General features: G+C 40.2%; 5 protein-coding genes across 14 annotated transcripts; 2 read left to right on the top strand and 3 right to left on the bottom strand.

Moving 5' to 3' along the window:
- Positions 1–31,553: 31,553 nt before the first annotated feature.
- Positions 31,554–32,513, top strand: MC2R (melanocortin 2 receptor; the record flags this gene model as incomplete). The annotated part of the gene is made up of 1 exon (XM_082295100.1): positions 31,554–32,513. The coding sequence occupies one exon, from the start codon at positions 31,554–31,556 to the stop codon at positions 32,511–32,513; it is 960 nt and encodes a 319-aa protein (XP_082151226.1).
- A 32,369-nt stretch (positions 32,514–64,882) lies between these two features.
- Positions 64,883–65,860, bottom strand: MC5R (melanocortin 5 receptor; the record flags this gene model as incomplete). The annotated part of the gene is made up of 1 exon (XM_082297672.1): positions 64,883–65,860. One exon carries the CDS (start codon positions 65,858–65,860, stop codon positions 64,883–64,885), a length of 978 nt encoding a protein of 325 aa, XP_082153798.1.
- Positions 65,861–94,080: 28,220 nt separating this feature from the next.
- Positions 94,081–110,809, bottom strand: RNMT (RNA guanine-7 methyltransferase). The gene is made up of 11 exons (XM_082278255.1): positions 110,776–110,809; positions 109,152–109,415; positions 106,809–106,941; positions 105,252–105,374; positions 104,094–104,209; positions 102,326–102,507; positions 101,555–101,719; positions 100,305–100,422; positions 98,537–98,638; positions 97,080–97,113; positions 94,081–95,869 (listed from the first exon to the last, which is right to left on the bottom strand). The coding sequence occupies exons 2-11, from the start codon at positions 109,383–109,385 to the stop codon at positions 95,832–95,834; spliced, it is 1,245 nt and encodes a 414-aa protein (XP_082134381.1). The 5' UTR covers positions 109,386–109,415; positions 110,776–110,809; the 3' UTR covers positions 94,081–95,831.
- A 592-nt stretch (positions 110,810–111,401) lies between these two features.
- Positions 111,402–130,927, top strand: FAM210A (family with sequence similarity 210 member A). 5 transcript variants are annotated; one of them, XM_082288031.1, is made up of 5 exons: positions 111,402–111,419; positions 123,921–124,028; positions 125,244–125,716; positions 127,835–127,946; positions 128,997–130,927. In XM_082288031.1, the coding sequence occupies exons 3-5, from the start codon at positions 125,268–125,270 to the stop codon at positions 129,294–129,296; spliced, it is 861 nt and encodes a 286-aa protein (XP_082144157.1). In that variant the 5' UTR covers positions 111,402–111,419; positions 123,921–124,028; positions 125,244–125,267; the 3' UTR covers positions 129,297–130,927. The 5 variants fall into 5 exon arrangements, with proteins under 5 accessions (XP_082144157.1, XP_082144155.1, XP_082144156.1 ...); XM_082288029.1 differs by lacking the exon at positions 111,402–111,419 and adding an exon at positions 111,428–111,563; XM_082288030.1 differs by lacking the exon at positions 111,402–111,419 and adding an exon at positions 111,480–111,563 and having other exon boundaries at positions 123,924–124,028.
- Positions 130,928–141,667: 10,740 nt separating this feature from the next.
- LDLRAD4 (low density lipoprotein receptor class A domain containing 4) lies at positions 141,668–381,070 on the bottom strand. Of its 6 annotated transcripts, XM_082286792.1 has the most exons (6): positions 380,942–381,070; positions 322,812–323,269; positions 289,752–289,892; positions 163,552–163,706; positions 153,513–153,566; positions 141,668–152,239 (listed from the first exon to the last, which is right to left on the bottom strand). In XM_082286792.1, exons 2-6 carry the CDS (start codon positions 322,849–322,851, stop codon positions 151,697–151,699), a joined length of 933 nt encoding a protein of 310 aa, XP_082142918.1. In that variant the 5' UTR covers positions 322,852–323,269; positions 380,942–381,070; the 3' UTR covers positions 141,668–151,696. The 6 variants fall into 6 exon arrangements, with proteins under 6 accessions (XP_082142918.1, XP_082142919.1, XP_082142923.1 ...); XM_082286793.1 differs by lacking the exon at positions 153,513–153,566; XM_082286797.1 differs by lacking the exons at positions 322,812–323,269; positions 380,942–381,070 and adding an exon at positions 307,213–307,259.
- Positions 381,071–448,389: the final 67,319 nt, after the last annotated feature.

Raw genomic sequence — 448,389 nt, forward strand, 5'->3', positions numbered from 1 at the left:
ACTAATTATGTTCCACGTATCACTGAGCTACTGTCATGCAACACTTGCTTTGCTTATTTATGCACTGGGTGCAGCAAATAGGTATGAAAACTTACACTTCTCACAAGCAGAGAGAAGGCATTGGCATGGGGATCCTTGAGCAAATGAAGGGCAAAATAATAATTAGGTTTGGAGCTAAACAGACAGCTGGAATGGTGAATTCATTGGAGAAAGGCTAAGCTTGATTATCCCAAGTAGATTCATTCAATGTTGGCAATCAGCATCCAAAGCTCTGGGAAAGAAGTGGGCCAAGGCAATGAAAAAATTAATAGACATCCAAAAAGAAACTGTATCTCTCCAATTTAGTCTTTGGCATAAGAGTAAAAAATAGCTTACTTTCCACATTTTTTCTGTTCTATCATTTAGATGTGTTGGCTACAACAATATTCCAATAGATAATATTTTTTAAAATGAAATATGATTTTCTCGGAAACTTCAGGTTCCCTATTGCATCTGTTCATGAAATCAAAACATGCATCAAGTAAAACACAGGAAATAATAAAATTGGCTATATACTTCTATGAAATGTGCCATGTAATTAAAAAAGGAAGAAGCTGTTTGGAAAAGATTGCTGAGGTAAATTCCTCGGAGGAAGGAAATAGTTGGCTTTGCTGATTCTCCAAACATACTTACAATGCTTCTGAAAACAAACATTGGCATATGAACTGTCTCACTACATGTCAGATAGATCACAGGATCTTTCTTTGAATAGAGAAACTTTTAAAATTTATTCTGTAGTTAATCACAGTAAAAGTGGGAAGCATCATTTAGAACTGATGAAATAATATCATAGAGAAATTGTCTTTCCTGAAGCAAAGTCCTGTGAGATTCAACCATTTTGTTTCACAGAAAAAGGTGCCTCATCATATTTCTAGGAGCTTTTGTTTAATTCTGTGAACAGCCTCCAGACCAAATGTTGTGAAGTAGTAGCATAGATAATTTCAGTAGCAACTTTAGATAAATTTGATTTACATGAAGTGACAAAAACTCATCACGGCTGACTACTTCAGTGCTGCACTGTTATGGGGATATGTTTGGGGAAAACAAACAAAGAAATAAGCAAAAATGCACCAATAAATAAATAAATAAATAACCTCCATAAATGTTTCCATTTACTTTCGATGCAGGAGACTTGACTAGATCCAGGTGAAAATGGGATTTGACACTATCGGTAGGATCATATTTCACAGAATATGGTGGTTGTTAAAGACTTGCTGAACCACTCTTGCCCAGAACAGAAGTGCCAAACACCTTCACCAGCACTCTAAGAACAAGCTGGGGATACCAGAATGGGCACCACATCCTCACAGTGGTAACATCAGACAGTCCTGCTGCTGGCATAGACGCAGCTTGGTCAGTCTGTAAAGTTTTGTTCTACCATATTCTGACATGCATTTGTATGTTTCTATTCCACTGTATCAAGTAACTGATTAAAAGTCCTTTATATTAATTAGAAGAAAAGAAATTTTAAAAAAAGAAAATCACACACACACACCCCCAGTAAAAAGCCCCACCAGATTCTTAAGCTTTTTCTTTATCTCCATTGCTGTTCATCATGCTTGCACTTCGTTTTTTTCAGCAATGCTTCTTCTGCAATTGCTATTGATGGCAATGCTGGACACTTGCAACACACATGAGAAGGAAAGCAGCTTCCCAGAAAATCTAAGACATCTTTGTAAACTACTGCTTCACTACACTTAACGCTTGTTTCATTTAAAGTTGCTAGTAGGGTAAAAAGCCCAGAGACATACTCTGGTTTAATGACCCACATATATATCCCCTACAATATTTCTGGCTGTCTCTGAATAACACTCACAGAGAAGATAAACAGATTTTTCTGCTAGTTCTAGCTTAAGAGAATATACTCAAAAATGAATCCCATGGAGGATGCTGATTTATATTTCTGTCACAGCTGAAGCACAGGATAGAGCTCTCTAGCGGATTTTTTTCTTTTGGGTTGGTTTAGGGGTTTTTTAAAATAATAGATATAGATTTCATTTTCTATGTGTGAAATCAGCTCCAATGCAATTTTCACAGAAATTGTGCAGAAAGTGTTAATGTGATGTAAATTGCTCTGTTTAAATCACAGAATCTTTGTATGGAATGGATGTGTTAATTTTGTGTTGATGAGGAGAAAACAAGCGTTTGATGAACGTTTGATTCAATATTAATAAGAGCAGTCTGTAACTATGCCTCTTAAAAAGAGAGAAACTGCTTTCATTGTGAAAAATTATACTGATACTCCATTCCACAAGATGTCTGACTGTTCATTTGAATAACAAAAAAACTACAAAGTTTTGCTGTTTAAGCTATGTGAATATAAATCAGTGGGGAGTGTCCTTTGTAGACACAATCTGTACCTGACAATTTAAGTCAGTCTAATAGGTAATTTAAATATCCTGCAGTAAGAACTGTTTGAATGGGTACCGGCTTCTCCTCTATTAGATGTAAAATAAGTTCAGTCTAACTATAAAATCAGATACTTTATGATATAGATAAGCTTTGAACTGGGTTCTTAAAAGGTAATATTTAAAATAAAAACCAGAAAACAAAGAGGAGACAGACAGACTAATGGAAAAGTCCTATGATTTTTGTCCACAAATAAATAATTTAATTATATTTTCCCTTACATAGAAATAAAATAGATGAGTGCAAAAAAACCTAAAAGGAAAATTACTTTACTGTGTTCTTAGAGCCAGCAGTGAAAGCAGAAATAAGATGCGTGCAAGCCTATCCAAGAGGTGAGGAACAAGCAACCCGGCCAAAAAGGTTGCAACTGCCAGGGAGACACTCTGTATATATACAGAAATATACATTGTATATATATAAATATACACTCAGTGTAGGGGGGCTTTAGCTCCTAAAGGCTCTAGATTCAGCTGTTTCCAGGTAGCCTTTTGGAAGACTGTTATCTACGTACAGGCAATGTGTCTGCACTTGCACTGCAGTCAGTGGCTGGTCTAGTGTATCCTAGAGTGATGCTCAGCTGACAGAAGCTGGGTATGCTTGTTGGGAGGGCTCAAACAGCTCATTAGATTCATTGGGTGGACTTTAGCATCCTAGTGCATGGATCAGCTGTCTAAACATGGGTGCTCATTGTCATCTGAGACCCCAACACCTATACACGACATCTGATGGGTGGGCTGGGGAATATGACAGGTATGACACAAGACCTGCTTCCTTTTGGGGCTGCAACCAGGGACCTGAAGGGATATCTTACACAATTACCTAGGATAATATTATACATCTCTGTTTGGGCAATTGGTTCACCTTTTCCCCTTCCCCAGCTTGAGACTGAGAATGACTCTTGACAAACTTGAGAAATCTGATGTATTAAGGACTATTTTCAAAAGAGATGCCAGAGAAGCTAGTAGTTTATAAGTTAGAATACATGCTACTTGTTCATGTCTAATGATTACTCTTCAGGAACTTCTTCAAAAAATTAAGGCACAACAGCCAGTCTCTAACAAGCATGTTTTTTTCCCTCTCTTACATCTACCTCTGCCTGGTGGGAGAATATTGGACATTTCAGACTTGAAGCAGAGTAGAGAGTCTCAAAGAAAAATTCTTCCAAGGCAATTGACAGTTTCTGACTCCTCAAGCTGGGAACAGCTGGAAAATGACAACCAGCTAGACCTTGCAATAAAAGTCATGGTATTAAAGCTCAGGTTTATTCCTAAGGGAAGGAAAACAGTATCTAGAAAGTTGGGCTATCATATTAACCAAGTGTCTGTTCCTTTTTATTGTGCACAACAGGATGAGTGGATAAGGTTGTCATTTGAAACAATAAGCAAAAAAGTTAGATTTTAAATCATATCAAAAGATCTTGTCTAGTTTGTCATTTTTGGCCAGGCAGTTGACATCACTGCATTTGTTCCCAGCAGCACTTAATCAGCAATTTGTGGAATTAAAAATTTAGAAATGATTCTAAGGTTTTCAGGGACACTATCTAATACAATTAGATTAGCATGGTGTGCAGTTCTGGGCCCCACAATTTAAGAAAGATATTCAGGTACTTGAATCCATCCAGAGGAGGCCAACAAGGCTGGTGAAAGGGCTGGAAAGTAGGACCTGTGAGGAGTGGCTAGGGACTTTTGGCTTGTCTAGTTTGGAGAAAAGGAGGCTCAGAGGAGACCTCACTGCTCTCTGCAGTTTCCTGAGGAGAAGTGGAGAGGGAGGTACTGAGTTCTTCTCCTGGGTATTCAGTGATAGGACACATGGGAATGGTTCAAAGCTGCACCAGGGAAGCCTTAGACTGGAGGTTAGGAAGCATTTCTTTATGAGAGGGTGGTCAAATACTGAAGCCTGGTCAAAAACACTACAGAGGTGGTTGATGCTCTGAGCCTGTCAGTGTTTAAGAGACATTTGGGAATGCCTTTAAAAATATGCTTTAACGTCCCGTCAGCCCTGAAGTGGTCAAATGAGATGATTGTTGTAGGCCCCTTCCAGCTGAAATGTTCTGTTCTGTTCTGTTCAGCTGCCTCACCCAGCCTTCAGTGCAGTGACAACTGCTTACAGCAGGGATCTCCAGCAACCTGGGGAGCAGTTGTTGGCAGTTCACCTGACCAGCAGCAAAGTTCAGCGTTCAACTGAGGCAACAAAGCCAAGCATTTTTTAGATGGGACATAGGAGACCGTCTGCCACATACAAACAATGATTTGGCAACCGGTTAGATTTTTTTATACTCTGTGTTGGATTTTGTCTAAGCCTCTCCTGTCAGCATCTTCATTCTACCTTGTGCAAGTAAATCCCACTCACCCAGAGAAAGCCACATAGCCAAGTAGACGACCACCCATCTGTGAGCACGAGGTATCTCAGTCCCTGTTTGCACGCTGCTGTATCCCACTGGCAGCTCAGCATCACTCAGTGGCAGTGGCTGCTATCAAATCACTTGCTGCATCTCATTGATGAGCTAAAGGTTTATGGCTTCCCTAGAAAAGCATTGCAATCTGTGCTTTAATGCCTTATTTGAAACCACCTTTAAGTTAGATGTATGATTAAAAGTAATAAAGAAGCTTGTCATATTTTTCTTTCCTCAATTTATTATTTTTTAAATGTTAGCATTTAAGTGGAAGTAACTTCAAAGCTAATACATTACTGAGTAAATACAATTTGTAATTTCTGAACTCTGCTATTGTTTCTGCTTGTAGGGAACTAGTTTTCTGCAGGGTTATATATATATAAAAATACTCATTTCAATTGCTTTTCTGTGACATTAAAAATTAATTTTAATTGGAAATCTCAGAATGTTTCACAGTAAGGATTATATCTCATTCTAAAGGAATAAGCTTGTGTACGTGCCTAAACATTCTTCTTTACCCCCTAACAATGAAGTATTGACCCTAAAAATGTCAGCATCTATTTAAATGGGGAAATAATGAAGGAAGTTCATGTCTCTATATTCTTTACTATGATTTAGTGGTAATAATCATATTGGCTAAAACCAAAATCTATACAACTAGCTGTCAAGTGCCTGAACATTGGTTATTAACATTCAGTAGTTAATCAAGCTAACAAAAAAAGAGTTTTTAAAGAAGATTAGAAAAACATTTATTTTAATTTTTTCTGGTGCTTTCTTCTGCTTCATATACTTGGTCTCAGTTCACAGTCATAAAACAATAAACTCAAAAAAAATGTATCACTTTACCACTAGAACACAATTATTTACTTACCACACTGTATTTCATCACCTCATGGACAGGACTGAAACACTGTCTGGGACTAGTTCTCAAGACCGTTAAGCACTACTGTATCCCTTGCATTAACTTTTGATCCCATACGTTATAAATATGTCTAAACTGGAGCAGCCAAACACTGCTGCAGGTCAGCCAGAGAAGCTGTAAAGTTTCCACACTCAGGTCTATTCAAAACTCTGCTGGACACAGCCTTGGGCACTGCAGGTTGCAATATGGAACCAGGTTTACATTGACCCTGCTTTGATGACCTCCACTGCCGCCTGCCAGACAAAGCCATTATATTTCTAGAAAAAAAAGATAGCATTGTTGGCCTCTCTTCTATTTTTCCTCAGCCTAATCATTTTTTTCTTTCTGTTTGGTTTTATTCTTTTTTGGTTTTAATTTCTTTTCTAGACATACATTTGCTCTTTCGAACAAAGATCAGGCCTCTGTTCCTCTGCTTCAGCATTCAGGTTCCTGTTCAAGGAATAGTACTGTGTCAAATCTCATAGAAACTCATAATCGTGCTCCAAGCAGTTGCTATTCTTACTATTTCCGACTTTGAATTATGGATATGACCTAGTGATCAAGTCATAGTTGCTTTGATTTGTATAACCTGCAGGAAACAGTTCTGGAACCTTCCTGAAGTAAAACTTAAAAAAAAAAAGAAAGAAAAAGGGGCAGAACCTCACAGAAACAGAGGCAGACAGAAGTGTCACCATTTTTTCTTTATCCCTAATTCTGATATTAGTATAAATTGCCCCAATAGATCACTGCATTGTTCAGGACTCCATAAACCCTGATTCTAATGTTTAACCCAGTTTTTACCCATTGCAGTTTAACATTAAAACCTCTCTTCTTCTGCTTACTTGAGTCATAATCAGAGATAGTTCATTGTGGTGTTACTGAGAAGACTGTGGGCAAGTATCTCATCTCTATGATTATGTTGTTAGTTAAAACACCATCTTATTTTTTAACCTTATTACGTAAATTATGATTTCCAAGTACTTCATGGGGTTTGATGCTCTCCTGTGATCTTTGAGCCATTAATTAGTTTGCCTTCAAACATAGTCTTAAAATAGATAATGGATATTTTCTGGGGCCAAAGCCACATGAACCTTTGTAAATAAGGAAATCATGATTTTGCACTGTATAATAACGTTTTCCAGGGGATAATAGAAAGAAAAAAAGACAACAAAAAAAAAACTTAAGTGCAGGATAGGATGTAATTTACTCTGACACATTTAGTAATTGTTGTCATTTGAACAAATATTTTATCATCATACTGCTTAATAGGCAGAGGATGAAACAACCTTTATTTTCTCTTTACCCTCCTATAAACTCACAACAGATACAAATCCAAAATGAAATTAATAGTCTCAATTTAATCTTTTGCAACATCAAGGGACAGATAAATTATACACCATCTGTTGCTCCTTCAGAGTTCCTTTATGCAGTGTCATGGTTCAGGCAGCAGCAATATTCTCAGAATCAGTGATCATGTATTGCTTAATCCTGGAATCTTCAGAGCTCCCACAAGGTGATTTCAGCAACTTGAATCAACACCACTTCACAAGGGAAAAAATCTGTTTCTCTCACTTTTTTTTCACTACTCTCTCTCACAGCTGCTTCACAGCATTCTTTGCCCTTTCTTAAATATGTTTTTACAGCAATGTCACCAGTGTTACTGATGGGCTCAACCTTGGCCAGCCCTGGATCTGTTTCAGAGCTATCTGCAACTGGCTCTGTCCAACCTGGGGACAGGCAACTCCTGATGTATTCTGAGACTAAAACTTTGCTACTTAAACCCAATACAGCACACATAAGAGACAACTATACAGTGCAACATCAGTATCAGCCCCTTGATTTGGAAATCTCAACATGCTTATATTATGCTTGCTCCCTTTTCTCATCCTCATGTTCTAATGCCCAAATCCCACATACATACATGCTGCCAATGCACAAAATTGTGGTGCTTCTCAATGCAGAACATAGTGAGGAACCATGACAGGTTTTCTGACAACCCAAGGTACCATCCCACACACAAACTGGAAAATTGTCCATAGAGGGGTGACCTGTGAGACTTCCCAGAGCAGAGTCCTATGAGTTCATAGCCCTTTTCATTAAGGAATCCTGTTGCTCCTAGTCTTGCCATGAAAAGAGGCAAACCCTAGCACCGACATATATCAAGTACCCCAGGTGCAATCCTTCTTCCCTCAAGATGTTTGACACGTCAGCTGCATGTTTCACCTCTTTAACTTTTTTCCAGTCATGCCAAGTCACAGGTCATCCTTGCCACATTTATTTACAGCTCTTCATGCATGGTGTGTCTCCAGACAGAGCATCACCAAGCACCATCCACCAGCTCCTTGTAATTCCTAAGGAATACTCTCTTTCCCTATAGTTTCAAACTATCCTTTAAGGCTTAATTCCTTCCTTTTCTTATTCTTTGCTCTGTGTCATAAGCTATTTTGCTTCCTAAACATGGATGAAAATCATTCTTACAGGCCCTTCTTACTTACCACATGGATCAAACATACATAGGAAAATCAAAATCAATTTCGGATGATATACACAGAGATCCAAGACATAAAAAGAAACAAAAGACCCTCTTGTTGAGTAACAAGGTTCAGAGGTGACCCCCTGCTTTCTGAACTCCTCAGGGATATTAGGTGTGGCTCGGTCCAATCTTAGTCTCAGAGCTGGGCAATGGTTCATATCTAAAGGTATTGACTACATGGGTTTCATTAGTATTAATTTAGCAAGGTATCAGCAATTTACTGAGGATCTGTTGTGAATAAGGGGTCTCTTTGCTTTGGGTGAAGACGAATCTGTCTCAAGTAAGGAATTTCAGACCATGAGAGGTGTCCCAGCTCAAAGGGAGAGTCACTGGGAAGCAGTCCAGTTGCAATTTACAAAGAACTCAAAGTGGATTCATCCAAAGATCTGCTCTTAGTAGAAAGCTCTCCCTGCTTCAAGGAGCAACCTTGAGAGGTTTCACAGCCAAAGGGGAGATCATGGCCATGCAGCCATGCTGCGTAGCAGGGGGAGCTCAGAGAAGGCTCACTCGGGCTGTCACATTCATGGGATATTATTTTGCTCATAGTCAAATTGCATACCCAGGAAAGGGTGTGCATGATACTCCTCATGTCCACAGGTTCCTTTGTTCCTTCATAAATGAGTCTTGGTAAAACCATCCACATGTTAATCACACAGTTGACATTCCAAGCTCATATGTATCAATGCTCATTGAGCCACTCTGCCCCTTTGTGGACTTGCTTAGGGAATTCTTGGCCTATCTGCGTCCCAGGCCTTTACCTCCTTTGGAGCCTCTACCAAATTATTGCTAGTTTGGTTAAGCAGGTAAAGTGCATCCATCACCCCAGCTTGCCCACGCACACAAAGAGGTAACATCAAATGTCAGATTACATATCTGACTTCTCCAGGATAGATGGAGGATGTCTGCTGGGTTGGATGGTTTGTTTTACCACCTGTTTTTTGGCAGCCCTGAGCATAATCTGCTTTCTGAGACTGTTATTTTTCTGACTGTGTGCCAGTGCAAACACACTGACCATCCCTTGAGCTCTCTGCTCACTTCTGTGGTAGATGTTTCAGTGGTCAAATCCCTTCAGTCAGAGAAATGTCAAATGTTTTATGATCTGAGACAAAAAAAATCATTGATATTTTGTTCTTCCTTCCTGACGTACTCTCCTTCTTGATTTCCTTCTGCTGCAGGGGAGTGAACTTGATATATGTTTATGTTGTAGTCTTTTTTGGTCCTGTGTTTCTAGACTGCTTCTAATATCCCTGGATAATTAAATGAATGGGTTTTCAGAGTCAAAATGGCTAGCAAGAGTGTGTGGTGTTCAATTAGTTACCCACAGTTACAAGAATATCACATGTCAGAAGGCCCTGTCCCATACAAGAAACAAGATCAAGAAAAGGCTGACCTAAAACTCTCACAGGATGCTGTGAGTCTCTCCAAAGCAAAATAATTCACAATTCATTGTTTGCCTTTACTTTCTTTCCCATTTTTCTTTTATGAAAGCTAAAAGTAGGCAGTTAGTATGAAAAAGTAATTGTTCTGTTAGAACAAGTCTGTCAAAACACAATTTCCATTTTCAAATCATGCTGTTTCTATATCACTCTGAGTTTGATTGCAACAAAGGAAAGTTAAGTCACATATGAGGAAACACTTAAGGAGGTTGTGACATACCCAGAAATAAAGGGGTCTGATAAGAGGTTGCAAAAGTAACCTGTGTAAGTCAGAACAGGTGTAGGTCTTTCTGCCTTGGGACCAGGGGATAGATGAGTCAGCCCCATTTTCTGAGTATTTTTTGTAATTTTAGTGGAGCTCACCAAACCAACTGTTAGTGCAATTCAGTAGTAATTATGTTATTAATACAGCAAAGTCCACAAAAGATGTCTGTGAAAGGTTTAAGGCTATAACTGTTTAATAACAGATTTATAATCTGTCACCCTCTTATAATAGCATATAGAATTGATGCAGTGTTAGAGCAAATGATAGAGGACTTACACAAATTAATATCTAATGATATTAATTTGCTATAGAGGTTTATTCTTTCTCATACTTCACTATTGCGACTCTACCTCAAAGAGGTTTTTTATTCTTTTTGGAACTATTTATAGGTATTTACAATGGCACTTACGAAATATCACACCTTGATTAATAGATTCGAGTGAAGTTAGGAAAAGGGTGTTTTCTCATTACACTCCTTGTGCATCTCAGCTATTCTGAACTGACTTGCCATAATTATACTTCTAAAAAAAATGTTCTATATATTAAGAAATAGCCTATGATGTTGATTAAAAGCAATTCATTTACCAGAAGGTAATGAGGGGATAGAGGTTTCAGCAAGAATAAGAAACACAGACAGAGGAAGCAAGTTTTCTGTTTGCACATTCTACTTGGATTTTATTCGTGCTCCACAGTTGCATCCTTTGAATCCAGCAGGATCCTGCTCTTTGTATCATTGCATATATAAAAAATATAAACCTAGAAAACAATTATTTTTTGCAATTCCCCACTACTTAGAGATTTGAGTTGATGTGGGTGGGTTGTTGAGGGGTTTTTTTAATCAAGACTGGGCATCCTACAACATAGGCCTATTTAGGAGGTGAGAATCTTGATGCAAGAATAATGGTGAATACGTGTGTGCAGCCTCTTACAGAGAGACACGGGCCAGTTCTGACTGTTCTGCAATTCAATCAGCTGCAAATCAACTCCAAACTGAAGCTATTAGCTTAGATTCTGCATCCAGCTAAATCTATCCCTTTTCCTTCTAATCAAAAAGTAGACATGAATGCAGAGAGGGTGAGCCTGTTTCTGCCTGCAATCATATCTCATGTACCAGCTACAGCCTGATACAGGAGGCCACATAATTATATTTTTTGTATGTGTCTCCCTGCAACAGAAAGTAGTCAAAGGGGTTGTCTCTTAAATGAGCACATAAATCCATTTAAACACAAGGGTTTGATTAAACAAATACAGAAATTCAAAGACAAATCTAGCAGAGAAATTCTGACATCTGTAATAAAAATCTGGTTGGCAAAGAAGCAAGAGTTAATGGAAGGGGAAGAAAACTGGTATCATCAGCAATCACTCCCCACACGGTAATTTAGTTGTTCTCATTTACTGCAGCACAGAAAAATTCCCCAGCTCTCCATATCTGCATAAAAACTAATATGTGAAGTGAAATCCTCTTTTCCTCCTGAATCTTCCAGATTTAATCTGCACAGTTTCCCATTAATAATACTGTGACTTTATCCCATAAAGTAATTAATAATCAATCCCAGCAAGCGATGGAGGTAGTTTACTTCCTGTAGAAATGTTTAACTACCAGAAAGCTTGAAAAATGCCTGTCACACATCAAATGCTCCATGCAGGCATCTCAGCTCATGACAGAATGAAGTCATTGCACTCCACTATCAGTTTCAACGCAGCCTCATCTCTGTTCACAAATTGCTCAAGAGACAGTTTAGAGACTGCAAAGTCAAAATAAGGCATTCAGTGCAAAATTGATGTACAAGTGTTCATCAAAGACACAATATCAAAAGTCTAAAATGGTTACATGTTTCAAATTAGTATATTATGGAACTGTACTTTTTGTAAAAGGAGACTTTAGACGTTAACATGAAAAAAAAACCCTCAGAAACCTACATTTAAAGATGTGTAAAGAGCTATTTAAATTCCACTGGATAGAATATTTTTAAGTGACTATTAATATCATTTGGCAGTCTTTACCTAAGGCAGAGTTCTAGGGAATAAGCAGAGAAATAGTCTTAATAATTAAAGTGAAATATGTAAAAGTACGTGGCTCCTACTCCTGACATTACCACTGAAGAGGAAGACCTTGCTCATGCTCTCACATAAGGATTTGCTGCTGGAGAAATGCCCATGGAGAAATGCCCAGAGAGCACTCTATGTCAAGGGGGATGCACTCAGGCTCTCATTTCCATTATAATCAGTGACTAAATACCTCTGAGAATATGATGTTTATGGTTAATATCACTGATTAGAACAAGAGCTAGTAACTAAGCCGTGTTGCAAGGGCCATGCATTCTGGCACCCTGCACAACGCAAGCCATAGATTTAAATTATCACCACTTTACCCTTCACACATCGTACCTCATGTTAACTATAAAAAAGAAAATGAGAATCTGAATGCATTCATCTTCAACTTTGGGCCTCTGTCCTTTGGTCAGATGTTTAAAATCTTTTACTTTGAAACTGCTACTTGTGTGCCTGTAAGATGTATCAGATCCCGGATCTCTCTCCTATAGCCTGAATAAATAAGCTAGAATCCAGTGTTTCATTCTGCTATTTGATCAACTCTTTGTAACTAGTCTAAAGTTAAAGAATATTTTGTACATATCTCTCGAAATTGCATATTTTGGCAAATACTTGACAAGTAGAGCAGTTTGGAAAGCGATGCCTGTTTGTAGCACTGTGTGCCAAATTGTGAACAGACATATTTACCATCTATGGGTTTCCAGATTTCTTGAGCAATCTTTGCACCACTGCTCGTGTTCTGAACACTATTTTATGCAACAACCTAATGGTTCCTAGTGGATGGTCTACATTTATGACAATATTTATCTCCCTGTTTTTCAGTTTAGTAGCAGTGATGCCTTGGAGTTTACATGCAACAGTTTTTATTATAAAATCCATAAAGCATAGACGGCTTATGAAAACTTTTGCACTTATTTATGTTTTGCATGCCCAGTCGTGCCCTTTGCAATATTGATTTTACAAAGTGGACAGGTTTATAAATAGAAAAGGAAATGGCCATAATCTACAGGAATCTTTTTTTTAAGGCACTCTTCATTTTCTTAGCATAATGACCACCTATTTTCCTTCTTTTTTCAAATTCTTTCTTGCTGAACATCTTGTATTTCCTCAGCTGGTGCAGCCTCCTTTTAGTGGAAAAATAAAGTAACTCCTTCAGCTCCAGTTTTTAGCAAGACTCCAGTACCAAAATAACCCTCAGATGTATTTATAGCTTTGCAGAAGCATTTGCAGGAACATGAATCTCTCATGGATGGCAAAATGCACAAGCTCTTTTAGGATAATGATATAATGCGTATCATTATCCTAAAAGGTGATAATTAAAATTATTTCAAAGTTCAGATTTAAATAACATTTTGATTAATTATGCACTGTTCCTTATTGTCATATTTTGACATTTGTCTCTTTAGCCTTGTATTCCATAAGCAAATTAGTATGGAAGAATTATCACTAATAGCTCTAAATAGAAATAATTTTCATAATCAGCACACTGGATGTGTCAAACTGTACACATTTTTGTTGTTGTTCTTGTTGTTCATTATTTCAATTTTGGACTATTCCATTGTTCAGGCTTAATATGCACCTTTTTTTCTGATAAAAGAACAAGCTATTTTGAGCTCTGCTGAGAGCCAATACAGCTCTTTAGCATCCCTGGGTTAAGATGAAAAGTTAAAGCACACATAATTTCCTGAAGAAAAGCATTTTCTGAATAAAATGTTGAAGGTGATAGCTCTCTTCATTACAAAACTTCAAAGATCAAACATGAATATCAAAGTACAGGAATTCTGTGTTAATTCAATGTGATTGTTACAGATGTTTTCACTCTTCTGCTTCTTGAATATGTTTAGAATTGTTTCAATTTTAGCTATTTCACATAATAAGCTTGATGGGAAAAATCCTTTTTCAACTGAATTTTTTAAGTTTAACTGAACAACTTTAAAATCACAGTTGATCCTGTGCCAGTATTTCCCCGGCCATGGCAAACCCATTTCACAAAGAACATTCTGTGTTCACCTTGCATACAAGCTGTAACATGATGAATGACCTGTGGAGAAAATCCCAACTGCTTGTGCTTCTTTAGGGTGATGCAGTTGCACTGCCCATTGGTGGAAAAGAGAAGGATGCTGAGAGCAGCCTGGCCTCTCTTGTAGACCATTTACTCAACTTGGTGGCTGAAAACACGGAAAGAAACTTAATCTTCTCTTCTTCTATTACATATCAGTGGTAAGACCATTAAAATGTAGCAGAAATTAAAAAGTCAAATTCTTTATGATCAGGAACTGTCTCAGCTGTGGGTGCAGGAAGTCTTTAGGTCTTGTCTCTTGGAGAATGGGTATGAGAGATTGTTCTGTGAAACAAGGTGTCTTCAGAATTTGGCTTCCTGATTCACAGAAGGTCCAGGAAGATTAGGGGGATAGAAAGAAATTCCAACTTGAGAGTAATCATTTTTGGAAACACTGTGAGGATTCAGCATATATGGAGTTTGATTGCAGCACATTTCAGGGAAGGTCTGTAAGAGCCGTTTTCTTTCTGGCTCTTCTTGCGGGCTGCCTTGGACCCCAACAGGCAACTTAGCAGGAATTGTGCACGCTGCCATGATTTTGTTCAAAAAGCATTCCTTGAGACCTTTTCATCAATTGCAGCAATCTTTTGTTTTACAGGATCTTCACTTCACTTCGCTGTAGTTTGTATCTAGTTAAACACATGTAATGATCCAGGAAATTGTCCCATTTGCCACCTCTAGGTGGCTTAATATTGAAAACTCATTCCATCTAACAACCAGATTAAAATTCAAGAATCCCCACATTTCTAATGTTCACCGCTTTCTTTGTGTTTTTTTAATTACATTTAGAATGCAGTTCCGAGGGCTGACGAGAGACCATAAACAACAATATTCATTCAACCTTGACAATCTTGTATTTAAATGGAAGCAAGCCCATGGGCAACAAAATACACCAATACCACCAAGGTGCATCACATCAGAGTGCCTGCTAGTTATGGGATTGCAAAATAGGAAGATGAATCCCTTGACAAAATATGGAAGATTTTTGAAATGGAGGAAGAAGACAGTCTCTCCCATTTCTTTCTTTTTTTTTTTCCTACTGAGCCTAAATGCCACTTGTGAAGATAAATACAAGAACAAAAAATTCAATTTACCGCAAACACATTCAATTTTTTGCTCCAAGTCTCAGTACCCATGCATGGCTGAGAATGACAAATTAACAATAAAAGAGACTTTTCAATTATACATAACAGATAACCAAACACTGTTTGGGGAAAACACGTTTAGTGGGAATAATAGGCAGGTAGATACAAACTAGATTGAGAACAAAATCCAAGCCTTGTTGATTTTCTGTCACACTAAATAAATGAAGTATTCAATAAAAGCATGCTATAGACTAATTAATAGTCAGAGGAAAAAAGCTACAAATGCCTGAAGAAATAGGTTTTTTTCTTCAATTTCCACTAAAAAACTGAAACAAAAGCTGAATATCAACGTTTTAGAAGAGAAAAAGCAGTAGACAAAGCTGTTATATTGATTATCTCTGTTCTTTACATGCCAAAAATTGTAAGTATTTATTTCAGACAATAATCACTTCACACTAAACCGAATATGAAAGTACACAAACAGCATTTTACAGAATTACATGATTCATAAACCTAGAAATTAAATATAAGAAAAATAAAATGTCAAAAAAGTCCTAACTAAAAAAAAGAGACCCAGCAGTTGCCAATGCATTTAGAGACTAGCCAGATAAATTGTTTTTAAAAATCCATTTGGACAATGTCTTTATCAAGTAGTGATATGTAATGGTCATCAGCAAAAGTAAATGAACACATTTCAGCACTTTCACCTGTCTGCCTTTTGGGGTTTAAGTGATATAAAAATCGTATGAGCTGTCTTTGACATTCCAGTTAACTCTCCTCCACCAACCCATTCACTACACTAGGAGGTCATATTTTAAATTGCATTATTCCATTCTCCAAAGTTGCTCCTCCCATTCAAGCTTAACTCCACTATCAGTTTAACTCCAGTATCAAAGCTTCAAATATAAAGATAAATCAGAATTTTTTTAGAACAAAATGTTGTAGAGGTGGTGTCGCGGGTTCAGTGCTAACCTATGACAGGTGGTCAGGTTAACTGTACCTACAACCCCAGGATTGTAAGGGTGCTGTCTCAGCCTGACACAAAGCCCTCTGCACAAAGGGAAACAGGGAAAATAAAAGAAGTTCTTCAACCAGCTTTATCAAAGGATTGCACTTTTCCCCCCTCCTGCTTATAACCAATGACACAGAAACTGCTGCTCTTGCCCTCAGACAGTCCCACTGAGGGCCCCAGGGCTCAAGATTTTTCTGAGAGTAAAGTAAGAAAGAGGAGTTAAAACAACTGAAGTAGTTCCTCAATCTCTGAATCTTCTGCTAGAGATTTCAATAAATGGACAAGTTATTTTACTGGTCTGAAATTGTAGAGTATTTTTAGTAATATTTATCCCTGTCATTACACTTATTCCTTTCCATATTTTTATCTGTTAATTTTAATTAGTGCAAAATGCATTATTGCTTCTTCTCCTACCTAGAGAAAAAGCGTAAATGTGCACAACTTTATTTAGAAATTCAGATTTTTTCAGAGATTTTTTTAATGAGAAATAAGAAGTTAAATATAATATTAAATTTCAAATCAAGAAACTTCTCATATTGCATTTTATTTATTTCACTATGCAAATTATTTTGAAGTTTATGAGGTTTTTTAAAAATTAGCTGCACTAGCTAAACATTGAATTTCTGTTTGTTAATAGTTAATCAGAAATCTCTGTCAACAGATTATCACTTTACATGAAACTTCATTTTGCTGTCCTTAAGGTGACACGTGTTTTGCAATTAAGCAATAAAACATCTTCCCCATCAGACAGTGAATGGTAAGAGAAGCAAGTCATCCCAAGTGACCTAAACTAAGGTATTGGCTCCTCCTGAATGTTGAAAGACTAGACCTTTCCAAAAAAAGTGACTTTTTATCTGTCTTGAAGGCTTTATTGGTTTTGAGTTCATATAAAACTGAATATCTTTTTTACCATATTTACAGATAGTTTTTAACAACTATCATGACCCCAATCTACATGCAAATGTCATCTATCTAAGTGTAATGAAAAATTAAGGATTTGCTCTTTTTTTTGAAGGCAATTGTATTAATTAAAACAGCATTCATTGAAATCTACATCAAGAGAAATTATTTTGTTGCTAGTACTGCAAAAGCCAAATAAGTGAGAAAAAACAAAAAAAAAAAGCTCAGGAGCTTAAATAGATGGGAGATAATAATGGAAATAAAGTTCTTCATAGAAATAAATTTATAAATTGAGAAGCATCACAGTATTTGCTTTTTGAAAGTGAAAATAATTAAATATTAATTTTCATAGTGGATAATCAAATTTAAAATGTGCCCTCTAGGTTTTCTTTGGTTAAAATGTCCTCCAAAAGCTTCATAAAAGGGAAACACGGCAAAAACAAACAGTAATTGGGAAAGAAAAAAAGGACAATGATACCAGAAAGCCAATCACTCTTAAAAAAAACATGTATTCCTTTTAGCTGTTCTCATTCTCACTTTTGAAGAAATTAATGTAGTTTTCATAAGATTAGTAAATTCTCCTGACATACTATTGACTGAATGGAAAATGTTTTCCATCCATGAAAAATGTTTTGGTCACCTTGAATACCAGTATTTGAGCACTACCCTATCTGCCTGAAAACCATCTCTCAGGACAAAAGCAATGCCAGACTTTCCTTTTAAAATCTTCCTAATCTTTCATGTTGAATAGCAACATTATACCTAAAACACTTGCAACAGCACAATACAAAAATAGCAAATCCAAGTACTTATAAATAAGTAAATGTTAACATTTAAGTAGACCACAAAACCCTCACATGTACTGAGTTTAATACACTCCCTGATTATGTTGTAGGATTTAACAAAATTTCATAGACAATTCCTTTTAGAAAACTTGATCCAAAAAAGCCCAGATTCATCCAAAAAAAAGTCTTTTCTGGCATTCTAATCCCATCTTTTATCATTTGCTATATTTCAGTGTGCAAGGTAAAACATGCTACCATCTGAAAAAGTTGGCTGAATCCTCTCTTCTTGGAGCTTTGTTTGACCATATGGCACTGCCTCAGGGATGAATTCATTACCAGTGTACCTCCAGAAATTCCCTAAAACTTACTTTTCTTTCATACTGCAAGTCACTGAAAAAATAACTGGCAGCATCTTTGTGCAAGTATTGGATTACTAGTAATAAAATTGCAAATACTTACATATTTTTGATTTACCAGACAACCACAATTAGACTGTCTTCTGCTTAAGAAAAACCTCTTCTCCTGCTAATGTTTTCTTTAGCCATCTGTCCCCAAAAGATTATTGTTTGCTTTCTGGTGACAGAGTAGCCTAATAGCTGCCTTTTCTGCAGAGTTCCAGCATGTTGAGAATGGCATGGAATAAAAATCTGGCCTAACAGATCTACTGTTAAGCAAGAATCAAATGGCAGGCTAAATCCATGCTTACTTGCTTTGTTAAAGGTTGTGGCTACAGAATCTGAGACTTTGCTAACTATTTAATATAACTAATAAACTACAGTTAATGTATTCCCTGCATACTAAATGGAAAAAATGGTATACTGTGGAAATAGTATTTGTGATTTTCTTGACCCTTCTGAGGTCACAGTTTTCCCTCACTCATCTTCTAACCAGCACTACTGATGCTGTCTCCTCCTTGAAAGCCTGGACTATTTATAGAGCTCTTTACTGTGACAATTTCTAGATCTCTTACTCTCTTCACATGTCATGAAAATACTGTTTATTTCCAGGTGTGCTCTTTGGAATTGAAACACAGTGGGATGAAAACACATGCAATATGAGTGTTAAATTTGCTATAGTTTTTTAAGCACAGAACTGGAAAAATCATTGTAACAAGTTTTTTGGGTGATAAGGTCATTCTCTAATTATTTTGCATTTTTCAACCTTCAAACACAAATAATCTACCGATTTAATGGCTTAATAAATAGAAATAATAAATTTTATGCAGTGTGATAATGGGGATTCAGTTTTTTATTTATGACATGCAATTCTGGCTGCTTTTTCATTGTAATTCATCGTAGTTCATCTGTTTTGAATATTACATAGCAATATTCAAAAAAAAAGATTGAATAACTCTTGGAGTCTCTCTGACACATCCTTTCCTATTTACATACCTTCCCTACACAAAAAAAAAACATAAAATTCAAGAATTAACATCAGAAAAACTGATCTGCATAGAACTGTAGTGATTTATGCTAGATTGCTAGACTATTGTCTTTATTTTACATAGAATCACAGAATAGTTTGGATTGGAAGGGACCTTTAAGACCATCTAGTTCTGACCCTGCTGCCACGGGCACTAGACAAGGTTACTCAGAGCCCCATCCAGCCTGGCCTTGAACACTTCAAGTGATGGGGCATCCACAACTTCGCTGACTAAACATTGTTATTGTGAGTTCTGACTCTTTACTTCATTCTCAATTCAGACTTGATCCAAACTTACTTGTTGCCTAAGGCTGAATGAAGAGCCATCTGTGCCTCCAGTGTGTTTATTTCCTCTGTAACCAAAATAAAATGCAAGCACGAATCTCTGGACTTTTCCTTATTAACTATTTATAACAGCTTATGGTACAGAATTTTTTGTGCATACAAGATATTGTTAGGCTGCGTAGTGCAATCTTAGCGTAGAACAGAAATTCACAGCACAAGGAGTGAAGGCCTTCACAACTTTCGAGGCTCCTAATGAGTGTCTTCATGTGCAAAGCAGTGCAAAGAGCGTGAATTCATAGGGAGATGAGTTCTGCCTGACAACATAAAGAATGAGTACCCACGAAGCTTGCTCCTGCAAGGACCATAACCAGGTATATTTGAAGGATATTATTCAAATGCTGCACAACGCAGGTAAAAAAACAGTAAACAAATGTTCTACACTCCTGTGACACCAGTTGTCTTGACTTTACTCTGTTTAGTTATCTCTGTGTATCATACTGGCACTCAGCAGGTGCAATTGGTCTAAAGAAAAGGAAGTTAAAAGCAAACCCGTGTACAACTGAGGATGAAGAGTGAGAGTGAGACACTTTTTTCCTCCTTGAAACTCTGAAGGACACTCAGTGATGATGAATACACCTTCCACTTTATGAAGGCTTTTTCTTTTTTCAGGTCCCCTCCCTTCAAATGTGTTGCTAAGCTTTTTCTTCTCCAGTCGTCATGTTCCAAGGATCCAAATGAGTCTCACTGAAGCTCTCAAATTGCTAATTGTTTTTACCAGTCCTGCTGTGCTACAGCAGGGATTACTGTAACATGCATATATCAAACCAGGAGTCCCGTGGAAAGGAAACATCTATGGACAGATTCTTGGTTGATGTTTCAGAGATGTTTATTTCTCCAGCCGCACGGCCGGGGCTCTGCTGAGGAACTGAGGCAATCACGGGACCCGAGGGTCCTTCTGCCCGCGCAGGGAACACAAACCAACCCATGGGAACGAGGCTGAGCAGGGGCAGGGAAACCCCATGTCTGTGCCCAGGGCTCTCCCAGGGCTCCATGGCAGGGGAAGGAGACCCCAACACTGGTGCACACAGATGAATTAAATCCTCATTTCTTGAGCCTGAATTCAGCCTTTCTGAAGTAGACTTAAGCTTTTCTTTGGTACCCTGGAAGCAAACAAATTTTCTCGGTTTATACTGGTAAGAATATAATTCTGCTTTTGGTCATTGCAATTTAATTGCTATTTAATAGATCCAAATGTGAAGTCTTTCCCTAGGGTAACTCACTTACGCTATTCCTTCCCATTTGTTTCATTAATAGGGCCGACCACATCTTCAAGGAATATTGTTAAAGCCCAGTACATTTTTTTACCTTCATGACCTGAATTACGTATCTTCATAATGATCACTTATATTTATTCAGACAAGTAGAGTTGGACTTTGGTGCTGCTGAGTTCTCTCTACTTTTCTGCTGAGTTCTCTGTTAACTTTTCAGTTCAGCCGCCCGTTGTGTCTTTAGTAGAGATGTTAGAATGAAAACAAAGACAGTGACAATCATCTTGCTGGGCAATAAACATCTTATAACATCTCAACCATCTACCTAACTGTTTAAATACTATTTATAATACAGGCCATGGTCTTCTTCTGATTTACACACTCCTCCTGCCAAATATCAGGAGGGGAAGTTATAAAGAGGAGTAGCTGAAAACATAATCCATCTGAAACAGAATATTTTCCCTTTGATTGGGCAATTTTTTTCTTTTTTTTTTCTTCCTTATAAATGTTTCAAGAGACAGTGAATTATTTATTTTAAAGAGACCCTAATTCAAGGTTATGCCAATGAAACAACTGTCATCCTCTTTGATTTAGATGTTCCAATCTTTCCCTTACGCAAAGACTGTGTTGGCTTCATTTCCTTTATAAATAATCTTGCTCCCAGAGCTACCAGCAAACTGACTCACAATTTGAGTGGTTTCACTAGCAGGTAAGTGGAGGTTTACTAAATATATCTAATGTCAGAAAGCCTCCTTGGAGAAATTAGTGAAATATGCAATGTTATTGTGGAAGGAAGTGCCATATTTCTAGTGTTCCCTAAAATCTTTCATCTCACAGTCATTCTTCTTTAAAGGAAAATTTTGGCAGGGATTTTATGTCTCTTATATGAAGACTGAGTAAGATTTTCCTCTTTGCCAATGGAAGAAGTTAACTTATACAGTAGGAAAACTTCTACTGAAATGTTTCTTATCTTTTGTATACTGTTTTTCCTGCTTCATCTGGTTTTTTTTCTGCATCAGACAGAGGCCACACAACCCTCAGAGACTTTCTAGCTCGTCATCAATGAGTCTTCTTCTGGATCTGGACTGGGAATTATCTAAGGAGGGCTACTCCTGCCAGGTACGGTTTTGTTGTGTTCACTCTGCTCAGGGAAATCAAATTCTGTTCTCACTTGCTCAAGTGCAAATATTGAATAATTCCATTGATCTACCTGACAGTTACAGATTTCTCAGATGGCTGTGTGGTTTGGTGCACTCTATTGCCAATATTTTTAGATAGTTAATCCTGTGTCAGTCTACAGCACGCAGCAGAGGAAGGCAGAGGACAGCAGCAATCTCTGCCTTGAAGCAGATAACCACAAATTAGGGCAGAATAAATGCCTCTATTTAACACATGTTGTAGATACCCGAACTGATTATTTATCCTTTGAATTTCCCTGTTAATTATTTCAGACGAGAAGCAGAAGCCAAATTTCACCACATGCACACACACATACCCCGATATATACATGTAATTCCGTGATACCTGAGCAGAAGTGGAAATACCTGTTCTGTCACAGCATCATTGCCATAGGGGTTTCACATGCTAGTGCATGGAAAAGACAAGCTAAAATGACCTAATCTGAGTATCTTCATAAATCTCCCACACCTCTCCAGAGGTGGCTTTGGATGACAGCACACCTTTTGCAATGAGATTGTGTCTACTTCTACCTGTAGAAGAAGCCATGGTAGCTCTGAATACCAACATGTAACCAGACTAAAGCTTTGTGTTGCCACTACTCCAAATGCTAGCAGATTTTTACAGGCTTGGAGAATTTAGATTTAAGTCCTTCCACACTTGTTTTTTTATTCATTCTCCCTCCCAGGCATATGGAATGAAGATGGCTATGAAAAAAACAAATCTAAAAGAGGTATTTTCTTCACTTTGCCCCCATTCTACAGGCTTCCCAGAGAAAATAATCATCTATTGAATTCACCTTTTAATCATTGTCTTTTCACTATTTTTACTTTTTAGCATAAATAGATGTAAATATATTTGTTCAGTGGCAAAACAAAAAGCACAGTGGCACTTTTAAGTAGCTCTCAGGAAAGAAGATGCTGTATCTTTGATGCATGGGTTTTTTTCAATAAGACACACCTAATATGTACCATAAGATAATGCACTTAAACAGCAGGTGACATGCTATAAATCCACACCCTTGTTTTCTGTAATTTAAAAATATTAAATATTATTCTAATGATACCATCTACTTTGACTATTATTTTGTTTGCAACTACTGGAGCAGACACAGCCAGAGAAAAAGATGAATGGCTCCTTACAGAACACCTAGGAGTGCTTCCTTCTTTAGAGCAGAAACACAGGACTTCTTTTTCAAGAAATGGTTAATGCTTTTCTGTAAACGAGATTTTCTTAATGCTTGTTGATAGCATTTTTGTGATGGTATTATTAATGGCAAACAATGATTTACTGGAAAGTATAAGAACAGAGCAATGGCCTCCAGAAATGTCACTTGAAGGCCTCTTGATTGATTTTACAATGATCCCGAAGAACTGTTTGCCCTGTGTTCAAATCCAATGTCATTTTTCATACCTTGTAGAAAGTTACAGCTATGTATAGGCTAAAAATTAATTTATTCTGGAAACAAATAGGAAATAATAGTGTAATAAAAACCAACTACAAAGTCTGGGGCACAATAATTAGTGTTTCAAAGAAACATGAATCTTTCCACTACAATCTTAATAGAGAAACATGTATTCAGTAGGCACTGATCACTGTAGCTTGTCACCAAGTCATTCCAATGGCTTGAGACTGATTTGAGGGTGAAGGATGTGACCAAAGGTTATAAGTACATTACTTCCAAAGCAGTTACCTGCATCAGGCACAGCAAGCTTGGTTTAGTTTTGGTTTGTTTTTCTTTTCCTTAGGTAGATTATGTTGTTAAAAACTGCAATTGACTAATAATTATATTTCTTAGTGTATCACAACAGCTATATTTCTTAATGTACCTCAACTTTACAAAGCAACAGAAGCTTTGCAGAGAGTGAGGTTCCACGTTTCAGAAAAAACCAACTCTCATGATCACACATACTGTGCAGCAGAGACGGGGAAACCTTCACTGCATTTCGCTTCCTTCCCTGACAGCTCTGCATTAAACGACTTGCAGAAGTTCCCCTTCCCCAGGGCACAGTGTGCTGTCTGCACTGGTGGGAAGGCTGCTCTGAAGTGCAACTACTAAAAAAGGAAGCAAATTGCATTAATGAATTTACAGCCCTCGATTTTGTACAGGTCCTAGTTTAATCTCTAGAGGTTACTCGTTTTCAATAAATTGTCCACACACTTGATAAGAAGATTATTTCACTAATGACTTTGTGAAATAAAGTCCACTAATGACTTTGTGGACATTCTGTGTTTATGTCTTGTGACAAAACAAGAGTCTTTATATAACCACCAACAATTTATGCAGCTTTTTTTGGTTCCAGGTACTTCAGATAACAGCATAGGTTACAGTCTCAGAAATTGTATGTGAAAAGTGATACTGCCACAAGGACTTAATCAATTAGAAAATGCTTCCTGGATTTTCAGCTTTAATTTCTTTTTCTCTCTGCCTTTTTAATGGTTCTTGCCATTTCATTCACAAACATCTTAAATAATTCCTTTTCCTCTCTGCTGCTGCAAGGATTTATTTTATTAAGGACATTAAGAACTCAGTCCATCTTTCTTTAATCCTTTTTACTTTTCCTGCTTCCAGTATCTTTCCTGAAACACCCAGAGCTATGCATGTTTTGAATGAAGCTACACTCACATCATAGAGACAGAAGGAGTCCTGGCCAGTTAGTTTCTGCATAGCTTAGATGCTTTATTGCAATTTTTTTTTTTTGGCAACAAAATTATGTCATAGTGAATACACCTAACCTTAAATACAAATAAGAAAATCTTTCCTGGTTTTTCCTTATTCATAAAACAAACACATAATTGTGTTACCTTGGTGCTAATCTTATGGGAAAAAGAAAGAGAAGTACCCATAAGAAGTAAACCAAACTTCCAAATTTTTTTCAGCTGTAATCTTTGCAAGACCTCCAGTCTGTTCAGCTTATGATTTGGTCAGAAAATGCTTTTACGCAGTTTTCAAAGTCAGGAAAAAAAATTCTCTTCAACATATACAGATATATCTTACATTTAAAATTTCAGCAAGTATGACTTGCACCTTAATTTCACTCTAGAAATTCTTTTTATGAGAAAGTCACAATTGTAATCATGTGAGTGAAATTTTCTTAGTAGTTAGCCCAATTGGTATATGTTCAGCTTTAGATACAACTTTTTTTTTCTGCATTTAGCTAGTATACATATACACTTCCCTTTTTTGGTTTTTTTTTTTTGCTCTTTTCTTCAAAATGTGCCATCTCTATCAGTGCAAAGTTATTTCTAAGAAAGTTGTGATGTTGAAATCATATGGGACATATACTCATTATTCTGGTGCAGTAAATCACCAAGATCCATGGCAGTGAACACCCTTATACAAAAGACATTTATCTAGGTCTGAGGACGGGTCCTGAACTCAAGATTAGGAAACACAATGTTATATAATGTCCACTCATGTGAAGAATCAGAATAGCAGTAATCAGTCATTAATACCGGGCTAACACTATTTTCTTGAACACTAGAGGGAGATCAAAGTAAAAGAATAAATTGCCTAATACAGCATGGATACTAATTTCAGTTGTTAAAAAAATTTCAAAAGATTATGTGATAAAGATCCAGGTATCACAGTATCTTAATTTTTCCTCACTGTTCTCACATACCCGTGGTTTTTCATACAAAATGTGTTTACTTAGATGAGAAGATTCAGGTTCTAGCAACTGAACAATGAAACGTGACCACACAGTACTTTTTTCTAGCTGTCCCTACAGCAGTAAGCAGGGAAAACTCATGTTTCTGAAAGACCTTCCCTGGAAAGAGATCTTTCTGTTCCATCTCAATGCCAGCAACTGAGACCGTTCACATTAAGAGGAGGATGGAAATTAATGCTGTCACTCTTTTGCTCTCCCAGCCACTGTTTTGTTCAGTGTCTACTGAACAAAGTTGTTAACATAAAATGCCTATTTTAAAATATAGACTTTCTTGGTTTTTTATGAAAGAAAGCTATCTAATGCGCACCCTTTAGCCATCTCAGTTACTGATGGGAGGTAACAATGCTTTCAGGAGGATTCCCAAATAAAGGAACAATACTTAGACAATATTGAAGAACTGTGCTGCCACTAAATTTTAGCAACTTTCTTGAATGCTTCCTATACCATTTGGGTCTGCTTAATAAGTGGTGAGAGATTTAAAATCGAGGTCACCTGAGGAAACTATTTCCTTCAATAGTTTAACAAATATAGCTGAGGATGTTTCACTTATGATCTGCTACTGTTCCTCAAGCAGGCAGGTTTCTGTTTGGGGTTTTTTTGTACGGGCCATGCTGAGGTACCTTAAGCATGGCCAACCTAGCAGTGAGTGAGATATTTTTAGTACTTGGAGAGACAGAAAGCTGCAGGAAGTAGAGACGCTGACCCTTAGGAGTATGTATATTTTAGAGTAATTCCTCTGACAGTTACTTCTAATGACTCTAAAGAACCATACAATGGGCAGGGCAAGGCAGAATCAGGCTTGATGTGTTTTTTCACTTACTTGCTTGTTCCGGGTTAAGCCAGGCTGGCAGACAAAAAGAAATGCTAATTAGCACGTGTAAGGATCATGCTGTCCTCCTAATTCACCTGCCTGTAACAGGTCCAGTCCTTCTTGTCCCCATGAAAGCCATTGCCTACCTACTAAATACAAAAAAAAAAAAAAAAAAAAAAAAAAAAAAAAAGGTTGCCATTTTTCTTGTTCCTTAGCTTTAAAAATTAAGCCTCCACATCCATGTTTTTGACTGGCTTGTTTCCTTCCTAAATGTCTGGTACACCCAGAAAAGCTAGAAACAAGGGAAAAGGTATTTGTCCATAGTTTTTTGTCAAATGTATTTTGATACAAAACTGTAACAGCTTGAACATGAGTGACTGAAAAAATACATCGCTCCCATCCGTGGGACTTTGGCTGCTGGCATTTTCAGACAAAGAACGTCATTCTAAGCAGCACCAGACCACATAACCGGTCACACACGGCTTCTCCAACCACCTCACAAGGGATTCATGTTCCACTAGGGCAAGGTTTTAAAAGGGGAACCAAACTGAACAGATTACCAGGTGTGCCAATGATAAAGCTTTGGACTTAGCTAGAGATAATGACAATAGAAGCAACTGCTAATACATTGGAGACTTTTGGGGATTGAGGAAAGGTTATGGCATTTCTAGTGACAAATAAGCACCTCTGTATATACTGAGTGGGTTATGAAATATACTGTATATACTGTGTCTGATACACAAACCACTTATTCTGTTCCATTTCTTCTAAATTACATTTTTCAGAAAATTTAGATACATTCACATATTCCATGGTTCTGGAAAGAAATCATTGCAAATACATAATTGGCTCATTATCATAGCTGTTTTATGCAGCCCTAAAGCTAAAGAGACTACTCAGTACCCTTTCAGGTTTTATTTACTGACAGCTATTTAGGGAGTAAATATATATTGGGGTCTCTACAATAAAGGGAAGCTATTTGCTTTGCTATTAAAACAATAACAGATGCAAATAAAGTTCTGGGAAATTATACAGCATTTAAGGTTCAAAATTTTTAACTATTTCTTATCATTACAGTTCACAGCTGAAATTACTTTCATTGCTATTGCAGCTGACCTAGCCAGTTTATTTAATATTTTGGGATTGAGGGAAATGTGTTGTTTATTTATTCAGTGAATTTTTTCATCCAATTAAAAAAAAATAAAGCAAGAGCAGACCTATTATTCCCAGACCTTTCAGATGCTAAGTTGTTGTATTTCTACTGTAGAGAAATTTGTATTTTAGTTATCAGTAGGCACAGGGCACACAGGAGAAAGTTATGGTTTGTGCCCCAGGCTAATGGTCTGGAGTACTGGGAGTTCCCAGCATCCACAAGGGTATTCTCAGCCTTACCACAGCTGAAGCACTGGGGCTGGCTTTTAGCTGTGTAATATAAACCAGCACAAACACACTTTCAAAGTGACAAGAGTGTTGTAAGGAGCCACGCCATAATCATGGTGATTACAATTGTCAGATAATCTGGTTTTGATTTGTTTCCTAAGTTTGTACAATATTGTCAGTACAGTTTCTGGTCCTGGCTTCCATTCTCTCAGTTTGCTGCTTCATCTTCCTTTAGATAGCTACCAATCGAAAAGAAATTGATGATAGTACTACAAATATATGCCTTTTTAGTACTGCCATCAGCTCATTGCCCATTATACCAGCTTGGGAGACTGCCTCCTGCTAGATAAATAATGTTTCTGAATATCCAGTGTTAGTGAGCTGTTGATTTCTCCATCCAGGACCTAACTTAAACAAGAATGGGTTGAATTTTTTGCAGTATGTTATACAGTTACATTTGCAGATGTGTTTCAGATTTTAAGTCTTTCATTGTCATTCATTGTTTTTTGACTGTTTTACATTTCTTGCTACAGTCAGGCAGACTTATTCTTAGACCATGAATAACCTCAAAAAAGGTAAAATCCAAATAATTCAGCTATTGACAGGAAAACCAGAATTGTCCTATATGTCAATTTCTTTTTTAATTGTTATATTTTATTTTTAATAATTCTGAAATCTACACACTAGCTGGGAAAGGTTGGCGTTGCAGGTACCTGCAAAAGATAAATCTGAGAAATTTCAGAGGGTGAGGGGCATGGACCCTTTATCTGCACAGTACAATGACAAAGAAAACCATCAAGGTACTGACAGTGGAGAGGAAATCAGTTGCATCCAAACTGTCTCTGTTATTAACACAGGAGTGTAAACATTTTTTTGCCTTTTATACTTGTGTGAAATGACCTTGGCTCTAATTTCTGTAGACAGTAGAAATATACACCCAAGCTTCAAGGTGTCTTCTTTTCACATTAGCTTTTAGGACACTGTTAAGATGCAGTTATTGAAAGATGCCTCTGCCCGAGTGAAGGTGAAGACAAGACCATGTGCCAAAGCCAATGTTGCAGATTTTATTTAACAGTATATATGAGGCAGAGAAATAGAAAGAAATAGAAAAGGGGGAGGAGGGAAGAGAGAGGGAGATCAAGCAAAAGGCCAGCACCACCCATGGATCCACTGTTGTCATGTTGGTCCTTCTTTACCCTGGGCTTCTTGGTGCTGGAGGTCCCAGGGTTGTTCTCCTGAGGGTACCACTGATGTTACTCACCATGTTCACAACAGCTTTACCTCCCACACGTAGTCTGTCTGTTCCTACACTGCTTAGAACTGCTAAACTACATCATGCATGCTACCTGGTAAACGTGTAGCAGTGAAAAGAATCTGTAACTGTAGAACTTACATACAACATACATTATGTATGACATAATGTCTATTGTGCAGATGAAGCACTGGATTTATGACCCATGCAAAACACTGTCTACATAGATATTTCCGTCTGGGATGTCTGAGATTGAAATAAGACCGTGCACCACACTGAAACATCAGAAATGAGATAATTGCCAAGATCTTTGATGGAACCCTAGTAGTATAGCATGCAATAGTCATGTGCACATACTGAAATGAGAATCTCTGAAACAAGGTGGTCTTTTTCTGGCTTTCTATTAATTGATGGAAAACAACATTAAGTGATGTAATTATTCAGTTTACTGTAAATACACCAAAGCCGCTATAAGTTCTTACCAAACTTAATACAAAGTTACTGTAAAATTATAAGTAGCAGATGTAATATACCATGCCATTCACAATATCATATATTTTCAGTGAAGGAAACTATGTTTTTCAGGTAGATTATTTCAGCAATACAACTATATCAGCAAAGATGCATTCTTGAAGAACAGTTTTGAGAAAACAGCAACTTAATAAACGTTTGCCAGCTGATTCTCCTGTTTAAATCCTATCTAAATGAAGTTTTGTATGAAGTGCCTGTGCTGACTAAAGAGTGAAACTTTTTAACAGAGTGCTAGATTAGATATCATAAAACTTAACTGTGACAGTAGCTCCAGGTGAGAATAGGAAAAACATACCATTACAAAGACATTGTCAAGTTTCTTATTCTCAGTAACTCCTTCCTTCACACACTGACGGATGTTGACCTAATTATCTTTGGGAATGTTCATGTATGCTGCAGTGCAATACAATTTGTTTTGTCCACTACACAGCCTGTGTTTTCAGATATGTATGGGTACTCTCTTTCGTTGAATTCATGAGAGCTGGTGTTCCAAGTCTTGTTTGTATACAAAATAATTAGAACTTTTGACTTCTCCCTTTGAAACAGTAACAGTGTGTTATAGTATTCAGCAACCCCGATTATGAACAAACGGCCAAAGGAATTTCAAGACTTACTGATATGAAAGTGTAAAAGAAAGCTGGTTTAAACTTAAAAACAGAGGGATAATCATGAAATTATAGACTCATTTAGGCTGGAAAGGACCTTTAAGATCATTGAGTTCAACCATTAACCCAGCACTGCCAAGTCCACCACTAAACCATGTTCCTAAGTGTCACATCCAAACCACTTAAATACCTCATGGGATGGTGACTCACCCACTTCTCTGGACAGCCTGATCCAGTGCTTGACAACCCTTTCAGTGAAAATACAGTTTTTTAAAGGGGATTTTCTAAGTACCAGAACTGCATCTGTATTTCCCAAGATTGGCTATAAAGATGACAAGAAAAAGTCTTTCTTATCGTTTATGGGTTGTATTCAGGCTAAATTAATATCATATCAATTTATACATTACTGAAAAGAGTAAAAATCTATTCCATTGGAAAGATTCCTATGTGCTTGGATATAGTTTAGATCAGGATTATTATGGGGAAAAGAAAACACCATCTTGGTGCTGTAATCAACATTTGGGGTTTTAGATAGTTTTAAAATACAGACAAGAAATTTTGTACTTTGGATCTTAGAAATATATTCATTAAATCAAAAGACAGTTTCAATTTAAATGAAAAGGAAGCCTCTCACCAGTATCTAACATGCCTCTAAATACATCAATATTTACAAACGTTCACATCTAAATTGAGGGCATTTCATTACACCATCAACAGTGTGGAGGTAAACATGTTACTGCTCTGGACATGAGTTTGTCTTGGCTTTAGTCTTATTTGTGTCTAATAATACTGAACATGTCATGAGAAATGCCAGGCTTTCTCGAAGCAAACAGCTGGGCCAGTAAAGATTCCCAGACTATTGAAGTCTGTCAGATAATTCCAGTAAATGTGGGACACCCACTGGTAAAGAAAACTACACATATTTTTAAAACTACTTTGAAGCTAAAAGAGAATCTACACTTCAATTTTTTCTAAGGCTCTGTGAAGCCTTGAACAGTTCTTATTTCATCCAACACAATTGTGTCTCTGTATGGTGATTATTCATGTGCTTTAAACTGCAATAGATGATACTTTAAATGTCTGTTTTTACCTCATCTGTGTGGTCAATTTCTTCTTGATATTTATGTTTCTCCGTGTTTTATTGTAGGAGACATTCCAAACATTTCAGTTAAATCTTAAAATTGCTCCAGATAAAGGAGAAAGCCTTGATCAAAAGAAGGTCAGCTTCAGAATAAAGCCAAACCTGAAAAAGAAGCAACCCAGGCTCTTTCCATGACCAGAAGAATGAGCACTGAGAGACCTTCCAACTTAATCAAACACCCAGGGCAGACCAGCATTCCATTCCTCGAAAACATAAGTGATTTTTCATTAAATATCACTGACTGCACCCAGGTTGTCGTGCCAGAGGAAGTTTTTTTCACTGTTGCTGCTGCTGGGATACTGGAAAATCTACTTATCCTTATTGCTGTTGTTAGAAATAAGAATTTACACTTGCCCATGTACTTCTTCATTTGCAGTTTAGCCATTTCAGACATGTTAGGTAGCTTGTACAAAACCCTGGAGAACATCTTTATCATCTTGTGTAAAATGGGATACCTGACACGTCATGGAGACTTTGAGAAAAAACTGGATGATGCCATGGATTCCATGTTCATTCTGTCTTTGCTGGGGTCTATTTTCAGCTTGCTAGCTATCGCAGCAGATAGATACATCACTATCTTCTACGCTTTGCGGTACCACAATATCATGACATTGAGGAGGGCCTTGGTTATCCTGGCAATCATTTGGACGTTCTGTGCCGGCAGCAGCATTGCCATTGCCCTCTTCTCCTATGAAGCAGCAACAGTCATTCCTTTCACCATCCTGTTCCCTCTGATGATGTTTTTCATACTGTGCCTCTATGTCCACATGTTCCTGCTGGCTCGATCTCATGCCAAAAAGATCGCCTCACTGCCCACCAGCACAGTCCATCACAGAACTAACATGAAAGGAGCAATTACACTGACTGTTTTTCTTGGAGTTTTCCTTTGCTGTTGGGCTCCCTTTGTTCTCCACATCCTCTTAGCAAGGTTTTGCCCACATAACCCTTACTGTGCCTGCTACATGTCCATTTTCCACGTGAATGGAACACTCATAATGTGCAATGCCATCATCAACCCTATGATTTTTGCATTCCGGAGCCCAGAATTGCGAAGTACATTTAAGAAGATGTTCTACTGTTCCAGGTCAAACTGGAACTGGTAAACAGTTCATCAAAAATGAAGATTATAGAAGCACTTATGGAGCGCTGTGCATGATCAGTGTGCAGAGTTAAAAATACCACCAATTAGGCCCAAAGTAATACTATGCTTGCAGTATACTGCCAATGATTTTTCAGAGGGCTACCAAATAATGGATAAAAACTAAGTAAGCACACAAATCTTTGTCAATGAGACCTCAAAACTACGCTAATTCTGCTGATAATTTTCATGCAAGGAAAAAAAAAAGAAAAGTGTCTTAATTATCTTCTGCTATTTCACAAAAATTCAAACTAAATCTGCATCATGTTGCATTACCCCAGAAATGAGCCAACTCATTTTGTACCAATAATTTCAATTCAATGCATATACCACTTTAAAATGCTGTTGTTTAAATTGCAATGAAGTTATCATTTGTTTCTAAACTGCACATTTGTATAAATGTCTACAGTTAAGTAGAAAACATGGGCATGTAATTTTGCTGAAAAAGTGAACTCATGACTCTTCTTTAACATCTATCTCCTCAAAATCATGCAATTAGTGATCTCTAAGTTTCAAAAACCATTTTTGGAGTGCAAACCCAAAAGAATAGAATATTTTGATTTAAAAGCTAGTTTTAGCCACTAAAGAGTTATTTCAAATATAAAGTTGTCATGCCAGCAAAGACAGGTTTTAAATTTTAAAACCTCTAAGCCAAGTCTGGACTAGCAAAGGGAATTGCTGAGCTTGTCAGTGCCAGTTCTCTTCAATAAAATAATAAGCTCCACAGATACTAAAAGCACTTTGATTCACCATGACATGCTACAAAACAGAATTCAAAAAACATGATACCAGAGACAAAATTCAAACATTTCCAAGGAAGTCAACCACCTGGGTAAGGAAGCAGCTAGCCAGTCTGGAAGGATGCTACAATGCAGGTTGTAATTTATAAACCCTTGCGAGAAAACTTTGAATTGTTTCTGCCAAAATAATACAGAACTCACAAAACTTTAAGGCAGAATAGTTTTCAGCATCAAAACATCCTGAAGCAGTCCAGAGCATATGGTGAGGAACTAACCTCACAATAATTCAGGGAAGTCATTCAGCTGTGCCAGAGAGTAGTAAGAGAATTTCAAGACTATGGAATATGGACAAAACATATGAATTCAGGTAGACTTGGGCTTACAGATGAAGTTATAAGGGGCAATAAACCTGAAAGTCTCTACAGAACTAAGTAAAGAAAATAAAGTAGAAAAGAGATACTGAAGTGAAAATTATTCAAACCTGTGCATTTATTGCAAAAAACAGTTTCATCTATAAAATGCAAGCTCAGAAGGGAGTTCAGGTATAATCACACATTTTATTTTAATAAGAATTTTTTCATTTCCTTTGAAAAGCAGAATAAATGTGAAACTGCACAGCAAGAAATTACTGTTAGACTTGGGGAAAAAAAAGAAAAAAATATACAGTATTAAAGAAAAGCCAAAACAAAACATCTACAGTACTGCAATGCCCTGTGCACACAAATTATGAACTTTAAAATGATTAAAAATATTGGACAGAAAATTGTGATTTAGGCAGCCCTTACATTAACTCCACAGTGCATAAATTATCAACCAATCTACCTTCTCTCAAAACATTATTTTCTACCTGCTTCCCTAAAACAGACATAGTTAAGAGAGATAAGTAGCCTCCACCAAGTTGGAAGTGACTGCATCTTGTAAGGAAGCCTACTCTAACTCTACACATGCAAATTTTCCATGTTCACACTGAGCTGTCCAAATGTAAACGATTTGTATCATAAAATATTAACCTCATAACATCTAAGCATGGAGAAATAATCATTAAAGAAAACACTATACATTTAGCCCCACAATGAGGAACATGCAAGAGAGACTCATGTCAAAATCAAAAATTCAGCAGTAAAACATATCACTGAAATTCTGTATAAAGTCCTTTGATAAGGACTCCTCTCATGGAGACGCTGGCAGTTAGGGCTTGGAAAGGTAGCCCTGTGAAAGCTGGGGGTGAACAAGGTCATGGCTACAGCAGACCTCAGGTGGTGCCACCAGCTACTGCTTTCTTCTAGCACACCAGCAAGTGGCAGCTCAGGCTGGTTCTGAGGCAGGTTGGTTAGGCCTGGCTGCCTTCGGCCCTCATCTGACTGCCCTCACCTACAGAAAAGTCTCAAGAAATGGCTGGTGCCAAATTCTCTTTGCAGCATCCCCAGGAACAAGGGAAAGAGGCAGTGGTTGCTCACAGGCCCCAGGAGACAGAGCCCAGCTCCCACCCCCACACTGACATCACTTGCTTTGCAACAAGGACCTGGGCTTCTACCTTGCCAAAAAAATCCATCCCACAGCCACGTTTTTGACTGTGCTCCTCTGAGTGAGCCCTCCTTCAAGGACAGAGCAAACTGTTCTCCAGTAACCCAACATCTGCCCACTCTTTCCCAAACTATCCCACTGCCTTTCCCAGCACCATCCCCAAGCCTCCAGTCACCACTTATCTGCAAAACCCAGAGCAGCTGTGGTTATCCAGGGTATGGACCAGTGAATTTTTTTTTCCATCTAGCTTGTTAAAACAAGTAGTCAACACCTAAGCAGAAAGATTTTGGTAGGTTTTATCCCACATTTCTTCCTTAGACTTAAAAGCATTTCTGCAGTTACTGACATTGAATCTCAGATTGCCATGAGATCCAAGCACTGTCTGGAACTGGTTCCCACCTCCTGTTACCAGAAATTAAGTGCCTGTTCTCTGTAGCCTACATGGACTCATCTGTGGATACACTCAAATCAACATCCCAAAGTGTCTGTTGCTGTCATAATGCCTGAGCAACACCCAAACTTACAGTTCAGGATTATGTCTTTAAATCAGTGTAGCACTCGATGGCTCTTGCTGTTATATTCTGTGTCTAATACACAGACAACTAGATTGGGAAAAGGCTGCAGGGCAAAGAGTTGCAAATTATGAGAACTGCTTATTTTTCTCAATTTTTCTTTTAGAGACAACAGGATTTGCCATGCTCACTGTGTAAATTTGTAAGAAATGAAGACCCTGTGCATTTGCAATACAGCTGAAATCTGTGTCTACAATACTAGATCTCAAGCTGAGCCTGGGGGTTATGTAAGGAGTCGATATGAAATTCAAAAGACACATATAAAACTTTTCTTTCAGTTTGCACTAGTTGTGATTGAATGGAGCACTCTTTTGAAGATACTTCTTTTCTGGGAAGAAAGAGTCAGGAAGAACACAAAATATAATTGAATAAAAAATCTTCTAGAATGATTTTAATTTTTCAGTCTACCTGCATCTCTTGCATGCTAGCAGATGGGCAAATCTCTACACATTATCTCCTAACTGGCTGTAAATTTGACTTGCATTTTAATTGTTGTGCAGTGTCCAAGCAAGTTTCTCTCTCAAATACCAATGTCTCCATATATTTCCCTATAGTGCTTTTTGAACAGATTCTTTAAGCCATAATTTTTTGAAGTTTTCATTGTATTGTGATGAAGTTACTATTAAAATTCTCCCCTGATATATTAATGTATAAAAGTGAAGGCTTTTCTCAGATTTTGGAACTTTCCTTCATCTGCCCGGAAATGTTTAGAAAGCAGAATTGTACCTTAGCTTTGGGAGAAAAAAAGTTCATTTTGGATACTACCAGAAGCTAACAAGCCTGAAAGGAACATCTAATTCCTTTCAAGCAACACTACAATCAATGTTTCATTTGGAAGCATCCACAGAACTTCACATGCCTGTGGCAACAAAACATTTCCCAGTCACTTACTGCAAAACCAAAGAAGAAAAGCTCCTCTTCTATTTTTGCTGTTTTGAACTGAACTTCATGTTCAGGAATAAAGTGAACAAATCTGATAAAGGCACCCGGGGGAATTAATTCCGCTGAAAGAGTCGGTATGCCAGTGAGAGACAAACTTGCGGTTTGATTTTGTTCACAAATTAGCAAGACAAACACCATTTATTCATGAGAAAATATATATTAGAGTTTATTTATGTGAGAAAAATCTTGTTTCAATGAATTATGGTTTGGGACAAGACTTTCAGAAAAACAGGTGTCTTTAATCTCCTATTAGCTGAACAAAATTTCAGTTTTTCAAACAAAACTAAACTCTTCAAATGATAAATTTATTCAAACAGAATTATAGCCAAGTAGGGCATGTTTTTTAATTCTCTAAAGGTAATTTCAGCAGAGAGATACCCATTGTGTCCTTATCATCCAACAGCACTTTAAGACAGCTTCATTTGAAGTGTCATTTCTCAGAAGACACAATGCTGTTGTAAGCTTCCAATTCAAAGGGATGACTTAAAGTACAATTCTGGAAAACTGAGTGCGACCACTAAAGAAAAACTTTTCATGTCCACTTGAAAGAAGTCTTCTGATGTCCTCAAGTCCCCTCACATCTTAGACAAAATCGGACTACTGAGCTGTCACACATAATCTAATGAGTGACCATTAACTGTCAAATAATTCTGGATAACCCATCTGGAGTACAAATGCCTAGTGAGTAACTAAAATTATTTATTGCTGTCAAGAATTTTGTTGGGTTTTTACATTGAGACTATAAGATAGGTTTGTTACTCCACATTCCTTTGCTTCCTCAGCACCTTTACTCTACCATTTATTACAGTTTCAGTACCTGAACAGCTACCCCTAAACTTTGCATGAACTATCTGGATAAAGGCAGAGTCAGTCAAAAACCATTTGTGAATGAGAGGAGTTAATCCATTGGCAACTTTTCACCCTCTGACAACCTAACCAAGGATAGAGGAGATGGAGCACATGGCCCGGGTGGACACTTGTATTGACATTTCAGCTGTATTCAGCTGTACAGAAGGGTGTCCAGTACAAACAGACAGATTGCTATGATGGACCCCAAAAGAGTCCCATGGCCCCTGCGGTGCCCTGACTCTGACCTGGTGGCTACAAGGTCAGGCAATTAAAAACCACTTCAAAAGAGTCAGAAGTCTCTCCAGTGCCTCTGTGTCATCACACCATGAGAGCATTCAGCCCTGCAGGGAGTCTTGGTGTCAGCATAACACCATGAGGTATAATGCAGCCTCTAAAACCAGAGAGAAATGTCTTCAGCCCCTTTAAAATCCCATCATGTACGTTTTTCTGGCTAATTGTCTCTGACAATTTAAATTTGGTCTCAGGGTTTGGTGGCATTGAAAGTCTTGGGGAGATGTCTTCCAACTCAGAACTAGCTTTCCGGTCCAGGGGCTTCTGCAGCTATTCACTTTCAAAATTAATTAGTATTATCCATCATTCTAAATATACATTTGAGCATTCATCTGAATTTTAAAGAGTGATCTACAGCGTTGCTTGATGCAACCATTTCAATCTCACAGTCCACACTCTTACATTTTCATTTACTTGAGAAATGAAACCACTGCCAAGTAATTTGGGTAATCATATCATCTTGTGTGACAGCCAAACCTGTCTTAACCGCCAGTCAGTGCAATGAGGAAAAAAGGGAGAGGGGAAAAAATGCTTCAGCCCAGGTCGGAGGGCAAGCCGAGAGGAACTGATGGAGGCCTCAGGGCACTCATCTGACCTTTGCCTCCTCTCAGATCACAGCAGAGCCTTTGAAAGAGAGGGGATTTGGATAAAAGGCAGCTGCTCGCTCCTGGATGAGCAAGCGGCGGAAAGAAGCACAGGTTGCAAGTAAGAGCTGGCTGGTTAATAAGGGGCTGAGACTGGCAGCGTTTCCCATTAGAGGAGCTGGCATTAGGGGCACTTAAAAGCCTGGGAAAAGGCCCAGAGAAAAGAGTCAATGAAGAATAGTAATTTTTTTAAATAACAGTGTCAAATGAGCAAAATCAATTGTTCAGCCTTTTTCTGTACATAGGGATCTTTTCTGAAGGCTTTGTCTGGGTGGCTCAGGAATATCAGGGGTACAAGAAAGCTCATCACACGGAGGCATTCCTGGGTTCCCAAGCTGGAAACATTGCCAGAAAAGTCAAGGTCAGGTTAGGAGAGACAAGGGCAGGGAAGAAAACAATTTCTAAGACTGGGTAGCACAGCATGGAACAGAGAAAGAAAACAGGTGGAGACGACATACTCATCTTGCATTGCTGGAAAGAACTGTGTAGAGCTAAGAGAGAACTAGAAATGAAAGAAGTAACATTCAGGGTCAGACAAACAACAGAAACGTTGAGATGAGTGAAAAGAGCAGTGATGTCCAGAACACAGCTTTTCCTCCTGATTTGCAGTAACAACCAATAATTGGTGCATCCATTTGATTTAGAGACCAAAGATGACTTGAAGTCTTTCTTTGGATATGTGTAAATAAAATGATACCATAACTCATGGAAGGAATCCAAAACAGGTCCAGAAGAATCTATCATGTAAACAGGAGTGATGTTTGTGCTCTACAGCTTAATTATTAATTTATTTTTAATTTCCTTTCAAAAATGTTCTGTTTCTTCCTTAAATCATCATCATAAAATTCTCTGTCATGATCCTGGTCCCTGTTAATGTATCATGTCTGGAGGTCAGTCGCAATATAATCAGATTAGCATGGTGCTTCTGGTATTTCAAAAAATAACCTGGTCATTTAAAATTTAAAACATATTGCACAGTCATTTGAAATTCAGATGTTGAGGTTTCAAAAATATCTCATGCATTATACGCTTTACATCCACTCTGTAACAAAGCACCTTACAGTGCACTTTCCTCAGCTGATTTTCCTTCCAGCAACTGAGGCATGATCGCAAAATTTTGCTTTCACATGATTAAAGTTACCTAATTTAATATCTGTACTAACATTCAGTAGTCTATTCAAATGTTTGTCTTCTTATGTTTGAAACAGAAAGTTTGAATAAAAGGCAGTACTGTGAAAAAGGAGGGCTAAGTAAACTGAAAGATTTTGGTGGAATTTGGTGCCTAAGACAGAAAGACCTACAGCTCTATCTGGTTTTCTTGCAAGCAAATGCACATGACCTCAGATGACTCTCTATATTACACTAAGCCTGTAATGGGGAAATTTTACCCTAAAGAAGATAGATAAGTTTACTAAATCATCTCATATTCCCTGCAGCTAGCTTTGGAGTAGCCCAATCTTTCAGTTTAAGGGTTTAGAAAATGTTCTCCTGAGACAACATGATAGGAAATGAGGGGGAAGAAAAATGTCTTCTGAATTAAGTCTGCTCCTCCAGCCCTTCTAGCTGTATTAATGAGAAAGCCTTCCCCCTAAGGAATATGTCATACCAACTGGCAATGTTTTGAAACAAATACCTAATATAAGAGCCAGAAATAGCATTTGGCAGTTCAAAAATGCATCTGTTCTCTTAATAACACTTTCATATCAGTATTTTTGGGTCACAGATGAAGCAATATGAAAATGAAAGTGGTTTTACTTCAGACTAGTTTTACTTGCACTGATTTCAAACTGAGGCACACTTTTTTGTCCACTGGTGAATCTCTTCCAAAAAATATATTTGCTCAGGTCGGCTAAGTAAGTCCTTGGCCTGGTTTGTGCACTTGACCAGTTACCAACTTCTCCACAACAGACTGAAATGCAGACTGCCTTGTCTGTGAGTTTGTGTGCCCAGGACACAGCTTCATTAATTAAGACAGCAGTGGGGAGAAGAGACTTTTTCCATAAGAGAGAAATCTGATGCACCTGCAGCACACTGGGTGATAGTCCCTCCAGGGTCTGAGAGAGGATATTGGTAGGAGAAGCCACGCTCTCAAAGTGCACAGACCTCTGCAGCAAAGCGTGGCAGCCAGAGCTACACTGTGGGAGACACAGAGCAAAGGAGCTGTCAGCAAATGTAGCCTTAAGAGAAAGAAAGGCAAAGAAACCAACTGCTTCATTTTAGTACAGCTTTCTAACAGGAGAAATAGTGTCAGTTATCAAGAGAAAAATATCAACCACCACAGCACCCAGGATACTGTGGGTTGCAAGAAGTTTGCAAAATAGCTAAGAAATGAGAAACAACTAAAGACAGAATATTATGAACTAAGTTTAAAACTTAAACTTTTAAGTTTAAACTTTTACGAAGTATATGATTGATAAAAAAGGAATTTAATTCTAACCTTCAAGCCTAGCAATCTGTGAATAACCTGAAGTGCACTGTGATTTTTGAAATGTTTGGCTTTTGAAGGATATTCTAATATCTGTTGTTGCCTGCATTTACTAGAATCCCTTTTATCCATCAACAATAGAGACACTTTGCTGCATTTTAAAAATCATTTTTTCAAAAATCATAGTGTGCACTTTCAAGACCTATTCTTTGCTGCTAAATCTTCTACACTTTTTGTCATGGCTCACTCACCTAGGCTAGTTATCTCAGGGCATTTGCTTCAAGGACAATACTTAAATTTATTACAATAATATTAGCCGGAGTGAAGGTCCTCTGATAAAGTAATAAACACATTGAAAAGTGGGAAGGACATGTGGTGACCATGTGGAGGAAATATTCTTGTAACGGGGATAGAAGGTCCCTCATGCTTTCCTCCATAAAAGCCAAGGTGGGTCAGGCTAATAGTGTCTGAGCTGCATTACAGGAAAAGCTGCAGAACATTTCATCCCACCCTCACCACTGTAGCTGAGGGATCCCAAGAACTAAGACCTCTTTGCTGTCAGCAAACACACATACCCACATGCACACCAGAAGGTCTCCATAGCTGAAAAAATTGTTCTTTAAAGGAATTAGTACATTAAATTAAAGGATAAAATCATTATTAGCTGGTCAAAAGAAGACTGTATCTGGAAGTAGGGGCCAAAATGCAGCCAGCTTCTGAGGAGAAGGTTAAGGAAAGAGAAGGTAAGTAACAGGCTGATGATATCCCAGGGAGGGAAGAAAACAACTGTGTCGAAACCCAGACATGGTTTATCCTGCAAGAAAGAAGTTAAAGGTAGAAAAATAACCCCTACAATAAACAGAGGAATGAATTAATTAATTTTAGTACTTAATGCTGTAGACTGATCTCTGCATGCGTTTTTATGGATTTTTTGCCCCTGTTTATATCACAAGGGCTTTCTAAAAAATTGTTCTAACTCTTGGGTTTTGACTCTTCTTTTTACCAAAGATACACAACAAGAGCAGTGGATTTACTGTGTGGAATTTAACAGCCCATACACTAGCTTCCTTAAGGAATAGTAGCATCTCTTCAGGAGACAACTGCTGTAGCAAAGCATAAAGGTGAGAGTAAATAGCAGATATTTGAAATACACTTTCAAATATATCCTTCCAAGGGAGAAAATTAGCCATAATATATGGCTAATATAATATAATATAATATAATAATAAAGTAATATATACTAATATAATAATATAATATAATATGATATAATATAATAATAATATGGAAGGCAGTACCCACACTTCAGTTATCATTGCTTCCTCTCCATTCCCTGGTCACCTCTTGCTGTCTACATTTCAAATGTATGTGCACATGCTCAAAATTTAGATCAAGATTCAGTGTGTCCTCAGCTGTATAAAAATAAATTTGAGTGTTATTTTTGGCATCTTTTATAGACAATTTGACAAGTTACCAAAACCACAATTACGTACACATGAAACACAACAGTACCCACCCCCAGGGCTGAGCAGGCGGCAGCAGCAGACAAGAAGTAGAAGAAATGCAAGTAGATCCTTTTTTAAGACATGAGGAAATGATAAATTGACAACCCATGAGGACAAGAGAATTAACTGACAAGGGACTGCATGTCTCATGCTGATGCACAATTTGCTTAAATCTATCCCTAGTTTTGCTTAAATCTATCCTTAGTTTTGCAGTCCATGACCTTTGGATCTGTATACAGATGCCTGTTGTTCAGTACCCTTTTGTTCTAGGAAAAATGTCTTTCCCAACTATGGTTCTCAGCTAGTTGCACAAGTTTCCTAATAAAGAAATGAGCTATTACACCAGTATGGCTTTAGGTCCCTTAGAATGGTCACAAGTGTCTATGCTGCTGTAGGGGAAATTAGAAGAGCCAGAGGAACACATGCCCACGCAGAATCTGATCAAAACAAAGGCTCTCAAAGGAGAGTGTTACAGAGACCAGTCCTCTTGCCTTCATTTACAGGGGGTGAGCCCCACCTACCCTGAAAACAACTGAAAAGAGACAGTAGGCAACCCTTTGACATTTAACTAATCACCTCACAATTTTGTCTTCACTAGACCGACTGAGTTCTTGAACCACATACTCTTGGCTGTCAGCACTCTGTGTTTATCTCTGACATGGGATGAAGTTCCAAAGAGCTGTTTGTACATGTGGACAAAACAGGAAGATTAACAACAGCCACCTAAAAAATTTTATCAGGAGGTTCAGATGCGTTTGATGGGCTGTTAGCACTTAGATCACCCACATGTACCACTTGTCAGATGAATAAAGATAGATGATAGATAGATAGATAGATAGATAATGTTCCATCATCATTAAGCTATTTTGCCCCTTCAGAAGCAAAGTTAGCCACTCAATAAAGCAGTACAAAAGCCTCAGAGACAGAAGCTGAGAGGTAAGAAAAAATACATTTTTGGGAAAGACAAACAGAAGCAGCCCAAATAACGATGCCAATATGATCAAAGCACAAAGGACAGTGACTATTTCCCAGTAATAAATGGACATGAAGGGATAATGGCTGTAGGGGAATTAAAAACTTCACATACTTGCAAAAACAAAAAAATAGAAACAGTGTTGCTATCTACAGCACTGATGATATTCAAAACCTTAACGATGAAGGAAACATCTAAAGAATTAATGATTCAAATACTGGAGGGGCAAGGGGGAGGGGGGTGGAATTCAAGAATCAGAATCTCCCTACAACTCTAGCCACAGTTCTTATTTACAAGGACTTTGTGAATCAAATTATTATACTAATGAAGACAGCTTTCACGTTAGTGCCAGAGACAGAATTGCAGGCCAAGGAAAGGTTCAAAATTTCTCAAAATGAAAGCATAAAGCTATGTCTTATATTTTATGCATCATTTTGGCACAGGATTTTATTTACCAGAATGCAAGGGGCTTGTTACTTCGGTTAATCTCTTTTATAGACAGGAGTTTCCCAATCTCTTGCTGCAGCCATTGGCTTTAAAAACATGAGTATTTTGCAGTTCAAGGTAAGCACAGTATAATTTTATGCACTTAGCCATGACAGCACTTGATTTAAAGCCAATGAAATGATTACTGAAAGAAATCCCGAGCATATTTTGCAGACAAGTCATTACTTTGCCTGGACTCTGAGAGCCCCACTGATCAAAAATTTGTATCTCTTACAGAGGAAAAATCAAACAATTACAGTAATTAACGAAGGAACAATAATGGTATCTCCATTAAAGAGAGTAATGTATTCCCTTCTAAAAGACATATCCCAATCTTATTTATTAACAGACGTGTCACACTGGCAGGAGATTAAATACTTTCCTTTATGATTCACTGAGAATCTTGTTACATCTACTTAAGTCAAAGGCTATCAGAAAACAGTAAGTTCTTCACTTCCTTTTTGCTACATTGATTAAAGTAAAAGGTATTTCTCTACCTTGTCATGTCAGATTGAATCTAAGTGCTTATAGCACTATTATCACCATGGCAGCTATATTCATAGTGTTCTTCATTGCCTTCCCAGCCGCCACTGTAACTGCTGTTTTGACAAACAGTTTAAAAAAAATTAAAATTGCTCAAAAAGCTCTTCATAGATGAATTTTCTTGTGTATAAATTTACCTTTTCCCCAGATAATTAAAAGAGTGCTCTCCAACAAAATTACTTTTCTTTCAAAAACCTTCTATTGATTTTATTTGTAAAAGCTGACAGCAAAACTAAAATAGTTCAAAATCAGTTGGTTTTGGTTTTTTTTTTTTCTACAAACTAGAAAGCTATAAATGTTACTTGAGATGATAAATGGAACAAGGACATTTTGATAATGTGAAGGCAGATATCTTGGGGACAAAGGTTGGTAACCACAGTCCTGACCATCTCTAGTAGTTGCATAACTAAATATTTTGAAAGAGAGTAGAAAAAACAAACCTAATAGTGCTGCCAAAAAAAAATGACTAAATTTGCAGAAAGCCAGAGTGAATGGTTACTAATTAGTCCCTTACCCAGCCAGAGATAAATGTCTGTGTTTCATGGAAACATGTTTTGGCTTCTTTTATTATTATTATAATTACAGTGAGTAACTGAGGATTCACAGAGTGTATTTGTAGGCAATGGAATAAATACATGCAGTGAGCTTCAGAGAGATGATGGCAAAGGAAAACCAGTAAGCAGGCAGCTGGGAATATAGTGTGTCTTACCCTGGAAGAATGTGTGGCATGGTGTGCTGCCACTGGCTTTCTCATTAGATTTGTTTTGTTCAGGCACAACAGCATTAAGATAGTATAGTGCTTTACTATACTCCAATTGAGAGCTAGTTTAAGGTAAACTAGCACATAAAACCAGAATTCCTTGCTTACAACACCTGGTCCATATGTGGACAAGGTTATAGCACTCTCCCACCCACAACAGTAAGGAAGAAAAGAGTATGCTGAGATAGAATCATGCTGCTGTCTAAGAAAGGCAGACTTTCTTCTGCAAGTTGCCATCTACAGTGCCTGACTAAATCATTCCAAGTGTCATATTATTGAGAGATCCATCATGTTTGCCTCCAGAACTTAACAGCTTTTAAGCCTCTAATAGATGTTCATCATTAATTCTGTGCTCTTTTAAATTGTTTTTGCACTATTTTAAAGCTGAGGTATCTGTCAAGGTGTAGAGCGGATTCAGGAAAAGAATCCTCATGCTGTCTCTCCTGAGACTGGTGGGAAGGGGAGCACAACCAACCTTCTTTCACCTGCAGCAACAGTCTCACTCCTCCACTCAAAATTTCACTTCCCCCAGTCAAATTAATAGATGTCAGTACTACCTGCTGCTGGATTCTGCCATACATGATGACCTCAGACATCTCTGGCCATGTAAGGTGAGCTTTCGGTGACTTTCCTTCACTGGTAGATTTAGGATCCCTGTTCCTTTCCCTGTCTAATCTGATGACAGAGGCCTGTGAAGGCAAGAAGGCAGGAAAATACTATCTTAGGAACATTGTTTTCATTTTCAAGAAAAGATCCAAAACTGTGGCATTCACAGGTGGAGAATAAACAGTGCTCTAAATTCAGACTGGCTAGAGAGTCAGGGCGGTGCTGCCAGCAGCCTGATAGCATCTGTGGATAAACTCATTCTACTTGGCTCAATGAGTCAAACAAGACCAAGAGAACCTAGGAAAAACTCAAATTTTCTCCATGTAGGAGAAACCGTGAACTACAAAAGAAACCTGAAGTTGACAAAGGAAGGTTGGTAGTAACAGCCATTGCCCTGCAGTCAGCAGTGGTACAAACAAGAATGATTCAGGGAGCTGCATAATACAGAAAAAATATAGGAAAAAAACCAACTAAAGAGCTAACATGCTATAGCAGTAAAGGAGCAGAAAGAGTAAAACTGTTTTTTACTGATGAGCTAATAATCTCTAAATTCCTCTAGTTCACTCAGTTGTCAATAGGTTTCACAAAAACGCTTCAGCAACTATAACCACTGTAAAGAGAATTGACAAAGAGCTTGGCGAGGACAGCACGCATTGCAAAAGAGAAGAAAATGGAAAAATAAGTCAATCTGTCTGCATGTGCTGGGATGTTACCAGCTCCTATGTAAGACAGATTTCTTAATAAAGAGATAGCTTTGTGTTGCTCTCCGTGCATGGCTTTGCAGTGCTGGAGCGCGATGCCATGACCTTCCAGAAGCGTCTCCAAGGCAGAGCCGCTCGGAAGGACCAGCACACGCTCGCACACGCTCACACACGCGTGCACACACACGGACAGTTCCAGTAATATGAGTCAATGGCAAAGAGGCAGGAAGGGTCTCCATGTAGAGTTCCATGGATGACGGTTTATTGCAGCCACACCATGAAGGAGTCCAGGGACAAAGACAAAAGACAATAGAGGGTCCAGGTTCAAGTAAGGGAACAGGGAGAGCATCAGGGACCAATGATCTGAGGGCATGAGGGCAGTACACAGGCAGGACTAGGGAATGGGAGCCAATGGGGAAGCCCTGGGGGAGTGGCGAGGGGCAAGGGCCAGTGGGGGAACCTGGAGTGCAGAACTTTCTAGGGCAGAGACATATATGGTAACAAAGGGGTAGGGTGGCCAACGGCCAACCAGGGACATAGAACTGGGGTACATTAACGTAGCAACACAAAGCAGCCTGGGGGAAGCTTCTTTTCTCACCCTAACCTGGAGAAATCTCTGGTTCTAGGGACTGTCTTATCAGAGGACTCTCTTTGTCTCTTGTACCACAGGCCAACTGGCCACCACAGGTTAGTCTTTAAAATATGAAGAGTTCTGAAGTTGTAAGTATATAATCTTCACTGATCTTGGCATAACAGGGCAATGAAAAAGAGAGAAACAGAAAAGGGGTCTAGTTCATGTATGATGGCCCCACTATCCTTCCATGACTGCTGTCATCTTGGCTAATTCATTACTTTCTCTACTTGTTCCTGAACTTCTTCAATCATCTTTGGCAAGTTCACCTTTTATCACAGAGCTTTCAGTCACTTGGACTGCTTGAGCAGATCAAAACTGCTTGAAGGAAATTTCCTCCTTTTCTTTCAGCTTTTGTACGAATGCAAAGTCAGAATAAACTCCAGTGTCATGCCCTCAAAATAGCATGGGTCACCTGCGAGCTGTGAGATGCCTCTGGTTTAGTCATGTTGCAGTGAAGTTGAATACAACTTTTTTATCTACTTATTTTTGCACCTGTATAATCCCTTCCCTCCTGCTGCACAACAAAAGCTTTGAGAAGAACAGAAACTCTTCTTTTGTCTCAGAAAGCCGCAAAGAGCTAGAGAATTTGGCAGAGTTTTGCAGGGATGTGCTCTCAGCAACCTGCGATATTTAGAGCTGCAGCAGCAAAATTTGCCTCAGGAAATTATTCTTCCACACAGTTTTGCTTGTAATGAGGTCTTCAGAGGACCATAGGGACATCTGCAGCTCCTGCACCACAGGTTTCTAAGAAGAGCAAGGCTTTTGCTTCTATGAAACACTTTCATTTCTGCTGGTTATATAGGAGTTCAGTCCTGTTCTGTTCTAAGTAGCCAGTTGTGGGTGAACCACAGGAGGCAGCTCAACCCCACACAACTCATTCACACCCCTGCAGTGGGATGGGGGAGAGAATGGAAGGGTAAAAGTATGACAACTTGTGGGTAGAGATACAGAGAGTTTAATAGATAAAGCAAATATTGGACACACAAACAAAGCAAAACAAGGAATTAAATCACCACTCTCCATGGGCAGGCAGGTGTTCATCCTTCCCATCCCCAGAAAAGCAGGGCCCCATCACATCAGTGGCTTTTGGAGACAAACAACATCTCTCTGAATGTTGCCCCTTTGTCCTTCTTTCCTTGAATATTTTTATCGCTGAGCATGATGCCATATGGTTTGGAATGTCCCTTTGGCCAGGTGGGGTCAGCTGTCCCAGCTGTGTTTCCTCCCAGCTTCCTTTGCACCCTCAGCCTCCTCACAGCATAAGGAGCTCAAAAGGCTTTGCTGCTGTGTAACCACTGATCAGCAGTAACTAAAACATCAGTTTGATATCAACACTGCTTTGGTCACCAGTCCAAAACCCAGCATCGTACAAGCTACTGTGAAGGAAACTGACCCAACCAATACCTGTACCTCAATGTAAAGAATTTCTATTTGCTTCTGCTATAGAAAGTATGATCAATTCAAACGAACGAACAAACAAACTTAGTAAAAACTATCCGGAAAGTTTAAAGGAGAAAGTAAGAGTAGCACCAGCAGGATCCTTAGTCTCACATTCCATTCGGATTTTGGCTTCCTCATTGCTTTTAAAGATGGAACTTCAAATTCTAAGTCATTTATGGATTTTTCACATATATTTTTAGTATATTCTGTACTACTATAGAATACAACTGTAATTGTTACCAAATACAGCAGTAAATTACATTAAAGCAGACCCAGAAAGCGGTAAAAGTAAGATTGGCTCACCCCTTTTTTGGAGAATGAGAGGTTGAAACTTTTGGAGGTTTATGTTTTGTGCTTACTCTTCCTTTATACAAAAATTAATTGTTACAAATGGATGCTTTCTCATGAATGCAATAGACAAGAGAGAACAAAAATGTTTTATTGTTTCTATGGAATATGCTTGTTCACTTCTGCTTTACAGAGACAACACTTGGCTGAAGTGAATTTGCACAAAACCTCACTAAGTGGAGGAGCAGGATGTATATTCCTGTTTTTACTCACAGTACTGTATCTTGCATGCAACTGGGACATTGGGAACAGTCAAGGACCTGTACTTCCTCACTTGTCAAATGGAAAAAGCTGTAATTTCTGGGGCAAGACAGCAAATGCTCATACAGAACAGGAATAAATGGTACAAGATTTTTTCCATGGCCATTATGAGAATTGACATTAATACAGGTCAGGCCATCTACAAGACCAACCTTGGAACAAAGTGGATTTTTGCAAATTCGGGTTAAGATACATTGGCACGAGTCCACAGCATGAATCTCACCTAGCAGATATTCCTACAGCTGTCTAAAGCCCTACCAAATTCCACTGCAGCCACATTCCTTTTCAAAGTTGCCATTTGTAGGAAATTATCCATATTGCATCCTCTTGAGAGTTATTTAGCAGGTATTAGCTGCTCACCAAAGAAGAATTATTCAAAAGAAACAGATAGGTTTCTTTTTATTTAAAGACTGTATCCAGTTTTTAAATATTTATCTTTACTGCATAATCCACCTCTCCAGAAAAGTCTCCTAGCTGCCTGCTTTGTAGCAACAAAGCAGTGAAATGTCAAGTGATGCCATATTTGAACTAAATTAAAAGGAGATAGCAAAATAATAAACCTGAATGAATGCAAATATTTTAAATCCAGTTCTTTAGAGCCAAAAAGCCTCAGAGTTTTTTGAAAATTAAATCTTAACTGGTTTGTCATTATTGATTTTTCTGAGAAAAAAGGTAACACAAGACTATACTCCTTCAGTGGTAACATCCTTTTAAACGCATTTGCAGAGAAACGGAACTTGCACCATTTGTGCTTCTGCAGAGGAGGTGTCTTACACACAAAGAACCTCCTGTATCTTCAGGAGGTTCATATATATAACTTCCAAGGTATAACATAGTCACTAGATGGAAATTATTTGTTCCTGATAATTGCAGAAGAAAATAACTGTTATAAAGTATTTGAACCTTGATAGTGTGCCCCAGCCAAACCATTTTTAGTTATTTTTACCAGAGCCCTCAGAGTGGGGCCAGGCTGGAATTACCCTCACTGGCTTCACCTGGCCTTTCCACCTTCAGCTGCAGCACATCAGCCCCAAGAGGGTTTTTAAGCTCCAGTCTGGAGGTTCCAGGGGGGCAGGTGGGATAGGTTTCTATCTGTTTGCTGGTTTTTGCTGTTTTGTTGTTCCTGGACTAACTTGGCTGCTGATCACTGGGTGGGTTTTGTTGTTGTTATCATCTTGATGCTGCTTGCCTGGATCAGGAGCCCCACCTGTTAGGGCCCTCAGGAATTCATCAAGGACTGAAAGGTAAACTGTGCTAAACTGGAAAAGAATTGAGGAAGAAGAAGCTGAAAAGCTAAATACCAAGACAGCAAGGAATAGATAAAAAGGACTGTGCTGCACTGGATTAAAACCAATCATATCGTCAGAAAAGTGTGTGTGGAGCTCATGGATAAAATAGAGAAACCAATCAAGCAATGTGAGATCTCATGCACAGCAGTTGCAAAATGTATATGTACTGTATTATGTAGAAGTTGTAAACTGTATAAGTAGAGTAATATGTAAAAATAGGTGAAATGTGTAAGTTGTGTATTAGGTATAAGTAAGCAAAGTGTATAAGTACTGTGTTGCGTAGAAGTTGTAAAAAGTGTAAGTAAGAAAATGCATAAGTAGAGTGATATGTATAAGTAGTATAAGATAAGTAAGTGAAATGTACAAGTAGGTAGAATGTGTAAGTAAGGTATTATGTCAAAGCTCTGAGACATGTGAACACAGGGGTATCTTAAACAATAAGACACTTCTGCATAATCATACTGATCCCTTGATCAGAAGGCATGAATTCCTGCAAATGACTCAACAGGGAAAATGTTGAGCCTCTGTCTCTGACATTTTTATTGTCAATTCAATTGGTTATTGAAAATCCAGTTGTTTATGGAAAATCCAGAATTCAAGTCGGTGAGAAGAAGAGATCCATAGTGTCTTTCTCTTTTGGCAGCTATGGTTCAGATGTTTCTGTGACTTTTATGAGATGAATAGACCTTTTAGGTATAAAAGTGTTTATTGAAAAATACGGAGAGGGACTTTTTACAAGGGCATAAAGTGACAGGACAAGGGGGAATGGTTTCAAACTGAAAGTGTGTGGGTTCAGATTAGCTATTAGGAAGAAATTCTTTACTGTGAGGGCAGGGAGGCACTGGAACAGGTTGCCCAGATAAGTTATGGATGTCCCATCCCTGGCAGTGTTCAAGGCCAGGTTATATAAGGCTTTTAGCAACCTAGTCTGGTGGAAGGTGTCCCTGCCCATGGCAAGTGAGTTGGAACTAAGTGTTCTTGAAGATCTCCTCAAATCTCTACCTTTCTGTAATTCTATGATCCTGCTCCAGTGAAGACCATGATCCAAGCTGCAGACAAAAGCTGTAATCTGGGAGGAAAACTCTTCAGAGTAAATCAGGATATAGCAGCAGCAGCTATTTGTTGGAAATTTTGCCCTTTTTATCAAATCTATTCTGCCTACACTGTTTTTGGAACAGTTGCAACTGACTCTAAGGGTTTCAAAACCAAACCTAGGTTACAAAAATAAGATCGTCTTAATTACCAGAGGTGAAAAAAAAAAAATCCTAATTTAGTGCCAGTCCAGTTTCCAGGTCAATTAGACACTTGGTACTGAATGGATAAAGAGGAGCAATGGCATAAAGTCTTTATCTCAGTGTTCTCAAGCTGTTTCTTGCTTCTAAGTGGGCAAAATTACTTCCCATGGTGAAAAAGAAAGAGGGGCAACACTTCCCATTTCCCTTCTCCCCTGCATGAGGGAAACACATGACTACAAGATGACTGGAACAATGAGTTAAAATTCACTCTTTTTCTTGCCTTTGTCTTCTTGCAGTTGTGCAGGTGCTTTTATTCCCCCTATTGCCCGCCTGCAACTTTTAGTCTAAGTCACAAAGAAGGAGAAAAATCCTGCCTCATATATGACTGGCCCACAAGTTGTTGAAGCTGAAATAAGCAGAATAATGTGCATCCCTCAGCATGATTCAAATAGTCTGTCTCTTCACTTCTCTATTCATTTAAAAAGCCCATTGTACTCCAGGAAATCTGTTGTTGGACTACGAATGGATATTTTGAGGTATTTTATGTCTAATGGCACTCTACTGCTGAGACTGTCTTTGGAAAAATCCTACCCCATGGTTGGTGCATTTTCACTCACTTTTAGTTTGAGAAAAAAAGGCTGAGGCATAAGGGATTTTTTCATTCATTCATTTTCTTTTAAATCCATTAAGATTAAAAACATTTAATCAGAATAATTCAAGACTATAGTAAGAATTTTAAAGAAACAATCATTCAAGGGAAGAATATCTCCAGAGTCCCAGTAATGATTCCCTTTTATTTTGTCACTTAATTATGGGTAATCCTAGATTATGTAATGCTGTATGAAAAATTAAGATCGGTGTAATACTATTCATATAACTGTCAATTAATCAGATCCTTTAAAGTCCTCCTTGTCTTTCATCTTGTGTAGAAAAAACAAAAATGTACCACCAGAGAACATCTGAAACATGTGTCTTCCAACTAAATACCCTGCCTGCTGTGTATGTATAAAGGATTCCTTTATACATTTTCCAATCAACTTCTCACCACCCCTCACTGCTCCTCCCTATGCCAAAGCCACAAAAGGTCTAGGAGTTGGTGACTCCTCATGGCCTGCAATGCCTGCTCTGCAGAGAGAGAATCTGGCAAAACAGTCTGCAGTGGGAGATCCCAAACACATTTTATATGGACCTCAAACAAATTTTAAGTGGATCCACTGAAAAAGAAGATCTAAATAAACAGAGACTTGCATTGTGCAAGTACTAGTAAATAAAGGCATCTGTTTGAGAATAATTCTTAAGCCACTAGATTATGGGGCTACTAAAATTATATCCAGATGTTACAGATGTTAGTATTAAACAGGAATTTCTGCTCAAACCAAGTTCAATGTTAAACATACACTTGCAAACTTCAGAACTGCTCTAGAACCCCTAGTCAAATGCTTATTTCTAAATTTATCCCAAGGAAATTCTTCCACCTCAATCAGGAATTATTCTTTCATTTATTTTTTACAATTTTATTTACACTGGTTTTCATCATGGTGGTTGAACAGTTGTTTTAAATGACAGCTTATCCCTTCACTTGTGAGAATTTAAACCTGAACATTGGCAGATATGAATTTAAGGTGACTTTTAATATTGCCTTGCATTTTACCTCCTCCAACTTTTGTAATTCCTTGCTACCTACATTAAATATTTTGGAAACAAAATGCACAAATAACCAAAGCTATGGATGATTAGAGATGCAGTAACCACAATCAATGCAACACTAAATAAGGTTAATCATGGTTGATTCAAATAAGGCTAAACAATACCAGGATTTTAAATGACTAATTAAAGGGTCATGTCATTGCTAGATCTGGATAAATTAATTTTAGCATATATTATTCCATGAACTTAATTGTTTCTGGTTTTGGGGGTTTTTTAATCAATTAATTTATTCCATCAGTGTTTCTTAGTTCAAGCAGAATTTTGTATAAAGCTGCTTCACAGTTCAGGCCGGTCATTTGTACTGTGATTTCTGACATAGTCTTTGTGTTAAATTTCACCCATTTCTTATGCTCTGGTCTTAACCTGAACTCATGAAAGCTTCTATCATGAACCTTCACACTTATAAATGTAGGAAGATATCCTTTGGACCATGTTTATTCACCCCGTAGGAGGAACAGAGTTATCACTGTTTACCTTCTGTCTTGGGAAAGAGACATGAATATCTGCTAACTTTTCATTAAATTATTTCAAAGTCTTAAGACCAGAATGGATTAAAACAATCCACCAGCCTGACTTTATAATAAAGACCATAAAAATCTCATCCTGTGATATCTGCACCAAGGTGCTTGGTGTAGTAATTCCTCCCTATTAACAGTTCTTCCCATTACTATTTTCACAGCCTCTCAATTTATTATTTTGATACAATAATGGCATCAGACATGAAAAGTCACATTTCCACATGTCTGTGGAAAAAAATTACTGTTGGTAGTGCATACACTGTCCTTTTACTTATGTTTTCTTGCTTTGTTCTAGCTCCAAAATGAAGTGTGCACACTGTATGGAGAAGTGGCAGAGATTAATGACACTTTGCAAGAACAAATTATGTGATGAGTCATCTCGTATCTTTAGACACTTGTATTTGTCAAGTACAGAACATGAAGACAATGATCCAGCTAAGCAATTTACTCAGGATTCATCTACCTCTAGCATTGGGCCACAATGCAGACGTCTTTAAAGAAGCTCTAGGCAAGCTGGTGCCAGGACTCTGGGAAGCATAACACTGCTGGCACTGTCAGCAGCCAGCTGTTACGCCCAAAGACAACACCAAATTTTACATGGCTAACTTACCTGGGACCCTCAAGTCAGTCCATGTGCCATATTTTCCTTTGTTCTGCTGGGATAATGGGTGTAGTAGCAGGATCCCTAGCATGGTTCCCCTGCCCCTGAGTCATCAAAGATGCAGTCCTGCAGATTTTGGAAAGACAGTCTGCAGTTGTGAAGAGCAGCCTGTTCTTATGAATTTGCTTGAATTGAAGACTAAATCAAGAATGCTGCCATAAAGCTAATGAACAGTGGGTGCAAGTCAACTACAGATGTTTTCAAGGAAAACCTGTAAACTGAAAAAGGTGCCCTCAAACCATCTGACTGCAGATAGACTAAGGGGATTTTAGATCAAGTGGCTATATATAAGGTGAGTCATCAAAGATAGCAGCCTTAGAAAAACAGGTATTTCAAAAAACTTTGCTTGTTTTGATTCACCACTGATTTTCTTTTACCCATAGATGAATCCATTTCAAAACTGATCTGTTTCTGCAGTGCAGAGGAATGTGTTGCTGCAGGAGGCACGAGCAGTGCTTATCCCAAGCTGCTATCCAAGTCCATGGTTACTTAAGGAAGAGGTTCTCAGTTAACTAGTTACTTATTACTAGTTTGGATCAGTAGATTGGTGAAAGAGTAAGACTGAAAAAAATATAAATTACCCTGAGATTAGTTGTTTAGAGCATGGTGCTAATAACACAAAGATTGTGGGTTCAATCCCCATTTACTTAAGAGTTGAACTCGATGGTCCTTGTGGTTCCCTTCCAACTCGGAAGATTTTCTGAATCTGTGAGTTGCAGCTGCTTCATCTGCAGCACAAGCAGAGGAGCACTGGCAGAGGGTCATGGAAAGTTAAACAGCAATAGCCCTAATGCTCAACAAATTGCGAGTCAAATACGCCTTAGTAAAGAAGTAGAAAAGAATGTTAGGTGAATCCTACCCTATACAAGAAAAATAATCTCTGTAGAATAAAAGTCACTTTCATTGATTTTGTAAATACCTCAAATTGTAGCAAAATACTAGCTTAAAACTCTAGATATCATTAATAAATCTGTCTTATTTCCATGTGTTTTTCCATTTCAAAGGTAAGAAACAGCATTTCATATTCTAACTCGTCTTTTTTACAGAGAATTTTCAAATTCTCCCAGGAAACAACAGGGAGAATTTGACACAAGTTTCTGTCTTTGCCTTATTTGTGGTTTTGCCAAGGCATTTGCACTACAAATAATGTTTCAAGACTACCATCATCCTTTTTAAGTCCTTGAAATACAGTCTGAGCATGCCTCCTTCTGGAACTATTCAGCCCCACAGTACCAGCCAAAACTGAAAGAAGGCAGATGTAAACATTCCAATTACAGTATGTGGCAGGAATTATTAAGTTTAAGAATCAGTAGTTTGTCAAGTTGAACTACATTGGTCACTTCATGCTAGAGGTACTTGGCTATCTGTGTACTATCCTGTGTCTGCCTTACAAAGTTCCCCCATCTGAAATGTATTTTAAATGAAAGTGGATACTAAGTCGAAGGTACAGTTAAATTAAAACCTCCATAGGAAAATGCAGAAACCCCACAAGTGCAACTTTCAGGGTGTGCTTCCCCTGTGGCCTGGCTTATTAGAACAGGAATGCCAGTCTACTAAAACCTGACTTTACCTAACAGCTGAGACAGTTGCTAACAGTAGCAATCAATAAGACACTCTTAAGCCTTGAAACCCTATCAACTGTGACTGTTTAAGATAATTAATAAAGATAATTAGTTGTTTGGTTTATTTTCAAAGGACAGTCCTACTCAGTACAAGCATTTCAGAGGACTAGGCATGCATTAGTAAGAGGGATTACTTGTGTGCAAAGTGCTCTCAGATAGTTCAAAAAAGCCTCCAGACACTTTCACCTCCTGAATGCCACAGTGTCCTACTCCCTATCCTTTACCTATGCTTTAGTAATGTGTTTATTTGTTTATTCAAACAGCAGTGATTATAACTGCTGCTTCAGAGTTTCTCACATTGCAAGGATATTTTGGGTCTGTTGCAAAGATATCATTCACAGGCAACCAGCCATAGCTGAGAAACTAGAAGAAGAAAAAAAGAGAAGTGTTACTTAACCACAAATGTATGAAATCAGTATTTTAGAGTGCTACTTTCAAAAATATCTCATCTTTACCTCCCTACCTGCGCCCTCAGGACAGCACTATGCTTCTGCAAGCAATCTTGCAGCCATTGTTTGAGATTTCATTCAGTAGTGTTTGCAAAATACTTCGAGACTCTCAGAAGGGAGATGCTGCAGTATTCTAAATATCTGCCTAATTAGCTCTGGTCAGAAGTTATTTTACCCAGTCAAGCGGAAAGATCAAAAGTACAATTGAAAAATAAACCGCAGAACAAAACACAACAAAAATCAATTTGAAGATGGTTAAATAACTTCCTATTTATTTATGGAGAAGGCTTAGTATATCTCTTCCAAAGTGCATGACTGCCAGGGCCCCATGAACATCCCCATCCAGGGCTGGAGTGTAGATGAGGGGCACCTGCTGCAGGCAGTGGTCTTAGGACAAGGTCTGGTAGCAGCCTCCACAGGGCCTCTTCTTTATCAGCTCTGTTAGTTCACCGCAGATTCCCTTCATTATTGTTAGCGCTAGTCATGTCATTTGATGCTTTTGTTTTTACCCAGCACCAAAAACATTGGCATTTCACTGGTCACTGTTAATTCAGCAAAGTTTTAAAGTATGTGTAATGCTGGGTGCCCAGCCTCCTTGCATCTTCTCTTTGGTTCTTCCCTGAGAATTAAACCTTTTATTATTCAGCTCAGTTATTTATTACCCTCTTTAAAAATTCAGTACAATCTTCTAACTGACATTTTCAACAAAAGGTCACCTGAAATGCACACAGTGTTCCTCATATTGCCTTCCTTCCCCTCTAAAAGTCCACCAGAGCTAATCTTGTGTTTGTCATCTGTTTACTCATTACATTGTGCAACAGGCCTTTGATCTCCTGCTTGTCTGTATGCCAGGGCTGTCTCCCATGAGGTAGCTTTAGGGTGGCTGTCCTCTTTTCCATTCCCGTCCAATTAAGCTGGACATATTTTCAATATACCCCACTCTAAATAAGAGTCCATGTAATGCTTAAAATGCCACGGCTAAATTCAGTTATTTATTGCACATGACTGGAACACCAGGCAAAACCGAGGAGCTGCATGAGAAGCTGGAAGTGTAAATTCACCTGTCACTTCTATCTAAAATCCTAACACCTTCCAGTTTTCTGGAAGCTGAGCACCTCTGCTTTGGACAGCAGGAAAACCAAGGACCCACAGACCACAGATACCATCTTAAAAATTACTTCAATCAAAATTACTAAAAAATGTTTCTCCTCTTTTTTCACCAATGGGACTGTTAGACTTTCCAGAGTGTAACTAAACCAGCAGGCTACACAAAAATACCATTTTTTTCTTTGCAAGGTTTTCCTTCAAAAATCTACCTCTAGATTCAGAGGTGGCCACACCAATGTCCCTTTTCAATGTGAAAAACTAAATATTTAGCAGTTTCACAGTGAGATGAAAACCTGGATTTCATTCAAGGATTTACTTCCTACCTCTTCATTTTTTATGTACTTTATGCAGGGGCATGAACTGTCGTTGGAACTGCACTTGAAATTCAGGTGATTCCTCTCTTTCCTCTGCCATTTGAAAGGAGGACTGTTAAAGCACCTGCTTTTCAAACTATGTGTACCAAGCAGATCGCTTTAGACCAAAGGAAGTCAAAGGTTTAACTTACCTTTTCCAAGTGACTTAAGCAGGTTCCATATGACGTGACTTTGCAGAGACCCCCAACCACAGCACTGCATCTCAGGGGCCCACCAAGATGGGTTCTTGGTCTGAGTAACACAAGAAATAAATTACTTTCTTGACACACTGATTTTCCACTAACACTTAAAATTTTGTTGTTTTCCTTTCCAAAGGAGAATGAGCTTGAGAGGTACCATATCCTGAATTCCCCCTACATGGCTTTGTGGGGAGAAGATGTCTTATATGACACTTCAGTGGAATGGGATTCAGTCACACTTGGTGAGGGTCTTGCACACAGAATTTCAGCCAAGTTTCCAGCAACTCACTGACTCTACTCCTCTAAAACTGAATTTGGCACAAGTGTGTGTACCAGGACACTTTTTAACGCAGCCTAGTCCTCACAGTAGGTGAGATTTATCTTCATCTTTTGTAAGGGTCAGGTGTGAACTTAACACAGACTCAAAATGCTTGCTTGCCCAAGCTCACCACTTACCTGCCACTCTGTGAGCAGAGAGCAGGAATCTCCTTTTTATAGCCAGGGCTCTTTATGTTCTCTGGGAAATACTTTTGGGAAAGACCTGCTTTTAGTTTCAGTGAAGTATCTCTGAGCTTAGTTCAATGTTGGCACTACTAATCATGATGTGTTGCTATATATTTAAAACAAGCTTAAATTATAGGAATCTTTCCTACTATTCTTTGAATGGAAGAATATCCTGGACAGATTCCCCTGACTTTAAAAAGCATAAGGAACCTCTGGAACGGTAATAATAGTAAGGTCTATGTAAGGCTATCCCAGCACTATGTACTGTGGGGATATAGAATTTCAGGGACTTGGATTCTGACTCAAAACCCATGCAAAGCTTTTCAGAAAGCAGCTCAGAGCAAAGAAAATGTGTAATACAAAGGTGATAGTTACTCCTAGGGTTATATTTTCTGGGTAGGTGAAGTAGGCACAAAATTTCTGTGAAAAATAACAGTGAAAAAGCTAATTCATGGGCAACTTTACTTATTGCCTGTCAAAAGCAATTGTGTCCTGTTAAAAACTGGCAAACTAGAGAGAAAAATTAATCTCATATTCTGTGTGGGTTTTTGTTTTGTTACTGTTAATTAAGGCATTTATGCAACAGAGCATCAAAATTTCATTTGATGCCTTTTTAATAAATCATCTGGAGCCAACCTACAAAGCTGATCATTCCATTTCTCATCATGCTTTAATCAGGTGTAAAACCAGCCTAATTGAAAGGAGGGGAGTGATGAATCACCATCTGGAGGTAGCTGTGCAAGTTACATTCTTACCACACTTATCAAGGAAATTATGAACTTCCAGGAGAAGTTTGTGTCTGAACTTGGGATCCCTGATCCTCAGCCACGCAGAGCATGGCTAGGACACAAGGCCCTTCCAGCCTCTGTGGCCAGGCTCCCATCCCATCAGAGGCAGGGAAATGAAAGCTGTGTCCAGCAGGTAAGTTCTGCTACAGAGATAGGACACAGCCAAGGCATATACTTGGTCCTGGAAAGACAGAAACACTCCTAAGCAATATATTTTTTAGCATAAGTTTTGCATGTCCTTACCATCAAAAATGAAAGCTTATTTAGAGAACAGGGAACATTTGTTCCTGTGAGCATTTTAGAGATATTGAAATTTTCCAAATTATGGAGCGTGTTATACTAAATGAAAGTATTTTGTTACTTACTGCATAGACAACAAAAGAGTCAGCAGCATCTGGCACTGTGGAAATGTAGTTTTCATCTAGATCTGGATTATTATTTGCTTATCTGTTCCCCTCTGAGCAAAAAACAATATAATAGGTTTAGGAAAACAACATGATGACAACAAGGTATGAATATACCAGTAGAGATTCAATTCAATTCAATAGAGGGTCAGGATTCTTAGCTGGAAAAAATAAGATTCATAGAAGAATATAAGGGAGTAGGATAATGAATGGCGCAGGGAAAATGAATGGGGACTAGTTATTTTTTTTCTTTATAACATGGGGACTAATTATTTCTTTTCTTTACAATGTAAGGACTATAGAGCATTGAAGAAAACTTAAAAGTAGATGTTTTATAACAGAAGAAAAATCATTTTTCCACTCAACACATCTAACTTGTGAAACAAGATGTTGCAGATTAAAATAAAGAGATCCAAAAGTGATTAGATAAATTTGTGTAAGCCACGTTCATTTAGAGCTATCAGTCACAAATCTGTAAATACAACCTCCTGCCCAAGAGGTGCCTAAACCAGAGCTTGCTGTAAGCTCTGCTGGTATTCCAGAGAATTACTAGACACAAGTCCAGATTTTACATAATGTCCCTAAAGAGCTGCCCTTTATTTTGATGAAAACCCTTCCGTCTCTGTGCTCAGCACAGCGTCATGCCTTCTAAGGACTTCTTTAGGCAAGCTGCTCAAGAAGAAAATGTTGTGGGAATAATGTTTAGGGACCGTAAGAATTTAACAGATTTACTAGATCTTTAGTTTAACAGGTGCTGGGGGAACTCTTTGTTCTGTCACACTGATCTGCTATAATTTTCAACACCTCAAGATGCAAAAAATACTTGAGGTTTTGTCCTTCTACTTCAGATTTTGACTGTTGCTAGTTTGTTCACAGGTAGACGAAACACATGAGAAACGCTGCAGATTGGAAAGCAGTGTAACAAATAACTGAATGACAAAGAGCAGGAAGGTTAGAGGAAAAGGAACTATACATCCTCACATACATTTCGTCTGTTGACATCATCTGTGATTGTACTCTATATTTGGGAGTAAGAGCTCATGTAGACCTGTATGTAAGTATAGACACACACACATACACCTCAGACTCTTCTGTTCTGTATGAAGAACGGGTGAATCCAAGATACACACAGCTCAGGTTGTAACACAGGATAAGATTAGAAAAGGAGGGAAAACATCTCACCTGGAGATAAACTAGCAGAGTCTTATGCAGGCAGCTCCACCACAGCCTGTATGACTTTCTGTTCCTCATGTGAGGATCCCCATTTCCCCATCCATGTTCCCATATCTTCTTCACCCACCCTGCCTAACAGGAAGGGCACAGTACATGAAACCAACCAACACAGCTGAAGACTAGGACCATCCTTTGCAATTCCTGAACGCAGCAGTGGTCACCATGAGTTGGTCTTCTGTGCGAGAAGCTGATGAGCAACAGAAGGATTTGCTGCAAGACAGGCAGGACAATCCCCAACAAGACTTTGGAGTAGAAAAGTCCTTGGAGTTTTCAGAGAGCAGGCTATGTGAGGGAATTGTTTTCCCAAAGATTTTAAACCTTTTCTGCCTTCTTAAAATTTGTGTGTGCAGGAAATTGCTGTGGTTTCTGCACTTACTTGCACAGGAGTCACAAAAAACACAAGTCTCCAGAGAGACATTCTGAGGGAAAAAGCCTAAGCAGTGGGAATGAATGTGCAACCCACTCTCAGAAGGGTTCCACACTACATAAGTAGACTGCTGGACACTGGTTGCACAGAGTGAAGACCAGTAGGTTGCAGATCTGAAAGCAATCATCCCTCCCAGCCCAGACTCAGAGGCATTGGTACGCAACAGTTAGAGTTTTCTGTGACAGATTTGTGCCCATTTGGGAAGCAGGATCATGAATCCCAGGATCATAAGCAACTTCTTTGCTCTATCCAGTTACAAATGTTTTGTGTTAGAGGAGATGCTACGGCTCTTGGGAAACTAGTACTTCCTAGAATCATATTGTGGCCTCGGCATGGAGAAAAGATTCAGATTTTTTCTTTTAATACTCTCCCTGATATTAATCTGCTTAAAATGCAGATGACTTTGTAGAAGTTGATCTCACCTGCAACAGGAGTGAGATCAGAATAATTGCTTTTTAAGAACTTTTAAATTGCAACACACGAGTTAGAAGCAGTGAAGTGTTCTGTCATCAAAGCAACAGCGGACAATAGAAATTAGATTTGGAGCTCTGGGGCAGAAATAGTGTGATTTGAGGTTTTTCTTCCAGTGACTAAAGCTAAACTGTAAATGACTGGCTGGATAAGCAAGAGTAGTGTCATTAACTGCAGGAACATGGTGCAACAACAGTCTAGCAACTCATTTTTTCATGACTGTCCTCTGACAGCAAATTACCTCCTTACGCAATGCTGGCTTGTCCCAGTCTATCACAACACTTTGTGTTTTCCAGGCTCTGTCAGAAGTGACAGTATGCTAAATATTCCTTTTATTCTGCAGCTAAACCAGAGAAAGAAACATATTAAAGCTTGTCATGGTCTCCCAGTGATATGTATTTTATATTCATTCCTAGAGTGTAAACAGCCTGTTTTGAAAATACTTTCATTTCACTTTCAGGTTGTTTCAGCTCCCCACCTGTAAAGCTTATCATGAATATGTGCTGCTGATACCCAGGGGAACATAGGTATGAATGTAAGTACACGGTATTAGTCTGTAACTCTCATTCAGAATTCTTAAGAAGGCATCTGTTTAAATGAGACATGAAAGTCTGTAATGCAATATTCCCTCTGTGAATAATCTATAACGTAGCAGAAATGTTACAATGAATAACCAGAAATGTAGGGGTTTCCAGCAATCCAGTTTAATAGTTTCTTCATATGTCTGTGTTTATACATCAAACAAACTTCAAACAAAGCAAAAAAAAAAAAAAAAAAAAAAAAAAAAGAATAATATACAATTCAAGAAAATACCAAAAGCTATTACAGTTTTGGTTTCCCCTTAGCCGATTTACAGCTATGTACAAAACTGTCTTATTTGCAATACCCAGTGAAGATTTAATGATTTATTTACATCAGCTGGTGCCTTTCACTGTGCAGTGGAACTGTCTCTTTTTGTCATTTCCATTCATAGTTGCAAGAGCCAACATTTAGGGGATATTTATGAATAGGATTAAGAGATGGACTGAAACAAGGCAAGATTCTCACTACTGACCACAAACATTCTCTGAAATCCCATTTTCAGATATAGCTGAAGGAAGACTCCAGCACCTAGTGCACTGATATAACCATCATATCAGTCAGCATAATAAGGTATCTCCACTGAGAATAACATTTCCATTCATGTCAGAGGGAGATATGTCTGAGCTGGAGGAATAATAAATTTTAAGCAGACAAAATTTATAACTCTGGTGCTAAAGGTGCACCTTATTTCTCCTGTCAGAAACCTCCTAAGCAAATGAAGACACAAAGTAGGCTCTAAGTGTGTGGAGGAGAATACGTTGCAATTTTTTTACACGAGAGCTAAAATTAGGAGGGGAAAAATAAAATTTTAGCATAATATGCAAACTGTGTCATAGAATTACTGAATAACTTGAGTTGGAAGTCATCTGTGGAGGTAGTTTACTCCTAGTGCTTCAAAATAGGGCCAGCTTCAAAGTTAGAGTCAGCTTTCAATTTAGCGCAGATTATTCAGGGCTGTGTCCAGTCAAGTTCTAAATATCTCTAAGGATGAGTTTGCACAACCACTGAGCACCCATACACATGTTTGACCACCCTTATGGCAAAAAAATTCCCTAAAACACATTCAGGGCTTTCACCTTGAAAGTATAACCTAACGCTCATGGAATAAATCATAAACCTTCTGTTGATAAACAAGACTTTTACAACACGTATAACCAAGTATAACAAGCATTATTCTTCCAGATTTCAGAAGGAAGAGTTCATTTTTTCAAGATATTTTCAGATATCTAGTCTGTAGTTTACCACCACTTGAAATCTTTTCATGACTTACATCACAGTGCAAGATAGGCATCATCCATGGTCATCAAGAAATACCACAGTTGCACTTCCTCCCTCTTTTGTGAGCCCAGTATTTTGCACTTTACACAGCTGTTGCAGAACCACAGCTTTATGAAAGCATGACTAGATGCAAGCTACTCCTACAAAAGGCATGAGGGTTTCAGCTTAGAATCCTCTCAACAAAGATGAAAACTGTTTGTTTGGGGAGCAAAAGTCAGGACTCTGTTATACAGAGACATGCAGCTGATGTTTTGAAATCCTTTCTTTGCCACTGACTGCCATGCCTTTTGATTATCAAACTTGTTTTGTCTCTCCCAGCTTGAAAGATGCAATCTACAGACACAAAAGTTCTTCACAGCCAAAACGCTTTTCTAATGTCTACACAAAGGCAGCCATTCACTCAGTCTTTCCATCTCCACAAAACATTTCATGAATATCCAGAGGCCATGTACCCTTTGCTTCCCTAGCCCTGGTAAATAAAGAACACAGACAAACTAGAATCAGCTCAGTCTTCATATTTAGCCTTAAAATCCACCTGTGGTACATCTTGCTTCACAGTGATTTGAACACATATAGTCATATATGACAAAGTTTTGTATCCAGCCTGGAAAATATCATGGTAACATTGGCCTCTTACATAATACATATTGTATGACAGTAACAGTTATGACTGGAATACAAAACTGCTGATATGTGCATGTATGTTGATCATAACTGCTGACCAAGGTATGTGAAGCTTGATAATTGGAGCTACTTCTCTGATTTTTTGTCTTCAGAAGGAAATAGCAAAAAAACCCCTTGTTAATTCTGGGCATCAAAATAAGCCATGCTTGTTTTTATCTAGAGACAGAAGTATATATATATATATTATCTAGAGAGATAAATAACATCAAAAGAAACACACGTTGAGAGGCTGATGTGTTCATTCACATGGTAGATCTCACTCATTGCATTTAGCAGAAGGAAAATTAAGGTTTTCCCTGTATAATCCTCCTATAAAATCCAATCTTCAGTAGGGTAAATGAGATTCAAAATATTCTTTATCCCCATAATACAGGTGCACTGAGCAGCTCCAACCACCAGCATGAGAGAGGTGTGTGGAGGGAAAGAAATGTAAAATCACATGTTAAAAACTTGTTTCTGGTTGCTGCAGGAATCATGGCAGTTGAATGGAGAAAATGTTCCATAGGCATTTCACCAGAATTACAGGATGCAGAAAGGTGTTGCCTTTCCATTCTCTTTCTTGGTTTGGTTTTGTTATCTTAATACTTGTTTGATAACCCACAGAGCATTCTCAGGCTATAGCAACAAATTATCTCTTTGAAGGTCTTCCTCATTTCCTGGCTACGAAAGGCGTAGATCAAGGGGTCAATCACCGAGTTGCACATAATGAGAATGAGGTACATGTTGAAGTGTGACATGAAGCAAACACAGTAGAGGTTTTGAGGGCAGGAGATCATCAGGATGAGGTGAAGAAAGAATGGAGCCCAGCAAACAATGAAGATGCCAAGAAGCATAGTCAGAGTGATGGCTCCTTTCATGCTGGTTCTTTGACGGACAGAGTTGTACCCAGGCAAAGCAGCGATTTTCTTCACGTGAGTACGAGCCAGGAGGAACATATGGATGTACAGTGAGACCATGAGGAACAACATGGTGAAAAACACAGTGATGAGGCAAATGACCACGTAAGTTGATTCATAGTAAAGAATGAAGATAATGCCACAGCCCGTGCAAAAGGTCCAGATGCATGCAATAATAAGCCCTGATCTTTTCACTGTCATGATGTTGTGATAACGCAGGGCATAGAAGATAGTGATATATCTGTCTACTGCTATAGCCAGCAAACTGCACATGGAAGCCACCACAGATATGCAGATCATGGAATCAAAGACATTGTCTATGTGACGGACAAAGGCATCTTCCATAACGATGTGTCTATTGTTTATTAAGTATATGGTTATGGTCTCCCAAGCATTAGACACACTAACCAGCATGTCAGCCACTGCTAAACTGCAAACAAAAAAATACATGGGTGAGTGCAAGTTCTTGTTCTTAACTATTGCAGATATAACTAAGATGTTTTCAAGGAGGCTTACAATGCCCAGAGTTAGGAACACCTCAGCTGCGATGACCACTTGCTCACATGGCAATGACTTGCTCTTTGCAGTAGGCACAGTGAAGTTGCTACTGAAGGCACTCAGGTTTAGTTCAGAAACATAGAATTGAGAGGACGTGTTCATCTCTGGGATCTAACACGTTCTGTTCCTTCTGAGTGGCTTGCCAAGGAGTGTGGTGAATGCATTTTCCAAAAGGCAGAAGATCCTGCCAAAAAAAAAATATAGCATGAAGATCACAGGCAGAAGTTGACAACATAAATACCACCCATTTCTATTTAATTTGGCTTGTACGTGTCCCACCTCTTCCATACCACATTCCTGTGCTGATTCTAAATTAAACTTTGGTTGGCTCAGAGATTTTCTACCCATCCTTACTGGGAAATTAAAATCACAAACTAATGATAAGATTCATGCACTCTTCATTCATAGTTCTGTTTATTCTATTTGGTACCCTGGAATGCTTCTCCAGAATGTTGTGGAAATTCTGCTGAAAAATGAACAAAATACAGTTTTCCCAGCCCCAGCTCTCAGACCCCAGAAGTGCAGGAGGATGTAGTGTTAAGTCCAGCAGAAACCGCTCACTCGAATACAAAATAAAGAAGTTTTGATTATTGACACAATAAAGAACTGAACATTTCCAGTAAGATTTAAATGCTTTCCTGAACTTTGTACATTTAAGCTGGCATGAACTACATTATAAACAGCTTATCTGTGCAATATTAACATGCTCATTTAAAAGTATGGTATTAAACACCTAACCAAGGAAAATCCATGCATTTCAGGATACACTAAGGTTACAGAATCAGTGTGGGTAGAATTCTATTATAAAAGAAGTTTTCTCTTCCAAATCAAGAATATTTTATTCAATGGTTTTCTGGTAATGACAATATTCAGGGAAAGTTGTAAGTCATTGCATTTTTTAGTAAAGGGAATACTTAGAGCTGATTGTCAGTGACTTGTTGCAAATAAAATTCAAAGTATACCATGCTAAATAATTTTCAGTTTTTAAAAGCAGCTTTTGATTTTCAATCAAGAATTAACCATACCTATTTACCAGAGCCGCTCCTTCAGCTGCTCTTCCTCTTCATTGTCTGCAACCTTTCCTCCAGAGAGCTGAAGTTTCAGCCCCCCTGACATCTGGGGCTGGGAACTCCTTGGTGGGGAAAGATGAAAAAAAATAGAGGGAAAGGAATTAGCAAATCCATAGAGTCAAAGCTGACCACGTATAAATTACTTACTGTGCAACTGCCTTTTTATAGACTCCAAGCAATAATGACTTCAATACTCAGACTGTGGCTCCTCCTCCCCTTCTTTGCCCCTCTGGACTCCTTTTTCCACAGATCTCGTAGCACAGGTTTGGGTTTTTACCACCATCTAGTGGCCTTCCCCTCTCTTTCTAACTGAACAGTGATTCTAATCTGAAGTTCATTATGAGCTTTCTATAATAACAAAGGAGAAAATGTACTAGACATGCTCCTTCCCTTTTTTTGTTTGTTTTCTTTGCTGTTTCTAGTACACTGACAATAAGTTCATGCTGCAACAGTACTCTAAAAGAGGAGAGAGGACTGTTGTTGAAGTGGGAGGCTTGTTACTGCTATAAGCATTTTTCTTATATTCAGCTCTGTTGGGATTTTTTTCAGAAATTAGAACCCCACTGTTACAAAACTTAGAGAATATACAGTCAAAGCCACCATGCCATTAATAGAAAATACAATGAAGTAATTTGTATTTTAAAAATTGGACAAATAAGCTGCTGTGTTCTGTACCCCTTGCTAGAATAGAGATTTCAGTGTAGAAATGGAAGGAGCAGACAGTGTATCATGCCAGGAGCCCGGGCTCCCCGAGATGGATGTGAATTCCCCTGGGGCCTAAGAGCTGTTAAACTCAGTGCTCTGTATTCCAGTGGCTGAAGTTCCTCTGTGGGTCTAGCAGTCAGGCAGCCAATGCTCTTCTGGGCCTTACCCAAAAGGTGGCAAAATCAGTTCAAGTCTTTAACAAATGGTCTCTGCTTCCAGGTGCAGGCTGGGCAATGCAAAGCACATACCTTCCTGACACTGCCAGATGCCCTTCGTCTTAGCTGCTAACCAGACAGTCAAATACCATGCAGGATTTGAAGTTAACTTGAAATAGGAAGTCTCTGCTTCTCCAAATCACCACTTTTCCAAAACTTAGTGGGTTGAGGTTTTTTCATGGTGTATAACTGCTTCAAATGCTTATTTTTAACCTACAGCATTTTTCTTAGAGAATCACCACCAACAAACACTTACTTTATTGTTATATCGTGTGCCACTTTTGTGTTTTCAGTGTTCAGCTAAGGTTTATCATTGCAAAGCAGATAAATCCCTATTTCTAATTTCTATATTCCACAGGAGGTTTCTCTATTGTTACCACTGGCTTCACTCTAATCCTTCACTTTAGGGATGCAGAAACACCTGGGCCATTGTATGAAATATTTTTAAGTACAAATAGTCCCTGCACCAAGGGTGACAGTGAAAAGCATTTTTTATTATTTTGAATAGAATGGCTCTTCTAGCATTATGCAGTTATAGTTAGGAGATTAAATTTGCCTATTCCTTCTCCCCAGTACTGGAAAGAGAATTTAGGTTATCACAGACTAGAGGTCACAAACTGTGCTCGACTGCAGCTGTTAAATCTGAGTGGATAATACCAGCTAGTGAACACACACACTCCCTGCTGTATCTCACCTGTCTATGTGCCAATTCTGAGCCCATAGTTCTTTGCTATGGCCAAAAGAAAAGAATAGAGAAAGATCTCTTTCTGTTCTTTAATGTAAAGCATGTTTTTAGTTAACTTACCTTAGTTAACTTTGGTTATCTTTTGCATAGTTTTTGATTTTCCCATTGCAGATCCTGGAAATCAGATACCTAGCAGAAAAATTTTACTTGTTCCGGTGCTCTTATATCTAGCAAGAACTGTGCAGACATTGTACTCTTTCCACTTCCAGTTACTTCTACTGCAGTATCCCAATTTGGGTTTTGTTTTATATCATTCTCTTGCTAAATTCTGTTCTTTCCATTTACAAATTCCTCTGTATGTTGTTTTAAAAAGTTATTTGCAGACCAGCTTAGCTGCCTTTACAAAAGTTTTCAGTGTACCTGGCAGGGCTCAGTAAACCAGCCAGTTGCAGGAATTAAATCACACATCAGACTGGATGGTTTGGCTATTATTCCTTAGAGCAATACCAAGTTTCTTACATAGATATTGTGAATCAGCATTTGGATTCTTGTTCCACAAGCCAGATGCTGCAAGTGTAAACCTTGGTACAAGTGTCTATGCTACACAAAAAAAACCTCCCTTATTTACAAAGCTTGCAGAACAATTACCTGTCTGGAAACTGGGTAGTGGTATAGATGCATTTTTTTATGTTAGAGGATGAAATGAAAAAAATACTTCCCCTCTCCCCACCCTCCAAAAAAGAGAGTTTTATCATTATATGCAGTAAACAACTGCAGTAAACAACTCTTTAGTGTTATAGCTTGACAAGCAAGTAACTGAAGGGACACCCAAACAGCAGTGAGTGGAGGCAGGCAAGTGAGATAAAAATTTGAAGTAAAGGTGTATGGGAGCAGATATTTGCATTCTCTTGGGAAGAATCCAAGAACATCTGGACTCCTGAGTGAACAGCAGGACTCCTGAGTGAATAGGCTTGTCTTTCAGATGTTCATGATCTCAATGTTCAGCTCCCTCGACCAAGAAATTTCTTTGGGTTCCAGGAAAAGAGATTGAAAGTGCTACAGAAAGGTGACAGTGAATAGAAGAAAGAAGGAAAACAGGATTCCAGCAGAAAAAGAGATGCCAGGGCCTGTCTCAGTCCCATGCCATTCTTTTTGAAGCGATGAGAGAGAGCAGAAGCCACTCCAGATACATATCTGCCTCTCAGGCTTCATCAGCAATCAGACTGGGAGCCATGACAATGTCACTGGCAGAAACAGCTGGGCCCTGCCTGCCATCAGCAGCACCAGCGATCCCTGCCAGAGCTTCCCTTTGCCCTGCACATCCACTGGAACTACACTGACACATAGGGAAAGTTACATCATATCAAAACCAGCAGGGAATTGCATGCCACCTTAATGACAGCAAGATACTGATTTTAGCAGTAAATGGATAAATGAGGCCTATGGAAGAACATGCCCCCAAAGAAGTGTCTGTAGAAGAGCCAGTTACATTGAGATGCATTCTAATATTAATCTGTGCTAATCTTAACAGGTTCAGAGAAGCGTGTTAGTGGTGTTAATAAAAATTTACCAAACTTGTCTAGTATTAGTACATTTAAGCAATTCAATTCCAGTGTCCTTCTGTAGCTCTTTTTATCTATTTGATCAAAATACCTTTGTTCCGCATAACATAACTGGGATTGGTGCTCTTGGCCTATTCACAAAATCCCTCTTCTGTCTAATTCTTGCCTATGCTGTCATTAGCATAATATTTCAAAGCCACAGAGGATCCTTCCAGACTGCTCTAAGAGATAACCTGTGGATGAACCAAAAGGGAAGACCATGGCCTTCTCTGCATTCAAATCACATAACAAATGTTCTCTAATTTCTCAGACTGAGAAAACTATTTATCTTGGCCCCTGTACTGAGTAGCCTTGTCCGAGCCCCATCAAGGTCCCCACTGTTAGCTCCTCTGCATTATCAACCAGTTAGCCTTTAGTAAGTGCAGTCAATTAATTGAGATTTCAAAAAAAAAGTGTCATTACTTCTTGTCCTTAAATAAAAAATCAGGATGAAGTGATGACAGACTGTCAGTATTTCAGTCCCCTTGCCTGTCCTGGGGATGTCTGAAAGCCTAGAAGGCATTGCAGTTAAGCAGTGGCATAGTGAATACTTTCTTTCACGTCATGGTCCTAATCTTCAAATCAACATCTGTTTGGGGTTTTTTTTATGGAAAGAAAAAAAAGACTGAAAAACTGCATCAAAATATCAAGCAATCTGTGCCCTGTTGAAGAGTAGGATCAGTCATGATCCTACTTAGGATGACTGCACTAGCACTTTTGACCATCAACCCTTTCATCTGAGTCCTTCAGAAGGGTTTGAGATAGTCTCTGGCCACTCTCAGTTACTACCTGTCAGTGGTGCTTCTTGCATTAGAGTGGAAAGATGCAGTACAGTACAAAAGGCATTTAAGAAAGATGTATCCCAATAGCCTAAAATGGATGATGTTGTACCTAGCCTCCAAAACTGTAAAAGAGTAATAAGAGGTTTAGTAACCATCATTTTTATCTGCCACTAATTGGAGCCAATTCCAGTAATGAATCACCCCTAGCAGTTTGTTAGAGGATGGGTCAGTGGTACAGACCTGGTGAATCATTCAGAAGTGCCAGCTGCAGTCTCCACAAGGCACAGATAACCAGGGCGAAGCTGTAGAAACTTTCTGACAGAAAACGGAGGTAATTCCATAATCTAGAAACAGACTGGGAGCCAGCAGGTGCTGATTTGATACTTCTTTCTGGGAGGACTGGTTGAGACCCCAGACTAATGTGAAACCCTTTAAAGAACCTCAACAGATTCTAGGGATGAGCAGACGAGAACAGTCTGAAATACAAGAGAGAAAAATGCAGGGTCCTACTAGCAAAGAACAAACCTTCCAAACACAGTGCACTGTGCTTAAATTATCCTTCCCCTCTTTATTTTAGTACAAAGTATATGCTCAAATCTACTTTATTTGGTTATAAAGAGGCATGCCTTCCTCAGAATGAGTGACAAAATTCTGATTTCTGATTTTTTCATAAACTACTGGTATAAAGAGATCCCTTGAAAAGGTGCTCACTTCTATCTTCCTTTCTGCCAGATAAGCACAGGAGCAGAGCATGAACCCTCCCCTGGGAGCTCTGCCCTCCCCATCCTGGCCTGGCTGCTTGGTTTGAGCAGAGAGCCTTGACAGCTCCGTGTCTCTTTGGCCTGTGCTCTCTCTCTAGTCAGGTGTTGGCATTTTAGCACAGCACGAATATGGAAAGGTAACAAAGCAGCTGAAGGAAAACCTCAAGGAGATGCACAGTGGGAATAATCCTTAATTCTCTATCTCACAAAGAGACATTTCCACACACAGAGAACTGCAGCTGCAGCAATGTGTGCAGGCTGCTCCTGTTGAGGCAAGTGCAAACGTCTCTGATTCGATGCCCATGATAGCTGAGCGTGGGTCCACATGCTACACAGGCGATTTTCTAGAACACCCTGGCAACAACATCAACATTTGTCTCTTTAGCAGTAGTGTTCAGTGCTCATCTAACATCTCTGTACTGATATATAGGTTCTTTCCTCACTCTCTGTTCATGTTGGCAAAAAATGCAGCTACTGCCTATTTAATGAGGTGTCTAAGTGCACCAAAAATGAGAATTAAATAATAGCCATTTAGCTCAGAACTCAATTTTTTTCTGTCAGTCCCTTACTACACTATGTTTTCCGATCTTTATGGCAATAAAGGCTTGCTAAAACAAACAGGATGTTGTTATGTCAGGATTTTTTTTAAAATCACTGTATCCTAACAGAAGAAAATAAGCAACATTATTTCAGAAGTTGGAATTCTTTTCCTTCTAGCATTCACCTGCTAAAGAGTGAAAGGGTGGAGTATTGCTATGGCTGAAAAGAAAGTTGTCAAAATTAAAAAGGTAAAGATAAATTATGTTAGCCAGAAGCAAAGAGACTTGCAGAAAGGAAAGTAGTTCAGTATCATTAATGTCACATACAGCTACAGAACATGGCTCTGACTCCTAAAACCAAGTATATTTTGTTAATACATCCTGGTCTGTCAATGATAAGCTCATATGAAAAATTCGGTGAAAGCCGGCAGGGAACAACTAAAGCCTGAAGACTTACAGATGCACAAATTTGTAGCAAAGAGTTAACCTTTACAGGGAAAAAACAAAAGTTCAGGCAAAGTAATAGCTGTGTAGTAAATTTATATATATGCAAATACTTTTATTCATGGAAAAGGGATAAATTAATCCAAAGATTTAGATTAATTAGAACAATCAGGACAAAGAGAACTTGTAAGTCTCCTGACTTTTCTCCAGAGAATAAATTTTCAGGAAGAGCAAGTTCACAGGGTCTTATTCAAAAGATGAAACAAAAGGAGCCTCATTTCCAGCAGTGAGAAAGAAACTTGCTCACTATACATCTCAGTGTTATGAACAGAATTAATATTGACCTGCAGGACCAACATTATCAAGTTCAATGATACCAGCACTTCTGAAAAACTGGAAACACAAAGTATATTTCCCCATACAACACAAATTCAGGCTTAGCAGTAGGACAGTTGGAGCTTTGTCTTAATACACAGTGAGAAAGAAACTAGAGAAAATCAGTTATCTCTTTGAGCGTGTTCAGTTAATTTGAGGTTTTCAATAAAGTGATGTTTTTGATGCTGAGTTAAAATTGTTACTAATGCAGTGATCGCAGCCATGAGAAACCAAAACAGTAACACATAGTCTTCTTTTTCAGATTTACAAAAGTCTATTTTCAGCAGACTGAGCAAGACTAGGAAAAAAATTGCAGTGCTTCTCAGTTATAAATAATACAAGTAATTAAAATACAAAGGCAAATGAAATTTTACTATTACAGAATTTATAAGAGAGATAATTTAATCAACTAATGAAATTTCCACCTCATCTTCATTAGTCCTTCTAAAAGGTAATAAATTTATCAGTAACTAGATGCAAGAAGAGTCTCTTTAAATTATTTTGAAATTATCACAGCAGGTTCATGAAGTGCCAGAGAATAACAAGAAGGCCATGGGAATTGCTTGAGAAGCAATATCCTCTACAAGTTAGAGGATGCAGTGAGAAGTTCAGGACTCCTGATTCTGTAGAAGAGATATATTTTTTTTTATCCTGATGGTTTGTGCTGGATTTAGCACAGAGTGTAGAGTTTATGCCCTACAATGGGATGATCAGTGCCTGCCCTGTCACAGAGTTAGAATGGGGTGGACAAGCAATAAGCACTGCCCTAAAGCATGACACTGTCAGTTAAGCTATCAAAATTGTATAGAGAAATTTGAACCAGCTGAATGAGCCTTATTGCATCAGAGCTTTGCATCACAGCCAGATTCCTAACAGAGGATCAGAACATTAACTTTACTGCCATTTCCAACTGCAGCTCCTACATCCTTTCCAGCTGAGATTCTTGCCAATTTTAATGTTGCAGGCTAATGTGCCAACTACTTATAATTGTGTTAATAAGGCTTTTTCCATGTGAATATGTGTTCACTACACACAGCCAATAAAACCAAAATACACTGGATCTTTATCTTTTAGCCCTGTCCCAAATTTTTTTTCTATTCTGCAAGCTCATTTTTTATTTTATTCTTAACTTTTGATTATTTGTGTTTCTTGAAGTGGACCTACAAAACCATTGATTTGTTTTTTTCCAAATGACGCTTCAGAACAGATTTTCTTTAACAGCAGAATGGTTATTACTTTTGAGATTTAGGACATATGTTTGGGTCATTAAGTATTGACTTAATGGCTAACTCCACCAAAGGAAATCTCTGCCAAACCACATCCTTAGACACCAAAACTACTCTGCTACCTTAAATGCTTCTCACAAACAAGTAAAATGAATACAATTGACCTTACTTGTTGATGTGTTTGCTAACAAAGTACATGTTTGCAGGAATAGAGATGCATGGCAAATGTTTTTTGTATCTACCAAAGCACAGCCCATTAATAAGGCGGAGAGCTCACTCAGATTAGCTGAGGGAGCCAATTAGCAGATGAGGGTAATGAGGTGACCACCCTCAACAGAAGGATGACAATGATACCTGCGTTCCTCCTCTCCTGACCCGGAACAAATCACAGCATTTAGCTGCCTGAAAGACCATATACTTATTTAAGAGGAAGAAGAGTTGAGTGGTCTAAGGTTTGTTGCTGTTTCTAATCCAGTGCTGATAAAACACATGGTCCAGGGAAGAAGGCCAATAATACCAGCTTCTCCCATCTCAGAGGAGGGTCCTAATGACTGGCTGCTATGAAGAGATCATGACTTACACTTGTTTGATCCTCTTCCCTATCCAGAGAGCTCACTTTGGTGTAGCCTCAACTAAATAGCATCTCCTACAGCAGTCTCTTGGATGAACAACTCCTATTCCTTAGAAAGTGGGAGGCTTGGAGTTGAAGCTCCTGACTCCAAGGGGGCCTGCAATGGAGGCCCTAAGCGAGAGCTTGGGCCCCAAGGCAGTTCAGTGAGTGGTAGGCTTCTCCTTCACTGCTCAAGGCCATGTTTACAGGGCTCAAATGCAGCCTGATGCTGCATTTATTCTACCTACAATCCCAAACTCAGTGTAACCATGATAGAAAGCTTGTCAGATGGAGCACAAAGGTTAAAAAGACCAGCTCTAGCTTCTCTCCCTGTCCCAGGACACTTGCCAAGTAAGCGATGCTGGCAGAGCAGGAGCGAGAGCTGGAACACCAAGCTGTAAATAATATTCCAAAGCCTTGAAGGCTGGGAATGCACACAGTCATGACAGGAAGATCAAATTCCATTTCAGCTTCCATCATCTATTTAGAACTGAAATATCAATTAGAGATGTGACATCTTTCCAGGACAGTTTCACCTGGCACACCTAGTTGTACTTGAGCTGGTAGAGATGTTTCTGTGTATAATATCTGTCTTTTTGCATCTGTAAATGGTCTGAGCAGTACAACTACACCTCCAGCAAGAATCTGTACCACTGTCATGTAACTGATGGCACAAACGCTAAACTTGTGTGTAAATGTAAGCCCAGGGTGAAACTGAGCACTTGGATCCTCACACACAACCTCGTAGAGGAGAAATGACAGCAGGCTTTTTTTATTTGCTGCCTCAAAAAAAAGCAGGGCAATTATGTCAGCAAGACATTCTCTGCCCTTGTTGGGGGCTACAGAAACCTTCTTTTAGGTCTGATGCTGAAGTATTTTTGCCTTTTTAGAAAAGGTGTACTCTGGTATTTCCCCCTGAAAACAGCAGTTACATCTAAATACCTTTTCGTGTGAACTTTTTTTCTTTTAGTACTAATGGCACTTGGCTTATTTGCCCAAAAAAACCCCAATATTGTTATTAATTAATGCTTCTTTGAAGTACCTCATGCTGGCAGCCAAAGGGTTTGCTTATTCACATGAGATTGGGTTGCTGTGTGAGACATGCAGGAGGTGAAGCTCAGTGAGGAGTGGATTTTCATGTCGGTGCCTGTCGAAAAACAGGACAGGGCAGAGGTGCAGCCAGGTTATATCACCCACTATACCATCCAGTGCTGTGGGTGAGAAAGTAAGCATCAGTCTGTGGTTCTAGAGCAGAGGGGAAGAGCTGTGGCGAAAAAGTTTCTGCTACAATACAGTCCAGGGTTGCATCTGGGGAAAAAAAATTCAAAAAACAGACAAACAAACATTACCACTGAATTTGAAAGTCAGAGTTCTGGAGTTAATGACAACAGCTTTTCACTGTTGTCTGACTGCTGCTACAGTAACTTTTTTCTATTTTTTTCAATTTATGCACCATATGTGAGGTGATACGAGGTAAAGTATCTATGCCAGGAGCAGACACATATGTTGAGGGCTGATTATTGCAGGGGGCTGGAGAAAATGCTCAGACAGTGGAACTGGCAGGAAACCCCAGGTAGTACACAGTAACTAAAATGTCACCTACCTTTCTCTGTCAGGGGTGAGAAGTTAAAGGAACCCATAGAAATACATTCCACTGCCCCCAGATTTCTTTTATTAGTCCAAGTTAAAATGTTACTTCATTAATTGTTTCTGTTTCAGTTAGCATTTGGGAAGGCAGTGCCCTCTGCTTGATCCACAAGATGTGTGGGTTTGTTTCTTAGTAACAGCATCAATAAACTAACAGTATTTTGGAAATTCCAGGTTTCCTATTAGATGAAATTCTACTATTTGCTTTCAGTCAGGAGAAAAGTTTAAGTATACAAGATTGAAGTAATTTGTTACCTTTTAAAATCACAGAAGTCACACTGGGATTTTACTACTAAAATCCAGTTAAAAATATTTAGAATATTTTTAGACAAAATTTTCTGAGCAATGGAAGATAGACATACCTTTTAATTACGTTTGCTTTAAATTGGGAATTATTAGCATGTCTAGTTCAACTGTTAGTGGCAGGGAAAGCACAGTGATCTATCCTCACACACAGAAATACTGACTGATTTCAGAGAAAGCAGTGGGCACTCTCAGAATATCAGCAAGGCACAGCTTTAATGAAAACTCCATCTTTCAGCTTTCACAGGAGCATTCTGCCCAATCTTTAAAGCAATAATAGTAAATTTGGCCATAAGTAGTTCAAACCAATTTGTTTTCTAATATGACTTTTTCTCTTCAAGGGCATTTTGACCACAGATTAGGAAACAGTAAGTTTCACGGAACAGATTCAAACGGATGGAAGCCAAATATTGCACTGAACAGGTTGCTGTGACTTTCAGGTCTGAGCAAAGCCTTGTCCAGAAATTCACCCCTTTGCCTCTCCCTCTTCACCATTATTAAAGGTCACCACAGCAGTATTTTACCCACAGAAGGTACTGGAAGTTGCCTTGGAAAAAGTCATGGAAAGTTACTCAAAACCACATTGAAGTTTTAGGTAAGGTTTGATATCCTTGAGTACATGTGGCTGCCATTATTACAGTGTAGAATTGTACAATCAGTTATTCTCTTCAATTGTTGTTTGTTTTACTGGTGTTGAAGAAGCAATACAGAACTTCTTCCTCATCTTCATTTTAGATTATACAATTTTTGGGGTTTGGCTCCAGTTGGCAACTAAGCATCACACAGCTGCCTGCTCCCAGCAGGACAGGGGAGAGAACCAAGAGAGTGAAAGTGAGAAAACTCATGGGTTGAGATAAAGACAGTTTAATAGGGAAAGCAAAATCCACACACACAAGCAAAGCAGAACAAGGAATTCATTCACCACTTCCCAAGGTTATTCACCACATCCCTTTGGTCAGCTGTGGTCAGCTTTCCCAGCTGTGTCCCCTTACAGGTCCTTTTCCCCCCCCATCCTTCTTGCTGGCAAGGTGGTAGGAGCAGCAGAAAAGGCCTTGACCCCATGCAAGTGCTGCTCAGCAACAGTGAAAATGTCCCTGAATTACCAGACTGTTTCAACATACATTCAAAACATGTCCCCATGCCTACTACTATGAAGAAAATTAACTCTATTCCAGACAAAACCAACACAGTGATTTTCTGCTCAGCAACTTCTGGTGAATATATAAATGTAAAAGAATACGTAATTGGCTACTTCTTTTTTCTCTTAGTTGTCTTTGTTTCTTTCTGAACATGTAATAAAAAGTGATCCCAGTCTGGTCAAAAAACTGCTTCTTACAAAGTCAGCAGTGAAAAAAAGTCTATTCCTGAAGTTGGAACAGCAATGAGTAAAGAGGTATCATGGACGAATTTGCTACAGAACTGCCTACATCACTGAAGTTAGCATTGAACCTACATTACCAAACTGCCGAAAACGCATCTAGGTTCTTCTCTAAACTTACCAAAGGCGAGAAACTAAGTGGTACGTTTCAAACAGCTACAGTAATTAGCACCTTTCCCATCCACTGTTAATTGCCTCCACAAAAACAAGAGTTATAATCATGCTGCACTCCAGCTTGTCACTTCATTACACTAATTGCACAGCCACCAAATTTTGAAACTTAAAGTAATGCACTTGTAAACAGAATCTTCACTATATGCCACAAGTGTTTAATTGGGTCTCCAGGAGGCAAAATCTTCTGCTGTGTAGCTGTGATGAAGTAGACCACTGTAATTATTACACATACTTGAGAGGAGACGCCTGCAGAAGCAGTGAAAAATCACATATTACTACTCGGTGAGTGGAGCACAAACACATAATATAAAGCTAGCCACCAGAAATCTCTTAGCTTTGTAACTTACAGACTTCCAAATTTGCTCAACTTGCTATCAGGTTACTCTTACTTCGTGGTAAACACTGCTGTTCAAATAACCATGTGCACAAATAAATTTAGCAGCTAATGGAAGTGGCTTTATATACTCATTATTTCTTGCAGGATTTTAAGAGGGTCCAATTTTCAAGGACTGCCAAACAGGTCATCTTTCAAAAATCAGACCTGTTAATATTCTTTTTAGTAAGGTGCCTTAAAACATAATTTCTAAACTCAGTAACTTCTTAAAATTCAGTTTTGTTGTACTGTCGTGGGTTGGGCCTGACTAGCAACGAAAAATCCAGCCTGACACTTGCACTACACCCCTGTGCTGTGGTACCTGGACAAAATATCAGGAAGGTTAAAAGATTGGTTGATCAAGATAATGACATTTTAATAAGAAAAGCGAGAGTGTTGCCCACAGGCAAAGCAAAAAGAAGAATTCATTCACCACTTCCCACTGGCAAACAGATGTTCAGCCCCTCACAGGAAAGGTGGGTACCAGCATCCATGATGATTATTTGGGAAGTTAAGTGTTGGAAAAGGTCCGTGGACTCTGGCGGAGGGAGGAATTGCAGTCCAGCCAATATGGTTGATAAAAGCAAGCTCCCTTTATTAGCAATCCAGAGGCACTTATATACTATACCAGCTTATTAACTCTTAAGTGGCTTAAAACTTATCAAAGCGCATTTCTGCTTCTACATAATTGGAGTACATTGGCAAGCTTCTACTAGTTATGTTATGATTAAAGAATTCAGCGTTCACCCTTCCTTCTTCAGGTCTTATCTGCACAGCTGCAAATCCTCAAACTCTCTTCTTGTTCCCAGGCCTGTTTCTCACACAGGGATTTTCTCATGGAGACAGTTTCTCACACTAACCTTTGCTTGCAGGCCTATTGCTTGTACAGTTCTTTTATTGATCCCATAATTCTATCAATGACCCATGCCCCTGATCCTCTAACCATTTTGCAACAGTTAAGCACCATAATGATCAGGACAACCACAAATGTCTTCCTTTCTTCCTCCTTTCCCCCAGCTTGTACTGTCGAGCATGATATCATATGGCATGGGACATCCCTTCGGTCAGCTGGGGTCAGCTCTCCCAGCTGTGTCCCCTCACACCCCTTGCCTACCCCCAGCCTACTGGCCTTTGCAGGAGCGGTTTGGAAAGAAAGCCCTCGTGCTGGGTTAGCACTGCTCAGCTGTGGCCAAAACAATGGTGTATTATCAACACTGGTTTTGTCACAAGTGCAAAGCACAGCCTCACTGATATGAGCTCCATCCCAGTGTGACAGCAATGAAAGACACTGAAGCTTTTTTTTTTGTCCTACACACACCCCCTTGCTGTCTCTGTCTCTGATGGGCAGTGTGATGCATCCTAAGAACATGAAGTGAGAAGGAACTGTCTGGATGGTTGCATAATGAAGGTATTCATTATGCATGGGGAGAGCATAATGAATGTGAGATGGGGGAGCTGTGAGGATGGTGATTGACTTTGGTACGCATCTGCCTGCAAATGTTATAAAGTGCTACTGGACACTGGGACAACTGGACAAACTGGTCTCCCAAGGTTGCAGGCAGCTTCTGGTGGATATTTCCCTTGACAGGGATGTCTGCAGGGTACATCCAGCCTGAAGGCGGGGAACACTCACTTTTAGATGAGTGAGTAAAAGTTCTGAGGTCTGATCACATACGGAAATAAAATCCTACAGTATCTCCATAGGTGCTTTGTTTGTGCATTCTGCAAGGCCAAAGACTGTAAAACTGTACATTTCCAGCCAAACCTGCTTGTATTATAATCCTCTAGACCTACTTGTATTAGATACTGCACTGACAATATTTAAATACTGTATTAGCTATAAACCTAATCATAATCATCCACATAATCAGTGTCATACTTCTCACACCTGACCAAGAGTCTTCTCTCTACCAGTCTGTCGAACCCAGCAAGACCCTGTACACGTACTTTCCATATTTGATTTCTTCAGAATTCCTGTAGAATTTGGCAGTACTGATGTGTCTAGGTACTCTTTGTGCTATTCCATCTATTATTTTGGCATGTATGCTGATTGCAAGCCCACTGGGCAATGCAACTAACTCTTTTATAATAAATAGTAAGATTATGCCCTCTGAGTTCAGCCTGTGTAGAAGGATTATAGTAAAATACTTTAGAATACTTAAAGCATTACAGCATTTACTTAGAAATACCCTCATCCAAACCTAGAATATGTATTATAATGCTTTAGTACCACAGCCTAATTGTACAGCCAGACACTGAATTTCTACCTTTAAGAAAAACCTGAACTATAAGGTTTTAGTACACTTTAATTAATCCTTTGTCCACCCTTCTCTATCATCTTTCAGGATAATAGCAACTCCATCCCAGCCAGACCCCATACCAGCACTTTCTCTTTCCTCTTTCTGGTAGCAAGGGACAGATATACTTTTAAAGCTGTTCCTCAGCATTATTCAGTTTTAAGAGTGAGACTGCAGATGTCTAAAACTCTGCATTTGATTATGTAGTCAGCATCATAAAACACAGACCTTCAATTTTTTAAAAAAGTCTAATAAAAATATCAATTTCTGTGAATAATAGAGTGCCTAAATTTTACTAGGATGGGCATTACCAGCTCACAAGGCTACACACAGGTCACAAAGGACTTTTTCTCCCTCACTTAATAACAACAATCTTGGAAAAGTATGCTCCACCTGTTAGTGCTCTGGATTGCTCAGCGGTTTTTGTCAGGGTGATCCTGGACACAAGAAAAGAATTACCCTGTCGTAGCAGAATGCAGCCTTGGATTCAAGCTGTGTGGAACTCTGATGCAAAGCTGCTATGATGAAACCTGGCCCTGGTCTTGGGCCGACAAAGAGGAGACTGAATGAAAAGAATACCTTATATCCTGGTGCCCCCATAACATCCTGATGCCCCCAGGTTAAGCATCACTGGTTTTATCTCCACACATCTATGGACATGTGATACCACTTGGCAAAGAGACAAAGGTAAGTGCCAAAAGAGGACAAATCGTGTGTTCAACATTCACATCTGCATAACCACCAGAATTAATATGACCATATGATGAGCCTGCATTCTGATTACATCCCATCTGTGCAAAATCAACACCAAGGAACAAGTTGAACTGTGAACTGGAATTGATGGAATAATTTTGCAGGCTGATGGAAAAATGTTGAACTGAGCTTGATGGAATAATTGTGCAGGTTGATGGAAAAAAACCCCACAGTTACAAACCACTTCCTTAGATTGTTAACCTCCCTCCTGAAAGAAGGTATAGTGACTCCACCAACAAGCCAAACATACTGAGAGTAACAAAAATAGGCCACCTCCAGCACAAGAAGTTGTGATTGCAGCAGTGTTTCACACGGGTTTCTTTGGTAGCATCAAAGACTGGAAAGGGCAATGATACCTCTAAACACAGCATACAATGAGTCCCAGTTGCCATCTACTCCTGCTTCCCAGAGGTCTGTAACAAAACTTTACTCTCTTCACAGTATTTTCCACCCTGGACCCTACTGAAAACAGTCAGAAGTCAAAATTTTAAAAGGAGCCTAGAAAGGCTAGAGACAAAAAAAATCATCATTTCTTTTGAACCAAAGGCTCTCTGTAGCATCCTTGGAAATTCCCAGCCCCTGCTATTTTGGGAGCTGAAGATTGGTGTTAAAAAAGATAAGTATTCTTGCCTTAAAGAGTCTTTACATTATTACATTTAAAACTACTCTACTCACAACACAACAGAGTAGACAAGCACAGCCTAAGTACACAATACTCACAGTGCTGCTGTTGCTATGAAAGGGAAAGGGAAAACTCCAAATGTGAGGCTCTGAAGCCTTTTGAGTTAAATATCCTCCTGAACAGAGGCTATATGATATACAGACCACCCTGATGATTTACACTTGAAAAATTATTAAAAGTTTTCAAGTAATGAGGGTCCACAAAAATAATTGTATCACCAGATGAGAATCGTTAATGCAAAAAGCAGAGTTTAAAGACATATTGTGCATGATTTTAAGGGCTGCAACAGCCTAACATGTCTTTTCCTAATAAAACCTTCTACCATGTTGTTATTGTGTCCTTCCAGTTGCATCAGCATTCTGATTTAAGGAAATATCTGTTATTTTATGCTTGACTCATTTTCCTCTGTCAGAGTGTAATTTGTCTGTGTCACTAATGGGTTTGTCTGTGAATAACAGCTCCTGGAAAATTCTGCTTCTGAATTTGCCTGAAATTCCCATGTGATTTATGGAAACTGTTTCCAAGTGTTGAGGTATCATCTGTTTCTAGCAATGCCAAGGAAAGTTAGTGTTGAAATCAGCAAGGCAAGGGACCAACTGACTTCTGAAAGAGGACAGCTAACAGTATAAAATGAACTTTCCAAAGTGTATGTTTTTAGTTTGGAATCAGGCACAGTGCACCCAATTGGACATATCCAGGTTCTCCTGCATAGCAAAATAGGGGCAAGTTATAGAACATCATTGAAAAACTCCCTCTGACTGCAGTGGAGGTCACACTGAAGCTTGGTCTTCGTTTCATGTGGCTTTTCATCCCAACAGCATGTGCTAGACAAAGGTCATCAGCAAGTGTGAGGGGGCTCAAGCTTAAACAGGCTCACAAAGTTAGGGAAAAGTGAGTTGTGGACAGATGTCACACTTTCAGAACTAAAAATAAATTGACTTCTATTTTGGCATAGATCTACTGCAAAAATACCTACAGGCTTACACTCCTTCCCTCAATAAAACTGTAGCTTGACCACAATTTTCCATGGTGCTGAGTACTAGGCACAACAGTGACACTGAACACGATGCCTTGAGGTGGAAACCTAAAACACAGAGACTAGACAAGAATAAGAGAATAAAGGTAGGTATTTATTTGAAAGGCCTTCAGAGGTACACCCTGGGCAGGCCAAAGGCTACACCCAAGATGGAGCCTGGGTCATGGGTTCTTCACACTTTTATAAGTTTGATTCATTTGTGTATCAGGGTTGATTCTCCAATTATTACCTCAGTTTATGATGTAATTACCCCAAGTTTACCCCTCCTTCAGAGTTTTTAGTTTACACATTTTGGGGCCTGGTGTCCTTGGAGAGCAAACCTAGAGAGGTTTGTTATGTCTAACCAGCATGAGAAAACAGCAGCAAAGAGGCCACACGAAACTTCAGTTACATACTAGGCAGTACAGGATTTGAAAAATATAAAATTTAAAACCTAAGGCATCAAGGACATTTATTTCAGCTCCACACAACTCTCATGATTGTCACTACGTGGCATGGGAAATGCTGCCTTCGAGCCTGAGACTACAGAAAAAGTCACATACCAAATCCTGTTGCCTTCACTTCTGCCATGTGAGGATGTCTTGCCTAAATAAGGGATTGTCTTTCTGAGTACCAGCAAGCCTGCAGCCAGAGAAGATTGCCCTGTTGCAGTTACTCCACTTTTCAGTACCAAGCTGGAGATCTGTGTATAAGCTTCAGCTGCAGGCAAAGTAACTGGTGCTCCCTGAAGCATCTCTCCTGGATTTATTTTTTCCCAAGTAAAGTAAAAATTATAAATACCTTATGTCCTTCATTTAATAAAATGTTCATCAACTAAATAATGATTCATAATTCATAACAAAATGTAATTTAAAATTACTGATCATTTCCTCTTTGCTTTTCTGGCCTCTGGAAACAAATGAAAGGACTTAAGAAAAGGATTGAAAATAAAATTTTGTGAAAGTATGAAATAAATTTTTGGTGGCTTCATTTCTCCCTTTCCCACCCTGCTCCTTTTTCTGACTATCAACAGAGAATATGGTTTGCCAGCACTTTTTAATGCAAGGAAGGCTCTGGTCAAAGGCTACAATATTTGGGCTGAAGAACAGCTCTCTTGGCCTGGCTCTCTGTACAGACATTGTCCAAAGAACTAAGTCAGAAACCTATGGCCTTGGGAAAATGACAACAATGGCATGCTGCAACTATATTCCATGGAGAACTGGATCTGAGAGAAACTCATAGCAAAGAAGTAAGAGGAAATTTTAGAGATGCTATCAGATCAGTACTGTATATGAATGCAATTGATGCATAGGAATAGGACAGAAAGACAAGAAGCAACCTGGACTTACCAATGAGACAAACACCTACAGGCAGGAAAAAAATGTTATGTTATAAAAAAATGTTTCCTGCTTTATGGTACAGGCAGAAAAAAGTGTTTTGTTATATGCATAAAAACCAACAACCAGCAGTTAAAGCTGAATCAAATGGCTTTTGAGTGATTCTCTGACAGTGCTGAAACACTGCAGAGTAGCCCTGTTGCATTCTACAAACTCGTTTCTGGCTTAATCAGTAATCTTGGCAGGAACGCAGAAATATTTTTGTGTGCAGCAGTCACACAGAGCCTTTGCTGAGTCACTTTTTTCTGTCTCTATCAGCATATCAATAGATACCAGTATTCAATTACTTATTCATGTAGTTGTATTAGCTCAGGATTTCCCAGACTCCTGAGCTCTTGCTGGTGGTCTGTATGTCTACCCTGCATTCATTCTGCTGCCTGCCATACGTCATTTTACAAATTGGTATAATTGCCCAGCAAAGCATTGCCTGGCATGTCTCATTAGTATTCTTCAATTACAGCAGGACTGAATGGCATGTCATTTACTTGTAAAAACTATTCACTGTATAATACAAAAGTGATTATAAGCTGATCTCTAAGCTCTGGCTTCCACTTGGACCTGACATTTTTATAGACATCTATACCTCATTCTGGTAGTTCATTACAACATATCCCCTTGACAAAGCTGTTGCCTGTTAATAAGCAATTTGTTCTAATTCTCTATCTCACACTTTATTAAGCATAGGTAAACAAGGAGCTGGGAAATTCTTTTATTGCTTATTTGACTAGTAAGTAAATGCTCATGCTAATTTGAGCTACTCTCTTAGTTCCTACTTTCTGATTCCAATGACTAAAAGGAAGTTTGTATTTCGGCTGGAGTTATGTAAGTTTTGTAGTACAAATACAAACTAACATGTTCTGCCTCAGTGTTGGCCCCTTTACCCAAGCTCTCTTGCTGTCCCTTCTCCTTGCAGAAAGTGATGGCAATGAAGTAACCCTGAAAAAAAAAAAAAAAAAGACCCTTTTAGACTATACTTACTCTGCTCAACATAGTCTGAGTAAACCCATGGGATCAGACTTCTCAAGGAGTCAGCCACGGAAGGGGTGAAATTTGGGGAAAGCAAGAAAAATGGGAGAATTAAAAAAGAGGAAGGGATTTCTATGATAATTTGGAGTCTGCTGAGGAGGCATGTGGGAATCAGAGCTTCAAATCCAAACACTTAAAACTCCTCCTCTGTCCAGGTTTAGGTTTCTAAAACTTCTGTATTACCTGCCATTTGTATAATCCTGTGCCAAGCCAGCCGGATAACAGAACAAAGTTTTGCCTCACAGCACAAGGCTAAGTTGCAGAAACTCTTATTGGTCTCAGTGATTGATCTACAAGCAACCCTGTCACTGCTGTCTACATAAATGTCACCACCTCACTTGATCAAAGCAAATTATGTTTTTAGATCTAACATGCTTAAGTCTAAAAAGAGTTTCAAGGTGACAGAAGTAAAACAAATATTTTACTGTGTAAGTGCAAAGTCGAGATTAGCCAGGTTGGTTTGTTACTGAAAGAAAGAAAAATGGCTACGTCCTCCTGGGAATAAATGGCATTTTCCATTTAGGCTGAGGAGAAATGTGGTTAGCCTCACTAGCTGAATACAGAAATCCAGACTAGGAATTAGTTTTTCTCCACCACAGTGAGTACAGCCATCTTTATACTGGACAAAGTGGGCAACATTAACACCCTCAATCAGGATTTGGCTTCATGCCCACATAGGAAGTTCAGCACACCAAATGGTTGAAAGGTGGCCTTGTGAAAGATTCTTTTTTTTCTTTTTTCTTTTTCTTTTTTTTTTTGTAAGCCATACTTTAGTGTATAACTGGTAGATTGCATCTGGAAAGGGCAGCTGTTAGAAGAAAAAAGATGATAAGCAAAATCACAGATACTGTCTGGAGAGAAATGCATCTTCAAGAAGGGAGGAAAGATAATATTCACCTGATTTAAGATGTTAATCTAAAGGGAAAATTACTACTCAAAGCACAATGAGGTAATGTTGTCTGTGCCATTAACTGCCTCTGGCCTTGTGTCTGCAAGCAGAATGTCATATTTTTCCCACTGTAGGCAATTTATGGAAAATTCCTTGCCTGCTAGACCAAGAAGGTTTACATTGCTTTGTAAAGCATGTTCCCATCAATATCTTATTTGTACTGGAGGATCCATGGTACTTTCCCACATGAAGTAGATGCATTTCATAAATAGTAATTGATTACTTAAGGCAGTGTCCAGAAAAGACTGAAACTCATTTCGAGTAAAACAGAGAAATGGGCACTGGGTTTTGTGCATTACAATTTGAAGGAACTCCTGCAAAGCTGGAAAATGCATTTTATTAATAAATGTTTTTCTCCCCAAAATATTCTCACTGTAGAAGTCTTAGTTACAATAATTGAGCTGATCAATTCACAAAGGAAACTTGAAAAACATTCCTTCAGCATAGCACTTGAAAGAAGAATAGGGAACAATGCAGAAAAAGGAAACACAAAAAATTTCGAAAGAAGAAATTCTTTTTTTCTGCTCTTCAGTTTATTGTAAGGTGTACTTCCCTACCCTGCACAAACCATTTTTAAGGCAAAACCTAATGAAAATAGTTGCTGAGACAAAAAAATTCTACAGCAGGCTCCAGCTGTGACTCATGCACAGGTGCACAGACACTGGGGATGTTCTTCATCAGTGCACCTAAGTCATCTTTGAAGTTAGCTAAAATTGACAACAGCAACAATGACTAAAATTAAAAGTTGTACTACAAAAGTAATGTTAGAATAGAAGAAAACTGTTTAAGACACTGACTTCTTCTGTCAGGCTGGTTGTAGATGAAAGTCAGCTAAGACACCAACATTTTAGACAGTCTTTTAAAAGTGGCATCGCTATCAAACTCCATTGTTTTTACTTGAGATTCCTAAATAATGCCACAAGAAGGACAAGTTACAGTGCTGCAGAATTAAAGGACTTCTACCAGCAGGACATTCTTCCCTCTCTTCTCTTCACTCCTTAGAAAAGAGGGGCACAAAAATGCTTGGCATATGAAAATACTGGAGGCAGTGGACAAATTGCACATTTCATTCCCATTTATCTCAGGAGCTGACAGAGACCTGTGAAAAGGAAAACACAAAACTTGCTCTTTTTGCTTTTTTTTTAATACATGTCTAGTGATCAGTAAAATAGCAACCCCATCTTCATCAGCAGAATAATTTCAAAAAGCAATGGTAATTTTATAATTTGTATTTCCATATATCCCTATTACCCTTCCCCCTGTACTGCTGGAGGGGAGGAGGTAGAGAATTCAGGAGTGAAGTTGAGCCCAGGAAGAAGGAAAGCATTGGGGGGAAGTTATTTAAAGATTCAGTTTTTCTCATTATCTGACACTGATTTCATTGATAATAAATTCAGTTAACTTCCTCAAGTCAAGTCTGGTTTGCCCATGAGTAACTGGTGGCTGATCTCTCCCTGCACTTATCTTGAACCATAAGCCTTTCACTGTATTTTCTCTCCCCTGCCCAGCTGAGGAGGGGAGTGATAGCAAGGCTTTGGTGGGCACCTGGCATCCAGTCAGGATCAACTCACCACAAACATACAATAAAATCTTGCTGCTTTGCTTGAAATCCTTTAGCCTGGAGAAGAGAATGCTCCAGGGAGACATTATGAGGTCTTTCAATACTTAAAGAGGGCTTACAAAATAGGTGGAATGAGTTTTTTATCGGGGCCTATAGTGAAAGGACAAGGTGTAACAGTTTTAAACTAAAAGAGGGTAGATTTGAATTAGGTGTAAGGAAGAAATTTTTTACTGTGGGGGTGGTAAGGCACTGGAAAAGGTTGTCCAGAGAAGTTGTGGATGTCACATATCTGGGAGTATTCAAGACCTGGCTGGATGGGGCTTTGAGCAACCTGGTCAAGTGGAAGGTGTCCCTGCCCACAGCAGGGAGGTTGGACTAGGTGATCTTTATTGGTCCCTTCTAACATGAACCAATCTATGTATCTATGAATTAGCCAAAAATTCTCAGAGAATTAAAATAAAACATCAATTCATCTTTATTGAGGCACAAAGTCATAGTACTAGTGAAGGCAATGTCCATTCTGATTTAAGGACTGGTCTTCAGAGGATAATCCATTCTTCCACCTGTCTGTAAAGCATCAAACATGCAAGTGTTATCACACCATAAGCTAGTGATACAACTCACAAGCAAAAACCCCATATTTAATTTAGTAATTGAGAGGCATTTAGGGCAGCTTAGGACTGTCTTCTCAATTTGTGCTACATTTTGTATAAACTTTACCTCAAACAGGCATTAGAGGTTCCGTGGTTTTGCCTGCAAGCCTCCTGCGGACTCAGACTCTCAGTAGCCAGTCCAGACCCCCCAGCTTCTACGAGATCCAACAGTACACCATTTTACTGAAGGTGCAGGGTACCCTACACATTCGTACAGCAGCCCATTTCTTCCTTGAGGCTGTTGTTAAGAGGATGCAGTGATTTGCTTCTAGCTGAAGAAATACTTAATTAAATCTTTTATAAATTATACAAGGAAGCGAACAATTTCCAACCCTGTAATTATTGTTATTTGTTCAGCTCACAGCTCTTTTATAAAGAAGCAGGCTTCAGTTCCAGCTGTCTGTTGCAGAGATGTACACTGCAGGTGTCAAAGTGAACTAAAGAAAGAAAAGGACTACTTGAACCAAAGAATTCAGAATGATTCTGCTGCCGGAAGATTACTGCTCCACAGAGAAGTTTCCTTGGACTATAAAAATTAGAGACTCAAAAGCTTTATTTTATAAACAAAGACTTTCTTTGTGCTTATTTTTTCATGTAGTTTTTTGTAGTTTAAAACCTGCAAAGACTAGCCATGTGTCTAAAGTCAGAACAATTCCATTGCTGTCCAGTTAGAAGTGACTGCAAACTGAGAAGGAAGTTGTTACTCGTTGGGAGCTAGTAAGTCACCAGCTGAGTAGTCTTATTCCAAGACTGTGAAAGAGCCATAAAAGTGAAGAGCAACGTGAGAAAGGACTCCAGTAATGTCAACCTTGTTACTCTAAATCCCATGGTGATGTTCATGCCACTGCTAAGAGCAGTAAGTTTCCAGTTTAATCACAGTTAGTGATTAAAGCAGACTGTCAGAAACACAGCTTCAGTGAATTCATACAGGAGAGACCAACCCTTATGAAGCTGCCCATGGAAACAATATGGCCTATGAACTAAAATAGTATCCTTTCCTCAGGCTTAAACTAATAACAGAACAGATCAGTCAGGCCTTAAATGTTCAAACACCTTATCCTGCAAATGGACCTCATTTGCTGACAGACACATTAACCCAAATAAAAAGACAGCAATGCTGAGAAGCAACTTCAATGAAACGAAGAAAGGATGACAGCTTCCATTAAAATGGCATTGGAAAACCTTCAACATAGCAAAACCTAATTGATCAAGCTAACTTTGTTCTGCCTTACATCTGTTCTCTAAGTAACAGAAACATTGAAGGCAGTACATAAATTTACAATGGGGTATGCTGTAAGGGAGGTTAGGGAAAGCCATTTCACCAGGACTAGGACATCCATGTAAAATGAAGCTGCAAAAAACTGAATTGTACTAACAGTTGTTAGTTCGGTACACGGCATTCATAATGTCATCAGCACAAGGATTTCAGACTCTTTTCTTTAAATCTCAAGTGAGGTTTCTTGTTTGAAAACCACTGAAACACTTGTCTTCATGTCTTTTGGCACCTAAACAAGCTGATTTTTGCACTTGAAACTCCTGAAAAATCAGGACACTTGTTTGCATTGACAAGTAACAATATAGATGTCCATTTCCTCACTTCCATACAGACAGAGGTTCTAATTTGTGGTGTACAAGGAACACTAGGGACTGAGATTACAAGATTACTATTAATCCTGCTTGATATTAGATCCTGCTGCCTCCAGAAGCATTATTACTTTGGCAATAAGTGGATTGCAAAAGTGGATTTATTATTAGCCCCTTGATTACCCTACAGATGTTTTAAACTTGTTGCTCACCAGCTTAATGTTCCCAAAATTAACAGTTTTCAAAGTCTTTAAAAACACAGTTTAGCAATTAGAACACAGCATATAATTACTCTTTTTCATAAAAATAGATATTATACAAGTGAGTGCTTTATTAAATAGACTGTGACTCAAAAGGAAAACACTCATAGTCAAAGGACTGAGATGTTCATTATGTAAATTAAACTATTCAAGTGTTGTAACAAGAGAACGTGTGAGATTTGCAGCACACATGAAGGATGGGATGCCATCCAGAGGAATCTGGACAAGCTTGAGAAGTGGGCCCATGAGAATCTCATGAAGTTCAAGACCCAGTGCAAGGTCCTGCATCTGGGTCAGAAGCCCCAGTATCAATACAGACTGGGAGATGAACAAATTGAGAGCAGCTCTGCCAAGAAGGACTTAGGGATTCTGCTGGATGAGGGGTTCGGCATGAGCCAGCAATGTGCACTTGGAGCCCAGAAAGCCAGTTGTGTCCTGGGATGCATCCAAACTGGTGTGGCCAGCAAGGCAAGGGAGGGGATTCTGTCCCTCTGCTCTGCTCTGGTGAGACTCCCCACCTAGAGTGCTGCATCCAGCTCTGGGGTCCCCAGCACAGAAAGGACATTGACCTGTTGGAGTGAGTCCAGAGGAGGGCCACCAAGTTGATCACAGGGATGGAGCACCTCTCTTATGAGGAAAGGCTGAGAGAACTGGGATTGTTCAGCCTGGAAAAGAGGCTTTGGTGTGACCTCAGAGCAGCCTTCCAGTACCCAAAAGAAGCCTACAAGAAGGATGGAGAGGGACATTTTACAAGGGCATGTAGTGACAGAACAAGGGGAAATGCCTTCAAACTGAGAGCAGATTTGAGTTAGGTATTAGGAAGATATTCTTTACTTTGAGGGTCATGAGACGCTGGAACAGGCTGCCCAAAGCATTTGTGGATGCCTCATCCCCGGAAGTGTTCAAGGCCGGGTTGGATGGAGGTCTGAACAACCTGTTCTGGTGAAAGGTGTCCCTGCTCAGAGCAGGGGGGTTAGAACTAGATGATTTTTAAGGTCCCTTCCAACCCAAACCATTCTCTAAGTCTCGCTTCTTAAGTCAATCAAATACCTTTCACCAGGCAACACACTTCCTTAGGCATTTGCTTGAAACTTAAGCATGAAACACAGCACATGCTTAAGTGTTTTGCAGCAATTTCTACCACTCTGGTGTGTAAGTCACAAAAGCAAACTTCTACAATATAGTACTGATATAACAGTAACATACAGAAACATGACACATTTCCTCCACAAATACAATATCTCATTTCATTGGTTTTGCTGTAAGGTTGCAGAACACCTAAACAAGGAACAATTACCTCTTCTTTAATACAGAATTTTCATACACGCACTTTCATGGCAAACTGAGGTGTTTCCTGCAGCAAGGAATCTACTCAACCTAAGCACAAAACAGTTTTCCAGCTCTGCTGGCCCCCCCCCAGCAACTACATGCTGAACCACTTGGTTCCACCACAGTTCTCAACTGTTTGCCATCATGGAAGAAACTAGAGGAAAAGGTTACATGTTTTCTAGCTCCTATTCCCAACTCATACATCTCACCACCTAACTGAGGGAGGACAAAATGACCTACTGTTGGGGTCCCTTCCCCCCTGCCATGGAGCCCTGGGAGATAGGCCCTGGGGGGGAGACATGGGGTTTCCCTGCCCCTGCTCAGCTTCATTCCCCATTGGTTGTTTTGGGTTCCCTGATAACGCCAAGGACCCTTGGGTCCCGTGACTGCGGAGTTCCTGAGCGGAGCCCTGGCCGTGCGGCTGGAGAAATAAAGACCTCTGAAACATCTACCACGAATCTGTCCATATATACTTCGTTTCCACGGGACTCCTGGTTTGAAATATGCTTGTTGCAGTAATCCCCACTGCGACAACCTACAAAATTCAGTTGCCATTTCTGATTTCCTTTATTGTGTAAAGTGAATTTGAAAATGGAACCATTTAATTGGTGCAGTGTTGCAGCGGGGATTACTGCAACAAGCATATTTCAAACCAGGAGTCCCGTGGAAACGAAGTATATATGGACAGATTCGTGGTAGATGTTTCAGAGATGTTTATTTCTCCAGCCGCATGGCCGGGGCTCTCCTCAGGAACTCCGCAGTCACGGGACCTGAGGGACCTTGGACACCCCGGGGAACCCAAACCAACCAATGGGGAACAAAGGTGACCAGGGACAGGGAAACCCTGTGCCTCCCCCCCAGGGCCCCTCTCCCAGGGCTCCACGGCAGGGGAGGAGACCCCAACCGTGCAGCACCAGGTATCACTCCTCCATCCTTTCTTAATTCAGGGGATTACCAAATCTCTTTCCATTGCAAAAAAATCATCCAGCTCAGCTGACCTTAGCACTCCCCCATCTTCAAATTCTCATCGGCAGTCCTGAGGACCTAAATGCTCTGTTCACCTTTAATTGCTTCTCTAAAGTCATTCAGTTCTACTGGGAAGACATGTATTTATCAGGAAATATTGCAGGGCTATGATCTGGGTGGGATCATGGAGAAATGGTGAGATGACCTGCATGACTGGAGCGCTGCAATGAAGAGATTGGATTCATCACAAGGAAGTTGTGCTTAACCAACAGTACAAACCTCTGTGAGAAAATAAATGTCTGGCTTGATAGATGATGGAAAAGCAGTAGATAGTCTATTTTGATGTCAGAAAGGGTTTTTAACACCATCTTGGATGCACAGGGAGGGGGCATTGCAAACTGGCTGAGTGGCCAATCCCAGAGTGGTGATCAGTGAAATGAAGTCTAGTTGGACGTCACCAACAGTGTATGCCACGAGTTGATACTGGGTCCAATTGCATTCAAAATCCTGGAAGATATCTCATACAAAGAAAGGCTGGGAGATCTGGAGCCTGGAGAAGGCTCAGGGCAGTAATCTTACCAATGTGTACAAATACCCAAAGGGAGCTTGTAAAGACGGGGCCAGGGTCTTTTCTGTGTGCCCAGTGACAGGGCAAGAGGCAATGGGCACACACTGAAACACAGGAAGCTCCCTCTGAACATAAGGAAGCATTTACTGTGAGAGTGACCAAGCACTGGCACAGGTTGCCCAATGAGGTTGTGGAATCCCCACTGTTGGAGCAGCTCAAAAGCTGCCTGAACAAGGTCCTGGGAACCAGCTCTGGGTGAACATGCTTGAGCAGGGGTGGGGGTTGGACCAAATGAGCTCCAGAGGTCCCTTCCAAACTCAACCATTATGTGATTATGTGACTGATATGTTAAGATCCACTTAAAAGAGGAAAGACACTCCACTGTATTCCCTCTTTTTATTATTATTTCTTCCAAAAATAGCATAACAATGTATTTTCAAATGAAATTTGATACAAGAAATCTAACAAAACTAGCCTTGACACACACAAATTTCAAAGAAACATTTCAGCACTTCTAAAGTGTCATCATTTTTAGCTAGTTCATGAGTACTAATTCTAGCAGACGAGAAGATCTTGTTTTAATTTCAGCAGCAGAACTGACAGATTCTACTGCTTCAGTGAAGTTTACAGGTGTTCTTCTAGTCAATAAAAAAAAAAAGGAGTCATGGAGAAAAGAGTATGACCTAATTATAGGGGGAAAGCAATACAACTACAAACTCATAAAATTTGAACATTTAAGTCTTAACAGAAATGTCCTCTTCTAGGTTTACTATACCTTTTCAAAATATTCATGTACCATCATCATTTCATCTCTATGTAAAATCAATTAGCCAACAGCAGCCATCAGCTATTGTTAGCCCAAGAATGGAGAGAAAAAACATGAAATATTTAGGCCTTCTCAGTAATGGGTGGCTACAAGCATGTGGAAAGTTGAGCAAACACCATCCCAGAAATCCCTAAGCCAGCTCTAAGAGACTAACCAGCAGTTATGATGGTAGTTAGGCACAGTTCTGCATACTGCTATCATTTGATTACATTCTCAAACAATATTTGACTCTAATTTGGGGATTGTTACCCATAGGTACCAGAGTGTGTATGCACATACACAGCCCTCTCTTCCAGAGGGAACTGCTGGTATCTTCAAATGTTACCCAGGCTCCCCTTTTGGTTTATGATCCATGACATGACCATGTTTTTAATGCCTTAAGACTGCAGTGAGGTCCCCATCACCACCAACAGCTCATCCTATTGCTGAGCCCATTTGGAATTTTATGAAACAAGAAAGAAAGGCATCCTCAGATCTGTCTAATAAGTTTCAAGAAACGCTAAAACTATTGAAAAGTCAGGAGAGTCTTTAATACAATAAAAAATATCAGTAATCTAAATTAAGCAGCTGCTAACAATTACTGCATAGCCATATTTGGAAAACAAAGTAGAGACTCAAAACATTAGAAATGGAGTACTTTCAGAGCAGTTTTGTACAGAACAAACTCATTTAATCTTGAAAGTACCATGAAGTGACACTACGTATCAGCAAGCAGGAAAAACAAGAACATTGTGGGATTTTACCATGTAAACTACACCATGAATACCACTAAGGTAGATTTACACTGCAGGCTTGAGCACAGCACAGAGGTTCTCAAACTGACTCAGGTATTCTTTGCTCTGCATGCAATGTAGACATACCCTCTATGTCTGAATAGATCTCGTTATGAATTAACTGAGCTCTGCAGAACAGTATTTAGGCCCTCATTCTGCATTAGCGAAGTCAACAGTCATTCTTCCATCAACTTCAGGAAGTGCAGGGTCAGGCTCATAATCACAAGCATACTTCTACTAACAAAACATTTGTTTCTAACAAAGTTGTGTCAGTTCAAACACAGGTTTTGAGAGCATGCAGATTGCTTACAAATGCTTAAAAAGACTGGTTCAGAATCTTTCTTATATATACACACACAAGTCCATCTGTCACAGACAGGCAATGTAATTCTGAATCATGAGCTTGCTCTAGTTTTTGGTAGTGTCCTGCACACGTCTGATAATTAAAAAATAAAAAATAAAAAAATAGTTGCCACAATGGATTTCTGATCATTCCAACTTGCACATGGATATGATCTCTTCTTGCTGCATCCAGTATGTGAAGTTTTACGGTTGCTTCTCAAATGCAAATACCAAGTAAATACCTAAAAAAGAAAATGGGAGTATTTAAAGTTTCAGCTTTCTTGGTGACTCAATTAAATTTTCAAAATGTAACCAGTTTGATATTATGCCCAAACAACCTGTTAGCAGATTATTGAAATTACAAAAGATCTTGTGATTTTCCAGTGAGAAACTCTAGCATTCTACTCCAGCATAGTTTTACATGTTTTCAGAAATGTGAATGAAATTCATAAATTACTGTGCCATTCTACACATAATGAACATTCACTAGTGCATAAAAAGCCACATGCAAGTTAAGTTTAAAGACTCCTTCACACATGCAGTAATGGACAATCAGGGTTGAAATTATTAACTTCATTTTTAATTGAAAAGTGAATGAACTCATGATACATATTACCAATTTTGCTCTTTTAAATTTTGATGGACAAAGAAGAAATTACAGCATTTCTTCAGTCCAGAACAGTTCTATTAATGGACACTCACACAGTCCACACAGCACCCTTGGAAAACTCTTAGCTGATACCATCAATACCAGATGTTCCTGTGCTCCATACCAGACAGATATGTTAAACCAGTTACTTGAAATCATGAGTCTAATTAAACATTTATGGATTTCCACTTGAATTCAATGTTTATTTTAATGAATGAGGTGCATAGCTACTTGCAAATTTTTCAAGACAAGCTTATCAGACATTCCTCAGCAACAATGCAAAGTTACCCGTAAGGAACAAGCTGTGATTAGCCTCTTATCAGAAGCTCAATTCTCCAAATGTTTCTGGAAAAATAGACTACTTTGGAAACACAGTAACCACTGAATTTTTAAAGGCATAAAGCTTTTTTTAGGTATAAAAAGGTATAAAATGGTATAAAAAGCCCCTCTCAGATAATTGAGATAGTACTTCTAGATTGCTGGAATTGATGTCTACATTATAATTCATACATTCAAAAATTAGATCATAATTTAAGAAAGCAGAGTGAAGATGTTTCTCACCTGTGAAGTAAACAGCATTTTTTGTTTTTAAACTACTAACACAACCAGGATAATGGCCTGCAAAAATGCAAATCCTGCTTGGCTGCACTTAGGCTAATTTACACACAGACATTTGAATTACACAAAAAAAACCAACATCTTATTATATTCAAAATTTGGATTTTCTTCCATGACTAACAGGCTATTTTATACACTTTCCAAAGCAGTCATTCAGGCAATGTGTTTTCAAAACCATTACTTACTTGTTGCTTCCCATTCAGATTTACTCAAGGTTCCCTAGAAGGGGACAAAAAAACCCACAGTTTCAACAAAAATAAGGAAACAGTAAAACACTGATTTAACTCCATCTTTCACTGACCAACATCTAACCCCCCACACCAACTGGCTATTTAGGGGCAAGAAAGCATTACTTTAAACCACAGATACTTATAACTTCACTATGATGGTAGGGAATTGGAAGACCCAGATGATGGAACACACCTAAATTAAACAGGTACAGAAGAATGGGCCAACAGTCTCTAGGTGTGGATGCCTCTGCAGTGCAGAGCATGCCTGGGTCCATCAGCACAGCTCAGTGTGACCTGACCTGGCTCCAGCCACTGCTCAGATCCAGATGCCCAACACTTGTGCAGAAGTCAAGAAAAGGCGCCATAGTAAAGAAAAGGCCCTACACCACTGTGCTGCCACGTTCCTCAGGAACACTGCCTGCCTCCACCCAGCAACACCCCACAGCCCACAGAAACTCTATTTGCAAGAGACTAATTCTCAGCCTCACTCACATATTCTGGAAAAACAGCCTGCTTTCCAGCCTAGGAAACTCCCAGCTCAGGTGATCAGATGAAAGCAGAGCAAGGAAAAAGCTGTTGCCATCTACCCCACCAATTAAGAAACATAAGGCAACAACAACAAGCTGATTTTCTGCTCTGCCCACTCCATCCCCTTCCAAGGAGTCCTCACTGGGGCCATGATTTAGTCCATATGCTACCCACTGACCAAACCTGACCAAATGGTTCACCTTTTAAAACAGCACTTGGCAACAGAGGTCTGACTTGGCCATTCTCATCTTCTTATGTCTATTTCTTAAAACAAGCATCTTTCTTTTAAAATTTTTAGATTTCAAATGTGGAGAGCAGGTTTCTTTTCCCTCTTGATTTATATATACAGTAAGATAACTACACCTTCAAGAATTCAGAATGTGAACAGTAGATGAATCAGTGATTAAAAGAAAAGCCCAAACAACAAAACCAAGTGGAAAAACTTCAAGCTGACCACCCTCATGCTGTACTGATGAAAATGAAAAGAATGATTTTGAATATATACAGTGTTATGAAGAAAGCTTTGAACTCTTCCATCAGAGGATTGGAAGTAACACTTTAAATCAGCAGTGTGAAGATTTGGAAACATAAAATTCCTCAAATTAAGAATAGGTAGAAAGAACAGCTGTCAAGTAAGATGGAAAAAATATCCTTTCCCTTCTGCATTATTACACATTTCTTAACAGCTACCAAATTAAGTGAATTCAGTTCTTTGAGTATGGGATATAGATTAGATGAACCCCTCAGCCCTGCAGCTCTACAATTTTTCACATGCAAAGAGAGACTCATACCAACTTCAGCTGAAATGAAGGCACAACAGTTCAAAATATCAGGACCCCAATTTTAAGACACCATTTGCTCTAGTGAAGTATGAAGGAACTTACCAGTGGTAACTTTGCCTTGCCATCTTTGATAAACTCTTTTGCGTGCTCATAATCATCGGGTTTATCAGAAACAAGCCTGGAATCACCAAGTGTAGAATATGGCTGGAGAACATAGAAAAAAAATCATTGAGTAGTGAGACACATGAATCACATCAAGTAAAGGGTTTGCCACAACACAGTCCAGCACAGAAGTCAGTAATTCTTAAGAGGATTTTAAATTTAGGTCTCTCCTTTACAGCACCCTCAGGAACAGGTTTGATGTTCCCTACATACCAGAAAATCTGACACCCCAGATTTATAAATTTTTATCCTTATGTCTCTAAAGCAGGGGAAACAGAATAACTATAAGCACTCTCCTTCATGTACAGCTCATTATGAGCATTACACAGATATACCTTCTTTTAGAACAGCAACCAAACAAACCAGTATCTCTTCAGCAGAAGTACTAAAAAATGGGCAACTACAGTTTCAAGACGAACAATTACAATGCTTCAATAGCATACGAGCTGTAACACAAGTATGCAGTAGATTCTTCAAAACTAAGATATACTAATTAACAATCCCAGTTACTAATGATCTGTATGTAACAATTCAGTCCTCAGTTGTTATGTGGCCACTACCTTAGGACAACCCTCACTTTCCTAAGAAGGAAGATGGTAAGTCAAAGGCTGTGTCTCCGTGCTACTGCCGGTGTGAGCCCATACACAGCACCATCACTTTTGGAGTCAACAAGGGCAGTCAAATTGTAGCCCACGTGACTCAGCTGAGTAAGTCACAGATACTTGACTTGGTTAAGTGCTGAAGAATTCTACTGTTTGAGGGAGGAGGGAGGCACAGAGAACTTCGAGTAAAACCAAAGCCTCAGAGGTGGCATGGAAAAGCTTCTCTGAAGCTGCTAAAGTTATCCAGGGTAAGAGCCTGAGGATAAAAAAAAAATGTAAAAACATTGGGCAAAACCATAAGCTCAGTTACAGTTAAGTGCCGTTTTCTTCTACAAACACAGCCTGTCCTTTTATTCCTACAAAGATTCCTTTATGTCTTTTCGCACAATATTCCTTGCGCAAAGATCCAGCTTTCAGTCTCTCTGCTGAGGAAGAAATAGATTACAGTCACCACTATCTGACACTTGGCATGATTCTTGGGCTCCTGTTTCCTACTTCACAAGAATGAAAACTTGCCTCAAAATTGAAATATTATCTTCAAAGCTTGAATCATCTATTGGGTGGCACCTGTGCTGAACGAAGGGAAGAGTGTGAGGAGGAAGGAGAGGCAAAGTGTTACAGACTGCCCACAATCCCCATTCCTCTGCAGAGGAAGGGAGAGGAGGTCAGGAGTGAACGAGCGAAGCTGAGCCTGGGAACAAGAAGTGGATGGGACAAAGATGTTTTTAGGTTTGCATGCATTTCTCATCTTTCTACTACTTTTTTTTCAATAAATTAAATTAACCTTCTCCAGGTTAGGTCTGTTTTGTCTGTGACAGTAATTGCTAAGCAATCTCCTTGAATTTATCTTGACCCACAAGTTTTTTTTCCTATTTTCTCCCCCCATCTTGTTGGGAAGAGGGAACAAGAGAGCAGGTCAGTGGGTGTCTGGCAGCCAGTCACAGTCAACAAACCAGAGTCACACTTTCAGCCCCAGGAACTAAATATTTTCTATTGGTAGCCCTTAATTAATTGCAAAATGTTCACAAAGGGAATTTCAATTATTGCACAAAAATTAACAAGATGTAAAATGCTATTAAACTTAAACAAGGCAACTCCAAATTTACCTCCAAGGCCTGCATTCTCCTTAACAGCATTTTATGCTCCTCGTTCTTGATTTTTTCTTCATAGAATTCCCGAAATGTCATTTTGTAGACTAATTTCATACCATGCTTCTTTGCCATTCTGTCAAAATAATAAGCTTAATTATGGAAACCGCAAAATTGTTGTAGCTTTATTTTCAAAGGAACAACTTTAAGCCACAGTGACATCTTATGGTGTTCACTAGGATTACACTTTTTTTTAATTTTTTTTCTTAGTAAAGATATTTAGATGAAAAAAGCTGCAGTACCACCACAAACTGCACTTTTTAAAAAAATTAAGACAACAAAAATCTACACAGAAGTCATTTACAAACATTTTAATAGAAAAAGTCTCTTCTCCCAAAACATAGAAGTTCCATGTGAACTTCCAGACAGACTACACTTTTCCCTGCAGTATCTGTCATGTCAGATATTACAAATATATTTAGAGAACTTCTTTCTATTGTATTTAGTGCCTTACATCTCAATTATATGTAGACACTGAGGACATGCAACACTGAAGTTACAGCTGTCAGTGACAGATGCTGTTATTTTTCACAGACAACTACAAATGAAGTTCTTGAACAGGCTCAACAAGAAATCTTAACACTGTTTAATCATACTGAGCTTGAATAGCAGGAAAATACCCAGTATGGAAACATTTGTCTGTACCTCAGGATACAGCTGGGAAAAGCAAATCTGAGGTCACACAGAGAGAACAGCAAAATGTATTCTTACAGGTGAAGACCATTCAGAGGAAAAAAAAAATTAGACATAGCAAAAATCCTATGAACATCTAAAGAAAGGTGGAGAAGACAAGAAAGAGGTACTATGATGAAGATGATATGCAACAAAGCTTGCTGAAAGACTAGAAAAGGGGTAGAAAGAAACCCCTCAAAAAGTTAAAATTAGAGAAGAAAAAGCTGACAGTTCTAAAGGTTTGCTGACAGATCCAACATATCAGATACAGATGTTCTCTTGTGAGACATAGTTTAAGTTCTCACAGCTTCTGATCAGAGCACCTTCAACAGAGTCCAATGGACAGATTATAGCTGTGGATGGAAATGCAAGAAACCTCTGTATTTGAAGCAACAACAAAAATTCAGAACTGAAAAATACAGTAAGAAAGACAAAACGTAATTTTCTGCAAGCATTATGCAATGACACATAAACCAAACAAACGTTTATTATATTCCACAGCTTTCATTGTATCGTGAATTTAGAAGTTAACTTACTCTTCCAGTAATGGAAAGTAAACCAAAAACTCAGGGACGTCAACCACTTCTTCCAAGTGGAAATCATACTTGCAGCCAAATAAGGGATAGTCTCCCTTCTTTTCAAATTTTACGTTGTACACATCATTCCCAAATGAATTTGTTTCTGAAGCTTCGAGTCTCTTTCTATAAAATGAGATATTAACAAACATTTATTGACCAGTATTTAACAGGCAGAGAAAACTACACATAAGAGACCTGAAAGTGTTTCTCCCAGTAATACTCAGTGATTTCTGTGGTTTCCCACTTCCCTTATCTAATATAGCAATGAAACAATGAAATGAAGCAGCATACTGGATTTTAACAGTTTATCACTCCTATACAACATACCAAGGACTAAATGGACCTAGAAGATGAACTTTTAGTCCAGACACATGGACAATCTAGGACAATCTACATTGACAAAACAGGCTTCTTGAAGAAACAGCCACAAAACCCTGACAGTTTTTCCCCAGGCTGTGGCCATTTTGCCACTATTTAAGTCACGACAGAGGGCTGAAGTGTAAGAAGATCTATATACCAGAAGAGCCATGAGGACAGGAGACAAGGGTTAGTATTGATTTACCTGTTTGAGTCAAGTTCATGAGTGAGATTTTTTTTGACTAGAATCCAAAACTGTTGCAAAAAATTTGCTTTTGTTTGCACAAACATATTGGAGCACTGCAAGAACATCTATCACTTAACAATGCTCCACAGACTTTTGGAAGACTAATAGGACATAAAAGTACTTACACAAGTTCAAAGCTATTTGGAGTTGTGCCAATAAAATAACCTCCAGGAGAGAGGTTCCCACAAGCATTTTTAAGCATCATGTCAGCCTGCTCATACGTCTCAAATGAATAGTGGTAAACAAATTGACAACTGCAAATGTCAAAGCGCATATCTGGATCGCTGTACTTGGAAGACAAGAGATCCTGCAACAGATAAAAAGAAACAAAAACTACAGAAACAAGCACGATTCACTTAAATCTTCTAACAAATGCACTACTTCCATAATTCTTTGAATTCTCTGAAGTTTCTCCTTTCAGCCCCCGCTCCTTTGCAAGTTCAACAAAGACAAGATGAAAAAGGTAAGAGTATGAAAAAACTGTCTCCTACACAGAAAACCATACACAACATTTAGAAACAACAAGAATACACACACATTTCAAAGTTCTAATGTCCTCAAATTCTTTTCAGTAACACTGCTACACCTGAAAGACCAAAACGCAAGGTTAGTTAACTTAATAGTTTCCAGAAGTAATTTATTGCTGAGGTTTTATAACTGGCCACAGTTTAGCCAGAAAAAAATACTGTAGAAAAATGAATTTCAGTTTACTAATTCTCTGTAATGAAAACTTACCCATTAAACATGCACTTGAGAGAAGGGGTTGCTTTAAATATGGTCGTTTTCCCTGCCCAACAAGTTTGTATTTGTCTGTATTCTCACCTGTGTTCATCACCAATGTACCCCTCCCCATCCCAGACCAACTAACTAAAATCTGAAGAACTTGGAGCCCTTGAAATTTGTCAGGTTAAAGCTTGCTTTGACCCTGTACTCAGCAGACATAGAGAAAGACATAGAAAAATGAGAAACAGAGGTGGGCAGAATTAGACAAGCTGTGAGAATCAGATTTTGCTGGATATACAACATTCATGATACAGATCCAAAGTCAGGGAAATTAACTTTTGTGTGCAAGGATAGACAGAACAAAGCATGCAACAGAAAATATGGATGCATCTAAGACTGAGCTGTAATAGCAACATAAAAATCATCCCTTTCTTTCCTGGCCAAGTCTCTCTTCTCTCTCTCCCCCGACTGTAAGCTTGAGTTGAGAGAGAGGCTGTGAACCTGCAACAGACTTTTCTCTGAAGAAGGAAAGGCAACCAAGAATTCAAGCAAACAACCTTTTATGCAAGGCTGAGAACAGGTTCAGCTTATCCACAGATATGAGGATATGAGGTTCTGTCTCTCAGCCTCCATCAGCAGGGCACTCTCAGCCTGCCCTTCTAGGAAGCAAAAGCAGTTCTGGTTACAAGACTGTCTCCTAAGCCTCAGCCATGCATTCACCACTGCCTCCAGAGAGTTTAAGAAACCGGCTCTACCACACAAGTTTTAAAGGTACAAATTACAGTAACCAAAATGCCACTAGAAAGAAAAAATTGTAAATAAAGTGTACAGGTCAAACCAGAAAACATTCCTTATTTATTCCAGCATTCACTGAGACAGTTTTCCACACCTCATGCTGTCTCACAGAACTCCAAAGTTAAACAATCATTCCGTTCCCCTTGTCAAGTAAAAGCCAGTGAAAGCACCAGATTTATTATCTGGAAAAGACATTCAGGCTTCAGGAATGCTACACTATACAACAGCAGCAAAATGCACCTTCTGCTAATCCCTATGGCTGATTCTCCTGGTAGTACAATAATCCAACCTTAAAAATACATATACCCCAAATGTTACAGCACTACCATAAAGGACGTTAAATCTCCAAAATATTGCAAAGCATAGCAACTGTACCTTGCTACTATCTGCTTGTATGAATTCTGCATCAAAAATACGTTCATTATACCGACATCGGGATTTCATTTCTTCATAGCGGTGCTTGCACTGCTGCACAGAAATGTCAGCAATGTCTAGATATGGAAACACAATAAAAATAATAAATAAAATTTTTAAAAGTGTGAAAACTGCTCCCCAGATAAGAAAACTGAAACGAATACTGGAGCACAGAAGGTACAATATAGCAGGATAAAAAACTGATCTTCCGTTCCATTAAAACAACGCAGCTCCCTGGGATTCTTCATATTCTTAAAAATATAAAAGATGTTGAAATGCAATTATTTCTGATATGTCACATCATGGGAATTTTTTTTAGATTCTAAGACTGTTTCTTTCTCAGTCATCAAGTTTCTGACAATATGAAATAAATTTACCTGAGAGCTTTGTAAGTAAATGAATTAAGTGTATTTGAATACCACCCACTGAATAATGCAAGGAAGAACTGTAAAATGTGAAGTACCCAAAATAATTCCCTCTGAAAGAATTTTAGTATTTAATTAAATTTAGAGTTAAGTAATACTTCTTCTGATTATCCTTGGGATACTTTTTGAGAAAAGGGAAGATGTATCTTCCTCCCAACATCTAAGCCAATTATTCAAATGAGATTTTTTTCACCAGACTTCAGCTCTTCCCCCTTTCTGAGTATAAAAATCTTTAGTTGATTGTAACACCCAAGACCATTTTTTGTCACAACATTGGGGTGTTTATTTGGTTTCTTAAATGCAACTCTTCTGTATGAGCTTCAGAACAATCAAAAATACTACAAGAGACTAGATGTGGGAGAAAAGACTTAAAATACAAAACGTCAGTCTTTTCCCCAGGGCCACATTTTGCCTAAGGCAACCTGTGGCAATGGTGGTTTTCTTTAGTGATATCAGTTTTTATTTAGGAGTTGAACTGAAAGCTAAATACACAGAAAACCAGTGATTCTTATATTTCTGCTGGCAATCAATTTGTATCTTCAGGTTAAAAGACAAAATACAATTTTTTGCACAAAAGGTGTTCATTACATTCTTTGACTTAGTGGAAAAAAAGAAATAATAAAATACTGGAGATGTGCTTGGTTTCCCATAAAAACTGATGTACTTTCCCTAGAAAGTTATCATGTCTTCTTACCAGTACAGACGAGTTTTTTAATTCTGCCTTTTTTCCATTTCAGTAAGTCTCCACCTTTTCCACATCCTAGATCCAAAACAGTTATATCACTCTTCTTCTGTCGTACCCGGTCTATAAATTCACCTAGAGAAATAAAAACAGGGAGCATACATACACATCTCTGCATTTCACTTGTATTGCATATAAAAGCCTAAAGAACCAAAAAGGTTTGGAATTTTAAAACACCTCAGACCTTACTTTGCCTATAAGTTTTCTTAATATTACAAACTTAAATCTCTTTTTTTTTCCCTAGAAGGATAAAAGGAACCACAAACTTTTAAAACTGCATGTAACTTGACTGAAGCTCTGAACTGTTTCCCTGGCTAAGGCAAAACTGTACATGGCTAAACAACCGCCCTGTACATGAGGAGGGAAACAGGGTTCCCTTTCATTAGCATGATAATGAAGGCAGAAGTTATTCGAAAGTATGAGAAAGCCTTTTCCAGAACGTAAAACCCAATTAAATGCATCAGCCACAACATCTCCTCCCCGTCACCTTACAAAAATGCATGTTTTCCACTCACTCTCCCAGGCCTTGCAATAACAGTAGCTACTCCTTTGCTGTCTTTCTACCCTACATACACCAAGTACATTTTTTCTTCTCTCTCCACCCTGTCTAGATTCTCTCTGCTCTGACTGACGTTGGCATATTATGTAAAACATATCAGCATGCTAGCAACTTTTCTTCACAGTAGGTGACATGAAATATGTTTTGATACAACTGCTATAAAGCCACACTGCTGAAATTCTTTATGACAGAAAGGCTTCAACACAGGCTTCAGGAACAGCTTTATAGAAATCTAAATATTGCTTTTAACTGCTCTGATACAACACAACAAAAAGCAGCATGCTAACACAAATGGTGCCAACATCTCCTGGCACAGATCCCTCTTCATGAACCTGTGGGGCTGTGCTGATGATTCTTTTCTTTGTTGGCAGATATCTGATGGTTTTGTTTCCTCAATTTGGAATTAATTTGTGGAACAGCAGACTTCGCCTTTTAATAAAAACCTGCTGATGCCTAAAGAACTACATCCTTTAGCTTTCCATCTTTTAAACTGCTGACTATGCGTAATATAGAAAAAATGTATGTGTTCAAGCTTCCTGCAGAATTGCTTAACCAGGATCTGAGCACAGACTGCTTTGGGAAAATGCCTAAGAAATTATTTGAGATAGACTGAGCTGTTCTTGTTTGAATCTAAGAACACTTAGATTCTTTATGATTTAAAGCTGTATTTTTCTCTTTAAAAATGTCATGGAGAACAGTTTCCAGTATGAACTTTTTAAGTCAGTTGATCTTTAAAACCTAAGCATATGCTTGGCACTCCAACAATACAAAACACTGGTGCAGAGATTTGAACTAAATATAAACATAAGACATTTTATTGCCGTTGAAAAACTTACTATGTATTATGAGACTAAGTGTCACATGCAACGTCAAAAAACAGAAAAGTACCTTTTGATACAAAAACTAGTTACATTTTAATCATGTCTGAGCAATCAGTTAAGGAAGCTTACCAATGAGGACACTCTTTGTCCAATTATTAAAGTTTCGGAGGTAGAATATGCGAGACTGGCTACGTTTGTCCAAGCCAACTTCTTGAAGTTCATTATAATGTGCAGCTACTGCTTGCCCATGGCCAATCACACGCTGCAGGAAGGAAATCACACCACAGAAGGAACAGACTCAAACAGGGAATTCTTTTTATTACTTGTTCATTTAATCAAAAGACACATGTGGTCACTTCAAGGATTTAAGAAAGCAAACAAGCAGTACTATGAAGAGCACCATCATTATAAAGAGATTTCCCGTATCTATCCTGATACTGATGTCAGTACTTCAATTATTAGATCAACACTCACAAATTTAATCCCCTTTGAAGTTGATTCAAGCAACTTTTGGATTACAGATATTGCCCAGCATCTTTCCTTCAGAGAAATACTTAACATTCAGTTCTTTAATACTCTCACCACTCTCAAAGAACACATTTCATTTCTCTTAAGCTTAGGACAGAAGAAGAGGATGTTCCTTCTCAAGGAACTTTCAGCCTCTTCAAGGAGCCTGTTTCAGAAATTCAGTGTTTTCATCTGACAGAAGTGTATAAACTGCCAATTTAACCAAAATGCCAACTGGCTGATGTCACATAAAGGCCCAAGTGGACAACCCCACTGCCAGAGCTTTAAACAGACCATGGTAAAGGAATGAGAGGAATCATTTGACAACATATTCCATCTAATGCTTAAGAGTTAGCTGTAGAAATGTCACTGATTTAGCCTTAACTCAAAATACTCCAAGAGATTTCTCTGCAGCCTTAGCTTTAAGTACTACAAGACATTTCTGTCCCCTGTTACACAGAGAAGCAGTCTAGATCCAGATATTATGCTCCCAACATTTCTTCACCTTGAAAATAATCTTCAACTATATACATGAAGTGAAAATAAATTGCAAATAAAATCCAGAGTAACAGAACACAGACAACCAACATGAATTCCGTGAGGTACAAAAGTACTTGAAATAACAGTACTAACCAGAATTAAGCCATTAAAAGCATTCCCAGCAGTTCACTACAGAAGTCAATATCCCTGCATCTCACTATTCAAATAGCAGTTCCTCAAGGGAAAAGAAGGTTTGGCTGATACATGTGAATATGTGAATTCTTCAGTGTTTCATATAATTTTGGTAACATTCAGAATGAACACAGACTTACTTGTCTGAAATCTCTATAACCTCATCATCTGTTTATCACCACCCTGGGCTGACTGATACTAACAAATATTTTGACCACTTCTATTCTTTTTCAGGGTAAGCACAGATGGCTCTCTGAATGGCCACTGAAGGTGACAAAAGCTAGAACAGCTGACTCAGGCAAGTGTGGGGGACATACTCATACAAACCATTAACACATCTCAGCTGCAAAAAGCCATCAGCAACAACATCTAGAGGCCTGCAGCTATGTTCCATCACCTCTCTACACCCTTAAGCTACACGAACCCAGTGTGGTTCTTGTTCATCTAAGCCTTACCCCACCTTATTAAAAAGTGGAAAGGGTTAATAGTATTTCTACCACAACAAAGGGAACCCTTTATTTTGCCAGACTGCTAAGCCATATATTAACATCCTGGGACAATTCTGGGCAGAGAAAGAAAACATTAGGTCAAAGATATTTTCAAATTATACTTAAACATCCGCAGAAGGATAAACTAGACTGGTATTAAAGCATTAGTTTCTACAAGCTCATACATAATAAAGGACAGCACCATGTAAAACATTACCCTTTTCACCCTCCCAGGTGGACATATAAGAGGACATATATTTTCTGCTACTACTGTAGTCTTAAAAAAAAAAAACCACCTGTAAGTCTTTCACTACTTCACTTTGCCAACAAATCATACTGAAATTCTATCACAGAGGATGCAGTCTGTAGAGTTTTGTAAACTATACAATACCTTACCAAGGAAATGAAAGGACAAAATTACCTTATGGAAGAACTTCCCAAGCACAGGTAACTACACTAACATACAGATAAACAACATACATGAGACCTGAGTTCAAGACATGGGATTTGGACTAATGCCAGTAAACCTTACACTACACTACCAGATTGCTACCACATGGATGATGGAACAACAGTCTTAGAATTGGACTAACTACGTGCTGAGATTATCATTTTAATTACCAGTCCTCTTTCTCCTCTGCGAAGCCCAATATCACTTGTGCACCTGTTATTTCCCTAGGAAATATTTTGATATTTGGTGTTTTGTGCTGGCTCACACATGTCTAGCATAAATATTTTCAATCTTTTCTTGAGCTGAGGCTTCGAAACAAGGATTTGAAAACAGCTCAAAATAAATGATACTCACTACTTTCTTAGAAGGTTCATCTTCAGAATCTAAATTCCTCCTCTGTGCTCTGCCATCCTGATCACCACTATCAACCTCTTTTTCATTTTCAGTGGACTGCTCTGTACCTGAAGCAGAACTATTGCCTTCACACCCAAGACCTGAAGCTGACTCTAAAGCATGAGGTGTTTTCTCCACTTCTTCATTCAAGCTCTTCTCTACTTCCTCTTCTTCTGTCTTGGTTACATCAGCCATTTTGACTGGTCCACTGATTAGAATGGAAATCTATAGAGGGAAAAGAAACAAACCACCAATGATTTTCAGCACTGAATTTCATTTACTCGTGGTTATGATCATGACTTTCAAACGTAACATTGGCATTTCACCCCAGGCAACATACAGACTTCAAATTTGGCCAGTTATTTAATAAAGACAGCACAATAAAATATGTGGAACTTAAAAGTAATCATTAAATAAGATCAAATTAAGACAAATTGTTACTTTTCATTTTAGTTTTTCCTATGTATCTTTATTGATTCAACTTCAACATGTTACTGCTTTTTAAACTGTAATCTCCCTCTTTCCCTCCCCAAAAAAGGTAACCTACAAATCACTCTATGTTTAGAAACACAGACAGGTTCTCTCAAATTAATAAAATTGTTATTTAAACTGATATGCTGTGAAATTGATGTCTTCAAATAAAATATCAAGATGGGTTTTTATGAGCAAATTTTCTTATCGGTTGTGGATTTTCCAGTTTGCCAAGAATATCCACTATACTTAGAGCTTAACTAATATGTGGAATATTCAGCTGCACCTGCATTTCCACATCTGCACTTCACAAATATCTACACAGGCTGCAGGACTGCAAACTACTGCCACAAAGCTCGTTTGGTCTCCAGCACAACCCAGCTTTCTTTACACCACCAGTGGGAAGCAGGGCATGTACGTTTTAATAAGGCACAGGAGAGGGCAATTTGGCAACTCCTTTTCTGAAACAGTGGCGTAAATCAGAAAAAAAAAAAACCATACTCAAAAATCATGTACAAGTCCACCGTGTGCAGGCTCACCTCCCAATGAGGGCCAGATCACATCCACAGAGTGGTCCACTACACACAGACACCAGAGCAGCTTTCCTCAAAACAAATGGCCTCAAAATACGATTTATAAAAATAATTCTTCCGCCACGACGCAGCACGTGACTTGGTTTGCGAAGCAGCAGCAGCAGCCTCTTCCTTACCCTCACCCAGCTATTCCAAGCAGATGTTTTGAACGCCTAAATTGTGAAACGGCACGACTTTCACAACTCGCGATGGCAACCAAGTGCCCAGAGGGAGCTGCAGCTCCTTCAGCCGGAGAGCTCAAAGCGCCTGGAGTGATGGGGGAATGAGCCCGCCGGCCTCGGGACGCGCCCGCCCCCTCCCTCCCTCCTTCCTTCCCTCCCTCCCGCCGTGACGCGGCTGGGAGGCCTCAGGGCCCGCTCTCCCGTTAAGCGGGCGGCGGCGCCCGTCGCTTCTTTGCGGCCCCCCGGCCCCGTAGCCCAGCGAGGCCGAGGGCCCCGGGCGCCCCCGCCGCCACCGGCCCGTCCGGGGGCAGGGAGGGAGGCAGGGAGGGCGGCCCAGCGCTGATCCGGCCCCGCACTCACCCGGCTCCGCGCTCCGCCATCCCTGTTTGCGGAAGTGACGGACCCCACAGCGGGCGTCACGTCCTGGGGATGGAGCGGAGGGAAAGAGGGCGGAGGGAAAACACGGCAGCGGGAGCGGGTGGTGTGTTGTGAGGAATACAGGTCTTGTGAGGAGTGGCTGAGGCACGTGGGGTTGTTTAGCCTGGAGAAGAAGAGGCTCGGGGGGACCTCATCGCTCTCTATTACTGCCTGACGGGAGGTTGCAGTGAGCTGGAACCAGTTTCTTCCACCGTGCCTGTAGTGAGAGGACCGGAGGAAATGGCCTTAACCTGAGGGGAGACTCAGATTAGATACTAGAGCAACTTTTTCACTGTTAGGATGGTCGGGCGTTGGAATAGGTTGCCCAGGGAGATGGTGGAGACTCCCTCACTAGAGTTGTTTAAGAGGTGTCTGCATCTGGCGCTGGGTGATTTGGTTTAGGGGTCACAGTGGTAGTGTCGGATTGACGATTGGACAGGGTGGTCATAAAGGTCACTTCCAACCTTGGTTCTATGAAAAGTGGCGGAGCCCGCGCCGGGGCAGAGAGACTACGAGTCCCAGGGGGCCGCGCGAGAAGGGGGCGGGGCTCGCGCCTGCGCAGGCGGTGGGCGCCGCCGGGCCTGAAGGTGATTGTGGGGACGGGCGCCGCCGCACGTTGCGCGGGGCGGGCGGGGAGGGGGCGGAAGGGGGAGCGGGAGCGGCCGCTGGTGACACCGGCGCGTGCCCGAGGCTCGCGGGGCCCCTGGGGAGCGGCGCGGGCCCTGCACGAGGTACCCGCGCGGCGGGGGCGGGAGCGGCGGGACCCGCGGGATCGGGACGGATCTCCCACCGCCCCGGCTTGTGGGGGAATTCGGCTGCCCGCGCCTTCCTCCCGGCTGCCTTCCGTGTGGCGAGTCCGCCTTGTTCGGCGTTGAGGGATGTCGGCCGCGACACAAGAGAGTGCGGTGGGAGATTCGTTTCTTGGTGGGAGGATGAAGCTAGGTGGGCCTGGGTGTTCCGTGGTGGATTGCTGCTGCAGCATCTGGGTGGAAAGGAAGAGATTTGGGGATGGGATCTCAGGCCGTGAGTTCCTCACGAAGGGCAGCGCCGATCCCGGCTCTCTGGTGCCCAGTGACTGACCCAAGGGAACGGCACGAAGCTGTGTCAGAGGAAGTTTAGGCTGGATAGTAGGAAAAGGTTCTTCACCCTGAGGGTGATTGGGCACTAGAATAGGCTCCCCAGGGAAGTGGCAAGCCTGACAGAGCTCAAGAAGCGTTTGGCAATACTCTCAGTCACAAGGTGTGATTCCTGGGGTGTCCTGTGCAGAGCCAGGAGTTCGACTCGGTGATCCTGATGGATCCCTTCCAAGTCAGGATATTCCATGGCTCTATGTTACCACTGAAGGACTACGGGTGGCTTATGTTCCTTAAGGGGGTTCTCTCCCAAGACCTGCCTGTGTCTTGTCTTTTTAGAATGCCTGAAGTGGCTGTCCAAGTGCTTTATTGTCTAATGTTATGTCATTAGTAATCTGCTCCTGTTAATTAAGTATATCCAGAGAGTCAGACAGAGAAGTCATCAGAATTTTTGTTAAGGCTGTTAAAGTGAAACATGGGTCTGTGTTGGGTATTACAAACTATAGTTCCACCCCACTAATGTCTATTTCTGAACCCCCCTCTACAAACTGTCCTGAAAGAGAAAACATTACTTTTGACAGTAGTACATAAAGTTTCCTAGAATTCTTTACCAAAGCCAGTTCTTAAACTGAAAGTGTTCCTCAGTTTACCTAATCCCAAGATGCCATTGCTGTTACAAGTATAAATGTAAAACCGCTTGCCAAAGTTTTGCTGCTTTGGGAGAAGATAGGGAGCAGGTTCCTCATTTGGAATGTGTTTTGCTGCCTGTGCTTATATGACTTGCAGCTGCTTCAGTGTGGGGATTGCATGCACAGAGGATAGTATGTCCCCACCATCCATCTCCCATGGGAGTGACAGCAGGTGTTTATCTCCTTTTCTGTTCAATGGCTGTTTGAGGTTAAGAGGGTATGACTGACCTCTATGGCAGCGTTATTGAATTGCACTCACTGCCTAAGAGGCACTTCCATGGGGGAATGAAAAAAAAAATCGTTTGATGGTTTGGGTAGGTGGATATCAGGTGGCTTGCACATGGCAAAAACTGAGTAGGTCAATTCAGACTGTTAAGGAGAAGGTAAGGCATGTAAGAAGTTAAAGATTTGTCTAGTGTGACTGTCTGCAGGTCTGCTTCACAGGCTGTAGCAGCTGTAAGAAAAGTTTTGATCTGGTTAGGTTTTTAAAAGATTCTGTGTAATTCTCCTGCTGTAGATGCTCTTTTCTCCAGATAAACTGGCCCAGCTCTGTGTGTATGCTCGTAGGTATCACTTAGAAACTGAAGTCTGTTTTTGCAAGACAGGGAGTTCTTGATGTCCCCTAATCTCTGATAAGAGACCTCACTTTGCATCTTGGCACATTTCTGGATCTGTAGGGCATCTTGTCTAGTCTTGAAGACAAGGGCATGAGAAATTCAACAACAAGAGCAAGAAGGACACTGATTTTTTTTTTAAAATGTAAAACTGCTAGTTGAATCCCAAAAAATTCCTTGTCATCAATTTAGTCCTGCAGATTTTAAAGACAATTTAACACAGTTCTTTTTGGTGTTGAATCCAGATAGTTGAAGATGTACTTACTTTGAAAATTAGATGCTGAAGCAAATTCATCACCATCATCAATATTTCAAAATTAGGAATGGAATAAAATCACTGAAAGGACTGAGACCTGGGCCCAAAACCTTATTGAAATCTTCCTGGACAACTGAGTATCATCAGAATAGATCATAAGGATTTTACCTTGATATTCTGATGGGTAACTACCTAGTTCCATCACTTTAGATCAAGGCTCAAACTCAAGAGTCAGAGATTCTTAATGACCATTATATACCCCCAGTAGATTTTTTGACTTGGGATGAATGGATTGTGCAGTATGACAATAACAACAACAAAAAAGAGCTGATTTTTAAGTCTTGAATCATGACACCTCTAAAAAACACAGATTATTCATGTCACTGTTGCTATAATTAAATTTCAGTAAGAGGAAAGTATTATTATTCAGTTAAGAAATCCTTATGATCTATTGTGAGTCTACTTTCCTAAATTTAGTTGAATCTTGGAGGTACCAGTACAGGTGTGCATACATACAGGTGTCCAACATATTTTGTCCATATTAAATTTTGTCCAGAGTATTATGATTTAAGCAGGTGCTGGCAGGCCGGAGTGGTGTGCCAACTTAGGACTTTTTGTCTGGTAAGGACAGAAGCCACATCTTGTTTTAGGCATTGGCATTATACAATCGGGTTTACTCTGGTTGGAATTTTGTGCTTTCTCTAAAAATCTCCAACCATTTGTAGCCCAGTGCCTCCCATCACTCAGTTTTCCTCTCATCCTCTTCAAACTAGCCACATATTTTGTTATGTTTCCAGACATGACACTGCCCCTTCTAAACAAATTCATCTGAATGGTAAAGCTCTGTTTGTGCACATCAGAAAATGAAAGTGACACTTAGCTGGGCTATGAATTTTAATTCCCTAGATCTACTATTTTACCTTGTCCTAAGAACTGAACTTGACCCTGTGTAACAGTTCTTGTGTAAACAAAACAAGAAGTTGTGTGGCTGTGATTGTGGCTTTGTAGAACGTTGCAGCAGATGATCCCCTGCAGCTCTTTAGGACTTGCCTAATTTGTCCTTGAGGAGTGGGATGGGGGAAGGGAATGGCAGTTAATACACTCAGGTGCTCATGAACAAATTATAAAACAAATCATTAGCTTTTTTTCCAGTGGATGAATTTTACTGGTTGTTAATAAAAATACACAAGTGGCTTCACAAGAGTTCAGTGAATCTCTTCCAAGAGTGGTTGGTAAAAGATTTTATTAAAACCTGACAGCACTTACCTTTAACTGCAGTGGTAGTGCTTAGCCCCAGCGTGTACTAGGCAGTTAACTATTCACTCTTTGTGGATTTAAAAACTGCCTTTGCTGATGTTAAAATTAGATGGCATCTTTTGCTTCCTGCTGTCTCAGGCCATAGGACTGTACTTTCTGATTAGGGATGTTTCTGTGCTGAACCACAAGCCTTGGGCCTTGTTGATGACATCTGGCAGAAAGCAGTGTGCTTCCAAGGGTTGCAGTGTTGCAGTCACAGGATTCCTTTCTCAATCTGAATACAGCAGTGTTGTAACACTGCTGCTTCAGACTGTGAATAGGAATGTTATTAGGGTTCTAATACTGAAGTCTCATCAGAGCTCCTTCTGGTGTAGGCACAGCTCTCTGAATCCAATGCACTTTCAGACACTTGTAGGTGGTGTCATTTTGTTGTTTGCATGTCCTCTGTGCAAAAGATGCTGTGTAAGGCAGTAAATTCAACAGTGGGCAAGAAGGTTTTGCCACTCAGGTATCGAGACCTTAATAAAAATAATACTTTTTTTGTAAGAACTGTTCACATTCATTTGTAGAGATGTTGGGAATAGCATTTGCTGAAAATTAGATGAAGACTGGTTTTGAGTGTGTGTGTGTTCTGTAAATGTTATGATCAGCTTCTTCACACATAATTTTTCAAGATATTCTGATTGATACTGCACATATTTCCCCATATGGAGAAATTTGAATTCACAACAGAGAATTCAGCACTTACTTTGAATATTTAGAAAAGATTTGTACTGGAAGTGAATGTCTGCCAACAGTAATTCTGCTGAAAGATGAACGTTCTGTATTTTTTGCTGGGAAAAATGACAGCTTTTCAGTGTTTGAAAATGTGAAATAACTGTGGTGAGAGAATAAAAGAAAAAAATCTTGAACCCAATGCTTCCACTGTGAATTCTGTTCTTATGGAAGCTGGGATGTTTTTTTTTCCAGTTTCATGTTGCTTTACTTTTATTCCTACTTTGTTTGTAATTGTAAGGCTTCAGACTTCTTCCTTGAGAATGTTTTTTTGGACATCTTAGAAGCATTTTGAGTAAAGTTGATGAGTAAAAGACTTGGTACTTCAGGGTTGTTGTTTAAAGTGTTTTATAAAATTATTACATCATATATTTTGCATTTAATACATTATTATAGATGGTATTGTTGATTGCTGTTGGGTTATGGAGAGAAGAAACACAACAATGAGACAAGACCTGTAAAGAAAAGGTGGCAAAAATGGCATTTTTCAAGGCTAGAAAGAAAACAGGTTTGGTAGTCACTGTGGAAGGTGAGGCAGAAGGCTGTATAAAGCTGATTCTAAGATCTAAGTTTAAGCGTATTCCTAATAAATGCCTTTTGTAATTAGTCACGATAAAGTATTTCAATACCTAGGCTCTAACTGTGGTTTGGTGTGGTGGTTTGACTCTGGCTGGATGTCAGGTGCCCACAAAAGCTGCAGTATCCCTCCCCTCCTCTGCTGGGCAGGGAAGAGAAAATACAATGAAAGGCTCTTGAGTTGAGGTGAGGGCAGGGAGGGATCAGTCACCAATTGCTGTCATGGGCAAAACAGACTCAGTGTGGGGAAATTAATTGAATTTATTAGCAATCAAATCAGAATACGGAAATGAGTGGTAAAAGAAATCTTAGAAATATCTTCCTGACACTCCTCCCTCCTTACCAGGCTTAACTGTACTCCCAATTCTGTCCCTGCTCTTCCTCTCAGTGGCACAGGAGTTACAGTCACACATCACACATTGTCTCTGCCACTGCTTCTTCCGCAGGGGGAGGACTCCTTCCCCTGCTGCAGCATGGGGTCCCTCCCATGGGAGGCAGTCTTCCACAAACTTCTCCAACATGAATCCTTCCCATGGGCTGCAGTTCTTCATGAACTGCTTCAGCATGGGTCCTTTTCCACTGGGTGCAGTCCTTCAGGAACAGCCTGCTCCAGCATGGATCCCCTATGGAATCACAAGTCCTCCCAGCAAACCTGCTGTAGCATGGACTCCTCTTGCCCCAAGTCCTTACCAGACCTTTTCCAGTGTGGGCTTCCTACAAGGTCACAGCCTCCTCCTGGCATCCACCTGCTCTGGCATGGGGTCCTCCACAGGCTGCAGGTGGACCTCCATGGGCTGCAGGGACACAGCTGCCTCACCATGGTCTACACCACGGGCTGCTGGGTTGTCTTAGTTCCTGTGCCTGGAGCAGCTCCTGCCCCTCCTTCAGTGACCTTGGTGTCTGCAGGGCCATTCCTCTCACATGTTTTCACTCTGATCTTCCCTGGCCTCAATTGCATCTGTGCAACAATTTTTTTTTCCTTCTTATCCCAGAGGCACTACCACCATCACTGATGGTCTTGGCCTTCGCCAATGGTGAGCCTCTCTTGGAGCTGGCTGGCACTGGCTCTGTTAAACGTGGGGGAAGCTTCCGGCAGCTTCAAAAAGAAACCACCCCTATAGCCCACCCTCCACCAGAACCTTGCTGCACAAACCCAGTGCATCTGGGCAAAAAGGCTGAACTTTATTTGAGTTAGCACCATCTGTTTAAGTAAAAGTCACTGTGTCTGCAGTGTGTCTCTAATTATTAGTTTCATTACATTTTTCATTAATAAATATTATCATTCCAGAAACTTTTAAAATTAATTATTATAATCCACATTGTATATATCAGTGAAGTGCTGAGTGACCAGAAAAATTATGAATTAAAAAATGAGCTTGGCTACTAGGCTGCAAGTTATGAGTAGTAGGAAGTCTTGAGCAAAAGTTCAGGTTTTGGCAGCAACCTTTTGACTTCCATGGATGGCTCTGCTAGTGAAAAGAGGTGTTCATTGCAGCTCTGAAGTTCATCATGAAAGAAATATCTGAACTCTGAACATAGAATTAGTAACCATATTTCTAATGTGTTTCAGAATGTGTTAAAGTGTAGAGTCAGAATGCTTGGGATGCTCAGTGAAAAGTTGAAAGAGGTGAGGAATTTGTCAAATAAAATACAGTGTACTATTGGGAGGGAAGATCCTAAGAGATTCTCAAACAATGTCTTGGTGAAGTGTAGAAAACTGATCTATGTATTTGTTTGTTCATGTTTTAGCATCTAACCCCTCATCAGTTCAGTTGTGGGTTGCTTTTTTTTCTGAGGGAGTTCAGAGTCATATGCAGGAAACTGCAGACCTGAAGCTTATGTGAAGTCTTTTTGCAGCCCCCTTTAGTTATTCAGTAGAAGCTTTCCACTGCTTTGTAATTGTAAAACTTGTAATTGTAATTGTAAAACACACCACTACACACCACTACACATGCCCCCACAGCCCCCACACCTGCATGTCAAGGGCCCTGTGGTTGAAAACCCTCTGACAGAAAAACAGAAGTGTTTTGGGAGGAATGAACTAATGATACCTTGGGAGATACAAGGACAAAAGAAGCTGTTAGGATTCAGAAAGTTATTACCTAAGTGGACTAGAAAGAGATATTATTTTGATCATTAGCCTAAAGTGGAAGGTAGTGTGAAGAAGCAGATCAATACAGTCCCTGCTTTGAATTAACTTAAGGCTTTTTTGACCTTTTTTTTAGCATAGATATATAATATGCCTATTTTTAAGCTTAGTTAAAGTCTGTAGGCATAACTTCTCTACCTTGCTTATTGAAGACATGTCTATAGAGTGACAAATGGACAAAAAAATCCACAGAGAGCACTTTAAAAGCCAAATTTTTCCTTGATGTGTGCCTATAATCTGAGAGGCTCTGGAACTAATACAGAAGATGATCCAGCAGCACTTGTTGGAAGGAATCCTAGAGAGCAGAAACCTTTTGCAGTACTAGTATGAGTTGTACTTACGTAAAAATTCAGTAGAGGGCAGAACGAAACTGGTGAAAGAAGGAACCAGTGCTAACAGATGGAATAGCACCAGTTATTAAAAACAGTTCTGAAGAGCAGAATGCACTACAACTGATTGTGATCCTTTCTTTTAGAAGCATTTGAGAGAGAACATTCACATTTCCATATAATGGTCAGCTACATGCAATCTTAAGATCCAGTACTTTCCATCACAGAGGAAAACAGAGTTACCATGGGCATATTGACTGTGCAGATCAGCTGTGAAGGCTCCTGTTTAGCATTCCAGATGTATAATTCAGTACACAGGCATTGCATTACATTCTCGTGCTTTATTTGTCTTCTGAATCCAGTGTGGAGACTTTTTACATGTCTACAAGATCTTTTATTCTTCCTAAAGCTACTTCTTGTTGTCCTTTTTAATATTTGAGTATCAGAAGATTGTAGTAGTGAAGATTGGTCCGTGTATAAGGACCCTGGGAGAGTTTGTTTTACTTTCTTGATTTTGCTCAGGGTGTTTTAGCAAGAACAAGTGTAGTTTAGATAAAATAAGGGTAACAAAGTTGTTGGCTTATCTCCACTTAGCAGTATTGAATTGTAGTAATATGATCAATTTTAAAAATTATAGCATAGCATTTACTAAGTGAAGATAGTGTAGAGGTTAGATGTGATGGAGGTAGGGTGGGGCTAATGCTGTAGGGTCGTTTGTCTGCGAGGATTTAGTCTTTTGTTTGTTTTAACAAGATTTTACCAAGTTTTAAATAAATTCCACTATGATCTATTTTGCATTACTCCCTTTAACCTAAATTGTAATGTTGTATTTTTAGACAGTTCTGAATGGTAGACAAAACTACAAAGCTAATGATGCCCAAACTTCAAATTCTAAGCAAGTTTCTTAGTTTAGAATGAATAACAGTTTGAGTGACGCTGCAAAAGTAGTAAAGGTCAAAATAGAAATTCTAAATGTTCATTCATGCACTCAAAAGTATTAATACAAAGCATAAAAATTCCCTATGCACTGTCACTTTCCCATCTGTGGTTAGTGACTCCATGCTGTGCCAACCCTTTGCAGTTACCAAGAGGTTTATAGTTTTATTTTACACTGAATTTAAGAAAAACAGTGCTTTGCATGTATTGTACCACTCTTAACAATGATTTTAAAATGTGTTCCCAGATTTTTAGGCAACCTATATATGTTTTCAGATCAGTTGTGTTTTTCTTATTTTCTTGTTTTGGTTTATAATCTTGGCAAAATCCTTTTTTTTTTTTTTTTTTTAATACTGTCAATTAGTTCTTTAAAAGAACAATTTAAATCCAAAAACAAGCTTTGGGGTTTTTTTATTATATTTAGTAAAAATGTAAGCAATATGATGGTATTATTTATTAAACTGAGCTGCTTGGATGAGATCTCGATATTTGCTTTTTATGCAATCTAAAAGATGAGTTGAAAAGGATTTCTGAAAACTTGGTTTCAGAAACCTTTCAAAATTTTTCTCTGTCTGCCACACACAACCTTCAAAGTTTTCTTGATTTTACACTAAATATGACAAGAATGTAAATGAATTCTCTTTTTTTCATAGAAAGGTGCCTTGGGAGTCGAAAAAGCTCATGGATTTTCATTGGGAACTCTCCTGTGGTATAATTAATGTTCTTTTTTTAAACAGTAACAGAACAAGTGAAAATGTTTTAAAGTCATCCATATTTACATATTATGTCCAGAGTATTTCTGCTATAACTGGGAAAATAAACCAGTGTTCTCTACATATACCATACCCTCAGTTCCCTCAGATGCTTTCTGACCTCTTTTACAAAAGAACTTAACACTAAAGTTTTTGCCATCTTATATCCACCCCCCTTCTCATATTTTAATTTCTCTGGTAACTCAAAAAACATTAATTGTAACAGGGTAACCATTTTTATACAGATTATCCTGGCAAAAGTTTCATGTGACAGCATCTCTGGCATGTTTTCTCTTTCCAACAGCAAATATCCACAGCAGCCTTTGCCATACCTATATTGGCCAGGCTTGTTACTTCTGTGTTTTCCAAAGATTCTCTGGGGTCTTTTGGCATAGAATGTTAGCACACGTCCAAAGCCAATGACTTTGTGGTAGTCACATAAAGCAGCTCTGTGACATTTAAAATTCCTGAACTTTTGCTGTCCTCAGGAACAAACAGCAAATCTAATATCTACTTCCTAATTATCACTGGAAAGTAGAGTGAATGCAAGAGCTAGGATGCTCCTGCAGTATATCAGATTTATGCCAAAGCTGATCTGAATTGTAACACAAGTACAGAAGTTTCCTAAACAAAAACTCCAGCACTGTAATGAGAAGTTGATCTATACTTTTCCTTGAGAGGCCCTTAGAGCACTCCCTTTATGTCAGAGGCCTTGTTAACAGCTCACCATGGGACCAGGGGTGCCTTCAGGAATTAAATGGATGTCCAAGAATCCCAACCAGGAGTTTGTCCTGAACAGCCAAGATCTCTACAGCTCAGTTTACAATCAGCTGGAGATACTACCAGTTAGCTGGGATGTGACAGTGCTGAAGAGACCTTATCACAAGTGTTTGTATAGCATTTCATGGTTCGTGTAGCTAGTATCTATTCAGTCACTGACCACATGGGATTCTTGGAGCAGAGAACTTGGAGCTGTATTTGTCCTTAGACATAATCTTTTTTGTTTTCTTTGTGGCATTTTTAAGAGAGAACTTATATAGAAATCTAAGATGCTTTAAAACACTTTTCCCCTTGCCCCCACCCCACAGACAAGCTTTCCCACCTTGGTATCTGGAGCTTGTACCTTCTTGTCCTTTTATGTATCTTTGCAGCACGATGCAACAGCAGGAAAAAAAATGAAACACATTAAAACGAAGAAGCAACTTTCCAAAAGTCACTAGGTGCAATTTTGGGTGACATTCAGGTTACTGTCCCGACTTCCTTAGAATCTGAGTGGTTTTAACAACCTTAAGTTACAGGGACAATTGTATAACTTGTATAGCTCCAGTAATTTCTTTGAGAAGTATTATGCTTAGAGAAGAAAATTGTGTCTCAAGTCCATAGGCTGACACACTTCCAGCTGCCTGTTGAGTGCATAGAGTACTAGGAACTTCCTTTCACTAATTGTGAATTAAAGGACAAGTTTCTCTGTATTCATCATCTGTTTTAGAGAGATGAAACAGCTAGTTTCATATTTATTTGGACCCCCAATTATAATTATTGTGCACTTTATCTGTCCTGTTAAAGATTTGTTTGCATTGTTGAGTCAAGTAACTAAAATATTACAACTGAGCAGCTGCGCCCATCATCACTTTAAAAATATGTTTATTTAAAATGAATTTACAAAGTATATGCTGTATTAATCTGTTACTTTATTCATGTGCCCTTCCTACATCATGCTGTAACTGCTATAATACTTCCCTCATCCCAGTGCTTCTGGATAGCAGTGTAATCCTCAATGTACCAACGCTTCAAAAGGTCTCTCTTTTGTTCATTTAGATAAGCAAAGCACGTGCCTGTGACAAACACTAAGGTCACTAGGAAAATTTGAAAACCTTGTTTCAGAAAACATGTTTTCTTTCATTCTCTCAAACATAAGCACTATCATATCTTAGTCTTTCCTTATATATCAAGCTATTGTGCTTCTCCACATTTTAAAGTGGAGAAAGAAAAAGTAAGCAGTTGTGCAGAATATTATCTAGAACCATACTGTCTGCTTACAAGGTGCAAAACCTTTTCAGGATCTACTGTAGATGTTATGGGAACATTCCTTTTGACCTGCCAGGTCATGCATCATGGAAAAAAAAGCCTTTAATTAATGACTTTCAAGTCCATCTGAGAATATAGGAACAAAGAGTAGCATGGCAAGTCTTATAATAGCCCCAGAAATTTCTCTGCTTTAAAGCTATTGGTGACATTCTATTTTTAAGTCTTACACAGTGCATGTAACTCAGTGAGCAAAGACCTTGAAACTCATTTACTGATCGCAGCAGTGTTACTGTGCTGCCGGATGACCATTGGACACAGTGGTGACCCACACTCAGGAGAATGGAGCCATTTCCTGCCTCATAGTTCTGCAGCCACTGCAATGGGTCAGAGGTGTTTGGACAGTGCTGGAATGCAAAACCTAGAAATGGTGCTCTGAGAAGTGCCACTGTGTATGCACTACAAGAAATGGAAAAATTCAGAAATGCTTGTTCAGCTTCTTAGTCCTGTACCGAAGAATGATCTCTCCAAGACTGCTGGAATGCAGTGTCCTGCTAATAACATTAATGACTCAAAATCAGAGTGCTCACCGTGGTTTCCCTCATGCTGTATGGTGGCAATTTGCAAAGCTTGTTTGGAACAAGTATTTTTCAATAGGCTACTGGTGAACAGTAGAAGTCTGACTCAAGAGCTCCCAGATTCCTATAGATGGATGCCTTTTACTGCATCTGCTGGCTGGATACTGAGAAAATCTACTTATGGCAGATGCTCAGTCTTGTGTACTATTAGTGAAAGGGGAAAACAGTTCTCTGTGGAGAGTGTTACCCCTCAGGAAAGAACTGTAATTGGCAATAGGCAAGGAATGCAGTTGTCGTGTTCCAAGTTTGTTGCTACAATTTCTATAAATCAGTTAAGTAGTTGGCATATGACAGAGTGCCATCTGAACACTTGAGTTTTTCTGAGTGTTTTCACTACTTCTTGTTTTGAGAAACAATTGCATTTGGATTTCAGAAAGCAGCAAGAATCTCTGCTTCTTGTAAAACTAGAGAAACCACAAGCAGTTGCTGCTTCCAGTGAAGTCTTACAGAAAACCGAGTTGTGGAGAGCCACTACCTGTAGCTGATTTACTGCTCCATGAGCAGCAGCAGCACTTCTTGACTCTGCCTGAGTTCATAACTCAATAGGATGGAGTAACTGCTTCCTTATATAGACACAAGTTCCTTTTTTCCCTGCTGATGCAGTACTTCCTGTTAGTAGGAGTTCAGCAAAAGTGTATGTCTGCGCTTCACAATGTAGAGATTCCCAGGGAGTTTGAAACCATTACTCTATTCCCCACATCAAACACTGTAATTCTAGTAATTGCCATTAATTCAAACACAACAGTAGCATAAAACTACCTAGAAAACATACAGGCAGGAATGTTCCAACAGATGCATTTGGATTATGAAACTTTCCTCTCTTGGAAGCAAACAGTAATTCACAGTTGAGGAACTTCAAAAATTACACAGGAAAAAATCTTCCATTAGCATATCAGTATTGGAAAGGGAATTTGCACCAATAACTTCTTCAGTAGCAAGGTTTCAGGCTGCCCAAAAATCTTCATAGGATTAGTTTGTTGTTGTTGCTATTTCTCTAAATGTGCCCTTTTTTCACTTCAGCAGAGTCATCAATGTGTTCAAGATATATATTTGAAAGGTGGGGAACTAGTGGAAGAGTTGCAACTTTTTGAAGATACAAACCTTACCATATCTAGAAAGAAATAAAGGGTATGTATGGTTTCACTTTTTTTTTAACTTCTGCATATGTTAGGAAGTATTGATCATTTTCTGCAGCCTAGATAAATTCACTACTAAAGCATCTGACTGAAATATATCTAAGCCTGCAGATGAAGGGAAAGCAGAAATGAAGCTCCAATTAAATTTGAATGATTTCTAGTTTGGATAAAGAATTATTATGACAATTAAAAATAGAAAAGCATTAGGAATATACAAAACTTGTAACTAGCTTAAGTGGCATTTGTTACATCAATGTGCATCACCTTTTTTTTCCTTTCTGGAGGTAAGGAATATTAGTTCTGTAACTTGCAGGCATTGAATAAAGGAAAGGAGAGAGTATTTCATTTGCAATTTCAAAGCATGCATTTTGGGGGGGGGAGAAATTATTTCTTGATGTCTATGAATGCAAAACGAAATTCCTTTCTTCTTTGTGGGGAAACTCTCAATACTTATTTCAAACTTTCAGGAGTAACTGGTAAGTATTCAAAATCATAAAGTTAACTGGGTTATTCCACTGTTTTAAAATATTCTTTGCATTGCAGTATTTGGAAAATTGCAGTTCAGTTTTGCTCATGTTAATACATGACATTAAACGGTACCTTCCCCCTTCCTGACAGATGTTACTGGCAGGCTGATACAGTTAGGTTTGTTACTATTTAGGCTATTGCTTGATTATTATTAATTATTTCTATTGGGTTTTTTCAACTGTATGAACTTTTACTGAAAATAGTATGGAACATTAAAAATTTTACCAAAACTAAGAATGCACTGACACCAAAAATACATTTTAATTGTATTTACTTCAGTGAATTTATAATGCATTTATGTAGGCTCAAAGTATCACTCAAGCTATCAGTTGCTACTATAAGTGAAGGGTAGCTTTTCAATGGCTGTGCCAGGTTGTGTAGATAAAAGCAGTAGATAGTACTAAACTCTTAAGGGTGCTTTTAGGGAGTGATCATTTAGCAGTGAGGAGCAGAGTATGTTAAATGAAGGGGCTATTTTAGTTCAGAATACTGAAGAAATTAGATGGAAAATCATTTCCTTAATTCTAGAAGGTAACAATTTCTGCAAAGAAAGGTAAGGAAAACCCTTTTAAAGTAGAATAGAAAGCTGTTTTAAATTTGAGAATTTCAAGTGGCATTGGAGCAAATAGAAATCACATCATTAAAATGCAGTTTGTTTACTCTTGTTTCTTCTCTACAGAAACTTCATCCACACTTCATCAAAATGCAGCGGAGTCTGTTACATTGTGCATCTCAGCTGGCGCACGGGACGTGTTGGTTCTTCCCTCGCACTGGTGTCTTTCAGTGCTTAAAAGGACAGTCTGTGTTGTCTAATGTGGGATGCAAAGTGATTCTGGCATTGGACCCTCCTAAACGATGTCTTCATGCAGGTGCAGCTCACTTTGCCTCAGAGAAAACTGCTTTTTCATCACAACCAGCAGACTCTTCTCACAAAGTACCAGAAGAGAGAAATCCTTTGCATTCAGCCACTGATGCGCCCAAGCAGAGCCCTGCAGAGTCAGATTCTTCAGAACCCGATCCATTACAAGACAAATCCATTAGTCTCGTTCAGAGGTTCAAGAAAACTTTTAAGCAGTATGGAAAAGTCATGATTCCAGTGCACCTTCTGACTTCCACTGTATGGTTTGGATCCTTTTACTATGCAGCCATGAAGTAAGTTGTTATTTTGTTGCAGTGCTCAAAACCGTAGTTGAATTGAGGCCTGCTTTCACTAGTGAAAGGACATATAAATTATTATTGCATGTTAAAAAGTGCCTTTATATGTAAAAGAGAAATGTGGCTACATTTTTGACTAAAGCATAAGATTAATATTGAAAGTATATAGGATTCATGAGACTGTCATGTACATACTATTATCATGCAGTTATTGCTGTGTACCAGGTATGTTGCTAAAATTTAAAGGAATGCTCATCTCCCCAAAAAGATGCATGGATGTAAGCAGCATTGAAATTATTAGTAACTTCTCAAAAGGTAAAGATAGGAATTTGAAATCCTGATTATGAATGGCCAGCTGAGATCTTTATAGAACTTTTCTTCTTTTTTTGCCCTTGGACTTAAAGGTATTTTACCACTTCCTTTCCGCTTCATCCCCACTCCTCCCCCGTAACTGGATTTTCATTTCATGGATTTACCTCACTTAGCTGTTCACAACCTATGTGTATCTCTTCCTTTTTTGTTTCTGTTTCCTGTCTTTCCTGCCATCCACTGAAAAAATTGCTTCTGTAGACCATACTTTTAATTGGAAATTAAATATTTGTGTGGTTAAAAAAAAGAGAGATAAACTAAGTATTCTAATTTTAGTTTATTTTACTTATAGCATGTGCTACATACCATTCTGGAAAATGGCACTTATTAGATAAAAACTACTACATCAATTATGAGCTGCTAGTTTGCTAGTTCAGATGAAAGAGGCTTTATTTATCTGGAAATAGTTTGCTAAATATGAGCAAATGTTTATCTCTGGACTGCTGGTGTTGTATATTTAATAATAGAAAGCATGAAACAACGATGGTTTGTGGTAGCAAGGATGGAACTCTGACATCAGAATGCCTTACTGCACAAGTGTTTGTTTTAGTTACTCTAACCAGCTGGCATAATTGCCCTTTCTGGGAGCTATAGATCTAAATGTCATTCTAAATTTAGCTCATGTCAGAGGAATAAAGGTCTTGAGCTATAAAAATATTTTGCTTTGGATGAATTCAGGTTGATGCTTACATCCAGACATTGCAGATTGAGTGAAGATTACTTTTCTTGAAACTCTAAAGCCTGCTGCTAAAGTAGGTATTTGGCAGAAAACAACTGAAATATTCAACCAGAAACTAATTATAACAAAGCTTCAGTTTGTTATGCCACAGGAGCAGCACCCTCCTGAAGTGGAAAAATAACTTTCAGAATGACTGTTCATACGAGACTAAACAGTGGTGGTTTATGAAACAGCACAGTTAGCGCTGTCTTTCAGCTCTTACTAGGTCTCCATTTCCTACTCTGGGAACCTCAGACTGTAGGTTCTAGTAACTGTTGGTAGATTACTGCCTCTTCCTGTTCCTGATGCTAAAGTGATTGCATGCTCAGAAGAATGCTTAAAATACTAGATAGAAATGGATAATGGTACTAATAATACAAAATGTCTAAATATTGGAAACTCAGGTCTTCTGTAACTGTGTGTAGCTTTCTCCTATAATATAAAGATGAGCTTTCTTTTCTCCTTTGGTGCTTCCCTGGATTTCAAGTAGAAAGAAATTGTGATTGGAGCTCCCTCCACCCATCTTGACACCTTATATCAACACAGTAGAGCAACTGAGCACAAAGCCCCTGAAGTCTTGTCCATTTAACATGTTGCTTCCTTTTCTTTTGCCACATTCCATTTGTTTGATATATTTAAAAGTGAATAAAGAACATTGTATGAAATTTTAAAAAGAAAAAATAGGTAATTTTGGGCAAAACAGAACATGAAATCAAATGTGCACAGCTGGAGCCTGAGTAGCTGTCTTACCACCATTACATCTACTTACCTTCAAACATAAACTGGGACACAGGTAAGTTAGAAGCTATTCCCACCCAACAGGGATAATATAAATGGGTCACCTTTTGAAATGCTGAAAAGAACATTAATTTTCCTGTGGTCAGAAACATAAATCCTGTAAGTACATTGCTTAGGTAAAAAACCATTTTGTTGTCAAATTACAAGGTTTGTGTAATAAAGAATAAAAATAATACTCTAAATTACTTTCAAATTCTAATTCAAGTTACCAATGTTTTTCTCTTTTATAGTGGAGTAAATGTTGTTCCATTCCTAGAGTTGATTGGCTTACCAGACAGCGTAGTAGATATCCTGAAAAATTCCCAGAGTGGAAATGCACTAACTGCATATGCATTATATAAAGTAAGTATAATTATAGTTTGTAAATAAGCTCTAAGTCTTGCCTGGTGAACTAAACAGGGTTTACTTGTTTACAGCAGAAAGAATTAATTAGCTTTCTTCGATAGTTACAAGTACTTGAGCATTCATTTTTGTGGTAAAAATAGTCCCATGCAAGTTGGTATGTGTTCTGTGTTCCTTCAAGGAGTCTATCTGTATTTCTAAAATAACTTCTTTGCTGCAGAACTATTGCAGCCCTCTGAGATTTAATGACAGTTAAGTTATTCTTCTGTATCCCTGACATAATTAGCAGGGACAAAGAGTCTAAAATCTAAACACCACACTGAATTCCAGCTAAAAGTACCATTATTTTTATCCTAGATGATTTTTTGTCTTCCCCTTAGCTGTCCATCACTCGCAAGCATTTTCATTGTCCATTTGAATCAATTACTAACATTCAGATTTGGGTTTCCTTTTATTGCTTTATATGGGCAAAGTCTGTGTTTGGGAAACTTGAAACATGTCTGACCATGCAAAAACAAGGTACCATACTTGCTGTACATGCCACTCATTTGTTTTGTTTCCAAATGTGATGTGCTTCCTGCCTGTTATTCAAAGGGGTTATTTTCCCAAACAAAATGTGAAAGTACCACTCTTCCAATTTTTCCTGTGCCTGAAAGAGACCAATAAATAAATGTGGTTAAACATAAAGATGTTGTTATAGCTGGGAGATCTGGCAGTGTTGGAAGGAACTCAGTTTTCACATGCAGTCTGTTCTGAATTGTATTGAGATGCCTAATGCTTGTCCTACAAGCTGCACAGGGAGAGTTTGTGTGATGATCATTTTTTTTTAAGGGAAATCTAAGGCCCTTGCTGGCTCTGACAAAATGATACTTTTAAGTTAAAGGTATGTATTTCTAGGGGACACACTGTAAACCGGCTTATTTCCTTTTAAATTGAAGATACCTTTAGAATCTGAAACTGGTCAAAATAAATTTTCAACATTAAAAATACCTTTTGCTGGATGTTATTGTCCTGTTTTATTTATGTGGTGTGTTCTCTGGTTTCTTTAAGATTGCAACTCCTGCCAGATACACTGTGACTTTGGGAGGAACATCCGTCACTGTTAAATATCTACGTAAGCATGGCTACATGTCCACACCACCACCAGTAAAGGAATACCTACAAGACAGGATGGAGGAAACAAAGGATAAAATTACAGAGAAGATGGAGGAAACAAAGGATAAAATTACAGAGAAGATGGAGGAAACAAAGGATAAAATAACAGAGAAGATGGAGGAAACAAAGGATAAAATTACAGGGAAGATACAAGAAACCAAAGATAAAGTTTCATTTAAAAAAATAAAGGAGTAGGAGGGATGCTTAATTTTTGGATATATCAAACTTAGCACTTTAACCCTTTCTGAGGCAGGATATGTAAAGTGCACTTCTGAGCTTCTTTTCTTTTTTTCTTTCTTTTCTTTTTCTTTGCCCCTTGTCTGGAGACTACAATTGCTGTGTGGATTTAAAGTTCCCTGGGGTAGAGGTTGTGACTATGTTTCAATATCCAGAAGGAAAAGTGAATCTCAGATTAGAAGTTAACATGTCCCTTGGTAATAATGTTAACAATTACTCTTCCCTCTTTTTTTTTTTCCACACCCTCCTCCTCAAAATGAAGGTGATTTCTGCAAAAAGCCACTACTCTGTTCTTCTTCCATCATAGTGCACAGCCATTGTTCCACTAAGCCAAGCCTTCCATTAAATGAGAATGACAGTTTCTCTGTTGGGAAGGGCAACGTGTAGGTTTTTAGAGTATGTGGACCCAAGCCTCTTCAATTGTGATCATCTCTCAACTTGGAGCAGACCATTGTCACTGATATTGCACATGAAGGAATTGATGGATCAGCTACTCAGCAGGAATTAATTACAATGGCTTCCTTGGCTTCAGCCAGGCTGCAGTGGTTTACAGGTTGAAACTATGAATCTTTCTTGAACACTGCATCTCTTCAGAAATCTCAACTGAAAGCTATAGGAAAATGAGTTAATCACAGTAGCCATATTGTCAACTATACTTTGTTTCCTGAAGTTCATTTACAGTAGAATGTCATTAAATGAAATTAATCAATAATTGTATATTAAACACTAGGATGTTTTATTGTGTTAAAGTTTACAAACCTGCTGTGTTTCATTTTTAAAACAAAAAAAAAATCTGAAAGAGAGGGGTTTTTTGAGAAATTGCTATACTAAGGGGCTTTTTAAACACATGGAAAGTTAGAGTTAAACCCCAAAGTTCCTCCTGCTATTCAGAAATCCCTCAGACTTCAGTAGAACAATTTGACTAAAATAAGCATGATTTCTGAGACAGTGATCACAGTCTACCAAACTTTTTTTCCCCTAGATTTTCTGAAGTCTTATTCATACCTGAAGGCTGAAATGCTGTCTCAGATGTCATAAAGGACTAAAGTTGAAACTGTTCTATTTGACTGGGCAGGCAAACTTCTCTCAGTTTTACTAAAATGTAGGCTAAATTGAAGTGTGTTTTTCCTATTTCTACTACAGATCTCACCTTGTAGCAACTCAGCATGTGTAAGTTGTTTAACAAAGGTGCTTTTTTGCAGGGGGATATGGGGAAAACAGAGTGAGACCCTGAGCAATTGACTGGAGTGAAAAAATACAGCTGATGAAGTATCAGCTCTGCCCCACTGTCCTGTTTACATTCAAGTCACTGGGGGCCTCTCAGTGTTTGAGTTGAACTTCATTAACCTAATTGTGCAGAATTGATTACATACTTCTCTGCCTCTGTCCACATGTAAAATAGTAACTGCAATCTAATGCCTACCTCACAGGGATGTTGTGAGGAATAATCATTGTATATTCAGTGACCTGAAGATGTAAAGTGCCATGTTTCTGATAAATATTATTAAAAAAAAAAAAATTCTGTGAACTCTTATACTGCTAAGTACTACTGTAGGACTGAAGTTAATAGATGCTATTTTGTTTTTCTATTTTAGTGTGCTTTTCCTTACTGTCCCCATGCACACATTCTTCTGATGTTGGCATTTGTTCTGGTTTTCCACTTTTGAGGGCAGTGTTACCCACATCCTGCATCACCTTGCAAAGCCCAAAGTGTGCCCCGGTAATACTGCATGTTCACTCTCAGTCTGGGGCCACATGTGGGACCCTTTCAGTGCAACTCACAGGATCCATCTCTTTACACATGGCAGGGATTGCACAGGGGCACCTTGGTGTCCTAGGATGAGTTCTTAGACACATTAGAACTTGTTCATTACACCACCTCTTCTTGCCCTTCCCCTTGTCCAGCTGGCCTGTGACCACTCCAGTGTTTATATGATCCATCTCTACTACTGCTAAGTACAAAAGCTGTTTGATATGTTGGCTGTCCTGTGTGATCCTTTCTGCAGCTGCAGGAACAGCTCATAGTAACTCTCGGCAAGTGCCTACTCTGTGCCGGTCAATTTTGCAGCATGGAGACACTTGAGTTTCTGGGGCAGCATTTCAATTAACGAAGCACAGTTACGTGGATCCATTTGCACAAAGTGACAGGGAATCTTCAAGACTCTGGAAGTGTGGCCTGGAGAGCTCTTGTGACAATCAGTTACATGCTTGGTTGTACCGGTGACTTTGTCTCAAACTGGCCTCATATGGAACCAGGGTGCAGAGACCTCATTAGTGCAGAGACCACCTGGGGAGTTTCCTGGGCCATCCAGGGAATGAATGTAAGTCCACTGGGTGCCCAGTGGGTACCCAGCTATGCTGCAACTTCAACTAAGCTGAAGTTGACTTTGATCCTGTATCTCACTTACATGAGGTGCAGTTCTTGTCACTGTAGTGACAGTCAGACTTTGCATGAGTCTGCATGGCTGGAAGCCAGGGGCCACCACCCTTTGGAGAGGCAGTGTGCCTGCACTGTGCTGGCAGGCTGGGGCAAGCAAGGGGCACCTGGGGACAGCACAGGGTCTCCTTTTGGTGCCCAAGCCAGCACAGTTGGCACACTCATGTGGCAGCAGTGTCCCTTAAGGTGGAGCAGCATCAGTGAGTGCCTTCAGCAGCAGAGAAGGAACAGGGGAGCAGGTGCTCTGGCCTGGGAAAGCAGACAGTTTGGCCACAGCACCAAGAGCTGGCCCTGAGGCAGCCCACAAGTGACCCAAGCAAGGGAGTACCCAGTGAGTGCCAGGAGTCCTTGGTGAGATGCAAAGCCCAGACAGAAGCTCAGCAGCACCTTCCACTGCCTGCAGGACTGTTCAGTCAGTGCTACCAGGGCTTGCCTTCTTACCCCTGGCAGCTCAGCATCCTCGTGGGAAAGGGCTGTCCCTTGAGGCCCTAGAAGGTGGCTGGGAGTGTGGGTCCCTTCACCTCAGCAGAGCTTCAGAAATCTCATGAGACCAGGACTCAGACATCTGTCACTACGTGTACGGCAGGGCAATTGCTGCTTCGGCAACTTCCCCCACTCCTGTCTGCTCCGCCTCACACGTAACACCGCTGCACAGCATCACCTTGGCTGCCTCTGCTCTAGGCACAGGCACAAAGGCCCTGAGTGTCTGCCAGAGCAGAAGCTGAAAACAAAGGCACAGTCCAAGTAGAAGCTGAAGTAGTGCCCAAGCAGGACCTGGAACCAAAGTTACAGCCTGAGAGTTGACCAAGTCACGACCTGCGATGGGGCTGGACCTGAAACTGGGACAGTGTTCAACTGTAAGTCTGAGCAGGCTGGGCCCACAATTAGACAGCCCAAGATGAGTCCAGAGTACAGGCTGTGATCAAAGCAGGGAATCAGTGTCAAAACTGGGGCCCCAGGATGGAACTGGAGTAGATGTCGAGGTCCAAACAGGGGGCAGACCTGAAATCACATCCCAAAATGGGACTGGAGCTGAAGTTGCAAACCAATGCAGAGCCAGAGCCAACATCACAACTTGCTACTTGACTGGAGCCTGAGTTGTGCCTCGGGATAGGGAAGAGACAAAATCAAAGCCCAAGCATTGTCCAGAGCCAAAATTGCAGCTGAAGGTAGGCCCAGAGTCAAGATAACATCCCTACAGGGACTGGAACAGAAATCATGGCCCAGTATAAGGCCAAAACAGCAGTCACCAGCTGAGGTAGTGCCAGAGCCAAAAAATTCATAACCCAAGATGGGCTGGAACCAAAGCCGTGGCCAGAGATAGGGGCCAGAGCCTACACTTCTGCCCAGACTGTTGTGGCACTCACTGCCTTAGCATGAACCAGAGCCAAATTTGAGTTGGAGGCAAGTAGTGGCCCAAGATAGGGCAGGAACTGAAGTCACAGACAAGTATTGGGCCAGAGCTGAAATCATGCCCAGAAATGCCACTGAGATGAAGCCACAGGCCAATGTGGGGCTACAGCCACAGCCACAACCTGCTATCCAGCCCTAGCCACAGTCTCAGACCAAACAGGCACTGAAGTTGAAGTAGCAATCTGCTATTAGGCCAGACCTGTCTCAAAGGCCCAAGATGTGTCTGGAGCTGAAATCATGACCTGAAATTGCAATGGAGCTAGAGTCACATCTACAGATGGGGCCAGAGCTGAAGCCATGGCCCAAGATTTCCCCTAGAGAGAAAGTAACAGCCCCAGGATATGACAAGGGACAAATTATCAACCCAAATAGGGGCCAGAGCCACAGACATGTTCTGCGATTGAGCAAGAGCCAAAGATGTAGCAAAAACAGCACTGCCACTGATGTGACAGCTCAGGATGGGGTTGGAGATGAAATCACAGCCTGATATGGGGCTGGAGCCAAACTTTGCCTTGAAATGGGGCCAGAGCCAAAGTCACAGCTCAATATTGGACTGGAGCTGACGTCATGACCCTTATAGGGGCTGGAGCAGGGACCACAGTTGAAGCCCTGATCCAAAAACTGAGCCAAAGTCATGGCCTCACATTGGACAGGAGCTGAAGGCGTGGCTCAAAAACAGCCACCACTCATTGAGCAGGGAACAGGTCTGAAATCACTGCCCGAGAAGCAAAAGTTGCAGCCTCAAAGGGGCTAAAGCAGAAGTCATGAACCAAGGAGGACCAAAGCCAAAGTTGCAACTGAAGTATCAAAGCAAAGACAAAGATGTGTATGGCAAGGTGGCCAAAGTCACAGCTTGACACAGGACTGAAGCTGAAGCAGCCCAAATAAGAGCTGTAATAGCCTCCCAGTCAGAGCCAGCGCCAAAGCTGTAATCTGCTATCACGCTGTTGGCAAAGCATCTGGCCAGTATCACACCAGAGATTATGTCACAGCTCAACACCAATCCAGAACCAAAACTGCAATCAGAGATCAGGATGGAGCCAAAGCAGGAGCCCAAGATGGAAATGAAGCCAAATTTGTGGCCTGAGCAGTAGCTAGAGCCAAAGCAGCAGATGAAGATGTGGCTGGAGACAAAGTCACAAGCCAAGATGGGGCCAGAGCCAAAGCCGTGGCCCAAACAGTGGCCAAGTCACAGCAACCTCCTGAAGAGGGGTCAGACCCAAAGCCTGAGCAGACCCAAAGAAGCCATGTGAACAGTGGCCAGAGCAAAAGTTATGGCCAAAGATGGGGCTGAAGCCAAGTTTCAGTCCAAGATGAGGCCAAGCAAAAATCTTGGCCCAGTACTGAGCCAGAGCTGCAGTAGCAGCCTGAGGTAAGCCAGAGCTCAAACTGCTGCTGTAGATAGGGCAGGAGATAAAGTCTCACTCCAATATCTCTACAAAGCTGAGGTTACCAGCTCAATTTGGCACCTTGCTGAAGTCACAGCCCAAGCAGGGACCAGAGCCAAAGTTGCTGCCCAGTATCAGGCAGGACCCAAAGTCACAGACTGAGAAAGGCAGAGCAAAGACCAAGCAGGGGCAGGGTAGACATGGGAGCCTGGGCCAGAGTTACAGCCCTGTATCAGGCTGGGGACAAGTTCATGACCCAAGATGGGGCCAGAATCAAAGCTGTGGCTCAGGATGGGTCCTGGAGATGCGATCATTGCCAAAGATGGGGCTGGAGACATGATAGAGGCCCAAGATGGCTCCTGATCTCTACTTACAGCCTGAACAGAGGTCAGACCTGCAGTCACAGCCTGAAATGGGACCAGAACCAAAATCACAGCCCAGCCAGAAGCCAGAGCTGAAGTGACAGCCTGATACCAAGTTGGAGCTGAAGAGACAGGGCCAAGGAGCAGGGGCTGGAGTCCAACTCAAAGAGTGATACACAGCCAGAGCCAAACCTGTGATCAACGCTGGGCTGGCACCCAAGTATCCACCCTGAAACAGGCAGGATCCAAAGTTGCAGACCAAGATGGAGCTGAATGGAAACAGCAGCTCAATACTGGGCCAAAGCTGACTTTACAACCTGAGGAATACCCAGAGTCAAAATCATGGCCCAGGATGGGCCCAGAACCAAAGTCAGAGGCTGCCAGGGGAATGGCTGAAGTCTCAGCCCAAAAGGAGCTGAGATCTTGGCCTGAGCAATGACTGGAGCTGAAGCAATAGTGAAAATGAGGCCAGTCAAAATAATGGCCTGAACAAGGACCAGAGCCAGTCACAGTTGAAATTAGTGCCCAAGCTGAAGGTGCAGCCAAGCCTTCTGAGCAGGGTTGGAACCAAAGCTGTGACCCGGTAACAGGACAGAGCAAAAGTAGTGACCCAAGATGGTGCTGGAGCCAAAGTTGAAACAAATTCCTCTGATTGTGTCCCCTTCAGGATGTCAGCTTAGGGCATTGTACCACATTCATCCTTGTTCACCACTTACCATCAGCAACAATAATAATTAGAGAATTGTATTTATCCCCTGGAAATTAGCTGCCTATTTTTATGATCTTCTTAAGTAGAAAGAATACATCTTGATTTCAAAAGCCCACAGGGTAACATGTAGTGTTAAGTTTGGGCTTGAGTTTGATGAATTGATTGGACAATCACAGGGGAGGGAACACAGGGGAGGATATTGAGGAATAAAAGGAAAATTCAGGAATAAAAAGAAAAAAAAAAAAAGAACCCAACCAACCCAGACTTAATACAACAGGGGCACAGTTTCATAAAGAGATGTCATAAAGAAAGATTTCTACCTGCTTCTGGGTCTGACCAAGTGGCCAGAGACTTAACTGCATGCAGAGGAGACCCTACCTCAATTCAATTCTCTCGCACTGTTTAAGAAAGTTCTTTAAAGTTTGTTTGGTTAGTGGGTTTTAAGGTACTGTTTAAAAAAAAAGTCTGAAAATCTGCTACTTTTTCTGTGCTGAATTGGTATAACTGAAACTTCTCTGTCTTGTTTGCTGCTGCCAGATAGAGGAGGGAGACATCCTCGTGACATGTCATGAGCTCCTCTGAGCTTTGTGATGCTCAGAGAGCGATTGCTCCTTACAGACACAGCAGCAAGTGCAGCTCTCACTGCCCAAGGACAGTGGCGGTTGTGACAATGGCCACCTCTGAAAGTGGAGCCCCACTCCTCTGAACCTTGTCCATTACCATTAAAGAAGAGTCCAATACAGGAAAATAAAGATTCAGGCCATCCTGTGTCCCAGTGCTCTGAGAAAAGGGTGCTGATGATATCAGGGAGATATGGGTGATGCTGGCAAGATCTCATTTGCAAATTCAGGGCTTAAGCATTCCCTAGGATGGATCAGGCTACACAGAGAAGTGGTGAAGTCACCATCTCTGGAGGTATTTAAATGATGTGTAGATGTGGCACTTAGGGACATGGTTTAGTGGTGGACCTGGCAGTGTTAGGTTAACAGTTGGACTTGATAACCCTAGAGGTCTTAACTAAAGGATTCCACAGTTCTGGGAGTAACTCAGAAATGTGCAGTGGTACTGCTGTGTTGGGTGGCTGGATGAGCTGAAGGGCTGGACTGCTGCCAAAAACTGTCTTGATAATGTTGTCCTTTCTCCAGTGGGTAAATACAGTTTTAGCACACTTAGTACCAGATTACTCGTGCCATGGCTTCCTAACGTGGACGATGCAATATGGCCTCACAATGCCCAAACATGCTACAGTTCCTGAGTCAACTCCATTGCCAGTCTGACTCATTACAGTATCAAATAGCCTGTGTCCTCCTCCCAAGCTCATGCTGAATCAAGAAGAATCTTACGTACATTTGCAATCAGAATAAAGTCATTAAAACTGATGTAATTTCCACTTGAGATGCTATGCTGAATCCATCAGAAATTTACTTGGGATTCTACATATAATATGAATCAAAACTATTCTGCTGGGGGGCTGGTACTGGAACAGATCCAGCACTGGTAATTTCAGTGGGCTGCCTTGGTGACCTAAAGCAGGCCTGGAGAGACAGCACAGGCTCCTTGTGAACACTGCCTTGACCTGGCCTTTGTGCTTACTGATGACCTCCCATCTGGGGTCACAAAGCAGGTGGAGACAAAATCCAGCTCCACCATTAGGTTCTGAATACATAAGATGCAAGTTTAGCACACATTTTTTTTTTTGTTATAATTTCATATTGATTTGTTCATAGATGCAAAAAGAATTGCCAGACCTTGTGAGGATGTGGATCTGAGAGAACATGAGAGAAGTCAGAGATGAGAAGTGGTGCTGTACTTGCCCTTCAGCTGAATAGGCTCTGCGGTAAGTGGTGCCAAGTACCTTCAGCTGGCACTGACAAGCACTTCCACCAGCGCATTTGCACCAACTCTTTATCCAGGCACTGCCTGAGAGCTGCCTTGGAGCACCTTTCCCCCAAAAACAGGTGCCTGCACACAGCTGTGGCCTCCAGCTACCACCCAGATGTGGCAGCTGTGTTTTAATGTGGAAGGTGACCTTTGGACAAATTTTAGTGGAGGAAGGGAAATTTCTCAGCCTTGGCTGACTGATGACTGATGATATGGTCAGCCAAATACTGAATTTAGTTTTTATCCTGGATTAGAAAAGCCATGAAAATAAAGATAACACAGTGTCATTTTATACAAGGAGTACTCAAAGTTCTGCCTAATGTACTAACAGCGTATTTTCTATTGCTGGATTGCTGTGCACTAGCCCTCTGTTTAAGCAGTTCACACACCTCTGCACAGCATGTACCCACATACAGCCAATCTCCTTCAAAAAAAAGAAGTCAAAGTGCCAGTGCCCAAGCAGCACTCAAGCTACAGCTGCATGGTTTACTCTCGAGTACAGTTTTACTGCAGACAGGCACTTTACTTCTGTGTCACTGTCAGATGGCGATTTCAGTGTACCTGATGCCATTTCCCTGACAGAGCACAATTTTATAGTAAAGTGCCTGTTTGCCCTAGCAATATTATCTTATCTATAGGTGTAATATACAGCATGACTGTAGAAGGTGAGAGGGCTTGCATGCTGAGTAGTTAATGCAGTTATCACTCTGCCACAGGCCTTTTCATGTTTGCCAATGCACCTCTCACTGAAAAGCTGTGACACCCAGTACTGCTCCAGTAACCTCCCAAAACAAATACAGTCAGTCACTATCAGCACCTCTGATCTGCAGAAGGAGGGGGGTCAAAGAAAGCAGACTGACTCTGCAGTCCCTCAGTCAAGCCCTACCTGTTAGGCTTTTCCTGACAATAGAGCAGTTGAAGTTACCAGCTCATCAGCTTTTTCCCCAAGAGCTACAAAGTTTGCAGCATAAGCAAATTTTACAGCACTTACAATCCTAACCCCATTGTAAGGAAAGGAGTAGCTCCTATTCCTTTTGCTGTTGCCATAAACCCTGCTGAATGGCTATGCAAGCACATTTGTGCTTTTATATTTGACTTACATGTCTTCTTCACCAAGTAAAGCTAACCAGGGCAAGCTTGGCTCAGCTCATGAAATATTCACAGCACTCTAACACAATTACATGTGTATGCATATACACAGGGACATGTAATAAGTGGGAATGTTCTCACTGCTTTGAGATGAAAACTACTTTTTTTCTTTTCTCCTAAGAGTTTCTTGCTGCCCAGGGTTAAATGTAGGTCAAGCTGTCTGAGCCCATGTCTGTGGCACACAGAGCAGGATTAAACTGGAATTTTCCACTCAACTCGACTGTCAATCACTGTAATGTCTGCAAATGTTAAATTAAGCTGGAATGATCTGGTGTTGGCATTGATGGGAGTTTCTGGGGCTCAAGGATGGCATTTTGGCCTCCATGAAAAAGATGCCCTCTTTCTCTGAACAAGGGGTGGCTATGTCCTGGCTGCTTGCTCAAAGCCCTGCCAAACACAGAAAATAGCTCTGTACAAGACAGTGGGATGTGCTGGAAGTGAGCAGAGGGGAACTATACCTCGCAAGTGGAGGGACTGGGAATGGTGGTGAGGGAAAGGTTATTCCCAGCATTGCCATAGGCTGCGCTGAGACCTAGCACATACTTCTTCATGTGTGTTTCCTCATCTTTAAAATACTTCTAGCACCTTTCTGCTGCTGTTCTACAACACACTTCATAGGGGAAACCATTAAAGGATACAAAATATTTTATCTGGTTTACAGATCAGCCCCCCTTTATTAAGGAGAGCCAGCCTTTAAATGTCCCCCTCTAGCCATAGCAGAGCATCCACTGGCTTAGCATGTGGCAGCTATCCCTGGGATGGATCATGCAGTCCTGCCAAAATAAATTATGTATTTAAGGCAACTTGGAAGACCTAAGGCAAGCAGAAATTTGCAGTTAAATAGTCGCAACTACAGCATACAGCTTCCCCCTTATGTCCCCATTCTGGAGACAAGTAGGGTCACTGACTACACAGGACACTGAGAAACTCAGCTCATCAATTTTACCACATGTAAAGAATTCAGTGTTTCAGCTCTAATCCCCATTCTCAGGCACCCAGGAGCAATCATTTGGCAGCCAGTCTGGAAGAAAATGTAGAAAACAGGCAAAAAAAAATCATGCCATTTTTTAGTTTTCTTAGTCAATGTTAGAGTTCTGCAAAAGCAGCACAATGCAAACTGCACAAAAAGCAGGGCATTGCTGCAGTAGAAGCAAGCTATTAGAAGAGGATTCAGCAGTAAGGGTTTTAAAATGTGCATTTTAATTAGAACTCATTTAAAGCACAACCGATCAAAACAGTGATAATGAGAGAAGCCTAATTAATTTTTGTCTAAGTAACGAAGTCTCATTACAGAGGGGTCTTTGGAAGAAAAGGGCTTGGGATGTTAAAAACAGGGTGTTTGTAATGAGACACAATACTGCTGGGAGCCTGGAAGCCAGACCTAGAGGTTTCACAGAACTGCTGCAGCCACTATATTAATCTTTCAGCAGAAAAAAAGTAACCCTACTGAGATGAGACATCCCATTTATAGCTGAGCTCTGAGTTGCAACCATTGGCAGTGATATTAAAACACAATCAAACAGAATGGCATATTATAAACCAAATATAAATACAATTAAAACCAGATTAAGTAAAAGATCAAAGCAGCCTCAAAAAATGCAGTTTCCAGGGAGTTCAGGGTTCAGACAGTAGAGGAGGAGCAGAAGCTTGGAGATTTAGAGCACTTCTAAAGACTAAGGAACTAGCAGTTTTCTGAAGAAAAATTAAAATGCTATAGATAGAGGAGAGCAAACTCAGGGTGGTTATAGGAAAAAAATATGGTTACTTTTGACCCAAAAATAAGTACTGTAACATTTAAAGAACTAAGGTATTTCAAAAGAACAGCAGCAAGCGGAAGCCACGCGGTTGCTCTCTGAGTGGAATATAAAGGCAGCTCCATAGCAGGGTGTTAGAAGTGGGCTGGACCATGGCTCCCACAGCAGACCTCTTTCTGGAAAAGACCTGCAAGAAAGCCCCAGGTTTGAAGTACTCCTACTCAGCATCACATTGCAGCAACACAGACATCAAACTCCAGCAAGCACAGGTATAAAAGACAAACCAAGATAACTATGTTATTATAATCATGCCAAATAAAGCATCACTTTATACACTTACGAACAGAAATTACCTGTTCTTTCCCAGTTTTGTTAAGCTTTATTATGGCAAAGTGGCAGGTACCAGCCAGGGATAATTAGATTTGCAAAGATCTGTATTACCAAAGACAAGTCTGAGTGTTTCACAGGACCCTTTCATCAGGTTTCTTACTAACAGTATCATTCCTCTCTTCACCCCATTACTGGACCACAACTGCTCTCATCTTAAGCACTGGCCAAAGCAAGTCCCAGCTTTCTTAAACCAGGCTGTGAATCCCCCTCCCACAAGCCATATTTTGCATCTTCATTTTTTAATGAATTTTTGCTACTCAACGCTTTGGGGTCACTGCTTATCCCCCAGCTGGTCAGTCAGCACTGCTGTGCCAGAGGCTGCCACCAACAGCCAGGGCTTTAAATGAGATTGAGGTGGGGTTGTTAACTTAAAAGAATTGGAATCACGAGCTGGCTTAGATTAAGTGCCTAGACTTAACTACAGCGGGTGACAGGCTGTCTCCTGCTACCGCCCATCCTATGGCAGAGGCAGGGCAGAATCGCCGAGACCATCCCAGCGTTAATCACCAGAGTGTGAGGATCAGAACACTGCTCTTAAACCCTCATCAGACATCCACTTCCCAGGGCCCTCACACGATCAAGGACTGAGTCCTCTCTGATTCCCTAATGATCTGCTACCTGGTTGCCAGCAGCTAACCAGCAAGGGAAAAAGACAAGTACTCATTTTACCAAGGCCACTCTAGTGTTTCAAGCTTTTTTGTTTTTTTCACTTCAAAGGGAAAATAAATCCAACAGGAGACAAATGCATTTAATAATTTTTAATAATTTTGTGCCATGGTTTAACCACAGCATATTAAGAACAAGCATAAAATCTGTGTTTAAAACTAACAACAGCACTTAGAGCAACATCTTCCTTTAAAAGTATTGCAATAAACAGACCTTAGGTCTAAAAACTAGGACATCACCATTTGCTCAATTAAAAGAGTCAGATACACAACAGTTGAAATCTTTTTCTGTATATAACTGGGAGTTACGGTGGAAAATAAGCAACAAATTAATTGTGTTAAACAGAAAATAAAATTAAAAAAAAAAAATAAAGCAAGCCAGGTTTGTCACAGCATCACATGAACAGCTATTGAGAAATTCCAATACAGTTGTAAAAAGACTTACTTGTTTTTAATAGCTTTGTTTTACAACAATAAATTTTAAAAGAAAGATTAAATATTGTTGATAGTGCTGTACATATTTCAGAATAGCTTGAAAGAAAATGGACAAAAATAAGAGATGTGTTGAAAACGTGATCTTGAAAGCCACAATGTTGGAAATACAAAAAAAATATTAAAAATCCATACAGCAATAAAGCATTTTACACTGTAAATTAACTAGCAAGAAACAACAAAGAAAGGGTAACACTCTAAAACCAGGCATTTGATGGTTAATTTTGAGTGTTAACAGCCTGACTGATGTACATACCATTGTGAAATGCTCTGAGCACAGCAGCATTGGGCAGTTGAGAGTTATACAAAGATAAAACCCTATCGACGCTTATGTAGTCTTTATACTATAAGTAGAAAAGCTTTGTTAAAGAATATTAAAGTCATTTTTTAAAAATTATTATTATTATTTTTGCTGTCCAGGTCTATGGTGCCTGAGGCTCTCGTAACTTCTGCTTATAGTCCTTTTAAAATCTTGGCTGCCTGCTGTGCTTTGTGGTAAATGGAAAAGCGTGAACACAGCTGTGAATACACTTAATAGATAGTCTGGTCTTTCCACTGCAGCTTCAAAGCAAATTAGTGCCTCTAAAAGGAGACATGCTCATGTTTGGTCCACTCAATATGCATGTTTTGTTACGATAAATCCTACTCTAGATTCCTCCAGCAGGAGGTTTACTCTGTACAGTCTTCCTAGTCAAGGCCTGGGGTTTTTTGTTTGCTTTTCTTCTTTCATGCACAGAAGTGGTACTGCAGTGCAAACAGAAACGTGAAGGTGGCCAGGCAAGGCACACTTCCAAAACAATTACTCCATGCCTTGACAAACAAGAAATGAATTAACAAGTGACAATCACGAAATACGCATATTTACCTATGGTACATGCTTACTGACAGAACAGCTCCACGTACTGAAGGATGTGATGACACAAGCTATCTGTAAGGGCTTGATGATGCAGAACTGGCCATAAAAAACTTAACACACTTCTTTAAAACAAAAAAAACTAAAACAACCATGATCAACATTCAGATAGATGACTCCTGTGAGGGCTTTTAAAAGATATTTACAGACAAAAGTGTAGATGATGCTTCAGGCTGACAGAGAAGCAGTGAAGGACCGTGCCCCAAGGCACCATCCTCCAGTGTGACGGACTGGGTTGAAAGCCCACTCAAACCAGAGGAAGCCCCACCACTAACTTCACTGGCCCTGGGTAAGGCCCCCTGAGTTTTAGCGCAGCGCTTTGCGAATCATCTGAGCAACCAAACCAAAACGCCATCCCAAACGTCTCCCAACGCCTTGCTACCTTACATCTGTGGTTAAAGCCTGGCAAGTATAAAAAAGCTACATACAGACATGAGTATCTATGAAAGATTAGTCAGTATCCATCTGTGAGAGGACGAGTCTGTCTCAGACCGATAAACTTTTATGTCACCTACTGTCCTCGGATAGTTAGAACAAACAGTTTAGAAAAATAAGTACAGCATCTGCAAGTCCCTACACTAGAACTTCATGTTGAGTTTTCCTGAGGTATTTGCTTTACTGAAGAGCGTGCGGGGGCACAGGGATGGAGAGCCAAATGCAGGGAGACGCCGGGGGAGAACCAAACTGCCAAGGGAGCCTGGCAGGAAGCTGAAGTGTCAAATTACTTCCCACACCACTTCCCAGGTTGGGTCTGAACAGGTCTAAGCATTTCTCTGTAATCTTAAATATGAACCTGGGTTAAGCCATTGCTGTCAGAGGCCAACACAGCAGCAGAGCTGCCAACTCAAAGCTCCCACTCAAACCCTGCATTCAGCTCGCTACCAGCTGCGGCTGTTCTTGTCCACCCTGCAAGAGCACAGGTCACCAGCGAGTTCATCCACACCCCAAGCCCAAGGACAGTCTGTAGTGGCAGCATGGCAAACCAGTTGTGGGCACAGAGCAAGGACTGGCTGCTGTCACAGAACTCTCATTGGCCTAGTTTTGACTTTGCAGGGATGGTTTGGGTCAGTTCCCACTTGTCTGAGCTTCACTTCACATCGAGGATGTGATTAAAAAGGTTCAAAAAGTTCTAGCCCATTTCTAATTTAAAAAAAAAAGGTAATCAAGGACAGTAATAAATAATGTATCTGCTGGAGAAGTAGTAACTAATACTGGTCCAACTCAGCAATAGCAAGGCAACAACCAATACAAGAAGCATCTAGTTGCAAGGTTAAAGCTGTGGAGGTTTTGTTTGTTTTGCTTTTTCCTTTCTTTTTAAAGTGACACATTAAAAAAAAAAAAAAGAAGGAATCTTCACAGCAAAGATGCATCAAACGACTAATTGCTATACACAGACAAGTCAAAAAGGATTTGTTTAACCTTTTTCCCTTATGATATTATATTGATATTTAATAGGAAAATAAAATACATAGACTTTTTGTCATTTGTATGCATTCATTTGCAAACTTTCTTACAAAAAAAGGACCAAGCACAGATTGGCATTCAAAGTCTATGCCATTTTTTTGTGTTAAAATTGGTATAATCTGTACATTATCTTACAGTATTAACAACATCTATTTGTTTTTGTATGTTTGTTTGTTCTACCCATTGGGTAGGATATGTGCATAATATATTCAAGTTATACACAGCACCATACAAAGAAAAAAATACAAACCAGAAAAAAAGACAAACAACTGAAAAAGCACCATTTTAAGTGAGGCACAACAAAGGTGGGAGTGTAAGGCCTGATGCAAAGCCCCCTGAAGTTGGCAAGAGTCTTCCTACCAACTTCAGCAGGCTTTGGATCAGGCCCTCTTGAGTGCAAGGGGATTCCTATCTGCTCAGACCTGGACATGAGGCACCTTAGTTGCTTACAAACTATGGACATGCAAACCTCCTCAAAATTATATCTAATAAGGATGTGTTTAATTTATTAACAAACCTACCACAGCAGACAGACAAGCACAAACCAAGGAGAGAAAGGAAGAAGAAAAGAGACAGCTTCATCACCCAGGAGATCCTACACACACCATGTTGTTTCAGAAAGCTCACACACCAAACCACTTAAAAACAGCAGCAGCAGCAGCAGCAACATAGCAAAGAAATGACAGTGTCATCTCTGGCAGTAAATCACACGGCTGTCAGAGGGAAGGGGAAGTATATCTAGGTTACGGTTTTGTTCTTTTATTGTTATCAACATAAAAAGGTAAGCTCTTTTATAGCAAGAAAGCAATGCTAGCAATACCCAGGTTGCTTGTGTTCAGTCTAAAAACAGAAGAGACACCAGCAAGGCAGAAGTAAGAGCCAGGAGAGTTTGTGACACTTCTCAATACCAAATTGTCCTTGGTCTTCCCTTTCAAAAGCAGGAGAACTGTACTGGGTGATTACAAAAACAGCATTAGCAGCCCTAAAATACATTTAATGCCAATGACAATTTCAAGGAAACATCAGTAGGCTCCTCCACTGCATGTCTGTGGGACTAAATAGTGTGGCAAAGCACTTCATTGAAACACCTACACTTCAGTTTGCTGGGAAGAGGCAGCACAGGTCTGATACTGGTTTTGGAGGATGAACTTAGTGGTGCAGCTTCTGTTAATTCCCCAGAGCTGTACCAAGAAAACTACTCTTTTTTTTTGCTGGTGCAAGTGTGCATTGTTAGGGCTGGCAAAAGCCCCACTGGGCAAACAGAGGTGGGTCGAAAGGTAATTTTCATCCCTGATTACTGAGGACAGGCTGGCAAACAACGTATTAACTATGAAAAAAATCTTACCAACATTTTCAGCCAGCACACTCTCAAAACGTTTAATTTTGTAACAAAACATACAGAACAGTTTTTGGACAGGAAACCTCTCTAAGTTCAACACATCCTCACAAGGGACTTCTCCATGTTCTAAAAGGCCTCAACAGGTCTGACAACTCAGTAAGACTGCCTCTTTCCAGGGACTGAAATGATTGACACATTTGGGGCTAGTGTAGGAGAAAAGCTGTAATTACACTGGTTGGCAAACAGGAAACACAGTGCAGGGAAAGACCAGATATGTGTAATTAAATTATGTGCAACAGCCTTTATCTAAAAAGCAAAGATGTAATCAAAAGCCAGCCCTCATCTGAACCCACTGCACAGAAGGATCACTTGGTTCTCATCATCAGCTAGGTCTGGAAAAACATGCTTATGAGACTGAGAGTACACTAAGTGTATTTCCTTCCTGTACATCAATACATGAGGTCTGCATTGCAGTCATCCCAAAGCGCAAAGACTTTTCAAAGCTCACTCAAAAGGAGAGAGAGCTGTTGGATGCAAGATGCACAAGCATACCACATGACAGGCAAGAACTGGGGCAGCAAGAAACCCCCCTACTGATAAAAACATAGGTCATGACATTTACAGGACTGAGAAGCAAATATTCCTCAAGCTTCCAAATGACCTGCCATTGTTCCTGAGAGCACAACATACAGCCATTTAGCACTTCTGGAAGGTGATCATGGAATAGCAACTAGCACAGAGATAATCAAGGGGACAAGTTTGCATGCAGGTCTGTATGTGCACGGACATGACTTAATGGCAATGACCAGAGAGAACCTGTGAATAATCCTAAATACTTTCAAATGTGCCAGCAAGCCTTTTCTTTATCCTTGGAAAAAAAAAAAAGGCAAAGAAAAATATTGACGTATATCTGTTTTTCACCAGCATACTATTTTTTCTTTGCCTACGAAATCAGGTTACCTTAGCTACCATGAGGGTTCAGGGAAAGAGTCAGAGAAAGGTTAGCAATCAATCTTCTCCAAAACATTCCTTACAGATCAGAGCACCAGTTTTAAGGTCCAATATCTCACTACCTGGCAGGGTTAGAAACAACCGCCTCTAACAGCACTGTTCCAGACACAGGGCTCCCCAGCAGGACAAGGATTTCTTCTCTATTGCAAAGAAATGCATTCTTTACTAAGCAATGTAATTTTGCTCCTTACCCTTCCGTGCACCCCATTCACAGAAGAAAAAAAAAAACTCTCAATGACACTTTTTAAAAAAATATACCTGCAACAAGAACATTCAGAGATTGGGAATAACAGAAGCAGCTTCCAGTTGGGACAAACTGGTGGAAGAAGTGGACAAGCAGTAATAAAAAGCCAAATGAAGCACAGCTTAACCCATGGTTCCTGCAGATTCCACGACTGCAGGAATGCAAACATCTTCCTCACTAGCTATCCAGAACTTGTACACGGGGCACGTGCTTGAGTTTTCATACTTACAAGGGAAAATCATGCTGTAATAAAGTCCCATCAGCCCAAGACTGGGCTAAGCGCACAGTTCATCAGTGACAAGACCAGGAGTAGCCTAATTAGATCCTCCCTGATGAAAACATCATACTATGCAAAGTCCTGTGAATTCTGCACGTGCCACACATGCCAGCAAAGGGATCTGAACACTGCACTGTTGGCTGGGTAGCCCTCTTCTCATCCCTCACTCACATCTCTTAAGCAGCATCACACTCAGCCTGCTTGTCCAGCACTGAGAGGAGCCCAACAACAACTGTGCTAGACGTAGGTACAGAATTAGAGCTAAGTGCCAAGTGCTCCATTGGTACACTGGGAGAGAAACCTTTTTTTTCTGTTGCTAAACCCACCACCTTCTCTAGCCCTGAAAGATCATATGAAAACACCACAGATGGGGCATATTTAGCATCAAGAAGGGAGCCATGCCAAGCCACATAAGGGAAAAATTAATCCTTGCAGTAGGACAGAGGTCACAAAGCTTTATTTCATAAAGGACTTTTAAAAGAAAGAATAATCTTTTAACCTGAAAATTTCTAAAGTAGGGACATCTCTACACTGAATTTTGGGAACACGGGTTACTGGGCAAAGTCAGAAGATGCAACGAGAATTCAGGCAAATATGATCCATCACATAGGAAACACCACACACATATGTGGGTTTTGTGCATGAGACACATAAACCAGAACACCAGTATGGAGGTAAAAGCTACACAATTAATGCTACAATGTTTGCAGAAATCTTTTATAATTTATACAAAGTTTCATGGAGTGGCTCTGGAATACAGTCTTATCAGGTCTGGATATTTTCAAAGCTCATCCTCCATAAATGCTTCATAGAATTACCTATCTTCAGAGCTCTCCAATTTCTAAGCCTGTAAAGACTGCTATGTAGGTATTTCTTTTACCACTCTGTTCTGTTATCAAGAGCAGATTCTCTACCACTTCACCAGAAGAAAAAACAGAAAAACAGTGTTTCAGTGTTACACTCTTGGCTGCCTTTCCATTGGAGAGCACTAGTATCTGCCTGAAAATAGCCTATTTACTGCTAAGAGACCCCAAAACAGAAGTAGCAGATTGCAAGCTCACCTGTAGCAAGTAAACTAGTCACTGCACTCCCAGAGCTGAGAGGTTCTGTCTGCACATTACATTTGGAAAAGCAGAGCATGACATTAAGCCATTGGAGAGTGTCCAAAGGAGGGCCATGACGATGATGAAGGGCCCCAAGAGGAAACTGTATGAGGAGTGGCTGAGGTTATTTTGTTTGTCCAGCCTGGAGAAGAGGAGGCTGAGGGGAGATCTCACTGCAGTTACAACTTCCTCATGGGGGAAGGACGAGGTGCAGCTACCGATCTCCTCACTCCGGTGAGCAGTGACAGGACCCAAGGAAATGGCTGGAAGCTGTGCCAGGGGAGGTTTAGGATGGGTATTAGAAAAACGATCTTTAACCCAGAGCGTGGTTGGGCTCTCCAGGGAAGTGGTCACAGCAGCGAGCCTGGGAGAGTTCAAGAAGTGCTTGGACAATGCTCTCAGGCACATGGTGTGACTCTTGGGGACGGTTCTGAGCAGGCCCATGAGTTGGACTCAAAGATCCTGATGGATCTCTTCCAACTCAGCACATTCTATGATTCTAGGATGAGAAGACGAAGATGCAAGAGGAGATGCAACTACCAGGTGAGCAAATACTACGTTATTTTTAAACAAATCTTTCCTAAAGAACTGGAAAATGCTACCTTTTCCATGCAGAAAACCTTTTCTCAGCCAAGGAAAATTAGGAGACAGCATAGTGGACAATGTTAATGGGAAGTGCATAAATCCACCAGCATGCAGGGTGGGCAAAAGATAGCAAAGGGCTGTTTTTAAAGTACGTTCCCAAGAGGTGACTTTGAAGGCAACTTCAAGGCTCACTTTGCTGAGATCTGCACATGGGGAAAGTTGGTCTTCAACCAGCCCAAGCCAAGGGCCCAATCCAGGTGTGCTCTGCCATGACAACTGAGTTCCAGCTCTTCTCACCTGAAGGCTTCTCAACTAACCAATCCTCATTTAGGCAACAGCACAATATCTCTGTAGGCACACACATTCTCTGGCTTAAAGGCTCACTCCTGAAGAGACAAAAGTCACTGAAGACCAAAACCAACATTTGCTGGCTTTGTCTTCTGGTTGCATTTTGGTTGTTTGTTGTTTTTAACTAAGAATTATGTTCATAGGTTGTTCGCAAAAATCTGATTTCACAGCTTTTATTCCCAGGAATCAGACAGTGATGAGAACCCCAGCTGACTGAAAGCCACCTAGTCATCTTCTAAAGACCTGTCCTGTGGGTCTGAGAGGAAAAAAACCCAAGTCAATCCCACCACACAATCTCTATCTCTCTCTTCAATTAATACATACGATAAAAGGCAGCTTTACTCTGCACTACCAGCATGACTCAGATCAAAGTAACAATTACAGAGACAAATGGGGCTGTGTATTCAGACTAACAGTTATACAAAAGTTTTCTAAACTAGAATAAAATCAAACTACCTTATGAAGAAAACAAATCTACACTGAGGCCCAAAAGACACACACACACACACGAAGACACACACACACAGTTTTGGCATTAAAACTCTGCATAGATCAAAGATGCACTTCAGTTATCAGAGCCCCCCGTGTACAGAAGTCCTGCAGAAATCCAGCCTCTAGCCATGGGACCAGGGCATCGGTGCCCTTGGGGCACTCAACGGCTGCTGCCCGCAACCAAGCACAAGGCTCAGGAAAATAGAAAAAAGTGAAAAGATCTTAAAGTAAAAGGGTCTATGACACACTCATACACCTATATATTAGAAACTATCCAAGCTAAGACTCTAAAGATTCTTACTTTTCAGTCCATTTCCAAAATGCATTTTAAGTGCAATTTGTGCTTTTTCATGTGCTTGTGATGCCACTATCACCTTTTGTCAACCGAGTTCCGGCGCTGCGTGTGCTTCCACACAGGAACAGCCAGTGAAGAAACACCCCACATGCCACGACACAGGCAGATCACTTTCCAGCTACTCTCCAGGCCAGTATAGCAAAAATCAGGGCTTACAGACACTTGGTTAATACACGAGCCACCTTTACCCATGAGCGCAGTCCCGCCGGCATAATGCAGATGTCACGCACCCACAAGGGTTTCCGCAACAGGGCCCAGAGCAAAAGGGTTTGTAGGGAGAATTCCCGGTGCTCCCATGTCCCTGCCAGGGATGCAGCAGGAGCCGGGCACCACTGCCACGAGAGCTCTCAGTACTGCTGCAGAAACACCACGGGGGGTTTAGCCACAAGGGCCCCCTTCACTTCACCAGGATGGACCTCCAGGACTGAACTTCAGCATCTGAAAGGATGAAATGGAGAGCGAAAACCACAACAGTCTCACGTATCTGAACAGCAGTGCAGGGGAAAAAAAATCCCACCCTGCATATCCAAACAATTTATTGCATAACGTCATGATATGTGACTAAATACATTTCAGGCTACAGCGAGGACAAAAATCTCTGGAACGGTGATACTGCATTATGAAAAGGAAAAGAATGGCAGCACTTAGAATCGATACAAATCAATACATCTGGGAATTTTTGTTTTGCCATTTATAAAAGAAATAGTCTACACTGCAAAACAGCTAAACCTTAAGTCATGGAAAATGCTGGGATTTCATATTTGCCTTCTTCCAGCCAAAAGTCTCCAAGACATTTCATTGATACACCGTTATCTGAATGCAAATTATTGCAAAGACAAGTGTCCCTGTATTTCTTGAATTGTAAAAGTCAAGAGATGTTAGGCTAAGTCCTGTCCCCATCTTCTAGCAAACCCGGGGGGAGGGGGCAAACTCCTCCAGATTACTTCTGGGGCTCTATCATTATTCCACAGGTGAAACGACAACATATAGAAGAACTTCACATAAAACAGTTCCCTCATATATATTTTTTTAAAACATTAAGATAGTGCAACTTTTTAAAACACATTTATCACAACACAAATTAATTCCTTGCATTCATCTAAGTTCTCAACTTTATACCTTGGCACACAGAACAGGAATTTTGTTTCATATTAAAAAAAATTCACACCCTGGGAGAAAAAAAAAAGCAAACTGGCCAATTCTTCCCCCATTTATGTAGCAAAACCACCTTCTTCCTTCTGCCATTCAGTGAGTATAAAACAGGCTGTACAAGCCTCATTTCTGTGCTAAGTTAACTTTTAGAATTAAATAATTGAAATAGTTTATTAAAAAAAAAATAACATATCCCCCCCCTCCCCTGAAACACTGCTTGTAGACAAACTGAATGGAAGTTTGTGTTTCTTTCAATTTGCTTTGCATGCAATTCCCCTGAAAGGAATCAGAAACAAAGAACTGGTTTGCACGTTTGGTTTTACTCAGTTGTACCACGTGAAACGTAACAACACTGTGCACCGGAGCACGGGGGTCTTCCTCCACCGCCCTGCTTGGATCTCCTGTCTTCAGTCCAAATGCACCTGGGCGGGTAACTTAGACCAGGTTTCCTGGTTTCCGGTCTTGGCCTTTGCTGGGGACTATTGTGCTCTCTGAATTGTTCTGCTGAAACTGAAGTCTGCTCCCCCTCTGCGAGGAAGGAGGCATGTTGCTGTGCTGGTGATGGAAAAAAGAGGAGCCTGGGTAATGCCCCATGACCTCGCTGTACGTGGGGGGTGGTCCTTCCATCCTTCCATTACTGCTATAGTTGGTTGCACTTATGCCCGAATTGCTGCTGGGTGGGCAGGGACCCCCATTGTACATCGAGATGTCTATCAAGTCGCTATCAAAAATGGTTCGGTTGGGCGGCGCCCTGACGGATTCCCGGTTGAGCTCCATTTGCTGCTCGGGGTCCCGGAGCTGCAGGGTGCACGGGCCCTGGTACGGCGGTGGCTCTTCCCCGTCGGAGAGGGAGATGGTGGGAGGAAGGTCAATCTCATGCTGCATGTAAGGGTAAGTGGGCTGGAAGCGACTGAAACGGTCCCGCTGCATAAAAGATGGGGTGGTAAACCTGTCCCTGGACCTTGGGGCGTACATGATCTGAAACGGGAAGAGAGACACGCGTGACTCCACATCTGCACAAAGCACTGTGCGTGCTCTGCATTTACAACAAACTCATAAAACACAGAATGCTGCTTTTTGCCACCTGTCTGAAGTGTAAACCCAGCAGATACCATGCACATGTGCTGCCACACACCTGCATGTGAAGAGGCAAAAGGTGCAGGAAGGATCCAGCACACCTGAGAACAGCTTCACAAAGGAAGACCAAGACCCCACACAGCTCCTTCTGACATTAAAACATTCTGAGCAAAAAGCAAATGATTCTGTTTCTGAAACCAGGAAACTAATTCTCTCTAGTCTCAGTAACTGACTAGTTCTACAACAGTGTCCCAATACTGAATTTCAGCTGCAGTCTGAGCTTCCCCCTCCTACTCAGAGCTAATGCATCGCCAAAGAATTCAGATGGTCATTTTAGTACATTTTGTAAAGGCTCGGCATATCTCACGCCTTCACTGTCAGAGTGTATCAGGTGTCCTCCCCCTCAGTTCTCAGCCAGAACTCAGCCTCTGGGGAGAACCTACAAAGCTTCTGCATTGTGATGGAAAATATGTCCCTGGTAAATTAAACCCTGGAGAAGGCCAGGCTTTAAAAAAGGAAGGGTTCAAGATATTCTGTGAGGTGCTATTGCTCCTCACTTGGTCTATCCCAGATCTGGATCCCAGACACAGCAGCTTCTCAGCCCTTGATTGATCGAACTGCTCTTCTCTTTTTTGGATCCCTGCAGGGTCTTCAAGCCCTGACATTCACAGATACAGGGCCAACCACCAGGAAGTTCTGCTGTTTGTCACAGGACAGCTGGATCACTCAGAGCAATACACCCACAAATTATTACACAGACAAGAGATGTGTGCTAGCTGGAAGATGGGAGACACTGGTGATAGGATACGTGTTGTAAATCCAAGAAAAATTCAGGGACAAGAGGAACTGGTCTCCCAGCTTCCAGTGAATACTCAAATTACTGAGCCACTGCATGAAAGAGACACACCTCCACCACTTACTTGTGAATGCCTACTATAACACAGGGAGTTGCTGATGGAGATGAGGTGTCAGGTAGGCAGAATTTTATTCTTGTAATGAAAAGGTCTCAGGCATTTATGAAATGCACATTAAGGCAGGCTTAGATGACCATGTGAATTACACTGAGAAAGCATTCTTTACGAAAAATAGATGCATGTTTTTGAAAGGAACCAAATATACATTACAGGAAGAAAAAGAAAGCACTTGGTGAAGATAGTCAGAAATCTGTCAGTACCTCTGAAGCACCCTGGCGCGAAACTGAGCTTTCTGAAGGCCACAAGCACCCCTCCTGAAATGTGGAAGAAACAACAAAATAGAAAAAATTAATAAATCACATCACCATTCTGCCTCGTTATCACAGCTCTTACCAGCAATCATCTTCTAAGGACTGGCTGTCTCCAGGAGCTAAACAAGCAACATCCCACCCCTTTCTTTCCAAAACACAAGCAAAGAGCAGCTCTGCTCCCAAGCAAGTCAAGCTTGGTCTGTTTTGCAAGTGCCAAAATGTCATCCACAGCACCCAGCCCCACAGGCCATAAGGATGCAGCAAGCTGGTGGTGGCTACAGGAGTGTGGCAACACGAGGAGATGACAGGAGACACCTGTGAGCTGAGCAGGTACCTGTCACCTCCCAAACCAGCAAGGGTGGAAGGTCTGACAAAGCTGCCAGCCAGGATCCCAATTACACACCATGGGCAAAACAGTTCACAACAAAACCTGGTGTCTGTAATCTCAGTAAAGTGACAGACGCTAAATCCAGGGATAATCTGGTCAAAACTGTCAGCTGCCCAATTCCCACCATAAACAGTAGTTAAAGCAGCTGAGGTTTCAGTCACTTCTCCAACCACTTCTCCAACCACCTTCTCAGGTTGAAATATTTCCCACGCCTTGAAATGCTATTCTGACATTGCACCAGCACTCAGGGCAGAATAAAAGGGTGAAGAACAGTATGTCAATAAGAGAAAATAGCTTAAGGTGTATCATCATTTTTCTCCTCAATTAATTGTTTAGAGTAGCAGTAACTCCCACAATGAATTTATTTCACTGGAAAATTGTGAAGCTGAAAAGGACATATCAGAGCAGATATAAAGCACAGAACTTCAATCTTGGTGCACAAAGAAAAAATCAAAATATTGTATGGTCATGACTATTTTCTTGATGCTAATTCAAGTTTTACAGACATAAGAAATTTCAGGAACTGGAAGGAAAATGCATACTGTCCCCAAAAGCATTACCATGTATAGACTGCTTCCAAATCTTACTGTACTGCTTCTTCTCACCATAGCATCTTTCAGCATATTTCAGATGTAAAAATAGACCCAACTAGATGTTCATCATGACACTCAGAGACCAAAAGCCGTCTGTGATCCTGTCAGGAGAGTCCACCGCAGAGGAAAGCTGCTCTAAGAGTACTCTCCCACAGGATTCAGCTGCTAAGGGAAATGCTTTGAATAGCAAAGCTGGTACACTTCTCTTCTGTAGCTTTAGAGAGCAAAGACAGAGAGGCTGACAATTGCAATTATTTACAACTACCCCAAGTATTCCCCTTTGCAAAGACATGAAAAACGATCTTATAAAGATTCATGTATTTCAGTGCCTAGATAAAGTTCTGTCAATTGAAGAAATTGTAACTGTGTAACCATACACATACATTTATATACATACTTGTACACATATTCCTTTCCATTCCTTCAGCACCCAGGTGCCCTCATTTTGAAATATCTGAGGGTATGTTTGCACAATTAAAGGCAACCAGGTTATCAGCAGTTCACCCAACAGGCTCCAAACACATTACAACTGTTTGTAAAACGTATTAGTCGAAGCTAAACTTCTCAATTAACTGCCCCTGAGTTACAGACTCAGAAGAGAAGAAAAAAGGCAAAACCAAGAACCCAACCCAGATAGAAATAAAATCTACCCCCACCACTCATATTATTTAAAACTCCCTTATGAAAGGGCGTTGATGACATGGAAGTGGAAACGACTCCCATCCTAGGGCCCATTTCCCCAAAAGCAAGAGAGTGAGATGAGCTGAGGGAGATGGCGCAGCATATGGAGAAAAATTTCTTGCATGGAGATGGAATGGGACCTGCTCACTAAGCCAAGACTCCCAGATCTGGTACCAGCCAGGCCTAACAGAAATAACATGTTAGAAGAGAGGAGTTGCCTGTTACTTCTACTGCTGATGCCTGAATCCCAGAAAAGTAAAAAGCCCTGCCTGGAGGTACCGCAGTTGCTACAGGGATCCCACCGAATGTAACCAGGGCACTGGGACAGCCACACCAAGATGAAGCCAAAGGAACCCAAGCCTCTCCCCACTCTGGGATAACTACTTGAGAAGGTAAACATCTTGGGATGCAGTTGAACTTCGAGGCTGTGAGATCCTTAGGATGCAAGGATACGTAACAATATCGTTCCTGTGACAGTATGTCCTACAGTCTACCTGTAGCTCCTCCCTTTCCTGAGATTTCCCCCAGAGAGAGCAGCAGACTGAATAAATGATTTGGCAGCAGCCAACCCCCAGCAAGACCTCTATCCCAGGAGCCAGAAGAACTCCCCAAGCAGATGGCTGGGTAACGTGCTCAGCATGCCCACACTTGGAAAATACCAGGCTCACACACGTGCATACCAGCCTCACCACGGCTGGTCCAGTGACACAGCACAGAATTCTCCCCTCACCAAGTCCAGACTAACTGACCCAACACAGGAGTTTCTGTCCTGAAATCACTGCATCTACCACAGGAGATTTATTGCCTACCTTTCTTGAATCTTTATTTAAGGGAAGTTCTCCCTTCCCTGCACTGGGTAGATACAACCTAACCCAAGGGTTGGTTCCCACCACCTCCACTGTTCTTGGGGTGACAGTGAGGGCTTTAAATGCAAAGAAAGTGTTGCAGAAGAAAAATATCCCCATGACTACACCCCTCCACCCCGAGAGATACAGATTTAGGAAATAATGTGCTGGGACCAATATGACCAATCCAGAGTGACTTACACTGAGGGAAAGTGTTATGTCTTGCTCTCTGCTTGTCCCTGTGCTTACAGACCTTCCTTTGAAAGCTCAAATGCTTCCCCTGTGCTCTTATCAGTGAAAATCAGATGAGAACTGACAGCATTTGTATTTATATTAGGGATTTGTACAAGTAGGTATCAGGTATGTGCAAACAAGGCAAAACCTGAGCAAATGCAATGTACCCATATTTTGATGAGGGCAGTATCTCATTTACCTGCTTCTTATAGATTGTCAATAGCTAGGCCACCTCAACTTGCTCCTTGTTCAAGAGACTTCAGACACAAGCTTCAATACTTAAAAGTAACAGGGAGAGAAAGCTTATGCATTCACTCCCTATAGTGTATTCATTTTTAACATTGTTAGGCTTTGGAATGAAAATCCTAGCATCTACCAATAACACCAAGCAAGAAAAATGTTAGGGATACACCTATGTCTTTTGCTGACCATTGCCAGTTTTGAGTTTCACCATAATTTACAGAAATTAATTCTGTGATTAGGTTTTGAAATAGCAGCATCATTTAATAAACCCAGCTCAGTGATTACTTAATTATCTCATGGTGATGATTATTTAACTCATTATTTAGAGCTTAGGAGACACCATAAGGCTAGAATAATTTGCTATTTCATACTTTACAAAGCTGTAGAGCCTCTAGAACTAAACAGTGTAAGAAGATGGCTTTTTGAGGGCATTTTTAAACACTGGAGCACACACTGTCATGCAACTGCCTCAGCTGAGCATCAGCCCATTGACAGCCAGCAGGAAAGACATGTACCAGAAGAACGATTTTTAACTCGGGAGAGATTATAGGCAAAATTTTACAGGCAGTAAAAAATTTTCCTCAAACTGTTATAAAGCAAAAGGACCCCTGTGCTGGGATAGCTGGGATATAGTTAATTTTCTTCATAGTAGCAAGTATGAGGCTATGTTTTGGATTTGTGAGGAAAACAGGATTGATGACCCAGGGATATTCTCATTATTGGTGAGTGGTGCTTACAGAGTCATGGCCTTTTCTGCTCCTCACCTCACCTCACCAGCGAGGAGGCTGGGGGTGCACAAGGAGCTGGGAGAGGACACAGCCAGGACAGCTGACCCCACTGACCAAAGGGACATTCCAGACCATATGGCATCACAGTCAGTATATAGAGCCAGGGAAAGAAGAAGGAAAGGGGGACTTTGGGAGCAAGAGCATTTGTCTTCGCAAGTCACTGTTACACACCATGGAGCAGCAATGTCCTGGAAATGGATGGAGCCTTGCCTGTTCCTGGGAAGTGGTGAATGAATTCCTTGTTTTGCTTTCCCTATTAAACTGTCTTGATCTCAGCCCATGAGTTCTCACTTTTACCCTCTTGATTCTCTCCCCCAGCCTGCTGGGAGCAAGTGGCTGCGGGATGCTAAGTTGCCAGGTGAGGTTAAACCATGACAATCCCATATAATCCAAACTTTTCTTTTTTTGCTGACTGTTAAGGAGATTTACAGGCTTTCTCCACTATTAAGTTTCTGTGAAATAGAACTCTGCCTGAAATGATGTTTTCTGAGAAACAAAAGCCAGTTTTTCACTTTCTAAAATGCATTACAATTATAAGAAGGTCCCTCTTTTCCCCTTAACATAGGTTTTTATTTTATTTTTATACAAAAATGTACACAAGCATACACAAATATATATACACACTTCTTTTGCAAGTGAAATGTTCCAGATAGCAGTGTAGTTTCTGATTTTGGCCCTAGGTGGTACATTACACCACATTAAAGTAGTGTCTTGCAGAAAACACTCCAGGAAGGCACAGGGGCTCATTCCTCCCGTCTCTTCCTGGGTGATACGGACCATCATAGCTTTGAAGACAGCAAAACAAGCAAAACAAACTATTGTGTTGTCCCCAACAGAATGATGAATATACCAGCAGGACTGCTCGTTCCTTTAAAAGCTATTCCTCAAGGGCAGGAAAGGTGACTCTGTCTAACAGAGCAGTGCATGATACCAAGGAGAAGTACTAGAGAATCATGGAGAGTGCCAAATCTCTCACATATAATCTGCCTCCCTACACTTACTGCAATTATTCCTGTTACTTAATGCTTTAAAACTTTTACTTCCCTAACTTCACAGCACTTCATCACTTTAAGTAATCTTCATTTCATTCGACTGAAGGGAGTTAAGTACTATTATCCTTTCTCCTTTGTTTGGAGATGAAGCAAGTTGCCCAAGGTGACACACTGAGTCAGATGCCACCCAAAGCCAGCGCTCCTTGCTTCTAGTCCTACCTGCAGATTTCCTGGACAATCCTGCCCTTATTAAAGATATAATGACTTTACTGTGGCAGACTTCAAAGAGCAGCAGCCATGCTTGCTGTCCCTCTTGGCAGCACTCCCTGAGGAGAGGCGAGCCCATGTCCCTCATGGAGACAGCAGGAGAATACAGTGCACATCCAGCCCCTGCCAAATGATGACTGGTACAAACAAAAAGATTTGGCAAAGCAGGGTGGTCTACAGCACTCACACTCTCTCCTGGCTGTAGACTGGGTTCTTGTTCCCAGTGGGATTTTCTTTCTTTTGCATATGTCAGTAAGAAAATGAGAATGAGTGGCCCAGGGACACCAGCAGGGAACAGACAGAATAATGCCAATGCCAGTAGGAAATAATTTAAAAGACCAGCAGGAAAGACTAACATTTGAAATTACTGACAAATCCCTGAGCTGTCAATATTATTGAGTATTTTCTGTCATCCTCCTGACATTCCCCTTTTATTCTGAAATAGCTGGTACAGAGCAGAGGGGAGTAATTTTTACAGCTGTGCTCCTGGAGCTTGGCATCCAAAACTGGCATTACCAACACAGCTTCTAATGCAAGCTGATGAGCCCAAGCAGCAATTCTGCCCTCGGTGGTGGGAGGCAGGGGCTAGTCAGTGTGAGCATCTTGTGTGATAGATGCTTGCTGCCAGGAGTAGGCCTAGGGCAGTCCAAGAGTTCAGCACGCCTTCAACATCTACTTTATACAAGACGACAATGTAAAGACATCAGGATGAGGAAAAGGAATGAAATTAGGAACATCAGAAGCTCATTAAGTACCTCCCTGTAAGTCACTTAGTTAATCTCTTTCCCCTCAATGTCCCCATGGAAATGACTCGTGATGACATTAGGAGTTAATCATCAGGAAGCAAGATTTATCTTTGTTTTTTCCCAGCAAACAGCAGAGTGCCCCAGCTGCAGCTACCTACATTGCAGCAGGATGCTTCTGGTTACCAGCCATAGTGCCCTCCCAATACAAGGTCAACACTTCAAAGGCACAGCCAGCAATGCTGCGACACCGATCTCCCCTTGGATATCAGACACACACATCCTGTGCACAGATGCACCTTTCCAAGGCTGCCACGTGCCTCTGCCCCAAAATCCCCCAGCACTGCCAGTAGCATCACTTGCTCCTATACAAGAGGTTCTGTTGTTTCAAAATGAAGCAGCCCTGGGCATGCTCCTGGTGTACTCTACACTCTATGGCTTTTGTGTCCCTCTCAGGTGTTCTGCAACCCTTGCCTTGCTCCCAGCTGTGAAGCCCAACACTGCTGATGGATAAGCCAGCAACAGGAAATGTTCAGTATTTTATCCATTGTGATACAGACACTGTTCAGTACCTTGCAAGCTCACTCCAGGCTGCTGCTCGTGCCAACATGATCAATCACTCCACCTCTCACAATTATGACCCCAAAACTCATTTCTGCTAATGTTAAAACATGGTTGTAATGTTTAATAGCCTCACTAGGAGAAAGCAGGACTTGCCTTGGGAGGGCAGGCAGCATCCTCAGCACTGCTGCAGAAGCACCCACTGCTCCTGAGCACTCAGTGTTTGTCCTGCCCATGGCTGTGATCTGCTTAAGGCCTTGGCCCAATAACCAAGGTAATAAAATCCCAAATACTGGGGAAAGACTGGAAGATGATACTCCAGAGGGAAGAAAAGAAGAAAAATAAAGAAAAAAGATAGAGATGAACTGGTGGTCACACAGAAAAGTGTATTTACAGAAGAGGAACATAACAACTTTTCAGTGTGCACTTGTTAGAGAGCAACCTTTTTTTCCCCCCTCTATGACTGGTCTCTTTTCTGCCCTTCAAACATTACTTCAAATGTTAACACTTGTGACTGCAGTGAGTACATCTTTTTAATATTCTAATTTCCAGCTTGGCCTGGAAGTTGAAATTCTCATTATCATCCTATTTTATTTTTGTTTGTTTTATTTGAGGGTGTTTGTTTGGGTTTTTTTTTTGTGGGTTGTTTGTTTGCCCAAACATGAAAAAGTTTAACCAGAAAAATAAATCCACTAGTATCTTTTATTTTCTTATTTCTGATGCCTGACCCATGAGTTTTACAGATGTGAGGCTGGTAATAAAGGCAGTAGATAATTTACCTGATCACTCCTATTACACTCTCTAGAAGAACCAGAGTAAGAGAGATCACTTGATCAGTAGTTGGTCTTTATGAGGCCAGAAACCTGTGCAGTTCAGCCACCACTTAGCTGGTGGAAGGCATGATTATCTAGAAATAGGATAGGCTTTAAGAAAAAGAAAACTGAAGGCAACAAAAGGACAAAAAAAAAAAAAAAAAAAAAAAAGCCCCATTTGAACAGGAAGGGCTGGATTCTACATCTTGATATACCTCAAAGGGTGTTCACTTCAGAGCTCACTACAGAACTAACCAATAGTCAAATAATTTGCTTTACCATTTTCTTTCAAGAAAGATGTCTGAATTTCCTCTATTTCCATTCACTATTTTTCTACCAAAAGAAGACTTGAGTCACAATAATGTTTTCTTCAGACATCAGCAGTTAATGAACATTAATATCCATTTTCAGAGTCTATGTACAATTAAAAAAATATTCCCTTGCAAGAAAATCTACTTGGATAGCAAGGACACAAAACAAGGCCTGCCTGGTACAAAAAATGAATTTTAGAAGTGTATAACCTGCATCTCACCACTCACTATCTATCTTCTCATGTAACTCACTCCACTGTGGACAGTGAAAACAGACTGGTCATTTGCAGCTTCTCACCATAGAGCACTTACTTTGGTTTTCTGACCCTCGTGCTCTGCACACTGCTTTTAAGGGTTGCACTGCACAGTCAGTTTCTATCAGAATTTCCTTCTAACACCTGAGGCAAAGGAAAATTCAAAGTTTTTGACATCTGAACTCAGAGACCTCTAAATCCCCACTCCCTGCAAGAAGTACGACCTTCTTATAAGAAGAGCTGCAGCTTATCAGAAATTCAGATGAGTAATAGTGATGACAAACCCATACCAAAGGCTTTCAGAAGAATTAGTAACTGGTTCCTGCCATCCCATCATCAATTCCCATGAAGTGCTCACTTGGCTGTGATTATCGTTACTTATAATGGTGACAATCAAACTGAAACTGAGTCTGTTTTAAAAATGATTTAAGATCAGTTCTGGGTACTAAAGTAGCTCCAAAGCACCTGCTGCCAAACTGCATGTTCTTCTTCATAAGAAGGTGAAGTTTTCTCCCTTGTGCCCAAGAGAAAAAAAAAAAATACCATTGCCTCTGATAACAGACAATAGTAATGAACCATACAAAGGAAATAAAGGGTTATTTCATGCATTTGACAGCTTACTACAATTTAAAAAGATTTGTGAAGATGAAAATACATTTCATTTATCTCAAACTATTTCATTTTAGGCATTTGTAGCAATTAAAGCTAACATTTTTCAGACAGAATTGTGGTTCTTGAATTACAGTGTCCACTTCAAAGCAACATTCAAATTAATCTAGTCAATTTTTCCAGTCCTCAAGTCCACAAGGTTAAGGTTTGACAAGCTCCAGTTTCATCTCTAAGCAAATTAGAGCTAAGCATTCCTACACTACTGAAGTGCCAGGCAATGAGGCAGCCTCTCCTTGAGGAGGCAGCTCCTTTCCTCCCCCTGCAGCCTCCAAGGGAAGAGCAACGCCCCCCAGCAAGAGGGCCCAGGTGATGTACTGGGAGAGAGCTTTGGGAGCCCTGCACAGTCACACTGTACAGCTGACGTCCAGGAAGGAGCTGCCAATTACCAGGATTGCCAGGGATGCAGCTCCACAGCACCCACAGTGGCATCTCTGCCTCCTTCCCTGTCAGTGCTGCCACCCCTGCTGAAATCTGACTGTAAAAAAACAAGCAAAAGCAAGAAGCAAGCACTTAGTGTTCAGCCAGAGCAGTCCCCTAAGGCCTCTCACCATGACCTTGGCAGCTCCCTAAGGAGCACAAAGAGGGAAGAAACGTAAGACTGGGATGGATAAAAAGGTGAGACTGTGGAGTTAGAACTGGTGTAAACCATTATGAGATCACATCTCTGAGTTACAATCAGACATTTTTTGACAGCAAAATGAAGCTGTGAACTCAGCACTGTTACCAGGAATTCACTGCATCAAAAGACAACCTCACAAATGGCCACTTGGCCATTGCTGTCAGCAAAGAGGCCAAGGGCACCACTCTGGGACACTGAAAAGCACATCAGAAGAAAGGACCTCCCTGCAACAACACAGGCCACTGCACGGCTTGTGGGGGATATCCCAAGGTCAGGGACACACTGTGGTTAACCCTCACAGGGGAGCAGAGCATCCCACCCAGCAAACTCCTGGCTCACAAGGCAAATTAAGTGCCCATTTACTGTTGGGTTGACTGAACACAGTCTTAACAAGTACTGACTAAGATCCCATCTTAAGCCTTTGAATCTGTAACAACACATCTTGAGCACTCCTCGGAGAGATCCTTTTTCTAGTCTCTTCTTGCTGTTTTAGTGAAACAAACATTACATCTTCCTAGGCCCTTACTGGGACAGTAGTTTTGATCCAGCAAACAGCCACGGCAGCTTCACAAAACAGTAACAGAGATAAAACTCCAGGCTATCAGACAATATATGGAAAGTCGTAACAACATGTATTTCAAATCTTTGTAACCCAGCGAGTCTCCATTCACTCCCCTTCCACTCCCCTCTCAAATTACAGCAGCAGCAAACAATGTCACATCTAAGCCTCCAAATGCAAAATGAATATAAGCTACATAAAACATAGCAGGATCTAAAAATAATCAAAGACCGTGTATCTGAAATTCATGTTCCAAATTTGTTTTCTACTGATAAATACAACTTCGGCAAAAGACCTAATTTTACGAGTATTAAAAGTGGTACCAGAAGTTTTTCCAGCAGTTGCCTGTACCAGATCTCTTTGGGAGGCTCTGCTGCAGACCTGTACAGCACAAGGAAAAGGAGTTTGGTGTCAGGGGATCACACTCACCGTCTGCAGAGTTTCTTCCTGTCTTCTGCTTTGGCTCTGTCGGTTGATAAAGGAGCGTGTCGAGAGTTTGTAATGGTTCAACAAGCAGATGATCACTACCACCATAACAGTTATAACCACGATTATAATGATGATTTGAACAAACTCCAGTTCAGCTAAAACAAAGAAAAAAAGAGGAAAATGTGTCATTAACACACAGAAGGTTAACCATCAAAGCAATAACTTGAAAAGGCCCTCAGTATTTCACTGAGATTGATCTAGCAAGAGATACTACTGCTGTCCATTCTGCAAAGTCTCATGAAGAAAACTGTTCTAAAAAGCATGAAAATAATTTTATTTTTGTCAGAGTAAATTGATCAGCGTGAGTGGCTGCAGGTCAAAACTAAGAAGCTTCTTGGTGATGCTTCTTTGCAGCCTTCACAGGTAATAAACTCTTCAACATAAACACCACAGATGAGCCTTTTGGACAATATAATTTTACCGTGGGGGTAGAAAAAATTGAACAAAAAGCTGAAGGAACCACATACACACAAACCCCACTCTATTTTAATAGCCACCTGCAATGCTAAGAGAGTCCAGAGGGCTCCATATGCTTCAAAGCCTGAGAGGAATCAGGACACTTTATCTAGTACACTACCCTTAATTTTTTATCAAGTAAATAGCATGAAAGCTATTTAACTAGAGTGAAAAACTTTTATCCTACTGAATCTATAGGCAGTGTCTTTTTCAATTACTACCTTCTCTCCAACTAGCGTACTAGTTAACTTCTCTAGGACTTTCCCAGTCAGGTAAAAATTTAAAAAGAGATCTGGTACTCTAAAACAAGATACGTTCCATCACGATTAAAAATGAAACCAGGGCCTTGGTTGTTGCAAGACATACAATTACAATGAACTCTGTCAGAGCCCATCATCTTATCTGAAGCCCTGCCTATACCACAAATATTAAGTATATTTAGAAATGAGTCACTCTTGCACCCTTTTGGCTATACTGGAGCGGCAAGGATGAGCAATATAAGGGGAAAAATTGCCCTTTGGAGTTACCAAGTTGATGATATTTCTATGGAAACTGCATTGCTCACAGGGGATGCTCTCATCTTGAAAGACAACTCCAGTTAATGGGAGGAGGTCTTTGGTTGCTAAGCTGGTAGAAAAAGCAAAGAAGCAGCTCAAGTTGCTCAGTTTCAGTACTCTCCAAAAAGGACACTACTTTTTGGATGGAAAAACATAAACTTTGTGGAACTGATAGTAAATTTCTGTTTTAAAAAGCTAATGAGGAAAGACAGATGACATAGGAAAATGAAAGGACATAATAAATATTAGAAAATAAGCCCCCTTTGCCCCCACCTCTAATTTGTAGCCACCCTCAGCCTTCTGCGTGACAGCAGTACACTTGTGCAGACACAACATAGCTGCGAAGCAGAGCTAGAAAAATGCCACTCACACATAAAATCCAAGATGAACCTGAAGTGGAACTAAAGGAAACCCAAGGCTGTTTTCATTATTCTAAGATCTCTTGTGAACAAAACGTCAGACTACAGGAGCGGCAAGTGTGCTGGTGTCCAGTGGAGGCTGGTGACAAGGTCCAGCTGTAGTCACAAGCTACGGGCAGGCACAGCCACACCACCAAACTGCTGAGGGTCTACAATCGTCTCCCGAGGATTAACTAAGCCTACTTAAGACTAAGGAAAGAGTAAAGGGCAAAAATATGTCTATCACTTTATCACTCTTTGCTGTTAAGTACCTTCCACTCATCATTAAGACCAGCAACATTTTCAAAGAATTTGATTAGTCAGTGCTTTGTGCTCTGCTTTCACTATCAATCCCACATGCAGGGCAGCAATCTTTCTTTTTCCCCTCTCTTACGTCACTGGAAGCTAACAATGTCGGCACCAAAAGATCAAAAAGCAGGAAGCACAGAATTAATTAAAAAATAAACCCACCCAAACCACATTTAAGTTAAAAGTCAGTTTTTCTTGGCTCAGAAACACTGACTACAGACTTTACACAGTTGACAACTTCTGCAATTCACATTCTGTGGCTACTGAAGTACTAAAGTGTTTCTTCATCCAAACTTTTTTTGGGTCCATGTCACACTTTAGACTGGAAATTGAGAGACTGTTGCTAAAGGGCAACATGCAAAACAAGCAATGTTGATTTAGGCTTTCCTAGAATGCAGAGATCACTAGAATGACATGTTACTTCTCTATCTGCCAAGGGCAGAGTCTTCTAAATTTATCGAGGCCCCTGCATTTCAGTGGTAAGGGACAGTACCTCTCCCTCAGAGATGAGCGATTTGGTCTGTGAGCACTTCCCATGGGAGGGAATAATTTAAAAATTTTTGATTAAAACATGGCCATACAATAAAGAAAATAAAAACCACCGCACACGGGATTTCCTAAGTCCAGTTTACATTGTAAACACCAAACTGCAACAAAACACCTTACTGATGTTCAAGGGGATTTCCTCAACTAAATGCACGGGGAAAAGAAAGATAATTTAAAATCTCCTCTTCCTTCTAGTGACATTCCTGCTGCTCATTAGGTCATTAGCAGTAAAAAGCAAAGACAGACTGCAGCAGCAGTCTGTTTTGCTGGCACTGATCAAGGCCATTTAAATAGTTCCTAGCGGCTGCTGACAGGCACTGGGTCACCCCGGTCCCCACCACGTCCCCTGCCCAGCACCTGCCAGACGAGATGGGCCACCGCCTTCCAGACAGGCATCTCCTCCTGCCCACTTTTCCTCTCAATTTACTGGGAAAGAGACCGGGGAGAGCTTCAGGAAGAGAAATGCTATGGTTTTACTACCCTGAGTCTGTCATACTCACATATACCCGTTTCTTTACACGCAAGAAACAACATTTCTAATAAAAATTCTCCAGGTGAAAAAAACCCTAAAACCAAACACAACGTTTCACGGTAAACGCCCAACACGGAAAAGGCAACTAACTACATATTGAATTATATCACCTTCTTAGAAGGGCTTGAAAAGAGAGACATATTTTATAACCCTATCAGCAATGACACAAGACTGTCACCCCGAACCTCCCGCCGCACGCAGACCCCGCAGGCGGGGGGAACCAGCCCGCGGCTCCGCCGGCGAGCGCTCCCGGCGGGCCGGGCTGCGCGGTGCCCGGGCCGCATCGCGCGGTTCCTGCCCCTGCCGACGCGCCGGTACCTCTTTCCAACAACAGGTCTTTTAACCGCGCATCCTTCACCGCTGTCTTGTTAAGCCGCTCACTGGACATGCTCGCCTCCGCCGGGCGGGGGGCTCAAGCCGCTCCGCCAGCCCCCGCGGCGGACACCGCATCCCCGGCAGCCCCGGGCTCCATCCAGCGAGGGGACACGGTCAGGGAGGCTGCCAGGGAGCCTCCCGTCCGCGCCTCTGCCGGCGCTCGGAGCGCGGCTGCCGCCCCGCCGCCGCCGGAGCGGGCGGGCACGGCCGGCACCGGCCGCTCCCGCCCCGCCGTGCCCCGGCCGCGCGTGTGCGCGCACGCACGGACACCAGGGTCCCGCCGGGCTCCGCGCCCGGGGCGAAACGGATTTAAAAAAAAAAAAAAATAGGCAAAAAAAACCACAACAAAATCACAACAGCAACAAAAAGAAAAAAAAAAAATTGAAAAAAACCAGTCGACCGGCGAGAACAAAAAGAACGGAAAGGCTCTGCCCCGCTGCTGGGCGAGCCCCGCGCGGAGGCCCGGAGCGCGGACAGGGAGGGAAGGAGGGATGGAGGAAGGTCCGTACCTGACCCGCGCCGCCGCCGCTCTTTAAGCCCGGCCCGGCGCGGCGCGCTCGGGGCGCCCCGGCTCCTCCGCCTGCCCCGGCCCGCCCGCGCCTGCGCCGCCGCCCGCGCCGCCCCCGCGCACGTGCCCGCGCCCCGCCCCGCCCGCCGGAGCCGCGCGGGGCCGGCCGCGCTCCCGGCCCGGGGCGCCTCGGAGGACAGCGGCGAGCACATCTCGTCCCCAGCGCCGCACCGCAGCGAGAGCGATCCAGGGAGCCTGCCAGCTGCGCGGCCGCGGGTTCCTTATCCAGAGTTTCACGGGGAGCCGTGTATGTGCTTGTGCGTAAAATACTGGGGGGTCGCATCCTGGAGCTATACTGTGAAACCATAACCATCAGAAGGAACAACGCCTGTAACCTCAAGTTAAAAAAAAGACCAACAAAAACCTAAAGAAAGAGGGAAAAGAAGAACACCGGGGATTTTGAGATGTTGGCTCCAGCCACATTTGTGTTTCTTTGGCAGAACTCCCAGCTCCAGCAGTGCCTTCCTTCCCCTGAAGCCCTCTGCCTGCCAGTGAACCCCTCTGCTGCCCCTGAAGCCCTGTGCCTGCGCCTAAAGCCGTCTGGCCCTCCTAAACCCCTATGCCTGCCCCAGCCCTGCCACTGAGCCAGCCTTTCTGATGCTTTTCTGGCTGATGAACACTGCCAGAGGGGTTCCTCATCCCAGTCTCCACCTGTATTCCCACTCAGAGCACCACAGTGGAAGCCAGCAGCAGGGACTTAGGGCTGCCCGTGCTGCTACTGGGCGTAGGAGTAGCACAGTCCCACAGTGTCTCTGCCATGTTAGGAAGCACCATCAGCACCATGACCCTCAGCTCCCAGGATGTTCCTCCTCTACTGGCTTCACCATCATGGCCAAGACTCTTCCCGTTCCTAGTTACTTCTCTGAATTATGGTGGCGTCCCCAAAGCCTGAATAAGACCAGTGTGTGTCTATGTGAACAAGAAAAGACTGCTCTGCTCACCCTCTGGCCCACACTTGGCCAGGGCCTTGGAGCTCCTGAAAGCAGAGGAGATGGGCTGCAGCACTGGTGAGGCTCTATGCCCCTCTCCCAGCAGGCTGTGGCTGGCTCAGCTCAGCTTCACACCAGCACTGCTGTCCCCCATGCACAGCACAAGCCCCCAGAACACTCTGGCACTGACCATGGAGGCAGACTCACTGCTGCCCATGCCTTTCATCTTTGTAAATCCCATGGACCAGCCTCAAATAATAAGACGCCCTAACTCAAAGAGCAAAAGCCAGGAGGGGAAAGAGGCTGAGAGGAGTGGGCCTGCTTGTGGTCACCTATCAAGCTAGCACTATGAAGAGCCAGGGGGTTCAAAATATTAGGGAGACAAATCCTGCTATATATGCGCACAGCAGGGCCCCTCTCCTGGTTACAGGCTATCCCCACTGTCTGGATTTATTAAACTCTTGTTGACATTTAGCTTGATACTGCAAGGTCTAAGGCCTCAATCCAAACACAACAGTCAAGCGGGGGGACAGTGATTGTGGACTGTAAATAAATATCCTTTGAGAGTTCCTAGAAGAGCAGAATGAGTTTAAATTATATGTCAATGAAATGCTTTTGTGCAAGTGGAGTATTAACCAAGTACAGCACTATTACCAGCAGAGAGAAGTAATTCAGTACAGATAGCAGCTGTGGAGCACCTTCAAAACTACAATCTGATTGTCCTTAAACTACTTTGAAAACAATTAATTCAACAGACCAGACTTCTAAACATGGCCGTTGTGTGGGCATATCCACTCAATGTGTACAGAGCTACTGCTGAGGCCAATTACCTTCCTGTTGCAAACTCTTTGTTTTCAAGAACTTTGTAAGACAAAATTTCTGAGCCAAAGACTGACCTACATACATCATTCCCCCAACCTCAAGTTTAAAATGAGAAGTTGAAAGAATGTTTCAGATGAGTGCAGTTTAAAGACTACAAAGAAAGCAGAAAACAAAACAAATTAATATATTGGTACTAATGGTTCTCCTTTACTTTGGTCTCCTAGAATTGAAGTGTGGATGTTTAGAGTCTTCAGTTCCTAAAGAGCATTAACCTACGACATAAAACAATTGATTTGGCAGGACTGGGGATTCAGCATATAGACTGATAACTAACACACTTTACTCCCTCTCTAGCCCAATACCCCCCTACGCACCAAATATTTTTGTACAAGTGCAGGCACAATGACTGCAAAATGGTTACAGACTTCTGTATCCATAAGTAGTGCACCTGATAAGCATCCTCAAGAATGTCCTCAGAACAATATTTGGCTCATCACCTATTTATTAAGAATTTATCACAAACCTTTTAATGTGAATCAAGCCCTGTGCCAGAGGGCCCATATAAGCTTCTCTGTGAACAAGGATGGGGGGCCAGCTTTCTGCTAAAGTTCCAAGTAGCAGGTTCCACCATGACCTCTGAGCAGGATGGCTGCTCTGGCATCAGGATTGAAGCTCCTTAAGCAGGTTCTGGCACAGAGTCATAATGCTCCACAGGCCATTACAAGTCTAGCATATTAATGATAGAACCAAGGGTTAGTTAAACTTGGTTACAGGTGAAATTTTATGAAGGACATGTTCACTGATCTGTTTTCTCAGATCATTACTGGGAAAACAAAAGACTCATTCGGTAACCCTCAAGAACAAATCTGGACTTTTTTTTTTACTATTAGTAAAGATGTTAATCTCAAGTGTAAAGAAACAGTTATGCTTTTGTGACCAAAACTGGACTGATGCTGCTTTCTCAATATGAGTTTTGCATTTCTGCTACTTCTTCCTTTTTTTTCTCTGATTCTCTAAAGACATTACTGACTGTGGGCAGGTTCTTGGCCAGCCCTTACTTTGAAGAGTAAGAGAAAACCCATAGTCTTGAAACTGGACAGTAAGGGGGTGTTTCCTCCTGCCTGCAGCCAGCCCCTTGGGGTTACTCACTTGGGGAACCTGGACAGTGGGTGTGTGTGTGTGGAGGTGCTTCCCCCTCCCTGCACTGCTGGCCAGCCAGGCTGGGGGGCCCACACAGTAGCCCTGTGGGTCTTTGGGACAACCTGGACAATCGCTGCCTGATCCAGTCCCAGCCCTGTGTCAGGCTAGCAGCCTGGGAGCATGGCCCCAGCTCCTTCTGATGCCTGTCTTGTGCCAGCCTAAGTGCACATGAAAAAAGCAAACAGCTGAAGCACAGATGAGCCAGACCAGGTCTCTGCTCACAGGGGAAGAAGTCAAATTGCCTGCTGGGTGAACACTGATGCCAACACAGAAAAAAAGGATGTGGGTAATGGTCAGGGAGGAGCACAGCAAGAGACTGGGACCATCTCCATTTCTGGACCTGAATGGGCTTCAAGCAACTGCAGATGCACCCACTGAATGCCCCTTGCCCCCACCTCTCAAACTGCCATCACCTGGGGGAAATTTTCACCTTTTTGGATAAATCCAGAGTTTATAGGTAAAGTTTGTCAGAAAAAGATACAGAAGAACGGTACCAACCGAGGGAAAGGAAAAGTGCATTTCTCATAGACAGCGAATTCAAGTAACTGATTTGCCAGCAGTACATATCCAGATGTATTATGTTGTGTTTAATGTGATTAGGTGCAAGGAACAAGCAGATGGGAGCACTGTGGAGAGATTACAACCCAAAAGAAGTAAAGTTGGTGGAGAGAAGAAGACAGTATTTAAGGCCTCTAAATTAACTGCCCGTTAAAGCTGTTCTTTACTCTGCAGGAATAGGAAGGATTAGGAAATTCAAGCAGTCCTTCACATGCACAGTCAGTTGCACAGCCTGAGTGGTCCCTGTGCTGACCACACGTGCGGTGGTTTGTTTTGCCATACTGGAAGGAGGGTTCAATCAGGGACACTGCATTATAACATGCTGATTTAAAAGTAATCACCGTTTCAGACCTGACTAGCACTGTCTCTGTTTACACTGGCGAGTGAGACAATCTACTTATGAATTATCCCTACTGCAGTTCTATTAGTCCTTGCATGTTGGCTCAATGTAGGCAATTTACAGTTGTCTCCTCCAGCAGGGTTAAATGGTACAGTGAGCATAATACCCTGGCCCTGTTTACCCTGGAGATTACACTGCTGGTAACTTCGATGCTCCCCTGCCACTGCTGAAAAACAGGTACAGGATTTCCTGGTGCTGATCCTTGAAGAATGAGAAACTCTGGGCAGGGTAAGGCAGCTGTAAATATGATGAAGATAATCAACCTGGGCTATTCAGACCAGGAAAACATCCCTAAGGGGACGAAGTAACCGGGTGTATGAGAACCAAAATTTCCCACCATTAGGGTGAATATTGTGATACAGTGGCTTCCACAGGTTTTACTTGTTGGCTACTTCAATCCTCCATTTAGTTTTTTCCAAAACTAGTTAACAAAATCAGCTGTCCTGGAAATACTGCACCTCCTTCTATCCTTAATTTTGATCACATTCCACAGCTTTTGTCACATTTTGAGCTCAAATCTACCAAGTGTAAAAATGAGCTATTTAAGTAAGAGAAAAGGCAAGAAAGGATCACAATATTGTTTGTTTGGGGTTCTTTTTATTCTGCTGTTATTCAGCGCTCTCCCAGCAGTACTTGCAATTAGTACCTGGTACTGGATTCTGTGGAGTCTCTGGTTGCAGCATGACTACCCTGCCTAAGCTCCCTGTGGTTTCTAGGCAATTCCCAGCAAGTACAGGAAAGAATCATCCCTCATTATTAATTTCTTTTTTCCTGTTCAAGCAGGAGCTAGAAGAGATGCACTAAGGACCACATTAAAAAGCTGAGAGATCACATCATGCATTATCCTGCCATAGGAATGGATGAAAGTTAAATGAGGGATAGAATTAGCATGGATGCTAGAATTATGCATATGTAAGAATCCACCTCCAACACAAAACTGAAAGCCCTGTTGTAGAAGTATAGGTTGCTAAATAAGCTATTAGTGGTATTTTACACACACAAAGAACGTTCATTCTTCCACTAAAGAACGTACTTCAGTTACAGAGAGTCTCCTGCCAGGTGGATTATTCGCTCCATAAATCTCAATTGCCAACAAACTCCCTGGCAGCCAGGAAAAGAAAACAACAGGCACTCGACTGCAGGTTAACAGACTATCAAATATTTTAGTACTTTGTGACTAAGTTGTATGCAAAGACTTCAAAAAGCTGGACAGTGCAGAAAGATCACAAGGAAACCCAGCAATCCTGGTCTAAAAAAAAAAATCTAAGGGCAAGACAGAACAGAGATAAGAAGGGAAAGCAGAACCAGGATTACAATACTGTACTAAAAATACAAGTAGAATGTGAAGAGCTGTATTTTATTTCTGACATTAATATAATCAGCTAGTTTAGAGATACAAAGCTCTGCCTCAGTGATGGTGCTGTCTTGTACCTGAAAGTAAGGCATGAAAAGAGAACCTGGAAAAAGTATCTGAAGAGATATGGGGAACAAAGAGAAACAACAGAATGCAGAATTTGGGGCCAGTGATAACATAAAGATAATGCTTTTAAAGAGCTACAATGCCAATATAAGCTAGTATGAACATTTAAAAGTGAGCAAGGAAAGACTTCAGTACTGGTAAATGGATCTACATGCAAAACAAAGGAATTTGTTTTCATTCATCCTTCAGTTTTCTTATCATTTGTCTTGCAGCATTTACATACATGCTGTCTGGATGTGTAATCATAAGGGAAATTAACCCTGGATAACCCCATGCTGCAGCACGTTTACAGAAATTGCTCTAGAGAAAACAACTCTAGGAATAAAATGAGGGATGTTCAAACCTTTGGAAATCAAGTGAGTCACAGACACGGTAGGTCTGAAGGATGGGAAAAATCTCTTTATGGGAACATGCCATTAAACCTTACAATCAAGCATAAAATTGCTCTGCCACAGTATTTTGTTTTATTTGCATTGTTAAATTTCTTCTCCTAACAATAATGGATAGTTTATAGCACTAATGATTTATACAAAAGGAGCTGTGTAAATGCATCCCAAATGGGCGCCTTCTTTCTTAAGAACCAGAGACTCAGTTTCCTTCAGCTTGATCGCAAATCGGTGACTCACACAAATTTCACATCTGCCTCAGGATACAATGGCGCAGCTTCTAACGAGGTTTCATGACGGATTAAGCTCCTATTGTGCAAGAGAGGTGTAAAAACTTATGCCAGTTTAAAAAAGCACACTGCATTTCCACAAATTGCCATGGTGCAAGAACTATAGAGGCTCTGCCATTAACAACTGTTATCACATTACTAAGTTCATTACTTCTGACTTCTGCAGGCCCACTTAAAATAAAATACATGGCTTGCATGCAATTCATGTATGTCCATGCACAGAAACGCAAATTTCCCCCAATAAACCAATGTAACTGATCTGGAGATGGGGACCACAGTGTACAAGTATTTAAATGTGTCTGCAAAACACATTCACCTCACTGGCAGTGCACCCCCAAAAGAGGTCAGGACTGAGATTTTTGATGGCCAAAATGATATAGATTTGCTATAGTTTATAACCCGCTTTATGGTATAACAGAGTAATCTATTCCCAATCCACAGCATTCCAAAACTGTGTAGTCAGGCTCCCTCAAATCAGAAATCAGAAGAGTGACATAAAATAACCCTGTGGGATACACATAGACCTTATCCTTCCAGAGTGTCCTTGACCTTTCTGTCAAAACGAAGGTATCATTCATGCTTGATTCCAGCACCTGAAGCATTAAGAAAATCACTTATTTTAAGGCAAAATCTCGAGAAAGGACAACACTAGGAATAAGAATCAGAATCTAGTCAAGATTTCTTAGGCCAGCAAGAATGAGAATAACTGCAGGTAAAAAGTACTCAGGTCATGGAGAAGTATCAGGAAGTTTGTAATGCACTTCTTTTCTGACTAATGGCCTAAGTGAGTGTGTGGACAATAATCCTCACACAGGAGATGTGAGGAGGAAATAGGAGAAAAAGTCCACAGGGCATGTCAGTTGTCAGATGCTTCCTGCAGGTTTTCCATAACCACTTATCAGGAGCCAGTTTTAACACATCATCACAGGCATTCCTCAGCAAGCAGCAGCATTTCTGTCACTTCCTTCAGACTGGAAAAGGAGTAAGACTTCCCAAAAATACATCTTCTAGAAAAGAGGAAATTAGGCGAGCAAGCTCAGCACTCAATGGGAATGGGATACCTCACTGCTACTTGTGAAAAGCAGACCTCTGAGTAAACCACCAGCAAAACGACAACCACATTGCAGAAGCTACCAGGCTATTTTTACTAAAGCAGAATATGTTATCTTTTCATTTTGTAGAAAGGCAATAAAAATTCATAAGATTCATGCTCTGCATTTAAAGAGAAAAGCTTGGTAATACAGCATTCAGACCACATGGTTTTTAACATTACCATGAATGGTCTAAGTTCTTAAGTCTTCTGACATGTTCACAGGGATGGTGTTTACACTGACTTGTTCATAGTACATCATATCACATTTTAATGATTCAGTTTGCTCTGACAAAAGGAAACATCTGCCATAATTTTTTTCTTTCGTGAACTTTATCACAATTAAAAATCTGACGTTTCACCAGCCTGTGTGCCAACTGAGAAGAACGCCAAGTTCGGCACTTCCCGATACATACAAATGAGCGCGGCATGAACAGCTAGTACCAACAGCACCAAGCCATCACTGACTTGTCAGTTCTCACCACAAAAGAGAAGAAAGATCACAGTTTGTGGGCAATAATTTTATAATCTTGATCTGGTTTCCATATGACAGAGTGCAAGAGAGAGAAAGCAAAAAAAAAAAAAAAAAAAAAAAAAAAGATAAAAAGAACGCTTGGCAGCTCTGTGTGATGACAACATAAGATTTCTATGTCTTGCCCTATTGCAGCCAGAAAAATATTAAACCAGCATGTCAAAACTGGCATAGCTTCTAAAAAAATGATTTCCAAACATTGCTTGATGGACAGCACCCTAGCAACTCGATACAAAGCTTAAATCTACATCTATTTTACATAAAATGAGACCAATCCCACCCAATGCAAGGACAGTATTCTTGTTTTCAGCAGAATTAATTGCACCTACAAACTCAAGCCACTTCTGAGACACTACACATGACAGTAAGGCAGCTTGATTATTTACCATGAAGACCACCAACCTCTTGTACTTTGTGTAAGGCCAGGCTAACTTTTGTATTTCTAGGCAGTTTAAATGACACTGTCATTTCAGGATGGAAACCAAGAGCCAGGAACAAAACCAGCAGCCAAATGATACAGGCAATGCAGTGCTACATGGAGCAGCAGAGTCCCACTCTACTCTGATGTTACTGAGCTCAGGCAGTCAGGGGGATGAATATTTCTGAACAGAATCCAGAACAGAGCTGGGGTCTCAGTAATGGTTGAGAGGTGTTTTCTAACATTGCTCCACAATCCATGTTTCCCCTGTAGCCTTAGCATAATACTGGATCAGGTAGGATGCAATTAAACTTGAAGTGTCTCATAGGATTTCAGGTACCAAGAAAGGGAAAATGACCCTGCATACAGAATATATAAGACTGCATACAAGGTATGGCATAGATGCTTAAGGAGATGCATGATCTACTAGCTACGAGATCAAACTGAGACTGAGCTTCTCCCCTTAGCTCTGTCACAGACCTGTTAGTGACCTAAGGCAAGTCACTTCAGCTCTTTCTGCCTCTCATCTTCATTCTTCTCTCTTTTGGTACCACAGCAACAGGTATGCAGTGCTTCCACAGAGCATGGCCCCACTCACTTCAGCCTTCACACTCTGTCCACTACCAGCACCGTATGTCATTTGGACTGCTAAGCTGCTTTTGAAGATGACATGTGAGCACCTAAATCATGAAGATGCATTTTCAAAATCTGCCCAGTGGTAAGTGAATGGGTGCCTTTTCCCAGTGAGCAAAAGGCTGGTCCCAAGGGGCTGCAATGGTATTTTCCTGTGTGTGACAGCAATAAACCAAAATTTGCTTGAAATCTCACCAGACACACTGGGAAATAGCTAATGCATCTTACAGTTGGTTGGCTGGTATTTTTGGATGGGAGGCTGCGTTTCAAACTACTTCATCCTGTATTCCCACTCTGTACAACTGCACATCTGACATTGTACTGATTCACTGGTAGAATTTTTGTGCAGCCCACTGAAGAGGTACCACTACACCCCATTTGGGTGGGGCAAGGCTTTCTGGGTGAATTGACTTGTTGGAGAGGAAGTTTTGAGAGTAAGATACTTGTTTTCAGGGTCACAGAGAAACCGTGATCTCCTGTGCGTGCATGCAGAGCAGGAAAAACACATCCACTCCCTCTCACTTCTCCATGTTACCCCATTGGGGCAGCAAAACTACTGATGCTTCACATTTGGTGCAGTCCTAATTTTTAATATAGAATGTGCTTTTTCATTAGGATTAAGGTAAAGGGTTAAAATCAAATAAATCCAAGTTCTTATGCAGCCTCCAGGGAGAGGGGTAAGCTTTGTGCCCAGCCTAGGAGGGGATGCTGCCCACACAGCACACCTTCCAGACTGCCTCCAGGCAAACCCAGGGCAGACAAAGCCTTCTGGAGAAGCAAGAAGCAAAGGGCAAAGAGATCTCTCCATCATCCCTTCCAGTCTGGGATCAGGGGTCTCTGCCACACTTCTGATCCGCTGAGTTTTAAGTCAAAGCTGCAGAGAATCAGCCTGAGCCAGGCAAGTGTTTTGCAGTGCTGCTCTGTGATCCCCTGCCACCAGCGCCGCTTCACGCATTCGTGCAATGATTGCAGAAACAGCCTTGACTGCTCACCCATTAACTGTGGGGTGCGAGTCAGGTTTGCACTGCTGGGAGACAGGCTATTTTTACCACACTTAGGATGTGCTGTCACAACGTTAAATCCCAGCTGCAGATTTACCAAAAGCGCTAAGGGGATTTGTCCGGGATTTCAGGATGCCGGCATCCTGATCTGCATACCAGCTCAGACCAGGCTTTTTGCCATTCATAAGTCCCAGACAAATGACTCGTGAGAGTGTGCAGCTTGCCAGCACAGTGCATATCCAGGAGAGCACGCGGGCTCTGGGATGCGTCTGACACCGGAGGCATGTGCTGGCCACCTGCACACGGCATCCCAGCCTCCCCCACACGCTGCGTGCCAGGCTTCATGAACACCTGTGTGCATGTGTGCGCCCTCCCTTCCGTGCACAATGCCTGGGCACACCACACCACAAGGACCACACATGTGGCATGTGGGAAAGGCCTGGCCACACAGCCCCTGCCCTCCAGCAGGGCAATATATATTCCCCGTACATCCCACGCCATTCCTGCTTTCTGTAGTCTCAACCAAGTGCAGCACAAACTTGCAACTGCTTCCTTTATAAAGTTTACACCCTACAGCAAGAGCTTCCCAGCCACCTCTGCCCTCAGGGATCCAATCCCCTGGCTGTGGTAGGTACACAAAAGGGTCTCATGGGAGAGATTTCAGCGCACCCATCACTGATAGCTCATGGATAAAGTCCGAGAAATATTGCTGTATGACACTCAGGATGGTGAGGCTGAGGTGCTGCCAAGACCTTACCTGCCATATTTCCTGCCTTGAAAGCTGCATGTCATCATATTAGCACAGTTTTGCTAAATGAATTAGAAAAGGCACACCCTTTCCAGAATTTATCCTGGATTTTTTTTTAGACACACTGAATACCTTGCTGTCAATGCATCTGGTTTCTGGTTTACACACCTAAGGCAGGAAGAAGGGAATTGCTCAAGCCAAGGTTGTGCATATAAGGAGCATGAATCTGTCATACAACCCAAACTGGCTCTCAGCTTGAATCTATCCTTTTTTGGGCAGAAACAGCTTAGACATTTTGAATTTAAAGAGGCTCTGGTAATTTTTCCTTTATGTCTTCTCGTATTTCTTGCTCTGAAAGCTCAGACTAAGACTTTTTGTTCATTGTAGGTGTCTTACCCAAAGCCAACTTAAACCTGAACACCTCTAAAAATTCTCAAGAAGGTGGTTTTCTATTTCGCTTTGGGGTTTTTTTGTTGTTTTGCTTTCGGGGTTTGGGGGGTTTTTTTAACTCTTAGAGTTAACACTTGTGGTTCCCAGTATTAGAGGTAAGAGCTGTGGTTCCCAGTGTTAAATCACAAGTTAAATCACAAAATTTTGAGGGTCTGTTCTTCTGCTAAAAAAAGAAAAAAAATTCTCTTTTTTCTTTCTGTTAGCACAGTGTGAATTTTTGTCACATAAAGAACTGAGTCCCCGTTTCCAAAATGTTCATATTTTATCTTTTCTGCTATATTCCGCTGTTTCTTCAGTTAATACTTTAACATCCTGCCTGAAACTGAAGCAGTTTTAGGTTCTCCATTGCCCACACATTTTGTCATTTCTAACACGACAGTTCTGTAACCCGTTTGTTTTCTCAGTGCGTCTTTGAGCATCGCTTGTACTTCACAGTGCAGATGTCTAATGCAGATCAGGGCGGGCGCTGCAGCGTATTCTGTTCCAAAAGATATCCCCCACCTCCTCATTTGTTTTGCAACATGGCTATCAAAGCACTAAATAAATAACATAATAGTTAGCATATATCCATTGTCTTACATACTCTGTGTGGTTCATACATGATACCTAATTTCTTTACTCCTGTGGAATACATACAGAGGTGATCTCTTTCTATAAATTGTGAATACAAAACAAGTTAATAGCTAAACTAAATAATCAGATCAAAGCCCTTTCTCAAATTTCTGAGGCTAAAATAAATCCCATTTATAAGCAAAAACACCAAAAAGAATTGTAGACCACCTCTTGCAAACAAATGAAATGTAGGCTAAAGTTTGATTGCAGCTTTTTCTCTGTGAGCCTCTAGCCCAAATTCAAAACCTGAGTTCTTTCCCTTAAAGCTCACACCCAGAGGCATGGCTCACTGGTCAATGCAATCTTCAAAGTTTCCCATCTTGAACAATTTATTTTCAGGAACAAAGCCTGGAAGAGATCCAAACCCCCAGTGTGGATTGGCAGCAGCTCAGGATGCTGTCTAGGTGTGTCTGGCTTGCCCAACTAACAACTCTTTCCAGTTCCTCCATGCAGAGCACACTTGTGTTTCACCATACTGCAAAAAGCCACCCATTAACTTCTATTCCCTCTTTTCTAAAAAGGACACCAGTTTCTCCCACTAGATCCCCAGCTTTTTGGGTCATCAGACACTTTGGGGTTTAGCTGGTGGCTTAGAATTCAACAGCAAACTTACAGTTTAGAATTTACAGCTGGGAAAACAATTTCCCAAAATATCTGTATGAATGCAATGCAGAAATATGCCACATTATAACAGTGAGTATTCTTTCTCAAAATGGAAGTGTTAAATTTCAAGCACAGCCCTATGCCTGAGATGAGCCAAGAAACTTCTGAAATGAGTAGCAGGCCGTGCGCAGCACCCTGTGTGCAAAGCAACCTCTTCCTTCCTGCTCCTCTTGCCCCTCCAGGTAACCCTGGCACAGCAGAGCAAAATTTCTCAGCTGTCCTGTTAAGCCAAACTCCCCATAACATCGATGTCAGGACGGTGTTTCCCAGCTGCTACCATCAAACTGTTAAATCCTGAAATGGGTCCATCTAAAGGTTATTTGTATCATAGAATCATTTAGGTTTGAAAAGACCTTTAAGATTATTGATTCCAAACACAAACTAATTTTTCATGTGCAGAAACACATAGGGAAACAAACACTAATATTAATCTATTCAAACAGCAAGAAATCCCCCTCTCTCCCCCCTGCCATGTGTAAAGCTGCAAAAATTAAATCCATAAGGGCATTTGCAAAGAATATCTTATTTTGGGGAGAAAACAAAAGTGACTGACACAGTTATTTGTCACCGCTGGTAAATAAATTTGCACGGCTTACAATGTTTACCCTGGAGTACAGCCGAAAGATCCATTTGTGCTGCATTAGAAACCCGCCTCAATGACAAACTTCAGCTCCCCGCTCTAGCAAAGCTGATGTATTGACTAGACAGGTAGATATTAGGTGCTCCGACTGTCTGGATGCTATGGAAATCATGCCGCATGCATCTGACCGTTGTCAGAGGCAGAAGACAAGCGCCGGCCTCATTCTTATTCTAGCCAGGAAAAAGGCCTCGTCTGCATTAGCCTTTTTACTGAAAGGCTGCCATATTTGTCAGTTCAGACGCATGTAAGATAAGCTCTTTCCCCGTTATCTAATATTTCACCAGGCAGTGGAAACGAAGGATAAGCAGAACCTAATAGTCTATGTGGGTAGGAGATCTTGAATGCTGTCAAGCTCAGCACAAGGCCTGGATGGCCTAGACAAGGGGAAGTTTACAGCAGAAGTTAATCACTTCATTTTGAAGAAAAACTCACAGGGATTTGGAGAAATGGCTAGGACTTATCCTGGCTATGCAGCAAGCAAGGAGACAAGCATAAAACCCTTAGTGCAGCATTATACTCAGTGCCACTCCCCTCTTGTAATGTAGGTACTGCTTGGCTGAAATTCCAGCCCAGTCAAAGGGGATTAAAGAAGGCAGCTGGAAAACCGCTGCTTTTCCTAAGCAGGTGGACAAAACAGAAGGATAGGCAGGGAGAAGCAAAATGAAAAATGAAACTCTGCATTCTTGAAATGTCCTGGGCTGATCAGTCTCTTGTACGGCAGCTAGCAGAGATCCCAAAAGTACTACTGCAGTCTGGTTTACCTGTACTTCTACACTCCAAAACTGCCCAAATCACATGCAGAGTTGGTAGCAACCTGGCAAAGAGATCAGAACGGCTCTTGCTCAGTCGCAGGACTCCCTGGCAAGCACATATCTTAACAGTCTTTCCTGCTGCATAATGTGAATACAACAGTGCTAACTGAATTCCGAATAAATTAAGATAGCCTGTTTCAGAGCTCACAGAGTAAGTCTAGTTTAACAGCATGTCTTCTTAAGAAATAACACCATTTCAAAAAGTAGTGACTATATGGTCATCCTGCTCCCTTTTAATGCACTGACATGAGAATCCAACCATATTTGGTGCAGCCCCAAGTATAAGCTTTACATATTGTTCTGGCCCACCCTGAATGGCCAAGCTATGCCCAAACATTTTGGTTTGGGTTTTTTTTTATCTGGCAAAAGTGGATTTTTTGGGCATAACTGTTAAGAGGTGCCCTGCCAAAACGTAAGTGACAGCCTTTAAAGGAAGGGTTATAACATGCATGTGGGAAGTGGTATCCACCATCCCTCTGCTGCCTGTTCCAATCCACTGCCCACACTTTAAACCACCACATAAGCGACACAGTGAGTTGTGTTCTGTGCATGGACTCCTAACGTCAGCCCTGCACTTAATACCTCATGTGGTCACCAGTAATAATTTTGACCCTCCCTGCAGTCAGCAACGCTTTGGCTGTCAATAGCAACAGTCCCAGGATAGCTGCTGTCAGCAGCGCCACACCGCGTGTGCCCGCACGTGACAGCAGCTCTGCTGTGTCGCCCACCTGCTCCCACCGTGTGATGATGGGGACTACACAAAGTCACAAGAAACCTATTCCCAGGGAGTCAAGTGCTCCTTGGCGTCAGCACTTGCCGTCCTCACGGAGTAGGCCAAGTGGGGGAAGACGCATGTGGCATGTGAGCCTGCAAGGAAAACAAAGCCTAGCCTGCGTCTAATTTTAGGCTTGGCAGGATGTTCTGGGCTGTCTTTATCTTTGGCTTTTCCAACTCCTCTTCCTTTAAGGTCATACTCTTAAAAGCTGTTGTGCTGCTTCTTGACCCAGGTCTCTTTGCTTCCCCACATGAGCCCCATTAGAAGGTGCAGCAGCATGAAAGCCCTGACCTCCTGGAAAGCCTTCCTTTCAGCGAGCTGGCAGGACAGCCATCCAGGAAAAACCTCATCTGGGATAGAGAAGGGACAATCCCTTGTGCTTTATTTCATCACCAGCTGGCTGCAAGGCTTTCTGAATCGCCCTTGTCCTCGAGTCAATCAAGAGTTTCTCTGCCTTTTCTAACGTGAACCTTGCAGTGTACTTTTTCTTTTTTGTTTTTCATTCAAGCGCATTAAGCACTTCATTTAAGATGAATGAATCCCAGTTTCACATTAATGGGGAAGAAAAGGGAATGGGAAGGTACCAGGAGCTGATGCCACATGGCCAAGCTCCATTTCCCTTGGACTCCCTCAAACCCCAAAGCCTGTCCCACAGGACTCAGATTCACCCATTCCTTGCACAGGAGCAAGATGCCATAGGCTAGCTCTTTGCAGAAATTGCCAGGAGGTACAGGCTGGATAAAACCAAGTATCCTCCTGCTCTTTGCAAGCTGCAAGCTCCTTGCTACAGCACACTGGGGGAGGAAAGTGATGCTGGACCACTGTCCCCACACAGAAAAGCTGCTCATCCCCCAGATGCCTCAGCTCAAGACTGATTCCACGATCTAGGCATGGGCCTGCTCCAAAAGCCAGCTGCAAGGAGCATGCACACAGCAGCAATGCTCCCAAGCCTGCACTCACAGCCCCAACATCCAGCAAAGCAGCGCTCCGTGTTTAGGGAGTCCAGAAATGCAGAACAGAGAAAAAGGCCAAGGTGCCTTTCCAAAATATTTTTTTTCACTCTTAATTCCCTAAAATGGTGCAGGGATTTATTTAAAACCTGGAAGAAAAATGTAATAGCCTAAAAGTAGCCCTTCATCCTTTACAGCACTCCACCTCTGGTGGTGTTTTCCACTTATGCCCAGAGAATGCAGCAGGTTACCCATCACGACACCAGCGCTGGGTCCCAGCCCCAGGGGCACTGTACAACCTCTGGTGGGGCTGAACAAAAATACCAGCTTCTGGAGGAAAATGTCTATTGTGCAGCCATACACCATGACCTCTTACTTCACATTCCAGCTGCCACTCCAAAGCTTGCACAGAAATGAATACTCTTATTTTCTCTGCTTTTTAATTTTTTTTTTCCAGAGGGAAAGGGGAAACCTTGATTAGATAGATGTGGCTACTTAAAAGCAGTCTCTAGCAAGTCCACTCTCTGCTGAAACAACTGGGGCAGAATGGCTCTCTGTTAATGTTACATTTAGTCATTAAAAATATGCATTTGTGATTCTAAAAGCTGCTAGAGGCAAAACACAAGAGAGAGATACATACTCAGATTTACATTCAGTTTCCAGCTGGGGAGACTCAGTGAAACTAAAATTAACATCTCTACCTTTCATATGCATTTCTGGACAAACATACATTGAGTAATAACCACCACTTCTGTACACATTTGAATCCTCTTTCAGCAAAGGCATAAATGCCTTTTGAAAAATCTAAATAATTTAGCATTGTGATAGTGTGAAGTGTGTTAAGACACTTTTATATACGACTGCATCTAGCTCTGGGGTACGGCACAGGAGATGTCATCTTAAAGGAGCAACACACAATGGCTTTGGGCAGAAAAACAGCTAACAGATAAAAGGAACAAAAATACTTGCACTGGATGGGAAAACATCACACAGGAATAACAGATAATCAAATAAAAATAGTAACAGAACATAATACAAACTATGCAGTGGAATCTTTAATTATGAGTCACTACAAAGACTTTGGTTTCACATTTCGCCCATGCTGGTTAAACAACATCTTGGTAAAACCAGTGCATTTTCACCATTTATTTGTATTACAGGAAGATCCTTCAATCAAGAATCACAACTTCAGTGGCCTGAGCACTGCACAGTTAAAAAAAAGAAAGCCCTAGGATTTTGAGTTCTGAAACTATGACAAGGAAGATGAATTGCTTATGAAAAAGGATGTGAGATTAAGGCGTAAAATGCTCACCTCAACTGTAAAAAATTCTGGGTCTTCTTAGCTCAACAGCTGCCTAGCCAAAAACCCCCTCAGAAGTGAAAAAAATCCACTCCAAGGAAAGCCTTTGTAGGATTTTGACAACAAATAGTCTTTCCCATGGATCAGGGTAGGGGGCCATTTACTGAATCACCAAGACAGTTTTTTGTTGCACTGGGACAATCTCCCACGAAGCCACATGCAGTAAATGCACAGCCAGACTAAGGGCAGTAGAAGGCAAAATTGGCAACCATTGTATTTCTGTATTCCAAATGCTTTCTAATCTCTTTTTTTTCTGAGCAGTAAAAGAAACTATAAAAACAAGGTCCAGATACTACCAGAAATAAAGCTGTTTCCTATTGTCCTAATACCTAACTTTTAATAGTATTGCTGTCTCAAAAAAACAACACACACTAGGAAATAAGTGAAGGTTTAAAAAACCCGAAAAGACTAACTAAAAGTAAATTAACTAGATGGACACACAGTTCAAATTCTGTGGCGACAGGCTGGACCCAAGGCTCTCCTTCACCACCAGCAACTGGAAAAAACAAATCTTAAAGCTGTTGCATTTTTGTTCTATCACCCAAATTTTGCTTTGTTTCTAGGTGATGGAGAACGGAAACAGAAAACTATACCTGGTTTTCCTGTGACAGAAGACTATACCTGCTTTTCCTGTAACAGTTTGTGAAATTCACAGCCCATTTCAAATAACTTCTGGCAGATTTTTTTTTCCCCCCCCAGAGCTCCTTGGAGCAGGGAACCTTTAATAATTTGCTCATGCAGTGCCAAGCAGAATATGAAGATGAAAAAAGAAAGGAAAAAAAAAAAAAGAAAGAAAAGAAAAGAATCACCAACAAAGTAAGCTTCAATGTTAAACATAGGAAAAATAAATTAAGGTGAGGGACTATATGAAAGTAAGGGGGAGAGATGAAACCCACGCAGGTGCTCAGAAGCGATGATCCAACGGTCTCCCTCTGAGTTCACAGTTCAGGAGCTCCTGGCACACCACTGCCCTATCTGCAGCATCTCCATGCTGGAAAGAAAAGTCTCCATCTACAACTCATTTATTAAAAAGTGGCTCTTTAGGCTATCATAATACAATAATTTACAGCGCCTAGGTTTACTCTGTGCTTTGTTGCTGAGGAGAGCAGAAACAAACTTACTGTTCTTCTTCTTCTACAGTGGTTTAAAAGCACAGCGCAATTTCAAGGGCAGATCAAAGTTAGACTAATTATTTCCTTTCTGCATATCCCATAACTAAATGTAACAGGTCACTAGGGAAGGGTGAAACAAAAGATGAATGTATTTGCAACACACTAACAGCAAACACCAAGAAACAAGGACATTATTTATATAATAAAAAGATGCATAAGGGAAAACATCAAAGCCTGTATTAAATATACAAACCCACAAATATATCACCAATGGTGCCTAAATAACTAGGGAAATGAGCTGGCTTCTCTCTTCTCCACACTTCACATTAAACATAACTGCTGAGATGGTTATATCCTTCAAGAGCCTTTAGCACTACTGATGATGAAGGTTTGATAATTCTAGTATTGCCCACTTGATGTTAATCCCAAGACTAAAAAAATACATTTCCATTGTTTTCTGTTGTTTAGAAACATTTGAGCTTGCTCAGGCCATACCCAAAAGACTTGGGCTGCAGTCAGGAAGGCTAGCAACACGCTTTACTGTATTTTTTTTAATGAGACTTGATACTCTTATTATACAGTTCCAGGAATCAGAGTTTTAAAATACTCTAGCTATCATGAGAACTGAAGAGTGGTCAAGAATATAATTTGCCTGTAGAAACTTGCAGAAACAAATAACTTCTGCTTTGCACTAATTCCTCTCTAGGAAACTTTAACACGCATATGCTGCTTATGTCACTGTTCCTTTGTCCTTTTCCCAGGTTACTTCATCTGCTAGTTGAGAAATTGCAAGCTTTGAGGCAAAAAACCCCAGTATGTAACTCCAGTGTTTTGTCTACCTGTCATCGACTGCAAAAGCAGTCTCCATGGCCTATCCTTCGCATTCCTACTTCCACCACAGCTTCAAAGTACCAACAAAAGGTACGATGACCCCAGCATACAGTGAATCCTCCAGAAAGGACACAATACACAGTGGCATCTGTCAGGGGTCAGGCCACTGTCCAACTTCTGTAAAGACCCATTAAACTCTCCATGATTCAGGACAGCTTTTGGTACAGGAGCAGTACCTGTTTTGAGATCTTCCCATGAAAACCATGTTCTTAGACAATATGTTTTTCAATGCTCAACAGGTGGAAGAGGTTCACTGGAACAGGAGGAGAAAATGACACAGGCCTTTTCAAGGCACGGAACTGGGGCTCTTCAGGGAAAGCTGTCTTGAACTGAAAGGTGGCACATAGGGAAGGTCCCTGAGCCAGACAGAGCTGGCTGGTCACAGCTGCATGGAGCACGGGGCCGCCACCAGCAGCTGGGCCTCCAGGAGTGGCAAAGTGGGCAGTCCTGGAGGAATAGTACTTTGATATTTCATGTTCTTTCCCTCCTGGAGCATCAGGAAAGTTGTTGCCTGACTCACCTTCAGAGAAGGTTGCATGGATCAGGCCAAATGCAGGCAGAGGACTACAGCCTGGTAACACAGAGGTCTGAGCGGCACACCTAAGTTTCTACAGTTGAAACCAGGAGCAACCCCGGACTCCTCCATCTCTACACACAAATAAAGGGCCTTTTATTTGCTAGACAGTGCTCTTTATTTTTTCAGTGTGTGCCCTTTACTGTTCTTTGACTAAGAGTACAGATACAGGCATTTCTCACCCGCACAGTACTCAAATGACTTTCAAACCTTTGTGTTAGCTTGTCGTTTTTTTGGTAGCTTTCACACCCCTATTGAAACAAAGCTTAGACAAACCCTGAAAACTAAGGATCTCGCCAGACATGTCTAGACTCTCAGTTCAACCAGGCACAGTATTTATGAACTCTCTAACCTTTATGGGAGGTGACCAAAGCCAGCTCAGACAGACTAAACTGACACACTGCCAGCTAATACCCTGAACACCTTAAAATGCAAATAGCTCTAATCTTATTAGAAATGATGCAATTCACCCTACTGCAACAGCAACAGGGGGCAGGGAAGCAAAAATACCATTCTTAGCACAGGCTACAGTTCTCATCAGACAAACAAAATGGTAAAATTTATGAATTACAGCCATTTGCAGTTAAAGGAGACGAAGAATTAGGATTTATTTTTTTAAAAATCCATATCGAGCCTGGTAAAAGACTATATCTAGGCTACGTGTGGGAGGTGAAGAACTGCCACCATCTCCCAAAGACATGACTAATACAAGATTTGGTAAGTCAGGATGACAATGCCAAGTCTTTCCTCATACTGTACAACTTGGATGAAAGCAAGTATGTAGGAAGGTAGCTAGAACATGCCAGAGGAGGCTCATGCTGTACCCAGCCACTGTAAGACAGGTATCTCACTAACTCAGATGGAGCAAACAATGTACCACCAACAAAAAAAGTATCTCTTTGCAAGGCACAGCAGTCATGCTCTCCTCCCTCCTACCTCCATTGTGGGACAGCAGGAAACCTGCACCATATAATGGAGGAGCTGGGCAGCTGTGAGTCAGTTCTACTTGGAAGACGGATTGTGCCACTGATGTGGTGAGCCTTGCACACCATGTGATTCAAATTGCCCAAACCCTGCTCATTTACAATCTGTTAAAGCACAGTCTTGATTTCTGAACATAAGGTAAATGACGATTGGTGAAAAGTTCCTTTTTCTGATGGGCTACTTGTATTCAGTACCCTGGAAAAGTAATGCTGCCTTGGATTTCCACATGCTCTTCCAGCAAAGAATTTCCAGATTTCTCCCAAAGACGTTCAAGTCCTGAATCTCTCCTTCAGTGGAAATGCCTCAAGTGAGGCTGCCCAACTTCAAGCTCATGATGGATCACATTTTCAGATACTGAATTCACTCTTTTTCCAGGAGCAGAAATGTATGACCAGCCAGGGCTATTAAAGTATCAAAAAGGACACTGATAATAAACTGGTTTCTATCATGCTGTATCAGCCGACAAGCTGTGCTGCAGAGCACAAAAGCCTTTCAAGCCATGCTAACAAGCAAAGGCACATGGGAGAAAGGACTGCTGGAGTTTTGGAAGCTATTTGCTGCGGTAATCTGCAACTGGTGTAGAGCAGCATCTACAGAAGGAGAGTGGCAACTTGACAGAAAGCAAGCAGCAAGCTGCTTCTCTTTTATTGCGGCTTTGCTCAGCTGGGTTGCCTTATGCAACCACCACAGGAGCAAATTCACCATGGGAGGCAAGAGGAAAAAGACTGATTTATCTTAAGCCCTGTAGAGCTTCATTCTCAGTTTTGCAAAGAGTGCAGCCCCAAAGCACAGATCCTATCACATGAAAGACCCGCCAAAAATAAAAAGCCTAATAATTCTATAAACTCTAGGGCATCATCAAACATCGTTTGTCTCCAGATCATGGATTACTGTTAAATTAGGACAAATCTCTTTTCAAGTGACAGCTCGAAGTAAAACAAAACAAGCCACACCACCGAAACCCACATGAACAGAAAGCCCTACAGCCTCCTCTTGCAACCATATGCATATATATCCATGTTTCTGTTCTGGATCGTAAGAACCTAACTATGAACCTATTTACAGACAAGCATTCCCACGGCATTAAAAAATTTGCTAACCAGTCTTCCCTACTGAAAATCCTGGTTTAATTCAGGTCACAGAAGAAAGGATGGAACAGTCTTTGTAAGTGAGCTGGATTTTGCTACTCCTTTGATGGATTTGAGATTAGGGATCTGGTGACAGTCTGTCAGTCATCAAATGAAAGGCCAGCAGGAATGTCAGCAATTAAGGGGACACCTGTGAGGAGCAGGCAGGATCTAGAAAAAATCCTCAGGAATGAGAGTAAAGTTTGCCTGTGCCATGCTAGCTGAAAAGCAGCTCTGTGTAGTGGCTGGTGTTGTAAAGGGAGTTTCAAAAACTGTGGACAGGACAACAAGCACTCTCTCTCAAGTTGCACTGGATCACAAAACTGATCAGTACCATTTAAGAGAAATGAAATTCTGCCAATGTGAGGCACTTGGAGCAAACCCTACTCCATGGTTTGTTATTCATGCTTACATAAGGGTCCAGCTAACCAGAGCTGCAGCTCTGCAGAGAACTTTGCATGGCTACTGATAGTTCAGTGCTAGCAATCTCAATAGTCTCCAAATGACTGCTGAGTGTCATTGAAGTCCCAAAATAAGCCATCGTTCCTATTACCATTTGAATTGCTTAACTTTTTCCTACAGGATCTGAGCACTGACATGGAACATTTTGGGTCTCTGTGTTGGTTTCAGTCTCAGAATGAGTTGGCAAACAAAATGTGAAATCTGAGCAGACAGTGGATCACCGGGACAGCAAGACAGGAGTTCCATGATTTTCTTCACAGCCTTGCAGACTCCACAGAATTCAAACCTGACTCAAATGGCAACAATGTTGGAATAGGATAGCATAAAAAAGACGGGCAGGAGGGCTTCCAGTTACAAGCCTCACCTTCAAATTGCTAGAAAGACTTAAGTCAGTCATTCTAAGTCAATAACCTAAGACCCCTAGTGCAGAGCTTCTCCCAAGGAAAGCATTTTGCTCACGTCTTTACTCCTGTTCTTTGGCTCTGGCCCCAGTACAGCGCTGCTGACTGTCTAACTCCCATAATCTGGCATGTAGAGACAGGAAATTGGAGAGGCACCACACTATTGGGAACATAAGTGGTGCCAGCACAGCGACAAAGAAATAGGAGATGAGAGATCTCTTCTGTAACGCCCCGTGACCACACTCAGCAAATCCATGCAGACTAATACCTCTGTGCCACAGAGAAGGAAAAAATATCACCAAAAAAAAAAAAAAAAAAAAAAAAAAAAAAAAAAAAAAAGATCCGAACACTGAAAGAAGAATTGGGAAATTTTGTACTATTTTCCTTCATGCTGCTAGCCCACTGAGGTTCCTGGGTTCCTGAGTGCAAGGGAGGGATCGATCACAACTGTTCTGCATGGCATTCATTGCTGCATGTTAAAGACACAGCATCAGAAAACCAAGAGGAACCATAACAACCCTTAAGAATTTAACAGTGCTTCTACTGCTAGACCTCCACATTTGAAACCTGCCAGGGATGGCAAAATGCAGAGGAACTGCAGTGATCACAACATGAAGCAGAAGAGAGATAGAGGTACTCAGAAAGCATCTGTGATACAAAATAACTTTTTTCATCCATTCAGGCAATTTTCTTGGCCCACCTTGCCAGCACCTATGAAAGTTACGTAAGTCATTCTGAGGCATACAGCACACACTACAGCATTCACTGCCCCTGAACTGGCACAGCCCTGCCCAGAGCCACTGAATCCTTCAGGCTGAGGTGGCCCTGGGAGGTGCCTCGTACGATGCTATGCCCAAAGCCAGGTCAGCACTAGTGTCCAGGCCAGGTTGCAATTTATATTCTGCTGATCAGATTGACTGTTAAAAAATACCCTTTAACTCCTCACGACAAGAAGGGAACTCCACTAACATAAATGAATTCACTTCTAAAAAGGCATTAAATTGGTACTGTTTGGGTCTAAATAAGGCTGGCAAGGGTTTCCGAAAACAGGACATCTTGGTCACTGAAAATACCTCTAGCATGAGAGCACTTTGACAGAGTTCATAAAGTTATGTGGGTAACTGTCTCTTACCCTTACACAGACTACATGTGCAAAGAAGCCCTCAGACAGTACACTTTAGACCTGTCTCTTGGAAGGAACGAGCTACACCAGCAGAAATTTTTTTAAAAAATAATTTCATTTATCTTCCAGTTTCTGCTGGCACAGCTGAATGTGTTAGGAGAGTGATTTACGCACAACCCTTGCTGATACACCATTTTCTAGTGCAGACTAAGCTGCAGTCATTAACTAAGAGAGAACTGAGTACAAGTTTAAAGGAGCTTCCCAACCAGTTCAGAAAGACATGCCAAGCAATTAATTTTTAGAACTATAGCAAACAAGTCACTGATAAACACACCGTGTGGGTATTATGACTACAAGCTGATGTGATACCTTAAGAACTCTCCAGGTAATATAAATGCATGTTTTCAAAGTGCCAGTGCTGGAACAGCTCTGCTTACAGCCCACAAGCTTCCAAAGCAGTAAATAAGAAAATTTTCTCTTTATTTAATTTAAACAGAAAAGTTCTGAAATCAGTCAATGAGTTATGTTTGTGCTACCAAGGTAAGTGACTCTCCAAACACACTAGGTTCAAAGCTGCAACTTCCTCCTACATGTGGGATTCCTGAAACCTCAGTGGAGTACTACATTTTTTTAGGAAATAATTACATATGCTTTCATTATTTTACTTACTCTGCTCTGTGTTCTGATTCCGGAGGGTTTGTTTTCCCTTGCCCCAAATGATCCATTGCCACTTACACAAGTTAAAATTACACATAGCTGGCACATACACTGAGAAATATGAAGAATAATTTTTAGAGTGATTTGCTTTTAAAGGCAAACCAGCAGTTACTAATCGGTTGACCTATTTCTACTCTAATTTACCACATTTAAAACACACAACCCAAAAAACCTTCTACAGAAATGAAAAACCACCTCAAAACTTAACTGGGCTAGAGAAAGAGGTAAAGATGCCATTACCTACTAAATTCCCTGGGGGAAAGAAAATTGGTATTTAAAAATAAGATTAACTATCATAAAAAAGAAGAAAATAAAAGCTTAGGGAAAAGATCCAGGTCACGAGGACGGTATTTCCAATTTTTTTAAAGCTGCAATGCAACATTCCCAAGTTGAGAAAAACATGCTCCCTGCCCTCATGGCAACCCCACCACAGAAATGCCAGTGGCCATCTATCTCCTGTTCCAGTTCTTCGTGTCCCACACCTTCAAACCCAGGGACTGACTCTTCCAACCAAGCACAAAGCTTCCCACATGTCTGAAGGAAGACTGGCAGGACTAAAGACATTGCTTACAAAACATGTCCCTATGGGTATTAGCCGAAGAGTCTATTTTACTGGTATCATTTATTTTCACCTATTTGTGCCTTTCCTTCTGTTTGATTTTTTAAAAAATTCTTCCTCCTTGAGTAGGCCATAGAAAAAGCCTGATCAGTTTCCCCCTTTTTTGCTGGCACAAATCTTGGTCCCAGTGCCAGGCCTGGCGAGATGCCTGTTGCTTTCAGTGGGAAGAGGATCAGGCCCAGTCCTGCAGATGTTACTCATGCAAGTACTCAGCTCCACCCTGCATTTCTCACATCGCTCCATGCTCTACTACTTAAAAAACATGGACAAACTGGCCTCTTATGCCTTCTTGTCATTGTTATATGATGCCCCTCAAAGCTCTCTGTCACTGCTGGTAACACCCAGCATTTCACACCTGGGACTGCCAACATGAGGCCATTTGCAAGCAGATCTTGGTGGGAGCCACGCACCATCATCTTTTGTCAAGGACCATTGCTCTTCGGGTCTGTGGGAAAGTCAAAAGTCAAGAAAACCATCTCAAATACCAGGGCGTTTGCTCTTTCTTTTAGAAGTCCCAGTTCTTGCAGTCGTGTTTCTTCTTGAGAAACTTGGCTTTCTTTTAAAAACTGAACATTCCGGGTTCCCATAATTGCAGAGAATAGCCTGAAAATCTGGCTTCAGAGTTTCCCAAGAGAAAATAAAAAGCCAGTAAACAAATAAAAAGAACTGGAAGTTTCTCTTGGTCAAATGTAATTTGTTGATTTTTCTCAACATCACTATTTTAAGCAATTCTCTTTTTTTTTAATGTCTTGGCAAATTATTTTGGAATGCTTTAGAATGGCAATTTGCTCTGTATTAAATCCTGATTTAGACTGTCATCACTGAATAGTAAAAAAAAAATGTTTCTTCACCTGTTCGTCAGCATTATCCAACATTAATTAATTATATTTTATATATATTCTCTTGTAGTAATGCTTTAAACTGCTTTATTGGATTAGAGACATACTTGGGAAACAAAGTCCATTCCCAATCTAGAAAACCCTCAAGGCAACTAAGAGACTTGGATCTTATTTTATGCTTATGAAGCTGGTGTAGGAATTGTAAATATATACCTGTGAGACACTCTAGATTGGGAAAGAAAAGCTGACTGCTGCCCCTTCACAATTGGACAGTCTACAAATCACTGTGTAATTGGGCTTTAGTTGCTGACTTGTGAAATGTGCATTATTTCAGTATATCCAACTCAAATAAAATTATGCTCATTAGAAAAATGTTCAGTTTGCATTATTTCAATACTCGAAACTGCTCTTCCCTAAGCAGAACAAAAAGCAAACAGAGGTTATATTTTATTTTCATGTTTAAGTTTACACATACAAGCAGGGATTTTTTTTTACTAACCATACTTTGTGCCTTAGGAGAGCAAGAAATGCAGCTTGGACAACTGCAGATGTCTAAGAAACTCTTACAATGCGTAAAGAAAAGGAAAGAAAGAAGCTAATTGTATTTGCTGAATGTCTACGTATTTTATGCACGTGGGTGCAAGAGCACATTAGCTGTAACCCCCACTTTGCATTGTTGATCTAAAAGAAAAAGAAAAATACAGAGAGAAGAATGAGACTTTCAGTGCAGCTGGGTCAGCCCGTACCATGGGACCCATATCTGGCACTGGCATGGCCCAGCTGCACAGAGTATCTCATGCCAGTGTCACAACCCAGCTGCTACAAACGAGGGCTGTTGTGCAGTGGTCACAGTCTCGAGCAACAGCCTGTCGGGGCTGGAAACGCAGCTCTGTCCTGTCCCCGCCACCTGGAACCACGCCTGGCTGAGAAAACTTCCTGCTCGCAGACTGGCACCGACTAAAATGTCAATGCTCCCAGAATTTATGACCGTCTACACTCTGTCTGCTTACAGCAACCTTCCTCACACAGCAGCCCAAGAGGTGCTAGGCTGTCTGTGCTGGGCTCACCAGGGCAGAAATGCTTCCCCCACCCTTCAAGAGAAACCGTCCGTGCTTTCCCCTGTATCCAGTCCTGACAGCCATCCTTCTCCATGACCCACCATCAAGAAACAAGCTGCCTCTCAAGAAATATTCACAAGGAGTTATTTCATATGATTTTTGTTTTTATCAGAATCTGAGCCTGGGGTTCCCAAAACACACCCATGAAGGTCTCTGGACTGGCCTCTTAACAAAGGGTATCACCATAGCAAAATGAAAATGCCACTGATTTAATTTTTTGATGCCAGAAGTGAGAAGCAGGAGGTTGCAGAAAATATTTTCATCAGCAAAGAATTAAACAAAACAACAAAAAACACTAATAACAGTGCAGTAAGCTTTGAGACAACTTAAATATAATACATTTGATTCCAGACCTAGTCCTGTCAGGCAAATAGGAAAACTTGAAGCTACACTGGGAAAGTCAGGCTTCAAAAACTAAGCTGGACTCTTCTGTCCACCAAGACTTCTGGGTTTTTGCTTTAGCTCTCCATATTTTAAGGACAAAGTTAGGAAGTTGTTATCCTGGACCTTTAAGTGAAAAGTAGTGATGCCTGAAGAAAACATACTTTGGCTTTGGTGTACAGACAAGTGAGTGAGACTCAAGGACATATTTCTGAGAAAAATAATAGCAATGTGCACTGCTCTAGCCCATCAGGTGATGGAAAAAACAGCAAGCGAGTTTAAGGAACTGCCACTGCCATGAAAATAATAAGCTGTTGCAGACAGGGGAAAAGATGGGACAAGATAAAAGTACCAGGAGAACATGGTGCTTCCAGGACTGACTCCAAGTTTCTACACCTGCAAAACATTCTCATGGATTAACACTAACACACAGACTTTTATTTAGAGCAGACAAACTCAAGAATAAGTCACGTAGAAAATAAAAATTACCAAGGCCTTTCCTTCTCAACTCTCCCCCAGAGACTTCTGGTCTAATTTAAGCATAAAAGACATTTAATGCATTGAGACTATTTCTTAATGGTGAACTATAATTTAGGGGCAAAACAAAGACATTTGATTCTTCTGGAAAATACCTATTCCCTTTTAAAATGGCAGCAAAAGGCACCTGTTTGGAGTGTGCACAGACTCAAAATACTGCTTGTGCTTACAGTGCAAAAAAGTAACATATCAGTTCATGCTGAGATGTCAGGAACTGTCAATTGACCTCACCATGACTGCACATGGAGTATTTTTCCAAAGAAAAACTTCAAAGAATTTTCAGATACTGAATGTAAGGTATAGTTTTGGATGGGTTTTTTGTCCGGGAAGATCCAAATTATCTTTTCTGGTTTGTTCCTGAATTTTAAATGAGATCAGGAAAAAAAAATAAATCAGTCATTTCTTCCCTTCCCACAGAGGACTTTTTTTAATGGGTTCTCTGAAAAATGCTTACATTTAATCAAGTGTAGCCTTTCAACCAAACAGTCCCTAGGATTAGGCCAGTATTTACAACTACACAGTGAAAATTTTGCAGTGCATACAAATCGTTCCTCCACTAAACTGCTCAGCCTTCAGTAGTAACAGTCTTGAGGAACTGCACGACTGTGCAGTTCTGTAAAAACCAGCAAAAAGCCCCAGCCAAACACATGATAAACTCTTTAAACCCATTCCCACATTTTGTTTTTCTGCTGTTATACATGTATGTTTCATACTATCTGGATTTTTTATGCAGAGAAATCTGAGAGTGTGTTATTCCACACTTCCATATCTTCTTTCAGAATTTTTTTTTCTGCTTCTCTATCTTTTTCTGGGAATATCGGCTAAGGAGAGGAGAACTCTTTACATCCACATGGAAATTAGACTCCAATTTTGGTTTCTCCCATAATGGTTGGAATCAACGACAAGCTCAGTGAAAACAACTGAGTTATTCTGGTGGAAACTTCAGCAAAAAAAAAAAAAAAAAAAAAAGAACTAGGCTATTGCTTCACTACAGAAATAGATCAGTGATGTGTGTTTATGCAGTGGCATTTTTCAACCATGAACTAATAAGAACATTCAGCTTGAATATTCCACAAATTCCTTAAGATCTTGCTGCCTTTCCTGGCACTAGCTCTTTGTTAAATTTAGTGACTCCTTAAAAGAGAAAAGAGAAAATGTCCATACCACCTGCTAGCATGAGTGAAAGCTACCTACGTAGACCTGGTCAAAAAAATTATACTGGAAACTTCCATACATTCAGTGGGATAATGAGTATTTTCTTGCATACACAGGGAAAAAAAAACCCAAACTGTTTAAAGACAAATTCCTGTCTTCTCCTTATAATCATCCCAACCCCCACCCCAACCCGAAAATGTGATTTACCAGAAGGAGCTCACAATGCTGCTCTGGCTGAGAAAGTACACTGAGAACTTCACAGGAAGCCCAAAATAGCCTGAAAAGAGGAAATGGGTGGGGGTGAGGTTCTTTCTTCTGCTCACAAAGGACTTCGCCAGCCGATATAGATCAAGTAAAAACAGTCCTGACATGCGGAGCACACTTGGTGACAGTCCTCCCCTCTTTTCCCAGTCTGGTCTATTTTAAGATCACATCACAGGAAACTTGGCAGCTACATGTTTCCGAAAGTTGCCCCTGCCACTTCCACAAGTTCAAATCGTTTGTAAGGGCACAGCTCACAGCACAGAATATTCTGAGGGGACACAAAAGGTACTGTCGAGCTACCGAAGGCAGGTCATTCAAAGAAAGAAGGTAACAATTGACAATTAAATGAAGCTGCAAACACCCTTGCTTTTCTGTCCTGTATTACTGGTTTTCAAAGAGATACAACATTTACATGAGCCATCCCAGTGCTGGAAGTACTTGTGATGGATACTGTGTGTGTCTGTTCAAAGAAAGAAGTCCTCTGCATCAAGACATTCAGTTGTGTGGGCTGTGTCCCTGTCATTTTGTTAAGGACTTTCTCTCACCTTCTTATTGTTCTTCCAGAAAATTTTAACACTTTTAGTTGCAAATTTAAAAAGGACATGTGTGCGTATGTGTGTGCGAGTTACACATGGAGACACAGAACCAGAAACAAAGAACAATACGGTTGTTTCATGTCAAACTTCAACTCTGATTCCCATTAAGCATTGAGTAGGAGGAATGTTAATGGCATGGTCTGGTTGGAGAAACTGATGATAATTAAAATACTAACAAAAAATGTAAAAGCACATAAACATTGCCAGTGCCTTCACCCTACATGATAAAATCATCCCTATGTACAAAAGCAGCAATGGTAGATTTTCTGAAACTAGGAAAACTAACAGCAATTATAACTAATAATATGCTCCTATGCTTCTATTATTTTACAACCATACTTTTTACAAATACCAAAGTTTCCCAGTCGCCCTTGTTCAGAGAGATAAGTTTCTGAGTAAACAGAGCTTTAAAAAACTGTGGGAAAAAATATTCTTGAGAAAAAAGATATATTACTTAAGCTCAATGGGTTAAAAGAGTCAAATTGATGTTTATCTCCATTTCTCAAAGTAATTTATTTCCGGTTATGGGAAGAGCATTCTTATCCCCAAAAGTCAATTTTAAGATATCTGTAAATATAAAATACAGGTTCTCAAGTTCAGTCTGTACACTAACATTTGGAACACCATAAATCTTGAGTGGCAATCTAAATCTATTTAAAAAAAAACCCTAATATCGTCTATGAAGAAAGAGAACAAGCCCTTGCTGCTTTATGATGTGTAAGCTTACACAAAAGCTTTCAGGGAATTTCATGTGGTTGGTACTTTGTCTTTTAGTGACATCTGCTTCAAAAGGAAGGCCACCAGAGGACAGGAGTATTAGATCTCTTCTTGCAAAGCTCACTCACTGCTCCCATGCTGAATATCACTGCCCCCTCATGCGAGGGCTCTCTGCTCAGCTTCCACACACAGACAGATTAGCTTAAATTGCTGCAAATAACTCCTACTTGCTATTCTTGAGCTCTTCATTCCAGGCTACTCTATATTCTTAAACTGTACCTGAGTCACCTTCATGTGTTATCCTTGTTGCTCTGGGAAACTCGGGGTTTAGTAAACAAGTCAAGCAAGTGAAAAGACTAGTCAGTATTGTGCTTCAAATGGATGCAAGATGAGATTACACTGAAAGCAAGTATATCAACAAAACTAACAAAGAAAGTTTTCTAGAATCTTTGCACTCATCTAAATAGCATGTACTGCACAAAAAGAAACCACCCACAAGTTTTATGCTTAAGCCTTCTTGACCCTGGTTTTGAAGACCATTACCAACACTGCCAGCTTACTGGGCAAACTGGGATCTTTGGTTGCCATACAGACCAGATGACATGGGTGTTATGAGTTCCCTGTGATTGAAATGAAATAAATTGGAAGGAACTGAGATTAAGGTGGCAACTAGCTGATAATATTATTTATGGAAGACAGAATAGCACAGTGTACTTACATTTACTCCTCACCATGTGTTAATGTGTATCGCTACATCAAACAGCATGAAATTCAATATACTGAAGTCCTCTTCACTAAACAAAAGAAGAGCTAAGGCAAGTTAAAGCAAGCTCATTTAAGAATGAATACTGACATTTAAGAAAGGCTTGAATTAACACTTCTTCATTCATTTTTCAGGTTTCCCTCCCCTCAAGCAAACATGCTAATGACACTAGGGCATGACAAGCCACCACCAGTTCAAACTCAAAGCTTACCAGGGACAAAAACATTAGGTGAGAAGCAACATGATCCAACCAGTATGACAATGGACAGGAAATCTAGAGAGGCTTGGAAGCAATCCAGCCTCTTCCATTCTTCTCTGTACCTCTGTCACAATAAGTCCAACCCTCACATCTCCATCTTCCACTGGCCATGAGACAGGCCATAATAGTTATTTATCTATAAAAGCACTTTATAGACACTGTAGAAAAATTCTAAACAAGAGCTCTGTATTCTTATGTCCTAAAAATAACTCTTCACATGAGATGGCTTTACAGTCTTAGTTTCCCCATGTTATATGGTCTCTCAGCACGAACACGTTCAGGTTCTCGTAATTACACCATCATCTTTATAAAGGGATCATCCATCATCTTGAACTGCTAACAAATCAGCATCCTCAAAATTGAGAAGGGCAAAGGAAAGGATAGAATGATTTCTCCCCTGAAAATTACCTGTTCTGAACAACAGAGAAAACAGCTTGGATGTGAAGCTGATCAAGCAGAACATAAACTGGCTAAGTTTTCAGACTGAGGAACTGCAAACTGACAGGAAATGTTTGGTGCCAATAACACAGCCCTCTTAACAGTTTTCTGATGCAGTCCTTCAGCTGTGAGATAAGGTGACTATTACAATCACTCTTTACATATGCAGAACCCACACATAGCTGAAGAAGGTTTTCCAATTCAGTGATATCAAAGAAAGGAAACCCCCACACTGACACCACTGCATGTAGCAGCATTGCACCCACGAGTCGCTGCGGTGCCACACGCAGCCCACAAACATCGTGCGGCCATAACTAATCACAGTTTCGGTGGGTGATAAAGGCAAAGGCTAAGTTGAGAAATAGGCACAGCAAGATGAACCCACTGTCCCAAGCACCAGCTGAAGGCACATGGCAAAGCCAAGGAAAAAAAAATGGCCATGTCTATATAGTCATAAAATCTGACTTGTGGAGAAGCCACAAGCATGACTCATTCCCTGCCTTCAATATACAACTCTCATTCCTTGTTTGTCCTTACTCCCATGCCATGCAGAACACCATCTTACCTTCTGAGTTATCTGGACTGACACCTTTTTTTTTTTTTAAATGACATACAGTAATTTCATATAGTGAGCCACATTTTTAGAAGTTCTCAGCATCCAGAAATGCTGAGCTTTAAAACATTTTCTGAATATGTAATGACATATCTACAGATCTGTCTTATTCAAAAAATCTAACCTTGGTAACCTCTCTGGAGATTACATCAACACACACAATAAGAAGAGTTGCTGAAACACACACACACACACACACACACACACATACACACACCCCCGTTAAAAAAAGAAAAAAAGAAGTGTAAAATTATGTTCTGATTTTTAATAACAACTAAAAGTTAAAACCCAAATCTCTCCTGGAACTCAACTGCCCTTTCACAGCAAATGCCAGTGAAATTCTTGCAGGGATGCCACCAGTTCTGTATAACAACTTTTATGGTGCCTCTAACCTTTTGAGCCTCTTGGTTAGCTCGAGGCACAGTTACAGCATGTACCCTACCAGTTTAGTGTTCACACATGTATACTCATTTTTTAAAATAACAATTTTTCTATAGCACAAGGCTGCTTTTCAGAGATGCCCATCACTCTGTTACCTGTTAGCTACTCAAGAAACAGTGGATCCTCATAATCTCCAAAACTAGGCCATAGAGACTTCAGCGCTGAGCCGATGCTCACTGGGGTGACATCTGCTCAGTTACAAAAGTCAAAGTCTTCCAAAATGAAAGAATGGAACAGGGAAAGAACAATTCTCAATCTTAAAACTGTGTAGACAAGAGGTACCATGTCTACACAAAAACATTAAAACACAAAAAATCCTAAAAATCTGGCTAATTTTAATATATTGGCAGTCGCATTTTAAAATGTGGCCTATCAGAGATATGTCTCAATGAAGTGAAGTATCTGTTCTGCAGCCAGGAAGGGTTTGTGAAGAAGAAAACAGCCACTGTGGTAAATGCTAAGGAATGTAGCATTTGTCCCACTGGCTCAGCCCCAGGTGTGTTGGCAGGCTCAACAGAGGGGCTGTCAGCTGGGGAGGGGTGCCTGGGGCACCACTGAGAGAGGGGCAAACGCAGGTCCCAGGGGACACCTGCATGAGGAGTTCTTGGAAGGGATGAGAAGGTGCTCCAGGCAACCCTGTGAGCTGGAATTCACCACGCTGAGCAGGGACTGAAATGGTGACACATGATGCCAGCAGACAAGGAGTGAAGCAGAAAATCTGGCAAGCTAGGATAGATACCACCGGCATTTCAGATAGGTGACGTCTGTTCACTCCTCTTTAGCCTCCCCTGTTTGGATTACAGGATGTCCGTCTCCTGCTGACGGAGAATGGTTGGTGAAATCGGCTCCTCACTGCAGGCTCCACAGCTGGGGGCTTTCTCTACCATTTCCCCTCAAGTTCTTGGGGGGAGGAGCATGTCGGTTTAGATGGCTTTGAGGAGCTGATTGAGAGCCTTCAAAGGGGGTGGGATGGGGGGGCAGAGACAGGGACTAAACAACCGTTTCGTTATGAAATATCTACGTTTCAATCAAATTATTAATCATGAAGTAGTACGAGGAATTTGATTTATGCTTATTTATTGTCAATAGGTGACGGTTGAGGCTCGACCCCCATCTCTTTCCCAGATCTCGGAAAACTGCTGTACTGCTTCCCGGCTGGATGAGGAGGGAGGGAGCCGTGGCGGGCCGGGGCGCGGGAGCCCCGCGGTGGCGAGAGCCGCTCCCGGCCGGCGCCGGGGACACCTGCCGGGCACGGGCAGCGCCCCGCAGCCCCGGGGCCGGCTTTTTCTGGAAACATGACAGCCGGCCTCTGGGAGCCGGGAAAGGGAGGGGGACGGGGCTGCCCGGCAGGACGCGAAGGCGCGACGTGGCGACGGTCGCTAAGGGAGTGACAACAGAGCGATCAACAGAGGGGCTGGAGCGCGGGGAGGCGCAGCCCCGGGCTCTGGCAGCCCCGCGCTGTCCGCCAGCCCTGCGAGCCAGCCCCGCACGGAAATAGCTGTGCCCGGCGAACGCGGCCCCTCCGCTGGCAGCCCACCGCGCACGGGCTATTTTTGATCGGCCTGAGCAGGATAAAACTTGAATCGGGGAAGCGCGGCTGATTTACAGCCGCTTCAAGAGCTGCGCGCTTGGCTGCGGAGGAGTGAGAAGGCTGCCCAGCCTGCGCAGGAACATCTCCCCCGACGCCGCTGCCGGCAGAGGGGAGCGGGGTCTGGCTGCCCTCCCGGCCGCAGAGCAGCCCCGGCCATGCCCCGAGCTGGCCGTGAGTTTTGCCCCACGGCCACGCTCTATCCCACAGCCTGCGCGGCCGCCACGGCTTGCCAGCCCTCTTCCGAGAGGAGCAGGTAGGCGTATTGGGCCACAAAACTGGCTTTGGGATTTCCATCCTCCCTCCTGCAATTCAGCGCTGCATCCGCTCCAAAAGCTGCTGAGCCTGTTCGAATCTAAGCCTCTGTACCTGGACAGTAGGGATGTGCAACTAAGCCCAGCTTGCTTAAGCTCATGCTGCCACACTGTACCTTAGAAAACAAGGAAGATGTGGAATCCTCTCATCACAAAATTAATGTTCTGAACTGCAGCAAATGCCTTGACAATCAAAGTTATGTTACAGCAAAGCGCTAACAATAATCTCCTACGCTGCTGTGGCAAGGCCCTGAGTCATGTTACATATACTCTTTTTTTTTTTTTTTTTCCGTGTTGAAAAGGAGAGAAAATAATTAGGCTCATTTACTAACCTTCCATAAGCGCAAAAGATTAGGTACCTTTAAAAACTAACAGTATTTCAATGCAAATATAAACTTATCACAAGCTTCCTGAAGCACATGCAGCATAAAGGCAGTATCACTGCAGCAAAGGTATCTGCTTTCAAGGGGATTTGCATTCTCATTGAATGCTGGACTAGGTCCAGACCAGCCAGAGGATAACCATCCTCTAACCTCCCTGCGGAGACTTACAGAGACGAGACTGAAGCAGTATCATTTCTGACAGAAATCAAATCCTGGCTACTGCACTGCTGGGAACACTACAGACAGGAAGAAAAAAAAATAGAGAGGAATTGGAATTAAAACAATTCTGTGAAGCTCATTTAGGTAATACCTTGTCAAAGGACCTGATATGGGAACACACTGCATATTTACTGAATGAATGCAGAAGTTAAGTGTCTGCTAGCACAAAATATAATTTTAACAAATGGAATGTACAAATGTTAAAGCTGACCAGTTATAGAACGCAGGCTCAGTTACATGCCTAGGTTAACCAAGCTAAATAATACATCTAGTCAAATCATACATGAAACCACAGAGAGCATTCAAAAACCACAATTTGTTCAATTTCCCATCAGTTCATATTGCAGCACTAGTATTTCAGGGGACAGGATAACTCCTAGTAATGTGTTTCCAAAGATTCAAAAACAAGTGACCTTAATGGAAGCTTAGGAATATGGAACCTTAATATGAATGTTAGGATATTGCATTACGGGTGCTGGGCACATATTCAGTACTTCCTTCTTGATGTAATGCACCCAGAGACATAGATAAGAAAATCCCAGGACAGACTGATGAGCAGCTTCCAGGTATTCCCTATCTTGCTGTATTCATTCTGATGTAGGGGTAGAAATCTTTGAGCAGCCACACAACGAACTGCATCATAAAAATGGTAAGCAATTTTGGAGTGCCAGCAAAGCACAGGAGGCAGCACAGGAATGGGAGCAAATGACCGCACAAGGCAGCAACCACTCAGTTCTGCCAATCTGGCCAACAAATGAGTAATCTTCATGTATTGTGTTCAGGGCCAGTGAGCTCGAACATTGTCCCAAAAGAAGCAACATCTGAATTATATTAGACCTACAGAGACCCTTAACTGTGGCTGGACTGTCTGTGAAAATATGTCTAGACTACAAGAAAATGTAATGTTTTAGAATGTCCTAGCTGGCTTGTTTAAGCTGTAATGCTGGCAACCCAAATTATACATATGCCAAACCCAAAAGACAGATACAAAATCATTACAAAAACATTAGGTGCAATTTCTTTTTCAACTGATACTTAAATTTGCACTTCTTTAAGTCACAGTTTAAAATACTTCCCATTAGAATCTTGGTTTTTTAGTTTTATAGTATTTGTAGCAGAAATACTAATATTGATCTGAAGAATGCATGAACAGAAACATCAGTTAGTAAAAGCAACAGGAAGGGCAATAGAGCAAAGTCATGGAAAAAAACCCAAAACATTTTGAGAACCATGGACACACTGACAGCAATCAAACAGAGAAGCACTGGAATGTGGTATTTGCATCACCAGGAAGGTTATGCCCTAGGAAGCCCACAGCATGGATTAGCAGAAGACCTGTGGCCTGACAGGGGGAGGAGACCAGTGAAGTTGCACCATGCTCTATGTGTCCCTTATTTTCCTGTTCACACAAAAGGGAAGATGACTGTAGCCAGGAAGACACCCACAGCAGGCAAACCCAGCGAAGAGCCTGCAAACTGAGATTCACCTAGGGTGAGGTAAGCAAGACTAAGAGGTGAAAGGATGGACCATATTAGTGTGCTTGATTACCAAAAGGTAGAGCAGGCCTACACAAAAAACAAGGCATCACAGATGCACAGTTCAAGCAACAAGAACTTGGTGGGTGTCCTCCAGGGACACAACTGATCCCAGTCACATCAATTCTTGGGCACACATCTCTTAACCCCATTCTTAAAAGCATGGGGGTTGTGAGAGTGGGAATGAAAATGGTAAGAAACAAGTGTAGGACAAACCAGTTTTGTTTAAAACAGATACCACCTTCTCTTTCCATAACGTCTCTCTGAGGGTTTTTTTGCATTACTTTTTTTTGTGTTAACAAGTAACATGAGCATCTCAGATAATCATTAGAACCTCAGAGTTGAAACCTGCAGAAAACTGTGGAATATACAATAAAATCACAAGAACTAGCAGGCAATACTGCAAACATTTTAACACACTAGCACATAAAAAGGGCAAGTGATGGAGAACCCCACTGCTGTTTATTTTACCTAGTTAATGATTTTTAAAGTACAATTGGCTCTATCAAAGTGTTTAAAGAATGTTTGCTTAGAAATACCTCCCTTTCATCCCTGTTTTTAAATTTCTCCTGGCACATTTAAATGGACTCCATGAAAACCTCCATCAGCAGTTCAAGTTAGACAAGGTCTAGGGTCTGACTGTATGTTAATTATTTGCATAGGGACAACGTTTTCTGAAGAGACAGGAGAAGGAATATAGAGTAATTGTGGCCTGCCTCTAAAAATGGGACAGATTTACCAGAGAGGACAGTACTTATAACATCAAGAGACCTGTCAGTGTTAGTGCTTTGCCATCACATGTCTGTGTGGGTTCTTTCTCTGCCTCCACATCCACAGAAATCTGGGTATGTTTGCCCAGGGAAAGCAGCTCTTCATCTGATACAGAATTAAGGAGCTAATGCAGTTTGCTATTACTATTTGAGCCAACCATAAGAAAGGCAAAAGAAAAATAGAAAGGAACAGGGCAGTCTTGTAGGAGAGAAAACCTGGAGCTATTCTAGATTAACAATTTCCTCACAGAATTAAAGCTGAGACTTACCTGAAAATAAATTAACTTTTATGCTGAAATTAATTGTTCTCACAGATCTGGGAGGGGAGGGAGGGTGGGGAGGGTGAGTGCGACATCAATATAGCTACAGCTGGGTAACCACTTGGGTAGCCACTCTGCTAATGCTGTAGTGCAGATCCTTACAGTACAAACTAGCTTTAAGAACTGGTCTCTTGTTTCTGCACAAGAACACTTGGTTCATTTACAGGTGTGAGTCCTACCTAAGCAGTTTACACCAACACACCAATAATACAGACACCTCTACAGTTGTACAGAAGTTTCTCTGTGATGCTGTACCTATTTCCATACGGGAATACTCTGATAGTGGACAGAGAGAATCAGTACTGAAATCAAACTCTTTCACATTATTTTCAAAACAATTTGTTGCTGCAGTGCTGCAGAGTACCTGCTTCCAAATGCTGGTTGCTCTTCAAGCATCAGCTGCTGTTTTCTGGGATTTATGACTGAAAGAATTAAAGCCAAAGAAAACTAAAATAGATCTCCAAAGGACACTAATAGTTCCTTCAAGCTCTGCCCCATTCTAGATCTTATTATTACATTAAAATATTCTTAAGGTAGTAGATATGGCTTTCTAAATTTAAACATTTTTTACCAAAAAGTAAATTCTAATTAATTATACAAATACCCCATATCCCAAACAGAACGATCCATGCAAATGATAACTAGGTGATCATTTGGCCCATTTGTACATATATTTAAAGAGCAGCTGAAAATTTGGGCCATCATAAATGTATGTGCATGCCATTGTTTTGCAAACATAGGACTAATGCCCTGGAAACTTTCAAATGCCCAGTGGCATCAGTGGGAATTGAGGGATTTCACCGTTTGGCAGAACTGAGCCTTTTCTACATATGGGTATAAACACATTTGCTTGCACATAGAGAGGTTTTGAGTAAAACGCAGATGGTGGACAATAATTTCCTATTCATCTGGACATTCTCGGAGATGACATTCCTGACTATAGTTTTAGTGTTATAAATTAAGATTTGGTAGTTCCTTTAAACATAGTTAATTTCTTTTCTAAGGATTCTGGATTGTGGTTCTCAGCAAATCAAGAAAACATATTTCCAGCCAGCAGACCAATCATAATATTAACTCTCTCACGCTTGCCGATAACCCTTAAGGAAGCTCTACCTATTTATATCACAGCCATGAAAACATCCAAGAGGCACATTAATTAATAGTGATAATAAAAAAGAAAGCCTTCAGTCATGTGTTCCACTCAGTCACTTGCACCCATATATTTTTAAAATGAACAAAATACATTCGCAGTTTGACAGGGAATTATTTTAAGGCCCTAGTATCCCTTAGAATCTCTTCTCACGTCTTTAGATGTCTGCCTCTCGCTCGCACGGGCTGAAATGTCTAGACATCCAAATTAAGGAGTGACCAATCACTGACAGCCTGATCTCTCTGCGTACAAGGTCAGTGCTACAGAGGCACACACGCGCACACACGCACACATGCTGGCAGCAGGCACCGTGCAGGAGACCTTTATTTGTGCACAAAAATATTGATGTTGCTAAGTGATACGCAGGCAGGCACCGGCCATAAGTCTTTGTGTTTGTTTGTTTATCGCTGTGCCTTCTTTCCCGAGTAAACAATGCAACGGTGATGCTGAGATGGAAGAACCTGTCTAAATTAAAACAGCCGTGGAACCTAATTTATTATGTCTGCATGGTATCAACCTATTGCTTCTTTTTTTTTTTTCTAATTTTATTTTATTTTGTTCTTTTAAGTCAGAAGGAAAAAATTTAAGAGGAACTTGAAAGGACACGTCCCGAATGGCCCCAATCATCCCACTTTTCTTCAGTTAACCAATGAAAACAACTTATTTGTAAAGGTCCCTCTGCATCTTAAGCTTGCTGACCAGACTTTGGGAAAATTTTTGATATTAAAATAAACGTCCTGTATTAAATTCATATATCTAGTCACTGGAATAAGGGGCAACCTGACAATAGTATCTCATCACACCACATAATAAGTGTGGATAGACTTTCCTTATCTAAAAATTCAGTCCAGTTCCATTCGATTCAATCCCCCCAAAACAAACACACAAACACACAAAACTGTCTTGAGTGTTTTTCAAAACAAATTTGAAAAACTTTATCTTCTGTGGTACTAGGAGTACGTTTCTGGAAGCACAGCTGTCCATGACAGGGGTCCTTTTGAGAGTTTCCAAAATAAGTTGGCTTTCTTTACTTCAGGGGAGTCAGAGTAGGGCGAAGCTGGGTTTCCTTAATCACCTCCCCTGGCTGGCTTTCAAGGCTTCTGGGGTGCCCCAGCAGTGCTGCAGACCCCCAAGCTTGTAAGCCCCCTCATCCAATGGGGAGGTACCCAGGTAAGATCCTGGGGAGCTCTGCAAATGCAGGTCCCAGACTTCACTGCACTGTCTGCAAGCATGCTGGGAGGGAATTGGCCCAGTCTCTTGCTGGAAGTTTCCAGATTCCCAGGAATTTTTACAGCCAACATGGTAGACCATTAGATTGCAAATCCTTTTTTTCAACAGAAAAATATTTCACAGAGTTTTGCCGTAACAGCAACACCACTGAAGTGAGGCCACTCTCCCTCTCACCTACATGCAGTACTTCAGACACCTGAAACTACACAGAATGTATTAGGAAAACAGTGAGTGTATTTTGACTCTGATTTTATTTTAGCAGCAAGTTACAAGGATGACTACCAATGGCAACTGGTTGTGGGAAGCACACCTTGAGGAACATTTCGAAACCTTTTACACCCTGCTGGAACAGCAAAAGCCTGCTCAGCAATATAAAGATGAAAATGAGCCAAGAACTAACAGAAAACAGTAATTCAGGTAACTTGGTTTGGTTTCACTCTAGGTTCCTACAGGTCCTGTAATAAATCACAAGACAGGCGTAAACTTCTGGGTTTAATTGTCGTGCACATACCAGTTCCTCCCAAACTCTCTTTCTCTCTCTCCCACTAAAGCAACAGCCAGTTCACAAACCTAGTATTCTGGCAAGTGACTACATTTTGGATGTCTTGATACATAACCATACCCAAAGCAGTGCTGCTCCAAACCATCTTCCATTCAGCCAGCCAAACCAGACATGGCAGCCATCAGTCCAGCAGGGACAGGACAGCTCAGTCCCTTCTTCCCTACAATGGTAGTTTGTTGGATGAGTCACCAGCCCTTCTCTGCCCCAGTTTGTCCATCTGTACAATATTAATTGTAACAATACCTTCCAAGCAAAAAGCACTGTTTTAGATTCCAGAGATCAAAGACCAGAAATGTCCCTGTTCTGGACAAAAGCAATTCTTTGCCTTATTCTTGAGCTGCTTGCATGGCCAGCACTGGGAGCAGACCATTCCTTCAGTAATCATGAAGTAAGTGTACTAATCCTTATTCAACCAATCAATACTTTCCATTAAAACATTATTTCTGAAGATGTATGCTGGACAAATACTTCAGTTGCGGGGTGACAAAAGAAGAGGGAAATGAGGGAAATAAATAAAACATATTTTCCTCAGAAAAGCTGTATGTTAATTAGAAATGTTCTTTTCTAACAGATTTCTATTTGTGGGAAGAATGAGATGCTGCATAGAACAGGCATCGAAGGATCTGACTTTCCTTCAACTACAACATGACCACTCAGGCAATCAACACACACTGTGAAGAGCACATAATCACATATGAACTTAATTTGTGTTGCTCTTCTTCCTCTTTTCTTACAAAGCATTTTATGTCTCACTAAAATTCTAACTGTCCTACTGAAAGTTCATGCTTCTGATTTCGTGCAGAGGAGAAAGCTTATTCACAAATAAATCTTTCAGGTTGGGAAAGTGACAAGGAAGAAAAGATCAAGTCAGACAAGTATAACTGGAAAATCAGATGTGAAGATTTCAAATATTTCAAAAGATGTCTTGATAGGTATATTCCCACCTCATTCCAAGCAAATAAGATTAGCATGTATTACTGAGAATTTTATGCCTCAGTAGAAGGCCCTAATTATATTTCACACTGCTCTGAAGATTCCTGTAATATACACACATCTTTAATGTGGAATTTTATACCCTATTTATAGCATATAGGCTCTTTTTTATATTATTACTTTTCTATGAAAGTTCCTTTGAAGTCAGGTAATTACCTTAAGCGAAATATTTAGCCTGTTGTGAGAACTGAACCATAAGATTTGTGTAGAACAAGTAAGTCATCATGAAGCTAAATATAAAGGTTTCTGAGCCACAAGTGGGGATGGAAACATTAATTAGGAAGACAAAGCCAAGCATGCATTTTAAAAGTAATTTAAAGTGAAAGTTGATAAATCTGTATGGTGCTACACCGTGTTTCATTCATGTCCCTAAAAACTATTTGAGCTAAGCACTAAAGAGAGTAAAATCATTTCATTACTAGTTACTATCCTTAGTAAAGTCACAGACCTGGCCAGAGTCATGCTGTAACTATGAAGAGCTCAGGAGGAGTGGCTAAGATGGCTAATAATGATCTGCAGGATCTTATCCCCAACCAGAAATGGTGCATCTTTAAAGACTTGTAAATCTGGATTCTTCCATACTAGATGGACGTGTGTGTTTCTCTGCAAAGCTATGAATCTCTTAATTGGGATAAATCATAGAATCAAATTAAGTATGGCTACCATATATCAATACACAAAGTTATGTCATTTTTATATTGCATTTGATCTAGGACTGAACCATGGCCATTTTTATTTGATAGCAGTGTTTTAAAGAGACGTCACTTGCAGTGAGAAGTCACCAGCGGATTCCCCTCTTCACCTCCTCACGCACAGTTCCTTGAATATACCTAAAAGTACAGGATGCTAAAAAACTATGCCATATGGATCTGCAATTTGTCATGCAAATGTTGTCCCTCATAAGCAATGCATAGCATAACACATGATACCAAAACTTCAAGATGTAACAGAGCCATACGTACTGTGCATATACTCACACACACACACACACGCACAAAAGACCAGTCAGGCAATGCAGGACCACAAAACCAATTTATTATCATTTTTCAGAGAGGGAACAAATTCACCTAATCTACTGCATCCAGACAGGTTCTCCCAACTGCATGCACTTCAGTAATCTGAGAATTAAAGCTGCTGTTTCTCTTCTATTTTTTGCCTAAGCAAAAGTCTAGCTTCATATTAAGAATGCTTAATAAAACCAACACACATTAAGAACAGTCAGCAGGGAGTGCTGCAATTAGATGCTTGCACAGTGCTTCCCTCTGTGCCTACATGCAAATAATTTTCATCTTATACAGACTTTCAGAAACTTCATCATGGTGCTGCAGTAAGAGAGACCTCCTCCCTTTTTGTTCATGTGAGAAGTAAATGCAAAGCATTGATTGCTTATCACCATTAGTTTATCAAATAAAACAAAATTACTTGTAAATTGGCTAAAAATATAAAGCTCCCCACTCCATGTGGGATCGTATTATACACTGATACTGCTGTTTCATCCCCCAAAACTTAGGGGTGGAAGAAAGACTAGGACCAAAAAGGCAGATGAGATATGGGTCCATAAGGATACAAAATGCTGGAAGAAACATTTAAGATGACAGAAGTATCTACCTAGATTATATGAAACATTTGCCTTTATGGAATATAAAAATGCTATTGAGTATGTTCTTTTGGGGGGGTGGGAGGGGAATGTTTGGACTAATAAGGGCAATCATAAGGAAGACAGGTGTAGAATATCCTCTCTATTGAGTTAGTCAAATGCAAAATTCACTCTGATTGCTGTGGGATTCTCTATATAAAGCCAGAGTCTACTGAGCCTACAGAATGCTTCATGTGCTCAGCGTAATTCCTTCCATCTGAGCGAACGACGCTCAGCATTTTATAGGAGGCACTCTTCCATCGTGTAAAATTGGCTGCACATAACTTGGTTACAACGTCTGCAATTCTCTGTATTCATATTCTTCCTTCCCAGAGTAACCTACTGAAGGGACTGCAGCGTGTACACGAAAGAAACCAAACTGTCAGGAGGAAACTTTAGGAGGGAATAGGGGAAAGGCTCTGAACCGCAGGCTCAAGAAGAGTTGAGGGAAGGAGGGACCTCTGGAGGTCATCTTGTCCAACCTGCCCCTGCTCAAGTAGGGCCCCCAGAGCCAGTTACTCACAGCTGTGTCTGGCTTCTTCCAGCCTTGCTTTGGCAAACGAGAGGCTCACTCTGAGGAGAATAATTGCAGCTGTCTCACCTCACCCCAGGGATGCTACAGGACATAATCCTTTCCTAAACCACTTCCACACTGTATCTTTTATGAAAAGTTCAACCTTTCTTTAAAAGCTTCCAGTCAGAGCCTGGTGGCATTTGACATCAGCTTTTCTGATGCCACAGTCTGACAAGGGAGAATTCCATTTTGTCAGAGCTTTGTTCCCACTACTGTATCCTAGCCTGCAAACATAGCAAAATGTCTCTACCAGAAGAGAGTATGCAAACAAACAAGAAAATGCTGCAAAAATATTCAGTGTGAAGGAAAGCCACACCCACCACCTAGGTCTGTCCAAGTCCATCTTTTCAATATATTTATATCCTCATGTTGCAGGTTTGAGGGTTTATTAATTGAAAATTTGTCTGTGAGAGTCTCTTGCACATTCGTTACAGTCTTTATAAAGATATTCCTTGCAAATGCCTCGAGGTCACACTTAAAACCGTGGTGTGAACTATGCCAGACATCGAATTTGTGAAGGAGCTTCTCCCAGGCCCATGTGTGCTGTCTGCCTCTCTGCGCAGAGCAGTTCCGAGGGGAGGAGCAGCTACAGCAGGCCTTTCCCTGACGCCAAGCAGCCGCCGCGTCTCCTCTCGGTCACGGCTGATTCCCACGAGATGGCACGGCACAATTTAATCTGAGTTTAATCTGAGATTTTAAATGATGACTCCTTTACTGACGCAAAAGTCTGCCAGCACCCTGCCTCGCTACACATCTCTCACGATTCACTTCTCTCACAGAGTGTCTCTGCAATTTTCCCTGGATCAAAACATTGCCGGTCTCTCCCTGCTGACAGCACAGCACCTGTTTCTTTCGAGCTCTTCTGCAAAACAAAACTTGCAGGAACTTGGAAATAAAGGTAGTTTTAGGCTGTGTGATCTACCTGAAACACCACTCAGGCAGTGAAACACTGAAATGGTAAGGAGCTGGAAATAAAAGGAAAAGAAAAAAAAAGACATAAATGAAGAGTGTGGTTTGGGTTTGGTTTAAGGTTTTTCAGCTTTGATTCTTGTCAGTGCTACTAGTGCTTTGATTTAGATCAGTTTTGAAACAGTCTTGAAATCTTTAGTAAGATATTTAAACCAAAATGGAAAATTAACACTGGCTCATCAGTACAGCCCCTCAGTTACACAAAATCTCCAATAACAAGTTGGAAAAAGAAGAATACAATGAAATTTCTTGTAGCCGTGCATGAAGTTGGAGAGAAAAACAACCTTTTGCCAAAAGCTAAGTAACAGTTTCCTCTTCTTTTCACTATCTTTATGGTTTCTACCACCTTTTCTGCCTGAGCCAATATTTCAGCTGGCTATCTGGGAGCATTCTGCAGAGAAGCTCCCATGCTGCTGGATGTGTCCCTGCCTGTCCACGGCTGGGGAGAAAACAGTTAAGTTCAGCAGCAAAGTGACAAGAGAGGCAGCAGCCTCCGGCAGCCATGGGAACAACAATTTCTACAGACTAGAGGCTGAAATTTCAGAGGGAAATAATCCCAACTGTCACAGCCAGGTCAGAGAGCAGGGCCCCAATGGCACTGGCTTGAGTTTTAAGGCAAAATGTTACTGGAGACATGTGTGGACCTGACTTTACCACCCTCTGAAGGGCCATAATAATGACATCCACATACCTGCAAGAGGTAATAAAACAAAGCAGGAATTTTGCCTGCACAAAATGTAAACATCAAAACAGATGGCGCAGTTATGTTAATCAGTTAATGTTTGCAGAGCACTTTGAAGATGCAAAGCACTGTAAAGGTACTAAATACTTACAGTCTTGTCTAGACATCATCAGCTCATTTTTAGATTGCAACCTTTTCAGGCCAAACAGAGTCTCTCTGTATATGGTTGCACTGTTCCTTCTGTAGCAGGCTCCAATCTCAGGATATATTTGCAAGAGAGGAATAACAGAGGAGCAGCTCCTGGAGATGGAAAGCTCAAGCCAACAGCTCCTGCTAAAGCAGCATGAAGTAGCACAGCAGAGAGTAGGGCTAAATATCATCAGGGAATCAGATGGAAGTCAAAATGTACTATACCAGATTTCACCAGAGAAACAGGTAAAGGTTCGGGCTGTCACAAGAGGTAATCCCTTAAAAACCAGTTTGCCATGGTGGTAAGAACTATTTACTTCCACTAACAAGCCCTGATGACAAAAATCCATCTTTGACAGAATAAACTATGTGTTTAGACTTAAAAGAGCTGTGAGAAGTGCAGAGGCAGTCTTCATCATCCATAGTCCAAGTATGGAATTTAACAAAATGAGTTATGAACAATGAGATCACAGATTTTGTTGAGGTTTGGGGAAAATCCATCTAAACCATTTCGAAACTCACACTTTTTATTTGCTCTAAGGAATGTGGAATGCAAATAAAATTAAACTCCAGGGACTTACTCTGCAATAAGCAAGCCTTCTGTGTCAGATTGCCTTGCAACCTAACCCAAACCTTACTGTTCTGACACTAAGAAACCACAGATCTCAGAAACCTTTTCCACTCACATTTTCTCATCAGCTCAGACTTTAAATGGGGAAAGAAGTCTGGCGTTACACAAAAGGTGCAGACAGCTGAAACACGTAATCCTTATTCATACCCTAAAAATAGACCTAAACTGACCACCCAGTGCATAACCAGTGCTACTGAGCATGGAATTGGAGATTTCAGTTCAGCTGGCAGTGTGGAGCTGGCATGTGCAGCCAACTTCCAGTCCCTCAGAAACAGCCCCACTGACCCATTCTGAGACAAAATGTATCAGACCCACAGGGAAATAGCACCCCTTTGCCTTGAACAGAAGCTCAGCTCTGGCCAGGGGTCTTGGAGTCAGGATAGGAAAGACTGAAGGAAGAAGGGTGTGTTTGTGTTTAGGAAATGGATCTTTTTTACCCTAAAAATAAAACTATTTTTTTCTTTGTTTTTTTTTTTTTTTTCCAGACTGGGAGAAAAGATGGCTTTATTCTTGTTTTTTGACCATCCCCCAAAATCTACCTTCTTACTGTGCTGGGAGAACATGCCAGGGGTCTGCAACTAACTCACTATTCCCACAAACAGCTATATAACAAAGGTCCTGTGCTGTAGACTTGCTTGAATACTAATGACAGGTAAGGTTATTTTGCTGCTTTTGAGGTTTTTGCTTATTTCCCAGCCTCTTTACTTCAGTTGTTAAACATTAATTTCTAAGCAGAAGAAAAGCGTTAATATCATTACAGCTCTTATTTCTCAATTTGTTCTCAAATAATTTCTGTCACCTTCCCAAAAAGAAAACTTTAATTGGAAAAGGATTAAAATAATAAAAAAAAAAAACCCTTGAGTCCTTTGTAGTGGCAGAGCACACTGAAGAGCAATGCCAACACCATACTGAATTCTTTCTTTCCAGAGAAAGCATTGCCTCTCCCTCATTGTTTCAAAGAGCGTGTATATATCACAAGTCAAATTTTCAGTCTCAACTGGGTTACCAACTTTCCTTGCCCATAATTTTGTATATGCTCACATAATTACGTCCTGAAATTTGCAAATACAATTACTTGCTGACACACTTTGTTATCTGAATGATAAAGTATTTGATTGTATCCAATGAAAATAATATTAAGATGGGGAAGCAAACGTGTTTTAGCAAACTTAATGTCCTAACTTAAGCTTTTGTTTTTTTATGGAAACATGATCCTCTAACAGCCTGTCTACACCCTGCAGAGAAGTATTGTCTAGAGACCTTACATTAAAAGCAGGAAAGCCACATCGCTGCATTACCACGTTTGCACTTGCCTGGTAAGAAATACAGCTACTCAGGAACAATCACCTCTTCATTTTTTTAAAACAGGGAAGTTGGCTTGCATAAAAATCATCAAGTTCATAATGGTATATTAATGGAGTCACAAAACAACTAACAAAAAGGTGCTGCCAAGTTAAACTAGTTTAGCATTCATATTGCATCTTGATGTTTGTAGGTTCACTACATGTAATAGAACTTCTTGATTTCTCTCCCAAAGAGAAAATTTGCAAAAGTGTTAAATAACTCCTGATCAGAAGAGCAACTGTCAAGATACTGAGCTACAGTTTAGCAGAACTAAGAGGTTTTTGACTGAGTTTAGTTAGATTTGTCAGTAACTTCTGAAGCTACATTTATTTCTCGTTAGTTCAAATTTAGCAAATCTTCTATTATCAAAATTGAATAGGAAATCCTTAAAACTGCACAGTGGGTCTCTGTGCAGCTGGTCCTCTCTCCCCACAGCTTCACAGAGTTCTCGTCGGATTTCCTAGTGCTCACCATAAATGCAAACAAGTAATTGGAAAATCCAGATGGGGTTCAACTGTATTTCAGGAACAGTTATGACACAAGACTTTCTTGATATAGAGCACGGATGTGATGGGGAGATTACACTAACTACTCATTTTGGTTAGGAACTTACAGGAGAGACTGTGAGGTAGGGGTAAGCAGCCTGTCAATTACATTTAAAGATATAATTAATAAAATCTGAGTAATTTTAAAGAAAAAAATACCAGTATATTTACAGGCTTTATCAGTAAGATCATGAAGAAAAAACTTTTTGTTAACAAGATTATTTTCTGTGTTTAAACATACTGTCATCAATGGAAAAAAATACTTGGAGCCTGGAGTCATTTGTTTTAGGTCTTGAAACTGGCACTGAATAAAAACACAGCCAAACACATAGAGAGATATTTAACAAATTAATATTACACGGACTCAATCAACATAACATGAGTTAGCACTTCAAACTATTCAGAAATTATGGCAGCACTTATATCAGGAGAGCTTAAATGTTCTTTTTTCTTTAATTTTATCTCATTTCAAAGCCTTCAGGGATCATGTGTTTAAGCTTTTCTTTGCAAGTGAGAGAGCTGGAAATTTTTTACAGTGAGACCAAAATTCTTAAGTATTTCTATAATCAGTATCCTTGGAAGGCAGGTTTTGAAGAAAATGGCAGTCAATGTGCAACTGCAGAGGAAGGCTGTAAGAGTTGGTAACTATAATCCAGCAATGACAACGCACCACAAATTGGATATTAACTTCAGAAGACTCAAAGGGTGAAATTTCAGTGAAGTCTTGAACAGTGTCAGCTTCCAGCTGTAATCCAGAGTATCTGCACCATGCTGGCCAAACCATAGACAAAGCATCATAGCAGTGCATAGTTAGAGGACGGGTAGCCACTGGAAGCAGCTCAGTATTTACAGCTGCATTTGACACCACTGTTCATATAAGAGGGTCAACCTGACTGCTTTGTGTACCAAAACCCCTCAGTGACTGTACTCAGTCATCCACATCTAAATGCTCCAGCAGCTCAGGAGGAAGCCTACACTTCATCAGACCCATTCACAGGACACATCCTACCAGCACACAGTCCTTGGCCACCAGGGACAAGCACAACACTTTTCCCCGTGGGCTGCCAAGTGTTGCTCCTAAAACCAACCTGAACTCGTGTTTGTATTCCAGACTTTTGTTCCCATTGCAGCTATGCAGGATCAAAAGCTGTTTACTCCTTTGCCTTAGTAGGTTCTACACCAATGGGATTTCAGGAAAATGTGCCAAGACCGCCAATCAGGGCTTTCATGTTGCTGTTAGAGCCTAAGGAGGGATGACACAGTGTGTTTACAGCTCATGCAGCTCTGAACTCTCCAGTTCCCTGGGCAGAAGAAAGACAGCAATGATCACAGTCCCCTGATTATTATCCCCTGATTATGGCTTGCATTTTGGAAATGTTCAAATCTTTGCAACCTTTCCATCGTATTCAATGCATTTTGACCAAAAACTGCTCCAGAGTGCAGGCAAAAGCAGTTGGGAAAATATTAAGCCTCTCCTTATGCAGTGAGAATAAAAATAAGAAAGTACAGGCAACATTCAATATAATAAATGAATAAGAAATTCAGAGTTGATATTTTGACTCTACTAACTACATTCACAGGGGACAAATTATTTTGGCACATAGAGATAAAAAATTGTGTCAGCTCAAGTTAATGTTGTACCACAATTATCAGAAAATGTTATTTTGACCTTTAAAAAAAATACAGTATTTTCAGACTTTCACCCACTCTTAAAACTTAATTCTAAGTGCTGTACAACAGTTCTTGCAAGTTAGACAAATATTTTTATTTTGCAGACATGGAAACAAGATAAAAATTGTAAGCGACTTCTCCAAACCATTATTAGACCTGAAGAAAATTTCAGAAGACTTGATCCTGTGTCTTGTATTGTCCATTAATCAACATTCCTGACAGAGTATGTAAGTATAGACTATCACCCCTATAAATGTTTACATTATATCTACTGAATGGCTACATAAGTTGAATAAACGGCAGTAAACTAATCTCTTACTGGGTTGCTTTCCTGTTGGGTCAGCACTGCAGTCTAGGTCACCACACAGCTGTAGGAGAACTGTCACAAGGAAGTGGGCAAGAACATGTGGCCGGAGGTAGAGAGCAAGACCAAGTGCAGACAGAGATAAAATTAGACACGGAGAACAGACAGTGATCTAACAAAGTCCTCTGGCTTAGCTACAGGGTGCTGTAGGGTTTTCTTATTCATGCATAAAAACATAGAAATATGGAGCTGAAGAATTCACATATTAACTAGCCCAACCCTTCTACTCAAAGGTAAGAACAAGCGCATGCATACTGCCCATGGCTGATGATTGTCTAAGCTGTTCTCAGCTCTTTTGAGGATACTGCACTGAGTAACCCTCAGGTAGCCACTGATGATGTTTTATCATCTCAACAACATAAAGGTCTTATAGACTTTTAGCCTAAATCACCCCTGTGGCACATGAAATTGATTTCTTTGCTTCCTCTGGAAATTATGGCAAACCACTGATTACCGACACTTAAATACTGACATTTTGCATATCAAAGACTTAGGTCCCTTCTGGTCTCCTTTTTTCCAATCTTTTCTCTGTGGTTACCTATTTGAAATCTCTTATAATTCAGAACTCTCTCCAATTCAGTTTTGTCTCTTGAAGGGAGGGAACTAAAACCAAACACACTATCCCGCTGATGAGGATCAGTACCAGACATAGCAGGAAAAGACTTCCATTGTTTGACAGCTGATTTAACATTACATGCAACAGTAAGTGCCAAGTGAATTCCAACAATATATTTTTATGTAGAGAATAAAATTAAACATGATGCAAGGAAAATCCCTGCTCAACTTTTGAAACAACGTAATTACACACACATTCTCACACACATTATAATCTGGCTAGCTGCTTGTATGACCTTCAAATTTCATTTCTTGTTATGTACTTTTATTTATTCAACATTCTTCATTGTTCAGAAATGTTGTGTGCCATGACCTTGTCACTACAGTCAGAAGACTGAGTAGGAACATCCTGGATGAGACAAAGTTGCACTTGTCAATAACTGCAAGGACTGGCCTTTCTGATGTGGCCTCTCCAGCCACTTCAGAGGAAAGAAATGAAAAAGGAGAGCAAGGCTCCCAGCAGCAAGGCTTCCAGTGAACAGAAAAGATGTGGACCAAGTGCCAAAGATTCACTGCTGCCATGAGCTAACATAAGCAGGTGTTTGGGAGCAGGTCTTTCTATTTTCATAGGGCTTCCCATACTGCACACTGCCAGTGGTCAGAGGGACGTGCATACACAGGATTTTTGCCAACTTCACCTCTTTCTGTCAAAGATGAACCTGAAAGAACTGAGAACTGCAAGCTGTCAGAAAAACAGGAATCTGGAGAAGTGTCTGCTTAAACTACTGGGTATGTGGACTGATCAGTACTGGCTCTAAAGCTCTTTGCTTTTTTCCCCAAATTATTTTTCTGCCAAATAAGTTCCCGGAAGTACTTCACAGTAGTGGAAAACACCTGCATTTGTGCAGCTCGGGACAGGAAAGAGTGGCTGGACAGCACGAGCCGAAGTAACCACCACTTACTCAAATGTGAAACCAGAGTCTTCAGTCCCTTTGGCCAGGCCTGAGAAATCCCAAAGAAAATCAAGAAATCAGTCAAACAAAACTATTTTTATATCTTAAGAACCTGCAGATCAATTCATATTGATTATCTGAATATTGCAAACTACATGTTTTCTCATGACATTCGTAGGGCTTCACTCAAATTGCCTCTCACACCTCATCGTAGCACAAGCAATCCATAATGTTTTTGCAAATCAAGGCAATGGATTTCCTTTAATTTTAACCAGCAGCTGTTGAAGCAGACCAATAAACAACAATAACACAGTTCCCACTGAGCTCCAAAAAAAGGCTGCAAATACATTTAACAACCTGCAGCATAAACACATCTTCTGCTTTTAACCACCACTGAATACCTTTCAGAAAGTGTTTTTGTTACTTGTGTATTTGAAGAGGAGAAAGGCTTTAAAGGACACAACTGAAATGCCTCTTTTTCCAATGGAGATATCCACACTCCCTGCTGCATTGCATCTCCCAAATGAATCAGCAATCCACAAATACCAGCAGCTAACCAACTTTCTGAAAATGAATTCAGTAATCAGTCTGATTAATTTAACATTTACATATTTTAATGTGGAAACTTTAACTTGGGGAATATGTGACAACTGGTAGAAGTCACAGAAGCCTGTAATTGTGTCTTGGTTGGCTTAAGGTATTTCCATAACACACTCCCACTGTTAGTACTTAAACTAACTCAGACGTCTGAACAGCGTGTGGCGTTTGACAGATTGCTGGCTATGGCACTGAGCTGAGGTTTAAAGGGTACCACTCACGTGGACTCACACCACAGCTAGCCACCACAACTCTTTGTGCCACCATCCTACAAAACATCGTTGAGTTGATCCAGAATAACAATATCCAGCATGTTTTTTCCTGTAGAGTTGTTTTTCCACACAGATCTCTCCAGCGATGGCTCAGCAGTTTGGCCTTGCCAGCAGTGTCTTACTGCCAAACCCTCAGTGGTGGCAGGCAGATGCAGAGCCAGAAGGCTCTTGCACTGACTCCGCCAAGGAAGCCACTGTCTTACTGAGTTACGCTCTCAGGAGGCAACAACCTCTAAAACTCCCCTTGAGCTTAGCTAAGAAATGCCACCACAGTAGCATATATAACATGCTGAGGCAGCTTCCAACTTAAAAAACATACAAATAAAAAAAGACACAGAAAAATCAACCTGAAATATTTTAAAAGAATGAAACTTGAATTAAAAATTAAATTGTGTTTCGTTATGGTACTGAGGTACCTGGTGCTTCACCAAATTTGCAATTCATCCAAGTAGCACTGAATTTGTATAAAATGAAACCAATCTTTACTAAAAGTGATGGGCTTCAGTAAACCATAACCCGCTGCTTGGAAGAGTCCTTAAGGAGACATCTCTAGCCAAGAGGTGCAAGCTGAGAGCTGGTGATGCAAGCCCCACTGCCTCCTTGCCCCTGAGACCAGTCTATCGCAAAGTCTGGTTAAATTAAATCAAAGCCAAACCTTCCCTGTTGCTGGTGCAGAATGTCTCACATTCATCCCAAGTGACAACTGTGCCTTAGATTAAACCCCTGAAAAAACAGGATATGCCAGGGAAGAGCTGGTGTACATCTGCCTGCCATTTCAACTCCACCTCCAGCTAGGGTAAGCAGGAGTCACTGGGAAGGTATTAACACTGTACTTCAGCCAGGACCATCCCACCAAAGATACATAAGAAATGACTAACAAAGGAGACATCTGTTTATGCGGTGTGGAATGTCGCTGGGAGAATCATCGTTTTGGCTATGTACAAATCCACTTTTCAGTGTAAGTTTGCAGATCTTGGCATGGTGCTGGACTCAGGGCAGGGTTAAAGTCAGTGGTTAGATCAGGTGGGGAGATTCAGGCATCAGTGGTCAGGCAGTTTGTGAGAAACTCACTTCGCTTTCTATCTCTTTTTCCCTCCCTCACTCTGTTCCTTGTCTTCTATTTTTGCTTTTGTTGTTTTTTATTTCTATTTTCATTTCAACTCATTGAGGCAAAGATTGAAGACTTCTGTGCAGCTGTACAGCACACAGGTTGCCTGGCCATTTTATGATTTGTTTTCTGTTCTGCCCTGTCTGGTTTCACAGTTTTTACTAGTGCACAGCACTCTAGAGAGTTTACGTCCCTGTTTCTAATTGCAGTGTATGTAAAGGTGCTAAGTTTTCAATAGGAACAATAAATCACTATCAGACCCAGAAAAAAGAATTTGAAAATGTTTTTCCTTTAAGCAGAAATTAAATTATTCAAGGGGGAGTTGGGGGGGGAGGGGGGGAGGAAAGGTTGATCAGAGAAAGCTTACAAAAATGCCTTCCAGAACCGAGAGCACTTACCTGGGTAAGGAAAACTGCCTCTGCTGGCTTTAAAGAAAGCACTTGACCGTGGGCCTCCCCAAGCATCCCTGTCAGGCTACAGAAGGGTCTCTGCTCAACTCTGCTGACACCTGCAAGTACCTGCTCAAAGTGGAAACTCCACCAAGCAAGAACAAGACGTGCGATTTGAGGCAAGCCTCATGTGAGGCTCTGCTGGAGTATGTAGGAGATTCAAGGAACTAGGAATAACCCAATTCATCTCCAGTTCCACCTCCATCTAGGAAAAGATCTTCAGGTAGAGGCACTGCACTGCAACTCTTATGTTCCCTTGGTTTTCCTAAGAGCTTTCTGTAGGTTCAACTACCCTTGACTCCAACCCAGTCCACGGAAAGCACATGGTAATGAACCACAGCAGAATACCTTGTTCTATTGTAAATGTTTAACGTAGTCAGAAAACACCATGCAAAGAGTAATGAATCGTGCAGTCACTATTGTTACCGTGCAACTGAGGGAAAGATAGCTGGAAAGAAAGGATTTTACAACAGTTTGATAAGGGCAATGAGAAGTGCCTTAAAACAAGGCAGCATGATTTGAAATTGTATTTGTGCAGTAACTAACACTATTTGCAATGCAAGCGAGTGGAAACACAACTATGCTCAGCTGCAAAAAAAAAAAATAGTAATATGCTTTGCTGCTGTCAGAAAACCTTCAAGCAAAATCTTTGTACACTAGCAGGGAAGTCCTTTGGTACTGCTTCAGTCAAAGGAAAAAGTCAGTTCTACACTGTGGAACAGCCCAAATTATTGCTCCTAAAGCAGTGACAGAAGGGAACATGGGGGGGGGGGGGGGGGGGGGGAATGAGTTTGTGACAGTTTCTTGATTTTATTAGCTTCGGCATTCAGCTTCTGGAAAAGATGTACAAATTACTATCTACAGTGGCATTACCTCAGCTACATATTTGTTAGAGAAGCAGAGCAGCAGAGTCTGGGAAAAGTGTGAACTATTTCTCAAAGTAACCTCTTGTCCGTCTGGCACATTTCAGGGGACAGAATGTCTGGGTCACATAGGAAAGAAGCTGGAGTCTCTGTGAACCTTGACAGAGCCATGTTGCAAGCTGCATGAACAGCTTCAAATGAGGCAGCTGGGGGGGAGGGGGAGTGCCACTCTAAATATCTCACAAAAGCAATTAAAATACTGTAAAGCTTCTAGAATAAGAGACTCAGCATTGCCAATCCTCGAAATTTTATTGCAAGTGTCACGATGCACTATTTAAAGTCATAACTTTTGAAAACAACTGATTACCTTGGAATCAGCTGCCATTAAAGAAGGCCTCCAGCAGAGCTTACACAGAGGAGCCTGAAAAGCCTGAGTAGGCTGCAAAGCCATAAGAAAATAACCTGTTTATTAAAGGCTCGTGATCTTTAAGCTGATCATGATTTTGACAGACTGGCTCATGACTTTAACAGTTGGTGCAAGCCATATCAGAGAGGTGAAAAAGCCCCAACAAACCCTGCCTAAAAACTAAGCCTAAATGAATTCCTCAACAGCATGAGAAAATTGGCAGCAAGAATGGAAAGCTATCTCTGCATTGGCTTGCCTTTGAAAGTCTCTCAACCAGACAAAAGAACATAAATCTCATACTTCTCTAAATCAAAGGGTAATAACCAAAATCAGCAGAACTCCAGAACTACGTTGGGTTTATGGAGCCATTCCCAGAAAGAAAGGTAATAAAAAGTGGGAGAGAATCTCTGGCTTGTTGATTCCAGCACGATAGCTGGAGCCTGGCAGTCAGCTGCAAAATAGGTGCAACAACTTCAGAAACAGGAGATGTGGGAGCTGGTGGAAAACAGATGGATGGTTTGCCTACTATGCCAGGGAAGGTTATTTTTTGCTGCTTCTACTTCCATCGACACAAATTATAATATACATCCTGTGGATGTTGACTGTGAGGGAAGTGGGGCGAGAGGATCAGGCTGCGGCCACAGCAGTGGGAGAGAACTATCAACACTCATCAAAGGAGCCTGGATGGGAAAAAAAACAGTCTTCAAGTAGGCCAGATCAAGATAACAGGGATGTAACGCCATGAATAAACTATCACTTCCACCTTTGCTACATTTATCTCTTCCTTCATCATTATTTCTCCACTCCCCCCCACCACTCCTTCAGATTTCCAAGTAAGACAGAACATTGAGATGTGCACTTTAATTTAAAAGGGAAGGCAAAGAGGAAGACACAAAGAGATTAAAGCGATCAGACTTCTCACTTGCAAGTTTTGTTTTCACAAAAGGGAGGAGGCTGGTCTGATTTAAGTCAACAGTGTTCTGTCAGGGTATCATTGCCACAAGCACCGGAGCACATCTAGCCAAGAGCAGCTGAGCCTGCTGGCGAGAGCCACGCCAGAGACGAGAGCAAACAGGGCAGGGAAGTTCTTCCCATCCAGCCCATTTGGCAGATCACCACGGAAGAATAAGAACGGTGCTTTTCCCGCAGGAAAAGGGTCTGTTTATCTCTATTAGACACAGATAGGTATATCCTTTTCATAGCCCTCCTCTCTGTAAAGCTGCTATCATGCCAAAATACAAAATAACAATAAAAAGCACATTTTTTTCTAAGATGGAAATTAAAAATAGTTACAATCATACAAAGAATTCCTGGCAACTCTCAATGCCTGTTAGGTCTATCCCTACTAAACTTTCTGCATGGAAATAATTTAGAGATGGAAAGCCAGCCAGGCAACTCACAGGAGACCTGTAGTCCATATTTTTCTAGATTTTGGTCAATGTCTTATTTCCCATTTGTTTTTAATATACCCAGGATTCCTCCCAGACCTGCTAAGCTCTGCACCGCTTTTGTTCATTCAGTTTAAAATCTGTTCTACAGATACCAGAAAGAAACAAACAGAAAAGAGCTTTGGGGAATGGAGCACAGCTGCCATTAAAACTGCACTAAGCTTTCCCAAAGCCAGTTTCCCTGGTCCAACACGCCTCTAGATAATGACCACAAAGCACAAGGTTAGCAAGCCTGGTCTTCCTCATTTAAGTGACTGTGCATTTAAATGGTTAGAGGGAAACACAGATGTCCTTAAAATGAGCCCATGGACACATGTCAGCCCTGCACCCAACAGCAGGGCCCAGTTTCAGCAGGGAGAAGAGACTAGGAAGGAGCAGTGGGATCCAGTCCAACCTTTCTTCCACCTGTTCTGCAATGAGCAAACCAGAGTGGCTCAGCTAAGAAGGGCTTGTGCCCCTACAAAACCTGTGTGAGGCAACTACTGCCTTGTACTGGTGTTGATAACCTTTTGTGAAGCTCCAGCAGATGTTTTTACTTTGAACCATCCTTGTCACAGGTCCTGCCCCATCACCGTCTGAGAGCTGAGCTGGTCCGGGCTGGAAGAAAGGATGCAGTGGTTTCCGGCAGCAGCTTCTGCAGGGCTGACAGTTGCTTTGCCCCGGCTGCAGAGACAAGTCTGCTGTTCAAGCACAGCCTAGCAAAGCTTTTCAAAGATGTTTTTGCTTCACTAGCAACTGTTTGAGTCAGTCACTGATCAGGCACAGAGAACTTTCCACTGTGGAGACACAAGATAAACTGTTAGTTTACTGGACCCTGTCACCATTTGGAAGAACTGGGATGGTGCCATGCCCAAGCTCTGAAGTCAGGCTGATGTGTTGCTTGCACAGTGTATGCTCATGAAATAACTCTGTATAGACTGATAAATCACTGCATGGAATCTATTTATATGTGCCTGGTGAGATATATACTACCAGGTCGAAGCCTCACGTACAAATGTAAATATTTAACAGCAAAATGGGTAAGATCATGCCTGTATCAAAATATTTTTCCCTCCAGGCCTTTACATAAAACTTATAACACGCCAAATAAATGCTACTCCCTGCTTTACAGAATCTGCAGTCTGTTGGTGATTAGTATTTGTTTACTGAAAGACTCTATGTGCTATTTGAAGCTGACAGTTACCAACAACTCTCTATACACAACAGTCCTGAGAGGAATGTGCTACCCTCTTTAATATTTCGTGAAGAGTCCCAGCTCTGTCCTGAGCTGCAGAAGAGCGAAGACGAGGCAGAGGTAGGACAGAACAAGCCACTGTCACACACAGTACATACAGACATGTCATGCCCTACCGAGAACTGATAAGGCCAAAAACAATTTTCATGTAAGTAGCTCAATACTACAGATAAAAGTATACAAACGCATGTGTTGCATAAAACTTTTCAAAGACTGTGTGTAGCTAGATATGAAATCAAATTAATGGCCAACATGATATTGTGTAAGCGTAATTATCAAGATGATGGGATGTATTAAGATAATTTAAGGAATAGTAACAGGTTCGTAAATCTTGCCAGATATATTTATCAGATTGGAATATTTTGAAAACCTCACCAAACAAGCTCTGACTTTAGAAAGAGGAAGATTAGACTCTGTTGTTGCACATCTCCTACAAAAACAAAACAGAAAGGTCAAAGCAGTGTGCCTGACATAAATTGCACTTGGAAATTTCATTACGTATTGGCACGCACACCATTCACAGCATCACCTAAAGTTACCTTCAGCCAGGAAAATGAAAGATAAAAGCTTCCTCGATATTCAAGAAGTATCAGAAAAGGAAAACAGTATCTCAAGTGTAAAGCCGTCCAAAATGCTCAGTAGAACATATTCTACCTATGAAAATTAGGCTCTAGTCAAAGGAATATTTAAGAACTATTCTGCTTTCTAGCCTTCCCACAGGACCCAGCCATGCTTCCCAGGCACGGATTGTGTCCTAACTCAGCACACAGCTTTAGCTCTAATAACACAACTGCAACTCCTTTTAGCCTGAGCTACACCGACAAAATTAAGCATGCCATAACTTAAGATTTAACAGTATCAAATTAATTCTTTAGCATAATTGTAACTGTAGTTGATATAAGATTCAATTTTGCCCATAAAGTACCAAAGGAATTTTGGCATATCTTGGGCAATGATTCAATCACCTAGTAAGAAGAGAGCTTATGTCATATATAGTTTAGGTTAACATCCACACATACCATACTAGGACCTCTCTGATGCAACAGATTTTATTCCATTCCATGCTATGCTGTCAACAAAATTGTTTCAAGGCTTATTGTTTACAACATTTTAAGCCAAAAATAACTAAGTGCGTCATAATTGCTACAGAATCATGGAAGTTAGGAGGAATATCTACACCAATGCTTTTCTCCTCTAACAAAGCTGAAGAATGTGCCTTCTTCTGTGCTGATTAATGGGAAACAATAGGATGTCCATAACATCTTAGGCGTAACTTCTGCAGTCAGGGTTAGGAGCTTTCTCTTGATTTAATTGTTGAATCAATTTTACTTCCAACCATGCACTTTTTTCTTATCTACGATACTCAACAGTTCACTAATAATTTTAGAAACAATCCTCTGTGCAATAGCTTAAGTCAGGTTTTTCACATGGTTTTAAAGAGTCCTCTGATTTGAAATCTGACCACACTATTTAACAGACCACCAACTCTAGCTGAAAGGTGGAACTCTCTTCCAGGTTCTGCGAATTCCCCCGGCCCTTCCTCAGCTTCACAGATTCAAAACAGATGCCTTTCCATATGTTGTGAGGATTGGTATTTGTTTGCTATTTTGGGCATAAAAAATACCATAAAGCATGTGTCTTTATCCTAGGTGACAGAGCCGTACCATTCTAGGGCTCTGCAATCTCTACAAAGCCTGACACTTGGCAATCTACAACCTGATCAAATCTAAACTAAAACAAGGCTTATTGAGAAATACTATTGACTACTTTCATGAAAGGAAACACTTTTCCCTGCAATATGCTAATGATGGTAGAATTGGCTGATGAAGGCTGCTGAGGCTAAGAATTTCACAAAGTGTATGATGACATCTGTACAGATCAAAAGCCTGTCCAGAGTTGCAACAGTTAAAAATTCAGCAAGAATATTAAGTGTCTGACTTCTGGGTTTAAGCCAATCATGATGAGAAATCAAGCTGAAGCTCAATATGGAACATTTGTCTTTTTTTTTTTTTTTTTTCCTCTTAAACATTCCTCTAAAACCGTAATGATTCACTTATGGACAATTAAGGGGGATTTTCATTAGAGGGGATTTTTATTCTCATCCAGCTGTTTTATTGAGTCAAGGGTGTTCCAGGAAGAGCATTCATCTCTGTAAGACCAATGCAGGACCAGTCCCAGCCATACTAAAGGAAAGCATAACAAGGACAGGTTCTCAGTGGGAATATGACACCCTGTGGCCCTGGCACCCAATAAGGAGCCTCCCACTAAACTCATAGTGGGAAAAGGTGGAGCACAGCACACGGATCATGCTGGGCTGTCAGGGCTTATCAGCTCCTGCTCAGTGTAAGCCCTTTGGGACACTATGGTGCAAACTGAGGGAAAGGGCAGCCCGGTTCAGGCACAGAGGCCAGCCCTGAGCTGAGCTATCTGTGCCTTATAGCACCGAAGGCAGCAGAGCTTGAGGAGGTCAGTGCACTAACACCCATGTTCTTCTGCAAGGAGTCAGCCCAGTGGCCACCAGGCTGTACATAGCTCAGTGCTGATGACAAGTGATGGCATTGCTGAAATAATCTGGAAAAGAGTTCAGCTAACGAAATCCTTTCAGCCAGAAGGGGCTCTGCAAGGGGGAAAGGCTCTATTATTCCTCATTCCTCTTAATCTGCCACACAGGTTGTTGAGATTGACTATCTGAGTGCAGGATTCCAGTGTTCCTTGTCCATAACCTAGTCACTCTGCCTCACCTCATAACGTCTCCTCCTGCATCCACTGACTCTACTATGCACTGAAATCTCCATCTTTTGTCTTTATGCGCTCATGAAAGAGCTGTACACAAGCAGTGCACTAAATGATTTACATGACTCACATGGGATGAAGAGGGATTTGCAAGTAAAAAAGCATCATCAAGCTAGGCAGATGGCTGTACTGCAGGGGTTATGGCTAAGGAAGAAGCTGCAGAGACTGATCAGAAAAGGGAGGTCCAGACCAACAAATTGCCAAGCATAGACTTGGCAGGGACTGCTGGACTGGGGCAAGATTTATGTAGGAGGCCATCCAGGTAATTTTAAGGCTGGATCCCTAGGCAAATACATAGGCAAAGGATTGGAGAGGCTGCTTGTTAGATAAGGGTTAAGTATGCCAGTTTTGCCAGTATGCAAAGTCTGATGAATAAGCCTTGTTGCAGAGAGGGTTGCGAGCAAAAACTCCTTTCTCCAGCTGCATGAGCCCTGCAGTCTCTGAGAAAGCACAAGATGAACATTAAAAGAGAGCAAGAGTGCAAGGAAACCATCCAGTGATGTCAATCAGAACATACCCTAACCTCATCAGTGCCATGTTTCATGCAGACACAACGGCAAGGGAGACTTCTGAGAAGGATCCTGTGAGTGCCCAGAGGATGTGTCCCCAGAAGGGGGCTTTCAAGAAAGAGCACTGGTGCTGAAAGGGCAAAGCTAAGAAAAGTTTGCTCATGTCACTCTTCTTCTAATCCTTCCACCAGTTCCTCTTCCTCCATAACAAAAACTCTAGCACATAAATTGCTTGCTTTTGCTTTCAAGACCTATTCATTTCCTACCTATCACATCTCATTTCTCACTGAAATATCAGCTCCTGTCTCTGATCAACCAGTGATGCCAACATTCATCACCAACTTCAGTGACAAGCTGGGACAACAATCTTTGCAGGAGCATTTGCCATAGATATGAGCAAGACTCTGTTTGTCAGGGCAAGAGAAAAGTACACAGCAGTAGTTGAAACATGAAAGTGAATTTTAGTTAGATGAGAAAGTGGATAGAAACAGAAAATGTTTTGAGAAAATCTAATTTGTCTGAGACTCTTCTCAGAGTCTTCCTGCAGCTGTAATTCCACACACTATTTCAAAACCAAAACAAGGTTGTGTTTTGAGATTCTCATTACTTTTGCAGTCTTTCCTTGCTTTTGCCTTAATGCAAAAACATTCCATTGTTTTCTAAAGGAAGACTCACCTATCCAATCAATTATAATGAAAGGCAGCAAAACAATCATAGACAAAACAGAGGCAGTAAAATTACTGCAGTAAATGCAGTACTGAATGAGCTAGGGACAGACTGCATGGGAACAAACACCAGAAGACTTGTAACTTTGGACTAAATTTCAAGTTTAAGTCCCAGCTTGAGTTGGAACTTGACAAATACTTGAGACATCCAGAGAGCATTTAATGTTAAAAAAGACAGATGTCAAGTGCACTGCTGTAGCACTCTGCAAGGACTAAGTATTAACCTATCCCTTTGCCAAAAAGTTCTAATTTACACTAAGAAGAGATAGTGTGAGGAGCAAGCAAAAAAATTATCATTGGCTCAGTACAAACCACACCAGGCCAACAAAAGTATTTCACTTGAAGATGAGAAATTATTTGCAGAAATTCTTCATACAGTTAGCACTTGACAGCATTTTTTTTTTGCCCCCGAAATCGTACACATCCGATGATAATTAATCTGCCAGCAGATCTGCCAGAATGGGCCTGACATAGCAGCTATTTCCAATGAAGTGCAAAGCCTTTTACAAGATGAGAACCAGCAAAGCTAACACGTCCTTCAGGACTGGCAAGAGGCCAGGTGATGATGAGTTGCCACCTAAGTACTGCGCAGCCCACCAAGACCACGTAGGTCCAATCTAACAGGCAGCATTTCAGCAAATAGAGCAAAATAAACTTTTGCAATCCATCTCATTAAAATATCAGTTCTTTGATGGGCAGAGACCCTCAGACAGGCAATGAGGTGCCAAGGATAATGGACACAATGCAAGAATTCAAGCGGACTAATCACTGCAAGAATGATCATCTAATTTTATAACCCAGTCTGTATTTGAGCACTGTGTTGAAGCACAAGAGAAGGCTTTAATACCACATTAACTGCAAGAAAGTAAATGTAAATGTAAAATAATGTCTTCTTTGGCAGAGGAAGTGGGGGATCTGTTCCACATCATGGAAGAGTTGCTGGTTACCAAAAGGGCTTTTGACTGTGTGGAGTGAAAGAACTTTTCAAAACTCCTGAAGGATATACATTCTTATTTAACTGCAAGTATGCTTTTCTTCTGGATATACGCATGTTTTTAAAAAAATCTTTTTGTGGAATAGTTCTATTTCTCTACCACTTGAAGTACTTGAAAATATTGCTCACTCTACTATTGCAACTTGAAATTTCTCCTGGGAGCAAATGAGAAGAACTATTAAAAAAATTTAAAAAAAAAAAAAAAAGCAATAATATGAGCAATCAAGTCTATAAAAATTATACTATGCTGAAAGAATGCTGCAGCCCCTCCAACATTGTGTTGTTGATATTTAGAGGTTGGGTTGCTGAATCGTAAGACATTCAAATTAACCAAGTATTTAATGTCACTACTCTGCATTCCTGGGTTAACCAAATCTGAATGATAATTTAAAGTGAACAAAATAAAGCATGACCTGATTAGGTAATGGATGATGAGGTACAATTAATGTCACTATTTAAAATAATGGTTCAGGTTCTCTTTGCTGTAGAATTTCTGCTTGGTTCAGCAGGAAGGAGGGTTAGAAAAACATTTACAGCTCCCTACTTATTTGTCCAGCCTTGAAACACAGACAAGCCTCAAGTTCACTTTAACATGCAGCAGAAAGAAAAACTCAAAACATCCTCTCTAAGCTAAAGAGAGCTGAAGTACTTTAACCACAGCTTCTCCCTGTCTCCACCACACTGCCTGAAAATACCCATGTCCTAGGATATGGTGAGGATGGCATCAAGACTAACTGCCTTAGAGCAAATCTCCAAGATGTATCTGGACAGTGCCCAGTATAGGTAGCTGTGAGGACAGGAAAGATGAACAAATAGAAAAAATATAATGCATTACATAGACAAAAGCTATATTAACAGAAATAACTGGATTTTGTGCTGCTGCAACTAAATTGCAGTGCAGCAGCAAAAAAAAAAACCTGAAAGAAATATACAGAGATTAATAGGAAATAAAAATCCAAGTAGTTTAAATTTAATACAAAGTAAGTAGCTGCCTGAGAAAATATTAAAAGCAGGATTAAAAACATGAAACTGCAAGCTTTTATATATTTTGTCCTTTTTCTACTTCCAAAACCAGACAGCATTACCCTTACAGAAAAGACAGACGCATTAGGATAGAAGTGTGCATTGCACCAGACAAAGTTCAGCTCTGGCTACTAAATCAAAGAGGGTTCAACAGCCCATGGACAGGTAACACAGACTTGTGCTCCTTTCTTTCTCAACAGGTCTCCATATACCACCAGGAATAGTTTTATCTGCTAAGCAACGCAAACCCAAGATGTGGCTTTAATAAATCTTTTTCCAGTGTTTTTTTTTTTTCTTTCTCTCAAATATCAAACGAGCACTGCCTTGCTTCTCAGTGATCTAATACAATGTACTGGGTACTTCTAATTTGTAAAGACAGCTTGTTTAAATGGAAGAAAAAATAATTAATACACACACACAAAGCTACTTTAGACTTCTTTTGGGAGTCTCTATTTGTACAGTAGAAAACATACAGGATAAGATCTTGAAAAAAATCAAAGAAGACTACACAACCTACATTTGAATAAGGTTTAGACTTTCAAAGCAGAGCATTTTGTAAATTATTGTAATGACATATACACACACACATTTTGCCCCTCTTCGTCTCCCTACCATTTAGCTTTCATAATATATACATCAGACACATTTCAAATATAGCACCATTCTCCAAACAAAAGGAAGACATTTGACTTAGAGCTATGGTTGAGAGAACATAACCACAGTTTAGGAGAAGGAAAAAAAAAAAAAAGGGATTCTGAGGCATTGTAAAAAGAAGCAGCTTGAGAAAGTAGTAAAATTCAGAGACCAAGCTTGACATGAAATCTGTGTTTAAAGGCTGTGGAGATGCACACCTTACAGAATAGAAACACCTTAGCTCTGTTCTGTAGGGATGTCATTTATCCACCCCTTTCCCCTCTAAAAATCCCTACAAAAAGCATAACAACCTCAAGAAATTGTTACGGAGGGTGGAAGGTGGTAAAGCTACTTAATTCCTACTAAATTCATTAAATTCTTTATAGGAAGAGGGCATATCAAGAAGGAAATCACAAAAGTGGTCAAAAAACTGTTTGATGCTTTCCCACTCCCCCTACTTTTAAAAAGCTGAGGCTCAATACCGTATATAAGTAAGAGGTGGTAAAGTGTTGACCAGATGAGTACTTTGGTACCTACTGTTTTAGATAACAGACAGTAAACTGTGCCAATTATTTGCATTCATTCTCAGTACAGAGCTTCCCCTTACCAAAGGCTCCACCTCAGAATTAAAGGTGGAGACATAAGATGCTGCAATTGCCACTCCTTCATACTTTCTTAGAGCACCCATTTTTAACATAAATGGTCAGCCATGAGGTTTTTTTAAAAAAAAAGTTTATCATGCAGGATAACTGGGTAGAACTGCACTTCAATTACCTTCTTAGAGAGCAGTTAAAACCAAAAACAGGAAATCAACATTCCAAGAAATGTTTTGCATGCCCCAACTTAATACCAAACATTTTATTTGCTTACTAACAGGCACCACCTGAACAAAGCTGCAGTGCAGTAAGTTACAGGGGAAGCTTGATGAAGGTCAGGAGATTGCTTGATGTTTCACTTATACTTGGCTATAACCAGAAGGTGCCTGGCTACTCCTGGAAAAAAAGTGCCCTGGAAGGGAACTCAGTGCTGAACTGCTTCTCAACTTCCCCCGTTAATTTATACCTGAAAGGTCTTAACGAGTAGTTACTGAATTGTTCCTAATGCAATTTACTCCATTTCTCTTTTCTCAAATTTGTTTCCAGCACTATAATGAAGAATTTCAGCCCTTGATTTGCTAACAGGAACTTGTACCTTTAAGGTTTCACGTATTAAGAACAATTCCAAAGAAAATCAACAAATATATTTCTAAACAACTCATCCATATCATATTGCGTATGGATGTAGATTTGCAAATGCCTGTAACTCAGCAGGAATTTCAAATGCACAGGAACCAAGAGTGTTCCCATCAGCCTGCTGGTACCTACATATGTTGCTTCTGAAGAAGCTGATCATCCTGAACTGGCATCAAACACTTCTCTGGCAAAGAGCTATCATCCACGACATCAAATACCAACCACCAACCATCCAGAGCTGCCTCATCACCGCTCCTTACAGGAAATGTCTGGTCTCAGAAAAGACCAGCAAGGCATTGGCACTACCCCTGCAGTGACTCAGGAGCCGTTATCAGCTGCTGACTCCTTTGGAGGGACTTAATACAGCCTGAGCCATTCATCTGTAAATAACATTGATGTATATCAGTACCACCATCAGGTAATTTCAAAATTTTATTTTGATGACTGTTTTTACTATCATGTTCTCAGCAAATAAATAATTAACTACTAATTTTTTTAAAAATCGGGAAGAGCCAGACACTGTTTATTTATGTGAAGAAACATTTCAAGCAAGAAAATCTCAGAAGAAAGGTTTAGTCTTATCTGCTGTTTATAGACTCACATCTTGCCCTCTCTCTCCTACTTTACTAATCTCCAGTGCACGTGCCACACCGCTGGACATGTGGTAACATGATCCTTACAATAATATGAACCTCTCTAAAGTCACTATGACTCAAAACCTGTTAGAACTACAAAATCTGGCAACAAAATTCCTTTCAGAGGCATTCTGTTCCCTTTCCTTCTGAGAAGAGAAATGCTTCCATTCAGTCAGCAACAAAAGCACCTGAAATCGCCTCCACCATTCCCATTGCATCTAGCCCTCCTGGATTGCTTTCAGTGCTCAGGTGCTTTTTGCCCAGCCTGTAGTGATGGCAGAGATTTAATCATAGTGAGCAAAATGATGCATCACAGATTCCATGGGGACTGCAGACTAGTATGTGTGACACTGTGCCCAAGTGACGTAATCTTTGTGCAGTATTGCTTTGATAAGCAAATAAAAGGAAAAGACATAGGATATAAAGGTCTGCTAAACAATTTCAATCATTCCCTGGAACTTCAACAATAAAGATAATTCACCATTTTACTGCTTTAGTCATCAAATTTTATTACACTTTTGCTAGCATGAATGTTTTCTTCTCTCTAACACTCTGGCACTCAGTGATTTGTAAGGTCTCCATGTTCAGCTCTGAGCAAAAAAAAGGTGCAAATGTTAATACCTGTTACAGTCATTTCTCTCTACTCCCTCCTTCCCTGTGCCTGAGACTTTCAGAGCCTAAAATACATTCAACAAACTGAAGAAAAGCATTTGCAAAGCATGGGGTGCTCTGAACAGTCACACACTAGAAACATCACGTACATAAACTTGGAGCAACAGTCTCAACACTTTGCCTCTACAGTAATGGCACCAGTTTTCTGTTTTCAGAAGCAGAGTATTTGTCTTTGGGGTTCATGTCCCTCCCCAATCTGATGCTTCTTCTAATTGCACTTGAGTGGATACTTTCTTGCAGGTTTTTTGGTTTGTTTGTTTGGTTTTTTTCCAGGAGACTTTTTTTACTTCCAGACAGCATCAGAAGAGTCATAAGATCTGGTATTCAAACCTGAAATTACTGAAGTGAAGGCAGTGTGAACTCAATTGCATATCCAGCCACACATTTTTAATTTCATATATATGATCACACACCACTGTCTTTGTATAAAGCAGAGCACAGACATTTTGAGAGTAAATTTAAGATGTGGCCCTTCAGTTAAGTAGATGTGCCAAGCCAAAAGTCAGGTTGGAAAGTAGCGGGCCAATGTGATGTGACATTTCACCTTTCCCTCTACGCAATCTTCCCCTATTCATGCATTAAAGGTTTATGTAACTGGATTTCAACATTACATAACACATATGAACACATAATTCAGTGTTCACAGCTGAATCAAGTAAGTGCATGCACTATCAATGGTCTAACAGTAATTTTCAAATCATTTTAGATTTAAAAGCTCTGGAGTCCAACTTTAATGATGATTACCTGCAGAACACAGGAAAACACAACCTCTTTATGTGTCACTCCATCTGCCATTTAAAAAAAGGGGGTTGAAATGATGTCAATCCCACTTTAAGTGTTTTCATGGCAGTTAAATTGCTATTTGTGAATTATATTAAGAGCTTCAAGATAAGACCTTTCAATTAAACTTGTTAAACAGCCATATTCAACACATTATCATTTGTCTGTATATCTGCTTTGTTACTCATCCAAAGAGCAGTGATTTGCACAAGTTCACAGTGCATAAAAGCTCTTGGCATGAGATCCAAAAAACCTCAGAAGGCTGGAAGTGACTCTTGTTCAAGATACACCAAGTCTCAGGTGTGTATGACCACCAAAATACATCAAGCACATAGGTATATCTATTCACATGTGCTTTTTACTACATTCCTAGCATCACACAAGCTCTCTTACCTACTCTCAAACACTGCATGATCCAGAAAAAAATTACTACAGGAAGCAGCTTCATCTTCAACTGATGCTAAACTGCATCACCCTGGTCTTAGGGGAATTCATTAAATCTTGTTGTAAGCAAACACTTTTATTTGAGCAAGGGTAGTGATGGAGGGCATCCCACACACAGCTGTGTGTACATGGAGACAGATACACACTGTGAGTAGAGTGAGATCTGTGAACACTTTTAAGATCCTGAAAATTATTACTTATTAATTTTCCATAGATCAGAAGACTTTATGAAAAGTATATTCTTCTCCTTAGCTAACCTCCTACTCAACATTCACCTCTTAATTCAATTTATACTATTTTTAAGCATCTCTCAAGATACATTCCATGACATCTTGAAAGATCAGAAAATACAGACTAAATAATGTAATGAGTCAACGGATTTGAAACAAGTCAGTGAGAAAAACAAAATTTTGGGCAGCCCACTAGCAAGGAAAGCTCCCTAAGGCTGATGCCCGTTCTTTCATACCACATTCTTACCACTTTTGAAAAATACTGCCCACCTTTGGTTACAGCCAAGGCTAACTCCTGTTTCAGTACCTAAACTGGGCTTTCAGAACTCTCTAATATGGCAACTAAAAAGAAAAACAGGCCCTAACCCCCCCTAAATTCTTACTAACAACACCATCTTAATGATTAGCAAAAGCTAAAGCATTTAGTATCTATTTTTTGTCTCCTCTTTAGTCCATCTAAGTACATAGGATATTGCAAAACCATTTAAATTAAACTCTAGTTTCACTACCATAATATAATTTATTTAGACATCCTTTCTGCCAATTTTGAAAGCTTAAGAAAAAACTCCACTAATAAAACTTTAACCTCTTGTCCTTCAGTATTTGAGATACTTAAAAATCCAATCTCTGTTTTTAACAACAAGATAGAGAAATGTGAACAAAAAGGAAAACCTACAGTAGATTTTGTGAATTGAAAACTTAGTTAATCAGAGCTACACCTGAAGCGTGTAAGAAAAAAGGACCCTGGGACCCTCATATCACTCCTCCCTCCTTCTGCCTCCAAACCCAAAGTGGCCAGAACACAGTCTTCTGCTCCTAAATTGCCAATTCAAATCCATCTTTAATTGGTAATACCTGAAATGAATTGTCATTTTGAAGGCTTTTTAGATTATGTAAAAGAAATCTGAGGTCCGAGACTAGCTCCTGGAGCAAAGGTGACCACAACATGCCCCTTGACAACTGATTCAACTTGGCAAGTTCCTTTCCTGGCTGATTCATAAATACAAGAAGAAATGGATATGGAAGGAGAAGCACCTTCAAGCTTTTGCAGGCAGCAGCCACTGTGCATTGCTGAAGAGCTCTGATGAAATGTGCAGGCAAGGCATGTAGGCTGTTACTCAAACTCCTTTGCTACTGGAGAACATGCAGCTCTGGAGATACCAACATGGCAGTATTCATTCACCCCATGCGCTCTTCAAAAGAGATGTTAAAATCACACATGGGTCTGTGAACAGCTGAACTCTGATTTGAGCCACAGCTTTCTGGTTCAGTAAGATGCAAGCACTAAAAAAGAGTTCTTCCAGTTGCTGAAGCATCCATGGCATCCCCTTCTTGCCAACACTCTGGTGCGGATTAGGCATGGGGCTCTTCCTGCAGCTTTTCATTCAAGGGGCTCACTAGTAAGGACTCTCTTTCACTGGCTTCTCACTTTTGAAGAAACCACTCCATCTCTAAGACCTGTTCCTCTTTCAGGGAATTCTTGATTCCAAAACTGTTGTGAAGGGTGCAAAGCAGGCAAACACACAAGTAAATGAATGTCTACATAAGCATACACACACGTGTGTACATATGCACACAGTGTTCACAGACTGTCATCAAAGCCTTATTTCTTTGGGAATTTAAAACAGTGAAGAAATGTTTTGCAGTGGGTTTAGTACATAATTTTCATTTACTTTTAAGTGTCTGGAACATTATCAGAAGAAAATATCCAGAGCTTAGCAGCATCTACTAAACACCACACTTAAAAAAGCAGCTTGAACTTTATGAAGAGTGAAAGTCAGCCAGAGCTCCTGTCTCAGTGGAGATGAGTGTTCCGTTTCCCTGTCCCCCAGGAGAGCAGCTGAGCATCTCTCCGTGCAGCTGCAGGAGCCTTCTGACACTTGATCCCTGTCCACAGACAACACTGCTGAGCACAGAGTGCACCTTCCCACCACAACACCAAGACTGCAGCAGCTGTGAATCACCTGAAAATTTAGGATGTTGAGGATACTGTCTCTTCCCATGCAGCCCTCTGAGAGGTCTGAATGCCACTGATAGAGTATGGTAAACAAAGACTCAACAGGCTCTTCTCAGATCTGAGCTCTGCCTATTCCACTTCTGTCTGCAGAACACATGACATTATTTAAATTCCTGCCATTCAACCTTATGGAAAAAACCTCTTCTCTTACAAAAGGCGTGAAGGAAACACTTTAGTTTTGTGTTCTAGTGCAGTGGGCCAAGAGTCTGTTTATTTGGAGTTGCAATTTTACCACTAAAACAATAAGGAACTGGCAAAATCGGATTATCAATATCCAAAGTAGTGTATGATCCGAACTGCTGATAAGTGGATGAAAACAGTAAGCTAAGGAATTGAAGTTACATTGCATATCCATTTGACAACTGCTAACGACACTGCTATTAGAAAAAAAGTAAGCTCTGTGTTTTATTTATTTGTTCCTTACTTATTTATTGATTGATTGTCTGTATTTCACCTGTTTATGTAAGTATAACAGGATAGGTGTTATGTTTTAATGGCATGATAGCCTAGGGTAAATATCACTACAGAATAAGCTCATAGGATTTGTAAGGAAGTGGTAAAATTAAACATTTAAGTCAAGAAAATGTAGGGAGATCACAGTTCAGGGTGGGGGTGGAGGCTCATGAGTTTATAATCATCAGGTGAAAGGATCCGTCTGCTTAATGCAAAGATGCCACCATCCATTCAATGAATCTAGGAGTCCAAGGCCACAAAGGATATATATTGAAGAGGAAGTAACTTTATTTGCCACCAGGTATACAGTGCCAGCCCTATTTTGTCATATTGACGCAGGCAGAGATTGCTGATAACCATGCCATACTGTTGGCAACCTGCTACGTCTCCAATTTAGATGGAGATGTAAATTGTCAGGTCAAAAGATAAGCCACAGGACAACTTCTACACGCATCGAGTTTTTGAGTAGAAGCAAAAGTGCTTGCCAAAAAGAAATGTGTAACCAGTGCCTCACACATTTTTTTGTCTGAGCCCTGAAACTGAAAAGGAAACTTTCATTCGGATCATACTGAAAAAAAATTTGTTCACTTTTGGACAATTGCTGGCCAAAAAGCAGCACAGGTTGTGCTGGCACTGTACATCACTACTGAAGCAACATAATATTTTCTGTCACATCTTAAGCAATGGTGTTCTTTCTTTTGCCTTGAGTGAGGAAATATTCTGGAAAAAAACTAAGATTATGTTCCGCCTCTGTTTTCCCCTGAGAAAGATTTAGAGAGCAGTGTCATAACTCAATGTCCATTCTTCTGATCTGCAGATGACAAAATGGAAAATGCCACTTTACTTCAGAAATAAGCTACTTTTTTTGTCTTCTGTTAGTCATTCCTGCCTGCAGACACAAGGGTTGTGGAAATGATGCCTTCAAACTCATGTTTAGAGTACTACTGCTTTTCCCATCTGAAAAGATAATGCTTGTATACTTTGATAACATAGGCAGCTCAATCTTCCAACAAACAGGCTGGCCCCAATGCTGTGGAGATTTAATTCTTAAATCAAGAAGCCAAATAACTTTTATAATTTAGGTACAAACTAACATCCAGAAATATCTTTGCAGTCTACTTGTACTTTCATAAAGAGGACAGTCTGACTTTGCCCATCTTTTACCGCTTCAATAACCTCTCTGAAACGTGTTCGAGGTCTTCTGCCTACATCAGACTAGCTCAAATCACTAGTAACAGGAGAGTGCCCTTTGTTTGACTCTGAAGTATTGGAAATACAGAAATGATACAGACTTTATCTTTCATATTGCAGAGGAAAGAAAAAAACAATTACATCAGAAACCTCCCTCAGATATTTTGGTGAAATGCAGAGCTTTGACATAATTTACTGAGATCAAGCAAACATCTTTTTCCTTCTCTGCTCCAGAGGGCTATAACCTCCCACTGTTCTCTTGAGGAATGTCAGGGCACAGCTCCCCTTTTCCTGATGGCATGTCCTTTATGCTGTCGCCTCTTAAACCCTCACTATAAGATGGTGCTGTTGTCTCAAGATGCTTAATGAAAACAATAACAAAATCCTCATAACCAAGGTTGAACATTTGGTTCCGTATTCTTTTGTGAGCTTTCTTTAACATTTCTGACAGAAATCTTAAATGCTGCTTAACCAAAATGATAGCATTACAAATTAAAACACTCAGCTTTACCAATAATTAGAGAGTGCAGAACCAGTGTCCACTTCGGTGTTTTTGTAGTGCTTTTAACCCAGCAGTTGAAAGACAAAGGATTTTTTTTTTTTTTAGGGTTTTTCTCCTCCTTTAAGACACTCAGGAGACAGCAACTTGCTGCTGTTTACCAACAAACTCCCCTCCTGAAAAATAACTTAGCCATTACATAGGTCTATTGGTCCTGGACTGTACATCTCCAGTCCCTATGCCATTTCCAGGAGAGTAATGCATGTTTTGGCATACAGTTTCTCAGAATTAGGGCTAGTAAGTGTGAGGTTGAAAGTTACTTCCAGAGTTTGGCCACCCACTAGAGCAGTTCCAGGAGACACCACGTGTTTTGGCAGGACAGAAGAAGGTAGAAGAGGCAAATCGGCCCAGGCCTTTTCTCCGTTAGGTAGTTCCTCATCATTTTCAACAGCTGAGTGGACTGAAATTTAGAAATACATCCAAAACAGATAAGCAATCTACTGTATAAATACTACCCTTGTGTGGAATGACTTCAGATTTATGAACATCAAACCAGAAGAACAAGAGGCTTTATTTCACTGTGACTGTGCTGCATGCTTTCTTGATAATGCAAGCAATGGAGCCAAGTGAAGAAAAAGCACAAAGGTAGTGGGGTGTCCAGCTTCACAGAGGTTTGAAATGGAAATACAGGTATACATGGGGAAATACTAGCATGCAACACCAAGGTAGAGGAGTGACCTATGGACATCTGCATCTCTTGAATTCACAAAGGCATTACTGTGAGGACTTTGCCAAATCAGTAACAGTGATACTGTATCCCAGAGTCCTTGAACCTTGCTATGGAAAAAAGAGTAGCGGTAGCCAAGCAGGTGGATGCAAGAGTATGATGCTCTTTTAAAGGTGTTGCAACAAAAGCAACTGTTGGTTTTGCTGGAGGTTTTTTATCCTCCACTTTGTTTTTTTCCTATTACTATTTTTATTACTACTTGTCAGACTACTTGTCTGAAATACATTATGAGGCTTAATTTTTTAAGGAATATACAGCATGCTGGGAGTCTGCGATAGAAGACACTCTACACAGGCCAACAATCATAATTATGCTATGATTTTACACCCAGCAGGAAACTTATGATTTACCACCCAGGAACAAAGCTGAAGAAATGATCTAAGGTAGCCAATTAAAGTTTTCATAAAGAAACCCTCATCTATTCTCAAAACCCCAAAATCTCCTTTTATAGCACAATCCTCTTAGCACTTATCTCTCTCTTCCTCATTAATCCAGTTTCACCTAGCTGGCACCGACACATGCAGAGACAGGGAGGGAGATACACACACATATATACACACTTTTTTCCTTCTGTTCTTCTTGACCTTTCTGATTTGGTTCAGCATTTATACTAGCCCACCTGTCTGGCCAATCTCCCCTGCAATGTGCCCTTCAAGATGAAAAACATAGTTTGATAAGGCATGGTGACAAACCTTGCAGAGAGCAAGCATGCGAGCAAAAGGGAGAGAAAGCACTGAGGGAAATCGCTTCTAACCAGGATCTGCTGCTGCACAGCTAATCAGGCAGGTATTCAGTTGTTCACTCCTGCAGACTTGCTTAGCATAGAAATAGGCTGTCTGCCCAGGAAGATGAGGTAATGTCTAGGTTTAATGCCAATCTCTGTAACTGGCAGGACACATCGGGTAAATATTTCTGCTGCAGGAGACCACATTAATTTGATTTTGCTACCAATTTTCATTATTGTTATTATTTCTATTGCTATGAATATGCATGAGTTTACCTGCTAACGCAGAGGATGGAGGGGCACAGGGCTTCAGGTGAGGCAGCCTTCATGCTGCAGCACTGTTCTCCCTCCTCATACTCCTCCCCACACTCCTCTGAACACTGTCCTTTCATCTTCCTTATGAAGGACCAGGCATTTGTCTGCTCAGTTATCTCCTTTAGTCTGTTTATGTAGTATTAGATCCCCTTTTCCACTCACAGCACATGTTTTTTCACTCCTTATTGTACCACAGAACCCACCTTCCATTCAGTACTGCAATACTGTGGTCATCCCCAAGTGCTTCTGATGCCGGCACTGCTCTACTTGCATATTAACACAGCCAGCTCTCCTCTCAAACTGTCAAAATGAACAAAAACCTCCATCAAACAAAACTTCTCATAGAACACTGCCCAGCAAATAGGCAGAAAGATCTTTGCACCCTCTTTGCTCTCTTCCCAAGCAGAAAAGATCTTGAAAGTTTAAAGTGAAAATATGAACAAGAAGTGAGGATCAGTCTGTCCATCCCAGAGCTTCACAACATAGTCAGATATCTCAAGAGATGTTTCAAGTAAGTCAGGAGCATGAAAGCCTGCAAACAGTAGCAAGAGAGAAGTGGAACAGTCCTGCAGAAACAACATGAATGGATTCTCCATGACATGGTGGCTCCAAAACGAGCAAAGAGTTCTGGGGGAAAGGTTTCATGATAAAAGAGAACATCAACTTATGGTCTGAGCAGAGGGTTGCAAACTAAGAATTGCCCAAAGTGACTCATTCTTGGCCTTAATCATGCTCTCATTTCACTATCAGATAGACCGAAACCAACTATCTGAGCCTTAAAAAAAATAAATTCTCCCAAACTCAATATATCCCAGTATACCACATTTTCCATTTCTAGATCATTTGCTTTTGAACTCTACAGTCTACTTGAAAACAATATCCAACATATACGTATGTATATGTATATACATATATATACATGTATATACATATATATCCAAAATATACAACAGTGGTTGTTGTAGGCTCATATTTTCTTAGAAACAGAGACAAGGGCAAAAGTTTGGGTTTCACAACTATAAAGATATTCAAAGTCTTAATGTTGCCTTTATTCAATTGAAAAGCCTCAAATATAAATACAAACAGGTATTTTCCTCCCTTTTCATGAGGTCTCTTCCAGAGGAGCATATTCCAACCACCTAAATACTCTCCATATCAATCTTATATCAGCTTTCTCAGCATGATGGGTATGATCACAGTTTTGAAGCTACCACACTCCAAGACAGTTCCATGCAAACTTGGTCCAGTCTGGAGAGACTGTGACAGCATGGAGCTCAGGCAGCACATCCCTCTCCTCTAAGGGGGTCTGTCAGCCCCGGCTGCCAGTCTGCAAGCCCCCAGTTCAGACCCACCATGCAGATGGTTGCATCCCGCCTTTCAAAATACTCAGCTATGTTTGTATTTATAGTAATTGTTGTGAGCAATTATATGAATGTTGGGTAAAATCAAACATGGTTATTTTCTTCGGTTCAGAAGTTAACTGTGTTTAGAACAATCTTCTCAGTATTAACACTGACCAAAATCTTTGAAAACTGCTAGCAAATGTCTTGCATTAAAACTGCATTTTTCCCTTGTCCCACCTTTCATCTCTTGAATGTCAGCACATATTTTAAATCATATAACATCAAAGAAGGCTAGGATATGTTTGAGTTCGTTCTTTTACCTTTGATACCTGTATATAGATGAGTGTTTCAGTTTAAAATCTGTTACCACTTGTGATCAGCATCCACACACTGAAAACAGCCCTCCAGCTCTTCCCTCCATTCCTCTGTGCTTCAGGACATGCCCTCTTTTCAAACCATGCTGTTCCATTTGGTTCTACCATAACCACTCCTTGCACCAGATTTTATTTAAAAATACATGCTCTACCAGATGAAAAGTAATATACTTGCTTCCTTGGGGTTCAGCCCACCTAGGGCAGATATAACAGAGCCTTACTCACTTTTACTGTATATACATATTTCAAACAAGTTCTTTGTAGCTTCTGCTGAAGAAACTGCTGAGGCATCACACTTATATTACAAATTTGTTTCTGGTTCATCACTACCAGCGATACAAAAACATGAAAGGAACATTTATGTAGAGAAAGACTAAAATCTGCATGAAGAAGAGAGGCAGGAAGTGTCACCATTTCTTCCAGACAACTTTTTGTGGCAAACAGCAAGGAGAACGGAAATGGAGGAAACTTAGCGAAATTGTCTGACCAAAGTGAGGCGTGTGTTCTTTCCTCTCACGTGTGCCAGATACCAGAGATATTTGCCAAACCTGAGACAGAGAATGAACCAGGGACCTTTGTCAGAACTAGAAAGGAATGTGACTCTGGCAAGAATGTGGTGACTATTCCCAAGCTGACTACAAGCCAGAGCATGAAGAAAGAAGCCCATTTTCAGCATTAGGGATGGGCAGACATAGAAATCCAGCTTGGAGGGAAAAATGTCTCCCCTCACTATGAAGCATAGCTAAAATGAAATCTGCAGGCTTGATGGTACTGGGACTAAGAGCCATTGCCCAGCAAGCCTCAGCTACTTGAGCTGACAAGACAAAGGTAAAAGATGTGCCCTGCACTATTGCTTTTCCTGATAGGAATATGTTTTCATATTGCATATTCAACTGAGGCCATGCCCTGGAAAAAAAAAAGACCAGCATGGATTTGACAGGTGACACATTAAAATAAATTTTCAATACTTTGTAGCAGAAAAATGTGTCTGTTTAGAGAAAGGCTGGATATGCCGGCTGCAAAACAGTAATAGTATCCAAGTTTTGGACATTACCAGATTGCACTGTACACCAAAGTGCTAACACACGTCCTCGCCTGCTTCTATTTGCTGCCAAAAACCCAACAAAATAGGTTCTCATCTCTAGGTCCCCCAAGGTAGCATGTTTTATATGGGACAATTTCATTTTAAAATACTGGAATTATTTTCAGCAACTCCAGTTTTAAGACATGATGTCACTGATAGACAGTAATCAAGGACAGCTGCTTTTGAGTGCCAGTACCCTGACAGGTTGATGATACCTCCGTTTTATGATGCCCTTAAGTCCCTCATTCTCTCCTTCTGTATGAAAGCTCCCTCAAGAGGTTCTTAGCAGAGATTTAGCCCCTTTCAGTTCCTACACTAGAGACAAACTCCCATGACAAGATAAAAAGAAGACACAAGTCTGACAAGATTCCTGCTGCAATACTTGGCCTTCCCAAGGATGCCCAGGCTCAATAAATTTTCATAATTATGTCAACAAGAAGAGCGTGTTTCTATGAGTATTTCTGAATTTATTCTTTAATAAAATGATAGCAGCTTTGCACCACTTAAAAAAAACCCAAAAAAACCAAGGAGAAAGCTGGAAAAATGAGTGTCCCAGCCAGAAACCAGCTCTGTGACGAGTTAAAACTGTGCACTGGAACAGGCCGGGTTTGAGACAAAACCCTGCCCCTGGGGTGTCCTGCCAAGCCAAGGAAAGGGAGCAGGGCAGATCAGTGGGCATGCCACATTCTCCATGACATTTTGTGGGTGCAAGCAGCCGGAGCAGGAAAGCCATGGTCAGGTCTCTGTGATCACTGGGGTAGCTGTGACAATCAGATGAGGTGGCAGACACCAGGGTACCTTTAGGATGTAGGAAAAACAAAAGGGTCTCTTCTTTGGCACTACATGGGAACTCACAGCAGAGCTCCACAGCTGGAAAGTGGGGATTGGGCAACTTTACTCAGCAAAGGTTTTGATAACTGGAAAAGGAGGTATGGTGGATACAACAGGGGCACAAGGAGAATTTAGTCTATAAAAAAACCCCAAACAAACCAGAATCAAGAGGATTTTGACAACAGGGTGTACTAAGGGCATCTACCACCCAAGTAACTCAACAAATCTCACACATACCTCTAGGCTGATGTGAACTTTACACTCTTCCCTCCAATCTGCTGAAGAAATTCTCCCAAACCCCCTCAAGTGGTGACAAGTACTCTTATTCCTGCTGGCTGCCAAACCTCCTTCCTCCCCCAGCCTGTTAGAGTAGCAATGCAGGAAGAAGATAGAAGGGGAGGAAATAAAAGAGCTTCTAACATGGCTTTTCTGAATCAAAATACCTGAAGACCAGGTGGATGGATCTTTCCTGAGAAGCTTCTTATTTGCCATATTCTAATTGTGCATCATAACCATGGGACTACAAAAAATATTCAGCTTCCTTCAACTCAAACAGAAACCAGGCAGCTGAGGATAGTGAATTAAGTAAATAACAAACAAACAAAAAAAAAAAAGCTTTTTTTTATTTAGTATTTAAATCTTTTCCAACATATGTTGTCTTGTAAAAAATATGTGAAATTTAAAACATAAAACCATTCTGAAATGAAACATTTTGACAACTTAAAAATTGAAATACTGGAATATTTCCCTAAAAAAATTATTTACCAAGTGTGGCAGAAATTTTTTACAGGATTGAATTAGCTCTAAACTGTTTTTCTCAGCAAGCTTACACCTCACCTGCTCTGTGGTTCACACTCCTGTACAGTTTAGCTTCACAGTCCATCTTCAAGAGCAATTTTGAACCAGCAGGTCAGACTACATAAAAGTCCGGAGATCCATGAGAAAACTTGTATTGAGATTGGCCTGCTGCCTTTCAGAGCATTAAGACATCATTCAATTCCCACTGGTGTTAGCACAAAAAGTTCAAAGTTCAAATTTTTTCTTAATTTGTTAACTAACTTTGTGGCAATGTCAAATACCAAACACAAGATATTTCCTAATTACTCCCTTCACATAAAGCCACACATTTTGTTTAATGCTGAGGTTTTGTGACAGCAATCAAATGGTTTTCTACCCTTCTTAGAAATCCTACTATACCTGATCTATCACCACGTATCCTTGATGACAAACTTGTGAGGGGGTTTCTCTGAGATGCCCCTGAATCAGGAGCAAGATTCTGATTTGAGAAGGCTTCTTAACATGTCTCTACCATGTGGATTTTCAGGACTTTCAGAATTACAAATTACTTCTTAAAAAAAAAAGCCTTGATTGCTTCCTCACCTTGTACTCCCAGCCCCCCTCTTGTGTTCCTCTGTTGTACCCTCTGGGTAGCAGACAAGCAAGAAAAAGCATTGCAGACATTTTCACATAGCTAATCTTTATGAACCATCAGTGTTTCTGACAAGCCATTACCTACAAACTATGGCTATTACCAGAGGAAAGACATTTTTCAACTACTTATAAGGATACAGCAACAGCTTAAAAAAACCCTGACAAGAACATTGTATGCATCACTCCGAAACTTTACACAAGCCTGTATCATCCCCCAGCAATCTTAAATCTCTGGGGAATAATTTTTCTTTTTGTTCTGCTTAAAGTCTTCTGGTTTGCACACACAGGCGGTAAAACCAGGTTCTTGCCAGAAGGTGAACAAGTTAATTCATTGGAAGTAGCAAACCTGAAGTTGTTAGGCTGATGAATACAAGACATTTGTTTTTTGAAACCAGTAAAAAACAAACAGTAATTTTTTGTCAACATGGAGCTCTAATTTTCAAAAGGATGTTGACGGCTAGACCTCAAATTAATTATCTTTGCGCTAATGAATTAACTTAAAAGGTGTGATAGAAATGAATACTAGATTATTTTAGCCCTTTCTCCAATTCCTCTTGTCTTCCACCGATCTGTGTGCACCCCCTTGCCCACTGCCTGCAGGTAACACGTGCAGCAAAGGATGGCCGCAGTGATGAGTTACCACCAGGAAAATAATGGCTTCAGGAGAACCAGCCCTGATTTGGCACCATTTCAGCTCAGAGAAGATCATGAAGAAAAAATGTGAATGATGATTTCAACCACCCACCCATGCCCACTCGTGACACTGTTTGCTCACACTACCCACGCCGCAGTGCGTGGATCGGTTCCAAATTACCACCTCTGAGACAAAGCGCCAAGTGGAAAGTTCCCCAACTGTTCCAGAGCAGTGTGGTTTAGCATCAAAATACCTCTGCATACAACAGTACCTTCCTCATTGCTGACCACATTTGTTTCCTATACAGTTATAGACTATCACATTTTATACTTCTATTTTCCGTAACAGCTCATGATACCATGCCTTGTCTAGAGTCTTTAGTGGAACTCAGCATTTGACATGGGGATCACAGAGATCTGTTGCATTATGGTCTAACTGAGCCTTGTGAAGTTATTGCCACTGAGCTGAGATGGCTAAAGCAAAGTCAGGCTTTCATCTGGTGGAAATGCACCAAAATTTACTCTTTAAATACAGCACGTTGTAGGCTGCTGTTAAGTCTCAGGTCTTTCACTACTACATTATCTGTTTGTTTAAACCATTTTTTAACACAGCGAGCTCATCAAAGTTTTCATTTAAAATAAAATGGTTTCCACTGACAACAATCTACCGTGTATTCTTGACACTCAAACTGCTGTAGCCCTTAGGACCAGAATGGAAGTCTCTTCAGCCTCTCAGATTTGGAAGGCTACATCTGCAACATCCCCAAATATCAGATCACTGTTGATGGGGGTTTTATTTCACCTTGAGATATCCAGGAAAACACAGACAAGGGTTTTTATTTCCCATTTTCACTGAATATACATTTTTGTGTCAGCCAAAGTGAAAGCTAACACAATTGGAATATACTAAATGTCAATATTTAATCTGGCCTTTCCTTTCCAATTTTTTAAACCACAATGCATCATCGCAGCATGATTAATAACAACTCTTCTGTTGCTTTCCCCGAACCAACCTGAGGCATTTTTGTTGCTAGGTAATGTTTTGTTGTGAGCTGTCCTCCCCACTGTAGGAAAGATTAAGAGATCTCAGATGGAACCAAAGACAGCATGCCAGTAATCACAGCTGAAAGATGCTTGCACTTGACATCGTGAGATGGGAACAACATGTCTATTGTTTAGAGCCATCAGTCCTTTGCTATAATGCATGACAGACAAAACCACTTACCTTGTCAAGAATTGGGAACCTTGTCAAGAAGTCATTTGTACTGATTGGATAAACAAAAGGGGAATCTGGAGAAGCAGGTTCATAAAAGAAACAGAATGTCCTAGAAATGGCCCATATTCACCGTTACATTCCAGAGAATAAAGGAGCTCTCCATCTACTTTAACGGGTCCCAGGAGGATCCAATACTCATAACGAAATCTTGCATTGGCCTCAAGCTTCCACAGCAGCTTTTATAAGAATACAATGCGTTGCTGCCAAGGGAGTGGGTTTACCCAGAGAAAAGAGAGTTTTGGCCAAGACATTCCTCCATCTGACTAATCCTTGGCTTTCCAAGAGCCTGTTAGAGCCACTGGCAGCTGATTCAAAAAGCCTAACACCTTTTTAGTCCTAACCTATATGAGATAATATTTCAGCAGCTCCAAATCAGACAAACATGCAGTCATGCTGCATGCTTCCTCCAGACTTTAACTATTTCATTGCCTTTAACTATTCCTTTACTCTAAAACACTTTTTTTTTTTGCAAGGATCAACATTCTTATTAGCATATCTACAAAAATACATAGCCATATCTCTGAGTTTCCCAGCAAGACCCTTGGCAGAAATAAAGGAAGCCAGACTGATAGAAAAGTTGTACTCCAAAATTACCGTGCCATATTCTTTGCCAAAGGGTAATTTGTCAATGCAGTTGACAAACTGAAAAAAGGGGAGCATTTTTTGTGCCAGCCCCAGAAAACAGCAGAAGCGAAAAACAATGCTCAATCCCTCTGAAAATATCACCATATAGCCTATAAGAAAAGGAAGGGAAATATAAGGGAAGAAATCACTGCACTGAGGAGCCAAACTCCCTAATCTTATATTCTTTAAGACTATCCAAGTGAAGAGAAACACAGTTTGCTTTTTCCCAGTTAACAAGCTATTTGTGCATTCTGGTGGCACCAAGGCTCCCATCAGAGATCCTTTTGTACTAGGCAATGTAAAAACACTTACTAAAAGGACAGACAGCCCCAATGGCTTTATTATCTAGAATAAATAAATTACCATGACTTACAAACTAGTTTTCTAGTGGGGTGGGTAATTAAAACGTGAAACAGATTGCCAGGTGATACTCACCATCACACAGTCTTGGGAGATTGTATTTCTCTCTAAAAAATATGCTTTCAACTAACTTACAGGAAAAACGAAATGCCTCTTAACAGGGAAGGTCAAGCTGAATAATTACAGCGATCAGTTCTGCCCCTTGAATCCATGAATCCCCCAGATTCAATCTCTTACTGTATTACAGCAAAGGCAGATAATTAATAGTACCACACTCAGCTGCTACTTACCCACTATTCTTCATAAGGCAACAATGACAAACACAGTTCAGACCTTTGGCCACCAGGCAGGAGATTCCCTCTGGGTGTGCATCCCAGTTTTATTTTCTTCTGCAAACTGGAGCAGTCCTCCAAAGTGCAATTCCACAGCAGGAGTTACTGGGTAGGATGGAACAATATTCCACAGTAACACAGATAATTTCACTTCTTTGGTGCTTAGTCTCATGGGTGTTATGGCTATACCTGGTTATGTTGGCAGCACCTCCCCAGATCTGGAACACTACAGGAATTTTCCTGCAGTGGTCTAATGACACTTTCATTTCCTTTTTTAGCAAAATCTGTGGATCACTGGGTTCAAGCCTGTATCTCAACTTACCCAGATGGGCTAATGAAAGTTTTGATGTGATCTCTGTTCTGACTTCTTTTCTGAGTGTAACACCTCTGGTGTCAATATTATGAACATTATATACATTAATTTCACAGCCTTCTACATCCTCAAACTAGTCAATCTAGTGTAGTCCTTCTGGCTCTAAACTATGTGAGGTCAATAAAAGGGTTTCTCCATGGGCAAAGACCACCAAACCCATTCTTTTCTACCATACATAACTCTTACTTTCAGTTTAATTAATACTAAACAACTTAATCTTCATTATATACCTCACTGCGTCTATGCAACTGCCTTGGCTACTTGGAAGCACTAAGCTACTTGTCCCCAGTGGCTTCTTAATGAACTGCATTCTCCTACTGCACGTCTGAGGACTTCTCTCCCTTTATTCTCTCCCTTTATTATTTACAGACCTGCGTGCACAGGTGGTCATAAACAATGTGCTACATCTAAACATTATTCAAATGATGACACCATATTAACCAAACTCATAAATGCAGAGCAGCCTTAAAATAAAATGGATTTCTTCAAAACAGTGTTCTCATGAATTAATACAAATCTCTGTGAGACATTTCACTCCCTTAGGCCCCCAAAACATTCCTGGACCATAGAAGAGGAAAAGCTGCAATATGACCTTCAAGATTATGCTGGGTTTTGTTATTGCAGCTTTAAGAAAGCTGGCAGACTTGCTTGCCACATCCCACACCCTTCCCACATCCCTGCCAGTTGTCTTGAAGAGTGAAGTCAAATTAACCTTAAAAACCTGAAGTAGTTGGCCAGCAGCTGTGGAAATACTAAAAACAAGGAATGGTTGAGCCAGCCAAATCACTTCATTTCCTCAGGCAACAGCAAAGAGAAAATGGAATAGGTAAAAAACCTTTTGGACCCAGGGGACTTCAGGTATATGAATTTGTGCTCCAGGGTGAAGTACTCCCTTCCTGAATCAGAAAAGGGAAACAGATAAGAGAAGCTGGTGTTTCAGGTTCAAAGAACGTCAAAACCCCAAGAAAACCCACCACACTCAAAATTCAGCAGTTTTTCCTTCTTTGCTTCAACATTGAGTATGGCTTTTATTATGTTCCTATTCTAGTTTGATTTCCAGACACGATACAAAGCACAGAGGAAACAAACTCACTCCCATCAAAGAAAAACAAAACCAAAACCTGACAATTCACATAACCACCACCTTTTAAAACAGCTCTGCTTATAAAACATTAAGAGAAGAATCATTTGTGTCCAAATGCCATTTGAACTGGCATCGCCACCCAGAAACACTGCCCAGTATAATCAATAAGACAGATTCTAACCTTCAGGGGTATTTTAATCATCACAACCATCCACAGTTATCAGCTCAAATTATGTGTCCACCCCTAAAACACTCTTTGAGGAGAGTTCAGCATTCTGGGACTAGTTTTAGGGCATGTATTTTATGACATAACAAGTAAATACAAGTCTAAGAGGACCACAACATTTCCAAAATGGTGTAAGCATGCCACTCTCCTATAAAATATAATAAAAATCTACATCAGATCAGTGCAGGGGCTAAAGTTTTATGGTGAGCAGACATCTGCTGGCAATCACCTTCAGCACAGATCCTGGTTGAACACTGCAGCAGGAACATCTTAGGTGCTATTTGTCCAACAGAGTTTATGCTGGTTTCAAGCCCGAGTAAGCTCCATCAGGGCAAATAGGCAGCTTTCCCTCAAAACCAAAAAACCAACCCAAACCAGTCCACCCTACACTGCTGCTCAGGACATCTACACCTGAGTTATTCAGCCTCCCTCGCTGGTCCAGAGAGAAGGAGCAAGACCAGACAGCTCTAGAGAGGGAATGTTCAGGACAGCCCAGGCACTCTCTACAGGAGAGTGCAATTATCCAGATCTGACTCATCTCATGTCTGCACCTCAGCCGCTTGCACTGCACTTTACTGTAACTGCCATCTTAAAAAAACCCACCAAACCAAACCAAACCAACCCCCTTTCAGCTGCAGATAGGCATCATCTGCTTAATATAATCATATCACTCCTTTCCAAACTCGAGAGATGAAAAGCTTCTCTTTCCAAAAGCTGTGAGACAGCAAATTAAACACTGTGATAAAAGAAGTTTCCGATCAGCAGGTGCCTCCTGTGCTGGCAGCAGGCAAAGATACTCCTGTCTGTCAGCAAACACGGCGGCCCCCAGACAATGAGGGCTCCCACCTTGGGGCCTCTGCCAGAAACACTATCACTGCCAGCATCAAGTAGCTGACAGCACACAGCGTTATGTGTGCACAGATTGCCCGAAGGTCACCGAACATTTACCTCATGGTTAAAAGCCAAAATGAGATTATCCCCATGGATGCCACCTAATAAACACACACCCCAAGCTGTAAGGGATGCCAACGTGTCTGGAGTGATAACCACCCACAGTGCTTGCACAGGCTGGCAGGAGGGAAGCACAAAAGAAGGAGCCTGCCATGCCTGCACAGCCCCCTTTGGGAGGAACTCCAGACACCCCCACTGCACACTTTATGGCCCATGCATTGTGCTTTGCTTTTTAAAGTCTTGCCCTGTGCACGGGTCAAGGGGCATTGCCTGAACTGCCTCAGTGTACCCAAAGCAGCGCTGCTTCTTCTCAGCAGGAACTTTGTTAGGGGTGTATTTCAGCCGAGGTCTACAGATTGGCACAAGAGTTATTACACAGAAAACCTATGCAGCAGACACCTAAAATGTGGGCAGTCCTCAGAAAAACAACTTTGCTGTCAGAATGAGCACTGCAGAAAAGCTCACTTCGCACAGGCTCCAAAGGTATTATTTTTAAAAATAAAGAGAAAGGAAAAAATAGTTGATCAAACTAAGAGGTAGAGCATACAGAAACTATGGAGAAAGGGCTGAAATGAGATTGTTTGGTATTTTTTTTATTTTGCACTTGCAAATATAATTTCTACAATGATGCATGTATGTAAATAAATAAAAAGTGGATGCCATGCCAGGAAGAGATATTACTTCACAGAAATTCAATAAGTTACTGTCATAGGCAAAACTATCCAGCACGGATCAGGTGCTCAAAAAGTCCAGATCACAAAACTTCCCAATTTCTGAATAAAGCACCATTTTGTCTGGAAACCTCTTCTGCCATCCCAATGTGTTGACACCTGAAATTCACAGGTAGCTCCACTGCCTACAAGGAGCAGAGTTTGCAGCTTGCCCTCTGCCAGCTCCTCTCACTGCCCCTTCCCATCCCCTCAGGGATGGCCCACACTGGCACCCCCCATCTGCTGCATCCCCGTTGGTAGGTGGGACACCAGCAGCACACATCACACACATCTAACAACTTCTACAGCCAGTCTGGGGAAGCACTGCCAGAAATATAAATAATCCTGCTCTGGGAGCTCAGGATCAGGTCAGTTAAACATGTCAAACTGCCCCTGGGAAACACTTTCTCTCTGAATTATTGAGAGGTACGTTCTGAGTTGTCTAAATAATTTTAGGTGCAGCCTCTCAGGTTCTCAGCAGCAATCAAAGGCAGACAGTACTGGTCAAAAAAAAAAAAAAAAAAAGGCTAAAACTTTTTAGGATCATGCCCATACTATTAGCAAATGCCTTTTTAAAACAATTGGCAATTTGAGTTTGTTGCCTCACAACATCAGGAAAACAAACGTCACACCTCACACCACCTAATAATGAGCTGACTTCACCTAGTCAGTGGACAGACATTTGTGTGGTCCCAGGAATATCCCACTGTTCACCCTACACCAGCAAAAAGCACCATATGGCCTACTATATTGGTGTCATATCTAATTTCTGAAATTATGTAGGGCACTCTTTCAGAGAAGTAGGTCGCTGTGATATTTTGGATGCAAAGGTCTTCCACTCTTGGAGACCTGAATCAAACTTTCATGTAAGCACAGTGCTTGTTGCTATGACATAATTGCAGGCTTGTTTATGTTATGAATACTGTGTAATGAAGTCTGCATGCAGTCTCCTCTATTCTTGGATTGAAAGTACTTTGACTTATGAATTATGGCAAACATCTTCAGTCTGGGTATCTGCTGTTACAGGAACTATTTAGAAGGCAGTGGGGCAGAAAGGCGTGCACAAGGGGAAGGTGCTCAAGGACGTGATCAAAGGAACAAGAGTACTACTCAAAAAGCAAACCCACCAAAATAAAGAAGTGCATGAGGTAGTATGTTCCTTACATTCCTCTCTGCTTAAGCCAGGGCTATTCCTAGTAGCCCCCTGCCCCTCTCCAAACTAAACTGCCTAAGAGTCACTGATCTGACTCAGTGCATATATCAGTCTCTGAATACACATTAATTTAATTTGAGACAATACACCAAGTCATCACTATTACTTCCCTTCCCTACAGCTGGCACAGCCCTCTAGTCCTCCCAAAGGAGCGGGGTATTACCAGAAAAGGAAACATTGGCATAACCTTTCACAGTTAATTTGCTCTTAGACCTCGGTGCAGGAAAGAAATATTTGGGCAAATATCATAACCATAATTTCCCCACCTGAGGTGGCAAAGGGAGCAGCTCTGCTCTATGCAAATGCTTTAGAGTACTGATCTGAAGCTTAGAGACATTAAGATAGGTTAACATTTTCTTTTCCAATTTGCATGCTCCCATTCCCAGAACATATATGTGGAAAAGTGTAATTGTCCTTCTCCAGCTGATTCCCTCACAAGGGCAGCAAATACCTCAAGAGGGTAACTTCACCTGCAGAGTCATGAGGGAGTCTTGGCACTGTCAGTATCTTCCTCTGGCCAAGCCAGTATTTTTACTCTTCACAGAGATGTCTGCAACTTTATTTTAAATTAAGTTTCAAAAATTGTGAACTAATTCAAGTGAGTAATGGAGAGAAGAAAAAAAAAAGGAAAAAAAAGAGAGAAAAAAAGAGACAGACCAAGATAAAGGCTATTTAAATATCATTCTATAGCTTTAAGAAGTAATTCTTCAGGAACATGGAAAGAACATCACTTTGGAGTGGAGTATTCAACATCACAGCATTTATTGCTCTGCCTGAGAGCATAAAAAATAATTTAGCCAGACTTCTGCTCTCAGAGTGGAGCCAAAAAAATTGATTTCGTAAAACTGAGCCATGGTAAAAATTTCTTTTCACAAGGAAAAAGTACTAATTTTCTTTTCCTCCAGAGCTTCAGAAAGGAATTTTTTTCTCATATTTTCCCTGAGTTTTTAATAAAAGGCAGTGGAACTAAATATCTAGTCTGTCTAGGAAAAAAAGCCAGGTGTCGGAAAGGCCACAAAACTATATAAAATAATTTTCAAAAAGGAAGTTACAAAGAGATTAACTACATGACGTGCTCTAGTAGGGACAAATAATGGAGGGATTAAAGTCACATTGAACGAGGAAAGAAAAAAAAGTCAGAATATCTAAGGGCAATCCATCACTCAGATGTACTTCAGGGTTTGGAAACCAGATTCAAACACTGCTAAAGGACTCTTTCCCAGGTGCAGACAACACCACTGAACAGCCAAACTCCAGTCACTACTTTCTCTCTCACATTACACACAACCACACATGTCCCAGCACTGCCTGCGTGTCCGTAAGCCAACCTTCCCAAAGACGCTTTTTCAGGAGAAACCTGTCTGTGCTTCTGGGCATTTAAAGGAGGGAGCCAAAATGCTGGGAAGGCTTTGAAGGACCACTGACCCTCAAGTTACTGGGCTGGTGTCCCCACTGCAAGGTGGCTATAATACAGGCCTCGGTGAACAGAAGGAGCTGAGCTCTTGGCTCTCAACCCTGCCTCCAAGAAATTAGTCCGCCTGAGGACAAAGCACCAACAAACTACATCGAGAAGTTTTATGCATAGATAAGAGCAAAGCTAAGGGCAACACCCCAGAAACCAAGTTAAGCCAGAACATGGAGTGCTGAAGAGCTTGTATCCAAATCAAAAGGAAAAAACATTTCCTCCTGCTATTCACATTTTTATAGCAGAAATAAACACACAGAGCACCTTTAACAATAGCTCCAAAAATCAAGAGAGAATTTTTATGAGAGGGTGAGTAAACCAGAAAGCACTCACTGGCAGAGATTTGCATTCAGCCGGAGGAAAATCAAAACAAAATGTAGGTACAGGGTAAGCTGAGCACTAGAGAGATGCCAGAGGTCCCCATAAGGTATGGAGGTACACTGACTGAAGTATTTAAGAGGATACCACGAGCTTAACATTACACTATCACACTTTTTCAAAGTCAAACTAGAAAGCTACCTTACAGAAGAATTTATCTTCATGAACAAGACTCTGTGCCACGTCTAGTGATTTGCATATTGTCTGCATTGTTTGCCAAATGCCATCAACAACCTCTCAAGGCCATTTAAAATTGGTAACTTGCTATATCTGTTTAAAATTAGCTGTGCAGGTGTATATGGGTTCTTTGGAAAAGTGGTTCAGCTTAACGGGGAAGAGTAAAGCCTTCAGTAAAGTCGTAATAACTGAAAGTTAGACATGCATTTGAAAAAAACACCAAAGCTAGAGAATGACCTCAAGCTACAAGTCAGAGCAAGCTAAGTAAAAAAAGCACCAAAGTGCATTTTGCTGTCAGCCTCTGTGGGCCAAATCATGAGAGGTAGCTAGCGAGTGTTTATTTGCCAGGGACAGCAGTTACACAAGGCCCCCTTCCTCTCCTGCTGCCTTACGTAAGCTTCCCTGTCTAGACACAAGCTTGACTTTGACAGAACATGCTGGTCCTACATTTTTCCTGGGACTTTCCTCACCATCTGGAAGCTACAGGGGAACAACAATGCACTCAACAGCTACTCTGCCTCTCCTCAGCTGTTATATAAAAAGTCTGGGCTTTTAAAGCACTCAGTGGAGGATGAAGAGAGTAAAAATCTAACTGCTTGGCTTTAATCTCTTACTTCAGTGATATTACTAAGAGGTTGAGCTGTTATGCCAACATAGACAAGAATCAATATTGCTCAGTTACTTCTGCAAATAAAAACCAAAGTCTGGATCAGCCTAGAAACACAGAGCAAGGGAAAAAAGGAAAAGAGGGGTAATAAAGGACAAGGAAACTACACATAAGCAGTTTATATATAAACTGTTTTATATAAAACACCTTCTATACCCCACACACTTTTTCAGTGCTTCCTGGCAATAACAAATGGCATTTTGTTCTCTGGAAAATAACATAGCCTAAATCAATGACATGTTGAACTCTAATACAAGAATGCACTGAATGTAACATACAGGTTTGGTTGAGGTCACAATAATACCTCTGCTATACAAGCTAAAATACCATCTTTTACTGCAGTTCTGAGAGAATCTGGCATCTTAATAACTCTTAAGGCAAAATAGGGGCAGAAGAGCATCTATTAGACATCAGGCATTGGTAGGAGTTCATGTCCCAAGTTCTGTTTTCCTTTGACACAGATAGACAAAAACAAAAAAGAAAAACAGCACAGCCAATGTTCACAGCCACTGAAAATTTGTCTTCTGATAGAAAACAAACAAGAACAAAGGATAACAAAGTTGATCTCTTAGTTGAAAACACTTGGGCATCCCTTCAACTTGTGTCTGGGCATTGTTTGACCAATACTTGCCCATCTTGGTCCAGTGGTCTGACATGAGCTAGCCTGTGCTCAAACAGGTGCAGCAGGACTACCAATAGAAGACACAACTTTACATACCTTAACGTATTTCTAGATGCTAGCTAAAAACTCAAATCCAAATAGGATTCTGGAAATTATCCTCTGGAGCCTGTGCAAAGCAAGGCAAATATCACTTGAGACAGGTGATAAAATAAAATTTAAAAATAAATAAATAAATAAATTTTTAAAAGCTGTGGTTGTAAGTGTCTTGTTAGTGGAGTTCAGCAGCAATGAGGAATTGATCAAGTTGGCTGTCACCAGTGGGAACCGCTATAAGGGTTTTTGGCAAAGGGACTAGGATGGGATGATGAAGTATTTGCTCAACAAAGGAAAGAAAAATAGTAATGTTTAATAAAATATATATTAGAAGATATTCACAAACATGATTCATGGCAACCCTATAAACTCAAGAATTTTCTGCCGTGACACAGGAGGACTGAAGGAGCTGATGAAAGGTGGAACAAAATGCATTTTATTCTTATGCATATATAATAAATAACACCCTTGGCTTTTGTAAGAAGCCAGTTAAAAATTGTTTGGCATCTCCCAAGATTCCTCCTCTTTGATCTCTCTGCCAACATAATCCATACTAAATGAAGAAGCAGAACTTACACTATATATCTGTCAGTAAGATTCAGGAGAGGCGTTGGGAGAGGCATGAGGAAGGCACATCATGACATTTTCATCTATGTCATTTTTGCAAATTAAGGCAGAGCTTGCTATGCAAGGAAGAGGAGGACAAAAAGCCATCACCTCTGTGAAAGAGCTGTTAAGTAATGAATGAATAATGCAGAACAACATGATTAAACAAAATACCATTGTTCACTACATATGTGGAAGAAGGGGGTATATAAACACATGAACACATTTATGCAACTGTCTTTGTTACAAAAAAAAAAGAAAAAAAGGGTGCAAGTGCTTTGACTGCCAACATGAAACTTCCATCATCCACCTCAAACTGACAGTGCTCATATCAGATGTGATTCTGGGTTCTTATAACCCATCCATTACAGATGGAGTGATAGTCTCAGCACAGCAGTCTCAGGAGAATAAGGAAATCAAGGAAAGAAGAGTACAAGGGACCCTATAACATGGAATGTAAACCAGCCAGCTGTGGACACACTGGCCCATTTATTCTCACTGGCAACTTCACAGCTCTGCAGTGGACAGGGACAGTCAGTACCTGCTACCATAAGGAAATGTAGAGAAACTTATTTAAGGAAAAACAAAACTGAAGTTAAATAAATGATGGACAGACCTTAATTATTCTGCATATAGCCAAAGAAAACGTCTGGCCATATAGCTGTTAAAAAAAAAGGTGATGAACTAGCGAGATCTGAATGTTCATAAGAATTAGGAGAAGGAAGTGAAAAGCCAAATATATCCTGTATCAGCATCAGCTTGAACAGTGTTAAAATTGTTTCAAGAGGATAGCTTTGAACAGCCTGCATGAGATCTCACCTCTCCATGTATTGTACAAGTGTCCACACTACAAAGCCATCAGCCCAGCTGGCACTCTGACTGTTACAGCAAGGAAGTCAATAGTTCTACCTGACCCAAAGACCAAAGACATAAAAGGTATTTGCTGCTGAAACACTAATGCTGGGCGAGCTCATAGTAGCAGTGTCCATATGTTCTACCCATTGAAGTACTGCCAGTAACAAATACTCAAGAATATGAGTCAGATGCCATAAAATTTCACATTTGGCATAAAACCAGACATTTCTTTTAACAAATAATGGACTTCAACATTTTACTTCCTTCTAATTTCTGAGCACTTACAGCTTCTAAGCATTTTTTAGGAATGTTAGGAATGTGCTCTTCAAATGCAAGAGCTGAAATCTTCCTGAAATCCCAGAATGCTAGCAGACAGGCTTTCCAATAGAAAAGGAACATAGACCATGAGATGAGATCAAAATCAGAAAGTTAGCAACACTTTTGCATAAGCAACATCAAGATCATCATCCATAAAAAGTCAAAAAGACAGGAATGCATATCCTTCTTGCCTAGAGTCCAGAGCCAATAACCCATTTTAAGTAAGGCTATTTCAGCTCTTGTACAAGAAGTGATTTACTTGCACTTCTTGAACAGTATGTGATTTTGACACTAAAATTTCACATTGCCATTGCAGGTTTAGAAGGAGGATTGCCGTTCTGCATGCAATCACACAAGTGAGTTATACTTACCGGCTCTCATTGAGGGAAAAGGTGGTTTTGTTTTCAAGGGGACTGTAGCTCAAACAGACTTTTAGTTTTGGAAACACATTTCTTATGAAAGCACTAAATGATCAGAAAGCAGCATACTCACTCAGGTGAGCATCACAGTTCTGGGATCAGCAGATCTCTCTCTGCCAGCCCTAGTGCACAACCCCAGCTTTCCTTGGTGGACCAAAAGCAGTTCATTCTTCACTCTCAACACTTCTTCAGTCTGACAAACTCAAAACATGTAAAACTCAATTAACTAGCCTGTTATTGCAGAGAGCTGATGTCTCTCCTGAAGTGAAGATGTGCTACGACTCGGCTACCTTAGATCTCTGTGACTCAGCGTTGGGAAATCTGCAGCTTCACAGGGTAGTGTCCCTTTAAATAACTGCTTTTCTCGGTTTCATTAAGTTGTGTATTTACTTTAAGGAACATTTCTTCACTTCATAGTCAACAGAATACTGTGAATTATTCCTCAGTGATTTCTCATCATACAGTCAGAAGTGCTTCCACGAAGAGGCAGTGGGTGGGCAGCAAGTCATAACCCAGCTGATTATCACCCTCCCGCAGGAGCTGCTCTCCTGAAAGCTCCCCGCCCAGCAGAGCGGACACTGAGGACCTCCCAAGCAGTGACCCAGGGGCTCTCTGTTGCTCAACTGTTGATGCCACCAACTTAATTCACAAAGAGATTCACTGAGACAGAACAATTTAGTTCTCCTCATCCTTTTATGAGCAGTGTTAGCACTGTGTAGTGAACAAAAGCCAAACTATGATTATGTCTGATCAGTTATTAGCAAGTCCACTTCTCCCCTCCTCTCCTCGCCCAACACAAGCTATTTCCTCTATTATTCATTACCCCCATTCTCTGTGATCAGGCCCAGACACAGAAGAGACAGAAGGAGAGAATAAACAAACTTGGAGAAAAGCAATGGTAAGAATGGTTCACTTGTGGACTATATAAAAGCCTGAGGGGCTGGCAGGGTCCAGCTGCTCTGTGCTTGCTGTCTCTTAAAGATCACCTTAAGGGCACTTCCCATTCACCACCCTGAGCTCCCCCCCAGTGCTGCCCACCTCAGCACCCACCAGCTGCAGGAGCATGAACATCCTGAGCCTTCTCTGGTGGCCAGCTACCCCTGGCAGCTTGGGATCTGCAGTGATGGCTACAGGTGTGACCACAGCACATCCTTGCAAGCTGCAACCCCATGGATCTGAGCTTTAACATGACTGCAGCCACAGAAATAGGTCTGAGTCTGAGCTGGATTCACATCTTCAAGCAGCTGGGCTGAAGCTCAGCTTCTCCAATCTCCTCTTCTTCCAGAGCCTCAGCCCACGCAGGTATCTCTGCGCCCGTCGCAATTAGAACTCCAAATTGCCAGGCAGGCATCGCAGTGACAAATCTCTCTCCGTGCCTTTACACTCCCCTCAGCCTTTGCCAGATCCAGCAGAGCCTGTGAGATGCAAATGCTTTCACACCTACGTGTTTTGTTTAATCAACCACAGATGCTCAGATTGATTGAGCAGTGATTTGCATAGATTAGCGTGATGTCAGTATTTATAATACAGCAGCAGTATCATGCCAAAATCCACCCCTGAGGAGGTATCTACTCACAAACTACACTAATAATTGGATGGAGTTTATATCAGAAAAAGAGACCAAAATTAAAAACTGGGGATCTTCAAGGCAGATTGATCCGATTTCCTCAATCTTCTTCCCTCTTGTGGGTTTCTCTCTTGTCTGTCTGGTGACACTGGAGATTTTCCTCCACACCTTCCCTAGAACAATTACAACAGCTGTCAAGGCTGTCACTGTGACCAGATCTACCTTAAGTAAAGCAGATATACAGTGCAAAGTAGGTGTTTCGACACTTTGTAATTAGTACCTTCCTGGAAGCTAGTTGTGGGTAAAGATCATAATTTTTCTTATTAAAATCTTCATGTTTTAACAAGAGTGAAAAGTAAAATGGAAATTATTTCCAAAATTCAGTTTAAAATCAGCAAGAGCTGTCCAGAAGAGGTCTCAAATCTGTAAGAGTTTTTTGCAAATAAAAACTCAGTTTTTAAACAAGATTTAATTTCAAAAAAATAGAAATTGTTAGCACTTCTAAGTAGCACTAATAATTTTTCTCCTTGCCTAAAATACAGACAGCTACAAGATTCACCACTTTATTTCAGTAATTTGCATGGTAACTACCTTTATTTAAAAAAAAAAAAAAATACCCAGAATATATAACTCAAGAGGATGAACAGGAGAATTAGATTAAGTGCTGCATGCTTTTCTGGCATTCAAGTTACACATTTTGTTGAAATACAGTGATAACAGCGAGTACAGATTACTCTAGACAGGCGATGATCCCCATTTTGTCATATAAGAAATTAATATCTATTTAACAGCCAGCCCTAGTAAACATCTATCAAAACAGCAGGATAGAGAACCCCACAACGAACTTTGCAATGTGAAGCAGTTACCATGACCAAAGGAGGCAAGTATAATCAGCTGTCAGGAGATGCAAGTTCTACAAACAACAACACAAACCCCAGGTACTTCAAAGAATAAATCAGGCGTCTTTTTGCAGAGCTTCAGAGCAACTGGCAACATTACTACCACTGTACTGACATGAAGACTAAATGGTTTTGTTCCCCCCAGAGTTTCAAAATAAGATTTGGCACTGACTTATCTATTTTACTGCCAGTTGCCAATGACCAATCTATTTTTTTTTTCATTCCCACCTCTCCCCCCCCCCCCCCCCCCCCCCCAAAGGACAGTCCAGGAGCACATTCCAAGCATCATACTACCAAAATCCAGAACCACACAGTGTAGCTCAGGCATTACTGTCATGGCACATTACCTACAATTTCTTTTCATCCTTGGTTTACCTTCTCAGAGGATGACAAATGGTTTCCAGAACACTGAAAGCTAGCTTGGGGTTGAAAAACCCATGTAACTTGTTTTGAAACCCAAATGTAACCTGTCTTCTGGTAACGCTGAACAGGATTCTTGATTTTGCATCTGAAGGTTCTTGTAGCACTAAGAGTAATATAGAGACATTTTGTTTTCTAAACTGTTCTTTCTTTTATGTATTTTAACTGGTAAACATAGTGAATCAAGAGTTAATTCAGAGGGTATTTTAATCTATGCCTATTTGGGTTTTACGGGAAGAAGCTGCCCAGTTCAGTGCCCTAGCACTCACCTAACCTAACCATTCCTGGCAGTAACAGGTATTACTGACTGATTTTATTGCCCTTTTGCAGAGGCTTTGTGCCAACATGTTTGTTTTTCCCTTGCTTTTACACAAAATTTGTAATATTTCTAAGAGTAGCAAATTTTTAAAATGTGATTTTAGCTGGCAATTCAAATGTACCTTTTGCTCCCATTAATTTTCAGGGAGCATCTGCATGCATTGATGAATCTCCCCATACTTCCACTAGAGAAAGCAAAGTTATTAATCAACTAAAAGTGAAGGATATATGAACAAAAAAAATTAAAATTAAAAAAAAATCCCCAAATACACACACCTGTCCCCAAACATCAGGATAACATTTAGATGGTGCACAAATTCTTGAGGAAAACAGCCAGGGTAGGAAAGGACTCTGAGTACAATGATGCCAGCACAAAAAGCATGCATTCACTCACTGTTTCTAAAGTACATGAATATGCACTTTCCTGTCTATAAATTGACCAGTTTACCATTTGGAAAAAAAGTGCAAAGTGATAATTAATGTACAGGGTTAAAGAGGAAGGAAAAGAAAAACAAACTCTTTCAAGAATGCAGCAAGAGAATTTTCTGCCTGCGGCTACATTAGCCAAAATAAGAACGTCCACTGCACAGGATCTCATTTCATGCATGAATGCAGCTCTGGGTCACAGCTCTACGCTCTCTCCCTCTGAAGCTTCCCCTTTCATGCCTCTACCCCAGCCTAAAATACTGCTATTTATAAATTGCTTGGAAAACTGGTATTCCATCAGCCTCATAGGTTTTATAAACAAATGTGTCTGTCTAATCTGATACTGAATTTGTAACATTTTTCAACCAAGAGCAGTAAACAAGATGATGCAGAAGGCCATTACTTCCAAATTCAGGCAGAATGTTATTGACAGATGAAAAACTGCTCCTATTTTTGCCTGCAGAATTAAGAACTCTGTTGGAACAAAATGAAAACTCCTTTCAATTTCCATTAACTTTTTTTTTTTCCTTTAATGACAGAACTCAGGTTCATTTTTGGGAAACCATCCTCCTCAAGGCCAATTAAGATATGTTTTATCACAACAAACAGTGTTATTTTTTCTATTTCTGTTTAGGAATAGCAAAATTGTTCAAATACACCCTACATTACAACCAGGGGGGTTGAAGTCTGTTGAAATAAAATGAGGGCAGATACCAAACTCCAGAACAACAACTTTAGGGATGACTTACACAGGACAGCATAGTAACATACATGAGCAATTAATTACCTTGGACATTTTATCCACATTAGCACAGCATTTTCCTACACTAATGCAATTATGCTTCTGATACTCAACAAGTTTTCTGAGGTATCTCAGCAATCTTGACTGTGTCCACATGGACACATCTTCTGATGTTAGGTTGTATAAACACACTGATTCACAAGTTTCAGCCATCAGTGGACAGTCTGCATATGCAAATTAGGCACAAGCCAAGAGGGAAGGCAAAATAAATCCAGTATGAACTTGCTCTATGCACCTGTGGAATTGCTATGACAGCAAGTCAGATAAGCTGCAAATAACAGTTTTATCTGTCTAGACTAAAGGTTTAGATTGGCTTGCAATCAAATGCTTCAAATAAAGCAAATCTTTGGAAAAGAAAGATGAAAAAGAACAGAGAAAAATTAGTATACAAGAACTCCCTTAAAGATGTGGCATAGCTGCATGGAATCACAGAATGGCTGAGGTTGAAAGCAAGCTCTGGAGGTCTCCTGGTCCAAACTACCCTGTTAAGCATGGCCACCCAGAGCTAGTGGCCTGGGCTATATCCAGGCAGCTTCTGAATAATCCCAAAGACAGAAACTCCCCAGCCTCCCCGGACAGCCTGTGCCAGTGCTCAGTCACAGTGAAAAAATGCATTTTTTACTGTTCAGGGGGAACCTCCTTTGTTTCAGCATGTGCCCACTGCTTCTGGTCCTGTCACTGGGAAGCTCTGGAAAGAGCCCGGCTGCATCTCCTGTACACCCTTCCTTCAATGTATTAATATAGATGCCTTGAGAGGCCTCCTAGAAACAGAGACTAGACAGGAGTAAGGGAATAAGGTAGGTAGTTATTCAAAGGACCTTCAAAGGTACCCCCTGGGGAGCCAGAGGCTATTGCCAAGATGGACCCCAAGATCACGAGTTCTACACATTTTTATAGGTTTGGTTCATTTGCATATCAGGGTTAATTCTCCAATTAAAGCTTCAGTTTAATGATGTAATTCCCCTCAGCTTGCCCCTCTCTCAAAGGCTTTTGGTTTATACTTTTTGGGCCTAGGATGGTCTGGGTGTCCTTGAAGAGCAGGCCTGGAGAGGCTTTGTTATGTCTACCTAACACAAGAGAGCAGAAGTTAACAGGCTACAAGAAACTTCAGAGTTACACACTAAGCAGTACAGGATTTGAAAAATATAAAAGTATAAAAATAGAAGGCATCAATATACACTGATGACACCCCCTGAGCCTTCTCCTCTCCAGGCTGAGCAGTCCCAGCTCTCCCAGCCTTTCCTCATAGGAGAGATGCTCATCATCATCTGCACAGTCCTTGGCTGGATTCTGCCTGGTAGCTCCAGATCTCTCTTCTGCGGGGGACCACTAAAAGACACTTCCCAGAAGAGACTTTTTCCTAAAGACACTTTTCTCAAAAGACATTTCTTTCAGCCTGAAAGTAGTAGATTTCTCCAAATTCAAACCAGCAAAGAGAAAAGATTCTTTCACTTTCTCTCCCAACGATACTAAGCTTTTTTATTTTAAGGGGTCAGTACTACTATTAGACCTACAAAAGCCACAGAAGACTCTAAACAAAACTGTTGATGCATACCAGAGACATAATTTATACATATCTTTTTCACACAATTTATAGCTGTCTTCTAGAAAAGGCTTGAAAATGACTAAAAAGGAAAGTTTATTAAATTGTTTACTGTTCAAATACATTCTGAGGCAAAAATAAATGCCTTGCCAGCTGGTGTTCCTGTGCTCTGTGCAAAGAAGCAGTGTTCAACACTTATCTCATAGGACCCAAAATTCTTCTTTCTGACTTTTTTCCCCCTATACTGTCAGTTGTTTTTTTCCTTACATTTCCTCTTTTAAAAAGCAAGATCAATAAATAAATTCTTGATGTAGCTGTTTGCATAATGCCATCAGCATTCTGCAAGAACACAAAGTGATCCTTGAACTTGGGCTGGGAACAGTGCCACGGGAGGGAGCAGACCATTGCAGGGTGCTGCTCAGTGACCCTGCTCTGTCCCAGACCTGAAGCCTTAGGTGCCCAAGCTCTTTAAATGGGAAGCTTCCCTAACCCTTCAAAAGTCCTGATTTCTGAAGCTTGAAAGGAGAGGGGAAATAGAAGGAAAAACACATATGCTTGAGTCCTGTATCTGAAAGGAAGTAACTTGATAAAGGATTGTTCAAAAACCAACATTTTAATGAAACCAAAGACAGGATATCAACTTTTAAACAACTCCCATGCACAAACTTTTCCAGTCTATGTTGGGGAAAAGTAACAGCAAGAACATGCTAATCTTGTTCTGGCTTACTAGGAAGTTATTTATAACACACTTCAAAATTTTGGAAGGTTATGTTATGGAGCAGGAGTTGTATTGTCTATTGTTTTACAAGCAGGTGCAGGAAACTCAAGTAGAGCCAACATGCTTACTAAAAAAACCCAGAACAACCAAAAACCAGAAACCTGTGGATTGCTGAACTTGCTTTTTGTACTTATTCTCACATATTTAGCAAATGTAGATATGCCATAAATTAATATTTACTAAGCATAAATGGAGACACCATTCCATTACCCTTATGTTTGTTGGGAAACTCCAAACTTACCGGAAAATTGCTCTTTCTAGATGATTTAAGATGATTGAAGATGTGTAATTTAAAGCAACTTTGATAGGCAAGGGCAGGTTTTTTTGCAATACTCTGGTCTCTATACATCAAAGCAGAGACCAGAAGTCTTCTTGATTTTCTGAACAGACAAGCAATAGAAAGTTGTGGGAGTTCTTTTTTTCTTACTCGCTTCTTGCTACCCAGAAATAGGAGTCACCTATTGAACACACCTCATCTCACTTGGGAGGGTATTCCCCAGGTCTTACAAAGCAGAGAAATCCAAGCACAATCAATCCAACAGTACAAACACTATGAACAAGAAAGGAGTCTGTATTTTAGTCTAGGTGAAAAAACACTGACTTCAACAAACAGATGCTGAACAACCACAACGTAATTATCAGACAGCTGCCAATTCTGAATGGGATGCTTTTCTGATCTTGCACACTAACAGCCAAAAATTTGCTTAATTTTAGCTTTAGGTCAGGTAGTCCAACACATAGCCTGTCTGGAGAAACTATATTTATGCACCACTTATCTGTTCTTCCCCTCAGAAAATTCATTACCCAGTCTTCCTTCCTGCTTAACCTTAACCTCGACTTCCAAAAAAGTACCAAATTCCGCTTACACAGTGCTCTTTATAATTAGACACAAATTGTTGAAGACACTCAATTATAACATTTTCTGCTCTAGCATCTAAAAATGCTGGATATTAATAAAAGCTTTAATCATCCTGAAAAAAATACTATGCTATCACAATTCTATTCTGTGTTTTAAATTCCTCTGAGCAGACAGAAATATAAAGACCGATATATTAATTATTACTACTCACATAGCCATCATTCTGTGAATTTTGGAAGTTGGGTTACAACAGTCTTACAGTGTTTAGAATAAGTTTTCATCTATGATGTTGGATACAGTGAAGCTTATTTTACAATATACTATTTTTATATAATTTTATATATTAATTTAAAAATTAAATAGTTATAACTATATTGCATTATTTTATGTTGCTATTACTTTTTTTACACATATATTATGAAACACAATACAATAAACATGTGCATATGTGAATGTACACACCATCCCAGTGAAGTTCCTTAAACTATCCAGCCTAAGTGTTTAGGTACCAGGCTGACAACAACATATTGCAGCACAAATATACCGATTACCATGTAAAGCTGAAACAACCTACCAAACCACTGGCTGTGGCTGACAGAGATTGTAAGACATGCAAAGTGTCCCAAAATTGTTCTTTCATTTCTGAAGATTTTTGCATATTAATATACATTTTCAACCCAATATAGGCATTGAGGGAGTGTGTTACCTTTATGTTTCAAGTACACGTTGTCTTGGTTTTCTCTCTCTATTGTCTCAAACCTCTCTCCCCTAATTCTACTCTCTGCCAGCAGACCAGCCTCCCAATCTCATTTTCCACATTTTACGTATTTCCTTCTTTGGTCATTCACTGGCACTCATCAACAAAATTTACCCACTAACCTGCTTGCTGATGTTGACCTTTTCCAGGAATATGTGTGTCCATCTACAAGGAACTTAAATAAAATGGGGAAAAAAAAAATGCAGATTTCCTGGAAGATGCTAAATTAGTAAGTCCCTTATGCAAAGTCCCTTCAGTTACACAAAGACTGGGCACCCAGGGTAAAGTCCTGCCAGATAAATGCAACCTCTGCCCTTTACTCTTTCACATCAAGTGGCTTTTTCCCTCACCAGCTTCTGCTTCCACAGGCCTGGGCTTGGGGCTATCTATGGCGCTGATGGTATTCAGGAGGATGTTTTGGTTTGGTAAGCAGTTACAATGGGTAAATACAGGAATGGATCACTGTAGTATCGATAGAGAACCCTCTTGTTCCCTATTAAGGGAAGCCTTGCTCCCTGGTTTTTTTAAATTTACTTCAGGAGCTTCTGGGCTTTTTCCTCTTCTATTTCTCTTCTGAACAGCTGGCTCTGATCATTAACAATGGTGGACAGCAGCAGCTGTTCAAGGGCCACCTATGTTTTCTTGCTTTTCAACATACCTCTCTGTAGTTTTCCTCCTACCTATGTATTTTAGGTTGGAGAAAGCTGTTTTCATTATGGCTTCCCTAGGAGACTATTCCAACCCTAAACCAGAAGGTTTCTAATTTAATATGTGCTCTTTGATTCCTTTCCAGGGGAAAAAAAAAAATGGTTTTAGACCTACAACTGGCCAGTCACTGGTGGATGAGGGGTAGGATATTCACAGATCCAGGAGACTGAAGGCCACTTTCCCAGGCACGAAGAACATCACACCCAATCTGAAGATACTCAGTGTTTCTGAAAATAGTTGGAACACATGCATGACCCAATGAAAATGAGGGGTGCAGTGACATCATGTGACTGGACACACTTCTACTTCCAGCAAAGAACTTTACATCCCAACTAGCACTGTTGCACTCACTCTACAGATCATAATCACACCTCCAACACGAAAACATTTTCACTGCTATGTGATGAACATATCAGAATTTACCATTTCAGGTAATTCGGATATTTTTATGTAAATACAGGCTTCAAAATTTCAATCAAAAAAATTTTAGTGTCCCTGTTTAGCTCAGAATACATACAGATTTAAAAACAACCTATTTTACAAGTTTGTATCATAGGTCACATTTCCTTTTAACAAATGTTTACCTGACCAGAATATTATTTTTTTTAAACAGTAGAGAATAAGGACAAAAGTCCAAACCTGAGGACTCAACAAAGCAATAAAAAAGGGGACCCAAGACAAGCCAACAAGAATTTTGGGGCACTTCACAAAGCTTTTTTTTTTTCCAGTACTCTTGTACACAAATAGTTTTGTTCTAAAGTGTAAAATTAGCCTTCTTAAAGTCAGTAATGAAAAATAAAACAACAAAACCAAAACAAACCCACAGAAAAAAATATAACCTGTAAATACTGAAGTGCAGCTATACCAGCAAGAGGTGAAAGATGACACTTTTCTCAGGCAGCAAAACTAGTCTGTGCTAAGTCGACTTAGCAAAAAAATACTTTGCCATATCTCCTGCTAATCAGCTGAAGGAGGCAGATCTAAAGAGATAACTGAAATCCAAACAACACAGATGCAATGGAGTTTTCCAAGAAAAAAAAAAAAAAGAGAGGAAGAAATTGACTGTGCTCATTTTATTGAAAAAAATTAAGAAGTATTCAAAGAAGCCAATTCCCAGGTTGTTTTTTGTCTGGACTGAATGACTAAAACTACCAAACAGGAACACTCTGATGGGGGCATGGTGTAGAGAGTACAAACCCACTTCTTCACGAGTAATGAGGAGGACCTAAATCCAATCACACTTAATTTTAATTAAAATTAGTTTATTAGTTTGTTTATAGTAGTATTTAGTTCATCTTGATTGCGTTGTCCTTTTGTGTAAATGAACTTCATCTGACATGCTCTAAATTTTTATTACTCTTTTCCTGTCGTGCCCTTTTCAACTTAGCAGTTTAGTCAATATCTATTTCTAGGAATAAGTGCCATCTTTGAGAATTTAACTAAACATACTGAATGAAGCCTGTTTCTGAGAAGATCTTTAACAATACACCAAGCTTCAGTGGAGTTTCATTTCCCAGAGTACAAATCTCTCCTTGAGGTTGCTGTAACATCTGACTTATCACTGGGAATGTACAAAGTTTACATTATGTTTTGTGGAAAAAAATATAGAACTCAGCTGAAGTTAATATAGACCCAAATGACCTCCTCCTCCAAAAAAAAAAAAAAAACAAAACAACTTCTTAAGCTTCCAGAAAATAGCTCTTTGTGATGAACTGGGTATTTTTTCAGCAGATTCTAGCTCTGTAGAGACTTTCAGTAAACACTGAACACTCTGCAGTCCCTTCCAGCACACTGTGGAGACTACCTCTTACTAAGGACATAATATAAATAAGTTTAAATAACATAAATACATTTATAAATAAGATATAAATATTTTAAAGTTGGAACTGCTCATTAGACAGTGGCAAATTCATGCAAAGCACCCCTGTGATCTGACATGGGTCTATGAAATCCAGACTTTGATCCTGAACTGGTTTCTGAAAACTGCTCCTATAGCAGTCATGTGGGATGATTTTGAAGAACAGGACAGTGGAAAGGGAAGAAAGAAAGGAGAATGGAGAAGGGAGCCAAACTTCCAGATCATTTTTTTCATTAAAATCCACATGGTTCAAAAACCTGTTGTACAACACAGGACAGGATTACAATTCAGTAGATACAGTATGAATACTTCTTTGTTCGCTTTATTCTTATATATTTTGCCCCAAAGAACAGAAGCAATACTGTTAGACTGGAATATGTCACCAGACTTGATTCTTTCATCTGAAACTGAAGTCTAAATGACTCCTTTTATCTTCCTTGCTGCCTCCAAGTGCCTGAATGAAAGCAAGGAAGCTCAAAGCTGTCAGTGGACACTGTAACACCCACACTTTGCCCAGAAGGAGGTGGATTGATTTGGCAAAAAGGATTTTAGGAGGCAAAACATCAAAGGATGGCAGGATGCAAGAAGGAGAGCAGATCACTGGCCAGTTCCATCCTTGGCATCAACTGAATGAAAGGGAGACGAGCCAGATTTAATGAGCCCCTTTCACTGCTTTCCTCAGCAATGGGCAGCTGAAAAAAGTAGGTATGATTCACTGAAAGGAAGCATTTGACTTAAGTTTAGTATTTTTACTTACAAGCATGAATTCAAGTCCTCACGACCAATACCACCATACTATGTACCACCACACATGTTTTCTACGTTTGTTTTCAGCATCAGTTCGAGTTGGCAGTGTATCTGTTCACTAAGAGAATCATTGTCCTACAATCAGCAAGTCCTCACACCCTTTTCTTCCAACCCAGAATTTGCTGAAGCTTACCCAAGATATAAATTTGCTGTGACATGGATTAACTTCATCAAGAAACACTTCAAAATATTCCCCTCTATGCCACCAGGTTCCAATTTTGCTACTCTGTATGTCCATATTAAATAGGCCTCCCGGGATGTGTTCTGTGTGTCTAGTTCCCAACTTCCTTTGAAATTAAAATGAAAAAGTAGTAAGCCCTTGTACTGTATTTGCTGAAGTAACTGAAGACATGAAAGAATTTACACTACAAACACAAATACTATTAAAACACATCTTCCTCCACATTCATGCTATTTAACCCTCCTCACCACCAATGGTGGCAACCTCAAATTTGTCTTTTTCCTAACCCTTAGGCCCATCAGTTTGGTCAAAGGAACTGCAGCTAAACCAGAGTCATGCACACACTGCCAGGTCCCTGGTATTTAATCTGCCAGTTATCCGTAGGTCTTAAATACATTCAACACTTGAAACATTTAAATTTTTTTCTTTTCTTTTTTAATTTAAGCATATTTACAGCATTTAGTACTTATGAAATTAACAGACAGGATGAATCATTAGATACCCAGCAGAGCTAAATTAACAAAGCTTCTTTCAATGCGAGGTTCTTCCTACCCAGCCCTATCAAAGGGCTCCAGACAACTCCAGTTTAGATCTTTTTAATCACTGCCTAATTTAGGAGTGAAAGGAACAATGCCATGTAAGAAAGAACAAAGTCTATTTTCACCACTAACCTGAGCTGAGACACTATATATGAGCAATTAGGACCCTAATCCTGTAGCATTTAATTTCCCAATTGCTTTTACAGGGTGTTTAAAATGATGGATTATTGCTTCTTGTTTTCTTCATGAAACACAGACAGTACAATTAGGTGTTCCAAATGCCCTGTATCTGAACAAATGAGGATTTGTGGTGCTCCACCTGAAGCAGCATCCTCACTACCAACACACTCCTACAGAGCAGCTGACTGCAAACACAGGACCGTGAGCCCCACAGCTGCCTGCTAGACTTCCTGCAGAAGCAGTAGGAACCAAAAACCCAGGGAGTTACAACAAATTGACTTCAGGACAAGCAGCAGGAAGGGCAGCTGGCACACGTGCACACACAGTGAGTTTCGGATGGCAATAGCTACGCAAGGCAGGGCGATGTCTTTGGGAACTCCAGCAACTTTTTCTTCCCACAACCTGCCACACCTCCTGCTTTCTTCCCACCTACTGACTCGTCAAGCAGCCTCACTCTGCCTACCACAAGTTATCCATCTTCTGGTCTCGCTACCAAATCTCACCCAATCTGTTCACTCTCAGGCTAGTACTGTCCCTGTTTCTCCATCACTCATGGACACACCTAGAAAGCCCAGGTGTTTTTTTCTAAGGATTGTCACTGCTTAAACACATCAATGTAGTATTTTGTAGAAGTCTCAGCTCTTTTAAGGGACCTCCTCCAGGCAATGTACACTACAGACATGTAATGTAACAAATTAAAAGCTCTGTCAGAATACAATTACTCCTATAAGCAGTGGAAATACTGTGCAAAACTGCAGTGCATAGTAAGGGCTTCATGTCCATGAAACATGTTTTATCCATGCCTAACTTCAACACAATGCCAAGGGCCAGCAATTAGCCTGTGAAGGAATCAAATGGAGGCTACAAAGTCAAGGTGGGACTTAAATTTCTGTTGAAAACGTAAAATATTGACATGATTCAAAGGCCAGCAGCAGGATTTAGAAACCAAGGGTGATACCTTCAGGAGAGCAAGTGATTCAGTCACACAGAAAACAAACACCTCTGCAAGCGAAAGGATTAGATGCTTGCTCCTATTTGTATTCAAGAACCTTTAAAAGACTGTCTTCTACCCCAGCCCTCTACCAAAGACAGCAAAAAGCCCCAAAGCACTATTCTACCATCTTCAAACACTTGTGTATTTGTAGCTGTTTTCATTTCTATTTCCCAGTGATTGTGGTCAGCCAGCTCTCACTCACAAACACTGTACTTCATCAGAGAGTGAGGCACTGTTGGCAAGGAAATATTATACCATGTGAAATAGAAGGGGTTTTTATAAAGATTAACAATTTAGGAATGCAAATGATGTGGTATCATCACCTCTACCTGTCCATTTGGAAGTAGCACTTTAAACCCTGGTTTCCAACACACAGTGCCCTGCCTTCACCTCATTTCCCTCAGAGTAATGTTCAATCACTGTGGATCATGCATAGATGCAGCTTCATGCACAACATGAGGCAGAAAAACTGAAGTATTTTTCCAACATTTTCTTTTAACTAAGTAGATCACTAAGAAAATCCCAATAACTGCATTTCTTTTTCAGATTCATGGGATGATCAGAGATTTTTAAACCTCAAAACCCTATTTCACATCTGCAGATTTCTAGCAGTTGGTGGCCCCACTCTGGAGTCAGATTTTCTCTGGAAAATCACCTCTGGAGTTGTTTTTTTTCCTCCCCCACTGGTCAACAACTATAATTAAATAGAAGAGAGGTGTGTGTCTGTCTGTCTGTCTGTCTGTCTGAATAATGGAATGAGACACAGCTGGTAAAACTAGCAAAGCATAAATGTAATGTCTTGACCACTTGTCGCTATTACAAAATCCTATGGCATTTTTCCCTTGTGTATTAGTCTTGCAATGGGGATAATTACATTCTGTCTGCTTAAATCCTTAGCTTAAATAGCTACTATGATCACATATAGAACACATTTGTGTGCCTAGCTCCTACTTAAATGACTTAACTGCCGTTGAAATCAGAAACAAATACACCTTTTGACTGTGGCTTACATATGACATAATTAAAGAAAATAATTTCTATAAAAAGCCTATGAAGTCTGCAGTTTACTAATGTAGTTTTTCTATTTAGCTAAAAAAAACCCAAAACAACACATTCCCTGTAATAACCAGTTATCCACCTAGTTAAAAATATGCTATAAAGACTGTGATTGCTCTTTTTCAGACAGAGACCACCAGTGTAATGAAAACATGCTCTGCAAGCAAGATTTTGATATTGAAATAATACTTCACCTTCTTCACTAGAGAGGCCAAAAATTAGAAATATTTTTAAAAAATAAAATCTAACTGATATGCTTCAAAGCATGAAGTTCAGCTAGCCCTGCAGAATGGAGAAAGAAACCCTATTTATTATTACTATCATTGAATCCAGCTCAGTATATTGAAAAGTACTGCAGAATTTTGTATCTGTGGGTGCAGTTCACTGGAATCCATTTTTATTGTCCATAAACATTTTTGTACACAATTATTAGCTTGACAAACGATGTCTTTAAAGAATCCATAGCAGAAAGTGTGGCCAAGTATATAACTGAAGTGTTCCAGGCAATATGGAGAAACAGTTGTGCTCACATAGAAATTAGGCTCTCCAACAGAGATCTCTAAAGCCCCATTTGTACTTGAAAGACATGTCTCTTGTTTCACTTTATTCTTTGCTAGCCAACAAATATCTCATCTGTATTCTGCAAAATACACCTTTCAACTGTGGGAGGAAAAACAATGTTTTATCCTTCTGTGGGGAGGGAAGATAAGCAGGGGGAGAAGGGGAGGAGGGAAAGAGGGATTATTTCCCCAGTTACCTGGAAGATTAGAAGCACTCTTCTAATTCACAGGCTTTTTCACATGGATAAAGAAGGAAGTTGTTCCAGGAAAGCGTGAGAAACATTTTACAAATGCAGAAACTGGATCAGAGAAAAATCACCTCTGCATTTATGTTCTGGCATCAAATTCAGAGGCAGTTTTTCTGATCTACAGATGTGCCTTTTACCTGGAATACAGCACAGTATAGAGCAGTAGATAATTTATAACCCCAGTGTGGCAACACCAATTGTGCTGTCTGCTACTGCTTGTACCTATAATGATGTGCAGGACTGAAATGCATCACAGATCTGGACTTCACAAAAGAAAGAAGTCTGTTCTAAGAATATATGCTCATGGGTGTGCATGCATGCATGCTTTTTTTAGGATGTATAGCAATCGGAAATACTACTTTGAATCAAAATTCTTAAGAGATAATACAGCAAAATGCAAACTTTAGATAAACTGGAATATTTTTCCTAAGGATACGCTTGTCATACAGGTAAAATTATCATGTAATTCCCCCAGCCATGGCAGCTCAGAAATTGGCTTCTCTTTGCTGACTTGTCACTGAAAGAGGTACAGTGAGAATCACCAAGGGGGTAGTTTAAAGTTGAGATGGCACACACTGGGTTCATTAGTATGACAAGAAGCAAAATGGATGAGTCAGATTTCCTCTCCAGTGTTAACCCAAATGCTGGCCCTTCAAGGGTACAGAAAGCTGATGGCCCTATACTTACAGCAATCTACACCAAGAAATTAATCTGTTGCAACAAGGAAGTTCTAGATACATCACTTTCAAAACAATTTTAATTGAGGCAGTTCCTTATGGTACTGTGTAGCAATTGAGACAAGTGTGAAAACCAGATGCAGGACTGCACTCAAGCAATCTCACAAACACCAACGTTATTCAACATTCCAAGCACTAATTAGCAGGTAGATGGTATCTGAGTAATAGCTGGCTGGTGCATATATGACCACACATCTGTTTCCCACCTCTCTGCCTCACTCTGCATGTTCACAGCCTATACAAATTTCTCTCTGAAAGTCCTAATTAATGGAGAGCTCGTGTTGCAATAGGCAAAGAAACTGTTATCACCTCCTGCAAGAAGAGAAGATGTACAAGTGCTGTCCACTACTGTTGGGTATTTACATATGAAGTTTAGTACATCATGTTTAAGGAGTAGACATTTCCGAAGGTCTGGTTGACTGGTTAACTACATGAGTTGAATCGACAGAAGGGCTGCAGAAAACTTCAAAGAATCAAACAGCAATCCATATTGCAACACATTTAATTCTAATCTTTGCTTGCTTAAACTGGCTTCCTTTGCAATTCTCTAGCAAACTCTTCCCGTCAGCATGCTCTCCTGTGCTGGAGATGTGCTCAACACCCCTCCCAGGGCTACAGCATGGTATGCAATAGGTAATCCAGCACGGGCTGGCAGAGATACCACAGTTTTCACTTGTTGAGCAACTCAGTGTACCAGCCTCACTAGTTAACCACCTTCTCTGAAAGACATATACAAGACAGTCCAGATTTCTGCCTTGTATGATATGACAGAGGGTTGTTGCATGCAATATCAGTAATTACTTAAGCCAGGGAAACTGCACATAAGGACTTTGATCATAGCTACCATGAGCAGTATTACAAGCCACTTACTATGGGCTTCAGTTTCATGCCACACTTAGGAACCCATGTGCAGTCTTCCTGGATAAGGATGTTCAGTTCTCCAGAAGAATGAGAAAATGTCCTCCCAAGCTCTCAACATGATCTTGTAGCTAGAAATTAACGGAATGCCTGAAACTTCAGCCTTATACATTTCTTAACTACTACCCTCTGGACAGATTACACACAAGTGGACTCAGTGTTGAGAGGCTTCCTTTCTTCAAGTATTGCTAAATCCTGGCCTCAAAAGCATTGCATGGTAATGAGGTACACAACCTAAAGACAGAAAGGGTGAAAAAATTTCTTTTGTATCAGCTTTGGACTGTATGGAGTGATCTTCTAATCTTACCACACAACCTAAGTGCCTGAGCCACCTCTGTTCCACACCCATAGCTCTGTGTACCTTTTTATTTCCCCATCCTTTACCTAGACTCAAAAGCAAACAATTCCAAACTTTTTGGGCTCTGTACATATCCAGGTCTGTTCACAGCTTCTCTCCTCATTTTTCCTATGTTTTCTACACACACAGTATGTTTCTCTGCTGCAGCAACACAGCATTCTAAATAAAGGTTACACGTTGATTTATGTAGCAGCATCATAACATTTCACATCCTATTTTTATTGACTCAAAATACTTTATCTGACCACAACTTAATTCTCTAAAGAGGTCTTCATTCAGTCTTTCATACTGATGCTTTTTAGTGGTCCTTTTCCTTAAATTACACAATTAATTAGGACCTAATAAAATGTATTAATACTTTGCCCTCCAGTATGAATTACTTGCATTAATCAAGACTGAATTTCATCCATCATTCTGTTGACTGCTGACCTCATTTGATTAAATCCTTCCAAAGTTCTTTTCCAAACTTCACTAGCACACCAGCAAGCATCATTACACTGCATTACATTCACCACGTTTTAGGATACTCTGCTTCAATTGTGAAATTATAGTTGACTGCTGAAACTCTCTCCTCTTGTCTCTACTCACACTTTAATGCAAATTATGTATCCACTTTTTATGTACCTACTTAGAAACTATCTAGCATATCAGTTTCCTTGTTGACATACAAGTGAAAAATCAAATATACTTGTATTAATATTGGATGGTACGTGTATTAACGTGTACATTAATGTACAACACAAAGCACATACTTTCAGGTTTTTTTTAATTCTCTCTGCCAGTTTATAACTGCACTTTTTTCCAGAGCATAATACCCATTTCCTGAGATTATTACAGCTTAACATCCCTTTTCATGTTTTTCAGCCACATAAAAATTTCATCTTCTTTTATTATTTGCAAAGCAGAAGAACATCATTATCTCCATTTTTTAAATAAGGAAATTAAGAAAGAAAACAAAGAATTATCTCATCAGGATTGCATAGGAAGTTGGTGGCAGAGACGTCAAGCAAACTTGGAGCTGGTGGCAAGACCTATTCACTAATTGACAAATCTTCCATTCCTCACACAATTTCAGTCCTTCCTTTAGCTTTGTAACATCAGTGAAATTTATTTTCTTTGCACATTATTGAAGATGTTTGTCAAAAGGGGACATGGCTTGAAACCTGTGTCCTATAGCGCAGCAAATTTATTTGCTGGAGGAGCACCACCAGCCCCAAATACTCAGGGCCAAGTTGACTGATCACCTACATTGTAACAGCCTATCAAAAGTGACAGGTATTCACAGCGAGAGCTGCAGCTTATTACAAACAAAAGCCACATGCACTTTTCCTGCTGCTAATTAAAACAACCCAGTACCTTTGTTAGGGAGAGTCAAAAAAAAAGGAGAGGTTTGCAACGTAAATGATCACCATCAGTGTCTAGCAAATCTCTGACAGGTACAAAAGGTAATTTCTTCAGGAATATCCAAATCTGCTGGAAGTAAGTCAAGATCATTTCCTATTGAAAGAGCTGAAAGGTTCCACGAGATAGCGGTATCATTCTCGGCATTAGCTGCAAAGCACTGAACACAAAGGAAGAGCATGACCATGTGAAATGCCATGAGGTTGGTGGTTAGGCTGAGGCACTGGAGTTGAATACAGGCCATTGTGACTGTTCTCCAGGAGACTATTGACTCTTCTCTGGAAAAGACAGGGATTTGAGCTTTATGTCAGACCATGGCTCTACAGATTCTAAAAGCAAATGGTTTATTTGCTGGCCAGATGAGCTCCATTTTGAAATCAACAACAATAAAACTATCTGAAATTTAGTAGGAGATGTGGAGCGTGAGCTATCCAAGAACTGGAACACCAATCCATCCCCATCACCAAACAGAGCAGTACACCGATTCTTACAGAACCCCTATTTGAATAAAGATAGCCCTAGCCCAACCAGCCTTAGTCATACAAATCTGTTTATACATTTGTTATCTTAGACCACAGGAAAGAACATTCTAACTCTTAGTAAAATATCAAAGAAAGGAAGATTGTTTTGGAGGACTGTGCTGCCAAGAACACAATAACATCCCCATCAGCCCCCCCACGTTTGTTATTGCATTCAGCACAAGTGCTGGATGAACATCTGCACTGTAAAAATTAAGCCCATTAGCTCCTTCAGCTTGTTAGCATATTTTAATACTGTGATCACAGCTTTCTATTTCTATCAAGGTGCTACTAGGTGTCAGACTCAGTATTCACGTAGTGCGTCACTATTATCTCTACCCCCCCAGATCCTTCATGTGTCTTGCTTTCATGAAACTACCACAGTGGCGCTGAACAGAAGGAATGAAGGAGAAAACTGAGAAGGAAGGAAGAAGCTATCAGTGTAGCAATACTGCTGGAAAGATAAATAGACCTGTGATCTTATCATGTATGGTTGGACAATGCTGTGTTCGATACATCTCTAGCCCCTTGAACTGTATCGTTAAGTTAGAAAAGTCATCTAACACACAAAACGCAATTGATTTAACAACTCACTGTCCTGATCTGTTTTCTGTTAGCTCCTAACAGTAACTCAGTATGAAAACTTGGTTCCACTGTCTCATTTACGTCTAAGTAGAATGTGAAATACTGGTTTAGTCTTGATTTTAAGCCTTAACCTGTAATTAAAAGAACAGTTGTTTTTAAACAAAGATAGAAATACCAATTTGTATTTTCATAGAAGCTGAGTATAGATATTTCTATATTGCTGGTATTTTACTTAACTCTAACCAGTCTGTATTCACTCCTTAGGTTTGCATACAACATGCATGTATGTAAAACAAAAATAAGCACAAGTCTGCTCTAAGATACACACGTACTCCCACGGTATCTGATGCCTGTGTGCTAACACAGTCACAGGTGACAACTGTGTTTTCTACGTGCAGTAAGCTTTGTGAGTGCATTTGTTTTCTTAAACAGCCAAGACAAATTTAAGCCTGCAAGGTGAATTTGGTTCACCATTAAATATAAAGCTGTCACACAGTCCACAAATCCTGACTAAAAACCCACAACATCACTCAGAAAAAAACAGTAAACTTGGAGAAATTAAAAATCCCTGTTCCTCACAAAGTAAGTGAAAAGACCCAGGCAAATAGTCTTTCCAGCTGACACGAATTCAGCACCTTCTAGCTTGTGTCCTACATTCAGAATGCCTCAAAATGAAAAGTATGTGCTGCATATAGAAGAGCCAACGGTGCCCACACATCTACTGGTTAGTGGATCTTCGCTCATTCTCACACTTCTGAAATGAGGCGTTTTCTCTTTAACCCAATTCCTGCCCTTTCTAAATGCTAAATTCTCTCCAGAGGACATAAACCCCATGCTCTCTGTGCAAAGCAGTGCAGCATTCCTCCAAGGAATCAGGTTTACTGGGAAAAGCAGAACTATTTATCTAATTTGCTTTTACTCTTTCACTCAGCATCTGCAGCTGGCTAGTGCTAGATTTGATACTGAGCTAGCTGGGCCTTTGATCTGACCCAGGAGAGCTGTTCCTATGTAGTAATTTAACTAGCTGACATTATTCCAACAAAGCCCCATGACTTAAGCCAAACTGGACTTGGTTATCAAAACGGTATATTACATTGTACTAGCCTGGGTTCAGTACAAAAGAGCCCAAGCCCATGGATGGTCCCGAGAGACCCATTCTGATGCTTCACCCTTCTGTTTCAACTTGCTATTACAAAAAGTGAGAGATAATGAGATTTTCAGAATTAGGGAAAAAGGGGGAAGTAACTGCTAGTTCTTAATTCCCAAACTCTTATGTATTCAGGGAAATGTCTATTAGCATATACTTTAGAGAGGCAGGGACTAAGGCACAGAAACCTTAAACCAGTCAATGATAAGCCACCACTGAACAGAGCCACTGTACGTCCCTCTGCTTTTGCACAGGCACGAGAGTTTGCACAGTTGAGCTGAGAACAGAATCAAGGACATGACACCGGCCAAAGCAAAGTGGACGTTTCCAAGAGTTCATCGGAACCAGACCAGTCTCCACCCCAGCTCCTATGTGCCTGCACAAACACTTGCACAGGAGCAAGTGAGGGAGCAACCACAACAGGCAACAGTGGCTTGAGCCAGTCTCAAGCACTCGCAAAACTGTGAAGAGCATAAGGGTTTCTCAGGCTTTCCAGTCTGAGAAAAATAGCTACACACTAATGACCAAAGCAACGTGCTTTGGTTAAACACTACATGATATGGAAAAACATAATTTCACTCACAATACAGACAACTATAGAGATCACCGAGAAGCATGGATTTCTTTGAGCATGAGCATGATGCTGTATGTTAATCTACACAGAAACTTCAGATAGAAAAATTTCAGTGTGCATGTCTTCATACCAGAACTTACAAGCAAACTCCCAATTCCCCTTCAGGTGTTATTTTAAAGCAGAAGTAGAAGATGAGCCTGCTTAAGAAAAATTAAGGTGGTTCATTTCATCAGGGAGATGAAGTGGTTTTGGAAATAAATGGTCAGAAACACATCTGCAGAATGAAAAGCAATCAAACATCACAGTCTGCAGAATTCTTAAAGAAGGAAGGTGATCTAGTCTGATTTTATGTCCCTTTCTTGTTAGGATTTTTTAAAACATTTTTTATTAAACCCTCACAAAACATTTTAAACTATAAGAAAATATAAATTATCTTCATACTGCCTAAGCACCTGAACAGCTTCCAATGCTGTACAGAAGAAATAGTTCCCAATGGCTCCTCCAGGCTTACAGCAGCCAAGTGCAAACAGTACAATGCAGTGCTCCTCCTAATGAGTATTTACCAGCAATAACCAACATGAATTGAATGAATGATGCTGAAAGTTGTGGCTGTAAAATTCACACAGCAGGATTTCAGAACTGCACCTAAAACTTACAGAGATTTAGCTATGCCGTGTCCTAGTGCACAGTACAGTGTGACCCCTGCAAATGAAAATGTAGTGAGGAAGGGCAGCACTGGACAATATTTACTAATGTGGGCTGAAAAGAAAAGTAGCAAAAGTTGCTCAGTTACATTCTATATGATTTCTGATGTCATGTTCAAGCACCTGTTAGGTGTGTGCGAAATAAGGTCTGAAAACAATTGTCTCACAGTTTATTCTCTTCCTCTGTCCAAGGGGAGGATCTTGCCTGTGGTATGAGACTGCACCGTGGTTTTCATACTTGAGTTTTACGCCCGTATTGATGAAATGTTTATGCTACTGTGCACTTCTGGTAGAGAAATGGTGTGTACAAAGGGTGCCCTCAGAGTCTGTGGGAGGTCATTTCCCTGCCTCACATCGGTCCAGGAAGAGCTCTGGTGTCTTGAGGGGGCCAAGTATAGCTGTAAGATACAAAGTCCCATTGTGCCTGGTAGTACTGCTCTGAGATTCCCAACCTGAAGATTAATCACTTTCTAAGATACATAAAAATCAGTCTTTGAATGAAGATTTTATTACACAGCACACTTGGAGCACTTCAAATTCCCTTCTGCATCTGTAAGAAATCAGTAGCCAAAAAAGGGAACAGGAGCAAGCGCACGGATTACCCTACATAATCATAGTGAGCAGTAACGTTTAGTATTGGATGAAGTTTCCTGAAAGTTAACAGGAATTGAAGGAAGGATGAATGAAATGTGTATGAAGAGCAAACACAAACAGATGTAAGGAACATTTTTTCTAGATCTTGATTACATGTGATACAACTGACTTACATACTTTGAGAATTCATAAAATAGCATTTCAGAGCTACTGAGATTCCCATCTTTTCATCTGTACAGTATTGTGAGTTTTTCTTTCTTTTCTCATTAACCGTAAATATATGATTAATGTTCAGCTGGAGATTTTGTGAAATGGAAATTCCTTACCAGGAGCCAAGTTCAGCCCTGTTTGTAAGCAGATGCAAATACCTAATTTTGTACCAGCACATTTCATGGTTGTTATTGGCCACATACATGAGTCTGGCTTGTCCATGTCACTCATAGCATAAGGCTCCAGAGGAAGAATAGGTAAACTCTAGCATTACTGAATTCCATTGCAGTGTTGTTAGAGCATTCATGGGACCAGGATTACATTTCATTTTTTAAAAGCCAGGGAATAAAGTATTTTTTAAAACATGTACAAAATTTTAAGAAAAAAATATACAAAAGTCACTTTAATGTTTTGTTTCTTCTTCAAATTTTCAAGATCCTGTTAATTGCTAACATTCCATAATGTGCTTTAAAAAAATGCAAAGATTAAATTATTTCAAAACAAAGCACAGAACCTGATTATAGCACTTCAAGAAATGACTCCACTATAGGCTGAAAGCCAACTGGATTTTCTAAATAAAAACAGCTATCTAGTATTTAGTTACATATACACAGAACTAAAATCCAGTGTGCTATGGTTTATTCTGTAATCTGAACCCCAGAGAACTTCCTGCGTTTTAAATAAGTTAGCATATGTATCAAATCGAGTTTTTGTTAAAACTCCACTGGTCAAAAAATACTTATCGCTCCATCTACAGTAGAAACTTCCTTATCATTAATTGTGCTTAGTGACAGAGAAGGGACAAGTAACAGCATGAGAGATCACTAAATAGCACAAGATCTGCCCTAGGCTATAGGTCTCACCTGGTTACCACAGCTTCTCCTTTCCAAAGGCAGCCTCATGTGACCTCAACAGCCGGGGACATAGGGAGCCCCGGGTAGGGAAACAGGTGAATCCTTCTGAACAAGTGGCCAAATAAAGAAAACATAAGCGAGTAAGTAAGTATTTTCCAGCATATACTGTGACTAAAGCAACTGATAAATACAGGTGACTGCGTAGTTTTTTAAAGCATGTGCTTTATGGCCAGATGACGACTCTCTCCAATCCACCCCCTCCCGCGATCTATACTCCCAGCTAAATCACCCCAGAGTCCCTGGGCAGATGCAGCTGAAATCAATACTGTCGTTACAACATCCCTCTCCTTTCCCCCCTCAAAGCCCCATAATAGCCAAGTTTCAGCTAAGCTCGGTATTGACCGGCTCCCAGCACCGCCGGGCAGGATCAGCCCGGATCGCTATCTGGTGAGAGGGGAGCACGTCCTGACTTTCCCCAGTCACTTAAGCCGGCGTCTCACTGCTTGTCCTTAGAGACCACAGCTCCACTCAGGCAGAGAGCGTCTAGACAGTATTCATGATCCATCTGTCTGGCACAGCCAGGCTGATGACAAACTCTATTAGAGCCGAAACAATTTTTTTTTCTGCTCTTCCCTCCTCCCATCTCCCTTTTCCTCCGAGAAGCAGTAATCTGACACTGAAAATTACTATCATTGTTGCAATGCTCAAAATAGCAGTGCCAGACTTTCATTAACATCAACGCTAGACTGCTAAATATTTAAAGAAATGGATAAATTTCACCTGAAGTGGGACAGCCCGGCACACATGAAAGCAGAAGCACAATCAAAATGTAAATCTAAGCGGTTGTTTTTATCTGCACAAATTCGGTGTCACAGTCAGAGGGGGATGCCAAAGGTCTCTTTAAACAAAATATTTTCCTTTGATTGAGCTTTTTGTTTTTAAAACAGAATCATTCTCCAACCCCCTGCAGATCCCTACAAAGCTCAGAGCTGACAGCAGTAGGTGGGGGTGGTGAAAGGGAGAGCTATATATTTGATTTGTTTGGGTTTTTTTACCTTGCAGAGGAAAATGAACTCCTACAGCAAACTCTTCTATGCCAAAACAGCCATGACACATCACCTCCATCAATGCTGACAGCTTGAAATTTGATGTAGACATAATTTGCACATGACAAGAAGGATTTGTTCTCACTTATTTTATTCTTCTGTAAATTCACAAGCATGTCAATATTTGTGTTTGAAATGCCCACAAACACATACAGATCACAGAAAAGTCAACTACCTGTAATGTTTTCCACCAAATAATTAAAAAACCTAAAATCTCCACCACCGCAACCCTTCTCAGTAAGACATAACTTGGACGCTGCAGTCTGCAGACAACAGACTACACTTCCCATTTCAAAATCTAATTTACTTTTAGCAGGACAAGGCAGGCTGATCGTTTGTTGTGAAACAAAGGGAAATGCTCAAACAAATGAACTGTGTCCTTCTAGAAGGCAGGCACATTGTTCTTTGGAGTCCAAATTCTCCAGGTCACATGAAGTGGCAAGCTGCTACCAAGGCCAAGTCTGCAATGTTTAAAATCCTACTCTTTGCTTTATTTTTCCTATCACGGCTTTGTGCTGCTAAATACACCTGTGACCTCCAAGTAGTCTTAAAAGAACAGTCATCTCCATTATCTCAATCAATAAGTCTTTACAGCTGATGAAAACAAAAACAAGTAGCCCTACTGAAAGCTGACGTGGGCTATGCAAAAGGCAACCTGCAGGGAGAGATGCAGTAGCACTGGGGTGTCCTCACCGAGGAGGGGAGGTGTGCTTCAACATGCATCATCAAATCTGCATCCCAGTGTAAACCAAGCAAACTGTTACTTTAACATGTTCAACTTCAATGCCTTAGCATGTATTTTGACCAAGTTGCTGGACTGCAGCTTGTGTCATCTAAAATCAGACTCTAACACACCTTGGATTTTCCCAGCTGCCCTCCTATTTCTCTGTGCTACACAGAGTGAATTGCCCACGCAGCAGAATAAGGCAGACCTACCTATAAGTCAGCAAAGGAAAATTAATACAACCAAAGGGCTGCAGAGATACACATTTTGTTTTCCTTCACACACGTGAGACACTGAGTTCAGTAGCAACATTTTTACAAGGACATGTAATGATAGCGCAAGGGGGAATGGCCTGAAAGGGAATAGGTTTAGATCAGGTAGTAGGAAGAAATCTTTTACTGTGAGAGTGGTAAGACACTGGAAAAGGTTGCCGTGAGCAACTGTGGGTGCCTCATCCATAGGAGTGTTCAAGGCCAGGTTGGATGGGGCTTTAAAGCAACCTGTTCCAGTGGAAGGTGTCCCTGCCTACAGCAGGGGGATTGGAACTAGATGATCTTCAGGGTCCCTTCCAACCCCAACCATTCTATGATTTAAAAGACTGAATTAACAATTAGCACACTGGAGCCATATAAGAATGGCAAGGAGAGAGGAACACCAGATCTGGGAGATGTGAACTCCTCTAACATAGGAATATCTGTGTTAAGGAAGGATCTCTTATAATCACGAGATCCAGGGAGCAGGTCACCCACAAAAAAAAAAATCTTTCTATGCCATTGCCCATGGAACTTAACTACACTGAACGAGAAGCTCCAACAAGACATTCTGAATTTGGCTGCTGGCAAGAACACAAATGAGAAATGCTTCAGCAGCTGGGGAATATGGGCTACCACTATTATGGCACATACTGCTTAAATAAACTAAAGTAGAACTTTCGTATGAAAATTTATTTATTTAGACATTGTTTGGGGGCAGTCTGTGTATAACTCTGAAATGAGATTAATATTTTTTCCATCACAGAAGGATAGAAGGTTTGAATACAGCATGAGAAAGGGATTCTTTAAACAAACAGCAGAGGGGAAGGCATACTGTTGTAGTGACAATGTGCTGTAGGTAAAGATAAGGACAGTCCCAGGGAGAAACAGGACACCATGCTTGAATGTAGACCAGCACAAACTAATAAGTGGCTCCTTTCAACACTTTCCTTCCCATTCATCAACTGCACACAAACAAGAAGATGCAAGAACAGAGCTGATATGCAACGCTGACCAGAAAGAAATACCTGGTTTAAGATTCCTCAAGTGATTTTTTTTTTTAATAGGCATTTTCTTCTTATTGAGCTGTATTACTGTCTTGTTACTAATTAGAGGGCAATGAATGTATGTACTTCTGTGTTGAAAGGCAGCCTGCTCAGCTGGGACATTTCAAGAGCATACACTCTGGTGTACTCTGGTAGGGATCCCTATTAAAATCATTGAGCAAAAGCAAGCACACATTTCTTAATTCAATGTGTCATCCCTCTAAGGCCTGGGGACCTCACTTCAGCAAGTACTCTAAAAACATTTTTTCAAAGCTGGAATAAGCCAACACAACTAACTGACATGTCCATAACAGTGTTGTTTCCTATTACCAACTGGCACTGATTTCTACCATGTAGTAGTCTGTTTAATGGACAGAACATGATAAATACAATTTAAATACAGTTTATGGTTGTATTACTTTTCTGTCTGTCTTTGATATTTTTTTTCTAAAGCCAAGGTTATGGGCAAACATGTGACCTTTTGGTTTGGACACATCACCAAAGCCTATGTCTTGTCCTCGGACTCGGGAGAGAGTTCCACTCAAAACCAAACAAATTAAAAAGAAAAAAAAAATTAAATAGCCTAAAAGAACATATAAGTCATTGTTATTTCAAAGCCACTGAAATCACTGCAGAGGTACCAAAGTAATACAAAGCACAAGATTTAAACGATTTAGAGTATAGCACTTAGGAACATGTTCACTTAGAGGTTAGAGGGTAGAAGAGAACAGGTGTATAACCAACACCTGACTTCATCCTCTGTCCTGCTTATAGCCCCATTCATTAATCACAAAAATTACAGATACATGCTGCTCATAATTGCTATTACTAATAAAATCATAACAAAACAGATAATCCTAAAACATAGTCACAATCAGAAGTTAAACAGAATACTGAGGGATGTCAGCATGGGCAGAACCAAACCATTTGGAAAGCAGAAGTAACAGAACATGACTTCTATTGTACCTGTATCTCAGCAACCTTATCGGAAATTTTATCCCCCATCCAGAAAGCTGAATTGTGATTTAAAAATAAATTATTGCAGAACAAACAAAAGCAAAAGCAGAGTTTGATATCAGTGTACATCACTGAGGGCAAAGCACTAAGAAAGCAATTCTAGTGATAAACTCTGGCACTGTGTGTGCAATATTTATGCACCAAAGAATAGCAACTAAAGCTATTTTAAATACATACCTACGAAGGTCAGTAACCTACCAAATGATGCTGATCTCAGCACCAATAAACCTAATAGGAATGATGAATAGAAAGATTATAATTTTCTTGATAGTCTTATTAGCATATAAAGACTCTTACACAGAGCATAGAATATTTTGTAGAATCTAGGAAAACAAATATTTAATTACACTTTCTCAGAGGCCCCATATGATCCATATGATTATAACCTCAATGTCTGTAGGACAAACTCCCTTTGAATAACTACAAATGGTCATGTTTAGAATCCTGGGGAAAATGTGTCACACATCCCTTCTAGTTCAGAGAAAAGTAGTATTTACTTCCTCTGTCTCATACTCCCTTGATCTCATACTGCATACCAAGTTTCCAAAAAGACTGATTTCTGAGGTAAACAGACATATCTGACATACATACATGGATGCACACAAGGAGCCAATACTCACAGCTGAAGATGCCTGGAGGTGGATGCTCTGTTACAAGCAGGCAGTTCTCTTCATCACTGTTATCCCCACAGTCATTCTGTTGGTTACAAATCAGTGAACCAAGATACAAGCATTTACCACTGGCGCAGGTGAATTTGCACTCTGAAAGGCAAAAAAGAAACCAAATCAAAAATTTGTGAGAAAATTGATGCCTACCCTTCTTCAGGGCTAAAATGACAATATATTTCAAGTAGATGCTGTAATGGTGGATGGCTCTTTGGCATTTCAACACCAAAACAAACAATATTGTACTTACAGCATTGCACATATAAATATATATGTGACACATTCCTGATCACCAGAATGAAACCACTAGAAAACCAGATTTGCCATCTGGGAAAATTCACCTTTTTTAATAATAAGCAGTATTTTTTGCAGTTCATGTTGATTATAGCTCACTTCGGACAAAGACTACGTTCTCATACATGTTTGTGTGGCACCTTGCATATTTGGGGCAAGACAGCACTATTAATAAAAATAATAATTGTCCCACATTAAAAAAAGTCTTGCATCAGCTGTAAGGCAACAGAATAGTTTGTAACCAGGAACAATCCTGTCCAGACACAGACAATTATTCCTTAACTACCTTCCCAAAGCCAATTTGTCAGTCTCCCACCTAATTACAATCAGGCAGTTGGTGTCTGCACGTCAAAATCCCACATGCTAGTGTTCTCTAAAAGTTAATAAACTTCTAAAACTCCTATAAGGTGTCTGAATGCTAAATGCAGGCATGCTGTAGTTTTTACATTTTGTTTTTACCAAAAAAAAAAGAGAACAGTTTCCCCTAAATATGATTCTGTCATGAGAACAATGCCTATGAGACCAAGTATGCTTTATAGCAAGTACTGGAGATGCAATTATGGAATGTTCACAAAAATATACACACAATTACAAAAAGCTTTCTCACTAGGCTTGTTACAAAGTTAAATACACTACACATATAGAACAGAGAACACATTATATCTAGACAAATTAAAATTTAATGATTACACTACCAGCATGTTGACAAATTCTGGTGATTGTCATTCACAAGCAGAGGCAAACCAGACGGAATTAGAAACACTCACAAGTAGTTTATTAAAGGAGTGCCATTTCCCTGAACCCTGGGCTTCCCTAAGGCTGCAGTATGGGTTGGCTGATTCTGCTTCTGAGAGATGATTTCTGATCCTTCCCAGCAAAGAGACAGAATTTGTTCATCTTCAACAGTATCAGCAAAAGACTTTGCTTTAATCTCAACTTACTCTGAACTGAGACAACAGGACCTCCAATTCTAAAAAGTCCCTAAATCAGTTACCGAGGTGGGACTCTTACTCTCGTGTGTTGTTGTGTAAAGCAAGAGTGGTAATAGCAAAGGAGAGGAAAAAGAAATTAAGAAAGGGAGCAAATTAATTTTCATTTTTCATTTGCTTTATAGATAAAGCAATTTGCAGACTTCACTCCAAACACTTTCCAAGAGTATTAATGGTATTTTGGTACACGTACCAGCAAGAACCTGCTGCAACAAAAATTTGTATGCATCAATATGTGTAACATATAAAATGTTACTTAGGAATATAGACAGAAGGCATGATATGCAAGGAGAACAAGCATTTCCTGTGGGGAAAAAAATGGGATCTATTTCACTTGGTGAAAGTGCACTTATAAAATTAGTATTTGCCTAAATGAGGTCCTGAAGTTTAGGCTTTTTCAGTCCAACCCTGCAGTCCCTGACCTATTAAAATTGTAGAATAAAATACTGTACAAACAAATTATTCTGTTTGTTACCCTGTCCTTCTCTGCTACAACAAAGAACTGAAGAGGCATTGAAGGGCTTAGATTTTTTTTTTTGAGTATAGACTATTAAAAAAATCATAACCAAATGAAGTAAGCCTTTGAAACCCCTGGAATTGAAAAGGTCATTAACAATTACTTTTGGAAAGGAGGCTCAGTATTAGCAATCTGATAATTACAATGCTTTAGGACTCTCTCCGCAATTTCATGAAGAAATTGGAACAAGAAATTAACAAAGCTGTCTTAGAAGTTGCCTTGACAGGACTCAAACTTTCCAGATATCTTAAATGAAGACTATAACACAGCATTAAATTAGAGTGGTAAAGAACATAATGCTTCTATATTAGAAAGAATCAATCACCATATTGCTTCCAGTTAGAATATGTGGCATGCTACATTGGCTAACCATTTACTGCTTTCCTGTACCTTTGTGTTGAGTCCTAATGTAATGCTTTCCATGCTTCCCTCATGGCTGATATGAAATGCTCAAGCAAGATGTCAAGTCAAAAGCAGTTAAATATAAGAACCAGATTATTCCTAGACAAAGCATTACACTTTTTGTAGCTGTATTAAAGTTCTGGGGTTTAACTAACATTATCATAAGATGACTAACCAGAAGAAAGAATTTTTGATTTAAGGTGTGGGGTTTTTTTGTCATAGGTAACAGACCACATTGATATTTGGAATCAAAAAGAAGACTCAATCAACTTTTATTGTAAAATATTATGGCTACTTCCTCACTCCCTCACACACATGAAAATTGCCATTGTGAAGGCGCATTAAAAAAAAGTCATCAGCCCTCTTGTCCCCTTTTTGATGTGCCCACATTAACTGGAAGGTTGCTCAAAACACCACAGGAATTCTGTGTTGATTTGAAAATGGGACGTGTTGTCAAAAATCATGTTGCCTTCTGGTCTCCCACCAAATCTATTTGCCAAGGAAGCAGTCATCCTCTACTGGGCCTGGCTGGGATAGAGTTAAGTTCCTTCACAAGAGACTCTGTGGTGGCTCTTTGGATTTATGGTCCAAATAGCCAGTGCTGGACAGTGCTGTAGGACAGTGTTGATGTCACACCAATGTTTTGGCTAATGCTGAGCAGTGCCTGCATAGCATTGAGGCTTCTTCTTTTTCTCACACGTGCATGTGCAAAAGTAAGGTCTACATCTAACAAAATGTAATATCAAATGGAGGATACAAAATTGCAAAACTTAGTCCACATAATTCACATTCTGGTGAAGTCTCAGGGAAATACTTGAAGGAAAAATGGATTGTAGGAACAGAATAAATTAATTAAACAGATTATTTAATGAATGTACAGATACTTCTGAACATAGAATATACTTAGGATCTGGTATTTGCAACTTGTGAACAAAAATTCAGTACTTTAATTAGTTTGCTTAGTGAATGCATTTAAACGGTGTGTGCTTTTACTAAAACTAGCAAAGAACCCTTCCTTGTAAAGCAAGATGGATCAAAGTCAGGTTGATGGGGGTAGTAGAAAGCAAATATTAGAGTATTGTGAAACTGAAACAAACCTGCAGAGGTCTGTACCAAAATACAAGCAGTGACCTCAAAACACACTGGCCAGGGAATCCAGACCAGTCCAGACTAGATCAATAAGCCTAATGACACACCAGAGAGCCCTTTTCAGTACAAAGTCTTGTACTTGGCCTGTCTAGACGAGACAGGAGGAAAAGATCCTGTTCTGAAAACAAGCCAGCATGATCCTTCTTTCATGAATAATGTTCCAAAGCTAGACAGTTTCCCTTTCCATTTTCAAGTGGCAATTAGTGAAACATCAGTCGGTTGGTCAGCAAAGCTCTGACTAGAGCTAAACCTGAAGCAAGATGACAGCTACTGGAGGTTGAAAAATATCAACCCTTCTTATAATTATGTTTTACTATGTTAATAATTATGTCTGGAGTATAATTTTAAAAACTATCTTTATGATACAGTGGTTCTTCAACATAAAATTTTAATGAACATACTTCCAGGTAGAACTTGACTGTCTTGAAAAAAAAGGAATACTAAGAATACTGTTATGAACGTTTCCCATTTTTAGAAACTGAGTGCTAGTAGTACAAATAAGTATATTGCACACATGTTCAAGGTAGATGCTTCTATGCATAAAACTCTACAATTAATACCAATTAATATACAACTGCATTTCAAATAGTTTCAAATAGTTAATTGAAGGTTATGTTTCTGTTGCTACAGCAAAGTATGGATTTGCCTCATGATACAAAAAAAAAACCTACCCTGATCAGATTTTTTGCTGTTAAATGCAAGATCTGATGTATTGGGTAGGCTTATTTTATACTTTCTGTGCCTAGCCAACACGATAATTTTATCCTTGCATTCAACTTAATTCTTTTAGACTTCATTTACACCTGACTTCATCCATATGAACAGCATTCCCATTGTTTTGTCATCCCACTTACCGTAGGGCATTTTTAATTATAGCTAAGTGCTGTTTGTTTTTCTAATGTAAGCCCATCCACAGGCCAAGGAAAAAAAGCAATGAAGTGTCATATTGAAAAAATATGGTGGTTTAGGCCACTGTTATGATGCACGTCACAGCTACTTATTTAACAGGTCTGAGATGATTATCTGACCCAGGGGCAGAATTGTCTTCCATCCATTCAAATAAAAAATAAAAACCCATATACGCAGCCAGTGATTTCAAACTGTTGTGACTAGACTGCAGTAACACGGTCCAAATGCACAAAATGAAATCCTAAGTGATGTCTGGGACTTAACTGGAGCGGAAAGGCACTCTCCCAAAATCCAACAGACTGGCAGCTGCCCGGGCAGCTCAGCCAGCAGAGGGTGATCAAATACCCTACTGAAGTCATGCAAGTGGAAGGTAAGAATCTCTTTGCCTCCAGGTGGGCTGATCTAGACCTCCAGAATAAAGGCCTAATTTCTAATTTCTTACATAGAGATGCCATTTTAAGTACATCATCATACTTCTTCATACTCCTGCTCATAACAGCCTGAAAGAAAATGTGTTTAAAGGGCATCATCACCTCTTATAAGGATAATAACAGGCAGAAGCAGTAAATTGGGGAGGGTGGGAGGAACCACACTTCACTAGAGATTAAAGAAATATAAACCACAAATACCAGAGTCAGTACAATAAAACCCTGTTCAGCCTCTCATAAACATCTGTCTGTGTATTATTTTTAATATTGTAGATTGTAGCTTTATAATGGGAAGTAAATCATAAATAGGAGACATGCACACAAGGAGCATGTTTATTTGGGAAAAAGCTTGGTTAATAAGGAAGATGGCAGGCTGCCATGCGATCTAATAAACCTCCACTGGAGCAGGGAAGGGAGGGATAAATAGGTCTCTACAAAACAAAAAAGCACTTCACGAAAAGAATGCCAAGCAGAATACCAACAGAAATGAAAGCGGATCAGCTTATGCAGGGTAAGAAGCAGAGCTGTAAGCCACAGTCAGAGGCCTGTCCTCAGTGCCCACGGCCTCATGCGGGACCAAGAAGCGAGGCTGCTCTCGGAGCCACGCAACGTGGAGACAGAGACCTTCTCTGCCCAGGGGAGATTACAGCCTTAAAACCAGGCTGATTGAAAGAAGATTGCTACTGGTTCACAACCAGTCTCATTCGCTCTTACAGTGCCCCATGCTCGCTTGCTTATCCAGCAATTATCTTTTCATCTACTTCTTAAGGCAAAGCCTGTAGCTATGCCCTTTAACAAGTTACTATTTATGTCAGTAGCTAAAAGAAGCAAACACAATATTCTTGCACACAGGTAGCAAAATCCACTGCTCAGTTCACCAGTTTGGGGCATTAGGACATTTCACCAAGCTTCCCTTAATTAACAGCCTGAATGAAATTACCCCAGACATCGTGGGGGCAACCGAAAGAGCTCCTTTGTTTTGAGATTGGCCAGTGAGGTTAGTTTTTCCCTATGATCTTTCTTCACCATATATATTTCTCTGGTGTGAAAAAGAGAAAAATCTCTTCCTCAGGGCCATTGGGGCATTAAAAAAAGAGTTTTCATCAACACTGGGAACTAAATTCAGGAGACTCGCTATCACTGAGCCACCATCCTGCCCACACAGCAAGTCTCCTCAGCTTCACATTGGGGACCAGCAGCAACCCTGAGCATGTCTCCTCAGGTACGAGACAACAGCTCCCACCACAGCACTCATCACTAATGGACAAGCCTCTCCAAGGTGATCTCAAAGACTGTCAAGCTCACTCAAATTGCCAGTTTTGCCAGCACAGAGAAAGGCCAATAAAGGAAAACCTCTTCTATTGCCACCTTCATAAATGATTTGTTCTATTTATCACTTACCTTCCCATAAAACAGCAAGGCAGTATAAGTACGGGTTTCCATTTTCTGCTCTTCTACCCATTTGCTTTTCCTGGCCTGGCAATGCCCAAAGAGAACTGGAATGCCAGGACTTCTCAACAAAAGTCAAGAACTGTGTCTCCTTCTCCTCATTCACGTGAAGATCCTTCACACCCCCACTAAAGCACCCTGACACCTTCTCCAGCCACGAAGCTTCTGCAGAAACATCTTTCCAGCAGCGTGTGCCTGGTGCTCCCCAGCACAGGGACTTGTGTCCGTGCCAACAACTCAACAAAGTCACAGTCTTGACACTGACCCGGGGATTCACTTGGTTCAGAGCCCACAGAGAGAAGGACACAGCACCATGGCAGACCCTCACTCCATCTTATGGGAAGAAACGACTTGTGAGGAGGGATGAGTTTCCAGGAGCCATGGGAAGGCCTTGTGTCTGCACTGACAAACCCCACAGGAGCCCCTCTGCTCCCATACATTTCTATACATACTAGCAAATTTTTCCAAGACAAGTATGGGGAAGGGGAGAAAGAGCACTGGTGACTCAACTAATAACACTCTCATTTTCAGTAGAAAAATTACATAAGGAGACAATTAAAGATACATTAAGCGCGTACCTTATAATTTTTGTCAAGCAAAATGTCATTATCATGGGCAAGTGCAGGTAAGAAGGGTATGTGCAAATGAGATCTTTTTAACATCTCATTCTCCTTAATCATAATTCAAAGAATTCTTGAATTATGGTAAATATTTTAAAATTATCTTAGTTGGTGTTCATCTTAAGAAATCTTTAATAATCACAAGCAGTGCCACTTACCAGGTTTGTAGAGTACTGCATATGTAGAGGAATATAAAATTTAAAAATCACATTACTGTAGCAGTTCCTTGTTTTTTCTTTGGAATATTGTTTACTTAACAAATAGCTCAAGACAAGACCATTTTAGCAGGCAAAATCATAATTTTTGAATCCAGAGAAACACAAACTAAACCATGTCCCTTCACAGATGCCTTGCTAAGTTTTGACTGCAAGCCCAGATGAGGACACAACAGTTACTGCAACACCCAAGGGTTATCTGGGGTTGGGGAGTATGGGTTGATTGGTGGGGAAAAGTACTGTCTTTATGTTTTCTGATGTTAAATTAGGTCAGATTAAGACTGTGACCCCTGTAGGGCAGGAACTGTTTTAAGCTAGTTCTCCTAGGAGTTACTGAACTACAGAACAAATACCATTCTCATCTGAAATGGTGTAATGGTACTGAAGCAAGAAAGGGTCAGATAATAGACCCAAGAACTCGACTTTTCATAAAAGCAATGTATAATGCAGGTAAGAGTATACTGTGTTTCAGGCGGCTGTTCAGATGTCAGCCTAATACTGATGACAGTACTTTCTTTTTCATATGTCTTCCTGAGCACAATGTGCAGAAAATATAAGAGAAATTAATGTATTTACTATGTGTCAGGATACAGGACAGTTATGGAGCTTCCACTGCAACGTGAGTTCCAGATTTCAATGGACAACAGCGTTCTTGTTTCATTTCTCAATGGCATTTAAATTGTGCAATGCACACTAATGTGAGTAATGAAAAGTCTGTTATCATCTGGATCATGTTCTCTGATCCACACCTGCAAAGATTTGCATGTTCCTGAAGTAAACACTTTGTCACTGTTAGATTTTGTACTTTAAGAGCAATTTCACCTAAAGTCCAATTATCTAAGAAGTGTCTAACTCAGTTCACTGTGCCTCAGTGTTCACATAAAAAATATCATTAAATAATACCTAGCTTACAGAGAAACAGATTGCTCTCAGTGGTTTGCACCATACAGCATAGACAAAGTTTTTACAAACTAGTACTGTCTTGTATTAATTGTTACTAAACTCTTCCCTCCTTATTCATCTCTATCTAAAAAAATGAGTCACACATTCTATTCACCTTAGTATCTTTGCCAGAAGGCTGGGGGGTTTGGGGTAAGCCTTTTAAACAAAATAAACAAAATAATTCCTTTCTACCTTTCTTCAATTCTTCCTTTCTAACAGTTTCCACGAACACTTCCTCTCAGGTATGTGTTGCACTGCAAATGTACACAGAGTCCCACACATATACATTTCCAAATAGTGGAGCTGGTGGTCATTTGGTTTGACTAATATTTTCCACTACAAACACCTTGGAGAATCCCTTCCATATTCGCTGCATGCAGCAGGTCTGTGATGTTGAGCTGGAAGAACACCCACAGCCTACAGAAGTGCCTCTTCTATGTCCCAAGAAATTCTCTTCTGCTTTTATGGAAATAAAAACTGTTTAAAAAAAAGCAGTTATCTTCCCATTGTCTGCATCAGGGGAGTCTCTGGCAGCCCTCCCAAATAACTAAAAGGCACAGACACTGCAAGGCTCCAGCAATACCACTGGCAGAGCAGCAGCCCAAGCCATACTGGGACAGCAGGGGAAGAGGCAGATTAACTGCAGTGGGGGAAGGAGGTGAGCTCTGCTTCCCCCCACCTGCACACAAGATTTCCATTTCACTTCCAGGTACTGCCAAGTACAGCCATTACTACAACCACCAGATGCTCCTCTTCTGTCCACAAGTGCTCCCAACACCAAATGCATGAGACAGACAGGCACGAAGAAGAAATGTGAACACAGAGCCAGTATTTTATGCATTGAGAATGCCTCATTTAGTAATCTAAGCAGCATAGTTTCAATAAAGATTATTTCAAACTACAATTACACGATTTTTTTTTAAGCATCAGCAACATATTTGACCATGTAGCAGGTATTTAACCAAGATTATGTAACTATTTCCATGGCCAAAGTGCTTACAAAGCAGACTGTGCAGAAAACACTGACACGGGCATCCCAAAGAAATCTCTACCACTTAGATCTTTCTGTTGTTGCAACAGTATCATTTAAAAATGGACAGTGTGTTTAGGACAGTGCATTTCAGGCTGTGAACATGAACATACTACTAACAAGATGCTCGATGGTGCTGAGTCTATGCTTGCACTATGCATTATCTTGGGAAACTTTATGGTAGAGAAAACCAAAGCAAATTACTTCCCTTTCCCAATCCACACTCAACTTTACAGATACACTGAGTGTTTAAGTGAAAAAGTACCTAAGAAGTAGGCACAAGCTTAACACAATGCAAAACTTGAATATAAACAGAGCCTCTAGTTCATAAGCTCAAGCCACAATGACACTGCATGTGAGAACCAACAAAAACAAAAAAAAGGCGGAGCACCGTGTCGCCGTGAGTGCTTTTGGCTGGCACTGCTGCCCAGGGCCAGCTGGCTGGGGCATGGCACAGCCTTCCTCTGACATCAGCTGCAGTTCACATCCATGTGCAGCCGCTCCTCCAGAAAGAGACAGAGAAACAAAGGAGGTTTTTGACAGGTCTGCTTGAATCAGAGGGACCATCGGATCCAAGCTAAGTGCTGGGGTGGTGAGGATGAAAAGACTAGAGTGGGGCATTAAGGGAGGATTGATGGTGCCTGGGTGTCCAGGTGTGATGCTAAGGGCTTGTCTTCACAGGTCACATCTAGATATCTGACTTGGGTGAAGCCACACAGCCTGGCACCCTCCTGGCAAAGCTGGCTTTGAGAAGTTAACCATGCTCGTCCTTTCCTAAACACAGTTTTGCAAAAGGAGATCAGTGTAGTGGCCAAGTGGCCACCTGTTGTGCACTGTACCAACACACCTGAGCAGTGCCTCCCTGCCAGGCACACATCCAGTGACCTGGGCTTGAGGTACCACTGATGGTTGAAGCTGGCTTTTCTGACAAAATCTGCTTTGCGTTTGAGATCCAAGTAGCACACAATCTACAAACCACACCCCAAAACCCTGACACATTACCTCATGCCTACAGCTGCTCTGGACATGATTTCTGTCTGTGGTTTATCTTAATACACCAGACTGGAAACTACTGTGGCTGACATACAGATCAGTCATGCCAGCCTTGAGACAGCAACGTCTGTCAGAGAGGCAGTGTAGGCAGCCAACAGCAAAAACCATTTCAGACATCTAATTTAAACCTGCCACTGTATATCTGTCAAAAGCCTCACAGAATTTTTTGGGTGGGCACAAGAGAGGGGACTAGGATAAATCTCCAGTTACAGCTCAAGCTATCAGTGTATCGATGACAAGTTAAAGCACATTAAAAATTGTACAAATGATGTGCTGAACAGCGAGAACCTCCCAAAATCCTGCCAGCCATGAAAGGAATAAACAGCCAGAGCATTGGAAACTCAAAAGCAACTAATTGTGTTTTAGGCAAGCTGGTTTGTACCAGCTCATTATTAATAATCTGTTCAAAGATGGTGATAATTTTCTGCATTTTTGTAAGTCAAGATAATTGAATGGAGGTCAATTTCATAGCACTGGTCCCTCCTCAGAATACTTCAAATAGGAAGCTCATAGTAAAGCAAAAATCCAGTTAATACACCATGCTGCTCATTTTCAAGCAAAAACAAAGGAACAAAGCATTTGTTAGAGCTTCCTAATAACCCTCTAATTTAGGGTCCTTATGCTTAAAAAAATTTTGAGACACTAAGAAACACCATCTAAATAGATTCATTTTCCTTGTCACTAGGTTGTATTTCTTTAAAACACATCTTACTATTGAATGTTACATTAACATATAGAAAATACTTCTCCAGAGAAGAAATCAGTCTAAAATCCAGGATGCAGATGAAGAGTATTTTATAATTTGCAGGCACTGTGTTCAGATAAATGAATATAAAAAGAATGATCCTCAAGAAAGAAAGCAGAAGTCCAACAGCTACCAATACTAGGTAAGGAGCAATCTAGCACACAAATCTTTGGAAATCAAATTCAAAGGTGGGTGAAAGTGTAATATAGGACTCCCTGATTTTTTTCTTCGCCCAGTTCTCAGCTGCTTACTGAGACATAACAAAGGCTACAATTAAATTAACGCTGTGAAGACATTAGTACATTCTAATGTTTGTGCATCTAATCTGTTGTTTGTAAGGTCTGATCTGAGATGTGGCTTCCAGTGTACAAACATCATCTATCCTATGCAATATTAAGCAAAAAGCATTCACCTGAAGTACTTCAGCAACATCTTAAACAAACCTTTTGTACTTTGTGTTACAGTGAATTAGGAACAAACTACCTAGAGAAGTTGTAATTAACAACACTGGAGAAATAACTGAAATATGTCTTTTTATACTTCATGCAGTAACTGTCTTTGAGTTGACAGTAGATTATTTAAAGGTGCTTTCCTACCTAAGAGACAGAAGCAGTGATTGCAGGACAACAAATCCTGATAAAAGGTCATTTGAAAGAGTAGGAAGTCCCCTTCATAATGGATCAGGGTTATAAAAAATGTAAGAAAAATTTCCTTAAATGACCTATGTGTAAGGTGATTTTGTGAAGTTTACCTATTTTAAACAGCAAACACACACTTTAATACTTATTGATATACGGTATGCAGTCATCAAAGCCTTCAAAATGGGATTAACCATTTGAAAAAGATGAGCATGTTTGTAACAGATATGCATGTATAACAGTAAAAACTTACAGTCTTCAGAACATATTGCTGTTGTTAAACTCATAGCTGAAATGGTAGCACGTATGAGAGAAGGATACAGTTTGGGTTTAGAGTTCCAAGTATGACCTCACACACTCAGTTTTATTTTTGTCAAAGCTTAAAATATTGAATGAAAAAACCTTATTCTGCAAGCACATACTAAGCAGACCATTAATAAAAGAAAAATTAGGTTCTCTTGTGACTAAAACATCAACATTCACATGATGTCACACGGCAGAGTACCTGACTACTCTTCTTCAAAGGCAAAATTCTGGCAGAGCTGCTGGTAGCTGAGATGGATGCCGTTTGCTTTGAGGAACACTGCTCCTCAATGCTATTCCTCAGGATGCTATTTTTGATTTCCATGGCAATTTCTTGGGAATACAGCTGTAGGGTGTTGTTTTTTGAAAAACTTAAATAAGTAAGTTAGGGCAAACATCCTAAATGCCAGGTGTTTGAGAAACACTCACAAAAGAATAGCTGAAGAAAAGAATTCACTCTATTTCAGATTTCCGAATAGAACATTAGGGTCTTTCAGAGAATCACCAGCCTACAGCTTTCTAGAAGCGTAATTCCATCAGACAAAAACTGGGTAAAAATTAATTCTATTTGATGACATCAATGATGGAAGGAACTCACATACCTAGCCTGTCTACAAAGCTAGCATTAAAACTGTAAGCATCAAAGAAATGGGCAGTGGATATGGAAGGCTAGGCATCTGTCTAATAATACGCTGATGTTTAGTAGCTCTGTCTCATTTTGACATTTTGGGGGCTAATCACATGTATTTTAATGATAACTCACTTCACTGCATTCAACTCCTAAACATGTATTTTAAATAACTTGCTCACTATTTTCTTTGACACTAAAGGTGACCTATATATATTAAGATTGTGGAAAGATACTGTGAATATAGAGAGAGAGGTATAGGAACATGGAAAAGGAAGACTAAAAAAAGAGAGGAATGTTTTGCCCCTTCTTATTTTTTTAGAACATTAATTATTTCATTCTCTCATATTACAAGTACCTAAAGATGAGAGAGGACTACTCCTTAAATCACTTTAAAACTCTCTAGATAATATCTTCAACCTTAATGGGGCTTCACATATTTATTTCACTTAAAGCTCATTTATATCACATGCCTAGCAATCAGCAGCCTACATCTTGTCTTTTGCATAAAGATTTCTCCAAGTGTCTTCTAAATATTTTTTCTCTCTCAAGCCACATATCAACAGCAAAACAAGGAAAGAATAACCTGATTTTAAAAAGAATCTTACCAGTGTTCTTTTCTTATAAAATAATTTCTTTTTTTACAACATATAGGCAAGTATCTTGCAAAGAAATAAAATCAAAGAACAAAAAAATCCTATCTTTCCGTATTTTTTCCTTACAAAGTTGAACTCTGATTCATGTGCCATTACATAAAGAGACACGTACTTTCACATGAATATATCTAACAGCAAACACAAAGCATAGGCATTGCAGGCCAAGGTTTGAAACTAAATCTGGCCTAAGATGTATTGACCCAGGGATTCCTTCACAAAGTACTCAGCCTGTGAATTATTTCATACTTCTTAAATACAAGGACAACGTAGAGTTCAAAATCTCAATGCAGAAACATCATAAAAAAGCACTGGCTTGTTTTATATGGAAATTTCCACGAGTCAATAAGAAACACATTTTTTATTTTAAACACAGTATCATCTGATTTAGAATCCATGTATCAACAATATATTATATAACGTATGATGTGATTAAACAATGCAGGTTGCAAAAGCACATTCCAAAAACACATGGAATAGTCCTGCCAGACTGTACTTCAATTTTCCAGCTTCCGTTTTAATACTTGATGTCTGCATACAAAACCAGCAGGCCAAACAAGAAGACTGGCCTGAATTATTTTCATATAATATTCAGGAGAAAAGAGATTTGCTGGCTGCTGTACAAGGGAGCTGCCTGCAGTACTGCACTATTACATTTGCAAAGTATGCAAGACTTAAGTCCTGTAAAGAACACAACATGGAGCAGCAGGAAAGGAATGCCTAACGTTGCATACCAAAAGATCCAGGGGGAAAAGCTATTATGTTGTCTTAAGTAATAGTTCTAGAAAATTTTCTTTCAGGAAAGTCACAGAAGGTTTTGTAAGATCTTGAAACAAAACCATTACAATTCTTTTCTTAGCTGCAGTTCTCCCACAGTCTATATGATGCTGGGCAAGCTATTTGGATCTTCCCAGCGTACCTAGAGCTGTAACAGTAACAATAACAACAATTACAATAATAATAATAATAATGATGATGATGATGATGCCACTACTGCTGCTGTGAAATGATGTAGACATGTAAAGCTCATGATGACTGTAAGAAGGAAGGTATTGAGGCAAACTGAGCAACACTACCATGTATCCCAGTGTAAATGAGAACCTCTATTGATTAATAATTTTAATAATTTTCTAGTTCTATTCATTTTTTAAATCTCATCTACTATTAATTCATGTCTGTTATCTGCACAGATTTTCTCAGTGGAAACTGTGTTTCAACTGGGCCACCCAGACAGCTATCAGATGAGATAAAATGCTCTTGCTCACTTCCATTTAATCCAAAAATTTATCTCTAAAGAAAAAGTAAGCCAAACAGGTTTATGTCTCATCTTGCATGACAAGCCCCTTTTTATTGTTCAGACATGGTTTCAAGTGTCTCTTTTCAGCCATCTACAGAGAACAATTAAATCAGTACATAACTAGAGCTGTTGCAGTGGTCAGTGGAGCTTTACCTTGTTTATCTTTCATTTCCTGAGGCAGATACATCACCTGAAGAAGAAACCTTGAGCAATATTCTCTTACAAGACTAATCCATATTCTTGCTTCCCAGAATCTAATCTCTGTTGTCAGTGAAGTCAGTAATAAAGAGGATCTTTACTACAAGATTGAAAAGATCAGGATTTCAAGGAAAATCCTGAGGAAGAATGATTATAAATTTCTTGCACTGATATACAATGATGTCTTTGTCCCCAATGACACTTCCCCTAAATATTTCAAATTAAAGTAGTCAGAAATATGAAAATGCTTTATCTATGTATGAAGGAAAAGAATACTAGCAGGGTATATGAGGCATCCTAAGGACAGAAAGCTGCCATGAGCTCTGTCTAAAATACTGTGCATCACAGTCCATGTCAATTGTCCATGACCCTGTCACCTCTCCACCCTGGAGGCCATGAAATTGGGCCTGTCTGAGACAGCCATCATTTCATGATGGCTCTGGGACAGTTCAGAACATAAAAAACTATTGCCATGTTAAATTACTAATTTATGAGAAAGGTGTGAAGGTTTGAAAAAACTGCTCAGAGATTTCTGCTGAACCTGAGAAAGGTTTTGAAGAGGAATAAAAATAAAAGCACAATTAGTGGATGACTGAATCTAGCTTACACATTGTCTTTGGTTTATTATTCCACTCCCCAGTATGTTAGGGAAGGATAATTTTAAGAAGAACTACACATGAACAGAGATCAGTAACACTTGTCTTAACTGCTACTAAAACCTGAACAGCCATTTTATTTTATTGCCAGTTCAGCCACTAGTACCAATGGGTCAAGGGCTCAAGTTCACTTCCCTTTGACACTGTGTCTTCAGTCACAAACTCAGTCATGATAGTATGTCTCTCAAGAGTCCAATTTCAATTGGACCGCAATAGGATCATAAGAGGAATTTCTACAGGATATAGCGCTACACCTCAAAACAGGGACCATGCTTTTCTGTGACTGCATGCAGCCCTACACCCCACTGATGCTCCCCAACTCCAGTGAACAAGCAGTGCCCAATGCTGATGGAAAGGAGTCTCTCCTGCAAGAGCAGTCATAATTGTGCAGATGTACTTGCAGCACATGACAGATCCAGGCGCTCCTCCCAGTTTTGCTATTCCAGAAAAATGAACAGGATAATTAAGCATGTTTGGATTTACTGAGCTGGCAGATTTAGTACTGAAGGAGAACACCTTGTGCAGTAAGCACAGTCCTGATGCATGCTACATTACCTGCAGGGCAAAAGGAGACAGCTTTATTTGCATGTCAGCTTCCCCTCCATCTTGCATCCAGTGATTTCCCTACTTTCTCCTGCCATGCAGAAAATATCCTTATAATACGGAAGTTTTCAGTCCAAACTAATATTGATAAGCTCACAGTTTTGCTGGCAATGCCAGTTAGCTTCTGAAAGTGAGCTTCATGTATGCTTTTTTCCATCTTTCTTACCACAGACAGCCAACAGACACTGGTCCTCCAGAATTAAAACTAATTCAATTTTTTAAATATTCACAACTGGTTATTTAAGGAATCACATGCACACACAAATTAGTGCCAAACATAATGAAAAGGGGCAATGAAAAGCCTATGAAAAGTCTATCATTGATATTAACATATTATTTGACAATGTCATAAATTATTAGATGTAAAATTACACAGAAAGTTGAATTTTAAGTTTCTTAGAAGTCCTCACTCTATCTGCACTCAGCACCTTAGCTGTATCTTCCTTATAATTGATATTTCTAGATTTTTCATAGATATCTCCTTCCTTCCTCATGAAATGTGAAATTTGCCATATGCTTGCTGTAAAACTCTGGTTTCAGAAAATTTTCCAAGGTTTCAGGCTACTGTTTCAATAACAAACGAAAAAAATTACTACAGAAACAACAACAAAAAAGTTATTTTAGCATTAAAAATTCCTTTCTTAGAAAAATTTACAGTTTTATGGGGCAGTAGTGAGAAAATTTTAAATGCCAAATGTGCTTAAGTAGTTGCAAAAAAGCTATCACCAACAAAATCCTCTTACATGACGGTTCGTGCAAGTTCTTCATGTACTCTTTATAAAAAAAAAAAATTTAAATTAAAGAGTAACACATGATGTCAAAGCCCAGAATCTAGGATTTCAAGAACTACAGCCCATTTCTGCTCCTACTGGTGCTAAGTTTTCATCACTTTACACACATTTGAATCACAAATACTTGCATACCTTGCTGCTACACAAGGAAAAGTGTTAGGTGGCATAAGCAGAGCCCGTTTAGACTGTCTGATGGCAGTAAGTTTCTAACTAAAGCTTTTAAATCCCAATTTTGTAATAAGGCTCCTTACACATGATCATCTCTCCTGGAGGAAGAGAAACAGTGGTCTTAAAAAAATATAAAAATTTTGCTCTTCTTCAAAATGTGTTGTAACTCAAAACACACACACACACACATCTCCCCCAGACACCAGTCCATGCACTGCTAGAAGGGATCTCTCAGTCACTTACTCCTTAGCATAGCTCATCCCCAGAAACCACTACAGTTGGCTTGGTCAGGTCTTGGCCGGACCACTGAAGCCAGCAGAAGCCAATCTCTCTGGCTGTAAGCTGGAACAAGAGGGTCGTGACAGCTTCCAGGGGAGCCTCCTGTTTGACCACTGCTCCCTCTCCATGGGGAAGAGGGAAAAACCCACACAGTCCAGCTCCCAAGCTACCAGCTGGACCACAACCCATGAGAGGAGATGGTGAGTCTTATGCAAGGCTCTTCTCTTTTAGAATGATCACCAGCAAGAGGTGAGAAATGTGGCACATGCATAGGGCAGCTGCCAGGAAACTTGTGGTCCACGTATTGAATTCATTGTGTGCACTGCTGTTGGTCCCAAAAAGCTTCCTGTGGCAAATTTACAAGTGGAGCAGAGCTCGAGAGGAGCTGGGAATCAGAAAGTAGGAGGAACATTCAAACTGACAGAAAACTGCAAATGCTACAAAGAAGAAAGTGACTTACCTGCTCTACGAAAATTCCCCTTGCAAGGATGAAAAGCTGTGTGGTCTGTCCCTGAGGCCAAGGTGATTTGACTGAGGAACATGAAACCATGCTTTAAATAGATTGCTTGCATCACATATGACAGGCCACAAAATAAATACTTTGGCTACCAATAAGGTCAGTAGTGAAGTCTCAGGGATTGGAACAACATAAAAAACTGAAAAGCAAATCACAGGCTCAGCTGCTTCACTGGGTTTTTTTAGCACAACTTGATTTGAGCTTAGGTAGAAGAGTCAGCCCTTCTGGCTACACCCAGAGTGAGAAAATGTGAAGGGAGAACAAAGCGAAATGGCTGAAAGTAACTTTAATTCAGGCACTTCAAAGAAAATAAGGATATGTGTGTCCTGAATGGCAAAGGCTGAAATTACTAAGCTGTGGTTTATTGTAGACGTGGCAGTTTCATCCAGGTAAGCTTTATAAAGAGACAGGTTATCTTTTAATTGATCAACAGATACAAGTGGAAAAAACAGGCAATGTTTGGAGCATGCAGACTTGTCATTCAGGATCTTTCTCAAGGACCAGAAGGAGGAGTTGCAATGCAAACAGATTGTCTATTTTCTCCAACTAAATCAGATGGTCTAATAAAAGAAACTACCACCTCCTATAATTTATGCCTTGTAGAAAGTACTGATACAGGGATGTATAGCTCCTCCTGATACATTTCACAGCAAATAGAACAGCTCTTCTCAGTAACAAGAGTACCCATGAGATCATCAGACCTGCAATGTCTTCCAAAGTCAGCATAAGTCATTAAGGGGAAACTGAATCTCCAGATATCTAACAATAAAGTCCAGCAGAATAAATCTAAGGATGAACATTTCATTTGACACACTATGCAGCCACACACCTGCTAATATCAATATCTAAACTCTAAACCATATGCAATTTACTCTTTTTGACATCTACAACAGTTGGTCAGGAGAAGACATGGCCTTTAAAAAAGTAACCATTGCAAATTTCAATTACACTATCATAGGACATAAAAAGCAGTCACCTTTTTTTCCCAGAGAATCACACTGAAACAAAGCAACTGTTATTACTACTGAGAAACAAAAACTAAAGTTACATCCTATCTTTAGTATGACAATTGTCATAGCTTTTCCAGTCACCTTTATTTTAGCCTTTGTTCCTTCAATTTTTATTTTCATTTCTTGTTCGAATAGAAACCTATTTGCTATTTTACGGATGCGGTTTCAGTTCTCCATAATTCTTTCTAATATAAAAACTCAGCTAAACTTAGCTGATTGTTACATGTTTAGAATACAGAAATCTAGTAAGAAGGATTACAACCCAAATAACTTCTTGTGGAGACTGCTTCTGCTGTAGAACTTGACAGAAGAAAAAAAAAAATCCTAACACTACTACTTTCAACCAAGCTGCAGAACAAACTGAAAGTAAGGAGGGAAGGGAAGAGTTATTGTCTCACTTCACACTAAACTATTTAGTCATTCTTAATCAACAACAGTAACAGTGGCAGGCAAGAATATTCTCAATATGTTAGAACATCTGCACAATGATGAGAGAATGCATTTCCACAGTGGATCAGAGCAGTAATGTCTCTTCCTCTACATATTTGAATCTTTTTAATATTATGAGACTTGAAATACTCCTTTCTAAATGGACATATTATTCAATTTTGTCCCTTCTGGTAGATGCATTTAGAAAAACTAATTGTTCTTAACAACTGTTCAAGTTTTATTAAAATGAGATCTCTCGTACTGTTTACACAAAGACTACCTTGTTCTTTATTTCATTTCTAGTTTCCAAAGAATGGTCCTGAAAGATTCAAGTACAATAAAGGCATGAGGGTCTGCAGATATTCTACACACTACCCTCAAAGTTTAAGTTGCACTTTTGAAACCTCGTAACAGGCATAAGAAATTGACAATATTACATAACACTGATCAGTAAAAGAATTCACTTTGGAATGCCTTTGTAAAATTATTTCTCTTTTTATATCTCAAGGATTACTGCTCCACTCCATTTAATGATTCATTAATGCCACAAAAGTAAAATGAATATGTGAGGTTAACACTATAGCTATTAGCTGTAACCTAACCAGTGTTATACTGCATAATTGATCTATTTTCTTCAAGAATAATATTCAGGAAAAGGGAATTACTACTACCATCTCTATAAAAAGTACAGAAAGCCTGGGGCAAGTGCGTGGGATAATAGCAAAGACAAGAGAAAGGAAAATGGGAGCGCACCAAGAGTTTATTTATAAATATCTGGGAACTCATTGCTTGGCATCGTGTAATGTCTACACAGTCTCACATTGATCTAACTTTTAGACTGTGGCTCTATATTTAAGAACATAAAAACTAAGAATGAGCACACTAGACTTCTGACACTCTTCCCAAAAATGAACGTAGCTCTTTCCCAGTTGAAACTGTTTCAAGACTGTCACTACAGGGATAAGATTTCCAGAGTTTGTTCCCTGTACAAGTATTTTTCTAATCCAGTGTTGGCAGAACTTCAGTGTGGTTGAAATGACAGCAATCACTGTTAAAAAATCATGTTAACCACTGTATGCACATCTAATTTTTTCTTCAGCTCTACCCTCTGCAACCATCACAAGTCAGGCTTTGATGTTCTCCTGTCTCTCCAGGAACACTCTATCCAGGTGGCAGGCTCAAGCACATATTTCTTTCAGGATGCAATTCCACAAGTCCAGCTCAGTTTTAGATATTGTCCCTAGGTCTCACTTCTCTTTCCTTCTATTTTGCATTAACATATCCAGCATCCCATTGCCTCTTCATTAGGTCACAGGTACTGAACAGGTGGGAAAAAGCAATTTCACTTTCTCTAACCTCCTGTTAGCAGGAGGCTACTAGCTACTCTGGTAACAACAAATCTATCTTGTGACCTGAACCACAGTGCCATGAATGCGGACAACTGGGGGATTTTGTTCACAATCCCAATAGTAATTGAAAGCAAAATGCTAATATGGCAACAGCCAATTTTATTTGCATGAGAATTTTCTCCTTGTTGGTTGTCCAGGTCTGGTTTCAATGCTGTTTTGCTTAAGTAGCAGAAGATGGCCCTTAGCAAACTGAAGAATCTTGACTGCTTATTTAGAGATTTCCTGGAGATGAAGAGCTCATATGCCTGAATACTTGTGGGATTTGGCATCTTGTTTGTTTGCCTTCCAAACAGACCACTAGTTGTAGTATGAAACAGGATCTTTCCACAAAACTTGCCTTTTTGTCCTTCAGATAAAGCAAGTCACATAAAACCTAGGACTTCCTGAAGCTCTTCAAATTATGTCTTAAGATACCACATCAAGTCTGATCCATACATGTATAAAGCAACAAACCAATGAGCCTGCCTGCATTACATTAATGAAATTATATTTTGCATTTAAAGACCTCTGAAAAAGAAGTGACACTAATATGAACAGCCTTATTTGTATTCATCTCACTAAATTTTGTTCTCATAAATTTCAATAATCCTTCTCTATAGCTGGCAATTCAATGACAGTTTTCAAGCCTTTAAGTAATACCCCATATCCTTTGAGCAGTCTGGTATCCCAGCACCCTCTTCTTCCAAAAGCACAATTAATACTTGCAGATGAGAAGGGTTGTTTGTGTCACATATTTTATGGGCAGCTGTAATTCTTCTTCAGAGAAATTCTTTCCAGCACTGCTGGCTTAAAGGAAGCCTGCAGTTTCCACAAGAAATCCTACTGACTTACCTTCTTCTCCTCATGGCAGCAAGTAAAAAGTACAAAGATACAACAGAGAAAATATAATAAAATAGTGCATTAGGTACATTACTACTTTTGGTTATAACCTCACCCTTCACACTGGGTTTAAATTCAGACGCTGTAGCTTTAGTCCTCAGGTCTGCCAAGCTCCCAACTCACTCCACATCAATACTCCATCTGTGTATCAGTTACCTATCTGTAAACACTGAAAAGCAATACTTTTTCTTTCTGCTTCTAGCATGTCTTTTTTAGATGCTGGTGTTTTAAAAGGAGCTCTCCTTCACTGTTTTGGCACAGCAGGGTCCTCATCTCAGTTGAAGGTTCTTTGGTGCAACACTGATCACTATGAGCAGGAGTCATATGCCTCAGAGAACATTATCTTGTTTATATCAAACAGTAGAATAGCATGGTTTTAAAGCACTGACATACTTGAAAGATTGTATAAAAGCCACTAAGTAAATGCTATGACACTTCTTCCATGCATACACTAGAGAAGCCATTGAATAAAAACATCTTCAAGAACCATACTTGTTGCCTTTCTTGTTTGGGCTTATCCCTATTTCTTTTATTATACAGAAACTCTTCAACAATTTGTATTTTTGGTTTGGGCACAAAGGTTATGATGGCTACAGAAAAGAAAGGAGAAGTATCTTCAGTTTACAGATGTCACCTACTTCCTGAGTTAAGAAGAGTGAGGCTTTTCTGAACTTACTCTTGCATTGTCATGGCAGGTCATGTGTCTCTTCAAATTCTCGCTCTGAGCAACTGGAAGCAGATATTATCCTGAAAGTATTTCTTTTGAGATAAACAAATCAAGAATAATAAAGATCAGAAAGAGGAAAAATGGAGACTCATGCCCAAATTCCAATTTTTTCGTTTAAATCAAGGACTGACTGAGTGCACAGCCAGGCTGTGAATCCATCTTCAGCCAGTATAAATTACTGGTTTGTATAGTCTGAGCCTCCAGGATAAACAGACAATTGTTGAACAATTCATACGCAAGCCAGTCTGCCAGGCTTTTCTGAAGCCATCACCTTGTCCTGAGTTTACCCACCACCACCTCAGCATATGTACACCTGTAACACAGGCATCCAGCACTGTCAGCTATCAAACAGCATTGAATGAAGTTATTTCACCCACTAACAACAGAGACAAATTTATCCTCAGAGGCATGGATTGAAGGTGCTGCTTAGATGCTGGCTGTAGAGTAGGATTCTTTTGGGGTGTTTTCATCATGAAAACTCTTCATTGTTAACTCCTCACTCCTCAAACAAAGCTTCCTCTATTCTTGCCCTTAAATCAGAAGGGAGTGACTTTCTAGTGAAGAAAGAAAGCTAAGAACACAACAGGATGGAAATTGTTAAGAAAAAAAATCAAACCCCACAATACATGAAAGACATCCTGCTCAGTCTGTTCTCCATTGCTAACAGATTGTTAATCCTGGCAGGAGAGAGCATGGAGATAGATCTGTGGCTGTGAAGAACAGGGAGAGTGTCCCAGCTTGCCATCCATGCACCAATACATCTGCTTAAACCCCTGGGAAACTCATCTTCATGGCTTTCAAAGTTTAAGGATTCAGCAGGCCAATCTACTGGGTAAGTTTTATAAGCAAATGATAGTGGGGTGATCATAATAAATTATAGTGGAAAGGATTCAAACATGATACAGAGGAATTCTGGTTTGCTATCAAACTCCAAGTCTCTGGGCTCCAGATACTGTCAAAGCCTACCTACTTGAAGCCCTCTTGGTTGAGAAATCAGCACAAGCACAGCCTTGGAAAAGATGGGTCTCAGAAAGCAGCACTGTTTTCACATCTATATGAGAGTGCTGTGACATATTCTCACAGGGAAAAGAGTGTCTTTGGGTGTTTGTAAGGGGCTGGAAGGGCTTGAAGGCTACACCATCTTAGCAAGAAATGATCTTACTAGAAACTGAACATTTTGGTTATTCACTGTTGCCAGGGGCTGAGTAGAAATTAAAAAGGGTGTGAATATTCCTCTAGAAGGGTTTGGAGCAGAGGCTGGGCAGCCTCCGGGGAGAAAACCTGGGAGGGGCATGGCATGGGGTGCATGCGTGGGTGGATCCGTGTTGCTCCCTAATGAAGTGCTTCTGTTAAGAAAGCCAAGCCCCAGGATGAGAGCTGTAGCCGATAGAGGCACCGGAACACGCGTTCATAGAAATGCTCAGAGGAAGGACTGTGTCCACCCATAAAACCCAAACCAAACAGCAACAAAAAAGGGCTTAGCAACTTAGCTAATACCCATGCCTCCTGGCCTCTTTTGCTAAAAATCAAAAGGTTGTAAATATCAGAGAAGTAAATGTAGCATTTAATCTGTATATATGGTATTACCTTCTCCTCAGTAACTTTTAGGCTTTTCCACCACATTTATCCTATAATGTCAAATACTTTCACTTCTCTGTTTACCCAGACCGTAGTCTCTGCTTTGCAAAGGCATTACATAGAGCAAAGAAACATAACATTAATCCATACTATTTATTTTATGGTAAAAGAAAATGGAGAGAATATCAAGTCAAATGGGCCTGTCTGACATCATAGAAAAACCAAACAGCAAAACATTAGACCAAAACTTCACCTTACCTCAAGACAAGTGCATGGGAATATCCTGCATCATTTTTACATGAATAAAATTAGTTTTTTTCTAACAACACTTATGTTTCTACTTGGCCACTGTACGTCTTCAGCTTCCAAAAGGGCCCAGTCAAGTGCTTCAGTAGCTTTGCATTGATTTGGGATTTAGGTTTCCTCTTTTAGCACTTTTAAGTTTGTAACAAAATGCATTTCCAGTCTGCCTCACACTGGTGCTTTGAGACAAGGAGGCAGCCCCTCTCCCACTGCAAAAGGTAAAAGGCCTTTTCAGGAGTAAAAATACCCTCAGCCGCCCATGGGCACAGACAGACTGCCTATTTTCCCTTTAAAACAAACCAAACAGACAAACAAACAGACAAACAAAAAAAAAGACAAAACAAAACCACGCAGCCCACCAAATTAATTAGAAGGAATTAACAGAAAGCATATACTGCCAATTTAACGATCAATTTTTGCCACTTTTTATTTTCTAGTTTTACTTGAGGGATTATGCATGCATTTTGTCCTTTCAAAAGGTCTGCCTTTTTATTATGATTAAACACTGAAACATAGCATATTTACAGCTAAATTTATTGTCACAGTCAGTCTGAAATTGGCCATTTGGCTGATTAAGTTGTACCACGCAAAGGCACCGTGACATGTACTATTAAGACATGAGAAATGGCAGATGGGCATTTCCAAAGAACCGTCAGCTTTGCAAATGGCAATGCTACAGCTGAATATCATCTGTTAAAAATTATTATCAAAGGTGAGAATCCAGGCTTAACATCCTCTCTGAACATGCTGGAGCATTTCCTCCCACTTTGGGAAGAAGTTTGCCATTTGCAGCAACACACTACTTCATAAAATAATTTTAATAATAGCAGTGGCCATGATGATTCTCTCAATTCTCTCAATTTGAACCTTCTTTTGCCCTGGTGTGCCCAATCCACTGCTTTTCATTTGATTCTGGATTTTCAGAAGAACAAGCAGCCACACACATGTACCCAAAAGTACACCTAGACTGAAAATTAAAGGACGTCTAAATGGAATTTAAATTAAATCACATATAAACGAAAATGTAATTTAAAATAATTTCAAAAAGTATTCCCAGATCAGAGTAAGAAGGATGTTGCTTGATATGAATGGTGTTATATGACCCAGTAGTCTGCAATTCCAGGTCTGCGGAGGATCCTTTTCCAAGTCCAGTGACCCTCAAGTTGCTTCACAGGGCACCACACCACTGCATTTCCTCAGGAGTCTTATCAGCTTCTTTTCTGCCTTTCTTTGACTGCCATTCACTGGGCTCCAGGGTTCTTCACATGGCAAGGCCACCTTCTGGTAATGACTGCCACCCAAATTGTTCCCCTTAGCAAGTGGAAAAGGATGTAGTACTTCACTGAAACAAGCAAACAGGGAAGGAGGTCTTGCACCCCAGTTAAACATAAATTTGAAAGGAGAAGCATTTAAAATGTGAAATCCTTGGCCTGTGTGACATGCCCCTCTATTTCCATAAGTACTGCCACAGTTCAAGCAGCAAAGGCAGTACCTGGCCAGTTGCAGATTAAACAGTCCTCCAACCATTTTGAGGAGAACTACCCATTCTCTTGAGGTGAAAGGAAACAAAGAAGAAAACACAATGTCTCACCTACATAAAGTTAGGGATCAAAACTTAAAAGCCAACCTTCTAGGTTTGAAGAAAAAACCTAAACCAGAAAGCATTCTTGCTCTAATCACTGATTGTGAGGACAACAGAAGAACTAGGTTGTGACCAAAAGCTATCAATCTCAGGTGGCAACAGTGCTCTCAAATTCATTTTCACACTTTCACACTCTTCTGTAATTCTATTAAAGTTTTTAACCCTGAAGAGGAGACTTCCAAACAATGCAATACTATACTTAAAACAGTACTGCTGAATGCTACTGAATGTAACATATTTAGATGGCAAACTCTTAGAGACCAAGGTTATATCTTCTTCCATGTATTTTTGCTGAGAATACTGTCTGTACTCCAAAAATGGCTTACCCTAAATAAAATATCTGAGGAATACAATGGAATGTGATCTGTTACTATCTGTGTGCTGAGTAAGGGGCATTGCAAAAACCAATCTGTTTCTCCCAAGAACTAAGAGACAGTCAGAGTTGTCTGCCAGTGACACAGTAACCTTGAAAATTCATGAAACAAGAATGCAATTCTTAAGAAAAGTGCAGAGATTTTAGTAAGGCCAGACCAGTTTCATGAAGCAGATGAAAACAAAACTGGAACAGAGGGGGGTGGGAATTCTCTGCTACATATTCAAGCTGCATTTTTAAATGAAATGTTTATCTGTACTTGAAAATCATGCTAATAATGACAGCAGCAATGTGGGAGATCTGTATTAATGTATAAATTAATTTTCAACTGTTTTCAATATTAATTACACTATAGACTTAATTGAAGACATTTCAAACCTGTTTTTCTATTTTACATTGAGCCTCAATTATAATTCTGAGGAAGAAGGCTACCTTCAGCAGCAGATATACCAGTTACATATCAGTTTTGCTCACAATAAAGAAAACAACCTCAGGGAATTGTTGATTTGTCTTTGCCCTATTTTTGGCTATTCTTAAAAATTACCTTTTAAATATGCTTACTATCTAAGAGTGGCAAAAGTGTTTCTTAAAATACTTGCATACTGTGAAACAGAAGAATGGATGCAGTATTTCTGTAACATTAAAATATTTCTATACGAGTTGCACAGACATAGAAACATGTCACACCCCCCCCAAAATAAGATGTCTAAAGAAGGCCAAGCTATAATGAAAGCAATAGAGTAATACTCCAGCAAAATGAGAGTTAATACTTTAAACACCCACGACTCCTAATCTATTTTTTATCAATTATTCCAAGAGCTCAACAGAATCTACTTAAACACTCAGATAAGAGAGTGGACAGGTGGGTTACTAACTTTAAAAATGTACATTTATTATCCAGGGAACCAGCAATAATAGCATCACAGAAAAGTAAGGCTGGAAGTGCTCACATGAAGTCCATTCCCCTGCCCCAGGGCAAAATCAACTATACATAAACCATTCCTGACAGATATTTGTCTAACTTGTTCTTAAAAACCTTCAGTGACAGAGACTTTGCAACCTCCCTAGGCAACTGGCTGCAGTCCTTAACTATCCTTAGCATTACAAAGATTTTCCTAATGTCTAACCTCAATCTCTCCACTACAGTAAGCCTGACTTACTTCATGCTCTATCCCCAGCAGAACTGGAAAACAGTTTCTATTACTTTACTCTTTACATGAAATTTCCATATATTTTTAAATGGTTATCACATCTTCCCTCACTCTCCCCATTCTGTAAATGCATAATGGCCAACTAGGTCATATGCAACCTGCTGTAGCAATTTATTTGGTCTCCCTGTAATCCCCTCAAGGAGCCTCCCTATTCTGGCACTACTACCTCTGTACCAGAGACATCTCCACCCAAAATGCCACCAGTTAAGCAAAACAAGGTGCAGAGAGAGAAGCCAAACTGGATGGCAGCCTCTCAGACTGCCTTCCTGCAAAGAAAGGACTCACACAAACCAGCAGAAGCCACTGTGGAAGATGTGTGAAGTGGGGAAATCTACTCACCGCAGAGAAGGGCGGAGGAAGAGACAAAGGGTCAACTCTAGAAAAGAGGGGGACAGGCTCTTACACAACTTGGAATTAGGTTGCAGTTAGTTGGTCTGGAAGTGGGAGGCGTCTGGAAACAAAGTAAGGTGGAGGAAAGCAGTGAAAAGCAGGAAGATTATCAGAAGGGTAGGGAATTTGGAAGGGAAGTGAAACCAAATGTACAAATGGGGAGGGATGAAGGAGCCTCAATACAGAGAGAGGGGATGTGGGCACTGATGGGAGAAGAGCCAAAGAGAGGTTGTGACAGCATGAAACACAGGACAAGAAATGCAGCAGAAGTCCTGCATGCCAGGAAATATAGCACAGAGGTGGGGACACTGGAGAAGCTCCACCAAGTTGTGTTTTATGAGCATGAGGATCTTCTAACAGATGAATTCTTTTTCCCTGCTAAAGCAGGGCCTGTGGGAGTACCAGCCAAGCTGAGGAGTTGCTCCTTGGGAGTAACCTGGTCTCTCTGGATATGGCCCAAGGTCAAGCTTCAGTGACAATGACTTTCAGACATAAGGCTGCGAGGGATTATGGAAAGATTTGAGGGTGCCATCACTTTCACAGGGAAAGGTGTGAGGGATAAGATATGCAGCTATGACAGAATGAGATCAGGAGATGACAGGAAAAGACTGAGGGGCAGGGGCCCACTGCACAGAGCAACCTCTTACTATTTATTCTAGTTTCTGTAGTGCCAGAGCTAATAATCCCTCTAGCAGTGCTGAGGGTCACAGGGCAGGAACGCCTCTGAGTCAGTCCAGGTCTGACAGAGCTTGTGCCGAGATGGAGTTAATAAAATCCTGATAAACCTAAGCTGACCTTGCAAGGTCAAGAGGCTTCGTACACTGATTCCTAATCCATCCCATACTGTTCCCCTTATCCTTTGATCATCCTGGATGTCCCTGCTCCCCAGTGATGGACAGCTGACTTCAGAATCACACTGATCTCCTAAACCAGCGCTCAAAACACACACTAGTGAAGGAAGTGGCTGATTTTAAAAACAGACCTTGGCTGTCCAGAATCCCCACCGCTGTTATCCCAGCACTGGCATGGCTCTAAGTGGCCCATGCAGAAGGTGGAGAACTACGTGTGCAAACGAAGAGGTCCTTCTGACCATCACACCAAAGCACTGCTGCATCACGGCCACATCTTGTCATGTAGCTCAGTGCAGCAGACATGCCCTGACACAAATCTGCACTGCTTCTGGGAACCTAGGAAAAAAAATCTTTAGAAAGTTTGAGAGTTACTGCTCTGCTCTGAAAAAGACCCTTTTTTCAATTCCCAAGGGTCACGTTGTCTAGACCTCTGGCCATCCATTCTGCTCTTCTCTGGATGCTTCCAATGGGCCCACTGAGCGCTGCCCAGAGCAGAAATAGTACACCAGCCACACAAATGCCAAGTAGAGTGGAAAAATTATTTTGCAGGCAGACTCCTGTCCATATATTCCAGCATAATATTCATGGCATAGTATTGTTGATTCATAGCCATTTTCTGAACCCTTGCAACTGCCCATCTGTTTTCTGCAGACCTGGTGTCTCACCAGTTATTCTGCATTTTGATTTGCACAGCTGATTATTCCTGTCAAACCACAATTTAGAACTTGTCCTTGATGAACTGCATCATATTTACTTCAGATCAGTTCTCCAATATACCACATTAATTTGGAATTCTAATTCTGTGCTCAGAGGGTTTACATCCTTCCCCTGGTTGGTGTCATCTGGAAATTTTGCATGCAGATTCTCACATCTAAATCATTAATTAAAATATTGAATATTTTCTGGCAATCCAGGGCAGAATCCCACTTGACAGATCCTTCTAGTTTGACTGTGAATCACTAGTAATTATTCTGAGAACAGCTTTCCAGCCAACTGTGTACCCACCTTGTAGCCCGTTGTACCACCTTGTTTATGCAAAGGTGAAAGATTTCCAAAAATCAAAATATATTATTTCTCTACTTACAGGAAAATTAAGCTCCACTGACAAGGTACCTTCTGGGAAAAAATCCCATGCAAATTCATTTACCATATTATTATCTACAGGCTAGTTACTAAAAAATTCAGTTGACTATTTGATTCAAACTTTTTTCCCCAAAAATTTAAGATAAGATAGCTACTCCAAAGGGGACAGGGAAGGACCCAGGAAAGTTTACATGTAGGTGCAGCGTTCGCCCTTTCACAGATCTTGTGAATCTAAACTGTCCTCCAAATGTTCTCCAGTGTAGCCACTAATTGTTCAGGCATAGCTTCAGCTATTTCACCCTATGTTGAAGAGATAATTTAATAAGTTCTAAAACACCCATTATCCTATCTCATTAGTTTATAATCTGTTCTTTTCCTGCTCTAGTTGGAATTCTTACCGTTCTCAAGGTGGCAGTTCTTTTCCTGCCACTTGATTACAGATCACCCTTTTAGGCAAAGAATGATGCAAAAAATTACATTAATTACTCGATGCTCTCTGCACCATCAGATCATGAGTTTTGCAATTCCATCTCAACTAGTAGCCTGGAAACTCAGTCTTCCTCTTATTACTACTGAGAACATAGTATGTTTCTTTGTTACCATGCCCTTCATTAGTTGTACCTTGTTCTGTGAACTGGCCTACCTGATTTGACCCTCGCATTTTTCTCATCTTCTTTTACACTCATCTCCAGTAACATTTTGAGCTTCCACCTTCTGTATGAGTCCTCAGTTATTAGATCATACAATTTTGTCTCTTCTCACACTTTTTTTACTGGAATGCCTTTCATTTGGGATTTTAATACTCTTTATTGTGACTGGGAAAAAGTTATTCCCTTTAAAAATTGCCAGAATTTCTCAGGTTTGTATCCCAAGAAATATTACCTATCAGTTCTATGAGCTCAATGCAATCTACTTTCTTGCATTCTATTGCTTTTATTCTTAAGTTCTCTCTTCTCACCTTCTGAAGAATGATAGGGTCATTCTTTCCTGATTGCTACCACTCAAATTGCATTTTACCATCATAGGTTCAGCCATCTCTTTCATAATCAAGCCTAGGAGCACCTCTCTTCCACTGCTCTTTCTACATTCTGTAATCATGAACCTATTATACTCACATGATCTATGGAATTTAGTATTTAGTCCATAAAGTGAAAAGATTCTAAACATTTGCTATTGTTTGGTAATACATGATAAAATGATTGGGTGAGCCCATCTCTTGGGACAAGAGCCATCTGCAAAAAAGGGAGTCTTTGGCATCAGTGCCAGTAAAATGAGCGTACAGACAGGATCAAAATATCTCCTAGCCATAATTGTAAGCCTTTCCAGGTCGCAGCAGTTAGCAAAGTGGAAAGGAGGTTTAGGAAATACTGAGAGTGGCTACACAGAGGCACTGTCCTCCCAGGCTTCTTTTGCCAGCATTCTGGTCAGCTGTAAATTGAAATGATTTCTCTGATTGTTGCAATAGCTGCAATCGCTTAGCATGTCTAGATTCAGTGTTGACACCACACAGGCTTCAGATAGCAAGCCTTTTTTGTACAAATTAGCTCCCTTCTCATGTGGCCATGCCCCCTCTGCTGCTAGCAGATATTGTTCTCTCCTACAGCTAAACTGGCACTCCAATAAAACAAAAGGAGCACTACAGCAAGGATCAGAGGAGCAACCATATGCACCTGCCATTACACTTTTATTGCTACTCTTGAATTAGTATAACACAGTGCAATGGATTTCTCTGAGAAATACACACCTACCCCACTGTTTATTATTGCTGAGTGCATCATATAAATGTAACAAGGAACAAGAAAGATCTCCACAAAGCAAATATGGATATCAATTTGATACAAGTTGGAAGTTTTCTCCTCATACAAAGAAAATATAATTCAACCTGTTTCCTTAACGAGTCTCCTGAACACATGGTGCACCCTAATGTTTAATAATTCTTTAGTACAGCTGCCAAGATTTGAGTATGTTTATTAACAACTTTACCTAAGGGCAATTCCAAAGGAACATAAGAATTTCTTACAGGAGACCAAGCAACCTTCATGCCATTAAGTCTCCAGAATAGGTCTGAATCTGCTGGGTTGCCACCACAGTCTGACTGGGCTTCCAGGGACCCCAGATTCATCTCTCTGAATTTAATGCAGTACTATTTGCCAGGTCTTTTCCATCCAGCACAGTCATGAGGTTACCAGCTTTCTGACACACCCCTGCCCAAGCACCCTGGTCACAGTGCCAACTTGTGGGAGCTAAGGGATAGCAGACACAGGGGCAGAAGAGTATAAAACTGGACAGAAAATAATGTAATATTGCAAGGGTGTTAGAAGTAATAGTGTTTCCAGCAAAGGAGAGAGCCAGGATAAGGAAGAGAGCAGATATCCTCACAGTTGGAATTCTGGTAGAAAGCAAAAGAGTGACAAAAACTCCTAGGAAAGAGCTGAGGACTGGCGGAGAGCAGCGAGGACAAACAGGGCAAGAACAGCAGTGGGGAGCTTTAGGAGCGTGCTGCTGGCTAGACAGAGGAGGGAGAGCCCTGCGGCTGTCCCAGACTTGCCATCGCCCATCAGCACTGGAGCACATGTGGAGGAGAGCTTCCTGTTTCCTCTCCTTCAGGACGCGTCTCACTGACACACACAGAAACCATGCTGTAAATCAAAGCAGTGCAAGGCAACAGAGACAGTTCAGAGCTGCACTACCACTCCAAACTTCTGTCCTGGTGCAGACAGCTGGACACAGAATCACACCCCACTGCAGCCAAAACTCCTTCTAAAGGCAAACATTTTATATTAGAAAAATAAATGTTTTGCACATCACTAGTTTACACTGTGATACTAATCCATTATCTAGATGTATCAAAACAAGAGCACTATCCAGTTGATTTTCTTTGCATTTCTTGCTGCATCTCAGCTGGCTGGCAGACATGGAAACAAAGCAGCAGGATCTGCTGTTTTCCCCCTCCTGCCTCTCAAATCAGAAACCATCCCAGACAGGGAAAGCACTGTATGAACTCCAGCAGACTTTACACTAGAGGGAGCTTTCCTCAGAAAGTCACACCACTGTGGCATCCTCTTTCTCATTACATTATTTTCAATCCATCTACACAGAAATACACCAGACTAAGGTGAAACAGTTACCATTTAAACCCTCCAGTTTAGCTAGTTCAAGCATTGCAGCAGGTCAGTGGTGCAGGGGGGAGTACAAAGAGAGGGTACCTGGCAAGTTCTGCCCAGAGATGTGGTCTGGCAAACGAGATAAGGCTCAACACTGACATGTTGCTGAGAAGCCTCCTCATAAGAACCATGTCCATCCTGCAGCCTCACCAAACTCCTGTGTTGAGCACAGGAGCAACTTTACAGACTACATTTTATACTGACCCAAGAGACCACTCATGGTTAAGCTGTTAATGAGTACTTTAACGAGGAAAGCTGAGATCAACCTTCCCCAAGGCTCATGGCCATCCATTTCTGAAGGCTGAAACATGGATAACTGTGTTCCTCACTGCTAATACAAGTGTTGAACTGGTCTTCAAGTGAATTATTTTAAAATACTATTTAAACTGAAAGTACTACAAGATTGACAACAGTCAGGACCAATTCAATTTATTTTCTAAACTCCAGTAAACTGTCCCAAGACTATGAGCGGAACTAGAACAGAAATTCTTACCTGTGAAAGCATTTGTGGCCTGAAAACCAGCTTCCTGCATACTGCTCTTCCAGAGAAGCTTGAGATTCCCGTCTCAACCTGTCCTTACTGGAGACAACTGCTGAGCTTGTTGCTGTCAAGTCACTTCCATCTTAGCTCGTCAGAGTCCATTTCTCTTTCCATTCCTGTTTTTGGCACCATCCAGTTCCCACCTGTTCCCAGGTCTTTCAATGTGTAGGCAGAAGGGATCTGCACTGAATCTAAGCAGAAGTGTTGGACAGTCCCATCAACCAGCCAGCCAGAGGATTTGTGCCATGATGAATGTGAAAATGAAGCAAATTGCCTGTCAAGACCTCCTTTCTCTTTTACAATTAAGTTCTAATCCTGCGTTCATCCAGCACCATTTTTTCAGGTCTTGGCCAATGGTGATGTTCAATTGTCTCTCCTCTCTTGTGTTCCTCTCCCCTCAGGCACGCTCACTGAGAAATTAAAGAAGAAGAGATTATGTTTCCTGATGACCTGTAGCAACACCAAAATTAACAGACTCCAGGGAACAAAAACCCCAAAATACATTATCAGGGATTGATTGTACACATTAAAGGAGATCTTCAGAAGGCAAATCTTGCAATTTTGCTGAGATGCAAAGTGTGACCACACAGCTCTTTGAAGTGCAAAGAGGAACAGTGCTGAGGGTGTCATATGCATCTTTGAGAACATGATATGATTTGCATTTCAAAAGCCATATTTAGCAGAGATGGGGGCAGCAATACAATAACAAAATTGCAGTTAAAAGAGAAAAGGAAAAATACTCAAGGCTCTCAAGTCTAGTCTATTCAAAACCATAGTGAAATTATTAGCATTTCATATAGCTGCTTCCCTCTTTTTCTGGAGTGTGCCAGCACTATATATGCCATTCTTACAGTCTTCTGTGGTTAAAAACCTTTGTATTTCTTCCTGTTGATTACCAAACTTTGTATGTGTTGCTGCCGATTATCTTAAAAACATCTCAATTGTAACACAGACGACGCAATTCAGATGCCTTCAGACATGCGGTGAGGTTAAAAACACCCACAGGCTACACAACAGAAAGGTGGTTACATTTTTCTTGATCCTGCTACTTCTACATAGCATGGATACTTGCAGCTCACTGAAAACCACAGTTGTTCCAACTCCAGCTTTTAAAAACTAGGATACAATTACTTTGATGGGGTGAAAGCAAACAGCAGACAGGCACATGTTTAAGGAGAAGACTATTTTAGAAAACAAGGAAGAAAAGAAAAGAGGACTTGGAGGAGAACCCACTCACTCCCCAGCCATCCTGTTCCTTCCTGTAATGATGCTTGGCTCACTATCTCCCAGCTCAGTGGCACAGGCAGGTTGAAACTCTGTCTGTGATGATCTTATGACCTACTAACGAATTTTAGATGATGAATCCACCCAGGGCTTGCAGTACTGGATTGGACCCAAGGTCCACCTGCTGGAGCAGCCCATACCAGAGTACGGCAGTCCCAGCAGCTGCTGCTTTGGAGAACAGTGCAAGACCCAGCTCAAGGAGCAGGCGGGAATAACGCACCGCTTGCTCTGCTGCTCCACTTCACCCTGACCTGCAAGATCTAGAGATGAGCTTACACCTGAAGCACAAGTCTGAATATCCCAGATAGTCCAAAACTGCAGAGAAGATTCTCATGCTGCTTGGTGTACAGTCAGCCAGGCCTTTAGGGTTTCATTTGGGACCCACCCTGGGGGACAAAAAGGATCTCAAGTGTGCCACTGAAACCAAGTGAGCCTGACACCTGATGAATATCATTTTCCTTGGAACACAGTGAATGAAAGCTAGCTGCTAGCAAAGATGAATTTTAGTGGTGTTGCTTTTTTCCCCTGATTTTGTTATGCCACTATTACTGAAGAACACATGTTTTTGTCTCAACACACAGCACAGGAATGACTGATTAGTTACTGGTATTCAAATCTAATAATTTGCATTCAAATCAAATAAGGTTACAGAACAGAATTAAGATGTTTTCCCCATTTCTTACCCAAACATCTCAACCTAATAGAGAAGTAAGTGGAAATTAAAAGGGAGAAAGAAAAAAAAATTATGTGTAGTATCTTTGTCAGAAAATGCTGCATAAAAGGTTTTAGAATAGTGTTTAAAAAGCCATTATTCCTGAATATTATATAGGTCCCTGAGATGCTTTTTCAACCCTTTGAAGTGCTCTATGCAACTAATAACCATTTCATATGAGGTTATTTTATTCTAAAATATATACAACTGAGCAAGTATAATATATATATACACAGCAGCATATAGTTCTTTTGGGTCTTAATGTTGTGCTAATTATCCTGTAATGACTATAGGTGGATGCTGCACTCATTTCCCAAGCTTTTTCTCTAGAGGCCTGAGTTTCCTCTATATTTATAAGAGTGGGTCCATATTTGCATTCACATTTTCAGTCTTATGACTTTGGATTTTGGTTTAAAAATCCAAAATTTTAATGCCTCTATTTTCAACATTTTTATTTCTCATCTTAGAGCTGCACAAGAGATATGCAGTAATACCTTAGCATCCAGGGAAATTTTCCTATTGTTATATCTATGTATTAGATATTATAAACTTCTAATTCTTAAAAGAATAAAATATTTTCACTTTACTGAAAATTAATATTTTATTAAAAGAATAATTATTCTCCACATCTTCAGTGGTTCTGCTGAACTAGTTAAGAACACAATAGTGCTGAAGAAATGCTACAACACAGGCACTTTCAGTAACCACTGCTTCTTCAGACAGAAAGATGTGATTTTAACAACATTACAGACACTGAAACATTTAGAGAGCTCATTCAGACCTTAACATTTAAAGGATAGTGCACTGCATCAGGTTTAAGTCCTTCCATAAGGACTCGTGAGAAAGTACATGCTGGTATCTCTTGATTGCCCTCAGTGAGCATTTTTTATCACTGAAAAAGTGCTCATCTCCCATGCCAGATAACGAACTTGGAGGTGGCTGGCAGGATGTAAGGAACTGGAGCAGGCTGTTGGGGCAAGACTGTGCAGTCCTCAGTGCTTGCTGGGCCTTGTCACAATTCAAAACCAAGTTCAGTACTTATAAAATGCTTCTAGGGTACAGCTACATGGGCTATTTAATGATCATTTTCATTAGGCAGACTTTAATTAGTCACATTTGCACCATTTCAGGTTTCTCAGATTACAAATTCATCCACGTGAAGATGACAAAGCAGCTCAAATGATACCACAGCACATCAGGAAAAGTGCAAATTTCACTTAAAACAGCATGTAGAGCTATGACCTTTCTATTGTACTTCACGTTATCCAGAAATTTTCCATTAAAGCTGAGCCTGTGTTTAAAAGGAGAAGGTTGGTGTTTGTTTCCCAACAGACTGGCATGTTTGCATGCATGCAAAGGGTCAGGATCTCTGCTGACACGTTTCAGTATGGCTCAGCCAACTCCAGTGAAGCCATGTGTTTATCCTTTTGTACCAGCATGGTGCAGAAATGCTGAACCAACCTGCTGAAGGGCCCAAAGAGTGAAAATGTGTATCTGAAAAAGAGAGTAGAAAATAAACAACACTGATAGAACTATAAGAAGGTGTGATCTTTGATGTAATTTTTTCACAACCTGCAGAGACCCCAGTGGGAACCGATTAGATGGCAAGAGAAAATGTGGACTAGAAAGACTAGAGATTTTCTCTTTGCTCCCTCTGTTGCCTCCTTTCCAACAGCAACAAGAACTCTGCTTCCACTTCTGCTTTCATTCATCTACTGCAGTGTTGAGTCTCAGAAACAAACCAGAGCAAACCATTGTGTTGTATAAATATGTAGCTGTGCTATAAAGATTCTCAGCTACTATGCACTTACACGATGGAATACCTAGCAGAAAAATCAAATCCATTTGTTTTCATCCTCTCCGCTTTTCTCAGATTTGGTCCTGGGAAAGACACCATCATATGAACCTCACATAAACTGCAAACAGAAATTATTTTGACTATTTAACACCTTATGTGACTTGCATGTTCTCACAGTATAGTTAGCTAGTAAACCTGTTATTTCCCTTTCCTAAACATTCGAAGATGCAAAAGGGTCACTGTAAAAAAGAATCTGAGAGAGAAAAGTAAGCAAAGAGTATAACTAAATTCTGCATTAATATCTACATTTTATGCAGTATTATGCAATCATCAGCCAGGACAAACTGGAGGAACTTGTTCTGAAAGAAGAAGTGAAATACTGCTTTTTCCAAGACTGATATTTCTGTAACATCTTGAAAAACTCAAAAGCACCGGCTGACATGTAAATGCTGCAAATTGTTTTTTTTGTTTGGAGGGGGGATTTTTCCATTTCCTTTCACTATATAAAGTCTGCTTCTCTGGCCCCATGCTTTGGTTCCCACACAGGCATTAAGAACTCACTCAATATGTTGCCAGAAGGGCTACGGCCATGGGAAGCATTTCCTGTGATAGCTCTCGGCATCCTTTAGGAAGCTAAAGGACAGCATTGCACTAAGGTGTATAACACATTTCCTAACAGGAATATCTGTACAGGAAGCCCACGCATTTACATTTTTAAGAAAGTTGCTGAACAGCTTGTGAGCTGTGCTTTAAATTAAATTAATCAAGGGAGGACTCGTGCTTGGATTTCTTGCTTTCAGGTGAACAAGTGTACAAGGGGAGAGAGCTGAGGCTACCCTGCCCTGCTCTCACTGTGGTCCCTGCGGGTGCCGACAGGGGCAGACGCCAGCAGGAGCTCAGATGTTGCCGGGACTGACCCGCTCCATGGATGAAAGGAGGAGAGAAGCACGGCAGGCTGAGCTGGCAGCAGGACTCCAGCACAACAGGAGATTTAAGCACATCTCCAAGGAAAAAAAGTCTTCTGACTGAAACCCAGACAAGTACTGAACCAGCCACATACTTGAACACTTGGCTGAAGTAAGGCCCATACTTCCCTTACGTTAAGGCAGCATAGACTTGGATATATTTTTAAGAAGCTTCTTAAAACACTTCTAACATTTTGTTTTTATAAAATTGGGTTTTTCAAAATACCTTTTCAATTTTGCTAAAGCCATTTAAAACGAAGCTCTTGTGCACACATATAGCTCACCTCTCCAGCTCCTTTTGGATTTATCATGTTTTCCAGGCTTTGGTTTTGCTTCTCATAGATTCTAAACCAGATAAATTAATACCTACCAATTATACCCAATCTTTTTCAGTGGAAAGGCCTGTGTTTTACTCTGAGATCTTCATTTATTTTATTTCCTCCTAGCTATAATTTGTCTTCCTTCTAAGATATCATTGTACCAGTGCTAAGTGAATCCTGGTTCTTGGAAAATACTGTGCTCCACAACTCAAAGACCACTTAAAAACTCAAGGGGACTTTCACATGAGACCATACACAAATCAAGCAGAAACACAGATGTTCAAAATATGTTTATCTAAGTAAATCTTTCTCTCTCTCTCTCACATGCATACATACATATAATTTGTTTTTACTTTCAGTCTTCAATATTTGCGTAGGTCCGTTGTGACTTTTTAAACAGCTGCTGTATTTTACTTTTTTTGGTGCATTTCAGTGACATACAATATGAGTTTGCATGTTAAGTTACATTATACACATTTATATTCCTACAGATATTTTCATATACTCTTAATCTTTTCAGGAAATTGTGTCCAAGCTTCTTTACTTCGTTTTTGTTACAGCGCTCCCTGAATTGGGGCAGATGGAGGACAACTAAAGTAAGGTGTGGTCTTTCTTTATTAGCTGAAGCAGGAAACAGGTCTTGAGAAAATGGCACATGGCCAAACCCCAGCAGTGTTTTTTCTAGCCTGCTAAGAAAATGTTCTGTAAAGCAAAATATATCCCAAACACCAGCACACACTGCAAAAAATCACTGCAGACAAGATCCAGTTTAAAAGAAAACGGATGAGAGTTTCAGTACAGACACTTTTCCTCCTCTTCCTCCTCCTGTTTATTTCTTTCTGGAGTGAAGCAACAAACTGAAGCAAGTAATAAATTGGTCTGTCTGGTAGCTTCATGCCAAAGTAAATAGCCTCTGGTAACCATATAGAAAGTAGTATTTCACAGAATCACAGAATATGCCAAGTTGGAGGAAGAATTATCGAGTCTAACTCATAGCCCTGCACAGCACCATCCCCAAGAGTCACACCATGTGTCCAAGAGCATTGTCCAAACACTTCTTGAACTCAGGCTGGCTTGGTGCTGTGACCACTTCCCTGGGAAGCCCTTTCACATAGAAATCCTATAAATAACTGATAACACAAATGAGCATGCCACATTCCCTTCCATTAATCTTGTTAAATGAAAGAATTAATTTGGGTCCTCTATTTTATATCTCTGCAAACAAACAAAGGAGCCATACATTTTACCATAGCTCTGCTAACAGAATGCAGTCAGTGGAAAACTTTACTAAGATCTCCATTACAAGCTACTGGATTTGGATGAGATAATTATTGGGAGAAATTGTACAAGCTGTATTACGCAGTCCAAATAAGAAGATTGCATTGTTTATTTTTGGAACTTAATAAAACTGTAATTACCAGAATCTGTCAAGAGAAATCATTAATCATGCTGCTCTATTAACCTGACCAGTCAAACCTGAGCTCTGAATTTTATTTGCCAAAATAACAAAAAGGTTGTAAGTAAAGCAAAAATTACACTAGGCAGAATGAAAAAAGATGACAAGTTTTTGACTGGTGTTTCTGTGACTTGAGAAATGAGCAGTAGACAGAAACCATGGGAATTCTGCATATCTCAAGACTTTTGAGTATCAGGCATCCAGCTACAATCCAAAGAGCATTTAGCAACCCTGCACACCACTGGAAAAACTGTTGCTGTGAGTCACAGCTGCAGAACCTCACCACCCTGACAAGCAGCAGCAGGATAGGTAGGTTACTCATTTAACCTTGCTGCGCCACAATGGATGTGTGAGCAAGGAGGGGACACCTTAGGAGAACACAACATGGCCACTGCTGATCTGCTGTTAGACCATCATCAATGTGGAGCTGAGCATGAGACACATTTCTCTCCTTCTCCACTCCAACAGAATCCCACTGCTGCTTCAACAAAATGTCTCTTCTGGCTCCCTTTCACCTCATCCTGAGAACCCACCACACAGACACACATTCTGTATGTTGTTTCCCAGGTTCCTGGCTTTTCTCATCAGCCAACACAAGCTGCCCAAGCTCTTTATTTAGGTTTTTAGGTGTAACAGGAGCACATGGTTATTTGCCATCTCCGTGCATTTCTCTTGCGTAATAAAAGCAAACAGGCAGTGCTTCTCTTCTGGAGCAAATTACAATTATGTAATACATGCCCATCATCCACAGAAGATCCAATGGCAGGCTGCCCTTCTCCACTGACAGCATCTTCTGGGCAAGGGCATCACATCCACCAAAGAAAGGGTGCACAGATGATACCAGCTTCTCCCACTGCATTGATTAGAGCAGCCAAAACTCCTATCATACACAATAAAGATACAGACACACATACCTACTTGGCTTATAAAAGTCAGGCTTGTGTGGATCTAGCCAAGCTGCACTATGTTTCTGAAGGCAGAAATATCTGCACTCTGACTGTTCTGGAAAGAAAATGTAGAAAACAGCATCTCTCATGTGAAAATCTCAAGCATCTTATTGACACAGAATGGCAGAGTCCTCCCACAGTACAGGTGACCATAGAAGTAAACATATACGGGTCTCTAAACATTCAGGGGTTAATAGGAGATACCCAAAATTATTCCAATTTCTGTCAAAACACTTGGTACAATTGAAAAAGCACAAAACAGTGCTCATTTTGACAAATACAAAATGCAGAGGAGAAAATACAATGAAAAAATGAACTGATGCTGAAGAGATGCTCAAGGGGCAAGGAAGCTGCTGGAGAATGAAACGACTGTCTTGGAGTATAAAACTGCCACCTGCACAGCACCTCAGTTTGCTATGCACGACTCTGGGAAGTGAGTGTGCTCAGCCAGTCTCAAGATGGACATGGCCTCATGTGCACCTGGGCCATGACCAAAGAAAATCCTCTTCTGCTAAAGAGTAAATCATTAATTACACAATTGAATTAGCATAAACTGACACCATATTATTTGAAGAAGCACTGATACGAATGTCCTAACTTTCTGGAATGCTGTATCAGTCAGTGCAATTAATGTCCATCTGCTGTGAGCAGCAGCTGCTCAGGAGAGCAAGGAAAGTAAGAGAAAAGTCCACTAGCATTTTATGCACATTGCTACACAAAGCTAGTTCTAGCTTCCTGTGAATCAAGCCATACCACAAACTGCGTTTGGTTTATTGACAGTGTCTCAGGAGCCAACATCGTCTGCACGCTGCGTGAAGAAAAGCAAATGAAACATTATCCAGACAAGAAAAACCCAGTTTGAAGAAAATGTTAACAGCACTGAGCACATCAGCTGCAGGGTGTTCCTAGCACTACTTGGAGCAGCACAGCAGACACAGGCATTCTGCAATTTAACTGCAGTCTGTGCAATGCAGTCTCGTGTGTATGCCTCTCCTAGCCTAAATAAGGTGCGCAACTATTTCTGACTGCACAGATGCACTTTACTTCCAGCACCATAGAAAACTTAAAAAGATGTATGACTACATCTGGAAGGGATCTTTGTTACAACAGATACCTAAAACTTCTCCTATAGAACGACACCAGATTTTAGATGACTGAAAAATCCTGAGGTTTGCTGACGCATACTTTACCAGTTTTGATTTTCACACTAAACTACAACAATCTAAATGAAGTACTAAGAGTTTTAAAATCCTGTTTGCCTCCACTGAGACCAGGTCTCCATTTTCACCAATTTCTAACAAAACTGGTATGTTTAAATTGCATCTCCATCATTATATTATGGCTGAGCTCTGAACTCAATGGAACAATCCAGAGATGCAAGCCATTGCTTCAACATGGTCTCCGGCTGCTCCGCTTTCCAGACCATCCACTTGAATGCTATCCTCTGATCACACTAGATAACAAGATTAATATGTATCAGAACCGTATCCAAGCAAAACTTTCTCCTACGTCCATGGTGGTTTTGCCCCTGCCAGACTAAGGAAAATGAACTCTGCCTTATTATTCAATAATCCAGAAAACACTGAAGGAAGTGCTCTCTCTGCATTTAAACGTGTGCTTTTGAGCCCCACAGTCAACAGGGCATAAGTACTTGCCTCAGCAAGTCTTAGCTACAACTAATGACACAATTTTACTCCAACTTTCAACACATAAATGAGAAAAGGAACAAAATAACAAGTTAGCATTTCTTGTATTTTTCTTGGACTTGGTACATTGGACTTCATATTTCTGGGCATGTTATCTGATCTCTCTGGGCTTTGGATCCAGTCACTAAAGTACATATAACTTCTACCTGTGGATTAAGGAGCTATAAAATGCTTAGGGAACAGAAGTGCTGCTGGTAAAACAGACAGAAAATGCTAAAGCAAAACTTTGATTAATTTGGTTTTGTTCTCAAAGTATAGTGCTCTCAGAGTATATCATTCTGCCAAGATCCAAACCAACTCTATTAGCACTGTAAAATCATGCCGAAGAAACGCTTTTAACTAAGTTAGAGGTCAATGATTCTTTATTTCCAGGTAATACCAACAATAGATACTCTGCTTTAAGTCTGGCCTCCTTCAAAAAATCTATTGGGAAACTGCTCACAAAACGCACAAAAATTCACGTGAAAAGCACATCTGGGAAGCAGTATCCTGAGGTGATCAGCTAAATCTCATGTCCCAGAAAAGCACATTCTCTCCAATCCTTCATTACTCAACATACAAAAAGCAAAGAAGTTATTTTTTCCTGTGCTTGACGAACAGCTTTTTACATAAACAAACTGCATAAAGGCATGGGAAGCAATGCTGTTACCAGTTAAATCTGTGAAACTTCCCAAGTTGAGAAGTTCTTGCTTAGCACAAATATAAGAGAATTTCAACTCACTCACTTAGCTCCAATTCATGAAGCATTCCTATTCCTAACTGGCAAAACCAGACAACTCATTAAGAACACCATACTTGTGTTTGTGTAAGCTAGTGCCCTACCTATTTTCTACCAATGTTTTTTAATAATGGATGTATTTTAACGTACCCTTGTTGTACTTTAAAATCATTCTCGCTATGCTCATGTACAGTGTCTGGATGCAACTGAGGCCTGACACTGCATGGAAATGAAGAAGTATGTTACTAACACAACACTGGCAGCACCTTCTTTAATAAGAGGGAGGGAAGGTTGACCAAGCAACTCAAAAGTTGGTATTTTTATGAAGGAAAATTGGGCTGATTTGTTTTTCTCAAGCAAACATCCCATTTATCTGTTCTCATACTATCCGTGCTTACCATACCTTAGCTTTGAGTTTTACAATATCCTTTTAAGTATAAACCCACAACTTTTACTTTCAAATGTCCATGAGATTACACGTGTAGTATTTCAAGCCTACCTGCCAGTCCTCTCCCCCACCACCACAACCCTCTGTAATAAAGACAGATTCCTATAGGAAGGGCCTACAGTCGTAATTTATAAATAATTACATACTGTAATTAAAGCTTCACAGCCACAAACGGAAACACTGCAATCTCATATTAGAAGAAAATAATGATCTCTGCAGATGAACAATCATTATCTTCCTTGTTCAGTCATGGAGTTGCAGCTTTGCTTTCCCAGCTGTTAACCTATCATCAGTCTTACCATAAAAACAAAGAATACTTTTTGCCTTTCCACCCCACCACCCCCCCCTTTAAAACAAGTGGAAAATGTAATGAGAGTCTTTGTGCCTTTGATAATTAAGCTTCCAATATCATGGAATTTGCTCTAACAGGAGCATCTGTTTGCTGCATTGCAGCCCTACAGCTAAGAAAGCGTCGGACTTATTAATAAAATACAATAAAGAACTGAACATCTGGGTGGGAAAGATTCACAGAAAGGGAAAAGCTTGTTTTCCTCTCAAAATATTCAGGAGACAGCAAAGCTCATCCAAATAAAATGTAATTTTTCTGTTGAGGAAGCAGCTGGAATCAATGATGCTGGTTATTCTTATTGCACTATATCCTGCTGTAAGAAACAAACCTATTTAGAGGAAACAGAGGGGAAAGCAGGAAAATCCCTCCTATAATAATCTACCACATAGTTAAAAGCTCCTGATAGTGCAACCCATTCCCATGCCCAAGGAACAGGCAGATGGGTATACATAAGTTCTTTCTGCTAACAGCGCTGGCAGAAAAGGGCTTCGTATCAACACTTCAAATACTGAAAAGAGAAAACAGGACAAAAATAAAACAAGAAACACTAAGATCCCAGAAGAGTTAAATAGCTAGAATTTTGGATCAACAATTTGAGCATCTTATATAACACAGTTCATCATATGGTACCCAGTCACTCATGCATCAAGAGCAGAAACTGGGTTAACTACAAAATTTCTCAGAAACAAATTGAAACCTTGATTTTAAAACACTTCTAAATGTGCCAGATACTTCAGTACACTGTTCAAAGTTAATTACCATCAAACTAAATATCTGTGCTTTGCATTCTTTTTAAATGCAAAATCTGTGGGGCTGTATTCGGATCCTGCAAACGGCACTCGATTTCTGTAAGGCTATGCAGCATTTCTTCACACCCCTGAGCTAAGGGAACATAAAGGGGTCAGAAAACCTTTCTGAAGGAGGATGGTCATCCTAGAACCTGCAGGTAAACCAGAATCTTCCATTTCACAATGACACACAGGCTTGACTGCATCACCCCACCTCTGGCTGAAAGGGATGTACCCCATGGCCCGGGGACCCCTGCCTGCCCTCCTATCTTCTGGGACAGCAGACAAACATTAAGGGCTGCTGTCACTGCAGGGACAACTCCAGAGGAACTGCATCAGGTCTGCCTTCCTATGATCTACTTAAGAAGATTTACTTACTTCTGAGTCCCATTTTTTGGAAGGAGTAGGTTGCTACCCGGTACATGCATAAGCTAGCAAGACTGATCCTGATTTATCTAGATGTTTTTCTGACTCTTCTTATCTCTTCTAGCTTAAAACTCGTCTTGTGTTTGTTGGTGTTCTTTGTTCTTAAACAAGATGCAAGAAAAAGCAACCAAAATGATGTGTAATATCTGCTCCCTACCATGATGACAGAACTAAAACCAAACCGACCGACCCTGGTATGTTAATTCGGTACACATTATGTATTGGTGAAGGGCCATTTTTAGTCACATATATCTTCACAATTTTAAAAGTCAAAGGTTTTGCTACTGTTTGCATCATGTTATACACCAAAACACCTCAACATAAACCCTATTTTCTGTCTGTTGAGACTTCATGATATGACTGAAGCTCCACATTTATTTTAGAGTTCAAAAAAGGCTCTGGGCTTTTTATGAAAATCATACAGAACTCACATGGAAAAAAAAATTATCAAATATGCATTTGCAGAGAGAGCTATGTGGATTTTTAACAAATAACCAAATGAAATTTACATCGTAGCCAGAAGCAAACATCAAAAACTCCAGTTCAGAGGGGTACTTTTTTAGTAACACAATCACTTCGGGAAACTATTAAAATAGCACAAACTTAAAAGCAGCATTGGCAAAAACTGAATGTAGTTCAATTCCAGTTTCCAACTCAATGCCTTTTTTGCACACATATGCTTTGCCTTCCATACTCAGCTGCATAATATAAACCACCAAACTGCACTTATAACAAATCTGAACTGACAATGCCAAATTTTAATTGAAACAAATGAGAGAAGTTGGGCAACGCATAAGCATTTTATAGGGAAGTTAGCAGCACTCACAGCTGGCATAAACCTCCACCCCTACAAGTGAGAAAGGGATCTAGTTTCCTCCTTTTATTTTAATCCTTCCTTCAAAAAACCAGACAAATCTGCTAAATTAAAAAAGCAAAAAACACTGCAAATGAACAGTCTGACAAGTGGTGACTTCAGGAAAAAAAGTTATTTTCTCCCTCTTAATGAATGAAAATGCATTCTGTCTCCCAATTCAGAGGAGCTTTCTTGCAGCCTTTTTTTATGTCAGCAACTTGCAGCAACCTCTCGTCATTGTAAGTGCTATGTAAAATGTCTCTGAAAATTGTCAGTGTATTTGTGTACACACTCGTTTGTAAATTTCTTTGTACAAAGCCCTAGATGCAAACCATGCTGCAGTAAATGCTGTTTTAGAGCACTTCATGGCATCAATGCTATCGGTTTTTCTGCTTAAAGAGAAAACTAATTCACACTAAAAGAAAAGATCACCTCACAAGGATATGAGGCAGCACTCCTCCAGGTGGTTTTGCTGCAATTAATAAATCAATTTTGTCATGAAAGTGAATGAAATAGAGGCAAAAGAGACCTAAAAAAATACAAGGAAATAAACACACAGCATTCAAATTAAAATCTATCAGCAATACCTCAAATCTAACTTATAAAATCCAGACTTTTCTCTGTTATTCCAGTCAGCTGGATAAAAAATTCCCTACTTCACTGTTACACCTGCTCCTTAGGAATGCATGCCCATGGATGTTAAGGCTGGGTGGGGACAGCACAGGGCGGCTGTCAGCCACACCACTGTCAAAAACCGTTTGCTTATACTTGGTTTTGGGAAAGCAAAAAGATCATTTGGGATGGAGGAGGGTAAATCTGTCTCTATTTCCAACTGGTTCTTGACTCCTTGTATGAGCTCATCAGTAAAAAATCACTACTTATAATAGTCATGCAGTCCACAGAGAACTACATTATGATTATGGATGTCACTAAAAAGTCACAGCCCTAAACTATTTTTCAAATGTATTATGCAAATGTAAGTAAATGTATTTATTTCTGCAACCAGCCTCTGCAATAGCAGAAGTAAACTTCCAGTTTTGTTTCCTTACTGAAGTTTTTAACTTCAAGTCTTGCTTACAATCTATGAAGTACACCATAATACAGCTGCACAAAAACGCACCTCTGTGACAGTGAAACTGTAAAACGTAAGTGCTGCACCTATTCCCCTTGGGAATGCTGAAGATGCTGGGCAAATGCCCTCTGCTCACATCATTAAAACAAACAAAGCCATTGTCATGAAATCATTCACTGTGCAGAAACTTTATAAGCTCTTCTATTATCCTTTATAGCTTAATTTGAGCACTAAGAATCTCTAGAGTGCTTTGCAGCACATTAATAAGAGACATTTGCTTTATAAAGTTTATCATTATTACTGTATTGCCTACATCAGCTCATTACACTCAAGTTTGAGGGTTTTATTTTTAAAAATTTTCCTCAGTCCAAAACTTGACTTTTTCAGTGAATGATAAAGGTGGTGGTGGTTCTTGAGGTCTCTTTCACAGAACAGCTGCTAGTTCATTTTCCATAGCACTTTAAGAGCCCATTATTAATAAAGCTGCTGAAAGAATCTCCTCTGAAGTCATGACACACCAGAGCTTGACTGCACTACTATTTCCCTCACTAAAATCAGGGGCTTCTAGAAGTGCTACTAGAAACTAAGAAAACAATACTGGAAGTGGCAGCTGGCAAACACGGCAATGTTTCAGCTTTTAAACAAACTCCAGTGTTTCATACAGTACTCTGGCTATTTAAATACTTTAGAGCTTATATCAATCTTTGTCTTTATTCCGACTGGATTCAGTCATTTGAGGAGTTTGAAGACAGACATGGAGGAACACACAGGCAGCAGAGGCCAGACCAATACCAGCAGCTTTCACTGGCACCACAACAATCCCTCAGGGTACGGTCCCTTCCCATTTCTCTAACAAAATCTCTGTGCAGGTGAGTGCACTAACACAGCAGTAACAGTGTAAAGGTCCACAACTGGGATGCCTTGGACCACTTTGCCTGGAGTCAATGCCGTGTTGGCTTTCCCGAGGCCGGTGCAGCTAGGCTGTACTAGTGAGCCCTTCCTGGGCCTCAGGGCCCACATGGGAAACACAGGTGAGACCCAGGGCTGGGTCACCAACTGCACCCAGCTCCCACTGGAAAGGACCCACGGGGGTGTCATCAGTGGGGACCTGGTGTTTCTGGAGCCCTCCCCAAAGATGTCCACCTAGATGTGGAGCACAACCTATAACACAGCACAAGGCACTTAGTCAAGCCCTCACGTGATGGCGACAGCACTTCAGAAGCAACACTGCAATGCTTTTGGGAGAATTCTCCCAGTGTCTGATGCTGTGCATGGGTGGTGTTCCTGCAGGATGCCCAACAGTCAGATCTTGACCTAAATCTGCAAACAAACTATTTCAAGTAAATCAAGAAGACAAAGTGTTTTTCAAATCATGCTTCACTTTTTTAACAAATACCGGCTGTCCACAATCTTCCATGGGGTTTTTTTTTTCCCCTTAATGCTGCATCCGAACATATTAACCACGCTGGATTTCTCCCAAAAGGGGTACAAGAAGGGACAGAAAGCAGATGAAGGTTTGCTGGACCATCAGAGGCATATAACATTTTTCATTTATCTTGGACAGTAAAAAGCATCATTTAAACTTCCATTTCTTCATAGAACTTCTTTGAACAGAATTTATTTACTCAGTTAGTTCTAAAACCCAACTCCCTAAGCAAATAAATGATTGCTTAAGTATGATTATGTGTAATTAATATTCTCCATTTAGTTGCCAGAATATTAACTCCTTTATAACTATAAAATCTCACTAAATCATTTTAGAGATAGACAAATGCAAAGAAATTTTTCCTCTATTTCTACACAGATCCTTGCATACTCAAGAGTGCAGTTTAATTTATCTAAAATGTGACTAAAAATAATACACACACAATCAAGAAACACAAACAAAAGCTAAAAAGGTGGTCTTTTTCTAGTTTGAGTCTAATAAGTCTTGCAAAATTTCTCCATGGGCTCAGATACTCTCAAACAGTAGAGTCACATCAGCCTCATGTTGATAAAAACGTGATGAAATATTTCTCTTTCTGATCAAACTTTTGAAGGAACAGTACAGAGAACATTATTAAGATGTTCAAATCATGTTCCTAAAAATGATCATGTCATCCCCAGTCTATTTGGGAACGTGCACTAAGCTAATCAAACTGACGGGTGCTGCAACAGAATTCAAGACGACCCAAGTCCTGCTGTTCCTGGAGCCCAGCAGTCCAGAAGCTCAGACCTCTTCATATTGACTATGTCTTCCCAGTACTCCCCAGCACAGCATTTATTTTATGCAATTTTTGCTTTTCTTGGAGTCCAGGATAAAAACGCTTTCAGAAATGAAATATGAGTGTCTGATACCGCTCTTTTTCCTTGTCCTCAGAATACAGCCTCAATCTTAGTTAACAACTCTGCTCAAACCCTGCTTTGACAGGAGAACCATGTACCCCCTTAGGAGCTTTTAATAGAGTTCTTTATTGCATCAGTTAGATGTGGGTACACTTAGGTGAGACAACAAACGCTTTACTAGTATGTATTGGTAGCACTGGAAAGTTAAGAAGCAAAAATCAAATTTCTGCCCAATTTCTAAATAAGCAAGAGCCATAAGCTCCTCAAGAAAAGTTTGCTAGAGTATTTCCTTTCCACAAATGCAAAACATGCTTTATATTAATCCCATTATTGTAAACCATGAAGCCATTTTGACTAAAATAAAACACACCGGAATGCAAGCAGCCAGCATGGAAAACTTCAGTCCAAAAGCTAAAGACATGTGAAATGATACACAGCTGAAAACAATCATACAATAGCAAATATTTAATAAAGAGCGATTACACACAGTTGTTTTACAGTATGTGCATGTGTATAGTTCACACACATTCCCTTCTCACTTTTGGAAGCCTGAAGATTAGCAAAGCTTTCCTGGAAAACTTCTACAAGATATATTTCCCCTAATAGCTAAAACTTTCATTAATAATACAGAAAAAGGAATGCCAAGAATATGAGTGTAAATCCTCGGGCAGTAAGCAAGGTAGTTACCAAGACATCATTCTTATATGAACACACACACCCCATCCAAACACGCAGCGAGAGTCCATGATCTGTTTACAATTAAATCTGATGCATTTCCTTGTACGTGTAAAATATGTATGTGAAAGACCTGAAATCTCCGAGTTTAAAAGCCTGTTCCTGTCTAGTTGGGACAGTCAAGGAGATCTTCAAATCTCAGAGGAGGAGGCTTCCCCAAAGATGCTTCCCAGAAAAAAAAAACATACAAGGAACAACACTAACGTATTGTAACACTAATGTAATCTATTACAGGGCTATGCAAAAGAATTTTAAAAACTAATTTAATGTGCTAAGAGCGTAGTTCTTTGTTCCCAGTGGATGTGGATGTAAAACAATCTCCAGAGTACCCTCAGAGCACTTTCAGGAGCTATCACCAAGACCGCCATGGTTACCAACCACCTTGCAAGCACTGTATCTTCCACTCTCCCAGAACAGGAGTAGGAGACAATGGAGGCTTGACAGCTTCTGCCGGCTTGTAGGGTGAAGGCAGACATAGATGTTGTCATGATTCCATGGTGTCGGCATGACAACAAAATTACTGCAGAGTCCACTAACCAAAGACAACAAATTTTAAAATTTCAGCATGTGAATTTATTCTAGTTAGAAAAAGTGGGGGAAACAGGATCCTCCACAGCTTGTCAAAAGAAAGGGCAAATTTCTGTCTTCTCAAGCTGTCTTCTCACAAGGTTAGTCATAAGAGAGCTCTGCTATAGCAGACAGAGTTTCACCTAAAGAACAGGAGAAAAACCGACCAAAGCCAGTCACCTACAGTGACTGCCTCGTACTGCACTGCCCACTCCAGCCAAAGAAGGAGAAGGGAGTGTGGGCAGGACATGGGCTGGAGCAAAAGTATTTCTTAAACTCTTATGGTCTGCCAGAAACACAAAACAGGAGGATGCTGAAATGCGTAAGTTGCCTTGCTAGCCCTCTTTGCTCCTAACACAAGGCCAAAAATACATTTTAGGTTACAGAAAAAAAAATCACAATCTTATTAGGCATATTTTTAACAGACGGATTGATCAGGCTTTTAGAATTCATAGCTAAGCAATTCTTAGCAAATGTGAGGAATAAAAACTAAAGAATCCTAAACAAATCAATTTATCAACCAGGAAAGTCATAACCCAAACATTCAATAGCAGACTGCACTAAGTCCAGTTGCCAACTACTTAATGCTACCACCTAAATTTGACCTGTTCATCGTGCCCTTGTTGTTTTAAACCAGAGGTCTGATTAACAGCTTTCAGGTTAGCGTTTAAGCTCACAACATTAAGTCAAATGAAGTTAATGGAGCAAGTTCCTTCTTGTTAAGGAGGATGAGAATATTTTTCTTACAGAAGGTACAGCCTCTGGCTATCTCCAAATTATAGCAAAACTACAAATAACAAAATAAAACATACTAGTGAGTATGTTACTAAAGATCCAGTAGAGACAATCTGAAATCGCCTAGAGGAAAAATGCTTAACTAAAAATACTTGCTGAGGTGAAACAAGCCATATCTTTGCTCCAAATGTAAAACCACCTCCTGACAGCTCTCCAGGCAGAGTAGGAGAGTTAAGAAATACAATTCAGCTTTGAAGGGTATGATCTCTCAGGGTTTGTGAAAAGCTGTTTTAGATAAATTATGAAAGAAATGAGTAGCAGAGATGAAGGTAAGGCAAGAATGGAGAGAAAGAACCAAGCCAAAATGGTTTGTAACAGCCAAGGAAAATGCCATTTATCAAAAACTACAGGACAATCCCCAGTAAGAGCTACTTCCCCAAGCAGCGATGAACAGCAGAAATGATCGTAATGAGCATTGCTTTCTAACCTTGTTAGCTGACCAAGCTGCTGCATTTTCCTCAGAAAGCTTCAGCCTCTCTAGTTTCTCCTTATGGGATGATAAATGGTTTTAAGCCTTTCATTGAGAAGACAGAGGGAAAATCTCTGCGGACTTTTCTTGCCCTGCCCTCGCAGCAGCTGTGCACTCAGCAGAGGGGACAGGGAGTCGGGGCCTCATTCCACCCCCACCGCCCACAGAGCGGGTTTGTGCCCTTCACTCCTCTTCATGGACCCACACAGGTATCTCTGCAGATTTGGTCCAGATACCACTGGGACCACTTGTGGGACAGTAGCTCCTTTCCCCAGCATGTGTTCCAGCTGTACTAGTACCTAAGTCCCAGCTGGACACAGCACTCCCCCCATTGCTCTGTCCTCCTTAAGAGCAATAAGGATTAATGATTCTCAGGCTTGAAGCACGTCTCCCTCAGGTAGTGGTGACTGTGAAGGTCCCACAGGAAAACTACTCCTCCCTGCCTTGCCAGGGCCAACTGGTGGCAGGGTTTGCATTTTGTCCCAGGGAGTGTTTAAGTCCAGAGCTTAGGAACAAGCTGCAAGGGATTTCTTCCAGTGCTACAGTCTTAATGATGAGTTGGGTTACACTCCTCGATAACCCCTCTATACAAAGTATGAGAGCTGATAGCTCTGCCTTCATCAAAACAAGAAAACAATGAAGGCAGCACCTCCACTTTGGTTTTAAAAGTCTTTTTATGAGTCACCATATAGCATGAACTAAAACCAAAAGTCTATGTTGCCAAGTCACTTCAAGACTAAACACAAGAAAGGCCTTCGTTTTACAAAATGTGGTTACTCGAATGCGGATAATATGGAGAACTCATCTATTTAGGATTAACACCTTTAATACTTTGTGCCAAGAGACTGATTATATCCTTTTAAAGGAAAAGTAAATGGACATAGAAAGGTTGTCAAACTGGACGGGTGTTTATTAGTGCATCATCAATAAAAACAATTGATAATTGAACACAGTGAGCATTCACTTCTATAAAACTCACTCTGATTTAACTTAGTTGTCTGAAGAGAGATGTGACTTAGTTTGAAGAAGGGTAAATACATTTTACTTTAATAAGGATGTAAAGTTTACGAGACAGACATGCTATATACTTTTCAAATATTAATATGGGGTTTGGTTTATTTTTTAACCTTGCACTGGATTTTAAGTGTCCCGTGTGTCCGTGAAATTCTGCCCTCACCTCATTCAATGGGAATTTTACTAATAACTTCACTCTGAGCAGAATTTTACCTAGGGGACACGCATTCATTTCACAGTTTTATAGGTAAACCCAAGAGCATTATGCCTTATACAATGAGGACAGAGCTTGAAGAAATCAGTAGATCTTCCATTTTATGCATTTTCCAAGCACAGATACTTAAATACACTAAGACTTAGGGTAGCACTGTGTATATTTGCTTTAGTTTTCAGCCAAGGATCACAACGAACTCCTAAGCTTTACTTTCTCATAATCAAATGCAAACCTTTCTAAAACATTTGATGTTTCATCTGAGCATAAAAAGGTTTGCACAACTATATTACCTCAAACTCCTATCACAAATTACAACTTCATATTCACTATGGAAACAGACTTCAAGTTCACTTGAGAAATAACTAAGTCATAAGGATTTAACTCCCCTTGCTGTTCATTAAAAATAATTATTCACTGCGTAAAGGCTTGGCGCTGAGCGAGTGAACGGTCAGGCTGGAGAACTCCCTTTAGCAGTGGAACAGACATCTCAGATGCACCAAAGATGCCTTTCCTCACACAGCCCCCTTTATTGCTCAGCTGAAAAGACTATCTGTAGAATAAGATGAGACTTCAGACACCCATTTAGTTCCCCACTCCTATATTGGCTTTTCTGACAGGGGCACTGATTACCGGTAGACAATAATGATTTTTGTAATGTGAACATCTGTGCAACAGAAAACAGACTGAGATCAAATTAATGGCATGTATCTCACTATTAAGCAGGTACCAAATAGTAAAGATTCTTTTAATTGCCAGTAACCCTAAATTCTTGCTAAAGATTTAGCAAATAGAAACACCAAAACCTTTATAAATCCACAAGTGAGGTGCTCTTCAATACCACTCTGAAATAGAAAAAAAACATTTTTTTTTTAAATTAAATAATCTAACTACTTTTAGGCAAAGCTCTAACTAAGGTCTGAACATAGAGAACTCCAAATTATGTTAGTTATTGGTCTCACTGCAACAATAACTCAGCCATATTGCCCACAAGCAGCAATTAATTAAATTTAATAAGGAATGCTATGAGTTGTTCCTGTTTTTAAAATCCCAGCCAGGGCCCTAAACAATGCTGCCTTTCTTATTCCAATTTTCAAATGTTTAAAAATCCAATTGAACAAAATCATCTTCAATGTTGGAGAAAATCCCAATGCATAAAAAGTCACTTAAGTGCTCTATTAAACAAACCAACCAAATCTACGTGGCAGAGGAAATGTCAGTTTTTAACAGGCTACTGAATACCTCCTTCCCAGGAACAGAAATATAATTTATCTTTAATAACGCACACAGAAGTTTTTTCCCATCACTAAACTCTGAATCAGGAATTCACTGAGGACTAAAAAGCAAACATTAGAAAATATGAACTTGGTGTGCTGAAAATTCTCTATTCACTTTTATGTATGCAGAAGATTTTCCCTTTCTCTTTCCAGTGAACAGGAGGGTGATCTTAAAAAGCCTAGAATTATTTTCCTCTCTTTAGTATTTGAATATGAAACATCATCATACAACAGAAAGCCAAGGAAAAAAATCAAGCATAATACAAGTCCATAGTACCCATCTAATTTCCTGGCAACTACAGCACAAGTGATAAATGGGAAACTAGCAAAAATTTTCCAACTGCCCTTTAGAAAAGCACATTACCTGAAAAGACAGTACAAAAAATAGTGCCAAATGCTCTCAGAAAACGAGATGAGAGACAACCTTTAAAGGAGTAACATTACAAATTACCGCCTCCTGAGTAAAAAGGTAACAACTAACTGATCTGTAAAACTGTAAAACTACCAAGACAGGACCAGGGTATCCCACCTACATGTGGAAGACAGGTTAATGCAATCAGCACAAAAAATCCATCACACTGGAAAACCATTTGATTAATCCAGTGTATTACATGTTTACATAGTGATTTCTATAACCTGATGCTTTAAAACTCTCATCTGCTTCCTCATTTATGCTTATTATCAATGCCATCAACATTATGCTAAGACAGAAAAGTTAAACTAGCTTTGCAGAATTAGTACAGAAAGCACTATAGCAGCATAAATTCCATTGGTCTACTCCAGATTGGGAAAAAAATCAGAAATAAATGGGAAAAATGGCAAACAATAAGCACTTTGAGAGCTGGATTTGTAAGTACTGACAACTATTTCTCCTGAGCAATTTCTGGATTTGCTACAAATTGGGCCCAAATCCTGAGGATTTTCAAGCCATATTCCACCAGGAAATTCTACACCAGATTGAGTCTCTTTTTCAAATTCCAGGTCCAGCTTTAGCACTTTTTACTTGTTCTTTGAGGAAGAATGTCTACAATGCTGGCTAGGACCTATATTTGCAAAATCTGCTTATGAAGGCAATCATTCCTAGTCAAGACTATGGCAGAGTTCCAGACCCTTGGAGTATAAAACAGGGACTCCACCGAAATGGAAGGTCAACGAGCCCTGCATTCCCACCAGGAACCAAACACTGGAAGGGTTTTATAGCAGCAAGTACCTCAGGAAGGATGCCCTTGCTGTCAAATGCCCTTGCACATGCCCTTGGTGAGCTCCTGTTCTCCCAGCACTGTCAAGGGCCACGGGTTCCTTGAGACTCTGAGTTCCCCTGCCACACCACCAAACAAGGATGCTTACCCTAAAGGAATTACTTGTTAAAGAAAGCACCTCATACACAATCTCCTCCAACCAGAAAGGCTGAGAAGGAAAGCAAGAGAAAGAAGGCAGATGGGTATTTCTCGGCCATTTTTCCCTTTGTTGGAAGCTTGTGTGCTCCCCTCAGTGCAGACCCTCTCTTGCCTATTCAGCTTGGGGATCAGCATGCCAGCAGCAATCAGTAAATAAAAAAACTGACTCCAAACTGCACATGTTATTTGCAGCTCAATAAAAAATAATGCTGGGTCTTTGACATGTGTTTATATAACACCTAATATAAAAGGCTTGTTTCTCATGAATAAATATGTGGTGCAGGCCGAAGTCTGGAAGCATTTTCCAAGTAAGAAAATAAAATCTGTGAAGTCTAAACTCCAATTCAAATTTCTCCTAAGGTTTTTAGACCTAGGGTTCAAGTTTGAGACCATATGCAATTAAAACGAAGTAGACTTGCCAAAATAAAGCATGTTTTGTGATGCAGTGGTCTTGACTAATTGGGTTTGTTTACTTATGCTTACACAGAATTTGGTAAACTGCGACAAGTGTCTCAGCTAATGCAAGACAGATTCATCCACCTGGAAACAAGTATTTTAGTATATATTAATGAAAATGCTCTAACAGTAAACAGTAGCATTTCCTACTGGTTGCACTAGTTATTGAAGAGCTTTATAAGGTTTAATCTCATCACGCAGCTTCTTCTTATCACATACTACAGTGCTTACACTTGGAAAATTAATATTATAGCACTTTGTTTTCTTTATTATTCTCTACAGTTTGGAGTGACCTGTCTCTTCAACTTTATAAATAACCCAAATACTCTGTACACTTAATTTGCAATCACCATAGTAATTTTTTCAAAGGATGACTCAAATTCTTACACCAAAATTAAATGCATTTTTTCAATCAAGTCTCTTCTTGTGGCACTAAAGCACTGGACAAAGTTTTTATTCAAAAGTTCCTTTCTTCTTCATGAAAACATCATTACAGCAATCATAATAATCCTTTCTTTAACATGAAACACTAAGTCTTATATAAGATGTGTTTACAACATTTACTACCTTGTTCATGGAGCAGGCATTTGCTATGACACAGAGTCTGTCATTCTCATCAACTCAGTGATTCATCTGCCTTTCCTACACTTATCTTCCAACCTGTCTTTCCTAATTTTTTGTTTAGCTTATCACTGTTTTGGTACTGCCCTCCCCCTTTAGGTTCTGAACCAAGCTTTTTCCTTTTTGCTATATAAGGTCTAATGTTTGAAAAGCTTTTGAGCACAGCCATTTGTGGTACTGTGACTCATTTCTGTAATGACTACTGTTTCATACAAAAGAAAACTAGTGTTACTTGTCAAATAATCATAAAGAGTTAATTTATCCAGGTGTTAGAATGTAGGATGCAGGGAAACAGACACATAGGAGCAGTGGTTAGCACTTATGGGAAGGCAGGGTAGTCTCTGGTGCCCGTGTCATGCTCTGCTGCCTTCCTTACAACCAGCAAAAATACCCAGTCAAGAACTGAAACAAATAATTTTTCAGATGGACAAAGGGACATCCTTGAAGATCCAGTCATGAAAGACTCACACCCTGCAGCCCCCAGGATGTCTGTGCTAATGTGGGTTTTGGCAGGACTAACAGGCATGTAAAATCCTGTTCAGCTGGCTCCTGTCTTTTCAGGACAACATCCTGTCTTGGAAGAAGTTGCTTGGGTCACTGTAGTCACTGGAAGTCACAGCTACCAAGGCAAAGATACATGCAACTAAAACCCAGGTCTGGAACAGGCTGAATTCCCTGATACAAGGGAAGGAACTCTAGAAAGTTAAGTTACATCTGACCTCATCCTGACCATTTTAGATAATCACCAATACACTGGTTTAATTAACCATCCTTATACAGGCTACCCGGTGTTTGCTTGGTTCAGCTGCTAGACACTCTCTATAATAAATATTCCTTCTTTTCCAGAAATTTGGATTTTTTCATGGCTGCTATTCTTACATGAGATCAAAATGGAGAGCTGTAGAAGCCACATTATTTTCTTTCTTCTCCCCTTCACAGACATTGATGAACTTCCAACATTCATAAACTACTGGAATAATGAGATTTCCAGTCTCAAATTAATTTTCACATGCTAACATAAAAACAATACCATGCCACTGCTCTCACTCTGCCATTGTGTATGGTCCCATTCTTTTTTAGTTTTAAATTAAAAGATCTCTGACAGACAACACCCATAGCTCTAAGTTTTCAAACCCCAAAACACTTCAGAAACATTTCCCACATGGCTGGCTGGCACTCCTGATCCATGTGGTGAACTGATGATTGCACAAGAAGTCAGTTGCAGGACACTTTATTTTTCTTTAAAATAATCCTGGCATCACAGAATCTCACACCTTTCAGACATATTTGCCATCCAAAACCCAATGGACAAGCGCACACTTCCTTCAGCTTCATTACTTCTTCAATTTGAAATGCAGGCTCACAGACATACTTAACTAAAGACACTGCTGCAGATTATCTCATTAAAAGTAATACTATACTTATTTTATCTTACCCTTTTTTATTGAGACAATTTATCTACAAGACTATCTTTGCTTTATCAAACAGTATTTTTTAGAAGTTCAGAATCAGTTCAGTAGGATTTTGTCTTGCACTGAATTCACTCAATTTATGTCTGCTCAAAAAACTACTGTCAGAAAACAGAGCAGTTACTTGCAGAGCATCTACTCTGTCAAACACAGAACAATCCAGGCTCTATCCCAGAAACACAAGCACCTTCACACAGTTAAGTCTTACTGCACTAAACCCCCATCTAACACTCACTAAATTCCCAGGGCTAAGGTCAGTCAGAGAACTCCAGAGGAACTGAAGTCTCAAGACTTTTAGAGAGCATCACAGTGGTTTGCATCACTTTTTACTAGCCATCATGAAGTCAGAAGAGACTTTCTGCTTTCCACACAGACAAGTGCTACTAGATTTTCAACTGTATTATGGATTACAAAGCAATGAATCTTGACACTTTTGAAGTTAAATTTCAAAGATAACAGTTAAAATACCAAAGATAATTGTTTGCATCTTTGAGACTTTCAATAAACATTTGGCAAAGAAAGCTACGAGCACTGAATCCTCTGAACATGTTACTACTTTTTTCCTTTCTAATATTAAAGCTATTGAAAGAGTTGGGAGTGAGGAAGAAAACAAAAAATACATCTCTGTTTCATAAACTGTGGCTAAAACAGACCTTAGGAGGATACAGTCTTGGCACAATATAAAAATGATTGGAGAGCTCAGGAGAAAAGTCAAAATTATCTAAATGCCTGAGGCTGTAAGGTGCTCTGCAGTAGAAGTAATACCATCAAAAGCCACAACTAACATTACCTTGGTAGTCACAGAAGATTTTTTGCTATTCTTTTGTCTCCTGAAACGACAACTGAGAACCACAAACTTTCTGGCAAGGAACACAAAAGAGATAACTGTAACAACATGAGAAGAGCTTCAGAAGGCAGATGAAGAGAAGGAACAGATATAGAGCAGGTGTCTGCTCCCTCCTTATAAAATGATGGCTTTTTGGGGTCACCGCTGAAATAACAGAAACCTGAAGCAGAATGCAAATCGTGAGAAAGTCCCCCTCTTGAGCTTTCAGACATCAAATTTAAGATTTCAAGCATTCACTGTTATTAGGTAAAGCCCAAGGGCCAATGATTTTCTTACTAATTCAGGGAATGACCAAAAATAGAAGACAGCTTGTGGCATTCTTGTCAGAGCCAACCTATGGCGATCACAAATCCCAAGAAGGGTTGTTGCTTCTTCTCTCACTGAAGAGTGTCTGACATGACAATTCCCTACAACTCCTACCAGGCACCACAGTCCCATGAAAGACCAGCACCAAACTCTGAGCCACAGGCTGTCCTGACTCAGATGTGCTCAGTAACAACTGCACTGATTAGAAACTAACAGGGATTGAGCCACCTGACACATCTTCATCACAAAATCTTGGTTCAACATCTTCACATGCCCAATAATGATTTGCCTCATATTTGAGTTTCTCTAAACCACAAGGTGCTTTATGCTGCATGAGAGGACAAGTGAAGAAGCAGAATGGCCCTTGTTCCCATCAACTCTGCAAAGACATTCCCTTCAGATGAAGTTTGTGTCATGAAAGCAACTGTTTTGAGGTCCTAGGATCTAATTTAGACATTATGTTAATGACTCTGGTCTGCCCAAGAAAGCCGGTAGAGTTCTATCTCCTGAAGAAACACAGACCATCTACAGGCACCCTGCACCTATCACTAAGCATTGCAGTTGATGTACCTCTTGACTAGCTACACAGTGCAGGACAAAAAACATCACAGCTGTGGCTGTAATGCTTGCCCCATCGCCCAGGGTCATGAGATGTTGTAACATGTTATTAGATGCTGCCTAGTGTTGAAATGAAAATACTGGGGCTTATGCAGTCATTGTACACTGACCCATAGAAACATCATATGGTCCTGCTAGAAACCTTTTTTTTTAACCTTAGTTTTTCTGATAGGTCATCTCTAAATGTACATGCACAAATCCACTTATTCTTCAACTTTCTTCAGCTGATATGCAAGAAGGAAACCTCCAGTGCCCCTGGCAGACGTTGCCAAGCAGAGAATCCCCACAAGCTTTTAGCAGCCTCTTTCACCTGCTGAAAAGATCGTCTCCTCCTTGAACTGACACCAGGCTACCAGAGGACAAAAATCTTTGAAGTCTTCAACAGCTGCTTTTCACTGTAAGTCAACAGGGGAAATTTATAAGCAAGGGAGAAAGTTTTTTAAAGAAATTGATACTATTTTATGATACTTTGCAGTCAGTGGTAGTAAGAATGACTAACAGCTTCCCGACGCTTAAACAAAACCTATGTTTCATCTGGATTTTCCCCAGCACTAAGTTGTGTTCTTACACACATGGCAGAAGTGCATGGTGAGATCCTGAGCTCTGATGACTAAGAACAACAATACCCCAATCAAGGAGCAGAGAAGTATTTTTTGGAGATGAAAGCTTATGCAGAGAAGTTTCAGCAGCTCAGCAACTTCCTAGTAGCTGGCCTGCCTCACTGAGCACAGCAAGATAAATCACCATGTTCTGCAGAAGAGACCTTTATCCCCTCCGCAGACAAGATTAAGACCTTTCTCTAGATAACTCTTTTTTAGAGGAATGTGTTGTGTGGCAATATAGAGCTGGCTGCCTGTAACTTTACACAACTACTATTGGCAAAAAGGGAGAATCACTTGTATCAATGTACAAGTGGCATAGAAACACGTGCATAGAATGATATCCACTAGCAAATATGCCTACAGAATCACAGTATCAGAGAATATCCTGAGTTGGAAGGGACCCAAAAGGATCATCCAGTCCAACTCCTAGCCCTGCACAGGACAGCCCCAAAAATCACACTATAAGCCTGAAAGCATGATATTTCTTGGCTGTGAAAGGTATTCTTAAAGGCAGTCATAAAACATTCATCTCTGCAAATATTTCTGCATAAAAAACTTGTGGATACCTATGGGTGATGTGATTAAAGGGTTTCAAGAGAAGTTGTTTGTGAGCAGAAAATCATCACCACCAACATCTAACCAGCCAACTCCTTGAATAATACTGACCTCAAACACTCATGAAACCACATACAGCAATACCTAATTTTCCACGTTCCCTCCTGTTATTTTTCTCCCTGCTAAAACATCAGCTCTATTCCTGCAGCAAACAGCAAGAGCAAACAACTGCCCTCTTCATCAAAACACAACAGTGCCAGGTAACTAAAAGCACCCACATTTCACATTTTCAGACTGCAATAATCAAACTGTACTTGACTGTTACCTGCTGTCAGAATTCAAGCTTACAACACAACACACAGTCACATACCCATTAGTTTAAGCATCAAACATGCTTTTTTCTTTTAATCTTGCTATCTGTTTGCTAGTTACGTCCCCACTTCCCAGGTCATGTCTCCTTATCATGACTACAACAACAAAAAAAGCTGCCAGCAAACAAGTACAAAGATTTTAAAGCTAAAACAGACTACGGGAAGTGCAAGCTTCCTGCAGCTGCTTAAATAAGGTTTTGTTTCACAGTGTGGTCTTAACGGGACACTGTCATCTCAACTCCGCTAAATCCAGTAATTTGAAGTTGGTTTTTTTGGTCTCTTTGTTTTCAAAGCCACCCACAGTCCAACTAATTTTCAGTTGTAACTTGTCAGGAACAAAGAGTTTAGTCACATATGAATGGAAAAGCATCTAGCAATTGAGAACAAATCAACCTATTTCCAACTGTGCCTAAGTTGTATTACTTCATTTTCATAGAAAATCTCTACAATAAGCGCAGAAATCCCAGTAACATTTACGGCAGGGATGAGAGAACAGAAGTGGGTAAAGGTTTTACATCACTTGGCTGCTGTGCTTAGGTAGGTTGACATCAATAATTTCCAGGACAGGTGAGCAGGTAGTTAATTCCTAACAGTGAGCAGAAATGTTGTGTGCAGAGGAAAATAGTTTCATACACTTGGAGGACTGACATTTGAAATATCTACCTTTCCCTTGAGAATAACATAGCTGGGTTTTGCTGGCATTGCAACTTCCTTGAGCAATTATCTGATCAGGGATTAACAAAGAAAAAACTTTAAAATTAAGCGTGCTAATCAGTCACTGCTCTCCATTACCTTGTAATGGAAACAGTTGCATTCAGCTTCATGAAAGTATCATCCACTTCATGGGTGTACCATGGAAGTACATCAGCTGTCCTGTGAACTCAGTAATCCTGAGTTATTCCTCCCTTATGATAGAAACACTTAATTAATTAGTGATACATTGGCATTAATGTGTAATCATGGCTACAAAATTATCCATGTTTTGTAAGTATTTTTCCTCCTTATTTTTTAAATGCTAACTTGGGTTAAATAAACGAGACCAAAAGAATAAGAAAGGCAGTAAATTTAAGAAACCCATGTATGAAAAACAGTATTTAAAGATTACTGTTAGTCTGGAAAGCATTAAAAAGGGGAACATAAACGTTTAGTTCAGGTCTGGTTAAAAGGTTTCCTGGCTTGTCATTAAAGAAGAGATTTTCTGAGAGGCCCAAGAAGACAGTCTTGAAAGTTAAGCACAAAACGGGGCATTCAGACAAGTCTTTCTCTTGCCTGATTCTGGGTGGGTTCATTTGACCTCTGGCAGCCCATATAAGTCAGTTTATCAAAAAGAGTAACTAAATTGGGGTACTCGGTCTGAAAGATTTAAAGCCTGACAGAGGTGCTGAATCCTGTAGTTCAAACCTGAGTGAGCACAAGGTAAGAGCACAGGATTTCTCTTTAAGTCAAAGCCTCTCTCTGAAGCTTGGCACCCAGAGCTGATGCCCAAAATAGCTTCTGTGAAAAATGTTAGCCTGAATTTCCCTTTCCCTCAGCCTGAGATCTTCAAACTGTCATCTGATGTGAAGTAAAAACGAAAATTATAAAGTGTATTATTAAATACTTTAGATGTTGCTTGGAAAGAAGGAAGTTTTATTTTTTGAAAAGCTATAGCTCCTATACCAGTGTGGCTGCAGAGGCTGGATAGTTAAATGAAGCAAAAAATAAACTGACTTTCCTCAGAAACAGAAGTAGGGGAACATCCTGACCATTTGCACTGGGGTCCATCTATTCCGAAAGAGACAGACAGACAGACAGACAGACGGCTTTTCACCACTGTATGATATGTCTGGTAACTTGAATGTGCCAATAATGTTTATTAGGGGAGTCAGGCAACAATGTAGAGAATCATCTAAACCAAGCCATTTTTCTTTTGTTTACTTCCCTTTACATTCTTGCTCAAAACAAATTGAGAACAAATTAATGATTCCTACTTTTAATAAGGAATTTTCATTTTTCCTTACAGCATGGGTTCTCAATTCAGACAATAATTTCACTAAATCAGTGGTCATTCAGAAATGGTACAAACAGCTCTGAGTACTAACACACGGCTTAAGAATAACTCCACATGAATTTAAAAAAACTGTATTGCCATATTCATACATGCTCAAGATAATTCAACTTTACAGTTTTGACATCTGTAGCTTATTAGTCTCTTAAGTATGTAAAAACACCATTGGCATTTTTCATATTGCAAGTGTCTGGAGATAATGGCCGTGCAGATTTTATACAGAACGGTGCAAGTAAACTTGCCAAACTTTCATCATCACTCCTTCGGAAACTCTGAGGGGGCCGATTAAATTGGCATTCTGTTTGACATGTACACAGAATGTGCTTAGCATGCAGAACAAGTATGGCAATAAACCTTGTCTTAACAGCTGTGTTATTTTAGCTAATGATAAACATGTATCTAAAGCCACATATAACCACAACTTAAATTGGTGAGAAAAGCTTAGTCACCCCATGGAAAGAGAGGCCATCACAACAGAGGAAGTTGTTTATTTATTCCTTACTATGCAATTAATTGTCTCACCAATAAACACAAACAAATACACAAACAGTTGTTCTAAGTTGAGTAAAATTCATTATCATTGTAACTTATATTCTGTCTCAGACCTTGCTACATCTATTCTTTATCGACTCACTCCTACCCACCGGCACATGTGTGCGATCACCACTGATCTCAGCGGAAGCTGTGATTGCATAACTGAGCAAAGTTTATTTTCTGGAAAGTTTCCTTACAGTCAGAGGGTTTTGGAGGGCCAAAAGGCTCTTTCTGCAATCATTGTGGCTCATTCCATTGTGACTGCATTCAAAATATCTTGACACGCAAAATGCGGATGTTACCGAGCAAGACAGCGTATTGATTTGGTTAAGGCATTTAATCCTGACAAACTGCCAAAACAACAATAAAAGAATCGCAAACGTGAAATATTGGAGATTTCAGCAGCAGCCTATAATGAACAGGGAGACAATGAGTCCCCAGCAAGCTCTAGGAAGGGATCAATGCTCTCCATGGAACTGCAGTGACTGGGAATTTCAGAGAGTACCCTTCGATTTTCTCTGAAATCTTATCTTTACAAAGTAAACAAACAAGAGATAATAACCTTTAAACTTTCCACAGCCATTCATAAGGGGATTCATTACTACAGAGCAGCAGCAGACATTCAACATCAGCCTCTGTTCAATACATGGTACCCCATGTATCACAAAACTCTATCTTTTAAAAGGCACAGGTTGCAATTCCCAAAATCATGACACTTAAGAAAATAATAAAATTAGCAGGGTGCCTCAGAATCATTTTCCAGCTTTTCTCTGGATCAGCAAGGCTGTACACCCCACCTTTCCAGAGAAAACGAAATTTATCATATAACGCACTGAGTCTGCAAGTTGAAGTCTTAAAAAAACACTAAATACTACCGAAAACACTACAAAAACCAATATCTAAGTTTTGAAATGGGAAAAATTACCATTATTTTCATGACTTTTTGTGGAAAAAAACCTAAACTTGGATCAAATTTCAATGTACTTTATTTCTTATTTAATTGCGATCAATCTAATTTTGGTTCCTGTGTTCATAAGTACCTAAAGCAAACTATGACACAGCTTTTAAAGCACATGTGCTGAAACATTACTGGCCTCTATATTCATCTTCACAGAATCAGAAAAAAAGAGATATTTTACTTTAAAGGTTTGGCAAATGGCTTCTAATTCCTTGGAAACAACAGCATTTAGACTATATTATCTCCATATCTTCTTCAATCATAATCATATAATTTTATTACACTGGATATAGAAAAAGAATAAGAGGTAAAAGAGGTAAGTGCTGCTACATTACTCCCTGTATGATTTTTAACAGCAATTTGCAGGACATCAAGAGTAAACACAGCACTTTACAAACCACATAAGAAAGGTCATTACTCCAGAGAGCTTACGACTACAGCAAACAAATCAAGTACAACAACCTTTCCATTCAAAGGAGATATGAGGACATTCCTCTTTAACATATTAGTGTATCATCATTAAAGGGATCCCCAAGTCAAGCAGCACCAAAACAGCACCCAAAGTTGACAAAAAGGGGCACATTTTTCTCCTTGCCCTTCCCTAATGACAATGTGGATCTTGTAAACAGCAGGCAGTTGCACATCAACTCTCTTCTCCATCACAGGCACAGAAGGGAAGGCATGAAAACACACTGTGCCATAGACACAAGGGACCCCTGTCAAAAAAAGTCCTTTTTTTTAAATTTCTTTGATTAAAAACGTCTAGTCCTTAATGCTCTCTGCTGAGGTGTGCACTCCTTTCAATTGAAAGAATCTGTGCCTCCATAACCCAGGAAATTTCCTTTCTGGCTTATGCAGCATCATCAAACTCTTCCTGCTACTTTGGAGTGAGATGCTTCATAAATCCATCACCTGCTACTGTCTACATGTTACCAGAACTTCCCCCACACCTAAGAAAGCAAGGAAGCTTGAAAAAAACTGTGAGGGGACAAATACAACCTTCCATAGGTAGGACATATTTAAACCTCTAGGTGTGAGTGGTAGCTGAGAGGTCAGTGGTGAAGGGTGGTCAGGGAAGTTGTCTTGGCCTCAAGCAGAGCCCTCCAGTAAGAAAAAGGATGGGAAAAGTAGGTGCAGCAGCTTAACATGAGACAAAATAATGTTCAGTCTAGAAATAAAATACTTCCTCAAAATTATGTTTCTTTCCACCACCACCCCCAATCTCAACCCTACTTTCCACCCAAAAAACCACTGGAGAAGTCTACAATTCAGCTAAAAGGGAAAAAGGAAAAAAAAAAAAAAAAAGGGGGGGGGGGGGGGAAGGGCAGCGCAAACACCAGTAAAGGGAAGGTAAAAATGGTCAATTCTCAACACTAAGGTTTAGGAAAAAATTATTACTCAAAGAGATGTTCCTTTCAGAAATTATTTCTAGAGATCACTGTCAGACTTACCAAATATTAAGGTTTCATTTATAATTCATTAACATAGATAATCTCTTTCTATACCCACTGCAGACAATTAATTTTGCCTTACTAATCATTATGAACAAAAGGTGTCTATCAATTAGCATGGTGTTTTCCTTGATAGATGTACAGCTGATCATTAACAAGGTATCAGTACAACAAGGTATCAATTGTAACTGCCAATTGCTACCCCATTCGCTAAAAAATCATTCCTGTGTTACTCGTTCATGACTATAAACCTGAATATAAAGTGGCACGTTATTGTCTGACCTTCTGCCGATCCAACTGCCCAGCCTGCACCGCTAGAAGAAAATCACTGAAGATGTTTTCTGTGGCTAACTCAGAAAAACGTCTGGAAAAGTTAATACTGAGGTTGGCTTTTGTTTAACAAAAGCAAATAGAGAGGTACTGCATTTCCCTAGTAACTCCCAATCCTGATGCTTAGAGAAGAGGGAAGATAATTTACCAGGTGTGCACATAGTCTTTGCTGAATTACAAAAACACTGGAATGGAAAGAGGAAGCTGCTGAAATGCCAGGGAAAAAAATCAACCCACACATCGGTGAAAGAATCAAATAGCTTCGCTTGATAGTATGGGAGACCAATTGAGAGCCTGGATCAGTCAATTACTGGAGGAGTAAAGTTTTGCTGGACTACATTCAAGCTGGCCAAATGGCCTATGCTAGGTAGAAGTGTCTTACTTTCAGTACACCCAAATATTCTTTTTTGGACTTGCTATCTAGTCAAGTGTACACCCACCACAGTAACTTCACTTCATATTTACCCACACTACTTTAGATTTTATTTGCAATTTACTTCTGTAAATTCAAACCATTTTCAGAATCCTTGTCCTATTATCAAGTCTGTACTACTCTTGTGAGGTTTTCTGGGTTTAAATCAAATTTATTCCCATTAGACAGCATTCTTCAAACACTGCGCAAATGAAACAAAGTGGCATGGTTTATTGAGTTTTCCAGTGAAGCATTTAACAAGAATTTCAGAACAAAATTTTATACCTAGCCACACTGGATACTGTTAGGAAGATACTTTATTTACTTTTACTACAAACCAATGCCAGGTTTTATTTTGCTGCTGTCCTAAATTTGTAAATATTTTAAAATGTCATGTTTAACAAATTGTCATGTGATTAAAATCTATGGTCAAACATAGTCATGTGTGATACACCATTCTTGGTGTACCAAGCAATGAGTAATGTGAATTATCTGTCTTTATGTATCAGTGCACTCAATGAGACATATAGTCCTAGGAGAAAGAGGGGGTTTGGTTCTATTTGATCCTTAAGTTGTATTCTTACACAAAAAAAGGAAGTTTGAAAAGCTGACAAAATCAAGCCTTTCCCTTGGCTTCAGAGTCTGGACCCTTCAGAAAGGTTGAGGCTGGATGATGCCCAAGCCATCCATAACCCAGCATTGCTCACAACACATGCCAGAGAACAGACCTTTCAGAGCAGTGGAAAATAAGAGCACTGGAAAGGCTGGTGGCTCTTCCACTGGGTTTTCTAATAATAGAAGACTTCAAAGAGACTTCAGAGAGCATGAAAGTGCATTGGAAACAACATTTGGCAGCTGAAGCTAGACAAATATCATAGGAATGACCTTGTGTAGCACAGACATAACAGAACTGCAAGGTGCTGCAAGGTTAAGCAGTTGCACCAGAGAAGGTTTCGATTGGGTATTAGGAAAAATTTCTTCACTGAAAGGATGGCCAGGCACTGGAACAGGCTCCCCAGGGAAGTGGCTGTATCACCATTCCAGGAAGTATTCGAAAAACGTGCAGATGTGGTGCTTAGGGATATGGTTTAGTGGTGGACTTGTCAGTGCTGGGTTAATGGTTGAATTAGATGATCTTAGAGGTCTTTCCCAACCTTAACAAGTCTCTTCTATGGAAGGAGATCCCTACACTTTATTTACACACACAAGGAAGGACTGTCCTATAGGAAACCAGGCACCTTGCAGTTTGCACAATACCTAAATCATCCAGTACCTTCTTTCTGTGTGTTTGAGAATAAACTTACTTTCAACAGTGAAGCAGCAGCAGTGACCACAACCAGAGCCTCAAAGAGAAACAGACAAGAAAATGTAAAGGTAAGATGCCAAACTTGGAATTATCCAAGTCTTCAACAGACATCAGGAATGGAAAAAATCAAAGCCAAACAAAACACTCTGACACTGGGCAGTGGCTTCCCTAACTTAAATAAGCAACAACCGTGGTGCATAGAAACAACCAGCGAAGTATTTGCTTAAAAGATGAGCTCTCATCTATCCTTTAAATGCTCAGCAATGAGAACACTGGTTGAACAGAAGAACAAACATTACTTAAACATACTCATAAAAGCAGACTCAGAATGCTTTTCCTTTTTAAGCAAACATTTAGAGAACAGACTGTTCTGGTGAAATAGAACTTCTAAACTAACCAAGTGGGGTGAAGGAAAGTTATGATGGAGAATCAAAATAGGAAACAAAAGGGGGAAGAGCATTTCCTCTTTGCAGAGCTTCACTTCAGACTGCAGTCCCATAACCGTCTCTTTGTGAAGAGACAAACCTTTTCCTCACTAATTAGGAAACATCTCTTCCTCACAGTAGAAAAATGCCAGATTATCTAGAATTCAGAGATTTAGGTCTGAAGTGACACAGTCTGCATGATGTACACATGCTTTTGTAAACAATTAAGTCCAGGATGAGAGGTTATCTATGAACACAAATGTCCTGCAAGACACTAGAAATAGTTGACAAGTCTGATATACTGCATTACAGCTAAAAGTTATCTGAAGATTTTGTTTTAGCGATACTAACACGTCTAAGCGTTACATATACATGTTTTATGGGAAGTGTTTAAGAATAACCAGGTCCCAAATAAAATTGCAAGAGCATAATTGAAATTATACTTTACTTGTACCTATTTTATTAATGTTACGTACACAAATTATACACCATGCTCACAGTGTTTTATGAATGATATTAAATATTAAAAGCCTTAGAGGGAAAAAAGGCATGAGGCTTTAAATAGGAGGGGAGAGTAAAATGCTACTGTAAAATATAATATTAAAAAAAATTATAAGGTAGCTGTTTTTTTGGTTTGTTTGTTGTTTTTTTTTTTTTTAATGTGTTCATCCACTAGTGAGAATAACTACTAAATTTGCTTGGCAAATGGTCCTATGTAACTACCAGGAATCATTGCAAGAAGCAGAAGAGTTTTTCTCATTAGAAGGTAAAGAAACACAGGAAGCCTGGAAATGAGAATAAGGCAATTCCCAGAACAGGTAACACACTTTGCAGTAGGCAAGACTTGAAATCAGACAACCATCCTAACTCAAAGAGCCAGTTGAGTAAGGCTTTAAAGCTTTCAATATTTGCTTTTCTCTCCCAATGTCTAATTTATGACACTTTATCAGCCCTATTGATTCTACCCATTAAGCTGTGGATTTTGAGACTGCAAAGAACAGCAGAACTTTTCAGAGTGGACTGAAGCCCCATGCAAGAAGGACGCAGTAGCTAACTTCAGCAGACATGACCTTTACAAAGCAGTATTATTCACCCTCTGCTCGCGGGCGCTTTGACACATTAGCACTTTGCGAGATCTCCAGGCGGTATTTTATCAGCAGGGCCCATCCAGGCATGATGTGCACTTGCACAGTGCATTAGCATATCCAGAGGAGGAACACTGCAGACTGCAATGGCCTTTCCTTGTAGGACAGAGTTGAAGTGTGGAACAACATTACCAACATTCTCACTGACATCCAGGAGCTCCACTGCATATCCAAAATTCATAAGCATGTAAAACCTAGCATTGTATAGGGAAAAGACTAATTTCCAGAGAAGCTTACCTGTTAGTACATTAATCTTTGACCTGCTCATAGTCTTATACTCTGAAGAGTTCACCATCTTAACTTTTTCTTTCTTACCTTGCAAGTTAAGAAAATACTGGTCTATATTCTACATACAAGCTGAATGCTGAAATTTTAAAAGAAATCTAATGTCTTTGACAATGTAAACAGAAACCTTGCTTCTCACCTTACATCTGTACTGACCAGAAGTAACCCCAGTGAAATCAGTCAGCACAGGTATACAAAGAGAGGGAATCTGGTCCAAAGAGTAACATAACCCTTTGCACACAGACGCAACCCAGCAAAAGAAAGAGTCGATGAACCGATCTGAGGTCACACAGAAAGATGGCAGAGCAGTCAGTAAGAGATTTCTGTTCCTTAATCAATGACCAGTTCTGCACTCAAGTGTTTCTGGTGGCCACTGAATCCTGGTCACCTGAGCAGGGGATTCCCGCAATGCAAAAATTCCCCGCTAAGCTCAAATTGCAAACAGCAATCTACAGTTACTCTAAACCACCTTGTAGCACAAGAGCTTGGGGTGTACAGCTAGACTCAGATCTAGCTCATCATTCTTAAAAACATTTCAAGCTGCTTCAAAATACAACTTTCAAATTTTTGTAATGAAAAATTGTCTTTTCTCTTTCCTATTTTAGGAAACACAGCAAATGAGCAGAAACTTGGGCCACAAGCCCTTGGATCTGAGCACTTTTGCCAATGTCTGACTGCCTTCACCACTTTCTGAAACACACTGGAGGCACTCGTGAGGAAAGACTGGTTTTGACTTCACTGGCACACTTTTATTAACTCCGAGATACAACACAGCTCACTGCTTGAAAAGGCAGGACAACGGGCATTCTTTAAAGTATTAGGATAAGAAATTTGGTTTAACGGTTACGATATTGAGACACACTCTTTTGGATCTGGATGTGACTTTTTCAGGAATATGCATTAGTAGGAACCCAAGAGGTTCTTCTTAAATAATAGATGCTAAACAAGGCAGAAGAATTTCATTTACAAACAGAGGCAAACTGACTGTATCCCAAGTTAACTGTGCTTCCCAAAGGATTTGCACCAAGAATTTACCTATTTAGTTGAACATTTTTATAACCAACCCTCCTATTAAAAAATCTAACTTTTCTTAAAAGGCATTTATATCACCATATCCCAGTATGATACATTTCACTCAATTCTGCAGTCATAAAGAATCATCTTGATATTATAAAATTTTGGCTTATGTTACACAGAGAAACCAACTTTAATCTGCATAAATCAATTTCAAAATAAATATTGCAAGCTAATGTTCCATTTTCTTTGTTCTGCATCTTTGTCTTTAGGCTTGAGCACTAAGTGATGAAGAAGTTTATCTCATACATAAGACATGCCACTAACACTAATCTACTCCCTCCTGAAAACATCAAAAAAAGGAGCTATGAGTCATTGAGCCAAAAAATTAAATGCTGAAATGTACATCCAACAACGTTACCCTTCACTAGCAGATATCCTGTGGAGAAAAAATGTCAAACAAATACAATTCGAATGTCTAGCCAAAAGAAAACATTCAGAAAAGAACAAGCTGAAATTCAGTCCCACTCTTCAGGAGGAGAGGTATCTTGTTACAGCTCCAAATCTTCCATATCGTCTGCTTAAGTACAGCTAGAACATGTGGAGAAAATTTATGGTATTTTATCATGGTTGGCTTGGGGGAAGGAAGAGGTTTCTCTGCGAGGTCAGGCACAGGAAATTATTAGCTTTTCTCCTTCAGCTTTTCAACACACATTCTCTTCTGCTGCGAACAGGGCAGTCATTTTGCCCATAGAACACTAACTGGCCAAAGCAGTACTAAATTAAGGTTAGCCCACACTATAAAAAGGCTGCCACTTCAGTGAAAGGTACACTATTTTCCACTCAAATTCCAGTCCATATCTGAGCTGTAGGTTTGCATCTGATGAACTTCAAGCACCATATATAGGAGAAAGTGCTGTAGTCTAAAGAAAAATTACAATTACAAATATTTTGTCTGTGTTACCCCCTACTACTATTTTACTTTATAGGCCCTCTCCCTTAAGCAGGAGAGGGGAGACTGGGACAGAGGAAAAAGCCTAATCAAATAATATAAAAATAAATAATTCTCCCAATCAAATTCATTATGATTTTATCAATGGGGAAGAGATAGAATTTTTAAATTATGTATTTTCTAAAAGCTGTGTCTGCAGTGTTCTCAGTTCAGCAGTCATTCATCCAGCAACTCAAGTCAAAGCTTGAGCACGCTAAGAAGAGGACATCACCAACCTCACAGGAAAATAGGATTGGAAAACATTTTGAGGAAACATTGGGGGAAAAAAAAATAACACTTACTAACTAAAAGGAAAAAAGAAAGATCAAACACAGCCATCATACAGTTCATCCTTTTCTAAGCCCAGTGGGAATTTAAAAGAATTTAAAAGAATTCTTTCATACTGAACTGGACAAAACTGCGAGCAATTTCATCCTAGTTTGAAGTGGATTTAGGCTGTCAAGAAAGTTGATAGTTGGAATGGCTCTAAGCACAAAGCCACAAGTGTCCTGTAGTCATTGAATAGGAAAGAGCTGGAGAACATCATATGATATTTCAGGTAGCTACAGAGAATGAGAGGAAAAATAGATACAAATGCTTGTAACTAAAATATATTTACTAAAAAAATATATATCCAGGCCTGGAGTCATTAACAGGATGCATTAATGAGAATATTTATAATACATTAAAACGACTTTCAAGTAATGCACTGAAGAAGACCAAAGAACAATAATCAAGGAACTATGAAAGAAAACACACATATACTCAGCATAAACAGCTATGATAAATGAAATAAAATTTAGCTAGGCAATACTGCAAGATATGGTATCAAACTTACTGTTCTACCACCCAAGCTGGAATATTTTTAATCACTAGAAGGACAAATCCTGGGCACAACATAGGAAAAGAGAAAGCAGAAGATTCAACATTTGAAATGAAAAAAAATTTATCATCCAGTCTGTTTTCTTAATTAGCATTTCAATATCTTAAGTTCAGACTGGAGACAAGCCATTCTCGTTGCCTGCCTTCCAAGAGCATCAGATCTGTACATTCCCTTTTCTAAGAATTCCCTTTTAAATACAAATTCCTTGTGATATATTTCCCCTAGTACATAGTAATATAGCAATGTGTTTCTATACACTCTGTCTTTGATCTACAAGTTAGACATGAATTCTTTAAATTAGAGTAGTATTTTAGAAAAAAAAACAGCTTTGAAAGATGCATCATTTTTCCAGAGAATTCCAACAGATACAAACTTTGGACCTCATGATTAACAAGACCAAACTTCAGCTGTATTAGGATGAAATCCAAACCTAGTATTTCACATTTCATCAAGAAGATGGAACGGAAGAGGACCACTAGAAACAACCCTCTGCATGTATGAAAGCCACCCCACCACCACTACCAATCTCCTTTGGTCACATTACTACTGCCAAACACCCCCCCCACACACAAAATCCAAGCCAGACTGATCTCAGTTTACTAGAATTTTTCAGAGGACAAGATCTTTGGCAGCAGTCTGTCATAGCTCATACAAATACTTCGATTTTCCAAAAGAAAAGGAAAATGAAGCATCTCTCTGGCAATTAGTAAACAGTTTAACATAAAATATTAATGTACCGTCAGAATTATTCAGAATTCTTCTTTGTAAGCACTTTGAAATTTGAAGATCATTTTTCACTGAATGTGCTTATTTCAGTTGAAGCAAGAAGACTGGTTATAAGCCAGCAACAGAAATGTTAAATGAAACGGAACCAAAAAATTGTAATAAATTTTTTTTAAGTCCTGTATTTTAAGGGTATCTCTCTCACTTCCTTCAATTGAATCCTCAACATTATAATTAGAAATTTTAGAACAAAGACCTTGTGCTGAAACACAAATTCTTCATCTTCCAAGGTTGTTCCTTGGTGTCACTTTTTTATAAATACTGTTAACATCACACACTGTCAGTGCATGGCAAAGGCTGCTATTACAGCCTGGAACACTTCACCAGTGAGTGCAAACCCAGTGAGCCCCCAAGAACTGCCCAGTAGCTACGGTTTAATAAAACAAGACTCATGCCCTGATGACCAAGGCTTCACTTAAGAAACAGTAACACATGAGCATGAGTTTCTCTGAATTTTGGGTTAAGGGAAAAAAACAAACCCTTTCTTTTGAAAAGCAAGTAAGTCTAAAGCACAAATAAAAACTAGAAAGTTGGCAACAGAGTAAGTTTTTATAACAGAAGTGTAGAATTAAAGCAAGAGCATTCAAATTTACCTACATCTCCAAGAGCCTCCTCAGAACCATGAAAACTCTATCAAGTGATAATTTGTTGAGTGTGCTTTAGCACTGCAATTTGTATTTAATTACAGTTCCACAGTTGTTCCTTATTTAAGCTGTAATACTCTCTAGGCAGAATGCATCTCACAAGGTTTATTGCATACCATGGGAAGAAAACCTTGCTTCTTCAATCACCAGAAGGGCAGCAAAATTTCCCATGTAGTCACTACTACATTAAAGAAATGGCATTTTTAAATATTACTTTCATATACTTTGGTTGAAATTCATACATCACATGAAATCAATGAAGATTTAATCAAAAGTTCAATTTGCATCCAGAGTCTACAACTGCAATAATAATTTAATATCACTGAAAATGTAATCAATTTCATAGGTGATAAACAAGGGGGCAAAGGGTAACATTATCATAAAAACAGGGCAACTGCCGTATTCAATCCTTCAGGACTCTTTAGATCCTGCTATCCTAGACACTTATAGCTTATTTAATCAAGTAACTTCAGACAACAGCCATAACTGTATGTTTCAGAAACAAATTAAAGCCCATCAGCCTGCACACGTATAAAAACTTTCCCCACTTCACTGATCTGTGTCTTAGGCATTTGTTAAGCCTTGAAGCACAAGATTTTGCATCTCTTCCAATGAAAACTCTCAGCATTTTTGCAGTAATTGACATTATTGTTAATATTTCCTATTCCAATGAAGTTTATTTGTTAGTAAGGAGAACATGATCCACACAGCAGGTACGGAAGATTCACAGTGTTCACACAAACACATTCAACTGGTGAACTGCCCAAAAATTAAAACAACTATTAACAATGAGGAAAAGTTCCAAGTTCAGAAAAATCTCAAATTGCATTTTTCAGTTCTGCAAGATTGCAATTCCTTCCAAATAACAAAAAATGCTAATGAATATGCACTGAGCTGAATTTAACACAAAACCACCACTCTGAACTTAGGAAGTGAAGCACATCTTCAGTAATACAGAGAAAAACAGACAGATAAAACCAAGAAAAATTAGGGAAAGCATAAGATCTCCTAACAACACAAGAGAAATATCCCCTGCTCCTTCATCACACTTCCCTTACAAGACCACATCAGTCCTTCTTGCTCTAAACCAAACCCCATTTCAAACTAAACTTTTCTATCATTAGTCTATCGTCAGTCAAGCTGTGCTCTGCTACAAAGAGCACTGTGTTTAAAAAAAATTGAAGCCAAAATACCAGGTCCTGTGGATTTTCTTAAGAAAGGAGAACAAACTCATGAGGTCTTAACAAAGCCACATCACCAAACAAAATAAACTAAAACAGGTAAAAGAAACAACTAGTTCATGAGAGAATAATAAATTACTAAAAGCACACTAGGTGCAGCTCTATGCCTGTAAATAGGTGACGGCTACAGGATTTCCATTTAGTCCTGAAGTTCCAAACAGAACTTCGCTGATCTGTGTGCCAAGTTGTATAGGAAAACCAGAAAGCTTTGGCTGTCTCTAATATACACCTGCCATAACTAAAAATTTATGCTGCCAAAATATCACAGATGCCACAACAAAGTTGTTTTTCATGTGTAGGCAGTGAGGGTCTAGTCGTGTTGATACCTCTACCCACCTGCATTTGGGAGACCTCTTAGCATTCCTAGAGGAGATGCCATCATGCCTAACATTCAGGCTATATGGATGGCCTTGGACAGGTCTAATCACTGTGTTGGCTGTATGGTTGAGGAGCTGTAAAATGAGGTGAAAAATAAAGGTAAACAGGATAGATTTACTATTCTTTCATATTTAAAGTGATTTTTTTTAACTGAAGTCTTTGTAAGATTTGGCTGCTAAGCCTCAAAAATCTCACCACTCCACGACACTGCTGACCCACTGTGGAACCAGTTCAAATATGTCCCACCACTTATGTAAGAAATCCTTCCTTTTACCACGTTTTGGATATTGGCTTTCCTCACATGTGTGTAAACACATGTTCTTCTGAATTAGCTTAGACAAAAAGGCAGACCAGCTTGCAAGTGAAGGAGTCTAAGTGGTGCTGAATTTTTCACATTTCAAATGCAAATTATTTATCCAACTACACAATGCCAAGTCATTAAAAAAAAAACCCTACAAAACACATTCCTACAGCTAACTCTTTTGCAAGTACAGAATGGAGCAACTAAATTACAAGGCTACCTAAAAATGTTATTTTCTTAGTACTGAAGGCAAGTAAAATAAGGTTTCTACAAGGTCCTTCACATAATAAATACAAAACCAGTATTAAATAGCAATAGTTTGTTCTAAAATGGTTTGTGACACCTCTTCTTCTGATTCAATGAACAGCATACAAATACATGCAAGTAATGCTAAAGTTATAAAGTCCTAAACACTTTTTCCATCAGAATAGTCTCAATAATTCTGATAAACTATTAAGACAACATTTATGAATCAATAATAACACATGCAGAACCTGTGCTTATCTATATTTTCTAAGCTTTTATATTAAGATTTGACCTAAAACTTACATCAATTAAGACAATAGATATTTAAATGCTTACTATAAACAACAAAAGCAGCATCATGTCCAGATTTTGGAAAGAAAACAGAAATTATCATTATGGAGGACAGACAAGCTGGATGCAGTAGTCTGACACACACCTTCAATAAACAGTAGAGAAGAGGAGACTAGAACATCCCAAGTTATCACAGCCTATCTGAAAATATTATAGAGCCATTGCTTTATAAGCAAATAAACTGCATTTCCAAGGACAGAACAAAAACTACACAAACTTTATCAGAAGTTATTAAATGACAACACAACACAGTGAGTTAGTTAAGCTTCATGACATCATGAATCTTCAATATTTTGTCCCTGCTGCTTTTCCTCTCCCCAGAACCAAGCTGAGAAATGTGTGGATATGAATGAATAGTTCATGTTTTCATATCTGTTACCTGAGGACCAAATATTCAAGAGAGCCTGCAATTTGCTGGGACAACTGCAGGAAATGTTTTTTTTCAGCCACGCATATTCAAACCACTACTTACTTTATAAACATTGATAGAAGTGTTGATGCTTCTAAGACCTTTGCACAAAAAATTACAAGCTGACAGCAGTAGCAAAAGGTCTAGCCAGATATATGGCTATACAGAGGTATTGCTGGTATTAGAAACATGGGTGTGAATTCGATTTTTCAAGACGATCCTTTGTGAAAAGCCAATTTCAGCTTTGCAATCCAGCAGGGAACATCGAACCTCATACCAAATGCAGGGGATAAGATCTGCAATACAGCTAAACAACATTTGTCTTCTGTAATCATGATGCCTTGTGCTTTTAAGATTTACACTAATTAAACCAGAAAAGGTCACACAACTGAAAATGTTCACAATTTGGGCAAGACTTAATAACAAAATCTTTCCTATCACTAATCTTTTATACACAGTAACTGTCACTTTGACAAAGTGTCTCTGTCAGCTTCCTTGTGATTATACACAAGAAGCTTCAGCCTTTATCCACTAGAAGAGTTCATGAGCTTTTTCTTGCAAACCTCAGTGAGACAGCCACAAAAGAGTGGAAGAGGAAGCAAAACCCAGCACTCCTCAGGATTACTCTGTCATCTGTTCAGGAAACAATTTCTTTGTGGATTAAGAACTTCAGATTTAACTTAAGGATTTCAGTATTGAAATTCCAGAATAAAAACATGTCTATATTTACACATATAGGAAAAAGAGGAGACAGAAGAAAACACCTTAGTTCTAATTCCAATCTTTGAAGATTATCTGCAGTTCTTAAGTCTCTCTTTCCTCATGGGTTATCTCATAACATTGTTATTCTTCCAATTTTGGAAACCTTAAGACCCATTATAAAGGGTCTATTCCTTCCTCATCCTATATAGCACCTCAAAAAAATGGGACCAGAAAGCATTAATTAAGTCTTCAGACTCTGACAACAGCCAGTGAAACTGCCCTTCAAATGCTTCCACATTTATAGATAATTGATGAGAAATTGATCTGTCTTTAGTTTAGTTAGGAATTTGAAAAGATGTTGAGGTTGTTTTGAAGTGTTTCCTGAATCTGAATAATCCTCCAGGCATAACCTAGAAAGCTGCTCCCTCTTTGAATCTCTTCTTCTCCAACTTTTCTTATTAGGTAGAAAACCTTTTCCCCCAACAGCCTGCTTTCTCTCAGGTATTTATTGGGTGATTTGAAAGAAATAAAAGGATGAGGAGAAAAAGGTTCCTACCCTTCACATCACCGTGACTGCACAGGATCAGGAGGAAAGCTCGCACTGCAGCACAATTCTATCAAACCTTTGGGCCTTTCAAATGCTGCAGTAATGCCTTCCTATTGGAGGAGGTGAAAAAAAAAATAAAAATCACACAATCTAACCAGTCTGAGAACAATGGGCTTAAGAGTAAATGTTCATTCAGCAAAGATGCTGACAGATCAGGTGAAAATAAAATGCTTTCAGAACCTTTCACAATCTATTTCTGGATCAAGTTCTCAGCTTCATATGCCACTTTGAACTACACCTTAATGTAGCTACCTCTTCAAACAGCATTCAATATAGCAGACACAAAGACAAACTACAGAAAGTATCCAAAAAAACCCCACAGCTACATATGACCCCAAGTACATGTGTTGTTGCCATTCAGCCCAGACCCAGGAAGTTTTTCCCATGGAAACAAACTTTAACTTAAACAACTCTTACCTGCTGCACAATATAAAAAGGAAACCCTCACAATCTAGCACCTTGTGTAAGGAAATCATATCCAAAAGTGAAGTAACTAAGAGACATACATCAGTATATACCAGAAATCTCCAATAAACTCACTTCCAAGACAGCCATGCCATAGCTCTCTTTCAACAAAACCCAACAATCAGACTACAGCTACATTTATTTCCCTTCTCATATGCAGGCTTTCAGGATATATTCCTCTTTTGTCCCAATCCTCATCTTTTCCTTTTTCCATTAGGACACTACAGATTGCAAAGGCTAAGAGGAAGCACGCCTGAGCCAAAGGAATTTTCAGTCTAAAGAAAACTGGTACAAAATGAACTTCAGAAGTGCAAGTTAAGAGGAAGCTGGTCAAATTCAGTCTTCAGAAAATAGATCATAAGCTATTCTGTGGGAAAGCTTCTCCATAGTAACTAAAACTGCAATCTGAGCATTGACTCCCTGTCAAAAATACCCTCAACATAAAAACAAAGTACAAAAGCCTCTCAAAAGAAGAGATTTCAATGACCCAAAAAAGGGGACAAGACGAGGATCCTCTAAGCATATACAACTTCTCTGCTGCTGATCTATTTTACTAGTAAGGAAATATAAGGACAAAAATATAACAAAATATTAAACAGCTATTTAACATGTACATGGTAACATTATTATGGCAATTAGTAAATTGGTCATAGTGTTTCTCCAGCAAGAGGTAGGATCAATGCAGCTGACTCTCAGCATTACAATTAAGGATGAAAGAACTGCTCATCCCTTAAAACTGCTAAGCTTTAAAAATTGGTCTGTATTTTTTCATGCTGAGTCTCTGCCTTGTCTTAATCTTTTAAAGTATTTTAACTTCAGTCAGAACAACTCAGTTGTTTCACAAAGGAAGAAAGAAAAATATCTTGTTTAGTCCGTGTTAAAAAGACAGACTTTATAAGAAAAGTTTCAATGACTGGTGTTTCCTAGAAGGGGTCTAGGGTAGTTTGGGATAAAGAAAATACCTTCTGTGACCCTCAGGATAATTTCTAAATACATCTCACACACCCTTCCAAAGATACAGATTGCTCATATTCTTTAAAACACAGCTGCGTTCCCAAAAGGTCTGATCTGACCAAAAATTCCTTCTTTCCCACACCACAAGGAAGAACCACTAACGAAACACAGACCACCACAGAGGGCAAAGCAGTCCAAGGAAGCAGTCATTGTCACAACTATGGCTGTCTCCCGTAAGCATCAGGACAAGGTATCATTAGAACTTAAATTTTTGCAAATATACATAGTAAGGAATCCGCTTTTAAAGAAGATGAGAATGTTCCTAACACTGGAGACCAAAATTCTAGTTGAACAGTATTTCAAAGATTTATGTGTGCAAACAGTTTCAGGCACTAAAGCATTGTACCCTGATATCAAGAGTGATCACATTTGCAGCTTTTCTTAGGATTCACAGCATAAAAGAAACACCACACATGTGCCAGTCACCAGGCCACCACAGGAATAAGAGGCACAGCCACTACCAATAACCTGGCACATCCTACAGAACACTGCACAGTAACAAGGACAGTAGGGAGAGTAAGCTTACTGCACCTCCAGCTTGCCTTTGCCTCCCTTCTGTAGGGAGTCGATGAGCATGAAAAAACATGTTACTGTCATTTTCCCTACCATAAAAACCATAGTAAAAAGCATAGTCAATGATAGGGACAGAGGGACTGTGGCCAAGAACACTCCATTAAGTTGGCACTCTGAAAGTCTCGAGGTTTCCTTTTGCTTAATACTTTGTACATTACAGAAAGTTTCCTTAATAACATACAGCTCAGATTCCCCCATTTCCAACGGCTTATTAAATTAGCACAGGTAAATATGAACATTTTCCTATGGAATAAAAGACAAATATTCAGAGCTGCAAGTGAAAATAAAATAACATCTGACCCAGTACTTAAAATACAAGGTATAATAATCTTGATTAATTGATATCACTGAAATATAAATTAAATGCTCATAAATTAGGTATCTCCTGAACAATCAGGAATTTTCATCCAAAACATTGGGGGATAATGTGGAGAGAAATTCTTGCCATTTATTATGAAATCGAAAACAAGCAAAAAAAAAACCAAACCCCACACACCACAGGCCACTGTATTTTTCCCAAGATCATTAAATACAATCTTGAAACAAGTACTCAGCCTTCAAAGAATTTCTCTACCCTAGCTGAAACCGGGACAGAAACTTTCCTATTTTTTCTTGAAGTAATTTTTGCAACTGATTTCATTTGAAAACTTCCTAATTGAAAACATTAGTGGAGCCAAGACGAAAATGTGATGCAGCATAAAATCATGCAAAATCAATTAAATTGCATGTAATTGTCACACACCCATTTTTGAACAATAATCTTCCACATATCAAGAAACTACAAAATAAAATCTTGATGAATTTTCCTTCAAAAATCCATGATCTTTTCCTGCTCTGTACAATTTGTAATAAATTATCCTCAGCTTCAAAATAGTTCATTCTTGTGAGACTGGTTTCAGTTTCAGGATTGCAACTGTGTGGTAACTGCTTCTCTTTCTGTTGTTTTCCATTTCTAAACGTAGGCTTTAATCCCCTCAATCTTGCTGGTAGAGCAGTCGCCTCACACACACAGTCTCTCTTTGAAGCCTTCCAACAGTGCCAAGAAAGAAGCAGGCTATGGCAGCAGGCTCTCTATTCTCTGGTTATGCAACAGATTAGATCATTATCAACAAAACTGGATGCCTCCAGCAGAGAACAGAAATGGGGAATTTGAGAGCAAGGTTTTCTTTACTTTTTGAATTAAGGATGGTCATTTTGAAAGGAGGAAAAAGTTACCTGCAATTAAGAGCTGGTCATATCAGAGAAGATTACACATCAGTGAAAAGCTCCACAATAAATATTCTTGTCACATTTATCATTCAGTTCTGTTCCTTCCTTGGCACAAAAGGTTTCCCATTTGTTGTGTAATGTGAAAGAAATATTTGGCTCAAACTAACACCAATAATTTAAGAAGTCTGATTCAGTCACATGGATTTCATTCCCCAAAGATGAATGACCATGTGCCAACAGGATGCAGGAGAAGAGTCTGGATTCTCACGTACCTGCCGAGAGAATCTGTGCTTCTTACCTACAGTATATTCATTTGCCCACAGACTGTGCATGTGAATATCCTACACATCTGTCACATTTCTGTCTTCTCTAGTTGCTCCAACAACCTTTAAGTCATCAATTAAAGATATTTCAGTTCACAATTCCACTCCACTTAAAGGATAAAGTATCTAGTGATTGCGCACAGAGTGAAGGTAGGGATTTTCAGTCTTCATAAACAGCAGAAAAATACATACTTTAATTTCTTAAGGGAATGCCTTGCATAGCTTCATCTTACAGATAATTTGGGGAAGGAGTGCTACACTGCATGAAACAAATCCCTCAAGTCAAGTTCTGACAATGAATGTATAGTGAGGAAGAGAGATTAGAGAATATCGAACAGATTAAACAATTTACTGTCTTTATGTAAGAATTCAGACACTGAAGCTAACAAATGCATGCAAATAAAACCAAAAGGCTTTGAGAATCCTAACTAAAAGCTTTTATAGCTTCTACAAAAGACATTAAGACTATTTAGATATTGGTTACAGGAAAAAAGTAAGTACAAAGCAGTTTAATATAGAAAAAAACTATATAGTTGTTCTTAATAAGAGAGAATATTCTTATTGTGTTTCAGTGTGTTAAGTCTCGATTACTATAAACTTGTAAACTTAGAAAGCACTACAGAAGGTGAGTTTTGCTTTTCAAATTCCCACAAAATTAGCACTGAAAGTATTGTGCGTCTGGTTATATTACAAGATGAATGTAACACCAAAAATAACATTACCAATAAAAGAAGGATTATTAAGAATGGCAGAAGTTACATGAAGAGTGAAATCTGCATACTATCATGAGATCATCAGTAGCTTAAAGAAAATATAAAAATCAAAAGCTCTGTGTTTTGGGCTTTATTTGCAGGAGATATATTAAAAAAAAGTAATCTCATGTCTGGAAAGTATCTTATACATCTGGAAAATATTAGGTCAAAGAAATTATGAGCATAATAATGAGCTTTTAGTACTCACTTGTTATTGTTCTTGTTCGATATTAACACTGAAGAATCAGAAAGCTGTGTCCCCCTGTCTCTCTTAAGCAATCATATAATACTTTCTTGTATGACAGGCCTCTTTAGAAGCACAGACCTAAATAAAATCAGGTGTTTAGCTGGACTGTCTTCAGCTCTATATTTATCCCACAGTCAATAATAATTAAAAACTACATATGAAAAAAAAAACTGGCATTCCCCCCAAATCATGCCTGAAGAAAAACCACTGATGAGTCAAGCTCGTCTGTAAGTGGGACACAAAGTATGATTCATAAGTCATTGCTTCGGGTTTAATTCTTGAGAGAGAAAAAGCTCCATCAATAATATAAGACAGAAACTCAAACTCTCATTACAAAAGCATAACATTAAATTCCCTGCGTCTCTTCATTCTGAGTATTTCTGTAGTGTGTGCTCACCACAAGGGTTTGAAGCCACAACCAGTAACCTCCAGCAGCTCCTGAAGGCAGTGAAATCTTGCAGGGGACAGTGAGTGCATCGGGATGCATTCCTGAGTTGTCTTCTACACAGCTGCGAGGCACAAGCTCTGTGTCCACCACTGGGGCAAAGGGAACAGGACCTTTCTGACTGAAACCACAACAGAAGACTAACTGGGGCTCAACTTGGTCATTGCCAGCATCAAATTTATCAAAGCAGATGAGATTCAATAAAGCTGCTTAATTTGCCCCTTTTTTTCTTGAAATGTAGTATTTAGCTAAACTGCACTGCAACACTATAAAAAGACGAGTCCAATGAGATGACAGTAGAGGAACCAAGAGGAGCAAGAAGGATCACCACTACTACTTTCAGTCAACAGATCAGATACTAAGCACTATGCCAAAAATGACCTCTGGGCCACAGCTTTTGTAGCAAATTGGGTTTTCAAGGGCATTCCCCCTCCTCTGCACTGCATATTTATCTCCTGTCTCCCTTTCCAGCCCACATCCAAAAACAGTGGCTTTGTGCAGTACTTCCATTTTAGGCCCAAAGGACATTTACGACAAGAATATTTTTAATACTTAAAGTATAGTAGAAAAAACACCTATGATATAGTAGAAAAAACCTATAAAGAAACAAAAAATAAAGACCAGGGAACCTTTTTCATTAAGGAGGTAATAAAATAGTAAAAAGATCTAAAAAAACCCTCTTTCAAAACCCTGTATGACCTTGCTCTTCACTCACATACTTCATGCTGACCACTGAAGGAAATATAAAGGAATATTCATTTTCCCACAGGTTCATTGCAGTCCAAATGACAGCTCTGACACTGGAAACAGACTGGCAAAATACTTCATTTATCTTTAACCTCAGCTATGAAAAATGTGAGAAATAAAAAAAAAAAATTAAAAAGCCAAGCTGCCATTGGACATTTCACAATTTAATCATACATCATACCTGTACTGCAGAAAACATGCAACAAGACTAAACTTCTAAAACGTAGCTGGATTTAAATGTATGCTGCTTCCCCTATACTGTCAGCTAGCAGGCCTTTAAAGGAAGATTATCAAAGGCACTCCAGTCACTGTGACGTGAAGACAGAATAAGTGAGCATGACCTTGAGTTTTCCCTTTGTATTTCACGGCGCTTTTTCTTTAGTATTTTTACATCATCCAAACAGTAAGTACTAGCATGGACACTACTGAATACACATGCTTTTGAATAGGATGATGAAAATTACTTGAATGAATGTCTTTTGGCTTATGTGCTCATTTACATTCCCCTCAGGAATAATATCTTAGCAATGTCACTGCTATGAACAAGTAGGTGACATATCAATAACTACCACTTATTAATAAATACTTCACTCATTCCATGAGGTTAATCTTTATATGCACCCACAAGGCAGGAAATTATAGTCAGTATTTCCCATGGGGAAGCTAAAGTCATGTTACAGACTGTCCTAGTCCATGCAGTGATTCAGGTGTCAAAGCTGTAGGTAACAAACTGTCAGAGACCTTGCCTCCTAATCCTCCTTTCTAATCACTGAATTTTGCCCATCTGATGAAGGAAACTATAAGAATCATGCTGTCTCATCATAACCGAAATGTAAAATTGAGATTTATTAAAAGCTGTTAGAAGCTTAAAGATAAACTTGCCATTAAAAGGGGAAACAATAAAACCCCCATGATTTATCAGCTGGTCTCTCCTTCGTCTTCCAAGGACGTACGTGTGATAACTGCTACACAGTTACTGCTCCCTCAGATTAATGCAGTATTTGGAATAAATGTCTTTTATAAGGAACTTGAGAATGTTGTATCTGTCTAAATTTATTTATTGACTTCTCTTTACGTGGCTCCTAGTCCTCAGATGCTCCATGGAATGTGAACAGAACACTTATGATATGAGATACTACTACTGTTGCCAAGAAAAGCAGGAGAAATACTGAGTTTTAAAAAAAAAAAAGAAAAAGACATGTTTTGCTGCACAACACAAATTCACTGCTCGTTTCCCTAGTTTGTTTCTAATAAAATTAATAAAGCAATGAGTAGGTAGGCACTCCACTACTTCTACAAGAGTGGAGTGATTGCCTTCAGAAAGGGAAAGTTGCAAGAGCATTATGAAAGATTCTACCCACATGTTAAATCCTTATTTCCAGCACACCTGTCTTAGCTCAGTAAATGTTCTTAAGCTCACCAGGACACTGACTTGGAGAACTCCCTATAAAACTCATAGGAACTGTATGAACAAATCCCTTAACGAGCCTTCAGATCTCTACCCATGAGTGAAAAGAAAAATTAGGTTGCAAATCTTGCAAGATTTCAAGGAATCTGGAATCTCACTCGTCCAAAACCCCCCACAACATCTACCTTTAATGTGTGCAGCAATGCATTTCTGTTATCACCCAGAATCCAGGAGGTGAGAATGTGAGAAATAGTGAAGTTCTAATGAATTTTTAAAAATTGGTTAAGAGCTCAGCATGGAGATCTGAATGGGTTCAGGGGGTTGTGAAGATTTCTTCCATCTCAATTGTCAAGTGCTCACTCATGGTGAACGTACTGATGAGGAAATCCTCAGAGCATGCAGCAGCAGCCTGCTGCAGGGACGTCATTAGGAATGTTCCAAAAAAAACTGTGGTGCCTGAAGAGTTCTTTCCTTTCCACAAGTTCCTTAAGATAAAAGGAAATTAATGTGACAGGTTCTGATAAGCACAGACAATGCGACCTTTCTGTATTACCTCACCCAAGAACACCCATTTGCTCATTTCTCAGCTGACTGAAGACTAGCTTCTTCTAGTACAGCTGTTTCCTCCTACAGGGAACACTCACTTCCACTGTTGCTCTAACAGTTAGAAGACAACACTAATTACTGCAAGTACTACAGGCCTATATACCACAGCACAAACACACCAAACACTGCTCATTTCTACCATGAATTTCCAGCTTAAAGGGGAGTAGACAGACCAATCTTCACAAAGTCTTGAACACAGCTTTCACAGTATATTCTTCCACGGGAGCTGGGCCAATACAAAAGTTATTAAAAGCAAAGGGAAGGGGCTGGATTAGCAATGGAAACATATAAGTTATGAAAACATACAAGCAAATGTCAGTCTTGAAACAAAATACTAATTTAACTGTCCTCCATGTAGGCAAAAAAGCAACAAGTAACACATTCCTTGAGGAAAAACACTCCTTGCAAGCCTGAAAGCAAGACTAAACTGAAAATACAAGATTAAGCACTTCACCTTGTTTTGTGGGGAGTTTCAGTGACCACAACAGGAATATTCCTGTGTGCTTTATGCAAGGGTGTTTACAGGACAAGTCTGAATCGCTGAGCCATTATTTTACTTGTGGCTCAGGAATCATTCCAAAGCAAACATGGGAGAGAATACAGCAACACATATTTTCAAAATTAATCAAATGCATAATAAAGTCTAAGCAATGAAATTTTGAATTTCATTGAAGTCACCGAAGTTCAACTCTAGCCCTTCAGTTGATCACCAAGATTTACTACTGCCTCTCTACCGGTCAGTCCTGCCAGACAGGTAACCTCAAAGTCACTATCACACAGCTCAAGAGCTAAATGCTTCTTCCAAAAGTAAATATTTCCAGAACGAAAACAAAATTCAGTGTATTGCTGATAGTACAAATAAGCAAACAATACAGGAAGTCCATGCTTTTCTGTTCTAAATACATTTTTCCATAAAGGGATATGTTTGCTCATAAGTGAGAAAGGAGTATGAAAGTAGAGGTCCCTTATCTCTATTTCCACTGGGTACCACATGGTGGTAGCCAATCCAGTGTATACAACAAAATGGGATCCAACAAATCTTATCTCCTAAAGTGAATGTTCTGGAATCTCACGTTCATTCCCTTATCTCAGGATTCAAAATTATTTTTATTTTCTAAGCAAAAAATTATTCTATGCTTATGAGTGCGCACAACACTTTTTTAAGACTGTGTCTCCTCATCTTTTAAATCCTTGCTTAAAAACTACCTCTTCAAATTTTCCATAGTACTTCTTGCTATGTAGATAAAAAATTTCTCGTGTCAATGTAAATAGGGCATTTTTTATATTACCTTCCCCCAAAAATCAGCCAGTCACAAAAAACTATATAATATTTACAAGATGCATGTATTCATGATGCTTATCTTCTCTTCATTTATGAGAAATCCTAAAATTTGAGCCATTCACTGTAAGAAAAGAAACAACCTCCAACAACAAGAATTTAATCCACCCAAAATCCTCCTCAAGGGTCTCTGGAGAACCAGAACAAGCCAGTGTTTCATGGCACAGACTCCAAACCACTGAAGCAAGCACAAGCTAGATCGGAAGAGTTAAATAAAGCAGCTAAAATTCAGCAGCATCGCAGGCTATTGCAGACTACAGTTACTATAACCTACACTGGGTGTCCTCTGCATAAGCACCAGTGTGACTTTGCGGACTGCTGAGACTCAGTCTGTTGCAACTGGCATAAGTTGCCACAGGCGAGCAATCACAAGAAACTGACCTTGGCAAAAGCACATTTTACACTTCACTGCTGTTCAACTGTGTTATACTAAAGAGAGAGCAAGTGAGCACAAGCAGAAGGGGGAGGGAGAGAGAACAAAGGGGGATAGACAGCATAAAAGTGAACGTAGCCATTTTCAGCTTTACCTGCTTTTAAGATTTTAAGAGAGGTACATCACACCTCCAATGCACATCACAACCTACACACAGTTATATCAATCCTGCATGGTATCATTTTTAAACCATCAGGGTCTGAGGAGATTTTTTGGGGGGGAGGAGAAAGAAAGGAGACTAAGTACTAAATTAGAAATCAGTATCTAAAAAAAAATTCTCCCAACAAAAAGGGAGAGGAAGTATAGAAGAAAATTACAACTTTGCATTTTCCTACCACTGGATTAATGCATAAATGAGGATTTTTAAATTGTTTTTTCCTCCTGTTTGGCTACACCTGTTGAGAGTACATTTCTGAATTAGCTGCAGCTAATAAAGCCTAAAGTATTCCATGAGGTCTGCAGCAAGGTATCTTAGTGCTAATTTTTAATGTTTCAGCTCAACCTTAACTTCAGCTCTCAACAACCTGGCAGCAATTTGCAGGAGCTAGTATGGTAAAATCCCCACTGCTGCACATACAGTTGTGTCTGCTGCTTTTCTCAACCATCTTTGGTCTCTGACTGTTTGAATCAGTTATTTCCTGTCAAATAATTTTCTTAGTTTCTGCATTACTTTTCTTTGGTATTGATTACTGTATCTCCAAAGAAACAGGACCTGGCAGACCAAGATGGCACAGGATCCCGTCATTAGTGCTAACCCACATCCTGCCCAAATTTTACAGCCAGTTTAACACAAGGATCTAACCTTGAGGGTATGCTGGGTTTCCAGGACATTCACTGGTTGAAGCAAAACATGCAGAAGCTTTGTACGAGTTCCAAAATACCAAATCACTCTCCACTTGGGAAGTGTACAAAGTATGCAAGTCTAGACAAAATAAAACAAGACCACATGCATTTTGTATCTGCTTCCTTACCACTCTTAGGTCAGTGACCTAAGGACTAGATGCTGCTTCTCTTCCAGATCTTGAAGTCTGCTTTTCTCCTGTGTAGACAGTTTCTCTATTCCTTATCTGGTTCCACAAATAACTCAAAACCCTTCTACAAAAGCCAGCCTTTTTTCCTCTCAAACATGCAAACCCTTCACACCTCTGTCTTCACAAAGTCTCCATTCCTCTGTTAAAACTCCGCGTTCTCCATCTCAGTCCTCTAAATGTCATTTATGCAGAAGTGGCTTTTATTTTGGACACAGCCATGGTGTTACCTTGAACCATTCCCATCTGACAGAGTCTTGTCATGGTATAATGACCTCCCCTGTCACTGGCCAGGGAGATACAAGACTCAGCCCTGACAGCAGATGGCTGATTCACACACACTGACGCGCAGCGACTCAACAATGATATGATCACACTTAGCCTATAAATTATGAAAACAGCAATTCTATGAAGCATGACCTAAAATTTCAAGGGACTCAAGTATTTCCAAGTCTGAACTTCAGATCTGGGTAAAAAAGGTGCCAGCTATGGATATGCAAAATTTTAATCATCTCATCGGATTGTAGCTCTCTCTCTCACAAATATATGGTGCTTGTAAGGCCCACAGGCCTGCTTCCTGTCACTGAGGCAGGACTCTGTCACAGAGGGCTGGATGGGCCACAAAAATACTCACTGCTTCTGTGAAGTGTGTGAGAAATTCTTGTAGGGTCAAGACATAGAGTAAATTGATGTCTGTCATATTTTTCTGACTGTGTGCTTGGGCATAAAATAGACTTATTAAAATTTTTTTAGTCCTATAGTAATTGGTTATAGTAGATAAAAAAGATAAAATGGAAAGAGCACACTAGTTCTGCAACAACTACTGTGGGCCTTCAGGCTTGGCTATCTATGGTCAGCATTTGTCACAATGACACACAGCAAAAGAAAGAAAAGGGTGACAAAAAATACCTGACAGGTATTCATACCCACAGGAAGAGCAAATCTTTGTTTATACTAGCACAAAAGTAAGCAGATCTTTGTATTACACAAGAGCACCCTCAGCTGAATGTAAGGATTTGACATCTCTTACTTCTTCAATGCATATCCTAAACAACAGGTTATTGAATTGGTTCTCCCTTTGCAGCTCCCTCTGGGTCTCTCAAACCACACCATATTTTAAATGTATGTGTCAATCAATGCTGCTTGAGTCATTTGACTTTATAGTTCACTAGCTAGAATCTCATTTTCAAGTAATTTTACTCATTAGGCAGAACAAAAACATTAACTGGGTCTTCCACATCCATGCAAGTAATTACCAATTTGCTGGCTACTGTGGGAATCTCCCTTCTCTTTCCTCTTCCTTCCCCACCTCTTTCACCTGAAAACTAGTACATTTCCATGAAATATACAAGGGCTGACAAATCAAAATCTTTTAACATCTAAAAATTACTAGTAAGGTTTAGCTATAGAAATATATATGGATATGTATCTATACAAACACATCAACACCTAAAATATGTATCCAAAAGATGACGATGTGGTGTAGTATGGTTGAAATGTTACCAAAATGTGATTCATTTGACCAACCTATTCCTTGACTGGAAAAAGATTGGTTTGTTTGAATTACATTTACCTTTCTCGAAGTGTTTTAGAAAGAAGTCTTGTCTAGCTTAAGCTCATCCAATACAACATGATGATATCCTTGAAGTCCAGAGAGTCAGAAGAGTCTTCCTTCTCCTCCCAGTTGTGAATGCTGAGTGCGATCTACAAGAAAAAGAAAGTGGCGGGAAAAACGCTTGGCAGGCAATCCTTTCTCAATGGGTCAGTATTTTCAAAGTCCTTACAGAAAACGGCCCTGACTCCAGAAGTTCAATCAATCAATCAAGCAAGCAAATAATTGCTACTTGGCTGATTTCTTTTTCTACATCAAATATTCTGTCTCTCTCTTCACTGTCTTAAACATGAAGATATTAGAGTGAAAGGCATTATTTCCTCTCCTTATTTAAAAAAAAAACCAAAAAACTTGCAATGTACAGTTTGCATTTTCTGGTATAATTTTAAACTCACCATCAGGGAATTTGTAACTTTTTGTTAGAACCTACCAAAGAGAAAGGTTACAGTTTCTCTGCTATGAAGTGCTAATACACTTCACAAAGCCAGTAGCAACTCCTGAAACAGAACTAAAACCACAAAAAACATAAAATACCCTTTTCTCCTACTAGACACTTCAATTAATCAACACCTATTGGTGAATAAGTTCTCAGCAGCTTTGTTGAATAAGCATATTTTTGTCTAGAAATAGCTGTGAGCAGTTCACCAAATTTTATTCTCTGCATTGTTCTGCTATCTCTGGAGTTGCCACTTTTCTAGGGAACATCACTTTTTCTGGATAGCATATTGAGGCCATAATTTTGCAGATACTCGTTGGGTATAGTATCAGCCCAATCTTTCTAGTTCTTCCCGTAACAGCAAGCAAACTCACAAAAGCTTTGCCTCAGATTTCACAGGCATGTGTGTGCCTCTCTCTCAGTACCCAGGCCGACGTGCCAGTATGTAGGATTAAACTTTTTCCAAGGTTGAATAAGCCACCATCTGTCTATCTTGTGTGGTGCTGTGCGCCATCCGGGAGACTTGTCCCTTAGAGCATGTTTCTACCATATGTCACTCCTGAGTGATCAGTTATGCCAAGACATTTGGGAAAAAATGACTAAGTCGAGCTGGAAAACCCTCTCCGAATTCCAGAGGAGGTTTGCCAAGCCTGTATTTGCAAATAACTTTGCATCCATTGGTTTTTGCATATACTGTAAGTAACAATAAATAATAACCTTTACCCAAACAGACATGAGGTACCTGCCCTCCATTGTCCAGAACTCACAGACTTTTTAATAAGCCAAGAGATTCAAGTATGACACATCTCCAGGAAAAATACAAGAAACTTTTACAGCGACTTCTACAATCGCTAACTTAATAAAGGAAAAAAAAACCCGGATGTAAAGAACACCTTTCAAGAAAGACTCCGCTTGTTATTTTAAAACCACAACAAACCAGTAATTTCTTTCAGAATACTCAACTAAAAATACCTAAGGCAACTGAATCAAGGCTTTTTCCTATTAGTAACCATCTAACAATGACCATCTAAAGTGCTCACCTGCACACAAAGTGATCACCTAAACTAAATGTTAAACTGCTGATACAGTTCATGCAATTAGAATTTGTCTAATAAAGAATATGACTCTATCCTATTTTAGATTTAAAGAACCATTTTATGTTCCAATTCCTCAATTATTAAATTAAAACTCAAGCCAGCATCATTCTTATGGCCAGCTCAAGGCTGCTCATTTACATAACTGACTTTCAAGGGCACTTCGTTACCCAGCAATTAATACCAGCAAAAAATCTACCAGACCTGCTTCCTAATGTTAAGGAAGACATTCTTGAGAACATTAAAAGAAGAGAGAAATTAGGAAGTCGTGATTACAGCGTCCCTGAGTAAGATTAACATTGAAAGGAAATCTATTCCTAAGGGCAACAGGAGAAATACTAACTACCAGAAGACAAATTATAGGAATTATTACATTTAGTGACAAAAGTGAGATGAGGAGCAGTACTGAAGTCCAAGAGAGAACACTGGCCTTTGTGTTTTGCTTTCAGAATTTGGACAATCATTGAAAAAAAGAGATGTGAAACAAGGATTCACTACAGCCCACTGAGATTTGTAGAACAAAATGCAAAAAAAAAAAGCAGAAAAAGCTCATAAGTTCATAACCTTACAGAAAAAAGATTATTATTAATGGAAAATGAGGTAAATTATCACCTCAGAATTTATTATGGGTTTTTTTTTTAATGTATCTAATTTAGACTGTCTACTTATGCACAGAGAGTGGAACTTGCAAAGGTGAGGATGTTGGTAACAAATTAGACTGTGAAGGAAAGAAAGGCTCCTACTGCAACATGGACTTGCTGAATGGAAAGAAGAGAGGAAAATAAATACAGAACAGCTAGGCAAATCCGGACTACTTGCCTACATAACACACCTAATGATTTTGAAGCCAGCATATTTTTTTAAAGGCTCAGCTCCTTCCTGGCCCACTCCGACAGCCTGAGGCATTCACACTCTTCAGCCAAGAGAGACTGGAGATGCTGGTTCTACAGCACCAACTTTCTGCTAACCCTTCTTATTCCAACGAGAAATCTTTAGGGTAATATGCACCTGCTCTAATGTCCTCCTTGCTTCTTGCATCCACTCACAGGCCCAAATAATCCTCCCTTCAGGATGAAACACAATTTAGGTATAAGACTGACCTCAGCGGGTTGCAAATGGCAACAAGAGGGGAGGAGGGAAATTCATCAAAGCTGCCAATTAAGAAAATTCTTATTCTGGATAAGAATTTGTGCTATGAAGCTGGTCAACAGCTTCTTCACAGAAGAAGCAGCCATGCAGCTTCTGAACTGTCATCTCTTGCCAGAACTACAGCAGAAACAAGAGTTTCTCCTACAACAGGCATCATGGAGATCCATGCATATCTGTAAGGAAAAACGATGGAGCAACATAAAGGGAGAAATCATTGAAACACGGAGAAAGATTAAAATTTTTCTTTTCCTTTATGTTCAGCTTGAAGAGGCTCAGGATCCATCACCCATTTGTCCCACACCAGTGCAGATATACAAACAGGAATCTTATCAATCTTTGGAAATATGATGCTTTTTAAATCGGTTTAATAACTAGGAGTTCCATGGAAATTCTTGGCACACACAGGCAGTTTTCTTTTGTGTTCCACTTCAAGCATGTACTAAGCCTCAACACTCTCTGTTGTTCTCACAAACTTTTTACGGAACTTTCAATTTCCCAAGAATTCAAAATCTCAGGATTCCAACAATCACATGCAAACCCATTCCTCTAGGAATAAATTCAGTCTGTGGCACAACTAAATTTTCTGTTACATAAATGCAAAACTTAATTGAAACTTCTGCTGATAAATACAAGACTAGGGCACCTCAAAGGCAGAACAGTGAAATTTATTTCCACAGGAAACCTCACTTAGAGGGTATGACTACAGAGACAGTGTTTAAAGATAAGAAGGGCTCTTCAAGCACAAGGCCAAACCGAAAGAGTTGTTATGTCCTCTGAGCCACCCATCTGCAGGGTATTTCATACATTCCCACAATTCATTCCCCGGTGGAGACTCTGGGCCCTACTTGGCAAGACTTTTTCTTCAGAGCCCACAATGTAAGGGAGAAAATACAGGTTGATGGGAAGCTATGAAATGTCATTAAAAAGCAGCCTCCTCCAATACAGAGTCCTCTAATATAAAGACCATTCTGCAAGGGCTATGATACTGCAACATAAAACAAGTTTGTTTTTCAAAAATGTTAATGCAATATTAAAACAATACACAGTCTCTTTTCCTATGAATAATCAGTACTCATGAAGTAACTCAAACAAAGAAAATCTCTACATGCCACGTGAACATAGCTTGGAGTTACCTTTGCTAGGGGTGCAAAAAGAGGGATTGTTAAAGTGGGGATAAGGCTTGCTTTTTCCAATCACAGAAATAAAGCAGTTTTCCTCACGTAGCTTTCCTCTTCCTCACTTCCCCCCTCCTCCACACAAAACACAAGAAAAGCTGCCGTTCCTTTAGGTCAAAGGAAAAACAGGCCCAGCTGCCGTAAGCCAAACAATGTACAGGTTTGCTATCACCCCTGCTGTTTTGGCTCGAGCTCTTCAGACTGGAAAATTCAGAAGCACGATCTCCCAAGCTCTATAAATGCCAGAACCATCTAAGAGGAAAATAGGACAAGGCCACCCCCAGGCAAGTTTGTACTAAAATCTGCTGGCTGCAAGGCAAAAATACAGTAAACATCGCATAGGGACAGACTGCTCCTCAGAAAATATTCCACAAGAACAATATAGCTTCCAAAGAAAGGCTGTGCTAAGGGGACTTCTGGAGGGAAAAAAAATGCAATGTTTTAAAATCCTTGTGAGGAGTTAGCAAGCTAATGGCACACTCAACGACAAATTGTTTGACAGGCAATATGCTTTTGACATTAATCCAATGAAGAAATGTAAAAGCGACATTGAATGTTCTCTACAAAGTGGTAACAAATTCGGTATCCTAGAATAGTTCTACAGTTCACTAAGGAAATTTTGCTTCTGTCTTAACAATTGATTACATGGAATAAAACAAGTAATAATAAGCAATTAATCATCAATATCACCACTCTGTTCAGGAAGGACAATTTAAGTTAAATTTTTGCAGTCCTTGAGAGCTGAACTTTGCAACTGAATACAGTATGTTTTAACGTGCTCTACATTGACTCAACCTTGAAAAACAAGCCAAAAACAGAAGTTGAAACATCCTTTTTCCTGTGTAGCTCCAATTTGCAGTAGCAAGAAGCTAAACAACATGCTCTCCACCAGATGGCTGAAATAAAAAGAACACTCCTTCTGATTAATTAGGAAACAAATGAATCTGCTGTTAGCACAACAAGTTACCATCAGGAAACCTGGGTTCCCATTAAACTTTGATATTTGTGATTTCTCTTCAACTGTGTTCAAGACCATCCTCAGATTTGTCTCTCATTTCAGAAGCAAAATATTACACACCAGTCCATCATGCACAAGTACCACACCAGCCACTGCACAACCAAAAGGGGTACTGGCCCTTTTCACAGACAAATAACACCACAGTTTTCCTAAAAGAGAGAGTGTCCATCACAGTAGAAACAAATTAAGGTCTCCTAGTGTTGTGAGGAAAATTGATGGGTAAAACCACACATCCCTTGTCAGGGTTCAGTGAGCAGTGGAGGCTCATGCATGCACACCCAAGCTCTCCAGCTGGTCCAGGAAATGGAGATCCCCAGAGCAGATACAGTACAAGGAGTAAGGATGTGACAGCCCAAGCAGCAGAGGCCAGCCCATGGTTCCCTGCCAAGGGAGGCTGCCAAGGATGACTGTCAGCATCTCAAGTGAAGGTTCAGGATACAGTGCAGGCACTGGGGATGGAGCGGGGTGAAGGCATAAAACACATGGAACTTGCACAAAAGGTGTGCAAGTGCATGCACTGAGAACAAAAATAAACGTTTGCTGCCACTGAGATGAGTGACTTTGGGAAGAAGGAAACAGAGCTTACCTGACCCAGGAAGGTGCAGGTAAAAGCTCTTTGTATTGTCATTATTCCTCTGCTTCCTTTGCAGGAACAACTGCTTTATTGCACCAAACCTTAAAGAAGGACCATTTCAGAAGCTGGCTATGGGAAAGAACCCACAATGTTTGAGGTATAAAGGACAAGTTTGCCTTCTTTACTGACAACATGTGTGCCTAAAGAGCCTTAGTGTGAATCCAGAACTGCCAACTAACCCACACCTCTGTAATTTAGCGTATTCTTCCTATGTGCACAACTGAAGTTCTCAAACATGTTGAGAGGGTTATTTTCTAATGCCAAAGGGAATGGTGGAGACATTTTTAAAAAACTAAATCTAAGACTCCTTTTTAAAATCCAAGTAATGGTACTATATCTTATTAAGTAATTAAGAAATCTCGGAGACTTGAATAAGAAAACCCAAAAAAACTTCCCCACACATTAAAAAAGGGTTTCATAAATTTTATGTGTATAGGAAGGCCATTTAATTCAGCTAAATGAATGTATCTCACTTCTCCTTATAGGCTGGTGATAGGTAAGTACTGTAGGAAATAAAAGCACAAAACTGCAAAACTACAAAAAACCTAGTATTTCTAATACTAATATTTCAAAGTGCACCTATCCATTATATCACACATACAATTATAGGGGGGAAAATTACTATTTTTTTGAGCCTTTACAGCCAGAAAATGGACCCATGTAAAATTTCAGCAAATACAATACTTTTTGGCACAGTGTTTTTAGAAGACCCACTTTTGTTTGCTTATGCTCTACTTGATGCCTCCTCTAAGACTCGTATCGGAAGAGACAGCGAACAATTAAACCTGTGTACCCTCTCCCCACCACTCACAACAATAAAGACCAAAGAATATCCTCCGAGGTCTCTTCCTCTCAGGATAAAGAATCCCTGTTTCCTGTGGACATAAGCCTTTCCACATCTCTTAAAAATGCTGCTTTTTCCAGATTTTCCTCATCCTGCTATATTGTTTCTGAGCTGAGGGACCTGAACTGCACAGGGTACAAGATGCTGGTAAGCCATGAACATACACAGTGGCAACAAGGACACCATCTCTTTAATTCTCTATTCCTTTATTAGTATGTCCTAGTATTTGATTTGCTTTTCTGATCAGTGTAGAGTAGTGAGCTCCTGTTTTACACTGCTGTTTGTCATAACCTGGTAACTGACTCACACATGGTAACAGTCAGGTCATAACTCACCATTTTTTAGCGGAATCACAGTTATTTTTTCCCTGTGTAGACCACTTTTCATTTATCTGCACTGAATTTTACCTGCATTTCCACTACTCAGTCACACAGCCATGTCAGTCACCCCTCCAGTTCTTTATGGTTCACTTCAACCTTACTACTATGAGCAAGTTACTACCATCAGCACACCTTCTCACTTCATCAACAAGCTCCTTTCCGGTGTATAATTTATGGGTTGAATGCATCAACCGGTCCAACTACCCTGGTGACTGAGAACCACTTATTCCTACCTTATTCCTCCCATCTTCTACCCACATATCAGTCCATGACATGACCCTCCTTTATGCACTGCTGCTGGCTTCTGTCTGGCATAGAACATTGTCAAATACCTCTGAATGCCATCCAGATCTTTCTTGTTCACCCCCTCAGAGGGCTTCAGTTACTTTGAAAGGTAGCATTTCCCTTCACAAAAGAAAAGTTGACTCTTCCCACAGAGCTGGTATTCATCTTGGTAACATGTTTGTAAATACTGCATTATGAAGGAGATAGTGTCCTTATTATTGACAAATTCTACATCTTTCCAGACAAGATGTAAGGGAACAGAGTAATGTCATTTTCTGCCTCTTGATTTTTAAAAAAAAAAAAAATCCATAAGCATTTGCTTATTTTGAACCCATATATCCAGGGAATTTAAACTAACACCTATCTGTCTCTCCTTTATACATGGCTATGACTAAGAAGTGGCACAAGCATAACAACAGCAATTTCTCCTCTTGTAACTCTTCAGCGAAGACAAGACTTGATTCAATTTTCTAACAATTTTTAACCTGAGGATCAAAAAGAAAGCAAATATTTTTTTAAAAAATTAAAATATTTCCCTGCTGTCTGCCAGATGTGTAGGACTGCCAGCAACTGCATAGCAACAGAAAATTTTCTGAGTCAGCAATTTACAGCTTCTCCCAAGTTTTCTCCTTGATATTACACAAATTGCTACTATTCTTTAGTAGATTAATTGACTAATATTCATCCCCCTATTGGCCCATTTTTGCTGATCATTAAGTTAATGGTGCAGGGAATAGTGTCTTTCCAGACTCCCAACCCGGCTGTTTCCTGCTATCCTACCACAGAGGGCATGGGTACACCCACCTGAAGCTATGACAATGATTTGTAGGAGTTAGCCATGGGAAACTGATTCCACTTACTCCCATGTGTTCCTGCATTAACAGCAGCCACAGCCCAACCCTTAAATTATTGTCTGAAACCTGCAATGACTCCTCTCATAAAAGTTCTCTCCTAGCATTTATCCTAGCACTATTTGTGACAGCCTCAGCTTCTTTGATATCATCAATTCCGGACCCTTTGTACCTGGCTCGTTAGTGTGAAGAATGTCCAGAAGCTCTGAAGAGCACAGGACACAAGATGGGTGCTGAGACCCTCAGTTTACATTACACCTCACACCAAATAATTATGTCATCACCAAGCTAAAAAGACCAAGAAAACAGCACAATGGAAAATTTCAACAAAGTGTGGCTTCATCATTAAAATCTCTATTTGAGCTTTTTTGTTGGTTTCATTAGACAGAGAGGCAGAGAGCTCTGTAAACAGATTTGCTTAGTTTCCGTGTCTGTTGCCAAATTTCCATCCTGCGGAACCAATTTTAAATAGAAAAAAGTGTCTCTTCCCATCCTCTGCTCCTTGGTGTCATTCTTATTAAGGATACAGGGTAAAAAATGAATGGAAATGAACTAGTCACAGTGGGGTTCAAATCCAAATGTTAACTTTTTTAATTGCCAAAAAAAATTCAGATCACTTTGATCCATAAGTCTGTCTTTCTTGCAGCTATGGAAAGTTTTTAAACGGAAGGCTGCCAACAATGACTTTGTTATAAACCAGAGTTCACAGTTATTTTTATGGAATTTTGTCTCAGTAACTTTTAGCTCAGCAGTTCTCATGAAAATATTTCCAAACCACCAACTTGGCTAAATATTTCCAGTAAAGCAAAATAATCCCTTGCTCCTAAATACAACTCTACTTCTTTTTTTAACCTCACTTTATCCTTCAGAAAACTAGTACAACTTTAAAAATGGGAATGACAGGGGAGAAAGGAGACAAAAAAATCTAAGAACTTCAAGCAGCCTCTCATATCTCTGGGTCATAGCAGATGCAGAATTGGAAATGGAGATGAGATATCAGAAATAATGTCCCACATATACCCAGGTATTAATAGCAATAGCGAATAAAACCAGAATGAGCACTGCAATTTGAAATAGTGCAGTATTTGCCTAGCAGAAAGCTCTCAAATAGATTCAGCCATTGTTAGCCCATGCTCACTGCCCGAATTTCCGCACTAACATAAAGAACATCATAAATGGGAAAGAAAATCTGATGGGGTTTGTTTACCATTTTGTTTAGCTTTTTTGAAGAGGGAGTGTAAAGGAATCATTTATTATACCCCTTTTCGAATCTGTCAGATGTTGCATGTTTTATGTAACTATAACACATTTGGCAAACTCTTCCTACCTACCCATATGCTAGGGAAAAACTCAAACTGTGCAAGAGAAACCTTTCTTGACAAAGTAAATTTCCGTGTAGGGAGGAACTGTGAGTAGGACCCGGGGCTCCAAGATCTCTAGGGCCTCCTCTCTCCACAAGGACTGATACTTCCACACAACCTAGAACTCACGTATCTGCCTCCCTGGGAAGCAGAACTATCCGTCCTGTGCTCTACTCATGCCAAAACAGCGGCTGCACTGGATCATTCCACACACCAGGCCACTACACAGCTGCAGTACAACCAAGGCAAGCCCTCACCCACGCCCCTGCAATGGCTCTTTCAGAATGCAAGTGCCAGATGTGTTGGCACAACTGGCCACTGCCTTCCAACACCAGTGACCAGGCCCATTCCCCAAAGCAGAATAAAAGGACCCTGACACCCACGACTCCACCACAGACTCCAGGCCAGCCAGCTGGACATGAGAGTTGACCCCAGGGGCCAGTCCACATGGGATGCACTGCTCTGCATGCGACAGCTCTGGGTCTTTCACCTCAAGCACAAGAGGCCCCTACCTCTGATGTTGAACTCAAACCTCATTCATCATATGTATGAGACCAAAATTTGCAAGCTCCATGGGTAGTCCTGAAGCTGGTATCTTCCAGCTTTTTCCTGCAGTACGCAGGGAAAATGGCAGCAGCTGTGATGAGTGGGAGCTGCCACCAGAATACCCCAGCAGAGGAAGGAGAGGAGTGTATGGAGAACATGTAGGAAGCTATGGAGAAACAGAAGAGGGTATGCCACAAAGCACTTACAGCACAACTTGAGAGAAAAACAAACCATCCTCAAACAATGGGGATAAAAAAAGAAATAACAGTGAGGAAGAAGATGATTAGAAGAGTCCAGGTGCAGAAGAATGGGAGAGGCTGTTCCAGACAACCAAAAAAGATCTTGCTTCTTGGTTCATCCTTAAAACATATTTAAAATTCAGAATTTTAGAAACAGATTTGCGGAGCAAATTGATAATGCATTTCACTCATCTGAGCTTTCACCTGCAATCTATCTACGCAATTTAAAAACGTTTTCAACTAAAAACATTTGCTAATTAAATACTTCACACAAATGTCAAACAGTTGTATTATCTTGGCAAATATGTGCCACAAAAAAGCAACTTCACTATAAGATTTACATTCTTTACTAGGTTCAACAGCGAGACTAAGCAGGAAATACCCTTTGCCTTCAAACTTGCGTGGGACTTTTCAAACTGCAGATAGACCAATTACTTTATCTACTAGGATCATCCAGTCAAGCTTTGTTGCTGGCGTTGTTTGGAAAGCTGCTTCACTATCCTTTAGAGACTCTTGAGTTGCTGAAAAAAAGTCTGTAACTCAAATATATAGGCACAGTTTGAAACTGTGATGCACTTGTGTTAACAAGAAGTCAGGCAGCCTTTGATTGCAGCAATCATGGTAGGGTTTCTGCAAGAGAAGAGGCAAAATTGAGCTGTCAAGTGACCAAAGGGGGAGGCTGCAACAGGGTGTTTCACTGCATCTGTAGGAAATAGTACTAAGCCCATCTATTAAACAAGAACAGAAAAGGGATTTAAGAGATTAAAATATATAGCATTTGTTTCTTAATCTAGAAAATGAACCCTGCAAGGAAGTATGATGGAAGCAGGGTGGGACAGACAGAAGGGTAAGACTAGGCTGCACAATAGACCTGCAGGACACAAGTTGTCCTGACTGAATAGGTTTTGACCAGTCTTACCAGTCCCTTACATTGTCACTGCAAAGAAAATGGGAAGCAAATCCTTGTACCATCCCGTCTGGCCCACCTGAATGGAGCTGCAGCACTAGATCTGAACCTGATGGGCAAAAGAAATCTTCTGTGGACAGGACAGGGAATAATACATTCATTTGTCCAGCAAAAAAGGACTGCAAGTGCCTATTACCTGGAACTCTTGCCTGCTATTTCTAAGAAGGTACCGAGGCACTGGATATTAGTATTTAGAAATCAAACCAGGTAGACAAGCTCACAGGAAGGAAGATTAAATTTTGTGAGTGCAACCAAGTACTACTAAGTAGTATGCCATACTAAGTAAGAAACACGGGGTTTATTTTACAAAATGTAAATTTACATATGAACTTGTTTCACACATCTAATAAATGCCTCCAGAAGCACAGAGTAGCTTATACACCTGAAAATTACGGATATTAATAGACACTTCTGGATATCAATTTTCTGAGATTCCATTTTTTGGCCCAGTGCTATACAAACAGAATGCATATTGATAGAAAGGCACAGATGGACAAAAATACTCCTGCCTCACAAATATACCAGTACACTAGATGGATTACATAAAATCCTCCAACTTCCAAGATCTCTCAAGTACACTGCGTGTATTCTGCTCACATAGAACAGTGATAGTGCAACAAGTAACTCCAGTGTTGTCTTATACATGCACAGAAAACAAAGGTATCAACTCACCACCGATTTTCAAACAGACTACTATTTAATCCTTGCTAAAGCAGGCATGAAGAATATAAATTAAGGTATCTTTACACATACATTGAGTCTCTTCTCCTACCAGTTTATGATCCTGTTCCCAGTTAGGCTTAAAGCTACCGATTTTTTTTAAGGTCTGTTTTGGGTTTCTGTGGCAAGATTTTGGTAGCATAGGGGCTACAGGGGTGGTTTCTCTGAGAAGTTGACAGAAGCTTCCCCTGTGTCTCACAGAACCATTGCCAGCTGGCTCCGAGACAGACCCACCACTGGCCAAGGCCGAGCTCAGCAGTGATGGTGTAGCACCTCTGTGACAATGTATTAAAGAAGGGGGGAAAACTGTGCAATTTCAGCCTGAGTGAGTGAGAATACGTGAGAGAAGCATCCCTGCAGAAGCCAAGGTCAGTGGAGAAGGAGGGGGAGGAGCTGATCCAGGCACCAGAGCTGAGATTGTGCTGCAGGCTGTGGTGCAGACCATGGTGACACAGCTGCGCCCCTGCAGCCCATGGAGGACCATGATGGAGCAAAAAGCCACCTGCAGCCCATGGTGGAACCTCAGCCCAGAGCAGGCGGATGCCTGAAAGAAGAAGGGAAGCTGTGGGAAGCCCACTCTGGAGCAGGCTCCTGGCAGGACCAGTGGATGCATGGACAGAGGAGCCTACACTGGAGGAGAAGGGGAAGAGTGTGAGGAGCTCTCCCCCTGAGGAGGAAGGAGCAGTAGAAATAACATGTGATGAACGGACCACAGCCCCCATTCCCTGTCCTCCTGCACCACTGAGGAGGAGGAGGTAGAGAATACAAGAGTGAAGTTGAGCCTAGAAGAAGGGAGGGGTAAGGGTGGAAGTGTTTAACATTCAGTTTTTATTTCTCATTACCCTTCTCTAATTTGATTGGTAATAAATTACTTTCCCCAAGTCAGGTTTGTTTTGCCCCTGAGGGCAGTTGCTGAAGGATCTCTCCCTGCCCATATCTCAACCCATGAGCCTTTCACCATATTTTCTATCCCCTCTCCAGCCAAAGAGGGGAGTGGCAAAGCAGCTTTGTGGGCACCTGGCATTTAGCCAGGGCCAATCCACCCCAAAAAGCCCAAAATCATTTCAGAAACAAAGGTCTCAGCCCTATAGACTGAAGCCAGCCCTAATGGGAATCACATTCTCCTGGGTCTTGACCAGGCTGGATGGTGTTTTGAGCAACAGGTGTCCCTGCCCACAGCACAGGGGTCAGAACTAGAGGACCTTCAAGGTCCTTTCCAACACAAATCATTCTATGATTCTATGACTTAACAAGCTTTTCTTTCAAGAGTCCTCATTGTAGATGTGTAGGACTCTGTGCTTTGAACACCTTCTAAAAGGAACCAACTTTACCAAAAAGAACTCAGACTATGTTCAAGAGCTACACAATGCACTCTGGGATAGAAACACTGACAACAAATCAATTCACATGTGTATTGTACACTTCTAACTAAATATCACTAAATAAAAGGCAAAAGCAAAGAAAGCAACATACTCAACCAAAAATATTTTAAAGGAAAACGGTGAAAAAAAACTATATCTACTTGTCAAACTGTCTGCAGTAACTCCAGATTTTTCCCATGTGCACCTATTATGCAAATTTCTAACACAACTGTATCTCAGCACATAAAAAATACTCCCATTACACTGTACACTTGACTATATTAATTATTTGATATGCATATATTACCAATATTCTGCACAGTACATCACATATATTGTACACTTCCTCCTACTCTGCTCCCAAATACCTTTTCCAATCAGGCTGTCACAGCACCATCTCATGACTTGTACATTTTACTAATCTGGAGTGAAACAAGCTGAATGCAAACGCAATCATTTCAACTGTCCACATTTCTACAATTTTGACAGCATGTGTCCTAATTTGACTCCATGCACCCCTTTAATTAAAAGTGTATTCATGCTTCCTTAAAACCTATGTGTCAAGTCATTTTGGTTATGGTATTTGATGTATAGGTAATGGCACACACGCATATAGAATGTCACACATGACTAGCAGAGACTGTCATGTGTCACACATTGCGACTTCCACCTTCCAAAGAAGAAAGGAGCATGTATTTACAGTTGTGTCCAGAGCTAAACTCTTCTTTGAGACAGAGAAGAAAAGTTACACAGTTCACTAAAAAAAAGTAAAAGGAATTTACCAATTATGTGCCTAATCTTCCCCTGTGTAGCTGCATTAAGGCAGTTTCAGGCACAGAGAGCACAGTGTGCTGTGACAACCCCATCCACTATGTCACGATACTTCACCACGTTTCTAAGTTCTGCAGCTTATGCAAGCTCCCAAATCTTCCGCATAATACTTACTCATCCAGCTGGAGCAAACACAAATAATCTAAAGAACCAATAATATACATGATTTACATAACACGCCCTGCAAAACAGAACTGTGGAACCAGCCTAACGAATCACAGCAAGGCCGAGGCTGCGAGGGGCCTGAGTCCCAGTTGGCTGCGCAGGGCACTTGGCATCGCAGGTGCTCGTGGATCAATCGCTCCTCTGAGACATGGACAGGGCATCTGCACAGGCAGCACCTGCTCGACTTGTCAGGGCTCAGACTTGGTTAATGTCACACAATTTACACTGTTTTCTAGTATTTGCCTCACGGCAGATGCTATCACAGGAAAAACCTACAACCTATTGCCACTGACTGCTGGGAGAATGGTAACTCCATTTGGCTGAGAGTGAGTGAACCAACTCAACAGAGTCACCTCTGACAATGAGGCTGTAACAATCACTGGGAATAGAGGGAATCAAACCACATGGGTGAAAATAAGTAGTTTTATGTACATGGAGTATCTTCTCTTAAGTGGCTTCATCTTAAAGAGCTTTACTTTTAAAACCACCTAAACATGAAATGTGATACACTGGTAACCGCATCTGAATTCTTCAGTATGTGCCAAAAATCTAAACCATAGATCTTAAAATGATACCAGTTTCTAGAAGATCCGAGTTCCATCTGAATTGTTTTAACCTACTAGCAAGACTTTATTTTCTCTTATCACATCATTTTCATATTTGCTTCTTCTGATGTTCATTTAACGACTTGCATTTTTTTGATGTTCATTTAACAAACAGGTCCAGACAGCTACTTTCCTTTTCCTGTCACCAGTCTTCTGTTAAGCAGCAGGGGTAAAATCATTACAATACAATAAGGAAACAGAAGTTACAAGACAGATTTCAGCAGCTTTAGTATATGGAACTGCTTGCATTTTAGTCAGTAGTAAGGACTGATTATGATAATTTAACTGCTGCTGTTATACCAACACAACTCCCAGTGATAGAAACATCTATGACATGGAGAGTCAAGTGAGGGAGAAGGGGCAAGAACAGAAGAAATGTGAAAATCCCAAGAAAAAGGGAAAATAGCAGATTCAAAAAGCTTTGGAAACTGCAAATGCAGGCAGTGAACTGAAAATGTATTTTATAAAAACACAGACTGTTTTTCCAGACAGCTAAATATTTTTGTTAATGGATAACACTTCCTCAATATCTAATTTCTACATGGTAACACTGAAAGAAGGAAATGGGAGGGGAAAAAAGTAAGCATCATAGACAAAAATTGTCAATTTCTGTCCACAGCCATCTTTTCCTTCTCTAGTCTGTTTTGGAGCATCCACAGCATTAAACAGAAAGAAGGCTGTAACTAGAAGCTTAAATATGACAGGATACAGACACTTGCCTTCCATGCACACTGTCATTGTGAATTAGGCATGAGTTGACAAGCTAAAGACCTGGCTTGCAGTCTCATCATTCAATCATCCATCCAATCTCATCAATTGAGAAAGGCAGTAACACATGTCCCCTCCAGCTTAAATGACAGCAAAACTGTGGGTTGTAATCACAGGTCATCTTCCAATGGCATTTATCATTAAGGACGGTTTTGTTCCGAATCAATTTTTATTGAGAATTACTCTAATGCAATACTTCCCTTTGCTATTTTAGCTCTTGCATTTAATACTGTTTAGAAGATCATTTCAAAATTATAATTTCATCATTTTCTAGGAATAAGATAACAGCAAATGACATTGTGTGGAAGTCAAAATTAGCCATTTGCAGTCCAAAAACTCCGACAAAAATAAGGTCACCTAGATGAACTTCCACAACTGAATCTTTAGCCTGTACTAATCTATGGTGTCTTAGTTACAGTCTAGACTATTTTAACCATGTAGAAGCTGTCTGAAATCGCCTGGGCATAAAAACTTGAAAAATAAATAAAAATGGAAATGACAACAGTAAGTATCCTTTAAAAAAAAATTCCACGTTTACATGTAGCATCTAATGTTTTCCTAACACGTAAAACGCATCCTTTTTCTAAATTTGTCAAATAGTGATTTTGTTCTTTATTTCCCTTCTACAAAAGAGTTGTCCTCTCTTTTTATGGACCTTGAGCAGCAATTCTGGACCAAGTCAGCTGAGTGTGACCTTAAAGGATAAACCAATGGAAAAAAAACAGGAAGAAAAGTTATATTTCTGTACAGGGTACAGAAAAGGTAGAAGTAAAGTGAGAATCACTACTTCAGTGAGAGGATATGCTCATCTACCAGTTCTTAAACACCAAGAATTCCTTAATAAAAAAGGGATTAGATCAGACACCACAGCAGCATCTCTGATTTTCAACTAGTTAGAGAAATAAAATCAAATCTCTATTAACATCATTTGCTTTGTGACAGTTTACAACAGCTGAGGATCTGCCTTGAGGATAACTGGAAATTTATTTATTTGTTCTCTCACATCACTAGACAGGATGCACACATTTCCCAAATTTTACGAAGCTTAACCTAAATTCTAACCATGCGGCACAGATACTTCATCACAAGTTTATTTTTCTCTATGGCACCCTCAGCACCTTCCCAAGCGTATCAATCTCAAACATTTGATAACAGCTACAGAAAATATGGGAATAGACTTCTGTGGCAGCATATAAACACCACCAAAAATACACTTTATTATCAGAAAATGTATTTTAAAATTTGCAGCACCCAGTGAATGGTTAAACATACCATTTTTCCATCACTCTCACAGAAATGTGTTTATCCAAGCCAAAAGTAAGGAACAGCCTTTAGATAAGGATATATCATAGGCTCATAGAATAGCTATGTGTTGGAAGTTCAGAGGTCATCTGGTCCAATTCCCCTGCCATGGGCAGGGACATCTTCAGCCAGATCAGGGTGCTCAGAATCCCATCCAACCTGACCTTGGATGTTTTAAGGGCTGGAGCATCTGCCACCTCTCTTAGCAACCTCTCCCAGTGTTTTACCACCCTCATTGTAAAAAACTTCTTTCTTATATCTTATCTAAACTGTCTCTCGTTCCGTGTAAAGCCATTCCCCCTTATCCTGTCACTACAGGCCCTCATAAAAAGTCCCTCTCTTGCAGGCCCCCTTCAAGTACTGGAAGGTGCTCTAAGGTCTTCCTGAAGTCTTCCTCAGCTCTGTCAGCCTGTCTCCACAGGACAGGTGCTCTGGCCCTCTGACCATCTTCGTGGCCTCCTCTGGACTCACTCCAACAGGTCCATCTTCTTATGCTGGGGACCCCAAAGCTAAACCCAGTACTCCAGGTGGGGTCTCACAAGAGCAGAGTAGAGTACATCCATCTAACTATGTGTATAAAGACACACACAGAGTTTTCCAAATAACTGCACCCTCAAAAAGATTGCTATTATATTTTAAACAATTCACATTTTCACCTCAGTGATGTTATAACATGATCATATGTTTCCCAAAAATTGGAGTACCAGAACTGATTGAGATCCTGAACTGATCATGCACTCTGTCCCCTCTGCTAGTTCTCCCATCCAGCCTGGATGTATCCCTTGCAGCTGATTTTTGAGCAAAAAGCCTAAATTTCAAGGAATTATCAACAAAGTATTTTTGTTGTTTCAAAAAGCGAGTGTTGGGAGATGCAACATACAGGTAATTATTTACTCTCCCTAGGTTTGTATCAAGTAGAGTTAGTACCAGCTTGTGCAAAAAGATCAGTGTGGCAAACAGTGTAGCCAAGGAAAAGTTCCTATACCAAAAATCACACTAAAAATTATTTTAAATATTAAAAGTTAGAAGCTAAGGATCAGTTTAAAGCTCAACTTCCTTTCTATTAGAAGAGTTTTAACCTTAAGGAGAAATGTTAGTAAGGCTGCAACTTGATTATTCCAAAAACTTAAAAAAAAAAAAAAAAAAGATTAAGTTCATACAGAACAAATCAAGTATTTTGGGATAGGCACAACAGACTTGGTCATTTGTATTTATTTTTCTTCAAGCTCTAACTTGTACTACATATCCTCAAAGTTACCTTTTTATTTAATCTTTGGCCAAATACACTTTCTTTCCTCACAGAGATAAAATATTTTCATTACAGTTCTCAAGTTGGGGAAAAAGAGTACTAAAACTTACTGATATTATCAAAAAAAGAAACTACTAATACAAGATTTACAAAACAACTTGGAAAATTAATACAGATGTCCAAGAAGAAGAGCAAAACTAACACAGGGAGTCCCTGAAAAATGAGCAATCAGAGAAATACTACCTTTGGCATATTCTTGATGACAACAAGCTTCATGAAAGCCCTGAGGAATGGCAGATATTCTGTAATTTCTTTCCTGCCACTTCTTTATAATTAACCTCAAATGTGAATGGGAGGCTTCCACTGTCAGAGCTGCATTGCTCCTGTGTAAAGGCCACGTATCCAACCAAGGAAACTCGAAATGTTTGTGTTCCCTTGTCGGGGTCCCTCCCCTGCCATGTAGCCCTGGCAGAGGGGCCCTGAGGGCACAGACACGGGGTTTCCCTGCCCCTGCTCAGCCTCGTTCCCATGGGTTGGTTTGTGTTCCCCTGTGCGGGCAGAAGGACCCTCGGGTCCCCTGATTGCCTCAGTTCCTCGGCAGAGCCCCGGCCATGCGGCTGGAGAAATAAACATCTCTGAAACATCTAGCAAGAATCGGTCTATATATATTTCTTTTCCACGGGCCTCCTTGTCTGATACACGTGTTGCAGTTTCCCCGCTGTAACATTCCCTGAAGTTTAATATAATCACCACCTCGTGACACTGGTATGGACACTGGTGGTTCTTGTGGTGTAACACGTCTTGTAAGTAGCAAAAAATCTGCTGAGTGCCTGATAAAAAGAAGAATTTTACCCATAACAGCTCCAGCCACACGTGAAACACAGTGTCCCCATGTGACAAAGCAAATCCAAAAGTCAGAAGGCGGACAAAGTATGTCAGTGGGCAGGTCTTTGTATGACCTTCCCACTAATGAGGATCCCATATTAAAAAAAACAAGGAACTCAAACTTTGCAACTGGCTAAAGAAAGAGTAACCTTGAACCTACATACCATACTAAATAACTTTTTTTTCTGAAACAGTGCTTAGTTAGAAGGATTTCATGTTCAAGGTGACAGACTGGCAGTAATGAAATGTGAGCTTTTCCATTTCTCTCCAAAATTGCAAGCAACAACACAGGGAACTTCTCACACTGTCCAGTTCAATTTCCTTCTCACTTAATTATAGATCAGGAGTAATTCCACTACAATTAATTAAGTTACATCAGAGGCTGACAAGAGAAGTAGCAGTCTGTCTACAGCATGACACGGGAAAGACGGCTGTTCTCCCACCACGGCCATTCATTTTTAGCCTCAAAGAACATTAGCCCATTACAACTGCACTAATGACCAGAGCCATTCAATCAAAGAGCAATTAAAGTTCTGCAAAATTAAAGTCCTGAAGTCCAATCCTACTTTTTAGGAAAGTACCTTAATGAACAATGTAAAGACAAGCCTCAGAGAAGAGCTCTCCAGCCTTCCTGTTTAAATTGACACAATAGCCACAAGCAGAGGAAAGGAGGGACAGCCTGCAAGGACACCACTGCTGGAGAAGACTACCCCAGTGTGATCCTTCTCACCAGGGCTCCTGCTTTTAGCATTGCATTTGGCAAACACCCAACACTGGCTGGACAAAATGAAAATACCCTTTTTTTTTTTTTGGCTCCTCCACAGCCATAGTACTCACTTCATATTTAATTCTCTATTTTCATTGCAGAAGGAACAAAATGCTCTGGTGAACTAAGACCAGGGTACAACATCTACTCCAGAACCAAGCAAGACATCAGACATAAGGTGAGAGTTTCCAGGCCTGGACTGAGTGTGAATATCTACAGATGGAAGTCACCTACAACCAAGGTTCCTTCATTTCTGGATATTTTTTAATAGTATCTCCACTTTTTCAGTCATAATTTGCCTCTCCTGTCTTCAGGTTTTGGTTTATCCATCAGTTTCTCCACATCCACCTCAGACCTCCAGCATTCTCTCAGTCAATCTCTTCCCTGCTCTGCTCTGCTCATTCTCCTTTCACTTACTGCTTCTCTCTAGTTCTTCACTACACAGAGCAGCTCCATGGTTTCTCTCTCTAGAGTCATCACCTCGCTCATGTTTTACTAACAGCAGAATGAACCTGACTAATTCTTACCCAGTCATGGACCAGTCACTGCAGAGTATCTCAGAGCCTGATCCCAGTTTTACAAGCAGAGTGCAGACTGGCACTAGGACGACCGACCTGAAGCACAGGAGGGGAAAAGAAGCAAGCCAAGACAAGCAGGGAGGTAGACACAACCTGTATTCTTTCGGGGGCTCTCTCTGTAACTGCACAGATGTTGCCTTACGCAGCTCATCATGGGAAGCAGAGTGTGAACAAGAATCCTGGTGCTTCAGAGACTTTCAGGGAAAGGTTACCCAACTACTGGAATGCAGCTGAATGAAAAAACAGAATGCACAGGAGAAACAATTTCTAATGGAAATACAGATTAGCTATCAGAGGGTTACAAAAATGCCATAGGCTGCATCACAGCAGATATCATTTTAATACTTAAAAATTAGTGTACTTTCACTGTCATTGGAAAAAACAAATTTGAAGTGACCAGCACATGACTAAGTATGATTAAAGACAAAAAGCTGAACTGCACAAATCCGAACGAGTCATCTTTACAGAGAGGTGGCTGCTGCAAACCTGAGCTGCAGGGTGGGTTGGCACTTTCCAAGGAAACTCAGGGACGGCCAGTTCCTTCCCACATTGCATTTACCTCAAAAAGTCAAGACCTCAACATGAAACTGTACTTTAAGTCAGTACCCAAAAGGCACTGTGGAACCTTCTCTTTGCACTTCAGTATTCCTTCTCCCTTTGTTACAATCATAGAAGATGGAGACACACCCCTGGATCTGATCCATCCAAAACCACAGGGGTACTCTATATTCCTAACAATGTTTATTGACATTTTGATGGGGCCACCCTTAATAAACACAAGAACAAAGATAAATTACTTATTAGCCCATGTGACAGATGCACAGAAGTCTGCTTTAACCAGCCATTCCAGGTCCATTTCTACTTTTTACATGACAGCATGTGGTGTTGTTATTTACTGGGAGTAATGACACAGGTTACTGAATAACTTTACAGCAACATGTTTGTGTTTCTTCTTTCTTGGTCTAACTCTCAGGCAATGTTTCTTTCTGAACTTATCCTGATGAGTTACAGTGAAATAATTCTACTAGCTTAGCCATTTCCTCTGTTAAACAGCAGAAATCTAAGGGTTTCTGGATTCAGCAGTCTGAAAACCAGCAGCATTGGCAAATCACAGCTCCCTGCAGCATAAAGTTGATAAATAGCATGGGAGGAAGAGTTAGAAGCTATGTATCTTTTCAGCTGCATCCCAAGTACCTTACATGGAAGCCTGGCCTCATTGAATTCACTGATCGGCACTTTACAGATGAACTCAAACAAAAGGGGAGGTTTTTACATCTGTTTTAAGTCAGTTATAAAAAATGTCATCCACTGCTGTCATGCAGTATGGTAGGGAAAGTTATTTTTCCATAGTTATTCTTCACATCACTCTTCCCTCAACTTACTCCCAAACCCAGGTACGCACAGTTGTTGACACAATTAAACAACCTTTTTTATAGTACTGGTCCCATAGTGGGTAATCTATAAAGGCTCCTTGTTTCTAAATAGGGTTTTTTTATTGTTATTTTTCTTATAAATTCCTCCTGCTACCTCCTGCAGGTTTTTTACATGCAGACAGGACCTAGGACCCTCTGAGAGGCATTTTCCCCAAACAACTGAGAGCTCTGTGCTTGCATCCATCTGGGGCAGATCGAGATCACAGAACACACACATATGTGCTCACAAAGGGCCAACAGTGAGATTCAACTGCTGAGAAACCATCCCTTAAGTACAGTTTATTCTCTTTAACAAGATGCTTCCAAGTGAATCATGCTGTGGGGTAGCCCAGCTGGATGAAAGACTGGCTTCAGCAGCAGAGCTTGTTTGAGAGATTCCCACCCCAGCTGGCCACTCCATTCCCAGCCCACAGACTGCTGACCATTCCTCTTCTTCCTGCACTCCAGTCGTGCCTCCACAACCGCTTGCAGGGCTGCAGTCAAACTGCATGGCTGGAACGATCTGCATTAACAGCAACTCCCTTCCTATTCCCACTGGGAGGTTTAGTCTAAATCCAGACCCTTTCAGTAACCCACTTTGAAGCACAGCACTGCAACATCTGTCCTGACACAGCCCCAGCAATGGCCAACCACCACACGTCAACCCTTCCCTCTAAGATAGGCACGAATGGGTGAGACCTCACCACTGAGACAACAGTGATCATCTTATTCTAAATTCATGCTCAGAAGTACTTCCAACTGGTTTGCTGCATCTGAAAAGGTTTCCAGCCCAAATAACCAGCCCAAAGCAGATAACCAGCATGGAAAATTTCCTGTCCAATTTCCAGCTTGTACTCAAGAAAGCTACAAACAACTCTAATAGTCTTAATTAACTGAAAACAACAGGCAACCTCAGCTACAGATGCTCAGTCTTTTATAATTTGAACATATTATACTAATTTTTATGCAACAGCATTCTAATTTTGGGGGGGGTTTCTCTTAAAAATCACTAGAAAGTGTTTTGTGCAGGTTAATATCATAGAAACCTTTTATCTAAAAAGTATTCTCTCAAACTGATTGATACTAGTCCTAACAGTGTATAAACTAAAGTACTAAGCATAACAAGAAGACTCAAGAACTTTTTCCATACAACCTAGCTATTTTTATTAAGGCACTTAGGTCTTATGTATCCTGACAGTCCAAAGAGTCACCTACGAAAATGAAAGATGAGAAATTCTATTCAAGAGACAAACTTGTTCCTCTTGTTGAATGCATACTTTTGTATCTGTTCAAACAAAAGGGAAAGCAACCATAGAAATCATCTTTCCTCGTTCGTTCCAAATCTTTTGCAAGGGAGAAATAAATAACATTATTGTTACCCTCCAGAAATAAAAGAATGGAAACTCAAAACTTCCACCTTTTACCATCAGCTTCATGGTCTTGACTACTGCCTTTCTCTTCATAACATCACCAGATTTAAGACAGACATTTCAAGAAATGACAAGAAAATCTGCCTTTCTACCACAAAATTAAATGAGAGGGCATCACAGTCTGAGCAGAACATCCCCAAAGCACCTCCTGCCTCTGCAAATTTATGCAAAATAATTTGCAGGGATTACTCATATTGCTGTAGATTAGAACACTGCCACTAATATGCTTTTGGACTACTTCTCTGGACAACAGTGGTTTTGCAGAAGAGTCCTCCATTCCAGGTTCAAAAGAACACACCACTAAAAGAGGGTTTATCAGATTGCATCCAAGGTTTCAATTAGCTATTCAACAGTAGAAAGCAAACAGGGATACACAGCAAGTGGGGGCTGCCAGTCTGAGACAAACACCAGTAGTGTCAGACCACACCCCAATCACCTCCAGTGCTACATGGTAGATGAATGATGTATTGTATGGACAAAGACATTCTGCAATGAAAGGGACTCTCTCAGAGCTCGTCTTTCACAGTTCTAGCAGACAGTGATGTTACCAGCATATGAGATTTTAAATACAATGTCCATTCTTTCATGAATAGTTAAAAAAATAGAACTCACTGTTAAATCTTTCCTTTAAAGCCACAGATGGAACCACAAGAAGTGAGCTTGTCCAAACTCATTTACACTAACTCCCACTCCACTCCAAAATGCAGTCCCACAGAGGATGTCTTTAATGCTGGGTAACAGTTCCTTCTTTCCACTCCAGAAAAGTTCTGCAGGTAACTGAAGAGCCTTCCTGGGTTTTTGTGCCTTAACTGAACATGACGTTTACACACAATTTCTGCTACAAATTCTTCATGCTACCTCCTCTAAAGTACCCTATATGCAGAGGAACGACTTAATACTGAGCCAGAATTGCTGTTCCTCTTCAGAATGAGGATCAGAACTTAAGTTCCATGTTTTGAGGTCTATTCACACCCTGCTCTGGTAAGAAGCATTAGCACGGCAGAAATGCTGGGGAGCTAATCTGGCTCTCCTGGGGGGAAAAAAAAAGGAAAAAAAACCACACAGAAAAAGAAAAAAATAGATATAAAAACCTAATATTCTGTATAATAAAAGTTTGTATACTGTTCATATTGTTGTCACATATTACAGTGCAAATAAAGAGTCATCTTTGCAGCAAACTAGCACCAAAACCCCACATTTTTATCACAGAAAAAAGTAGCATCTAAAATAGATACAGATGAAGCCTATTGTAAAATTGTTGTGCCACAGTGAAGTCTGAGGTCCTCATGCTAGAGATTTAAAACACAAACATATTTCTGTTGGAGGTCAGCCCTCAAACTCAAGAATAAGTTTGAATTTTGTAAGAATTATTATATATTTGGACTTCTGGATTCTTTAGTTATCTATTATTAGCTGGAGTTTAGTTGTCAAGACAACAGTTTCCACTTCTATGAAATGCTTGAACTGTCAGCAAAATGTAACAGTCAATATCAAAAGGTCACCAGATTGGTCATGTCTACAGCCAGGAAATAAGAATATCCCCTGAGGGTAAGGCCAGGCTGCCACCAGAGCAATGGCAATCAACACAAGGAGACTGGATATTTCTGAATGACCCACCCAGTAGAAACAGAAGAATTCAAGGAGCAATCCACCTCACACGAGATCTCCTGCCCTGCTGAGATTCCGTGCAGTGCATTAATACAATGGCCACCCCAAAGCAGAGTACGGTCTGTGTAACAACATAACCGATGAAAGTACATGTTTCAATAGAGAAAAATTGCATTTTATGTATCAGAGATATCTTAGGATACAGCAAAAAACACCCCAAAAACATCATAATGCAATGAATTCCTCTTATCCAAGAACTGACAGTCAAAGGAACACAGCAGTTAGGCACTGAACATAATTCCATGCAGAAATGTGGGGAAGGAACATGCTCCCAAAACTATCAAGCCTGATATCAAGAAACAATGTGAACAGACACTTAGAATTCTTTTATTTTGACTATGTGATGTAAGCATGATAGCAATAAACATATTGCAACATGAGTCACACCCAAAATCTGTAACTCAGAAGGTACCTGTATGCCCACAAGTCACCACCGGGAAACACCGCCTATATGCAGTTTAGTTTTTGTAAAACCAAGTACCTTAGAATCACATCTATTTTCCTTATACTTTATTTTTTCCCTCAAAACAAGTATTTTGTATCAAGAAAAAAACCAAAAAAACAGACACAGCAGACCAACATAATGGAATAATGTGATATCCTCTTACAAGTCCCAGACTCGGACTCCTCACTGTGTGACTTTGTGTGTGCACAGACAAAACAACACACAACTCCTTGGCAGGCAGGTGTAATGTGCTCCCTCTTACTCATCACATTCAGCTTTACATGAGCCACAGGTTGAGACAACAGCATAACCATCTTCCCAAAGCATTTTTGCCACCCAACTCATTCAGCACAGCGAGATAGGACAGAAGGAACGATACTCAAGGGCAACTGTGCACAGAATATTCTAAAGGACTGAGAGTCAGCTAGCATTATTCTCTTCAAAGATCCATGTGACTAATTCTTTTCCTTATATATAATGTACATCTCCATGCATACACAGCTCCCCTACGCAGTCATCTTCTGCCTTTTATCTCCTTGTCTCTCTAAATAGATACTTGCTTTAACTCAAGGGAAAGCAACTATACCCTAACCCCAACATCAGAAGCAATCCTTCCCCTCTGATGGAATGCTTCATAAATACTTGCAATACTTAGCCAGAACATTTATATGTTGCAAGAACAGCTGGGAATAAACTACCTGGAAGTATCAATATTAGCTCTTGTTAAGGCAGCTTGCAGGGAAGCAGAATAGCTCACTGGCAGCAAAACCCAGTGGAGAAGGAAAGGCAAGGAGGGAAAGGAGGAAGAGAACATCAATGTACAAATAACCTCCTCAGTATGTCATCCTGAGGGATACATGGGGAAGTTACCCAGCAAATTGGAAACAGTCCTCTTGGACAACAGGCACATTTGTCAAATTATCATTTCCTGGGATGTGAGAGTATTGTTGCCTACATACCTACATTGGAACAGCTCCTCAGCTCAGTGAAGGCATCAGACACTCCTTTGCCAGATTTAAATTTTCTGACCTCTCTTTTTTAGGCACTATGCTTTTATTTTTACCTCACAGGTTATTTTCAACATATGGAAAAGTAACCTCTCTAATTTCTGAACCAATCATGTCTTTGCATTAAACTGGGCCAGTGATAATCTGTTCAGAAATGTTTTTTTTCCTTTAGGTTTCTATATTTACTTCCAACCATAGGTTGAAACCTACACATCATAAAGAAGGTTACAGTCACCCGAGTTGTTGTTCTTAATTATCATTTCATATTAAGACTTAAAGAATATATTTTTCCTTTTTATTGTTGTTAATGGTCATTGCTTCTTTCAATATCTTTGATAATATATTGTAAGCACCATACAAAAATTCAGCATTTCAACATTTGACATTGCATTGTTTTTGATCCCTAACAATAAAATAAGGTTCTTAGATTGCTCGAAATACACCAATTCCAACGTTTGAGCAATAAACAATATTGTCACATTGTATTAATGTCCCTGTGATCCTGGTTTTAGAAGAGAAGATTGTTTCCTCCTGAAAAGTTAATCATCTTGTTCTGTATCTGGCATAACATATAAGAAAATCACCAAGGTCTGTGAACACTGCTAAAATTACACTGCTAACATTTCCCTTTCAAATAGCCACAATCCAAAGACTACCCAGCTGCTGGGATCCTTCTACTAACCTTAAGTTAAAGCAGAATTTTTTCTCACACACACCCCAAATCCTAAAGTACCGAGATGAACATTCCTAAAGCTTTGTGCAGCGCAAATCTTGATGTGTTCAATAGCTCTCCTCACATCAAGAGGACCTATATTTGCACAGACACAATATGCAATCACTTAAAACATAAGGACATTTTCCCCCTCACAGACATGAACAGAAGTTCAAATTTGAATATATCCCACACTTTCAGTTACAAACACAGACTTGGGTATAAAAGGAGAATCCGTATTGAGAGTAGTCAACACGTTTTCTTGGTTATAATCTCACTTGAGAACCGTTCTCTTGCCAATGAACAGAGCCAGCCATCAATATCAGCACAGGGCTCCTGCAGAGTTAGTACCAGTAAATTTGCTTTCCTGAAAATCATATCTAGGAAGCACTTAATTTAACCTCAGTCATCTGGTAAGCTGAAAAGAACTGAGAAGGGAGGAAATTTATTTTTTATAAAAAAATAAAATAAAACACCTAAAAAGTACTGATCAGGGAAAACACCTTACTGTGTATTGGTTGATAATCACATTTCCATCTCTTCTACTCTCCCTGTTTTCTTTACAGGTATTAACCTGGAATTAGAAACAGGAAGAGGCCACTGGGGAGTTTTATGTTCTCTTTTTTAATGTGGAATTCAAACCACAGGACCAAACTATCCTCTTGCAATGAAACAAGTATTGCCTGTTAACAATTCATGTCTGACTCCTTCTGCAGTTTTTACTGAAAATGAGAGCAAAGTTGGTAGCAAACAAGTTGCAAAGTTTGCCACTTTCTGCCATCATGACAAAATTTCTTGCAGTTGCAGGATGACATAAAACCTGCATCCCATACAGAGCCCATAAATTACCTACTCAAGAAGGTTTCTTAAATATTCACAAAGTCAAATTCAGACCTGGTACCCAGGAAACTCTTACTAAGCTAAGATTCCCAAAATTTGTGGAAATGGATTGAGAAATAGTCTGAACAGTGACAGGAAAATCTAGAAGTCATCTTGGTGGTTCTAGGTGATAGATGACAGTCAAGATCAGTGTGCTGGCTGCAGCTGGGGCAGAGTTAATTTTCTTCACGGTGGCTGGTATGGGGCTGTGTTTAGGATTTGTGAAGAACACAGCTGATAATATAGAGATGTTTTTGTTACTGCAGAGCAGGGCTTGCACAGAGCCAAGGCCTTTTCTGCTTTTTGTACTTCCACACTGGTGAGGAACCTGGGGGTACATGGGAACTGGGAGGAGACACATCTGGGGCGGCTGACCCCAAGTGACCAAAGGGATGTTCCAGACCATATGGCATCATGCTCAGTATATAAAGTGTGGGAATAAGGAGGAAGCGGGGGACGTTTGGAGTGATGGAGTTTGTCTTCCCAAGTCCCTGCTACACATGAGGGGGCCCTGCTCTCCCAGGGATGGCTGAACACCTGCCTGCCCATGGGAACCAGTGAATTAATTCCCCTTCTTGCTTTGCTTACATGTGCAGCTTTTGCTTTCCCTATTAAATGGTCTTTATGTGAACTCATGCATTTTCCAGCTTTCACCCTCCTGATTCTCTCCCCAGTCCCACTGGTGGGGGAGTGAGCGAGTGGCAGCCTGGGGCTTGGTCGCTGGCTGGGGTTAAACAGTGACAACCAGCCAGCTTAATTAAATAATAATGGACAGGAAATGGAATCTTATTCCTTCCTTAAACTTTTGAGATAGCATGAATCGAACAGCTGCTCATGCAAAAAGAAGAGCACCAACTAATTTTTTTGAAAAATTATTAGAAGCCTCTGCAATATATACTTCATGTTGGGTTGTTTGTTGGGGTTTTTTTAAGTCCTTACCACAGTTCATAGTGGATTTCAAATATTCATGAACTTGCACTTAAACTCTTCTATACGCTAATTAAGATAATTATATGTATCATAAGCATGTTTGGGTTTTGCATTATCTGTATTTCTCTACCCCATTTTATCAGTAATTGTCAATTATATGGGATATTGTATTTGTACCATCTTCTAAAAAGAAGATGGAAAACAGGAATAAAATCTGTAAGTTTTTTATTTAACATTAACAGATAAAACTGTTTTCAGGCAGGTATCATCATGAATAATTGCTCAACAATTATTCTTAATTACAAAAAATGCAAAAAAATATATATTTAATGACCAGCTCTTTGCAGGACCATTTGACACTACAAAGGGAATACAGTGTTCACAGCATAGGCACGAAACCAGTACAGAGGAGGCTGCACAATGGTACTCACTCCCCTTTAATCAAAACTCTAATCTTATGGTTTTACATGCTGACACAGTTTTGGTGAACACAGACATACCTAATTACAACATGACTTGTTTACCCAGCAGCATGTAAGGTTTTGACTGTAAAAGTGATGTTCACAAAACAAATGCACCCTGTAGTATGTAATTTGCTTTGATATGAAAAACCTTGAACAAAAAAATTATACTGTGCCAGCAATCAGACAGCTAAAATGAAATGTAAAAGGTGGCTAATTGCTTCAGCAATAAATAGCAAGTACTTGAAAATAAAGTCAGTGTTTTGGTATCATCTACCATGTCTAGTAGGTCAGACTTTGCTGTGATAAGCCACTACTGAAGCGAGACATCGTGTCCATCCTTAACTGTGTATTTGAGGTTTAGCCCCTGCTGATCCAAGTTGAAATGAGCCTCCTGGATTTTACAGCATTTAGGCCTATCACACCAAAGCAAAAAGGCAAAAGTTAAAGTCAGTCTTTTCCACTTATTTTCTAAGCCTTTTTTTTTTTTTTTTTTTGTTTAAGTAGCATAAAGGCTATACCACAAAACAGTGCCGAACAGAAACCACTCAGCATAAGACATAAGGACTTTCAGATATCTATGCAGATCCCTTTTTTTTTTCCTTATTCTGAGTATCCAAATACAAAGACAGGACTTAAAACTCTACCAGTGTGAGATCCAAGCAACAGGCATTCCAGAAATTATTCCAGAAAGATGTACGACCATCCTACATTCCCTTTTTTATCATTATGTGTTAAAACACTACCTTAGTATACGTAAACTAAATTGGATAAGACAGTCCAATTTTATGCTAATTACTTCAGTAGCTGTCAAGCACATAATCTGCTTCTGAAATACAGCACTTCTGCATCACAGCACAGGAACATTTAACGACAAGGAAAACATACTCATCCACAAATATGAAGTGCTGGAAGAAGGAAAACACTTGGCTAGTGGGACAAAGACCTGACATGGCCAGTGCCATGCTCTTCAGAAGCAAAACCTCATTTGGGTTTCTATTAGTCTCAATTCTAAGTGAACAGAAACAAAGTGGGTTCAAAACGATTCTGTATAAATCTCTTTCCATTAAACTACATGGGATTAGCAGCAGGTAAACACAACTGGGAAATCAGCAGTAGGAGATACAAAAAAAACTAGCTAAGGTCTTACACATGAAAGTGTCTGTACATGCAAGAAATTAAGAAAAGAAGATTAATATTTCTAGCAATAGAGTCAGAAAAAACATATCCAACACATGAGAGAAATCAGGAAGATGCCCCATCATTTCTATACATTAATATATTCTCTTACATGGTAAAACAAATACAAAGAGGAGTGAAGCAATGGAACAGAATGAAGCTTCAAAACAACTGAGTTTTAATAATATCCCTAATCAATCAAGTTCAAAATTTGCAGTGGAAATGCAAAGAAAGTTAAGGCACTTTAAAAAATTCAAACCCAAAACAAATAAATGTAACTAAGACAAAGTAAAGAAGTTCTTCCCAAACAAGAAGTTATTGATTCTTCTCAGAAATACTCCTGCAGATCTGTTTTCCATCAGAAAATGCAGTGCATCAAAACAGAAATATTTCCTGTAAAGTACCCTTTTGATCAAACTAAAGCAGGCATTTTAAAAGGTAGAAATCTACAAAATGTCATAGCTTTATGACTTCTAATTGTTTTTTAAATTTTATTATGCATGGTAGCATACAAGACTAAAGAATGCATCAATCCAATGCAAATGTGATTTTTGTGGAAAACTACAAAAATGCTTTTTTCATTCTGTTTTAAAACAATCAAGTTTTGATCCTGTAAGCTTTACAGCAAGATGTAAAATCCCTCTCCCTCCAAAAGCTTAATCAATGTTACTCTGACCAATCATAGTTACCTCTGAGAGGACTTCCATGTTTTTATAAGGTGATAGGGAAAAGATGCTTTTATTTTATTTAACTGTGAATAGTAGCCCTGTGACAAAAGAAATACAAATAAATATATATAATTTCATATCAGTGAAGAATTGTCAGCTGTTTCCCTTGTCAGAAGGGAAACTATAACACTCTTTAATCATTTAGAACATCTCAAGGAAATTAAAATGTTGCTTACTTTAAACACATGCAGCAGTTTTCAGATACTCTTAAGATGGTCACTCTTTCCCACTTGAAAGTAGAGTTGTGTCAACTTTGCTCTTTCTTGTCACTTACTTAGCATTCTTAGAATTAAGATTCTGTTTTTTCATACTTTCTTTTCTTCCACTTGACCTTTACTGCACTTCTGCCCAAACAGAAGCAATTCAGAACACATGAAAAAACACCAAGTTTTGAAAATTAAGATGTAATTAACAATTTCTAGATTCAAAAGTGTTTCTTCAGAAGAGCCTTAGTCATGTTACTGCAGATTGGACTAGAACTCCAGAAGATTCCTTCTGACCTGAATTATTCTACAATTCTCTTTGAAGCATTAGAGGATGAAGCAAAAGTGAGTACAATTCACCTCTTCCATCTCTACACTCCTCCATGGAATTATCCTGATTTCATTTTCACCTACTTTTTCAGCTTAGAACTGCTAATATGCTCACACACACACACACCAAAAAAAAAGTTTTACACCTGTAAGAAGAGAGGCCTCTAGTGTGCAAGATAGCAAATTTTTTTCTGTGCCTTACTTATGATCTGTTTCTCACCTGTATTTAGGACTGGCATTGACTACTGGGGTTTTTTTTCCCATTGAAGTTCACTAAGAATTTGCATCCGTCTGTTACTTTAAACAACATCTGTCAGGTAAAATCTACCAAACTCAGTAGATAGCACCATCAATCCATATTCAGAAAAAGCTACGACAGTGTCTTGTTCCCCACTGAAATCCATGTGAAGCTGCATGTAAACTCCCTTGCAAGACATGGATGAAGATTTACTGATGGATCCAACTGTACTGTGGTTGGTCTGAATACACATTTGCATTTTTTCACATTAAATTCACTAGATTGCCTCAACACAAATTAATATAATTGCCATTAACACAAAACATTCTTTTCATCTAAATTTGCATTTCTCCTGTTGTTTTGTCCCCTTCTCAAGTCTGACTCACAGACAGATGAGAAATTAGATCAACCTAAAATTTACAACAGTGACTTGGCCTGTTTGGACTACAAAAAAAGACCAAAACAGTGGGATAGAGTGACTGGAAAATCAAGAAATTAATGACAGTCAGTGTCAGTGTGCTCTATTTTACCTCAGTAAGAATTGGAGCTCCTGAAGTTTACAGAGTGGGTCTTCCCACAGTGTATTTCCAGCACAATTCCTGGAGCTCTGACTTTTTGCAGGGCCATCTGAGATTACAAATATCTAGAACGTGTATGTTGAAGACCGTGAACACCTTAGTCCCAAATAAACATTTCCATTAAAGTCACTGAGTGCAACAATCACCTGGTTTGTTCCATGTAGCCAGGTAAAATGTTTACTGTGACAATTCCAGCTCTGACCACTGCAGGAGGAAATCCTCACACAGCCCGTGTGCTAAAATAATACCCTTAAGCAGGAGCTGCATGATTGGATTTCTCCATGCAGCTCAGGTCACCCTGGCCTTGCCAGTGTGCTGATCCCTCTGCCACCAGACACCTGCCCTGCACGGGCTCCCCACACAGCAAGGCCGGAGCCGCCTCCCAGCACTGCGCTCACTCGGAATTTGGGAGTGCAGCATCCTGAGGGAGACAAAGAGATCAAACCCACTGAGCCACAAACTTCCTGACATTCTCCAGAGCGGGCAGGCTTTTTTTTCTCCAGAGCAGGGAGGTTTTGGTATTAATTTGAACAGGGAGGAAAGCTGGAGTCTGCTCCGTAGAAACATCTAGTCAAATAAATACGTCATTAAGCTAACTAGCTACAGGATTGTCTAGCAGATGGATGACATCCTGGTTGCTAGTGGAACACTTTTCTATAGCCTTGTTTGAGGCAGACACATATGGCTCTCCCAAGCATTGATGCAAGCTCCCAGATGGACTAGATCATTGCTGACACCTTATTATAAATCCTAGAGATGAAAGAAGGGAGCACAATTTTTGAATCACAACACAGGACTCTAAAATATTCAGACTTCCTAAAAATCAAACTTACAACAGAATATCTTAACTTCTTTATGTTGAAAGAAGCTATTTCTAACCAGGAACAGAAAATAGGGCAAAATTCTGCATCAAGAAAGACTAGAAGAGCCTTGAGGAAGCTTAAAAGACCAGAAGATAATGTAAATGTATATCATAACTACATATATGGAGTTACAAATATTACAGCTCTAAGGATGCAAAAAATTATCTGCTGTGCAGCTGTTACTGACACCAAGGAGTTTCCACCTGGAATTTCTTGACTGGGGTGGAAGGGGAAAGGAAAGAAAAGGAAGCCACTTAGACATTACAGACACATCTCTGAAATGTCTGTACCCTAAAGGACTACAAAAAAAAAAAAAAAAAAAAACACCAAAAAACACCAAAAAAACAAAAAACCAAACCAGAGAGAGAGGGGGAGACAGAGAGAGAGAGAGAAGACTAGCCAGAGGAGCAACAGGAAAACTAGCAGAACTATGTGGGAGATTGGGAGATAACAGAACCAGTTGCATGAAGCATTTGGCTTTTTGTAGGTGTCAGGGACACCTGAGAACATCTCAAGTACACAAGGGTACTACAGTGCATTTTACACATCAAGGTCAGAGACAGAAAAAAATATTCTTTTGACACTTTTACACTGTGAAAAGAGACTATCCTTAGCACCCATATGAATTTGACTCTTCAACTTACCCAAATGGAAGACTCAAGGTGTGAGGAAGATGACTTGCTATATATTTTCTCTTCTCTCCAATGTCTGCTATACAATGTAAACTAAGGAAGTTGCATCTGGAGACTGTTCTAACTCTGTGACAAAACTTTTCAATTTCAAAACCATACCAACTCACTGACTCTAGGAGTATGTCAAGAACTCGGTACATTCATGAGTGAGAGAGATGCTTAAGCTGCTAAAATTTATTTGCCTCCACTGCAGTGGCCATAATCTTAACAAGCACGCAAACATCTTGGACCAATGTGGGGTAGCCAATAGAGCATAACACCACCTCTTATTTTTTCAAACAGACAACTGTACTTTCAGTATCTTCACCCATAAAAGAATTTCAGTGTATTGAAGGCAGAGTGGCTCCCAAGTTTTCCTTCACAGCTTTTAGCGTGGCTGTTACTTTCTTGACCAAGTGAAAGTTCAGAAGATTTTTCTTACAGGGAGAATACAGCAATCCTTGAATTACCTTATAAAATACAATATTTAATTTAAAAAGAGACAAGGGTAACCTTTTCCTAATCTCTACCTCCATCACATCATGCAGCTCAAGAGAAATGCCCAGGAAAAGTCTTGATTTTTTAAGGATCACTTACACAAGAGTGTGGGAAGAACAGAATGTCCAGCTATGTACACCGCAGCTCCAACTACTTCAACTGGACAGTTCCTCTTCCCTGCAACACAGCTCCTTCTGGGAGGCAAGTTCAGCTCCCTACTTTCTCAGAGCCCTGAAGAATATGTGCTTCACTGTTCATTTCAATGTTTAGGAATATAAAAGCTTCAGGAGATTCTTTCCTGTATGTAAATCTTCCTAAGCAAGACACAGGAACTGCAGCTTGCAAACCTCTGTGGTCAAGGCTGACATGAAAAGGGGTTAATTAAAGACCTTAGGCAACAGAAGTTTGGGTTCTCCTGAGGTGCTCCATCAGATGAACTCCAGTTTGAAAAGAAAGGGGAACAGAGATAGTAACTGGCATCCACAAAAGCATGAAACAGCTCCAACTAGAACCAGACAGTTTCTGGGCCCTCAAAGCAGACAAACCCCATAAAACTCCAAATTTCCAACCAACTGAAGGCTTCCATTTTAAAACTGTCACATAGAACATACTTTTTTCCTAGTTTTAATATTTAAAAGACTGACAGTTTCAAAAGATAGACACAGAAGATTACTGCAGGTCCTCAAATATGAGGCGAGTCCATGAAGGATTTCTTCAACTCCTGACTTTGCAGCAGACTTCTCTTGCAGGTTATTCAAAGAAACCACATGTTCCTAGAAACACAGCATCATCCCTGGTGACAAAGTGGGATCCTTGGCAGTTTAGCTCTGTGATGAGGACCCTGAAAACACCAGGACTCTGGCCAAAACAAGTTTACCAGGAATCAAAGAGAAGTTGCATCTTATTTTGATTTCGATCGAAGTCTGTCAAATCTAATACTTGCAGTGAAACATCCCAATTCAATGAATTACCATTTTCTGTGTAAATTACATCCACTTGAAAGTTTGCAATGAGGTCCACCTAAAATGCCTCTTAAAAGCAGCATCCTGAAAACCAATCAATAACAAGCAACGTAGAGGAAAGTTCAGATAAATGAAGTACAGTGTAAAACACTGAAGTTACAGCACAGTAAACATCTATGCCAAGAGCCTCTCAGTCGTACACAGATGGGTTTAGATCACTGTAGCTTAACTTATGTTCTGAATTACGTTCTCCATCAGACGTAAAATGACCTTTGATTGATTCAAGTTAAATATATAAGGCTGATCTGTATTCAGCAGAGTATTCACACACAAGTTTAACATACTTTAACATACACATCCTGACTCGACACTTTGAGTGATTTGCTCTGGTGTCTCCATGTAGACATGATTAAAGGCTTTTATCTTGAACTGCTAACAATACCCAGGGGAGAACAGGGAATGGGAAAAGGCAGAGTCTGTTGCTGGTTGCATATTCAGCTGAAGAGAGAACTCAATGTTTCAAAAGATACTTTCAGAATACTTTGCACAACTAACTCCCACTCTGCAAACTAAAGAGGTCCTCTTATTCCTCTCTATACTTCTTTTAATTCCTTTTGGTTTGCTATCATTTTAGGTCATTTCAAACAAAATTATGAATCATTAACCAAATGCTTTTTAACTCACTACTGTGCGTTATCAGCACTAACACACATCAGCACTGTGGTATTTCTTTCTTGAAATTTACCTATTTGCCCAGCCACTACCTATGAGAAAAAGGAGACCAGGCTACATAGGTTGTTGGAGCTTTCTGCTGTAGAAACTTTACATTATTCCAGCTGTTTTCTTCAGAAGGCTGTAAAGATCATTAGAACAGGACAGTGATTTTCACCTACAGCTGCAAGTTAAAATCATCATCTCTGTAGCCACTGCAGGTGACTTCCTCTTGCAACTGAAGAGAGGTTTATCTCCCTAATCCTTGGTACATTAATCCCTATACCAAAAAGTTAGATCACTGTTGTTATCAATCTAATAAGGCACTGTAAGAATAAAAATATTTGTAAAATGCTTTGATGGGAAAGCTTTGCCATAAGGTGCTAAGTAGAACAGGTCAGATAAAGCACACATTTGACAAACACTGGCAGTATTTCTGTTCATCAACAGATGGTTGCTTTTAAAAAAAGTTCATTATTATAAGCTATGTGAAAATAACCACCAAATAGTACCTGTATTCAACATTATGTGAGCTGCTTTAATTGGACAGATGGATCACATGTTAGAGGCTTCCCAATTAAATAAGGATAACTCATACTTTAAGACATTTTAAGTGAAAATAGGGTACTTGCAACAAGTTAAATCTCAAACGTGCTGTTTCTAAAAGCCTGCTAGAAAGGTTATTACAACAGTAAGAGGAATGTGAGAGAGTCACAAAACCAGAAAACATCTCGGTTGGAAATATCCATAGAACTCCCTTCTACCTCACTTCCAATACCTATGTAAGTCTGATGAGGAATTGTAGTCAAAACAAACCTTTTGTAAAACAAAACATCTACACATGAACTGCACTGGCCAACAGATGCCATAAGTCAGCCCAAGCCTAACTTTTATATGACCAGATGCAATCTTTAATTTAGGAGTACTGAAGCTTACCTTCATACATTTCTAAAAAGGTTCCATTTAATTTTGCTTAACTCTTGTTAAGCAAAACCTACAGAACCAGTCATCCATTGAGGTGAAATTGTAAGGGAAGAACACACACCAATGTGGTATCTCACAGAAGGCACCAGTTCAACAGCTATGGAGATTAAGCTGGGTTATTTATAAGCGTTCCTCACATTTTCTCTCCCACACCTTCTGCAGTGCTCCTCAACTCTGACCCATAGGGCAGAAGCCAGGGAACTCACTTTTGTCTTTTGAAAATCCCAAGAAACCATGGCAAACCTCCAGCTGACATTCTGTATAGTACAGGCCCAAATACGCATTAGCACCACTTCACTCAATAACTAATGGTTGAGCAGAAGCAGAAAGTGAAGCAACACCACTTACACCCAACAGTTTAAGAAATACTGCTACATTCAGGCAATTACTTATACTAAGTACATCCCTACTAGACACAAGACTAACAGACTCACATTAATTCTTGCTTCATGTGTCATTAACACCTAATGGAACGCTCAGAGGTGTTTACAAGTCCAAAGTAATAATGGATCACTCTTAATTAATGCACAGGAAAAACTTCATGAAAGTCTCAGTGGAAGAAGGCAGCTGTTAAAGAGATTGCTTCATAACTCAGTCACAGACTGCCCCCCCCTTCCCTCTATGAAATGGAGAACAAGTAGGTTACAGGTGTGAGAAACCAAAATAATGGGCTCAGCCACACAACACAAAGAGATAATTAAGAGTCACACATTTTCCTTCCAATAATCTCTGAAAACAAGAAGAGTGGAAATTGTGTTTAAAAAACAGAGTACTGTTTGAAGATGCTTCAAGTACTGGTGCTGAAAATTGAAGACAGAAGACAGTACCCTTACAATGGCACATGCTAGATAATATGAGTCAACACTTGACACTTATTTTAGAATTCTAAGTACATTTCAGGGTTAATCCAGAAGAAAACACTATTTTCCAGTCTCTTCTCAATATGGGAGAGGAGATTCTAGATCTTATTTTATTAAGTATTAACACTTGTTCTAACAGAAACCCTAAGAGAATTCTGTACTGTCCTCAAAATCACAACTTAAATACACTCAATGGTCCAAGGTTATGACAGAATCATTCAAATCTCAAGGTATTTTTCATACAAATATGCAAAAAACCCACATCTTCCCCCAAAGGTCCGTCCATCTTTTACAACTTCAGAACACAGAAACTAAATGAAATACTGAATTAAAAAATAATTGAAATCTCCAAACTCATCTTTTACAGACAATACAAGTTCACTATCATGACTACATTTTTTCAGAAGCAGATTTATTATCAGTTTTAAACAAAAGGGGTACCAGGGTGTTTAGCATGGAAGAAATCAAGAACACCAGGAGATGGAAAGACAAGGACATTCCAGCAGATACTTCATCAACCTGCTCCATTCTCATGTGCAGCATTTCAGCAGTGTATCTTTTCTAGGCAATACTGTCCTGTCTTTTAGAATTATTCCTAAACACATCCTGGATTAAAAATGTGGTTACAATGTCCAACACTCTCTTTGCTTGTTTTCCCTGTCCTATAGACAGCCAAGAGTCAGTGTCAACACAGATAAAACTTTGCAAAGATTCCCATACAACTGGCAAAATACACTTGTCCTTTTATCCACTGCAACCAGCATTGAAGTCCAACGAAGTCAAATATTTTCATTCCTCAACTCACCTTAGTGAAACCAAACAAAATCAAACAAGAGCATCTGGATTTTGATTTAGTCCTACGCAACAATACTCAACAGGGAGGTGCCATTACTCTAATGAGTAGAATTCCTCTAAAGGGGAACAGTTCTCCAAAATGGTGAAATACACAACTGAAACCTGCACTGAAAAGCAGGTTAATAAGCATTCATGTTTCCAAATTCAGCCATGTGCAAAAAAACCTCCTATTAGAATTATTTTGGATTAAAAAAATATTTTCAGTCATGCCTACCAACCAAATGTCTATTTATAAATTTGTCTATAGAGGACTAATTCTTTTTTGGGTGGGTAAGGGAGAGACTAAAGCCTGGGAAAAAATGCTGAAAACGTTCATGCTTTAAATGTCTGAAATAATGTTCAGTTCAGAATATAACCAAGTTTGCTCAGCCAACCTTTAAGACTAAACATCTGATTCAACACAGACCAATATATTCTGGTTTTAATGGCACACTTACGGAAACATACCTCATCTGGGTGAATAACTGATTCTTCTAACAGTTATCTAGCCATCAGAGGGTCTATTACACCTGCAGTTCTACTTAACATGTAGCAAAACGTAAACTCAGCAGCATCAGGCAGAGCCCCCACCACAGGTTTACACTAAGCAGAGGTTTTCTAGCAGCAGCAGTTTATCTATCCCTGCCTCATAACTTTAACAGCCTTTCTGTGTGGATGCTGGCAATCACTGACTTCCATTGTTCCCCAAATTGTCTAACAACATTTTCAAATGCTTTTCAGTTTTAGCAGATAATAAAATGTAAAATCACTATCATTTCTATCCTCTTTTGGTGCTCTCCTCAAAAAACTAACCCCCCAAACTCATAAACTGCTCTCCTAATAAAACTGTGTTTCTGTGAGAACACAGCTCTCTCAGTTTGAAGCATCCAGACTTCTGCTCCCAGTAAGTTTTCAAAATCCTGCGGTAAGGATTTCTGATCAGTTTCTCTGCAAAACGCAGACATTAAAAATAAATTATGGGTGTGGATGTGCTGCCTTCCCAGCCCTCTCCCCACCTCATGCACTTCCACCCCCAGCTCCTTTGCTGGTTTTCATGCAGATTTGTGCCAGACATTCGGCATCCTCATTAAGTGGTGTCTGGCAACCTGCCTAAGCTTTAGTGGGTTCTGGGAATGCCAATATATTAACCAGAGGACTTTTTGCATACCCTGGAGAGATTTTTCTTCTAGAAAAGTCAATCATTTGGCACTAAGAAAACTTACTTCAAATCTAGGAAAGCTCTCCACTGGCAATAAGAAGAAAAAATACATTTACATTTCTTCTTAATTTCTGTCTCCTACCTGAAAGAAAAGTTTGATGTAGAGCAAGATCATTCAAACACAGTTTAAAAGGTCAGAGTGTTCTCTGTAGTAAGATTTTAGAGAAAAGAACAACAGATATGAACAACACACACAGCACAACATGAAGAAAATTATTCATTTTCAGTGCCTTGTCTCTTGTGACCAAACTAATCTTAATCAGGATGATTAAATTTACCCATTATTATGATGAGTGATAATGAATGGTGATACGAGTGCTTGAAAATTTCCATTGCTTAACTAAACAATAAGAAAAAGCATTTTGTAAAATGCATCTACATTTAGCATACTCCAAATAGCTTAAATCAAAGCATACACTACAGAAATGCATATATTAAATAAATATAGATGATGAATACCGAGACATTCTGCCAGAATGAAATACAGGACACACTGTAATGTCATGCTCTTATTCACCTGCAAGCATTCTTTCTACTGCTGTCCCCTTAGAGTTATTATTATTCAACTGACAGAGTCAGAAGTAAGCAAATAATACTCCTCTCTAAGAGAAAAAAATTAAAATTCTTTTTCAAATACAAGGTTCAAAAGAACACAATGAAAAAAGAAAAAAAAAAAGGCCCATGGCTTTCCTTCACTTGAATATTCTGCCTGTGCAGCACATAAAAAAAGTTAAAGTACACTGGACAACCATGTCATTTCAAGACCATTCCTTCAGGCTTGTGTACCCAGAGAATCCAATTCATTTCAAGAAGTTATTCAGGTAATCTGCTACCACATAGATATCACTACCCATTATTCTTATAAATTTCTTCAAAGTGACATTTACTTCAAACTCATCATCTTTCTTTGTGCAAAAAATTGCCAACTTCCTGACATCAGCTTCAAAACACCATGGTCCCTTTATAATGGCCAATTAGAACCAGAGATTCAGCAAGAATCAATTAAAATCAATTCCATTTAAATGTTTTAGTGTACTAAGATTATGTTTGGTGTGAAAGAAATTTTTAGCTATCTAGGCTGCCTTTGCTTAGATATCAACCTTCTAGGCAAGACAGCTATTCTTAAAAATAGCTGTCAACTGAGAAAAGAAAATGTATATGTATGAATCATTTCACTACAGGCTTGGATTCCCAGCAACTGATGCACCACTGTTCTGGCATCAGTGCCTTTAACGAGCAGCTGATACTAGATTGGTGCCATTGAAGAATTTCACGGTTACCACAGAACCAATCTGCAGAAAAATTCATCTCCAAACTCCTAGAAGTATCTGCATTCCGTAACTGGCAATTCACTTGCAGGGAGCTGTTTTGAACCATTAAAAACCAGACAGAAAAAAAACTTTTCCAAGACCACTCTCAAGTTAAATGCAATAACCATGACTCCTGATGCAAGAGTTGTTGGACAGGCACGCACCTTTTAACACTTCATTTCTCTTAGAGACTGTGCTAACTTAAAATACTTTTAAGGTATTTCTCTATTATTTCAATAATTATTTACTTCTTTCTGGCACATCATATCCACATTTGGAAAGTATTCCAAATTATTTCAGATGGTGTCATTGACATGAAACTAGTTCTTGCTGGAAGGGCAGCATTAGGCAGGGTACTCCAGGGCTGAAAGAGAACTAAATTTTGGTCAAGATAATCAGAGAGAGAACTTTCCATCCCCTCTTCCCCACCACCCCCCTCCGGCAAAAATGTGCTTTCAATGCAGGGAAAACCAACAGCTCCTCATTTCAAGTCTCACTTTAATGTCCTATGCAAAGAAAATAGCATTTTCTCTACTTAAAAATAACAAAAGGCCAGGTCAGTTCTAAATTCCTAGGTTAAGCTACTGTTCAGTGGCTGTAATCTTACCACATTTAATAGAACTGTGCCTCAATCTTGAATCTCAATTTCCTTCTACTTCCACAAGTTTTCTTGTAACAAGTCTAGGGTGTTGAAGACTGAATAGAAAACCTCATCAGTCAAATGCTGCCTGGTGCCCGTAATGTTTCAGTTAACAAAAATCAATGGTGTGAAATATTGTGTCTCACATTGTTAACTCATTCTGTGTTAAACACTGATCACCACTTAGGCCCACTCTGGTATCTGAATTTACTGAAGAATATTGATATGCCTTATGTGTATGCAACAATGATCTTCACAGACCCAAGTCTGAACTAACTATGCTGGTATAAACACTGATTATACAAAAAGATGTGTTTCTACTTCTATACATAACTGTAGAGAGCTGACACATTCCAATTTGAGTTCTCCTCATGCTGGTCACTTTGTGTATCACAGTAACTAAATACCTGGTGCTAAAACACCAGCACAGATATAGATATTCAGATTATCATCTCTACCTCAACTAGTATGGACAAGGGGATGTTTTCCAGCAAAACTTCCCCTTTCATTCACAGCCACGAAGCCATAATATTTGTACATTCATTAGTGGGACCAAACACATGTGCACCATGCACAGTAATTTAATCTACTCAAGGGTGCATCGCATGTTATTTAGAGAGCTCTGGATCGTTGCAAAGAATAGGTTTCCCAAAACTTTTTCCAAGAAAAGCAATTGGAAGGCAGAATCGAAGTTTTGTCTAACCAACATACCCAGGTGTTGAAGGACCAGCAAGAACACTGCCGCCCGTACTTAGGCAGCTTCTATGTTCTTACCTCATCTATGACTACCAGTACTTGCCCCTTGGGCTTTCTTACTGGCAAAAACTCTCTCTCTTTTTGGCCAGCTTCAGATTTATGATGCTGCAGACACTTCATCCTTGGTGCTACATGATGCACCTTTCCAGTCGACAAATATTTTAATGCAGGATTTTTTTTTGTTTGGAAGCACAGACAAACCTCTTAACGGAGCTCTCCATCCTGACAAGACGCCCATGTTCTTAGATGAACAAACTTTTATAACACCAAACAGTATTTCTAACACCATATAAAATTATTCACCAGAATTTTGTTCTCCTGCACAAACATCATTTGCCATTCAGAAAAGCTTCTGAATCTCACTAAAATCTGTATCATTCTAGGTGTTAAGATCTCCTAAGAAAACAGAAGTTACTTTTGCATTTTGCCTGCTTCCTGTTTGTTCATTACTGAACTTAAACCTACACACAACGGTGTGTTTGCCTCCTCAGCAAGCATCAAACCATAGCCTACGCATAACTACCTACCCACCTTCATGACAGAAAACCTGGCACACCATTCAAAAATTTGGGATGCACATATTCACTGCAAACAATGCAGGCAGGCATCTGATACAGGCAGGTAAAGCTAGACTTCTGCTAATAAACTTTTTTTTTTTTAAAAAAAAAGGCACTTCATCAAATATAGGTCACTGGTGCGTGAGCCCGGCAGCCGCACGGCTGCTTCGCCTTCCTGCGAAAGTTGCCCTGCCGGCGCTGGGCGCGCACCGCGGCCGGGCATCCCCGCGCGGGTCCCCCCGCGGGCCGGGCATGCTCCCGGCAGCCGGGCTGTGACACCAGCCCTGAGCCGAGCGGCCGCACGCAGCTCCGGCATTTACTCCGGAGCAGCCGGAGAGGACGTGCCGCGCACTCCGTGCTCCCCAGCGCCCTGCCCGCCGCCGCGGCTCCGCAGCCCCGCTCGCCTCCGCCTCTCCTGCGGAGCCCCGGGAGTCTCCCGTCCGGACTGCCGCTCCGGCTGCTTCCCGGGCCAGCCGGGGCAGGACGGCGGCGGGCGACAGCGGGGTTCCCTGGAACCCCAGCCGGCCCTGGCCGTCAGCGGTACCTGTCAGGCTGCCCGCGCCCCGGCCGGCACCCCCACCTGCCCCCCAGGTGCCGCGGAGGGACGCGCTCAGCCCGGCCCCGGCAGCGGCCGCGGGGGGCCGGGCACTGTCCCCGCCGCGGCAGGAGGGTGGGCGAGCGCCGCCGGAGCCCCCCGGCAGCCGCCGCCTCGTCCCCCGCACGCTCCCAGACCTTCAACTCGGGCCTCCCCGCACTTTCTCCGGCACTTTCCGCCGCGGCGACCCCCGGCCGCCCCCGTTCTCGCCGCGGCGGCAGCACTCACCTCCCGCCGGCCCCCGCCGCTCGCCCCCGCGCCGCGCTGGCCTCCTCCGGAGCGCCTCGCCGCCTCCCCCCTGCCTGTCTCCGGCAGCCGCTCTCCCTGCGCTGAGGTTGTGCCTGCCTCCAACTCATCCCCAGCCTCTCCTCCTCCTTCTCCTCCCCCCCCGCCCTGCCCGCCCCGCTGGCTGCCGCCTGTCTGCAGCGAGTCTGGCTCCGGCGGGCGGGCGGGCGCGGGGGCCGCCGGCGGGGGGGCGGGCGGAGCGGGGGAGGGGAGGCGGCGCTCCCGCCCGGCCCCGCAGCCCACACTGACACCTGCCGGGTGGATGTGCGCGGCTCCGGCTCCGCGGGACCGGCCCCAGGCAGCGGCGGGGGGCGCCCGAAGTGCCGGCCATGACTCGCCTTCGAGGAGAGAAACCTAGTGAGGTTCAACAAGGGCAAGTGTAGGCTCCTGCACCTGGGGAGGAATAGCCGCAAGTACCAGCACAGGTTCGGGACTGACCTTCTGAGAGCGGCTCTGCACAAAATGACCTGGGAGTTGTGGTGGATGACAAGTTGACCATGAGCCAGCAGTGCCCTTGCAGCCAAGAGAGCCAATGTTATCTGGGGTGCATTAGGAAGAGTGTGGCCAGCAGGTCAAGGGAGGTGATCCTCCCCCTGTACTCAGCCCTAGTGAGGCCATATCTGGAGTGCTGTGTCCAGTTCTGGGCTCCTCGATATAAGAAAGACAAGGAGCTGCTGCAGAGGGTCCAGCAGAGGCCACAAAGATGGATCATCTCTCTTATGAGGAGAGACTGTGCGAGCTGGGCCTGTTTAGGCTGGAGAAGACAGAGAGGATCTCATTAATGTGTAAGTATCTCAAAGGCAGGTGCCAAGAGGATGTTGCCAGGCTCTTTTCAGTGGTGCCCAGAGCCAGGACAAGGAGCAGTGGCTATCAACTAAAAAAGAAGTTTCACCTCCACATGAGGAAGAATTTCTTTACCTTGAGGGTGGCAGAGCACTGGAACAGGCTGTCCAGGGAGGCCATAGTCTCCCTCTCTGGAGACATTGAAAACCCACCTGGATGTGTTCTTGTGTCACCTGCTCTAGGTGACCCTGCCTTGGCAGGGGGGTTGGACCAGACAATCTCCAGAGGTCCCTTCCAACCCTAACTATTCTGGGAGCTGCTCCGTTAGTGTGGAAATGGCCCAGCTCAGACTTGTGGTGAGGAGCAGCTGTACTGTCCCTGGGGCAGCCCCACCACACGCCCACCAGCCCTCGGGCAGCCCCTGACCCTGCACCTCTGTAAAGGTCAGGACTGGCACAGGGTGGGGGAAGCAAAAAAAGTACACTTTGTCCCATGCAGAATGAGAAATTTTTTAACTTTTCAAAAAATGTTGCAAGACAGGAAAACCCAGTTCACACTGTGGCCCAGCAGGCACAAACCCAAGGCAGCTTCTGTCTTGCCTGTGTTCACTTGCAGGCACTGTCCATTCCAGGCTCAGTAATGCAGTCCCATATAGAACCATCAAGCATTCCCTAGCCCTTGGCCTCCCCCTATCCCTGTTAATATCCTTTGGGATGCAGGCCTGTGGTATAGATTGTCTAGTAAAATGGCCACGTTAATCTCAACTATGCCCAAACCACTTGGGAACAAGTATAGCAACCAAAGTTGCTATTACATGTTTGAATGCAGGAATATTTATGCACACCATTCTCACAGAAATAAAGAAATCCCTGTTTCTGGGAGCACTGGAACAGATTACCCAGAGAGGTTGTGGAGTCTCCCTCACTGGAGATATTCACGATACGATATTCTGGACACAATCCTGCGCAACGTGCTCTGGGATGACCCTTCTTGAGCAGGGAGGCTGGACCAGATGACCCACCATGGTCCCTTCCAACCTGACCCATTCTGTGATTTCTGTTAATTTAGAGCATCAGCCTCAGTTCATATTCCAATTCACAATGCACTCTGAAGACTTCTCCCTTCCCAGTTATACCTGTGACCCTAAGAATGACGAGGAGAAATAGTAGGGATGAAGTAACATGAAGAAGTGTAAATGTTGCTAACTTTAAGCATGTGCATGTTTGATTCAAATGAGCTTGTCTGCCTTCTTGCCTCACCTCTCCCAAATTGCAGGTTGGAAGGAAGATGTAAGTCTGGTTGAAGGAGCCAGGAATCTGCCGACCCAGAATCCAGAGCACCAAGCCAGGAAGATTGTGGAGGTGATGGCCTGAAGTTGGTGGTGTGGGTCACCATGTGATTGGAAAAGGGGGAACAACTAGATTCCTTCCAAAACAGAGAAACAGTCAGAACAGCAGAGAAAGATTATTTTAGCGAACATAGTTTGGATTAAGCCACAAGGAGCCAAAGGAACATCACACACTACAGAGAGGAGGAGCTTCCAGTAATATGGATAATTATTGGGGCTACTTGCCCTGAAAGTTTCAAAAATCATCAGGAGGTCACAGGGTTAATCCATAACTTGGCATTTATCATTTATTTATTTATAAACGAACAAATTGGGAGAACCTTGATTTTAAGTTTACTCTGTAGTTAGCCACCAAGAGTCAAGTGCTTCCTTTCCAAAAGTGCCCTGGTAATCTGTATACACTGCATAACAAATTAGTCTGACATGCTTCAGCTGTATTTCCTTCAATGGCTTCTCAAGGAATACTAATCATTCACTTCCATCACGAGAGACTTCCCATGTGCAGAGGAATATCCTAACCCATGGAAAACCTTGGAAAGCATAACAAAATCACCTACCAGGTAACAAATTATTTCTATACAATAGCTCTTGAGTGAAAAGACTTGCCTGGCAGCAATTTGGGATATTTTGGGCACATAGGAGGAGGACAGCAAAAACCGATGAAAATGCATAGACATGCTCAGAAAGCATTGTGACGGATGCATGCCTGGAAAGTGAAATGCCAAGAACACTCTATGCTGTTGATATGCTTGTTCCTATCCAAGATGTCTCTGGAAGAGACAACCTGCAACCTAATATACTGGCACCGGCCAGGGAACAGTATTTCCTCAGATATACAAATGCCTTTACCTTTTAATCACCAAAATTTCCATTGAAAGTTCTGTGCAGTGTCTTGCTCCACTTAAACGTGTCTGAAGAATGTCAGTATTTCTGAAGCTTAGAGAGACAATTAAAGGTGAGTGCTAACATTTTTTTCCCTGGCAGAGTTGTAAGTCATGGGAGACCTTGGAGTTGTATAGAGGTTTCACTATAAAGAGAATCCCAGGGGGAGTTTGGTTATATGAAGAAACTTAGCTTGAAAAATAAAAAAAGAAAACCCCAATATCTCTTCAGCGAAAGCCATACTCACAGTATCATGATATTGGGTTCTCATCTCCATAAGGCTGCACAGACATCCTGACCGTTTGTTTCCTGGATAAAAAAGTGAAAATTCTTATAATTGATTTAAGGTATAGGCAGATCTGTGTATGATTTTCATTCTTTTCTTTATCTTCCTCTCTAAACATAGTGAAGGCATAGTTAATATTCAGACTGTTAGGGGTTTTGTTGGGTTTTTTTGCTACTTTATCATTCATCTGATAGTAAAAGTGACTTCAATGTTACTGGCAGACAGCAAGGGGGGGTGTTCCTATGGGTGTAGCTTAACAATAGAAGCACCACTTACCCCTGCCATGTCCAGAACCCAAATGCAAGAACGCAGGAAACCTGGCAGACAGGATCTCTGCTATTCTATAATAAATACTTTGGCTCAATCATGCTATTAGATATGGTAGGAGATACACAGTCTGGTGAAGCACTTAGGTCTGAGTGTCCATATCCATCCCTGGTGGGCCCCTTTTCTGGGCTTGTTACATATGCTGTAACTGCTATCACTTCTTCCTTCTCAGTCTGGCAGTCTGCAAGATGTGCTGCACTGCTAGGGAGGAAGTCAGTGGGGAAAGCAAGTATTTGAACAATTATACTGAGAAGAACAAATTTGAATCCAGGGACATAAAGTCTATTGGTTTTAGTTACTGGTGACTCATCTTGTTTCCCACCAGGAAGCCACAGATCAGTGTATTTCAAGTATTGCTGATTCCTGTTATCTGTTACGCTGAGAGAACAAGGAGGAAGAAATTAAAAACACTCAAACCACAGTAAGAACACAGCTAAATAACATATGGGCACATGTCATAAACCAGCCTTGCTAAACTACACATAAAAGCATGCTACAAATCAAACACCTAAAACTACTCAGAAGAGTATTTGGTGGGGTTTGTTACAGGTCATCCAGATTCCTCTCCCAGTTGTCCACCATGGGCAGATAAGCACTGCTCGTAATTCTAAACCTGGGGCTGTTTCACCAAAAAAAGACTGCAGCCTTACTGGAACCCTGCACAGGAACAGAAACATCTTCAATATTCCAGCTTCCAAAAATCCCCACTAAAACTAGCCTCTGGAGTGTAGGGCAGGGCTCAGTTTTGGTGGTTTGGTAGTTTTTTTGGTGGTGGTGGTTTATTGTCATGGCAGAGTCTAGTGAGAGAAGTTTTATAACAAAGAAAAACATGACAATTCTCTCTCATTAAAGCCTTAAATTTCTCTTGGATGATTCCTAAAAAGGTCATTCATTCCAAGGGTTTCCACTCTCCTTCCTGATTAGACTAACCAGAGTACACCAGGGGACAAAATTTCTATATTAGGCAATTTATGGAACTAATGGCAAGCAGTCAAATCTGCTCAGAATTTTAAAAATCAGTAACATATAAAAAAAAAATGCCACGGGCTTGCCATTATGGTTTTGGCCATTTTGAAGGAAAAAGGTCTGTTAAATGTTTTAAGAAAGAAATTTTCCAAAATGGTTCAAGATCTTAATTCAAATTTTAGTGTTTCAGTCACAGAGGGATGGAGGCCTCAATCTGCACTGGGCTTCAGAGAGGTGAAAGGCCTTGACACACACCTCAGTGCCCCAGCAGATGTGTGCAGATGGGCTTAATCTAGGGCCCGTTGACCAGACACAGGACCCAGGCTGTACTTCCAACATGTTACAGTGGTGGGAAGTTGTGTCACTCCAGTGACTGCACTGTCCATCTTGCATGCCTTGTTAAGTAGGTGGTAGGTATGAAAGCAATGATGGGGAAGAACATATATGAGGATGTAAGGAAGGCAGCACAAGAAAGATTACTTATAATATTATCCTGTTGTAGAAAATTCTCTGCCTGTTCTAGTCATTCACTGAAGTCAGACTCCAGCTCGTTTGTTGTTCCTGGGTGCACATACCTACACCTGCTCATTCTGCAAGTTGTTGTTCATCTGCCAATTCCACCCACACACCTGCAGACCCCGTCACTAGATGTCAATCTCAGTTTTACATAATCCCACATTTCTTAAGAGATGTTTTAGTTTTCTTGGGATGGACATAACTAAAAAAGGTTTTCATGCTAAATAAAATGTAATGTCAGACTGTAAACTTAGTGAGCACTATGCATATCAGAAGCACCCCAAGGCTCCCCAAACTGCAACAGCAGCAACGCTGCCCTCTTTTTCCTAAAAGGAGGCCTAAAGCAAAAAAAGTTCACGAGTGAGTGCAGATCAGGTTGCCAGGTCTACCTTCAGCTTCTGATGTATTAGCCAAGAAAGCTATGATGTCAAAACTCCCTGCAAGGAACCAAGCAAAAGGGACTGGAATCAAATTGTATCTCATAAGCTAATACCATGTACATCACCATAAAAAACAGAGAAATTACACGCCCTGTTAAGAGGGGCTGGACTACATCTTATTATAGAGAGTCAAAAATGTATGTAGCAATTAGACCATATTTCATCATCAAATAAGAAACAAATTCTTGTCTTACCCTGGCTGTTCTGCAGGATGTACTCTGTTGTCATCAATTTACAAACAATTTACAAATAGGTATGTTTTCAGCTTCACAAAACAAAGTCTTGGCCACGTGAAAGGTACCAGATTTTTGTTTATAATACAATTTCCCAAATATATTTTTAATATCTTTTACAAGTCTCAGACTGATTTGTGGTGGAGGATAAGCCTTAATTTCCCATGATATAGATACAGAATTTAAGTTATAAAAGAAATATGATTTGCCTTAAGAATGTACTGTGAGAACAGGCATAATTGGGAACTGATCCAAATTCTCCTGGTTTATTCTATGGCATTCTGTCTACTGGATCACAAAGCAGCTATTCACTGCTTGTTATTCTACACTTTTTGATTTAATGTACTACCAAACCCCCTTTTTCTCCAAAAACATTTTCCAGAATTACTTTCTTAGCTACCAGTCCTACCATACCGGCTTATGTCAGTTGTGAGGTAAGTAATTAGTTTGCAAAGCACTTTTAAAATAAAGAATTGACAAATATTGTTGGAAAAGATCCTCGTTTCAGGCCCACATCAGAAACCCCACAGACTTCAGTAGAACCATGATCAGACTGATCTTACACAGACAGAAAACTTACAGAAAATGTATTCATTAAAAAAAATGTCTTGCCCACCTACTACATCAAATGAAGCCGTGACTCAAAAACTCCAAAATGTTGGAAAATCTTCCATGAAGAAAGGGATATCATATGAGAGGAATGCATAAAAGAACTGATAATCAAGAAGAGCATCATCATCATCTTATGTTTAACTGTAATGGTAAAATCAGTACTACAATCTATAACCTGGGTTAATGTTCACTAATATCATAACTCCTATTCAGCTGCCCATCTTCCTACCTTTCTAAACCTTCCCAATAACTGGACACATCCACATATGTTTAAAAGCCACTCCATTCTTCTTCTTCACGTCCTCTTAGAATATTTCTTTCTATTTAAGCACCAAAAAAAAATCCCTCATTTTTTGCAATAAGGACCATTTTAACTGTTTCCCTGGTAAAGTACAGAGGGATCTGGTCAGTGCTCAAACTTTAAAATATAACTGCCTTCATTTTAAGAACCCTACCTTTCCAAAAAAGTTCTGGTTCTGCCCACCCTTCAACTCTCCCAAAAGATAAAGCTCCAGAGCTCTGAGAAGTTCCCAGTGTCCACTTATACAACTCCTCCTTTTCTCTTTCTTGTTTTTTTCCCCCCTCTGCTTTTGAACTTCTTTTAAATTGAAGCCTTTGTATTAATGCATCTGAAGGTTTCACCATCAGAGAAGACAATTAAATCAAAGCAAATAGGCTGGGCAGAGGACACTAGTCAAATTGCATATATTGTCCTATAGTATCATAGTTGAGTGTTTTTCATGCCTAATAGGAACTCTGCATCACCTTCAGGGACCCCAGGCTAACACTGACCACTGAATCAGATATCTATATTGTCCAGAATGAGCACAAGTGGAACCTGCTGCTGACCACGTGCCTGCTTTGCTTCATCTGCTGCTCTAAGCAAATGCATTTTTTCATGTCTGGAAAAATGTTTTCACAATTGCTTACAGAAATACTGCAAATAAGACTGTTATATTATTCCCTTCTAGGTAACTCCTCCCAAAGGGATCTTAGGAACTGTTCTCTATGCTCTTCCTTGTTAAATAAATCCCAGTGACTTTTTTTTTAACTTTCCCACTGTTTTTGCATGTCACCTATAATATATTTTTAATATTGAAAATCTGCATAGCATGCAGTTGTTTAATGCCTTCCATTAAAGGCTCTCAAAGCATTTTGTTGTCACTAATCAGTTCAATCTCACCAACCCAGGCATACACAAGCATTATTCCTGTTCTATAGACAAGAAAACAAGTACAGAGAGGGCTGAGTGGCAGAATTCATTCCTGCATTCAAATTCCAACCACTAGATCACAAACCGCTTGCAAAAAGACAAACCGTTCTCTAATGCTCAGATCTGTAGGACTTCATTAACAGGAGTTCCTCCAGTAACTTGCTGTGTCTTCTCTCAGATACTTCCTTAGCCACTGATTTATTGGCCAGTTACCTACAGATGCTAATATAGCATACAGACACCAAGAAGAGAGGCCAATAAAAAATAAGCTATTAAAAATACTCCTTCCCAGCTATTTTAGCACCAGTTTAACAAGTTACAAAAGTGCAAAATACATAAAAACTACAGATTTTTACATGCTTTTCTTTTACCACACTGTTTACTCCTTGGGCCACCATCTTCAGCACTCTTCCCTGTCAGCTGAATCACTTTAAACCAGATACTACTGGGAAAAAATATTCAAAACATGTGAAAGGAAAAAAGAGTTTCTACATCTCCAAATTTTAACTTCAAAGCTCTATTTTATCTTTATAGGTACCATCCTAACAGGTCATACATATATCTCTCAAGTGACTGTTAGAAGTACTGAGATGTGCCCTGTCATGTTGTGAAAGTAATACCTCAATTCAGGTGTTTAACATAATGAGATGCACAAAAGCCCCGTATTTCTCTCTCAAATCTAAGGAGTGGGAAACTACTATGTTCCAAGATAGTCTTCTGCAACTGATTAGAAATGGTACAGCTTATACACAATGTAATACAGACTTTCACAAGTGAACCAGTTTTCCTAGGTTAGGAATTTACACAATAGGTGATGATGCCATATACTAGAGTTTTAGAGGGTTTTTTAAAAGTTAAGTGACATGATGGATTGTAATCCTAACACTGAAAAAAAAAATCCTGTTGCAGAGTAATGCAACTCTGGAAATTCTTCTGATGTAATATTAACATTTGCAGAAATATGAGTCAACTTACACTGTGAAATTAACCTCTACTTTTGTTTATTGTCTATTATTGTGTTACCATTTCTAGAGTAGTTTTTTCCTTCATTGCATAGAATGGAAATTGCTTAAAGGACGAATCAGCAATACATATGGAAAGAAGTTCCCCTTAGTAGAAACTTAGCCTCACTTGTGCAGATTGACATCTTGCTGTTGTTTAGTATCATATTCACTACACCACACTCTAACAGTAGGAATTCATGAACGAATTGTCACAAGTTAAGCTAGGATGTCAAATTTACTATAAATCAGTTCATCTTCAGTTGTTTTCTATAAAATGTATACTCTGCCCCAGCAGTGCATGCAAAAGAAGTTGGTCCTTAACCAAGAAAATAAACGGCGTGGAATTGGCTCATATTGACCTGACAATAACAATTTGCATGCAGGCAGTTAATGCCAAACAGCTGACTTGGAGTAATTTCCTTAGAATGAGGAGACCAAGCAGGTTATTCGTGTATGTATACTCTCAATATACATGCCTTTACATTATGTCAGACAGTCCGGCAACATTTTGATAAAATACAGCTACACCTGGAGCTTATGCCAATCTAAGTTAGGTTGTTTCCAGAAAATTTCACTTCTTCAAGCTATGTCTTTCTGGCAAGGTGAAAATGTGTGAAATAATGTCTTTGTTCCTCAAACTTGAGACTTTCCACCATTGTGCAAACAAGAGCATATAAATACCTGCTTATGGTTTATTTGTGGCTATGCCATTCACAGTCTTTTAGCACATAACTATCCCAAACTTCAAACCTCGCTAACTCTAAGACAATAAAGTCTGTTCCTGCTCTCCAGTCTTAGAACTAACTTCTTAATGGGTTTTTTTTGTTTAATCTTTATAGCTTTTACAGTGCTATTCATTTCTCTGCTGTACTCAGTTTGTTACTCTGAAAGCATGAAAGATGAGCAACATCAAAACTTGAATTACACCCCGTGCAGTGAGGCCACGCAGAGACCTCAGAGCCTCCCCAGGCCAACAGGCATGATGTTATCTCCAAGCCCTTTCTCCCTCCAAATATCTGCCCTTCTGCTCAGGGCAAGGCAGCAGAGCAAAGAAGATATTGTTCTGTTCAACCCCATTCCTGGCACCGCAGCCCAACAGCAGCATGGAAATCTTGGCAGGGAACACCAGAGCCTGGACCACTTGAACAGTTGCATGGGGCACGCAGCCAGAGGCTGCCCAGCTGCTGCTGGAAGGGGCTTCAAGTCACCCTCTCACCTTCTGGGCCTCTCTGGTTCCACAAACCACTCACCCATACGGTGAAAACTGGAGCAATATCGAAGAGGCTCCTCCCAATCCACAAGTTCTTCTATTAACTGGAATAGGCTCTACTTGGTAGTTAACTGCAATGATCCAGGCACAGGCTAGATGCTGAATTCATTTTAAAAGGCCTCAGAATCACATCTGCTACCAGAAATAAAACCAAAACCATTTTGGAGTCAGTAGAGCTGTGATTTGTCTGTTCTTAAAGAGCATAGGAATTTATTTGTCAGTGGGCAGTCTCAGCTTTGTACTAGACATATGATTTTATATGAAATCCAGATGTCATTTAGAACAGTGTCAAAAGTCAGACTAAAATTAGTATTCACTGAATGATTTTTTTAAAGAAAAAATATGCTCTGCAGCTTAAAGAAAGAATTGTAAAAATATCTCAGACTCATGTATTTCTCTTAGCAATGTCAATGGAGTTTCTCTTGTACAAATATATGTCTAAAGAATCAAGAATACTTTCCATGTTTCAAATATGGCTCATAACTTGGGATCAAATTATCACAGTAGTCACAGTAGTTCCCCCAGAGTACAGAACTGTCCACCACTACACTTTAATTTACATGCACAAAATCTATCTACATGAAAAGTCTTGAAAAGACCAAGATGGGTTTTCTACATTTATAGGTTTACTTAGGGAATACCAGAACTCCCTGCACACTAGTCTACAAGTCAGTGTAAGCAGGGAAAAAAGCCCAAAATATTGCTGATTTTGTTTTGAGACAGCCACCCCAAAGCTCTACCTACCACTCTACAGAGTGAGTTCACCTTCATGCCAAACTGTGCCTACCCAAATTGTAGCAGTCACCCACTTTCACCGAATAAAATGGTGCTTTATTTGTAAAGATGTAAATAAAGCTCTCTTTGTTCATGAAAGATCCCTATTCTTTTCAGCACAAGGCATGATCTCATCATTCTGATATAATTGTCCCATTAATTGCATGAAAAGAAACTTTGCATTGCCACAGCTGAGACAGATCACTCTAGCAGGTGAATTTGAGAGTCTAGAGGGATGTTTACAATTTACCTCATCAGCAGGAAGAAGAATGTGTGTCATTTAGCTACTCCCTAAGAAATAGAAAGAAAGCAAAATCAGCATGGGGCTAGGCTGACATCGAGATGCCATTCAAAGAGTATCCAGACCCAACAATGTCTCAGCCTCATAATAAGCCCTTTACGATCAGTTGGCCCTCAGCTGCATTGCAAAATTCCATTTCAGAAGGGGATTAAAGATATCTTTTAGTCAGGAACATTCCATTGCACCTTCAGGAACACCCATTTACATTAATGGCTGGTGTTGATGTTTTCTGCTGCATGGTCCTGTTTAAGTTCTGCAAAGACATACTTTATGTAGCTTTTTGATCAATTGCACGTTTCTGGTTAAAAAATGTTTAGATTTGTAAATCACAGCAAGGACAATTTCAGAAAGAAAATATTATTATAGTTTAGGGTTTGGGGTTTTTTTAAGAAGAACGCATTATAGTAATACAATAAATAAATTTCTTTGTTGTAATAGATCGTACCATTCAATACAGACTTTGAGCTACAGACTTTCTTTAAAGTAACTTTTCCTTCCAGAGTTCTAAACAAAGTGAATTAGAGATGATCAGACACAGTAGTTGTAAGAAAGAAAAATCCTTTCTTTCAGATTCATCTCCGGTAAGTAGTTTCAGCAACTTAACACTCACTCTTGAACTGACACAGTACTTGAGTCGTTTCTAAAACAAACATCACGGGAGTCGGTTACAATAGACACGGTGTTACCCTTCAGTGCTTTGAGAGTTTCAATTTACAGAGACTGACAATTACAGAAGCTTGATGCTGAAATAGCAGTACTGATCTGGACGCAAGAATTCTACATTAAGCAGCCAGCATGTTCTCTAAGTGCCAATAGGAAGGCCGAAGTCCTCGTAAGAATACGATGCTCTTGGTGAATAAAGCCAGAAATTCAGGAATGTGGAGTTACAAGATTAGATCTGTACCCTAAACACTACAGAAGGCAAGACCAAGTAAAGCGATCTCCACCACAGGTCCTTCTACATCTCCCAGTTGGATGTAGTGGTGTACATCGACACTATGCCACAACAGGTCAACAGACTTTTCACCTTTCCTCCAGCTCATCCTCTCATGGCCCTCAGATTGCAGTCCCACCCTTGCACTCACATCACTTCTACTTGGATTTCACTTAAAATATTCAGTTTGCCTTTTTTGTTTCAGAGTTTGTGTCTGACACACCTAACTCCACATGTATAGCTGTTTTATCTGCTTTTTCTGACATGACCTCTTGGACTTTGGGACTGAGTACAATTATATCTTCATCTTCAAACAGGAAGATCCATTTGAGAGACCATTTATCAGTCCGACCTGCTAGAGCTCAGGCCTATCATATTAACATAGAACATGGACCTCATCCTATACCCAGATAAATAAGTAGGGCAAATTCTTGGCAAGGGGAACCATAAATTGCCTTCTTTAGATATCAATATTTATGAAGTTTCATATCCTGAGATACATTAACTAGGCTGAGCACTGTGGAGGTCTTCCTCTGCAGAGAGGAAGTATGGCCTCCCACACTAATAAGTCCTCAACTCATGCATCTCAAAGAACAAATGCTTTAGCAACCCCCACATTACCAAATTAACTCAAAAGCATCTTCGGACAACCTTCATGTTAGCACTTCAGCATATATGAATTGGATTCCTGAGAAAGCAGGTTTTCAAGAACTGCAGTGCACTCCAGGGCATTAACAGACCCTCACAATCTCTGCTGTTGCTCCTGCAGCAGCTGTTCCCCATTTTGTTGCAGTTATGGGCTGAGAGCATCTGGATTTCAACCCAATTTCATCAAATAATGGCACCTGTAGGTGGGCTGGTCCTTAGTCAAGCTGACAAAGGCATCCTCATACTCAGCATCAGTGTCACAAGCTGGCCTGTTTTCCACTCCAGCATGTCTTTCTGACTCGAACAGGCTCTAAATACTGACACCCTGCTCTAAGTCACATGCCTATAGAAGGGAGCAGATCAGCAGCATGGGTGGCTCCTGGCTGTGGAAGTGTCAGAAGCAGCTTTGCAGGGTGAGGGGTGTCTACAAGACCCCCGCCCCTGCAGCAGATATGCTTGCTTCCACCCAAGTTTTGGAATAACTCATTTATCTCAAGAAACTCCTCCAGCTCAGAAGAGGTTACAACCTCCAGCCGCCTGTCATCACCCTTCTGCTTGAGATTATCTGCTGGAGGGGCTCTTATTACAAATGTTCCACAATCTGTTGCCTTCGAAGAGAACCAAGTTAACTTAAAAAAAAAAAGTCTTTTCAACCTAACTCACTTTGACAGACAAGTTAGAAAATGACAACATGCACAGCGAACAGATCTGAGACGACGATAATCACCAGCAGAAAAGACGGTGACAAGCAGCTGAGGGGCAGTTACCTCTTCTGCAAACACAGCAAGATCCAGGCAGTAACTTCTACCCATGACTTCATTAAACTGCAGTTTCATCTTCTAAAAGACAGCTTATTTTCTATACATTGCTAGAATAAAGAAAAATTATTTCTCATTTGTTAGCTAAAGCTAACATCTTCTACTTAATCCACCAACAACAATCCTGCATGGCCAAGTGTTAAAATATATGAAGTCTCTTCCCAAAATACTTTTTTAAAGACCTCTTAACTTCCTTCCTTCAATGAGTCAACATTTTTTTCCTATTTGTCTCGTTCTACACCACACCAAAAATAAAAAGCTGTTTTAAATTATTTTTCATGTTACAAATGCAAGCTCCATGTTAATATATGAATTTCCCTTTCATTCTACACTCACATGTGCTTTTGCAATTATACAACATAAATTTAATCTTTCTACAAAAGTGTTCATAAGGAACTCCATGCCATAAAAAAACCCCCACGATAACCTCCTTACTGAAGCAGTGCAGGAGAATCTCACCTAGACCCTTCCTAAGAGGGTAGCATCATACTGCAGCATAGCTGTTTTCATGTCTGGTGATGCCAGTGATTATTCTTCTTGTGAGTAATCCTGTATTGTTATAGCAGTTCTGGGAAGCCTCAGTTCTTCTGGGGGAGGGTCCTGTTTGTTTGGTTTGGAGTTTGGTGGAGATTTTTTTTAAACTCAAACATCTCTTCATGTTTGCAGCAGTACTGAAAACACTAACAGACTAGTTCCATACAGGCCACACAGGGATGCCTGGAGCTTTGGCAGTAATTCCTCTGAGGACTCCAGGGGTGATCACAATGGAGAGGGGTACACAAACTATAGAGACTATGCAAGAAATAGGTAACATATGCAAGAGGCTTTGAAATAACTTCCTAACATACACCAGCTGCCTAACATAGATTGACTGACCCCATAAAAAGCTATGCAGTTGGAGAGGGGCAGCAAATTAGTTTTAGGGAATCAAAAAATTTGCCTGCATTAAATGGTTTATACAAGTAAATGGTGAGATTAAGCACCAGCTGTTGCTTTAGGTATGCAAGTCCTTTCAAAATTTCATTCCATCATTTAATTTACTTGATTTCTAAAAATACCAAACCTCTTCAATTAGTACTCAACTATGCAATGGTTTGCTAGTGTGTAAGTCAGCATTATTTCCAGATGTAAATTTTAGAGTAATGGTCATATTTTCACAGTTAAAACCAAGTAAGAATCTTTATCTCATGATCTCAGGTTATATTCATATCCTGTTCACACACATCTTGCTTTCTGTTTTCTCACAAAGACAATACAGCTCAGACACTTTTTACTACCACTTCTGTAGTTTCATTTAATTCTTTTAGTTCTTTAATTCTTGTAATATTTATCTCATTTTCAGCTATTGTCAACAACCAAGTGCATCAAAATTGTCCTTTCTTCTTTTTGATTCCCTAGAGAAAAACCTAAGGGGCTGGTGGATATGTAGTTTTAAAATTAAAAACTAAAACCATGGAAAGTTCCTCCATAGTTATTCATACCAAATATGCCACATTTACAAGACCATGAAGTATGTAAGGTAAGCCTTTAAAAGGCATGATTTTGTCAGAGATTCTTAGAGGTAAACATCTGTTTAAACCATTAGAAAATTAACTTAAACAGTTCACTAAAGTTTGTTTTGTCAAGTCATTTCTAGAGTTCATTAAATGAATCTTTCCAAACAATTTCTTTCCCTAACACTCAGCAATACAATTTAGAAAGGAAAGTACATTTGCTCAAGAGAGGCTTAGAACAGAACACAAGCTCCAAATATTCTTGAATTTTGGAAAGTCTACTCCACACTGTTGTCTTTATTTACACTGGAAGAGAAAGAGAAAAAAACTGTGAGAAGCTGTAGCAATATCAAAATGAGGAGGACATTTTAATACCTTGCCTTTGGGCCAGTGTTTCCCATACAGAAAATAAATCAAGTAACCACTCGAATACCAAACACTGCAATGAAAATGTAAAACCCACAATGCAATACTAAAACTTCCTAAAACCTACAGTAGACTGTCAGACAATCCACAGGGTGACACAGCATGATTTACCTGAAAGGTGGGTTAAATTACAAGCCTTCATTGCTTTGGCATTGCCTTCCCTCTCTGTGGAGGTCCTGGTCTCCAAATGTTGATAGATGGTATCTACAGGAACAAACTGAAGTTCTGAGCTGATTTTCACACTGTTGCTGAAAACCTGTAAGATAAAGGTGAAGAACCACTGAAGAACAGATTACTGAGACAGAAAAAAATACCTGCAATATGAGAACACAAGGTATTTCTTTCTGAATACAGAAATTCCACTTGCCTAGCTATCATCCTTTACTATGAACCAACTTTCAAAGACTATTTCTCTCTCGTACTCATGAGTCATTTTCTAACAGCGCGTCTTTGGCAGCTTGAAGCATTTTGAAACTGGAAAGCAAACAAAATTGCTTTTAATGCACTCATAAGAGGGTACTTCAGGTTTTTTAAAAGCCATTTTTTCCCTATCTTTTAGCTGCTAGGAGGCTTTAAATGGGACCCCTGTAGGTTTTTGTCTGTAAACCATACGAGAGCATAAAAGCTTGGAAAACTTGCAGAGATTCTGAAGCAGGTTCACACAGCTTCATTGAAACTGTGTGTGGTTTTGAAGCTCACCAGGGCTCTACTCACCAGGAACCATTTAAAATTGCCAACTTATAAAGTAGATTTAAAACTCATAAAGGATTATGATGAAAACCTAAGACTTATTTTGTAGGCTTCCAGCTTGAAAGAAAAAATACCATTCTGTAAATAGGGAGGAATGGGTTTTCATTCTCTAAAGGTTTTGGGGTATTGTTTCTTTGAAAACACATACAGGAGCCTGAAAAAGGGATCAGAATAACCTCTGTAAACACAGCCTGAATTAACCTGCATCAAAGTGATTTACCTGTATAAAAGAATCAAACTGATCAATCCATTATACCAACACATGGTGGCTCAACTATCCTAAAAGCTCTTGCAGGATGGTTATAATGGAAATGCGTCAAATCTTTCCGTCTTTGGAGGTGACTCTTCTCAACCCACTTCACTATCAATCAGAACAGTCAGCAAGAAAAGAAAGCTTGAAAAACCACCATAAATACCATGAGAAATGTGAAAGTACTTCCATTTATATGAAGAATCAAGATGTCCTGACTCATACTGTTCTCTCCCTATTTTGTATTGTAAGGTTTATTAGAACTTAGTGCTGCAAAAGAGAATGGAAAAACGTTGGTTTGAATGGCAAAGGAGACATGAAAATTTATCACACTAGGGCCTAATACAGTATTTTCTTCTTTCTGTATGTATACAGCCATCTTCGAAGGCCCTGAAAGTTCTATGAGCAAAGATTGCCAGATTGGGTTTTTACTTCAGTCAACACAGAAACTCTAGCAAGATTCCAAGAAATTAACGGACAGAAATGAAACTGCTTTTCATGTTTTCTGGTGGCAAGCAGTACAGTGGATGATGTTTGATATTATTTTTTGTTGTGGGACTGATTTTGTCACTAGTGGTTGCTTTTGGCTTTTATACTCATTACTTATCAATTTTATACTCATTGATAATAAAGAATACTCAGCAGTCCTGTTGATTTCAGATTAAACATTCAACACAACAGCAGCTGTGCAGTGCCAGGAAATCAATGTAGCTGTTCACCAGGGTCATAAAGAACATGGGGTTGGTCACAGAAGCTTATTTTTCCACAGTCACAACCAGACATGGAATTAATTCCTAACTTGGGAAGGTCTACATAACAACTCTTCTGTTAATATATAATACTCCAAAAGCTGTTGACATTTTTTCCCCTATTTGACTCAGAATCCATTGGCCCATACCAAATGACCAAAATCTGTAATATGTGAGCCCTTGCACAAGAGCAGGAGGGAGTAAAGATCAGCAGTTTCCCTAGTCCTTACACTAGCTGAGGTTTTTAAGAGCTTCCAGAGGTACAAAGGAAAATGTTCAAACCCCGAAGAGGATGCCAAAACATTTATCCCTGCCTATTTGGAGGGGACAGAGGACCTGACCTCAAATGTAGGGACAGAAAACAAGACACACTGACCAGGTGCTTAAAAGACTGTTGCCAAAGGAAGTTCCAGTACACACCTTCTATGTACACTTCTAGCAACCCTCAAAAGGTAGAGGAAAACAAGGAGGAAAAAGACGGGACGGGACGGGACGGGACGGGACGGGACGGGACGGGAAGGGAAGGGAAGGGAAGGGAAGGGAAGGGAAGGGAAGGGAAGGGAAGGGAAGGGAAGGGAAGGGAAGGGAAGGGAAGGGAAGGGAAGGGAAGGGAAGGGAAGGGAAGGGAAGGGAAGGGAAGGGAAGGGAAGGGAAGGGAAGGGAAGGGAAGGGAAGGGAAGGGAAGGGAAGGGAAGGGAAGGGAAGGGAAGGGAAGGGAAGGGAAGTTCTTCCTGGATCTTAAGGGTAAGTGGCAGTTCTGAAGCATGGCATCAATACAGCATAAGTGTAATGTAAACAGATACTCAAGTAGTCTGTTAAAAAAAACCCAAAGTGAGAGAGAGGAGGGGGAGAGGTACTATTCAAGTACTACTCAAAGAGAGCAAAGTCTGGAAGAGCACAGCCCATGGCTGGCATCTCAGTATTTCTTTTCCACCACTTAGACCAATTTGAAGAAAATCTCTGCAAAGAAGCTTACATAAGATGGCATTTTTGTGATTCAGTATAGCACCAATATTCCTTTTGAGTTTTATAACTGTTCCTAGAACATTCTTGGCAATGAATTTAAACTTTTTGAAAGAGGTCGCATTTCACTGTAAATGGTTATCTGGTATTCACAACACAAAATAAGCATTTGAATATTTATTGTGAGCACATTGCATTTTAGGGAGAACACACAAAGATTCTTACCACAATTATCTTGTTCCAGCTTTAATATATTAGCTGTCACCTCTTTAATGGATCTTGTGAGAAAGGAAAGTTTCTTTCTTTAACTCTCTTTTCCCCCTGAACGCAATTACCACCTCATTCAGAGCTCTTTGTGTCCACCTAATCTCTCTGATTATGTCTCTGACACCACCACAATACTACATGACTGACATACCTGACAGCTGTGACTAGTGACAGAACACTCACAATGCAAACCAGCTCTATGCAGGATGAGTATTACCTACCGCCAGCCTCCCAGAACAAACATGGAAGGAAGGTAAAAGGGGTGGGGGCATTTCACGACCAGCCTAACCCCTACCGATTTTGCCTCCTTTTAGAGCCAAATAGCATTGACAAGCAGAGCCTCTTTGTACATACCTACCTAATGAACCAATTGTTGGATGAATATAAAAGAACACCCATTAGTATTTTAATTTTTAATTTATAGAGTGGAAAATGCATGTTTGGAGACCTGACTTACAAGCAGGACTTGATGGATCATTTTGTCTCGCTCCAGCCCTTTTATGCTTCTCCGGGTCATAACTCCCAGCTGGTGCTCAACTGTCAGATTTAGGCAGGTGGCTACAGATGAGAGTCTGTGAGGAAAGACGTACCTGCAAATGTCATTCCCAGACAACAAACTGCCCCTGGAATCAAGGACAAACTGTTTCAGAATTCAGCATTTTGAGCCATAAAGACATGAATTTGTACTACAAATAATGGCCAAGTACAATGGCAGTAGTGAATACACTAATCAGGAAAAATATTACAGTGCTTTATAAAGAGTCTTATACTTAAAAATTCCATGGTTTTATGTGGTATTTATACTTTTAAAGCTTCAGCTTGTCCACACTGACTACCTTTTTCTTCCCCCCATGGAAAAAAAAAAACAATGAAAATTTTGAGAATGGGGATAAAGCTGATTCTTCCGAACAAACAATTTAGTTGCATCTTTCTGAGCTTTTGAGCAGCTCTAGAAAATATGCATTCCTAGAATCAGAGAGAAGGTGCAAAAATCAAACCAACATTTTCATGTAGGAGAAGGTGCAAAAATCAAACCAACATTCTAGAGCCAAGAAGTGCCACCAAGCATCCAGTATTCAAAGATTATCAGATAATATTTACAGAAAATTAATCCAAGGGCATTATATATCCATCTAATTTTACATCTAAAAACTGCTCATGTAAGACTGTCCTCCAACAATAATACAGCAAAAATAAAACATCCAGGATTGAGGAATATGCTTAGCAAAGCTTTGTGGTCAAACAGTATGTTATTGAAAGCAGAATTTCCATTTTCTATCTCAACTTTCTTATACTGAAAGTTAGGTGTTTATGCTATTAGTATTGATTTAGCACATTGCATTAAGTTTGAAAAGATTTCAGAACAGTTTTAGCAAATTAATAAAATGTCTAAAGAAAATCCTCTTTTCAATCCACCATGTTCCAGCTTGCAATACTTGTTTATTCTGCACTTGAAGTTACCACTCCATAGGAACCCATAAGGCAGATTCCACATTACATGGTGTATCAGTGAACTAACACAGTGCTGTAAAGGCAAAAAATCATTACTGTTATAAGAAACATTGAGAAAAATCTTTTCTACTGTTAATGCCAACTCAAATTTTTCAAATGGGAAGCTAGAATCAATATCCTACTTAACTGGCAAATTTGGGGAGAAAATTGGTATAATGCAAACATTACCACTTAAAAAATTATTAACAGTCACCTTTCTTACTGAATATGAGGCATCACGGCAGACAGGTACATTCTTCACACAAATATTTCATGTCTGTCATTCTGATAAAAAGATGCATATCCTTCATTTATGCTATACAATGAAAGCAGTAAGGCATGAACTTCTGTTATCTAGGGGTTTTTTTGAAAAAAGGTAGAAAAAGACAAAAGTCAGGATACTCAATTACAGTACCAGGGATGACTGATCTTATGTCACCTGCCCACTCCCTCACTGGCTTCCAAGGACTTTTGTTCCCAGAATGCCTTTTCTCATTTCCAAAGATGCTGCAATATAGAAAGCTAACATGCTTCACATACAGAAGATATATAACCTACTAACCTCATGGTGAACTTTGTTACCCCCCAACTCCTCCACAAATCATAGGAGCAAGAATATACTAGCACCTTTCCTATCAGGCATTCCTACAACAGAAATGTCCAGAGTATTTAGTGTTCTATTTCAAAAAAACACCACTATCCTCAGTAACTTACTTTATACATCAAAAAACACTCACAAAATTCTCTTTACCATTTTAAGCTTTTATATAATCAAAATAATCTTCTAGACAGCCAGGCCTTGATATGCACCTATACAAGGTTTTCTGAATGCTAATTAGTTTCAGATGCCAGGGCAACAATCTCCAAAACACACTGAAGCACGTGTACAGAATGTATTATAACTCCATTTGTAGTCAATGATGTGAAAACTTTACAAAGCTGTTGAATAATTATGATTACTAATATCCCAATTAGGCTGAACAGGTACACAGACATTCTCAGTGCTAGACACTTAATGAATTTTTAAAAATAATTTATTTCTGAATTTGCTCTCTGGTCTTAAAATCAACAAGTAACATGACTAATTAAAAAGACATCGTTCCATCGTTTGTTTGGGATTTTTTCAAGTTTGCTGCTTGGGATGCTTGAGTCAATCTTGCCAGTCTGGGACAAAAGATTGCACCCAACAACACAAGAAAATTGAAAAAAAGTTTCAAAGCTATCAAAGATCAAAATGAGTAAAGAATTATACCTAAAGTTAATTCTGCTTACTTTATTAAAAGTATTATGGCTTAAAAATCTTAATCAAATCAAATTCTGGGCAGAATTGTTCTATTTTTCTGTATCCCTAAAAGAAGTAAAGACAGAAATCAGGACTTCTTCACAGTAAGCAGTGGACAAATCAAAGTAAGATTGTCTTGACTACAAAAGTTTAAAATATAAGTAAAGCAGTCGTGGGGAAAGGAAGCAGTCTCATTTTGTGGGGTAGGAATGGAACCAGTTTGAAGTGACTGCAAAGAAAGCTGTTATTATGAGTGAAACAAGAACGGTGGGCTGCAAAGAGATACCAAAATAATTAACATCACCTGCAAATCTGGATTTCCTTGGATAATGAGGACAGGTCATTTGTTCATATTTAGATATGCTTCACCCATGTATATATTTACACATTTATGCACACAAACGTGGTTCACCAGAGTATCCACAGCAGCACATTCTGCATCCTTTTCCTCCCTTACATCCAATCCAGGTGGAAACATAGAAAATATGCATAACCATTCCTTCCATTTTCTCATCTCAAGAACTCAGGAAAAGCCCCTAACAGAAGTATGAAGAGAGTCACAGATAGCTGGCCCACCACAGGAACAGAACACAAAGACAATTCTGAATTTACACCAAATACTTAATTATCCAAAGGCAGGGCTTCTTATTGTAATTCAAAGGCAGCTTAGTCTTTTTTCCAGCTTTGGAAGTAACTTCCAGTTGTGCTTCTAAAACTGAACAGACATAGGCTTGTGTACACTAAGGCCCTTCTCAAACAAAGCTGCCAAACCTGTTGAGGTAAGGCAGCAGACAGAAGATTCCCTCTATTCCAATTCTGTATTCAGAAGTACACAGGCACCACATTAATTAAGGAAACATGCAACACCTGGCAGAAAAGAGGGCAAAAGAAGCATGGTCACAGACAGGAACTTACATGTTGGGAGAATAAGGAGCTGACAAGACTTCTCATCCCTGGTTTAATTTCTTTTAATAAATTTTCCCTTCCTGGTTTCCAGACTGCTGAGAAACAACAGCATTAGTATACTTTTACTTAACACTGATGGCATATACCAAAGGCAATGCAGAGGGTACTTCAAGTTTTTCCTCCCTGTTTTTTCACATTTCAATTGTTTGAAAATGCTGCTAAACAAACAATCTCCTACTAAAATTAATTTTGCTCACAATCCTACCAACCTGAAGAAAGGAATAATGTACAATGCTGTCAAAAACCTGCATTTCTAGTTTAAAGCAACTTCAGGCATACAGCTCCCTGCTAAAAAAATAAAATAGTAGACAGAGCCAAAGGCTACCAACAACATGGTATTTGAAAAATCATGATGGTTAAGTCCCAGATGACTGAAAAAAGGGAAACATTACACCCATTTTTTTGAAAGGGTAGAAAGGAGGACCTCAGGAATTACTGACCCATCAGCCTCACGTCTGTGCCTGGGAAAACCATGGAACAGCTCCTCCTAGAAGCTATGCTAAAGTACATGGAGGATAGGGACTTGAGACAGGCAGCATCCCTCACTGAAGAGAAGTCCTGTCTGATCAACCTGATGGCCTTCTACAGTGGAGTGACTACATCAGTGAACAAGGGAAAAGTTACAAATGTCATTTATCTGGAGTCTTTAAAGCCTTTGACACAGTCCTCCACAACATCCTTCTCTCTAATTTGGAGAGAGATAGAGTTGATGGGCGGACTGTTAACTGGATAAGAAATTGGTTGGTCACATCCAGAGGGTAGTGGTCAATGGCTCAGAGTCCCAGTGGGCACCAGTGACAAGTGGTATTCCTCAAAGATCCATATTGGGACCAGCGTTATTAAATAGCTGCATTAATGACACAGAAGAAGGGATTGAGTGCACCCTCAGCAAGTTGGCAGATGGCACCAAGCTGTGCAGTGCAGCTGACACACCTGAAGGATGGGATGCCATCCAGAGGGCCCTGGACAAGCTCGAGAAGTGGGCCCATAGGAGTCTCTTGAGGTTTAACAACACCAAATGCAAGGGGCTGCATCTGGGTCAGGGCAACCCCCAGCATCATTCACAGGAACGAACAGATGGAGAGCAGCCCTGCCGAGGCCAGCTTGGGGATGCTGGTGGATGAGAGACTGCACATGAGCTGGCACTGTGCACTTGCAGCCCAGAAAGCCAATCATATCCTGGGAAGAGGTTGCCCAGAGCAGTGGAGGATGTCCTACCCATGGAAACAAAATTTCAGGTCAGATTGGATTGGGCTCTGAACA

Source organism: Coloeus monedula, assembly GCF_965178545.1.
Source record: "Coloeus monedula genome assembly, chromosome: 1".
Classification (NCBI taxonomy): domain Eukaryota; kingdom Metazoa; phylum Chordata; class Aves; order Passeriformes; family Corvidae; genus Coloeus; species Coloeus monedula.

Bases quoted from the DNA above. Each gene is read 5' to 3' on its own strand.
- FAM210A (XM_082288031.1), top strand. From the start codon at position 125,268: ATGCAGCGGAGTCTGTTACATTGTGCATCTCAGCTGGCGCACGGGACG. The intron at 125,717-127,834 runs GTAAGTTGTTAT...TCTCTTTTATAG, and splicing joins TTTTACTATGCAGCCATGAA to TGGAGTAAATGTTGTTCCAT. The intron at 127,947-128,996 runs GTAAGTATAATT...GGTTTCTTTAAG, and splicing joins CTGCATATGCATTATATAAA to ATTGCAACTCCTGCCAGATA.
- RNMT (XM_082278255.1), bottom strand. From the start codon at position 109,385: ATGGCTGATGTAACCAAGACAGAAGAAGAGGAAGTAGAGAAGAGCTTG. The intron at 100,423-101,554 runs GTAAGTTAACTT...TTATTTTGACAG, and splicing joins TACTTTCCATTACTGGAAGA to AATGGCAAAGAAGCATGGTA. The intron at 97,114-98,536 runs GTAAGTTCCTTC...GTCCCCTTCTAG, and splicing joins GCAAGGCAAAGTTACCACTG to GGAACCTTGAGTAAATCTGA.
- LDLRAD4 (XM_082286792.1), bottom strand. From the start codon at position 322,851: ATGCAGGAAGCTGGTTTTCAGGCCACAAATGCTTTCACAG. The intron at 153,567-163,551 runs GTGAGTGTGATC...TCCACATTTCAG, and splicing joins AGGAAGAAACTCTGCAGACG to GAGGGGTGCTTGTGGCCTTC. The intron at 152,240-153,512 runs GTACTGACAGAT...TTCCCGTTTCAG, and splicing joins CGCGCCAGGGTGCTTCAGAG to ATCATGTACGCCCCAAGGTC.